This window comes from Ambystoma mexicanum, chromosome 9 (genome assembly GCF_040938575.1).
Source record: "Ambystoma mexicanum isolate Mex_15411 chromosome 9, UKY_AmexF1_1, whole genome shotgun sequence".
In the NCBI taxonomy this organism is placed as follows: domain Eukaryota; kingdom Metazoa; phylum Chordata; class Amphibia; order Caudata; family Ambystomatidae; genus Ambystoma; species Ambystoma mexicanum.
In genome coordinates, this window is record NC_090931.1 from 202,324,203 (window position 1) to 202,900,918 (window position 576,716).

A 576,716-nucleotide genomic window follows, 5' to 3' on the forward strand; every position below is an offset into this window, starting at 1 on the left:
TTATGATGCATGGACATTCTGTTTGCCCCGACATCAGTACACTTTGGTGGACTGTGTCTGCTTTTGCTGCAGCTGCGGAAAGGGGTCACAGTCGGTCAAATTATGCACTGGGGGGACTACAAAGGGGTGGTGCCGGCCACCATTACTCATCCCCATTATGCTCACGCTAAGGGTAAGGGTGACGACAGGAAAGTTGTGGGGAGTTACTGCATGTATGCACTGACAACCCATTTGAAAATGAGGTCACACGCGGAGACAGTTCACACTTCTGCCCTTTGTGGAAATGCATCAAATGGGTGGAGCTGATCTTCCTATGCTGAGAATTGCCATGCTAGCCTCCAGCTGCACCCTTTCTGCCCCATTTCTTTAATGCATGAACTGGGTGGAGCTGTTCTTCCTATGCTGAGAATTGTCATGCTAGCCTCCAGCTGCACCCTTTCTGCCCCATTTCTTTAATGCATGAACTGGGTGGAGCTGTTCTTCCTATGCTGAGAATTGCCATGCTAGCCTCCAGCTGCACCCTTTCTGCCCCATTTCTTTAATGCATGAACTGGGTGGAGCTGTTCTTCCTATGCTGAGAATTGCCATGCTAGCCTCCAGCTGCACCCTTTCATCCCCATTTCTTTAATGCATGAACTGGGTGGAGCTGTTCTTCCTATGCTGAGAATTGCCATGCTAGCCTCCAGCGTTAGCCTTTCATCCCCATTTCTTTAATGCATGAACTGGGTGGAGCTGTTCTTCCTATGCTGAGAATTGCCATGCTAGCCTCCAGCTGTACCCTTTCATCCCAATTTCTTTAATGCATGAACTGGGTGGAGCTGTTCTTCCTATGCTGAGAATTGCCATGCTAGCCTCCAGCTTTAGCCTTTCATCCCCATTTCTTTAATCCATGAACTGGGTGGAGCTGTTCTTCCTATGCTGAGAATTGCCATGCTAGCCTCCAGCTGCACCCTTTCATCCCCATTTCTTGCTACCTTTTTGTGAGTATCAGGCTGTTTTCAGTTTTATGTGTTGAGAACCTCCTCCACCCCAGGAGCCCCGGTGTGAATTCAGGTGAAGGAGATGCGCCCCATGAGTTTCGAGCTTCACTTCACTTGTCACTTTTTACACTCTGCATCTGGAATTTGACTGCTGCACTTTGCTAGAGCCTAGAGGACACATATTGCATCCAGAGTTGTCTCTGGGAGCCCTTTCTCTGCTTCCCAAACCACAAAGAGGTGTAGGCCCCTGCCTGCCATGTTCTTAGTCTGTACTCCACCAGCCTGTGGCACCAAGGAATCATGAGGGTGCGGGGTATCTAGAACCATGTGCCAGATAGTCTACCTTAGACACAAGGTTGACAAGTACTGTCCGGCACCCAACTCCACCTATGACGCCCATAGTCTAAAATCGTACGAATCCCAGAAACCACGTAATCTCCCATGGGCATGTGAGTTGACAGACAGTGCATGAAATGCTCATCTCTGATGTGACGTTATGTTAAGGGTTTGTATACTCTGCAACTCAACACCATAGAGCACCAAGTCTTGTCCGGAGAGTGCTGTATTGCCGCCCTGCGCTCCTTTCCAACCAGTTCTTGGTCTGCAAGAGAACAGAAAAGGACAAAGGAGGACAGGCATGTAATTTCACCAAAATGCCAGGGGTAGCGGAAGTAACATCACCCGACTCTTGACCTCTGAAGTCATTTGAAACCTACCCCGAAGTGAAATCACGGAAAGCGATGGAACATGACTTTTCACCCCTTGACAAAACAGGAACTGGCATCACATGGCATTGTTCCTAAGTACATTACATAAATATGGTTACAATATCATTATATTATAATGTGATATACATTTCATGCAAGAATAGATCACCATATATATCATTAGTGTACAGGCCCATATTTCCACATTACTGTGAATGCAAGCAGACGTCCATGGCCAAATGATAATGTGTTATTTTATAGCACTTATGCTTAAGCGTTTTATATAGAAGAAACATACAAACAATATCACCCAACCTGTGTTGGTCCTCATGTATTGACTTCAGAAAGATGAAAGGCTGAGTTGAGGTGTTTGAGAACAGACTTAATCAGTGACTCACCCCCTGAAGTGTGTCTGAAATAAACCTTTAATGAGTCCAGCAATTATTGTATAGAATTCCAGAGAGACACATTGTTTTTTTATTCCTATTCTTTAATAGGAATAACATTATTTGTTATTCCTATTCCTTCTTATTTAGGTTCACTGCTCAAAGTGTTAACTTGTGGAACCCCCTGTTTTTAAGAGGCCTGAACAAGAAAGCCAGCAATTCCAGAAACAAAGACCCACATGGCGCTGGCCGCAGCCCAGGAGCCTACATTTCTTAACCCCCTTCCACCACCAAATGAATGTTCTTTTTTAGGAGTAGCAGGGGAGACCACAGGGGTAGCAAGGGATACCTCAGTGGTCGCAGCTGCAACCCCTGGTGATCCCCAAATGACATCCCTGCAGAAGGATGGGAGAAAGGTTGAATGCACATGAAAGGTTTGCACAGGCAAGGAAGGTAATGAGGGGTGGGCATGGACTTTGTGATAGCCTGCATGTCTGTCGAGTTAGTGTAGAACATTCAAAGCATAGGTCTGATCAGAAAACAGCCAATGCTTAGTGCTCATGCTAACACGTGTTTATCACACGTGGGCAGTCTGTAGTACATACATGGAAGTTCTGTATGTATTCAGTGAGTGCAAAGTGTAGAGGCTTGTTTGCCTGTTAGGGTTTGCCGTAACCTGACAGACCCCAGGGAGATACACCTGAGACTCCCTAGCCTACTTGAAGAAGTAACAGAACTCAGACAAGACTGTGTGCAAGGTCAATGTGGTGGTCGCACAGTGGGGAAGGATCAGGCAGGTAGGTTGTTCCGCGGACTGCCATGCTTGCATGGTCAACTTTTGAATGACGGGTGCAGTGGGAGGCAATAGTATGATAATCTGATCATGTATTGCAATGTCTGAGAATGCAGTCTCTGTAAAGCTCGGGGTTCCTGTACAGGCGCACATGTGTTTTACTTGACTGTCAGCACATAAGGTAATGACATGCTTGTTGTTCGTATATAGTGCTTCACGCGCATTCTGCAACAGTGATGCCACCTCACGGTACTAAGAGCTAGGAATGGAAAGGGAGTCTTTGAGGCTGATGGCCAACAATGTAAGCACTTGTGCACCCAACGTTCTGCATTGGAGGGCCCCTCAGCCACAAACAGCCATCTCTATAGTAGGGATAAGTGGGTCACCCTCAAAACACTACAATCTAAGCGTGCCCTTCAGTGTGTAGGTTTCATGATATTTGATATGATATGATATGATATCATTTATAACGCGCCTGTATCAAATATTTCTAGGCGCGACAAGACAAGGTAGGGAGCCAGAGGGAGGATGAAACAAATGATCTTACTAGGTCTAGTGTCATTCAGATCGTGCAAGTTCAGGAAGGAAAGGGAGAGGAGAAGTGCCAGGGCAGGTGAAGGTATTGCAGCATTGCTCTAAGTAAGTGCAGTCGGGGAGCCAGCTCTGGATACGTTCAAGGAGGCAGGCAATTGTAGGATTAGAGATGCAACCACTAAGTGTGCTGAGGCCCGAGGCAGTGCAGGTGGTTACATTTCGTGGAGGAGCCTGGTGCCCATTGGGTTCTGTGCATAGCCAGGCAACTTGTCAGCACAGCAGACAGGTGGGTCAGCAAGGGAGAGAAAGAGAGAAAAGGAATGTCTTGAGCTGCTCCCGGAACCTGAGGTGGTCCTGCTCGAGTTTTAGAGGGGAGGGAGACCATTCCAGAGGGAGGCCCCCGTAGAGGAGAGAAGGGGTTGAGATGGAAGGTGTTTAGAAAGAGAGCGTTGGATTTAGTGCGGGCCCTGGCCCCAGAAAGCCTTGTAGACGATGCAGAGGGTCCTGAACTTGCTCCTTGCAGCCATCGGGAGCCAGTGGAGAGATTTCAGGGCTGTAGAGGTACAAATATTTCAAAAAAGGTAGAAGGCACTCCTCTCAGAAAGAACATGGCATGATGATGAGAGTTTGCAGCACACGCTTTTTGCTCACTGTACCTTTCACAGATGGGAAATATCCATTTGCATATCAGTCTTTGTCCTGCCCACAGGGGCAGTCCAGCACCGAAATGCTATGGCAATTTCTCTCTGAATAAGAGTACCAACAGCAACCCCATACACGTGTTTCAGCCTGGTTGGGCCTCATCAGCGAGGTGAAGCTGTGCCTCTCTGAGCACAGTGAGCAGGGAGTCCACGTCTGGTTGCCCCCATGTAACTCAGGGTGACCAACCCCACCGTCCTTTCAAATATTTCAAAAAAGGTAGCAAGCGCTCCTCCCCAGAAAGAACATGGCATGATAACCTGTTCTGAACATGGCATGATAACCTGTTCTGAGATGAGAGTTTGCAGCACATGCTTTTTGCTCACTGTACCTTTCACAGATGGGAAATATCCATTTGCTTATCAGTCTTTTTCCCGCCCACATGGGCAGTCCAGCAGCGAAATGCTATGGCAATTCCTCTCTGAACAAGAGTACCAACAGCAACCCCATACATGTGTTTCAGCCTTGTTGAGCCTCAAACCCTGGGCATAAGGCCAAGGACAAGTCTTGCATTCCTGTTCTGGATTAGTTGCAGAGAGTGGAGAGTAGAGGAAGGCAGATTGAGTAAGAGGCTGTTGCAGTAGTCCAACCTAGAAAGAACCGGGGCTCTGGATACAGTGACCTTCTGGGGGAATGTGAGGAAAGGAAGGATACCTCTGAGGAGGTGCAGCTAGTAGTGGAACCTTTTAGAGAGGTCCGTGATGTGAGGAGAGAAGGAGAGAGTGAAGTCAAAGATGACCCCAAGGTTTTTACCTCACAGGAAGGCATAGGGAAAGGGTCCAAGGAGGGTGGCCAGAGTGAAAGAGGGAAAGTAGGAGCAGGGGTTCCAGTGAGAAGGATCTCGGTCTTACTGGCATTGAGACAGAGATCGTTGAGGGAGCACCACTTCTGAATCGCGGATAAGCAGTCAGGAATGAGCGAGAGAGGAGAGGAGGTAGAGGGGAGCCTGAAGGACAGTTGAGTGTTATCCGCATAACACTGAAAGTTAGAGGAGAAGGTAGAGATGAGCTGGGCCAAAGGGACCAAGAAGACATTGAAAAGCGAGGGTGAGAGGTTGGACCCCTGGGGAACACCACATGTGTAGAGAGAGGTGGTGGAGAGAAAGGAACCCAGTTGGACCTGAGAGGGCCAGTCTCAGAGGAAGGAGGTCATCCATGCAAGGGCCTGATCCGTGATGCCCAAGTTCTCAGAGACGATTGATCAGGATGGCATGATTGACCATGTCGAAAGCAGAGGAAAGATCAAGGAGAATGAGGACAGGAGGATGGCTAGAGTCAGATTAGTGAGCAGATCTTCATGTCTGTTTAGGAGAACAGTTTCCATGCCTCTGGGTGCTCTGAAGCCAGACTGATGGTCATGGAGACAACCAACAGATTCAGTGTGGAGAGTAAGCTGGGAGAGGGCCAGCTTTTCCAGGAGTTTGCCCAGGAAAGGAGTGATATAGATCAGCGATAGTTTGGCGGACAGGAAGGATCGGTGGAAGGTTTCTTCAGGAGGGAGTGCATAAGGGAGTGTCTTAGGGGGGAGTGGAAAGTTCCAGTGGTAAAAGAGTGATTGCAGAAATTGGCCAAGGCTGTAGCGAGGGTGTCGATGTGATGAGGATGATCACAGAGAAAGAGTAGAAAGGAGGCAGAAAGGGAGAGGCAGCCACAAGGGGGTCAGGAGAGGTAGAGGTAGAGGGAGAGGAAGAGGAAAGAGAGGACAGAGAGGGCAGGATGCCCTGAGAAGCCAGCGCTGTGCAAAGGGCTTGGGAGGGAACAGGAGAGGTGGAGACTTTAACAGGATTGGCCAGCTCCATGCAGATTTTGAAGAGTTCAGCTGTTTTGTTAGAGGCCGCAGAGATGCAGGCTTGGATGTGGGCTCTCTTCTTGGACAGAACAGTCTGTATTGACTTTGGAACAGGCAGCAGGCCATTATGTCAGCGGATGTGCCCTATGCCCTCCACTACCTCGCAGCCACCCTACACTTGCGTTTCAGAGCGGCGAGGTCGGAGTCATATCTAGAGTTGTACTTGGAGGTAGGCTTCAGGCAGATTCTCATGACAAGGGCAAGGACATCCAGAGTGTTAGTGATAGAAAGATGCAGGCTAGAGAGGGCTGTGTCAGGGCGTGAGTCAGCCCTTGGAGTAGGAGGAGGAGAGAAAGTAGGGGCAAAGGCCTCCACTGACACATGCTTCATGGGTCAGGTGACCGATAAGGTACGTGGCAGCGCTGGGGTCAGCTTCACCTGGGGGACAGAGAGCTTCAGGTGGGAGGAGAGCAGAAAGTGGTTAGTCCAAGAGAGAGGGGTGGTGAGAGGGTTAGAAAGGGGGATGTCAGAAGCGATGAGAACATCCAAGGTGTGCCTGGCAGAGGGTGTCGGGCCAGAGGGTAAAATGGAGAGAGAGAGAGTGTTGCAGAGGTTGCGGAAGAACCCAAAGGAGGGATTAGAAGCATTTAGATGGATGTTGAGGTCTCTGAGTAGGAGAAGATGAGAGATAGAGGCAAGGAGAGGAGAGGTCAGTCCACTCTGAGAGGAAGAGAGCGACCTGGCTAGGTGGCCTGTAGATGGAGGCCACAGTCATAGAGAGGCCAGGAGGGATGGAGAGCCTGCAGACCAGGCATTCAAAGAAGGAGTAGGCCTGCATGGGAAGCAGGGACCCACTTTGGAAAGATCAAGACAACTCTACCTCCAGGACAATTGGTTCTGGGTTTGAAGGTATCCTGGAGCCATTAGGGAGGAGCGTCTCAAAACTTGTGACAGAACCGGCGTGAACAATGTCTCGGTGAGAGCAAGGACATCCAAGTCCAGTTCTTCAAGGAGGTGACAGATGTCAGAGGAGTGTTTGGCAGCAGAGCGGGAGTTGAGAGTAGCGACGTGGAGCCAGTTGCCACATTTGAAACACTTCACAGGAGGGTTACAGGCTTGAGGTACACCCTATGGAGGTGGTGGGGGGTCTAGAGTGGGCAGAGGAGGAAGGAGGGGATGGCAGAGTAGCCAGAGAGGTATAGGAGGGTGCTGAAGGGGCAGCATAAGAGGTGGGCGGTGGAGGAGCCCAAGAGTAGGAGGAGAAGGAAGGAAGTTGATAAGATGTGGGAAAAGCCTATCAAAAAGGAGGAGATTGGGCTGAGGGCCCTGGACCAAGAAGGTGCCATTCAGATGAACATTGATGATGGTCTTGGAGGAGCAGAAGTGGAACAAGAGGACCTCCCACCTCGTGCCACCATTAATGAGTGAAAAGGAAAAAGGAGAGAGAGCTGAGACCGCATGAGGGGTCCATCGGTCTGGAGAGGTAACGACAAAGAGAATGTCGGTGAGAGTCTGTCTGGAGGAAGCACTGATGTAGGTATCAGCGATAGGGAGTCCTGGGTTTGGTGACTAAGATGTCCCTCTTGAATTTCTTCCTTCCAGACTTAGTGAGAGGGCTAGGATAGGAGATAGAATAGCAGTTGGAGAAGATGGGGGAAGTGGAGAGTGCCATAGGAGATCCTAGGAGGATAATAGGTGGTGCAGAAGGAGAATGTCACAGGCCAGAGCCGCAAGTGCGGAAGGTGAGGCTGTGAGCCAGGCAGGGGAACACACAGGATGATAAACAGGTGATGAACAACAGTGTTAGAGGCACAAGGGGGGGGGGCTAAAACGGGGAGAGAGCCAAGTGCATGAGCACACCCGTCCTAAAAGGGGGGAAAATGCCAAGATTTTTAACACAGCAGTGATGCCAAAACACCCAGAGTCTACTTTCCTAAAAGTGGGGAAAATTGAAAGATTTTTAACACAGCAGTGATGCAAAAACACACAGATTCAACTTTCCTAAAAGGAGGACAAATGGCAAGATTTCTAACACAGCAGTGATGCAAAAACACCCTGATTCAACTTTCTGATGCAGTATAGGGAGGCTAAGCAAGGCAAGTTAACTAAGATGCTGTGTTCAGAGAGATGACGAGGGGTGAAGAGGAGAACTGCACCTCAATGACACCCTACCTGAGTAGTAACAGCAGGGTGACGGTTCTGGAATCTGGCTCTCCCAGCAGACACCAATGGACTTTCAAAGAGGGAGCTGTCCATAACCTCGGGTCCTTCACTGAGGGACTGCCTGGGCAGGGGCTGCCCTGGAATCCTGGATTAAATGGAGCTAGTTAGCCAATGAGGAATTGGTTCAGTCAGGGGAATGAACCCAGGCAAGGTCCTCCTTCAAGCACTAGCTATGGCAACCAATGGGGGAAGGGGAAGGGCCCAGGGAGAGAGAGCAGCTGCAAGGGAAGAAATACTAGCTAACAAGCCCTAAAGCAATGAGCATGCAGCGCTTAACAGGGAGATTACAAGCACAAATACAATTGAGATATAATGCACATGTGTGGACAGAGCTTTCCTTTTCTTTTCCTTTTTTAAAAATAATACACCCTTCAACAATGCAGAACATGAGCTGCATGCAGGCCTAACCTCGATGGCCTTGATGTAGGAGGCTTGGGTGTGGAATTACAAGAGCAATCAGTAAACACACGGGCAAGGCAGTAAAGGTTGAAACCGGCTGCTGCAACCTTACCTCAGAGACCTCATGTGCCAAATACCACCCTGAGGCTGCTGCATGTGGATTCCCTGCCCCACCGGCAAACATATGCAGATTCCTGCGGTGTTGTGGCAGCTGGGCGGCTGCTGGACTTCTTTGGGAATAATCTGTATGTACACCACCTCCAATCAATATCAGTTTTAATTTTTAATTTAAAAAAATCCTTGAATGGAATGATTTTGATTGGTCGTTATTTTGTCGGGCAGCAGGGCACGGCCTGTTCCCTAGTTCTTTCCTTCTTGCTTCTCTTGGATTCTAGTCTGGCCACAGTGTGGCATCCCGTGCTGCGGATCCCACCAGAAATAAAAGTAAGCCAGTATGGGAACATTTTCAGGTAGCCAAATTATAAAAAAATAACAAATAAAAATGAAATAAAGTAGAACATTTGCAATAGCACAAAATAATTCAGCTCAGATTTATTACTTGGAAATTATTACAGGTCGAGAATTTTCACACAGAAACTGTGATGCACATTGGCATCTGCCTTGATGTCTCTGCTCGCATTTCTCCTTCTCCATCCTGGAAGAGCTTTAGTCGGACCTCCAAGGACATAGGGCATATATTTCCAAATTGGCACAAATATGTACATTTTACAGCATTTGTGCATAATTGACACTTTTGTAGATTGCCCCTGAGCACACAGAATTCGATTTCTAATGCCTGTGTGTCACCTGGTAACTGACAGCGATCTATCATGAAGGAATCTGCTTCTTCTGAGTGATGTGCTGGGCTTGAGACCAGACATTGACATGGATTTGTGGATCAGACTATCTATAAGTAGCAGATGAGCAAAATGCTATATTGTGCACCTTTTCAGCAGCATTCTCAGAGGTATTACAGAAACTTTGTGGCACATTTAAAAATGACAAATGTTTTGATCTTTTGTTGCGACCACAAAATCGCGACAAGCTGGAGGGTCTGTCTAGTTACGACTCAAGAAGCTGCTGGGAAGCTGTCCCAAGCATGGCCTTACCTCATTGATGAGTCCGGTTGAATTTCTGTCTGAGTAGATGATTGCTCCCTGAACGCCACCGACCCCCGGCTCGTTTTATACATAATTGCGCCACTCCCTGCCAGGGTCAGACTGGGGCATAAAATTGTCTCGTGCACCAATGCAAAAGTGGCCCCCGATTGCAAACGGCAATGAAGATTACCCGTGCTAACTGCGCAGGGAGTATTAATTCTATTAAAGACTAGGAGGCGAGCATTATGCTTCAACTTCTTTTATTACTACTCCTCAGCAGTTTCAACAAACCAATAAACCAATAACAAACACTGAAAATGTCCCAATAGACTTTTCTTTTTTCAGAACTACAATCCCCATAGTCTCTGTAGTCCATCTCCTTCCATGCTCAGCTTATGACCACTTCCTGTCTCTGAGCTCCTCCTCTCTTTTACTCACTCTGAAATGTCATTCTTAAACTCCACACTATGTCCTGCCAACAGAGCGAAGACTTTAAACCACTCCAAACGAACGTCGATCCTCCTCGACTTCAACGACTATGTTTACTAGTCTTTTCTTTCAATTATTCTTCTGCTCTTCTACTAAGAATAACACAAAGCAGAAAATCAGGGTGGTGTCCAAGCACTGACCACATTATATATAACACATTTCGTACTACATAAATGCTTTAAGACACTCAATGCCTGAATTTGGCCGGGAATTTAATGCTTGCCTCCTAGCCTTTAATAGAATTAATACTCCCTGCGCATTTAGCAGGGGTAATCTTCATTCTGTGACAAGACTGGAGGCGAGCATTATGCTTGTTCAAAGCTTCACAATACTGTGACCGCGAAACTCTCGGTCGGCTTAAAATAAAACTCTTTAAAAGTGCGATAATTCGCCTATTCTGCAGCTAGCATAATCTCTCTCAAGGACACTCCTGCTGTAAAGGCTTTGGATGCCATAGCTCCCCGCACAGAGTGTGATCCATACTTCCCCACATCGATGTTTGCCGCTTACATGACCTCTTTAACCCATCTAGCAATGGTGGCTGTTGATAGGCCCTGGAAGGATCTCCGATGCGCTATAAGCAATTGTGTAGTGCTAGCGGCTCTGTACTCTGCTGTCCTCTTCTCATACTCTTTGATACAGCTTGCTACACACCATTTAGACTTGGATGGAAATATGGATAGTGTACTGATGTAGTCCCTGTCTTAGTCCTTTTCACTATGGAGAAAGTTACTCCCTCCGGACCAAAAGACTTTCTATTAATCTCCGATAATCATCCGATACTCGCTTGCATGAAACTAGGCACAAGAGTATCTCGAGTTTACTTGATAATTGCTTAATCGATAGATACCTGTCTACTGGCCAGCTTTTTAGGAGCTGAAGAACTACTGTCACGTCCCACACTGTATTATAACGAGGCTCTGGAGGGGCCTTAAATCTGATGCCTCTAATAAGCCTGACCACTGCTGTGTGCTCTCCTGCTGGTACTCCATCAATGGCCTGCTGATATCGCTGATCTATACACCCCTATCATGCGGAATGCTCTTCCGTCTTGCAGTAACTGCGCTAAAAAGTTTAAAATCGTTACTACAGGTGTCAAAATGGGATGAACACCTCTCCCTTTGCACGAGCTGATCCATTTGGCACAAGTCGGAGCTCCTTCTAGTGGATGGGGCCCAGGATTCAGCGATGAGCTCTGCAGCTTGTGGCGAAATGCCTGGCCGTGCCCAACGTCTTATGATATCCTGCACGCGATGAGCGGGAGAGTCCCTCTCACTGTCAGAGGATGATACGACCCAGCTGGGTCCGTGAGCAATTGTTTTCCTTCTGGTAGCATTGTCGGCAGGTCTACTGCTAGCTCCATAAGAGTTGGAAACCACACTGGTGACTTCCATAGTGGTGCTACCAGTAGAATCTCTGCTCTCTCCCACCGACATTTCACTAGAGCTCTGCTCAGCATCATGAATGGGGGGAATACGTAGTGCGGGCCGTTGCTCCATTCTTGCAGGTACGCATCTGTTTCTCACGCCCTCGGATCTAGCCTCCAGCTGAAATATTTGTCTGTCTGTGCATTCAGTCGGGATGCGAAGAGGTTGATGTGCAACGGCCCCCATCTCTGATTCATCCTCTGAAAGACTGCTGGATCCAGCCTCCAGTCACTGGAGTCCGTGAGGTAGCGCAAATTCCAGTCCGCTACTACGTTCAGTGCTCCGAGCAGATACTCCACCGTCACTGACATCTCTGACTGCAGGCAAAAATGCCAAAAATCCTTCGCTAGCTCCCTTAGCATCTTGGACCTGGTGCCTCCAAGTTGGTTGATATAACGGACTGCTGAAATGTTGTCCATCTTTAACAAGACGCACGATTTCAACTTCCCTTTTGTGAAGGCTTTGATCGAGAAGGACCCTGCTAACAGTTCCAGGCAGTTTATGTGCAGACGAAGGTCCTCATCGCTCCACTTGCCTCCTGTCTGTAGGTCCCCGCATCGGGCTCCCCAGCCCAACCGGCTGGCGTCGGATTCTATAATTAGATCTGACCGGTTCCCGAAAATGGCCCGCCCATTCCAGGCGTCGATATTCTTCAACCACCACTCCAGTTCGGTCACGGATTCTTGATCCAAAGGTACTAATTGATGATACCTCAAGCGTTGCTGCAGGTGTCTTATCTTTAGTCTCTGCAACGCATGATAGTGTAATGGCCCGAGGAATATGGCTTGAATGGATGCTGCTAGCAGTCACACTATTCTCGCTAAAGTCCTGATCGACACCATTTGTTTCTGTAGACATAATCTTATCTCCCTCTTGATATTGCATATTTTCCGCGCTGGAAGTTCCAGCGTGGCCTTCTTGGTGTCTAATATAAAACCCAGGAAGTCCAGTCTCTGTGCTGGTATGGTCTCTGACTTTTCTATGTTGACTAGGAACCCTAGGGCTACTAGCAATTCTTGTACCCATTTTGTCTGGTACCGTAGCGTTTCTCGGTCCTCGGCCAGCAGCAGGTGGTTGTCCAGATAAATGATCAACCTTATACCCTTCTCTCTTATCGCTGCTGCTACCAGCTTCATCAGCTTGGTAAAGTCCCAAGGCGCTGATGCAAGTCCGAGAGGCATGGTTTTGAATTGCCAGAACTGCTCTTTCCAGCAAAAAGCTAGGAAGGTTCTGAATTCCTCCAATACTGGATCCAGTCTCGTGGGCCAATCTCCTTCTCTGAGTGTGTCTCAGAGCTGGTGTATGCCCTCCATCTTGAAGTTGTCAAGGAGTTTCCCCCTTCTCACCTGAGTTCGATCGTTGCTGGATTTCTTGATCGATGCCTTCTTGCATACTGCTCGAGTCTTGAATAAGGCTGCACGAGTCTCTTCCGACTCCAGCGTGCGTTCAAGTACCGGGATGCAGGGGTCCAGGAATCCAGGAAATAACATGGTGCGCAACTAGCACACGAGTCCAGGAATCAAGAAAGGAAGGAAAGGGACTAGAATTGGGTTAGAGTGGAAGAAGCAAGGGAAACAATACCGGGAGCTACGGAGCACAGGTCTGGTCGCTACTTCGCAAAATCATTGAGACGCGTGGGGCCCATGGGGCGTGGCATATTTCTGGAACGTACTACGTCTGCCGTGAAGGCTGGTGCGAGGCGTGTCACGTGATACGGCCATGTTGGGAGAAACAATAAATGCAAGCCCCGCCGTGACAAGGACCAGGAAGTCCAGAATTGGCGCGTTCTGTGGGTCATGACCTCATGCCTCCTCCGAAAACCTGCTCCACCAGGTTTGCCCGGGTGTATATGTTGAAATCTTCTGAGTAGTCGAGGGGTCTTGAGATTAGGAAGTGGTTCCCAGGTTCTTTCACTAGGAGACTATCCTTTCCATTCAACCAGGTATTGAAGCTGACCCCGTTTATACATGGAGTCAAATATTTGAGATACTTCATATTCCAATCGTTTGTCGACCAGTAGAGGAGGAGGTCGGTGGGATTTCCGGGAGGATTGGTGGTAGGGTTTTAATAAGGATGTGTGGAATACTGGGTGAATTTTCTTCCAAGAGTCTGGTGGACTAATCCGGTATGAAACTGGGTTGATAATTTCCTTGATGGGAAATGGACCATAGTACCGAGGGGCCAACTTGTTTGGCCATAGATGCCGGGGTAGTAATTTCGAGGACAACCAGACTTGATCACAGATTGCATAAGAAGGACCTGGTTGCCTTTTTAAATCAGCATACCTCTTAGTCTGTGTTCTGGCCTTCTCTAAATTTTCTTTGGCCTCTTGGTGTACGTTGATGAGGGTTTCAATCCAGAAGTCGACAGTAGGTACTGGTGTAGAATGAGGAAGAACAGAGGGTAGAACTGATGGATGGAAACCTTGGCTACAAAAAAAGGGGCTGGTCTTAATTGCTGAATGGTCAGAATTGTTGTAGGCGAATTCAGCCATGGGTATCAGGAGCGACCAGTCATCCTGAACCTTGGTGGCGAAACATCGAAGATACTGTTCCAGGGTCTGATTAGCATGTTCTGTGGCCCCGTTGGTCTGGGGATGATAACCAGATGAGAGGGCGCGTTGGATTCCCAGAATGCGACAGAGATGTTTCCAGAATTGAGAGACGTACTGAGGTCCTCGATCAGATATGATCTTGGAAGGGAGTCCATGCAAACGAAATATGTGTTCCAGGAAGATTCCAGCAAGTTCGGACGAGGATGGTAACTTACACAGGGGTGTAAAACGAGCCATATGAGTGAACAAATCTATGGTAACCATGATGGTTGTGTACCCTAGGGAAGGTGGTAATTCCACAATGAAGTCTGTAGCAATGAATTCCCATGGCCTTGTTGGCAGCGATGGTTGCATTAGAAGACCCGCCGGTCTCTTGTTATCATGTTTGTTTTGACTGCAGACAGCACAAGCTTTGATGTACTGCTGTACGTCGGCCTTCATTCCAGGCCACCAAAACTGTCTGTGTATGAGGCGGAGGGTGTTGGTTATGCCACGATGTCCGGAGTGAAGGTTATCATGACAGAGGTTTATCATTCTTTGTTGTAATGTCTGTGTAGGAATGACCAGTGCATTGTCCTTGAATAAGTATCCTTCCTTAAGTCTTAGGTTCCATGGATTCGTCCTTGAAATATCCTTCCAGAGGTCAGAGGATTGGGTTTGTACTCAAATTTATTCCAGGAGGTTGACTGCTTGAGCTACAAAGATCGTGTGGGGAAACATCTTAGGATAGGCCTTGTCTTCAGTAGTTACATAGTCCGGACGTCGAGATAAGGCATCAGCAGTCATGTTTTGTGATCCGGGAACATGAGTGATTTGGTATTTTGGTATTGGGCAAAGAAGTAGGCCCAACGCGTCTAACGACTGTTCCTGCACTCCAATGATTGTAGAATTTGAAGATTCCGATGGTCCGTGCGGACCTGAACTGGATATCTAGCACCCAGAAGTAGATGTCACCATTCAGTGAAGGCCTGGCGGATGGCTAACAGTTCCTTTTCCAGGACGGAATAATGTGTCTCACTGCGAGTCAGGGTTCGTCAGAGGTAAGCAATTGGGTGTTCCAGTTTATCTTCAAGTTCCTGTTTCAAGACCGCTCCTATGGCGTAGTTAGAGGCATCCGTTTCCACCAGGAATGGGCGATTTATGTCTGGGTGGGCCAGGATGGGGGCTTGCATGAACTCTGTCTTCAATCGTTGGAATGCTTTGTCTTGCGGTGTAGACCAGATAAAGGGAGTGTCTTTCTTCAAGAGAGCAACAATCGGCTGGCAAATCTCGGAAAAGGTAGAAATGAACTTCCGGTAGAAGTTGGCAAGCCACAGGAAGGATTGAACTTGTTTCACGGAGGTGGGAGCAGGCCATGCCAGTATCGCCTTTACCTTTGAAGGGTCCATACCAATTTCTTCTGGGCTAAGGATGAATCCCAGGTAGTCATCAGAAGTAACGTGAAACAAGCATTTTTTGGGTTTGGCTAAAAGTTTGTGTTCACAGAGTCGTTGCAGTACTGCCTTTACATGCTCTTCATGCTTTAGAGGATCCTTGGAAAAGATCAATATGTCATCCAGATAGACAATGACAAAAAGGAATAACATGTCAGAAAACACCCTGTCCATAAAACGTTGAAAAACCGCTGTGGCATTAGCTAGTCTAAAGGGCATGACTAGATATTCATAGTGACCAAAGGGTGTTCTAAAGGCTGCTTTCCATTCGTCTCCTTCCCGGACACGAATCTAATGATAGGCACCCCGGAGATCCTACTTCGTGAATACTACGGCGCCTCTCACATCTTCCAGGATATCCGAGATCAGGGGTAGTGGGTACCGATCTTTGAGGGTGCATTGATTTAAGCCACGATAGTCGAGGCAAGGTCTGAGTTCCTTGGTGTCCTTCTTGGGAACAAAGAACAATGAAGCACCCGCTGGAGATTTTGAGGGTCTTATGGTGCTGTTTTCAAGGTTGGTATCCAGGTATTCTCTGAGGGCCTTTTTCTCAGGTTCGGAAAGAATGAACATTCTGCCAAAAGGAATCACTGCTGAGGGATCTGTATCTATGGCACAGTCTTCAGGTCTGTGAGGGGGTAAGGCCTGGACTATGGCAGTTGAAAATACATCAGCATATCCCTGATAGGCCTCTGGGACTTGTATGATATTAGAAACCATGAGTGGTGTTTTCAGGTCTCTTGGTGGTTCTTTAAGGGGTGACGAGGAGGGATCCAGGATTAGACAGTGGGACATGCAAAACTCTGAGCCTAGAAATAGTGATCTTGCTGTCCAATTGATATACGGATTGTGCTTTTGTAACCAGGGCATACCCAATATCATGGGGTAATGGGCTGACTTAATGATGTCGAATGTAATCTGCTCTTGATGATGGTTTATGGAAAGTTGGATCTCTTTTGTCTGCAGGCTTATGGGTCCTGAAGAGAGGGGTCTTCTGTCGATTGCTTCCACCGGCTCCATGGTGCTTCGTGTCCCGTACGGAATATGATGACTAACAACCCAGTCTTGATCAATGAAAATCCCCATAGCTCCGCAGTCCACCAAGGCCAGAATGGCATAGGTATTATTCTTGGAGGGCGACAGGAAGGCTTGTAGTACCACCAAATTGTTTTGTCCAGGAGAGTTCAAGGATGGAATTGATGTGGAGCAAACATCTCTCTCCCGAAGCTCTGCTCCATCTAGGATCGGGAGCTGGCCTTTACCAAACGCCGAGGAGGGGCCAGAGGACACTCCCTAACTAGGTGTTTGTCTGAGGCACAATACATGAACAACCCCGTATGAATCCTTCTCATTCTTTCTTGCGGGGATATAAGTCCACGGAAGGCTCCTATCTGCATGGGTTCTGGTTCAGAGATTGAGCCTGACTTTGTGTCCACCTTGGTGGTTCTCTCAAAGGACGGCTTTGGAGGATTAGCTTTGGATTTCTTCTTCTCTGCCTTTCTTTCCTGTATACGAAAATCTATTTGCATGGCAAGGTCCATTAGTGCCTGGAATGAGTTTGGACGAGCCACACTGGCCAACTCATCCTTAATCTCCTCATTCAGTCCTCTCCTGAAAAGGGTAAAACTCGCCTCCGGGGACCAATCAGCTTCCTTGACTAACTGCTTGAATCGGGTAACATAGGTGAGCATATCCTGGGATCCTTGCTGACAGTCTAACAGGCGTTCCTGGGCACTATAGACCTGTTCTTGACGGTCAAACATGGTCTTAAGGGCTTGTATGAGGCCATCATAGTCATCTAGAAGAATGTCGCCGGAGTTAACGAGGGGCGTGGCCCAGGTTAAGGCGTTTCCTGAAAGGTGGGAAATTATGAAGCCCACTTTAGCCCTGGGAGTTGAAAAGTAGTAGGGCTTAAAAGTAAAGTGAACTAAACATGAATCCAGGAATCCTCGAAGGGTTTTTGGTGAGCCATCATATTTGTCCACTATACCGCCCAGCAATACACTTTCTTTTGTGGCAGAATCGCGGGATAGAACTAGTTGTTTGAGAGCGGCATTTTCCGCCTTTAGATTCTGCACCTCGGTTGATAGCTCTTGCATGCCACGCATCAGGTCCTGGACGGCCGCTTCCATGACCATATCGAGTTCAGTCGGTTGGCGTCTCAAACTGTCAAGGAGTTCCCCCCTTCTCACCTGAGTTCGATCTTTGCTGGATTTCTTGATCGAGGCCTTCTTGCGTACTGCTCGAGTCTTGAATAAGGCTGCACAAGTCTCTTCCGACTCCAGCGTGCGTTCAAGTACTGGGATGCAGGGGTCCAGGAATCCAGGAAATAACAGGGCGCGCAACTAGCACACGAGTCCAGAAATCAAGAAAGGAAGGAAAGGGACTATAATTGGGTTAGAGTGGAAGAAGCAAGGGAAACAATACCGGGAGCTACGGAACACACGTCTGGTCGCTACTTCGCAATAGCATTGAGACGCGCGGGCCGCGGGGGCATGGCATATTTATGGAACGTGCTACATCCGCCATGAAGGCTGGTGCGAGGCGTGTCACATGATACGGCCATGTTGGGAGAAACAATGAATGCAAGCCCCGCTGTGACAAGGACCAGGAAATCCAGAAGGGGCGTGTTCTGTGGGTCATGACAGAAGTGGCAGCATACTACCCAGCCGTTCAGCTCTTTCAAGTTTACGACTGGTCGCACTTTCTCCTTTCTGTGCGCCAGAAACATGTTGCTTATGAAGCGGGGGTCTTTCAAACACTTCTCTATGGCGTTCTTCTGTGCTAGTTGGAGCAGCTCGTGATCCAGTAGGCTCTGCTGTGCGCGTGCCACTTGCTGCCGGTGAGGTCTGCGCATTTGAATGGGAGTTTCTACAAATTCTAGACGCAGACCTAATATAGTTTGCACTACCCAAGCATCACTGGAAATCTTGCGCCAATTTCTCCAGAACATACAAGTTCTCCCCCCTACTGTAGGGTAGTGCGCCACTCTCACCTTATGGGAATCCTTGGCCTTGGCCGGACCCTCTTCCTCTGCGTCCCCTCGGGAAACGTCCTCTGGCCGGGAAGAAGGAATCCTGCTGCCTGTTTTACCAGTATTGTGCCCTGGGATTCAGGGGCCTTCTATTTCCCTGGTTTTGACCAGCTGCGCGACCTCTGTGGTGGCCGGTCCCGGCAAAAACTCGGTTGGGGAAGATTATCCTGATTGAGTCTTGGGCCTGCTCCAGGGAGGTGTAGGTGCTGACGAAATGGCCCATTTCTTTTCCAAATGTTTCTCCAAACAGTAGTCCCTGTGCTGCTTCTCCCGCCTCGTATGATGCAAGGTCACTGAGTTTAGGGTCAATCTTGAGCAGCAAACCCCTTCTCCGCTCTGATGCGATGGCGCAGTTGGCATTGCCTAAGAGGCAGACTGCTCTCTATGCCCAGCCTGCTAGGGCGTCGGGGTCTACCTCTTCTCCAGTGTCCCTAGCTCTGTCAGCTAGGTCCATGATTTTTGCTAGCGGACGGGCTGGGTCTAGCACCTTCTCTTGGCAGCTCTTCCAACATCTGTTGATGCCTTTCCGGGATCCTTGCTAGTTGTTGATACGAATGTTAGCATCTTGGGATCTAGCTGTGGGGTCTCGGCTACCTTTCCCGGAAGGTCTGGTCTGGGGCACTCTGCACATAGCCGCTGTCGCACTTCTCTGTCAAGTGCTTTACGTAATCTTACGGTCATATATTGTGCCACTCTCGGTGACGGCTGCCAGTCAGAAGACCTTGGGTTCCGGATGCTGTCCGGATCGAACATGTCTTCTTCCACCTCCTCGAGGTGTTTTTCTTTGCAGGCTCTTTTGCCTCTGCTGGGCTTGACCTCTTCCTCCTCTCCTTGTTCTTCTTCATCTTGAGAGGTTGGGTCAGCTTCTAACGGTTCCTCTTCCGAGCCTGGGTCTTCCTCCCCATTGCCTTCTTCCTCAGAAGTGGGGGTCGTGAGGTTTGGCACTGCCAGACGCTGCAAATATGCTTCTCTGAGCTTTGCGAATGCATCGACTACCTCTGGGGCCCTTGGCTTCACCCTGTCTGAAGGGCCCTGGGGTTCACAAGAGGATTTCCTCTTACGGGCCTGATTACTCCCCTTAGGCCCTACTGTTGAGGGTTCGGAGGGCGTGCAGTCTGGAATGCCGGTGTTATCCATAGACTGCTCTAGGATCGCCTCTAGCGACTCCAGCCTTTCTTGTAGGGGTCTTACCCCCTGTGCCACGGCGTCCACTAGTGAGTTTCCCAGCACCTCTTTAAAGCTGGCGGCCAAGTCCAAAGACTGCTCCTCTTCACTCCACTCGAATTCTAACATTCTGAAAGGTTGCTGTGTGCCTGTTGTACCTGAGACACGTGTCTGAGCACGCCCATGACCCTAGCTGGAGCTGTAGAGATCTTTGTTAATCTCTGGTAACAAATCTTGCGTTACCTTTTATTTTTTATATTTTTTTATTTCATAATCCTCAAATGTGGCAGCACCGGCAAAATTGTGCTTTTTTCGCCTGTAGGGGCGTGATGTGTTTCAATAGGCCTTGCGGTATCCAGCTCTTTCCTGCTGTCTGGACCTGCCCATCTCTCGGAGCTTCTCTGTTCTTTGTCTGTTCACAGCAGGTGCTGTGTGTTCCTGAGTGCATGCGGTGCTTAACGCGCTGTAATATCTGTTCAAATTCGCGTATATATGAATATAATGCTATCGGTAGTGAGAGGCCGCTTCTTTTGTCACCGCCGAGCCCGGGCTCTTAACACATTAGCTCCGCGTCGTACTGTGAATGCGACGCGGGCTGTAGCGTGTCTTGGCTCTGCCTCCCCAAAGGAGGGGGCCGGAGCGGCTCACTCGCTAGCCTCCTGCGAGGCTCTGGCTCTTCGGGCCCCCGTGGGCGTAGGGCAACGTCACCCCTAGAGCGCCGGGGATGCGGCACAGGGTGAATACGCCGCGGGCCCCGATCCCTGTACTCTGGATATGATTATTTGATTAACTTGGCAGAATTGCTCGCTTAGCGACGTTTCTCGCGCACACTGCTATGCACTACTTATATTATTGTGGTACGCCTATAAAACGCTCTATACTGATGTATGCAGCTATATTATGACATATTTCTTCTACTTGTCCCACTTAACTACCACACAACCCTTAATCATTGCAATATAAGGAGATGAGGAGAAAGTGAACTTATCTGCATGAAGAGCAGTAAAAGAAGAGGAGGAGCTCAGTGACAGGAAGTGGTCATAAGCTGAGCATGGAAGGAGATGGACTACAGAGGCTATGGGGATTGTAGTTCTAAACGAAGAAAAGTCTATTGGGACATTTTCAGTGTCTGTTATTGGTTTATTGGTTTGTTGAAACTGCTGAGGAGTAGTAATAAAAGAAGTTGAAGCATAATGCTTGCCCCCAGTCTTGTCATAGAATCCATTCCTTTTGTGACAGACTGTATAAATAGTACACAAGGGGGAGATTTTTGATAATATATAATGCATTGTGCAATGTAAAGAATATTTCTTAAGCAACAATGGTCAAAACTACTAGCTGCATAGTGAAGTAACTCATCAAACTAGCTCACTTTGGCCAAAAAAAGTAACCCACTGTGCCCCAAAAAACGGTCCCACACTATCATTTTGCTTTTTCGGTTCAGGCATTGCCCCATTGCCCTATAAGCCAGCTCAAGCCTGCTTCCTGCCACTATCAAAGTTGTGTAAGGGTGTTACCAGCACCCAGTGCCCAGTCATAAGAAACCACAGCCACCAAAACCTGCATTCACTGCTGTGTGTGCTAATCCTGTACCCATTGTGTAGGCACTTTAGACTGAGAGTTGTTAGTCTAGTGGAGTCTTGACAACAGGCGAGAACCAGGACTATGCTTTACAGTTAAGCTGGGTCGGCGGATCCCCCTCCCTAACTGAGGGCGCCCTTTAAACAATCTAAATCCCTGAGTCCGTCCATCCAAGAGCAAAGACGCATTGCGGGGAAATCAGAGGGCAAACAAACAGGCAGAAAAAAAAGAAAAGGGAATTGAGTTGAAACAGTCGTAAAATCTAATTATTGAAGCTTTTTATTTGCGCTCATAAAAGCCTCCTGATGGCTCTGACATGTTAACAATCGCGTGAATCTGCCCCGCCTGGCCAGGCTTCCTGGTAATCAAGGCAGAGAGTGGGGGAGCAGGAAGCCTGGGGAGTAGGCGTCTCTGGTTCTGTACTTTTAGATCCGCAGGGCCAGCATGCGCTTCGCCCCACCCCCACCAGCTGCCTCTCCTCGCCTCATCCCCACCCCACGTGTCACGCTTGGCTTGTATAAGGCCGTCTTTACGGCGTGTATTTACAGCTCCCGCCTTGATGCTTTTGGCTGCTGGAATCGCCTGGAAAGAGCAGAAAAGTGGCTGTCAGCCGGCGGTCTGGCCATCTACTGGAGCCAAATAGAGTTAAATAGGGGGGCAGAGGGATCCCCGGATCACGAGACTCCTACACCCTGGCTAAATACTACCAAGTAAACTCCCGTCTTCTACCCGGTGTCTTCAGCCGACCCTCCCTGGCCTGCTGAGTAACGGATTGAGGGGGGTGTTAAATCGAGTGGGGACTCTCATTAGGGGGCGTGGCCTAAGTATGTGTGTACTTAAGCCAGGCTACCTAACGAGAGTCCCCCCTCACCATCCTTGCCAATGGGAGGGAGGGGCACTCTGGCATTATTATCTTTGGTGCACCCAGGCACTTGTGACACCAGCGTGCCCCAGCGCTGCCATGCAGCAGGCGGCCCTTTCCTTAAAGGCACCACGTGTTTAAATACCACAGGTTCTTTAAAGGAAAGGGCTGCCTGCTGCGTGATGACTCTGTACTCCGAAACAGGTGGAGGGCTTGTGGGCCCAGTCTCTCCTTTAGTTTCAGAGTAAAGCGTCATCACGCATCATGAAGCCTTGTTTAATATAAAAGGCTTTGTGCTGCATGATGACTCTTTACACGGAAACAAAAGGAGAGACTGGCCACTGCAGCCCTCCTACTGGTTGAGAGTTCAGAGTCATCTGGCAGCCGTGTAGCTGAACCACGGTTACAATGGCTATCTGCAAATGTCAGAACTTCTGAAGTGCTGACACCTGCAGGCAGTCTGTGTAACTGTGCATCTCTTCGGCTGCATGGCTGCCTGAGGTGTCGGCATGGCTGGGGCTAGTTGGGGTGGGCCCTGGCAAGGCCCCGGCTCGGTAGCCCTTTCTGGAGACTGCTGATGATTGGCCCCGGGTAACCTTAACCCACTTAAAGCCCACTTAAAGCCTTGCTCTTCCCTCTGAAACATATTTTGGGTACATGGGATACTCGCTTTGAGCAATAGAAGGTCCCTACTTAAGTTGTGGTAATAGAATCTGCAGGCCTGGATGAAGACAGTGGACCCTGCAGTTTCTCCTAGGGTCATTTAGTTGCTTGGATTCACTCATAGTAACATGAGCATTCGAATTCAGTACTGGAAATGGGAAACATTTATTGGGAGAAACCTCTTAAGCTTGGAGGGATGGGGCTGTGTAGTAGGAGTGGGCGGGACCATTGGGCATGTTCCCAGGCCAGGTCATCCTGATGCCTTCCTTCACCATCACTGTCTTGTGGCCAATGCTGGATTTGACTTTTATGGACTTCATTCATTCACAGTGTGTCACTCTTTCTCAACTCTCATGCTGAACTTCCTTTGCATCTTGCACTCATGGTGGCCCTGAATCATGCTGTTCCCATCTCCATCTTGTATCCTGGCTTGCAACATTATGTGTTACTACTGACTTCTGCAATTGTATTCGCTCTCCACTCTTGCTTCTCCACTCTTTTTGACTGTTTACTCTATTTTCTCTCCTCCTTTCCCTTCTCCCTTTTCCTATCTCCTCCCCTTACGTTCTTCTATGCACTTACTCTATCAGAATTGTCCCTGGACCTAATATGATAGCAACCTCATCTGTTTCCTCCACCCTCCCATTACTGTTTTTTTCCTCCCCGCCATCCCTCCAGCACTATCTGAAATGTCGTCAGGCCTAGTATGATAGTTGCTTGTTTTGTTCCTCCCCTCCCTTTCTGCACCCCTCTCCCTCACCTTTTGTTTTTCTCCAGCTGTACCAGAAATGTCGTCAGGCCTAGTACGGTAGTCCCCTGTCTGTTTCCATTTCCTTACCACTCTCCCCATCCCTTCCTTATGTATGTCTTAGCTCTTGCACTATCTGAAATGTCGTCAGGCCGAGTACGATAGTTAATTTCACATCCTTAATGTTCATGGCCTGTAAGAATGTGGTTGTTTTTTCCCTTGTTCCCTCCCTTGCCTTGAAGCGCTTTGAAACACATTGTGTATAGGCGCTATATAAATAATCGATCATGTCATCCAGTATCTCTTCATAGAACCCAATGTTGATGATTTGCATAAAAGAAAAGAGCATTATGGGAACATAAGTCTGTCCAGAATTATAAATTTGAAGCATGTCTTATTGTGATTCAGGAAGAAACCCTTTTGAGAGAATAATGGAAGCTGGGGTCTGCAGTTTTAATTGGTCACGCTACTCGCCCTAAGAATAAAATGTCTCTGCATTAGATTGCAGGACATATATACCAGTCTGGACAGCTACAACAAGTATGTGAGGCCTTGGCTGTTTCTATATTCAGTTGCCCATGCCGAGTCTACTGAAAGTGTCTGAAAGTGTCTGTTTGTTGAAACGTGGGTTGCCCGCAAATGCGATAACTCGGCTTCAGGACAGATCTTGCTGGATCCTATTCGGAAGTAGAGTTGTCGCACAAGCAACCCACGCTTCATCAAGCAGACTGCTTACAGAACACTCAGCAGTGCTGCAGAGTCTTCTGAAGCCTGCTCGTTAAAGCGCAAGTGTTATGGGCAAGTCCCTGAGACTGGGGACCGGGCAGCAAAACATGTTTTGCCGGGGACCACTGTTAAGCGGCTTCACTTCAACACTACAGCTAAGTGAATGGGATGCTGAGGAAAACCATTATTGATGTATTTATATGTCCAGTTCAGTACTCTGGATGACAACCCTTGTATAACACCCCTCTCTTAGAATCCCCCTGACCCCACTGACCCCACTGAGCCAAGAAGTAGGTTTGTTTTGCAAATTAAAAGGTTTATTTGAAAATGTAAACAATATATTTATATATCACACTTCTATAAATAAATTGATAATGGATATTACACTTGTGAATATGAGCAGTAATCAGCAAGAGGTAACTTATGGATAGGAACAGAAGAATAAGGTGGGAAAGAATGCTTTATATGGTTCAAGGAAACGCAATGATGAATGAAATGCAGTACAGAAAATAACTTGATATGGCTTCAACAAAAGACAATGTAATCACTTTTCCTTGACAGTTCACTCCCCCCCCTATGCAATGTAAGAAATGGAAGGAGAGCACACAGTCTTCAAGAATCCCAACAAAATTCAATACGAAATGCAGTTCCCCCCCAGCAAGCTTAGAGGAAAACAGGTAGAAGTCTGAGACACAGGCCCAAAATGCTTTTAAATGTGATGGCAATGGATGGGAAAATGTGCTAACTGATTTTAATTCCCTCTAGAGATTCAGGGTGAGTGAGAGATGCTTGTTGGTATTAGTTCAGGCTCACTTTAGCAATGCTCTATGAGTTATTACCAGGTTGCAAACGGATTTTTAACAAAGGAAAGAATGGAGCTGCTATTTTGACAAGTGGAGAAATTGAGCCAAAATCGCAAATCGCGGTAAATTTCGCGAGTGCGTATATCTCGATTGCGGACAAAGTATAGGAAGCCCAAACGGTTCAAGAGATACGGACGATTTAATAAAGGTAGATTTTCAGATTTTCGGATTTAAAGTAAAACTCAAAATGACAGGTGACAGCTTGCAGCTTTAGAATGACAGATGACAGCTCGCAGCTTTAAAATGACAGATGACACGGTTTCTAGGAGGCAGTTCTACTTAGGTTAAAATAGTTTGAATTAGATTATTTTAACTAAGAGATTGGTTCTGCACAGTTCTGCTAGGTACCCACAATATAAATTTGAACTAGGCCTCATCACGGATCTGGTCAACACGTCCGGCTGCTGTTCTGTCTGCTCGGCGGGTCAATCAGGCACCGGTTCTGCTCACAGCGATCTGGGTCAGCTCTGCTCTGCTGGTCTAGCCTCTCTGGATTCTGGATGTAACACTGCTTTCTGGATACTGCTACAGGTTCTTGCAAAAATTCTTGGCAAAATTCAAACAGCTCGCCCAGCTGTTGAATAGTTTGGTTGGTTTTGAGGCCTGCTGAAGAGGATTCAGCTGGTGGATTCAGGCCTCTCTGCTACAAATTCTGGAGTTAATTTCTGCTACATGTTCTGGAGATTGATGGATTTGAAGTCTGGATCTCTGAATGTGAAGTCGTCGGTCAGCATGCTCCGCAGCAAATGGAATTGAATGTCTCTACCTGTCCCAGCAGTCTCTTTTTATGTGTTTTGGAAAGTGGGTGTGTGCGTTGGTCATAACTAAACCTGCCCCTCTCACTTATCATTGGCCAATTCCTCCTCTCTCCCTTGATTGGGGGAAGGAAATGTGAGTCAGAGTGATGCTGTAGGTTTTATGGTCAGAGGAACCTCCCCTTGTCAGATTGCACACAAATCTATTTCTGATCCAAATACATATTAATCTATGTACCATTTTTCTAATATTATAGGTCCAGTTAACATATTTTCTTAAGCACCAAACCATCCGATCCCTGTCTTTGTACGATGTCGTGTCCACTGAAGACAGAATTCTCTCCTTTTCATCCAGATAACGACCTCTACACCTTTCCAGATTTTACACAAATGTGCACCAGGGATATGGGTTACAGATGATAAAGTGTCAGATTTTTAACATGCATACATTTGGAGTGAGACCCTATTTTCCGCTAGCAACCCCCCAGAATACACCACAGGGTCCTAACACCTCTTAAAACGTGCACAGAAAAATCACAAGATTAATGATATTACTTATATAATTCTGACAAGTCCGTACTATGAATTAACCATCTTTTTTTAAAATTATGCTCTGGCCCAGATGGGTGTGATTTAGGTTCCAAAGCAGATGGGGGAAGCTTCTGTCTGTCCCCGCCTCCAGCTCGGGTGGCTCCCAGAGGCACTTCTCCTCCCACTTCTCCCATGAGGAAGCCACTTTACGGCCCCCCCAATATAACATTTGCCAGAGTCCAGGACAAGGCTTTGTTCAACCTCCTGCGGTGCCCCTCCCCTAATCTAATCAGAGAGGTGTCAACTCCTTTTGGTGGGGAAGCAGGATGCAGCTAGGCCTGGGAAGAGTGGCTGAGCAGATTTCTCCTGTTGGGGGTAGTTGTCAGGCAGAATTCAGCTAAATGTCACTTTAGTTCCCAGTTTAAATCAAACTTACAATTTTTACCTATACATTAAATAATTACTTCCTTAAAGTCCTTTCAGAATATAGTTTTACATTGTATCCACCTCTTAGCAAGTCTTTCCTTGGTCTGGTTTGGGTTCCTCTGTTCAGTAGTACACAAAAGTCTGGTGGTTTTAAAACGCCGGCTTTCTGATAGTGGTGAGTACCGGTATTGCAACCATTTTTGGGATTAAGAAAATTAATTCCCCACAGTTCTGAGTTGCTTTTTGGCAATCAGCATCGCCATTCCCAATGGTTTCAGGCTACTGTGTGTGTAGCCCAATGGTGGTTTTAGGCAGTGCCCTCCTGTGCTCACAACATAGGCAAAAAAGGGTGGCAGCCTATTCTTCATGTTTTCCCTGTGCACTCTCTGGGGAGTTCTGGCCATCATGATGTTTTCCATGCCAGTACTGCACAGTTTTATGGTAGGGCTTGGATGCATGGGTAAAAACATCCCACAAGCCCCCCCTCTTGCGATGGCCATTCTGTCCTTTCACTGATGGAACTTGCAGGATCTGGGATGTTCGCCTCCTCTTCTTCCAATTCCATAGATGGCACAGTTTAGCATCTTTTCCTCCCTCCAGTCGATCAATCAGTTCCCCTTGCTGGTCCTGATGGGAGGATTGGGCGGTACCCCGGGCCCCTCAGATCTTCGCTCCCGGTCCCCAGGTCGCCTTCCGTGGTCAGTCTCCATGTTTTCTTTCTCCTAGGACGACAAAGGAAAGCGGCAATACCTATTCATAGACATTTCTCCCCCACTATTGATATATTGGGGTGTCATATACATTTTATACTTTAATAGACATAGCATTCCAAATTTTAAAAACAAGATATAATTCAGAGACAGTGGCTTACAAGTGTCATAATATTTTAGAGACTATATATGGGATATTTTAGGGTTGGAACTGAATTATTCTGGTGTGGCCCCCTCTGGTATTGCAGAGGACACCTCCAGTTGCTAGAGAGTGTGCCTGGGATGGCAACACTTCAGCTGATTAATATGGACCCACTTATCTTCCCCTTTCGCCAAATTACCTTTGGGGATGCGGATTTTGTAGGCAACAGGGGAGATCTTGTCTATAATTTCAAAGGGTCCCTTCCATGTAGGCAAACATTTTCGCTGTTTGGCCTGGTTCCTTTGGAAATTGTATAGATAGACCCGGTCTCCCACATCATATTCCTTCCTGGTGGTTTTCAAATCATAGTGCGTTTTCATACTCTCAGCTGATCTTTCTAGATTCCGCTGAGCATAGGCAAAAGCATGTTGGAGGTGTTTCCTTAAATTCTCCACATACTCATGAGTTGTGGAGGCATTTATCAGTGTCTGCTCTTGGGTCCTGTAGAGCAAATGCTGAGGAAGCACCATCTTGCGTCCGGTCATCAACTCAAATGGTGACATTTTAGTTGCAGATGAAGGGGTAGATCTGATGGCCATTAGGACCAGAGGTAGTCGGATATCCCAACTTGGCCCAGAATCTGCCACAAACTTTTTTAAGATGCTCACAATGGTTCGTTTGTATCTCTCTACTGCTCCAGAAGAAGCTGGCCTGTACGCAATATGTAGCTTCCTTTTGACCCCTAGTATCTCCCACAGCTTTGTCATTACTTCACTGGTGAAGTGGCTACCTCTGTCTGACTCAATCCTACAAAGTCGATTTGCAAATCTGACCATGGCAGTGTCATCCCCCTCTTTTGGAGAGGCGCACGGTGTGTGAGGGATGATGGCTGAAATTGTGCAAACACAAGACACCCCTTCAAGTATTGGTCGAGGTCCTGCCCCATGGGTGGCCAGTATGCAATCTCTCTTAAGATTTCAAGTGTTGTGTGAAACCCCCTATGACCGGCGATGGCCGCATCATGGGCGTGACTTAACATCAGGCTTCGGAATGAGGTAGGGACCACCCACTGATCATGGCCAGCTTGGGATTTCCTTACCAACAAACCGTCTTGGATTCGGAACATTTTTGGACATTTCATCAACACTCTAAGGTCCTCCTTCCCAATGTAATCGGTATCCGTCAGGGGAAAGTTCTCAGGGTCCTCAAAGTGTTGGTAAAACTTACCAATTATTGGACCCCCCTTCTGAGCTGTAATCAAATCAGCATCAGGGGTCTCCTTACTCCATTGTGCAGTTGAAAGATCATTGTGAGCATTGGTCTGGGACCTAGTGATGGCAGTGACCTGGATTTCCCCCAACAGGGACTCTATTTCTATTAGATCCCCTTGGATGGCCCCGGTTTTGGCCAGCTGATCAGCTAAGTCATTTCCAGTTTTGTCTGGTCCCTCTACTTTGGAATGACCCTTGATCTTTTTCCAGTAGATGGTCATCCCATTCGAGGTGACCAGATCATCAATATTTTGGATTAACTTCCCATGTTTCAAGGGTTTGTTATTAGCACATAACATGCCTCTGGTTTTCCAATTAACCAGGTGCTCCACGAACCGATTCCGTACATAATCCGAATCTGTGATTATGACTAGTTTGTGGAGTTGATGTTGGACAGCAGTGAGGATGGCCTGATGCACAGCCATCAATTCTGCCACCTGACTACTTCGGGGACCAATTTTGTATCCAGCGGAGGCTTCTGGAAACTCCTTCACCCATGCATTCCCTACGCCGGCCACCAGTTCTTTCTCCCCGTTGTTGTCAACATGGTAAGAGCATCCATCCACATAGACAGTGGGCCTTCCCTCACACTTGTCTTCTTCAAAGATTTTGTGTGTGGAATAAAGGTATGCCTCCATGTTGTCCTTGATTTTTAGACTTTCATCCTCGAGGCAGTTTTCTCTGGCACAATCATGCAAGTCAGCCAGACCTTGCGCGAGGGGACTCTTCTTGTTTTGGCCATATCTGACCTCCACAGGCAGGCCTTGCATTGACAGAATCCAGGAAGTAATTCGGGAATTACTCACATTTCCGGCCCGGATTCTGTCACTCTGGAGATATTGCAGAGGCTGGTGTGGAGTCTCCACTATGATGTGTTCCCCCTGGATAAACGGGCGGTAATTCTTCAATGCCCACACCGTTGCGAGGAGTGTCTTCTCACAATCATTGAATTTTTCCTCCACAGAGGATAAAGTTTTGCTCGCATAGGAGATTAATTTATTGACCTTGTCATGCTTTTGGTATAATACTGCCGTCAAGCACATATTAGAGAACCCTGTCTCCAGGAAGAACTCCTCGTTTCTGACAGGGTACGCTAGGCAAGGCGCTTGTGAGAGGCTTCCCTTGAGTTGTCTTACTGCCTCGGATTGTTCTGGACCCCATTCCCACTTGCCCCCCCCTTCAAGAGATGAATCAGGGGTCTAGTGATCTCTGCGTAGTCCTCAATGAACTTTCTGCTGTAATTAGTCAGTCCAAGGAGGCTCCTTAGTTCCCGCAGAGTTGTGGGATCCTTCAGTTTCTGGAGTGCTTCCACTTTCTTTTCTTGGGGACAGAGACCCTGAGGAGTAATCTCATGCCCCAAGAAATTAACACGGGTTCTACACCACTGTGCTTTCTGGAAGGAAAGGTTTGCTCCGGCGGCCCTCAACTGTGTCAGAACATAACAGATCTCGGCTTTGTGTTCCTCCACAGATTAACTTTTGATGAGGACATCATCTACATAAGCCAGGTTAACACTCGCACCGAGGTTGGGCATGGCCCTATGTAGGAAAATGTTGAATTCATTGCCGGAGTTGAGGTATCCGAAGGGAGTCCGGGTCCATGTGTACTGCTGGCCCCCAAAGGTTAAAGCCAGTTTTGGTCCTCCCTACTGACAGGCACGGTCCAGTATACGTTGGTCAGGTCTATTGCAGTGAATACCTGTGACCCCTGGATCTGGGCCAGCCCTTGGTCAATGTGGGGCAGAGGCCATCGGGAAGTATGGGCCCGTTTGTTGAGCTCCCTAAGGTCGGTGCAGAGTCTCCACTGGCCGTTTGGCTTCAATATTCACAGCACCGGATTATTGAAAGTGCTGTGGACTGGATGGATTATTCCCCGGGACTCAAAGTTCTTAATTATTTCAGTAAGGGACTCCATGGATGCGAGAGGCAAACGATATTGCTTCACAAACACTGGAGTCATTCCAAGGTCCGTGGGAATTGTTGTTGTGTGGATGTCGGTGAGACCACAGTCATATGAGTCTACTACAAAGAGATCTTGGAAATCCAAGAAAACTTGTTTCAACTTTTGCTTCTGTTCCAGAGTCACACAGGCATCCGCTAGGTTGACTCTCTCTTCCATCATCTGCCTGAAGCCTGGAAATACTTCTGGTTTGGCTATCTCAGCGGCCTCCTCCAGCTGGGTGGAGCAGTCCCTGGTCAGAGTGCTGATTTGGACTGGAGGCTTCAGGTGGGAAAGGCAGCCCTCATGGACCTGGAAAATCACCTCATCCCTCCTGAAGTCACAAGTCACATCTTCCTTACCATAAGGGCAAGAAGTGTACACCAGGAAGTTCCCCCCATGCCGGGTGAAAATCCTGTCTGGTGTTGTGTTGTCATCACTGTCACTGTCAAAACAGTCCTTGGGGATTGGTCCTAACAGTTCATTTCCTAGATCAATGGAGAAATGTCGGTCATCAACTGCCATTCCAATAATGGTGCCTGCGGCTAGAGTAATACTCTTTAAGTCGCTGTTATCCACCTCTACTGGAATGGTGTCATGTTCTATGTTGACTAATGGAGTTGGGTTTACCCCCAACCCTTGCTGTTGGAGAGAAGCATTTAGATGTATGTAAGCATCAGGGTTTTTCAATGTTTGTCCTCTTTTAACTTTCACTTCTAGGGAGAATTGTCGGGTCCTTTCTGGGATGGTGACTTCCTCTTTAATCTGAATTTCAACTGCATAAGTTAGCAATTGAGCTGACCTAAATGCTTTTTCTGGATCATCAAAGCCCATGGGATTATCCGCTAATCGGGACCAAGCTTTGAAGTTTATTAGGTCCAAACTAATGGCAAAGCGATTGAGAATGTCACTGCCTAAGTAAAAGGCGGCAGTGACGTCTCGCACGACCCAACAATTATGGACTATGCTCTTGTTGCCAATGGTGATTTTGAGCATACACCTGCTTGGCAGGAGATGTTTGGAATTAGGTGATTCCAGGTCCATTTCCCATTTGTCTATCAGTTTGAATGTGGGAATGGCTGGATCTTTTGGGAGTTGGCGGAACATGGCTTCGCTGATGAAGCTCTTACCGTTGTTCACACACACTCGAGCGAGAACAGAGTCCTTCCCATCATTTAACTGAACAGGGATGAACAACTGCTCTCCAATTTGCTGAATATCAGCCAGGCTCTGAGCTGATTCCACATCTTTCTGGACTATAGGAGTGGGAGTGTCTGATTGTGGATTGGTAAAGAATTTCAGAGTGTTTCCTTCCAGTGTGGAATACCACCTTAAACTGGAAGGAAGGTTGATTTTCAGAAATAGAGAGGACCCCCCATCACCAGTCTGTTGTCCTACTGCTATTACTGTCACGTCTGGAATTTGGTTGTTCTGGAAGTGACATTCTACTTGGTCCGATTTTTGTTCAACCATGTGGCAGGTGCCGTTTAAACTAACATGGTTGACACTCTGTTTTAATTTTATTGGTCGGCTAGTCTGGGTCCTGGGGACCTTGTTTACGCAATCTATTAGGGGTGACAACCTTCTCAGGAGGTCATTCCCTAGTAAACAAGGGGTGCCCTCTGGAGTCACTACTATGACCGGATGTTTCACCTTGTGTCGCCCAATTTTGATGTCCAAATCTGCAGTCCCCTTGACAGGAATTTCCTTCCCGTCAAAGTTCTGCAGTTGTCCAGGAAGAGAGGTGAGAGGAATACGGTAATTCTCCCCCCTTCCTGCATTTAGTTCATCAAAGGCCCTTTTGGACAGCAGGGTAGCTTGGGATCCAGTGTCCACCAGTGCCGAAATTGTACCCTGCCCCTGTACTTGTACCGGGGCATAATATCTTCCCTCCTTCTCCTCAAGGGGGCACAGATAATGCACATTTTTGGACAACTGGTGGGCTAACCTTCTGGTTTTGGACATTGCAAGAGAAGAGATTTGGGCAGAATTCTGTGAAGAGCCTGGGGAATCTGAAAGAAAAAGTTGGCAACTGGAGATCAGAGCCATTGTGGGTTCCCCTGGTTCCGGTTCTGGGCTGCCCCCCCCTTTTTGGAGGTAGTCACCAGGATGGGTTTGAATCAGGGGATTTCGGTATTGTGGGTTCTGGGATGAGATGATGGGCGGCGGTAGCTCAGTCTCTATATCTCCCCAGTCTGGATTGGAATCCCTTGGGACCCATTTTTCTTTGGGAGGAGTTCCCCCATCTTTTCCCAGGATCCTCTGAGGATCCCTCTCCCTCAAATTGGAAGACCTGTACCTCCTCCACAAAGTGGGTCTGTTTGGGTCCTTTGTTTCTCCTACCCCCCCTCTGCTCCTTGGGAGGCAGGCTTTCAGGGGCAGGAGATTTTGTTTCCGGTTCCTGGTTTTCCAGGGGCTGTTTACAAGTTGGGAAGGAAGCTTCCTCCAAGGCTTTACACCCCCCTTCCCCTTGTGCCTCCTCCCTGGGAACTGGTGGGTTATCGGGGTGCTGCCCCCGTCATTGTTCTGGAGCACCAGGTCCAGAGTTTGGGGCATTCTGCGGTGGCATACTCATCTGAGGGTTCTGTTGAGCCCTCAGTATGTGACCCAGATCTCGTGCCATATTTTGGACCTGGCGCTCAAGTTGTGAAACCCGCTCAGGCTGATACGGGGCTCTATTTTCTCCCCTGGGCTGATCCCGGGAAGGGTAGCTATCCCTTCTCTGGTAATACCCCGAATTGGGAAGATTTGGGTACCCCTCCACCCTTGGCCTCTCCTCTCCCGGATTAGGTTGTCTGGGCTCAGGGAATTGGGGGAAGAAGGATGGATGATTTTGGGGCTGGAAATTGGGTGGATACCTGGTGAAAAAGTTCTGCCCAGGATTTGGTGAATTTCTGCCCTCCTGGGGGAAGTTAGGAGGGAAGTTCCCCGGGTCAGGTGCTTGGCTGGATCCCCCCCTTGGGCTGGAGGAGTCCACAGATAACCCAGGATTGGTCTGTTTCCCTTGTAGCGGGGACTTACATAGTGAGGGGAGCGGGGGACCCCATTTGTGGGACTACCTCCTTGACTCCCTGTCTGTGACTGGCCCGAGGGACTTTTGGGCTGTGAATTATTTGGTGCAGGAAGGTTTTTAGGCCCCCCCATCTCCAAATCTAAAACGTGGGCAACCTTTACCTCCGCCACCTTGGCAGCAGCAGGGGTGCTGTTGGTTTTGGGGTTTTTCTGCGCATTACTTTTATTTTCTATGGGCTTCTGCACCTCATAGATCCGGGTAGCCTGTTCAATGACCCAGGCTAACAATCTTTTCTCATGAAAATCTCTCACGCTGGGTCGTTATGTATTTGGGTAAGGCATGGAAAAACGTATTGATAAATTCTCTGCTATCCGTGCGCACCCTTCTGGTGGTCTGCGCAAAAGCACGCTTTAATTCTTGCACAAACTCTTGTGGGGCCTGATCCTCCCCACATTGCAAATTGTAGGCTGCCTTGCGAGCCTCTTGAGGATTTATATGAACAGAAAAATGTTTCAAGATGGCCGCCCTATATGTGGACCATCTTGAATGGTTTTGGTCCTCCAGCCCCGCAAAGAAACTAGAGTATTCAGGGGAGAATGTCCATTTGACGTACTGGATGCAGCTACTGCTGTCCTTCAAATGGAAAGTCTCCATCATTTGCTCATAGAGCTCCAAGTGTTCCCAAACAGAATACTTGGCGTTCTTATGATACGGCGTGATGACACTCCTTATTGCCTTTATTTGTTTCAATGGGTCCTTAAGCAAAGCCCTTTTTGCCTTATTGGCCTTTTTGGTTCGGGTCACCCTGGTCCATTCATCCTCTGACTCCGAAGCACTGCTCCCAGAGGTGCCCGTCTGATCTTCCAGGTTTTCCCCGATTCTGCGAGCCTGGGAATGGCTGGCAGAATGTGGGGACCTGGTCTCCTGTGTCCTGTAACGCTCAGAAGAGTCTTCAGATCCCTCCTTGCTGCCAGGATTTGATGGGTATCCCCCCACTGACCTAACTGGGCAGAGGTTTACAGGATGCCCTTAATGGGCCTACTCTCCTGTGGTTCCCCACTAAATTGCACTGTGCTTGGGTGCCCATACCCGGATGCCCGCCCCTCCATTCCTGGGTGGTACTGGCCTATGAGCCCCATACTTTTGGCTGGATAGTAATCTGCCATTCCTGTGGCCCTGTGCTCATGCGCGCCAGGGGACATGGGGGTGGCAGAGTCCAGGGACTGGGAGAGCTGAAGGCCACTGATACCAGGGCTCCTGAGGTTATGCTAAGGCGTTTCCCTTTCCCAGCGAACCTTGTCTCTATCAGCCCTTGCTCCCTGTTGCAATGCAAGAGCCTGCGCTTCCAGTTCCTCAGTTAAGGCCTTACTAGACTCTATCAGTCTCTCCTCCATGGCTACCTGTTGCTGGAGCCTATCATTGTGCTGACAGAGAGCCTCATTTTCTCTCTGTGCCTCCTGATCGGTCCTGGAGTACTGGGCCAGTCTCTACTGCAGGAGGGTTACCTCCTCAGTCTCATCCCCACTGGCCTGCTCCTTTATTGCCAGAGCCTCCTCCACCCTCCTGGTGTGATCTAGCAAGCCCTGATGCTCTTTTTGGAGGTCACCCAGCCCCTGGAGGGCCAAGTGATTTTCTTCAATTTTTCTTTTTAAGTGCCAGACTTCCTGGCCTAAGGTATCCCTTTCCTGACTAAGAGCCTGCATCTGTGCCGCCAGGTCGTCCCTTTGCCTTTGGAAGTCACCAGCTTTCTGGCGCTCCTGGTCAAACTCTGCCTGGGTATCCAGGTCTTTCAAAATCAGTTTATTGCTTTCCTCTTTTTCCATATCTAGGTGGCTTTGCAGGGTGACTACCTGCTCAGCACACGCCCTTTTGAAATCTAATTGTTGCTCCAGCTTTTTCTGGCTCTGCAGTAGGGAGTCCAAACCTTCTTGGTATTCCCTCTGTAAGGCCAGAAATCTGGTATCCTGGCAGCCTTTTCCTGTTGCAGCACATCCATATCCTCCTTTATTTTAGTGATGTACTGTCTGCTGTCATTTTCTGTCTCCTGGCTCCTGAGCAGCCTCTGCTCAGAGGAGTCCAGATCAGATTGGGCCTTCTCTAACATCATCTGTTGCCTATTTGCCAGATCTTGGCCTTCAGCACATTTATTCTGTATGGCTCCCATATATAGGTACAAATATGCCGCTATCCTGGCAATCTTATTATGTTCATCTTTGGCTTTAGGGGCCATATATAGTGCACTCAGGGCCACATGTAGGGGACCCTGATCTCTCCATGTATCTGACCCTGTTTCAGTGACCTGTTGCGCGATTACCTGCAACCAGACCGTTTGGTCCTGATGAGTCCACTCACCTCTCACAAATAGCTTATGTAAGATGTTTTCTCTGGCTATTTTGATGTCTACCAGTGTCGTCATTCTGGAATTTGAGTTCCTTCCTGACTTACAGAAGTGTGTATTTTATTTTTGCAAAACAGACCGTTTCCTTAGAGCGTTCCTTTGAGGAGTGCTTTACAGCGTAACACAGCGTGGTGATCCGACCGGATGTATGTCTCCTGTCAGTTAGCACACTGTATTAATCTGCACAAGTGATAGATCTAACCCAGAACCTCCGGCTACGAGCCCCCACTTTGTTAAGCGGCTTCACTTCAACACTACAGCTAAGTCAATGCCTAGTCTGGGATGCTGAGGAAAACCCTTATTGATGTATTTGTATGTCCAGTTCAGTACTCTGGATGACAACCCTTGTATAACACCCCCCTCTTAGAATCCCCCTGACCCCACTGAGCCAAGAAGTAGGTTTGTTTTGCAAATTAAAAGGTTTATTTGAAAATTTAAACAATATACATATATATCACACTTCTATAAATAAATTGATAATGGATATTACACTTGTGAATATGAGCAGTAATCAGCAAGAGGTAACTTATGGATAGGAACAGAAGAATAGGGTGGGAAAGAATGCTTTATATGGTTCAAGGAAACGCAATGATGAATGAAATGCAGTACAGAAAATAACTTGATATGGCTTCAACAAAAGACAATGTAATCACTTTTCCTTGACAATTCACTCCCCCCCTATGCAATGTAAGAAATGGAAGGAGAGCACACAGTCTTCAAGAATCCCAACAAAATGCAATACGAAATGCAGTTACCCCCCAGCAAGCTTAGAGGAAAACAGGTAGAAGTCTGAAACACAGGCCCAAAATGCTTTTAAATGTGATGGCAATGGATGGGAAAATGTGCTAACTGATTTTAATTCCCTCTAGAGATTCAGGGTGAGTGAGAGATGCTTGTTGGTATTAGTTCAGGCTCACTTTAGCAATGCTCTATGAGTTATTACCAGGTTGCAAACAGATTTTTAACAAAGGAAAGAATGGAGTTGCTATTTTGACAAGTGGAGAAATTGAGCCGAAATCGCAAATCGCGGTAAATTTCACGAGTGCGTAAATCGCGATTGCGGAAAAAGTATTGGGAGTCTGAAGTTGTTTCTAGGTTCATTGGAAAGCCTAGAATCACAGCTTTAGAATGAAACAATTTAATAAAGGTAGATTTTCGGATTTAAAGTAAAACTCAAAATGACAGGTGACAGCTTGCAGCTTTAGAATGACAGATGACAGCTCGCTGCTTTAAAATGATAGATGACACGGTTTCTAGGAGGCAGTTCTACTTAGGTTAAAATAGTTTGAATTCGATTATTTTAACTAAGAGATTGGTTCTGCACAGTTCTGCTAGGTACTCACAATATAAATTTGAACTAGGCCTCGTCACGGATCTGGTCAACACGTCCGGCGGCGGTTCTGTCTGCTCGGCGGGTCAATCAGGCACCGGTTCTGCTCACAGCGATCCGGATCTCTGGTTCTGCTCACAGCGGTCTGGGTCAGCTCTGCTCTGCTGGTCTCGCCTCTCTGGATACAGCGGCCTCTGGTTCTGGATACTGCTCTGCTTTCCGGTCCAGATCAAGTGGATTCTGGATGTAACACTGCTTTCTGGGTACTGGCAAAAGTTCTTGGCAAAAGAATTCAGACAGCTCGCCCGGCTGTGGAATAGTTTGCAAATGATTTTAAGAATGCTGAGGCCTGCTGAGAAGAGTTCTCAGTTTGTGGGTTTAGGCCCTTGCTTTAAGTTCTGAAGTAAATTTCTGGTCTCTGAAGATTGATGGATGTGAAGTCTGGAGTCTCCCGGCAGAGCGTCCCACAGAAAATGGAATTGAATGTCTCTACCTGTCCCAGCAGTCGCTTTTTATGTGTTTTGAAAATGGGTGTGTGCCTGGGCCTAGCTAAGCCTACCCTCTCTACTTGTCATTGGCCCAATTCTCCCCTCTCCCATGATTGGGGGAAGGAAATGGATTGTCATCATGATGAGGTCTGTTTATGGGTCAGAGGATCCTCCCCTGGTCAATTTGCCCACAAATCTATATTTGATTCAAATACATATTTCCCAGATACGCAATTTGTTGAAATTACATGTACACATTATATATTCCTTATGGTCCATGCTTGTCCGCCTATGATCTTCCTGGGGGCTTGCATTCAAAAATGACAACATTTTGCGCTTTTTGACTGGTTTACCAATATCGGACATTTACCAAAAATTACAGACATGTGCGCAAGGAGTATGGACATTAATTGATGAAGTGTCAGATTTTTAACATGCAGACATTTGGAGTAAGACCCTATTTTCCGCTAGCAACCCCCCAGAATACACCACAGGGTCCTAACACCTCTTAAAACGTGCACAGAAAAATCACAAGAATAATGATATTACTTATATAATTCTGACAAGTCCGTACTATGAATTATCCATCTTTTTTTTAAATTATGCTCTGGCCCAGATGGGTGTGGTTTAGGTTCCAAAGCAGATGGGGGAAGCTTCTGTCTGCCCCCGCCTCCAGCCCGGGTGGCTCCCAGAGGCACTTCTCCTTCCACTTCTCCCAAGAGGAAGCCACTTTACGGCCCCCCCCAATATAACATTTGCCTGAGTCCAGGACAAGGCTTTGTTCAACCTCCTGCGGTGCCCCTCCCCTAATCTAATCAGAGAGGTGTCAACTCCTTTTGGTGGGGAAGTAGGATGCAGCTAGGCCTGGGAAGAGTGGCTGAGCAGGTTTCTCCTGTCGGGGTAGTTGTCAGGCAGAATTCAGCTAAATGTCACTTTAGTTCCCAGTTTAAATCAAACTTACAATTTTTACCTATACATTAAATAATTACTTCCTTTAAGTCATTTCAGAATATAGTTTTACATTGTATCCACCTCTTAGCAAGTCTTTCCTTGGTCTGGTGGTTTTAAAACTCCGGCTTTCTAGTGGTGAGTACCGGTATTGCAACCATTTTTGGGATTAAGAAAATGAATTCCCCACAGGTCTGAGTTGCTTTTTGGCAATCAGCATTGCCATTCCCAATGGTTTCAGGCTACTGTGTGTGTAGCCCAATGGTGGTTTTAGGCAGTGCCCTCCTGTGCTCACAACATACGCAAAAATGGGTGGCAGCCTATTCTTCATGTTTTCCCTGTGCACTCTCTGGGGAGTTCTGGCCATCATGATGTTTTCCATGCCAGTACTGCACAGTTTTATGGTAGGGCTTGGATGCATGGGTAAAAACATCCCACACCGCTCCGTCGTGTTCCGGCCCATTCCCTGCGCTCCATCCGATGATATGAGGGACAGCTACCTGTCCATCCGTAGCCTGCTAGCAAACACTCCTAAAACCATGGAACATATACGCTTCTGCAGCAGCATTCCACACTCACTGATCCTCACACCTCACAGGAATCCCATGCCCACCGCACAGGCACATTACAGCATAGATCCTACTCGCTGTATCCAAGAGTGTTTTCCAGATACTTTTTCTTAGCGCTCACCCATCAACACTCATGGAGATGAGAGATTTATCTTTGGGATCCAGGGCATGACAGGGTGGCTATACCATTTTAGGTTATGTCTTGTTAGAGGGTTTTGTAAAGTGCTCTGCTGCCACTTGTAGGGACTCCCAGTTCTCTTGTGGATCTGAAAAAGAGAAGTGTGAAGGTACTGGGGAGTCAGGGAAAATGCAAGAAAGCTTACCAGTAGAGTTGATGCGTACAGACTGAGAGCACCCTGATCCTCGAGTGGGGAGTTTGTTTCTATGTGTTATGATCGATAGCACTTGAGGTACCTGTGCACCGAGGGGAGACTTGAGCACCCTAGTGCAAATTTGAAACATGTCTGTTTTTGCACTGGGCACCTGGCTACCCTCTGAATTCGGGCCCAGATCCCTGGCCACCCTGCTGCATAACTCCACTGCCTCCTGCCAACCCTTGCACTTGGGTCTATATCTGCAACCCTACAGTCCCCTTACCTGCACTTATCAGACACCCGCTGTCTGCGCTTAATTCTTGCACTTGCCACCTGCTGGCCGCACTATCTGTTGTTGTTTTGATCACTTGTTCAGCACTTTCCAATCCTCCCCTGCCCCTTGCACTTTCCCCCTTCCCTCTCCCCTGCACTTGCGTGTTCTCAATGTCACTGGGCCTAGTAAGATCGTTGTTTTGTCCTCCCTTGTACCCCTCCCTTGCCTCGTCGTGCCCTGAAACACTGGACTGTGAAATGTAAGTTGTTTGTATGAGTGTAGCATTTTGATGCTTTTTGTCTAATTGAAGGGATGTTCAATTGCGCTGTTTAGGTGACTTAGTATGAATATTGTGTGCTGCAATGTAGAATTTAAGTGGTTACATGTGATTATACCTATGCTTGTAACCCGACCCCGAACCACCCCCCACACCTTTTAACACCTTACCCCCAACCCCTATGTATTGAGCATTCAGTGTTTCTTTCAGTAAAATTGAATAAGTTATTTTCCATTCGATATAATCACTGCATACCAATTTAAGCATGTTAATGAGTGGAGCAGTAAGCGCAGACCTTGATGGGCAGTTGGGCATCCACCCACTGTGGTTGTGCCAACATCCTGATAGTGGTGCACCTCTGGGATGGAATTTGGGAGTGGAGGTCCTACCGCACCCTACAATGGGCTGTTGTTCCTAATGGCAGAGAGCGCATATCCTAATTCACATTGGGGGAAGGCATGCGTGCAACGGCAGCAGTGGGTAATACATCAACAGTGGTGTGAAAATGCTCTAGCGGAAACTCCTCATAGCGAGACCTAGGAGCAGAATTGCAGTACGGCATCTAGGAGCAAAATCACAGTGGTGCCAAATTACAGTGTGGCCCCCAGGAGCAAACCTAGAGTGGGATGCATGGGAACACAACCAAGAAGGCAGAATCATAGCAGATAGCTTGCTGAGAGAGGAAACCCCACAGTGCTCATTCCACCTTCCTTTTCATGATGTTTGGCAGGCTGTGCGCCATCTCATACCTTAATCTCTGGCTTGCTCTGGTCCTGCAGGGACACTCTCCTGTTGTGTAACAAACAACATTTTTCAGGTATTCGAACATTGATAGGAAAGGGACAGGGGCCAAATCCGTGATCATTTCTCACAGATGAAAAAAAAAAGCCTGAAACCCTTCTCACACAACCACACGCCAAAAATGCATCCCCCACCAAACACAACCTCACCCTGTGTTGGGCCAGCTCCATAACATGGGTTTCAGAGTGATACTGCAACCATGCAAAGGGTTCTTATTCAGACCCTCCAGGATTTTGCGGCATGAAATGGCAAATTGTACGGCATGAAATGGCTAATTTAGTGGCACTAACCTTTATTTATGGCAGTATATTTGCAGCACAATTTTTATTGACTAGAGGGTGCATGATTGGTACATTGCAGGAAAGAGGCTGTTGGCAAGGCTAAAAGAGCGCCAAGGTGTCAATATATATATATCTTTTGTATCAAATAGGAAGAGTTCTCAATGTCTTTGGCTTGGCAGAACAGTGTTTGTTTTGGCTACGTTTTTTGGTTTAATGTGCATGCCTATTTAATATTATTAATCATTATCAGTTGTAATGCTGAAAATATTCCCCTGCTCTGTTCCCCAATCCCGCAAACACCAAAACACCTCTATCACCCAACGCACCTCACAAGTCTCACCAATTCCCCATCACAACTTGTACTTGTTAACCTCACGTTCAGTCATACATATACTCACATGCTCTGTCACACTGGCAAGTCACAATTTGCGCTCTCTAGTCCCTGCTCCAAATCATACTCCCAACTCACACCGTCCACTCCCCAATTCCTCCCTCAGTATACAGTCCATTCTTGCATGCTACTTCTGCCTCTTTCATCCTTTTTCCTATTCTATCACACACTTCCCTCATCCTTTCTCCAAATCTGCAGCTTACTGCTCCTTTCCGGCCAACCCCTCTCTACTTTTGGCCCACTATTACCCCTGAGCCCATGTTCCTTCCACTTTCTGTACCTCCGCTCTCTCTCTGATTTCTGGCCCACCCCCCCACTGCTTCCGCTCTGCTCTCTTGCTACTGCTTCCCCCTCTGACCCACTGCACTCCCTCTGATCTCCCTTTGCTTTCCTGCCTACCACGCCACAGCTCACCCATCACTCACCCCCTCACTCCTTTCTCTCACATATTGTGAGCATTTTTAAGTTTTTTAAGAAAACTGTAGATTTTGGCCTCAAAAAATGGGGCATCTAAAAATAGAGCAGAGGATGTGCTGTTTTTAGATAACCCATTTTTGGAAATGAGCCAGCCGCCTTAATCTCAAAGGTGACCTGCGCATTTCCACAAGGCTGATCTGTAGCGCAAATGATGCGCTGGCCAGCCGCCTTGAATATGTTTGTGTTGGAAACGCTCTACCGACAGTGGTCTACAGGCTCCCCATGCATTTCACAGTGACTGGCCCTTAAGTGTGCATCTGTCACACTTACATTTTTTTTTTAAGTATTGCATGGGTCAGTAAAGACCCTGTAAAGCAGAGGCAACCCTCGTGCAAGTATTTAAAGTGGGCGCATAGGGTGGCCTAAAATTTATGCACATTTAAAACCGCATCTTGCTTGTCAATTTGCGATGCGCTTTTAAATGCGCAGAAACGCCCATTGACTTGCGCAAAAGGGGTGGAAAAGGACATCTGAATGGGCGCATATAAGAACCGTCCATTCAGATGTCCTTTGTGGATCGGACTGCTCTTTTTTTTCCTCAAGTGATGAGATGTGCTTGTGCATTTCATTTCTTGAGTCCAAAAAAAGAGTTGAGAAACTGGACCCTTGATTTAAAAAAAAAAAGTTGCAAAAAAGGCCATTTTTGTGGGTGTATTTGCAAAAACAGGCGTTTTTGAGCTTTTTTTTTGCAAAAAGTGCAATTTTTCGCGGCATTTTGCAGGATTGCAAAATCGCTATAAACTGGAGGGTCTGCTTATTGGTGATGTTCATGAGATGAGGAGCAGGAAAGATAAAAGGTGGAGTGTAAATTCCTCAAAGTGATCCACAAAGCCCGGTGCACAATCTCTTGGCAATGGGTACAGGAAGATGAAGAGTGGCATGCAGTCAGTGAAAATTTGTTGTGTACAGTGGTGTGAAAACAAAATCAAAATATGGAGGCTGGGTACCCCAAAAGGAAATACACAGAACACGGGTTACAAAGAAACATACAAAGTACTTTATTTTGTACTGAATCCAGTTACAAAAACAGAGCAAAATCAGATAGCTATCGGCCCTCAGTACAACACAACGAACTCCAGCGTGGTTCAGTGTGCTCAGTGAGAGACGCTGTACATTAGAATACATTTGCTTTTTATACACTTTGTGGGCACGATGTCCATCCCCACTTCGGGTTAATATTCCACTTAATACATTACCGATCTAGGATTCATGCCAAGTCTCGAACAACCACATATAACTGGTTTGCCTTTAATACATGTATCAACAAGCCTATGCAATAACTGTGTGATCTGGGATTTTCCATGCTAGTCTTCTTAAACATTAATACAATGTGGTTAAACAAGTGTTCTATGTTCAGTATTTGAATACATTGTTTTTATAGTATACTCATGGATTTGTTTCTTTACACGAGTAATCCCTTACACACAAGTCAACGAAGGACAAGGTCTCAGTTCACGACCTCAACAAGTGGCCTGCAGGCAAGTTACATATTAGCTATGTACAGAGGTCAAGACGGCCATGTTGTATTTTGGAATGACATCGTCCACCATTTTAACTCACAGGGTGACTTTTACAAAGCAAATCCTAAAATGGCGGATGAACCTAAAATGGCGGCTTACATTGATTTTAAGGTCAAGACCTTGCAAGACGGATTCTTTCGCAAACGACTTTCTAGCAGCTTGGCGCAGGCCAATATACATATATTTATTGCAATAAGAGGCACAATATAATTTTCTCTTTTGACAGTGGAAAACAGGGGTAGGATGGCTATCCAATCACTCTGCAAACCCAGGATTGCAGTATATCTTGCCCCTTACTAGGTGGGGATCTCTGCCAGACTTCATTTGAAGCTTTGCACAGGATTAGTAAAGCATTAGTAAGGCACTACGTTGTGCTTTACTCACAAAGAAGAAAGATGTTTGTTACCTCATAGGAGAGGAATGTGAAGGCTGCTCTCATGGCTGAAGCTATGGAAGGAGGGTCTTCAACATGGGCATCATTCCACGTCCTAGGGCTCCCCAGTTTTCAAAGGGATCATGCATTCTCAACCAGATATAAAGTATTGGTTTAATCTTAGCTTGTTGTTCTCCCAGAGAAAGGGGGAGTCTGTGAGAGGTTTTTCTATGCACAATGTGTTTAATGTCCCCACAAAGAGGTGGGTGGGAGTCAGGGATGCACCTTCTCACCCACCAACAGCTATATGTACAACAACAACGGGAGAAGGGACTACCCTTCTGGAATTAGGTGCTCTCCTGACTGATATGTTTCCATATAATGACTTGACGAGGCTCTGAGCGGTAGTGGTTGTGTTCCTGGGACCTCCTGCCTTGGTTCTTAATCCTTTACACCTCAAATGCTGAATTTTGAAATGGAAAAACCTGTGCGAACTATGAATCAGTAATTACGGCATAATTTACTGGAGACCTGAATACTTTATTGGCGTGTTGTCGTGTTCAGCAAAAAGTAAGAAGCGCAGGATGCGAAAGGTGAGAGGCAGAGCACTGTGACCTGCGAGCAAGGAAATACAATAATTAGCCATCACTTGCGTGGACGTCCTGTGCGTGGAACTGTGTAGAGAGCTACGTTGTGGTCTGCGGTGATCGTGTGCCAGTTGACGTCAAGCATTCCCCTTGTAGTGCAGCAGGAGTGTTCTGCGGTGGGTTAGTGGCTCTGTAATTCCAGGCCTGGACTTTGGTCTATGGCTAAGCCATCCTCTGTGACACCGGTTGGAACACTATATTGGGCTCATGCCAGCCTCCGCTCTTCTCTGAGATTTTACTCTAACGGTTGTGGGTGACCGGTAAGGAACTATTGCTTCTCAATCCTACTGTTCCTTCTCTTTGAAAGGTGCAACTATTTTTGGGTGCCAAACATAAAACCAATCTAGCCCTTTAAGGGGAATTTAATCCTGCATTCATACGACGAGGTACCTTTCCTTTCCATTTGAAACGCTGTGAGCCTCAACAACAATACCAGGCAAGCTACGTGCAAAAGAGAATAATTACAATCCGCGGAATAATGCACCTTACAAGAAAGACCAAGCTTCCGCTACTATTCGCGCCCATGATAAGGGCCATTACTCTAAACCTTAGGTGACTAGCTCCCAGCGAAAACCTGCAACTAAAAATAGGGGTGCTGGTACCATTAAGTCCTTCTTTCCTGTGGCAATAGTGACCCAACCAATGAAAATGTTCCCGGATAATTGTATGAGTCTACCTCAAAAAGAAGGTGGTGAAAATAATAATATTGCCAACAACTCTGACTGCTCACTTGCGGCCATCGATAACAATAATTCTTTATTGACAGGAAGTAGAATCGGCGATAGCCGTAGTAAGATCATTGCCATAACAGAGGTATGGAAATGTGCTGAAAAGCTCTTGCGAAAGTTTGAATACTATGTTAAACTGTTAGATGAACTCTAAAATCTGCCTTTTTATACACCCGATATGGAATATGTGCTGATTTGCTTGATTTGTGTTTATTAATCTTCCTATGTAGCACCTGGATTCTATTTTATTTACTGTATTTTGATTTTGTTGTTTAATTATGTGTGCAGTCTAGCTCTTCCTTTCTTATATTTTATATTTGTCAATGCATTTGTTGATTTTAATGAGATATATCAAATTATTTTTCTTTTATGTCTATGTGTAAAAGTTTCTTTAAACTGTATACACAATAAAAAAAAATTAAAACCAAATATTCTTTATTGGCCTTATGTTATACTTTGTGGGATACTCTTGCAACAGATAAACAATCAGGGTCTGATGCGCTTGAAGGAGTTAGAACAAGCCCTTGCAGTGTGACTGATGATGTAGTACCTGATGTTGCACCTACACCATCCGCTGATGTTAATGATGGCCATAGACTATCTGCTACACCTGATCTGTGCCCTGCGAGTGAGGACTCGGGCATGCAAAATTCAGCCCCTGATGCAGCAACATCACATGATCAAGTGCAAGCGCAGTTATCTGTGTTACAGTTTGCAATTAAAGTTTTGCTGCGCTTGAGCAGGAAAATATTGGATGAGGTTGTGGATGCATCCAATATCAAACTAAAATCGAACCTTGACAATGGAGACAAAGATCTGGATGAACCTATCACGGCTGCTGAAAGGCAAGCATATAGTCCTGCACAACAGCAGAGAAATCTGCCCATTGTGGCCTCAAGACCTGGGAATATAAGTCTAGTAAGTCTTGTACATGTGGAGCATGACGATGCAGTCAGTGAAACATCAACCCTATTTCTAACTAGGCAACAACAAAGACAAAGGAAACATCAACATCACCAGACACATATTGACTCCAAGGTGCTAGAAATAACGGTTTGTCAAAATATATCAGAAAGTAAAAATATCAGAATCTAGTTCATGCAAGAAGAACAACAAGATAAGCAAAAAGAGAAAAAAAGAACATAAGATCTAAAGAAGCCACGTTAACAAGTTGGCTGATAAGTGATAGACCTCAAAATGAGTCTGTGACAATCTTACCTGTCATTATCAGTGAACAACTTGACTCTGACTCTATGCTTAACACTGCAAACTTACCTTTGTCAGAGCCTTTAAGATCAGTTAATATTTGTAAGACGCTGCCAATTAGATCTCCCATTTATAATAAGGAAAGACAAAGACGAAATAACTGAGGTGATGGTAAACAATAGCGTTCCTGTGCTTACTATTAAGAGCATAATACAAGGTGTTGCAACATCTAAGCCCCATATTAATAGATCCGACTTTCTAAACCTAACCCGTAAGATCTTACCTCTGAGAATTTTGGATACAGATTTTGATTTCTTTGAACCGATTAAGAATACTCAGCATGAATTTAGTAGAGTTTCTTGCTGCACGATTGAAACTGCTAATTTGGTGAGATCATAATCATAATAGTAGATACTACGAACTCAGGTATGAGTTGGATACAGTAGTGAAAATCGTGTCCCCTCGTACTTCCCACGCCATGGGGACCTTGTGGGAGACCCTGAAACCTGCCGGCAATAACACAGGAAATAAGAGTAATTTCAACACCATGCAAGATAATAAATATCCTGGGAGTCCTGACTTGGCTGATTCAAAACAGCGATCAAAGGGAAGTGCCTAAAAACTGAAATTGGACGATAAGCTCATGGAAATACCAAAAGGGTTACCCACTTTTTGGACAAAGAAGGCTTGATAAAACTGTTACTTCAGAATGATGTATTTCTCTTGTGTTGGCTGTTCTTCGAGCTTAAAGGAATGGTCTAACAAAAAATTTTATTTAAAAAATAGATAGGCAACATAATAAAAGAAATACTAGCATTCTCTTTTTTAAAACTTCCTATGTAAAATTTTGAGCTATTCAAGCTCAAAATTCGCAAAAGCAAGCACATGGGCGCATCCATTTTGTGAAATGGATGCCCTCCTGTGCTGGCTTTTGCTTTTGCGGCACTAATGAAGGAAAAGCCAGCCAGCTGTAGTAAACAAAAGCTACCGCTGGGTGGCTTTCCCTTCATGAGTGCTGTACGCGGAGGACGGGGACCGGAGACCAGAGCAGGAAAGCTGCAGCTGAATCTCGGTAAGTGCTATTTATTTAAAAAAAAAAAAAAAGCACTAGCTGCAGTTTTTTTTCTAAGTTTTCCGGGCTGGAGGAGCCCGGAAAAATTAGAAATAAAACCGCAGCTTTAAATACGTTGTATTTATGTTTGCGGTCGCTTTTGAAGCGACCGCAAACATAAATACAACGTTATTGTGTTGGAAAACGCTGCGGTTTTTCTTTCCAAGTTTCTCAGGCTCCTCCGGCTCGGCTATGTCTAACCATAGTGGTAAGCAATATTATGATAAAACCGTGTGGGGTGCAAAAAGGGCCATGAAAAGTGAGCTACGATGTATTAAGAAATTGGCCCACTCACCATACGATACATTGCAGGAAACTCAGCAAGGTAATAATATGTACTGGAAATGGATAAAGGGATGGTTGCTCTCACACAAAAAACGCCAAATGGCAATATCTAATTTCAATAGGCAAAACTAAAAATATGAGAAAAATTGGGAAATGACTTGGGTCATTTAACTCCCCCAAAGCTAAACAAGTTACATGTAGTATCGGGTAACACAACTGGGTAAAATACAACAGCAATACATTTAAGGCACCTAAGGATCTCTTAATAGAAAACAATCACCCTAGGAAAATATTGACTAGGGTGATGCTGAACAAAGAATTTGCAGACTCAAAGAACCTAGAGCGTTGGGCCACAATTGCCTTTTGAATGCTGTCCTGAAGGGTTGCCCTGAGTTTTGGGCAGAATTGTTATATATACTCTATACTATGGTCTGTGAAGAGGGTAACATACCTTCATCCTTGCGTAGTTTTATTCTGGTCCCCATTTACAAGAAGGGTAAGAAATCTTTATTTCAGGCTCCTTGCGATGGTTGATGTCTCGGTAAAGATCTTTGCTTCATTGATATTGGATGATTTGGAGAAGTGGGTACGATCTATAAATATGTTGGGTACATTTAAAATGGGGTTCAGGAGAGGCTTGAGTACGATGCATTGTCTATATCTATTGGAGACCCTCATTATGGCAGCTAGAACTAAAGGTAATCCATCATTATATATGGCTATGATTGACTTTCGGGCTGAGCTGGACACCGTTGATAGAAGCAAATTGTGGTAAAAAAATTGAAGATTTCAGTTGCCCTAGGGACCTTTTAGCTGTTGTATGTGGTATGCACGAGAAGACAACTGCTCAGGTTAGGACGGATAGCAGGGATGCCATCACACCACCTATGAGCATCAGGAGAGGTGTGAAACAGGGCTGCGTGATGGCCCCCCTGCTTTTTAAGAAATATATGGCTGACCTACCTGATCATCTGAGACGTGCAAATCCTTCTTCTCCGAGAGTGGCTGGTAAAAAGGTTTTTTGTTTGTCAATCGCTGATTACCTTGTCCTATATGATCATACCTTCTCCGGCCTTAAAAGATCCCTACTTGAATTTCAAAATTATATGAAGTGCTATGGATTAAAAATAAACTAAGAAAAGACTAAGCTAATGCACTTTGCTTATAAACAGACCTCTATCCCTTGGGTGGAAGTGGCAGGGAAACATATTGAGTATGTTGATTGTTTTAAATATCTGGACATGGAACTAACATCGAGAGATGATTACTCGGCAATAATTTCTGGGAAAAAGCACACAGCTACAGCCTTGATGCATATTTTATCTAAATGTGTCAGAGAAGATTCTGGCTAAAGCCTGCAGGGTAAGCTGATTATATACAAACAAAGTTTTTGTGCGTCCATCTTATATGAGCTGTAGGCGCTATGTATGGAGGATTTATCCTGGTTGAAAACCATCGAGGGAAAATTCTGGAGGAGATTACTAGAATTGGGCTCTAGTGTCCCAATTGAAATAATCAGATTGGAAATGGGACTTACTTTGCTGGTTGCCTTGGCCTTGAAAATACGGTCTCTATTATGTTTAAAATCTAGATTATCTCCGATTTGCCCACTGTTACAATTATTGGGAGAGGGAAATGATGCCAATGTGCATAGCAAATTTGTTTCATTAGCAAATAAGACCTTTGACGCAATACATTGGCAGCCAGACTGGGTTAAAGACTATCATGTACTGAGGAAGAGGTGTGTATTAAAATTGAAATGATGGGATTGGGATGTTAATTACAATCAAATGGCTACATTAAGCGGCTATAACACAGTAATGTGGAATCTTGTGCATAAATGTAAAGAACCACAAAGTTATTTAAAAATATGCCCATCCGCTGCGTTACGTAGATTCATTCTTTTGCTTAGAGCGAACAAATTACCAGTTCTGGCTTCCATTGGCCCTGAACTTAGTATTGCCAGAGAAGATAGGTTATGTTGTCTTTGTGGTATTGAGGGGAACATGGAAACAGCTTGCCATGATCTTACAGAATGCCGTGAGTATGGCCCCCTTTATCAGAGACTATTAGACTTTAGTAGACTTTTGTCATGAACCCAAACAATATTAAAAGCGACTCATTTTGGTGCTACTGTTTAGATACGGATGATAAATCATTGCATACAGCACTTTATCGTATGCGGATCAGTGTGATGACCACTGGGAAATCTGTTAAAATAGATATGAATTCTGGACATTCGATTACTCCTTTTTTAGTGATTTTATATCCTTTTTAGAGATCTGATCTATATTTCTGATCTGTATACATGAAATTGATGTGATATTAGATTGTTCTTATGGTGATGTAAAAGTTATGATATCTGTAATATGTGAACGTTCTTATGAACTATATACATAATAGAAAAAAAGAAAAAAAAGAAAAAATAATTACACTTTTATGTTTTAGCAATGTGGACTCATTTTGATTGACTGGTAATTTTCAAATAATCCTTAAATGGCTTAAAATTGTAACTATTTCTGGGAAGTTAATAGAAAATTGAACCATGTCTCGTTGCACTTGGCTTGGCTTGGTACATGTAAAAAATGTTTCACACATGCTGGACCAAGTTGCTCCCATGACTAAGAAATCTGTACGAGAGTGTTCCAACCATACGAAATGGTTTACACCTGCCCTCCCAATCTTAAAGAAACTTAAAAGAAGTGCTGAACAAACGTGGTTAAAACACCCCTCAGCCTTAATTAAAAACAACAGGAAGTCCCTCAAAGCATCACATAAATCTAAAATCATAACTTCCAAGAAGAACTTCTTCAAGTCAGAAATTGCTGGGGCAAAAAACAACTCGAAGAAACTCTTCACGATTCTGAAACTTCTAGAAAAACTGAAAGCTTTAGCACTCCATGTTCAACCAACAAACCAAGACTGTGACAATATTCAGCAAGCACTTGCTAATAAAATCACTATAGCTCGTAACAAAATTCAGAAAGGCTTGGAAAATGGCACAACCAATCAAGACCTGCCTGCGCCTATGTACAAGAAACATGAAGACCTACCTCACTTCACATTCAGAAATGTAACCAATTTGTAGATAGATCCCACCCTGTCCTCCATGCACCCGACCTCTACCGAGAAAACATCATCCCTGTAAAATTAATTCTGGACAACAAAGGGATTTGTGGGCCTTTTCTCTGTAGACTGGTAAATGCGTCTTTTGACTACAGTGAAGCTCCAGAGACCATTAAAGCTGTTTCTGTTACTCCATTGCTGAAGAAGCCAGGCTTGGACCCAAAAGATGAGAAAAATGTTAGACCAATCACTAACAGTAAGCTCCTGCTGAAGGTATTGAACAAAGTGGCCACTAACCAACTTCAAGCTCACTTTGAATCAGCCTCTATCTTCCACAGCAAACAATCGGGTCTCAGAGCAGATCATAGTACGGAGACTGTACTCCTTGACCTGCAGACTAATATGCTTGAGATGGTGGACAAAGGGAAAACCAGCCTCCTGGTCCTTCTTGACTGAGGCTTTTGATTTGCTTGATCATGACCGGTTGATGCACAGCCTCTCAGGAATAGGGAACTATTCCCCACCAGTCTCTAGTTGGGTTAAATCTTTCCTGGTGGGCAGACTATCATCAGTCTGCTGGGAAGGTGCCTCCTCTAAACCTGCCCCCATCTCCTGTGGAGTCCCCCAAGGTTTTTGTATTTCACCCACACTTTTTAATCTATTCATCAAACCACTCTGCACCTGTTAGATACTTACGGGGTCTGTTTTACGAATTACGCTGATGACACCCAGTTGATTCTGGAAATCACTGGGGGTTATGAAAAGGACTCCAAGACTCTGAACGATATCTATGGACTTATCAAAAAGTGGATGACGGAAAATTGGCTCTGTTTGAATAGAGCAAAAACTGAATTCTTACTGTTTGGCAGCTCTGGGGCTAGAGCTAAGTTTGGGAAAGAATGTGCACTTGAGTATCATGAAGTGCCCCATAGCAGTAGCAGAAAAAGTTAAGACTCTAGGGGTCTTCCTAAACTCGACACTGTGTTTTGAGGCCCAGACCAGTTACATCTCTAAAAATTGCAATTGCTACCTAAGACTTCTCACAAATATCAAGCCCTTTATTTCAGAAGACAACTGTGCCTCAATCTGACGAGCCGTCATTCTCTCCCGCCTCGACTACTGTAATTCACTGCTGATCGGGGACAGTAAAAAGTGTCTGCTTCGGCTCCAAGTCATCCAAAATGATGCAGTTCGTAGCATCAAGGGCATTCCCAAATGGGATCACAATTCATCTGGGAGGAAATCACTACACTGGCTCCTTATTTTGGCCCGTATTCACTTCAAAGTTGCAACGTTAGTGCACAAGTGTTTATACGAAAAGGCACCAGCGTACCTTAAGAGCCGCATTACTCAATATCTACACCCTCGCATATGCCATTCCGCACATTCGGGAACAATCAACAAAGACTGATTCAAAAGGGTGGGTGGTCTAGGGAAGGCCATCCCCAACCAAGCTGCACTGATATGAAACTCTCTCTCTAGGACTCTCAGGTTGGACAGCAATACAGAAACCTTTAGGGCTTTGCTAAAAACTATTCTCTTTAAATAAGTTGCTGGTTCATAGTCAGGGAAGACACAACCTCTTGATATATACTGATATCAATACGTCCTGTTATTTTTGTTATGTTCTATTGTGTTTATGTGGTGTCCAGATGCCTGTGGATTTATGGTGAAGTACAAATAAATAAATAAATAAATACAGATTTGAACCTTCCGTTAACACTGCACTCCTCCTTGTGATCCTCCCTTCAAATCGACAAGATTAGGGGGGGCCGTTCATCCTTCTCCGCCTAAGCCCTCTAAATCTGGAACTCAATTACCCTTGGCATCTGCCGCGTAGAGTATCACCTTACCTGCTGAGGGGTCCTCAAGACCTGACCCCCCCCCTGTATCCTGACAAGTCTGTGAACCTCCTTCCAGGTATTCCAGGGCAGCAATAAACTCACCATGACATTTTCAAAGTGAAGGAGCAAAGAAACTCCACCAGACCACAGCAAGGAATCCACGCCATATCTACGAAACCAAGAAACCAGCCGGAACACATGGGTACATATCACACTCCAAGCATATGGAAGATAGCCAAAGGCACAGCCACCGACCCGCACGTAACTGCTATCATACACTACTGTAGGACACATTGCACAACACCTCTACCATAAGAATGCAGCTAGAATTCGGTTTATGTGGACACATAATGAGTCTCCTGCACTTGCATACTCTACAGACTACCTCATAGCACCCATCCACATGCCAGCTTGGTCACCCCTACCTACATTTTTTACTGACTAAAATGCACACACACATTCTAAACTCCCCTGACGAATTTACCATACCCTGGATTTCAGTCCCCTGAGGGGATTCACTTACAGAGCTTTGAGACCAAACCAATGGGAAGCGGCCCTGTACAAAAGACAATACATTATCTTACATTATATTTTCCATCCACAGTGACTTATCATATCATATCATTGACGAGATCACGGCCATTCTGACCGTCAATACCAAACCCAACTCGAAGGTACTGCTACTAGGCGACCTCAACTTGGGCCTTCTCGACACTAAGGATCACTTGGCCTCTGAAGTAGCTACCACATTAGCTAATCTAGGCTTCCAACAACGCATTGACGAACCTACCCATATTAAGGGCAGGACACTTGATTGCATTACCGACCTTAACTGCAACACATCTATAAGTTCCAACCTTGCCTGCGCCTGGACCGACCATCATATTATCATCTTCCACTTACCAGCGACCAACCCCCACACTGCACCCACCATAGCTCCAGCCATTCCTACTAGGAACAAAAAAGACATCACTAACAATAAACTCCTCCCTCTCATCCTTCCCATCCTGAACAAATGCGTGTCCCAACACAACGACCCCACAGTTCTAGTAGACATCTTCAATCAAACACTGCTTAATGCCATTGACAATATAGCACCACTCAAATTACGGAAAGCCAAACAACAGGCCCACTTGAACTCTTGGTTCACACCGCAGCTAAGAATTCTATGCAAAGAAAAATTTAAGGCTGAATCACTTTGGAGGAGTCACCCTTGTGACTTCAACAAAGAGTGCCTTATCATTACTACCCATAACTACAAAGAAGCGATTTTACAAGCCAAAAAGGAGAATTATAACCAACGCATCGTTCAAGCGGAATCCAACACTAAGGAATTATTTAAAATCCTTAAAGAACTGGAATCACCATCCCCTGCGCCTGACACTTGCACTAAAGACAGCAAATGGTGCAATAACATCCAAAACGCCCTCCTCACCAAAATTACCACTTTGCAATCTAAAATTAACGCCAAACAAAACACCCTACTCACCAACCCCGCCACCAAACCTTCTTATACTCCGACGGCCTCATTTACTCACACTCCTTTTAGTTTCACCCCACTCACCATCCTCGAGGTCGAAAATATCATCCGCAATCTAAAACCTTCTAACTGCCAAGGAGACTCCTGCCCAGCACCCATCATCAAGGAAGCAGCACATGACCTTGCTCCCTTTATAACTGCCTTCATTAACTCCTCATTCCTAACAGGCACGGTACCTAACAACTTAAAGGACGCATGGGTTATCCCCCTCCTAAAAAAAACGACTCTAGACCCTGGAATACCAACTGACTATAGACCTATCACCACTGTACCGTTCCTCCTTAAAATACTCGACAGAGCAGCTTATCTGCAGATTCAGAATTACTTAGAAACCAATAACCTCCTCGGCTCAAGACAATCTGGCTTCAGACCTATGCACGGGACTGAAACAGCTTTACTTGATCTCAAAACCAAAATTGATGACCTTAAAGACAACGTTAAATTGGCCCTTTTACTACTTCTGGATCTATCAGCTGCCTTTGATTTGGTCAATCACCAAATACTATGCAGGCATCTGAAGTCAGCGGCCCACTTCTCTGACAATGCATCCAACTGGATTAAGTCATTCCTTGACAATAGGCATATGAGAGTTTTCTCTCCCACCGCATCAGTCCCGTGTGGAGTTCCGCAGGGCTCTTGTGTCTCCCCAACTCTCTATAATGTCTTTACCAAACCTTTTTTTTACATGCTTGACTATCTGGGTGTCACCTACACTAATTACGCGGATGACACCCAGATACTCATACCCATCACTGGTGACTACATTGCTGATTCCAAAGCCCTCAATGACATTTACCTTGTCATACAGGCTTGGATGGCCCAGCATGAATTGTGCCTCAACGATGACAAGACTGAGCTTCTCATCTTAGGCTCACAAGAGAGACTTAACAAACTAAGTCACCTATTTGGCTCCTTCTACATTGATGGCAATCTGATTAAGGTATCCAAAGACACCAAAACTCTGGGCATATACTTGGACGCCTCCCTGACACTCACTAGACAAACTAATGCGGTGGCCTCTGCGTCTGCTTACACATGCAAATTGATCTCAGCCTGCCGCCCTTTCCTCACGGCCCAGAACTGCATCATCCTTGCCAGGACCCTGGTCATGTCTAAATTGGACTACTGCAATGCATTGTACCAGGGAACCAACCAGGGTAATCTTAATAAACTCCAGACGACCCAAAATAATGCCATCAGAGCAGCCCTCAACATCCCCCGATCTGCCCACATTTCAAAAACCAGGAAGAACCTTAACTGGCTCTCAGTCACCCAAAGGATCTCCCTGAAAGCACTTGCCCTCACCTACAAATGCGTCAACCACCAGGCTCCTTCATACCTAGTTTCGCGCTTCACTCATTATACACCAGCACGAGCACTCAGATCTGCACAACACCAAGGTCTAGCGATCCCCAGATTTAAGCTTCAATCTGCTGGAGGCAACAGCTTCCCTGTCTTGGCAGCCAAGCTCTGGAACACCGTACCACTTTTGATCAGAACCCTACCCTCATTCAACCAATTCAAACACAAAGCCAAGCTTTGGTTAGTTACCTCCCACTAACAACTGCTACTCCTTACCGACTGGTAACCTGGGACCCCACTTGCACTGTTGTTTGATGCCTGATTTGTAACGTCCTCGGCTCACGTGTTGCAATTTGTCGGGACTGCTTTGATGATATGTAATGTACTGCTCCCTTACCTGTAAATATAATGTAACTGCCTTATATGATATGCGCCCGGTTGCCCTTGGGCCTGGCTTTGCGCTATATAAATAAAATAAATACAAATAAATACAAATACAAATACAAATTGCTGCAGCATTCTGGAAGCACATGTTATATGGAAGCAGCCCCTGCACAGCCATGGATGCACCTTATGTTTGCTATGACACTTGGTTTCCTTGTATGCTCTGCTGAAATTTGTCGGGCCTCTAGGCACTCTGCTGGATCTGAAAGGGAGGGGTGTGTCTTCACAAGGGGACTTGGAAGAGTTGGGGATATTCCTTTCATGCACACCACCTGCTATACCACAGAATTGTGCACTTGTCTGTCACAACAGGAAGAGTGCCCTGGCACCACCAAATGGCTACCATAAGGACACACAACAGTAGTATGGGCTTTTCCCCAACTGTTGTTTCATTGCCACCACGCCTGGTGCAACTGTGTGGACGCCTGAGCAACCTGTCTGAAAAACATTAATGCATAACTCATCACAAAATAAATATTGTGAGGGGAAGGCAGAAGGTGCATCCCCTTCCCTCCTATTCTTAGAGCCACTCTCACAAATCTGGTTTCAGCACCCCCTGCAGACATCCATTTGTAAGTGCAGTTACGTGTGTGAATCCTGGCGGAGACATGGCAGCGCAGTGTTTTTCTCTGGTGACTAAAACAAGCAATAATGTGGGGGTAAATAATGCCTGATATTTTTGAAGCGCAAAATACACACTGTTTTTATCGCCACATGGCCTTTGTATTGTGGTGAGCCTTATATATTATTATTATTGATCCCATACTACGCCTGCACCCAATTCTCTGCCACTGCAGAGGAAAAATAAAATCAAGCCGCCCCCTTTTTCATCCACTATGGTATCAATGCAGGCCCAGTATTTCAGGAAATAGCCATGCGTATTTACCAAATATATTTCGGGGAGGCCTTCTGATCATCTCTGTAAGAATTCATCTGCACCTACCACTTGGAGAATAGGTCAGGGCAACGTAGATGCAATGGCATCAAGACTGTGCTAGGCAACATGGGTTCAATCCTGGTCTGGGCTTAGAGACTCGAAGAATCGTGCCTCAATAAATGCATACAAATGGTCTTGCCCCATTATTTCGAGACCCTATGTTCACCCTGCTTTATGAAAGAGAATTCCTCACGCAGAGATCACTCATGATATGTAGAGTTACATTGTTGCATAGTAGGAGAAAGCAACATGTTCATTCTGTGTGGATTTAACTCTATATAGTCTCTGGATTTAAGCCAACGCATGGAGGAGCAGCTGCATGCCTCTGCAGGAAACCCTGCCCCCCTACCTCCCATATGTTGGAGACATGAGATCGTGCCATGTTTGATACCAGCAGTTGTGCCAATACTGCAACGTGGGTTTGAGAGAAGATACCCATTGAGACAACCGCACCAAATGTGTCCCCAAAGCGATAACTCCCTGAAGGAATATGAAAAAGAGCAAAGAAAGGAGCTAGTGACGTCACAAGAGACATATACGACGTCCCGGGATCCTGGCTGAAGAGGATGTATTGATCCTACAGGAACTAATGACGAAGTAAAGAATTAAGTGAACCTTTAAATATGAAAAAAAAGATTATTGCACAAGGTGCTGCAGAAAATCAACCGTTCAATAATTGTATAGCTGCTGAAACGCAAGTACACTAAGTCATCATAGAAGCTGGCTGTACGTGGTGAATAGAATGCAGGCAAATGCCACCATTTTATAAAAGATGGACATCGGTATTATGAATTTAGTAAGCCAGGACTCATGAAGAGGAAAGGGAAAACTGTGTCGCTGCAAGAATAAGCTGAATCGTGGAGCTGCATGGGGAGGTTGTCTGGCCTGGAGTCAAGACCGAAGCAGCCATGGTCAGCTATTCATTCTGGAAAGGAGCAAACGTGAGAAAGATGAATCATCCCTTGTAAAGGTCCAAAGAAATAACACCAAGAGTGTCAAGTTTTATTCATTTAAGGCATTTAAAACCTGCAAAATGGACCAAATCCTGGTCTCCTGTCACGTGAACCAAGGATGAAAATAGAGTTCGGACTTGGAGTTCCAGAACACGATAGCGAGGGCTCGCACTCCCATGGATTCTGTTTTCAAAGATACTTTTGCAAGGCCAAGTTCAAAGACAATTTTCATGGCAGAAGGCATGGTTGATGAGAGATGCTTGGCTAATTGGGTGGGCGAGGTAGTGTCTTCCCCCGTCTCCTTGCTCTTGGGTCTGGGCTTACATGCTGCTAAGTGAACCAAAAGTTCCAGACATGGCACAACGTAGTGGTCCACATAACAAAGGACCTTATAGTTTGAAAATCAATGAGAATATGTGTATCCAATGTTTCTGAAGATGACATGTTTTAGAGGTAAGCATATATTGTCCACCTGACCATGGGCAGACAATCACAATCCTAGTTCCCATAGATGATATAGTTAGATGCTCCCCTTATGTCAATCCCAAGACATAGTAGGTTTTTCATTATTTCATTATTTGCCACGCAGTATGACATCATCTCTGATGTATTTTTAACATATATGTTTTGTGAAATGATCGCTGAGAAAACCTGAGTGTACGTCCGCTGATGTTTGTTGTAAACTCCCTGTTTTAGATAATTGTTTATAAAACAGTACTTTGCCATCCTCCTGAGTTGGTGTGTTTATTGTGATCACATCCATTACCTGCACATTCCTAAAGGGCCCTAACCTCAACTCTTTGTGTCAACTGATCCAATCGGCCTCCCATTAACTTCCCAATGCGCACTGCCCATTCTCGGGGAGGGGCGTTAGGGCCTTTCCACTTTTTCAGTTAAAATGGAAGAGCATTAAAGGGAGGGGGGGAGCCGCTGCTCCCCCTGTATTGCAGTTTTCTACCTTAAACCGCCCTTTGCAGTGTGCACGGGACAGGCTGTCTTTGTTGGCGCCATCACTAACCCTTGCCTTGTGGAATACAGTGGAGCGTTATTTTTATCATATCCGTGCCTTTCCACACAGGTTTTCCAGTACATTAGCATTTGCATGTATCTGATCAGTGCTGGTCATCAGGCCGGCATTCAGATCCAGTGACGTGCATTCTTATCACGGCTTTGTCATTCTAGCACGTGAGCTCTTCGCTACGTGCCATGCAGAGTTGGCTGTTAGCACTCACTTCCAGCATTTTCACTACATTGACATGGAATCCATTTTGGGGTCATGATGGCCGTTTGCTGTCTGGGACTGGGTAACAAAAGAACTGCAGCCGGTTTGCAGCTTGTATTGTGCTGCCGTCTCACCTGCGATCTGGCGCGAGCGTCCGTACAGCACAGGCTGCTTGCGTGATTTCTTACCCTCACTGCTGTTTATGTTAGACTGTGTGGGCCCCCACCTCGCCCAGCCTGTGACTACCTTATTCCTACAGGCATAAACAAAGAAAAAATGCCAAGTGGATGTGTTGCTGTGTCCAACCCCGTTTGCTCTTTTCGGGTGTGCTCCCCTGTCCCCCCCGCTTTTTATGATTTTGTCCGTGCATTTCTTGATACTGTTATATGGCCACATTGCTTGTATCAGGGTATCTTTGTTTAAAACAGAAATGAAATTACATCGCTCAGCAGGTTGAGCGACTGCAGCTGAGATCTGTGTTTAAGCGACAGGGCGCTGCTCTTATTTGAATTTTGTGCAGCCAACTCTGCCCCTTTCTTTTTTTCAGATCCGAGTTTTGTTTTTGAAATCCTGTTACTATTTGACTTTATTTACTACCAGCTTGATATTTCATGTTAGTCGGTTATTCCAAGACAGATTTGCTGAAAAGTGTACTAGCTCAGTCCATGAAATACACTGGGGGGTGCATGCAAAGAACCGCATGCAGCTGTACACGGCTGGCATGGTTGATCCGGGACCATGGCTGTTTATCTTCAGCCGCCCCCGTGCCCATTGGTGCACTTCGAATCTTTCACTACAAAGCCTCTTGCACCTTTTAGCAGACAGGCATCCGTGCAGAATGGCTTTCATTAGAGCAGTGAAGCTGGGCTCTTAACAAGGGGCAGCAGCAGTGGCTGTCGAAAGCCTTCACCCCAGAGTCCAGGGAGGGTAAGATCGGGGGAAAGCCCAGAAACCTTTGCTCCTTTTAGAGGAGACGTGGTGGAAGACACCCGCTCAAGAGCAAAAGATGCTTCTGGACAATTTCTTTTCCTCTCTAACCTTTTTTTGCCCCCTCATCATGTTTGCCTAACTTACACTGACCAAATTAGGAGGTTGCTCACTGCAGGAAAGGTAGCCCCAGTGATATTTGAGGTATTCTTAAAGTGTTCCCCCCTCTGTCATGCCACAGTAATTACAACTTTTAATCTAAAGCCTAGCGAAGGATGTACATGTACAAGAACACAGGATTTACTTTTTTTTGGTAGCAAGACCGAGCTCTCAGGCTGTTCTCTGTAGAAGATAGGTGAGCAGGCTAATATTACAACATAACACATTGATGAAATCTCAATAAATAATTATGGCCTAAGCATAACCTTACATCTGAATAAATACATCACACCATTGTAATTTGGTGAAACTGCAGCTCGTGCAAAGATATGCTAATAGAAATAGCTATAACAATTCTATAATACACATAAAGTAAGTGCAGAAGTCACTTTCTACAGCGTACCATTCAAGCCGTAGCAGTCATGCCCTTCTTTCCCTAAACAGGGCAGTGGGAAGTATCTTACTAGTCTCTAGCCGAGCTGCAGACTGAGGAGCCCTTGGCCACGTTCACACCTTTGCTGCACTAACACTGAGGTCAAGAGGTTACCGGCCATGCAATGTCACTTACCGTTTATGTGCTTTCACAAAAGCTATGTACCTATGTATAAAAAACACAAAAAAACATAAGCAGAAGAAGCAAGTCGGAAGGTACAGGGATCTGATATTATAATTTGTAACGTTTATTCTCCTAATAGAGGTGATGGGCCCTTTTTTAGGTCAGTGGCTCAGTCCTTACAGAATATTGGTGAGAACAGCATCATTTTGGCAGGTGATTTCAGTGAAACAATGGACCCAATTTAAGACAGGGGCAGTCAGTGTGTCTAGACATGTAGGGTCGGTAGATAGAATAGTGAGGGGGGCTTAGTTCGTCATTGAGAAAAACTGGACTGGGAAGGTGGGTGTAGAATCACACTTGGGAAGCATTCAAATGCTGTATAAGAGGACTTTTAATAGGCCTCTCCAGCAAAAGGCGGAAGTCACGTGACACAGAATTGACTTCACTTGAATAGGAAGTGCAGAACCTGGAGAGAGACTATATGACAAGTCCTTCTGTGCAGAAGAAAAGTGAACCGGTGCGCAAGAAGCATCCACTTAACAAGATGCTATCTGAAAAGGCAGAACAACGCCTCTGCAACTACTACTAAGGAAGCGAAGATGTGAACGTTCGCTGGCACATCGGAGCGTTCTGGGAAATGAAAGATCGATCTGTGCCATCAAAGGGCACACTGGTATTTTGACATATGATCCTGGTGTAATCAATAGGGAATTCTGGGGTTAGCATGCCTGTCTTTACTGGTCAGATGGCACAAACAGTACTGCTGACATGGCTAGATACCTTAATGGCTGTTCCTTGCCGAAGATTACAGAGACAGGAGAAAACTCAAAATTAGAACTCAGTGTCGATGAATTGAAAAAGCTGCATTTCGTTTGAATGGTGTAAAATGTCCTGGGCCTGTCAGACTACTTGCTGAATTCTACAGAATAATGCTGCATGCTGTGTTTAGCTGATCTGTGAGATGTTTCGCTCTTCAAGAGAGAAAGGGAGGCTGCCGAGTGCACCCAGGCATGCCTCCATATCGCTTATACTGAAGAAGGATAAGCCCGCCACTACTATGAGTAGCTGCAGGCCTATTTGCTTGATAAATACGGACAGTAAGATACGGGCGAAGGCCTTAGTGATGCGACTGGGAAACATTCTGCCACGACTTGTGGACACAAACCAGGCGGGTTTGGCAAAAAAGGGAGACATGCTTCAATCAACACGCGCGCAGGCTGATTCTTACACTGTTTGAACGTCAGCCATTGTCCTCTGAAGTGGCAGTTCTCTCGTTGGCTGTGGAGAAAGCCTTTGACCGTATTGAATGGAGGTTCCCTTCTGAAGCTCTGAAGAGGTTCGGTTTTGTTTCGACATTGAGTGACTGGATTGCCTTCTAGTATACCAAACCGACTGCTTTTGTCTCGACAAATGGTCTTTCTTCTGATATTATTGAGCTTGAAAGAGGCACCAGGAAAGGGTACTCCCTTTAACCCGGCTGTTTGTAATTGCAATGAAGCCCCTGGCCAACTCAATTAGAAATGATGCTGAAATACAAGGAGTGTTGAATGGTGATATAATGCAGAAGTTGTGGCTTTATGCAGATTTGGCTGGTGGTGCAGAATGTGATGGCCTTCCCTTCCAGCTCTGATGAAGCAGATTGTAATTTTCCAATCTTTTCCGGTTATAAAATAAATTACCAGCCTCAAGTTCTTGTGGAGAGCAACACATTTGTTGTTATGGATTTCGATGGTGTCCAGAGAAGAAGAAATACCTGGGAATTGGGCTCACGAACGAGGTGGCTCATATGATATGAAGTGGCTGGTTTTGTGCTTGAAGACGGATCTGGATAGGTGGATTGAGATGAGGCTTTTCCTCTGGGGTAAAGCCAATGCATTCGAAATAACAGCTGCACGGCGTACCAATTACTTGCTAAGCATGATCCTGCTCTCTACTGGCAAAGGTGTATTAAATGAAATAGAGAGGTTGATACAAGAATTTCTGTCGGATCACAAATATCCACGTTTACAACTATGGAAGTTGCCGCGGTAGAGTTGGTTTAGGGGTCCCTGACTTATCATCTTGCTTTCAAGTCAATACATCTGGTTCTATTTTTGGACAAGTCACTTGATGATTGACTGCACGCGGAATCAAGCATGAACATGCACCTCACCCCAAGGGCGCTCTTGATGGCGAAGAACACAAAAGGTAATGCAACCTCTTCTCCTACAGAGTTTTTAAGGACATTAAAATAATTGGTTGATGAGGATCCCTTTTTCTAAGCAACATCATACATCTGGCAGAATCCTATGGTGAGCCTTGGGAGGAGGATGCTCTTTTGGCATGATTGGTTTTTGGGTGAGATACTTTGGCTAGGGGACCTGTTTTAAAAAAACAAATGAGTTCCTTTCAATAAATCCTTGAAGAATCTTAAGGACTGCACCTATGGATAATTTTGCTTGCTAAAGACGGCTGTCAGTGTTGTAAAACCTACAGGGAGCAAAGACATTTCAGACAGTTTATTGGATTTCAGGAGAGATGGTCACCTTGCATCTGAAGTATATACACTCTTGCTTAGCACCAAGGTGGGGAGTGTAGATCTGCTTAGGACTTGGTCAGAGGACCTTGGGTCTCATTAACTTCACTTACCTTGGTGGAGAGGGGGAGACAGATACAAATTCTCAATAGGGTTTGCTGGACACCAGTGAGACTTTTTAAGAGGGACATGAGTCACTCTGAGGCCTGCTGGGGCTGTAGATGTAAGGTGAGAACATTTGTTCACATGGTCTGGGCGTCTTGTAAGGTGAGAAGCTTTTGGAGTGAACAAGATACTGAGTATAAATATTGATTTTGACTTTGCCACAATAAGTGGGCGAGGATATTCTTCTGGAAGATCTTTCCTATCCTCAGAAAAGGTGTTTTTTCAGGCCAGCACTTTCTGTGAAGAAAAATGATACTGAGAGATTGGAAAAGTGATAAATTCCCTTCGAGTTCAATCTGGATGGAGGATCTTGGTAAAATGTCCTTGTTTGAAAAAGTCATATTCTGTAAACAGAAAAAGAGTAGCCTGAAGAAATGTGGGGTAGATTTTTGTATCTGATGTAAGAAATAACTGGCCTGTAAATTGTATTGTGTTACAATTGGTAGAGTCACAGGGGCATTACTCGGTAAGTATCAGTTGTTTTGATTGGTTTTCATTCAATAAAAATACATGTGAAAACAAAAAAACCGAGGATAAACAATTTATCACAGCATTATAAGCTACTATGGAGCAGAGTAAGTTGATGAACAAAAGGTGGGCAATGTAGGGGCAGAACTATGAGGGTGAGGGTGAGAGTTCCAGAGTTTGGGAGCTAAAATTAGAAAAGCGTGAAAGCAATGTTTGGGAACTAAAGGGTACAATGTTCCTCTACTGACAGTAAAAGAAGGTCACTATTGCTTGTTGCTGGAGCCCTAGAGGTATCTGAACCACTGCCCTGCAGGTAATGCCCTTGTGTCATATGTTACTGAGCTATCAGGCCAATATAGATTTGCGTGAGTTTATTTCAGGTGCCTGCACGGTACATAAAGCCCATTCCTAAGCCTTTGCGTGTCACTGCACCCACAGCGATCAGCTGCTCCCACCATTGGAAGACTAATGATCAATTCATAGAGCAGCAATAGACCTAAAATCAATCCAGAACAGTTCTCAGGAAAACATGGTTTTGCCATTAGTTCGGTTGTGTTACATGTACACATGATTTAAAAGCTTGTGTTGAAAACTCCCTTTCGAAGAGCACATGGCACACAGTCCCCTTCCATGGTCTTATGCCACCTTGTTATTGAAGTGCTCCAGTTGGTCTTCTGCATCTAAGCATGATTAACGATTTCTATAGGCACATTTGTTTGGGTGATGAGGGTGGCTATGATCTTTCACATGTCCATTATGAGTTGTGAATAATTGATGCTTAGAAAGAGCGACATGCAGTTGACAAAGAACCTTTATGCTCCTATGGAGGGCACAACACCCCTTCTTGAAGACCTACCCAGTGGCAGCCACCCCCGTCCTCCTAGTCCCCCCAAATCTCCTCTCCTCGCATCATACCCCCAACTTAGCAAGGACTAATGTGCATCCTAATCAACATCACAGCCGTTGCAAAAAACCGACAGAGCATTTATGAAGGCTCTGGAGATCCTCTTCATCACAGAAACTTGGTTCTCCCAAGACTTCCAGCTCATTTCACACAAGACCTTCTTTCCATGCAACACTCACGTTGTGCAAAACAGAAATAGCAGAGCAGGCAACATTATCATCCTATACAAATCAAATCCCTCCATCTCACACTCCATGGAACAAGCCTGTAACAACGACTGCAAATTTCTCCTAATAAAATTGCTCATCACCCACACATGCACTCACAGCGTCATACTCATATACAGACTTCCGGGCTACAACAGAAATACTGATGAAAACCTCAGCCATTCCTTAGTTGCTATCCTGGCTTCTCACCCCTCCCTCAGCATGCTAGGGGATTTCAATATCTGGTTCAACGTTTAGTTTAGTTTATTTGCTCATATAGCGTGCAAACCCGGAGGTATCTGGGCGCTTTTACTTGAATGCATAACAATTGTTACAAGGAAACTGGTAGTTAAATTACCAGTACAGGTGTAGACACAAAGTGGCAGAAAAAGTGCAGTGCCAAACAGAAAGGTACTTGACTTGTGTTACAGATCAAGTCACATATTTAAAGTAGACATAAGATTTAGAAAGCAGATATATACAATATTCTGATCCATTGCCGGTAAAGTTCTGAGGTAGAACCTTCAGGACGGTCACCAAGTGTTACATATCTATGGTCTTTCTAGTCCCACGGTTAAGCAGCAATCACGAGAGCAAGGTGTGGACTGGGAGAAGAGCCAACGTCCCTCATGACCCCATTTTCCGGCCCATTCAGGACAACCTGGAATCCCTTCATATGACACAATCAGTATTAGGCCCCACACACTCTGCAGGACACACCAGATGCAATATTTAGTTCTTCTGTCCTAATGAACACACTCCCACCCCAATCGCTCGTCTGTACGGACCATGCAACCATTTTCTTAAGTCTCTTGACTGTAGACCCTCCTTCCTCCCCAACAGCCCAGGACCCCCCACCCGCTCCTCCCTATGGACCAAGGTCAGAGTAACCCCAGACTTGTCTGATAACCCGCTTGCTTCCCTATAGTACCTTCCACTCCAGCCGGGCCAGCTCTCCATCAGCCATTTTGAACAATGGCTCTCTGAAGTTCATAGTCCTCTCACCCCTATCAAACCCATCTCCACCAGACAGCCCCCCCCCTCAGATGGTTCACCTCAGCTCTCAAATCTCTCAAAACTCAGAACCACATCCCTGAACGCAGATGGTGGGCAGACCATTCACCACACAATAGAGAAGCTTCCAGCAACTCAAAACCTACATGGCAGAAATTCACAAGGTTAAAAAATACTTTTACTGGAATAGAATCACCATTCCCACAAACACCTGTAGAGCACTCCACATGATCATCTCTGAATTCAGGGCCCCCCTTTGCACTGCCCCCCCACATCAAACAATCACTATATGACCACTTCCACAACATAGTGCTGGAAAGAAACCTCACCATTTGCACTAAAATAGCGCTGCTCTCACCCATCCAGCCTGCACCCATGTTCAGGCCCTCAGACCCGCCCTCCACCCACTCGCTCTTCTCTTCCTTCATTCCTATTTCCCTCTCAGAATTCATAAAGCTACAAGCTAAGAGCCATTCCTCAGGATCCGCTGGTGACTCATGCCCTCCATACCTCCTAAAAGAAATCCTATTCTCTATCTGTGCCGGCAACATCCTCTGCTTACTATTCCTAAAAGAAATCCTATTCTCTATGTGTGCTGGCAACACCCCTTGCTCACTATTCTTAGAGAGGCACAGCTCCACCCTACTGATGAGGTCCAACCAGACCAAAACATGTGTCTGGGGTTGCTGTTGGTACTCTTGTTCAGAGAAGAATTGCCTAGCATTTCAGTGCTGGACTGCCCCAGGGCAAAACCAAGACTGATATGTTTTGGATATTTCTACTCTCTGAAAGATAGTGAGCTAACAAATCTGGGTAAGGCTCTCGTAATCAGGACTAATGTCTGGCAGAGGGACTCCCAGGACCCTCCCTTGTTAATTTGCATAATTTAACATCACAAGATGCACTTGTGGTGTGGTGCTGTGCCGTAATATACCATCCAAATGCTGTTTCCCTGTTGAAAATGTCATGGTCATCAACAGAGAAAACAGATTTCAGGAACTAGTGCGTGGCGCTGAAGGAGGGCCGCAAGGTATGTGTCTTTTTCCCCAAATGAACACCCTTAGCACCTGTGTGGTGCTAAGGGTGTGTAATTAACAAACACAAAATATATATGACCTTCCAGTGTGGAGCTGTGCCGTACAGTACTTTCCAAATCTGTTTGCCTATTGATGACGTCACAGTCATCAACAGAGAAACAGATTTCAGGAAATAGGGCATGGCTCTGAGTTGCGCTGCGTGTGTCTTTTTTTAAACTAAACAGCCTTAGTACCTGTGTAGGAAACTACACAGGTGTTGGTGATTAATATTAAAGACACCTTCCTCCCGTTTAGATCTTTTAAAAAATGTAAATGTTGCACCTCTCTTTCTTGCACAAGTGATCTGCTAACCCAGTGATGTTATGGGTGTAAGTCTTAGCAGTGCATAGTGGTGGTGCAAGTTATGGTTGCTTAGTTTACCATAACTGGCGAATCTCTTTTCTTTTTCGGTTTTACTTGTAACCATGACATCCCTTCAACAATGTTTTTTCACTGAATTTCATAGGTTTTTATTAGTTTAATTTAACCATAACGTCCCTTTAACAACGTTTTTTCACTGAATTTCATTGGTTTTAACCAGACCCCTCTTAATTTGCTTCAAGTCCATGATATCATACTCACCCCCAATGTTTTTCGGTTTTACCTGTAACCATAACGTCCCTGTAACAATGTTTTTCCATTGAATTTCATAGGTTTTTATTAGGGCAACGTAACCATAACGTCCCCTTAACTAAGTATTTTCATTGAATTTCATAGGTTTTTATTTGTGCAACTTAACCATAAAGTCTCTTTAACAAAGTTTTTTTCAGAGAATTCCATGGGTTTTTACCAGTGCATGCTATTTTCCTACAATTTACTAATATCATATTTACCCCAATATAGCAACGTTTATGTACAATTTACAACATTTCACCTTAAAACTCTGCCATTCCCACATTCTAGCATCATTTTTAACACTTCTATACTTTTTCCTCAGTTTTTGCATCCGTCAACGTCCGCGAACATTTGACGTTACTGTGGACCTTCCGGACAGTGCCACGTGATCATACATAGACTCAATACATTTTTCCAACATTTCCATTAGCATTTTGTGCTATGCTAATGGGAATAATGTGGCGTTCATCCGCCGTTCCAGGGACTGGAACAGGGGATAACATCCCATCAGCCCAAGTTATCAGCCCAAGTGAAGTGTGTCTGTGTGCGCCCTGAGGCCTGCGGCGCATTATAAATAAATAAATAACGAGGTCTCCGGACCATTATCCTCCATTGCAGCCCCTCCAATGGCAGATAAAGGCCATTAGCACCCCTGGTTCCCAAAGCAAGAACCGGGGGTGCTAAATAATAGATGTTTCTTCCTAGAGCGGGACGCCTGTTGCGTCCCGCTCTAGGAAAGAAAATCCTTTTCCAAGATGGCCACTATGAAAAGAGAAGGTGGGACTCAGTACAGAGTCCCTCTTACCTTTCCATGGCAGTCTGCAGAAGGCGAAGTCTTACCCAGTGACCATATTACCACAAGCACATTTTCTTTCCCTTTCAAACCTATCCTACTTTCAAATAACTTTACCACATAGCCGGTCCCCAGGTGGACATGGCCACTTTAACACAATTTTTCATCCCTGACGGTCATTGCCAGTAGCCAGATTGTCCGGGTCATGACCATATACCATAGCCCGGACAATCTGGCCACTGCCCATGGCCACAGGCTATACTGCAGTCACTAAAGGTATAAAATAAAACACAGGCACATTTGCAAAACCATGCTTTCAGTTCCTTGCCAATGCTTCTTACATGAGTTTGCTTGAAATCCGCCCATGTTTTTTTTTCAAAAGTGTCAAAATGTGTGTACATACAATAGTCATATAACTCAGCCCCCAACTTGACAAAAATCCATTCAGACTTTACATACACATTCAAGGTTGGGTCCATAATATTTCTGAAAACATTTGTTCCCATTCATCAAATGGCAACAAAGTTATAAGCAATCTAAAAATGTTGAGACCCCCTATAATTTAGACCCCTCTTGAGAAAATCCTACCAAACTTTACAAAAACATTCATATCTAGATTTAGAATCCTTTTGCAAACATTTGTGCAGATTCGTCAAATGACACCAGATTTATAAGCCTTTACATTATGTTGGGACCCCCTCTCTAATTTGGCCACACTTTACAGAATCCCACCAAACCTTACGAAGTCTTTCAGTACCAGGTCTAGAATATAATTCCAAAATGTTATGCAGTTTCATTGAGCGGTGCCAAAGTTATAAGCCATCCAAGAACTGCTCCCCAACATCTGAAGTGTCCCCGAACTTCACAGGACTGTTCGTGAACTTTTACATTGAAAAATAGCCAATTATTTGGCTTCTTATGGCCATATCCCATCCCATCCACATCACCCCTCACCTCCCCAGAGATTGTTTGATAATTTTGAAAAGTGTAATGTTGTGTTTTTTAATAGGTTTTTACCGCAAAGTCCGTGGACATTGGCCGAAGTCCGCAAATCCAACATGGTGGGTGTTTCCAAAAATCTGACGCACTTCACACTTTTCACCATCCAATCACGGGGCGCGTCAGATGTCCGCAGACATCACGTTACCCTCTAGACCAATCATATTCCTGTCCGCGGACCAAATAGGGAAATGGGTCCATGGAGCGGAGCCAGATATCACTAATTGTTTTACCTACATTTTGCTTGTTTTAAAAAGAAATACTGGATGGATTTTCACCAAATTTACGAAAGCAAGCTTTCGGGACCAAGCCGCTGCTCCTGCCGCAATTTGTGAAAATCCGTCCAGCGGTTTGGGCTGTCGGCACGACCAAACCTTTTTCCATTCAGTCTATGGAAAAAAAAATGTGGGACCCCTCTATAACTTTGGCCCCCTTGACCAAACCTCACCAAACTTGCCAAAATAATTCAGAGCGCTTGCCATATACCTTTTTTGCAAAGTTTGGTGAGTATTCGTCCAGGTAGGGTGAAGTTATATACCGCCCAAAAAGCAACTTTTAGCATCTTAACCATAACTAGATAGCTGCTACCGCGGGCCATGTAAAATATATATATATTCAGTAAAAAAACTTTGTTAAATGGACGTTATGGTTAAGTTGCGCTACTAAAAACCTATGAAATTCAGTGAAAAAACTTTGTTAAAGGGACGTTATGGTTCCAAGTAAAACCGAAAACCCCCTGAAATTCGCCAGTTATGGTAAGCTAAGTAACCATAACTCGCGCCACCACCGTGCACTGCTAAGATTAACACCCAGGACATCAAAGATGACATCACAAATGTTATTGATGACATCAATGATGACATCACATGTCTGGCTCCCTCGTTTTTCCTTTACTGACATACCTAGGCCACATGGTTTTCTTCAGTAACAGTCAGGAGCTAAAAAATGTAAACATACTATATTTGTAGACTTATCCTTCAAGTAGGTTCTTACAGTAATTCCCTTAGAGTCCAGTCACATCATATGAAACATATACATAGGGTAAGACACAAGCTTGAAAGACAGCAATCCTTTCTGTGCATGAAGATAATCAATCGCCTTATCAGCACTTTCTGATAGTTCTGTTGTTTTTTTATGGCTGTACTTTCCATGTATATGCTCACATTTGTATACATTGTACTCACACTACTTTCCTTAGGGTTCAGTCACATCATGTGATACATATACATAGGGTAAATAGCAGCTTTGAAACAGAGCAATCATTTATTTGCATGAAAATAATCAGTTAGGTTATGAATTGTTCCTGCTATTACTTCTGCTATTTTGCTTACTTCACTTTCTTGTCTCTTTGTGTTTTGTCTGTAGTAATGCAATTATGTAATACATGGGTTTTATTAGCTACTTATTACATATTTCACAGTACACAAAACTCTAATAAGAAAACATGTATCATTTCATTATTCAACATATCAACATTATGAATATTATACCTTCTTCATGTATGCTGCACACAATGCTATGTTTCTGCATGAGAAGCTTAGCATACTAGATAGAACCTCATAATAGAATGCTATTTATATCAATGCATTATTTAATGCACTAATTAGCTTATGATATTTATTGCAATGATCCTTGACACTTTTTTCTCAACATTATATTAACAATCCCTTGTTCAGAAATTTCATGAAAAGTAAATACTCATGTGATGTCATCAGTGATGTCATCAATGACATTTGTGATGTCATCTTTGATGTCCTAGGTGTTAGTCTTAGCAGTGCACGGTGGTGGCGTGAGTTATGGTTGCTTAGCTTACCATAACTGGCGATTTCAGGGGTTTTTCGGTTTTACTTGGAACCATAACGTCCCTTTAACAAAGTTTTTTCACTGAATTCTATAGGTTTTTAGTAGCGCAACTTAACCATAACCTTGCTTTAACAAACATTTTTCATTAGCACACAGACAATATACAAAGATGGAGTGTAAAAAGCAACTTCTCAGGGATGGCTTTACACAGAATGTTGCAAAGTAAGAATTTATGCTCATTCACAGTGAAGGTCAGCTGCTTCCATTTTTTGCTCGCCGGCCGGAGTGGCCCACGACTCGCACTATAAGGTTCTATTGTTTTTTGACCTTGACAGACAGTAACGTAAGAGACGATAAGGATGAAATTTCTGAAACGAAACCACTTTTATATATTATATCACTATGAGAAAGATCGTTGGCACAGACAGAGTCATATTTAGGGACTGCATTACGCGTAGACAATGGAAAATGCCAATATAATGTAAGTAACCCTTTAGTTTATTTTATACCGGAATATAATAACAATAGCGTGGCGTTAAAGCCCGGTTAAGTTGTACTTGTTCGTTCAATGTGGCATATTGTTTTGTACCGCGCACTATCACCGCCGAAGTGGTCCCCTGGCGCTCAGACGGCTCTGAAAAAGGCAGAGGGGGAGGGTGGGTTAGTGGGAATAAGTTAACATACTCTGTTGCACTATCCTCGCTAGCAAATAGTTTCACGCCCTAATAAATAAAATGAATATTTTTAATGAAGATCGGCTGGTGAGACTAATTTATGTTTTTAAAACAGGTACATCCTTCCCTACTGTCAATGCCACGATTTTCAGACCCCGGCCGACGGATTTCTTAACTGCCAGGTGCAGCTCCTAGTAAACAACTTCATGACCCTCACCATTTTATGGGACAATCGCCAAGGACCAATATGCCCTTATGCGGTACTAGCGGCTATAAGCAACAAACCAACCATTATGGTGGTCTAATGCCTCGTTGTTGGAACAGCCTTCCGATTATCAGTGCGACCACCGTCCTTCTTTTATCATAAACCAACACCCTGTGTAGCGCAAAGGAACAGCGCGTGACTCAAGATGAACTTTTGCGGATCGACAGCAAAGACAAATGCAAATCGCTGAATATTCTCTAAACATTTGATGTCAAATAAATGTACTTTACGAAATGTACAATCTTGCTGTTTGCTTTTAAGTCACAGTTTCATATTCCGAATTGTGGCGCGCTGTGTTGTGAGATGATCTGTGTTGTTTTCCGGATTCTGTATGAAGTCGCGTAGGAGCAGTGTTGGCAACTCCTTAGTAAGAAAAGTAGCTATTGGCCGTCATAAAAGTAGCTAGAAGTAGCTAAATGACGTCATAACCTAATTTGCATAATTCACCAGGTGCATGATGGGTGATTGCCGAGGGCATGGTTGTTATAGCCTCTCATTGAGCTCTCCCCTTTTTTGTAATGAAAGTCGCGAATGCACAGATGCAAACTCATTACATCCATATGCATAGATTCACATGCAAATGCAGTAGTATTTAAATAAACCCCACAATGATTAGGTTGTTCTGTTGTCGCTTCTTAAATGTGTACTGCCATTTTTAATATGCTAGTATTTTATAATCCATAATGCCTCGTTGTTGGAACAGCCTTCTGATTATCAGTGCGACCATAGTGCTTCTTTTATCATAAACCAACACCCTGTGTAGCGCAAAGGAACAGCTCGTGACTCAAGATGAACTTTTGCGGATCGACAGCAAAGACAAATGCAAATCGCTGAATATTTTCTAAACATTTGATATCAAATAAATGTACTTTACGAAATGTACAAAGTTGCTGTTTGCTTTTAAATCACAGTTTCATATTCCGAATTGTGGCGCGCTGTGTTGTGAGATGATGTGTGTTGTTTTCCGGGTTCTGTGTAAAGTCGCGTAGGACTGGAGACGACTGGGCGGATTTGGCTGCGCACCCTGTAACGTCACGGACAGAGACGGGGAATATGAATGCTTTGATAATGTCAGGTTTAGGGGCGGGCAATATGATTTAGTGTCGCAAAAGCAGGTCAACCAGGTCGATGGGGCAAGTGATAGGATTATCACATAATGTCGGCGCACAGCAGCCTGATTTATCGTTTGTTTAGTGGACAAAAAGTCGGGTAAGGCCCATAGGCAATTGTAATGTCAGCGGACATAAGGAGGGTTCTTAGAACACTTTCAACCTGACAACGAACAATACGAACAGCGTTCTCAGAACACCCCCATTTTGTTTAATTGCAAAAATTTCAGGACACCGCGAGTGTTCTTAGCTCAATTTTAGCTTGCTTGCGAACAAAACGGACACATACTCCGTCATCAGAACACGCCACCATTTACTTTATATAGAAAATTTCAGAACAGCTGTGTTGTCCGCAGACAAATCGAACACAACAAAAGCGTCTAGCACATAAAAAAACAGAACATTGAACCTATCTCATACTCCCCCACCCTCCCCAAACACTCTTACACACCAACACATTCCACTAATTACAATTTTTAATCCAAGTTTCACCGTGCTGTCCGCGGTCGTCGGCGGGCGCCACAAAAAATCTGACGCGCTTCACGCACCACGCGGTCCAATCAGTGAACACGTCGCATGTCTGCAGACATCACGCAAGCCCCTTGGCCAATCGGGGTGCTGTCCGCGGAGCGAACAGGGAAGTCCGTCCGCGGAGCGAACGGAGATATCACTAATTTTTTTGCCTTACATTTTGGTAATTTTAAAAAAAACTACTGGACGGATTTACACCAAATTTGCAAAAGCACACTTTCGGGACCAAGCCCCCGCTCCTGCCACAAATTTGGTGTAAATCCGTCCAGCGGTTTGGGCTGTAGGCATGCGCAAAGTTTTTTCCCATTAGGTCTATGGGAAAACACAAAAGTTTTGGGACCCCCCCTATAACTTTGCCCCCCCTGGACCAAACCTCTCCAAACTTTGCAGTGTGGGCCATATACGTTTTTGCAAAGCTTGGTGAGGATTCGTCCAGAGGGAGCGAAGTTATAAGCCACCAAAAAATGCTCTTCCTATGGAAACACCAATTTAACTATAACTACATGGACGCTTCTGCGTCCATGTAATATACATATATAAAGAACAAACTGAATTTAGTCAGCTGGCAGCAACACTCTTCCATATGTGCCATTGAAAATCAAATTGACAACAGAAGGGCTCTGTTTAACATTCTTTATTTAGCATGCAGTGGACAAGGTGAATCAGAGAAACAAAAAACGACATGTTTCACACTCAACAGGCTTCATCAGATATATATATATATTCAGTGAAAAACTTTGTTAAAGGGACCTTATGGTTAAGTTGTGCTACTCAAAACCTATGAAATTCAGTAAAAAAACTTTGTTAAAGGGATGTTATGGTTCCAAGTAAAACCGAAAACCCCCTGAAATTCGCCAGTTATGGTAAGCTAAGCAACCATAACTTGCGCCACCAATGTGCACTGCTAAGACTAACATCCAGGACATCAAAGATGACATCACAAATGTCATTGATGACATCACTGATTTTTCTGTGGCGTCCCAGTTTAGAAAGAAAAATCCTTTTCCAAGATGGCCACCATGGAAAGGGAAGGCGGGGGTTCCATACAGGACCCCTCTTCGCTTTCCATGGCAGCCTGCAGAAGGCAAAAAGAACACCCTATGACCATATTACCACAAGCACATTTTCCTTCACTTTCAAATCTATCCTAATATTGAATAACTTTACCACAAACCCAGTCCCAGGTGAACATGTCCACTTTAATCCTATGTTTTGTCCCTTCTGGTCATGGCCAGTAGCCAGATTGTCCGGATCATGACCTTATTCCATGACCCGGACATTCTGGCAACTGTCCATGCCCACGGGCTACCCCTCAGTCACTAAAGATATACCGCTATTTTTTTAACTACATTATGACATTTGTCAAATAAGAAAACACTGCCACATTTGCAAAACCATGCTAGTAGATACTTGCCAATGCGCCTTACGCAAGGTTGCTGGAAATCCACCTACGTTTTATTTTTTAAAACTGTCAAATGAATGCACATACAATCGTCATATAAGCTCTGCACAAAATCCCACCAAACTTTTTAAACTCATTTAAATGAGGTCAGAAATATCCCATCCCATCCTCATCACCCCTCACCTCCCCAGAGATAATTTCATAAGTTTGACCAGTGCAATGCTCAGAAAATATTATTATCCCAAGGGTTCGGCCATGTATTTTTTTACATACGTTTATCTATCGCAAACATTTCCAATGCACTTTACCTGACTTTTCCTCTTTTATAAACATGCAAAATCTGGCAGCAGGGCGCGTCCATCTTGTGCTAATCTTATCCATTGCTGCATCGGCCTAAGGTAAACTGCCTTGACGTCACTAAATCATATGCCCCGCCCCTGAGCCTCACATCACCAAACCTAGTGATATTCTCTAACTTTCTCGGTGACGTTCCTCGTCAGCGTAGCCAAACGCGCCCATAATCACCTATGTGACATGACGCAGAACCCGAAAATCAACACACATGGACTCACAACACAGCACGTCACAATTCGGAATATTAAACCGTACTTTAAAAGAAAACAACAACACTGTACAATTTGTAAAGTACTTTTATTTCACAATAAACGCTACGAGAACATCTGACTATTGCCATATTCAAACAAATTGCAAATTTGTTTCTTCATTCGCGATCCAAAATGTTTATCGTAAGGCACGCGTTGTTCTTTTTGCGTACACAAGGTGTTCATTTTCGGTAAAAGAAGCGCTTGGGTCACACAGTGAATTCCAGTGCTTCTCCATCAACTTGGGCCTAGACCACCATAAAGGATGTTATGTTGCTCCTAATCGCTAGTACAGCGTAAGGACATATGGGCCCATGGCGATCGTCCCAAAATATAGTCACTGTGATCCAGTTATTTACAACGATGTGCAGCTGCCGAATAAAAAAACCATCAGTTGGCATCTGGAATCAATGACAATCACAGAATGGCAGAATATACCTGTTTCGAAAACAGAACAGAAAATGTGTCTCACTACCCGAACTTGATTACAATTTATCTATTGACTTATTAATTCGGCATGGAGTTTAAACTAACGATTAGCACAGACATTAAACAATCTCAACAGAAAGAAAACAACGTGGAAAGTGATAGACAATTCGACATGGTCATACATGACATTTTAATGAAATATTAGCGTTGAATCTGAGGGAACTGAGCGGTGGTCTACATGCACCTCGATGCTGAACTCCCCATAACCACGTTAAAAAGACAAACACAGAATGTACTTGCGTTTCATTCCAATAAGCCACACAGAACAGACGATTAGAATGTAACCCAAAAATAATCTTCAGATAATAATAAGTTGATACCATTTCCATTCTCTTGGCGTAACTCAGACCGTAACGCTCACTGCGTTCGCACCAACGAATCTTCATAAATTGAATTTACATGTTCCTTACACACTTTTGGAATGCATAACCTTCTCATATCTTCATTATTACAAACCCCCTTTCATTGAATTACTGTCGGAATTATCCCTTTCTCTCAAGGTCAAAAAACAATTGAACCTTATACTGTGTGTCGATGCGTGGGCTTCCTAGCTCGCAACCAAACATTCAAAGCTGCTGACCTTCACTCAGAATTAAAATACATTCCTACTTTGCAACAACTTGCCTAACGTGTTAGTCTCACCCGCGTCCATCAGGCACTGCAGGTGGCTGCCTGACTTATCAGGCTCTAGGGGGCGCCAGTCTGACTCCATTAATATTTTAATTACATTTTAACACAGACACATTAGACCTTTATTTGCCATGCTCTGGGTGTACCATCATCACATCAATTTATAAACATCAAGCGTTTTAATTAACAGTGTAAAATAACCCGAAATTACTTCTATTTAATATTAATAAATATTGGACAACCAATATAAACAATATAGAGGAACGGACATTGGGAATGTAGTATTACTCTGTAATACCACAAGGTAAGGTTGGGATTGCAGACTGCAGAAGCAACAATCTATATTTACAAGTCCACAATTCCATGATTATACATCTCCATACCTTCAATGCCAAAATGCAATGTCTTTCACCTGTACTTTACGCACATATTGTGGAACACCTCCAAATGTACAGTTTGACTTTCGCGACAAAAAAACACCAGTTTTTTGCTTCTTCCAGCCATATCGTATCCCATCTTCATCACCCCTCACCTCCCCAGAAATTATTTATAAAGTTTGACAAGTGCAATGTTGTGTTTTTAATATGTTTTACCGCTATGTCCGCAGACACCAAAGACGGATCCTAGATGGCGGGCGCATCGGAACAATCTAACGCACTTCACGCTCTTCACCATCCAATCAGGGAATGCATCACATGTCCCCGGACATGGCGGAAGCCAATCAGCCAATCGGTATCCTGCCCGCGGATCGAACAGGAAAGTGTGTCCGCGGAGCGGACATAGAAATCACTAATATTTTGTGACCTACCTTTTGATCGTTTTAAAATAAACTACTGGACGGATTTTCACCAAATTTACAAAAGCACGCTTTCAGGACCAGTCCGCTGCTCCTGCCACAAATTTGGTGAAAATCCGTCCTGCGGTTTGGGCTCTAGGCGGGCACACATTTTTTTCCCCATTCAGTCTAGGGGAAAAAAAGATGTTTTGGGATCCCCCTATAACTTTTCCCCCCCTGGACCAAACCTCACCAAACTTTGCAAAAACATTAAGAGTGAGCCATATACTTCTTTTGCACAGTTTGGTGAGGATTCGTCCAGGGAGAGCGCAATTATAAACCACCCAAAAAGTGCTCTTCCTATTGGATTAGCAATTTAACCATAACTACACGGCCACTTCTGTGGCTGTGTGATTCATACACCACAATTCCTGTGACCTTCAAACTCCCTCTCATCCGGAAGCGAAGTACGCAGCAAAGAAACACCTGGCACTTGTGGATAAAATTTGCTAAAGTGCAACATTGCGCATAATTTATGATCAAAATCCAGAATATAGTCTATCAACCTAGGTGTTTCTTTGCTGTGTATTTCACTTCCAGATGAGAGGGAGTTTGAATGTCACAGGAATTGTGGTGTGTACACATAGGGGTGTGCCTTTTTACCACGCCCCAGAGGCACTGACTGCCTAGAGGTTGAACGCCTGTTCAAGAAAGGCAAGAGTGGTGGATATATTACACAGCCTGCAGTAGCAGCTGTGTAGTTATGGTTAGTTTGCTCAACTCATAGATAGAACACTTTTGGGTGGCTTATAACTTTGGTGCCGCTGGATGAATCCTCACCAAACGTTGCCAAATAAGTATTTGGCCACCTCACAATTATTTTGCAAAGTTTGGTGTGGTTTTGTTCGGGGGGGGCAAAGTTAGGGGGTGTCCCACATTTTTTTAACTCCTCATCGACACAATGGAAAAACGTTTTGGCTTGCACCTACAGCCCAAACCGCTGAATGGAATTTCATCAAACTTGCGCCAGGATAGCGGCTTAATCCCTAAAGTGTGCTTTTGTAAATTTGGTGTACATCTGTCTAGTCGTTTTTTTTAATGGCCAAAAAGTAGGTACACAAAAATTAGTGATGTCTGGGTCCAGTCTGTGGACTCATTTCCTGATTCGGACTCCGCTGACACCTCTGGACCAATCGGGGTTGGCTCAATGTCCACGGACACCAAAAACCCATGCTGATTGCATGTTCAAAAACATCACCATGTTGGATCCGCGGACAGCCGCCATTGTCCACAGACAGCGCAGTGAGAAAAGGGTCTGGAAAATACATTTGGGGTGGTTTTGTGGCTGAAAGAGGGCCTAGGAAGGGTGGGGTAGTGGAAAAAATTGATAGGGAGCTGTTTCTATAGGTAAAAAAAAACTGCAGGTGCCGCCGAGTTTGCGTTTATTATTTTTGTCCGCGGAAAGCACAGTGAGAAAAAGGTGTGGAAAATGTATTTGGGGTTATTTTGTGGCCGTGAGAAAGCTTGGAAAGGGTGGGGAAGTGGGAAAAGTTGACTAGGAGCTGTTTTTATAGGTGAAAAAAAGCAGAGCAGGTGTCACCGAGTCCACGGTCATTTTTACTGTCCACGGACATCATTGGGAGTGGGGAGGTTCAGGGTGAGTGTTGTTATTTGCAGGTGTATTGTACATGTCCATATTCTTGGGAGCATTGCCGTAGGCCATGCCCCAACAATCTGGCCACTGGCCACAGCCATAGTTATATGTGTATAGTAATGATAGGTACTGTAGGGGGAGTATATAGTATTTGTAATATGGTGATATAATTGAAGTATATATGGTATTTATGATTGAAGCAGAATTGAGGATAGTGCTTATAGAATATGTATTTGTTTGTTTGTGAAGAAAAAAATACGATAATAGGGGATATAGTTATTTAGTTGCAAATGGTAATAAAGCTGGAATCTCTGTTTTCTTTTCTGTGTTTAAAACCTTTAATTGCATACAATTGTCTAGGGCCGGGGGCCGCGCTATCTACAACTGGCTCTCACTAAAAAACCGCTCCCTCCTGATCTTTGCCTTCTTCCGGTACCAACTCTCTGTGTGTCAAGCGCTTCACTTAATAGAGAGATGGTGGCTGATCTCTTTCCTTGGTAGGCTCCCTCCTATGGAACAGCCTCCCCCTTCCTCCTTGTCTTGAGCGGGATCTCCTCAAATTCCAGAAGTTCCTCAAGATCTTCCTTTTCTCCTCCTCCTTCCAGTCCTACTCTGCTAAACCCCACAGTTGCTGAGATTGGTGACCAGGGCCCTTATGTGTCCTGCTGGATCCTGGCCTCCAACACACAATCGCCTTCAGCATTCCACTCCCAGCAATCGCCTTGGCACCCACTGCCCTATGCAACCATAGGCCTGCATTTACTAATTTATTGGCAGCTGACCACTCTCACCAAGGCACCTAACAGCTGCCTACTCCCTAGCACTTCCCACCTTGGTACATCAAGCACTTACCCCCAACTCCCTCATCCCTTTTCTCTCTCTGCAGTTGCACGTTCTGAATGCTCACAAGGCCTAGTAGGTCCACCTCTATCTCTCATTGTCTTATTTGCTGCTTTTCCTTCCCATGTTCCCTGCCTGCTGCCCTGTGGGCACTTTGAAACACAATTTCATTGATGTATAATTGCCTTACAAATGCACAATAAATAAAGAAATAAAAAATAAATATAGTTTTTCTTTTTTGACCCTCATAAGTAGTACATTCTATGTACTATGTTTGATACAACATTAGTGTCTGGTACACTGTTGTACTGACCTGAAATAATCATTGGGTCATTGGGAAAGGAATCCATAATGGATTAACAAAACCCTATTGTAAATATATACCGTTTTTTGCATTTATATAGTTTAAAAAAATGGACATGTTACAGAAAAGTTGGGTGTGGTAGCATGGATATATTATGTGAGAGTAAGTGTCAATAGGATGTGTGTTTAAAGTGTATTGTAATTAAGGGTATGTTTAAAGTAGATACCCGTTGGCGTAGTCTAACTATATTGGACTTTACAAGATGTTTTGTAGTAACAATAACTGTAATGGCATATTTTAAGTGTATTACAATGAAAGCTATTAGGATATGATATGATATGATAAGATGATATGGCATTTATAACGCGCCTGCACAAGTGTTTCAAGGCGTGATGAGGCAAGGGAGGGGAACAAAGGGAGGACAGACAATGATCCTACTAGGCCAGGTGTCATTCAGATCGTGCAAGTGTGTGGGAAGGGGGCGGGGACAGTGCAGTACATGGGAATAGATATACAAAAGTAAATAACAGCCATCATGTGGCAAGTGCATGGGTAAGTGCAGGAGTCAGTGTCAAGGGCTGGTGGGGGACTGTAGGGATACAGAAACAGTCCCCAATTGCAGGGGTTGCCAGGTGGGCAGTGCAGGTGTGTGGTGCTGGTGAGGCAGAACCAGGGTCCAAGATCAGAGGGTGTCCAGGTAGCAGGTACAGTTCCGTTAACACCCGGGAGGTCAGCAGAGGAGAGGAGGAGAAAAATCAGAGGCAAAAAGAAAGGTTTTGAGGTGTTTCCGGAACCGGAGATGGTTCTCCTCAAGTTTAAGGGAGGCGGGGAGGCTATTCCAGAGGGAGGCCCCAGCCAAAGATAGAGATCTACCACCAACTTGTTGCTTAGAGAAGCGACTGACTCTGAGGGAGTTGGAGGCGCATGAGCGTAGAGCTCGAGAAGGAAGATATTTAGGGTTAGGGAGTTGAAGGTATTGAGGCCATAGGCCCCAGAAGGCCTTGTGGACGATGCAGAGGGTTTTGAACTTAATTCCTGAAGCCACTGGGAGCCAGTGCAGAGATTTCAGTCCTGGAGAGATACGATCCCTGGTCTTGAGGCCAAGGACAAGTCTCGCAGTCCTGTTCTGGATAAGTTGCAAAGGGCGGAGAGTAGAACAAGGCAGATTAAGAAAGAGGCTGTTGCAATAATCCAGCCTAGAGAGAACCAGAGCTCTGGAAACAGTGAGCTTCTGGGGGAAGGAGAGGAACATTGGATGTAGTTAGATACCCATTGGCATATTCTAACTATCTTGGTATTGTACTGTAGTTTAGTAAGTACATTTGGGTTTAAGGAATATTAAGTTGGCATTTGATAGATTTGCTGATAAGCTATGTTTTGGTGTAATGGAAGTGTGGTTACATTCAAACCAACCACTTCTTTTCTTGACATATGCAGTATAGTGGCCTGAAGTGGTTGTGGCACCAGTTTGGTATATTATGCCTACTGTTGTGAAGGTTTTCTTGCCAAGAGACACTTGACCGTGTGTAAAGCCAATGAGCTTACAGTTAATTTTGGTGCCATTTGCATTGCACCTTAGAAGCATTAGTATGACATTTTGGCTATGTGAGTTTATTTGTATGCTGGAACGATTGTCTGAATTGCAAAAAGAGCATAATATGCCATGATTTGCATTCAGCAGAATCATCTGGTGAAATGGAATGGAGTCACAAATTGGTATGGATGCATGCCCAAATCATTCATTAGGGATGTGCTCTTGTGACACATGGTTGCAGAATGTGCATGTATGTTTCCAGGTGTATGAAATATGGAATATTTCATTTATAGGGATGTTTTTGGTTTCTAGTACTTGTAGTAGGCACATTATGAATTCTAGTGCATCTTCCTGTGTGTTTATGGTGAATTTTACCATTCCTGTACAGTAGTCCAATTCTTGCATTATACCTGAGACACTGTAAGAGCTGTCAGGATTATTTGTGGCATTTCTATGAAGGATGAGCATTTGCAAACACAACTGGTCTGAGCCGTTTAAGTAAATGTTGTGAACAATTGGTGGTAATTGGAAGAGAAGATTGATTGCTACATTTGCAATGCAATTTACTCCAGTTGTGTTGCTGAATTTGAATATACCGCAGAGTAGCAGTTGTTCTTTGTTTTTTCAGTGGTATTGTCGGAGATATCCTATAGGTTCTGTTTGCATTAGTTTTCTTTTTAAATGTTTTTTTTCTTAGGTACAGGGTACATATCTAGATGGGGTGTACAGTGCACATAGCCAGTTGTATTCTAGGATGCAAGAAATGTCAGCATTGACTTTGTTTGCATCAAAGGTAACTAGGAATAGACCATTGAGATGTAAAAGTGCTACATAACTCATACCTTCTTTGAAGACTGTGCTGCCAATGTCAATCAATGTGTAATCTAGGGATAGACCTTGTGATTTGTGAATAGCATATGCAAAAGACAGAGAGAAATGTTCTATGCGTAAGTAAATGTTTCTGAAAAGAAGTAAATATGCTATTGTGTGGCCTATTTTTTAACTTCTGCAAGTTTGTCAAAGTGGATGTTGACAACCTGAATGTTGTCATGTGGATATGTTTGGAATCCAACAACTGTACCAATTGCTCCATTTACTAAACCTTGTTCTATGTCAAGGTTACGCTTTAGGATTACTCTGCAGTTTAGACACAGAGTTAATACTTTTTCTAATCCAGCTGTGTTGGAGATATATTTATCTAAGCTATTTAGTCATGCTGTTGCTTGTTGACACATAGGGAGTGTCATACTGTGCACTTCTAGTTTGTCTGTGGATCTGATCTGGATTATGGGTTGCATTTATTTTTTCAACTTTGTATCGCTGAGTTGACTACAGCTTGCAAGGTTTGGCAATAAGGACATGCATTTTATATTTTGTTGAGTTAATTGTTCCATGACATCAGGGGGCGATGTGTTTTGCCCATATAGCTCATAGATTAGTCTAGTTTCTAAGATGGGTTTTGCATCTTTAGTAGGCAGACCAGTTCTAATTCTTTTTAAAATATTAGCATAGGTGAGATCTGCAGACTGACGCTGTTTCGAGTTAGTTCTCTGTAGCTGAAATGTTGCCAGAGATTTGCATTTCCAATACTGCCGGGTGTGATACAGCATTGTTTGTGTCCTAATGTTTTGAAAATAGATTGACCTTTTACTTGTGTTAACTGTAAGAGGTCTCTGAAAACAATAACATGTTTTCCTCCAAACAGTTATTTGTCGTCGATTTTTAGGACTTCTTGCATTCTGACATGAATTAAAGGCAACAGTAGGTTGAAAACCTTGCTTACTGCATCTATCAGGAGAACGTTCATTTGTTTCAGTATTCTGCGTACTTCAGTAGCAGCTTCTGCTGATAATTTGTAGTATTCTAATTTTTTATGTTCTACTGGGGGAGCAGTAGTTGGTGTAACATTACACCTCCTATGTTGTATTTCAGCTTGACCTCTGGGGGCTGTTACAACAGCTGAACGTTTGTTGTTTGTTAAGTCTTGTAGACATTTGCTGATTGTTTTCATTAAGACAATTTTGCCAGAACCAGCTTCACCACTTACACACAGGAGCAGAGATTTACATTTTTTACAGCTACAAGTTTTAGTTTCATGTTTAAAACCATGTTCAATTTCTTCAGTGACTTCTAGATAAATGGTGAGTTGTTCATCATTTAGCTGTGATTTGAGCAATGAAAAGTCTTGTTCAGATTGTCTATATTGATACATGGTAGTTTCTCTCAGTCATTGATATATCTGCTTCATTTAGAATAAGTGGTTCGCCAAGTGGTTCTTGGATTCCTGTAAGAGAAGATTGACTGCCTTTAGGAGTGTGTTTATCCAGTAGAGCTTCAATGTTTCCCTTCTGTTGGTGTTCATTGTCCAACATTTGTTTGTATTGTTGAAAACTGACATTTGTTAGATTGCTTTCATTTGCAATGAATGCAGCTTCAAATGAGTGATGGTCACCTAATAATTCTTCTATTCTCCAAGGTTTAAAAATGTGTAGTAGGGCCATGCAATAAAGTTCTCTATGTTGTGGAGATTCAAACGAAACCTTTACATGATTAATTATGCTGGATTCGTAAGTTTCACTAGGCTTCCTTCACAAGTTGAGACTGAATATTTGCCAGTTGTCTCATCTGGCGTGACATTGCTTTTGTAGGAGTAGTTTTGGGCTATGTCGTACAGGCACATGTTTCCAAAGCAGTACTTCTGTTTGGGTAGCATGTGTCAATTAAATGGTTTTTATAAAATCTCCTGGCTGTTGGTATCATTTGTGGCTATGGTTTCTATCTCTTGGCAGGATTTTAGTACTCTTTTTTGTGATGAAGCTGGACCAAGGTTTAGCCAGACAATGGGCCTCATTACACGGAAGGCGGTAATGGTTAACGGCCACCGTTAATGGTAACGGTGGCCGTTAACCATTACCGCCTTACTGCGAGGTCCCTTAGCGGGTTGGTGCTTTAACGCCTGCTTTTTGCAGGCGTTAAAAACCAACCCGCTAAGGAACCTCGGAGCTAATTACGGCACCGCAAAATTGCGGTGCCGTAATTAGCGCCTTCCCCATTCCCATAGAGCCCTATGGGGCAGAAATGGGAATGGGGAAGGGCAATGGCGGAAGGGAGATTTACCGCCCCTCCAACCTTGGAATGGGGCGGTAAATCCCCTTTCCGCCAAGGCGGTGCCGGTATTTTACCGGCATGAGCCATGGCGCTAATAGCGCCATGGCTCACCGCCTTCCGTGTAATGAGGCCCAATGCTTTTAGATTTCCCATATAAGGGAGGACCTGTTGAACAGTCTGCAGTTTCACAACATCCACATTCTCCATGGGAGAGCATTTTTATACCGAAGCTGTAACATTTTTGGGACAATGTTTTGTCAGATGATATGTAATTCCAGAGGATTTTAGCTCTGCTTTCTAAGCTTTGGTGAGATAGGCTGTGACATATCTTGCAACTGCAGTGGAATTGTCTGCAATGTATTGTATGTCTATATTTGCATTCCACAAGAGGGCAATAATTGCATTGTAATCATTGATGTACTTTGATGCTTCGTCCCTTTTAATGTTGTATGTGTCTTTAGGGGATTTCTCTTTTACTCTGTGTCTAACAGAGACATCAAGCTATTTAGTTGTCCTTTTGTGCAAACTGGTCTAGGAAAGACAAGGCAACATTTGGTATCATATTTACCTTTGTTTTTACATCGACGTCAGCAGTCAATGTAAAAAAACACTTATGTTTTTGGAAGCGTAAGATTTGTGTACGTAGGTCACTGTGTGGTTTCTGAAGGGATGTCACTGCTAATGTATTTTTGAACACATTGTAAAAAGTGGCATCACTGCAATGGTAAAATTTAGGAGCATCTTTTATCCACAAAAGCATGTGGATGTGTGGTGCTCCTCTGGATTGATATTCTTGTCTCCAAAAGAAGTGCTCCACTTTTACGAGTAAAGGGGTATTTTTATTGCAGATGAAGTGCAGTGTGCCAACGAAGAGATGGTGAAAGTACCTTGATACATTGACAGGGTCAAGACAATTGAGTTCTCCAGGTGTTTTCATATCTATTCCCTCTTTATTTTGGTTTGCAGTGCGTAAGAAGTTGTGCAAGTCATCCCATGCATATTCTGCACAATTTAAAGTAACAAACCATGTCAGTGGGCCTAGGTTCCTTAGCATACAACGTACAGCAGCGTGACGTTGGATCCAGTATTCTTTTGTACCATGTATGTTTGCCAAGAGATTTGTGATACTTGATTGCAAAACATCATCTTTGTCTTTTATCTTTTAAAGCAGTTGGGTAGCGGATATGTTTTAAAAATGACAGCCCTTTTTTAAAGTGTGTGCAACTCCATAACATAGAGCTGCTAATTCACTTTCAAACAGGAGGTGGAAAATGTATTCTACATTTTGTCTGAATCTGGGGGAGAAATATTCTGTTGCACTAATTTGTGTGGATCTTTCATCATATCTACCTCCTTTTCCTGTAGGAAAGAGTGGAGGAAAAGAACGTGCGTCTACACTTTTCTCCCATATGCTCATTGGGGAGTCTTTGACTTGAGACATTTGATATGTTTCTAATGCATCTTATGTGGTGTCTTTGGAGTGTAGTGTGTGAATTGTATACTGGTGTAAAATATTGGTTTCAGTAACAGGATCTACACATCAAATTGGCCAGTTTGTGGTAAATCTTGAATTATTTGTGTGGTTTATTTTAAGTTTTCCTCTATGTTTATATCTTTGTAGCATTCATTGTTTTCTTTAAGATATTGTTGGGCGTGTCTAACTTTGTTTAAGTTAACTAGTTGTTGCCAAATGTCTTTATCTTTTGTTGGTACACCAATAACTAGTACAATCAATGATTGATCTATTGGCTGTTGTTCTCCTAGAGTTTCTACATGTTCTTTAAGATCTAATGAAACTGTACTACTTTGCCACAAATGCCTTTAAATAACTGAGATGGAGGCAATTCTGCCATTTTCGGTTTAAGGCGTATAATAGCTTGAAATGTGTGTACTGTTTGGATTATAATGCTTTCATACAAGTTAAGTTGTTGGGGAGCTTTTGGAAGTTGGAAGATTTCTTAGTTATTAGTGATAGCATGTGATGGCATTTGGTTATAGTCAAGCTTTGTATTGCAGTATGTGCAAACTAGTGAGCGGTTAGTTATTTTGTATTTATTTTCTGCTGTTAGATATGAAGCTAATTGGAACTACTGGGATTCCTCTTTATCCTCTATTTTTGTAGGCTAGATACACTATTTTTGTGATCTTTTTATAAAACTTTCTGCAGCAACAGACACATATTTAGTCTGGTATTTCAGCAGATGTGTTTTGAAACTTAGCTATTTCTTCTTTGTGTGTGTTTGTAAGGTGAGTGGTGTTTGTGAGGTTTTTGCTAATGTTTTCTAAAGTTACTGAATTTTTCGAATTCAGCTTCAGTTTCGAAATATTTAGTTTGGATGTGCTCTATTTCTTGAAGGAGTTCTTTGGCTGTTCCATGTAGGAGAATGCTATTGAAATTTTGTAGTCCTAGAGCAGGACTTTTTACCTAGTGTAGTCTATGCACACGATTCCGTATAGCAGTATGATGTGCGGCTAACATTTGGATGTGGTGGAAGGTGCTTTTGCAACCAGTCCCTGAAATGCAGGCTAATGAATGTCCCCACAGTCCAGTGTGGATGTGCACTGGGCAGGAGTCCATGGTTTGTAAAGTTTTTCTTCTACTTTTGTCTTTTAGTTTCCCATAGTGATTGAGGAATTGTCGTAAAGATTTTAAGGATTGTTGGCATACATTACATATTGAGCTGTACGTCCATTTCTACCCTGGGTGGTTTGTTTGGGCAAAAGTAACATTTGGTTGAAAGTTTGTTGGGGACATTTTGCTCTATAAGGGTTTCTTTTGCCATAATGATGTCTCCTATCATTTCATACCCTCGGCCATTCTTGTCTATGGTAATTGGGTTTCTTTGCTCTTGTTTATAAGCGTCTTCCATTGAAATATTGAAATGTATTTATTAAAGGGATGGGGTATCAAAATGTGAAAGTCATCATCTGGGGAGGGAGGGAGAGAAGTTTCATCAAACCGTCTTTGATTTATGTTTTCTGAATTTGATTGGGGTGATTCCTGGGGGTAAGGAGGACATGTACAAGTAGGACAGTGATAATCAACATTTCTAATAACATGATTCTGAACATGGCTTAAATGTTCTTTAAAGTCATTGCTAAGATCATCCAATTTTGAAGACAAGATCATTATTTCATTCTGTACAGTTGTGGTTTGGGTTTGTATTTCTGATTGTTGGGATTCTCCACAGTTAATCTGTGGTGTAGTTTCTTTATGTAAACTATTTACTATAAGAAAAGAAGAAATTATTATTTCGATGAGCTCTTCATTAATTAAATTATTTGTTTATATTGAAAGATGTACTGTTTACCATTAGAGGTTTCATCTTCACTCATTTCTTCTTTGGGAAAGTTTCCTTCTAGCCACACAAGTGTGTTTGCCATTTTTGTCAAAATAAGAAATGGCAATATTTGCTTATGAGAAATGTTTACATAATGAATGGTATTATTAGAGAAATAAATATTGTGTACTTACTATTTGCTAAGAGGTTGTTTTGCGAAGAGCTCCTGCTGTATATCAGTCTATATGAAGAGTTGCACTAAACTGATAATATCATGTGTACAGTTATGGTTTGTGCTTGTGCATTCCATAATATTGTGTGCTAAATGAGGAAATACGTTTTACATTTTTAAATGTTCAATAATATAAAAAGGTATACTTGGGTGTGGTAAATATCAGTAATGTTGTTTTATGTGTATATTTTTGTTGGTTGAAGGGTGGAAAATGTTATGTTGTCGCCTGTGCTTCTGGTTTTTTTTAACGCTACCTGCTGTCCGCAGACTTCGCACTGTCTGCGGACACTACGGCTAGTACATTGGGGGTGAGTATGATATAAAGAACCTGTAGCAAATTAAGAGGGGTCTGGCCAAAACCAATGAAATTCAGTGAAAAAACGTTGTTAAAGGGACGTTATGATTAAATTAAATAAAAACCTATGAAATTCAGTCAAAAAACATTGTTGAAGGGATGTCATGGTTACAAGTAAAACCGAAAACCCCCAGAGATTTGCCAGTTATGGTAAGCTAAGAAACCATAACTCACGCCACCACTGTGGACTGCTAAACCTAACACCCAGGACATCAAAGACGACATTACAAATGTCAATGTTTTTTCACTGAATTTCATAGGTTTTTATTGGTGCAACTAAACCATGATGTCCTTTTAACAATGTTTTTTAAGAAACCCAAGATAATGATTTACTCTGACAAGCAGTCTCTTGTGATGTGTGCTGTGGTGTCATCTCTGATGTTCTCAGTGTGCTTCAGTTTCGAGTAATTTCATAGCTAATGTAATAAATGATGTCCTAAGTGATGTCATCTGTATTGCCATCTGCGATTTCAACAGTGTGCTGATGGGCTGTGCAGAGGGAGGGTCAGAGTTAAGGTGGTACATCTTCCAGCACTTGTCAAAGTTCAAGGGTTTCGTTGCGTTAAGCTATCACCATCATATCATTTGAACTGTATCTTTTTTGATTAATTTGAAGGGTTTTGTTATTCTATATTTTACAGCACCTGCATTCCTAAAGTATTTTCTTTTCATTTCATCGCGGATGGAATATTCAGTATGATAAGTATGTTTCCAATCTACGAAGCATGGACTTTCCCCCCCATATTGGGAGTCTGTGGCCTATTGGTCATGGCCAATGGCTAACTTGTGAAAATGAGGAGCTGGAAGAGAATGCGTGCATTATTTTGTTTTTTTTTAGAATACATTTTTAAGAGTGTTTGTCCCTCTCCCACTTTGTTCCTCCAAGAAATTACAGTGAAGATTTCACACAAAAATGTACAGCAAACTTACTGTGAAATTACTTCAAATTTACCGTACAATTGAGATTTTGCCGATTTCTCGTGAAACTTAGAAAATCAAAACCTCCTCTCGTGGGAACATTAGCATTCTTGTGAAAAGATGAAAACAGATGTTCCAGATGAGCAGAAGGTCCTTAGCATAGTCACCAGCTATATGGGGCAAAGGGGACAGGCCTCGTTCTCCTTGTCATTTTGGCCCCGTGGGGATTATGTAAGTACTTGCATCAGGGATCTTTGCTGCACGACCAAAACCGAAAATCACAAAACTCCCTGATTGAGCAAAGGCAGTCTTCAAAGAGAAGCAGTCTGTGACTGTCTACATCCTCACTGGGCACAGCAGGGCTCCTGGCTCCCCTCCTGCTGTGCTCAGTGTTGGTGAAGGGAAGGGCTCCCCTCCTGCTGTGCTCGGTGTTGGTGAAGGGCTCCCCTCCTGCTGTGCTCGGTGTTGGTGAAGGGCTCCCCTCCTGCTGTGCTCGGTGTTGGTGAGGGGCTCCCCTCCTGCTGTGCTCGGTGTTGGTGAAGGGCTCCCCTCCTGCTGTGCTCGGTGTTGGTGAAGGGCTCCCCTCCTGCTGTGCTCAGTGTTGGTGAAGGGCTCCCCTCCTGAGGTGCTCGGTGTTGGTGAAGGGCTCCCCTCCTGCTGTGCTCGGTGTTGGTGAAGGGCTCCCCTCCTGCTGTGCTCGGTGTTGGTGAAGGGCTCCCCTCCTGCTGTGCTCAGTGTTGGTGAAGGGCTCCCCTCCTGCTGTGCTCGGTGTTGGTGAAGTGCTAGCAGGCATCTTGCGAAACTAGTAAGTTCTGCTCACTTCAATGTGGGAAGGCCGCTTCATCATCACTCCAGGCTTGATTGTGGGGACACTAGACAGAGTGTGCTCTCTGCTTTCTTTTGCCATTTCTTACTTTTTTTTCTTTCATTTGTTGAATTTTTCTTGATTTGACTTTTTGAATTTCACTATATTTCCAGTCTTGCTTTCTACACTTTCTCTTTTTTTCTGAATCTGTTTCCCAGCCATCTTACCTGTCAAACCTCTGAAACCTTGCTGGTTTCTCTGCTTTCCTTTTTCTCTTAAGTGGTGATTCAGGGATCTATGTGATCACTGCGACGGCCGAAAATGCCGACGCCAGTTACGGCGCGGCAAAGTGATCATATAGATCACTGTGCCCGCTTCCCTCTGCCTTCTTTTGCCTTCTCACCCTGCCACCCCACTTACCTTTACGGCGGCACACTTCTGTGTGCGCCGTCCACACCCTTCTATCAGTGCGGCATCAGCTCCATCCACGACGCGGCAGGGTGCTTTTCTTTTTTTTTTCTTTCTTGTCCCACGCTTACCAAAATGGTAAGCAGGGGTAACCCCCATGCCCCCCGACTCCCGCTACAGCACCCAAGCAGAGTCGGAGACACCCCCTTCAACCTGATTGGGCGCAGTAAATGTTGCCCTCATTTTGTGCGCCCCCAAAGTCGCAGTAACTGCAGGGGTGCACAAATGAGGGCGACATTTTAGTACGATACCTGAGTCAGCTCCAACCCACTCCCTGGTCACACGCCCTTGGTTGTTTTAAAACAGAGGCCACTTATTCAACTCAATAAGATAGCTCAGCATGTTAATTCACCTGCCGTGCAACACTGCATTCAGCCAGAGGGTCCAGCCTGTCTAAAACACTGGCAAGGGGGAATGGGAGAGAGGGAAATATGTAGGGAAGAGGGGAAGAAGGTAGGTGAAGGTATGGAGAGAATGAGGATGGGAGCGAAAGGCAGGGAGTGGGATGGAGATAGAAATGTGGAGAGTATAAGAGAGAGAGGGCATGGTGGGGGAAGAGAAAGAGCTAGGGTAACTAGGTTTGGGAAAGGGCAAGCAAAGAAGAAAGAATGAGGGAGTAAAATGAGAGCGAAGGAGCAAAGGGAAGCAAAATTAAGAAATTGAGGGATTGATAGAGGAAAGGGAAGAAGAGGGAGTGACATATGGGAAAGGATAGAGGGCGAATGGGTAGTGGGACTCGGGGTGCAGGGAGGATGAAGGGATAGTGGAAGGAGGAGTGAGATGAGAGGGGGAAGGGAATGCAGGTGAGGAGGGGTGGGTTGTTGAGATATGCAAATGGCTTTTCGTGGTGCAGGACCTCCGCCTGCAGACATTTACACACAGACACAAACCCTGAGAAACATAAAATAGAAAAATAATGAATACCTGCAGAGGTCGCAAGGATCCAGGAAGGGATTTGCCATCCTCCAACCACAGCCAGAGAAACACAGGGCTTTTGAAGCAAAAGGCGTCCCTGAGGTCCTCCTACCCACGGCGCTGAGAAAACACCAACCAATCATTATGATATTTACCCCACCCACCAAATATTACTTTGACGGCCATAGATTATTTTAAGTCTCCCAGGAACAGCGTTGTGGCCTTTCAAAATTTCAGTTCAAATGAGCCCTGAGCTTTGTGGCGAGGAGGAGGCACATGTTGACAGTCTTCTGCCACAGCAAGATGCTGGCCTCTTGCAGAATTCAGAAACCTTCTTATCACCTCATCGCATTTTTAGTCTGGTTTCCTCTACATTAGCACCCCAATGTCAAAGAGAGATTAGGAGCTTTTCAGTGGCCATTTAGTGTTTCAGCTCCCTGCTGGCTGCCAGTCCATGATAATCTACAGCTATCAACCCCCTCGCAGCCTTGATTTGGTCCATTAAAATGTAGGCACCCCACGGTGCTTTGGACTATTTTTCCCTGCTGTAGGTAAGTGGGCTCCAATGCATCTTTTTGCAATTGTACCCTATCAGCCCTGACACCTTTTCAGATGGCTCTGTATTTTCACATTGCTTTGTATTCCTTTCTCTTAACCCTCTGGCCCTTGTGCCCAATGGTCACTGGTTTACCGTAATTAATGCGGGTATCGATCAAAACACTGGAATGGTTACATGTGTGACACACGTTTCCATTCTCTTCTTCAAGCTTTATATCAAATCACAGCAAATTAGTGCCAACCAGAACCTCATTGATTTACTGTCTCAGCCGTGAGGCCATGGCTCGAATTGGCATGCAATAGGGCCTACCCCACTCACCTCTTTTGGGCAGTTTTGATTTAAAATTGTTATTCTGATATACTGCACCTTTTGGACATAGACACCATTATGAATGAATTTATCAGATGGCAACTGTACGTGCAAACATATTTGCATGGAAAGATTGCCTGTAACAGTTGTAATTTCGATACAATGTATTTTACATTCAGACAGCTTTGTTTGGACTAGTCCCCTGAATGAACCGCAAAACATTATCTTTGCTCGCTTAGACACCTTACAACAGGATCCCATATTTAAACCAATGATTTTAAGGTGTTTACAGAGTGTTGATGCAAATTGTGCTAACTTTCAAAGCATTAGGGTTAAGGATTTGGTAACTGCAAAATAAAATAAATCTCACCCGTACTGAAAATCAGAAGTCAGCACCCACGGCCCACCTCAAACTCTGAAACCTCCCAGTTTCTACTGTTTCATCCCCTCCACCTTCATTCTGAAGGCAAACATCCCCTTCACCCTGTCCTCATATCCTCATATCATTTTCTGAATGTTGTAATACCTCACTATCGCAGGATTTATCGTGAAAGTGCCTTACATCAGTGAAAAAAATTGTGGATTTTCATTTCTGAAAAGCTCAGTTGCTGCAATTCACCATGGAAGATTCATAAAAAGATTTTAATGCTGGGGACCCTGGTCTATGTCAAATTTTAAAAGATTACTGAACATATTTGCACCAAATCACCAAAAGGCACATCTACCCCACTGTGTACCCAATTCGTTTTGAATATGAGGAAAATCTGTCCTACTGGTTTGGGCTGTGAAACTTTTCAAAGAATGCACATTTTCTGCCTATTGAAAAACCAATACAAAAGGCGACACAACAAAACCCTTGGAATTTTGTGCAGAAAACCCTAGTAGAAGTGACATTAAGGTCATGGACTAATGCAAAACAATCCCTAAAAATTTGACGAGTTTTGAAACTCTGAGCACCTCCCGTTGAGCAGCACATGAGCACACTGATGACATCACAGATGACATCAACTATGACATACCTTATTGCTGATGTTCAGTAGCTACCTTGGATGACTGGAGGGGGCCTGGAGCATGCCCAGGCTGTATGGCAAGCATGACCATGGCTACCGGTCATGGCCAGTGGCCCAGGGACTTGCTACATGGGGTTGAGTGTTGGCTTGGCAACGGGGCATGGTTAGGCAATGTGTCAACAGGCCATGGCTGTCATAAGTTCTTTTTTGCAGGGATGTCATTGATAATGTAATAAGTGATAACATCTGTGATGTCACTGTGCTCAGGGGACGCACATTGAGGGGGTTGTGAATTAAGATGCCGTAGCTTCCAGCGCTTACCAGATTCCAAGGATTTTGTAGTGTTAAACCACCACATCAAATAATTTTTTTTTTTTACTGATATATGTATTCACACACACATATCCCTTAGGATGAATACATGTCTTGGGAAGGGATATCTGTGCACCTCTGCATTCCACATCCCGCCCACATGTGCTCAAAGCATTTGTTTTTTGGCGGCGGCACTCTGGCATCCTGAAGGCGGAAGCAGGAAGTCAAATGGTTAAGCGGTAAGCTTCTGGAGCTCAGTGCAACTTGTAGCATCCTCTGCAGCTCTCCACCCAAATCTCTCTGCAACACGTCCATCCTCTTATAATTCAGAAGAATGCTGCAACCCTGAATTTTAAGAAACCTTTGGCCTAATTGTCACTCCCATCTCTGGTCATCTTCTAGGTGTCAGTCATATGTTTCACCCTAGAGAAGCCCAAAATTAAAATTCAGGAAGTAGACTGCATTGGGAATTGCACTGCTGATGCACGGCAGTGCCCCCGCCCCCTGCAGTGCTCATTGGTAATGCGATTCGTGTAAGCTCGGCCTCCAGCGCCAGAATCTTATTTGCGCTTCCAGGAGTGGCAGATAACCTTTTTACATTTCTTTAACATGTTTCCTTCCGGCAGGCGAGCTTGTGATGCTCCCGACAGTGTCTATATGCTAAGCAGCGATTCTACAACCGGCGATAAGGTAGATACTGGCCGGGGCTCTGTGTGATAACCCGAGCAGCGGAGGTTTAGGATGGAGACGAGTGGTGAGGGGGTGGGCGAGTGCGAGCACCACATGCAAGCCCCTTGCTAGTAGAGCTCGAGGAATATAACATTTACAAAATGGCACCCACCTTGCCACCACTCGCCTTTGCACCAGCTCACCACAAGGCAGCATCGCAATCCACCCGAAACGTTGACACATACCCACTGCGCCTCAGTAAGGCTTGCTGGATAAGCGCTTAGAATACAGAGGACAGTGTGGCTGTGATGTCTCCCAGGCACCACCGTTAACCCGTCTGCCTCTTGTTTCTTGCACGCATGTATACACCGTTTTCAATTCAAATGCTTAGACAGAGATGTCAGAAAGATCAAGATTGGAAAATGGGTTTCTGGTGGGCACTCATATATCCTCCCAGCATGCATCTGTGCAGGAGGAAAGGTCATAGATGCATTGAAAAAATACAGATTGCAAGATTCTGAATATTTCCATCTATTCCACAGAGATTTTGAAAAAATTGCATATTTGCACCTGGGGAAGGACATTGCCCAATCAGGAGCCTGAGAATGTGGGCAGTAAATGCCCGCGTTCACTCCCAGTTTATCCCGGGTCTGATATTTTTCTACTTTGTCAGCCCCCCTAGCCCTGTCACCTCCTCCTCTTCCAGAGTCATGCTCCCCACAACATGTCCGCCAGTTTCTCGCTCCCCATGCCACCGTCCATATCCTGCAAATGGAAATAGTAAAGGGACTTTTGATCTTCATTATCTCCATAGTAGCCACCTTTGCTTATTTATATTGATAAATCAATCATGTCTGGTCACCACACCATCATTCCCCTCAATTGGCACCCATGCCAAAGGCCCCAGGGCATTAATAGCTGTCACTCCCTTGCAACAAGGCTGATAACAGTCCAGAGTCCTTGCCGAGGCCCTTGCTATACTCAAACCTTCTTTAAGCTCAGGCTGGCACACTGTTGCTAGACTTAACCGCCCCGGACACAAAAGGGATATCTATATTGTTTTCATGGTGCGTTGATGTTACTTTGAGTTATAGGTCAATTAATTATAGATTTATCCATTTAAGCATGATTTGTTTATCAATACAAAGGGGGCTCAAATATATTGAGGGGAGTTCCCCCCCACTCAGTCTAGTTTTCGTCCCCGCCACTCTACTGAAACAGCCTTGACTTGCGTACTTAACTCTCTCCTCACAGCTCGTTACTCAAAATATTCTTCCATGCTCATTCTTCTCGACTTATCTGCTGATTTTGAAACATTGGATCATTCCTTGCTTCTGGACTCTCTTTCCTCTTTCAGTTTTCGTGGGTCTGTTTTATCCTGGTTCTCGTCTTACCTATCTAATCGCACTTTTGCTGTCTCTTGGGCCGGCAATACCTCTCCTTCTCTTTCCTTTGACTATGGGGATCCTCAAGGGTCAGTCTTTGCTCCTTTTCTATTTTCTTTATACACTTCTTTTCTTGCCCCTATTATTTCATCCTTCGCATCCTTCACACCTGACATTCATCACACTCTTTCAGCCTGTCTCGCTGCCATTAAAACCTGGATGACCTCCCATTTCCTCACTTTAAATCTCTTTTCCTCCCTCCAGTCTCTCCATCTCTCTCACTGCCCGTAATCTAGGTCTTGACTTCGAATCTACTCTTTCCTTTGCGCATCATATCTCTCTCATGTCGCGCGCCTGTCCATTTCATCTTTACAATGTATGCAAAATTTGCACACTGCTTAGTTTTCACGCCACAAAGCTCCTTGTATCCTTGCTGGTTTTCCCCCTGACTTTTTTTACTGTTCTGTTCTCTACTTTGGTCTTTCCTGCTCTCGTCTTGCTCCTCTTAAGTCAATCTATCATTCTTCTATCCGCTCACTTTGCCTTCTCTCTTATCTCGACTCAATTTCTTCCTCTTTTAGATGATTGTCCTTATGATATGATATGACAGGTTATTTATAACGCGCTTAATGTTCAGAGGGTTCTAAGCGCGGACCTGGGGATCGAACCTGTGTTGCTCCGTGTCGTCTTGCTTCCAAGGCTCAAATATACTTTTCTCTGTCTAGTTTTCAAATCTCTCTACGGTCTTGCTCCAGACTTTCTTGCATCTCTCCTTTCATTCTATTCAAATCGCTCTGCTGGTCTTTTTAGACTTAACGTTCCTCGTCCTGCCTGTGCTCAGTCCCACTTTCGCTCCTTTCAGCTTCTTGCTCCTCTTCACTGGAACCTTCTTCCTCTACCTCTTTGTTCCACTACCTCTTTCTCTCTTTTCCGTTCCTCTTTAAAAACTCATTTGCTTCAGTCGCCTGATTGATTGATACTGGCTGACTCCGAACAGGAAGACTCCGAACACTGATTTTTATTGCTGATTTTAATGTACCGTCAACTGTTCTATGTAAAGCACTTTGGTTAAAGGCGCTATATAAAGTTAAATAAAATACAAATACAAATACAAATAGTTTTATGACTCCTCAAATAAGCTTCAGAGGTGCATTTACAAAGCAGCATACCTGGAGATATAGGATATGTGACATCATATGATATGAAAAGTGATTTATAACGCGCCTGTACACAAGTGTTTCTAGGCGGTGGAAAGTAGTGGTCTCTAACACAGAAACCCCATTAGTTAGAATTCCTGTTTGCCTGCATGTTCTCAAGTCTTCCTGAGAACACAGCAACAGTTCACTTGTCCACCTCTATTCGTCCTCACAGTAACTCTGTCTATTGAAGCATCTAGTAGTCTTTCATCAAAGCCTGTGATTCTAACGTGTGGAATGTCACTTGTCCTCAGTATTTAGCTGCACTCAAGCATTCACCTTAGAATAGAAGTCTGTCATCCCTTTCCATGACCATCCATCAAATGAGCACTCTTCCGAGGGCTTAGGCCAGGACTCAAGATTTGAGTAATGATATAGCAGTTCCCACAGTTACGCCAGTCCATTACCGTCAGGGGTTAAGTCCTAAAAATTTAAGTGGGGGACCTCATTAACAAATGCAATGGGATGTGACGTCACCAGAAATGTGCATATCAAGGTGAAATATGCACATTTCCTTAAATTGGCTTTGCACAACCACCCAAATTGCACAGGACAAATGACATTTGCCTTTCATAAAATCAACACACACACAAAACAAATAGAGGATATTTATTTCTAATAGTGTTTTTTGAAAACGTTAATAGGTGTGTATGTTTTCAAAAAACATTGTCTCGGGACGATAGCTCAGCGGCAACGTGCTCGCCTTGGAAGCAAGACGACACGGCGCAACACAGGTTCGATCCCCGGGTCCACGCTTAGAAACCTCTTGGTATTAAGCACGTTATAAATAACCTATCATATCATATCATATCACACTCCAACAACCAATACAAATGTTTTCCCAAGGACATTTCACCTTTAGTTGTTTTTTTTCCATCAAGTTATATAGTGCAGTGGTGAAGTGTCCGGCCTGCAAACCTGATGACTGCGGTTCAATCCTGCGGCTTTAATTCATAATTCAAAGAAGACATTCAATGTTTTTCATTTTAGCTGGGGGGACTGTGTCCACTCTGTGAAAAAAGTGTATGGACTACGTCCACCCGCGTGTACCCTCGACTTGAGCCCTGGCCCCAGTGCTATTTTCTCAGCCAATCCAGCCCACGGCCACCGGTGTTGGTGAAATTTGTACCCGGGGCTGAGCCCTGAGGTGTAGTTGCAAGATATTTCTTTTTTTTAAATGACACCCACAGCATATGCGCGGATGGCAGTTGAGCCAGTCTTGGAAATGAAGACGGGCTCTCTGTGGAGCCTACCATTCATTTTCATGGCTGTATAAAGGCAGAGTGAGGAGAAGAGGGACATTCGAGGCAGTGGAGAAGATAAGTGTTGGTAGGCGGAAGGGGGTGGTGGGGGTTGTTGCCAGGGCATCGAGACATGTCAGGGAAAAGAGGATTCAGGGATGAAGGAGTCGGCCGCAGGATGGAACACAGACTTGGATCATAGGAATTTACCTGCGTTCCCTACAATCTGATTGACTGGCGCCTTCTTCCATGTTGCTATTCTTTATTCAACTGTGAATATTTTTTGTGAGATGTATTCACTTTATTGTTGATAATAGAATCGAGAGAGACCCCCTTCCACAATGTTAATCCCTTAAATTGGCCATTCCCATATGTTTTCATCCCGGAAAACCCCTGGTTGCCCAGAATATTAGAAATTGGCAGAACTACTCAATGGCACTATTCTGCACCGAAGGAGCTCTGTTCTCTTCCATTTAATGTTGCTTTTATGAATCAACAACTACTTTTCTGAAGATCATTTAGATAAATTGAGAGTGTGGGATAAGTGGGTATTTTTATATTTTAGTATAATTAAATCATTTCCTTCCAGAATTATCTGTGGAATCTTAAATTAGCAGGGGGCCACGTAAGACAAGATTTGGTGTGATGCTGAAGCCGGAAAAGTAAGAAAAAGGTACATATTACCTAAGTAGATAGAAAGGTAGATAAAAATGTTATAAAGTGTGGCAACTTGCCTTCCAAGAGGCATCGAGGTTGTAATATCAGATCTCAGAGCTGTCCACTACAAAGGAAATCATTATCTAATCCTAGGCCACCACGTCACCCCTCGCACCACCTGACTCGCTAGACGCTGCGCACCCCACTCCTCCCTGCCAGCCGGTACAGTTGTACCCCTCCTCTGTCCCGCTCTCTCTCCTAGCCCCAGCTGTATATATGTTCTGTAGTTACCACTGAAAAGAGCTCTCCATTATGCATCTGTAATGTTGTGCACCCCTGTAAAGTGCTCCATTAAGTATCTGTATTGGTGTACACCTCTTTAATGTACTCCGTTGCTTCTCGAAGTTAGGTCTGCACTCAACAAATACAATAATAATAAAAATAATTATTATTATCTAGGGAACAGCCGGGTCTTTAGATGTTTCCTGAAGATCTGATAATCAGACATGTCTCGATTTGAAAAAGGGAGGGAGTTCCAGAGAGTCGAAGCTGCGACAGCAAATGTGGGCCACCCCATTTATGTCTCTTAAAAATCGGGGCTCGTCAAAGGTTTAGCAGAGGCAGATATAAAATGTCTCCCAGGAATATAGTGAGAGAAGTGGTTCCTGGTCAATGCGTAACCTGTTCTATAATAGACCTTATGCGTAAGGTGCAGAGCTTTATATTCAATACTTTTGACCACTGGTAGCCAATGTAGAGAACGAAGAGGGGGAAATGAAGATGGACGATCAGCCTTGCAGCTGCATTTTAAATGTGCTGCAATTTAGCAAAAGATTTTTTAGGCAGCCCTAAATAAATAGCATTGTAGGTGTCAATGCCACTAGATACTAATGCATTCATTAGCTGTATCTTCTCTGAGAAATAAATATAGCACAGGAAGCACTTATAGGTCTTCAATTGAATGGAGCAGCTACTAGAAAGCTTGTTAATGGGTCCTTCTTCTATGGACAAATCGGGGTCCAGCTAGTCTCTCAAGTTGCCTACTAAATCTGATGGCTTAGGGTAAAGTCCCAATGAAGGTGACCAGAAGTCCCAATTTCCCAGAGATCCTTCTTGTACAGATGTATTGATCTTATTAGGTTTTCAAATAAGGATTTCTGTTTTTTGCTCATTTAATTGGACATAGTTGGTCGTCATCCAGAGTTTCACTTGTTCAATGCAGCGCTTAAATTGATCGATCAGATTATCGTTGGAGTTACTCAAATGTAAGATGGGTGTCATCAGAATACATTTAACAAGTCATGTTAAAACTATGCACTAGGTCTGCCAGAGTTAAATAGCAATGGAATGAGGGAGGATCCACGAGGGACTCCACAGGTCATATATCTCATGACTGAGAAAAAGGAGGGAAGAGGCACTGCTTGTTTTTGATTGCTCAAAAAAGATGGGATTTATTCCCAAGCCTCCCCCTGTAGTCTGTGCATATAGATAAGGTTCAAAAGCATGCTATGGTCACCCGTACCAAAGGCTGCAGATAGATCCAGTAGTATGAGCTCACCCGTTCCACTGGCCAGTGCTTGGCTGTGCGAATATTGGGAGAGAGCTTGCCATCTTGCGATGCACCCCCACCCTCGAGTTGGCACTCAACATGCACATGCACTTTATTAAGACTTTTTTGTCTGTTACAAAACTGTTTACATGTTTGGTCTTTTGCACCCGATGCATAGTATGGACTTTTTGGATGAATTATTTGTGATTGTAGTAAATTTGTTTTGTTTTCTTTTTATATGAATTGATTGGACTTTGTGAATAAACATCTGTATCCACATGTTTGCACCTCCCTGCTTATCTAGATTTAATCTGATGGAATTGAATGTTCCCATTATAAAAAGTTGAAAATGTATCAATCTTTTGATTTTCTAATAGACATTTATGCAGAAAAGTGTGTAGTTCTTTGAGTTTTGGCCTTGTTCTCCATAGGTCTTTTCCAGGACCTCTGGTGTAGTTTTTCTCACCCGTCCTTCCAGCATCCACCCAAAATCTTAGATCATCTAGCACAGCCAGCAAGACTGAGTCTGTGTTATAACCTGGATGAACACCAGCATGAATATCATCGAGCCAACCAGTTTCTTCAAAAAAGCTTGAAATTGTGATGTAACTAAAGCCTCTAATCGTTTCCCAATGTAGAGAAGTTGTGGAATTGGCTGGTAATTAACAGGCATAGCAGGATCCAACAAGGTTTTTTTAGAAGTAGGGAGACGGCTGCTATCTTAAATTGGTCGGGCACTTTGCCCGCTTTCAGTGATTGATTCATGGTTCGACATAGATCAGAAATTACACAAGATCTCAATTCTTTCCTAATTCGGTCTGGGCAAGGGTCAAGAGGAGAGCCTGAAGGATGGCAAGTCTCCATCAATTTGAGTAAGACTGGCTCCGACATAGTGGAAGAAGAATCAAAGTTTAGGGATTGCTTACCACAAATCAGATTTGTATTTGAAACCAGAATAGTTGCCATAGGTAAGGATAAAGATGAATTAATAGATTTATTTTCAGCATCAAAGAATTGGGCTAGAGCTTCACAGAACATTTTAGACAGGGGGCTGCATAAATCAGGGGAGCTAGGGCACGTAGTTCACTGAGAACTCCGAACAGCTCTTTACTTCTATTAGGGCTGGTCAAAATCAAATACAAAAATAATAGGCCCGACGTATCTGTTTCATGAGGCACTTTTATGTCTGCACCTGCTGTGAGTATGATGATCTAAGATTTTCAACTCATGTGTTTCTCCGTGTCCTTTCTATCTGGTGAGAGCTTTTTTTTGCCTCCCTCACTGGTCATTACACCATATTAAAATTGGACCTGTGTAGAATGTGACGAATCAACTTCCAGGGCACCAGTTGTCCAGGGATGAATATCAGTTACTAAACCATCAATCAACCCCACACCTCTAGTACACCAGAAGGGATGCAAACAGATTGGTACACAAGTAAATTATAAACCTTCTTTCCAATTTTTAGTGACATGGACAGAACTGCAGGCTTATCTCTGCAAGGTCGTGGATCATTGGTTAGTTGCAACACAGCGGAAATACAATTATTACCAAATGATAAAAGGGACTGTCCAGTCAAGGCTGTATACAAATATCTACTTTATTATTATTACAACAGACAGTTCTAGCACAGTACAAAATACAACCCACCCTGTAAAGGAACACAGGGAACAGACAGTTTCACGAAGGAAAGAGAAGGACTCTGAATACTGACAGGAGGATAGTCGGTAAAACAATCAGTCATAAATGTCACTAGGCACCTTCAGAGAAGGACGAGGAGTACAGGACCACAATGTACCTGGTGCTTGAGATGTTCTTGATGCTCAACAGCGTCAAGTTGGTTCCAGGATGCTTTGTAGCTCCTGCGACAGAGTTGAAGACGGGAGACAGATGCGGGTATCAGGCATCAGGCAGTTCGGCAAGCGGGCTGGACGGACGGCTGCAGGCTGGCCTACAAGGTGGCTCAGGGTCAAGAATCGTTGTCTCTGTGCTGGTTGGCGGATCTGGAACGCCGGTCGAGGCCTCTCGGATGGCTCTAGTGACTGCAGCGTGACAACGATTGGTGCTGCTGGTCGTGGTTCGAGTGCTTGACTGCCTCAAAATGTCCTTAAAATATGGATGCTAGTTGATGCTTGTGTGCCACTCCTCCTAGCTTCTTCGCAGGGCTCGTGTTGTCCTTTCAAGGTGGATGGCCCAAAGCTGAGGACAGTGTGTTCAGGCAACTGCTTTCTCCTTTGTTCAGAGACTCTCTGGCTCTTCCCACATAGGAAGTTTGCTGGCAGAACCTAACAGGGCATGCTGTGTGCTGGCTGGGTACCAGTTCTAGAGCTGCTGGACAGGTCCTCTGAGTCCGGTATCTCCATCTGTTCCCTGGGAGATGTTTAGTGGAGGGTTCTTGTTTCACTCTTGGAAATCCTGGCCTTCCTTCACTGGCGAAAGATAAGGTAGATTGTATCTTCAGCTCGGGTCCAAATGAGCCCTTCTTCTTGCTCCTTTCAGAGTCGTTGGATGATCTGGTAAATGAGGGTCTCAGCCCTCTTTTAAAGCCAAATGGGCCCCAGTGATTGGTGCAGGCTAAACCTTCCTTAAGGAACCAATCCAGGGTCTCCACCAGCTATCTTCTGTTATGCGTGAGGTCAGGACCAGAGTGCTTTGCAACAGGAAAGATAGGGGGTGACACCATGTTTTCCTAGGTCCCACCCATCTTCCTGTCTGTTGTAGATCAAAGTGTATCTCTGGTTAACTGAGCCCTCTGTGACTTTTGATCAAAGCACAGGTCTCCCTTGAAGTTTGGGATGAGAGCAGACTTCATGTCTCCCTTAAAACACATACTTCTCCCTCTGAAAGGGGTCCACCCTACTGGGGTTGCCTACGGTACTAGTGGACCCAGACATGCCATTCACTGTCCTTCATACAGAGGGGTGGGAACTAGATTCAAGTTGAGACATTGCATATCAAAGAGGTGTTTGCCCCTCCTTCCTGTTGTCTGTCCTGCAACCAAGCCCTTTTGACGGGCTTGCCTCAATTAACTCTCATCAGTACGCGCTGCCGCCAACAGTTGAGATAACAGGAGGGCAGATCCATGGAGTCTTTGATATTTTAATTAGGCTGCCCGGGCCAGGAGGAAGGGGTCACCTTCCCCCTTCTTGAGATGCTTTGATGTGTAGAGGAGGAGCCAAAAGCTTCTAGAGGAAGTCCCACCCCTAAATTGCTTATATGTTCGGAACCGGAAATAGTGACAAGCAAGACACCCGTAATGATGCCTATAACATGAGCAGCCTTCAAAGCGATTAAGGAAACCATTATTTATGCATCCACGTAGAACTAAATTAAAGAAAAAGGGCACCTGACTAGGCCCTCATAAATCCAGGTGGCCGTGTACTTTTAAATAATCTGAAAAATCAGGGTGAGAAATCACACATATACTTCATGTGGTACTCCTACACAGGAAAAGCAATCTCTTCAGAATGTTATCAAGAATTTGACCATGTGTATTTTATTTTACAAATATTCTTCAAAGATGGAAAGACAGTACCCACAGACACTTGGCTATTTACAATTTTGTATACAATACAGGTAAGTACAACCCAGTCATTCAGACTGGATTTTGTTGAACATACATGTTTTGCTTTTGTTGATCGACATCCTTAACTTGACAAATAACATGTGAAGACAGAACAAAACAGTTTTCGGTGAACAAAAAAATCAGTGTAATAAATTTACACTGAACTCGTGGAGAAGTTGTCAACACTATTGTGTTTCGGCCCAAGAATAAAAGCTGCTTGATGGAGCTTATATGTGGTAGGCCTTCATCAGGACATGTAGTAGATGGTGTAACCTTGTCCTGTGGGTCTCTATCTACAATTTAATGATAGGAGATGTGTGGATGAGAGAAAGTGTGATCTCGGATACTTAGTACATGATTGATAAAAAGCTCAACAGATGCTCTGATTGTGAAAAGAAGGAAAACGATGATGTGGACATCACACATCGTATGGCTTACTGTAAGTTATTCTTTGCTATGGTAAAGTCTCATGTGAATCCTCTCTTGAGTGGTAGGGGACAATACATGGTACATTAATCACCAGTGACTTGATGATCGTGATGAAACCTGGCTGCCTATGAAGACAAAGTAAACAGGGAGTGGACTCAGTAAGGCTGGTTGGAAGCCAAAGGTCCTGTCAAGGTATAAAATCCATATGTGTGGCTGTGCTCTGCCCTCATTGGGCAAACGCCTGTGGTTCCACGTGTTTGGTGAAAAGGCCTTGGAGGAGGGCAATTTCCTGCATCTAGGTTGCAGTCCCGGGGAGCCTCGTTATATGCTGCAAAAGTGGGGAGAAAACACATATTGTAGATGTCTCTCTCCTACGCAAAAAATTGGCATAGGAATTCACACATTGAATCCTAGACGCAACCCCATCGCGTTCCGGGTGTACAGCGTGCGAGCTTAAAAAGTTCCGCCTATCAGTGTCACTGTGAGCTGCCATAGTACAGTGGCACACTGTCCCTGTGGTATGAGATGCATGCGGTGGACATTCTAGACACCAGCCAAAAAAGCAGAGTCCTACTCATGCAGAATCACCGTGGGTGGGTACAAGAGTCGGCCTCATGGGCATGCATACTGCCAAGTGAAGTAGCCCGTGATAGTGTGGGTGATTATGGCTGAGGTGATTGGAATTTCAGAGGGAAAAGGATTAAAATCATCCCGGGGAAGACGAGGGGGCATTCATTCTAGGCTCTCTGCTCTTGACCAGTCCACAGGGTGGCTTCTGTCCCCATCCAGAGGTCCCAACATCCAAGAGAATGTTCCAGTGGTGAGTAGATTTGAGACTTTAAATTGCAGAGTAGCAAAATATTCTATTTTGGGTGAAAATATGTGAGATATTTTCCTGATCACTGTCGGCAGCAACTTCTTCCTCAGTGACAAGGAGATCATTTCTTTGACGTGAACTGTTTTATGGAATAGTACAAGGCATGGACATAATTTGGAAAATCATCTGTGACTGTGATGTGGCTTTTGATGAAAGAAATTGCCTCTTTTACGCCCTGTTTCTGTCTTCATAAGTGCTCCCAAAATGACAGATTATCTTTATCAAACACATCGTACAATTTGAATAACTTCTGAGACACTGTATTGCAGTAAAGACTTTGTGCCTCATTACGATAGTGCCGGTCTGGAAACAACGGTGCTGGTAAACCGACCGGCACCGTTGTTTCCGGGCCGGCGCATTACAACTCAGTGAGCGGGTGCCATCCCACCTGCCAGGGTCAGATCTGCCGGGCGGGACAGCACCCGCTCACGGAGTTCTCACGGGAGGACAGGCACCGTTGCTACCGGTGCCAGTGCTCCCGTGTCCCCATTCCTACGTGACTACGTGACTACGGAAATCAGGCGCCAGTCATTCTTTCCGGGTTCGGCGGCAACCCGCCGGTATCACCGGCAGGGTTATCGCTGGACCCGTAATGAGGCCCAATATGCATCAAGGAATCACAGCCATAACATTAATCTGGGGTGGTGCAATGGAGAGTTTGCAGCTGGCGCAGCGCAAGACGCTGTCGCAAACCTGTTTTTGGCTTATATCGCAAGAATCACGACCCATGGCGTGACATATGCAACGGCCACAAGCACTTTCGCACATACACACTCTGCACATTGTTATTTGCACATTGATTGACAGGGCGGATGCGTGGGACCACACGCATGCGCTCTTTGATTGTTTGCTTGTTTGTACGCCCATGCACAGTGAAGACGGTTATGCAGGAGGGAGCCACCCATATTGTAATGCGCTGATTGCAAACATTCTTCATTAGCATCCCAGACATTTTAGGATCACTGGATGTTAAGATAATTTGTACCTTAGTTGAATTGTAATTTTATATTATATTTTTATTTTATGACAAATACTTCACTTCAGAATGCTGTTAAACCACCTCTTACATTGATTATTAGCTCTTTGTTGTTTGCTGTTTACTTAAGTAAATGCAACTAGCTTGTATAATTAGATGTTAATGTTATAATTAAGCCACTATAGATGAATAAACGTATCTTGAGCTTATCTTGCATCATCTACTTCAAACTTTTTCACATTTTAATAATTATAACATTCGTTTTTACTTAGCAGTTTGTGCTAGATTCCGCCCACTTCCTAGTGCAGTGATAATGAAAGCTGTTACATTATTAATCAATGTAATTGTACCTACCACCTGGAATCACAACTGGCCCGCAAAGAGAGGACCCACAAAGAATCCTTCTCTTGTCATGCTCCCACCCTTTGGAACTCGATCCTGGTACCAACTCGCAATGCCCCCATGATTCTCCAAGTTGGCAGAACGATCAGAATAGGGCTTTTTCAACAACTAAGGACTAATCCCCGTGGACACACAGACCAAAACTCACAGTGCTGCGCTACTGTTAAAAGATGCTATCCCAAATGTTGACTTCCCACACCCTGTAAAGCACTCAGCTGCTCTCGGGCTAGGTCTGTACTTTAAACAATAAATATAAAATGCCTAGGACAGCAGGTTCCAACTTTCGACTCTCTACTGCTCACTGCCGAGATCCGAATATGTACACAGCTTAAAAGTGTTCCTCAACAGTATCTGAATTTCCACAGTTTCTTTGAAAGCATTGCAAAGTTGGGATGTCTGTCCTGCGACAATGGCCACCCTTAGGGTGGATGAGGTTGTAGCGCCTAGAATGATTCAGCCTTCTGATCTAGAGTGTGATGGTGTAAAATGCTTTTATTTAGAAATGTGTGGTTTTCTCTTTCAAATGGTGGTTCTGGTTACAAAGAATGAATGTATAAGGGTTGCGCTGTTGTACTTCCACTCAAGTCCATTTTTCAATGATTCTCATCATTCATTTTCTTTCAGATTTTAGAATGTATGGCAATGTAACTACTTTCTTGATTTTTCCATTGCATTTGCACCAGGGCAAAACAACCGAGCTGCAAAAATAAAATAAAGCAATATGTATTTGAACATGTGAACTTTTGGATCCTGTGAAATTTGTACTGCACCTCTGCACAATTTCTATAATCCGAACCCATCTGAACTCAGAAAGCATTGCTAAATCATAACACTATCCTTTCCTTATGCAGCGCTTCATGCCAGATCCTGTCCAAATCCAGGCCTCGAGGGCGGATACATGTTGGGTTTTCAGGATACCCCTCATTAAAATTCATAATATAAATTTGCATACAATATTTGTAAATGTATGCTTATTCTTCCTCATGAATAATAATGAGGGATATCCTGAAAAGCCGTTAGGATCCCGGCCCTTGCGGCCTGCAGTTGGACAACCTAAACACTGCAGTTAAAGCCATTATTACTCATTGTAATGGTGTTTAATTGGAAGAATGGCAGGGTGAGAAAATTCCAATGTACCATTGATGGCGCACACAGAACGCTGAGCTGCTCGCTTAAATAGCTGACAGAGGGTTCCACACATATAAAGTTTGCTTAACCAACTGAGCTATCTTACTGTTAAATAAATACTGTAAGTAATGTTAGGGAATAAGACTTACTATATCCCAAAAGACACTAAACATAAACATATCAATGAGAGACACCGATGTGCGGTCTGACCCAACTTTGATTGCCTTTAGGGGAGGAATATTGAGAGTTGGGGCCAGAGTACACCAACGTCAATGCACTCACATAAACATCCAACCATCCCAATACACATGAAGTAGGCATGCACACATCTAATGTGTATGTATGTGGAATTCATCTAGGTTTGTAGAGAAAGACTGCAACAACCATGTTAGTAAGTAGTAAGTGTCAAAGCATCCCCAAGGGTTCCCTATGGTGTGCTCCCTGTGGACTTGCTGGCATACAGTTCTGTGCATTCAGATCAGAGGATACAGAAAGAGACCCCTCTCAGGAACACCGGAGGAGTTTGACACACATACATATATTCAGTATGGTGACCCATTAGGGACAGTCATATTGAGGGTATAACAGGCTTATCTGCCTGCATGGAATAGCTGGTCACATCCATCTTAGCTACAGGACCTGAAGTAACTGTAAGTGCAATATGGATGCTTTCGAAGGCACATGCTTTGTCTCCACCTAGACCACAGGGATCTCAAGATCCCCAACCTCAACAGGTTTTCCGGACAATAACTGCCTATGGACTTGATCTGTGTGGAATTCCTGAAAACAGGGAGTGACTTTGGCTCATGAGGACTGGACTTGGGGACTACTGATCTTTACTATGATTAAGCAATAATGATGCATTCTGATAGCCGCACCAGCTCAAGTTAATAGGCCAGAAGGAAGTTAGGATCTTTAACGAGATCCGCAGGTTGCTACCACGTGGTATGGCCCAGGGGAGAGGGCATTATTGCCTTTGGCACCCCAGGGATGGTGCCAATATAATTTTGTAAAGAGGAAATGGCTTTCACAACCACACACACCAAATTCTCTTGAAAAAACTACAAACCAAGATGGCCACCATATAAATGGAGTCATGGGCTCCATGCGGAATCCCCCGTTTTATTCCCATGCCCATGATCCTGTAAGGCCGATGTTATGGAGCAGGATCGATAGATAAAGGCTGCCTTTTTAACAAATTGACATAGACGGCATGTCTTTTCCTCAAAGACTTTCCATTTATTTAGTAAATGAACAGTTAACATAGCCAGTCATGGTACTGTCAAAGCCTAATCTAGGCTTCCTCCCATGACAACTCCCCCAACAACCACAGCCAACTGACCGCCTGCTTCATGGGATTAACATTATGAACCATTTTTTTCTTTGCATGCAGTTAACTTTTCAAAAGGGCTCAAAATCAGATTGAAGCTAAATATGGAATATCTTTATAGGAGAGTTCCATCTGACTTTAAAGGTTTGTTCTGTTCATCATTCATGGGAATACAATGGGAACTCAATGGAATATAAATACTAGTTTACAATGTTGTAAAACTGAAGGTCACAAGATGAATGATTTATATTTACAAATCCTTCATATTATATCAAAACAATTTGATTTGCTTTGTGAGTGCCATAGCCAGTTGTTTACTTATGTACCACTGGAGATTAAAATACAGCAGTTTTCCAGGTGATAATCCCTAACAAGATGCATAAATGCGTAGCCCATTGCATGTGAAATCCCACACATTTGTGCAGCTTATTATTGATTCTGTGGACGTTCTGTTTTTATAACGAAATGAAGATAACGTCACTGTGTGTATGTACATTCTATTGGCACAGATCAGTGTGTATTGCTCAGGTTAGGAATTGTAACAGCAGAGCAATGTGTAAATCAATAAGTTAAATGGCTACAAGACAGCGGTACTGGTTCCGGGCTCTATCTCTTCTTCTTCCTTGTGGACTTCAAACGTTTGTCCAACAGCCCTTGTTAGGGAGAATTCTCATAAATGTGCCAATTCCTCCCACCTTAGAGCCCTCCAGCTCTTTTGCTAAACTTTGGGACTTCGAACTTTTCAATTCAATGTGTTTTCTGTGTGTGTATTCTTTGGTTATGTAGTCTAACCAACTCCATAGGCACCATCTTTTCATTTGTGTCAACAGCACCCTCGGTGCAGTGGCACAGGGAAGCCCTTTCAGGCTTTCCCAAGGTTTAAATACCTTCTCTGGGATAAACTACTGTTTCTCAGAGTAAGTAAAGTGAAATTGACTTTACTGGTCTTTTTTATGTATGTTGCAGTCAAATGTTACCCTTTCCTCTCAGAATGGCTTGTGGCAGTGGTTTTACAGTGAACTACCATGATATTTCCCGACTGTGAACTATTCATTGCTCCGGTAATGTTAAATTGCGGGAGCCATGTTTTTCAAGATGGCGTCTGAGCCCCCTTTGTTAATACAGGTCCCGGTCTTATTTTGTCGCCATTTCTTTTTGGAAAGGTCCTTCTACAGTTTTTCTCTGCACGCCAAACCCGGTTTGGTCTCTTTGTTCATTCGCCTTTGGAAGGCTTCAGGAGTGAAGACCGCCTCTGGCACCCAAGTGTCTGGGGTGGACAGGAAGGGAGAGAGGTGCCTGAAACTCCCTGTGCTTAGTCTCCTAGTAGACCAAAATGCACTCTGTGGTGATTGGCTGGCTGACTGTCCGGCAAGGACAGCCACCCTGCTGGGTGAGTGACAGCTGGGCTGGAAAGAATGGGAGAGAACTGAATAAAAGGCGAGTCTCTTGACTTGGAAGGCAGAGTCGACCACTGGAATGAAGGTATCGAAGAGGAGCTTGAAGAGGACAGCTGCTGCAACTCCTGGACTGTTGGTGTGTCCGGTGAAGCCCTGTTGCAGGTCCAAATCGCCAAGTTTGCATCGACAGAGAAGCCCCTGCAAGGATGACTTCTCCCTTTGAGTTGGTGAGACTAATCAATTCACCAGTAAGCCACTTGGACACCCAGCTCGGAGCTGGTTGAATTTCCTCAGAGTTGCTGCAGGAAACCGTAGAACCAGGGAGAGGTGTAAAGACTGGAGGGGGGGCTGTTCCTCTGCTCTCTATATGGTAGAGGAGAGGCACAGAGGACCCCAGCCAAGATTCTCTATTACGGTAGCAATGGATGAGCAATCAAGGCCTAGCTTAATAGAGGTAACGAACAATAGACATAGGAGGAAAGCAGTGGGTTAGAACAATTGGCAGAATTCTGGCCGCTACCACTAGACACAGTTCTGTGTGGAGTTCCCCCCACCTGGGCAACCTGTAAAATAAAGATACACTGCAAGCCCAGTCCATATATTGTTCAATAATTCTTATTTCCTTCTATAATGTTTTGACCACCCCAATGTACCTGGAATAGCAGATTTCGAAGATGAGTCGTCGACGGATCCTTCTTGAGCGGCTCCCTTTAAAGCAGGAGCCACGGATCGTCAAGATCCCGCAAAGAAAGTGAACTCGGTGTTGAGGTGGCAGCTTCTGTCCCAGCGGTGCTCGTCGGCGATGGAGCGAATATGTCCTGCAAGGAAGAGGCATGCAGGGCACCTCGATGTCGATAGTTCAGGACCGCAAAGAGATTGTGAAGAACTGTGGCCCAGCAAGGGCGTTGAGTCGTCCGGTGTCTCTATGGTCTTTGGGTGTCAGGAAACCCACCGGCGGATGCTCCTCGGCATGTCCACGGCCTGGCCTTCTCCGGCAGGATAAGGCAGGCGGCAGTGTGGACGAGCGTATCCGTGAATAAAAAGTCTTAGGCAAAGGAGGGTTGCGGCTCTGGTCATTGATGGCACGGCATCAAGCGGTCCCCTCTTCTGGGCAACATGTCTTCGACGGGCCTTCAATGGTTATGCAAACCTGCAAACCCTGGTCGACGGCGGTGGATGGAATGTCTGGTGCTTATCTTCTTTCTCCTCAGCGGTCCCCGTCTCCAGTCGGCAGCCTGTCGATGGTCTGACTTCCAGGGAGCTTTGGCAAAGGTTAGCGGTGCTCGATGGTCCCTCGGAGCACGGGAAGAGGGCTCCTAACCAGGTCCTCTCTTAGATCAGTCTTGACTGCTTTCGGCTTTCGGATTTCGGCGAAGGGAGACAGCAGTCGACCTTCTTCTTCAGTTTCAGCTTCGAGATTCAGCTTCAGTTTCAATTTTAGTTTCAACTCCAGCTTCTGAACGATTTCTAGCAGTGAGAGGCCCCCGGATATATTAGTTGATCTCCCATTCATTCTGCTGGGTCACACTCAGGCAACCAATCACTCAGAAGGGCATTCAGCAGTCAGTCAGCCAATAAAGCATATAGTACATTCAGGCCCTACTCCTCCCTCTCAGACACTCACAACAAGGAATGTGTATTGGGACAAGTACCCAGCCATTCAACACTACACACTGCATTCATGCCAGTTTCGGGCAGGGCTGTCTCAGTCATTGTGTCAAACACCAGAAACCAGACATCCACAACAAGAAGTGCATATTGGTCACACGCCCCATTCACCCAGGTCCCACCCACAGAGTGTACCCACAAAATACAGTCACTGGGAAGGCTCCAGCCAGCCAGTCTGGCCTGGACTTCACAACAACACCATATATGGAACTTCCACCCAGTCAGGGGCAAGGGACAGAGTCAGGACTTCCCATGACTTTGGGAAAACAAGTTAACAGGCAATAGTAAGCAAGAGGCCACAGGGGCCATCTTGTTTCCTATCAGGAATCAACTGATTCCAATGGCAGGGCCTGGGTATCCCAAAATGGAGGATACTCAGAGCACCTGTCAAATTCAGCATGGAGCTGCCACCAGCCCATACCCGGCTCTGTGGGCCACACACAGGTGCCCAAAAACATACACTAGGGGCACAGGGCTGTACCCCCACCCATGAGTGCCATAAGGGCATCCCATAGGTCTGTACACCAAACCAAAAACAGGAAGAGCTGCATTGCCAGGAGTCCGACATGGACTCCTGGGCAGAGAACAAGACAGGACACAAATGAAAAAGGACTAAAGGCCCTGTCCCTTCAATGCATTTCTAGCATCACAAGAGGGACACCAGTTTGTCTGCTTTACTTCCAGCTACTGAAATTGAAGTTTTGCCAGTTGTGAGCTGCTTTGACTGTCCCAGTGCAGTGCAGGAGTCCCCCGACGTCCTCCCTCTTGCTCCCACAACTGAGGCCCAGGAACAGCGAGATCTGCAGGAACTGCCAGGAACAGAAGTCATCAGCTACCTCTTTTTCTTCATTTGTAAGGTACTGTAAAACAAGACTGAAAGTACTTACCTGTTGCGGTGAAAGTGCTTGAAACTTTCGCAACTCACAGGCTTAATCAGCTTGTGGGCCAACATATGATTCTTCTTGCTGCAAACTACTCCTAAGAACTTGTGCATAGACTTTTCCGTTTAACTATCAGACCTGCTTTATCCTATCCAAGACTTTAGCCCATTGACTTTGGCCTAGCCTATTGAATTGAATTTACTTTACGGTGAACTCAACATATTTGCATTGTCTAAGAATAATTGTAACCTTTTATGTTCTAATAACCTTTGCCATTTACCCCTCTTGAAAAGTATTCTGAATGCCAACAGAAAGATATTCATGTCTTCAATACCCTTTAATTGTAGGTTGTGTCTGTGGGCCATCCCAAAAGGATCTTATCTGATTCAGAAACTTAGAGTGTACAGTATTGAAGTATATTTGTGTGTTTTATATGATTGCCTCCTTCTATTGAATGTTTTATAACTGACTGGTTAATAAATTAAGAAGTATTTAATCAAGAGATCTTGAGTGTAAGAGTTTATTTGAAAACCTGTGATTGTAAACCTCTGTGTAACATAATTACAGCTCACATTCCCTCTTGAGATAAGCCTGGCTGCTCAACACACTACCAACACTGTGTAGTATAGACTTATACCAAAGGTTGGTTTTGCTTATACCTGTTGTCATAGTTGCTTGTAGTGTTCCCAAAGGGTACTGCATTCAAACCTTGCCTAACAGCCCTTGGGCTGCCCCCTATTCCAGTACTGGTGGTAAAGGATGTAGGCGTCAAGCTATCTCTGTAAATGTCCATGGAGGATTAGATAGCCTCTGTCTGCAAAAGTGGACACTTTAAACTAAGGACACTACATAAGATCCTGCCCTGCATTCCCTCTTAATTCCATGTGCCAGTTGTTGCCTCTTTAGTTATGAGCGGGGCTGATTATTGCAACTCACTCTATACCCCAGGCTGCATATTTGACTCACCGGCTTCAACTCTTGCAGAATACCTCAGCAAGAGTTGTGGTGCTTACTCCCCTTGCTACACACATTTCTCCCTTTTTGCATCAACTGTATTAGCTCCCGGTTGGTAAACGGGTTCAATTTAAATCTTTGTGCATTGTGCACCATGCCTTCTATAAGACAGGAACTGAGTATCTTCAACTTAAGAGTTTGGTCCCTATGTACCAGTTCGGCCTTTGCGCTCTCAGACTTCTTATACTATTCAAGTTCCCTGCGTGGGACACTCCCATGCAGGCAGCTGTGCCTTCTGTGTGGTGGCTGCAAAGTTATGGAACTCTTTTCTGACAGCTCTCTGTGCTACCGAAAATCATCTCTTGTTCCTCCACTCTTCGGATACTCTGCTTTGTTAGCTCTTCTGTTTTGCTCAGCTACCTACCTGGGGGCTAGCGCCAAGATGCCTTTTTGGTGTATGTTGCGCTTAATACATTTCATTAACATAACATAACATAAATGACACATTCAAATCATTGTGTGCACAGAGGACCAGTGTCAAATAAATTCATCTTTAACTAAATAGAGCTTTGCAATAGTGGAACACATATGCATGTGTGATTGCAACATGTTTAACCAGTAGTAAGTAGATTACATAAATTCGGACAAATAGCTTGCCTTAGCTTGTAAGGTGGTCATAATCTGTTTACCTAAAGTCTGTGACATGTGACACCCATGGGTGAAATGGAAGAGCATTTGCAAGCAGAGACCTCTTGAAGTTCCCTTTTAGGGGCATGTCTTTCTGAGATGGGGCTAGGGAACACATAGGATGCAAATTAAAGAAATGGTGCTTGCGCAGTTTTGTGAGCATTGCAACTCAAATGTTGAACCCAATCATAGTCTGCAAGTACTCTGTGCCTATGTGTACTGCAGGCTTCATTGGCTATAGTTTCAGAAATGTTGATGATTAAAAATGTCCAAAGAACCATCAAAAGCTAACTTTATCACCAAGTGGCACATATAAAGATATTTTTAGAATAGACTGGTAGCAGACAAAGTGAGCTACCTGCAGACTGCGACTCCTACCAAGCTGCTACTAATCTGCTCACTGGTTGAGCTGCAAGCCTCATGAAGTGAACCAGGAGTTTTCAGAAGAATGCTAATCCAAACACTCCAGAATTAGTGGGCGGTTGTGAAACTTGTTGTGCTCCCCCCTGACAACTGTCCTCTCTGAGCTGCCACTGTGTCGGATGGAAAACAGCCCATCATTGTTATCACTAGAATGCTTTATTAGTATCCGGCGAGGGACAATGAGATTGTAACAAGCAATCTCATTGGTCCTCACCGCGTCATTACCAGCCCGACAAATCCTTTTGATTCTTGACACATTCTTGTATCCCGTTCTGTGTCGGCAATCTTTTTTTACCTTATTTTTCAGTTGCTAAATGCCAAAGCTTTTGTCAACTGAAAAAAGACACTTTTAGTTCCTCGGTCTAACGGGGCGGAGTATTATTAGCAATAGGTCCCTCACTGGAGGGGGCATTGTTGCTGCGGTAATGCCCCGTGGCCTGCATTAAGGCCCTTGCTTCACTTGAGCCTGTATCTTTGGGCCCAGGGGCATTATCTGAAGTGATGATTATTATTAATGACGCCTTACAATCCCTTGGATTAATGACTATTTTGGTTGGTAATAAAGGTCCATATTCTTGTGGCCATTGGAGTAAATCAATGGATGTCGCAGGTCACTGTATTCGGACGGTAGTAAAGCCTAACTGTCACCATAAACAGTGCAACATTAAAAGAATCCAGGATTCAGCGCCATCAAGTGTGTATGTTTAATTACAATGAACAATCACACATTTGGTAAAATCCCATGTACGATAACACGTGTTTCGGCTCTCCTGAGCCTTTTTCAAATCAGGGCTATTCAATAAACAACAGCAAACCACCAAAAGTGTATTCCATTGGTAACCATAAAGGTGTATAGTCTCAACACAAAACATAGCATTTAGCATACAATCAGTATGGTAATTAAGCATTTTGCGTGGGCATTAGTCCATCATGCCGCAATAAGCAAAAACAAATTAGTATGAAAATAATGCAACAAAAAGACAGAAAAACAAGGATTGGTGAAAGGGAGGATTCAAGGGTGTAGACAAATAAACATCATATATTCACATTATTTCAAAAATTTAAACATAAAGAGACAAGACAAAAGAGAAAAAGAACCAAAAAAATATACTCATTAGTTTGTTTGATGATAATAAATCCATAGTGGTCTACTAACCAGCATGTCTGTTCAACAAAAAATCACACAGGTATGCTTACCCGTGGTTGCAAGAAACCAATCCGTAGGACTCTTGTCACTGTAGTAATAACGGGGGCTAATCCTCAAAAAAGGAGTCTGAAATCAAATTAATGTGAAACAACAGAGTTTTTAAGATGGTCGAAATATTAGCTGGAAACTTATTTAAAAAGTGAATAGAAAAATATATCTTTCTATATTAAATTCGATTGAAAAAACGTATCGTCTTTTGGTAAGATTATTTATGATAATCTGAAAATATCCGTGGAATCGGGTGTGAAGAGCATACAAAAGAATTTAGTTTCACAATAGTATGCAACGTCATATTAAAACTGAGATCCTTATCGTGTGTAAATTACCTTGTTTTAATAACGTTCGTGCACTACTAAAGACATCCCTCGTTATGTGTATCTAATCAGAACAAACTGATAATAGTGTGATTTCTAGACTCAGATCCATTCTCATACGGAGATTAATTTGTTGTCTAAAAAACGTTCTCCCACGGTAATATGCATTGCTAGTTTGTATAACCAAACAGACAAAGGAGCTTGTTAAGCTTACCTTATTCCGGAAAGCAAAAAAGTCACACGCGTCGGCAAAAGCACAGTGCTGTCTGCAGGCGCCATTGTGTTAACTGAGATATGCACGGCAACCATAGCAACGTGAGTAGCGTCGCTATGGTAACCTGCGTCCAGCGGCACAATGTATTACCGTCGGCATGGTACATCCTATTGATTGACCTATCATGCACCCGTCATTCCTGCAATTTGAGTATTACACTTTTAAGTGTTATTGAGCCTCATGTGGCACAATTGATTCTCCACCCACATCCAAAGATGGGGCTGCAGATTTAGTAACGTGCATGGCAACCAAGTCCCGCATTGCCAGTGAAGTAAGCCTGCCATTGACTGACATCAGTCTCAAAAGGGCCGCCATTGTTAAATGGTGAGTAAGCCCATTACAAAATACCGTGCTGGCTGATAATTCATAATATTAACTGCCGTGTACTGAATCCCCTATGAAGTTATGATTTTGAAAGACTAAATAATGCAAGTTGAAGGATAGAATACAAACAAAATTTAACTCTATGAATAATTTTCAACGTTAGGTTAGCGTCCAAATAATCATCACACCCAACCACGCATTCAGTATCCGGTAAAAGTGTTAGGCCTGGATCTAAAATAATTGAAATAGTATCTGTGTACAAATACATCGAAAGAAGAGTACTGACATTGCACCTGTTATGTGAGACTTCAGGCAAGGTAGTAGCGTCTATTGACAATAAGGTTATATGTCCAAATATGTCCAAATAACCTTACTGGTCAATAGATCTGGATAGAAATTGATGTTTTTGTAACTGTTGATGATCTGATGAGTTTAATGTGACTATATAAATGTGAAGAAGATAACTTGTTATCAAACAATTGATTTGGTTTATGCTGTGTTACACATTCTATATATCGTCTTATATGGACGAATTGATTAGGAGAGAGCTATGACAAAGCAAACTTTTTAACGTTTTGTTTTGTTTGTTAATGTTTTATGATTTTATTATTTAATTGCATTATGTTAATTTAATGTATGTGCTTAATGTACTTGTTTCCTAATAAGCATTATGTGGTACTATTATTAATAGCACGCCATGGGCATAGAGGTGCCAGGTCAGGACTACATTTCAGCCTTGTGGCCGCCAGAGCACAGAGGTGGCATTGGGCCACAGGGGAAGCTGCTCGCAACACTTTTATCATGCCATTGCCCAACAGCACCCAACACTACCATGAAAACATGGGCCAAAAGACCACGGTGCCTGCACTGAACTGTAGGGCTAGCCACACACACCACTATCACTGTAGAGCTAGCCACACACACCACTACCACCAAGACGTGTGGCAAAAGTACCCAACACTACCATGAAGCCATGGGCCAAAAGACCATGGTGCTAACATTGAACCGTAGGGCTAGCCACACACACGACTACCACCAAGACGTTTGGCAATAGCACACAGCACTACCATTAAACCGCAATGCTGACAGCACATCACCCTACCATGGAGCCAAGAGGATGACATCACCAGCGGTACTCTTGAGCCATAAAACCACGAGTACAGAAGAATAGCATCAAGCCATGCAGACCACAGCAGACTCTGCAAGGGTTGAGGCAAGGTGTGGGTGGGCCAGTGGCCTCACTACCATTAAGCTATGGGATAAAGAGCACACAATGCTACCATAAAGGTACGGGCGCATCAACACACAGCACTGTCATTGCGACCTGCCTCTGGGGCCAGTGGTCGAAGTGGGCGGGAGCGGTTGGGAGTGTTGCTCCTCTACTTTTTTTAATTAAGTGTTACTGTTCCTATACTTTTATTTTAAAAAGAAACCGTTCCGGAATGGTTTCGTTTTCAAGTGAAAGTGTAGGAAGGAGTTGAAACTTACACTAAATGTTCCCTTAAACAGCAGGTGCAAGTGTTTGGGGGTTTGTATTGTGTGTGGGAGGGGGCGTGGTGATAGGGTTTGTGGAGAGGAGGTGCATGCCAGCAGGGATCATAGTTTCACTACTTTTTTTCGTACACTTCGACCACTGTCTGGGGCACACAGCATCACACTCGAGGAGGGGCCCCATATACATGGTATAACTGACTATTTCACCGCCTAAAATCTGGGCACTAGTCATGCCCCCAAATACTCCAATTGAGAGTTACCAGTAGACATAAGCCTGACCCTTTATGCCACGTGCACTGCTCAGGTGATGTCTTCAGACCAGTGGAATGGGTGGCACCGCCCAGAATCAGGACCTCTGCTAAAGTGCTGCCTGGTCTCACTCTTATCAAAGGAAATGCTACCAAACACTAAATGGGGGCCTATGTCTGCACTGCCACATCGGGACCGCCACTGCAAGTAGCAATCTATGCTTCTGGGAAGCACCGTCCACCATGCTCCCAGAAGCCCGGGACAAGTGAGCACTGAAGGATTTATAAGGAGGGTAGCTGGGCCCGCACAGTCTGCCTTCCCGGTGCTGTGACTCCACACTACAGGTGAGTGCTGAGGGCGTTACACAGATCTGAAGCCCGCTCTCCCTCCGCCCTGTCCCCTGCTAGGGAGGACTGCTTCGCACACAAATCCTTCTCTACACAAAGCTCTAACAATCAGATTTATGAGTCGTTTGTCCCATGTTTCAAACACATAAAAATGCAATTACAAGTCGGGGTGAAAAATTAGCACCTCGGTTTAAATCTCATTAAGGAGACAAGCCAGCTATTAACAACACAGTCTGACAGCACTTAATGTCGAAATTCAATAACGATCCCGGGTACACATTAGCTATCACTGAGGATGAAGAGTTGGGGGTGCCCCCGACCCAGCTCAAGCGCAGTCACTGACTCCCCTGAGATCCACGCCCCCTGCACTATTGCTGTCTGTGACGTCGGAGACGGGACACAGGGGACGTGATCGAGACATTTAGGCTGCAAAAGAGATACATACTCAGGGTCGGCTGAAGATATGCGGGGGTTCATTTCAACATGATGGTTGGGGGCCCCTTGTTTGGAGTGAAAAGCAGTCTGAGGCACCGCTGGGGTGCATAGATTACAATGGCGACAAAGGTAATAGCTATTGATTATTATGAGACGGCCATCCAGCAGGGATCTTAAACACTAAAGGCCCACTGAAGAGCTATACACCCTTCTTTGTCACAAGTAGCTGATGTGGAGGAACCAGTGTTAGAAGGCAATGAGGTGATAACACTTCTGTATAGCCCGTGGGCAGTGACAGCCAGAAAGGAATATATTGCTGTGTTACAAGACGGCTGACTGCCAACATGCAGGAAGTTGCTGGGGGCCTTCTGAGGCTCAAAGCCCCTTTCATTTGAAAAGGTTGAAAGGCCCTGACACCGTCCCTTTAGAAACTGTACACACGACATTGATTTTTCAGAAGAAGTTTATTTCTGTTCATTTCTTTTGGGCCTTTCCCTGTGGTGCTTGTGGGTTGAATCGAGCAACATTTTAGCTGAATGTTTTGGGACATTTTCTGGCTCCTAACTCAAAATATGCTTTCCAGAGCTGGACACAAAAGTCCACATGTGGCCTACAGATCTAGGTGCAAAACTGCACATGCGTTCTCCGGTGCTGGATGCAGGACTGCAGATGGGGCCTCCATAACTGCTCAGAAGTTTGCTGGTGTGGTCTCTATAGCTGGATCTAAAAACACAGAGGTGGCCTACAGAACTAGGTACAATACACTACATGAGCCCTGCAAAACTGGACAGAAGACTGGAGATGGGACCCTCATAACTGGATATAAGACAGCAGATGGGGCCTCCGGAACTACACATAAAACCTCAGATGTGGTTTCCAGAGATGAGTTACAATAACACAGACTTGGCCTACAGAGCTAGGTGCAATACTAGTGCATAAAACTGTGGATCAGACTCCATAATTTGATGTAAAACTACTGATGGGACCAGGGGAACCTGATATAAGACTACTGATGGGACCTCTTAAACTTGGTATAAAACTGATGATAGGAACTTTAGAACGTGAAATAAGACTGCTGATAGGTCCTCCTGAACTGGATATAAGACTGCTGATAGGACCTCCAGAACTTGACAAGACTGCTGATAGGACCTCCAGAACTTGACAAAACTGCTGACAGGACCTCCAGAACTTGACATAAGACAGCTGATAGGACCTCCAGAACTTGACAAGACTGTTCATAGGGACTCCAGAACTTGATACAAGGCAGACGGAACCTCCAAAACCGGACCCACAACTGCAGATGGTTCCTCCATGAATGGTCACAATTCTTCTAATGTGTCTTCCAAGCTGTACAGAGGCCTCCAGATGTGGCTGACAAATTCGACATAATACAGCAGAATGATGGCTCCATTTAGGGATACAAAGGTCCAAATGAAAAAGTGGGCATTCACCTCATGTGGCTTCTAGACTGGGCACAGCACCTCAGGGTGATGCCTCCAGTACTTAACACAGTCCCCATGATGCCTCCAGCACTGCACACAATAGTCTAAGTCCGCAACACGACCTCTCTGCTGACGCTATCCCGCCTGTGCATCCTATGGCCCTCTCCCTCTGCCACTGTAGGTCTATTATGCTTATGACTATTTCTCGAGACCAATGCATAAGATCCATCTCCAGCTTTGCATAAAGTAAGATGTGACTCCGGTCTTGCTCTATCCATGTTCTTTCTGAACGATTAGTGCATGACTTCCTTCGTTAAAACTGTGCCACGGATCTCCCAATGATTGCTCCAGATTTTCCAAACCAAACCCCAGGTTTCCCCTCCCCTGTGTTCGCAAAACCATGTTTTTGTCCTCTGAAAACAGGCAAATACTACATACCAAGTGCTCTGCAATATGACTTATGCAGTGTTGTCTGTAGAAACCAATACTGCAGAGGGAAACCGGGTGGCATAAGTAGAACTAGGAGGGGATGAGGTGAGAAACAAATAATGGTCAATCGGCCAAACTGGTTCAAGGAAACTTATATTTTACCAAGCTGTTTGTAGTTATTGAAAAGGTGACATCAAATTCAGAGGGGGTTTACACTATACAAAGTTTGCATCAAGTTAATATGCACCCTAACAAGATCACTTATTTTCAATGGTTGTAAAAAAGTCCTAACATAAAAATTGAAAAGCATTTGATTGCTGATGTATCTTTAAATCAACTAATACAAAAAAACACCAGAAATCAACAGTCTGCATTTATCTCCCACTCTGTCGCTTTTCTTGGCCCTGTATGTAATCTTGTATATTACTACTCCAACATTCCGTGAATTGGTCATTCAGCGTTTTCACAGATAAACCATAGCTCTGTTTCATCTAACCCCTCTCCATGATTTCAAGTTTAACAATAATAATATAATTTTATCTAGCACTTAATGGTCGATAACTCCCTAATCTAAGTGCTATAATTTGTGTACTATATACCCAATTAATGGCAAGATAATGTAAAGTGGTCTTGTTTAGAGCATCTCTGAAATTTGTTGTGGTCTTGTGGCATGTGGTTGTGCTAAAAAATGAGTGGGTGGTTAAAAAGGAGAAGCAGGGGTGAAGCATGTGGCAGCAGTGAGTGTAAGGCAGAAGTGCTAGATTCTTGAGTGCAAGTATGGCTCTGTGTGGTTTATAGCACTGACACCTGGGTATGTGTTTAATCAATCATAATCTGTTAAAGGACCATGGTTGGACACCACGCGAGCTACTGGCTACTTGTACAACGCAACAGTGGTGGTGGCTGGAAGGTTTATAATTAACCTTAACCTCTAGAAACTGCTCTCGGCAACTCTCCAGATCATTGTTCTCCAGCCTGCTAAGCTATTACGGAAAGTGGCAAGGCCATTGGAAATCATGCTTGTATCACCCCAAGATGGATAGATCAGCCCAAACTGCTTGGTCACGGCCCGAGAACACAAGCAACCCCAGACAAGTTTTGTCTTCATTGGGCATCATCAGTGAGGTGTAGCTAGGGTGTCTGGGCCCACCATGCTCGGGACTCACTCTCTGGAATACTGCTACAGCACAAGTCAAGGCAAATGGCATTGTTTGGCTAAAGTCTAAGGGGCGTTATGAATGAAGTCAAGTGTATTCAATCTTCCGTCCATGCTGTTTGGGGATTGGCAGCATGTAAATCAAGTGTGGTAAACAGATTACCCCAATGCTCACATTTCAACATTGCATAAGCATTTGTCAACTAAAAATGTTTCCGGTTATGTCTCAAGTCCACACACGTCCTGGTCTTGCTGGTTTTTCTTATGATGAAGATTATGGGGCGTCCCTACTCAGCTGATCAAATGGGCTAAATGATGACATTGCATATGAGACGCTGAAGTTCCTTTTCCAAATTGTCTTACAGGGCTACCGAAATTCCCCTGAATTTGATGCTAAAAGGTTTAGCTACTAGCTTTAGTATGATCGTGCTGCACATCCCCTTCAGGCTGTCAATCATATGTTATGTTATATGGCATTTGTATAGCGCCTCGTTTAATTGGTATGGCCTCAAAGCACTCTAGGCGAACGACCTTGGAGGACCAATGTTCGAGGTATGAGAAATTGGTAGGTGGATTTTAAATGTGTGTATGCATTTTAGACAGTATGAAGGTAGTCAGGGGTGGCTAATTCCCGGCTAGAGACCCATGCAGAACTGGCTTGTGGATGGATGCTGTGATGGGCTGTCGGGAGAGAATGCGAGTCAAGGAGACTGATTATGTGCCCAGATAGACTGAATTGTTTTGTGGGACTTAGCTGCATTCTAGTGGCAGAGGTGATGTGCAATATGAGTTCCAGTAGTGGGTGATTGCAGATGTATCCGTGCGGATTGCCAACTTTGGGAATCATACGGCTATCTTCTATTGCAATTGAGTGCGATACGTACTAGTGAATCATGGCTGATTTCTAGTTTCGATGACAGAGCGCAGATCCTATCATGTGGGTCTACAGGAATCCTTTCTGCGCATGCTGGGTACTGACTTGATGTGTCCTGACTTGACTCAATGATGCCGCCACCTACCTGTCTGGGGGTGAGAGTTCACCCAAGAGGCAGATTAGGTCAGTCTTGAGTACCTTCCAGAAGGCGAACTCATCCTCTATGTGGTGGATGCTAAGAGGGATAGAGTTCCATATTGTAGGTGCTTGGAAAGAGAAGGAGGATCCCGCTATGCTGGTGGATTTGGCAAAAAGGATGACACGGAGGAGAGCAGTGCCAGATCTCAGGTTTCTGTTGGGTCTGTAGGTGGTGGCCATGTGTGGTAGAACGTTTGTGCCTGTGTTGTGCAGGGCACAGTGGGTGATTCACATAGTATTGAAGGTGGACCGTCACACGGCTTGGAGCCAGAGAAGGACACAGAGGGTGGGAGGGATGTGGTCTCTGGGGCCTAGGGCAAGAAGGAGCCTGGTTGCATTGTTATGGATCCGTTGGAGTTGAGTTGGAGTTGAGATGCAGGGGCACCTAGGTATAGGGTGTTGGCATAGTATAGGCAAGAGAGGACGATTGTCATGATCAAAGCGAATGAATGTGGGTAGGTAAGGTAGGGGAAGATGCATTGGAGACTGCTTAGATGTAGATAGTAGGATTATAACACATAATTGATTTCATGTGTTAGTGTCAGATCTGAGTCCATGGTGCACCCAAGGTTCTATACTGTGTTGGAGGGGGGTGGAGGGCCTAGGGTGGATGGCCAGGGGGTGGGTTGGGGAAGAGGTTAGTATTCCTGCAGATCATGATTTCAGATTTTCTGGGGTTGAGGAGGAGGTTGTTAGCTGCCATTTACTTTTTGATTTCTGTGAAGCATGAAGCGAGTTTGAGGGAGGCGGTGGAGGGGTCCTTTGTGATCTTGAAGATGATTTGGGTGTCATCTGTGTAGCTGTAGCAAGAAAGGCTGTGTGAATGGATAATAGCAGGGAGGGGGCTCAGGCTGGAGGTTAAAAAGAAGGGGTGAGAGAGAGGTACCCTGTGGTACTCCGTTGGTGACCGGGCACGAAGTGGAGGAGAAGGGAGGCATGTGTGTAATTTGGGATCTGTTGGAGAGGAAGAGGATATCCACTTTAATGCTGAGGGGGTGGAATCTGCTCGTGAAGGTGCAGTGATTGATGGGGTCCAAAGCCGCTGAGAGGTCAAAAACAATTAGAGCAGCACAACCTTCCAAGTCAGAGGTTCTTTTGAGATCATGCCAGATGGAGACTAGGCATGATTCACTTCCTCATACGGGTCTGAAGATTGACTGCATGGAGTTTAGGAGGAGGTTAGATTCAGTGACAAGGCATAGCTGGGTGTAGGCTCAGTGTAGCTGTTCAGTCAATTAGATTGGCTATGAAAACGTTATTTGAGACAGGTCCTTAATTAGTTAAGTAGAAGGGTGTCAAGGGAGGGTTTTTAGAGCTGGGGCTTGATTGTGGGATGTATTCAAAAACTCTGGGAACATGCCTGAGGTGATAGATTTGTCAATGACCGATCCTGCACCGCTGCCGGCACAGTTTGAGGAACGGATATCTTTTAGAAGATATGAGGGGCAGGGTTCCCCAGGAGATCCTGAGGGATGGCTGCCAGCTACTAGCTTAAGGAATTCAGGATGGGTTATGGGAGAGACAGAAGAAATGAGCGGGTGGGTGCTGGGCAGATCAGGGAGCCTTGAAATGGGTGCAAGGGAGGGGGGTGGAAGCAATAGTAATTCTGAGTCAATGGTGATGTTTCTTTCCACAGCTATGTTGTGGAGATGGTCAGAGACAGCATCACAGAGAGCTTTGGTATGGGATAGGGAGGAGGAGGGGCAGGAAAGGGCCTTGAATTTCTGAGATGATCTTGTGGCGTTCCCTCCTGGTGTTAGGGGTATTGGTGGTTTCAGGGCTTTAAGTGGGGTAAGAAATCGAGGGGGGGGCCCTCATTTGGGGGCGTGGCTTGTGGGGGGCGTGGCCTAAAACGTACGCAAATCGTAAGGTATGCACACATATATATATATGCATGCTATATATCGGTGTGCGTACCTTACTATGGTTTGTGTACTTTGCAAGCCATCTTTTCTAAACATAGAAATATGTATTTCTATGTTTAGAAAAGATGGCTTGCAAAGTACACAAACCATAGTAAGGTACGCACACAGATATATAACATGCATATATATGTATGTGTGCATACCTTACGGTTTGCCTAGTTTTCAGGCCATTTTTTTTTTTTTAAACATTTCGGTTTTATAAAAGATGGCTTTGAAAGTACACAATTCAAGCCATCTTTTATAAAGCTTTGACTACGGACAAAATTGTCCGTCGGCAAAGCTTTATAAAAGATGGCTTGAATTGTGTACTTTTCAAGCCATCTTTCATAAACCTCGAAACATGTCAAGAATCCCCAGGTTCGCCGAGGGTTAAAGACGGCTCGGCGACCTGGGGAAACAAAGGGACAGTAACTGCCTCTGGTGACCCCTCGTGCGAGAGGTAACCAGAGGCAGTTACTATGATTTACAGAAGTGGCAGCCAGGCACAGCATCGCTGTGGTTGGCTGCCACTTCTGTCAGATCGCCTGACTTCATGGCAGGCGCATCTCCCGTCGCGGCTGCCGCCGCGATGGGATAATGCATCCCACCAATGTTGCATGCAGTGGGACGGGGGCCCCGGCAGGGCCCCGGCTCAGTCCCACTTTTTGGAGACTGCCGGGGCCCGGCCCCGGCAGGCCCCGGTCCACTTAAAGCCCTGGGTGGTTCTGTTCCAGTAAAAGGATTTTGGGCCTTCCAAATTTCTGCTGTGTAGGCTTTGATCTGATTGGCATACAAAGTTATTTTCTGCGGTGACAGGTCAGCCCGCTATTTGTGTTCCAGGATGCGGTTTTGGGTTTTGAGGGATTTGAGGGCTGGGGTGAACCATATGTGGTAGGGGCCTCATCTGTTGGAGGAGCATCTAATAGGGATGAGAGGGCTAAGAGCTTCGGAAAGCCAATGGTCAAAATGGCTGATGGAGAGCTGACCGACTGGAGTGGGAGGGGGGTAGCGAAGCAAGCAGGGAGTCCGCTAGGTCTGGGGTAACTTTGACCTAGTTACATATAGTGAAGTAGGAAAAGGGTCCTGAGTTAGTCGGGTGGATGGACGGTCTGCTGTTGAGAGGGTGAAAAATATGTCTGCGCGGTCCACCCAGATTAGTGTCCGGGGAGGGAGTGTGGAGATCAGTTCAGAGGAACTGAAGATTGTGTCCAGGGTACGGCCTGCAGAGCGTGTAGGGCCTGATACCAGTTGAGTCCGATGGAGGAATTCCAGGTTGTCCAAGAATGGTCATGTCATAGGGGTATGTGGGACGTGAAATCATATATTGAAATCCACTCGCATGATGAGGGAGGGGTGAGTAACCAGGATAGCCGATAAGGAGTCACTGAAGTTTTCAGCAAACTTTCTGTTGTAGCCCGGGGGTAAGTATTTGAGTAGGAAGCTGTGGGTAAATGTAGGGGTGATGAGAAATTTCACTAGGAGGGATATGCAGACTGAATTACATGCTTGTTCCTAGGAGTGTGAAATGGAGAGGCAGGATTTGTAGAGGATGGCAATTCCACCTGCCCCTGCTGGTTCTGCTGCGCACGATAAGGGAGCAGCCTGGAGGGAAGGCTTTATGCACAATGGGAATCAGAATGGTGCGCAAATCCCTGATTTTCCATGCAAATAATTCTATGAATCGGCTCCTATGTGAGGATTCTCTGTCAAATCTATCCACGGGAAGCAGGGTCTAGGCTTGTGCAAAATGCTGCTGGGCACAGATAAAAGACAAAGCAGTGGGATATTGATGTCATAGATGACGTTCAATGAAGGAGTGACTCAGTCACTCTCGCCTATGCAAAATCGCAGTGCTTGTGTTGAACAGTGGAATGTTTCGCAGGGCGGGATGTGCTGTCGCAGGGTTGGGTCGGTGGTTCTGAGCTTGTTACCAAATAGCAGTAACTTCCCCAATGCTTAAAGTATCTGAAATACTATATTCAACATAAACAACACTGCACAGATTCAGTCTCCCAGCTTACCCCAGCTGACTGAAACACCACCTGAGAAATTCTGATTCCCATTACAATCCAGGGTCAGAAAGGAGGCATTCCATATTGTGAATGTGATGTGGGATGTTACAGATGATACAGTTTAGTCAATTATCTCACGATAATGCCCTGTGGAATGTTCATGAAAGGTTAATTAGATAACCATGTGTAGCTCCATAAAACTGTACAGGCTTCCTGCACCCAGGTTGGGTCACCCTGCACTAACACTAACATCTAAACGAGATCAGGGAAAACTAGCACATTAAATATTTAGCCCTTGATTTTTAATTTTGGTTATTAAGAGCCATCTATAAGCCAAAACTGTTGATTTAGAGTACAGCTAGGGAGAAATGGCACATGAGGAGGGATACAAAACTTGTAGGTGTTGTTTGGAAATGTACTCACCCTTTGAACCCATGGCCAAGCTAATCCATATGGTCATTCCCACCCCCTTCATACCTTTCCCTGCCCAAAACACATCCTTCTGGGATCTCTTTGCAATAGCTTTATCAAGTCTTACCATCAAACGTTGCGCTCAAAGTGCCTGCCAACGTTTGTTAAAGCATACTTGTGACAGTTAGGCCTGATTCACAGAAGTGTTTTATGATGGTGGAATCCCATAGAAAAATGCTCTGTGAATCAGGCCCTTAATGACTCAATTGCCACTGTAACGCACTACGGGTGTAATTAAAATGTCTTAACCATGTCTGCCTTGAGCCACTCAATTCATAAGCACTGTGCATGTCCTTCACTGAAGTCCTGTCTGAAAAATCAGTTTTGGCTTGTGTATATGTATTAGGCATTTGCCAGGCACAATTTTGCGGCGGCTACGATAAATGGACATTGAATACCAGTACGGCAGTGCAGGAAGAAAGCCTTTGCCACATCTACACAGAAGTCCAAAATATTGACAGAAGCCCAAACTATTGTCATTGCCAATGCTGTTTTCAATGTTGGTGAGTCAATTGAACAGTGGAAACAATAATAGCTCCACAACACTGCCCTACATGAAACAATAGCAAAACAAATTCATAAAACAGTAATACGACATGCCCATTTAGTATTCAACATGGACAAACAAATAACCCCCTAAAAGAATATGATATGGCCAGGCATGCTTGGCAAAATAAAATTGTAATTGAGGGTGTTGGCGATATGGACAAAGAAGTTGAGGGAAGCTTGGCCATACATGTTCAAGGTCTGACAGTCTCATCAATGGTCAGCCTTCAGGCACTGAAGTATTTCGAGTGCTGGCACGGTGACTCAGACAAAATCACTCTCTAGGCAACCCGGAAGTAATTCAATGCCTGCGCATTCTGCCCCCATGGGCCAGTCACCAGACCCAGAACACGTAATTATGCTGCTTTTTCTTGGAGCGGCATAGGCAGGCCTACTTTAGTGCATTTCAAACTTTGCAGTTGAAATGAGGCCCCATACATTGCCCCCCCAGCTGTAAACAGACAAAGAAACCCTAATAGCTTGTCTTAAGTGGTCATCGCGGGTTTCAGCTTCCCTGGCATTGCACAGACCGTCTTTCTTTGTTATTGTGTACAGAGGCAAATAAACCTGCCCCATGGTGATCTGCAGCCACTCACCCCCGCCTTCATTGCTTTATCTTGGATTTTGACATGGAGTGAGGCTGTAAGGCGGGGCAGATGGTAGGTACATATTCTCTAAGGATTCATCAGTATTCATAAAATAAAGGCTGTGCCACTTTACATGTCTACTTGCTGGTCAATGACAGGCTTCTTTAAAAAGTGTAAAATGATCATGGGCATGTTCTACCCTGTATTCAGCCCTTTGGTCTGGGGACAATGAATATGCCCGGAGATAAATGAGGTTCAAGGTGGGGCACATGTTATGTGCCCTCAATAATAAAACCAGGGGAATCTACCACTGGAGATATAGGGCCCGAGTCATAGAATTTTAAGCACTTTGCAAAGTCACTTTTAACTGCTGCAAAGTCACTTTGCACTGTCAACACATAATCTATAGACCACACATCTGCATCAGATGGGGTTCCCCAGCTGATCGCAAGGTACCCCCAAACATCCTTTTGAAATGGGCACCCAGGAGCAGCCACACATCCTCAACCAGCTCTGAGCGAGCATCGCAATATTCTTAAAAATTAGGAAATTTGCAAGACAAAGGCTACATAACTGTGGGTGTTTGTTCCTCTGAGCTCACCAGCAATTCTTTTCATCGCAGAGTAATACTTCAAGCACTTACACCTACAACGTCAGATGGTTGAAAGCTGCCATGAAATACCCTTTAAACAACCAAACTAAGGGTTCACACTACAAGCTTGGTGGTGCAGGAAAAAACTGGTGGTATTTTTTGAACGGTAACAGAATTACTGCTGTTTTTACTGCACCACTGAACTACAGATTTTACCTTAAAGTGTACTTTCTGTGAAATTAACGCAGTCAAATTACTGCTTGCTGGCTCACAGTAATTCTGCCCTAATCCCCAAGGAGTTATATGTACTTAAACAATGGGGATTAACATTGCAGACCACCACTTTGTAATCCTGTGATAAACCCATGAGACCAAGTGTTATCACCGGTAATCGAGTTTGGTGCTAATTTGGTGGATTTACCGCTGATTTACCACCGGACTCTTAATGAGGCTTATAATCATCCAAACCACCACCGTATAACGTTTATGCCACATCTCCAACAGCCATTTATTTTTTAAACAGGGGTAGGATTCCCATATTCCCCTTTCTGCTCAATCAGTCCCTTACGCCGCAGTGTGACAACACTCTGTCGCCATCCTCCATCACTCTCAAAACAATTCAGATTTCTTTCTCCCGCTTTATACATGCATCTAACATATTACAAAATTAACTCATAATTAAGGCATTGCATATATAAATAACAAAAGCTGCAAATTGTAAAAACTGTTAATTGGAAAAAAGGTTAGGTTACAAATAGTATATATGTCACCAAAAACCTTATTTACTTTTTAAATTGAATTTTTAATGTAATAAATAATAAAGGTTTTAGGCTTAGTAAACATCTATTTGCTTTTTTATATGAATAAAGTAAATAATGCAAGCTGAATATGGAGGTGGTAAAAACATAAAGAGGTGGTATTAAAAGTGACTATTCGGGTACATGGTGGAGTATCAATTTGGATGCTATACGTGTATGCCCACAAGAGTATCTGTATATTGCCTGCTTTTATTTATGACATACTGAACGGAGGAAAAAACCTTTTTTTTTATATCCAAGATCACAATGTCAATATTTACAGCCTCACCCCGAGTTTGGCGGTAACCTTTAAATGCGGCGGTAACACTATTAACAGTGATTTTTAATGCAATTACCACACAGTAATACCACCGACGGTAGTTGCACCGAAAACCCCCCATTGGCAGTAATGGGGAATTCCTGAATGGGCCCAATGGTGAATGGGGAATTACTGTTCCGCGAAACCTGTGATCCGGTGCTAATAACGCTTGGGGTTTGGCGGTAACGCTATTAGCCCCGGCGGTAATACCGCCAGGATACCGCCCAACTCGTGATGAGGCCCTTAGTCTTATTAACCCTGCTTTCCTTTCCTTACTGTGTGTAGCAGACCTTGCAGGCAACCCAGCGACCGATGGCAGGGTATTTAATTCATTGGGAGCTGTGAGGACGAGGAGAAGGTCACCTGGAAATGTGTAAAAAAAAATAGCAAAGAGGCAACTTTTATGAGCATGTGTAGTGAGACATTGGGGTAAAAGATTTTATTCACAACATGGCAGTAAAATTAATGTGGTAGTGAGAGATTTTATTGCCGGGCATGTATTTCGGAAAGCACATTTTCTCCACAGTATTCCCTTTAGCAAATGTTAGAATACTGAGCGGAAGAAAGGCTTTACTAGTCCATATATTTCATTGCTGTTAAGAACCCAGTAGGGAGAAGCCACTTCTGCAGCAGTGATATGTAGCTTTTCTGCACGAAAACACTCAGAATAATAACAGCTTGTTTTCTTCTCAGTGCTTTACATGGAGTGTGTTTATATAACGTTCTGTTATTCAATTGAAACTGATACTCGTTTTAATGAGCTCGGAATGAGGTTAGGCTGAGGTGGCATCAATGGATTTGAACCCGGGAGGGGTAAGTGCCACTTTTCCTGCCTGTGTCACAACCACTGGTCTCGGTCTGGGCACTGGTCAAGCCCCAGGAACAGAACTTTATCCATAAAATGGCGCCGGTTTACACAATGCCTGGAATTAAGATGGTTTCTCATTGTGAGAGAATGATGGTCTCTCATCGCTAGAACGAGTGTCTTGCTGTCACTCTAAGCGACTGTCTCTCACTCTGAGAAAACGTGATGTTCTCTCGCTGTGAGAATTAGTGACTGTCTCTCATTGTGAGCAGGCCTTGTGCTTTTTCACTGCACAGGAGTGATAGCCGTGACTGTGCGAAAGTGACAGTCTTTCATTGTGACAGACTGACGATCTACAGAGGGTGACTTTGTTCAGTAGTGAGAAAGATGGATTGCCTCTCGCTGTGAGAAAGAATGATGGTCTATCATTGTGAGAAAAGCTGACTGTCGCTCACTGTGAGAAAGTGTTCTTTTCTCACTGAGGCACTGGCTGTCTCTCACTGTGAGAAAAGTTGGCGGTGTCTTTCTGTGATGGAGGGACGGTGCCTGATTTTGAGAAGGTGACAGTCTCTCATTGGCACAGACTGATGGTCCATAAAGAGTGACTGTCTATCGCTGTGAGAAAGAATGATGGTCTCTTATTGTGAGAAATAGTGACTGTTTCTCGCTTTGCAAAGGAGGCACTGTCTCTTGCAGCATATTGTGAGAAAGAGTGACTGTCTCTCGGATTGAGAAAGAGGGACTGTCTCTTGCTGCACATGGTAAGGACGAGTGACTGTTGCTTGCTATGTGAAATAGTGGTTGCCTCCCACTGTTACAAAGAGTACCTGTCTCTCAGTTTGAGAACGTTTGGCAGTTTCTCACTTTGAGGCATTGACGGCGTTATGACTGTAAAAAAGTGATGATCACTCCTTTTGACAGACAGATGGTATCTCCACTTGCAAGTAATGGTTTCTTGCTGTGGAAGTGACTGTCTCTCTCTGTTAGAAAGTTAAGTGGTGTCTCACTGTGAAAGAGTCATGGCCTGTGGTGGCGAGAAAGTGACAGTCTCTCATTGTGTTAAATTGTTGGTCTAGAAAGAGTGATTGTCCCCCACTTTGAGAAAGAGTGATGGTCTCTCATTGTGGAAAAGAGTGTCTGTTTCTCGCGCTGAGAAAGAGTGACTGTCTCTTGCTGCACATTGTGAGAAAGTGTGGCTCTTTTTCACAATGTCACTCCTTCTCGCTGTCTCTCTAAGAAGGAGTGATTGTCTCTCGTTCTGTGAGAGTGACTGTCTCTTGCTGTGCGAAAGAGTGATGGCCTGGAACCATAGATGAACCGAGAGATACCTCCTGGTCAGGGACGTAATTTCACCAAAATGCCAGGGGTAGCAGAAGTGACATCACACGATCCCTGACCTCTGATGACATCACAGGAAGTGATGTCTTTTGACCCCAACCCAAAGTGATATCATAGGAAGCGATGGAACATGACCTTTCACCCCTTGACAAAACAGGAAGTGGCATCACATAGCATTGTTCCTAAGTACACTACGAAAAATATGGTTACGATATCACTATAATGTGATATACGTTTCATACAAGAATGGATCGCCATATGTATCATTAAGATGAGTGTGTATTCGCCCATATTACCAAATTACTGTCAATGCAAGCAGACGTACATGACCAAATGATAATGATGTGTTATTATATAGCACTTACGCTTAAGTGCTTTACATAGAACAAACGTACATACAATATTACCCAACCTGTGTTGGTACTCATTTATGGACCTCAGAAGGATGAAAGGCTGAGTTGGTGTTTAAGAACAGACCAAATCAGTGACTCACCTCCTGACGACCCCTAAATGACGTCCCTGCTCCTGGTGCTATGTGCTCACCCTTGGGCCCTCAAAACCTTAATTACATGCTTTACAAGATATCAAATGATGGGTTCTATAGTATAAATAAGCATAGCCCAAGATAAAACGTGGGGATTCAGTAATTTCAATACAAATCATAAAAGTGCATAGTGTGGAATACAGATTCACATAAAAGGTAAGCCGTCGGTGGGCAAGAGTGTGGTGTTGGCGCAACTGGTGTCCTGGCACAGAGGATTTCTTCTTCTTCATTCATCTGGAACACGCCCCCTGAGCTTTTAAATCACCTGATACAGCCCAAAGTGTTGTAAGCCCGCGGTGTGCAGGGGCGCGGTGTTGGTGCCGCTGGTGTTAGTGTTGTGGGTGGTTGCCTCTAGGGGAGTGTGCCCCCTTTCAATTTATCCTGCTACTTGATATTGCGACATTGTTTCCACGACAGCAGCTTGGCTTGGTCGATGTGAGCAGCGGTAGCGCTAACGCCAAAGCGAAGACCTGGCACCTGTGAGAGGTGACTGTGCTTTCTTTTGCTTACGCTCTCCCCTTATGCTTTCCCCAGCTTCTGTTATCTTCCCGCTCCACTGCCCTTGAAGGAACTTGTGTGGGTGGACGCACTGGCGTCACTAGAAGTCAGTATTAGGTTGGGTAAACCGGGGGGAGGCAAAAAAATAACATGATGGGGCGAGGTGGTGGCACACCAAATAAGGGTCAACAGGCCAAGCTGGTTAGTATATCTATATTTTATCAAGCTGGTTAAATAAACATGTCATTAAGCATGTTCAGAGTAGGTTTAATGCAATAAATGTTTTGCATCAAGTTAATATACATCCTAAAAAGGTAACTTATGCTCAACAGTTGCAAAAATGCCCTTGCAGTCAGCAAGAAACTGCATTCTTTTACTTCAAGCAGACGTCCCTCCCAGCGCAGCTTCAAATAATGTGCAGTTCCAGGTGGTATTTAGCTGAAGAAATATCACTTCCGCATCAGCTTTAAATAATAGCTGGTCAAAAATAGTTATTTTAACAGAAGAGCTATCCCTCATACCTCAGTTTCCAATGATAGTCAAGGTCAGTCTGTTTAACAGATGAAATATCACATAGAGGCACCAAGTACAGGGGGAAAGGACGCGACTGCTCCCTTGGTTCTTTAGCAATGGCTGCAGGAATCTCACTTTGTACCTGCAGAATGGTTCACAGTTTTCAGTTTCTGGCTGTAAGCCCCAGTGGTGGCTGGTGAATTTCTTAATTGGAGGGGCGTGAATATTTCCCCCAAGTATGCCAGTGTGACGGATCGTAGCAAGGGAGACTGAACCAATTAAGAGGTGTTGGGGAGCTCCCCACCCAGAGATTATTTTAAAATAATGGCTTAAAATGGTGCAGAAATTGAGTAAAATGCCAAAAGGTTTGCAATTGGTCTTGTATGGTAACGCATGAAAAAGTCCAATAGATGCAAGTCACCAACAGTGCAGTGGAGCATTTCGCCAACACATTTTCAGGTTGCTTTTGCCCACAATACATGCCAGTGTAAAACATTTTCACGCTGGCTGCACCCATGCATTTCTGTGCTGGCTGCACCAATATATTTCAGTACTCACATTTAAGCACATATTCATGTTTGCTTTACGCATAATGCCAGTAATGATACTATAAGAACTCATGTTCACGCTTGTTCTAACAAAATATGGCAGTATGCTTTCCTTATCGTAGATGGGCAGTAAAAAATGCCATGCCTGTCCTCTGGGTCCCCTAGCACCTCGCACACACAAAATTTGGTTATGTGTGCACACGAGGTGCTAGGGGTCCCAAGAAGTAGTCATGTTTTTCTTTACTAGGTATTTATCATAGATGGGCAGTAAAATAAATACGGTGCCTGGCACCCTTGACCTCCCCAGCGCTTTGCACGGGAAGCCTATTTTGGATGATACATAACCACCCGCCTGCCAAAATAAGCTCCACATCCCAGCACAAACACACATTCAAACAACCTTCACATGCAGCATGCAGTCGCTCATTCACACGCACACCCATCATTGTACACTCACTCATTACGCACAACACAAGCATACACACATACATACATATATTTAAATTAGCATACCTTCTGCCCCATTCCTGATGTTCCCTCCCAGCGCCCCAGCTTACGCATAGCTTGCATAGGAAGCAGGATGCAAAGAGCACTTCCTGGCCCATGCACATGCATGCAAGAGCCAGAGCGCTGATGACGAAGTGACACGCTCTGTTTGTATGTGCGAGGAAGCACAAAAGCGCTTCTGATTGCACAAACATGCAGTTCCTCAGCTTGCATCACCAATGGGTTATGCAATGTTGGGGAAGCAAAATGCGCCCGGTTTTGCATGGCTCATTGGATATGCAAGGCTGGGGAACAGAACTGTCAAACGGAAACCACATTTTCCTTTAACAATTCAAGCCAGCCAAGGAGTGCACCCTCAGCTGCAAAGAGCAGCTGATGGAGTGCTCACTGTTTACTCTGGGCTGGCACCTTGGCTCCTCCATAACGAGCAAGGGTGCCCATGGGTCGGTGACCTTGCACCCAGTATGGAGCAGCAGCCACTGGTACACCGTCTATGAATCTATGCACAGGGTCAGTGTAGCTGGAGATTAAAAACTGTTGACTTCGAAGGCATGTACATGAACTGCACTGTTGGTAATACAGCGATTTTGAACACATCAAGGGATCCATAGACATGTCCTACAGTAGAAGGCTACCAGGGTAGCTCAGTAGGTTCAGTGACTGTTGCTAAAATGTTATATATTTAAAACTGGCTGTAAATCTTATGACTTTCTGCAATTCCTTAAAAAAAAAAAAAAAACTAGTGCTATAAAATGTGTTTATACAGGGGATCGGCTGGGGTGGTAGTTTGCATATATACAGGGTGAGGGTGGGGGAATTTCTGCCCCAATAGTGAAAATAAAAAGCTGACACTCAAGAACCCACAGTTTAATGTCCTAATAACTGCTGTTGGCACAATAGAAGAATATATTTGTGATTAAGCAGGTCGACAAGCATATAACAGCTTTAGAAATATATCCTGTGATAAAACATAAAGGGAGGGCACAAAAATCACAGGGTATTTGTGTGGTAGTCCGAAAAAATAAATAAACACATTTTAAAGAAAAGTAGTGAATTTAAGTTTAAGAGAATTTTTCAGTTTGGAAACGTCATTTTTCTTTTTTTCTAGACCAGTGTAAGAAGCATATTTGGAAAACAATAGTGTGCCCAGCATGTAGGTAGCCTGTTTTTAACAGTGATGGTCCCCACCCCAGTGATGTTCATAGCCCATTAATTCCTGTGGTGTCTCTTTTAGGCCAGAAGAAAGAACTAAGCAGGTAATTCATAGAAATCAGCGCACAAGTGGCGCACGCGGCTGGCGCACAGTGTGCGCGTGTGGCAGTCTGCACCAGCCGCATGCACCAAAACCCATTTCAGCGCACAGCGTATTCATGGATTTCAACATCCATAAACAGCCGTGGCGCAGCGACCCTGCAGCAGTGCCAATTACGCCCCCAACCCCGCCCCCGTGCGCCAAAAACATTGCACAAATCCAGTACATGGCGCAAAGGCCAGTGGACTAGCATACAGCCCCCCAACCATGAAAATGTGTGTAAAACTCCGCGCGCACGCCCCAGAATACACGTATACCGCTCGCGCTAGGCCAATAGCATGTAAAACTCCCCGCGCACGCCCCAGAATACACGTACCCCGCTTGCGCTAGGCCAATAGCATGTAAAATTCCCTGCACACACCCCAGAATACACATACCCCGCTAGCGCCAGTGAAATCGTGTGTAAAACGTGGGAAAAGTCCCCCCTGTGGAGTGGGCTGCCTGCGGGGCATGCCCAGGGTGGAAGGGCTGCATGCAGAGCATGCCCAGGGTGGAAGGGCTGCCTGCAGGGCATGGCCAGGGTGGATGGGCTGCCTGCGGGACATGCCCAGGGTGGATGGGCTGCCTGCGGGCATGGGGAGGGTAGATGGGCTGCCTGCACGAATTCTGGGGCGTGCGCGTGTAGTTTCACACGCTATTGGCCTAGCACGAGCGGGGTACATGTATTCCTAGGGGTGCGTGTGAAGTTTTACATGCTATTGGCCTAGCGCGAGCGGGGTATGTGTATTCCTAGGGGTGCGTGTGAAGTTTCACACGCTATTGGCCTAGCGCGAGCGGGGTACGTGTAATCCCAGGGATGCGTGTGAAGTTTTACACGCAATTTTGCAGTGTGGGCCCTCCCGGGGTGCCCCCCCCCTTGCCCGTGACCTGCAGGCAGCCCATATCACCCTACACCCCTGGCATGCCCCGCAAGCAGCCCAAATGGCACTGTGCACTTGGGAGCCCTGACGCATGTCCCCCGCCTCACCCCCAGTGACGGGCACCTGCCAGCAGGCCCAGACTCATGTCCCCCACCCCACCCCCAGTGACGGGCACCTGCCAGCAGGCCCCGACTCATGTCCCCCACAAACACTTCATCACAATCCAGACCCATGGCCCTTAAGGCCACCCAGATCCCACCCCACGCCACCCCAGTCCAAACACCCAGCCAAGCATTCCATCCACTCCACAATGAAATCCCCATGTCATGATAGATCCCATATAACCAGTATGCCCATGAATACATGTCCGTCAGACCCACACAATGGCGATGTTAGGGATGTGGGCAGGCAAAGACACAGACAGGCCTCTTATTGGGGTGTTGTGGGGACTATTGTGGGGAAAGCTGCAACCGTATAAAAGGCTGCTTTGCCCTATGTGCAGGAGAGCAGCTCTACAAAACTACATTGCCCAGCAGCTGGTGTCACACAACTACAACTCCCAGGATGCCTCAGGCCGGCCTGGGCCAATCAGGAGCCAGGACGGGGGTGGCACCCCAACGCGCATGCGCAGAGTCCCAGGCACGGGGCTTGCGCTCGAGACTCCACGGCGAGAAGACGTGCGCACCGGAGCTCCAGCAAAATCACACGCGAGGGGCCCAGCCCCACCCGAGCAGCAGCCCGGGCCCTCACTTCAGCAAGATAAGTACCTGTTCATGCCAGAACCTAAGGGGATCGATGGGAAAGTGCAGGGGGCCATAGTTTGCCCATCCAGAGCCCCTGCACCTTTGAGTAAAAAGCTAAGTGGGCAAAACTTCGGCGTCATAGCGCGCGGGCTGTATATATTGGGGAAATCAACCCGCACAGGGGTCCGTGTTGTTGTTGGAGTGTTTCCGCCTCCTGGTGCCCAAGAAAGACCCATGAGGCGAAAGCACCAGTGATACTCATCCTTGTTTTAAACGTGCACGCATTTACGAGGGTCTGAGGGAAGACCGCTCATGAGAATTCGGTGAAAGCTACAGTTACGCCCACAGGGGTCTGCAGGAAGACCGCTTGTTACTTGTTGTGCACCTTAGTGTATACCACTGTTCTTTGGGCGCATTTACCTTGCGCAATCCGCGCCTTGAGAAGAAAACAAAAACTGTATGTGTGTGAGTGTGGCATGGTGTGAATGCTGACGACTCTGAAGGGCTCATTTTAATGCTTGTCATTTCTTTTAGCTTGGACCATTGCTGAGAGAACCTCATAGACGTGCCAAAGAACTCTGCCGCCCTTCATGGACAGGACTCTAAAGACCAGAGCTAAGTTTGCATGAAAAATGTATTGTCTTACAACTGTGTACTGGTCTGTTGACATAGGGCTAGATAGTTGAGGGGTAAGCTCATGTACTAATTGGTGCTTATGCGAAGAATAGCTAGTAAGGACTGAGGACACCTGAACAAAAGTGCGCAGCAATCAACCTTTCCCTATGTTCCCCCTGTCCTGCCCATAACCTCTACCTTACCCTCAATCCGGTTTACCTAACTCCCCTCTACCTATCCAACCATCGAGACCCTAACCCTCCTTCCCTGCTCTGGTCCAGCAAACCCGTGTTAACTTCGACTTGCGGGCTCTGTGACCATAGTGGGGGTGGTTGGTACAACGTCGCTCCTGCGCCTTGGATCTGGACTTCATGACAGGCGACACATGAATGAGAAAACCCACATTGTGACATGCACAAAAACAATGAGAGAAGACCACACAAATTAAGTAAATATTATATAAAAACAGAATGAATAAAACGAAATCACACAAGAAAAAATAAATAATAAACAATACCCAGAATTTGCAAAATGATGGGGTAGAAATGAATGCAGAAATCAATAAAATCCAAAGTAAAATGGCTCCAATGGGTCAGTCCATCAAACAAAAATCCGAGTTTATAAAAGGCAAAGCATTCCACCGTGGGTCCAAGTAAAATGAATGCAGGTCCAAAACTATTTACAAATGAACATCCAAGGGTCCATGAGCCCAACAATCCAAACAAAAACTTAGAAAAAACATACCTAATGAATAACTATATACAAAAAGGTGGGGCATAGTCCATGCGCCCCAAAGAAAAAAAAATAAAGGAAACCTACAACTACATAACTATTTACAAAGGCGGCGGCCTAGTCCCATGGCTCACTGTTCAATGTTCCGGCCCAGGGCCCGATGATGCCAGCACATCCTCCATCCGCTGGGGTTCAGTTGGTGGGGTGGCCACCCCTGCTGGACTTCCGACTCCCGACTGCGGCAGGGATGTGATCTCCACCTGGCTGGCTGCATTGGTTGGGGCAGATCCACAGGGGGTCCTGGTGGCATCTGGGCCGGAAGACGAATGACTGGCGTATAGTGTGCACAGAGGAGGAGAGGGCCGCAGGGCTGGCTGACACATGGAGGAAACCCCCGACCATGGCCCCTTCCAAATGGGTCACGTTGGCACACAGCTCTTTCTGTTGACGTGCGTGGTCCCCTCAGGAACCACACACGTCATCATGAATGTCACGTGTGCGCAACGCGACACCAATCAGGACGGACTCCATCCGGTCACGGGTCCCCTCGTCCGCAGGTAGAGGAGTGCCAGATGACGTGGACCTCCCCTCTACCTGGGGACGGGGCATCCCTGCTGGTGCATGGTGATGCAGGCACAGTGTCAGGGAGAGAGACATGCACAGGCACCTCCGCGTCGACCTGTGCTGCCTCCTGCCCCTGCCCCCGGACTGCACCACTTGCACCAGTGGCACCACCCCCACAAGGCCCCATGTCCGGCTCTTTAGTGGCCTCCTCCTCCTCTATACACACCAACAACCTGAATGGCTCCACACCGTCTTCTGCCATAGCAAGCCCCTGTGGGGGCTCATCCCCCCCTTCCGCTGCAGCCGTAGTGGCAGACGCGGCACCAGTCCCCTCGCTCCCGAATTTCCTGGGAGGGTGACTGGGCCTTGCGTCACTGGCCGGTGGAGGCATCCGTGCCGCTTTCCTCCACAGCGCCGTCTCCGCCCTCTTCTTCAATTGCTGCTGTGTAAAGGGAGACATTGAACACAAGCATCAGGGTACTGTACAATGGTCCCCTAGACAGGAAGCAATAGCAGATGAGTGGCATTGTCAATTGTTACTTCCCTCATGTCTCCCAACACATGGGTCAGTGCAGGCAACACACATGCAGCAACTGACATGGCACATGCAACTAACATTTGCATCCATGTCCACCGCACCGTAGATACATCCAATGGTGGCCTGAAACTCACATGCATCATGGGACATGCTGATCACATGCACACGCATGACCAGGGGGTCATGCATCTGGTCCCGTATGCCCACAGACACAGTGGATACAAGGATGAGTAGGATGTATCAGTGATTCGACACATCGTCACAGACATGTGTCATGCATCCATGGCGTGCTCACTACTCTGACACACGGACATGTACTTCATGCATGTCCATGACAGCAGCACACATCTATCACACCACAAACATGTCACGGTACAGACACAGGCATGCATACATGTGTGCTTTCCGCATGCTGCTCAGCATGATGCATTGTAACACATACATCATCCATGTGGGTCACGCCTGACTAGACTCACATGTAGCACCATCATTTCCCTGCACACACACATCCATACATGACCCATGTGACACATGCAGCCGAGTAGCTAACTACCACCACGCTTCAACATGCACTGTTTCAAACGTGAATGCATGGGCACTTACTGCTCGACTCCAGACGGGCCTGCATCATGAGGATCTGGTGGTGAAGCACAGGGCGAATGCGCTCCAGGACCCTCATCTGCTGGGTGGTAAGCTGGGCCCAGCGCCCCACTGCATCCACTGCCTGCAAGAGACACCGGGCCTTCTTGAGGGTCATGGATTTGTAGTCCTCCCAGCGCTTCCGGACGTGTTTGATGTTGTGGGGTGCCACCCCCTCTGCATTGATGGCACCCACTATGTCCTCCCAGATCCTCTCCCGTCCTTCCTTGTCGCCACGCGATGGTGTGAAGAGGGCATCATAATGCCCCAGAACTTGCTCCACCGGGATACTAACTTCCTTATCGCTGAAGCTGGTAGCCCTCTGCTTCTCTGGCTGGGGGTCACCAGTGGTCTCTGATGGTGTTTGCCCCGACATGGCGACCCACGCGGCAGGTGTGGGTGGGCAACTGGGTCCTGGGGCTGGGCTGTGGAGTGATGGAACACCAGTCGGGAGTCTTCTGTTCCAGCAGGGGTGGTCACAGCAGCTGGACCCCTGCAGATGGCAGATGTGCAGGCACCAAATGGCAGGGCATGGTGGCAGCAGGCAGGCAGGCAGCTGTAGTTGGCTTGTGGGAGGCTGCTTGGGGCTCTGGGGGGCAGGAAAATGGCCTTCTGGGCAGGAGCGTGGTCTTCCGTGTATTGCCGCGTGGCCAGCTTGATACAGAGTGATTTGGCAAGTGAAAAAACTGCACATCAGCGTGTAATTCGAGGAAAGGCCCTTAGTGCGTAAGCGCGTATGTGATGTAACATGCGCGGGCATTTACCTGGCACGGGTTGAGGGTCCCACATGGGTTTCCATCGCTCTGTACGTGCTTTTCGTGGGAAGCGGTGTGTGTGTTTTCCAGGCGTTGGGGCTCACACGCGATTACTTCACAGCGGGTGGGTGTTGGCTCCATGTTCTTCTTCTACACGCAAGGCAGACGGTGAGTCGCAGACGCAATTTTTCCCAATGCGGGTGTCCATGATTGTCACGTACCCCTTTTTTTATGGGCATACTAGCCTGCGTGTTGATCGCGTACATATGTTTTGTGTTCCTGGCTGCCACAGCGTACTGCGTGTGTTTTTTTAAATGCACATGGGCAACAGGGGTCGTTTATCTCTTTTTCTTGCTTTACTGGGATGCCTGTGCCTTGCGTGACACGTCTTTTCTCCTAGGGGACCACAGAATGGGACATTCATCGTTGCTGTATATACGTGTTTTTTTGTGTGCGCACATTTTTGTAATGCTCAGGGACGCTACCGCCTGCATTCATGTGTGGCGGACATGTTTAGGCCTGTGCGTGTGTTTGGCCGTGCGCGGGTTTCCCCTATTCGATTCCATGAATACGTGTGGTTCGTGTGGGCGTTCTGTGTATTTCCCTGCAGTACTTCCCCACTTACGCCTTCTTTTCACGCGTTGTTCCCCATTCTGCGTGTTACGCCCCGTGTTCTGCCCACTTTTTGGTGTGTGTGCGCCAAAGCTGTGCACTTCCAGGATGTTGCAATGACGTGTGCGTGAGGCACGGATTTGGCGCACATCACGAGAGAAACACGTGGAGGGCCTTCCATGAATTGCATGCGTGCACATGAGCCTGCCTTTTCACGCTTGCGCCAGCTTGCGCCAAGATTTTCGACACACATTTGTTCCATGAATCGGCCCCTAAGTCTCAGCATATAGAACCTGCAAATGCGCAAATTAGGGCTGAGTGAAGGAGCACCTTTATGGCTCCTGCAAAGAGTTATTTACCAGAGTGGGGCTGGTCACCAATTCGGGTGGCAAAGCAGCCAATGGGGGGAATTGCCCCCCTATACTTCCTTCCAGGGACACCTATTGGCGGTGCACTACTGCTATGTAGACTCGGCTCGCTCCTGGAGAGAAGGCGGGGAGTCGGCCACTGGCTGCCCCGTAAGCAATCGTCAATTCTACGCTCGGGACATATCGCAGCTACATATCTCATTGGCACGCTAATTACAAGCACCAGTCTGCAGGGGTGATGGTTATAGGAATTTGCCACAGGACCTTGGTGGTCCAAATGGGCATACCCCCTTAGGGTGTGTCCTAAGGTTTTATACTTTTCACATTTGTACACATTTGCCCACACTTGCATATTTACGGTTATACTGCTCGCATATATTGGATGTCTACCTAGAGAAGAACATTGTATGTGAATCAGGGGGCTAATATGCTCAAAGTGTTTCATATATTTTAGGTGTTTTTATATTGTTGGCTGCAAGTTGACAGCCATTGTTATGTGTATTAATTCATAGTTATGATGCAGCTCTTTATATCCTAATATCGTTGAGCCGCAGGGGTGGCTTAGGCAAATTTGCTTTAGTAGTGGTGATACCGGTGACCACATGCATTTGAAAGATGTCTTAAAGGAAGGCCGCTTCCAAAATCTCTGCTGGGGAAGGGCGGAGAAAGCTGTTTAAAATGGTCCAACCAATTAATGAGGTGAATGCATTAATCACCGAAACTAAGGGTTTGAATAATGACATTGAAGGAGGCATTGGGGCAGTGGAAAAGAGGAGGATAAAATCAAACTGTATGGTGGACGAGGTCAATGGAGGGTTGCTGGAGATAGCCAGCGATGACCCTGGCTCCAGTGACCCACTGTCAATTGACAGACTCCCGCTTGGAAAAACTCGGGGCCTGCATAAGGAATATCTGGATGAGTTTGCAGTGGACAGGAGAGAGGGGCACAAAGGGGGAATAAATGACATGCTTCCAGTCGGCAAAACGAGTTTGGCTGGCATGGTGGTTCCATGTATAATAGGACACACTGACACCCGATTCCCAGTGGAACCTCCAATGTCGACCCCTATAACCCCTAGAGAGAAAACTGTAGAGAGGCAGATGTACACGCCATCTCTAATGTCCACCCCCTGACCTCTGTCACACTGGAAGAATAACAAGAAGACATTGTGTATGACACCAGTTATCATCCCAATACTGCATCGAAGATACGGGAGATGTTATGCACTCTCAAATGTACCCCCACACTGACATGGTGGAAGGATGTCTGCATACACCATTGGACATAGAAGAGCTATAAGTGAAATCAGACAATTGTAAAGTGACTTCATAAAGAGAAGACACAAGGACGCAATGAAATGATATGCAAATACTTAAAGAATGAAGATGTAACTGAAGTAACAAACTAAACTTTTATGCAAATACGAAGAAATCATATACACTAAGAAGATAATTAAGAAGATAATCAGTAGATGTAGATACGCAGAAACGCAGATGAGAAATATAGAAGTTTGCTTCAGTAGAAAATGTAACATGGTCGAAGCGGCCATGAGGAAATGATGGACTTCGACTCTGTATAAATAATAAGCAAGAAGCCTTAAAAAAACAGACCATAGCTACAGAGCTGACAGGCGCTGAATAACAGCTTAGTGCGAGGAACAAAGACAATCTGTTTGGCTTAGGATCAAGGATGCCACATCAAAAGGAAACTGTAAGGCACAATGGGAGTCGAAGAGGCTAAGCTACATATGCACTACATATTTCTCTTAGATTAAGTAAAGGAGTGAACATTTGCAAGTGCCAAGTATTGAACAAGCAAAGATGCAGAAAGCATATGCAAGACGAACAACCAAGTCTCCAGAAGCCAAGAGGACTAATAGCACCCAGTATAATTGAATCAAATAGCACTAAATATAAGGTCAGAATGGATGTAATTGTGTTCTCCTTATACGTGGTGCAAGACAGGAAAACAAGGCCTATTCATTAAGCCCCAGATGAAGATAGCAATGTACCTGCACTCCCTTAAAAGTCCTGTAATAGTATGCCCGAGGACAGGGGGGGGTGTTCCCATCAACAATACCACAAGTTAGAAGAGTATCTGGGGCCCATCCGGAACATTCACCCAGTAATAACGGAGAACGCAGCCATGATGCAAATACACTGCCTTTATTTTCCAATAGACAGGGATCATACAGGAAACAACAGAATCTCCGGCAATCTAAGCATTAAAGCCTGTATCACCCAGTTTTTTATCATGGTGATGTGCAATTATTAACACCGTCCCCAAAAACCAATGGGAACCTTCTATTGGTTAGCTAGGGCATCCTACCTATAGAACCCATATACATCTGGATTCTCACTGGTCTTCCCATGTCAGGTGGCTTCGCCTGAGACTTCTCCACAAAACTATCTGTTACTTGTTGCAGGGTCGCACGAAGACCATTGGCCCGTGTAACATTCTACAAGACCCCATGATCTGAGCGTCTGGATTGGCTAGAGTGAGTTCCCCCAGGCTTTGGACCCTGTTCTTTTCACAACGCTCGATATACCTTTTCAAGGTAATGAGAAAGAATATGTGTCCCCATTGTTGCCACTGGTCTGATCACCTAGCCTGAGAGAGTGCTTGCAGGTTACAGTTTTTGGTGGACAGGGCATGTATCAATCTTGTCTGCTTCGCTGGGAACAGCTCCTCTTCCCATGATGAATAAATAGCCATTGTTCGGCTCTGCTGGGTCACGTGTGCGAGGGCCACAAAACTAAGCCTTTCTGTCTACAATTATGACCATTTCCGGAATCTGGAATCTTCCACCTGCCCTTTGTCCTTGGCTGCGAACACCACCTTTGTTCTTCGTGCTGCAGGAACTGCACTTTTACTTCCATGTATTTGAGGCCTGTGGTTTTATGTGTATTCACTACAAACATTCTATGGTTTGTCTACATGTCCTAATATCTTCTTAGAGGTTAGTCATGATAGACGTCTATAGGTCCCTTATACGATCCTGTAGCTCCTTATGATTAGTTGTGGTAAAGCAGTTGCAAGCTCAGTCCATGTTTGCATAGCTTTCTTGCTTCTGCGTTTGGCTAATGAAAAGGAAAATCTCTTGACAGTATGTACATGTATCTATCTTCTTTCTATAGAAGGTGTAAGCAAGTTCTTTGTGTATGTGTGTGGGTCTGTGTATCTTCATGCAGGAATGCAAGTTTGCTTTGTGTCTAACGCTGCTATGTTGTGTTGTCACTAGTGACGTCATCACAGCTGGATCTTGTCAGCAGTCAACCTGATCCATCGATGAGGCACCTGTGTCTTCGAAACTGTCAACTGGATACGGCTTAAAGGGTCGTCTGAGGGAATATCTCTTTGCGTATGTGGGATCCACTGTCACAACCAGTGATTGCCCAAACAGTGAGCTGCATCATTCCTTTCTCATCCTTCGGGTTGACATTTGCATAGGGGGTATGGGGGCCATTCGAGGGACCCCCTCTTCAGTCCCATGGAAGAAAACAGTCAGCAAGGTCAACTACAAAGAAGAAGCTTTGTCTTAGGGCCTAACTGATGAGAGATGGTAGGCGAATTGACCAAGTGGGCAGTGGTCTGACATTTTTCCCTGAACCTGGGTTTTGTTTTGCTTATGTGCTGCTAGCAAGCCGAATGCCCAAGGTTGGGAGACAATGCCAACCAATCATGAGGGACTATGCAGCAGTGCACCATACATTGTTGCAGGGGCCAATCCGATGCTGTAATTCTGCTATGAATCTGTATTATATGTAGTTAGCAGTAGTCCAAGGCATGCCACCCAGATGGGGGGAAGCCAATTATGTTACTAACACCTACATGAAGTATATGCATATATTTTCCCTTGCCAATCCCTCCTTTCGATAGGTTTTTACTCTTTGCCATGTAGGATGATGTCATAGCTGACATACATCAAGGTATAAAGCTTTTGTGTAATTGCAAAGTAGCTGAGAGTGAGTGAGCTGCAATCTGTTTGTTCATCAGGTTTCCCTATTTATTTTAGCTGATAATAAAGTAGTATTTTGCTATATTCTTTGAGTCTGTCTGGTTATTTTGGTCTAAGATTGTTTATTGATAATTACATCTGGCACTTGGAATTCTCCAGGTGCTACTGCACAAAACTGACCTCGACCATGAAACGCCAGAGAGCAACACTGGGGAGGATGTAGTGGTGATTTCAGTCTCAACCTCAAATAGGCTTTCCAGTTTAAGTCAATTGGACATGGTTTTCAAATAAGGTGGGAATCAAGGGGGCAAAAAGAGGAAGAAGTTAAGGGGAGCTCCAATTCAGATCTTAAAACTGTCCAGTAGGGGATTGATAAGAAACAACCAGTATTTAAAAAAAGTAAGGAGAGGAATGTTAATTAATGAGGAGAAGCGACGGTCCACTAAATCTGGTGAAGCGCAGAACACTGCAACTAGCAGCTCATCTAGCAGATATCAAGGAGACTGTATGTAAAATGTTCGCGAAGCTGGGACAGCTCTTAGAAAAACTAAAGAGGCCATGTGAAAATTGCTCAGGCGACCCCAACCAACTGGGGCTGAGCAAGGGACCGAGAATCTGCACCCCGATAGCGGCAACAAAGGCTGTAAGTAAGGTGCATCAGAGCCCAATAAAAGGAGCCTTCCAACAAAAATCAGACCAGACCTCTACATGTTGGGCTTGAAAACGAGGACAAGCAGCCCACCTTGGGTGGACCCATTTTAAAGGTGATAGGGAAGAATGTAGAAAAAGGACCAGGTGGGCCAAAGTGTTTCCCCAGTAGAATGCATGAAATACTACACCCAACGCAAGCTGTCTGCAAAAGAGGACAGAATAATCCTCTGAATTTTGGTGGCCCGAATAGGGATTTTGAGACCAAACCCACTCAGTAGAGATGCTATAAATGGACAAACAAAGTATTTTGTATTCATGAATAACGTCTCCAAAATGGAAGGGAGGAATATGAGAGCCAAGAGGCACTAATTAATAAAGTCACCCACTGGATCCACCACAGGAGGGGATGCGTCGCTATGATCTGTGAGGATATCGTGGCTTGCAAAAGATTTAGTCCATCTAACAGCAGGGATGACTGCATTCAGTTATCTCTTAGAGAAGAGTGGTTGGTTCAAAGATTGTTGGCAATCAAACTCAGATAATTTCATATTCGCCCCCTGGATATAACATTTCGCTTAGGGCCAAACCCCCCTGTGGCTGGGCTTGCGTCATCATACCCAGTATCGATCATCCAAACCTCAGACCTTGCAATCATGCAGCAAACAAGGCCAATGTAGGGCCTAGCGGGTGGGAGTATTGTAAATCGCCCCCTTGTGACACATGAAGGTTTGTAGGGAGTAGACTGACACCGTTGGCCAGAGTCCCAGTTGTTACTCTGTGTACCCACTTCAAGTTGATGTCTTGGAATATTGCAGGGGTCACCAAGCATCTTACTGACAGCGAATGGGTGAAGTCAATGGAGAATTTTGACATTATTATCCTCCAAGAAACATGGACCACTGAAGAGGTAACAATTTGAGGATATTTGACATTCAATATCAAAGCTAAGAAGGGCCGAGGGGGAGGCCTTTTGGGGGTCCTGTAATTTTTGTAAAAGTGGCTTTTAATTGGGAGGTGAAGGAGGTCACCACTGGATCATTCGACCTCCATCAGCTGGAAATTAGCATGCCAGGCTAACGTTTCATGTTATTGTATTATATTTACAGCAGGCCCAATGACAGAAAATATCCCAATGCCATCGCTACGCTCCATGAGAGTGTATGAATGTGGGAACTGGGTGGCAAGAAAAAAACAATGGAACGTTATTATGGGGGACTTCAATATTCAGCTGGAGCTGCTAAGAGAACTCGATGGCCTATGGGAAGACCAGGATGCGGCTTGGGGATCCCACAAGTAAATGCTAGCCCCCCTGCAAGAACTCAGGGCACTGCAGTGGATACCACTTGGACTCTGTACAACCTCAAACTTAGGGCTTGCTTGCAATGGACACTTTACTACTGATCAGCCTGCCAGTGATACCAATCGCGGATCCAATGGGAGGTCAAGAATAGACTACGCCCTGGTGCTAGCACGAGACTGGCACCAAGTGGCTGGCTTTCAAGTGATTTATCACTTTGAAAGTGATCATAGACCAGAGGTCTTTAAACTGTGTGGTGAGCAGCCAGCCCAGTGAAACACTCCCACAGCTGCTTTTTCCAGTTGAGAGAATGCTCTTGGGCTAGCTGAACTGTCAAAGGGAAACAATGTTTCCCTTTGACAGTTCAGTTACCCAGCTGCACATGTTCACTGAGCCATGCAACCTTGGGGGTGTTTTGCTTCGCAAGCCTTGTATAGCTCATTGGAAATGCTAGCTGGGGAACTCCATGTCTGTATGTGCGAGGGGGAGCTCCTGTGTCTCTTTGCACATACGGGCAGAGCAGCATGGAGTGGGCCATTTCAACACCCACACGCAGGCCTCTTCAGGCATGTGCAGGAACCAGGAAACTTGTGATTCCCGATTCCTGTTCATGATGCTGGAGCTGGAGTGCTGGGGAGGAAATTTCAGGACCGGGGCAGAAGGTACTTTTATGTTAAAATGTTTTCATGTAAATTTGTGTATGGATGCATGCATGCTTGGGTTATGCGTGAGTGTATGATAATGGGTGCTTATGTGAATGATAAAGTGCTTGCTGTGTGAATGCAGTGTGAATGTGTGTATGTTTGTGTTGGTCCGTGGAGCTGATTTTGGCAAATGGGGGTGAGGAGGGTTGTTGCACAATCCCCCTACACACCTGCCAAAATCAGCTCTCCTTCTGAGGTGCTGTGGAGACCAGGGGCCAGGGATGGTATTTTTTTACTGGACATCTATCATAGATGTCCAGTCAAAAATACCATGTATTCCCTCTGGGCCCCCCAGTGCCTTGCATACATATATAATCATGTTGATTGTGTTAGCCACTGTGGGGCCCAGGGAACAGGTATGGTATCTTTTTACTGGACATCTATCATAGGAAAGCCCGTGGGAGGCAAGGTCGTGGGTGTTTGTGTCTGCCAGGGTGCCTCGAAGTCTTTCCTTCCTGCACAGTACTGAAGCCGTGTCCCCTCCTGGATATTTTCGATGGATCCTGCCCGCAAGGGTGAAAGCCCGCAGGAGGCAAGGTTGCGGGTGTTTGCGCCTGCCAGGGTGCCTCCAAGTCTTTCCTTCCTGCACGCTACTGAAGCCGCGCCCCCTCCTGGATATTTTCTGTGGATTCTGCGCACGAAAGGGAAAGCCTACAGGAGGCAAGGTCGCAGGTGTTTGAGCCTGTAAGGAACATAGGACTGTTTTCTGGAACAGAGGTGAGGGTGTGCAGAGACTGGGCATTGCCAGAGGAGTAGGGGGCCTTGCTATCTTGATTTTCTGATCTGGCCCCTACAGAAAAACTGTTGGAAAAACTGTTGGAACTGTTGGAGGATACAAAATGGAGCAGGCAGCGGAGCTCCTAGCTACCTCCCCATTTTCCCCCTCCTTCTGTGCAACTCTGCTCTCCTTTCCAACTTGCCAATCCACCCAGAACCTAAAGCAATACGCAAGAGCAAGAGGGTTAGAAGAAAAGCAGGGGGCTGTCAAGTATCCAAGGGCTTTTATGGTGGCGGTGTGATTGACATTGATTCTGGCAGGGCCTCCGCTTCAGTTGCTGCTGTGGATAATATCCTTTCTTCGGGGGGAGTAACCTGGAATACAACTCTAGAGAATCCCAGGCATCCACATAACCCCACGGAGGAGGCTTACCCCCTACTAAATGAGGTTACCCATTGTTCGGACCCCAAGCTCATTGCTTTGGGGGGGGGCAATTGCCCCATTCGCTCCAGCTATCTCCAATGGGGAGGGATCATTAACATTATGGCTAACCCCATAGACACAAGCTCTGGGGAAAATTCCCAAGGCATGTATCAAGAGGAATCTACATCCAATACAAGTCTGTCAACCTGCAGGGAATCCAGTTTACACAGACGCAGCTATCAATTCTGAAATACTGGGCAAAGGAACAGGGAAATTGCCCCCAGGCATAGCCAAACCATCATGGGTTTGTGATCCACTTGTCCACCTGTTGGTTCAGACTGCATTCAATGCAGTGTCACCAAGACTTCTACATGGGACCAATGGCCTGGCCCCTGACCCACATTTGGCTTTGGGCCCCACTGTAGCTAATCTTTTGTCCACTTTCAAATCTCCTGCCTTGAAATTAATGGATATGGAAAAGCCATCTCCTAGCTCCACCTGTACCACATGGAGCGAGACCATGTTGAATGCGCAATCGGGCACCAGTTTTTTCCTTTGCCCACCCCCCTTGGAACCTTTACACCTGGAGCCCCATACTACCAGGGGTTGTCACTGTGAATGTGTGCTTTCTGAATTGACAGCCATAAAAAAAAACTTTTATTAGACTTAATTGAGGCTCAGGGGAGGGGAGGTGGTGGGAGGGAAGGAGGGAGAGGGTCCATCAGGGGACCCCTTGGGCATTGCCCCTGCTGTTGTGTGGCCCCATCTTTTGTACCCTCTGCCGACTATTTCTCCTGGTGTTTTCAATGTTCCAACTCTGATGAGGCAGCTTCAGACTGTCCAGCCGCCAATATCTAATGCACCTCAAGAACCCCCTACGGCCCCCTCGGTGGTCCATTCCCCCAACTTCTCGAGTACTAAGCGCCCCAGTGAAAGGACAACTAGTGCTCGTAATTACCACTTCGGGGAGCGCTCAGCTAAGAGTCTCATTTACAGGGGGCAAGTAGATCCACTGTGTTTCTTCATGGGGTACCTACATTGGCTGTAGATAGGCCTCTTGAAAGAATGCCTTCACTGGTTTGATTCTTCTGGGTCTGTACCTTTGTGACTAGGGATGCCAGGGTGTGGTGCCATAGACTGACTAGCGATAAACCTGTAGACTCTGTTAAATTGGTCTTCAGGAATGAACCAATGGCCAGGGATGTTTTGATGAGTTTTGACGGATATGAATAGTCACCCAGAAGTGGGATTGTAGTCAGCCTGTTCTCTGACCCACGAACAGTGCGTCCCCTTGAATATACCTTTACGAACAGGGCAGAAAGGGAAACAAGAGTGTGGGCTCTGGCACATGTTCCACCCATCGGATGACAAACCCCTGTGAACAATTGCATACTATACTGCTTTGCTGTTTAATGTACAATAGAAGCACAGGAAGTGAGGTGCCACCCCCCATACTGGGAACTATGTCTAACAAAAAGCAACCTGGCCCATCTGCACTATGTTATGGAATGTTAGGTAACTTGCGACACCCATCAAGTGAAGACAAGTTAAGTTGTGGTTTTGTTTGGCTGTTATCAAAACGTATAATAACAATAGGAATTTGTACGATACATCACTGTGAAAAAGAATTCGGCAACACGTTTGTTTTCAAATGTATAAAACTTGAATAAAATACTTTTTTTTGTTAAATACCTTTACAAAGAATTTTATCCGGTGCGAATCTCACCCCCCTGAGCACTTGGCATCGTGGGAGCTGAACTGGCACCAGGTTTGTGGAACTGTGCACAGAGAACTGCTTCTTGTCGCCAAATAAGAGTATTCTTTAGCTATCACAGTCTTGAATATGTCAAACCCTCCTCTGTCTCCTGTTCTTGTTTGCGTTTTCACTTGTAATGATGCAATGGTATTTTAGAAACTGTCTTTGTTAGGATGTACTTTGATGGCTCATTGCCAAATAAAGTAGTTTGATTATGAAATATTATGCCTGCCTCCTAGCTCCGCCAACGCCAATTGCAAACTGGCTTTTTTGCCATTTTTTTTTAAATGATGCTCTAAAATGCAACATTTTAACCCATTATTTCAAAAAATCCTGAGCCCCCCTTGATTGGTTCAGGCTCCCTTGCTACCCTCGGTCGCTATGGCATATCTGGGGGAAATATTTATGCCCCTCCACTTAAAGAATTCACCAGCTGCCAATTGCCCACAGACTGTGATGGGAGCAGGGTGGGGGAGCCCAGGGATAGTGGTGGGAGCGGGCTGGGGAAAGCCCAAGGTCTGTGGTGGGGTGGGTAGGGGACAGACCAGGGAGTGGGTTGGAGTGGGATGAAGGAGCCCATAGACTGTGATGGGAGCAGGTAGGGGAGCCGAGGGACTATACTGGGAGTAGGGTGCGGTGACGGTGCGCGATAGTTCATATCCATTTGCACTTACTGTCCATTTGGCATTTTTGGGGGGAGCCCAGCCGGCCCACATTTTGCTCGGGGGGGTCGGGGGGGGTGGGTCCCAGGCCTAAAAAGTTTGAAGACCACTGTCATAGACCAATAACGCTTCTCCTTAAGAGCAATGACAGAATTAAAACTACGAGTATCATTAGCACTACTGATATAGTTGGGTATGTATGGCACAATTTTGGAGAACATTAAGCATATATGTACTTGGAAAAGTGCTGACCTAGATGTGCTGTTGGAATTTGGGAAGCTGGAATTTGGGAAGCTGACCAAACATTTCAGCCTGCTGTCACAGCTCCAAAATCCCAAACCTTTAATGGTGCAAGAAAAGCAGAAACTTGGTTTGGCAGGAAGAGAGCACCTCTGTGCCCTGAGAGGCGCTTATAGAAAGTGCCAACTACTGTTTACACTGCCATCCTGACTACACATAGAATACCTGAGACTTGTACTAGCACCGAGATAGTCCCAATTGTTAAAAAGGGTGGTAGAGCGGCACACTCCAACTACCGCCCCATCTCCCCTTTGGATGCGGCAGGTAAAACAGTTGCCAAGGCGGTATTGAGACATCTCCAGACTTGGGTTGATAATATAAGCCCGTTAAATCATCCGCAAGCGGGCTTCCACGCCCAGATGAGTACTCTAGATCCGAGCTTTAGGCTGCATCTAATTATTCAGAAGCACCTACTTGTAAGGAAGAGCAAGCTGTATGTGGCGTGTGTCGATCTGAAGACAGGAGTCGACAGCATCCGAAGAGACTTACTGTGGGAGGCAGTTCAGGAAAGAAGAAGCTATTTTAAACGCTGTTTACATTGTTTAATATCTGAACAACAAGGGATGCTATGCCATTTTGTAAATCAGCAGAACACGTGAATGTAGCATTTTTTATTTCAAAGTACGTTCATCGGACTGGCAAAAGAGGAACACATCAAAAACTAGTATGCACTGAACCTCGATCTACCGTGTACGACGTCATGCACTTGTCCCTTTATGGCCTGTGTCTTAAACTCATGAACTATGCATATTTGAAATGGTTTTAGATTGATGTTCGGGAGAAATTCTAGAAGTGCTGTTCTCTTTTTGGGATATTTACTCTGTCATTTTATGACTTTTTACGCTTTGTCTAGAAATGGTTGTATTTTGTACCTGATGGCTGATGCCGAAAAAAGGTTTTACAACAACATAAAAGGGAGCCAATGGATTTGGGACTTAGTCCGTCATCAGGGCTGAATCTGTACTAGATAGCATACATCCCATAGCTCACCATAAAGTGTGATCATATTTGAAGAACGCATAGACCTGTGTACCAGTATGCACTAGTGCGATCTTATGGACACACAGTCCTCCATAATCATTGCGTGTTGGTGTGCTATTACTTTGAAGGATCGCACTAGTGCATACTAGTGCACAATGCCATTGTCGTGTGGTTTTCCAGATGGAGTGGGGCACAGAGTGGTAATTACAATGTGCACACTTCCTGCGCTCCTTGGGGGCCAAGGGTCAGCATCTCTGCTCATTCCTGATCTAGATGAGGCAGAGAAGCGACTTGATTCCTCTTGAACTTTCACCTGCTTTCTGCACATGAAAAAAAGGAGGCGGAATCCATAGGAATCCCTTGTACTGAGAGGGGCCATGCACTGCGTGAGACCACAGTCGTTTCGGTTGAAGAAAATAAAGCCGAATGCACATTTGGTGCGCATACCGCATGGTAAAAAGGATGAAGCCCATTATACCGAACTAGGGGAGCAGGGTCTGCAGGGGTGTCCGCCGCTCCCTTAGTTCGGTGTTATGGGCTGCGGGAGTTGCGGGGGTGTCCCCTGCATACATTAACTCCACAGCGGGGGACAAATAACCAAAATCCTAAAAGCTTCAGTACAAAATGCGAACAAGTGGGCTTTGCAATTCGGCTTTTCAATGTAGATCCAACCACTTCTCAGCTGGTGCAGTACAAGGCAGCGGAACCTAGCAAACACCGACATTCCCATACCTTTTTACCGCCTCAACAGTGGATTAAAACGCTTCTTCAAATTGAGTAGCTACGTCTGCAACCTCACAGATGTACTAGGGGGAAAGACTGCATGCATATATACACACCTCATGCACACGTATAAGCTCCCAGGAAACACTCCTAGCTACCTGAGCTGGGGATAAAGCAATGTGGCTCACCCCTTTATTCCACTGCCACTAGAGTATGCCACCCTCACCCACCCTCCAAGTGCTCCTGCGTCTCTGAACAAGCCTGCGCTGAGAGGCTGCCCACCCCCATTCTGGAATGCCGCCCCCGTCACTTTGCTGTCCCTGCTGTTCTGTGTTCTTCCCTCTTGCCTGAATTCACCACAAGCACGGCCTTCCTGCTGCCTTTCCCGGCTGCCTGTGGCTTATTTTGGCTCATCTGTCTGCCTGCCACTTTGAAGTCCCTGTATCATCGATAATAAATGATGGGTGTACTGCATCTAGAAAAACAGGCACACATGTCAATGATGGACCCGGAGAAAGGTATTGTGAAAAAGGAGAGGCATCCCTTTCGGCTTTTGGTCAGTACACCAACCTATGGCAAGCCACCCGGGTCCAGGTCAACATGTTGGAGGCACCCCCCCACAGCTTAGACAACTTAAAAATCTTGCGGAATTACTTAGAGCCCAAGCATAACATGGAGGCACACTGGCACATTATTTCCCTTTGAAGGTGACTTGCAGGACACAGCTGTGGAGGACACTATTGCGGATGCTAGCGGCAGAGTGAAAGATCTTGACCCATCTATGGTTACACTTGTGTATGAGGACCTTGCCTCTCGATTTCCACCCCTCAACCCACGGTACCCACAGGACTCTCCCTGTCAGGGCCTCACACAGCTATAAACACCCAGAACCGAAATGTTCAGCACGTGCCGAGGCGGCGGTATGCTTTTCAGTTGTACGGATATGCCGCCACAGGAGGGCAGCCTAGAAGGGGCATGGGGCAAACACATTTACCAGAAGATCCGGAGTCTAACTACAGCTATCAGAATTCCGTGCAAGAATGAAGTTGGGTTTAAAGCAAAACACCTGAATTGAACTGCCTCGAGTGCAAGAGGCTTGAAGCACTTGGAGAAGACCACTAAACTGCAAAGCAGAGAGTGCTGGAACCAGGGCGCGCCCTTCATCCGCCCAGAAGAAAAACGTGTTTGGAATCCCTGCTCTCTGGATGGGATGTACTGGAGTGATTCAGGCCCCACTAACGGGTGCAACATAGTTGGAGATCCCCCCTCGTGTTTCTTGAATATGGGAGAGTAGGTGCCTGGTTGCCTGTTATTCAGCAAAGCTACCTGAATTCCTTACAGCAACGAAGTAGGATTTCACCAAGGACACATTTATTGAGCTGCCTCCTTAACGAGTGACAGAGGCAAAAGGGAGCTCAGAGGGGAAGACCAGTGGAGGGTATACCGAGAGTGCTGGGAACCCAAGAGCAATCCTCCCCACCACAGAAGAAAGGGAAGATCTTGAGGTACCTGGTGAAGAAAAGAGCCCCACTGTCCCCTCCTTTCAGGCTAATAATTGTGAAATATTTGAATAGCTTCCTGACCAGAGTATAATCTTTGGAGCTAGCCTGCACTGTCTGGCCCAATATGAGAGAGGCCTGGGGGCAGGGGACGAACCAGCTCATCCAGGTATTGGAACAGATAAAGAAGGAGAAAGCTATGCTGGATGAGGCTAAAAAAAGAGCCAGCTGCAGCCTGGGGTGAGGTACGTTCTTCCCTTGAGCATTTCCGGAAGGATATCTTCCTGGCCTGCAATCAGGTCTTCAGAATACATCCGGCACTTGCCAATGTAACCCGGTCCATACAATTGACACAAAAGTGTCTCACAGTCTTCACCCACTCCTTCTGCTGGCAGATGGCCTAGGGGAAATCTGCTTGATTAGAGGCCACCATGCAAGGGACACTGTAGCGAGAGGAGAAGACCCTTTACCTTTCTCTTCGGGCTGAACTGGCGCTGAGACAGTACCACCGCTTGTGTTGTGCCCATCCCCCCAAATCTCCCCCCACAGTATTCAGACCAACAGCCACCAGATGGTACCAGGAAGCTGCACTTTCCTACCACATACCCTTCCATGAAAGTGGAGATTAGGGTGGCTCTGTATTATTGGGGTTGAGGACGGCGTTAGTCTACGCTAGAGAGGTTTTCTCAGGATTGTTGTAGATATGGAGGGAGATTAAAAATATGGTAGGCAGCCCTTGTTTTGTCTTGAAAATATACATTCCGGGAAATTTCTCATGGCTTTGTCTCTTGTCATAATGCTGTGTGCATCATGACGGGCTCCTGCTGGCGCACTTGGCACCTGACCATCATTCCCATCACGGTCCCCCTTCTCCTCCTTCTGGGGAACATGTGCATGTTGCACCATATTGCAATGCTAAGGAACATATGTAGTGTTCGGACAGCTAAACCTGCTTTCAGGACCATAATGGACCGCAGAATTGTGTCGTGATGTTCTAAGCCCTGCTTAAGTCTCAGTACCATTCGCAATACAGTAGTGAGCTGCAAAGGGCACTAGTGGTATCCAGAGTCCTTTGTGATAGGGAGGCTGGATGGATCAATCACTGTTATTACTTGTATTAGCAGCCGAGGAGGCCCACCAAGACCGAAACATGTCTGGAGTTGTTTGTGTTTCCGTGCAGAGGGGACCTGGCGTAGCAGTTCAGACTGGGCTGCTCTTATTGGTGGCAGCACCCGACTGATTTGCATATGGCTGTGCCACATTTGCAATGGCGCAGAAAGGGAAAACAACAGTGGTGTGGAAGGTTGCCCAGAGCAGTGCCAGAGTTCAGATTTATGCAATCCCTTCCACCCATCACTTTTTTGGTTATTGTATTCTCTCCAGTGTCACTGTCTTTGTGCTCACATGTTGGGCCTTTATCTTCATTGCAGTTCAATGGTACTTGGTCGTTTCCGATAGGAATGCTTGGTTCTAGGTGGTCATGCATACTACACTACCACACTTACACTCCCACACATAGTGCCAGAGTGAAACCATTTGGCTCTAGTGCATTCTGGTGTACCTATGTGCACGTGTGTCAGATGCCCCCATGCAGTGTTTTTTGAGATGCATGTGGGCACATGCCTTTAACATGATATGATATGATAGGTTATTTATAACACGCTTAATACACAGAGGTTTCTAAGCGTGGACCCAGGTTTCCAGGTTTCGAACCTGTGTTGCTCCGTGTGGTCTTGCTTCCAAGGTGAGCATGTTGCCCCTGAGCTATCCTAATATGCATTTTGTACACATTTTTCAGGAGAGTGAGAGACAGAGAATGTGTGTGTGTCTGTGTGTGTTTGTGTGTGTGTGTGTGTGTGGGCTTTTCACCTTGGGCTTTTCACCTTGCATACCTTGGAGCCAGGCCTTGCACACCACTTGGGTCTCTATGATCGGTGGCAAGCAGATGTTCATTAGGACCATACAGTGGTGGACTGTTCACAGGTAGGTGGCCGTGTTCCACAGGTCTAGATAGCAGACGAGCTTGATGTTTAAAAGGCACTGCTTTGTCTCTTCTGGTAGACCAGCTCTCTGGCATTTGGCGGGATGAGGGTCATGGAATAACAATTTACTTTCATTCTTTTAAGAATGCGCATGTCAGATCCTAAGGGATTGTGTTTGTCCAATCCACTGCAGTGTTGCATCAAGGACGGCCAGATGTGTCATGCCAGCCTCTGAGGCAGCCCAGCTCTGGAACACGCCATTGGCGTAACATGAAAGACCAGTATCAATTTGAATAGGGAATGTTTTCCAGTTCCAATGGTACTGTTTGGGCTTCTGGCTGCCCTGGATGTCAACCATGATTATAGGGATAGTGTGCATGGCCAACATGGAGCCGGCCAGTGCTCGGTGCTCAGATGTATCAATTGGTGACAAACTAGACCTGGAGACGCTCGGTGGAACCCTGCTATGGTGGGCCTGTCTCTAAGATGCGCTCACTCAGATGCCCTTTGAGAATCGGCCGGCTCCTTTTTAAGCGCATCTCATCACTGGAGCCAATAAAGGTTTTGAGAATCTGGCCCAGTTATCCCAAATAGAAGGCCTTCAGCTCGTGGCTTTCAGCAATGTCCTGCGAGCACTGCCCCCATGACATGGCCTTTACACATGTAGCTTGAAAAGCGAACAATTTCGGGTTCACGGACTGTTTTTCCTGGCCCACCCACAAAAAAGGCTGCCAGGAAACGCCTCCTATAGAAGCCGGGTAATGGGGAAGAGAGTGCAGGAGGGGCACGCAGGCATGGAAGAAGGCAGAGAAGGGTGGTGGCAAAGGCGAGGAGGGTCACTGTGATGGAGTGCCAAAGGGGAAACAGCCATGGGGCAAGATGCACTTGGTGAAGGGAAGTTCAGGGTGACCCCCCAATAAATGATTACATGCTATCTATCTGTATTCATAGACAAATTGGGGTTGCTTTGGTGCAGGCAAACAAATCTGTGTGGACCGGTCTACCATCACACATAGAATGCAGTGGCAACTGCCTGCAATGTCCGCAAGCTGCATTTGCATGTGGGCCCTGTGCTTGGGGCATGATTTACAGCCACACCCCAGGCATTATGAAACTACCTGCTGTGCCAAGCTCTGAGTCCACTGGTCCCTGCACATAGTGTCCCAAGTTTCCCGAGGATCTAGGGTCAGGCCATAGCCTATGGACAGGCACTGGGCACTGTGCTCCTTACTGCACCGTCCACTATACCCCATTGTTGACAATTGGTCTCCCGGAGTCTTTGCATCTGTTGGTACATCAGCAAACAAGTGCCAACCTATGTTCGAGTGATGCAAATATTTTCATTACCCCATGCACACCCTCTTCTGCCAGGCAGACAGAGTCACCATCTTCGGTGTCCGCATAGCTGCCAGGACTTTGCCAGACTAGAGCAGTAGAAAGATAATAAAGAATGAACCGGGAGACATGCATTCTCAGTCAATGCCTCCCTACTCTGGAACTCACACCCATAAACATCAAACTCTCCCCCAACCTCATGCAATTCAGAAAATAAATCAAGACCTTCCTCTTAAAGGAGTCCCATCTTCACACTCAGCAATAAACCCCCCCCACCCTCCTCTACGCAAGACCGCCACATCTCAGATCTCACCAAGCCCAGTATCCCTCTTGATGGCCACTCTTTGCAGCCAACCCCCTGTTCCCACCACCACGGGCCCTTTAGGCTTTATATCCTGATCCCCAGTAACTTTGGGTGTTAACTAGTCACAGCTACTCCAGTGCTTTGCTGATAACAAACGCCATGTATGGAGGACTCTCCCTACTCAACTATTTAATGTACACTTGAAATCGCTACTGATATCAAGCACTCCACCGCTCCCCAAAGTGAAGCCAGTCCTTCGAAGTCAGTCCTCATTAAAAAAGAAAGACAGCTAAAGCCACCCCCGTGGTCTGCTGACCCACAACTATGTCTACAAACCAAGCAAACGAAATAGGCCATCTTTCTTTCTGAACAGGAATATAGTCCAGCCTTCTGGGGGTTGCCCTTGCCTTTCCCACTGTCACGAGAGGACCAGGCGGTTGCAATATGCCCCTGAAAGAAGTGTTTACCCAGCAGGGTGTGTGGGGCTAGACCTTTGTCCCTTGACCAGAGTTGTCTGCAGTTTTAAAAGGATGTGCCTTGTGTCTAGCCATACCATTGCTGGGTTTATTTTCAGCCCCAATGGAAAACATGTATGTATATATTTTTGTCCCACGCTTTAATGTGTATATGTTTTTAACATCTGAATGGATTTTCAGCTTATCCAAAGAGGATTTCAAGTACTCGTCCAAGTGGTAATTCTGATCATTGGGGCTCATTCCGAGTCATGCGGTCCAAGGATGCTGGCACTTTACTGGACCGCCCGCCTACGGGAGTGCCGGTGGGGCACCTGGGTTACCTCTAGCTAAAGGCTGGAGGTAAGCAACGCACTCTACCGGACAAAAAAGCCCTTGTTACCGCCCCTGGCATTGCCGGCGGTGGTAACGATGGCAAATGCCCTCATGGAGTCCTATGGGGCTCCATGGATGGGGATCATCACAGCTCTGCCGGCACCCATAATCTGGTGGCAATACCGCCGGACCGGGTGCCGGAAACAGTATCCCCATTTGCCAGTATCCTGGCGGCTCTACTGACATGGTTGGAATGAGGCCCATTTTCCGGGCTCAAATAGATAATTTACCTCCTGCTTTTGGCTGGAGGTAAATCCCCCACTTCACCACCGAAAATCGTAGTACAGCAGTGTGGTAATGTAGCGGTAACGACATTACAGCAACTTTACCTCCTTTTTGTACTGCACTGCCGTACTCGTGATGGGGCCCACTATTTGTGTTGCTTTTAGCATTGCTGAATGACAGGTTTGAATGCTTCCGCTTGCCAAGTTTGTTGGTTTAAAGTCCCTCCCTTGTAAACTATTTCTGAGCCTGAAGGTGAGGCCTAGGCAGGCTTGTGGTATTGGTGAACGGGGAGTCATTCTTTTGATGGAAGGCAGGCAAGTGCACATTGCCAGAGAGGCGACGAGCAGTGATAAATAAGAGTCCCTGGCCCTCACTTAATTACATCTTAGCATTGCCTCACTCTGAAGAAAAGCAATATATCTTTAATTTACTTGATGTGTCTTACAATCGCAGACAGAGGCTGCCACGAAAAGGCACATTAGCGTTGTGTATTGGGAAACAGGCCGGCTTGCATGCTTCTGCTCGGTTCCAGCAGGTGGGGGCTGGAGAGGGGAGGGGTGGGTGTAGGAGGCGATCAGAGGATAGAGGCTGCTCTTCCTTTGGTTGAAATTCCTAGATGTTGCTCAGTAAGAAATTATTCTCACTGGACTCTCTAGTTGGCATCTTATGCTATGCTTAGTTGTTTCAAAATTGTGGACGTTTTCTAAAGTGCTGGAGAAAACACCTATGGATTTGTGTGTGTTATGTTACGCTATGTTGTATGTTATGCCATGTTGTTATGTCCTGCTATTTTATTCTATGACATACTAAATGGTGTTATGATCTGTTATTCTATGTTATTTTGTGATAATTAATGTTTTGCTGTGCTATGTTATGCTATATTGTATGTTATTCTATATTATATCCAGGTATTTTATGCTATTTTGTACTAAGTTGAGTTATGTTTTGTTATACTTGGTCATGCCATCGTATGTGCTATGTTATGGTTTGTATTGGCATATTATGCCATTCTATGTTGTGTTATGCATGGCAATTTCCCATGCTGTAGATTAGTAAATGAGGCTGAGGAGACCATGGGCTCCCTAGCCCTCGCCCACCTAACTATAAGTTTCTTCTTTGCAATTATGATTCACCAGATCACTTGTTTTATGGAAACCAGCACGCACCTACAATGGGGCATGGACCGGTTAGCAGCAAGACCCACGGAGGGAGGAGACGGCGGCCTCTGGGCCCTGCTTACAGGGGTGTTGCTAGGTCTGGAAAAGATCTGGGGCTACGCTAATTGTGGGACTGCCGGGACTGGGGGCTAGCTGGCGTTTTTGGTTGTAACCCCTGAGCTTATACGGGGCTACAACTGAAAAAAACCTGGGGCTATAGCCCCCTCAGCCCCCACCTAGCAGGGCCTCTGCCTGCTGTACACAGCAGCTTAGGATTCGGAAGTGGTTTAATATGAGCATAACAGCGGGCACCTTCCCGGGGATGGCAGAGAAGCGCTTTTATGGATTGTCAGCAGAGCGTGGCGAGCGGGAAATTCTGTGCACTTCAGTAGCTAGCCGGGCATTGTAAAAAGCAAGATGGCGGATATCCTCTTCAATGGTGCCTTCTCCGGGGACGTGGTGATCCACCAAGCTTCCGCTGTGAGCCAGAGTTTGAATTTAGTAAGTCAATTCTGCCTCAGCACGATCCGCGCACAACACAGCTGATGGGAGTTAACTCTTAGTTGGCCCAGGAAGGGGTTCCTCTGCCCACTAAAAGTTGCTTGAAGGACTAGAGCAGGGTTGTGCTCACGAAGAGCGCAAGGCAGGCAGCAGTGGTAGGTGAAGACCAGGAAAGCAGCGCGGGAAAGGACGCAAACGTGGACAGAGTGAGAGGGGAGTGGGCAGTGGAGGTGGAAAGTGTTAGTGGAGCAGAGAGGAAAGAATGGATGAGGTAGGAAACAAAGAGAAGAACAGACAGGAGCGAACAGTGGAGGCGGAGAGTGTTAGTGGAGCAGACAGGAAATCATGGAGGAGGTGGAGAATGAAGGAGAAGGAGAGAGTAAGATAAGACAGACAGGAGGCAACAGTGGAGATGGAGAGTGTAAGGGCAACAGACAGGAACGAATGAAGGAGGCGGGGAAAGTAAGACAAGGCAGACAGGAGGGAACAGTGGAGGTGGAGAGTGTTAGTGGAGCAGACAGGAAGGAACGAAGGAGGTGGAAAAAAAAGAGAACAGGCAGGAGGGGACAGTGGAGGCGCAGTGGGGATGAGGTGGAAAGCAAAGAGAAGAACAGGTAGGAGGGAACATTGGAGGTACAGAGTGTAAGTGGAGCAGACAGGAAAGAATGGATGAGGTGGAAAGCAGAGAGAAGAACAGGAAGGAGGGAACAGTGGAGGTGGAGAGTGTTAGTGGAGCAGACAGGAAAGAACGGAGGAGGTGGGAAACAAAGAGAAGAACAGGCAGGAGGGAACAGTGGAGGCAAAGAGTGTTAGTGGAGCAGACAGGAAATAGTGGATGAGGTGGAAAGCAGAGAGAAGAACAGGCAGGAAGGAACAGTGGGGGTGGAGAGTGTTAGTGGAGCAGACAGGAAACAATGGAGGAGGTGGGAAGCAAAGAGAAGAACAGGCAGGAGGGAACAGTGGGGGTGGAAAGTGTAAGTGGAACAGACAGGAAAGAATGAAGGAGGCGGGCAAAGTAAGATAAGACAGACAGGAGGCAACAGTGGAGGTGGAGAGTGTAAGTGGAACAGACAGGAAAGAATGAAGGAGGAGGGGAAAGTAAGAAAAGACAGACAGAAGACCACAGTGGAGATGGAGAGTGTAAGGGCAACAGACAGGAACGAATGAAGGAGGCAGGGAAATTAAGAGAAGGCAGACAGGAGGGAACAGTGGAGGTGGAGAGTGTTAGTGGAGCAGACAGGAAAGAACAAAGGAGGTGGAAAAAAGAGAACAGGCAGAAGGGAACAGTGGAGGCGCAGTGGGGATGAGGTGGAAAGCAAAGAGAAGAACAGGTAGGAGGGAACAGTGGAGGTCCAGTGTGTAACCGGAGCAGACAGGAAAGAACGGATGAGGTGGAAAGCAGAGAGAAGAACAGGAAGGAGGGAACAGTGTAGGTGGAGAGTGTTAGTGGAGCAGACAGGAAAGAACAGAGGAGTTGGGAAACAAAGAGCAGAACAGGCAGGAGGGAACAGTGGAGGCAAAGAGTGTTCGTGGAGCAGACAGGAAATAATGAATGAGGTGGAAAGCAGAGAGAAGAACAGGCAGAAGGGAACAGTGGGGGTGGAGAGTGTAAGTGAAACAGACAGGAAAGAATGAAGGAGGCAGGCAAAGTAAGATGAGACAGACAGGAGGCAACAGTGGAGGTGGAGAGTGTAACTGGAACAGACAGGAAAGAATGGAGGAGGTGGGAAGCAAAGAGAAGAACAGGCAAGAGGGAACAGTGGGGGTGGAGAGTGTAAGTGGAAAAGACAGTAAAGAATGGAAGAGGCAAGGAAAGTAAGAGAAGACAGACAGGAAGGAACATTGGAGGGGAAGAGTGTAAGTGGAAGAGACAGGAAAGAATCGAGAAGGGGGAAAGTAAGAGAAGACAGACAGGAGGAAACAGTGGAGGGGGACAGTGTACATGGAGCAGACAGGAAACAATGGAGGTGGTGATAAACAAAGAGAAGAACAGGCAAGAGGGAACAGTGGAGGCGGAGATTGTAAGTGGAGCAGACAGAAAATAATGCAGGCGGTGGGAAAGTAAGAGAAGACAGACAGGAGAGAATGGGCAGGTGGAGAGTGTTAGGCAGACCCAATCCCAATACATAATAATTTTCGATTTTGGGATACGAAAAATAATTAACTTATTTGTTTTTTCACAATTGCCCCACAACAAGGGGCTCGTGTTTTCCTCAATAAGGTTACAGCTTACGATGAATATTACTGTCTTTTCATTTCATTTTCTTTAATTTTATACTTTCACTTGTTAAGAGTTCATTTGTCAACCAACTGTGACTGTAAACTAACTTATGTTCAATTTTTTTTCATTACGTATTCTCAATTTTTTAATGATTCTACACCTAATTCGTGTATGTACCATTTAAACCATTGTTTTTACATGCTGTTACATGTTAGACCTCACTTTTGTATATCATTTTCTGTTCCTTTGATATAAAGCTTTTAATTTGCAATTTCCATAATGTTTATGTCTCATTTTGAAGGAATGACTTTAATTTCTGACTGCATGCAATATCTATGAATTATACTAGATATAAAGGTTTTGGGACCGGATGAATAATTTTAATTCATTCACACCCCATATGGGCCAACCTTTGATACACCAGGATTTTGCTTTGTTGTAAACACATATGTCTTTTGACCCCCCTGGTGTGTCACTCCTGGGTCAAACCACTGCTGCTAGATGGTGGCACTCTTCTTTGTATGGAGAGTGTTAGTGGAGCAGACAGGAAACAATGGAGAGGCTGGAAAGTGATCTTATGGCCCTTTAGGAACGTGCATGCAATGGATGGGTACACAGAATAACACTTAGTCCAAATAACCAAACCAACTCAGGAAGATGGCAAAGTACTGTTTTACTAACAATTATCTAAAACAGGGAGTCAGAGGCGTAGACAGTGTAGGGCCTGAGCAGGCAAGGCCCACCCAAAATCTGTAAATGCCCACTCAGCAGCACTGTGTGGCGTTTACAGATGTTAATGTCACATGTGGTGGCCCAACTACATTAGCTTCAGGCCCCACTTGTTAGATAATCATGGCTACGCTGCTGCAGGAAGTTACAGCGAACATCAACGGACGTACGCTCGATTTCTCTCAACAACTTTTTCACACAGCATAGACTTTATACTAAAAACACGTCAGAGGTGACATCATTCTGCATGGAAAATAATAAAAAAACCTACTGGGGATTGGCATAGGCTTGAGAGAAACATCTAAGTACACATTATATAGGATCTCGGATTGCGATTGACTACCCACTGTCAGGTGGGCAATGCATGCCTACCTCTAAAACATGTCATCTTCAAAAGATTAAGCACACAGTTTCTTTTTGCTCTTTAAACTATAAGGTCCTTCGGTATGTAGACCATTACAAATGGTTGGCACGCTTGTGCCATGTCTGGAACATTCAGTTCACTTAGCAGCACCTAAACCCAGACCCATGTGCAAGGAAATGGGACTGACTCTAACTCCCCACTCAATTATCCCAGCATCACTCATCACCCAGGCCTTCTTCCATGGAGATTGTCTTTGAACTTGGCCTTGCAATGTATCCTTGTCTCTGAGAAAACATGGGACTGCTGGCACTCATTGTTCTAGGACTCCAAATTCGACTTTATTTTCATCCTTGGCTCACGTGACGAGACCACGATTTGGTCCATTTTGCAGATCTTAAATGTTTTGAATGAATAAAAATTGGCACTCTTGGTGTTCTTTCTTTGCACCTTAACAAGGGGTGATGCATCCTTCGCACGTTCACTCCTTTCCAGAATAGATAGCTGACCTTTGCTGCTTCAGTCTTGACCCCAGCCCAGAGAACCTTGACATGCAGCTCCATGATTTCAGCTTATTCTTGCTGCAACACAATTCTCCCTTTCTTCTTCATGGGTCCTGGCTTACTAAAATTCATGATACCGATGTCCAGCTCCTATACAATGGCTTCCCTGCCTGCATTCTATTCACTATATAGCCAGATTCATTGGTGGCTTAGTCTACCTTGAGTTTTAGAGTCTGTACAATTATTGAACGATTGATTCTCTTCAGTACTTCATGCACAAGTAATCTTCTTTTTCATATTAAAAGCTCACTTGACTCTTTACTTCATTATTAGTTTCTGTAGAATCCATAGGTGCGCAGTACAAATACCTTTAACATTAACATTAACATCCTCTTCAGCCAATATCCTGAGACATTGTTCATACTCTCTTCCAACGTCACAGACTTGTTTCTTTGCTCTTTTTCATATTCCTTCAGGGAGTTCCTCGCTCAGATTACTGTCCCTTCGGGGATACATTCAATAGGGTTGTCTCAATGGGTACCTTCTTTCGAATATGAAGTGCAGTTTTGGCACAACTGCTGGTGTGAAACACGGCATGATCTCAGGCTTCCAACATATAGGAGGTAGGGGGCGGATTTCCTACAGAGGCATGCAGCTGCTCCTCTACAATAGAAAGAGAAGACAGAGAACACAGTGTAGGTTCAGAGTGTAAGTGGAGCAGACTGGTAAGAATGGAGGGGGCAGGGAAAATAAGGAGACAAAGGAAACATTGGAGGTGGAGAGTGTAAGTGGAGCAGACAGATAAGAATGGTGGAGGCAGGGAAAATAAGGGAAGACAGACAGGAAGGAGGGAGCAGTGGAGGTTGAGAGTGTATGTGCAGCTGACACAAACGAATGGAGGTGGGGAAAGTAAGAGAAGATGGAAAAGTGGGAACAGTGGATGTGTAGAGTGTAAGTGGAGTGGACCGGAGCGAATGGATGAGAGGGGGAAAGTAAGAGAATACAAACAGGAGTAAACAGTGGAGTGGAGAGTGTAAGGGGAGCAGAGCGGAAATAGTGGAGGCAGTGGGGAAAGAAATGGAAGACAGACAAGAGAGAGCATTGAAAGTGTGGGGATAAAGAGTGTGAAAAGGACAGGATAGCATGAAGGAGGCATGGAGAGTAACACATTGTGGCGAACAGGAGGGGAATGGCAAAATACACAGGGAGAGGAGGAAATGCTGATATTCCAGGAATAGGCTTGTGAGAGGAAAGGGAGAGAGAAAGCTGGAGGAGTGAGAAGGGTGAAGCAGAGACATATATCTATAGAGAGAGAATGAGGCTATAAAGACAGTGGCACAGAGAGAAGAGACAGAGAGAGGGAGTTCATTGAAAGGTAATGAGAGCAAGAGCCAGAAAGGTAAAGGAAATGCCTAAGCACATGGTTGAGACTGACTCCTCACTTGTCTTAAACCTCTCCTTCCGTAGCAGAAGGAGGGGTTTCAGAAGATTGAGGAGGCAGTCTCAACCATAGGAAGAAGGGAAGTTAGGATCGGAGGTGAAGCTGGCCAGATAATTGCAGAGGATTGAGGTGGAAGAAGAGGCAATGATATAGGAAATAGAGAAGCAGTGGAACGGAGAGAGCTTTTATGGATGGGGGAAATTGTTCAATCTCTGCTTACGATGGCTATGGAAGAGCTGGTTACCAGTATTCTGAGGCATAACCCCAAAGCTCCCTGGGTATAGTGAGATCTGGAGAAATGTCAATTAAGTGTGGCAAGACCTGAAACAAGTCTGGGCCACACAAGTCTGGCTGTTCGGGAGGATCACCTAAACGAAGTCCAGTATCCCGGCCACGGTGACTGTGGCAAATATCTAACTTCAGCGACATCAACGGAGAACACAAACTAACCATAACACAGTGAAGGGGACACTGAAACCCCAAGTGAATGCGAGAGAGTCCTCCTGGAGACACACCCTCAAGGCAGTGAGGGGTCGTCGACTGATGGACTATCACCCGGAAATACTAGCAAGAATGTCCTCATTTTAGCTTCTTTTGAAAATCCCCTATCCTTTTACCAAGTCCTCCAAACTCCTTGGATATTTTGCCATACTATACCATGCCACATGCATTGTCTCTTGGAGCTGACCATTTTCGGGGGAAGTGAGATTTACGTTTACCCTAAGTGTGCTTCCCTCACCGGAACATTCTTTTAAGGAGTCCAGACCTGAAGCCTTCTACAACACTTTTGTGTTCTTCGCCAGCATGGTACTGTTCCAGAGAGTCGCCTGGTTTTGCTCTGAGGTACAATCTCCCTGGCAGACCCCCTAAATCAGTCGCACACATGCCTTTTGTACCAGGCGTACGAATGCAGAAACCTGATGAAGAGGATAACATAGATGTTATTACAATAATGTAGCCTTGCTTTTGAGAGATTCTTCACCACCTGACCCGATCCACTCTTGGGAGACCGTGGAGAATAGCTTTAGGTTTCTGCTGTTGAATGCATGCTGCTTTCTCGGTGGCTCCAACCTTCACGTCCAACAGTGAGCTGACATTCCAAAACCTCTAAAATGCACTCCTTAGAGATAGAGGAGGGGTGAACAGGAAATAGGGCTCTGTGAGGAAGGCATTTCAGGGCATCAGGGCCACTGAAAAAGACTATCTCGGTTTTCCCTGCATTCAACTGAAGAAGCTTTGTTCATATCTAGTGTTCGATGGCCCACAGAGGCCAACAGGATTCTTTAGCTAGTCTGGCCCACCACCAGTAGTGTCATAGAGCAGGGTGATGTCCGTGCTTGAATAGATGGCTAGATTGGAAAAGGCAGTCACAGGTAGTATAAGACCCATGTAGATTATAAGGAGAATAGGGGATAAAGAGCATTCTTGGGGAATCCCACACTCATTTCTAATCTGGAAAGAATAACAATCTAATGAAGGAGGATCTATCATTCATTAAGGAATGGAATCTGTGATGAACAATTTAACTGAATTTGCTGATCTCCGAGAATTGGCTCCATAGATAGAAAAATTCATTGGATGCAGGTGTGCACCTGCTCTGTTGGGATGGGGAGGTTTTTAGCCTTTCACGATAATGCAGTATGGTTCGTTTGTGTGGTCAAATCTTTCAAGATGGTCCATGTTTGCCTCCTTTCATGGCCCCAAAAATAATTTGCCAATGAAGTCTTGCTTGCTCAGAGTGGATGGTTTTTCAGACTTCCAGGGCAAATGGGTATGGTTACTGAGTGTGGGTCATTACCTCTGGTTGGTCGAATGTTGCAACTTTTCATGACTTTGGATAACAGGTAACTCTTGCACTCAAAATGGAATCTAATGAGATCTATGTGATGATTCACATACTCTTTTCACATCTCCCCAGAGAAGAGCCCCTTACCATGAGGCTAGGGAGGTGCAGCCACTACTCAATAGTCCTCCTAGGGGTGGTTTAATGCAGGAGGACCTCATGTGGAGGGAATCCCTTTATGGGGACAAGGACGATCACCTAGGGCACAGCCTCTTTACCAATGTCACACCACAACCTTCTCCAAATCCCCCCGGCCCATCCATTCCAAGCCACTTCCTTGAGAGCAGACCAATTTATTACTTTAGTGCTTGGGATACAACCCAACCAAAAATACCAGGACAAAGAAGACTACAGAAGACATGAAGATTACTGATTGTGCTATTACTAGTACGAGTTGGCCCAGAGGAGGCATAAAGATCAAGGTGTCAAAAGAAAAAAAGGACTTTGACAATCCACCAGGGAGGGACTGGCAATAATGCCTAAGAAGAGACGATGGACTAAAGAACTTGTCAGGCTCAGCCAGGAGTAGCAACAGTTGTGGAAACCTTCCAGAGCAGGAGTTTCAAATCCTGTCGGCAGACCGGTGGTACAGAAGAGTAGATGACACCTGCGAATTGCCGAGGGAGGTCTTCGTGGGTCCAGCTGGTGCGGACCCAAGCAGGAAAAGAGAACTGAGCATTGCAGCAGAGTGTGAAGCTGCCGTGGTGCTGCAGAAGCAGAGGAGAGAAACCTGACGAGACAGAGAGATGGATCCCAGTCCCAGGAAGCCCGGTGGCGTACCAAACTCCAAAAGAAGGTAATGGGAGGTACGAGAGTCATCAGGGTAAACAGGGTGGAAAAGAGGAAGGTTCGAGTAGTCTCCCATGGCCCAGTAGTAACAACCAAACTATTGGGAAGATTGGGAAGAGTGGAGTGAGCATCAGAGGAGTACCTCCTTCTCGCAGTGGCAGCAATAAGCTCACTGATCACCTGTAATGGGACAAAGACCCTGGCAATATTGAATCAAGTATCTGAGGGGAACTTCCACTTTGCAGTGACAGCAATAAGCCTACTGACCACCAGAGGAGGGTCTGGGACCCAATATAAGTGAACTGAGCATTTGAGGAATGCATCATCATTGCAGTAGCAGGGAAAAGTCCACTGACAATCAGAGAAGGGTCTGGGACCCCAACGCCAGTGAAGCAGACATCTGAGGAAATCTTCCACATCACTATGGCAGAGATTAGTCCACTGACACCCAAGGAAGGATTTGGAACTTTGCTAATACTGTGATTGAGTGGCAAAATAAACATTAATTTGAAAGATAAGGAAAATAAATCTCAAACACCAGGAGAAAGGAGTCATTCTCCTGGTGAAGAAACTGAAGTCCTTTAAATATACTCAAGAGACTCCAGTGGAAGGGCTTCATTCCCACCTGGCTTTGATGGTAACTATGTTGGAGTGTGCAGACCAACAACAGAAGAAGGGAGTCACTCTCCTGGTCCCGAGTGTTGAGTAGTACAAAGGTGTTGTTGTAACCACAGGCCAGGGGAAGGGAGTCATTCCCCCTGGCATCCTTGTGCAAGAGAACATTTTGGGAACACCACCCAAATACCAAGAAAAGGGAGTCATTCTCTTGGGGAACAAAGTTTCTGTTGGATTATTCTGTAGCTGTAATATAAGGGATAGAAATTGGTTGTGACACAGAACAGTGGAGTTGGACTTTGACTGATATTTTTACAGATCCATTAGTATGTGTTTGAGGCAGGGAACCCCATGTAGAATATAGGGATAATGAGGGATTCTTTTTACTATAAATAAAGGTTTATAGCAACCAACATGCCACCTTTGTGTCAGCTTCCTCCTTCGACACCCTTACATATATCAGAATAAGTGAAAATGTTCTTGGGAAATCTCTCAGGTTGTAAGCAGGTGCTACTACCATGCATACCAGAGCCTAATATTCAGTAAAGCACTAAATCCAGTGGTATCCATGAATTCCGAAGGATCGTGCACCCTACATGAAGCTCAAAGGCTTTTTCATAAAGAGGTTCTGACAAAAAGCAGAAAGTGTAAACGAATTGGGCCTCATTCCGAGTATGGCGGTAAGGGATAGCGGCCACCGGTAACGAGACCGGTGGCGGTAATCCCTTACCGCCATACTCCGAGTTCCCTCTGCGCCCTCGCCCTTAACGCCTGCTTTGAGCAGGTGTTAAAGTCGAGGGCGCAAAGGGGCCTCCAAGCCAATAACGGTGACCGTAATGAACGGTCACCGTTATTTGCATCTTCCCCATTCCCATTGAGCCCTATGGGGGCTCATTTGGAAATGGGGAAGAGCCTTGGTGAATGGGGAATTACCGCCCCGCCAACCTTGGAATGGGGCGGTGATTCCGCCATCCACCAAGGCGCTGCCGGTCCGGGTACGGCGTCAACCAAGGCGTTAATAGCGCCATTGGTTAGCGCCGTACTCGGAATGAGGCCCATTGTGTTTTCAACAACAACTTACAGCCTCATTCGTATTGCTGCAGGAAATGAGGGTCACCAACCCTGCACCAAACAGGGCAGAGATGGATCAGGGTCTCACCATTTGTGCATTAAAGGGCATGGGATCCTGGGACCAAAATGATTTCTATGTCTTTCACCACTCGATGCAGTAAGTCAGACAGGATCTTCAGCATGTGCGTGTATGCATAGCAGAGATCATCAGTTATAATCGTGCTTTTTACCTGCATCCAACCCATTCTAAATGACGGCTTCAATGCGACATTTTATTGCAGTTCTACACCTTTGGGGTGGGTGGGATGTGCAAACATTTCCAGACACTGATGTGCTATGAGTTGCTGAGCATGGTTTCTGAACCATGACCAGAACCGCATGCCAGGCTTCAGAGACTATTATTCTCACCTCCAATGTGCGGCTTAATTTCCACAGAAATCAACCGGCAATGACAGATGCCGCTGCTGATCTCCACCATGCAAAGGTGATTGCAGCGGCCATCTTGACTAACTCATGGGTGGCGACTGGTTTGCATGTCATTCACTGCACTGATACAGTGACTTCCTGATCGTCTCACCACTTTGTGCAAATGGAGGGTGTTACAGCCTGCCCATGTGGGTGCACCACTAGGGAGCTGTTTTCATCCTCATAACTTGTGGCAATAGGAGGGTGTTTGGGGTTTGCAGCCTTTCATACCAGATGAGCTTGCTTTGTCGGCATGAGCTTGTCCCTCGGTTGGGAGAGGGTGATGAGGTCAGACTTATTGCCTTAGTGAAGTTCAGTGGGTGTATGTGTAATGGGGAGTTATGGACATGCGCCCTTTAATTGTACCTCTTCTGAAGTCTTAATGTATGAATGATCACATTTCAAACAATTATTTTGTCTCTTTTGTAAATTATGTTTATTTATTATTTTTTCAGTACACTTGTTCCACTTCATATATTGTTGAATATTGTCCTTGATGTTTATTTCTTGTTGACCATTGATCATTAACCTCATATCTTTTCTTTTGGTTTGCTTTTTGTACATTCTCTTGTAATTCCTTTGCAATGTATGTGTAGCATCGAATTTGTTTGTTGGATTGATCATTAAGTTTACTTTGATACGTTGCATTCAATGTCTATATTAAATATTTCCTTTAATATTTATATGAGAACGACTGGATTGCCACGTTGGACTCTGCGGCAAAATACAAACTTGCAGCACACCACCCACCACAGGCAAGGAAGCTTCACGAGCCACAAGCCTTCCTGATAAAATATCCAAACAGGAAGCTTCGAAACTTATTCCTGTGAGCACGTCTGAACATTTTACCAACGAATGAAATTTTAAAAATCAGAAAGTCAACATCTAATACATGTAGATTTTGCAGCAACCAAGCAGCGGTGGAAACGATTCCACATCTCTTACTCATGTGCCCAGCGGTCGACCACATCAGAAAACCTTCAAAAACTTCAATATAGATAAGAGTTAAAATTTTACTCTAATTCGCCAACCTTATATGTTAAATTTGTTTCGGTGAGTATCTTAATGAAATGAAAATGAAAAGCAAAATTCCACAAATTATTGATTTCAAATGCTCAATTCTGTTATTCCATGGTTCCATTTATTGTAGACTTCACATGTTTAACATCACATGCGAACATATCCATTGAATTTGTTTTTCAATTTCCCATATTATATTTTACAATTCTCAATTACTCTCTACACGTGTTTCCCCATAGCTCTTTGCAACAGGTCCCGGTTTTGGATAGCTCTCAAATGTTCAAACATTCTAACCTTTAATTTCCTTATCGTACTGCCAATGTAGAGTTTTTTGCAGACACATTCTAGTCCATAAATCACAAATGTGGAATTGCAGTTGATAAGTTGTTTAATTTGTTTAGTATTGCCATTTGGTAGCAAAATCTCCTTTTTTCCTATACTTAGAAACGGACATAATTTGCAATGTCCACACTTTTGAGTGCCTTTCATTAATGATTGAAAAAACATCTTTCTGGTATCCGGTGGTGGTTTTAGAAAAATCTGACTCGCTAGATTTCTTATGGTTGGAGCTTTTCGAAAAACAGATACTTGCTTTTTCATCCACATGATCTCTTAAACTCAAATCCGTAAGAAGAATATTCCAACTCTCTGATAGTATTTTCTTTATCTTCCTTGATTCTGTACTGTAATTTGTTATGAATTGAGTCCTGCGTTTGATGTCTGTGGTTTTTGGTTTGTCCAATAGTAGAGAATCTCTTGAAATGTTTTCAAGTTTATTTATTGTGGTTTTTATGTTATTAGTACCATTGTCTAAATTTCAAATGAGTAGATTTCAAATTTTCCTGATAGGTAGCGGTAGTACTACAATTCCGTTTTACTCTAAGGATCTCCCCAAACGGTATGTTGTGAATTGTATGTCTTGGATGAAATGAAGTTGTATGGAGGAGACTGTTTCCTGCTGTTGGTTTGGTGAATAGTTTTGTTTGGATCTGCGCATTTTCAATGAATAATTCCAAATCTAGAAATTCTATCTTGCTTGAGTCAACTGATTTCGTGAAGGATAAGCCAAATAATTGTTGAATAATTATTTTAACTGAAAAAATAAAACAAGACCTTCTCTATCTCTTTAGAATCTGTAATTGACAGCAGAGGGCTGCAATATTGAAATAATTACAAATAAGGATTGAAGTGAAACTAACCTCAAAACAAAGGATATTTGAAAAGAATACGTTTTTTTGGTGAGTAAAAAATAATAATTATTAAGTATAAAATTATACAAAGAATACTATGAAGTCACAAATTTAGTGACAATGGTCTTTTTTCTAATTATCCTTCTTTTTTGATTTATTATTGTCTTTTTTAAAAAGGTTATCAAGATTGTGATAAACTCTCCTGAAGAACCATTGCAAAGAACGATGGCGAAACACGTGTAGAGAGTAATTGAGAATTGTAAAATATAATATGGGAAATTGAAAAACAAATTCAATGGATATGTTCGCATGTGATGTTAAACATGTGAAGTCTACAATAAATGGAACCATGGAATAACAGAATTGAGCATTTGAAATCAATAATTTGTGGAATTTTGCTTTTCATTTTCATTTCATTAAGATACTCGCCGAAACAAATTTAACACATAAGGTTGGTGCATTAGAGTAAAATCTTAACTCTTATCTATATTTAAGTTTTTGATTGTTTCTGTGTAGCAACCACAAATGGATTAGAGAAATACTCATGCTGACAACCCTCAAAGAAAAAAAGTGATCAGTTTGACTACATAACTGTCGCCAAGGCAAGCTTTTTTGTTTGGTTGCAAACTCTTTATTGACATCAGAAAACCTTACCTGGAAAACATTCTTGCATCATCTCATATACATGAAGAAGATCTTTGGTGGTCTCGGCTGATTGGAGGAGAGAAGACCACTTGAGTGACGGCCACGGCAAAAATCCTCGACCTCATTTTAAACTCTAACACAACGTCATTTACGACATAGCCTACGGACTCAAATTGTAAGAACACGTTGTTATGTAATAGCATCACGGAACACTCTTGTAAAAACCTTTTGGTTAAAATCAAGTAAATAAAAAAAAAAAATATATATATATATATATTTCCTTTTTGCACTTTAATTTTCGATATTTTGTGCTATTCATGTCATGCCTAATCTTTTTTTGTGTGTAGTTTGCCTCTGAGCGACTTCAGTTGTATTATATGTCATTGAGTCTCGATCCATCACTCTTTATTTAGAGCAGTGGTAGTCAAACTTTTTGTGCTGAGCCCCCCTTGAGTAAAAATGTTGATGCTGAGCCCCCTCGGATGCCATATCTGCTTATATTTTCTATTAAAAGAAGTCACCGTACTCCCTTTTGGAAGAGTATAGAGCCTCCCTGGACATCCTCCGGTCCTTCTCCCCCCAGCGGGGCTTGCCCCACAGTTTTAAGACCACTGACTTAGAGAGAGTTCTGTCTTCCTTTGCATAACATCAATTGTGGTGTTAAGACACTAAACTGGAGGCGAAGTGTGGAATGTGAGCAGTTTAGGTTCATTGATGTAGAAAGATATGAGGAGACAGTGTCCTGGAGTGGATGAAAGATAGATGCCGAGGATTAGGCAGCGTAGAGTACAAGGCGTGTTTAGAAAATATTTAGTTCTCAGGGTTCCTGCTGTGAGATGGAGTTAAGCTCTGTCACTCAGGCACATCTTGAATTGCAAAGCCTCTAGTTCCGGGGACGATCTTAATTTGGGCTCCGCTGGAGAAGACTTGGCCCACTGTTCTCTGCTTCTGGAAGCTGGTTGATTTCAAGTGCAAGTTCTCTTTGCAGAGGGATCTGTGTCCTTCCCAAGAAGAGAGTGTGTGGGTCAAATAGTAGGGAAGTTAGGAGGGATACTCTTATATGACATCCAGGACAATTTGAATATGTGTTGAGTCACAATCAGAAGTCACTGAGCAGTGATTACGACTGTAGGGATGTGATCAAAGCCGTGTGTTTGGGAGGATCAGCATTGGCATGATGTAAAGCAGAGATCTGCAACCTGGGCTCGCCAGATGTTTTTGACTACAGCACCCAGCAGCCTTATCCAGCATAGTCAATGGTAAGGGGTCATGGGAGTCATAGGGCCACATTACGAGCATGGCGGTAGCCGTGCCTCTTGGCACGGCTACCGCCATGCTCGCTACCGGCACTGCCTCCCGCGGTTGGGCAATAACTGGCCCATTATGAGATGAATGAGCCGATAATTGCCCATTCGCGTGTGGCGGCATTGCCGGGCTCCCGATCCCCATTCTGCCCCATAGAGTAGAATGGGGTTAGGGAGCATGGATGCACCGGCACTGTTGATAACGGTGCCGGCAGCATTACGAGTTCTGCTCGCGGGTTCCGTACAGCCTGCCAGGTAAGACCTGGCGGGCTGTCAGGAACCCGCAAGCAGAACTCGTAATTCGGCAGGACGGTATGAACGGTGCCGGTGCCTTACTGGCACCGTTCATACCATCACCGCCAGGGTCCTAATGAGGCCCATAGTCTAAAAACATCTGCAGATCCGATTCCTGGTGTAAAGCTGTCATTAGTGTAAGGCGGCCTGTGGGCGCTCCTGCAAGGCAGGCATTTCCATAGTCTATTCTAGAGTTTGAATCACTCCGGTTTACTCAGCACACGCAGCTGAAATTGTTTTTCTTTAAAAAGTTTAAAGTGGAGTTGTAGTTGTGGTTTATTGTACAGAATAAAGCCAAGAGAACCGGAACTGAGAGGTGGGCAGGAGAGATTTCTTTATTTCTTTAATTGAGCATTTGTAAGGCGCTTTATACAACAGAGTTGTGTTTGAAAGATTCTGAGCTCTGAGAGTGCCGACAATCTTGTTCTGGACAGAGAGCTCAGAGGGCGAAGCTCAGGGAAGAGGATCATGCAAACAGGCCACATGGGGATAATTGTGTAACATTATGTCTTTTAAATGCACATTGTTAGGTCATATAATGAACTGTGGCAGAGTTAATCACCCATACCTTTAGTGTATGGCTGCCGTGTGTGTGATTTCAGCCGCCACCAACCATCAGTGCTACTAAGTGACCCACTAATAATCGATATACTAGTGCCGGAGAAGGCACTGGCCCTGCACACAGATTATCCAATGGACAAGTGCCAAACAGGGCACACTGCAAGCACAGGGACAGCACACGGGTCGCAATGCAGCAGAGTGTAAAAACGAATCAGAATGCCACAGCTGGGGGGCATCTCCTTTCACCCCTTATAAGGGCATCCCCCTATCCCACATCTCTCCAGAGCTGCTCAGGACCCATCACACCCAGTGCAAATATCTGATCCAGGCTCACAAGCTAAATGACCCTTAAGAAGTTGGGTTTCCTACATCTGAACACCCCTGACATTGCACTTATTTCTCTCGGGGTTGGGGTGGGGGGGTTTTAGGTTGAGGGGGGAGGATTGTCAGGGCAGAACTGTGTTACCTTGAGACAGGGATTCTGGGTCCCTCTTTTCTCTTCTACACGTTGTCGATATCAAAGCAGGGCTCTGGACCAGGGACCCAACACCTTGTGTGGCCTTCACTCTCGTGACAGGGCTGTGAGAAGGTCCCGCTACTCCCACTCTGCAGTCACTCCCTTGAAAGTGCTCAAACCTGGCACTTGAACCCTCCCCCTACCATTACTATCCTGGTAGTGCTCTAAAAAAGCCCCCCCACCCCTGCTTTCAGACCTGTTTTCCAAAATTGGGGTGCTAGCACCCTCTATCCTCACTCTCTCGACAGACTTCGGGCAAGCTCCTGAGTCATCGTCAGGGCTCATGCATCAAGTTCCTGGTCCCTTCAGCCATCACTTCCGCCGCAGGGAAGTAGAGCTCCTGAGTCATTCTACCATCAGTCTCTTGGCAGGGAGCATTCACCGAACTCCTGCTGCCCTCAGCCATCACTCGCTCTCTTGCTAAGTAGGGCAGTGCTCCTGAGTCATTCTACCATCAGTCTCTTGGGCGGGAGCATTCACTGAGCCCCTGCTGCCCTCAGCCATCACTCGCTCTCTTGGTAAGTAGGGCAGAGCTCCTGAGTCATTCTACCATCAGTCTCTTGGCAGGGAGCATTCACCGAGCTCCGGCTGCCCTCAGCCATCACTCGACAAGGAGGATTCACTGAGCCCTTGCTGCCCTCAGCCATCACTAGCTCTCTTGTAGGGCAGTGCTCCTGAGTCTTGCTACCATCAGTCTCTTGGGCGGGAGCATTCGCTGAGCCCGTGCTGCCCTCAGCCATCACTTGCTCTCTTGGTAAGTAGGGCAGAGCTCCTTAGTCATTCTACCATCAGTCGAGTGGGAGGGAGCATTCACCGAGCCCCTGCTGCCCTCAGCCATCACTCACTCTCTTGGTAAGTAGGGCAGAGGTCCTGAGTCATTCTACCATCAGTCTCTTGGCAGGGAGCATTCGCTGATCTCCTGCTTCCCTCAGCCATCCCTCGCTCTTTTTATAAGTAGGGCAGGACTCCTGAGTCATTCTACCATCAGTCTCTTGGGCGGGAGCATTCGCCGAGCTCCTGCTGCCCTCAGCCATCACTTGCTCTCTTGGTAAGTAGGGCAGGGCTCCTGAGTCATTCTACCATCAGTCTTTTGGGTGGGAGCATTCACTGAGCTCCTGCTAACCTCAGCCATCACTCACTTTCCTGGTCAGTAGGGCAGGGCTCCAGGGTCATTCGACCATCAGTCTCTTGGCAGGGAGCATTCACCAAGCTCCTGCTGCCCTCAGCCATCACTTGCTCTCTTTTTTCATAAGTAGGCCAGGGCTCCTGAGTCATTCTACCATTGGTCTCTTGGCAGGGAGCATTCGCTGAGCTCCTGCTGCCCTCAGCCATCACTCGCTCTCTTGGTATCATAATATAAGATACGATATGGCATTTGTAACCCGCCTATACACAAGTGTTTCAAGGCGCGACGAGGCAAAGAAGGGGGAAAAGAGGGAGGACAGAGATGATCTTACTAGGCCAAGTGACATTGAGATCGCACAAGTGCAGGGGAAGGGGGAGGTGAAAAGTGCCAGGGGAAAGGGGACGGGGCAGTGCTGTACATGGGATCAAAACAATAACAAGAAGTGTGGTCAGCAGGTGGCAGGTGCAAGGGTAAGTGCAGGCAGCAGGTGTCCAAAAGTGCAGGAAGGGGGACTGTAGGGTTACAGATACAGACCCAAGTGCAAGGGTTGCCAGGAGGCAGTGCAGGTGTTCAACTGGGTGGGTATGGACCTGGGCCCGAAATCAGAGGGTAGCCAGGTGACCAGTGCAGTATTAGACAGGAAATCAGCAGGGGAGAGGAAGAGAGAAAGCAGAAGCAAAGAAGAAGGTCTTGAGGGGCTTCAGGAAACAGAGATGGTTCTCCTCGAGTTTCAGAGAGGCAGGGAGGATGTTCCAGAGGGAGGCCCCAGTGGAAGAAAGAGATCTAACACCAACTCATTGCTTGGAAAAGTGACTGGACCTGAGGGAGTTAGAGGTGGAGGAGCGAAGAGCTTGAGTAGGAAGGTATTTACGAAGAGAGAGTTGGAGGTATTGAGGACCCAGGCCCCAGAAGGCCTTGTGGACAATGCAGAGGGTCTTGAACTTAATCCTTGCAGCCACTGGGAGCCAATGCTGAGATTTCAGTTCTGGAGAGATACAATCCCTGGGCTTGAGGTCAAGGACAAGTTTTGCAGTCCTGTTCTGGATGAGTTGCAGAGGGCGGAGAGTAGAGTAGGCAGATTTAGAAAGAGGCTGTTGCAGTAGTCCAGCTTAGAGAGAATCAGAGCTCTAGAGAAAGTGAGCTTCTGGGCGAAAGAGAGGAAAGGAAGAATATTGCTGAAGAGGCGCAGTTGGTAGTTTGACTTCTTAGAGACGTCGGAGATGTGAGGAGAAAAGGAGAGCATGGAGTCGAAGATAACCGCAAGATTCTTAGCCTAACAGGTGGGAGCAGGAAGAGGGCCAAGAGAGGCCAGCCAGAGAGTGACAGGAAAGGAGGGTGCAGGGGTGCAGAGATTGTTGGCGGCACACCACTCCTGGATAGCAGACAGACAGTCGGAGATGAGAGAAGGAGAAGAGGTGGCAGAAGGGTGCTTGAAAACGAGTTGAGTGTCATCTGCATAGCACTGAAAGTTGGACCAGAGATTCGGCAATTCGGTGGGCGAGAGGTGCCAGATATTGGTTCAACAGCCAGGGAAAGAGGTTAGACCCCTGGGGAACACCACAGGTAGAGAGTGAGATAGAGGAAATGAAATACCCAAGTTGGACCTGGGAGGGTCGATCAGAGAGGAATGAGGTCAACCAGGCCAGGGCCTGATCTGTGATACCCAGGTCATCACAGAGACGATTGAGCAGGATGGCATGGTTGACCATGTCAAAGGCAGAAGAGAGATCGAGTAAAATGAGGACAGAGGGGAGATTAGAATCAATGTTAGAGAGCAGGTTTTCACGGATGCTAAGGAGAGCAGTTTTCGTGTTTCTGGCTGCTCTGAAGCCAGACTGATGGTCAAGGAGATTACAACAGATTCAGGGCCTCATCACGACTTCGGTGGTAACCCTTAAATCCGGAGGTAGAGCTATTACCGCCGGATTTAAGGGTCTGCCGAATCAGGGCTTCGGCGGATTTCGCCCTAGCTCTGTGCTTGGGGGAAATCTGCCGAAAATTTGCGCTATTACCGCCGGCGGGAAATCCGCCGGCGGTATTAGCATGAAGATTCCCCATTGAGCCCAATGGGGAATGGGCTATTCCTGAATGGGCTCAGTGGGGAATGGGGACTTACATTACCGCCGAACTCGTGATCCGGCGCTATTAGCGCCGGGGAGTTCGGTGGCAGGGCTTATACCGCCCGCGCTAATAGCGTTACCGTTACCGCCCAAGTCGTGATGAGGCCCTCAGTGTGAAGATTAAGTTGGGAGATGGGCAGCTTTTCCAGGAGTTTGCCCAGGAAAGGAGTGATGGAGATCAGGTGATAGTTAGCCGGGCAGGAGGGGTCGGCTGAGGGTTTCTTGAGAAGAGGGTGCACAAGAGAGTGCTTCAGGGGGTGCATACTGGTAAGTAGGGCAGGGCTCCTGAGTCATTCTACCATATGTCTCTTTGCAGGGAGCATTCACTGAGCACCTGCTGCCCTCAGCCAACACTTGCTCTCTTGGTCAGTAGGGCAGGGATCCTTAGTCATTCTACCATCAGTCTCGAGGGAGGGAGCATTCGCGGAGTTCCTGCTGCCCTCAGCCATCACTCACTCTCTTGGTAAATAGGGCAGGGCTCCTGAGTCATTCTACCATCAGTCTCTTGTCAAGAAGCATGCGCAGAGCTCCTGCTTGCCTCAGTCATCATTCACTCTCTTGGTGAGTAGGGCAGGGCTCCTGAGCCATTCTACCATCATTCTCTTGTCAGAGAGCATGCGCAGAGCTCCTGCTTGCCTCCACCATCACTCGCTCTCTTGGTAAGTAGGGCAGGGCTCCTGAGTCCTTCTCTCATCAATCTTCTGGCAGGAAGCATGCCAGGAAGCATGCACAGAGCTCCTGGTCCCCTCAACCATCACTCCCTCTCCGGGACAGTTGGAAAGGACTTCTGGTCCTCTGCAACATCACTCTCCTGATAGGGCTCAGAGTAAGTGGCATCTTTGCACTCGGATTTGAGTCTCTCGATAGGATTCTGGCATCGGACTACCACTCCCATGCCATTTCTTTACTGGCAGGGTTTTGTGGTTGGGCAGTAAAACCCTCAAAACAGGTTCTGGGGCACGGCTCACAACCTGTCTGCCATCACTCTCTTGCCACGGATCCGGGACACCAACTATGACCTTACCATCATTGGCTTGGCAGGACTCATGGTTAGGGTTCTTGGCCCCTGCTGCCCTTGATTGCTTGGCAGACTTCAAAGACAGAACTAATCACCCATCTTGAATGCATGTGGCCACTCTTTCAGCAGGACTTTTACAGAAGTCTCCTGACATCACCTGCTGTAGATGGAATGGCACAGGACTACCTTAAGGGAGGAACAACCTTAAGGATCAGACAGAAGGAGGCAGTACTGGGAGAAGGGAGGAAGAGGAGGGGCTACTAGGGGAAAAGGCAGAATCCTGTAGAGAGGAATAAAGGAAGGTTATAACCATACATGGCTCTGGGTTGTTTCTGCCCATTGGCCCGAGCCGTTCCACAGAGCCCCGCTCTGTCCTATGCATACTGCGTGGCCCAACTAGCAAGGTCAATAACACCTTCTATCAATACGATCACACCCTTGGCAGAGCTATGGGACAGGACCTATGGACCTTCTACTATCATGGCCATCACTCTTTTATGAAGGTATGTCATGGCATGATTCATGCCACGCAACAGGATCCTCATCAGCCATTCCGCACAATGTGACGTCAGGCGTGGCCACAAGTTTGCAGAGATGTAGTTATTTACCTGCCTGCCACAACCCATGCTCGCAATGAGTGGACTCCAAGAGGCCATGACAATGGCTGGGTTTCAAGGGGCCCAGATCGAAGTGCTCGGAATCAAAGTCCGCAGTTTTTGAACAGCCAAGGCGTCCCTCTTCCAAGCACAAAGCAACGCCAAAACAAACTATCAAGCAAACGCTTTGGGGCTGGAAAGGAATAAAATGGCACAGATGGCGGAACTTAAATGTGGCTGGGCTTGACTCCAAGGTTGGCCGGCGCTCTTTCAGGTTTAGTTTGCAGGGCTGCTCCTAGCTAGAAGCAGGCTTTAATTGCGATGGGTCATTAATATGGGCAAAACTCATGGCAGCTGCTGAGGCGGGAGACCATCCAACAGAAAGGCAAGTGTGATTTTATCTAATGCGGCAAAACAAGTCTAATTGCGCCTTGAGTTTCAGCTGAGACATCCAGGCCCTGCTGGCCGGCTTAAAAACATGACCCTGAGGTCTTTTTGTCCAGAAGGGAACTTAGACCAGGAATATTGTAACCATGTCAGTGCCAAAGCAGCAGGTGTCCTGACATAGGTTAGTTCAGCATTCAGGTGTTCAGGGGAGGCCCCCCTCGGGCCATGCCATGGCAACAGGGACCCTCGTGCTGGCTGCACAGACTGGCCTATTTTTGAAACAATGTATCTGTACATGGAACGTTCAGATGATTAAAATTAGTTTCTTTTTGAGTGTGAACATTGCCTACCACAGCTTGGAATAGTAAGCTTAAGACCCATGGCTGGGTCTACACTTCTGCCTGTGGTTCCGGCACTGCATGCCATACATCGTCCTACTGCATGTATTGTGGTCCCTTGCACAGGCCTTTGTGCAGAGATCTGTTCCTCCGGCCAACTGATACAACACATGCCAGGAATGTGAGAGCCCCTCTACTGAAGGTGAGCAGCTTTAATAGCATGTTGTGTAGGATGGTGTCCACTCTGGGAGTTCTACAATAACGTTTTAGTTCAATGTGCCTTACCTGAGGAGAAATAGCCATTTGCTTTTCAGTCTGGCACCACTCCCACAAAGACAATCTGGCACGGAAATGCTAGGCTATTTCCCTATGGACAAGTGTGTCAACAGCACCCGTGGACGTGTCTTCTTGCATTGTTGAGCATCATCAGTGAGGTTAAGCTATGTCTCTCTAGGTGGACATTAGAACTGCGGGACTGCCGCACTGCAGCGTGTGACGTAGTCTCCTGGGGACCGTGTTCTACTGTCACTGGTTAGAGGTATGAGTTGTGGTTTCGAAGCCTATCACGTTCGCGCTAGACACTAGGTTGATGTCATGAAAGATTTCTCAAACAAAGAAACTACTGAGTGCAATCGACCGAGAAGGGATGCACTATTAGCCAGCAGGCAATCTCACTAGGATGTGGACTGAGCTACATTATTAAACATAGGGGCCTTCCCTTTCCTGAATCAACAGGGGTTATACCTGCCATTATAAATCAAATTGCCTTGAAAATGACTTCTATGGTCGAAACACGTGTCAGCAAATCCTAATAAAACACCAAACCATGTTCCATTACTGGGAATTCAAACGTTTCTTACTTTGATAAATCTCTCGTGACATCAACCTAGTGTCTAGCACGAACGTGACAGGCCTCCAAACCGCATCTCATATGTCTCTCTAGAGACAGTTCATATCTGTCCACTTCAGTTATCGCAGTTTTTTTTCCAACTTGGTGATGTCGACACTGGAAAACCCAATAATGTGAAACAACCAGGTGGAAAAATACCACATATCGGTTATGTGGAAACGAGGCAATTCTTGTCCACATCTCTGCTGCACCCCTCTCTCGTTTGTCTGTCTACATGCCCGAGCGTGCCTGCTTACCTTCTTATGACTGTGCCAATGCAAACTCTAGTTGCATACTGTCCCTTTTCATCTTTCCATGGCCACGTTCCTCCATTCCACACCTCATCCTTACCTTCACCCCAACCTCCATCGGCATCTTTCCTTCCCTTCACCCTGATTCTGTCTCTCCCACCTACCCAACCACATATCTATATGTTCTTCCACCTCCTGGCCGCAACACTCTTTGGCCTTCTCTCCCTTCTCCCCCACTAGAGCCACCCTCTGCCAGCCCTGCATACCTGCCCTGTGGTCTTCTGAGGCAGCAGCTCCTTAAAGGCCCCCGACATGGGGCCTCATTATGAGTATGGAGGCAGCCATGCCCTTAACAAGGGCATGGCTGCCTCCATACCGGGCTCCAATACCGGGTTCTGTGAATGAGGAATTACCGGGTCATTTCGACCTGGGAGGACCCGGTAATTCCTCATGCACAAAACCATTCCCCATTCCCATTTGAGCCCCCGTAGGGCTCAATTGGAATGGGGATGGAGCTAATAACGGGCCCGTTAATAACGGGCCCGTTATTAGCTCCTTGGTCTCCTCGCGGGACCAGGAAAGGACGTCTGGTTTTACCAGACGTCTGTTCTGGGTCCCGCTAGGGGACCTCATAATCAGGCATCCCGTAAAGAACGGTGCCGGTCCTGTACCAGCACCGTTCATTACGGGACCACCAGGGTCGTAATGAGGCCCATGATGTCTGTGACATATTGTAGACCTGGCTAAGCAAATTCTTTTTTTTTAAAACACCCCTGCACTCACAAAAGATCTTGTTAGAATTCTTTCATTGTAGTTTCTAAGGGAATACTCTGTCTTTAGGTCCAGCTTAATTACAAATTATCAGTCTTCTAATGAGGATAACACGAATTTGATGTTTCCAGGGGGCATGGCTTGAAGCTGCAGCGTATGGCAGCCGAGATCCATTGCTCCTGCCCATTTCTCTAATATTTACTGTTTCCGTGACACGCTTCACTATTATTTACACTCCCAAATACTACCTCTTACCATATGAAGGTATTGACGCTGCCCGCTGATGTTTTCTTTCCCGCTCCGGTTTGCCAAGACGCTTTCTGTTGACCTCGGACACAGCAACGGTATTTCCGGAAGCTGGCGGCTGCTGTACGTGAGGACAGGAGTGGCTGCCACAGCTACATAATGTCCTGGGTTGTGCTGGACCTCGCTTCCCATTGCAAGCTGTGCCTTCTAATGGTTCAATAAGAATTTACAGAAGGACAAGTCTGTATTTCAGCTCATTTCACTATTCTTCTATGGCAGTAAACAACATTTTCAATTATACATTGCAGCTTTATTTTTCAGCATTATTAGTCTGTGTGATTCTCCAAATGTTTCTCTTTCAACTCGGCTGCTTTGGTTTTGTACCATTGTTTCTCATGGCTCTGGGACCCAGCCTTTCCCTGCAGAGCCAAAATTACATATTCTGCTAGAAAAAATTGCTCCGGGAAGGGGTGGTAAAAAAAACTCCTGCTGTTAAAGATATACAAAAGGCAGCTCCCTCTACTGCGCATTAAAGGCCAAAAAAGTGAATCCCCTCCACCACTGTCAGCCCCTGACCCCGGCATGGATGCGCTTCTACAAGAAATTCGGTCATTCAAGCCCATTATGGAAGCCACAAATCAAAAACCACAACACCTTGATTTGAAAACAGGATGGGTGAAATTGAAAACAGAATAAGTGTTGTTGAAGATATGTCACTTCGAGAATTACACCTAGAAGTGGTTGTCAAAGAATTACAAAAGCACGTGTGGATTTGGAAAACAGAGGCAGATGTAACAACGTTCGTTTATCAGGCTTTCCGGAGGGCTGTGAAGGAACTGATGCTATATTATATTTACGGAAAATGCTACCTGCTCTTCTTCATATCTCACCAGAAGTCGCTCTTACACACTGCATTGGACCAATGGGCAACTCTAAGGATGTACGCTCAGCACAGCACACACACCAATCTTCTTAATGTTGGAATACACGCATTTGCAACTAATTGTTACCAAAGCAAAAGAAAAGAATGCGCTGATGCGGAAAGGCAGTCGAGTATACATTTTCCAAGATGTGGCTAATAAAACGGTGCAGGGCAGAAAATAATTCCTATCATATCGCCCTGTTCTCAAGCAACTTAATGTCAGATCTGGCCTCTATCATCCGTGCTCATTCAAGGTCACTATCAATGGTAGATCAACTGATTCTGATGATCCTGCAGACCTCAAACCTTTAATTAGATCCCTCAAATGAAAAAGTATGGACACATTGCTACCTTCAAATTCCCCAGTATCAATTTCTTGAAGGTTTACTTTGGTTGCCAATTATATCATTTTTATTGTGTCTTGGGTGCTCTGAATTTTCAGACATTTGTATGAATCTAAAATACTATGGGCAGGTCTATCGCTAAGGTGCTGGCCAGTCCTTTTTGCATCTTTTTGGCCCTTCTGGTGTCAACTAGCTCCAAGTTTCTCTCTCATTCCTCTCCTTTTGTAAACTTGACAAGCTTAATTGTTTCCTATTCTTCCTTTTTCAAACGATCCTATGTTCATATTCACATCTTTTTACCTTCTTTATCTTATTATCTTATTTAATAACTATGTCTAGAAATTTAGAGCCCGTAATACATTTAGATAATTAGACCATAATGGAAGATGTAATGACTGCAAACAAAAACATTGATGGTGAGACTTTCGGCAGAATAAGTTATCTACAGACCATCCATCAAAGGTGGATGCAGGGATATGTAAGAGAAAATCCTATTGTAAGGGGACCCCAATTGAAGTCATCAATATATACATCTATCTCAGTGTCGCCTTTTGCCCTAATCTTTCACAGTATTTTTATGGTGATTACATTATAATGAAAAATGGCTCCTGTTGAAGTGCTTTGTCCAAAAAAGTGGAGGTTACAATATTCAGGGTCTAATATCTATTTATCGCAAGAGCATTCTTCCGGGGATTATATATGGCCTTGCAGTATTACCAGACCATATGATGAAGTGGGCGAAAAGTTAAAAGCTATACTTTTGCGTTTAATTCTAGGTGTTCCAACCACAGTCCCGATTGAGGCACTTCGTTGTGAGCTGGAAGTGCCTTTGGTTCGGGTACTCTGACTCATTCAATGGTGTAACCTCTTTATTACTATTCCTACGTCTTCCTATTCGGTCAACACTTTATTGCGTTTCTTGGATCATCAATATACACTGGAATTTAAGAACACTTTACTATCACAATTCATGGAAACAGCCACCGAAGATTTTTCTCACTGTGACTTGGTATTCATAGATCTTACCCTATGGCAACAATTAAAAAGAAAACCAAAGACTTGGATGTTATCTCTAATATTGCCATTAAGTAAAAGAAAATGTAATGCAGTAGTTAGCACCCAGGGTTTTCGTCGAGACCATCCCTGCACCTACCTGACCAAAATATGCTCTGCAAGAATACGCAGATTCATTACTTACATTAGTTTCAACATATTACCTACTCCTGAGCATGTAGTACAGTGGTAGAAATTACCACTTGGTGAGCAGCTACATTGTAATTTGTTGCTGGAAACAGCACGCTACCTATTGACACAATGTCCTGAGATAGAGTCCTGCTTCAGGAGGAACTATAAATATTGTGCTGCCAATACAGAGTATAATACCCATTTCTTCGCCAATTATCAATTTTGGAGCTCGATATTTGGGGCAGATTCAATTGTTATTATCAAAGCTGCCTTTCACGTTCGGAATGAAGCATTACAACAAATAGACCTACAAAGTGTATTTTAATAACTGCTGTATTTTCTATGTCTGAGATGAAGTGTTATGATATATAGAAGAAGTACATTGCAAATTTTAACTGCTATTCTTTTATGCAATTTTAACTATTCCTTAATATTCATCCACTTCTTGCACAAAAATAGTATCATTGATCGTATGCACTGATTGATCGTATGTAACTATCTATTCTATATACGTATGTTTTGTCTTTTTGAATTGTAGTGCAAAAGGTTTGTTATTTAACTACATGCACTAACAAAAGAAATACAAAATAAAAATAAAAAATTAAAACCAAACCTGTAAAACCATCTCTGATTTCAACTGTGGGATGTCTCAAGCCACTCATCCAAGCCCTGCAACATCACTAGGCATTGCTGGCAGCAGAAACATCATAATGGCCACTGGAAAGCATGCTGCTCGCTAGAAATCACCAAAAAATGCGCAGTGAAAACCTGAAAAACAGGCCACCATCCACTTTTGCCTATCTTAGTGAGCACCGGAGACCACTGCCAAAACCCATACTTTGGCTGCTCAAAGAGCAAAATCTCTTCCAAGGAATACAGAACTGTCTCAAAAATCTGTTGTTATTTGGTGTCAAAAATTGCTAAAATCATGGCTCGCAAACCACCTAAAAAGATCCAACCTCCTTGTTGGGTGTTCCACATCATTATACTGCAAGAATCCACATAAATCCAATGTCAGAAAGAATCATGTGTTATTAGAACAAAATCCACTTTTAAAGATATTTGATGGAAAGACAGCTGTCAAAATGGGTGTAGTACCGTTACTCACCTCTGTCAGGTGCTGGCGAATTCTGACAGGAGAGCTGTGTTTCAGAAGTTAAATATGCCAAAGAAGAGAATTCAATCAAAATGCCATATAGAGTGCCACACAGTGATTTCATTGTTGAAAAAGGCTTGATTTAAAGATATGTTGCTTATTGTGAGTTTTTAAATGTATTTTTTTTACAAGGAACTATGTTGCAATTGACTAGAAGGTAATCTGATTTAGTTAAAACTTCAAGAGGCCTTCTGTTCATGGGAACCCTTCACACCTTCTCCCTAGACAAAGAAGCTTCATTCTGCCCTTGGCCAAGAGATTGACAGACTGGTGTGAACAGGAACTAGCCAAGGCACCCTGGCATGTTGCTCTCAGTCAAGACAATGGGGGCTTTGGGATGAATAGAATATGCTGATTTGGGTGTGACTGGTCAACAACTGCTCTGGGAGAGATAGGACATGTGACCTCTGAGGCAGCCAGATCTAGGGGCGGAGACAAACCATTGTGGATTCAGGTAGCCCAGCAAATATATGTTTTATAAAATTGCATATAACAAATTTTACCAAGCTGACAAAAATATGAAACTTTGGGATTCTTAAAATGAAAAATTCACCCACAATTTAAGACTAAGCTGGGCGCCATGTGATGTTCTGAGACCAAACCCCGGAATTATTAATATCACAGCTGCAGTGTTGTTGCTATGAACATGAGAACTTACAGTAATACGCCCAGGGAGGATCTGCATGCATGTATCAAATTTGGTGCAGAACCAATATTGGGAAACCCACCAAAAGCGCGAATAAGTTGTAATTTCTGAACTAGAGCTCTTAGGAAGATCAGAGTTGGACAAGAATTTACCTTAAGTAATTTGTGATATGTATATGTATTATGAACAACTTGTGTATCTGGGAAATATGTTTTTCGGGGTACAATTGATTTTCTCTGTAAAAGCAAAGGGGAGGGATTTCAGTTAAGCCATAAACATGACACCGGGTGACACACTGATCCTTTCTCCAGTCAGGTGACAGAGAATCCTCTAACCTATCAAATCCTTAGGGGGTTGGGCATAGAGAATCAGCCTACCCACCCACTTTGGAAACACATAAAAAGAGACTGTTTAGGACAGATAAGGAACACTCTTTTTTCCACTACTCACCGATTCCTGCGAAGCACACTTCCAGACCAGATCCAGACAATATCCGGACAGAGACTCCAGACTCTAGATCTAGATCCAGGGACTAAACTCTAGAACCCAAGCTCTAGAACCCTGAAGCATAGTCCTAATTCACAAGCTGAACCCTTCTCAGCAGGCCTGCAGAATCTAGCAACCTAATTCTCACATTCAACAGCCGGGCTGAGCTGTTCTATTCTAGCCAAGAACCCTGTGCTAGAACCAAGGTCCAGAACCAGAAAGCAGAGCTGTATCCAGAACCCATCAGACCAGTCCGGGGTCCGAGCAGCCCAGAGGCCGTGCTGAAAGCAGAATCCAGTGCCTGACCTGTCCGGTGGCGAGAGTGAAGCCAAACCCCTTGATCAGATCTTTGACGAGGCCCATTCCATTCCACAGCCTAGGAGTGAGTATCTAGTCTAGACCTGTCCATAACCAATCTCTTTGTTTAAAGTAATCTTACTCCAACCATTTTAACCTGTCCAGAACTGCATTATAGAATCTTGTGTCCATCCTGTTGTTGGTAAATCTCTAAAGCGCATCTGTGATTTCTGAAATCTTGACTTTATTTCTGCAAAATGTACCTTCACTAAAACATCCATAACTCTTTAAAGCTAAGATCCCCAGCTTTCCAACAAACCGAAAACGACATTCCAATTCATTATAGTTTTTCCGTAATTGCGATTTACGCACGCAGAAAAATTGCTGCGAATTGCAATTTGGCTCAATTTCATTTTCTGTCAAAATAGCTGTTTCTTGCTTTGCACTGCTGAATTTCGTTTTCAATTTGATAGTCATTCATGAATCATTGCTAGTGTTGACCCGAACCAATCTAAAGTAATTCTCACTAGTGCTGAATCTCCTTTAGTGAATTAAAATCCATTTTAGCATATTTTCCCATTCATTGCAATCACATTCAAAAGTATTTTTGCCTGTTTTAAAATCATACCTGTTTCTCTAAGCTTGCTGGGGGAACTGGAATTGAACTGCATTCCTGATTGTATCCCTGAAACCTGTGTGCCCTCATTTCCAACTCTTCATATTGCATAGGGGGGAGTGAGGAGTCACAGGGGAAAAAGTGACCATATTATCTTTTGATTGAAATCATATCAAGTTTAATTCTATGTTGCATTCTTTCCCATTATTGCATTTCCTTGAATTACATAAAATATTCTCTGCTACAGTATCCTCCATATTCATACTGCTAAGTGATTAAAGAGAGTGTTAATTTTGTAATATTACCCATTGTTGATTACCGTCCATATTCATAAGTGTGCTATTCAAATATTATTTTGTTCACACACGTGTGATATATATATTATTTAATTATTCAAATAAACCTTTTAATTTGCAAAACAAACCTACTTCTTGGCTCAGTGAGGTCGGGGAGATCCAAAGAGAGGGGCGTTATATAAGGGTTCATCGTCCAGATTTAAAGAACTTTGACATAAAAATATATAAATAAGGGCTTCCATTGGGCATCCCATCCTAAGCATTGACTTAGTGGGATTGCTGGATTGAAGTCACTTACAGATTGGGGGCTCATCGCGGGACTTCTGGATTAGACCTACCACTTGTGCAGCTTAATACAGTGTGCTAAATAAATAAATAAATAAATCCTGTTGGGCTACTACGCTGTGTTGCAAAGTAAAAGCACCCCTCAAAAGGGAACGCTCTAAGGAAATGGTCTGTTTTGCAAAATAAAATAAAAAACTTCTGTAAGTCAGGAAGGAAATCAATTTCCAGAATGGCGACATTGGTAGATATCAAGATAGCTAGAGAGCACCTTTTGCATAAGTTGTTTGTGAGAGGTGAATGGACTGAGCAGGACCAGAATGTGTGGTTGCGGGCAATCACACAACAGATCACTGCAACTGGGTTACATATATGGAAAGATCAGGGTCCCTTACATGTGGCCCTGAGTGAACTATATGTGGCCCCTGAGGCCAAGGATGAGCACAACAAGATTGTCAGGATAGCGGCATATTTATATTTATACATGGGAGCCATACAGGACAAATGTGCTGAAGGCCAAGATCTGGCAAGTAGGCAACTGATGGCATTAGAGAAGGCCCATTCTGACCTGGACTCTTCTGAGCAGAGGCTGCAGAGGAGCCAGGAGTCAGATAACGAAAGTAGGCAGTATATCATTAAAATCAAAGAGGGCATGGGTATCCTGCAACAGGAAAGGGCAGACCAGGATACCATAATTCTGGCCTTGCAGAAGTAGTACCATGAAGGTTTGGACTCCCTACTGCAGAGCCAGAAAAAGCTGGAGCAACAGATAGATTTCAACAGGGCATGCACAAAGCAGGTAGCCACCCTGCAAAGCCAATTGGATAAAGAAAAAGAGGAGAGCAATAAATTGATTTTGAAAGACCTGGATACCCAGGCAGAGTTTGTTGAAGAGCGCCAGAAAGCTGGTGCCCTTCAAAGGCAGAGGGATGACCTGGTGGTACAGAGGCAGGCTCTTGCTCAGGAAAGGGACACCTTAGGTCAGGAAGTGTGCCACTTAAAAGGGAAGCTGGAAGAAAATCACGGGCCCTCCAGGGACTGGGTGATCTCCAAAAAGAGCATCAAAACTTGTTGGAGCACACCAGGAGGGTGGAAGATGCTCTGGCAAGAAAGGAGCAGGCCATTAGGGATGGGACTCAGGAGGTAACCCTCCTGCAGCAAAAACTGGGCCAGTACTCCAGGACAAACCAGGAAGCACAGAGAGAGAATGAGGCTCTCTGTCAGCACAATGATAGACTCCAGCAACAGGTAGCCATGCAGGAGAGACTGATAGAGTCTAGTAAGGCCTTGATTGAGGAACTGAAAACATAGGCTCTTGCATGGCAATAGGGAGCAGGGGCTTATAGAGATGAGGTTCGCTGGGAAAGGGAAACACCTGAGCATAACCTCAGGAGCCCTAATACCAGAGGCCTTCACCTCTCTCAGTCCCTGGACTCTGCCACCCCCATGTCCCCTGGCGCACATGAGCCCAGGGCCACGGGGATGGCAGATTACTATCCTGCTAGAAGTATGGGGCTCATAGGCCAGTACCTCCCAGGAATGGATGGGCGGAAATCCGGGTATGGGCACCCAAGTACAGTGCAATTTAGTGGGGAACCCCGGGAGAGTAGGCCCACTAAGGGCATCCTGAAAACTTCTGCCCAGTTAGGTCAGTGGGGGGGTACCCATCAAATCCTGGGAGCAAGGAAGAATCAGAAGACTCCTCTGAGCACCCCAGGACACAGGAGACCAGGTCCCCACATTCTGCCAGCCATTCCCAGGCTCGCAGAATCCGGGAAAACCTGGAAGATCAGACAGGCACCTCTGGGAGCAGTGCTTCTGAGTCAGAGGATGAATGGACCAGGGTTACCCGAACCAAGAAGGCCAATAAGGCAAAAAAGGGCCTTGCTTAAGGACCCCTTAAAACAGATCAAAGCAATAAGTAGCATCATCACTCCTTATCATAAGAACTCCCAGTATTCTGTTTGGGAACACTTGGAGCTCTTTGAGCAAATGATGGAGACTTTCCATTTAAAAGACAGCAGTAGCTGCATTCAGTACGTAAAATGGACATTCTCCCCAGAATACTCCAGTTTCTTTGCGGGGCTGGAGGATCAAAATCATTCAAGATGGTCCACCTACAGGGCGGCCATCTTAAAGCACTTCTCTGTTCATAGAAATCCCCAAGAGGCTCGCAAGGTAGCCTATAATTTACAATGTGGGGAGGATCAGGCCCCACAAGAATATGTGCTGGAGTTGAAGCGTGCTTTTGCGCAGACTACCAAAAGGGTGTGCACGGACAGTAAAGAATTTGCAGAAGCCCATAGAAAATAAAAATAATGCTCAGAAAAACCCCAAACCGACCAGCATCCCTGCTGCTGCCAAGGTGGCAGTGGTAAAGGTTGCCTCCGTTTTTGGATTTGGAGATGGGGGGGGCCTAAAAACTTGCCTGCACAGAATAATTCCAAGCCCAGAAGACCCTCGGACCAGTCACAGACATGGAGCCAAGGAGGTAGTCCCACAAATGGGGTCCCTCACTCTCCTGACTATGTAAGTCCCCGCTACAAGGGAAACCGACCCATCCTGGGGTATGTGTGGACTCCTCCAGCCCAAGGGTGGGATCCAACCAAGCACCTAACCCAGAGAACTTCCCTCCTAACTTTCCCCAGGAGGGCAGAAATTCACCAAATCCTGGGCAGAACCTTTTCCCCAGGTATCCACAAAATTTCCAACCCCAAAATCATCCATCCTTCTTTCCCCACTTCCCTGAGCCCAGACCACCTAATCCGGAAGAGGGGAGGCCAAGGGTGGAGGGGAACCCAAATCTTCCCAACCCGGGGTACTACCAGAGAAGGGATAGCTACCCTTCCCTGGATCAGCCCAGGGGAGAAAACAGAACCCCGTTTCAGCCTGAGCGGGTTTCTGAGTTAGAGCGCCAGGTCCAAAATGTGGCACAGGATCTGGGTCACATGCTGAGGGCTCAACAGAACCCTCAGATGAGCATGCCAGCACAGAATGCCCCAAACTCTGGACCTGGTGCTCCAGAACAATGACAGGGGCAGCACCCCGACAACCCACCAGTTCCCAGGGAGGAGGCACAAGGGGAAGGGGGGTGTAAAGCCTTGGAGGAAGCTTCCTTCCTCACTTGTAAACAGCCCCTGGAAACCCAGGAACCGGAAACAAAATCTCCTGCCCCTGAAAGCCTGCCTCCCAAGGAGCAGAGGGGGGTAGGAGAAACAAAGGACCCAAACAGACCCATTTTGAGGAGGAGGTACAGATCTTCCAATTTGAAGGAGAGGGGTCCTCAGAGGATCCTGGGAAAAGGATCTTCTCCTTCAGAGATGGGGGAACTCCTCCCAAAGAAAAATTGGTCCCTAGAGATTCAAATCCAAACTGGGTAGATGTGGGGACTGAGCTAGCACTGCCCATCATCCCATCCCAGAACCAACAGCAAGAAAATCCCCTGGTTCAAACCCATCCTGGTTACTGCCCCCAAAAAGTGGGAGGGGAGGGGCGGCCCAGAACCGGAACCAGGGGAACTCAAAACGTCTCCTATCTCCAGTTGCCAACTTTTTCTTTCAGATTCCTAAGACTCCCCACAGAATTCTGCCCAAATCTCTTCACCCTCAATGTCCAAAACCAGAAAATTAGCCCACCAGTTGTCCAAAAATGTGCATTATCTGTGCCCCCTTTGCGGAGAAGGAAGGAAGATACTATGCCCCGGTACAAGTACAGGGGCAGGGTCCAATTTTGGCACTGGTGGACACTGGATCCCAAGCTACCCTTCTTTCCAAAAAGGCCTTTGATGAACTAAATTCAGGAAGGGGGGAGAATTACCAAATCCCTCTCACCTCTCTTCCTGGACAACTTCAGAACTTTGACGGGAAGGAAATTCCCGTTGAGCGGACTGTGGATTTGGACATTAAAATTGGGTGACACACGGTGAAACACCCGGTCATAGTAGTGACCCCAGAGGGCACCTCTTGTTTACTAGGGAATGACCTCCTGAGAAGGTTGTCACCCCTAATAGATTGCGTAAACAAGGTCCTCTGGACCCAGACTAGCCGACCCATAAAATTGAAACAGAGTGTCAACCATGTTAGTCTAAACGGCACATGCCACATGGTTGAACGAAAATCTGATCAAGTAGAATTTCACTTCCAGAACAACCAAATTCCACATGTGACAGTAATAGCAGTAGGACAACAGAGTGGTGATGGGGGGTCCTCTCTATTTCTGAAAATCAACCTTCCTTCCAGTTTAAGGTGGCATTCCACACTGGGAGGAAATACTCTGAAATTCTTTACCATTCCACAATCAGACATTCCCGCTCCTATAGTCCAGAAAGATATGAAATCAGCTCAGAGCCTGGCTGATGTTCGGCAAATTGGAGAGCAGTTGTTCATCCCTGTTCAGTTAAATGATGGGAAGGACTCTGTTATCGCCTGAGTGTGTATGAACAACGGTAAGAGATTCATCAGCGAAGCCATGTTCCGCCAACTCTCAAAAGATCCAGCCATTCCCACATTCAAACTGATAGACAAATGGGAAATAGATTTGGAAGCACCCATTTCCAAACATCTCCTGCCAAGCAGGGGTATGCTCAAAATCTCCATTGGCGACAAGAGCATAGTCATAATTGTTCGGTCGTGTGAGGCGTCACTGCCGCCTTTTACTTGGGCAGTGATATTCTCAATCGCTTTGCCATTAGTTTGGACATAATAAACTTCAAAGCTTGGTCCCGATTAGCGAATAATCCCATGGGCTTTGATGATCGAGAGTAAGCATTTAGGTCAGCTCAATTGCTACCTTATCCAGTTGAAATTCAGATTGGAGAGGAAGTCACCATCCCAGAAAGGACCCGACAATTCTCCCTGGAAGTGAAAGTTAAAAGATGACAGAAATTGAAAAACCCTGATGCTTATATTCATCTAAATGCTTCTCTCCAACAGCAAGGGTTGGGGGTAAACCCAACACCATTAGTCAATATAGAACAGAACACCATTCCAATAGAGGTGGATAACATCAACTTAAAGAGTATCACTCTAGCCGCAGGCACCATTATTGGAATGGCGGTTGATGACCGACATTCTTACATTGATTTAGGCAATGAACTGTTAGGACCAATCCCCAAGGACTGATTTGACAGTGATGACAACACAACACCAGACAGGATCTTTACCCGGCATGGGGGGAACTTCCTGGTGTACACTTCCTGCCCTTATGGTAAGGAAGATGTGACTTGTGACTTCAGGAGGGATGAGGTGATTTTCCAGGTCCATGAGGGTTGCTTTTCCCATCTGAAGCCACCAGTCCAAATCAACACTCTGACCAGGGACTTCGCCACCCAGCTGGAGGAGGCAGCTGAGATAGCGAAACCAGAAGTCTTTCCAGGCTTCAGGCAGATGTTTGTAGAGAGAGTCAACCTAGCTGATGCCTGTGTGACTCTGGAGAAGAAGCAAATGTTGAAACAAGTTTTCTTGGATTTTCAGGATCTCTTTGCGGTTGACTCATATGACTGTGGTCGCACCGACATCCACACAACAACAATTCCCACGGACCCTGGCATGACTCTGGTGTTTGTGAAGCAACATCGCTTGCCTCTCGCATCCATGGAGTCCCTTACTGAAATAATTAAGAACCTTGAGTCCCAGGGGATAATACGTCCAGTCCACAGCACCTTCAATAATCCGGTGCTGGGGATTTTGAAGCCAAACGGACAGTGGAGACCCTGTGCCGACCTTAGGGAGCTCAACAAACGGGTCCATACTTCCCGATTGCCTCTTCCCTACATTGACCAAGGACTGGCCCAGATCCAGGGTTCATAGGTATTCACTGCAATAGACCTGGCCAATGGATACTGGACTGTACCTGTCAGTAGGGAGGACCAATACAAGATGGCTTTTACCTTTGGGGGCCAGCAGTACACATGGACCCAGACTCCCTTCGGATACCTCAACTCCGGCAATGAGTTCAACATTTTCCTACATAAGGCCATGCCCGACCTGGGTGAGAGGGGTAACCTGGCCTATGTAGATGATGTCCTCATCAAAAGCTCAACTGTGGAGGAACACATAGCAGAGATCTGTTATGTTCTGACCCTGTTGAGGGCCGCTGGAGCAAAACTTTCCTTTCAGAAAGCACAGTGGTGTAGAACCCGTGTTAATTTCTTGGGGCATGAGATTACTCCTCAGGGTCTCTGTTCCCAGGAAAAGAAAGTGGAAGCACTCCAGAAACCGAAAGACCCCACAACTCTGCGGGAACGAAGGAGCCTCCTTGGACTGACTAATTACAGCAGAAAGTTTATTGCGGGCTATGTAGAGAACACCAGACCCCTGATTCATCTCTTGAAGGGGGGGTCAAGTGGGAATGGGGTCGAGAACAATCTGAGGCAGTAAGACAGCTCAAAAGAAGCCTCTCACAAGCGCCTTGCCTAGCTTACCCTGTCAGAAATAAGGAGTTTTTCTTGGAGACAGGGTTCTCTAATACATGCTTGACTGCAGTATTATACCAAAAGCATGACAAGGTCAATAAAGTAATCTCCTATGCGAGTAAAACTTTATCCTCTGTGGAGGAAAAAATTCAATAACTGTGAGAAGGCACTCCTGGCAATGGTGTGGGCATTGAAGAACTACCGCCTGTTTATCCAGGGGGAACACATCATAGTGGAGACTCCACACCAGCCTTTGCAATATCTCCAAAGTGACAGAATCTGGGCTGGAAATCTGAGTAATTCCCAAATTACTTCCTGGATTCTGTCAATGCAAGGCTTTCCTGTGGAGGTCAGATATGGCCAAAACAAGAAGAGTCCCCTCGCACAAGGTCTGGCTGACTTGCATATTTGTGCCAGAGAAAACTGTCTCAAGGACAAAAGTCTAAAACTCAAGGACAACATGGAGGCATACCTCCAATCCCCACACAAAGTCTTTGAAGAAGACAAGTGTGAGGGAATGCCCACTGTCTATGTGGGTGGATGCTCTTACCATGTTGACAACAACGGGGAAAAAGAACTTGTGGCCGGCATAGGGAATGCATGGGTGAATGAGTCCTCAGAACCCTCCGCTGGGTACAAGATTGGTCCCCGAAGTAGTCAAGTGGCAGAGTTGATGGCTGTGCATCAAGCCATCCTCACTGCCATCCAACATCAACTCCACAAACTGGTCATGATCACAGATTCGGATTATGTACGGAACGGGTTCGTGGAGCACCTGGTTAACTGGAAAACCAGAGGCATGCTATGTGCTAACAACAAACCCTTGAAACATGGGAAGTTAATTCAAAATATTGATGATCTGGTCACCTCGAATGGGATGACCACTTACTGGAAAAAGATCAAGGGTCATTCCAAAGTAGAGGGTCCAGACAAAACTGGAAATGACTTTGCGGATCAGCTTGCCAAAACCGGGGCCATCCAAGGGGATCTAATAGAGATTGAGTTCCTGTTGGGGGAAATCCAGGTCACTGCTATCACTAGGGCCCAGACAAATGCTCACAATGATCTTTCAACTGCACAATGAAGTAAGGAGACCCCAGATTCTGATTTGATTATGGCTCAGAAAGGGGATCCAATAATTGGTAAGTTTTACCAACACATTGAGGACCCTGAGAACTTTCCCCTGACGGATACCGATTACATTGGGTAAGAGGACCTCAGAGTGTTGATGAAATGTCCAAAAATGTTCTGAATCCAAGACGGTTTGTTGGTAAGGAAATCCCTAGCTGGGCATGATCAGTGGTGGTTCCTACCTCATTCCGAAACCTTATGTTAAGTCACATCCATGATGCAGCCACAGCCGGTCATAGCGGGTTTCATACAACACTTGAGATTTTAAGAGAGGTTGCATACTGGCCACACATCGGGCAGGACCTCGACCAATACTTGAAGGGGTGTCTTGTGTGTGCACAATTTCAGCCAACATCCCTCACACACTGTGCGCCTCTCCAAAAGAGGGGGAAGACACTGCCATGGTCAGATTTACAAGTCGACTTTATCGGGCCCGTGATTCGCTCCTCTAAGGGGAATAAGTACATTTTGACCGTGACATGCTTATTTACTAAATGGGTGGAATGTCTCCCGGCCCCAAACTGCAAGGCAGAAACAGCAGCTGCCCTGATGATCAATCACATCTTTTCGCGTTTTGGACTACCCCAAAGGATTGAGTCAGACAGAGGTAGCCATTTCACTGTCGAAGTGATGACAAAGATGTGGGAGATACTTGGGGTTAAAAGGGAGCTACACATTGCTTAGCGGCCAGCCTCTAGTGCGGCAGAAGAACGTTACAACAAAACCATTGTGAGCATCTTAAAAAAGTTTGTGGCAGATTCTGGGCCAAGTTGGGATATCCGATTACCTCTTGTCCTAATGGCCATCAGATCTACCCCTTCATCTGCAAATAAAATGTCACCGTTTGAGCTGATGACTGGGCGCAGGATGGTGCTTCCCCAGCATCTGCTTTACAGGACTCAAGAGCAGACATTGATCAATGCCTCCACAACTCATGAGTATGTTGAAATTTTAAGAAAACACCTTCAACATGCTTTTGCCTATGCTCAGCGAAATCTAGAAAGATCAGCCGATAGCATGAAGGCCCACTATGACTTGAAGACTACCAGGAAAGAATGCAATGTAGGAGACAGGGTCTATCTATACAATTTCCAAAGGAACCAGCCCAAAGAGCGGACATTTCTGCCTACCTGGAAGGGATCTTTTGAAATTGTAGACAAGATCTCACCAGTCGCCTACAAGATCCGCATCCCCAAAGGCAGTTTGGCAGAGGGGGAAGATAAGTGGGTCCATATTAATCAGCTAAAGTGTTGCCATCCCAGGCACACTCTGCAGCAACTGGAGGAGTCCTATGGAACCACAGAGGGGGCCACTCCAGATCAATAAAATTCCAACTCTAAAACCATTCCACACGTAGTCTATAAAATACAATAATAAGAATGCAAATGTCTCCTGATTTACAAAATGTATATGCCCGCCCCACTACATTAATAGTGGTGGGGAAATGTTTACGAATATGTTTCTGCCTTTTTGCTTTGTCATCCTAGGAGAGAGAAACCATGGAGACTGACCAAGGAGAACGACCCGGGGACCGGGAGCAAAGATCCGAGGGGCCCGGCGTATCGCTCAATATTCCCATCAGGACTGGCGAGGAGAACCGATCGATCCACCTCTGATGGAGGAAAAGATGCTGAACTTTGCCATTTGTGGAATCCGGAGAGATGATGTGGACATCCCAGTCTTGCGAAGTTCCATCGATGAAAGATCAACGGCCATCGCAAGAGGGGGGCTTGTGGGATGTCTCAACCCACTCATCCAAGCCCTGCAACATCACTAGGCATTGCTGGCAGCAGAAACATCATAATGGCCACTGGAAAGCATGCTGCTCGCTAGAAATCGCCAGAAAATGCGCAGTGAAAACCTGAAAAACAGGCCACCATCCACTTTTGCCTATCTTAGTGAGCACCGGAGACCACTGCCAAAACCCATCCTTTGGCTGCTCACAGAGCAAAATCTCTGCCAAGGAATACAGAGCTGTCTCAAAAATCAGTTTTTATTTGGTGTCAAAAATTGCTAAAATCATGGCTCACAAACCACCTAAAAAGATTCAACTTCCTTGTTTGGTGTTCCACATCATTATACTGCAAGAATAGACATAAATGCAATGTCAGAAAGAATCATGTGTTATTAGAACAAAATCCACTTTTAAAGATATTTGATGGAAAGACAGCTGTCAAAATGGGTGTAGTACTGTTACTCGCCTCTGTCAGGTGCTGGTGATTTATAATTCTGACAGGAGAGCTGTGTTTCAGAAGGTAAATATGCCAAAGAAGAGAATTCCATCATAATGCCATATAGAGTGCTACACAGTGATTTCATTGTTGAAAAAGGCTTGATTTAAAGATATGTTTCTTATTGTGAGTTTATAAATGTATTTTCTTTACAAGGAACTATGTAGCAATTGACTAGAAGGTAATCTGATTTAGTTAAAACTTCAAGAGGCCTTCTGTTCATGGGAACCCTTCACACCTTATCCCTAGACAAAGAAGCTTCCTTCTGCCCTTGGCCAAGAGATTGACAGACTGGTGTGAACAGGAACTAGCCAAGGCACCCTGGCATGTTGCTCTCAGTCAAGACAATGGGGGCTTTGGGATGAATAGAATATGCTGATTTGAGTGTGACTGGTTGACAACTGCTCTGGGAGAGACATGACATGTGACCTCTGAGGCAGCCAGATCTAGGGGCGGAGACAAACCATTGTGGATTCAGGTAGCCCAGCAAATATATGTTTTATAAAATTGCATAAAACAAATTTTACCAAGCTGACAAAAATATGAAACTTTGGGATTCTTAAAATGAAAAAATCACCCACAATTTAAGACTAAGCTGGACACTGTGTGATGTTCTGAGACCAAACCCTGTAATTATTAATATCACAGCTGCAGTGTTGTTGCTATGAACATAAGAACTTACAGTAATATGCCCAGAGAGGATCTGCATGCATGTATCATATTTGGTGCAGAACCAATATTGGGAAACCCACCAAAATCGGGAATAAGTTGTAATTTCTGAACTAGAGCTCTTAGGAAGATCAGAGTTGGACAAGAATGTACCTTAAGTAATTTGTGATGTGTATATGTATTATGAACATTTTGTGTATCTGGGAATTATGTTTTTGGGGGTATAATTGATTTTCTCTGTAATAGCAAAGGGGAGGGATTTCAGTTAAGCCATAAACATGACACCAGGTGACACGCTGATCCTTTTTTCAGTCAGGTGACAGAGAATCATCTAACCTATCAAATACTTAAGGGGTTGGGCAAGAGAATCAGCCTATCCACCCACTTTGGAAACACATAAAAAGAGACTGTTTAGGACAGATAAGGAACACTATTTTCTCCACTACTCACTGATTCCTGCACTCTGCCAGACCAGATCCAGACAATATCCAGACAGAGACTCCAGACTCCAGATCTAGATCCAGAGACTAAACTCTAGAACCCAAGCTCTAGAACCCTGAAGCATAGGCCTAATTCACAAGCTGAACCCTTCTCAGCAGGCCTGCAGAATCTAGCAACCTAATTCTCACATTCAACAGCCGGGCTGAGCTGTTCTATTCTAGCCAAGAAGCCTGTGCTAGAACCACAGTCCAGAACAAGAAAGCAGAGCTGTATCCAGAACCCATCAGACCAGTCCGGGGGACCGAGCAGACCAGAGGCCGTGCTGAAAGCAGAATCCAGTACCTGACCTGTCCGGTGGCGAGAGTGAAGCCAAACCCCTTGACCAGATCTTTGACGAGGCCCATTCCATTCCACAGCCTAGGAGTGAGTATCTAGTCTAGAACTGTCCATAGCCAATCTCTTAGTTTAAAGTAATCTTACTCCAACCATTGTAACCTGTCCAGAACTGCATTATAGAATCTTGTGTCCATCCTGTTGTTGGTAAATCTCTAAAGCACATCTGTCATTTCTGAAATCTTGACTTTATTTCTGCAAAATCTACCTTCACAAAAACATCCGTAACTCTTTAAAGCTAAGATCCTAGGCTTTCCAACAAACCCAAAACGACATTCCAATTCATTATAGTTTTTCCGTAATTACGATTTACGCATGCGGAAAATTTGCAGCGAATTGCAATTTGGCTCAATTTCATTTTCTGTCAAAATAGCTGTTTCTTGCTTTCCACTGCTGAATTTAATTTTCAATTTGATAATCATTCATGAATCATTGCTAGCTTTGACCTGAACCAATCTAAAGTAATTCTCACTAGTGCTGAATCTTCTTTAGTCAATAAAAATCCATTTTAGCATATTTTCCCATTCATTGCAATCACATTCAAAAGTATTTTTGCCTGTTTTAAAATCATACCTGTTTCTCTAAGCTTGCTGGGGGAACTGGAATTGAACTGCATTCTCGATTGTATTCCTGAAACCTGTGTGCCCACATTTCCATCTCTTCATATTGCATAGGGGGGGAGTGAGGAGTCACAGGGGAAAAAGTGACCATATTATCTTTTGATTGAAATCATATCAAGTTTATTTCTATGTTGCATTCTTTCCCATTATTGCATTTCCTTGAATTACATAAAGTATTCTCTGCTACAGTATCCTCCATATTCATACTCCTAAGTGATTAAAGAGAGTGTTAATTTTGTAATATTACCCATGGTTGATTACCGTCCATATTCATAAGTGTGCTATTCAAATATTATTTTGTTCACACATGTGTGATATATATATTGTTTAATTATTCAAATAAACCTTTTAATTTGCAAAACAAACCTACTTCTTGGCTCAGTGAGGTCGGGGAGATCCAAAGAGAGGGGCGTTATATATGGGTTCATCATCCAGATTTAAAGAACTTTGACATAAAAATATATAAATAAGGGCTTCCATTGGGCATCCCATCCTAAGCATTGACTTAGTGGGATTGCTGGATTGAAGTCACTTACACCACTCTCTGTACACTTTGACACCTTCATTGGTCATCACGTACATCATTTCAATTAAATAATCATGTATGCCATGCTATAAATAACAACTGCTCCTGCACCTCGTCGGTGTACCATGATTTAAATCTCACAAACCACCCAACCTGACAATCTGAACACTGGTCTCCTCACAATCACTTACCTTTGTTCTCACTACTCAGTGTTAGCTCATAATCCACAATGCACATCACTGCTCAGCTTGTATACCAACCATAGCCTTGAAAAAGACCCATGTACCACAATATAAAACAACAAGATGCTTATGAAATTCTCACAGAGTTAGATAAATGTATCCAGTGAAAACTCCTCACTGACCAAGCGCCAGTGTGACAAAGGTTCTCATAAAACCCTGTTCAAACCACTTTTCGAGATGGAAAGGCACCTTCTCACAAGACCATAGTCGTCAGCAGCAGGGCCCCCATATTGTCCATTGATCAGCGTTGTGATCTTCAAATTCTATTGCTCTACCTTCCCTTATAATATAAAATGGGTTTTGGAGATTTAATGGAAATTGATCACACAAAACCTCCTTTTCTTTTTACATAGAGCATATATAACCCTCGGAGAAATTGCATAAATCTCAAACAGGTTTGGATGCGAGCAGTTGGCCATGTAAGAATAATCCGAGTTTGTTTAAATGTTTTATGAGTGTTCTTATATTCATCGCTTCTGGCGGGATGTTTGGAAGCATTTGACACATATTTTTTAAATGAACACCCCTTTGTCCTTCACAAATATTCAGTTCGGCAGCATTGTACTTAATACATATGATGTGGATGTGTCATCTATTCTGTATAATCTTTTCATAGCTATTGCCATTAAATAAATCACAGCAAAATGGAAACAATTTCAAAATATTACTGTTAATGGCTCATGAATAAAGACCCAAACATTGTATGGCCAGGCCTCTAAATTCATTGGATAAAAATGATATTAAATGGTTTAATTTTATTAATTATCTAACGTGTCATAACATGTCTTACATGGCACATGATTTTTTAACTTATCCTTCACTGTGGTATGTTGCATTAGTTTGTTCCTAAACTAATTACTCTGCACTTCCCCTTCGTAATGTATTGTGTCTGTCTTGTATGTGTTTGTATTCTTGTCTCTCCCCTGTTAGTACATTATATCTAGATACTGTTGATATATAATATAACTATACATACCGAATGCGTCACCTATACTATCTTCACACTATTTCCTCATGACTCCTTCATTTGCTGGTAAACTGTGAAGGCAAGTCCCTTTTTACGCACACTCCAGAATGAAGAAAACCCGCTAGGGAAATAGGCCAGGAAAAAGCATTGCAAGGATAACAAGGTTTAATTGTACAGAATACAAATATCAGCAAAGGACTCTGCTGCTCGAGAGTGCTCTGGTCTTTTCAGTTACAAACAGGGGATTAAAAAACCCAAACGCACCACACTATACAGTAAAAACGGGTGCCACTGATTGCAGGCAGCCTACACATGAGCCTGCTCCATAGCGGACGGCAAGCAGTAATTGGTTAATTTGTTTCTGTCGGTATGGTTCCATGTGGGTCAGCTGGGCTCATCCTCATGGTGAAGGTCGGCCCACACATTAATACATTGTTCCTATGTAAACTAAACATGATAAGCCTGAATAACTCATTGTGGCAGGCACCTGGGCGGCACAGGAAGTGTTGCCAGGGGGAAGGGAGGATACAATATATTCACGCTGACCCACACATTCAGGGCTTCATTAATGCCGCAGTTCCCGCACTCAAGGTCTCCACCCTGAGTTTTGATCTTTAATTTATCCCTCCCTGTACCTCGTGTTACAAGGGATATGTTTTCATGCTGGAAAGAAACACAACCATGCATGCTTAGATCCTCTGTGCACACTTGATTTGTGTTAGGACCTGGGGGTCACTTGCTTATTAGGGAATTCAAAGGTGTGGGGGTTGAGCGAGTGGTGTGGGGCTGGCTCTGGCCTGGCTGGGTGGGCGTTAGAGATCTAATAGCAGTTTGGTGGAGATCAATGGACGCAGCGCGGAGCCTGGTGTTGTCTCACACTCTTGCCGTGTGCATTCCTTTGGAAGATACTAAATATTTGCAAAACTAGAGGAATGAGGGGGGAAGTGGACTTCTGTGGGAACGGGGCTCTTCGGAGTCAGTCTGTCTTGCAAGAATTAGACCCATTGAGCAGAGGACATGAACCATCTTATCCCTTTTGGGCCTAATAGAAAATGGAGTTATGGGCTATGGATTTCTAGTGCCGTGCATCGCTTTAAGCGCTACAGTACCTCTACACATTGTCTAATAGTGCAGATTACTCCTCCCTTGTACGCTATACCACCTCATATGGTGTTCGCCTTTCCTGGAAACGCTGAGAGTGGTAGGATGGACTCATCTCCATCCCAACAACGGTTTACTCATAGATTTGGCAACTCATAGTGAATAACTCATATTTTGGTAATATGGTGATATATTGCATTGGAAGGTTGTGTTCTTAACTTTGTTTCTCACAATGATGCATATTGTATGTTCTGCTGTCATTTATATATCCTATTTACCTATTTCTAATAACCCTTATAAAAATGTATTAAGCCAAAAGAATGTGATGTTCCCAAAGCCCAATATACTTAATCGGTTTGGTACCTCATCGCTGACATACTCCTCCATTCTCCAATGCCTTGTGCAGTGGAGGGGGGTCCCTGCGTCTGAAGGCTACCCCACCCTTTCAACTGAAGCTTATAGCTGTATCCAACACGGCCACCTTCTTCCAACGCTGCAGTGTAGGCGACATGCCGCAGAAACCATTGCCTGCAGCCGCTGGTTTATCTGGATCGGGGCACAACATGCCACCATCTTGCTTTGCAGACACAGGAGTTTTTCATGCAAAACTTAAGGCAGCTAGTGTCCTACGGGTACTGTACGCTTCATGGTTTAAGGCGGCTGGAGAGTCTAACAGAGAGCTGTCAGAGTGATATGCTGTTAATTGGGGTGAGAGGAAGAGAGACAAGGTTCTATGTTCGTACATTCCCAGATTTTCTTTTGCAGAGTTTTTTGCTGAATATTTTCAGCTGAAAAAACTAATTTTATTCTTTTTAAAATATTTGGGGGACCCCCCAAGCCCCCACTTACCTATTATCTAGCCTGTATTCCCCACACCACCCTGCTCCTTATATCCCCTTACCCTCCCCTCTCCATATTTTTCGACGAGTTATTTTCGGCTGAACATTTTCAGCAAAAAACTCTGCGAAAAACATGCTGGTGTTGTAATAATGTTGTACCGGGAGAGAGATGGTGAGGTGGAGGGGAACGATGGTAGACTGGGGGGAAAGAAAGGGCAAATTGTGTAGACTGGCAATAGAAGATGAGAGTGGGAAGGGGATAGAAGGACTATTGAAGAGTGACAAGCACTGCTATAATTGAGAAAGTGCGGGAAATGAAAGAGAGAGAAAAGAAAGAGACAAAAGTAAGAAAGAAAGAAAAAGAAAAAAACAAGAAGAAAAAGAAAGAAGGATAGGAAGAGAAGGGAGGGAATGAAGAAAGGAAGAGAGGGAGGGAGGAAGGGAGGAAGGAAGGAATGAAGGGAGGGAGGGAAGAAGGTGCGGAGGGAGTGAGGGAGGCAGAGAGAGAGAGACGAAGGACAGATGTGGGCAGTGTGATGAAGGACAAAGGGGAAAGATTGACTGAATGGGAAAGTGGGAGAAGGTGTTAGATTGGCAGCCTGCATTAGAATGAACGCGGGGGAAACTGGGGAGAGGAAAGGGCATTGTGCAAGTTCTGACAGACAAGAGGGGAGAGGGTGACAAAATTAAAGAAAGAAAATGGAGAGGGGGGCACAGCTGCAAGTATAGAAGAACAAAAGGGATGTTGGTGTTAGTGAATAAGAGGGTTAGGAAAAGGCCCTGTGTCAGAAAAAAAACGTCTCTCTTGTTATTCCCGTGGACGCGCCTTATACGTGGCTGTTGCCGGCTTCTACTGCGTCCAATCCTGCAGGGTGGACGTTTTTATCCTCTCGGAAAGAAATCATAACCTTGGCGGATAAAACAATGGGCACTAACGAGGGGTGTATTCGCTCACCAAGTCCAATCGGAGAGGCGGGGAGGGGGTGCGGGACACAGCTGACAAGGCTCTGCACTCACAAATGTATGCCGCGTGCTTGCCTCCCCAGCTGCCGCAGGGGAACGGAAGAGGAAGCCATGCATTTATTTACTGGCATCCTTCAAGCGCCGTCCAAGCAGAATAGACCGCTTCAAAGCACTAACAAGAGAGGAGGGCTGGAAAACGCGAACACATGAAACGGTGAAAAGGGGAGAGGGGGCTTCCATTGAAGTGAAAATATTTTGGCAGTCCGTTTGCCCAGAAATCATGAAAGAAAGCTGAATCAGACACTAAACTCAATGGGCTTCCTTACGTGTATAGCGGTAAGTATGTGGGCCCGATTCATGGAATTCTTTGCACGGTCCAATTTGACTTTGCACTGCCGACACAATCTCTGATTCATGGAACTGCACAAAGTGTATTATTGCAGTCCAAAGTCATTGCAAAGTCACTTTGAACGAAATGACCTTGAATCGGGCCCTGTGACTTTTTCATGGAATTACTGACAAACTCGTTTACTATCACCACTCGGTGACGCAATGCCCCCCGTCTTCAATCCACTGGTTTTTGGCGTTAAAGTGTAGGATTCACCTGCACCATAATTCGGAGACGCAGTGAAATGGCGGCATTGGAGTTACACCCACTTTTTGCCGCACCTTTGAATTCACAACGAGGACCAATGTTCTAATTGATTCTGGAATTCCGCCTGGCCAAATATACCTGTGCCCTTAAATGTGGCAGCCTACAGACATTATGAGCCTCATTACGAGTGAGCCGGTCTGGTAACATCGCCGGAAAGAATGCCGGGGCGACCATCTCCGGCATTGTTACCAGACCGGCTCACTTTGAGTCTGCCGGTAGGGGCAGTAAACTACCGGCAGGCCTGACCTGCCGGTAGTTCATGCCCCTACTGGCAGATGATTCACTGAAGCACCGGCACCGTTAGGAACGGTGCCGATGCTTCAGTGGTTCCCATTCCATGGAGTCCTGCAGCACTCCATGGGAATGGCAATTTACCGTTACTACACCGCCTGTAATATTCCCGTATTACCCGGATATATGGCAGCGGAAATGGTAAGGTGAGATTGCCGGTAAGCCGCTGGTACTACCGTCAGCTTACCAACAATCTTATATTAGCTCTGGGGCAACGCAATCGCCTTGGAAACAAGACGATGCAGAGCAATGCAGGTTCGATCCCTGGGTCCGCACTTAGAAACCTCTGGTTATTAAGCGCGTTATAAATAACCAATTACATTGACTCAGGAGTGCTTTTATGAAACGTTGGCTATTCATTCTTTCTTGAACAATTGATTAATGACTGTAATAGTGAGTGAGTGAATGGATGAATATAAGCATGAGCAGAGCACAGGCCATTTAAACATGTCTAGTCTCACCTGGATCCCGGGGAGTACCTAGACCCACCATCCCGACCTTTCCCAAGGTCTCCTCACCCCTTGATCTTTCATCTGACTGGAGTGCTGAGAGACATCCCGAGACAGCCTCTTATAATACTTCAAAATGAACCAGTAGTGGATCCCTTCAAGGGTATGATGTCCATAGACCCAATGACACGAGGCTATTGAGTGCTAGGATTCCACAGGATACTGAGGTTCCTGCACTTGGAACCCCGGGCAGGAAGGCGAGGAGACCAATATCAGGAATCCTGCCGAAGTACCACCAGTCTGTATTCCAGGAAATATATTCCCCAAAAATGTGACTGAGTAACATTGCCAAGATTTCTAAAAAAATAAGCTATTGTGGGGGAAAGCTGTAGGAGGCAATGAGGTAAGCGGGTAAACGTGGTGGAAACGGGGCAGGCGGGGGGGGGGGGCATGGTGGCGACCTCCCATGAACATAAGGTCAGGAGCTCAGAAACCTGCACCAGGGAGGTTGAGGCTCAGGTCTGCAGCCTAGATCTAATGATGCAAAACCCAGAGACAACAGGTGAGTGTGGTCGGGAGGATAGCTCAGGGGCAATGTGTTCGCCTTGGAAACAGATGACATGGAGCAACACAGGTTCGATCCCCGGATCCGCGCTTAGAAACCTCTGGGTATTGAGCGTGTTATAAATAACCTATCATATTATAGATATATATAAATGCCTTGAGTGCAATGTAGTAATAAAATCATTATAACATATATAACATTATTAATAATAAAAGGTAAACTCACAATAATACGTATTATAATACATATAATTAATAATAATTGTCATTAAATATAATACTTATTACTATCATAACTACAAATTTAGACATAATAATCTGAGTTGGGATCAAAACAAATGAATAGTAGAAAACAGTTGGGTTTTTCGAACGACCAAGAAAGATATAAATGTACTTCCCGAAAATTCTCTCTATATATAATGCCGTCTCATAAGTATCCTTTGAGGATATCCTGAAAACCTGAGTGGATTTTACTGATAACTACTTGGTTAACAAAGTGCAAAACCATAATAATAATCCTGCTACTATTGCTAGTAATATGAACCAGAGCAATAGTAATGATATTAGCAATCACGCTATGAGTAGCGCATGCCAACATGTAAGTGCCTTTTGTTGCTTGAGTGATACGTGCTATTATCGCTCTATTCCATCACACTCACTTGCGCGACCTTGGAAGGAAAAAAAAAGCTGGCTGTGCCATTCCTAGAGTGAAGGCTGCAGAAATGAGCAGCACCGTTCGGCTAATTGGGCTATACCCACCCTACCGCCCGCTCCCTGAAAGTCTGAGGCATTGCTGCAGGGCCCTGCTCGCCTTCAGAGCTGCCATATTATAAACAGCCTCCAGGGCTGCGCGACCACCATCTTAACAGCAACCTTGGATTTGCTTTTGTAGCCCATCTCTTTTGTTAGCAGCAGCTTTATGTGCGTGAATGTAGAGGCATTGGGATCAACGTGGGACATTGTCAACTCAATGACCTCGCACAGCCTTAGTTCCCATGCACTGTACCTGCTTCCACAGCAACTTGAGCAGCGCGATAAAGTTCCCGTTTGAAGATGAGTTTAAATTTCATTATGGCTACTAGCATGGCATGCAAAAAAAGAGTTTGCTTTTATAGGCATGGTCCATTTTTTTCAACATCTAGCTTAAGAGCAATCTGAACGTTTGTGACAAACACTTTCTATGCCCAGGTGACCTTATTACATTATTTATTTTAAAATGTGTCTTAACGTGGTGTGGTGTGTCAGTGGTGTAAAGCAGGCAGGTTTTTAGGCTCACATGATTTTGCATTCTGTGGCTTGTCATTTTCCATTCGGGCTGTGGAAAATAAAGCTACAATGACATTCCCTTTGCCTTACATCTTTGTGTAAGGGTCCACATATTTTGTGTTTGCTTTACTATGTGGAATGCGTATTTTGCAGGTAAACTTTGTAAGACAATATTACTGTAGTCCTTGAAAGCCAATCCTTAAATGTTTGTACCAAGTAGAGCTCGGAAGGCATGTGGTTGAGTACCTAAACTGCAGAGTGTGTTTAAATCCCAATTTCACTAGTTAACCAAAGTGTGTGATCCTGGCTAAATAATGTAATCTCACTGTGATTTAACTGCAAGGTTCGGAGCACTCAGAAATTGTTAAGGTCACACTATTTTTAAAATAGGCTCCAATACAATGTGGCAGATTTAAAGATTTAAGTCACAAAATGGCCTCCCCCAATGTTCCTCTGTACGTGCCACCCAACCCTGTGTCCTAGACTTGCATTATTGTTGCACTGGGCCTTCCTCAGTCTCATATCACTTGATTTGACAGGCAGGCTGTATAGTGTCACCAGCCAGTCAGTGCACCATAGATCCTTGTACGGTGGACTGACTTCAGCATGATCATCAAAGTTGCGTGGGCCATCCAGCGTAGTGCCCGACAGGAGAATGAGCAACACTCTTTGCTATGCCCTGGTTTGCTAAGTGATTGAAGGCCTAATTCACAGAAGCGTTTTATAATGGCTAAACCCCATTGGAAAACGCTCTATGAATCAGGCCCTGAATCTTTTGTAGCACCCTTTCTGCCATTTTCACGGTCTCTTGGAGCTTGATGATCTGGAAGAGATAGGGCGGGGGCTAACATTGGTGCTGGGCAAGGTTGGTTTGTTGCAATGTCGATGTCTCTAGAGCGGAAGAATAGGGCTGTCTGTAGTGTGCAAGCTTTAAATATTGTGTACGTTTTTTGAAGCAGTGGTTATCGTGCGCTCCACGTTGCTAATTTAAATTGTTTGTGTGGTTGTCTGTGGTGGTGTGTTTCAGGAGCGGGCCAAGTTTTGTTGGCGCACCTGTGCTGGGTTAGTGTGGTCTTACACGGGGTCTAATATGTAGCACAGTGGCACCCATTATGCACTTCTCTTTGTATTATTAAATTGCTGCAAGAACAAGGATGTTGACAAGAAAAAACACAACATGCCCCTACTTCTTCTCCAGTGTCCCCCAATGGACAACCCAGGTCTACTAGATAATAATTTTTGCAGCAAACAACCTTCATGCCCCCCAACTCGACCCACGCTGCTCAAACTCATTCCGTAAAAACCCAGTCAAGTTAGAAAAGGTTTGTGCTACATCACTGGCACAGTTTAAGATAAGCCAAAAGCTTTGTTATGTGGAGATCATTTTGATATCTGTGGATATTTTTACTACGGGACCATCAGTAATTGAACAGCCCCTAATATACAGCTCCACCTCACAAGTCTGGGGCATGAAACAGGGTGTGGTGAGTTCAATTCAAATTAATTTAAAGAAAAGAAAATCAAAGTAGGCCCCTTACATCATGCAGGGAAAGGTTTCACAACACATTAGATACATATTAGGCTTATTACGCATGAAACTGGGCCACATATTCAGTCCCACAACAGAACTATTAATAATGTTTCTAACAATTCTAATCCTCAGTAATACAATGCCACTTCTAAACAACACTTAATTCTATGATTGCAATGCTGATTATCGGCCAGTACATTAAAGCTCTTTTCAGTTCGCATTTACACAAAAATAACTTCAGTGAATTGTTAGCCAGTTCAAAACATTTTAGTTTCTCCTGTATCAAAAACAAGTATTGGTACCCGAGAAAACTCCCATAGCAATATTATATTTAGGAATACATATTTAGTTCAATTTCTCCCTCCTTCCCTCTTCAGTGTGAGTGTGGAGATGTGGGTTTCTAGCACGTGCATGTAGTTTAAATGTAGACCATAATGAGTCTCATCCAATAGTCGAGGTTTAGGTTAGAAAAATAGTGCTATCAATTTAAAACGCACTCTGGATGTCAATCCACCCACCGAACATAGAGAAATGGTTGTGGGATGTTTCAACCCACTAGTCCAGGCCCTGCAACATTACTGTGCATTGCTTGCAGCAGAAACATCAGAATGGCCGCCGGAAAGCATGCTGCTCGCTAAAAATCACCAGAAAGTGCGCAGTAAAAGTCTGAAAAATAGGCCACCATCCACTTTTGCCTATGTCGGTGGTAACACAGGAGACCACTGCCAAAACCCATCATTTGGCTGCCCACAGAGCAAAATCATTGCAAAAGAAACACAGAGCATTTTTAAAAATCTGTTTTTCACTGGCTGTCAAATTTGCAAAAATCATGGCTCACCAACCACCCAAAAAGATCCAACCTCCTTGTTGGGTGGTGAACATCATTCTACTTCAAGAATCCACATAAATATAATGTCAGCAGGAGTATATGTCATCATAACAAAGTCCACTTTTGAAGATGGTTGCTGGAATACATCTGTCAAAAATGGGTGTAATACTCACCTCTGTCAGAAGCTGGCGATTTTAAAACCTCTCATGTGTAAAGTTGTACATTGAACTCAAACTATGCCAAAGAAAGACTTGCTATGAAAAGCCTAAGAGGTGGATACAATTCAAAACTATATTTTAAAAAGGCTTGAAGTAAGAAATTGGTTGATGTATTTGTTAAAAATGTAAGTTATATTTTAAGACAAGACAATTTCAGACATTGTGTTTAAAAGTTAAAGTTTACCACACTGAGCTTCAAAGACATTCCACACCTTCTACCCAACAAAATAATCCTTCCCCCTGCTCTCTGCTAAGAAACTGGCAGGCTGGTGTGAAAGGAACTGGGTGGGGCACTCTGGCATGTTGCTCTGAGTGGAGACAATGGAGTCCTTGAGCTGAATGGAAATGCCAATTTGGGTGTGACTGACAACAACTGCTCTGGCAGGAAGACAAGCCATGTGACTCTCTGACTCAGCCAAGATCTTGGGGGTGGGCCACACTGGAAATGTGGATTGAAACTGGAGTAAATATATGTTTAAGGAAAAGACTTATAACAAATTGTACAGAACTGACAAAAATATGGAATTTAGAGATTACTAAAATGAAAAATGTGCTCGCAGTTTAAAACTAATTTGGAATCGGTGTGACATTCAGAGACTGAACCCCGGAAATGTTCATATTCTAGCTCTGGTGATTATGCTAGGAACATGAAAAATTACAGGAATATGCCCAGAGGGTATGTGCAGGTATGGGTAAAAAAATTGTACAGATCCGAAAATGTGTAACCGCCCAAAAGCACAAAAAACTGTCATTTGTGAACCAAAGCTCGTAGGATATTAAGATTTTGACAGGAACATACCTTGGTCAATCTATCATGTAAATATGTATTATGAACCAGTTGTGCATATTGTAAATATGTTTTTTATGAAAAATAAGATATACTGTACAAAAGCAAAGGGGAGGTTTTCTCCCTAAGCCATAAACATGACACATGATGACACACTGTTCCTTCCTCCAATCAGGAGAGGGGAAATTCCCTGACCTATCAGATCCTTAGAGGGTTGGGCATAGACAATCAGCCTCCCCACCCACTTTGGAAAATGGATAAATAGGGACTGTTGAGGACCCACAGACACACTTTTCCCCTCATCAACTGATCCACTGGCGAAGCACCCTGTAGGAAGATCCAGACTCCAGAACCAGACTCCAGATCCAGACTCTAGAACCAGACTCTAAAACCCTGAACCAGAGGCCTAATCCAAAAAAGCTGAACCCTTTTCAGCAGGCCTTTAAAAATCTTGCAAACCTGATTTAACCCCTAAACTTCCACGGGGCCTAACCTAACTGATCCAACAGCCTGGCTGAGCTGTCACTGCTACTGGCCAAGAACTGTGCTAGAACCCAAGATCCAGATCAATCCAGCAAAGCTGTAACCCAGAACCCGTCAGACCCAGTCCAGAGGCCGCGCAGACCAGAGTGCCTTGCTTAGAGCAGAGTCCAGGTGACCTGAAGCCTGTCCGGTGGCGAGTGAAGTCCAAACCCTTGACCAGATCTTTGATGGGCCCATTCCATTCCAAAGCCATGGTTGTAAGTATTTAGTGTAGAACTGTCCATAACCAACTTCTTAGTATTAAGTAACCCAATCCAACCATTCCAACCTATCCATAACTGCATTATTGAATCTCTTTTGTCTATCCTAAATTCTTCTCTCCTCCACATAATCATTTATAATTGTAGTAATAATCATCTTGGTGCTAATATATATTTTCTGGAGAAAGGCAATCGTCTCGTACAGACAGAAACCATCCGGAGGCGGCTCTGGATAGGTGGCTGGGCTGTCGGGTAGTTTGCGGTTCCATAGACTCTTTAGTGTTAAGAAATCTTTGTTCCAAATCTTCAACAGCGCATCTTTCATTTTGGAATATTGACTCTTTTGAGAAAAATCTACCTTGACTAAAACCGATGTAACTTTTGAACCGTACATCCTAGAAACAAAATTGAAATGTAATTTTGAAGCTAACATCCTCAGCTTTCGAACGAACCCAAATTCCGTATAGTTTTTCCGTAATCGCGTTTCCCACACGCAGAAAAGCTGCCACGATTTCGCATTTGGCTCAATTTCATTCCATGTAAAACAGCTATTTCTTGTTTTCAACTTCAGAATTTCGTTTTCCATCTGCTAACCATTCAACAATCATTGCTAGTGTTTCCCTGAACTTATTCAAAGCAACTCTCACTTGTTCTGAATCTCATTTAGCGAATTAAAATAATTTTAGCATTTTTCCCATCCAATTCATATTACATTTAAAAGCAATTGACCTGTTTTAAAATCATTCCTGTTCTCTCTAAGCTTGCTGGGGGAATCGGCATTGAAACTGCAATTGTTGATTGTTCTTCCTGATACCTGTGTGCCCTCATTCATCTCTTCATATTGCATATTGGGGGAGTGAGTAACAAGAGGGGGAAGGAGTAATTATATTGTCTTTGGTTGAATTCATATCAAGTTTCTTCTGTGTTGCATTCTTTCCTATCATTGCATTTCCTTGAACCACACAAGTTATTCTCTGCTACATTATTCTTCCTATTCCTACTCCTAATTGATTAAAGAGATTGTTGATATTGTCATATTACCCATTGCTGATCATTGTTCATATTCATAAGTGTGATAATGAGATATTATCCATATTTATAAAAATGTGATATATATATTGTTCAATTCTTCAAATAAATCTTTTGATTTGCAAACCAAACCTATTTCTTGGTTCAGTTAGACCGGGGGAATTCAAAGAGAGGGGCGTTATATAAGGGTACATCATCCAGAATTAAAATAACTTTTGACATAATGATATATAAATAAGGGTTTCCATTGGGCATCGCATACCAGGCATTGGGCCTCATTACAAATCAGGCGTTAAGGGTTAACGCCGTTGTTAACCCTTAACGCCTGATTCCGATTTTAACGGCTGCTTTTAGCAGCCGTTAAAATCCATGGAGCTAAACCGCCTTGGTGCTAATTACGCCACCGTAATTTACGGTGGCGTAATTAGCGCCTTCCCCACTCCCATTATGCCCTATGGGGCAAAAATGGGAATGGGGAAGGGTAAAATGGGAAATGGGGATTTACCGCCCCACTCACCTTGGAATGGGGCGGTAAATCCGCCATCCACCATGGTGTAAACATAGTTTACACCATGGTGGTAAAGTTGGCGTACTTACCGCCTGGGTCGTAATGACCCACATTGACTTAGTTGGAGTGCTATTTGAAATCACTTACAGATTGGGGGCTCGTGGCCGGGATTTCTGGATTAGAGCTACCACTTGTGCAGCTTAATACAGTGTGCTAACTGACAGGATACATAAATCCTGTTGGGCTACTATGCTGTGTTACAATGTAAAAGCACCCCTCAAAAGGGAACACTCTAAGGAAACGGTCTGTTTTGCAAAATAAAATAAAAAACTTCTGTAAGTCAGGAAGGAAATATATATTTCCAAAATGATGACATTGGTAGACATCAAGATAGCTAGAGAACATCTTTTACATAAGTTATTTGTGAGAGGTGAGTGGACTGAGCAGGACCAGAATGTGTGGTTGCAGGCAATCACACAACAGATCACTGCAACAGGGTTAGATATCTGGAGAGATCAGGGTCCCTTACATGTGGCCCTGAGTGAACTATATGTGGCTCCTAAGGCCAAGGATGAGCAAAATAAGATTGCCAAGATAGCGGCATATCTATATTTATCTATTGGAGCCATACAGGATAAATATGCTGAAGGCCAAGATCTGGCAAGTAGGCAACTGATGGCATTAGAAAGGGCCCAATCTGATCTGGACTCTTCTGAGCAGAGGCTGCAGAAGAGACAGGAGTCTGAAAATGAAAGTAGGCAGTATATAGTTACAATAAAAGAGGATATGGGTATCTTGCAGCAGGAAAAGGCAGAACAGGATACCAGAATTCTGGCCTTGCAGAAGGAGTACAAAGAAAGTGTGGACTCTCTACTGCAAGCCAGAAAAAGCTGGAGCAACCACTGGACTTCAACAAGTTATGCGCAGAGCAGGTAGTCACCCTGCAAAGCCACCTAGATAGAGAGAAGGCAGAGAGCAACAAATCAATTCTGAAAGACCTGGTCACCCAGGTAGAGTTTGATGAAGAGTGCCAGAAAGCTGGTGTCCTTCAAAGACAGAGGCATGACCTGGCGGCACAGAGGCAGGCTCTTGCTCAGGAAAGGGACACCTTAGGCCAGGAAGTCTGTCACTTAAAAGGGGAAACTGGAAGAAAATCACCTGGCCCTCCAGGGACTGGGTGACCTCCAAAAAGAGCATGATAGATTGTTAGAGCACACCAGGAGGGTGGAAGATGCTCTGGCAAGAAAGGAGCAGGCCAGTAGGGACGGGACTCAGGAGGTAACCCTCCTGCAGCAAAGACTGGCCCAGTACTCAAAGACAAACCAGGAAGCACAGAGAGAAAATGAGGCTCTCTATGAGAATAATGACAAGCTCCACAGGCAGGTAGCCATTCAAGAGAGACTGATAGAGACTAGTAAGGCCTTGATTGAGGAACAGAAAGCTCAGGTCCTTGCATGGCAACAGGGAGCAGGGGCTGATAGAGATGAGGTTCGCTGGGAAAGGGAAACACCTGAGCATAACCTCAGGAACCCTAGTACCAGAGGCCTTCATCCCTCCCAGTCCCTGGACTCTGCCACCCCCATGTCCACCGGCGCCCATGAGCCCAGGGCCACAGGGATGGCAGATTACTATCCATTCAGAAGTATGGGGCTCATAGGCCAGTACCTCCCAGGAATGGATGGGCGGGCACCTGGGTATGGGTACCCAAGTACTGTGAAGTTTAGTGGGGAAGTCCAGGAGGGTAGTCCCACTAAGGGCATCCTAAAAACCTCAGCCCAGCTCGGACAGTGCGGGGTACCCATCAAAACCGGGGATCAAGGAGGAATCAGAAGACCCCTCTGAGCGCCCCAGGACACAGGAGACTAGGTCCCCACATTCTTCCAGCCATTTCCAGGCTCGCAGAATCCGGGAGAACCTAGAAGATCAGACGGGCACCTCTGGGAGCAGTGCCTCTGAGTCAGAGGATGAATGGACCAGGGTTACCTGAACTAAGAAGGCCAATAAGGCAAAAAGGGCCTTGCTTAAGGACCCCTTAAAACAAATCAAGGCAATAAGGAGCGTCATCACGCCTTCTCATAAGAACGCTAATTATTGTGTTTGGGAGCACTTAAAGCTCTTTGAGCAGATGATGGAAACTTTCCATTTGAAAGACAGTAGTAGCTGCATTCAGTATGTGAAATAGACATTCTCACCAGAATACTCCAGTCTCTTTGCGGGGCTGGAGGACCAAAATCATTCTAGATGGTCCACCTATAGGGCGGCCATCTTGAAGCATTTTTCTGTACACAGAAATCCCTAAGAGGCTCGCAAGGCAGCCTACAACTTGCAATGTGGGGAGGATCAGGCCCCACAAGAATGTGTGCAGGACTTAAAGCGTGCCTTTGCGCAGACTACCAGAAGGGTGCGCACAGACAGCAAAGAATTTGTTAATACTTTTTTCCATGCTCTACCAAAGTACATCATGACCCAGCTAGTGAGAGATTTTCATGAGAAAAGATCACTAGACTGGGTCATTGAACAAGCCACCCGGATCTACGAGGTGCAAAAGCCCATAGAAAACAAGAATGCTCCGAAAAGCCCCAAACCAACCAACACGCCTGCTGCTGCTAAGGTGGCAGAGGTAAAGGTTGCCCCCATTTTGGATTTGGAGTTGGGGGGCCGAAAAACCCATGTGCACAGCAGAATAATTCCAAGCCCAGAAGGTCCTCAGGCCAGTCACAGACAGGGAGCAAAGGAGGTAGTCCCACAAATGGGATCCCTCACTCCCCTGACTATGTAAGCCCCCACTACAAGGGAAACAGACCCATCCTGGTTTATGTGTGGACTCCTCCAGCCAAAGGGGGGGGGGATCCAACCAAGCAGCCCCTAACCCAGGGAACTTCCCTCCTCACTTCCCCCAGGAGGGCAGAAATTCCCCAAATCCTGGGCAGAACTTTTACCCCGGGTATCCACAAAATGTTCAACCCCAGAATAATCCATCCTTCTTTCCCCACTTTCCTGAGCCCAGACAACCTAATCCGGGAGAGGGGAGGACAAGTATGGAGGGGTACCCAAATCTTCCCAACCCGGGGTATTACCAGAGAAGGGATAGCTACCCTTCCCGCGATCAGCCCAGGGCAGAAATGAGAACCCCGTATCAGCCTGAGCGGGTGTCACAGTTAGAGCGCCAGGTCCAAAACATGGCACAGGATCTGGGTCACATTCTGAGGGCTCAGCAGAACCCTCAGATGAACATGCCAGCGCAGAATGCCCCAAACTCTGGACCTGGAGCTCCAGAACAATGACGGGGGCAGCACCCCAACAACCCACCGGTTCCCAGGGAGGAGGCACAAGAGGAAGGGAGGTGTAAAGCCTTGGAGGAAGCTTCCTTCCCCACTTGTAAAAAGCCCCTGGAAACCCAGGAACCGGAATCAAAATATCCTGCCCCTGAAAGTCTGCCACCCAAGGAGCAGAGAGGGGGTAGGAGAAACAAAGAACCCAAACAGACCCATTTTGTGGAGGAAGTACAGATCTTCCAAGTTGAAGGAGAGGGATCCTCAGAGGATCCTGGGAAAAAGATCTTCTCCTCCAGAGATGGGTGAACTCCTCCCAAGGAAAAATGGGTCCGAAAGGATTCAAATCCAGACTGGGTAGATGTGGGGACTGAGCTAGCGCTGCCCATCATCCAACCCCAGAACCAACAGCATGAAAATCCCCTGGTTCAAACCCATCCTGGTGACTGCCTCCAAAAAGGGGGGGGGGCCCAGATCCAGAACCAGGGGACCTCAAAACATCTCCCATCTCTAGTTGCCACCTTTTCTTTGCAGATTCCCAAGACTCCCCACAGAATTCTGCCCAAATCTCTTCTCTCTCAATGTCCAAAACCAGAAAATTAACCCACCAGTTGTCCAAAAATGTGCCCGAGAAGGAGGGAAGATACTATGTCCCAGTACAAATACAGGGGCAGGGTACAAGTTTGGCACTGGTGGACACTGGATCCCAAGCTACCCTTCTGTCCAAAAAGGCCTTTGATGAACTGAATTCAGGAAGGGGGGAGAATTATCAAATTCCTCTCACCTCTCTTCCTGGACAACTTCAGAACTTTGACAGGAAGGAAATTCCTGTCGAGGGGAATGCGGATTTGGACATTAAAATTGGGCGACACAAGGTGAAGCACCCGGTCATAGTTGTGACTCCAGAGGACACCCCTTGTTTACTAGGGAATGACCTCCTGCGAAGGTTGTCACCCCTAATAGATGTGTAAACAAGGTCCTGTGGACCCAGACTCGCCGACCGATAAAGTTAAAACAGAGTGTCAACCATGTTAGTTTAAAGGGCACATGCCACATGGCTGAACAAAAATCTGACCAAGTAGAATTTCACTTCGAGAACAACCAAATTCCAGATGTGACACTAATAGCAGTAGGACAACAAACTGGTGATGGGGGGTCCTCTCTATTTCTGAAAATCAACCTTCCTTCCAGTTTAAGGTGGCATTCCACACTGGAAGGAAACACTCTGAAATTCTTTACCAATCCACAATCAGACATTCCCACTCCTATAGTCCAGAAAGATGTGAAATCAGCTCAGAGCCTGGCTGATATTCAGCAAATTGGAGAGCAGTTGTTCATCCCTGTTCAGTTAAATGAAGGGAAGGACTCTGTTCTCGCCCGAGTGTGTGTGAACAACGGTAAGAGCTTCATCAGCGAAGCCATGTTCCGCCAACTCCCAAAAGATCCAGCCATTCCCACATTCAGACTGATAGACAAATGGGAAACGGATCTGGAAACACCCAACTCCAAACATCTCCTGCCAAGCAGGTGTATGCTCAAAATCTCCATAGGCTTGAAGAGCATTGTTCATAATTGTTGGGTTGTGCGAGACGTCACTGCCGCCTTTTACTTAGGCATTGATATTCTCAATCGCTTTGTCATTAGTTTGGACCTAATAGGCTTCAAAGCTTCGTCCCGATTAGCGGATAATCCCATGGGCTTTGATGATCCAGAGAAAGCATTTAGGTCAGCTCAACTGCTCCCTTATGCAGTTGAAATTCAGATTGGAGAGGAAGTCACCATCCCAGAAAGGACCCGACAATTCTCCCTAGAAGTGAAAGTTAAAAGAGGACAGAAATTGAAAAAACCTGATGCTTATATTCATCTAAATGCTTCTCTCCAACAGCAAGGATTGGGGGTAAACCCAACACCATTAGTCAACATAGAACATGACACCATTCCAATAGAGGTGGATAACAGTGACTTAAAGAGTATCACTCTAGCCACAGGCACCATTATTGGAATGGCGGTTGATGATCAACATTTTTCCATTGATTTAGGCAATTAACTATTAGGACCAATCCCCAAGGACTGTTTTGGCAGTGACAGTGATGACAACACAACACCAGACAGGATATTTACCTGGCATGGGGAAACTTTCTGGTGTACACTTCCTGCCCTTATGGTAAGGAAAATGTGACTTGTGACTTCAGGAGGGATGAGGTGATTTTCCAGGTCCATGAGGGTTGCCTTTCCCACCTGAAGCCTCCAGTCCAAATCAGCACTTTGACCAGGGACTTCTCCACCCAGCTGGAGGAGGCCACTGAGATAGCAAAACCAGAAGTCTTTACAGGCTTCAGGCAGATGGTTCAAGAGAGAGTCAACCTAGCAGATGCCTGTGAGACTCTGGAGCAGAATCAAAAGTTGAAACAAGTTTTCTTGGATTTTCAAGATCTCTTTGCGGTAGACTCGTATAACTTTGGTCGCACCGACATCCACACAACAACAATTCCCATGGGCCCTGGCATGATGCCAAACTTTGTGAAGCAATATTGCTTGCCTCTCGCATCAATGGAGTCCCTTACTGAAATAATTAAGAACCTTGAGTCCCGTGGGATAATCCGTCCAGTCCACAGCATCTTCAATAATCCGGTGATGGGGATATTGAAGCCAAACTGCCAGTGGAGACTCTGCGCTGACCTTAGGGAGCTCAACAAATGGGTTGATACTTCCCAATGGCCTCTTCCCTACATTGACCAAGGGCTGGCCCAGATTCAGGGGTCACAGGTGTTCACTGCAATAGACCTGACCAATGGATACTGGACTGTACCTGTCTGTAGGGAGGACCAATACAAGCTGGCCTTTACCTTTGGGGGCAGCAGTACACATGGACCCGGACTCCCTTCGGATACCTCAACTCCGGCAATGAGTTCAACATTTTCCTAGATAAGGCCATGCCCGACCTGGGTGAGAGGGGTAACCTGGCCTATGTAGATGATGTCCTCATCAAAAGCTCAACTGTGGAGGAACACATAGCAGAGGTCCGTTATGTTCTGACACAGTTGAGGGCTGCCAGAGAAAAACTTTCTTTTCAAAAAGCACAGTGGTGTAGAACCCGTGTAAATTTCTTGGGGCATTAGATTACTCCTTAGGGTCTCTGTTCCCAGGAAAAGAAAGTGGAAGCACTCCAGAAACCAAAAGACCCCACAACTCTGCGGGAACTCAGGATCCTCCTTGGACTGACTAATTACAGCAGAAAGTTCATTGAGGGCTACGCAGAGATCACAAGACCCCTGATTCATCTTTTGAAGGGGGGGTCAAGTGGGAATGGGGTCCAGAACAAGCCGAGGCAGTAAAACAACTCAAAACAAGCCTCTCACAAGCGCCTTGCCTAGCTTACCCTGTCAGAAATGTGGAGTTCTTCTTGTAGACAGGGTTCTCTAATACATGCTTGACTGCAGTATTATACCAAAAGCATGACAAGGTCAATACAGTAATCTCCTATGCGAGTAAAACTTTATCGTCTGTGGAGGGAAAATTCAACGATTGTGAGAAAGCACTCCTGGCAACGGTGTGGGCATTGAAGAATTACCGCCCGTTTATCCAGGGGGAACACATCATAGTGGCAACTCCAAACCAGCCTCTGCAATATCTCCAAAGTGACCGAATCCGGGCCGGAAATGTGAGTAATTCCCAAATTACTTCCTGGATTCTGTCAATGCAAGACTTTCCTGTGGAGGTCAGATATGGCCAAAACAAGAAGAATCCCCTCGCGCAAGGTCTGGCTGACTTGCATGATTGTGCCAGAGAAAACTGTCTCGAGGAAGAAGTCTAAAAATCAAGGACAACATGGAGGCATACCTCAATTCCCCACACAAAGTCTTTGAAGAAGACAAGTGTGAGGGAATGCCCACTGTCTATGTGGATGGATGCTCTTACCAGGTTGACTACAATGGGGAAAAGGAACTTGTGGCTGGCGTAGGAAATGCATGGGTGCATGAGATCCCAGAACCCTCCGCTGGGTACAAGATTGGTCCCCGAAGTAGTCAAGTGGCAGAGTTGATGGCGGTGCATCAAGCCATCCTCACTGCTGTTCGACATCAACTCCACAAACTGGTCATAATCACAGATTCGGATTATGTACGGAACGGGTTTGTGGAGCACCTGATTAACTGGAAGACCAGAGGCATGTTATGTGTTAACAAAAAACCATTGAAACATGGGAAATTAATTCAAAATATTGATGATCTGGTCACCTCAAATGGGATGACCATCTACTGGAAAAAGATCAAGGGTCATCCCAAAGTAGAGGGACCAAACAAAACTGGAAATGACTTAGCTGATCAGCTGGCCCAAACCGGGGCCATACAAGGGGATCTAATAGAGGTCGAGTCCCTGTTTCGGGAAATCCAGGTCACTGCTATCACTAGGTCCCAGACAAATGCTCACAATGACCTCTCAACTGCACAATGGAGTAAGGAGACCCCAGATGCTGATTTGATTAAGGCTCAGAAAGGGGATCCAATAATTGGTAAGTTTTACCAACACATTGAGGACCCTGAGAACTTTCCCCTGACGGATACCGATTACATAGGGAAAGAGGACCTCAGAGGATGATGAAATGTCCAAAAATGTTCCGAATCCAAGACAGTTTGTTGGTAAGGAGATCCCTAGCTGGCCATGATCAGTGGGTGGTCCCTACCTCATGCCGAAGCCTGATGTTAAGTCACGCCCACGATGCGGCCACAGCCGGTCATAGGGGGTTTCATACAACACTTGAAATCTTAAGAGAGGTTGCATGCTGGCCACACATGGGGCAGGACCTCGACCAATACTTGAAGGGGTGTCTTGTGTGTGCACAATTTCAGTCAACATCCCTCACACACCGTGCGCCTCTCCAAAAGAGGTGGGATGACTCTGCCATGGTCAGATTGGCAAGTCAACTTTATCGGGCCCGTGATTCGCTGCTCTAGGGGAAACATGTTGACAGTGAGATGCTTGTTTACTAAATGGGTGGAATGTCTCCCAGCCTCAAACTGCAAGGCAAAAAAGCAGCTGCCCTGATGATCAACCACATCTTTTTGCTTTTTGGACGACCCCAAAGGATTGGGTCGGACAGAGGTAGCCATTTCACCAGCGAAGTAATGACAAAGATGTGGGAGATGCTTGGGGTTAAAAGGAAGCTACACATTGCTTAGCGGCCAGCCTCTAGTGGTGTAGTCGAGAGATACAACAGAACAATTGTGAGCTTATTAAAAACGTTTGTGGCAGATTCTGGGCCAATTTGGGATATTCAATTGCCTCTTGTCCTAATGGCCATCAGATCTACCCCTTCATCTGCAACTAAAATATCACCGTTTGAGCTGGATGCAGGATGGTGCTTCCCCAGCATCTGCTTTATAGAACCCAAGAGCAGATATTGATCAATGCCTCCACAACTCAGCAAAATCTAGACAGATCAGCCGACAGCATGAAGACCCACTATGACTTGAAGACTACCAGAAAAGAATACAATGTAGGAGACTGGGTCTACTAATACAATTTCCAAAGGAACCAGGCCAAACAGCGAACATTTTTGGCTACCTCGAGGGGTCCTTTTGAAATTGTAGACAAAATCTCACCAGTCACCTACAAAATCCACATCCCCAAAGGCAGTTTGTAAGTTGGTCCATATTAATCAACTAAAGTGTTGACATCCTTGGCACACTCTGCAGCAACTGGAGGTGTCTTCTGGAACCCCAGATGGGGCTACTCCAGCTCCATAAAATTCCAACTCTAAATAGTCCATAAATAGCCTATAAAATATAATAATAAAAATGTGCCCTGATTATCCAAATGTATGTGTCCGCCCCACTACATTAATAGTGGTGGGGAAATGTCTACAAATATGTTTTTTGCTTTGTCATCCTAGGATAACCTATAGTTGATTGGAAACCATGGAGACTGACCAAGGAGGACTACCCGGGGACCAGGAGCAAAGATCCGAGGGGCCCGGAGTATCGCTCAATACTCCCATCAGGACTGGCTAGGAGAACCGATCGATCCACCCCTGATGGAGGAATAGATGATGAACTTTGCCATTTGTGGAATCACAAGAGATGAAACTGACCTCCCAGTCTTGCGAATTCCCATTGATGGCCGATCAACGCCAATCGCAAGAGGGGGGCTTGTGGGATGTTTTAACACACTAGTCCAGGCCCTGCAACATTACTGTGCATTGCTTGCAGCAGAAACATCAGAATGACCGTCAGAAAGCATGCTGCTCGCTAAAAATCACCAGAAAGTGCGCAGTAAAAATCAGAAAAAAAGGGGCCGCCATCCACTTTTGTCTATGTCAGTGGTAGCACAGGAGACCACTGCCAAAACCCATCATTTGGCTGCCCACAGAGCAAAATCATTGCAAACGTTTCTTTTGAACAGAGCTGTTTTAAAAATCCATTTTTCCCTGGCTGTCAAATTTGCAAAAATCATGGCTCATCAACCACCCAAAACGTTCCAACCTCCTTGTTGGGTGGTGAACATCATTTTACTTGAAGAATCCACATAAATATAATGTCAGCAGGAGAATATGTCATCAGAACAAAGTCCACTTTTGAAGATGGTTGCTGGAATAAATCTGTCAAAATTCGGTGTAATACCGTTACTCACCTCTGTCAGAAGCTGGTGATTTTCAAACCTGTCATGTGTAAAGTTGTACATTGAACTCAAACTATGCCAAAGACAGACTTGCTATCAGAAGCCTAAGAGGTGGATACAATTCAAAACTATATTTTAAAAAGGCTTGAAGTAAGAAATTGGTTGATGTATTTGTTAAAAATGTAAGTTATATTTTAGGACAAGACAATTTCAGATATTGGGCCTCATTACACGGTAGGCAGTAACCATGGCGCTATTAGCGCCATTGTTGCCGCCGGTATTTTACTGTGTCCGCCTTGGTGGATGGCGGAATTACCGCCCTACTCCAAGGTGAGTGGGGGCGGTAATTTCCCATTCACCAAGGCACTTCCCCATTCCCATTTTTGCCCCGATAGGGCATAATGGGAATGAGGAAGGAGCTAAGTACGGTACCACAAATTGCAGTACCGTAATTAGCAGCGAGGTCCCTTTGCGGCACCCTACTTTAACGGCTTGTAAAACCAGCCGTTAAGGTCGGGTCCGGCAAAGGGAACTCGTAGTAAGGCGGTAAGGGTTTACCGGTACCAGTGCCCTTACCGGTACCAGTAAACCCTTACCACCTAACGTATAATGAGGCCCATTGTGTTTAAAAGTTAACGTTTCCCACACTGAGCTTCAAAGACATTCCACACATTCTACCCACAAAAGAATCCTTCCCCCTGCTCTCTGCTAAGAAACTGGCAGGCTGGTGTGAAAGGAACTGGGTGGGGCACTCTGGCATGTTGCTCTGGGTGGAGACAATGGAGTCCTTGAGCTGAATGGAAATGCTAATTCGGGTGTGACTGACAACAACTGCTCTGGCAGGAAGACAAGCCATGTGACTCTCTGACTCAGCCAAGATCTTGGGGGCGGGCCAGACTGGAAATGTGGATTGAAACTGGAGTAAATATATGTTTAAGGAAAAGACTTATAACAAATTGTACGGAACTGACAAAAATATGGAACTTAGAGATTATTAAAATGAAAAATGTGCTCACAGTTTAAAACTAATATGGAATCTGTGCGACATTCAGAGACTGAACCCCAGAAATGTTCATATTCTAGCTCTGGTGATTATGCTAGGAACATTAAAAATTACAGGAATATGCCCAGAGGGTATGTGCAGGTATGGGTAAAAAAATTGTACAGATCCGAAAATGTGTAACCGCCCAAAAGCGCGAAAAACTGTCATTTGTGAACCAAAGCTCGTAGGAAGATAAGATTTTGACAGAAACATACCTTAGTCAATCTATCATGTAAATATGTATTATGAACCAGTTGTGCATATTGTAAATATGTTTTTTATGAAAAATAAGATATACTCTACAAAAGCAAGGGGAGGTTTTCTCCCTAAGCCATAAACATGACACATGATGACACATGATGACACACTGTTCCTTCCTCCAATCAGGAGAGGGGTAATTCTCTGACCTATCAGATCCTTATAGGGTTGGGAATAGACAATCAGCCTCCCCACCCACTTTGGAAAATGGATAAATAGGCACTGTTGAGGACCCACAGACACACTTTTCCCTCATCAACTGATCCACTGGCGAAGCACACTGCAGGAAGATCCAGACTCCAGAACCAGACTCCAGATCCAGACTCTAGAACCAGACTCTAGAACCCTGAAACAGAGGCCTAATCCAAAAAAGCTGAACCTTTTTCAGCAGGCCTTTAAAAATCTTGCAAACCTGATTTAACCCCTTAACTTCCACGGGGCCTAACTCAACTGATCCAACAGCATGGCTGAGCTGTCACTGCTACTGGCCAAGAACCGTGCTAGAACCCAAGATCCAGATCAATCCAGCAGAGCTGTAACCCAGAACCCATCAGACCGAGTTCAGAGGCCGCGCAGACCAGAGTGCCTTGCTGAGAGCAGATTCCAGGTGCCCTGAAGCCTGTCCGGTGGCGTGTGAAGTCCAAACCCTTGACCAGATCTTTGACGGGCCCATTACATTCCAAAGCCATAGTTGTAAGTATTTAATGTAGAACTGTCCATGACCAACCTCTTACTATTAAGTAACCCAATCCAACCATTCCAACCTATCCATAACTGCATTATTGAATCTATTTTGTCTATCCTAAATTATTCTCTTCTCCACATAATCCTTCATAATTATAGTGATAATCATCTTGGCGCTAATATATATTTTCTGGAGAAAGGCAATCCTCTCATGCAGACAGAAACCATCCGGAGGCGCCTCTGGATAGGTGGCTGGGCTGTTGGGTAGTTTGCGGCTCCATAGACTCTTTAGTGTTAAGAAATCTTTGTTCCAAATCTTCAACAGCGCAACTTTCATTTTGAAATCTTGACTCTTTTGATAAAGAACATTGCAATTCCTTTTAGTTTTTCCGTAATAGCGTTTCCCGCACGCGGAAAAGTTGCTGCGATTTCGCATTTGGCTCAATTTCATTCCATGTAAAACAGCTATTTCTTGTTTTCAACTCCTGAATTTCGTTTTCACTCTGCTAACCATTCAACAATCATTGCTAGTGTTTCCCTGAACTTATCCAAAGCAACTCTCACTTGTTCTGAATCTCATTTAGCGAATTAAAATCATTTTAGCATTTTTCCCATCCAATTCATATTACACTTAAAAGCAATCGACCTGTTTTAAAATCATTTCTGTTCTCTCTAAGCTTGCTGGGGGAATCGGGATTGAAACTGCACTTGTTGATTGTTCTTCCTGATAACTGTGTGCCCTCATTCATCTCTTCATATTGCATATTGGGGGGAGTGAGTAACAACAGGGGGAAGGAGTAATTATATTGTCTTTGGTTGAATTCATATCAAGTTTCTTCTGTGTTGCATTCTTTCCTATCATTGCATTTCCTTGAACCACACAAAGTTATTCTCTGCTACATTATTCTTCCTATTCCTACTCCTAATTGATTAAAGAGATTGTTGATATTGTCATATTACCCATTGCTGATCATTGTTCATATTCATAAGTGTGATAATGAGATATTATCCATATTTATAAAAATGTGATTTATATATTGTTCAATTCTTCAAATAAATCTTTTAATTTGCAAACCAAACCTATTTCTTGGTTCAGTGAGACGGGGGGAATTCAAAGAGAGGGGCGTTATATAAGGGTACATCATCCAGAATTAAAAGAACTTTTGACAGAATAATATATAAATAAGGGTTTCCATTGGGCATCCCATACTAGGCATTGATTTAGTTGGAGTGCTGGATTGTAATCATTTACATGGTTGTGTGTTTTTTTAATAGAATGATGAGTACCCCTCCACTTCACTTTGCAAATTGGTTCCCACTGGTGTGAAACACCTATCTCTTCTGTGCAAATTAAAGAAAAATAAGAGGGTGTTTTTAGATCAGGGATATTTTTCCATAGGAATGACATTAGGAGGGTTAAACAACCTTTTATTTCACACATTATTTTTAACTATCTATGGCTTTCACAGACCCTACATTATCAAGCAATTTTATATTAGGCTATGATGCAAAGCGCCATCAAACCACAGCCCAATGGTGACTATCTGTAAAAACACTTTGGGTACTACTTAAGTATCAGTTACAAAATGCTACACTGTTAGCACTGGAGGGAGTTCCCTTTTTAGCACAGTGCGCACAGTACAGAAAAAGCATTGAGAAATATATATTTAAGTGTAATCTCCCTCAGCTTTAAATACAATGAAAAAGGATATAACTCACATTAGCAACCACAATACACTATTCACATTCTCTCAATAATGTTTTACCAGCCCCTGCACCCTGTTCGCAGGAATGCTATGTTTTCTACATGAAGTCAAATTTCACGTGGTAACATTGAAAAACACAGTGCATTTTTACACTATGCAATTAATTGTATTTAGAAAGAACCCTCCCTAGTGGCCACCACAGTTCTCTCCAGTTCCAGGGACTGAGCAGGGCATTAATAATCTAGGGGACCTATATATTTACATCTGGGGCATTTGTTTATACTCACTTTGAAACATTATTTTAGGCAGTAAGCCAGCAGAAGCCCTTTAGTGTTACCAGGGAATTCCCAGTCAGCATTCATATCCTGGTCCCTTCCTACCTTTTTGAAGAAAGTGGGTCTGCCTCTTGTTAAATTTCCTGATGGAAAAGGCCTTGTCATCTCTAGATCATATGCATATTCAGCGCTCATCCAATGGGAACCGGTACTGCTCTTCCCTGTGGCCTTTAATTCCAGAGCCCCCCTTCTTTGCTATGTGTTTATGCTTTTTACAAAGTGCAATATTTCCACACTTATGTCATGATTACCTCACAGTTTTTGATTAGTCAAGCCTTTCCATTGGCTTGCTTGATAGTCAAAGAAAGACTCCCATAGAATAGAACAACACAGTCTTTAATGCAGCATACTCAAACTATGAGGCATGCCCCTCTGGTGGGCCACAGCCTCATCCTCAGGGTGTGCGCACCCACAGCCTGAAATAAAAACAGGATACAAATGGATCGGACTGTTGCTTCATCAATAAGCAGCAGCCCGATCCATGGCCCCAGCCATACATGCTTAGTGCGACGCGGACCAGGCTTTTGTACGGTCTGAAGGCTCTATTAGGAACCTATTCAGGAAAACAAAAAAGACAAAAGAAAAATCATGTAGCTTCTTTTACCACTACGATCAGCCCCTCTGATCTGAATGTAGAGCAGGAAATCACTAATGATGACTGTGAGGAATTTGACCATCAGCATTAAAATAAACGATGTAAGATCAGCCTCTGAAAATGTGTGGGGCCATTCTGCACACATTTTCCCTGCTCACTGCACAACAAACACATAGCTACGTGTGCTCCGGCAGGACACATCATAGAGGTGCCGTCCTCCCCTGTCATGTTCAGCTGGAATGGGACAGCCATGGGTACATCAAAGCATCTCAAGAAGGGGGAAGTTAACACCTTCCCCTGACCATGGGCAGGCTAATTAAAATATCAAATGCTCCCTGATCTGCCTTCCAATTGTTTAAATTGCTGGTGGCAGCACATACTAATAGGAGTTAATTGGATCACAGAATGGACAAGAGGAAGGCAGGACTAACACCCTTTGGATATGCAATGTGTCAACTTGAAGCTAGTTCCCACCACTCTGTATGAAGGATAGTGAATGGCATGTGTGAGTGTATGAAGGACAGTGAATGGCATGTCTGGGTCCACTATTTACCGTAGGCAACCCCGGCAGAGCGGACCCCTTTCAGAGGGACAAAGTATGTGATTTGAGGGAGACAGAAGTCTGTTCTCAACACATGCTTCAAGGGAGACCTGCGCTTTGATCAAGAGCCACAGTGGGCTCAGTTAACCAGAGAGACACTTTGATCTACAACAAACAGGAAGATGGGTGGGACTTAGGAGTACATGTTGTCACCTCTTACCTTTTCTGTTCCAAAGGACTCTGGGCCTGACCTCACGCATAACAGAAGATTGCTGGTAGGGACAGAGGATTGGTTCATTAAGGTAGGCTTAGCCGGCACCAATCACTGGGGTCCATTTGTCTTGAAAAGAGGGCTGAGCCCCTCACTTAGCACATCATCTGATGACTTCAAAAGGAGTAAGAAGGACTCATTTGTACCCTGGCTGAAGGTACAGTCTTCCTTACAGCTTCAGCTAGTGAAGGAAGGCCAGGATTTCCAGGAGGGAAGTCAGAGCCCTCCCCTTAACATCTCCCAGGAAACAAAGGGAGATACCGGTCTTCCAGGACCCATCCAGCAGCTCCAGAACCAGTATCCAGCCAGCACACAGTGTGCCCTGCTAGGTTCTGCCAGCAAGCTTCCTAGGTGGGAAGTGCCAAAGAGTCTCTGAACAAGGGACAAGGCTGTTGCCTGCAAACACTCTCCTCAGTTTTGGGCCGTCCGCCTTAAAGGACGACACAAGCTCTGGGAAGAAGCTAGGAGGAGTGCCATAACAAGCATCAACCAGTGTCCATCTTTTAAGGACATTTTCAAGGCAGTTGAGCCAGAGAAGCGTGACCGGCAGCACCACTGACGATTGTCATGCTGCAGTCACTAAAGCTGTCTGAGGTGCCTCGACCAGCATTCCAGGTCCTCCAACCGGCACAGTGACAGCGATTCTTCACCCTGAGCTGATGTGTAGGCCATACTGCAGCCGTTCGTCCAGCCTCGCTTGCCGAATTGCATGCTGCCTGATACCCACAGCTGTCTCCCACCATGAACTATGTCGTAGGACCTGCAAAGCATCCTGGAGCCGAGTCGATGCTGTCGAGCATCAAGAAAATCTCAAGCACCAGGTACATCCGAAGGCCCCTAGTGACATTTATGACCACTTGCTCCCTTGGTGCTGAAACCAAATAACCTTGACCAGTTAAGACTGGTTGCTTTACCGACTACCCTCCTGTCTTTATCCATAGTGCATCCCTTTTCTTCATGAAACTGTGTCCTCTGCGTGCCTTTACAGGGTGGGTTGTATTTTGTAGTGTGCTAGAACTGTCTGTTGTAATAATAATAAATTAGATATTTGTATACAACCTTGACTGTACAGTTTCTTTTATCATTGGGTAATAATTGTATTTTCGCTGTGTTGCAACTAACCAACGCTCCATGACCTTACGAAGATAAGCCTGCCGTTCCATCCATGTTATCAAAAATTGGACAAGGAGGTTTAAAATTTACTTGTGTTTCCAATCTGTTCAGATCCCTTCTGGTGTACTAGAAGTGTGGGGCTGATTGATGTGTAAGAAACTCATATTCATTCCTGGACCACTGGTGCCCCATAAATTGATTTGTCACAGGCTTATTCTCACATTTCAGGTAGAAGGGTTTTTTCATGCATGAAACCATTTCAGTTTTTGAAAAGTTACAGTCATCTTGATGACAAAACAAGGACTGCTGAGACAACTCGCACCTCAAGAGATGGTTGATTCATCCCTGATGTTTTGTGCTTGAGGATGTAAGGATGTCGGGGGTGGCCGAGGGACTGGTATGGATAAGGGTAACAGGAGGGCTCCAGAGGGGTAGAATTATGGTTGAGTGGAGTGATCAGTGATTGTCAAGATGTTCTTTGAAGACTGGCGTCTTCAGGACCTTGCTGTAGGTTAGGATGGAGGGAGCCAGTCTTATCTGTTCTGGTAATGTCTTCTAGAGGAAGAGTGAATAGCAGGAAAAACTGTTTTCTTTTTCCTCTCTTACTATTCTTTGTTTCCAGTCTTGAGATGTACGGTTTAAGGTGATGTGGGGGCCTTCAGGGATGGTGAGTTTGTCTTCCAGGTAGAGTGTTTTTTTGGTTGTGAGTGTTAATGAAATGCTGTCCATATAAGGCCATGTTCAATCCTGCAAAGTTTGGTGAGGTTTTGTCAAGGGGGGCAAAGTTATGGGGGGGGTACCAAAATGTGTGGTTTTCCCAAAGACGCAATGGAAAAAAAGCTTTGCTCAGGCCTACAACTCAAACTTCTTGATGGATTTTCACCAAATTTGTGGCAGGAGCGGTGGCTTCGCCCGGGAATTTGTAACATTGGTGTAAATCCATCCAGTATTTTTCTTTTAAAACAACCAATCAAATGGTGCAAAAAAAATGAGTGATATCTGCTTTCAGTCTGCTGTTGGGGAGAAGTTGGACCCCACCAGGGCTTCTGGGGGTCGCAGCTATGGGAGGCCCCAACACCTCCCATTTTGCCCAAATAAATGCAGCAGAGTTCCAAGCAAGCAGCAACATGTTCCAAACTGCGTTTATTTCTGGGCAGCAAAAAAACACACAGAGGGCTTCGTGCACAGTGAAAATCCAGGCACCGTCTCCCCGGGCTGGCTTGCAAGCCAGCTTTGTAACACACTGCAGGCTGACATCACAGAATTGGACCACCTCTCAGAAACCTATCTCATCCTGAGATTGGCTGCTAAGCTGATAGGTAGCCTATAGTGTCCTTATAGGATGCCTGATCATTGGACCTCTGGCCTTTGGCGTCATTGGGCTGGTTTACCTGCGCCACCCCCATTACCTAATTCTAAAATTGTTGCATTGTGAATTTGTTCCCATTAGTTTTAGCTTGAACAGGCTTTTCACCCCTAGGCCCTCAGCGTTCATTGGCCAGAGCTGAGCCATTCTTGTTACAGTTATGTTCCAAATGATGTGTGGGTCTGTGCGAAAATGTCTTTCGTTCCCAGAGAAAAAACCCTGGGCCCTGGATGTTCTGCTCTGACTTACTCGTATTTGTGAAGAATTAAACATTTTTGTCTGCCAGAGTTCACTGTCGTTCAAGGAAAGGAATCTTATCTTACTGTAAGACCTTGGGCTGCTGCTGAGTTTGCGAGGCGCATTGCTGAATCCCCACTGCGGCTGGTGTTCAGTGAGACAAATGTACTTGGCTGTAATGTTCCTAAAACATGGCTTTACACTGTGCCATTAGATTAGGTTAATTCATGTAAGCATCTGCAAGCCTTTAAACAGGAATACTTCTGTTTTGTAGATTCTGGTATGGCTGCATTGAGGCTAATGTAGGATGTAGGCTGCAATGTTGATGAAGTGGGTGTCTTTCAGCATATTCGTCACCCATGGGCATACTGGATCCTGGTTCAAATGACGAGGGCGCTCCTTATTCTTCCTGCTGTTCTGTCTGTTGATGTGCCTGGAGTCAGGGGGCAGGAGTTTGATCTCGATTTTCCCTCTTCACCGCAGACTCTCTTCCCTGTTCGGTCCGTAGAGGGACATCCGATAGGCCCAAGGGCCGACGTGAGGTCTGCGGACAAGGGACGCACCCGCTGATTGGTCAATAAAAAACATGAGGTGCCTCAGATTTATGGAAACACCTGCCTTGTTGGATTCGCGGATAGCACCCGTTGTCTGCAAACATTGTGGTAAAAACATATTAAAGAACACAACATTACACTTGTCAAACTAATGAAACAATCTCTGGGGCGGTGAGGGGTGATGAGAATGGGATGGGATGGTATATGGCCATAAGAAGAAATAGGTGTTTTTCATCTCCGCAGTCCGTGAACAGTCCGGATGTCCAGGGCAGTCCTGTGATGTCCACGAACATATTAAATATTCGGGGGCATCTATGCTTATTTGTGCATTACAGGGTTGGTGAACAAGCAGTTTTTGGATGGCTTAGAACGTTAGTGCCACTCAATGAAACTGCATGAAATTTTGTCATTTCATTCTAGCTCAGATACTGAACGGTTCTGAAAAGCGTGGTGCTGTTATGTAAAGAGGGAACAAAATTAGAGGGGGTGGGTCCCAAAATATTGTAAAGGCTTATACATGTGGTGTCATTTGACGAATCTGCACAAACCTTTGCAAAAGGATTTCAGATCTAGATGGTAATGTTTATTTATATAATGATAATGTTTATTTATATAGCACCTATACACAGGCAAGTGTTCTAAAGCCCTCAGATATAAATGTTTTTGCAAGGTACAGTGGGATTTTGTCAAGAGGGGGCAAAATTAGAGGATGTTTCTCACAATATTTGTAAGGCTTATAACTGTGGTGCCATTTGACGAGTTTGCAACAAGATTGTATATCTAGATATACATGTTTTTGCAAAGTTTGGTGGGATTTTGTCAAGAGGGGGCTAAGTTAGAGGGGCGTATCAACATTTTTCGAAGGCTTATAACTTTGTTGCCGTTTGACGAATGTGGACAAATGTTTTCAGAAAGATTATAGACCCAACCTTGAATGTTTGTGCAAAGTCTGAATGGATCTTGTCAAGTGGGGGCTATATGACGATTGTAGGTACGTACATTTTGTCACTTTTGAAAAAATAAAATATGGGTGGATTTCCAGCAAACTCGTGTAAGGAGCCTTGGCAAAGACCTGAAAGCATGGTTTTGCAAATGTGTCCATGTTTTATTTTTTGACAAGTGTCATAATATAGGTACAAAAAATAGTGATATATCTTTGGTGACTGAGGTATAGCCTGTGTCCATTGACAGTGGCCAGATTGTCCGGGTCATGGCATAAGGTCATGACCCGGACTATCTGGCTACTGGCCATGACCATGAGGGATGACCAATGGGGATAAAGTGGCCATGTCCCCCAGGGACCGGCTGTGTGTCAAAGTTTTTCGAAATTGGGATAGGTTTGAAAGGGGAACATTATTTGCTTGTGGTAATATGGTCATAGGGTTCTCTCTTCGCCTTCCGCAGGCCACCATGGAAAGGGAACAGATGTTGTGTACGGAGCCCCACCTTCCCTTTCCATGGTGGCCATCTTGGAAAAGGATTTTCCTTCCTACAGTGGAACGCCACAGGGGTTCCGGTGTAGGAAGAAAAATGTTTTTTTTTAGCACCCCGGGTTACTGCTTTGGCAACCCGGTGTGCTAATGGCCTTTATCCCTCATTGTATTGGCTGAAACGGGGGATAATGGTCTGGAGCCCTCGTTAGCCTCCCTTTGCTTGGGCCGATAACTTGGAACGGGGATGAAAGCCACATTATTCCCATTAGCATACCACAAAATGCTAATGGAAATGTTGGAAAATATTATTGAGTTTATGTACTTTACTGAGAAATGTAAAGTAGATGGAGTCTATAAGAATACTTTTTTTAATTCGACTTTTTAACTGTGAAAGGTGGTTCATAAAGGAACCTTTCTTTTTTTTTTGTTTTTGCTTTGCAGCATTGGTTAGAACTTAAGGTGGGGAGGAAAATGAGGGAAGAGGCACCAAGCACTAATATGGAGGGGCAGGTGGACAGGGGAAGATGTTGCACATGTGTTGCATCTAAGGGAGGGGGCAGTGTTTCTCATACTCCTTGATTACAGCTTCAAGCAATTCGAATTGCTCCCCCCTGCAGAGTGTTGTGCTGAAGTATATACAGAGGACTGTTCTCTTGGATAGATATGGATCAACAGCCTCTTTTCTTGCTTGCAAGGTAGCTGGTGGGATTTTGTGTCCCACAGAAATAGGTTGTGCGGTTACAATACTGGACGAGGAAGATGAGGTGGAGGAAGACAGCCTACTACTTGCAAAGAAAGGAACAGCCTTTCTGAGAGCATTGCAGCAGTTGGATTGGGTGTGGCAGTGCATGGAGGTGGTCTGTAGGAGTACTGCTCAGGTAGTCTGCTACTGAGTACTCAGTGCACTTCTCTATGGTAGCTTTAGTCTTTGGAACATTCCCAACAGTGGTAAACAACTGCCACACCCATGATTCTCTCTTGGTGCTAGAGGTAGGCACTTCCTCTACCTCATCTTCTTGGTCCTCTTCATTGTCGTTGGAAGGACTGCGTTTTTTTTGTTGTGTAGGTCCTCCAGCTGGTGGTGGCAGTGGCTCTTGGGGAGAAGGGATGGCAATTGCTGACGCCATTTTTAAGATACATAGCAGTTTTCCTAATATTCTTCCAAGTATGTGCTAGGTACTGGATTGTTAACGGATAATGAGTAAGAATATGTGTAGGAGCTGTGTAAGGGGAACATTTTGAGCTTGAAAGTTCCTAGATGAGTAGAAAATGCAGTTATGAACTGTCCGCGAAGCACAGACCTGATCGCGAGTGAATGGTCACGTAAGATTGTCCAGAAAGTCAGTGATGACGTCAGACGCTCGTGAACATTGACGGACACAAAAACAGTGGAAAAAGTTTCAAAAAGTGTATAGAAGTGTTAAAAATTATGCTAGAAGGTGTGAAATGGCACAGGTTTAAGGTGAAACTGTAAATTGGACAGAAATGTTGCTATATTGGGGCAAGTATGATATTAATAAGTTGTAGGAAATTAGCATGCACTGGTAAAAACCCATGAAATTCACTGAAAAAACGTTGTTAAAGGGACATTAAGGTTAAGTTGCACTAATGAAAACCTATGAAATTCAATGAAAAGAAATGTTAAAGGGATGTTATGGTTACAAGTAAAACCAAAAAACCTCCAAAATTCAACAATTATTGTAAGTTAAGCAACCGTAAATCTAACCACCACCGTGCACTGCTAAGACTAACACCAAGGACATCAACGATTAAGTCACAAATATCATTGATGACATCACTGACGACATCACATATGAAGTACATTTTGATGAAAAGTACCTACAAGGGGTTGTGTTTATAATGTTAGTAACAAGACGTCAGGGGTGATCGGGAGACCTATCATGAACTGCTTAATCTATTAAAGAATGTACTCATCTAAACAAAACATTATACTCCAGTGTTGTTAATTCAGGAACCTAATCATACATAAACATACGCAATTGCTGCAGCATGCACCATAATAGTACAATATTTATAATCTTGTAATTTTGGATAGACAAATAATGAATGCTACATTTTGATGAAAAGTACCTACAAGGGGTTGTGTTTATAATGTTAGTAACAAGACGTCAGGGGTGATCGGGAGACCTATCATGAACTGCTTAATCTATTAAAGAATGTACTCATCTAAACAAAACATTATACTCTAGTGTTGTTAATTCAGGAACCTAATCATACATAAACATACGCAATTGCTGCAGCATGCACCATAATAGTACAATATTTATAATCTTGTAATTTTGGATAGACAAATAATGAATGCTACCTTATCAGTGTTTTGAGGAATGTTAAACATGTAATCACTAGCTAACAATTCAAGATTTACTAAACACTTGTGATAGTACTAGCAATACATATGAAGACCCACAATGCATACAAATCAGTGGCACATAAAGGGAAACTAAAGTAAGGAAAAAAGAAACTGCATCCCCAGAAAATGTTAATAACATTAAAGTGTATCTTCGTGTATACAAATAAATTGTGTGTTTGAGGCCTGCCTATTGCCCCATGTATGTGCACCATGATCTGAGGCCAAACCAAAGTACTTTAAGAACATATGACTGACAAAGTTTACGCCTAGATATATAGCACCTTTTGAATTTTAATATTCTGACTGTCAGTGAATAAAACCACCTGGCCTAGATTTGTCAGTGAACCAAAACAAGTTGCCTAGATATCTGATGTCATCAGTGATGTCATCAATGACATGTGTGATGTCATATTTGATGTGCTGGGTGTCAGTCTTAGCAGTGCACAGTGGTGGCATGAGTTATGGTTGCTTAGCTTACCATAACTGGCGATTTTCTGAGGTTTTTCGGTTTTACTTGTAACCATAAAGTCCCTTTAACAAAGTTTTTTCATTGAATTTCTTAGGTTTTTATTAGTGCAATATAACCATAACATCCCTTTGACAAAGTGTTTTTAGTGAATATACATACACACACACACACACAAGCACACACACACATATGCTATACACAAAAACAGTTTGCAGCTTTTGCATTCTGGGGATTATTTTTTGCTAACACAAGTTGTAATTTGCGCATACCAAACCTGACTTCCGTGTGTACATGTTCAAATATTGCAGCCCTAGTTCTGTCTCATTATTTTTTAGGAAGTAGATTTCCCAGCACATGCACTGAGAACCACGCTACCCCTAGGCACTAGATAGTGGGAGAGCTGGAGATAGCACACCGTGACTGCATTGTTCAGGTGCGCTGGGACCGCTCTAAGCATTTGAACAGAGAAAAGAATAAACACAGAGTTGTGATATGCCTTTCCATCCTGGCACTCAGCTAAAGCCTCCATACAGCTTTGCAAACCAGGCTCAGAAGGTGGTTCTCTACTTATTTGCAGCACAACCTCAAGCAGAATGACTGATCAGTGCTCTGTGTATGGTAAGAAGGCGGGATGTGAGCAGCTTCACAAATAGTTGTTCATATTTACTGAACCTCACTGTACACACACTCACACACACCTATTCTCTCTCACTCTTTATCTGGTGTATGCTGAATTGACAAAGAGGTGCGATGAATTGGATTGCGCTTCGCAGGAGTTCAAGGATGAGTAGGGGCAAAATGGCCCACTTAGCCCTTAGACATTCAAACCAAAACACAATGTAATAATAAAGGTAAGGCAGGGACAATCACGGGATAAACCTCCTTCGCCTTTTGTGGTAACGCAGGCCGAGGGAAGGCTATACTCTTAAGAGGGGGTGAAGGTGAACCAGTAGTGACCCAAAAAACACAGTATCACAATCCAAAATAAAGGGAATGTCTAATCAAGGTGCTATAAATAAAATAAACACTTTAATTAAACGTACATCTGCACATAGAATGAAAAGGGATTACTATACTAAAGCCCACCCCAAATGAAAGAACAGAGCAGATGCAATGGACTGGAGAAAGTAGCACTCTGAGTTTAGTTCCTGGAGGTTTGGTGGGGGGGTAGGTAGGGTACCATAAAAAGGATATTGGGTTGAAAACAGGGTCAATCATGATCCTACCAGTCTCTGGGGTCCAAGTGGACCATGGGGGCAGCTCAGTGTCATCAGTACCTGAATTCAGTTCTTGGACGGCTGACACATCAGCCCCGGGGGTCGAATGATGATGTGAGCTGATCGGGCTCAGTTCAGACATGTAGAATTGTGGAGGCACTGGCAGCAGGTGGGTTGAGTATGGGCAAATGTGGCTGCACTGCATGGTTAAACGGTGGAAGATCAATGATGCAAGTCGAGGTGGTCCTAAGAACGATTTGCAGCTGGCTGGGTCAAGTTGGACTTTAGCCGCTCGGAGTAGTCAGTGAGGGATACTCCAGCAGACCGCGTCGGCGGCCAATGGTTGTTGAATTGGTGATCGAGGGTGCACCAATGTGCGGTCAATGAGGTGGCAGTTCATGGGCTAGCTTGGCTGCGCTCTGGTTGTAGTCCCTGGTGAGAGTCAGCAAGTGATCCTCTGGTGATTCGGCTCGGGTTCCGCATTGAGAAGGCGCTTAGGGCTTAGCAGGTGACATACTTTACTAGCAAAAACAAAGAGGTGATGGCTGCAAGGTTTAGAATTAATCTTGAACCTCTTGCAATTACTCTGGGTAACCCTCCAGACCATCGTTCTTCCCCTGCCAAGCCATTACAGAAAGGGGAAAGACCATATGCAAATCAAGCTTGATCCCACCTCCAAACGACAGGGAAACGCTTCCTCCCAACCGCACGGGGAACCGCGGATAGGGAGCCAATAACAGGTTCCTCAACCATGTCTTTAACTTCTCAAGTCACAGACACACCCGATCTTCCCATGATTGCCATACAGGTTTCAATGGAATGGGGCACCTCCGAGCCGATTTTGGTTCCCGCATTGATTGATTGCGGAGCCGCGGGAAATTTTGTAGACACCCATTGGAAGAACGACAAGAATATACCATGCTCCCTTAAGACCATTGCTGTCCCAGTCGAATCTGTGGACGGAAGTCCACTGATTTCCGGTCCTATCAGGGAACAAACAAGACCTATTCAAATGAAGATTGCATCTCATCAAGAGACTATCGTATTCGATGTCATTCGCACAGCACATTATCCCTTGATATTGGGGTTACCGTGGCTTAGAGCCCATAATCCATACATCAATTGGAAGGCCGGCACAATTTTTCTAGGATCAGAACATTGCCTTACTCATTGACTTTCTGGTGGAGCGTTGGGATTCCGTTCCACACACTCCGTCCAAGAAAGGAATTGCACTACTTCAGTGTTACATAACATCCAGGAGATTCCTCCTGACTACCAAGAATTTCAAGTAGTATTTTCCGATTCAGAATTCGCTGAATTACCTCCCCATCGTAGAGATGATTGCGCCCTAGAACTTGATCCTGATGTTCCAATCCCTTTTGGGCGCATGTATATACTATCAGCGCGCGAACGGGAAGTCCTAAAGGAGTATCTCCAGAAGAATTTACATAACGGCCTCATTCAGGAATCCACTTCTCCAGCCGGCGCCTCACTGTTCTTTATCCCTAAGAAGGATTCGACAGAACTCAGACCATGTGTAGACTATCGGGGTCTGAACAAGATCACCACTCCGGATCGCTACCTGATGCCCTTAATCCCGGATATTCTTGAGGCAGTAAAGGGTGCCAAGATATTTACCAAGCTAGACCTACGCGGAGCTTACCATCTTATCCGAATCCACGCGGGGGATGAATGGAAAACCGCCTTTCGTACTCCCTTCGGCCACTACGAATACAAAGTGATGCCATTCGGACTTTCCAATGCCACAGCTGTTTTCCAACGTTTTATGGATCACATATTCTCGGATATTCTTCTACATACCGTCATTGTCTATTTAGACGACATACTGGTCTTCTCAGTTTCCATGTCTGATCATATCCGACATGTGAAGGAAGTCTTGCAGAGACTAGAGGAGAATCATCTTTTTTGCAAGTTAGACAAGTGTGAATTCCACAAGGATAGAGTGGCCTATTTGGGTTATATACTATCCGCCGAGGGAGTTGCCATGGATCCCAGGAAGATCTCTGCTATAACGGAATGGCCAGTTCCACTGTGTGTTAAAGATCTGCAGAGATTCTTGGGATTCGCCAACTTTTATAGGCGCTTCATTCCCCACTATTCGGAGAAGATCCTCCCTATGACGGCTCTCCTTAAGAAGAATGCAAAGTTTTTTTGGTCAGACAGGGCTCAAATTGCCTTTGAGAGTCTCAAGGAAAATTTCACCAAGGAACCTATACTCCTCACCCCTGACCAAAACAAGAAGTTCATTGTAGAATCGGACGCCTCACACCATGCGGTAGGTGCCGTTCTACTTCAAGAAAATGAACAAGGAGACGAGTGTCCTGTGGTCTATCTATCTAAGACACTCTCACCTTCGGAGATCAATTACTCGGTCCTCGAAAAGGAATTATTAGCTATTAAGAGAGCCTTTGAGGAGTGGCGACATCTGCTACTAGGGGCCAAACATGCCATCGAAGTACGGACCGATCACAGCAATCTCCGAGCCTTACAATACTCTCAAACACGAAATAGTCGCCAAGCTCGTTGGGCCCATTTTTTTTCACCCTATGATATCGTCTTCTCCTTCATACCAGGAAGAGTCAACCTCAAGGCAGATGCATTATCCAGAAAGGATTACAACTTTACCACTCCTTTCCATTCCGAACCCTTGTTTCCCAAAGCCAGATTTTTGCAGGAAATCACCACCTTTCTTCAACTGGTGGCTATTGATACCTCTCGATTTATACAGACCAATCCTCGATTTGCTGCTCTCTGGATGCTTAACTCATCTCAAGGATGCTTCTATAGTAACAAACAGTTATTCATTCCCTCTGAAGAATTAAGAAGAGTGGTACTTCAACTCTGTCATGATTCTCAGATGGCAGGGCATCGCGGTATGGCTAATACCAAGGAATTGATTCAACCCCATTTCTGGTGGCCAAAGTTGGGCCAAGATATCAGAGACTATGTTTCGGCATGTGCCATATGTTTACAAACAAAGACCCCTCGGTCGGCCCCAGTAGGTCTCCTATCGGTGATGCCGATTCCTGAACGACCCTGGCAGATAATTTCGACAGATTTCATAGTCGATCTCTCTATCTCAGACGGTTGTACAGTAATCATGGTTACAATTGACTACTTTACGAAGATGGCACACTTTATTCCTCTACCATGCATTCCCACTGCAGCTCAGATGGCGAAAATTTTCCTTTCACGGATCTTCACGCTCCATGGGCTTCCAGAAACTATCATCTCCGATCGTGGTTCCCAATATACTTCACGTTTTTGGCAACAGATATGTAAGAGCCTTAATATCTCCCGAGCATTGAGCTCTGGCTTCCATCCTCAAACTAACGGCCAGACGGAACGACTGAACCAGACATTGGAGGGCTATTTGCGCTGCTACATCTCAGCTTCACAGGACAACTGGGTTTCTCTATTACCATTGGCGGAGTTTGCCTACAACAACTCCCATCATTCCGCTCTGGGTTCCAGTCCTTTTTTTGCTCATATGGATTTCACCCTTCCTGTTTTCCTACTGGCCTTCCCTCTTCATCACGATTTCCAGATGTGGATAACCTACTTCAAGTTATCCAGACAGGTCATTTGGCGGCCAAATCTTCGCTACTTGAGGCTCAGGATAGAGTCAAACGGTTTGCGGACAAACACCGTTCTCCAGCGCCCTCCCTGAAGACGGGTGATTTGGTATGGCTGGCCTCTCGTTTCTTACCACGGCATCTGGTCCCGTCCAAGCTGTCTCCTAAATATTTCGGACCCTTTCCCATACTACGGAAGTTGGGTTCCTCTGCTTTCAAACTCAGGCTTCCCCCTTCTTGGTCCCGGATTCATCCCGTGTTTCATGTGTCCCAACTGAAGAAAGATGTGTATGATCGGTTTTCAAGATTAAGGAATACTCACCCTCCTCCGGTATCTACCCCGTCTGGTCCTGAATATGAAGTGGTGGATATTTGTGACTCTCGTATCTTTCGAGGGCGCCTTCAGTTTTTGATTGACTGGCAAGGTTATTCTCCTGCTGATCGTTCCTGGGAACCTGCCTCTGCCGTGCATGCACCGGCTCTTATTCGCCGGTTCTTCCATAACCATCCGGGGAAGCCGGGGGCCCCTGCCCTTCGGAGGGGGCATACTGTCACGCCCCTGCGGAGACCATGGTCACTGTGGCATAGATGGTCTCTTAGACGGATTGCGGCCATCTTTACTCCCAAGATGGCCGCCTCTACGGAAGGTGTGGGTCTGGACATACACCAAGGCCGCGCGGTGGAAGGACCGCCCCCCTGCTCCGGAGCCGGTTCATCTGTTCCTGCGGACAATGCGCGGATGCGTTGCTACTCTTCCACAACAGCGCTTCGTGAGTTCGATACTAGGATCTATGGCCTACTAGTTTGTTTGTCATTCCTTCTGTGTAATTCTACCCTTTCATTCACCTGTTTCAGACTTGACTCCTTCTCCCAACTCTTGCACGACAGCGGAGACTCGAGTGTACTCTCTCAGCCACACTCGTTACGAGCTGAACCTCACTGATCGGTTCGCTAATGAGAATTTCTCCCTGGCGCGCGGTACGTGAGAATTAATAGTCAGTCCCTAGTATATCGGGGGTTAGAAGAAGAACCAGAATTGACACCTGATATTATTTCACCTATTTAGAAGCAGGGATATGCGGGGTCCGATCCGCAGCATTGAGATTTGAGAATCATTCTATTCCTGGGACGTCCTCGAGGTTACTCCTATCCGCGTCTCAATGGAACACCTACAATATAGCCCGATAAGTTGTATCCCCCTTCCAATCAGGTACTCCTCGTCTTCTCTACCCATATTCTGCCTTCTACTTACCCTTCTTAAACTTACCACTTCCTCTGTCCTTATCCAGACAGCGCCTCTCTAGCGGATAGTCCGGGTACCAAAGACCTCTCCAGACAGATGACATCTATCCAGTGACCGTCGACACAGGGTTTTCTTCCCCAGAGGGTTTCCCTGGGGTCCTTCCCCTCCTTAATCCTTGTATTGAAGGCGGAGGAAGGGTCTCAGGGAGGCACTCATTCTCTACCCCTGTCGGAACCATTTCTGAAGAAGGAAGCATAGGAGGGAGAACGACTGGTGTTTCTCTAAGGTAACCTTTCGGTGTATTCAAATTCCTCTTAATTTGTCTAATTATTACAGTGTGGCCAAGTCTGATTTACATATGGTCTTTTCCCTTTTGAAATAGCTTTGCAGGTGAAGAACAATGGTTTGGAGGGTTGCCTATAGCAATGCCCGAGGTTACGATTAATTCTAAACCTTCCAATAATCACCTCTTTTGTTTTGCTGTAGTACTTCGCAAGGACACAATACATTGTCAAACTGGTTTCGATGCAGTACAATAGTTCGGCTGGTTTGAGCAACACAGACTCCAGCACCAGTACCTTCTTTATTGTTCAGGAAGTGGGTAATATGGAGCAACCAATTTGGTACAATAGAACAGGGAGCTTTGGTTGGTCTGGCCCTTCAGTTGCAATGAGGACTTCGCAAAGGACTTGAGGACAGGATGCTTTCATTCTGGATCTGCTCCCCTAGCTTTAGGAAATCTGCTGTAGAATGCTGTGTCCTGGTCCACATAAAGATATGAAACAGAGGAACGTGATCTTACCACTTTTTAGTTAGACATACTTTCCATTGGGTATGTATCAAGTTTTCGACTGGAATAAGTCAGCCTTAGAGGACCTCTACAGGAGGTTCTCACATAGTGCAGACGTGTCAATGGTATTAGTATTATCTTGAGCCAATTAACATGTAAAGCAATTTCATGTATTTTTCATGGGCGGTTCTGTCCAATACCGCTATTTATTTTATAATATTTTTCTAGCATTTGTTTTTCATAGCTATGCATATATAACATAACAACAAACTTTGGTGAACAATTGTGGGTAACAAAACATGTAAACTTACAGGTATAATCCACACATACATTTTTTAACACTTCAGTACAGTCAAATAGGGTTCAAGCTGCAAAACAATTTCTATAGCATACATAAGGTACATGCATCACCAAAAACTAAATTAATGTATGCGTTCTAAACAGGACCTAACTACGATCATTCTGCAGTCTCAATATTGACTAATGTGGGGTTGTGCTGCAGATTGTGTGGTGTCCAATCCTAGGTCGGATATCTGCATTTTTCTAATCTACTCACCAACTGTTGAGAGTGCTGTCGGTACTCAGAGGTTTCAGTACAATTCCTTCTCAGCCTTAAAAATCGCCCATAAGGAAGGTTATCCTTGAGGTTATTTGGGTGGCTGCTTTTGTAGTGGAGTAGGGCGTTCCTGTCAGTATCCTTCTTAAACAGTATACATGTAAGCCTATCTTCTTGAACCCGGATGGTAAGATCCAGAAAATTGATTGAAGTGGAACTGGTTTCAAGGGTAAATTGTATTTCCGAGGAACATGATTTGAGCCAAATATGGACATTTTGTAATGTTGTGAGATCCCCAAGCCAAATGAAGATAATGTCATCTATATATGTCCTCCATTTTGTGATGTTATTAGCTAATGGATTGATCTCATTGATGACAAAGGATCTTTCAAATTCTGCCATACATATTACTGCTAGACTTGGTGCACAGATTTGCATGTAGAAGGTATCATCAAAGGAAAAGTACTTCTTTGTACAAACCCACCTTACACATCACATGACCCAAAGAAAGGTCCCCACCAATTTCATTGTGGAACTGCTGCAACTAGCACTCACAAAGAATTATGTCTCCTTTGATGATTCCCTTTTACATGCAAACCTGTGGCATACCTGGATAATATCATAAACCATCTTAATGTTATGCTCATCCTCCTTATAAATTCCAGAAAGCAGGATTACACATTGCGTGTCATCCGCGTAATTTAAGAAAGTAATACCATAACTTGCCAGCATGTCAAAAAATGGGACCATGAACAAATTATACAGTGAAGGGGAAACACGGGCTCCTTGCGCTACACCATATAGTAGAGTAAAAGGTTTCACCTCTACATCTCCGGTCACAACTCTCCATTGCCTATTACTTAGGAAAGAGTCTATCCATAGTGTTGCATCGCAGGAGAAATTGGCCACTTCCTCAACCTGGTGCACAATAATGAATGATCAGGCAGGTTGAAGGCAGCAGAGAGATTTAAAACCATGAGGAGGGAAGATTGTACCTTGTCCATAGAATCTAGTAATTTAGCCTTCAAATCCTGAAGGGCAGTTTCCGTCCCATGATGTCGTCTGCAGCCAGATTGCACGTTATTTAGAATATGATCTTGGTTGAGGTATTCAGAAATTTGCTCACAGGCGACCCTATCCAAAATCTTTAACAACAATGGAGTGTTCGTGATCGGTCTATAGTTACTCGCCGTCATAGGGCATAGGCCAGGTTTCTTTATCAGTGGTAGAATCCATGCCTTTTTTAGAGAATCAGGAAAATGTTTTTCGGCAAAAGAGGAGTTTACAAATTTACAAATAGCCGGTAAGAGTGGTGTAGGGCAGTATTTGATGATCATAGAAGATCCGGGATTGCTGCTGCATTTAGAACTTCTGAGCTTAGTGATCACCTTCAGTAGATCTGGTTCTGAGATAGGGGAGATTTGAAACTTCGGTCGAGAGCCTTAACTGCACAGTATATGTGTAAAGACTGGAGGGGGTGTCTGTACTTCTGCTCTCTATTATTGTAGAGGAGAGGCACAGAGGACCTCAGCCAAGATTCTCTATTGTTGGTAACGTAGTCAAGCAATCAAGGCCTAGCTTCTCAGGAGGATTTGCAGGCTGGTTCTTAAGTACAGTGTAGTCCCCAAGCCCCCACAAAGGAATGTCCACACAGTGTATTGGTTAAAACACAGTCTTTATATAATTAATATTCAAGGTTATGTACCCTATCACAATAACTCACTTTGACCTCAGAAAATTAACAATGGTAAATATATACAGTTCTACAGTGGTCCCACAAATATTTTCAGATCTCATTAAAGTGCATCAACTATACTGTCAAAATGTCACACAGATCAATAAAGAGGAATCCAGCAGTAGAGAGAGGAAGGAAAGCAAGATGGTTGAACAATTGGCAGAATACTGGCCCCTACAATAGTTCTACAGCCCCAATGTACTTGGAATTGTAGCATTCGTTGACGGGAAATCGACGGCCCTTCTTGAGTGCCCTCCCTTTAAGGCAGGAGTCACGGGTCATTGAACGTCCGACGGAGAACAGGGTGAACTACGGCAGTGAAGTGGCAACTTCTTTCCTAGCAGTGCTCATCGACGACAGAGCGTTGGCGTCCTGCAAGGAAGAGGTGTGCGGGGCACCTCGGTGTTGATAGTTCTGGACCGCAAAGAGTTTGAAGAACTGTGGTCCAGCAAGGGCGTCGAGTCGTCTGCGTCTCTGTGGTCCTTGGGTGGCGGGAAACCCACCAGCGGATGCTCCTCGGCACGTTGACGGTCAGGCCTTCTCCAGAAGGATACATTGGCGAGGATGTAGACAAGATCGTCCTTGGATCAAATGCAGTTCTTAAGCAAACGGGAGCACGGCGGCTGCGGTCGGCGATGGCAGTCGTCGACAGTGGTGGACAACAGTGCGGGTGCTTCTCCTTGGGATTCCGCAGCAGTCCCCGTCTCGGGTTGGCAGCCTGTTGAAGGTCTGTCTACCAGGGAGCTTTGGCAAAGATCAGCTGATGCACGATGGTCCCTCTTAGCTCGGGAAGAGGGCGCCTTACCAGGTCCTCTCTGGGTCAGTTCTTGGAGACACAGGAGAGCAACAGCAATTCTTCTCTTCCAGCAGGGCTTCAAGGTAAATCTTCAGTTTCAACTGCAGTTTCTCTTCAGCTTCTGAACACAAATTCTGGCAGTGAGAGGCCTCCAGATGTACTAGTTGATCTCCCATTCATTCTGCTGGGTCACACTCAGGCAACCAATCGGTCAGAAGGGCATTCATGCAGGCAGGCATCCAATCAGGTGCATAGTGCATTCAGGCCATTCACTCCTCTCCAGACACTCACAACATGTTATATGTATTGGGACAAGTGCCCAGCCATTCAACACTCCACACTGCATTCATACCAGTTTCGGGCAGGGCTCTCTCAGTCATTGTGTCAAACACCAGATACTAGACACCCACAACACAGAATGCGTATTTGTCACACACTCCATTCATCCAGGTCACACCCACAGGGTGTACCCACAACATACAGTCACTGGGAAGGCTCCAGCCAGTCTCTCCTGGACTTCACAACAACACCATATATGGAACTTCCACCCAACAGCCGGTCAGGGGGAAGGGACAGAGTCAGGGCTTCCCAGGACTTTAGGAAAACAAGGTAACAGGCAATAGAAAGCAAGAGGCCATGGGGGCCATCTTGTTTCCTATTAGGAATCAACTGATTCCAATGGCAGGGCCTGGGTATCCCAAAATGGAGGATACTCAGAGCACCTGTCAAATTCAGCATGGAGCTGCCTTCAGCCCATACCCTGCTCTGTGGGCCACACACAGGTGCCCGAAAACATACACTAGGGGCACAGGGTTGCACCCCCACCCATGGGTGCCATAAGGGCATCCCATGGGTCTGTACACCAAACCAAAAGAGAGAGCTGCACCGCCAGGAGTCCCACATGAACTCCTGCGTGGAAAACACCAAAGAACGCACGATAAAAAGCAGTAAAGGACAAGGATACGGAGGCCCTGTCCCTCCGATGCATTTCCAGCATCACAATATGCGCTGCAGGAAGATCAGGTAACAAATTACATGTGGCTTTCTGATCCTCAATTCCTTGTTTTATTTTCAAAAGCTTCCCTACCATAGCATCTTGTATATTATTGCACCAGGTGTCATCTTTGCAGATAGATTCTTTCTCAGGCCCTTTAGGTATTTCTTGCTCTCTCATGATCTTAAATAGTTCCTTACTCTCTGAGCAGGCATTGGAAATGCGTTTGTTAAGCATTTCCTTTTGAGCAGATATCAAAGCAGTTTTATTATCCTTAGCTGCTGATCTATACCTAGATGTACTAAGAGTATCCTGATTTCTCCAGTCATAGAACAGTTTTTCTTTAGCAGCTTTCAGTTTATGGAGATCTTTGTTAAACCATTTGTTGCCTTTATGAGCATATGAAACACATTTTTTCTGAAGGGGCGCCAGAGTGTCCAGCGTCTCCTGAAATATTCTAAGGATTTGGATGGTCATATCTTTTAGTTCAGCAGACAACATGATTTTCGGTACTGCAGCCAGAAGCAGGGCATTAGCGAGTCAAATGTGATTTTCCCATTAAAGGTCTGGGAGGACTTCCTGGAAAACTTTAATGGGAAAATTATTTGGTGTGTGACAATGAATGACAGCGACAGAAGGGTCCTATTTACTGATGCTTCAGGCGGAAAAGTATTTGGTGTAATCTGGAATAACAAATGGTGCGCTGGCAAGTGGCCAGGAACCTGACAGGTGAGGGGGTGGACAAAAACATGACGCTTATGTAAATCTTTCCCCTATGGATGGCAATTGCAATATGAGGGGCCCGTTCTGAGCAACACTGAATTGTCCCCTTGGTCTGACAACATGGCAGTGGTACAGTTCTTAAACAAAGGCTCCAGATCATGCCAACTGGTGCTGACAGTCCCAAGGGCAATAACCAAGCAGGCATTGAGATACAATATTGTGATTAGAGCCCGGCATATCACTGGCCAAGATAATAACGCTGCCGACGCATTATCTTGATTTCAGATCCAAACCTTCAGAGCGACAAACCCCCAGGCGGAGGTGCTGAGGACAGAGGTGCCACATGAAGTTTGGGAAATACTGGAAACAGGCAAGCAAGGCACCACCACGGTTTAAAGAAGAGTGGTTTGAACAAAGACCTCAGGGCAGCCCGCATAAATGATACGGATCAAAACCTTCAGAGCATTGAACCCCCAGGCACAAGGTCTAAGGACAGAGGCCCCACAAGAAAGAGGGGATACACTGGAAAAAGGGCGGATCGTGGAAAAACCATGTACATGACCGCACCCAGGGCACGGGGCTGCAGGCCTCAGAGCAACCCATGCAAATGGTACAAGTGAATCCACAGGCATTTTGGGGGAATTGGTGAGAACTGCATTGTCTCAGAAAATAGCCAACTTATATAGCAAAGGCCTTAAGGATTTTGACAAAATAATGAATGTTGGTAATATGAGGGACATCCAGGAAAAACATGTTAACAAATTTCTTGAATGGGCTTTCAGAGAAAACATGAAGAAAGCATGGGCTACATCCCACCTGGCGGCAGTCGCTTATTATTGCAGGCTAGCGGCAGGTGTTGATCCCACACACAGCGCACTGACACAGCATGCTTTAAAAGGCTGGGCCAAACTGGAAGGGGTTAAAACGGACACAAGACGCCCGTTGAACTTTAACAAATTAAAATGCCTGATCGATATTATACTACTTTGGGGCACTTCGGGTCAGCGGGATTGTGGCTAAAAGTAACCTCTCTGATGAAGGTTGGCTGTATCAGATATCAATCTAGGCAAGGAATGTATGGCTATCAGGCTGAGTAGGTAAAAAATGGATCACATGGGGAGAGGGAGAATAATCACATTGTATTGTATCAATGACAACAGATACTGCCCCGTTTGCACCACCAGATCCTTCCTCCACATACGCAAGCAATCAGGGGGGCAACTATTTAAGCATAAACATGGAAAAGACCTCAGCAGGTTCCACTTGCAAACCGTCCTTAAAAAAGCAATCAGGGCAGTGGGATGGGATCCTTCAGAATTCGGGTCACACTCATATTTAGGATTGGGGCAGCAACTTCAGCTTGGATGGGAGCTCTTGATGAGAAAGCAATCAAAGGTATTGGGCGTTGGAAATCCAGTACCTGCAAGAGGTACATCAGGAAAGATTTAATCTAACCCCTCCTCCTCCCGCCTCCTTTACCCCCTCCGACCCCCCACATTTTTCTCCCCCCAGACCGCTCATCTTACAAGTCAGCTTGGATCGTGGGACACTCATTTGTAGCAAGAGCAAGCAGATGGAAGGAGAACACTCAAGAGGGCCTCCATTTTCAAGACACACTAGGTAGGAAGTGGAGGGACTTGCACGACAAGTTGGCAGACGTCCCACCAGAATTTTTGATATTACACATAGGGGGAAACGACCTGCCACAGTTGGGGAGAAAGGCACTATTGGGAGAGATGTGCACCTCAATTAGACACATTGCGGGGTGCTGGAGACAAACAGAGGTCATGGTCTCAGAGATAATACTGAGGCAACACTGGCAGGGCGCTGACTCAAATAAGACAGTGGAAATATCTAGGAGAATATTAAATTAAGCGCTAGGCAATATGTGCACATACACTAGCCTCAGGTTCATTAGAAATGGGTGTGTTTCCATGAAGGATAGTGAACTGTTCCACCAAGACCGGGTCCCTCTCTCAATAGCAGGGATGGAGAATTTTACAAGAAACATTTTCTGGACTCTGGCAGAAAGGGGATGCACATAGGGGGCAGCTTTGGGGGGGGGGGGCTGAGTGGCTTTTTACCCCCTCAGGGTGGTGGAAGGGATCAGCCTCGAGTTAGCCCTACGATGGAGCAGGGCCCCCTGCTTACCTCATCCCATGTCCCCCAAAACAAATTTTGTTGTGATAAGTATCAGTTTTATGAGCAATGGTTGGTGTAATAAAGTTTAAGGCCTAATTTTGCCACGTTACCTGGTTTCCCGGTGCTATTATTGCCAATGCATGACATGTCAGGGGAGGGAAGGGCCCGACACTAACTATACCTAACTCCGCATTATGTTCTTCCCCGCACTATGCCACTTCCAGGCTTATGCTATTTCTCTGCATTTTGTAACTGAGCATCTGGAGGTCGTGCTCCAGGTGCTCAGTCGTCTGCTCTCTGTGCAGGTCTGTCTAGAGCAGGGAGCTGGCCTGGCGCTGACTCGCTGCTGGTGCGTCTGTGTTGTTTGTGGGTCCAAAGCAGGGAGCTGCCGCGTGCAGAATTGTCTTCTCTGTGCGCTTTTATTTCGAAAGCAGGGAGCTGTCCTGGTGCTGGGAAGTCCGTTTTGTGTTCAGAAGCATTCATCTGACCACACGCTGATTCGCATGCAGTGTGAGTGGGTGTAATGCAGGGAGCTGTCCAGGTGCTGATGCGTCTGCCCTTGTGCCTCTAGCCGATGCAGCAAGATCGAGGTCCAGCTTTATTAATGGCGTGTGCGGATCTGACTAATGCTTGAAGTTGCTCAAGTGCCGAGTCGTCTGTATTGTGTGTGCGTGTGTTTGTGTGTGTTTTTATGTTGTGTCTGTGTGTGTGTAAATGCAGGGGACTGGCTAGGTGATATATATGCCTTCTACAACGCGGGCAGCGTGAAGCTTAGTGATACAAGGCGCTATACAAAGAAAACATTGTCGACACCCGAGCTGTCCATCCAGAGCAAAACATCAATGCAGGTCTTTAGATAATCCTCCACACACACAAAAAATAAATATAAATAATGGTAAAAACCTGCATTATTGCGTCAGGGTCCTTATTTAGACTCCGAACTCTGCACTTTAAATGTCGACCAGGCGATGATTGTCCAAACCATGTCTGTGGAAGCCGCAGAAGCAGTGAGGAGGCTGGGAGCAGAAACCAACGCACCACGTGTCTTCCCTTCAGGGGTGAGCGAGCGGCCAGCACCCTGAACCATTTAAGTCACGTGCGATGATCGTCCAGGGGCAGATTTCTTAACATGTGTGTGGCTCTTACTCACAAAGAAAGCTGATATGGGGCCAGATTATAGAAACGTTGCACCAGTGCAAGTGCAAAGTTGCACAGTATTAGCTCTAAGGCAAAGTTTGTCCAGTTTCTAAAAACACTGGGACATATTAAAAAGCATTGCAACATGACAAATGCAGTTTTGCATGGTATCAGCGACAGGGCAAACATTGCCCTAGTTAAAAAAAAATACATTTTCACTGCATTTATGTCACTTGGGCAAAATTTGCATTAGTGCTAATCCTGAATGGTATTCAAAAAGTGAGGCTGAAAAGTCTACACAATGCGTTGCTACACAATGGTCAGCTAGTGCTTTTGGGAAGTGTCGGAAGCGGCCTCGGAAACGTACTGCTGTTGACGAGCAGAGGTGCGGCTTGACACGTATTGCGGTGTGCGACGTACGCCGTACGGAGCAGGAGCGAGGGTCCTTTCCTCTAACGGAAAGTGCGGAGCCGAAAGATGCGAAAGACGCGAAGGATCAGACGGAGTTGTGCTCCGTGGCACAGCGAACGGGAGCGAACAGGGAGCCTTGTGCTGTGCAGGTGCACCCCGTTCTGAACACTGCCGGCTCTTAGAAGGACGACGCGAGGAAGGAGCGGTCCTCTGAGAGTGCGGTGCAGGGGAAGAGCCCCGACGAGCTGGGCAGAGTCGCTCTGTCCACCTACTAGGTGAGGAGTGCAGGTATTGACCTGCCTCACTGTATTTTTTGTGGGCGACCCCCCTCCCTTTTTTTTTTTTTTTTTTTTTTTTTAACCCTGTTGGTGCCCCCGCTTTGTGAGTGCAGGGATTGACCTGCCTCACTGTGTTTTGTGGGTAATACAGAAATAAGGAGGGGGTGAGTGGAGGACGGGGGTGGAGGACTATTGTTTCTCCCTCCCGTTCAGCCTCCTTGTTGGGCTCCAGAGGTGTCTGTACGACGGAATCCTCCGTGTACGAGCCTGTTGGGGTGCGGTGGGGGATTGATATTTAGTGCGTATATCCACAAGTCCCCTTCTCTATGCCCTGAATAAGAAGCCAAAAGAGGTACACAAGTCGGGGACTGCAGGCTACGGCCTTTGACCCGGTATTTACTGCTAACGGTCTTCCCCTTATTGGAGGGTGGGGGGCTACGTTGGATAAATCCTCCCCCCCCGTACTGCAGGATTGGACCAGGTGATAGCAGCTCTTTCCCCTTTTGGCTGTAATTTGACTGGGCAGTGCGTTTTTAGCCGGCTTGCATTTAGCCGTTTGAAAGAGTGAGAAAAACGCAGCGATGCAGCGGGGAAAAAGAGCGCAGCATTCGATCTATAATTTACGGAAAAACAGGACCCCTGCGACAAAAGAGCCAAAGGAGACCCACAGAAAGGGAGGCAAAGCTAAGAAAAACTTGAAATATGCTCTACCTGTGGTACAGGGAGCTATTACGGAGTTTTTCCCTGTTAACCCCCCCCCCCCCTGAGACCAATTCAACTACAATTGAGGAGACGACTGAACTGGCAAATATAGGAGGCACCTCTCTAAATTCTTCCAACTTTGATGACATTGACAATAATTCTCTTTTGGATTTGTGTTTGACGATACAGAGAGGGATGCAGACACACACGCCACAGATAACATCTAAAGTCTCTTCGCCCCTGAAAGAAAATAACATGAATATTGATTCAGGGGGACATAATATAGTTGGAAGTGGGGAACGTCTATCCCTCTCCCCGAACCTTGCAATGGCCTCAATGGAGGACGAGCCGGACCACGAGATGGTGGAGAGCACTGGTTCCCAATCCAATGCTACACAGTTAGCTGAGCTCCAAACGTCTGTAGCCTCCCTCCAATTTGCTTTGAAGATACTGCTACAGATGACGGGATGTATCCTATCTAATACCAATTCTATCTCCACGACATTAAACTTGAAGGATATTCTGCGAGAAGAAACTGAAGTTAATCTATCGGACGCTCTCCTAATAGCCGAGGAGATGGAAGAACAAGCTGACGAGAAGGTGAGGGAAATGGTGCATGGGACACCTCATAGTAACATCCTAATTGAAGATACTCCCACAGAGACAGAGGAACAAGATTTGGAACATCGTCCCCAACCCCCCCTCACGCGTAAACAACGTAGATTGGCCAGAAAGGCCCTTAAAAATAAGTCAGCAATAATACATGCCCCATCTCCTACGGCAGGGTCAGGACCTATATTCGAAACTCGCTCAAAAAAAGCCAGGAAAAGACAGACGAGTGCCGCCCTGCGAGCAGCAACAAAAAAAGGTCCGCTTACAGATTGGTTAATCCCTGAAGATAAGTCCCAGGGCATGGACCTTGAGGAAACTGCATTAGAGGACTCGGGGCTTGTCTGTGAAGTAAGCTCGCCCTCCCACCTTGAGCCTGCTCCGGAGACACGGTCCTCGGAGGACCAGACTGAGCATGCTCTCTTGGAACAGCAGAAGCTAGTGCCTGAAATCAAGACTAATCGCTTATGCTTCATTAAGAATCTGTATACTAGGATCAAGAATTCCTGGTTGGCACGCTCTGAGCTATTAACTCGGCTACACCACATTCCACAACTTCGTATTTTAAAATCTGATGATTTTCTTTTTATCGAACCTCTGTCGGGTCCTAATCCCAATGTATCTGCCCTACATTGTTCTTTTTTTAATATTGTGCAATTATTGAGAAAATATAAAGAAGAACTGAGAGCGGTGGATATTGATATTGATGTGGACCCGCAAGAGAAGGATCTCTCAGTTATCTCTGAGGAACCAGTTGGGATATCATCTTCTAGTAATGAGTGCAATACAGTAGTAGGAGACAGTCCTTTATTGGTAGAAGTACAACTAGCACTCAAGTCCTTTTTAGATTCCTTACCCCAGCTGTTGCAAAATCATTGATATCATTCATTACTTTCATGGAACTGCAGAGGTTTCTCACATCTTTTGAGGACAGATGGTTCTTCTGCCTTCCTATCGCAACATAGCTATATTTGTCTGCAGGAAACATGGTCATTAGACTCTTTAGTGTTAGATGGTTTTGTTATACACCAATCACCTGCGAAACGAGGCTGTAAGGGCCGCCCTTTTGGTGGCCTGCTGACGGGGCTTACCAACACTATGAAGTCCCGGAAAATACAGTGTAAAGCTGAAGACCAGTTATTGGCGGTGGAAGTAGAATATCCTACTGAAAATGGTAGTAGTAGATTTCTACTAATTAATCTGTATAACCCTCCCGGAGCAGTAGTAAGGGACACCTTACATGAGGCCATACAGGATTTACTGTCTACCTGGACATTAAGAACTAGTAATGTTGCTATCACTGTTGTGGGGGATTTTAATTGCCACATGTCTGACGACACTCTTATACCCACCAATCCAGGTCTTAGTGCGAAGTATTTGATGACCCATAGTAAGAGGGAGAATGAAGGACTTGGGTGGTTACAATTGTACGAAACCTGGGACTTGGCGATGATTAATGGCCGCACTTTTGGGGACAGACCTGGGAAGCATACTTGGGCAAATGGATCATCACTTAGTACATTAGACTATATATTTATGAGCCCCGAGATGCAATCCAAAGTAAGGGATATGTGGGTTAAGCCTAATTGATGGAGTGACCATGCTGCGCTGCATTGCTCTATATCTATACCAATCCCCCTCACTCCCCTAGCGCATATTGGAGATATTCAATCTAATTGTTCAGGAACTAGAATTATATGGTCATAGAAAAACATCAGAGCGGCTTCTGAAGCTCTCAAACCTATCACCATACAGGGCCTTTATGATTTTCACGATATGACGATAAACGAAATTGAAAACTGGATATCGGGCTTTTCAGGTCACCATGCTTCAGCCAAAAAGGGCCACATGTAAAAAAGGAAGGCACTTTACCCCCTTTTAACAGAAAAATCAGAGATGCCAAGAGAGGGCTCAGAAGAGTGATCCGTGGCTTAAAATCTTTGAATCTTTCTGAAACCCAGTACCGCGAGAAATTAAGAACTGCTAAAACTCTATATAGAGCTGAGATCAAAAATATCAAGAGAATAGAGCGAAATAACAGGGATCAGCGACTCATAACTACGATTTGTGCTAGGAACTCACGTAGCACTTCTCAATGAGAATAGAGGGAAAGTTAAAGGCCCTATGGTCAACCCAATTGACGAGAATACATGGGTAGAGTTCCTATTAAATCGTAATACGAAAGAAGAGGAGCCCTGGAGTATACCTATGTAGAAGGCCCCGATTATTCCCCCTTTTGATGTCTCTTCTGAGGCAATCCTCAATAAAATTGCCTCCCTTAAGTCTTCGAGAGCCCCTGGCCCTAATGGGCTAGCGAATATTGTGATAAAAAATAATTCTGTATTCTGGGCGGAGTTATTTTCCTTACTCTTTAATAAGATCCTAGCCCAGGGAACTATCCCCAGTTCCTGGCAAACTGCCATTCTTATTCCAGTATTCAAAAAAGGTAGGCGCTCAGACCCTAACAACTATAGGCTTCTATCTATGTTAGATATCACAGGGGAACTCTTCGCCTCTTTACTACTAACTGAGCTGCAAAAATGGGTTGATAATACTAATATACTTAGCAGATTCCAATGCGGCTTTAGACGGGATTTTTCTACATCTCATAATTTACTGGTAATGGACATATAACGCACTTTAGCGCTTAGTAAAGGACAGCCCCCGTTGTATGCCCTCTATATTGATTTTAAGGCCGCCTTTGATTCCATCCCTCGTGAGCGGCTCTGGGCCAAGTTGGAAACAATGGGATGCCCATCAGGATTATTATACTATCTTAAATTACTCCATCATGACACCTCGGTGTGCCTTAGACTTAATCAAGAGGGCAATACAACTAGAAATGTGTCTCAAAATAGGGGGGTTAAGCAGGGTTGTGTTACAGCACCTCTTATTTATAACTTATATGTCTATGACATCCCCGCAGCACTTACAGATGTGGACAATTGCCCACCAAAATTGGGGGATGTACTGTGTGCCGTTTTGGCCTATGCTGATGATCTGGTAGTCCTAGATAACACCATAGGTGGCCTTAGGCGCTCGGCACATATTCTTTGGGACTATGCCAGGACCAATGGTTTGTCCATTAATCTGGATAAAACTAAAGTACTCAGATTCACCAGGAAAAGGGTAACCCGTGTAAATTTGGTGGTACATAAAAATCTTATCCTCTATGCCCCTTCTTACCGATATTTAGGAGTTGAAATAGAACCACTAGGTGATTATACACTATGCAAACAGGGGCGGACCACGCGTGCATTACAAGTAATTTCATTAGTTTCATCTTTTACTAACAAGCAGGGTGGTTTCACTCTATGGGGCACTCGCCATCTTTATATGCAAGTCTTTGTCCCTATGGTTATATATGGCATCGAGTCGCTGTTAACAGTTGATTTAGAGTGGCTTCAAGTGATCGAGGGCAAGTTCTGGAGACGCATGTTGGGTCTTCCCCCGGGGGTGCCGATGGCTGTGATAAGATTGGAATTGGGCCTTCCTTCATTGAAAGCTTTGATATTGAAAAAAAGAGCTGGGTTTTATCTGAAGATAAGTGGTTCCTCTAATCCATTATTGTCGGTTATTCAGCAGGAACTAACTAAAAAACATACTACCTCACCTTTTTACAAAGATATGAGTAAATTCTTTACCGACATTGGCTGGACTCATAGAGGGGCTTGTGTATCTAATGAAACTTTAAATGCACTTGAGAAAAAAGTAGAACTTTGGGATTGGTTAGAAAATTTCTCCCACTTGAGTAGTCTCAAGTCATATAATTTTGTGAAATACCGAATATATCAGTTTATGAAACCACAGGCCTATTTATATCTCTGCCCTACTAGAAGACTCCGACGATTTATCATTCTGTTCCGGTTGGAACAATTGCCTACTCTAACCAATAGAGGAGCTTGGAATAATATCCCTGCTAATGAGCGGACATGTCGGCTTTGTAAATCTTTATCGTGTCCAGAAACAGCTAGGCATCTTTTCACGCAATGCCAGGCCATGAAGGAGCCGATTATAAACTTTTTGGGTGAATTTGTGAATGATCTATTAGCCATCCATGAACTGTCGTTCTGGCATTACTGTACCAACACTTGCAACATGCACCTATTCATAGCACTTTATAATGTCTGGCAACAGACTGAATTAGGCTTAGGTCTCTAATTAGATCTGAATAATAACTGCCTAGTCATCTGTTTATTTTATTATATTTCAAATTTAACATGTATTGTATACTGATGAACTTATGATTTTTTAAATGGTTTTAATATTTGATGTTGATATATATGGTTTTATGTTTATGTTGTGTTTGTAAATGAAATATGTGTAAAGTTTGAATTTATTTTCAATCTATATCACATTAAAGAATTTGATTTGATTTGATTTGATTTGGTTGTACTCACAAACGCAGCTATCTGGCTTTGTGATGAAACATCTACTCAGCGTATGCGCTACTCACTAATACAAGAAGCATTTCAGTTGTTTAACAATCTACAGCACTGGTCTGCAACCTTTGGCTTTCCAAATGGCTTGCACTACAACTGCCATGAGCTCTAGTCAGCAGAGTCAATAATGAAGGATCATGGGACCTGTAGTCAAAAACACCTAGAGAATGTCAGGTTGCAGACCCATGATCTACAGTGTGCTACTCATTATGAATTTCAAGCAACTATTAAAAAAATGGTGGTGTTTTAGCTACTGCCCGTTTTTGCCCTGCTCCCATGTTAGGAGTTGGGGCATTTACAGCATGCAGTGTTTTTAAAATTCTGCCTGCTGTCAATATCACAATGATTGGGGTTTGACTGTTCATGCATCAGTAGTTTTATCACCACACAATGCCTGGAGGCAATATCATCTCCTAAACTATTAGAGGCCTGCTCAAAAGACATTTAAAATGCAAGTGCATGCACTTTACTTTTGTGATAGAATCTTGGCATCTAGGACTGCTACACGTGCATGTCATAGATGTTCCACCCCCGAGTGCAAGTTGCAAAACCAGGATTGGAATAGATGTTTCCGGCATTGCAATGGGCATCAGGGAGTCAGGAACAAATGATCATTATAAGACCTGCTAAAGACAAACATTACATGTGATTGATTGAAACAGGTTCAGACCAATGCATAATTCCCTGAGCCCATTGAACACACCAAGAGTACCCGCTGAGCATGAGATGTGATCAAGCCCTGAGGACACAGTACCCCAAAGAATGACTTACAGGCCATTCCCCCAAAAAAGTGAGTATACCAAGCGTGCAGGCTGAGTACAGTCTGTCCCATGAGCAAGGGAAAAAGTCCCAGCACCTAGCCTTCAACCGTGCGCTGGCAACAGGGAAACAAGAACATACAACAGCACCACCTGAGCCGATTGAGCATATTGTGTAGCCTTTCCGTGGGGAAACTCCCTGGTGCAGTGCCTTTGACCATGCAATGGGCACAGTAAACTTATCACCAGCACGATCTTGGCATGATCTGGGGCGGTGCTCAGAGGACCCTGTGTGCATGATCTTTCTTCATGGCTAAGGCACGGTAAATATACCAACAGTGCACACTGGACATGGCTTGTACCCATGCCTAGAGGACAAACTGCTTGCTTGGCATGGCCACAGAGGACACTGTGTACATGGCATATATGTCATGCCTCAGGCCCAATGTATATATACAAGTGGGCCCAGTGTGCATGGCCTGAGCCATAGCAACGATGACCACCCAGTGGATACTGTACCCATGATATGGCTTTGCCCATGCCCCCGGGCACAGTATATATATATATATATATATATATATATATATATATATATATATATATATATATATATATATATATATATATATATATATATCATGCATGCTAGGAGGACACTGTGCCACAGGCGTCATTAATATATTAAAATGTCCCCACGTGACTCAGTCTATGGCTATGCACATTGGATACTGTGCCCTCAATATGTCCTGCTCCTACTAACAACTTCAGGTGCAAAGGGTCCAGGCAGGACAGACACCTCAATGTCATAGGACTCATCTTAAGTATAGTACTGATAGGTACCTAATTCTTAAAGTGAGTTTTGAGATCTAGTGGTGGAGTGTGAGTTAAGGCTGTTTAATATCTAGTTTAATGGAAATTAACTAGACTGACAGTTTGTAGTAACTTTACCTCTGGCATTTCCAAAGTTTGTAGATATAACATGTTTGTAGAGAGCGACAGCCATGAACAGACTTTGTAACAGACCATTCATTATTCGCACACATTTTATGATATCAGGGAATGCTTGGACATTTCCTGTTACTGTTGAACATGTAACCGTGCTGAAAGGCTGTGGGGGAGTTGAAAAGTGGGGTTCGGATGGGTCTGGGGACGCACATTATAAGGCATGTAGAAAGTGATCCTCATGGCAGGGTTTTGATTTCTTTTCTGAATTGCGTGAGCGTAGGAGCAAGTAGGATGCTAATAGGAGTGAGGTTCCACAGTTTATCAGTTTACGATGAGAGCGCCTGTTGCCTAGATCTTTCCTTTTGCATCTCTGCTGCTCTACTAGGTCCAGAGCCTGGCATTTGGTGAGCTAGGGTCTGACAAAGGGCTAGGATGAAGGCGGAAGACTGAGGAATGAGTTGATGAAAGAGAAGGAAGGACTGTGACAAATGAGAAGGACTGTGGCAAAGGAATATGACAAAGGAGAAGGGATGTTACAAAGGACTGTGATTAGGAGAAAATGTATGATGAAGGAGAAGGACTAAGGAATGACTGTGATGAAGGAGAAGAGCTGTGATTAAGAACTGTGACAAAACAGAGAGACAACATTGAAGTTGAGTAGAACGATTAGGAGGAGTGAGAAGGACTGACAAATGAGGGCTATGGTGAAGAAATGTGATAAAGGGGAAGGACTGTGACAAAGGGCTATGATGAAGGAGAAGGAAAAAGATGAGAATATTGGGCATTCTTTTTGCAGGATCGAGATCATTTATCCTTTGAAAGGGGTCCCCGGTCATCTCCTGTTCTTGGTCACCCAACCCCTTCACACACCCATTTACCCTGTACACCCACACAGAGTACCCCACTCTCACCTGCCACATCTCCTTCTCAGACGGTACACAGACAGACCTGGCCTGTCTCTTTCACTGATGTGTGGTTCCATTCTGAGAAGCGAGCAGAGCTGAAACAACCTGCAGGGCACTTGCCACATGTCATCCTTCGACCTAGTCTTATAGTTCTTCGCCGTCATTGAGTAGATCTAGTTGTAGACATTGGCTGCTGCCCATATTTTTTAATATTATGAAGGGTTGGTGTGGCCTGTTTGTTTTGAAATATTCTTTGTCATATTTTGCAATATATTAATGTTGGACAGTTTTCTTGGATTCATCAAATCATTTCTATCTTGATGGATTTCTTTTGTCTTTTTTCTTCTTCTTCTTTGTCCTTTATTTTTTTTTTATCAACATCATTACTATTATTGTATCATCTTATTAATCTTGTGAAGCGCTTTGGCGTAAAGCATTATAGAAGATCAATAAAATAGGACAAAGGAGAAGGACTACGATGAAGGATTAAGACTGACAACTGAGGGCTCCGGCAAAGGAGAATGACTGTGACAAAGGACGTATCCTTCATCATAGTCCTTCTCCTTTGTTCTTTTTTATTGTGCTTCTAAAATGGACTATCAGGAAGGAGAAGGACAAGATGAAAGGGAAAGACTGAGAAAGGCAAACTCTGATGAAGGAATCAGATGACAAATAAAGGACTGTGACAAAGGAGAAGGACTGTGACAAAGGGCTATGTTGAAAGAGAAGGACTGTGGTGAAGGAGAAGGCCTGATGAAGGACTGTGATGAAGAAGAAGAACATTGATGAATGACCAGTGAAGTAGAAGGCTGTAAAGTACTATCACAAAGGAGAAGAACATTAAGGAAAGAACTGTGACAATGAAGGACTGTGAAGAAGAAGGTTTATGGTCAAGAAAGACTATGATGGAGGAGAAGGACTATGTGGCTGAAGACTGTAATGAATTATGATGGAAAGCGCTACTGTGAAGGAGAAGTAAAATGACAAAGTAGGAGGACTAGGATGAAGCAGAGAAGGAGTGTGACAAAGAACGGTGCTGAAAGAGAAGGACTGTGATGAAGAACTATGACGAAGTTGAAGGACTGTAATGTATGAGAAACACCCGTTGAAAGGAGAAGGAGGATGAGGAAGAAATAAGAAGAGGCAGAAGGACTATAATAAAGGAGAGGGTATTGAATGAACAAAAAGGACAATGACAAAGGTCTATGATCAATTAGAACAGAGGTCTTCAATCTGTGGGGCGCACCCCCCTTGGGGGGTGCATCAACATGCCTGGGCGGGCTCGTGATGCCTTCAAAAATGAGTAACGAGTTTTCTTTTCTTTTTTTTCTGCTGCACTGAACTGAGCATGTGCAATGGGGAGCCACTGGCTCCCAATGCACATGCTCAGCCTCTGCGATGTGGTGGGGGCGTGGCCATGATACAGGAAATAAACACAGCCTGGACGCACGCTTTCCTGCATTTGGATTGCATGACCAGGCTGTGTTGTGGTGTCCTGTGTTCCCTGCTGCTGCTGATGCTGCCCGTGAGAGGCAAGTCACCCCTTTGTTAATTTATAACGCAGCTCCCTCGTGGCAATCTGCCACGGGGGAGCCACGTTATTAATACAGCACCAGTCCCCCCTGCGCCCCTCTCCCTCTGCGACCCCCACATTAGGGGGCATGGAGGAGAGGAGGCGAGCGGGGGACCGAACTGCATTGACAGTGTTATGTTTATAACGTGGCTACCACATGGCAGATTGCTGGGCTCCAGCAATCTGCCATGGGGGAGACACATTATCAATACAGCACCGGTCCCCCCTGGACTCCTCTCCCTCTGCGACCCCCACATTAGGGGGCATGGAGGAGAGGAGGCGAGCAGGGCACCTCTCTTTTGTTGATTGCTTTCATAATTGCCCTTTTCTGCTACCTGTCACCCAGGGCAACCAAACCCTTTTTGTGCTCTGCCGACATTGACACATGTGGCTGAAAAAGAGACACTTTCACCTCCAGCAGCTACTCGATGTTACCTTTAAATTAAGCTAGCCATCACCATGCAAGGTTGAAAGTAGGTAACACACCAGATGTTCTGCATTTGTATCACGTATAAAGACACAGTATTGCACTTATATCTTGGGTTTTATTTTGGGCAAAGCCAGCTAAGAAGCAACAGTGCATTGTAAATGCCATTGAGGGTATTAGGTTAGGGAGGGAGTTACAATAGCATGTTTTGTGGCCTCCTTGAAAGATAGTAGACATTATACAACAGCTGCGACTGGCTCAGTGTGAAGAGTCCCCCACCTAGAACTCAGCTGTGTGTGTGTAGCAGTGATCTGTGATGGAATTGCTTATGATTTTATCTGCAGGTTTGCAAAAAAAAAATCACGCTTCAAGGCAAACTAGTGAATGCAAGTTTAAGCAGCACTTTCAAGTTGGGAAAATTATTTATTTTTTGTTAAATGTAAGACGCCCACTTGGGGAACAATAGTTTGCTCAGCATGTTGAAAGCCTGTCTTTAACAGTGATGCCTGTGTTTCTGAAGTAATTGGAAACCATTCAAATGCTCTCAGAACCAGTCTCGAAAAGTACTTTCCCGACGACAATTGCAACATGAATGACTGGGTGGTTCAGCCTTTCCTAGCAGACGTAGGAGCCCATTTCCCAATACAACTCCAGGAGGAACTAATGGAGCTCCAAAGTGACCGCCTACTAGAGAGCCAATTCAGAAAATTGTCTTTGGGTGCATTTTGGCAACATGTGTCTGCAGAGTTTCCAACTTTATCGAAATGTGCAGTCAATGTACTGTTACCTTTCAGCACCTCATACCTGTGCGAGATTGGGTTCTCTGCACTTTCAGCCCTAAAGACAAAATATCGGTCAAAGCTGGAGGGGGAAGAAAGCCTGCGGTTGGCTATTGCAAAAATAGGACCCAATATTGACAGGCTGGCTGGTGAATGGCCGGCCCACCCTTCACACTAGTTCTCTAGTATGCCACTGTCCAACTTGCAAGTGGCAGTATTGACAGTACGTTGTTGTCATTGAGAAACAAATTGTTACAGCACTTGCATAGCAAATGTTACTACAGGACAGCAATATTGGCTGTTTTCGTTTGTGTGAAATAAATATCCGACACTATTTTTAGTCCAGTCCTCTGTATTATAGCAAAATAATCTGAATGCTTTATTCACAAATATTTGTCCTCTAATCTGATTTGAATCATTGCAAGCAATGATTTTGAAACAACGTGGTGTTTGGCATTCACTCCTTCGTTAGGGGCACCATTCTACTCCAGCGCGTGAGAACCGTTCGCAACGAGTACTATTTTGGAGTCCATGTGTATAGGGGGGGCCTGGGCTAGAGAAATGTTTCTTAGGGGGTGCTCGGGGTCAAAAAGTTTGAAGACCACTGAATTAGAAGGACTAATATGAAGGAGAAGGACGAAGACAAAAAAGAGGGATTTAGTACTAAGTAAAGGTAGAAGGGCTACGATGAAGGAGATGGACTGGGACTAAGAATTATGGTGAAGCAGGACAGGTATTATGGTGAAGCAGGAGGACAAGGAGTAGAAGAAAGAAAGGTGAGTGGAAGCACACAAATAATAATGCACTGTGCAGCCAGAGAATGCCAATGCATTGCCAGTTCCAATGCCAACCAAATACTCTGCGTCCCAATAACCCCTTTCTTCTCTCTCTTCTTTGTGGTACTGTTTAGAACAGAAGTGGCACTTGAGCACCCCCATATATTACAAAACTAAAAACTGAACGGTAGGCTGGACATACTAAGCTGGCGTGGATACACACTAGGAAGGAAAACATAGCTAACTTGCCATGCATTCTTACACCAATCCAAAAACCCATATAGACAGGAGCAGATGCAAATGTGCCTTCAGTAAATTTCACCCAAAACAAAAAAGGCTGGAAGGCACATTAAATGGCTTGGAAATGGGTGGGTAAGACAAAAGTAGTGGGAAAATAAAGGTAGGGGTTAGCTGCGAGCTGCTGCATAGATCACAAGATCTTGGTGTACTTGCAAAAAACTTAACTACCAAAAAAGAAAGGGAAGGAAGCGGGGTGGGGCAAACAAAAAGATAGGCAGCGATTTGCCAGTGGGAGGAACAGAGGTCATATGATCCACTTATGCCCGATGAATAATCTTAACATTGTCATTCATAATTTGTGTAACCTTAAACTTTTTGCAGGTAGTAATCTTTACACTTTTCGAAAAGGAATTTTTATTATTACTATTTTTCTCTTGTGAGGGTGTGTGTTTGTGTGTGTGCGCATGCGTGTGTGTGCATGCTTGTGTAGTATTACTATACTTGGCCTTTAACACTCTATGCATACACATTGGTGTGGGGCAGCGATACTTTAGGATAGAACCCCAGTTTCCATGCAGTGGAGAGTAGAAATGTGTACATTAGACCACAGCATGCGAGCATGCGCAAACAGGCGTCCTGTGTTTTCCGACATTAATGAAGACCTACTCGGTTCTTCTCGAGAAAGTTGCATGTCAATTAAGTCCTCAAAAGTATAGCAGTAGAACAGAGCATGAAGAAACAAGCCACTGCTTTTCACTTTGTCTCCTCACTACTAACAGAGTCCTTACCTACACTCTGGAATACTTGTGAGGGCCGCATAGGTATAGCAATGCAGGAATGTGTGTCTGTGTGCATCTGTGTATGTGTGTGTGGGTCCATATGCAAGCTTGCCAGGAGGCATACACATGGGGACATCTGTGTGCGTGAGTATCCTTGGAGTCCCAAACATTTTGTCTGTGCTAGTATTACCTTAGAAATCTGAACCATGGAACAGTCTGAATTTCAGATACAGTTTTGAGATTTTAAAAAGGTACAATCTCGCATTTGTCGATCCAAGTTTCAAAATGTTTGTGGCTTGCACCATTCCAAATCAGGACTGGGATTATGCGTAAAATAAATCAAAGTGGACAATTTCGAAATACGAGTCGTTGAAAGTTTACCAAAAACGCTGTGTGTTAGGATTTAACTAGACAGTATTTTTCCACATGTGGTGGCCTTCGACGGACGAGGTCAAAGGTTACCGAGTAGAATACTACCGGGCATCAGGCATCCTTCAGTGGTCGGGAGCTAGCACTGGGCAAGCTTGATCCCAGCATGGTGCATATATATTTCTAAATGAGATGAAAAGCTTCGTTTTTGACTTTTTGTCCATTGCTTATGACCTTTTATGCTTGAAAAGTCTTCTACAGGTTTAAAGTGGCTTTGTTCAAATTCCCAAACACACAGAATTAATGTCACTTGGGTTTCGTTGTATCGCACAGGTATTTGGGTTGAAAAGTAACCTCTTACAGTGGCTGCCCAGATAACTGAACGCGTCTACACTTCAAATACAAGCGTAATAGTGCCCAGATCCCAGCAATCATGAGCCGTGTACTGATGGCTTCACATATATCACCACAAGGGACATCAACAACGCCATTGTCACTGACGTAACCGATGAGCTCACACATGACATCACCCATGCCATCATCACTGACATGACTGATGAACTATCATGACATCACCAGTGACATTACCACTGGTGTGATGAGCTAACATGTGACATTCCCAAAACCATCATCACTGACGTAACTGATGAGGTCACAAATTGCATCACCACTGCCATTATCATTGACATGACTGGTGAGCTCGCATGTGACATCACCAATGCCATTATCACTGACGTAGCAGATGAAGTAACATGTGACATCCCCAAACCATTATCACTGACGTAACTGATGAGCTCACATATGACAAAACCACTGCCATTATCACTGACATGACTAATTAACTATCATGACATCACAAGTGTCATTATCACTGACGTATCCGATGAGCTCACACATGACATCACCCATGCCATCATCACTGACATAACTGATGAACTATCATGACATCACCAGTGTCATTATCACTGGTGTGATGAGCTAACATGTGACATTCCCAAAACCATTATCACAGACGTAACTGATGAGGTCACAAATTACATCAACCAATGCCATCATGACTGATATAACTGACGAACTCACATGACATCACCAATGCCATTATCACTGGTGTAACTAATGAGCTAACATGTGACAAACCCCAAACCATTATCACTGACGTAGCAGATGAGTTAACATGTGACATCCCCAAAACCATTATCACTGACGTAACTGATGAGCTCACATATGACATCACCACTGCCATTATCATTGACATGAGTGGTGAGCTCGCATGTGATATCACCAATGCCATTATCACTGACGTAGCAGATGAGGTAACATGTGACAACCCCCAAACCATTATCACTGACGTAACTGATGAGCTAACATGTGACATCCCCAAAACCATTATCACTGACGTAACTGATGAGCTAACATGTGACATCCCCAAAACCATTATCACTGACATGACTGATGTGCTCACATATGACATCACCAATGGCATTATTATGTACTCAGACCACATCACCTATGCCATCATCATTGACATAACTGACGAGCTCATGTATGACATCACCAATGCCATCATCAGTGACATAAATGCTGAGCTCACATATGACATTACCAATGCCATCCTTGGTCACATAACTGATGAGCTCACATATGACATCACCAATGCCATCCTCGGTCAGGTAACTGATGAGCTCACATGTGACATCACCAATGCCATTACCGCTGACATGAGTGATGAGCTCACATATGACATCACCAATGCCATTATTGCTAACATAACTGATAACCTCTCACATATGACAGCACCAATGACATAATTTTTTCTATCACTGAAGACAACACACCTGAAATCTCCACTCTAATATTCACATATTCACTGTTTCACAAGTGCACATGTTTATCATAACCACCAACTTATGGAATTGTGTATACTTTCAATGTATTTTAATATACTGTAATGTTCGTTCATTTGCCTTCAGAGGTTGTTTTTTTGCATTGTAAACATATTGTTCCTTCAACTGAAGTTTTTTTTAAAGGAATAGTCTGTTTTTTCTATTAATATTTGCTACCATCTGTTTTTGGGATGGCAGGAATATATCCTGTGATTTTCTTAACAAGCTCACAAAAGAGTGCAGACACATTTTTTCCATTGATCCACAAATGTCAGCAGCCCCAAGTTTGTATTGCAAATCTTTGGTTTAATTGTTGGATGCTATGCTCAAGATTTTGGGGGCGATTCATGGAACAAATGTGCGCTGATATTTGTGGCGCAAGCGTGAAAAAGCAAAGGCACGCGTGCGATTCATGTAAGGCCCTGCGCATGTTTTCCCCGGGATGTGCGCCAAATCTGTGGGTGGCGCACAAAGGCACAAACGCACGGTGAAAGCGCACCAAGTGTAGCGCACACACCAAAAAGGGGGCGGAACACGCGGAATGGGGAACAACACGTGAAAATGAATGCGTAACTGGGGAAGTACTGCTGGGAAAAAGATGGAACGCCCACACGTGCGCGAACAACACATATTCATGGATTCGAATACAGGAAACCCGTGCAAGCCAAAACACACGCACAGGCATAAACACGTCCGCCACAAGAAGGCAGGCGAAAGCATCCCCGTGCAGTATAAAAGTGCGCGCAAACAACAAACACGTATATACAGCTACGATGAATGTGCCATTTCTCGCAGCACTGATCGGGGGACACCGCAGGAGGAGGAGAATAGCCAGGCCCTGCATTGTTTTGCCCAGGACCAGCCTTTTTGGGATGCCTGATGACCAGGTCTATGGCAGGTATAGGTTTCCACCTCGTATCATGCTAGACCTGGTCACTGAGTGGGAGGATGACCTCACATCACCCACCTTGTGCTCCCAAGCACTGAGCCCCTTGGAAAAGGTGCTCAATGGCCTGCATTTTTTGGCCACTGTGTCATTTCAGCAGACAACTGCCATAGTTGGGGGTGTCACACAGGCCAAGCTGTCACGCTGCCTACACCAGGTGTTAGAGATCATGACTGCACGCACCTCAGTCTGCAGGCACATATACATGCCCAGAACGCCCGCAGAAAGGCAGGCCATTGTCCAGGACTTTTACATGGTGGCACACTTCCCCAAAGTGCTCAGTGCCATAGATTGCACCCATGTGGCCCTACGTCCACCTAGGGCCACTGAGCACATCTATCGAAACCGCAAGCATTGACATTCCATCAACGCACAGGTTGTATGCGATGCCCATGGAATCATCACCTCTGTGTATGCAAACTATCCTGGGTCTACCCATGACAGTTTCATATACAGACTGTCCGCCCTGAGCCGGGACCTGGAAGCTGGGAAGCATGGCGACACACGGCTCATTGGTGAGTAAAAATGTCTGTGCACATGGATGCATGTCACATACAGACAAATACACAAACCCAACTAATGACAACCATCCTCACCTCCCGAGGGGACAGTGCCTACCGTCTGAGCAACCACATGATGATGCCAATACGGAACCCCACCACACCACCGCAGGTAAGATACAATGCTGCCCATATTGCAACCAGGGGCATAGTGGAGGGCACATTCGGAGTGCTGAAGTCACGCTTCCGCTCCCTTGACGCTCTGGTGGGCGGCTACTATATTCACCCCCAGTAGTATGCAGGATCATTGTGGCAGCCTGTGTCCTTCACAATGTTGCAACACAGCGGGGCGTACCGGTGGACATGGTGGTGCCCCCACATCCCCAACCACAGGCACAGGGGCACAGGCGCTGCCATGGGAGGGGAAAGGGCACGTGGCGAGGCAGCCCGGACCCATCTTGTGGCCACATTTTTCACCTAAACTCCCACCCCTGCAGAGTGCGAAAAGGCCTGGCACATACCAGGCGACTATCGATGATGACAAAGAGACAGTCAACTGTCACAACCTTACCGCCCTGAGAATGTTGCCACGGAAGTGCTACATTGTGTGCATCCCTAGCTACTTAAACATAACCAATCCTGTGTGACCAAAAGGAACACATCCAAGGTGTATATCACATCCCCGTGACCACAAAAGTGATGGGTGTAAGGTTTCGAATGAATCTGAACCACTGGCAATTGCTCTGGGCAACCTTCCACACCACCGTTTTTTAGCTCGTCTGCGCCATTGCAAAAGGGGTCCAGCCATGTGCAAATCAGTCAGCTGCCGCCACCAATGGTAGCAGCCCAGCACGAACTGCTAGGCCAGGTCCCTTCTGCACAGAAAACCAAGCAACCCCAGACATGTTTCGGCCTTGTTGGACCTCCTCAGTGAGGTGCAGCCTGGTTCCCTATGGCGCAGCGAGTAAGGGACCCACGTCTGTGCATACCCTCTCTCACATAGAGAGACAAACTGTGACCACAAAATGATGGGTGGAAGGTTTCGAATGAATCTGAACCACTGGCAATTGCTCTGGGCAACCTTCCACACCACCGTTTTTTAGCCCGTCTGTGCCATTGCAAAAGGGGTCCAGCCATGTGCAAATCAGTCAGTTGCCGCCACCAATGGTAGCAGCCCAGCCCGAACTGCTAGGCCAGGTCCCCTCTGCACAGAAAACCAAGCAACCCCAGACATGTTTCGGCCTTGTATATCACACCACCCCCTGCAAAACATGCCATGACAATCACTGGTATATCACCCAAACACTCTCAACCCACATCACCCTTGTCCGCCACACCATGACATGGCATGCAACAGCAAAAGAGCAAACCAAAAGCACAACACATGACCGATTAGATATGAAGTGACACATGATAAATGGAAAGAGGCCTGACACAATCACAACTGACAGGAATCAGATGAAATGACTGACCAACAACCTCCCACACATACAAAGTCATACACAAATGCATGCCACCAGCGGTACCATCAACCATCAACAAAAGACAGAATGCCTGTTGGCATGCACATTGGCCAAGCCAAATCTGCAAATCCCTAACCCACGTGCTGTGTGTGTCTCCTGCAACACGCTGCTCAGCACGCAGCACAGTGAGCAGCCATTGTGTTGGGGATACACCTTGAGCATCATATAAAAAGGACAAGCAACAAAAATAACCTATTGATGCATGTATACGATCCCCAAATGGTAAGTGATCATGCGCTGCAGGGACACAGCATGCCAGAGAAGGCAATCTGTGTGCACGTGTGGGCATGGAAGGGTGGTTCTATGTGTGGTGGAGCATTGTGTAAGTGTGTGTGTCAGTAGAGACATGCACTCAACACATGCATGTGAAATCAAGTGACCCTCAGTGTCCTGTACACATCACATGTGAACATTGGCCATGTGTACACCCCATTATGTCAAAACCACAACAATCCCTTGACACCTGAAAAGAAAACACAACACAGGTACAGCCATTGACCAGCAGAACACATCATGTACATAGTACCCCACAATGACAATCTCAGAGAGTGACCAAACACTGTAGCCCAAGGATACTGTCCGACAACAAAAGGCCCTCCCTCATTTACTGATCACCATGACCTTCAGAAGAACTTTGTCTGGGGTCGGTTGGCTTCCTCCTTCTAGACTACCTGGCTTCAGGATCCCTCTACCCCTTGGTTTCCTTGTTACACCTTTCATGTAACTAGGGTCCAGCCCCCTCAGAGGCCACCTTGACTGGTAAAAATACCAAATCGCAGAGAACTCCAAGGAGCCAATCCCCCAAACCTGGGAAAAGCCTGCAGCCACAAAAAGAAAAAACGGGAAAGGTCTCCAGTAGATGACTTGAAGTCGCTGAATATGGCCAAGCACATGTCCAAGCAGAATGATAGAATAACTACCAAGGTAGCACAGTTCAACAATGGTTCAACAGGATGGGGAGCTATTTCAGTACACAACAATCAATGAAGATGCAACAACTGATGGGCAGTGTCACTGCTCCAGTCTCCAGGTGCAGGAGTGGCATGAACCAACCACCCCCTCCGCGGTCTGGGTGCCTGCAAGGTAAAACTTACACAGGCCTCCGAGACCCCAGCGGGGAAAGAGGGTTAGGGATCCATTGGTTGGATAGGCATCAGCATTTAGGATAACCAGAAAGAGGGTCAGGAGAGGGGAGGTGTATGGGCAAGGGAAAGTGGTGAAAATGCAAAATTCAACTATTGACAATTACACATACTCAATCAAAGAAACCATGTACTTCATGCACATTGTACAAAATGGCTCAAAGGCGAGCCAAAGAGAGACTTATCTCTGGGGTGAGTGCTGGCCTCCTGCCTGCGCACTCTCAGGTCCGGTAACAGGAGCAGTTCAATGCTGCAAAGAGAGCGTGCGTTACTATTCTGTGTGTGTTTTCCCCACAACCACATAACACCATTCATGCCTTGAACTTTGTGACTCCTCCCCAAACAAGCACTATTGTCTGCTGATTTGTTTGTATACTTGTGCCTGTCCCTGTGATGGTTTATACACTGTTAATGTGGTTAAGGCAGCCGCACGTGGCCCCGTGGTAAATGGAAGACCATGTGTTAAGAAACACACATGATAGAATGGGCCTTGGGTGAGCTGCTAGACATGTGTGGCGAGGTGCGACTTCAGTGCAAGTCGCGTTCTGCCAGTCGCGGATTCCTATAGGTAGCGCACCTGGCAATTTGCCTATGCTAATGATATGCACTGCACTCGAGTTTGTGCGTCGTTGAAAGTCGTTGGTTGCCCCCCTTGCGCTGTATCAGTTTGTGGCTAGGAACGCTAGTGCGCTAATAACTTAGCTTCTATGGAGCAGTATGGACCCCAGGATATGGGTGACACCCCCTGCATGTGCCCCTGACAACTTGGAAAGCTTCTTGGCGTTTGCTCTTCAGCACGGCTTAGCTGTACTGTGCGCTTCTTCCCCAACGCCTTGCTAAGCTCCCCAGCACTGGCGCTGCTTAGCTTGCATGTGAAGGCCCCTCATGCTGCTCACCTTGCTCAGAGCTCCTGGAAACATGTGTGCTTCTGTCGGACGTCTGAGCACAAGCCCCGTGCCTCAGCTCGAGCACACATGCACACGTGTGCCCCACCCAACGTGGCAAGGGTTTTATAGTTCTTGGCCCAGTGTCTGCTGGGAAAGGTAGTCTGGAGGTGCTTTTTCCTGCAGAAAGGGCATAAAGGTCTTTAATAAGGCAGGAAAGTTTTCTGTGCGTGCGTCTTCATGCTGATTCTTACTCGGCCATGTCTGAGACCTGCATCTGACCTCCTCCCACACAACCCCAGGTTCTGTACCTTGACAGGTAGAGCTGGAACTTGAGTAGAAAATAACCAAGGAGGCTGGCACAACTGGATAGTTGAGCTGAGACACAATCAATCCTTGATAGCGTGAAGAAAGTAAGGCAGAGAAAGCAATGGTCTGGAAAGGCACAGAGAATGCGAGATAGCCGGAAACACCTGACAGCAAGTTAAGAGCCACAACAGTTGAATAACATTGGTAAAAGCCAACAGTCAACATAAAAGCATGGTTGTAATAGATGAAAGACAGGAGGAGCGACAGAGAGATGCAGTTGAACAGAAGTGTACTGAGGCAAACCAAGGCAGTGTAAGAGTACGTGGAAATAACTGCCCGAGAGATGGGCGGACAGATCTGCAACAAGCACAGTAGAATGAAGAAGAACAGGGACTAAAGGCACCAGAGTGTGGAAAACAAGTAAAAGAGCAGTAGTCCAGTAGGAAAACTGTGCTGTCAGGCAGCATCAAAGTCGTAGAGGGAAGACAGACACAATGTGCCGTCCAAACAGAATGGAGTGTAGTAGTAGTATAGGCGGACATCTCAGGTGAGGACTGGACCATGAGTCGTGACTCTTGGGTCACATTCCTAATGCATCCTCCTTTGCCACAATCCCCAGGGGCTGTACTCAAAACGTACCAACTTCACATTGTTACCACCTGGCCTCCTCCCACCATCAGTGTGACTTTGACAGTTAAAGGGTGCAGGCTACCGTCTACAGCCTGAAGTGCATCAAGCATGTATACAGGCAAGAAATGAACATACATCCCAATCAACATGAATAAATGGACAGTTCAATAATGTACTCACCAAAATTGATTGCAGACATGCCGTGGAGAAAACATCCATAATCCCCACTAGGGGTTTTAACACAAGAAGTACAGCAGCAGACAGGCCACAGATATGATGAAAGTCCAATGCCCTTGTGTAAATGGTTGTCACACTGAACCATCCTTGTGAGCCCATGGATAGGGGAAGCAGGAGTGGCATTTGTGAGTCAGGACCCCAAGCTGCAAACGCATACATGAGACAAGCTTCAATGCGCCCAGCTGGAACAGACAGTGGATGCTTTCAAAAGCCACAAAGCACCACACCGTCACATGAATGCACAATAGACAATCAATGTTAAACTATATTAACTAATTAAACTAACTATAAAAATAGAAAATGGCCACATACGACCTGGAGGAAAGGCACCCAGGAAGGGGGAGGTACAGGGTGCACCTCAACACCCACATGCGATGAAGTTGAGATTAAAAAACCTCCATGGGCTCAACGCCTGGACGGCCCGACCTGTGTGGGAGATAAGTCATCGTCCGAGTCACCCTCTGGATGGAAAGCAGAAGGTGGATGTGGCAAAGTACCCTGACCACGCCTATGCGCAGCTTGCCCCTCGTCGGCAGCAAGTCTGCGGGACTGGTAAGCGTGGTCCTGTGCGGCGATGACATGTAGGTCAGCATTCAGCACCTCACATCATATGCGTGCTTTCTCTTGCAAGGTAGCATGTGTAACACAGAGTTCTTCCTGCATGGCCTGGCATGACATCTGGAGCTCCTCCAGGCAAGCACGTAGCTCAGCCGAGATGGTATTCTCAAGCTGCTCCAACCTCTCCTCTGTCCACTGCCTCTGGGACATGTTGAGCACACCAAGAGTAGATCTGAGGGATTAATGGTCATCCCTCAGGGCCTCTCTGTGTGCCTCTGTGTGAGCAGCAAGTGCTTGACGCAGAGACACCATTTCAGCCCGGCAGGCCCTGTCTGAGGCCGCCATGCCCAGCCTGAGTGAGCGGGCCGTGGACTGTGCTGCCTGCTGCTGGAGATCCACCTGCCTAGCAGGGGGGAGCACAGATTGGGCCAAATGTTCTATGCTCTGAGTGATCTTATCAATTGCTGCCCCCTGTTGTTTGGAATTGGCAACCATGGCTTGCTCCCACTCAGTATACCGCGGTGGTGCACGGCCACCGCATTTCTGGGCTTGACACCCGCGGGGCCCAAGGAGCCGCGGTTCTCGTTGGGTTGGCACCACCCGCGGCTGCAGGACTACATCCCTCCATTGACGTTATGCCCCAGGCACATCAGCAACTGGTGTGGAGTGTGACTGTGTGTCCCGATCCACCACAGGCGTAGGTTCCAACACCGTCTGGCCCCTCAGTGCAGGTGTTGCAGACATAGGATCGTCCACATCAGAATCACTCACCGTCGATGAATGGACATGACGCACATCCTACTCAATTTTGTTGTCAGAGTGATCATCCGAGCTAGACCCATTGCAAGCCCTGGACACGATGCTCTGCAGCACAATTGGGTTCTCGTGGATTACCACCCCACGACCCCCACTTGTGCTCAGTTGCCGATGCAATAGCAATCCAGTGTCAGGATTGACAACACCATCCTCTGGCTCCATTGCGTCATCATCTGAAATGTTGAAAAAACCAACCTTGAGTACACATGTCAGATGCACATAACGCACACACACATAGACATCACATCAACAGCCAACACATGAAGCAGACATGTCACACACAAATGAAATTCTGGCATGCATCCAGTGGCATCGATATGCAAACACAACCAAAAGCAGAAATGGATGTGTGTAAATAGCAAAGCCTACACATGTACTGAATGTATTATATCACCTGCATCACACACCACCTCTGTCAGGCACATGTCACAGGCAGAAATGACAGATGGCAACAAAGAGATGGCACATACCATAAGCATGTCTGAACTGCCAAATGGCCACAGCTGCAAGTGAATCCAAACACACAATGACTCACCTAATATGCATGTACACATGCATCATTAAATCATCATCACCAATATTGCTTCATCCATCTGCAGCTCGGCCCGTACCGGGTGTCATGGGCCATGCAGACATAGTGAATGTCCTGAGAAAAGCTAGGGCCTGCAAACAGGCATGAGGGACCATAACGCCCAGTACAGTCCAAGCTGCCGGCCATGAAGCCTCCAGAACACCCCTCAGGGCCTGATTGAGCACATTGTGCTATGAACGTGCCCTATACCATTATTCAGTGTGTCAAATCATCATGGCCAGGCCCCACCAGATTCGCTAAGTGGGCCCGGGTGTACACATACTGCACAACAGTGCACCTTCAGTATTGTGCCAGTTGAACATAATGGGCGCAAAGCTGAAATCTCACCAGCATTAACGTCAATCAACTACATATTAGTCAGTCAACAAAAAAGCTGCAGAAGACACATGTGTAAATGAACCCTTTTCACACACACATAAGTGAGTAGCCGCAATGTTACACTACACAAACGTTGAAGCTGCTTGCATATGTACATGTGAAAGTGTTCAAAAACACCCGTTTCCCTATACACCCGTATTGTGAACATGACAGCAACCAATAAAGAAAAGCAAGCAGATACAACGCTGCTTGCTTTGATGTATGTGAAAGTGTACACATACACACGTGCAGGCAGCTCCACAGTTATTACAACCCGATTGTCAGGCTACAGCCAATCTGCGGCCTATACCGGTTAGTATAGGCCCCAGATTGACCTATCAACTTTGCTAAACACCCACTAAAGTGTTCCAATACTGAGTACATGTGTCACAGGAGGCACCTGTGCCTGTGCCTTTCATGACTGTGAAGGGATGACAATCTGACCATGCATGCCAGGTCACTTTGACATTGCATCAGTGAGTAGGCATGTAGAATGGTGTAACATAGCTCAGAAGTGGGTTGGTGCAGTGCAGAGCATGTGCATGTTACCGACTATCTACATCAACAAGTACATTATGATGTCTAACTAACAAGAAGGCAGTGTAAGTGCAAGGTCAGGCATCACGCGCAATGTTCATGCAATGGGTTGCATGGATACAGGCACCCCCCCACCCCCTCTTAGTGAAAATGCAGGGAGGCATTGCATGGCAGTGAAAGGTTGACCAGATAACTGTGTATTGGCAGACAGTGTTGAGAAGCGTTAATTGTATCATCTGAGACAACTGACAACACAGCCAATGAGAATGGGACAGTGAGCAGGACACATGATGAACCCTCTGTAGTACACCCATTTGTGCAGAAGGCACTACACCAGTTTGACAGAGTCAGGGGGGACCTGAGACAGGGGGAGGCCTGTGCCCCACACAGCCGATGACACCCTAAACATGTGCGTGATGCCGGACTGAGCCACAGTGGGCATGTAATGGATGATGAAATGCTATTAAATGTATGTCACCCTGAACACGACCTACAATGATCATCCTGCAAAGGACACATAGGGGCATGCATGTAATGCACATGGCGCATGAATGGGCACCCATGTCCCTGCAGAGCATCTGCCATCTGCACAGTCCGAGTGAGACACCCTGCATCAAGGACATAGGATGTACCCCACAGTATGTGTCTGCCAGGTTGGAAGGGGGAAGTGTGCAAGTACACAGGTCATTGCAGTAGTCCAACATGTTACCCACCAATGCAATGGTATAATAGTGGTGCAGGGGGGTGGAGGGTCAAGGGAGCATGCCTACGTGGAGTACCAGCATGCAGGCAGAGACACATGTATGTCATTCATGTGATGTCATAGTCCGAGTGCTGAGTGGAAAGACTCCCCAGGCTACATGCAGACGGGCCAGTGAGCTGGAACATGGATTGGAGGGGTAGCCGGGTGACTAGCATGTAAGTAGGGTGCACGTGTGGTGATGAGGACAGTCCCTGTCTGCAGTACATGTCCAGCATGCTGCACAGCAGGTACGCATTAGTGAAGCATTGCATGACTTGCACATGAGAACCATGTACACATAGCATGTATTGGCAGTCAAGCACAACACATCGCACAAGCAAACCACCCATGGCTTGGACAAACACGCAAAAACACTCACTGGACGAGGCATCAAAATCCAGCATCTCTCTGACTCCTTCGACCAATTCTGCTAGTATGAACTCTGCAGCGATCAACTCGTGCGGAGTGAGTTCTTCCTCCTGAGGTGGTGGCCCACCGCCAGTCACCACAGTCATGGCATAATTGGAGGCACGCTTTAGCTTAGCACAGCGTCGGAGGTCATCCCAACGCTTTTTGCACTCCTGAACTGTGCGCACCTCATGTCCGAATGCACTAACACTCTGCAACACGCTTCCACTGGTCCCAACGCTGGGCAGCCGTAGTGTGACAATTTGGGCCCACTAGCATATCACGTTCGTGTTCCGACACGTAGCCCACAAGGAAGTCCAGTTCCTGCTTGCCGAAAGGCTTCTTCCTCGACGTGCCGGAGGCCGGAGCCGTGTGTGGGGTCCCAGCCTCTTGTGCAGGTGCATCCTTCCTCCTCTTGGGCAGTGATCTGGACCCTGACTGGCAAATGCCGCCCTGATCAGTAGGGGGAGTGGCGCTGGTGGATTGAACCGAGGGAGTGGCAGGTGGAACTGGGATGGAAGCCCTGACTTGCGTCAGTGGCTGCTGGGTGCCCTTGACTGGACCCTGCGCAGCAACATCCGCTGTGCCAAGGTCATTGACCGGGACTGTCCTGGATGGTATACTCACAGCCGGGGTGGTATCGGCTGCATCTGCCCATGCACTTGCCAACACCCGGCTGCTCAGGGCAGCAGATGATAATAATGCCCAATGGACATGTGCCTCAGTCAGGGAAGCCCTGTGTGCACTTACCGCGTGCCTCCTGACCTCTTGGAAATCCTCCTGGGACTCTTCAGGTGCCAACGCATCATGCGCTGGCTGACCCTGAGCCTCGGTGGTGGTGGACACAGCTGCACCTGCAGCTACCACTACCCTTGGGCCCATGGCAGTCGATGAAATGGACTGCCAGGTCACATGGGTGCCAGTGCCAGATGCAAGAGCTGCATCTCCCGGAACCACAGGGGGTGGTGGCATGACTTCACCAACACATGGCAGAACATCCTGCCAAAGTGGCGCACCCCTGCCTCTTCCCCCTCTTCAGCCACCCTGCACATCCTGGAATCCCCCTACTCCCTGTTCACCCCGGCCACATCCCTGACCACGCCTGCCACGTGAAGGACACCCAGCGGAGACACCCCTCACCTTTTGTGGCCTCCCAACTATGGCACAGACGTAGTAGTGCTGGCACAGATGTAGTAGTAGTGCCAATGGGAGGTGTACACGACAATTGTCCTGGGCAATTGCAGTGAAGGGGGTGGGGTACTAGATATTAACAGCACGCCTGTGCGCCTGCAAGGCTGTATGTGACCCCGGTGATGAAGTGACGGGCCACGCAATGCTCAGGCACCCCAAAACTGCAGTAAAACAGTGCACGCAACCCCCGGTAGCCCACGTGTGTGGAATTAACCTCCCTCAGTACGCGGTGACACCCAGGGACACGAAAAACACATACACGTGGGACACACAGGCTACTATGACCTTGAAAATGGGTACGCAATACACAGGGGGACCCGCAGTGGGAAAAATAGCGTGCGTGACTCACCGTCTGACTAGCGTGGTAATGAAAAACACACATAGCCAATACCCCCGCCAAAAGAAGAGATACGTCCTTGATCCGCTGTGAAGTAGTGATGGCGTGTGAAACAACCAGAAGTAGCAACACACGCGTCACTCTCCATGAAAAACACGTACAGTGAACTGTTGGCCCCGCTCACCTTTAACCTGTGCCAAGGGAAACACCCACGCACGTCACGTCACTTATGCGCTTAGGCCCTTTTCTCGAATTACACGCATTAACACGCGGACGTGCAGTTTTTTCACGTGCTGAATCACTATGCACCCGTGGGAGGGAAACGCCCGCGCGCATTACGTTACAAATGCGCTTACGCGCTAAGGGCCTTTCCTCGAATTACATGCTGACGTGCTGTTTTTAAACATGCCAAATCACTCTGTATCAAGCTGGCCATGTGACAACACACGGAAGACCACACTCCTGCCCCGAAGGCCATTTACCTGCCCCCCCACAGCCCTGAGCCGACTCGCACGAGCCATCTGCTGCTGCCTACCTGCTGGCCATGTGCCCTGCTATTTGGTGCCTGCACGTCAGCCATCTGCAGGGGTCCAGTTGCTGTGACCACCCCTGCTGGAACAGAAGACTTCCGACTGCAGTTCCATCACTCCACAGCCCATCACCAGGACTCGGTTGCCCACCCACACTTGCCTCGGGGGTTTCCATGTTGGGGAAACACCATCTGAGACCACTGGCAACCCCCAGCCAGAGAGGCAGAGGGCTGCCAGCTTCACAGCAGGTGAGGTTGGCACCCTGGAGCAGCAGGTCCTGGTGCATTGTGATGCCCTCTTCAGAAGAACACGCGCCGACAAGGATGGACAGAGAAGGATCTGGATGGACATCGTGGTTGCCATCAACGCAGAGGGGGTGGCAACCCGCGACCTACCACATGTCTGTAAGCGCTGGGAGGACTTTAGGTCCAGGAACCCAAGGAAGGCCCTGCGCCTCTTGGACGCAGCGGATGCAGAGGGGTGCCGGGTCCGCCTCACTGACGACCAGATAAGGGTCCTGGAACGCATAAACGCAGTGCTTCACCTCCAGGTCCTTGAGAGGCAGACCCCTCCACAGTCAAGCGGTAAGTGTCTATGTGTACTGATTGGACGCAGTGCATGTTGAGGTGTGGCAGGAGTGTGCAGCATGGACATATGTCTGGAAAGGGCCATGTATGGATGTGTATGTGCAGGGACATGAGCCTGCCGCATGTGAGTCCAGTCGTGTGTGATGCATATCAATGGTGTATGTGTTCAAAGCATGATGCACAAATGCATGTGGAGATGCACACATGTTAGCATTTCTGTGTATGTACTATGCCATGGTTGGGGTGTGAACCATGGATGCTGGTTCCACCTTCATGCACGTGTACGGTGTACATGTGCGTGTGTGTGTGTTTGACATGTGTGATATGTCATGGATGCATGTGACACAGACATGTAGTGAGCCGATTGGCAGATGTGACATAGTTGCCGGTGATTGCACTGTGACAGGTGGTGGAGATGTACAGATGCATGTCTGTCTGGTGGTGTGTGTGCATGTGTTTGGCACTCTCCTTGTTGCTTGTGACGTCAGGCTGACCTTTGGATGTTCATGCTGTTGTGTGTGTATGGATGCTGCTGCCTGATGCACCATTCCTGTCAATTTGTGCATGTGTGTGGGTTCAAATGATATGTGTGTTGGGGAGTGTTATGCCATCTGTGAAGTTTGACACTGCCACTCATGTGCAACTGTCATGTGTGTATACGACCACTGTACAGTGCCCTGATGCCAGTGTTCTGTCTCTCCCTGTCTGCAGCATTAACTGATGAAGAGGGTGGAGACAGTGCTGTGGAGCACAGTGGCAGGGATCCCACCGCCAGCCAGAGACGCAGGGCCCAGCTCCCCTCCCGGGTAGTCATCTCTTCAGGGAGTGAGGAGTCTGGTGCCGCGTCCGTGGCCGCAGCTGCCGAGGGTACATCCAAGAGGCGGCGTTTGGAGGTGGACTCCTCGGCAGCAGTAGGGGCAGATGAGCTCCCCCAGGGGCCTATGGAGGAAGATGGCACAGAGCCATCCAGGTTGGTGGGGGGTTCGGTTGAGGAGGAGGCCGCGGAAGGCCCACGCACAGGGCCTGGAAGGGGGGATTCCACTGGTGCTAGTGGTGTAGTCCAGGGGTAGGGACAGGAGGCAGCACAGGTCGCTGCGGAGGTGCCTGTGTGTAATCCTGTCCCCGATCCTGTGACTGCATCATCCGGCACCAGCAGGGATGCCTCCGTCCAGACCCATTTTCAGGGAGGGGATGCGCGTACAACAACTGGCCTTCCTCTCTTTGCGGACATTGCAATCCGTGACCGTATTGAGCCTGTCCTAGTTGGGGTGGCGTTGCGCCAATGTGGGATTCGGGATGACTTGCAGGGTTCTCGTCAGGACAATGCACGTCATTTCGGATCCCTCATTGGCCACCTCGACCTACTAGGACAGGTCATCAGCACTGGGTTTATCCGTGTGCTGGAACTCCCTGCGACCCCCTCCTCAACTGAACCCCCTATGCGCCAGTTGTCCTCCGTGCCATCTTCCTGCCCAAGTCTCACATGGGCCCCTTGTGGAGCTGCTCCTGAGCCAGCGGCCAGGCTGGTGGAGGACACATCCCTGCCACAGTCCGGAGTCGGAGGTCCAGCAGGGGTGGCCACCCCACTAACTGGACCCCAGCAGATGGAGGACGTACAGGCATCATTAAGCAGGGCACGTGCACGGCAGCCCCAGAGGATTCCATCAGCCTGGAGGCCATTGTGGTGCCAGAGGCATTTGCATTGGAGACAGCAGCAGGCTCAGCATGGGAGTGATCATGGCTCGGCGCCTTCAACATCCCAGGGGCAGGCATCGACCGGAGGGCAGGAGGACCCAGGAATGGGAGTGTCTTCCATATGGCAGTGGTTAGGTCAGCAGATAGATGAGGAGCGGCGGCGGGCAGAGGAGGCACGGCTCACAATGGGCAGGTAGGAGAACTCCATGCGCTGGGCATTGAGGCGGGCTGAGTGCCTCGAGGCAACTTGCAGGGATTTGGAGAAGGCCATGGCTGCATCCCTGTGAGACCTCGAGGCCAGGGAAGAGGCCCGCCTCCGGAACATCGACATGGAGTTCGATGATGCCCTGGCCCGGAACATCAAAGAGTGAGCCGTTGGACTAGCCCGCCGCCTTTGCACATAGTTCTTTAGGTTTAGGGGTCCTTTGTTTTATAGTTTTATTTGGAGTTCATGGACTTTGCTCCACTTTATGTATATAGTTTTTTATTGATAGGATTTTTAGTAGGTTTCCTTTTGTTTTGGGATCATGGACCCTTCGGACTTGCTTGTACATACTTTTGTTATTTCAACTTCCCATGGATCAATGGTTTTATTTTTTTTTATTATTGAATTCATATGGACATTGGCGATGGACCACATTTAATTTTTCATGTCGTGGATTTTTGTTTTTCATTGGATTTTACTTTTTTTTGGAATTGCTTTCATTATTTCTTAATTTGCAAGTTTGATTTTCATTATGTTATTTCATTATTTTTTTTAATACATTTCATATATCTTCATTATTGGTGTTGTGTACTCTCATTGGTTTTGTGCATGTCTCTATGAACATTGCCTCAGTCATGTGTTGCCACTGTGTGGCTCTGTTGTACACATATGCATGGCCATGCTGGTTCTTTTGAGACTCTCATGGCATGGGTAATTTGGGAGTGGGTGCAGTGGGTGGTTGCGTGCTTGTACTGGGGGTCAGGGGGGATTTGGGTTGGCATTAGGGCCATGGGTCTGTTTTGTTATGACATGGTGTTTGGTGGGCCATGAGTCGGGCCTGATGGCAGGTGCTCATCAATGGGGAGTGGGTGAGGGGGTGGGGGGACATGAGTCGGTGCCTGCTGGTAGGTGCCCGTCAATGGGGGGTGGGTGGGTGACTGGGTGGGGGGACATGAGTCGGGTCTGCTTGCAGGTGCCCGTCAATGGGGGGAGGGTGGAGGGGTGGGGGAACATGAGTCAGGCATGCTGGCAGGTGCCCGTCAATGGGGGGTGGGTGGTTGGGGGGACATGAGTCGGGTCTGCTGACAGGTGCCTGTCAATGGGGGGTGGGTATATGGGCTGGGGGACATGAGTCGGGGCCTGCTGGCAGATGCCTGTCAATGGGGGTGGGTGGGGGACATGAGTCAGGGCCTACTGGCAGGTGCCCGTCAATGGTAGGTGGGTGAGTGGGTTGGGGGTCATGAGTCGGGGCCTGCTGGCAGGTGCCCGTACATGGCGGGTGGGGGGACATGAGTCGAGGCCTGCTGGCAGGTGCCCATCAATGGGGGGTTGGGGGACATGAGTCGGGGCTCCCAAGTGCATGGTGACATGTGGCCTGCCTGCGGGGCATGCCCAGGGTGGATGGGCCGCCTGCGGGGCATGCCCAGGGGTGATGGGCTGCCTGCGGGGCATGCCCAGGGGTGATCTGCTGCTCTGCTTTTTGTTAAGCAGAGAGGTGAGGGAAGCAATGTTGCATGTTAGCTCATCATGTATTTATGCATGTGTGAAAGCAGTGTGTATATGTATTTTGTAATATGTGTGGGTGAATGAGTGTATGATGAATGGGGGACTGGATGTGCGTTTGAATGAGCAAGTGTACGGTGAATGGGGGCGCGAGTGAATGGTATGTTTAAATGAGTGAGTGAATGTTGTGCTTGTGTGTGTTTGTGTGTGTGCATGCTTATGTATAATACTGGGCTGGTTTTGATGGGTAGAGGGTAGGAGTGGCACACTGTACTACCGCCTGGTTCCCTGGTGGTCGCTTTTGCTTAAAGGGTGATGCCTGATCGAAAACCTGGGCTCTAGATATAAAAATTATCAAAACAATCCAATCACCTGGTCATTCTCACTGGCATATTGTGCTTTATGTGGGCCCCAAACCAGACAAGCCTAGGGATAGAACAGAGGGTGGAGCCACATAGTTTACCCCACTCAGTTTCTGAAGTAGCCCCTCCCATCACCAGTTAACCCACCCCCGAAATGTAGGTTTAGTTGTGCCCCTGATATCGGGCATGGCCCAGGTCATGTCCAACCGATCATGCGAGGAACCTTCTATGAAGCATACCACTTCCCTTCACTTGTCCCTTTTCCATACAACACTAACCCGGAACTACTATGCCAACCTTCACCAGGGCTGGGGGAGAGATTCTCCGCTCCCTCTTCTCTTGCATTCCAGAGAGTGGCACATTTTAGCCTCCCACCAGGTTTGTGTCAGAGATTCCCTGGAACTCCCCTATTTTCTCCTAACAAACGGAGAAGCATCATGTGGATGCGTGGGTTGCGGTGTGGTTGCCTGGCGGCATGCCATTGTAGGGTCCACCAACATGCAGACAACAGTGCAGCAGATGTGCAGCAACAGTGTCCCTCTGGATTTACAGTGGGTTGTGTAGATGATGTGTAGGCGGGTGTCTGTCCCCTTCATGTTGTGTTTGTATTCATTGTTATTTATTGAGTGCTTTGCGCCAAAGCCCTGTACAACAAAAAGAGAGCGGCGAGGCGTACAGGGAGCGTATCCCGGTGACTTGCAAGGCGATAACCCGACTGATATTCTCTTTGATATGCATAGGTGGATATTTCTGATTTACAAGCACGTGCCCTGCTCTGCAGGAGATTGCACCAGGCAGGACATGCGTCTGTCGTGCGTGCAATGCTGATATGCGGGCTAAAGTCCCAGACTAACATGTTAGGATGAATAGCTGACACACATGTGAGATTTTCAGCCCTCACCCAGTGTGTTGTCGGGATGACAACATCACATTGTGCCTGGCTAACGTAGAGGAGTGAGAGTTTAAATGACATGCACTCAGTGTGTCTGGCAAACGAGGGTGTGAGGGGTGGGCTCACATGCCGTGTTGAGGGTCTGTCTGCTTCCTTACATGCAGAGCAACCTGTCTTCCTGGCACGCGAGTTGGTGCTGACTGGCAGCTGGACCGTCTGATTGATAGGCGAGGATGGCAGGCTAATATATAGTTGGGTAGTGTGGGGGTGGCAATGGGAGGGACTTCCTGACGTTAGTGATGCTTAGGTGACATGCAGGGGTGTGACTAGTTCACATTCAGTGAGCATCTGCGTGGCACGGCACGCATGGAGGACTGCCTGGCAGGGGCGAAGGGGGGGCGGCTGACTGACATGCACTTCTGGCGTCTGTCATGCACATCTGGTGTCTGTCTGACAGGGGAGCTGACTTATGAATTTCCCGGGGGTGGGGGGTGCCAAATACAGGAAGTGACATCACTGGCAGTTATAGGACCGCAAATTTGCATGGAGTCACCAACTTGGTGCAACAGTGCACGGGGGGGGTGGAGGCGCGCGCAGAGCCGAACAGTGGAAGCATTGGCTAGCATGTACTGCATATACTAAAGTCAAGTAAGAAGGAGATTTAAGCCTTCGGGTTGCATTCCAGTAGGCCATCACTGCCCCTACTCCACCCCTCTATAATCATCCAGGTTGTAGTAGCCCTCAAAAGGCAGAGCAACACAACTAGGATGGGAGAATGAAATGTCGTTTGAAGAAAAAGTAAGGCAATAATACCGTACTTAAGACTGGTGCTCTCAGTTGACCTTAAATAAGGTTGCACAATTATATATAACTCTTGCGTGAAGTACTTGCAATGTCAAACAAAAGTATCACCAGACGGTACATGATTTTCCAAAAGAAATGTTTAATTCACATTTCTTGGTTTTGTGTTTCTTAATTAGTTCAAATATTGCGAGGCAACTCGAAATAGATAGGTCAATTATTCAAAAAAGCACATATGCCAATGCATTTCGGTCTATGACCATCTTCAGGGCTGTACTGAAGTGAATATAGAATCTAAACAGTGTTGACATAATTCATTTAGCGAAAGATACATAAATGCAATTCATGGTTCGAAAAAATGTAAAGCACATACCCCAGGTAGATCCAAATCAATGTTGAAAATGCGGGAGGAAGGTAAAGGAAAGTGTGTCAGAATCGCCATATTACTAAGTATTTACAATTATTTACCATCTTTGCATACAGCACCCTTATACCAGCTAACTGCGAGTTGTCCTCTCCTGTGAATGCGTTCGGAGAATGTCTCCAAAGTTCCTGTTGATTACTAGAGGGGAAGTATGTACTACTGTTTCTGTCGCTATATCCAGATGTATAACTAAGCCGATTAGATCAGTGAGTTCTTACCTGCACAAGTATGACTCGCGCGCAGAACCGATCGCGCTCGCTGTGGAAGCGAAAGTAAACCGCGCGCAAGCAATAATGATTTTAAGGGTTGTCATGGGAACGTGGGCGGGGCATTGAACACAATGTACTTTTATGGATATGCACTGATTGCACATTATGAAATATTTTGAAATATTTTGAATAGTTTTTGTTTGTCACTCGATTTACTCCACACAATCAGATTTTCGACCATGGCTAGCACCAATATAATATTTGTTGACTTTATAGAGCATGTATGTGTTAATTGCACTTGGAAACCTTACTAACCATAACTAATTACCGAGGACATATCCACACCTATACATACCAGTTAGAGCTCCCAATAGCAACGTACAACACGCATCCACCTGAGGGCCATGGCAACAGTCCCGCCCCCCTGTGCTCCCGCAGGGCGGTGGGTCCCGAGGCGTACCTGCAGCGGCATTCGCGCTGCTGCTCGACGCCCCGCCCACGTTCCCATGACAACCCTTAAAAGCATTAATGCTCGCGCGCGGTTTACTTTCGCTTCCACAGCGAGCGCGATCGGTTCTGCGCGCGAATCATACTTGTGCAGGTAAGAACTCACTGATCTAATCGGCTTAGTTATACATCTGGATATAGCAACAGAAACAGTAATACATACTTCCCCTCTGGTAATCAACAGGAACTTTGGAGACATTCTCCGAACGCATTCACAGGAGAGGACAACTTACAGTTAGCAGGTATAAGGGTGCTGTATGCAAAGATGGTAAATAATTGTAAATACTTAGTAATATGGCGATTCTGACACACTTTCCTTTACCTTCCTCCCGCATTTTCAACATTGATTTGGATCTACCTGGGGTATGTGCTTTACATTTTTTCGAACCATGAATTGCATTTATGTATCTTTCACTAAATGAATTATGTCAACACTGTTTAGATTCTATATTCACTTCAGTACAGCCCTGAAGATGGTCATAGACCGAAATGCATTGGCATATGTGCTTTTTTGAATAAAAAAAATAAATTTAATAACTCGAAAATAATTTCGAGTTGCCTCGCAATATTTGAACTAATTAAGAAACACAAAACCAAGAAATGTGAATTAAACATTTCTTTTGGAAAATCATGTACCGTCTGGTGATACTTTTGTTTGACATTGCAAGTACTTCACGCAAGAGTTATATATAATTGTGCAACCTTATTTAAGGTTAACTGAGAGCACCAGTCTTAAGTACGGTATTATTACCTTACTTTTTCTTCAAACCTGTTTAGTGCGATCCGGATGCCATAGGATCTCTTACAGACTGGTAGCTCCAGGTCAAAACATTGATTTAAACAATTTATCTAAACAAACATTACCTATATTAAAATATCTTATTACCGTGGTGCCCACCTGCACATTGGACTTCCAGAATGAAATGTCGTCCCATCCTGTGAGTGTGTCAAACGTCAGAGCAAAGACTGTGCGTGTGCCGCCTACCTTGGAGCACAATCTCACTAATTTGGTGCAAATCTCCGCTCCCCGCCAATAGCATTCAGCCTCACCGCGTGCACACTCAGAGACAGGCAAACAGTCTCATTTGCCCTCTCCCTGCCCCTGCTCCCTGCCCCCTCCCTCGCTTTGCATCTGTACCTCCATTTCTAAAAATCGTTCTGGGTTGGGTGTACCTCTACATCTGTTCAACCCTCTTGCCAAGACGGGTGCACAGATGTACAAATTCACCTAACCCAAAATGATTTTTAGAAATTGAGGGACAGACTTGTTTTGCATCTGTGCATCCATTTCTAAAAATCATTTTGGTTGGGTGTACCTCTACATCTGTGCACCCCTCTTGCCAACAGGGGTGCACAGATGTACAAATTCTCCCAACCCAAAACGATTTTTAGAAATTGAGGGACAGACTTGCTTTGCATCTGTGCCTCCATTTCTAAAAATCCTTCTGGGTTGGGTGTACCTCTACATCTGTGCACCCCTTTTAGCAAGAGGGGTGCACAGATGTACAAATACACCCAACCCAAAACGATTTTTAGAAATTGAGAGACAGACTTGTTTTGCATCTGTGCCTCCATTTGTAAAAATCGTTTTGGGTTGGGTGTTACTCTACATCTATGCACCGCTCTTGCCAACAGGGCTGCACAGATGTACAAATACACCAAACCCAAAACGATTTTTAGAAATTGAGGACAGACTTGTTTTGCATCTGTGCCTTCATTACTAAAAATCGTTTTGGGTTGGGTGTACCTCTACATCTGTGCACCCCGGTGCACAGATGTAGAAGTACACCCAACCCAAAACGATTTTTAGAAATTGAGGAACAGATGCAAAGCAAGAGCCTCTTGCTTTGCATCTGTCCCACAATTTCTAAACATCGTTTTTCCCAGGCTTTCACCCCGGCCGTCAGAGAGAGACACAATCTGGATGGAACAAAGGGCCATCCATACTGTGTCTCTTCTCCCCGGCCAGGGTGTATGGGGGGGCTAAACCCTGAATTCATTCTGCCGGGTGCCCCGCAGCCCCCCCCGTACTCAGCGCCCCTGCTGTCTGACATGTAGGGTGAGTACCTGATTGACATTCACGGGCTCTGCTCTGGCAGGCATTCTAGCGCAGTAAGGGGTCTGATCAGGGTATGCAGGGGGATGTACTTGCTGACATTTAGGGATAGGGTGTCTGACTGTGCCGAAATGCGGTGTTCAGCTGAAATTTACCCGAGGCCGTCCTACTAGGGAGTGGAGGTGGGGGGGTTCTGCCTGCTAATTATAGCGTGCTGCCTCACCGATATATTGCAGAAAGAATGGGGTGCCCAACTGAATTGCAGGCACGAGCGTCTGCCGTATGGTGTGGAGCCTGCCACAGCTGACTTTTTGCGGGGGAGGGGTGTATTTGGTTAACGTAAGTGCCAGGCTATTATGGAAGTTATGCAAAAAGGACGAACATACTTCTTGACACTTAAGGGGTTAAGGGTGTCCTTTTGGTTAGAGACTGAACGACCTATGTCATTATACCAGCGTACAATGACGTAAGAACCGTGGCAGCACTTTATGACGGTGTTGTTAAGTTGGTCTGTATACTGCCACTTTCTACTGCGCAACCCAAGCTGCAATGCTGGTCGTTTCACGGATCCTCCCGGACCCGTAGTTCCTTGTCTCATCCAAATCCCCATTCTCCAGTTTACCAATGACCCCTCTTACCGTCATGTTCGGCTCCCTACTTCTGTCCCCATCTGAGTGCCGTATGCGGGTGCTGCTGGTGTTTCTGTTTGGCATCGCCTTTAGTCCTGCCGTGAATACGCAGGCCTAGTTAGAAGCCGATGTTTGCACACATTGAAATCAGAGCCGGCCTTAGGGGAGGGCGGGCCGAGTACCCGCCCGGGGCGCCATGCCCCCCAGGGTGCCATTAGCCCCCGCTACACCAGCTCAGGGGAGTCTTTCAAGGGCTCCCCCGAGCTGGCATAGTCGGATAATGCATGGCAGATGCCCCTTTGTTATTAAATGTGCCCACGGCGGCAGGGCGCATTTAATAACAATAAGGTGCTGATGCTTTGCATCAGCACCCTATTCACATGATTACCTCCTCGCTCGGACGCGGGAGCGGGGCGGTTTGCATTGGAATAGGGTGCTCATGGGCCCCATTCCAGTGATTAAACCCCTGCGAGGCGCCGGAGCGAGGAGGTAAACATAATAAGTTGTTGCAGCACCATCTCCAACCCTTCACTGACACGAAGCCTGGTTTCCGGATGTATCCCCTCAAAGCTTTCGGCAGGAGGCTGTCGCTGACAGGTCATTGCCTCCACCCTTCACATGTCCGCTGTGTGCCCCATAGACGGCGGCACACCCTACTGCTGTACCTCCGCACAAGCTGTCGGAGCCTGCCAGTGAATGGAAGGCTTCTCTGCATCAGAGCAAAAGTGCATAAAAGAGGAACACTTTATTACTAAATAAGGAGGGTTCAAGGTACACCTCTACTCGTCACTTCCCCTGACTCTGTTGACCAGGGGCGGGCGGGGACGGGGCGCTAATTCGCTCAGGACGCTGCTGCATCCAAGGCCGGCCCTGATTGTGATATTTGAGTAGGCTAAATAGCTGTATTACTATTCCGGTAAGCAACCGCATCCCTCGCATACAGATTGGTCTGCTGAACCCCTTGTAATCAGGGTAGGAATTGGACCAGAACCATACGGAGCTGTGCTCCTGCAAAAACTGTTTGTGCACGAAGGGGGGGGGGGCGTTCCCCCAGTACATTTTGTCCATTTCCAGCACTACTTTTAAATACATTTCAACAACAGTCCATGCACATGCACTTTCACCTTAGTTACTGCATAAATCAGAGACACTTAATAATAAAATAACTAGCAACTTTTAGGGACTCGATTAAAAAAATGGGGTAAATTGCACGTAGAGGACTGGCTGTGTTTGCACTTTTCTGCAGGTCATCTACACCATTTATGTGTCGGCATTTGCACTAGAGGTATAAAAATAGTGTTGAAACAGGTGAAGTCAACTTAGTGAAGTCAACTTAACACTTTTTATGCACTTTATAGGAGCTCATTTTGTGCTTGCCGTAAGGCGTATGGATGGCGTAAAATCCTTGCATAAGGTTTTCATGTCTTCCATTCATGCCACGGCTCATTTTCGTCAGTTTGTATGGTGGAGAGGAGGGATGGAATGCAACCTGCTTTTCTGCCAAAACCCTTTCTCTCCTCCATACAAATACTCCAGCAGTTGCGCCGGCATGCATTTTCATACCGGTGCAAATGCTAAAAATCCCTATGCAGTTTGCCTGCCCTTTGCTCTACAGGGATCCAATGGCAGGGAGCATCCATTCAATTTGCGCGGCAGAGTACAAAAGTGGTGGGCAAAAGGCGGCGTACACGCTTGTACCCAGCCTTTTGCGGTTCCCTTTTGCACTCCGCCTTGCAAATTATCATACTTTGGCGGCAGGGAAGTAACAAGTCTTCACCGCCGATTTAGGCGGGGCACTAAACTGAGCCCCATAGTGCAAAAAGTGAAAAAGCCTCCCACAAGCACGGATGATGGCTTTATGTTGAATTTACCTACATTTAGCACGTGCCAAAAACAGGTGGTCCTCTTAGGAACCAATTGGTTTTTATAATAGGATGAAAATGCGGTGCTGGTGTAAAACCACGTGGTGTTTTTGCAGGTGGAGAAGGAATTCAATGTGGAAATGGTACATCTGTTAAGGGCCCCAGTTCTGTCTCCAAAAACCAGAAAAGGGCCCCAGAGCACTGGTGTTACACCAGATTTTAGCACCACTTTTTGCACACCGTGGTCTTGGGACATGATACGTTTGATTCATGGAACGTTTTCCTATGGGATTGCGCCATTATAAAACACTTCCATGAATCAGGCCCGTTGTGCGCCTGTGCCGTCCGTGCTTATATGCGTGACTGGCTCACCCGCACGTTGGTAACCAGAAGGCCCCCTCACCTGCTCTTAATTTTTTACGGGATGTTTAATATTTATGGTACCCCTATCCGAGCGGAGCCGGCCCGGCGCGCGCCGGGACGGGAATATTTATAGCCGTCTCTCTGCACTCCTTCCCTTTTCAATTACAATGGGCGCCGAGCATAATGAAGTGCGAAGGAGCTCGTTAATCGGAAATTGATACTCTCAGCCTTTTACCACCACTTTTTCCCTTAATAGAATTAAAAACAGATTAATAATTGACGCCAGGCGGTGGCTTGACACTCGGGCTGTGGGGCTAGGGGGCTGGGGAGGACAGGCTAGTTTCAACAAGCATCAGTGTGTTCTTGCTTCTGTCTTTTGGATGGGGTACATAACAGAGCCCTGACCTTTGACTGCATGGCATAGCAATACATACCATAGTAATTTATAAAAAAAAGTCTTACAGTCTTACTGAAATATTAGGACTAAGAAATTCCAGCCAAGAACTGACTTTCCTAAAGAAGTAGCAAAGATTGACTGGCCAGTAAAGGTAGATGGACGAATTTCCAGACAGCCCAGTGTTCAGCTGGGGCAGAGTCAGCCAGGGAGCAAGCTTGATTTTTCCCATATAGGAGGATTAATAATGCAGCTCTGATTCAGATAGTCCCAAAATGCAAGAGTCAAAAACCCGCCTCTTCTAATCTCAGGGTTAATACTCCATTTAAGTTGCTAAACCTCATACTAAGAAAAGCACAGACTGATCATAATATCAAAGCCAGGTTGCAACTAACCATATACAATGTCAGCAGTTCCTAGTAAAGTACGACAGGGAGTCAGATTCTTTTAATGGCATGAAGGTGAGTATTAGGCATCAAATCGATCTCCTTATTCAATAATCATAAAAAAAGAAGATTTTTTTGTAAACTACAGCTCCAGAAATCCCACCCCTGGTAGGATATAGTATTTATTACTTTGTCCAATTAAATTCATCCTTACACTTACATTCTCTTTCTACCAATCGCGCATTCTCTTTCTGAATACGTACACCAGCAGATTCAGGCATCAGCTTTGGAAGATAACAGAGGAATATAATGACGAACTGATCCCATCTCAAAATCCCTGTGAATCTGACGTGTTGACAGTTAAAGCCGTCCACAGATCCAGAAATTAGGAGGATGAATTAATAAGGGAGGGATAATACTCACTTCAGTGCCATCAGTAGAATCTCCACACTCCCTCGTAATTTACTAGGAATAATCTACATTCCATTGCATGTCACAGGGTCTTCCTATTATGCTGTTTTAATGCTTGGACACAATGAACGCGGCTTCAGGAGAAATAACCTTACAATAGAATTTGTTGGAAACAATGAACGCGGCTTCAGGAGAAATAACCTTACAATAGAATTTGTCAAAGTTCTGCTCATTATCAGTAAACAGACCTTAAAATGTTTTCAACCCTGGCCCCTTACCTCTATTTATTTTCAAATTTGTTTATTGGCATTTATTATTTAGTACATTTACAGGACACCAAGCGTGTCCGTGTTTCGAGGATAATGAGCATTTCAGAATAAAACATTTAACAAATTAACATTACAACATTTAACTATCTCCCAGTGTTTCCTGTTGAGGTTATGTTGCTTGGTGGAGCAGGGGGGGGGGATCCTGATGGTCTGGAGGGGGGGAAAAAAAGGGGGGGGGGCATGCCTGTGAGAGCCCAGTGAGGTGGCAGCGTAATGGTCACAGGTCTTGTCAACTCAGTTCATGGTTCTGTTTCGGTGGATTCATACCAGTTCATGGGGGCTTGTCATCTGAGGGGTAAAACAGGGAGTCTGTGAGTTCTTTCCAGGCCTCAAGGGTCATACTAGAGTCATCTGTGGATCTGGCCACACTGTCCTCCTAAGCCGTTGTTTCTGCTCGTACCCAGTGTTTCAGCTCAGAGTGCCAGCTTTTCTGTTAGGTCCCAGTCGTTTTTTTCCAAGACATTGCCACAGTCCTCTTTGCCAGTATACACATAATGTCCATTAGTCTGGTGAGGTGCTTGAGTTTGGCCGGTCTGGTGTATGTGCCGAGTAGGCATTCCTCCGGGGTCCATTTGTATCTAGTCACCCCCAGATTGTCGCTTGTCTGCTGTATGGCGGTCCACAGGGATTGTGTCTTAATGCACTTCCAGAATACGTGGATCAAGTCCGCATTGCTCTGTCCACACCATGTGCAGTTAGAGGGCGACATATTATTGATTATTGCCAGCCTGGATGGGGTTAAGTATGTTTGGTGTAGCAGGTTGAGTTGTATTTGTCTGAATCTGTGGTTCCTGGAGACAGACTTGGGGAATGTCAAGGCCCTTTCCCATTCTCCATCTGACAGTTCCCGGCCCATGTCCGCTTCCCATTTGCCTCTCAAAACAGCACCCCGTGGGTTGGGGACGTCCCTTAGGTGGGCATAGATCTGGGACACCGGCTTCCAGCCTTCGCCCAGAGCATAAAGTAGTGTAATCAGGGGGTTTGATTCCGGTTCTTCCGGCCATGACGTCCATTTGGTTCTTGCTGTGGTTCTCATCTTCTGATACCACAGGAACTGGCCCGCATGGACTCCATCTACTTCCTGAAGTGTTTCAAAGTCTTTAAAAGCCCCATCCACAAACAAGTCCCCCCATGAGTATATCCCATTCCTTTCCCAGTGTCTGAGGTGGTGCAAATCTGCGACAGAGCCACATACGTCCGAGAGTAGTGGTATGTCCGGGGAGTAGTGGGGCTTAGAGCAGGCGAGGGTTACTGTCCTGCGCCATACTTTTTGTCCCAGGATGGCCATGAAAGGGGCATTTCGCATCAGGTGGGAGGGGAACCCAGATGAGTTCTTTCATATGAAACGGGGATACTAGGGTCTGCAGTAGGGGGGTCTCGGATGTGGCCTCATCTGCTAGCCATTTGGTGACAAAACTAAGCTGTGCTGCCAGGCAGTACTTTTCCTGGCCCCTTACTTCTATGCTCACCCAGCATTAATGCATTTAAGGATGTTGAGCAGTGCATCTTTGTGCTACTTTCCAGCCACCCCTGGAATGCGCAAGTCACCTTTGAGAATAAGGTGACCTCCACATTTCTAAAATGAGCGTAAATTTAAAAAGCAAATGCTCTGTGCTTTTTTCATTTGCACTACATTTTGGAGACCTTATCGGTTCATCATAGCACAACTCCTGTAATTGTAATTGGTTATTTATAACACGTTTAATGCGCAGAGGTTTCTAAGCGCGGACCCAGGCATCGAACCGGTGTTGCTCCGCATCGTCTTCCTTCCAAGGCGAGCGCTTGGCCCTGAGCTATCCAGAGTTTCTCACCATCAGAAGTCTCACCATTCTGTGGGGAATATATTGGTCACGTGCAATCCTGAAAGTTGAGATCCATATTGATAAATGTATATGCCATTATTTGTTAGAAAATATATTGGGAAACCACACTCAACATAGGGAGTTCCTTCCGCCCCAATTAAGATGGCCCACAATACACCATTAATTTTTGGGTTCAGCTATGTATGACTCATAAAGAGCCATGTAGATCCCTCCCCCTGTGCCAACAATGAGCCAAGAACAAGGTTGGGGTATAAACCTCTGTTTTGGGGCACTCAGGAAAGACGGCAAGGCTCCTCAGGTCTGGTCAAAGACTCCTGTGGAAGATAGTCACCAGCATCCATCCCTCATATGGCTCTCTGTAATAATGGCTCAGAGTCAGCTGTTTGCTTTCCCAGTTTCTGTCTCCCATGCAAGGTTACGGCTCCACCAAGTTTAAGGCCTCTCCACCCAAATAAGGGCAGGAAGCTGTCTTAGGATTCACCCAGGCGGATTATAGGCAAATCTCCCTCAAGATGTTAGCAGCTCTCCCTCCAAAATGCATTTTAGGCAGGGGTTTTCTGTCTCTCTCTTCCTTTCTCTGTAGAGAAATATTAAGATCAAGAGGTGTCCACTTATTAGCCTGAATTTTCATTGGACCTCTGCGGTTTTCTCATACCCCCAAGGTTTAATCCCTCTCTAACTATAGTCCCTTGGATTTCCATGATTGAAGTGAAGTGAAGAGGTACACACCTTCTGCCATTTACTGTTTTTTTACATGACAGCTTTTGCACTCAGAAAGTGCACTCATGGCAAAATGTAGTAACTTAGCAAAAAATGCCATAATATATAAATATGAATGTTCCCCTAATCATGATTGAAATGTGAAGCTTACAAGTAATTGCACCACTGGGCTATGGTTTTTCACCCTTTATGCAAAAACTAACATAGTTGGGAAGGTGCAACCTTGGACCTTGATACTAATTTAGTAAGTCATCAGATCCCCAACTTTCATATTCAGCACGCTTCCGGGGAAGCTAGAAACAGCTTTTACATTAGAACTAGAATTCCCCCAAATCACATTTCACTCTGCCCCCATTTTCCTTAAGGCCAGATTTGTTCAGCCCTTGCCCCCCACTGTATTTCTCACTGGTCTTTCCCCCTGTTTTGTCTCCCCCCCCCTCCTTCTGTACCCCTACAGGAGGAGCTTGTCTCTGTTTCAGACACTCTGAAACTTTCGGATTAACCCCCCGTGGAATGATGGTCCTGATGAAGATGGCCTTATAATGAGTGCCATTGAAACCGGTCGACCCCACAGGTCATGAGGGCTCTCATGACCTTCATCAAATATCTCCACTTAAAGGAAAAAGATATTGTGAGATAACAACCGTTCCTGCGCACACCCAGATGGAAAGAGTGTGCAATTTTTAGAAGAGCTTCCCCTCACCACTTGGCCTCTTGGCCTTTTTTGACTTTTCAGCAAAACACATACTCTGCATTAACTAGGCCACTTGACTTGTTAAGGTTTGGGCTAGCATGCATGTTCCAATATGTCCTTTTCCATTAGACCAATGCATTCCTCAGTAAAGGCCTAACCTGGCCTTCCAATTATGTCTTCTGGGGCAAATCATCTTATCTCAGTGTATAGTACTCTGATGCCTTCTGTGAAAAGTCTTGTCTTGTCACATACTCGTGCTATTGCTTAGCACGCCGTCTCCTCTTTCTTTTTATGTAGGCCATTGGAGTGAAGGGGCCATTTACAGAAGAGAACTAACCAAATTTCACCAGTCTCTGATAAGAACATTTTCAGGTGTTCTTATTTAGCACAAGATAATGGTTGCTTTCTTACACAATTTGAAAGGTACTTCTGGCACATCATATATAACAGTCAACAAGTCTGGGTGTTGGGTGTATTTAAAGCTTTCAAATGCAATAGAAGCACCAGATTAAATATTTTAATTGATATTCTGGTACTTGTATAAATACCTTGGTGATGGAGAACACAAGCTGGAACAATTTGCATTTTTCATAACAAGATTCTATAAAGGTTTCTTTTTAAATATTGTCAAACCGGGTTATGATGTGATTTGTGTACTCTCCAAGTCAGCTGTACAAATCAGGGTATTATTTTAGTTCATGGAGGTCAAACATTCACAAACAATGGTTCCTTGCTGTATGATATGCACTGGGAAGCAATGTGTCAAGTGCAGAATTGCAGATTGGCTCGCATCCTGAATTTACCGCATAACTGTGAGTGAGCATGGTATCACAAGTCACTGACACAAAAGGTACCATTTGTAAAACCTTTATTCAATTTTCGGGGTTTGGAAAAACTCCTACTTTGCCTAATAGCTAGGATGGGAGCAGTCTCTACCATCAAATAATAAATAAAATAGTCCTAGTTGAGTCCATCAAATCAAAATGGCCTACACTATAGAAAAACATAATGCTGACCTATTTCGTGTACACAAAGTGTGTAAAGGAGAATATTTATGTAAAGGAAAATCAGTGTTAGAATATAAAGAATAAATGTGGCTCTCCTCTCCACGTTAGGCAGCACAGAGGGTCTCAAAACAAAGGAAGTTCAAAACGTGGATCGAGGCCCGCCTAACCTTCCATGTTAAAGTCTCTCTTTCTAGCTTTCAAAACACAGTGCAACAAAATGTTCATGCCATACTCCCTCAGTCGGGCTCAGAACTTTCAAAGTAAAAAGTTCACATACGTCTCCCTCAGTCAGGTTGGGACATTTCAAAGCAAAACGTTCATATAGGTCTCCTTTAGTCTGGCTCTGACCTTTCAAACACAACACTTTCAGGGATTCCCTACTCAAGGCTTAATTCACATCCTTTAGGGGTTCCCTTCCCCAAACTTATCACCCTTCCGGTCTCCCTCAGCTAGGCTCTGACATTTTTCTGGTGTCGAAGACTTTTGAATGTGCATGGCTTTTACTGTAGACCTCTGCAGGACCACTTCGGCTTTCCCTTCAGCTCACACTAATGTGTTATTTGCCCCAGTGTCTCTTGATCTTGGTAGTTCGATGTCATAATCACAAAAGTTCAACGTTCGCCTTTTTACTCTCCCCCTTTTTCTGAGGGTTAATTTTGATCACTTTGTTTTTTTTATAGTTCATTCACTTTATTGCTTCATAACGAAACAATTGCACCTTTCACAGAGATTTTCGAGAGGGCTACTTCCCTTCGCCGGACCACTCCGCTACTCGGTATCGCTGGTTTCACAGCTATCAGTAATTTAAAGTTCATCACAGGTCTGCCTTCCTTTGCGTGTTATCCACACGCATTCAGCCTTCAATTGTTTGATATATTGTTGCAACTTCAATCTTTCCTTAACACTCACCAGTCTTTCATGTCGTTTGCCAACTCACTGGCTGTGTGCATTTCTTTCTTTTTTTTGTAGTTTTTTATTCACGAGTCAAGGTCAATACCACTTGGCCTCGCCTCCCCAACTCTGCCGTTCACCCGGGAGGTTCGTTGGCGTCCTTAAAACACAATACAGTCTTCTTGTCTGGGATTTGGTCCGCTGCACGTGTCTTTCACAGTCTTTTGGAGGCAATGACCTCCTGCAGGAAACTCCTGGGGTTCTCTACCCTTTTCTCTCGTCCCTCTGTCCGTCGCTCTGCTCCAGTAAGTGCACCTTAGCCCCAGAATTTTTGCTCTTAATCATGTTCCACCACCTTGATCAGAGTGTGTCTCTATGTTACGCCTTTTATCTGTGTGGGGAGAGCCAATTGGTATCAGATGTAAGCACTTATAGTCAAGTGCCTGACTTTGCCTGTCCCGATTAGCGGGACATGTCCAATGAGATATGTAACAGTTTCCTCTTTGCTCTCAGTTGCCCTCTTCCTCGGCCCAATGTTTTTGTGAACAGGTTGTGGGCACGGGAAAGGGGGGAATAATGCGCCTCACCATCGGTCATCTCACCCCCACCCCCAAAGACTCCTCACCCGGTGATCTTTTCACACTGGTCCACCTACAGGAACTTAATCCAAAAGCAATGGCCATGTCCTGCCCACCTGGATGACAAGTCCCTGAGGACTAGGAGGCGAGACACTATTTGGTTTCTCACATAACCAACATGCGTGATCCGGGACAATTCATTTAACCAGCGGTTTCTAACCTGTCAAAATTGCCATTCTCTAAAAAGTTCAAGTTGTCAGCCCCTCAGGATATGCTCTTTAAAAATGTCTGGCTCATGATTTAACTTGTTATAGTTTTGCTTCATATACAGAAATAGTGGCCTTGACATATTTCACACCATAAAGTCATTTGTTTCTTTGCTGACTATCATCATCACATCTTGAGCACAAAAGTTGTATTCTAATCTCAGTCTATGTTAGCATGCATGCACCTTTATGGTAGCTTCTAATTTATATGCACTATTTCTTGCAAATACCTTTGGTCATTCCCACCCATTACCACCCCTCTCCACGAGATACATCCTGTGGACCCCACACGGAATCCCTGCCTAAAGACTCCTCCCAGGTGGCCAGGGAAAGGCAGATGTTTCCTGATCCTGACCTTGGGGGTGGTGCACTGTGGGATGATCACTTGGGAGAAGAAAAGGCTCATGGAAGTGAGAGGAATCCAGAGAGTGGGATAGAGTATTTGCCTTCTTGTGAAGGAGAAATGCTTTCACTCCAACAAAATGTTATGGCTTGTTGCCATTATAACCCTTCTGTGCACAAGTTAACCATCTCAGTGTGGGTGAAATTAGTCAGAAACCTTGTATAAATCAAACAGATAGACATCTTTCTCAAAATCAGGGAACTCAGACACTTGAAAACTTCTCTCATTCCTGAAAGTGTAAGAGAAGGAGGTTTGTGAATGTTACAAACATATCATCTAAAAATCTATATTCCTCTTTAACACCTAATCTGATAACTGATTCCTATAATGTTCCCTTAGTAAAGGTTATAAGAAATAAAGACCAAATCCTGAATAAGGAAATAGTTAAGAAACCTAACCTTGTGGTTCGGGACTTCAAGTCTCATAATTCCCTTAGTACTGGGACGAGGAAGAGGGATGCAGAGGAGCAAAACTGTAGCGAGAAGTTAATTAGTGGAGATTGTCCACACCTGATTTAGACTCGGTGGTTTAAATTGTCCCCTTAGGTGCAGACTAAGGAGAAGTTAGAGAAGCCATAGAAGCTGGGGAGGCCAGAGGAGCTGGAGAAGCCAGAGAAGCAGAGAGGAGAAAGGCCAGTGAGGCCGAAACATAGGAGGCAGTGCATGCTGTGCAGGACGTGCCTGCAAGTGGAAGCGGGGTTACAAGAGTGAGCCTTTGCTGGAATGGCTAGGGGTCTTGAGAAGGTCGGCGCATCTCCATATCCCCCTTGGGGAGGTTGTACAGCAGAAAGTCGGCATGGTAGAAAACGCTGAGAGATCTCTGGCGACTGGGTTGTGCAGGAAACTCACAGGAGCTTGGGAAGCTCTGAGTTGGCATGGCGGTGGAGACAGAGAACACCAGGGAACTGTTCAGCCACCAAAGATAACTGCCAGCAAGCGCTAAGCAAGAGCGACTTACCCGGTGAGTGCACCACTTGCAAATGGAACCGGAGTGCTCAGGTGCTGCTCGCATGTGCCAGCTCCGCTGCGTTGTCCGTGTGTGAGTGACAGAGGCGCTGTTACTGAATACCGAACTATCAGAAAACCACAGAGCTGGTAGTTATAAAAATAAAGTAGCTTTGATATTCCTTTTATAATTCTATGGAGATCCCAAAAACCCAGTGGGGAAACAATATTAAGGACTAAGTAAGACATGCAAGCAATGACAAAGCCAAATGAACGCTGAACTTGGGCAAACTAAGATTACCAAGCATTACCAAAAGCCTGAGGGAAGCAATACGAATCCCAGGGGTTGTAGTAAGCGCTACACATATGCTGCGAAGAATGTGCCTGATCTAAACTCACATTGCTAAAGCCAAGGTAGCAACAGGAACATACTGTATTCTAGCTACTGTGTAATTACTGAAGCAGAAAGGAGGAAAATAGGGCAAACGGGCTGCCCTTCTGGAATAAGCTATCCAGAGGGAGATGAGCGAAGTTTGTAGCAGAGCCTTAAGATGTTCTCCTAAACAATTTGTTGTATTTGAAGCAGAAGGGAAGGAAAGGTGGCAAACCGGCTGCCCTTCTAGACTGAGTTATCTAGAGGGAGATGAGCATCATTTACAGAAAAGTCCTAATATGGTTTTATGTGAATGTTTTATTCCTTGAACGCTTCTAACATTTTGATACCAAAGAAGACTATTATAGTTGTTGCTGTTCTAATTTACTATTGAAGCACTTTGCTGTCTAGTGTTTGAAGAAGTAGACAGGCTGGCAAGTATACCCAAAGGGCAAGATGTGATTTCCCAGAAGAAACCTGGTGAAAGCAATCGCCAGGTAGTAGAAGGTGCAGGTGCAAAAGAATGGTACTAATAGAACAGAACATGTTGAGTGGTGACATTTGCAGAAGAGTTGTGAAAGCTAATTGAAGACAAAGTTACAATTCTTTTTGTAGGTAAAGTTGTGGTGAACCGTCCTGACCAAACTATTTTTTGTTGCAATAAATGTGAAAAAGTTCTTATTCCAGGAGGAGAGTTTATGACTTTTGCAAGATACTTTGTTGAAACAGCAGAACTTTGTGAACCTGAGCACAAGAACTTAAGAACTGTTTTGGAACTTTGTGTTAAACGGATTTCCTTGGCTTTCCTTTTGATTTGTGTAGAAGACCCTGGTTTGATCTGGGCAAGGGAAGTTCGCCCAGATCTTGACAGGAGACATTCATCACATTGTGACCAGGTCATATGTTAGATATTGGTGTGGAATTGAATTGCCATGCATTTCCTTTTTGCTTTGATTGTTGTATATGTGTGAGGGTTAGATAACCCTTTGTTAGAGTGTTTCCTTTAGTTTATTTTAGGCAGGAAAATCTATGTCACTGTAGGCATACTGAGGCGTTTATGAAACCTATTTCTTTAATAAAATGCAAAAGTTGGAAACACTCTACAAAGTTGTCCACCTCACATTTCTGATCCCTCACACCCATTCCGCAAACACATCCTCCCAGGATCTCCTTGTTCTAGCTTTATCAAGCAGTAACATCAAACGTTGGCCTGCTAGTGTTCTTTCTAAACCTACTTATGAGAATGACTGGCTAAAATGCTGTTGTAAATGTGTTACTGGTGCAATAGACATGTCTTACCAAATGTGTCTGCAGCCACTAGATTTAGAAGCATTACGCATGCCCTTGCACAGAAAACTTGTTAAAAAGAAGTATGGGCAAAGCCAAGCGTTTTAACTTGTTTATAGTTCTTAGATAGGGATTGTCCAGGCACTCCTACCATATGCCCAGGTACTCACATAATATTCCAGCTTTTGCCATCTTATGGCCAGGTGGCACCAGTATGACAGTGCATGGTAAATGCCTATCTCATGCCTACTCAAAACTGTTAACTTTGACAATGCTTGTTAACATGTGTAAAATGTGTCCTATTCCCTCATCAAGGACTGCTAATATTGCCTTGCTTATTATTCTGATTCCAGCAAGTCTGCAGAGCATGAGCAAACTGCAACGGAATACCCATGCGTATTTTGATTGCTGTGTGGCAGCATATCAAGCTATGGATTGTGATCGCATTGGGCCAGGGGCACAACCAGAGTTTCTGGATCCCTTCATTTTTTGGTTCCAGCAGAGGCCCAAAGGCTTCTGCTCCCTGGGACGTAAAATTCCTTAAGATGGCCTTGACCACTAAATGTACTAAATGCGAGTAATACATTTCACAAAGGTTGTTTGTTATGCATGCTTTATTTTCTACTCAACGCACTTTAGCAAACAATACACTCCAAAAATTGGGTTAAGCTTCCTGGTTCTTCTCCACACCTTTTTTTGTGAGAATGCTTTTATGCAAATTGATGTGTGCAATAATTTTGTGGCCTTAGAGAGAATTGGCAGGAAATTTCACCCACTGAATTAATGGTGCAAGCAAACATCACCAGCGTTGGTGTAAGAAGAAAATGAATGGCACATTTTGCAATTTCACACAGCTATGAAATCAATGACTTTGCAAAATCACACCAGTGGAAACCAAACATTACATACGTCTAAGGAACCCATGTTTTCTAAATATTGAGTTTTGCTGTACGAATGATGAATTGGAGCGGTGTGCACCATATTGGAAGTGTTAAGGTCTAGCTGAATGAAGGCCTGCTGTACAGTTAAAAGAAGTGCAGGTGCTTGCCCTCTTCACTGGCCAGTTACAGTGGTAACCCAAGTAAGTAATATTATCTTAAAGAAGATTGGGCATCATATAAGTAAGGAAATACATTCATATACTTTGCCAGATTGTTACCAAAATCATCACCAAACACATTTGTCCCATTCATTTTCACACATATCCTGATCGGCCATTCAGTTCTACGTATGGAATTGGGAATGCTGGTTCTGGAATAGGGTACTTCATGACAATAATGATGGACTGGAGAGCTCCTGTATAACTATAGGTCCTGTGTAGCTATGTTATTGATTGCAGTCCATTGATACTTGTCTGGAATCTAGATGTTGAGTCCAGAACATTCAATATTGATAATGTACTAAATGTGGGCTCAGTTACAAATGATAGCAATATTTAAAGGTATGTTTCCTTTGACATAGTGGTGACACAGAAGAAAATCATCTCTTCAGGTTTGTCTAATGTTATGGCTTCTTTTGATAAGACTAAAATTGATTATGACCAATATATAGTCTTTGAATATGCATCAATGACTGCACAGGAATTATTAACAATCCTGGCTCCCCCCAAAAAAATTTATATGAGAAAACCTAAATATTGAGCAGAATTATTGTCTCCATTTACTGGGTCACCCGTTAGTTACATCATGCCATACATGTAAATGGCTCTCCCGCAAAGTTATTGGATAGAGTTGTTTCAATTAGGATATTTGCCTTAACCATCTTGACATCCTCATATGTCCGCTATTGTTTTAAGACACAGAAATGTAGGCATTAAATCGAAGACCAGCTGATATCAAAATATGTTCATGGTTACAGCCCTCTTTTTTCCTGTAGCATTTATTGAGCTATCATTAGCATTGTATTAAGTTGGCAGGTCCAACCTCTGTGCTACATTACTTGATCTTTGCATCCCTGCCGAGCTAGTTTACCCAATAATATGCCTGTACTCAAAATAATAAATATGGCCCAGGTCTGTTTTGATGGTAAGGAAAGTGTTATGTTCAGGTTCCCTATTATATATGGGCTGTGGCAATGGCATGGTCTTGCTTCCTTCATTTTAAATGTATGTACTAATGATTTGGCAGCCACTGTGGAACCAGCAGCTTCTGATGTCCATCCATAGCCAGTTGTTGTCGCTCTATTCAGGTGACACCGTGCTGCGAGCTAAATAAATATCCTCCCCTGCAGAAATGAATGAATGGGAAGGATCATGTACTACTTTGAAAGAGGCGTTGCAGTGAATAATTGTAATAGTCGGGAACAATGCACTTTATTTATATTGGACTCACAATACCACAGTGCAACTATTATGACTCTCTAGGTTTTAAATTTATGGAAGATAATCCTGGGATAGTCATGTTGAAAGACCAACAGTGAAGATGACAGAAGTGGAGTTGTTTGTTTTTAGATTTGCCCCCAGTTCTTCCATGCACTACTGGTGTTCTATGTAATAGGTTGACAAAGTACAAAGAACTGACAATGATTTTTTCACCGTTTATTGGAGGTCCTTCTGTCAACTTGTATTTATAAAGTGCATTTAGAGCTGATCATGCAACATAGATTACAATTATTCATCACATGATCTCAGGACCTGTGGTCCTTAATTAGTTGTAACTATATAATACATTTACTGATGATATTATTCAAAATGTACTGTGTTTTGACTCCGCACATCATATTCCCAGGTTAAAATATACAAATTATCTATGTATTTGTTTAGACAACAAGCTCCAGTGGAAGAACCCAGATACCATAAGATAAGCAATTAGTCTGGATGTCATGTCTAGATGGTTATAAGTGATTTTAACACTGACATTACATCTGACTACATATATAACAAAACTTTAACAATGATGACATACCTTTTACATCGCCCATATTATCTACATGCAGTCTGTTTCTATAGTCTTTGACTACCATCTACTGGCCCTTTTAATGATTAGACTCCTAGTTTTCTGGTTTTAAATGTCTTTTCACTTTGTTATTATATTACGTTCTACCTATTTTTGCCTTGCTAATACCCTTTACGGTGTATACACCCTTACCCCTGTATCCACTTAAACCTGTCTTTCCTGTTTTTTATCCTTGCCTTTATACAATTTTTGACTGAAGTCTATTTGGACTTTTTTCCCACCTAACCCCAAACATGCAATACTATATTATTGACTATATTTCGTTAATTTTACATCCTGCCACTGTTTTTTACCCTCTTTATTTTTGTAATTCATCATTTTGACCACTTCATTTACTGTCTCTCTGTTTTTCTCTGCAATGTAATCACTGGTTACCCTTCAGATCCCTAAATGTTTTTGAGGTGAAGAAGGAAAGGGCAGAAGAACATCATACATCAGGCAAACACTATTTACTCTTAATACCAACCAATGATTTGAATAGTTTTCTTACCACAATAAACCACTGCTCTTTTACAGTGATGAGTCTAGGCTGCTCTCGTTTACATTATGTAATGTACAGATAAGGTCCTGGGGTGACAGTGGAAGAATGTGTACTGGTTCCCCCATAGTGGAATAATCACATGCACACTTTAAGTGGTGTTGTCCATCGAACAACAAAACCAGAAATAACATTTTTCTCAGAGAAAAAAAATCCTTTCTTCAATGTCAAGTAGCTCCTTCTTATTATCCATCAATGCTAGGCTCACTTACTTGTGTAACCCTGAAAATATGTGTATGTACAGCATGTTTTAACTGAAACATATTTTAGCTGGCTTGAAAATATTGATTGGTACTCCGTGATATGTTTTATCAGTCTATTTATTTGATAAAACATTAATGTTTGAATGTGTCTGTATTTGCTTTTGTGGAATTTTCTTAATTATGATATAAAGCTAATCAAACAATTAATCAATTAAATAGGTGTTTTCCTGATAGGCCAGTGTCTTTGATACCGGCTACAATTTTGGGATTATGTTATGAAGGGGACCTTCTCAGAGGTGGAAGAGTTCTATTTGTGGTTCGAAGGAAACAAAAGGCCCGTTGTGCCCAACGACTGATCTCGTCCAGCTTAAAGAATGTGACTAAAAAAATGAGCATGATTGCAGAGGCACCTTTGAACTATCATTTCTATATTTAGGATGTTTCTGCAGGATCCCATTTTCTTGATAATGAAATAATTTTACCTCAGAATACTCTCTGGCAATTGCATCCCTCTGACAATATCGACAGTTAGACTAATGAACAGGTTGTTATCTTTTAATTACTAGATTCTGTTCTTTTGTTATATTTTACCAAACTGTGTGAATTAATTAATAAATGTTTCTTTCTTTTGTCTTTTATTATTTTCCTTTTCCTCTTTTCATTTCTTTATAAAATTGTGTGAGGTTTCTAATGAACCGAAACACAATAAAAAAAAGCCTTAAACTAAAGAAAACTGAGCTCCCTTTTTTCAACCCAATTATTTATTCACAGGCATAGTGCTACTGCGGACCCTGTTTTGGCATGTAAAAAATGGTCTGTCCATGCCTTTTGATTTATCTCTGCCCTTCCCAGAGAAGGGCACAGAGTTATTTGGGTCAATAGTTGGGGTAAACATGGATTACCTTGGCGCTCTCCAACTCCTAGTTGGAGTGTGGGGGGCATTCCCAAGTTTTGGATGAGTAATGGATGCTGTGTCAAGCATTGCTGCTCCATGGCAGGCATTCTTGTAGTTTAGACTGACCCGTACCCATGTCTAACATGTAGCATTTCAAAACCAATCAACTGGGAGTCCCCCCATAGTATAAACTATTCCCCAGGAACACATATGGGTAACCTTCCAAGATATCTCCTAGTGACAGTCTAGATTCAAGTGCAGCATACATCTCTTAACTGCATTTTGTACTTCCTTGTGGTCACTGGTTTTGGTGAGTATCTGCATCAATTCCATTCGTGATAGTTCCACATCTGCCATAGCTCTATGGTTGGTGGCTTGAGGCAAGTTAGGACACACTTCTTCAGTGCATTCAATGATTTTCCTCTTACTTAGGTCCTTTCAGAGGTAGATGTAGACCCCCACATCACTTGTATATGCACCCCTACCTTTTGTATCTCAAATAGCAGTTGCGGGCATAGTTCCTAGAGAGGGCTCTGGCAACTGAGTTGTCAATGACTTTAGTATTGTCTCTCATGGATGATGAAGACGTCATTCCTACTGGATCCACCGCAAAGACACGACTGAAGTCAGGAAATTCCTATTTCCAGGCATCCCGACCTTGTGAGGAATGGGGACTGGTCCCTGGCTATGTGAGTCAGGAGTTTGGGTATTCGCCTCTCTTTATCCATAGGGTAATGCTAATAAAAGAATCCTAAATGTTGACCGCACTTCTGCTGGGAACCGGTCGACAGGCCTTCTTGTTCATTTCTAATAACATAGAGTTTCACCATTTACCTTAATAATCAGGTGCCTCCATGTTGGCTGCACATCTCCCATTTAGGCGCTGCTGGCTCTGTGTGAGTGTGATGCTCTGGAAGCTTCTGCAGGCTCCAATGTGCCTTTCCCTAGCAGCCACAAGTGTGATAACCAGATATGTCCACGCCCCCCACACCCACCCGTTTGCTACGTTAAAAGGTTGGGCTTACTAATGAAGGCGTGGAACTAACAGTTTTATTGGTCTAAGGAAGACATCTATGTGTTTCTATGTGTATGAGGGTATTTAGCTGTAATCTTTTAGGTAGTTTCAATGCCTTCTTACAGTTCCCTTTGATTACCTCTGGTAGCCACTGTACACGTTTTAATCCATCAGGTATGGGCATATTTATGGATGCCTGTCCCTATTCCTGCCATCAAGTGTTGGATGTCCTGCAATCTTCCAATAGCAGTATTTGTAATATCCTGATACAACCTTGTCTCATAGAGAGGTTCTCCTAATCTAAATTTCTTTTTGTTGTTCAGATATTGATAGATCACAGATCTAGCTTCAAGGAGCTGGGATACATTTTACAGAGAACATGTTTAGTAGCAGGAGCGACTCAACTACGATCCATTGTGTGAGGGATCCTTTTTCAATCTGGATCATGGAAAGTGGGATTTGGAGCGGAGGGTATGAAATAGGGACAGTGATATTTGGCACGCTGTACATTTTCTTTACTTTTCTCATTACGACGGTTGGACATTAGACGCACAGGTGTAACAGTGATTTCCCAGAATCGCACAGTATCTTGATCGAGTGCCGGTATTAGGATTAGAATCCAGGTCGCCTTCAGGGCTGGGGAAATTCTATTCCATCAGCTGCGGAAGCGAAATCTGTAAGATTTAGATCCATTTTGCTTCAATCCACCGTTCCGCCATCCCTGCTTATCGAAAAGAGCATCGCAAAGTTTTGCGTGCCATCTCGCAAACCAAAATGAGATAACAAAGTTTCTTGTGCCGCTGCGTGAACATAACACAAATCAAAAAGAGCAGCATGAAGTTTCTCATGCCGCTGCGTAAACATAGTACACATTGAATCAAAAGCTGGGCAAAGAGATCTGCGTGATGTTTGTGTCACGGAAAAGAATTTGCATGAGAAATGTACGCCCCTCAAAAGGTTTGTACATTTCCCATGCGAACAGAAACTGCAAACCACTACATACCCACACTCCCACCCACACTCACAACACACCCACGACACCCCCCCACCCACACCCTCAACACACCCTCACCCACACCCCCAACATAACCAATCCCTACTTAGCTTTTCTTCACGTTGTGTCCCTGTGGCGCCAAATCCCTTTCACTTACTACTGTACCTTTTTTTTTCTCGGGCTTTGCTGCAGGGGCGTCCCCGGCACCACCCCGCTCACTATACCACACAGTATAGTGAGCGGGGTGTTGTGGGGGACACCCCCGCAGCCCCCATTTTTTTTTTTTTCCTTTGTCGAGTGTGCAGCAGGGGTGCCCACCCAGCCCCCGCTCACTATACTGTATAGTATGGTGAGCGTGTTGTTGTTGGGGACACCCGCGCATCCCCCGCAGTCTTTTTTTTTTTTACTTACTTAAAATGCATGGCACCAAAGGTTCCGACTTTTGGTGCTCGAACCTTTGGTGGTAAGCATTTTCAGACTTTTGGTAAAGTCTGACCTTTTTTTCGGTCCTTTCGCAAAGTTCCGTGCAAAGTTGTTCATGCCATTGCACAGAACCTAGCATGAATAAAAAAATGGTATGAAGTTTCTCGTGCTGCAGCACGAACCTAGCACAGTTCGAAAAAACAATGCGAAGTTTCTCGTGCTGCAACGAGAAACTAGTACGAATCTAAAATAGGCACACTCAAAGTTTCTTGTGTCACTGCGTGAATCTATCACGATCGTGGAGAACCATGCAACGTTTCTTTTGCCGCTGTACGAAACTACTACGGATTGAAAAAGACCCACATGAAGTTTCTTGTGCCTCTGCACTAAAATAGTACAGATCGAAAGAAGACCTGCACACGTTTCTCGTGTCGCAACTTAGCACGGATCGAAAAGACCCTCACTAAGTTTCTCGTGTTGCTGCACAAAGCTAACATTGATTGAAAAAAGGACCTTTGTGGAGTTTCTCGTCGCATTACAAGAATCTAACATGGGAACGAAACAAACACCATGCCCTGTGTGAAACTGCACAAAATTGGGCTAAATATCAGCAGCAGCAGAGCAGTAATACTGATTTCGTGGAACACGCAAAAGTGGATTGCAGGACAGATTCTACACTTTTTGCTTTGCGTGCGAACATTTCACTTACCCCTAGTCACCCTGTCTCATGATTTCAAGGCTAGTAATAAATCCACTACAAGGAAGACTCAAAGGGGAGTTTTAAAATAAAATAAAATTGCAAAACGGCGGAAGGTAGTGGGCTGCATATTCTAAAAGCTGGCTGTAAAAAAGAAGTTTGTCCTTTTCGCCTAACCACCCTTTTGCCCCAGTGTTGCCGAGACAACACAGGATAGAAGGCAAGATGAGGTAACAGACAGAGACGCTGGTTGTATCCAGATAGCAAGTAAATGAGTTCCCAATCTGTAAACAAATGGGAAAATGTCCCTTCCAAGGGTGAGGCGGCAAACTGAGCTTCCTCTACCCGACAGCAGAGTGTGGCTCCATTACTGAGCCAGAATCACTAATAACTTCAATCTTCTTCTGGAGAACTTCATTAATTATGAGAGATTGTTTTCCTTCCGAGCGAGTCTATTTACTTGCATCATATTTGAGGCATAGCTTGAATGCTAATCACTCTCATGGGTATACCGGCTCTTTAGCGGGAGCCATTTTGTGAGAGTGAATAATAAAGGTCTGGCATGGAAGGAGTGAATCCTGTAGAGCACGGGTCTGAAACCTGTGGTTCTCTAGATGTTTTGGACTACGACTTGCATAGTCTCGGGAGGATAGCTCAGGGGCAACGTGCTCACCTTGGAAGCAAGACGACCCGGGGCAACACGGTTTGCGCTTAGAAACCTCTGGGTATAAATAACATATATCACATCATGACCCCTCAACATTGATTATGCCAGTCAGGACTGATGTGATCTGTAATCCAAAACATCTGGAGAGCTAAAGGCTGCAGACCCCTTGGTGTAGCGTGCCTAACAGGACCGAGGTCTAGAGAGAATACAGGACAGCCCCCTCTCCACAGACTATCCATCCCTCTCAGGAGTCCTATCCAGAACTCACTCCGGACGCCAGGGTCTGCTGTAAGAATGTAAGCCCCCCCCCCCCATCGTAATCCAGCTCCACCATGGGTTAATGCTAATAACATCAGGATGTCATAGAGCAATTCCTGCCGGATTTGTCACCCTTCTAAGTGGTGTGGCAATAGGTATTATTATGACCCACATCAGTAATACTTTTTTATCAGCCTCGGAAGGCTGAAGCGCTGAGTCAGCTCCGCCAGGATTCCGGCCTGTGACTGCAGGCTGCGCACAGAGCTCTCAAGCGAGCTCTTCATTTACCGGCTTATCGAGGGCTTTGCTGCTGTGGCTCCTTGCGCCCTTTCCAAGCACATTCACGCATCCATCTGCATGTATCAGTGAGATCCCCACGCGCTCGCACAGACGCACGCGCGGGCGCACACGATCGAGCGCCCGTAAAGGTCACTCCATTCCTGATGGCCTCAGAGTGTGTAGACAGCTCTGAGGATTGCTGAGCGCCACATGCTATAGCCCCAGTACACGTCTGGCGGTAATGGGGGAAAATAGGCTATACTTCGAGTACTTCCTAGTGTTACCGACCACCTCGTTACAGTTGAGCATCGCATGCACTAGTTGCAGCATGCAGCATTGTGAACAATTTGCCTGCAACATTTGGAAGACAGTGCACGAGGAAAATACTGCATGTAATGCTTACTATTCCACTCCATTGCAAGTTGAAAACTGCGAAAATACCTGTAGAAAATCACTAGCAAAGAGTGGAGGCAATGGCTGCCGGGTGAGGCAACATGTTGCAGCCGCTAATGGCTTCGCCTAACTTGGTGCTGTGCAGGAAGCATGCATGGGCAAAGTCTGCAGCCATCATTGCAATAAATGGTCCCATATCCAGTAACATACGAGTGACACCACTGTATCAAGACATATAGCACCTAAAGACATATTCCAAAGATTGGCAGACCAATGAAGAAACAGGCTACAAACCTCTGCAATGAATGGCAGATAACTCCAAACAAGGGCCAGGTGCAGGCAATGAAAACTGGAAGAACATTCCGAAGCTGTGTACTCCCACCCGGAAGCAGTTCAATGCTCTTGCTGAGCAGGCAGGTGCAGGCACTCATGGTGGTCTATGGGGGAGTGATGGTGGAGCAGAGAGAACCCACATGTGGAGAAGGAGAACGTTGCCCCCTATGCATTGGGCAATTCCCTCTCCACGGCAGCTCAACAAAGATCACATTCTAACATTAGACCATCTGAACAGCGAGACCATCATTGTCATCCCACAGCTTATTCGGGACGATATGGACAGCATCATCTGAATTCTGATGTCCAGACCCCCTCAACATGGCAGTTCTGCACTTCTCCGTCACCAGAGACCCAACATACTGCTGGATTGATGCAATGAATGTCTGCCGGAACTCATGGTGGCCCTCTTTGCACCCATCTCTCTCCCTCACGGCACATGCTGACCTCAACAAAGCCAAAGCCAGTTTCTTTGCCATGGCTGGTGTTCTCGATGTGCAGAGAACACTGCACTACCCCCGTCATCTACCGCCCCTCCCGCCCCCATTCAATGGACTTTGAAGAGCAGCACACCCTAAAACAAACATTCATGTGCATGTTTCCATGCAACAATCCATGATGCCATTATCCTACTGAACTGCGCCCTCCCACGTCCCTGGGGTCACACAGACAAACCCAGACATGACTGCTAGGCACATGGTCAGATAAACACTCTTTGACCCACACTCCCTCCCCCCTACCACTCCTTCACGTCCTCACACGCTTGTCTATCCAGGCACCCCGTTATCCCCCATGCAATAAGAGGGGTTGTGGTAGATAGAAGGCATTCACAGTCACTCTATTCACAATGCACTTGAGGAAGATGGCATGTTTGTGTGTAGCTGTCACCATGACGATATACAAATCAAACCTGCACGTGACACTGGATGCCCCATGGTTTCACATTCCAGAAATAAACATGCGCATGTTTGGACCTGCGCCCCTTTAGGGTGGCACAATGATTTCAAGCATTGAAGTCAGTTATCACACCTTTTTAATTCTCAAAACAAATGTCCCACTGGCAAATGTGTGTACATCCTCGTGATTGGATTATTTCAGTGAAGTAGATCAAGGTCCTAAATTATATATCTTGAAGAGACGAAAGATTTGCGCAACGATAATCCAGGAGAGTGCATATGGCCTCTGAACTGAAACAATAGCAATGGCCTGCATTAGCAGCTGGTCTTAAATTGAAGCATCTCTGCGTAGCCCATAAAGCTTATGACCGGGGAGGCACACAAGTTGAGAAATGTAAGCCTCAATACAAGTTTGGCGGTGCAGTAAAAAATAGCAGTAATTTCATTACTGCCACTTTTTTGGGCGGTAACGGAGTTACTGCGATTTTTCCCACTGTTGAATTCTGATTTAGATCTTGAGTTGGAGGATTAACCTCCAGCATCATGCCAAAGATCAGCCTAATTACTGTGCACACCCGCTCACACGGATTCCACCAACACTCCAGCTGGAGGACTAGGGACTCTGAAAATGGGGATTCACGCGGCCCTTCAACCACTCGTTATCCTGGTGTAAAATAATGGAAATGGTGCTAGATTATGGCAGTAATTCAGCGGATTTAGAGCCAAATTACCACCAAATTTGTACGGAGGCCCTTTTAAAGTATCTAATTACTCTTTTCAACCCACAAACTTGAGACTTTTGCTCACCCTCACCTTGGTTTTCAATTTATCAAATGGAGAAAGACACATTTTGTTAGCACAGGAAATGCATTTATGGAATAGCACCACACTGGAGTTATGAAACCATCAACATTCTTTTTGAAAACTCTGAAAAGCGTGCCTCTTTCCTTCATAGTCTTCCTCTATTGTCCATTGTGTTCTCTGAATATGCCATTATACTCAATGAAATTGAATCCCGGCTAGATCGCACCGCAGGGCCCACTGGGTGCCTTAAAATGCAAAGAATAGGCACAAAAAATCTGGTCCCCTGTAAACCTAGTACCTGCATATGAAGCTGGTCTTCTGCCTATGCCTGTGCTGCATGCTGCAGAACAGTCAGGTCTTAGGTGTCCATGACTGACCTGGAGCAGCAGGATCCTGCCAGTCACTGGGAGCAGGAAGGGGTGTCCACCTGGCTAGCTTCATGGAGGCAGTGGGAGAACTGTGCCTCAGGGACATGTTGGCAACTTAATATCACTTCCTGGAGATCCCCACTCATGATGGTATGTTATATTTTTGTCAAAACTACCCTGGCACCCTTATTCTTTGTAAATACACCAATCGACACCAGCATTTTGAGTCTGTGATATATATTATAGGTGCAATTTGATTCATACCCACTTCTTCCTCCCCCAATCCCCACACACACTGGCCCATCCCCAAACTCAGACATGTGTTTCTTCTCTCTTAAATCCCCAACTATACTGAACCCACAGATTCACCCCGTTCCTAAGGCCAACAACTCAATGGGGCGCTACACCATATCCCCTGTCCTCTTTCTATGGCCGGGTGGAGTTGCAGGGGCAATCAGCAATCCATGAGGACCGACCATGTGGGCTGGTTGTAGCGGTATTAGCTGCAGCTGGCAATTATATGGTAGATCTGTCACAGCCTTTGGACCTACCCCTCTGGGGGAACTGAACCGGGCTTGGGGGCAGGGTATTAGTAGCACCTCCAAGATCATCCTCATCATCTGCAGTTTGCTGATCCTCCTTATTGGTAGTTACTAAAATCTGAAATGCTCCAAATTCATAATGAAGGCATATATATGTGATTCGCACCCAGGGAAGGGCAGTGAGCCAATCAGTTGGCTGGAACAGCGGGCCAGAATGCACATTCTCCAAATGCTGTCTCCAGCCACCCGAGATGGTATCATTTTTTTTTTATGTGTGGAGGCAACAGGGTCCCTTCCAGGATTACTGATGGACTCGCATTATGTATACGATTCATCATAGGGCAGTTGCCTGCAACACTAGGGCCTCACAAAATGCATGTAATTCAGCACCTGGACAGCTCCCTGTGTTACCGGGACTGACACAATGTGCAAGATTCAGCACCTGGACAGCTCCCTGTGTTACAGCGGGACTGACACAATGTGCAAGATTCAGCACCTGGACAGCTCCCTGTGTTACAGCGGGACTGACACAATGTGCAAGATTCAGCACCTGGACAGCTCCCTGTGTTACAGCGGGACTGACACAATGTACAAGATTCAGCACCTGGACAGGTGCCTGAATCAATAAGGGTTTCACAAGGTGTATGCATGTTATTCGTGCCCGGGGAAGTGTCATTAGTCAATCAGGTGGTTGGAACAGTGGGCAGGAATACACATTCTCTGCCCGCTGGTGCCAGCCACCCAGGGCCCTTCCTCGGGTGGCGCCATTTTTCTTTAATGTAGGTAAACAACAGGGAGCCCCTACCTTTTAAACAAGGATTCATGATGCGTGATTACACTTTACTCGGAAACAAAGAAGAGACAGGGCCCTCCAGCCCTCCTCCTGTTTCAGAGTTGAGTCATCACGCAAAAGGCAGCCCTTTAATTCAAGGAGCCTGTGGTTTTTAACCATGCAGCGCCTTGAATGAAAGGGCTGCCTGCTGCCTGTGGGAACTGGGGCACACTGGTTCACACCTTTGGTGTATCTGCCCCTAGGGACTGGACACACCAAAAGTAATAATGCCAGTGCGCCCCAGCTCCACTGCTTTGTTCGGCCCTCTCCCCTCCATTGGTGATGGGGGGGTTTCTCTTAGGAGGCATGGACTAAGTACGCACATACGTAGACCATGCACCCTAACCAGTGCCCCCTAGAGTTAGCATCCCACTTAATCCACTTCCAACCCCCAAAACAATCCTTACTCCTTGCCCACCTACCCCTCCACACATACCTGCTGGACCAGAGCTTTGTCCTCTGGTCCCCAGCGCTCCTCCTGTTTCCTGCACACCATTGAAATGGAAAAGGGTCTTAGTCCCCTTTTCCCTATAGCGGTGGCCATCTTTTTTTTCATTTTATTTTCCTCTGGAGATTAGCTGCGAAATCGACTCCAATGTCGTTGGGGAGGAGCAAAACATTTGCTCCCCCATGTCGTTTAATGGCCCAATGCCCTGCCTGGGCTTAGGCTGGCGGCATGTTAAAGGCCATGTTTGCCCCCCACAGCGGGGGTGAGAGCCATATTCTGACCCTGGTCAGGTGCCTGCATAACTAAGGGTCTCAGTAGGTGGATGTCATTCTGAACTCGCATCTCCCTTCAATAATAAGGGACTCACACCATGTATATGATTCAGACGATGCACAGGTGCCTATTTGCCTATGGGCCTCGCACACTGTGCACATGATTCTTCACCTGGCTAGATATCCCAGCAGTGGGCGATTGCCACACACTAGGTACATGTTGCAGCAGAAGAACAGCTTCCTGAGTTAGTGAGTGCCGCCCATTGTATAAATTATTCAGCTTATGATCATCTCAGTTTATTAGTATGGGCCATGAGTACTTAAACACATTTCACAAGATGACCAATTACACCAGCAAGATGCTCTGGCCTTCATTACTTCAGCAATGACCCCAATCACCACTAGCCAGCCCACAGACAGTAATTTGTAAGCGCTATTGATATATTGTTCAAACGCTACCAGAATATTTATTTTTATTTTGGCTCCTGCCGACATATTGTTCTGCCTTTCTGGCCTCTAGCTTCATTTACAGGTTTGGGGTAATTCTGTCCAACAATTGTCTAATGTAACTATGAGCAGACATTCTTATGGGAGTTTGCATGTGCAAAGCAAGTTTTGGGGGTTTCTATAACCTTTCTGCTTCAAACCGGCACACAAAGTTTTAAAATAATTCAAAGTTTCGTTATAAGGCACTAATGGTATAAACAATCTGAATAAATTGCTCTCTTTATTGGGATTCCAACTTAACCATAATTATTGGGTCACTACGTAGGTAAACAAGGACACTTGAATTCGTGTAATAACATCTCCACTGTAGCTTCCCTCAATGGAATTCAGAAGTTGTATGAAAAGCCACTTGTCAGCAATTGGGTGTAGTAGAATTCCATCAAATGATTTGCCCATTAGCCACATAGAAAGAATTGTTAAAATATATTTTTTTGTGGAAAGCCCCTCCTCAGCAAGTTAGTGACACCCTACCACTTTCTTCCTGGCATCTAACTAAGAAAGCTGCAAAACAAACTTGCCATTTGACAACACCTTAATGATTAAATGCAGCAACATGATTGTACCTTCAATAGTCACTGGGATGTATATGATCTTTGCAAGTAGATATCAAACACAAATCACACCTGTTACTAACGGATTCAAGGTTTGAATGTTCCTTTCCCCATGTATTACTAGGCTGGAACGGGTCCCTGCTGACAACAATATTTTAACATTACAAAATGTGCCCATCGCACATTCACTAATCTTACTAAGCAATCAGTTAAGTTCAACACCAGTATCACTTTCAAGCACTTTTGACAATCACCACAAACGACAAAAAAGCTTAATTCCTTGTAAGGGGCCAAGATGCTGTCATTTGTAATTCTTCTGCTTCCCACTGGTAGAGACAGCAATCGGTTTAGCGAGATAGCCATCACATTACAGAAGCTGAATACTGGCAAGAAAGATTTCTTCCATACCTCACATTTGCTAAATCGGAATGCCAGCATGGCCAAGCCAATGCCATGTTCTGTTGTGATGTTTGCCACCAATGCTTGCACAGCGTGAGTGTGGAGAGGCTAGTAACATGGCCAAAGCACTGGTTTCCTGCATCCATCAGAGAATGCAGCTTCCCCTATTTTTACTTGTAGCATACATTTTTGGTTACAGAAGGTGTCAATCAGCACCTGGACAGCACCTCTTAAAGCCCAGCACCTCACATTGATGGAAAGTTTGAGCACCTGAACAGTTCCCTGTTTTAATGGGCCTCCTTACATGTTTGGTGGTTCAGTAAAAAAGTGGTGGTCATTCCGGAACCACCACTTTTTGGGGCAGCAACGGAATTACAGCCACCAAAGTGTAAGATTTACCTTTAGCATGATGCTGGGGGTAAATCCCCCACTTTAATGCCAAGATTCGATGGATTTACCACAGCAGAATTACCTCTCGCAGTAAATCTGCCAAAATCCCCATGGGGTCCTATGGAATTCAAAAATGGTGACTAACACCACCATACCACCATTCGGAATCCCGTGGTAAGTCCACAGGATCGAGTGGCGGCAACGATAACTGATTTTGGCAGTAATTTGGCAGATTTACTGCCGAATTACAGCCAAACTCGGAAAGAGGCAGAATGTACTCTCGTCCTACTAATAATATGGGCCTAACTAATTGTTCATTAGTAATGCGTTTAAGTTTGTTGTGAAGATATTTGTGAATATGTGTCCAAAATGTCGCCAGTCCATTATGTAGAAAGCATAAAGCTTTGTTTCATCGGCAAATTTCAGATCTATGGACCTGTTGATGGTGTCATCTATGGCAGAAATGGGAATGCACTTGTTAGGGCTCCTAAAATTAACATTTCAGAGAAGCATTATGGGCACCGGCGAGTTCAGTCATTGGCTCCCACCATTTCAATCACATCACTCTAGCGCTGAAGTCAATTGACTGCGTTCCATGGGTGCCCGCATCACATTTCAGATACCAGCGCCTCCGGGTTCATTATCCACTAGAAGCACAGCTGTAGTTTCAACCCTGGTGCTCGGTGTGAACAATTTACTACGTTTCTAAGTCCTTTTCTGTGTGTCTCAAGAATTTCCAAGACTTCCACTGACTAATTAAGGCAGGAAATGTTATGTTATGTCGATTTATACCACGCACCGCTACCACCCAGGGGCAGTCTCCAGGTGCTCTGAAGTCAACGTCAGGAAGTTTTGATTTTCACTGTAAATAACATTGATCCAAATATATCTAGAGTTATGGTGCCGGCTTTAGACAAAAGAAAATACTAACATAGTTTTCTGCATCTTGAATGTGAAAGACCTAAATGATTGGAGCTTTGTTGATATATATGCAGAATTAGCCATTTCAGCAAAGTCACACATAGCCCAGCACTACCTAGTATCCATGGATATTCATCTGCAGTTTGTAGCCAAACAGGCAATGTATTGTGGATATGCAAATTAGCTTGCATGCCAGATAATCCTCGGAGGATAGCTCTCTCTCTCTCACACACACACACACATACACGTGTGGAATGGAACGGAATGTCACTCTTCTTGGATGACTCGACAACCAAGAACCCAAAATAATTGTCGTGGCTTCTACAGAAACCCGTCAAACCTTCCTGTCTGATCCAGCCTTTGTGTAGCGCATCCTTCTCTACTCCTTAGGGTTCTAGACAAGGTGTGCTGACAAGATTGACAGTATTCGGACAGGTATTACTCACAGTGTCATCCCAGATGCGGCTGCCAATTCATGGCAGCTAGAATCCTAAACTTTTTATAGCATTGGGTTTGATGGTTTGCCGCCAGTCTTCTGTGAATCCTCCCACCCACGATCTGCAACCTGCTTGGGAGCCGATGGACCACAGCATAGCACCTGGGCCTGTCCTCCTCCCCGGCTTGCACGATAAATCACAGCACTCTGCCCAAGTACATGTCTGCACCATCATTATTGAAGGTAGACTGTAATCCCACTGTGGAGTCAGGGGTGTGATCGGATCGTGATCCTATGTCGAGCCTGTTTTTCTTATATTATGTCCTTTCATGTCAATTGGCACTCTACGCTATAAGACTGGCAGAAAAGCATGCTTCACCTGCCAGTACAAGCATGTGTTCTGAGCAAGCTTGCAGATGCTTGAATGCAGCCTTTACCTCCCTCTTTTGTCTGCCTCTCCACGCCACTCTCCTCCACACCATGTGTGCCCAATTTTTGCCTCACTAACTTATTTGATAGCTGACACTTTGTGCAGTAGCACCTGGAGCGTTCCTATGCGCAGACCCAAATAAATGGACAGACTCAAAGAATATGGCAAAATACTACTTTATTATCAGTTCAAATAAAGTAGGAAGACCTGGTGAAAAAACAGATTGCAGCTCACACACTCTCGACTATGTTCCAGTCACACAAAGGCTTTATACTTCGATGTGCGTCATCTATGACGTCCTCCTACGTGGCAAATAATAAAACCTATGGGACTGGGAGATTGGTTAAGGGAACATACCTACTTATAAAGATTATATGTGTTAATAGCATAATTGGCTGCCCCACATCTAGTATGCATTCCTTGAACATCCCTCGAACTATGTTTAATACAGATTCTAGCAGCATAACAGCAGTGGATTGGACCCTGCAACAATGTATGTTCACCATTGCATATGCCCTCTGATTGTTTGGCATTCTCTCTCAACCTTGGACACTTGCGTCGTTAGCAGCACATAAGCAAAACGAAATCCAGGAGCGGAAAGCAACGTCAGACTTCTGCTCACTTCCCCTAAGCGAAGCCTTCAGCCAAAGTTTCTCATTTGTACTTGACCTTGCATTATGTTCTCTTCTTCCGAACTTTAAGGGAAGTTAAGGTACATCGTTGTTTTCATCTGGAGTTTATGAATAGGCCTTGTTTCCTGGTCTTACACCACGTGCAAGGAGACCGTGATTTTGTCCATATTATCTTCTACTTAGTGCTATTTGATTCAATTATCCTTGGTGTCATTACCTTCTTTGGTCTCTGGAGACTTGGTTTCTCCGTCTCACATATGTTTTTCTGCTTCTTTAATTGTCAATACTTGACATTCACAAATGTTTGCTAATTTACTTAATCCAAAAGAAATATGTCTTGCGTGCACGGTTTATGCTCATTGACTTCCCTTGTGCCCTGCAGTAGCTTTTTGCTATGGCATTCTTGATCTCTGGCCAACAGCTATTCTTTTGTTCATGCACAATTCTGTGTTTCCAGCCTCTGTTAGCTCTGCAGTCCTGGCCTTTCTCCTTAGAGATTTTCGCTTACTGTTATTCAAAGCCGACGTCCATCTTTTCAACATGGTCGCTTTACCCATGTTATGTTTTTTACTGTAGCAAACATCTATGTGACTCATCTACCTTGCATTTCTGCATATATACATTCACTACCCATCTTTCTTCTTTGTATGAATGGTTTGTTCTTGCTCGTGTATATGTTTACTTTGTTTCTTCAGTTAAATCTTCATTCTTTAAGTGTTTTCATATCGTTTCAGGGCATCATTGTATCTTCTCCTTATGACATCCCTTTGCACCTGTCAGATCTACTTTACAACTCTTCAATATTCAGTGGTACCTGTAGATCTTCTGCTACCACTATAGTTCGAGTGTACATTTGGTAGGGTTGACTGAGTGCACAACATCTCTCGTATACTCGATGCGATAATGGAATGATACCCGGTGTCGTGCACAGTGCCTTTGGGTTCCTTATCCATCATAACGAAGGTGACGGGGAATTTCTATTAATGACGTGCATGTCTGATTCTCTACAATCCCCCCCTCTGGTTGAGTACTCGAACATCTCCTCTTCCTCATTTTTCTACAGAATTACTTCTTTGGGATCCATATATTAGCCACTCCCGTCAGGTCACCTCCATTCTGGACATGCTCATCCACACTTTAGGTCATATGGCAGCACTTCCTGGTTGGTGTACAGACCACCCAATGCCCTACATAGTTCTTATGATCCTTTGGGTAATAAAACAGTGTTCCTGGATGTGTCAAAGGACTGTCTTTTATGTGCTCACAGGTGGTGTTCTCCGTCTGTGTGTGCACATCAGTTACAGCATTCACATTGATCATTATCCTCAATCCAATCACTTTCTTTGCTTTCCTTTAGCATTCTGCTATGACAAATCTTATAAGACAGAATCCCAGCAACACTAACACTAGTATTGCTCCCAATAGTTTGAATGCTTTTTCCAAACAGGTTGGAATCCATGCAAACAGGGCTGAAAACCATTTGTCTTCCTCGATTGTGTCTACTTCTTCTATTATTTTCATATGCAGGGCTGACAGACAGCATAGTTAACTGCTTCTGTCAGGGTTCCATTTTCTTCATCATGGGCATTTGAGAATGTACAGCAAGAACCCCTGATCTTGGCACACATGCCTCCTTCCATTGCTGTAATTAAGTCCAAGACATGCCTATTCTGGTGGTACATTAATCTGATGGCCCTTAATTCTTCTTTGATCGCATTAAATCCTTTTATTGTCATGTTAAATTGTCTAGAATAGCTCCCACATAGTGATTTGTAATCACTTTGAGTTTGCTGTAGCTTGAATTCCTTGCATGAATATAGCTGAAAATATTACTGCGTCTTGCTGAACAGCCTATGTTTATCTGGAATGTCATTGTAAGCTTCTATTGATTTTGCCAAAAAATAGTTCTCCCTCATTCATCGTGTGAGGCTAAGTGATCTCTTCGTCCTCAGGTGTGCATCCATTTTTGGGACACTGTCAAGGTGGAGATCACTTTGAGGAATCATCAATGCAGGAACATGCATCATCACCATAGAACACATTCTTCCCAAATCTTTAGGCTGCTGCATATAAGCCTTTTATCCACATGCCCAATAGTGATCTATTAGCACGGAAGTTCATCCATTCATTCCTGGCACTTCAAGTGTCTGCTTGCATCCTTTATTTTCTCCAACTAGAACCAGGCCTTTATTCCTGAAGAATATTGTCGCATTCTTAATTGGCAATATAGATATGGGTCCTGCTTCATCATTTTTGACCCATGTTAGCAATTCGGAATACTTGGCCCATGCCACAAGACATCCGTCGTTCAGAATTTGCACTATCACTACTGGTTTTTTCATCAATAAACATGCACTGCACGCTAACATTCCTTTCACCCATGCTGTATTGGTAGCAACTCGTCCATACACCAATAACTGAGGTCTTTCCCAGCACCCTGGCTTTCCGGGTGTTTCCCGTGCGTCTGCACAATTAAGCCTCTTTTGTTCAGCAATCCTTATTTGTTTTCCAGTCGGAGATGAAGATATGAGTATTTTGCTCATCCAGCCTATGTCTTTTTCCATATTCTTTGTTGTTATGTAAGCCTCTTCATATATAAATGTTTTCTTCGATTGCCATTTTAGGGTTGTCCATTTGCCCTCAAATTGTCCTCCTCTTGTGAATGCTGCTAAATGGCTGAGGCATTTTGTGTTGTGTGCAGATATTTCTCTTGCAATGCATGTTCTGGCTGCGTTCATGGCATAAGGCATGTGAGAGCATACATAACAGCTTTCATCTGACGTTCTCCTCCCCACTTCACTCATCTGTTGTTAGCACATGTTATTCTTTAAATGTGCTGAATTATCAAGATATTAATTTATACTTTCATGATTTTCCCTAGCATCTCTTTTAAGTCGAACAATTTATTTAGTGAAATCAGGAAAGAAATCTCTCATGCCTTTATCAGGAATGGAAAGAGATGTCTCATTGTCAAGCATTTCAATTGAATTGTAAAAGAGTATAGGGCCTCATTACGACCCAGGCGGTAAGTTACCGCCTGGGTCGTACCTTTACCACCATGGTGTGAACTACGTTTACGCCATGGTGGTTGGTGGACTTACCGCCCCATTCCGAGGTTGGCGGGACGGTAAGTCCCCAATCCCCATTTACCCTTCCCCATTCCCATTTTTGCCCCATAGGGCATAATGGGAGTGGGGAAGGCGTTAATTACGCCACCATAAATTACGGTGGGGTAATTAACAACAAGGTCCCTTAGCGCCATGGATTTTAACACCTGCTAAAAGCAGGTGTTAAATCCTCCATGGCGCTAAGGGACCTCGGAATCAGGCGGTAAGGGTCGGCGCTGTTTATGCCGCCATAAACCCCTTACCGCCTGGGTCCTAATGAGGCCCTATGTCATGAAATGTGTAAAAGCCTGAGAAAGTAAAGACAACACATAAGGCAAAATGTAGTTGTTAGAAGCAATGCCATAGTATTCAAATGCCACATTATCTCCTTTGGAGTAGCTGTTCTACTTGTTAACAGTGTGTGCTTAATATAATGGAAAATCCCAATTTTTCAAATTGAATGTTTTCACCTTTCAATTACTTTTAAAATGTGCAACCGTGTTATAACAGGACTGAATGGTGATAGCTATAATAACTCTGTAAATGAGAGGACTGTTTTTAGGATTTCCAAAAAATGCAACAACGTCCATGTTCCATCACACTAGAGCTGGATATGTTTGAACAATGTATACAAATACAGCATGCAGAAATGTGTGCAACATTTCAGGAAGCATAGAGTGTACTGTGTAATCTTAGTGTCTTATTTTTCGTTCAGTTGAAACCATTTATGGAACTTCGGCAAGTCCATTCCCTTCCTATTAGACTTAGGAAATGTCAATTTGTTCCACACTGTTTTTAAATCCATTGATTCTTTGTCCTTGCCCTTGGTAGCCGATCTGGTCTGCATGAATGGAAGTTCTTCTCTTGCTTCTCTGTCAACAGGTGCTGGAGGGGTCGGGGTCACCCCTTTGTAAAGCTTCACGTGATTCAAGTGTAACCAGGCCCTTCTCCCTTGTATTTTAACAGTGGCGAGGGTGACCACCTCAACTAAATATGGTTCTTTGAAACAGGGCTTATTCCTGTTCCAGGTTCTAACAAAGCTTTTCACAAGGACCTGGTCAGCTGGATACAAAATAGCCTGTTTCAGCTGGTCAATAAAATCAGTTGATTGGCTGTCTTCCTCAATCTTCTCTGATCCTTCCCTCTGATTGTTGATCTGTTGGGAAATAAAAGAAACACTAGTGGTTATACTTGTTAAATAATCATGCATTTCCTCAATTAATGTTATTGCTATGCTGTGGGCATCAGTTATACTCGAGTTGGAGGAGCAAGGGGTACTTTCATGTGATGTCAAGTCACAAACTCATGAGGATCTAGGTGGTATTCTGAATCAGACTGATTTCTTAGGGAAAACAAAGCAAGGGGTAGCAATGTAGCCACCCCTTCTTCAAAGTAATCTCTATTTTTGCAATCCTTTCTTTAAGGACTCAGTTTAATCTCTCAAAGATGTCATTGGCCTGTGGGTGATGTGCAGAGGAAAACATGTGCTTTATGGCTAATAGAAGAACTGTCTGTTCAAACAACTCATTTACAAAATGCAGGCCATTATCAAATCACAGGCCTTAGCACACACCCCATCTAGGAAACACCTCATGCACAAGGAACTTGGCAGTGCATGTGGCATCGGGGTGCATGCATGGACCTGCCTCAGTCCATCTGGAAAAGGGACATAATACTACCAGCATGTACCTATATCCATTGCATACTTGCAACATATCCACATAATCTATATGTAGATGCTGAAATTGATCATTGAGCCTAGGGATTGCTCCTTTCACTGTTCACAAGGTGTGCCTTGCTGTACATTTCTGGCACACAATGCAGTTTACAATAAAGTGTGCTACATGTTCTAATACGATTGTGTGAACCAGTCTTCTACTATCATTGCAGAAAGACTTTCTCAGGTGGTGTGCACGGGGTAGTGAAGCTGCTCCAGCACCACCTTTAATTATGCTAGAGGCATAACTGGCTTTCCAGTGCTGTACTGTCTCCATAAAGCCTCAATGGGGAATAAAGAACATCTCTGTTTCCTCCGTAAGTCCTGCTCTGTCTGTGGAGCTTGACCTTTCAGCTCAATTAACTGTACAATGGATAACATGTTAAATCCTTCCTGCATCAGCATGCACTGCCCTGATCCTTGCTTAATATCTTCTAATTCAAAATTAGAAATAATTGAAAAATAGGCTTTTTTTGGCCTCTACTTCTGTAGCTTTGTTTCAGCGAGAAATTAAGTCTGCCCCTTTAGTATGTGCTGAGCACTTCACCGCATACTTTAATGAGCTTGTCCAATAGAGACACATGTTGCAATGGAGTGCTGTCTGCACAGAGGAAACCCCTCCTTTTCCAAAGTGACAACCCTGCGTGTACGGTTGTCATCACGTAGATGGAGTCAGAATATACCATCACTTGCTCATCTTCAAATCTCTGGAGTGCGGCGATCAGCACCACTAATTCTGCAGCCTGTGCGAAACAATGTGAAGGCAATCTCACACTCATCACTACTTCAAATTCACCATTCTTTTTCTACTGCCATCCCAGTATGCCTTTCACCAGTTGTTTGGTAAATCTTTGAAGAACCACCAATAAAGAGAACCCCCCACCTTCGAGAGCATTTTCTCTAACATGAGGAATATGATAATAAAATTCCATATACATTGTGCAGTCGTGTACATAGTCTTCCTTTTCTTCTGGCTCTGCTATAAATGTCATTGGATTCACTATTCTACTTCTAACAACCTTGATTGATATATTTGAAATAATCACTTCGAATTCAGAAGGTCTCTGTGTAGTCAAGGTACTCATGGTTTTCTCCAAAATGGCAGATAGGGAGTGCTCAACAATCGCTAAAGCAGCAGCTGTTAGAGCTTGTTCACAGAGGTAATGTTCTTTCATCACTGGCTCTAAAATCCCAGTATAATAGTCTAATGGTTTGTGTCCTTGTCCTAATGTCATTTTTTGTGAAAGTACTGCTGTCATCACTTCTCAATTTGAATGCGAGAATAAGTAAAACTCTTCATTGTGGCCTGGTATTCCTAACACTGGGGCTGTGCAAATTACCCTTTTTAATTCTTTGAATCCTTCAGTCATGTCGTCTTCCCATACAATTTTACTGTTGCCTATCTCTGCTTCCTGGAGTCCTTTTAAGACTGGTTGAATATATGTACTGTTGTCAAAAACCAAGGCTCTACAATAATTACATATGCCTAGAAACTGTTGCATTTCCCTTACTGTTTCATGTTTCGGAGTTCTCATGATTACTCCTGCTTTTTCGGGTGTCATTTTCCTCTCCGCTTGAGCGATGAGCTGTCCTATGTACAGGAACTCTTCTTGACAATATTGTAGTTTTTCTTTGTCTACCTTATATCCTTTTTTTGTTAGCATTGTCGTTAGTCGATTTGAGTCTTCACTGCATATAAATATATCATCTACTTACTGAACTATTGAACTCTCGAGCTGTACATTGCCTAACTCCTTCTGAAGGACTCTAATAAAGATTGATAGGGTACACAGTACCCCTGAGGCAATCTTGTGTGTTTTAGTTGCTGATTTGTACACAAAAAGGAAGTCAAATCCTGTGAGTCTTCATGAAGGGGAGTTGAAAAGAAGGCATTCTTTAAACATATAACTGTCAAATATTTAGCGGTAGCTGAGAGGATACATAATATTGTAGCAGGGTTCGGGACCAGAGGAAACTCTGCTTCAACAATATTAAGGGCGGGATCCTGAATACATCTTCATGACCCGCCCCTCATTTGATTTCTTCACTGGGTACGTGTTACATGGGGACTTGGATGGCACAAATATTCACTGCTTTACTAAAGCAGAAATGGTCTCAAATATGCCTTAATCTGCTTCTTGGTTCATGGGACACTGTTTTGCATCAGGCAAAATTGCTCCTGGTTTAAGCTTGATATTAACTACTCCTGCTCCACTCAAAAGAACCATGTTATATGGACTATTGGTCCATAAGATTCTTGGCACCTTTTCAAAATCTTCTTGAAAATATGACAGTTTCTTTTTTTTACCAATCAGTGAGACTTATGAAAAATACTAATTAATCATCTGAATATTCATCTCTGAACACGTCTTTGCCTGTCAAGTCTGTCAATCTATCTCCTTCCTTAATGGGTATTACTGTTCTCCATGCCCTTAACTCAACATCTGTCCCCTGGACAACCACCCTTTCTTGATTTACTGCTGCTGCCTCTAGCTCTTTGGGAATTACCTTTCCTTCCTCATCATCCATAGGTACTTCTGCTCTGAACAAAAATTCATCAGGTATTATTAATATTGTCCCTGTCAGTCCAGGAAGCCATGTCAACAAAATGTTTACTCAATACAAAAATATGCTTGGTTCTAAAGGAACCCCTCGTAATGCTTTCTAGCTTCTAAAGTCTAATATGAATTCTCTCACGTTCATGTAATGTATCCCTGGATTCAAACAAACTATTCCTTTGTAAGTAAAGGGTATCGTCATGTTATGTTTTGTCATGAAGGCATGTCCTAATATGTTAACTGGTGTCTGCGAGAGTATAGTTGTTGCATTGACACATAATGTTCACCTATAGAAAGTGGTAATTTGTCAGTAAAGGGAACCAAAGTTGTGGCCCCAAACAATCCCTGCACATTCATGGTGATCCCAGACATTGGGTACTTTCCGTCTCGTACATGAAGAACGAAAATGTCTTGCCTCCTATAGTGCCCCTCATCCTTGGTTCCTCTTGTGGGTCTGGTGTCACAGATAGTACTGAACACATCAAGTCATCTGTACCTGTAAAAGCACTCTCTCACTACTGTCACAGTACCTATCCTGGGTTTGGAAACCTGTAGAGCTCCTGTATTCACCCTCCATTTTGGCACTATTGCCTTTTACATTAGTTCATGCTGCGGTTGCTGTGTCTGTACTTGTTGTGCCTCCATAGGTGCTTGCTGTGGTTGCCCTTTTGACAACTGTGTTTGCTGTGGGATCTGCTGCATTTGCTGTGTTTGTGGCACACCTGTTTGATACCGTGTGTGATCTTGGGCATACTATTCCTGTGGTTCTGTGTTATACTGCGGAGAATAGCCCATCCCCCCTCTTGGAGCTTACCAGTTCTGTTGCAGGCCTCCTCCTCTGCTTCTACATGTTCGGGCTACATGTCCTGTTCTCCCACAATTCCAACATTGTTGAGGCTGTCCTCCATTGAATCCTCCTCCCCCTTGAGGGTTTTGAAATCCACCTCACCATCTACGTGCATTCCCTCTACCTCTTGGCCAAATGTTGTACCCACTCTGATCCATAGGGTGCACTATATTGCTTTGCTGCAGTGACTGTGCTTCATGTGCGGTCACGCCTTCACCACTCGTCAATACTGTTCCTTCTATAGTGAAATTTTGACCATTTTTTCTGAACTAACTTTGCTTCCTCCTGCTTTCTATTCTCAGCTTTCTTCTTATTTTTTGATTGATACAAACAACAATGGTGTACAATGGTCAATTGTATCTCTGACCATGGCTTTGCTTCCACCCCTACCTGTTTTTTCATCTGCCTTTGCACTGGCTGGGGCAGTCCCTGACGTAAAATATGATAATGTAATGCCACTATTTTATCCCATGACTCCCATGTCTCGACACGCCATCTTTCCTGAATCTCCTGAATAAAAGCAACAGGATCTTCATCCTCTCCAATTTTTCTAGTCATAATCACACCCATGTCGAATGTGTCAGGATATTGTACTCTAAGCACTCTCCATATGTCTGTCCTGCAGTTATTAAATGGCGCTCCTTCAAGTGCTGTATTTTGTGCAGTTCACATATCCTCTTTATTTCCAAATGTTGCCAGCTCTCTCCCCAAGAATAGGTTGTTCAGAATATGGTGTTGGCTCTGGCGTTTTCTCTTTCAGGTCTTCTAAGTCTGACCATTTTACCCCCCTTTCTATGTTCAGATCTAACAAAAAGCTGCATGCACCTTCTCTTCACCCTTTCTAATTCTCCTCCCTTTCTTCGTCTGACATCATTATACCCCAACTGGTATGACTATCATCTCTTTTGTCATCATCAAGATCTAGTCTACTTAGGGACAGCGTTCTATGCTCGTCCATCAATGTATTATCTGCAGTATTTCCTGTTTCCTTTGGCAGAGATCCTGCAATGCTCTCCATAGCCTTTTGTCTGCCCTTCTCTCTCATTTGCCTATATAGATCCCCAATTCTTTTCCCTATGCCTTCTGCCTCATGCTCATCAGTCAATGTCTGCATTCTCAGTATCCCTTGCAGCTCCCTGCAGGGATGTTTTGATCCTCTCTCTTCTTCCCATCGCTCCCGTGCTTCAATGGGTAACATCATTCTGTTAACAATTTGATCTATTTCGTCATTATTTTTTATCCTACTCTTAATATTCTCTTCTCTTCTCTTCTCCTCATCTCGCTATTCATCTTGCCTTCTTTGCAGCCTACATTCTTTCAATCTCCGGGCTCCTATTTCTGCATGTTTCTTCTGTTCCATTTTCACTTTTTCTTTCTTCTTTCTTCATACCTTCTCTGTTCTTCCTTTCTCTTCCTTTTATGCAATTTCTTTTTATTTATCCTTTTTTTCTCTTTCCTCTCTCCCTTCTCTCTCTTTAATATCATCAATGCCTTTTCCATCTAACTTCAATAGTATCTGTCTGCCCACCCACTCGTTTTGCACTATTGTCATTCCACTTGCTTTGTTTTTCTCTCTTTTTGTCTTTTGGCCGGCTCTTCTATTTCTATCTGTTTGTCCTTTCTCTCATCATGTTCCTTGAGTTCGTCATGTGTTGACATATATTTATGCTCTTTAGTCTTATTTTCTTCCATGATATCTTCACTATTATAAGCAGGAGGTGCGCTTCTTGGATTAACATACCCCACTGCTGCTTTTAATTCCTTTAAAGGATACATTCTGTGTTTGTCTACTGTCGTGCTATAGTTTTTAGGAGGAGAAAGAGGAGCTGCGGGCGTTACATCCTCCTCTTTATGCTGATCAAGTATCCACTCCTTGTCTTGTGGTTCTTCTCTTTCATCCTGGTACATCTTCCATAATTCCAGAACAGCTAGCCTTTTCTGTAGCTTCTTCCCAGAGTATTTAGCATTCAAGTATGTAGTCAGGTATTGCAGTACTGTTTTTGATAGCAAACTTTCTTGAGTCCACGGCATAAGTGTTTTATTAGTCATGACCTTCACCCACTCGGCGTGGTACTGTCTAATTGTGGGTGTGTATCTTGGTAATGTCCTGCATAGATGTAACTGGGGAGTGTCCCCCATAATGACAAGTCTCTTTTAACTGTCAATACTTGCCAGGTTTTTTTTCCCCTCGTCTATTCTTTCATTAATAATCATACCCCAACAATCACTTTGGGCCAGTACCATCAATTGCTACCCGTGTATCAATGATCACTTTTTTCAAACAATTTCCACATTTATACAAAATCCATTTTATCTCATCATTTGTTATTTTGTCAATTCGTATTATCCTGTTATTGTGTTTGATATTTTTAAGGATCTTATTTTATCCTATTTTTCTCAAATATTACTCACCTAGTTTTGATTAAATTCTGCCTTTCTTTAAATATTCCCCTCCTGAGTTTGATTGGTGGCAATCACTTTCTTTTCGAGGGTTTCATAATTTGTCAAAATGTATTGCTATCGTTATAATAATTTTTAAGCATTCAACCTGTTTTATCACCACTAATATAAAACATGTCAATATTTTTTTACACTGATATTTTTAAAAATCCCCCAAAACACGTGTGCACACTTTTTCTATGATCGCCTTGTCTTGTCTTCCGGATAGACATATCTCATCTCTATTATACTCCATTTTGTAGTGTGTCACACACCCCTCCTTGGCTGTAGCCACAGGAATCCCTTAAATAATACTCAGTTCCGGAGTTTGGTGCGAGCCCTCCTATTCGCCTTGAGGACAGGGATCCAGGTATCTCCCCTAACAAATCCCATTACGTTCCCCCACTATATATATATATATATATAAAACGTGATCAAGCGCTCTGTGTAGCGCGAAATGCGTCGTCCAGGACACTGCACTGGCGTCCTGTTTTGCCTTGCTGTGTGTTTCTGTCTAGTTTTGTTAATTTTTTCTACCATACATTAAACTCGTGTTGTTTATTTCACTCGATTTTGTGATTAATTTTTTTTTTTTTGGGACCTTATGACCTCTAACGTGGAGTGCGGTTTTCTTTCCTCCATGTTTTAATGATATATATATATATATATATATATATATATATATATGGCTGTGTAGTTATGGTTAAGTTGCTAATTCCATAGGAAGATCCCTTTAATATTAAAGGGACGTTATGGTTAAGTTGTGCTACTAAAAACCTATGAAATTCAGTAAAAAAAAACTTTGCTAAAGGGACGTTATGGTTCCAAGTAAAACCGAAAAAACCCTGAAATTCGCCAGTTATGGTAAGTTAAACAACCATAACTCGCGCCTCCACTGTGCACTGCTAAGACTAACACCCAGGACATCAAAGATGACATCACAAATGTCATGGATGACATCACTGATGACATCACATGTCTGGCTCCCCCTTTTTTTCCTTTACTGACATATCTAGGGCACATGGTTTTCTTCAGTAACAGGAAATAAAAATTGAAAAGGTACTATATTTGTAGAGTTATCCCTTAAGTATGTTCTTACAGTAATTCTTTTAGGATCCAGTCATATCATATGAAACATATACATAAGGGAAGACACAGGCTTGCAAGACATCAATGGTTTCTGTGCATGAAGATAATCAGTAGAGTTATCAGCATTTTCTGATAGTTTGTTTTTTTTATTACTGTACTTTCCCTGTATATATTCATATTTGTATACATTGTACTCACACTACTTTCCTTAAGGTGCAGTCACATCATGTGATACATATACATAGGGTAAGTAGCACCTTTGAAACAGAGCAATCATTTCTCTGCATAAAGATAATCAGTTAGGTTATGAACACTTTCTGCTACTACTGCTGCTTTTTTAGCTTATTTCACTTTCCCTATATATACTCATATTTGTATGTGTTGTTATCTCTTTGTGTTTTGTCTGTAATGATGCAATTATTTAGTAAGTAGGTTTTATTAGCTACCTATTACATGTTTGACAGTATGCAAAACTGTAATAAGAAAGTAGTTATCATTTCAATATTCAATATGGGAACATTATGAATATTGAACCTCCATCATGTATGTTGCACGCAATGCCTATGTTTCTACATGAGTAGTTTAGTATACTTGATAGAATTTCATAATGGAATGCTATTTATATGAATGTATTGATTAATGCACTAAGTAGCTCATGATATTTATTCCAATGATCCTTGACACTTTTTTGTGACCATTATAATAAGAATCCATTGGACAGACTTTTTATGAAAAGTAAATGCACATGTGATGTCATAAGTGATGTCATCAATGACATTTGTGATGTCATCTTTGATGTCCTGGGTGTTAGTCTTAGCAGTGCGCAGTGGTGGCGCGAGTTATGGTTGTTTAACTTACCATAACTGACGAATTTCAGGGGGTTTTCGGTTTTACTTGGAACCGTAACGTCCCTTTAGCAAAGTCTTTTACTGAATTTCATAGGTTTTTAGTAGCACAACCTAACCATAACGTCCCTTTAACAAAGTTTTTGTACAGAATTTCATAGGTTTTTAGTAGCACAACTTAACCATAACGTCCCTTTAACAAAGTTTTTTTAGTGAAGTTCATAGGTTTTTTGTAGCACAACTTAACCATAATATCCCTGACTTTATATACATATAACATAGAACATACTGAACCCCTGCTACTGAATTTGATGTCTGCGGACTCTTTGTATGTCCGCGGACAACAGCAACAGTACCCACAAAGTCAGGGGGTATCTTAAATTGTTATATCATTCCATATGAACACTGCACAAGTTCACAAACCAGCACACATACACATTATAGGTAGTAATAAATAAGTAGTGTAACTGTCATGATGCCTACCCCCAGGCATCCGGACCAAGCCCATCAGCTCCGGGAGCAGGCATCTAGACATGTAGTAAAACCTCAGCAGCCCCGGCTAGGGGCTATCTGGGTTCAGTCCTGGCGCCTTAAGCGCCAGGCTCATAGTCATTACTTACCTCAGGCAGACCATGCTGAAAATGACTCCAATCCAACATGAAGCCTGAAAGGGACTATCTTTCTGCAGGGACTATTTTTTACTCGGGTGTGGTTCTAGGGACTTCTTACCTTGGACTACTTTTGAGGCTATTTAAACCACGCCCGACCAGCAACACACGCTTTGCGTTATTCTGCATCCAGCAGCGTAACGCTCACCGTGCCTGCAGCCTGCATCCAGTCTTCTGCCACGCCGGCCTCGAATCCGGAGCTCCTAAAACAAAGAGGAAAGAAAGGGACAAGGTGAGAAAACAAACTTATTTCTATTCCACACCTGATTCTGGATCCATCTCATCTCCGGACCTGTAAAGAACATCATTTCTGAACGTGCCACACCTCCAGCTGTAGTGCCGCGCCATACTCACCAGTCTTCATAGCATCCTTCGGGTTGGCGCTGCCTCCATCAGTTCTTCGCCGAACTTCGGCACCTAGGAGACAAAAGAAAACCACAAGGTGAGCCGAGGGAAAGAACAAATATAATTCTTACCACCATAGACTTACCTGATTTACCACCGGAGGCATCCTTTTGTGACTCTCCATATTTTCACGTGCCGCATCTGTAAAGAGAGACAAAACAACACGTTTTCCACATGCAACATTTACCGGACAGCACCTGGTAATACAGACTCTTACCTGAGCGCCACCAGCTGCCACAAGAGCATCTTTTCACGAGCCAGCTGCAAGACAAGAAAGGAAGGGGGGAACAAGAGTGAACATCGGACATATTGAACTCTATGAACTTAATACTGACTGGTCTTCACCAGGAACCTCAGAGTCAATACTCTCCGGAACTCTCCCGAGCCTTCAAGCCAGTGAAGTAACTGGAATCGACGCGCCCCTGCAAATCCACGCAGGATGGAGAGCTCATCTTTCAAGAATATAAGGTGAGATTGCTATGAGGGCATTTTGGAGGTGATTAGTTCTGGAGGACTATGGGGGTGCCATCACTTGAATCCACAAGTGGCTAAATCCATCTCTCCACTTGTAGGAGAATATTTCTACGGGTTAAGCAGACAAGATTAGGAGGGCAGATCCAGTCAGTCATTGCTGCACTACGCATCACGTGGGTGGAGACCGCAGCTGTCCGGGTCCGACCGATGCCCCTGTGGGAGCCAGGTGACCGTAACAGTAACCTATATATGTAACACATCAACCATTCGTTTAAATACAATATGTACTAAAATGGAATATACCAAAAGAAGAAAGATAGGCTTCCAACATAATTAACTCACAGAAACTGCACAACTAGGAGCAACAGCAGAGCTACAAACCAGTAGGAACACAATTTACCAGAAGCTAGTAAGTGTACTTTATTTTTATTATATATGTGTAAAATTTCTGTATTAGATACAAAAAAAGTGATATAATTTTCTTTTCTCACAGAAATGTCCATTACTTTGGAGTGGCTTGAGTAGAATTTCCCACGTGAGGAAATGTCTGAAGATAGTGAACCTAATGGTAGACACTTCTCTATGTAAACCAATTAATAAGTATTACTTTATATACACTTAACATATAAATCTTTTTTTGTACACACCACACAAACATTGAAAATAGTACACCAAAAGATATATTGGATAAAACTCTCCAGTGCATGGAAGAAAAAATGAACATGCTCATGGCAAATTTCAACAATTTCAAAAACTTTGTGGAGGATCACTTGAAAGAAAAAATTAGATACCATTGTCCCACATGTACCTGTCCCCCCTCTCCATATCCCAGTCAATTATCCCCAAACCCTCTACATGAACAACATTTTTTTGTTTTGATGAGACTTACATCCCTTCTTCACCTATCATCAATCCTCTTGAAACCCCCAATTCTCCTGTGTTTGTCTCAGTTTCTGCTTTCCCTTCTCTTTCATAAATTTTACATCTATATATAATAAAGCAAAATTATAATATGTGTCCTAATTTAGTTCTTCTTTTTCTTTTTTTTTTAAAAGCATTTGAGGTGTCCAGGGACAGTGCAGGTGTCCAGAATGTCTGTAGTCAAACAAAAATGGAGGTGTTCTAAGAACATTATGCCTGTCTGTAATGTTCGCAAGCAAGTTGAAACTGTTCTAAGAACACAAGCCGTGTCTGGGATGTCCGCAATTAACCAAAATGGAGGTGTCGTAAGAACACTGTACCTGTCCGTACTGTTCGCGGGCAAGTCGAAACTGTTCTAAGAACACACTCGGTGTCCGGGATGTCCGCAATTAATCAAAATGGAGATGTCCTAAGGACACTATACCTGTCTGTACTGTTCGCAGGCAAGTTGGAACTGTTTTAAGAACACACGCCGTGTCCGGGATGTCCGCAATTAACCAAAATGGAGGTGTTCTAAGAACATTATGCCTTTCCGTAATGTTCGCAAGCAAGTCGAAACTGTTCTAGGAACACTCTGTGTCTGGATGTCCACAATTAACCAAAATGGAGGTGTCGTAAGAACACTATACCTGTCCGTACTGTTCGCAGGCAAGTTGAAACTGTTCTAAGAACACACTCGGTGTCTGGGATGTCCAATTAACCAAAGGGTAGGTGTTCTAAGGACACTATACCTGTCCGTACTGCTTAAAGAACATCTGCGCACATACGCACAACACCCGTAAGTTCTCCGAACATTGCGCCTGTCCGTTAGTGTTCGCGTCGCTTGTGTCGCACTTTTAATTCATTTCAGGACTTGAACACTGTCCGTAGAACACCCACGCACATGTGCACAACTGTTCCCGTGCATTTGAAGTCCTGCGAACACCTCTTCCGTTCGCGGACATGTTCATAACGCCATCATGTGACTGCACCCACGCTGAGCATGTGTCCTGAATTGTGGACACCATCCGGGTCCCCGAACATTTTAAAAGTACCTTTTTGGAGCAATCCACAGTATTTTATACTAAAAATGCACCATAGCAAATGTCCCAGACAATAACCCTGACTTTCTACATATTTTTTAGAATTCTTTGACCACTTTTGGGTTATTCGTCCTGTCTGTGGACAGCGGGGGTGTCTGCGAACTGTGCACCAGCACCCATATAAAAGGCCACACTCCAGAGCTCATCCTCTTTGTGTTTCTGGCTACCTTACAGAACACGGTGCATTTTGCTGCCAATTTTCCAGATTTTCTTCTGAAAACTGATGGCCTCCATGGCTCCTCTACTGCCACCTAGTGCTACATCTGCCTCAGCACCACCCCCACCTCCTCCACCACCACCATCACCTCCCCAAGGGCCTGAAGAGGGGAACACGCATGAGTATGCAGAGGAGGATGAAGAGGATGATGAGGATGAGGTAATGGAAGTCCCTACTACCAGCACTCGCCAAGAGTCTTGGGTGTGGCGGTTATTTATCATTCATGGTAACGTATCCAAGGTGCGTACGAACAAAGTCACCTGTAATGAGTGCAAATGGTACTGAGTCGCGGGAGGCTTGGTTCATACAGCTTTGGTATGACTACTATGAAGCGACACCTAAAGTCGTTCCACGGTGGGGCCATTGGTAAGGTTGTACTTTGCAATGAGCGTAGTAGGTTGAGTTCCTCTACTTCATCCTCTGTTTCTGCTCCTCTCACCACAAGAGACACTTCTGTGGGAGAGCGCATCCCTCCAGCTGCCTCACAGGCCATTTACAATGCTGATGACCCTTACCTTTCGAGGGTCACCGTTTTGTGTATGTACTGCGACGCAGTACTCTGCAGGGGGGAGAGACTTCAAAGTGCTTTTGAGACTCTGGTCTCAGAGCACGAGAAGACCTGCTCATTACCTAAGTAAGGCCCACCCTATATATTCCTCTCTCCACCCACCCTTTCTTATCCCTGTGGCTGGTGTCCCCCCTTACCCTCCTTTCCCGTCCTCTCCTAGTGTGTCGTGTGTAAAAAACCAAAAAAATACAAAACAACAAAAATAAAAAAAATGCTCTTTTCAGAGCTGCCTTTCACTGTCAAAAAATAGAAGTGGGAAATAAATTGAGCAGGCTCCTGTTTTTTTTGTTTTTTGTCGAAGTCCGCGGACAGTTCGTGAACATCAAAAATTTTGGGGTGTTGCCCTATCAAAATTATTGCATTTTTCTCTGGGAGGAAGTGGTGGCTCTGAAAAGAGCCTTTTGTGGTATTTTTTTGTATTTGAAAAACTTTAAAAAATCAACACCTACTGCAAAAAGCTGGCTGTAATTTCACAAAAGGACGCAATGCATTTTGTACATTTCTCAGAAAAATCTGATTACCAGCATAAGTAAGATGGACTCCATCTCTACCAAAAATGTTTGTGCTACCAAATATAATATTTTCATTGTGAAAAGGGGACATGCCAACATCTCTTAGAAAGGCACAAACAGCCTTATTGACATTGCACCTCGCTTTCTCCATTTGTGGACCAAATGAAGAAGAACACAGCCACATTTGTCTCTGCGCAATAAGAGAAAACATTACTTGGCAATTTGGAAACATATCCATGACCTTCCCAAGTCCTTCTTTCATCGCAAATTGCAAAGAAATTCCTGACACATGTCCCAAACTGTTCCTTCCACAATGAATTATAATTATGTCTGGATGATGCTCTGTCTGCAAACTAGCACAGAGAGGTAGCAAGTCTAGCCACTTCATTCCGTGTACTCCATGCCAGTGCACTTCCACATGAGGGAATCCAAGATCTCTAGCTACTCCACAGCATTGTGCATGCACCTCCAACCATTGTATCCATGAGTCTCCCAAAATCCATACAATCTGTTTTCTGAAACAAACAGCCATAGCTAACTGTTCTTCTCTCAGGAAAAAGACCTTCTGACAAACTGTCTTCTTACACAACACACCCACCAAACTTTACTGACCAATTAATTCCTCTGCTCATTCTCATTTGCATGCCTCTCCACCCCAAAATCCCTGTATGTAATACGCGGTGTCCGCGGACTTCCGTTATGTCCGCGGACATATCGTAACCTAGACAGCACTCCTACCATTTCCACTTCACTCTCTGTGCCATTCCCTCATTGGATACAGCTAAAAAGTCACACAACCATCCACCAATCACATTCAAGACCTCTACATCTAGCTGCATTATCAGAGTTCAGCACTTCAAATGTACTGTAGATTACTCTGAGTACAAGTCTCATATCATTGGAAAGCACCTACTACAAAAACTACTGTACAAGTGTCCAAGATTTCTACTTGCAGCTGCATGCATATCCACATGCATGAATACAAACTAGAGGTATGCATATTTTCTGCACAGTACAAGTACAACTCTTACGAATGCATATAAACAGAGTAACTGTCACTTAATCTGTATAACCTATAAAATGAACTTACTGTCATTTTTCCCATCTGATATAATCAACTGTAACTTCCAAACCTGTCTGCTATCTAAACAAATTTTTACACACACAGCTATCTAAAAAATTATAATATTAGAAGATGGGAGACATAACAGTATAATTGTAGGAAAAACACTAAGTAGTGTATTACAAAATTACACATAGCCAGGATAAGGTCATGCACCTTCATACACTCACACAGATAGACACTAACATTGAAAAACTCCCGACTGCAATAACACCACTACCTGTAAATCACATCCTTCTGATTTATTACTCACACCTTCACAAATGCATACATTCCATGCTTTTCTAGACAGTATCTTCCATTTACTTTACAAAAATTGCAAAATAAGTATATCATTATTTCTTCTGTCTCTTAACATCCAATAATACAGCCTTAAGAAACCAAGCGTGTTTCATACACTTTCTATTCTACTCATTTGCATAGCATGTTGAACTAACATATTTTAAATAAAATATAAAGACTGCACATAGTCAAAGGAAACTACATACTATATACACACAAAATTACTAACTTCTTTCTTTTACAATTACAGTGAAGGCCACTCTCCTGAAAAGCAGCAGAATCTGAAGTACAAACAACAACTCAGAAGAAACCTAATGTTTCCACACAGACAAAGTAAGTACAATACTGCCATAATATTCTTACTGTTACTCAAACACACTGTGCAGTTGATTCATGGTATTTGTGCACCAAAATAAAAATAGATTAGTGCACCATTCTGTCCACAAATCCCCATTTGCTAAACAGAGATTTGCAGGCAGAATGCCACACAAATCCCCGTTTTTCGGTGCACAAATGACATAACTCAGCATCTAGAATGTTAGTATTGCAGAACAAAGAACTGTTTTAATTCTATACCATTAGATTTAGTATTTGTGCTTCTCCTCACCACTAGCTTACTTTCTACTGTCATCTGAACCCCAGTATAGTAACACACAAATAGAAGAATAACCTTCCCAATTAGTTGTAGCTACCGAATACACAATCACACACCATCACATACATCTCTACCATAATACTCAGACAGTCATGCACACAGCACACATGCATTGCAGAACAACCCAACGCATACCTTCTTTATTTTTTTCAACAGACCCCAAAGAATGCCTACCAAAAAGCAAGTCCGTAGAAAACAATGTAGAAATAGAGCAAATGAAAAAAGAAGTATCCAAAATAAGCATCCATCTCTAGCAGAATTTGTAAAAAAAGGTTCAAACAAAACAGCTAATACAGTCATTTAGCAAAACAAAACATGCTTCAAGTACAGAAACTTTGCCTCCTCTATCAAAATGTAAAACGAAACAAAAAAATGACTATCAAGAATTCAGCTACCACAACTTCTAAAACTGCTCCTATAAATCTTGATATAATGGCAAGTAAACATACCAAAAAAAATATTTTTGTAAAAATGTTCCACCACAGAGTCCTTCAAAATCTTATAAAAACAGGAGAGAAATGATTCACAACCCTTAAAACCTAGCCTAGAAAATTAATATCAGAAGAAGAATGAAACCACTAACAAAACTAATTACTAAATTACAAAAAAGACTTCTCAATAAACGGAATGTCAACAAAAATAACTTCTTAGATATCTGTGGAGGTGAATGGAGTCACACCATAAACACAGAACCATATTTTAATGAAGAAGCATACAAACCAAAGCAAACAAATACAATTGCTATACATAGCAGTGGACGAGGTTATGAAAAAATGAATAACACCATAATGGAACAAGAAATACTGCTTACAAAAATATCCCCTGAAAACTCAGAATTACCTCTCCATTCGACTGGACCAAAACATCCAGTATACAAATTGTCATGCACGTCAATGTGTCACATTCCCAAAGAATCTTTCAAATCTTTACGCCAATTCCTCAATCAATATGTGAAAGGCAAAGACAAAATCAAAATGAAACTGCTGCAAAATATGGATACCTGTCCAGTGCGTATATACACAGTGCTACAAGGACATTCGTTAGCCTGCATTATCAGGACCAATTTGCAAAAGCACCTTCCATTATATAAAAATTATATCAACACATCATCCAACTATAAGTAATCTAGTCTATAAACTGTACTATGCTAAAAGTCCTGCATTAGCACTAGCCAACTTAAATGACAATCTGCTACATGGTACAGCCAAAGAACTTCTTGAAGAAATTGACCATATCCAGAAAGAATATTTTGGAAGTGAAAGCCACTTAGAAAATGCAATACCTTTACAACAAACTAGCAACAATTTTACGCATGGCAACCTTCTACTACACACATACAAAAAAGAAATGCTAAAATTTAAAAGTACATCTGCTGAAATACCAAACCATGTGTGTGTGTGTTGCTGCAGAACTTTTTATAAAACTAATACAAAAACTATAGACATAACATACAAAATAGACGACAATGAAGATTCCAAATGGTTTGAATTAGCTCTCTACCTTATAGCAGAAAACAAATACAAAACAACTGACCCTTTAATACTTTGCAGTTACTGCACTACAAAACTTGACAACAACCGAACTCCTTCATGTGCTATCACAAATAACTTAGAATTATTCCCACTACCCAAACCCCTACAACAACTCAATTTATATGAGAGAATCATAATTCAAACAGTACACCCATTTCAAGCAACAATACGTCTTCAACCAAAAACAGCAAAATTACCTCCCTCTGAATTGGTGAAAGGCATTCGTGGCAAAGAACTTTATTTACCATTAGATCTGACAGAAAATGTGCACACTCTAGGAGTGCAACATCCAATAGAACAATCTTTAATTATCTTATTAAATGGTGTACCAACAAAAGACAAAATAATTTGGCAACAACTCGTTGACTTACATAAAGTTAGACAAGCCTCGCAATATCTAAAAGACAATAATGAGTACTACAAAGAAATAAATATTGAAGAAAATTTAAGGGGAAGAACTGAAATAATTCAAGAGTTACGAGAAACTGGTCAATTTGAACTTCTGGATCCAGCTGCAGTATCCAATATTTTAGACCATTATACAATTCATCCATTGCACTCTAAAGACAGCATAGATGATGTACTACAAACATACCAAATGCGACAAACCAAAGGATCACCAATGAGTATGTTGGAAAAAAGCATAGAAGCACTTGCTTTTCCTCTACTATTTCCTACTGGCAAAGGAGGATTATACGATGACAGACCCACTCAAATAACAGCATCAGAATACCGTTCATTAGACAAAATGTGTAATACATATTCCACCTACTCTTTGAAAGTGAACTAGCAACACTATGTTACGGAGTTGCACACATATTGAAATCGGGAACACAGTTTCAGAATATGTGAGCTATGCAATTAATACAAAAAGTGCAAGAAAAAAATGAGGTTTTACAATCAAGTATTACAAATCGGTTTGCAAACATGCGTGGTACAAAAGAATACTGGTTCTGATGTCATGGAGATGTACGTTGTATGATCAGAAACCTTGGACCACCCACTTGGTTTGTTATATTAAGTTGTGCAGAATATGTATGGGAAGATTTACATGATTTCCTACGCATATCAAACAAAAACAAAACAAACATAGACATACTAACACCTGGAGAACTTTGCTCTCTAGATCCTGTTAATGTTTCAAGGTATTTCCACCATTGTTTCATTGCCATGCTACACTTTATTTGTAATAAAACTGTTCCTCCACTCGGAGAAGTGCAACACTTCTTTTGGAGAAAAGAATATCAAGCCAGAGAAGCACCACATATCCACATGCTTTTATGGATTAAAGATGCTCCTACATTTGGTCAGGACAGTGATGCCACTGTTTTGCAGTTCATCGAAAAATATGTCACTTGTGAAATCCCTTCACACATGCACAAATTGTACAATTTCAAAGACACAAAATGTGGCCAATATTGTCGTCGCAAATACAAAAAGAAAGGGAACTACTACACCAAATGCCGGTTTTCCCTAGACCAGTTACAGAAACAGGTGAAGTAAACAACTTCATGTCTTCAGTTAGACATAGTGTTAAAGGTAAATCACCTAAGAACACGTATTACATAAAAAGAACAGAAGAATCTAAATATATCAATGATTACAATGAAATCATTGCCCACTTATGGAATGCAAACATAGATGTGCAGTACACTGCAGACAATTCCACTGCAGTTGCACAATATGTTACAGCATACTTAACAAAAGCAGAAAAAACAGAGCTTCAAGACCTCTGGAATGACCTATCATCAGACAAAACACTATCTCAGAAATTGTACAGTTTAGGCATAAAAATGCTCTGTCATAGAGAATGTGGCACCGACAAAGCTGCAGATCGTTTAACCGGTACTGCTTTGTATGGAAAATCTGAAAATATAGTATGGCTAAGTCTTGGTCCTGCTAATTCTAGAAAAAGAGTTCTCAAATCATATGACAACATAAAAACAATAGCCAAAAATGATCCAAACAGCCAAGACATTTTGAAAACAATTTACTAGACACTTACTACCGGAACAGGAGTAGCACTTTGGAAAACATGTGTCTATATCACATAGCCCAAAACTTTGCATACAAAAATAATATAAAACCAGATGAAAACAAAGGTAGATATACAGTGACAGATTGTGAAGGCAGCTTAGTAAAACTACCAAGCCAAGTTTAATTAATCATATCAAATTGCCATTAAAAACTCCTCAACAGAAAGAACTATATTACATGTCCCACCTACAACTTTTTAAACCATGGAGAAAAGAAGAACAGTTACTAGATAACTATGACTGCTACGAAGACTCTTTCAAAGCAAATTAAAGCACTATCACTGATGTGAACTTTATGCAGTACAAAACAATGTTGCAAAATGAACAGCAACATGAAGAAGAACTCCAGGCCCAACTAGATAAGGACACTCCCGACAGTAGTCAACCTTCTGTAACAGGAAGCCAAAAACCACTGGGACAGCCACTAATAGCAAATGAGGCAGAATTAGCTATGACAGAAGTAGACTGCATTACAATCAAAACTAAACAAAGAGCAGCGCACCATTTTTGAAGAAGTAACAAAAGATATTGCACATGGTGTACAACATGAAAATAAAGAATGTACCTGCCAAAATTACAAACCTATACTACTATACGTCAGTGGTAAAGCTGGTTCAGGCCAAACATTCTTAATCAAAATCATCAGCAAGTTCCTTCAACAATTGACAAACAACAAACTGTCAGCTGTTGTAACTGCCCCCACAGGTTTAGCTGCCTACAAAATAGGCGGTGTCACTTTACACCGATTACTACTCCTTCCAGTAGAACACCAGAACAAATTAGATTATTACAAACTTTCTACAGAAGCTGTAATGGAACTAGGCAGAGTGTTAAAACAAATGAAAATGCTACTAATAGATGAAGTGAGCATGGTCTCCAACCTAATGTTTGCTTTGATTAATCTGTGATTGCAAGAAGTAATTAAAATAAATTACGAAGAATCTTTGGAGGAAAACACATTATTGTATTCGGAGATCTTCTTCAATTGACACCAGTGAAAGGTGAACCTATTTTTAAAACCTTAGGACACAAGGCCGTAAAACTATTGGCAGCATAGGAAATGTCAACCTATGGCAACATTTCCAATACAAAGTATTAACAGAAAACATGCGCCAATCTACAGACCTCACCTACGCCAACATTTTAAAAAGTATTAGAGTTGGTGTACTATCTCAAGAAGCACAAACAATATTAAAAATCCGGCACATCCATGTACTTTATGGCGATAACTCATGTGCTTCTGATGTTATGGAACAATTAGCACAGAAAAATTTCAATTGTATGGCCTTAATGCCAACTCTTGCAAGCTGTTCCAAATTCAATGAAACAATGTTAAAAAAAGAAATGCAACCAATAATTGAAATTTGCTCCACAGACAAATTGGACGTACATGGTATTACACTACCAATGTGTCAACAAGCCACAACAAGACTAAATACCCCAGAAAATTCTATCTCCAACACAGCTGGCTTGGAAAAAAAATTAAAATTATCCTTAAACTGTAGAGTAATGCATAAACGTAACCTGGACGTGGAGCAAGGACTAGTTAATGGGGCACTGGGTACAGTTGTTGGCTTTCAAACATAAGCACGTGACACCAACATTCAGTTTGTCAATATACTCTTTGACAAACTTTCAGAAGTAAAAAGGATATCGTGCTCAACAGCTTGATTCCTTCTCTTCAAAGACATGTATGTACGCAGAGAACAATTTTCTCTAACTCTTGCATATGCAGTCACCATTCATAAATCCCAAGGTCTTACCCTAAACAAAGCATTGATAGATATTTGTAAAACAGTCTTTAAAGAAGGCATGAGCTACGTAGCACTATCACGCTTACGTACACTTGACGGTCTATTTCTAATCAACTTTGATGCAAGTAAAGTCAACAATGATATTCCTTGCATTCTAGGATACAATAGACTACGTTCACTACACACCCCCAATCTAAAAGCATATTCTGTTCCACAAAAAGCAAAACATTGTAAAAGAAAACTAATTCAAACAGAAATGCAACAAAATCTGACTGCAAATCCTCCAAAGAAAGTAAAAGAAGCTAATACTTCATCATTTACCATAAGTAAAGAAGAACCTATTAGTCAAAGTAACTCAGGTACTTCTTCATAGAGGCAACACACACTCCGAAAAAATGACTTGGACACAGAACTACCTGGTCCATTAAAATTTTCAAATGTAACTGGTGTAAGTTGTTACACAAATGTAGCAATTAATATTCTATTTCAATTGCCACCAATTGTTGACAACATTTACTTACACAGTACAGACCAATTGTGTTTGCAAATGTCAGTCCTTCATAGAAATGCAACAAACAATCCTGACAACACGTATCGTGTTCACGGAATAAGACAAAAATAGGACTACTGTGCTGAAATGGTGAAATTAACTATAAACTCATAAGAAGATCCACAAGAATTTCTAATGTACTTACTACAAGCATTGGAAAACAAAAACATACCTATAGATGAAACCTTCCAGATTTCATACATGTGGAAACATACCTGCAGTCTCTGCAACAATGTTACACAAGAAGAAATCCCTAACGAGCGCTTTGTGTATGTATCCATACCAAATTGTGAATCCATTCCATTTCAGCAACTTGTACAACATACAAACCATGGCAGATTATGTACTAGCTGCAATTCAGATAATCGCTCCACCTTACTAATACAAACACATATTAAATACTTAATACTAATGCTTCTACGTTACAATGCAGATGTACCAAAAACAACTGCAAGCTGACTGGATTCACACATGGTCAAGTATCACTTGGTAAAAAAACCTTCACAACAATAGATATAATCTACCATGCAGGAGCCACAACCAATGCAGGTCACTACACTGCACATATAAAAAAGAAATGTGGATGGTTTCAATGTAATGAAAGTACCATTACTCTAAAGCAGAGATTACCAACAAATCTTACAAACGCTTATTTAATCTTCTTAAAACCAAAATGTAATAACTAATCTGTACTTAAACATTAACAAAGCTTCAATTAGAAAACTATAAACTGTTAGAATACGCCAACAGGTATCCTTCTGCCCCAAGATTCTATAACAACCAAACAGATAAATGAATACCACTAAATTATAACAAGAAAAAAACAGTTAGAATATGCCAACAGGTATCTAACTGCCCCAAGATTTTCCAACAACCAAATAAATAAATCAATACCACTAAATTATAACAAAAAATAGACAGTTAGAATACGCCAACACGTATCAAACTGCACCAAGATTTTGGAACAACCAAACAGATAAATCAATACCAGTAAATGATAACAAAAAATAGACTAGAATTCCCCAACAGATATGTAACTGCTTCAGAAATCTGCAACAAAAATGTTGATGGTTACTCTGAAGCAGAGATTACCAGCAAATCTTACAAACGCTTTTTTAATCTTCTTAAAACCAAAATTTAATAATTAATCTGTACTTCAACATTAAAAAAACATTAAATGAAAAAACTATAAAGAGTTAGAATACGCCAACAGGTATCTAACTAGCCCAAGATTGTATAACAACCAAAGAGATAAATGAATACCAATAAATTGTAACAAAAATAGACAGTTAGAATACGCCAACAGGTATCTAACTGCTTGAGAAATCTGCAACAATCCAACAGATAGAACATTAACCAGAAACAAGAAGTAAACTCTGAAAGGAAACAAACAAATAGACTGTAGCATAACAAAAAAGGGTTATTTAATCCAACAAAGATTTTTTTTTTCCCACAGACCCAATGATTTCAAAAACAAACATAGAAACTGAGCAAAATGCACAGTACACTGGTTTGTAAACCAAATATGAGGGTTAAAAAAATAAAGCTGAAATATCTATTATGAAATGTAATAAGTCTTTATAGAATCATACACTAACATGCTCTTTCCTTTTATCACAGAACTTGAAAAAGAATACTTCCTCCAGGTACCAAACTCATGTGAAAAATGTATCGAATGTCAACTAATCATGCCGTAAGTATAATTGAAACCACTTGAAAGATAATCGAATCTATAGGTGTGATCTATGGCTGTGATATGGTGCAGTGGTTGTGGTCAGGACCTAGAGTATTGAGTATACAGCCTACAGCCTACTGCCTTCACCCATGCACCCTGTCACAACCACCACAACATATCACACCCATAGTAGCTTATAACTTCAGTACTTATAACTTCGGTCTTGGGTACACTCTGGCCACAACTCCAAAACATATCACACCCATACATCACACCCATGTTTGATTCTATGGGTGTGATCTATGGGTGTGATATGCTGCAGTGTTTGCAGCTAGGGCCTTGAGTCTTGGGTACATGGCCGTAGAATCAAACATTTTTAACTATGATCACACCCATAGAATCAAACATTTTTAACTAGGCCTCATGGCATTTTTTATGTCCGCGGACACCTTGGGTGTTCTTAGAACAGTTTCTACTTGCCTGCGAACAATACAGACAGGTAAAGTGTCCTCAGGACACCTCCATTTTCATTTATTTGCGGACATCCCGGACACAATGTGTGTTCTTAGAACAGTTTCAACTTGCCTGCTAACAATACGGACAGGTATAGTGTCTTCAGGACACCTCCATTTTCATTTATTTGCGGACATCCAGGACACGGCGTGTGTTCTTAGAACAGCTTCAACTTGCCTGCGAACAATACGGACAGGTATGCTGTCCTTAGGGCACTCTTATTTTCGTTTCATTGTGGACATCCCGAACACCATGTCTATTCTTAGAACAGTTCAACTTGTCTACAAACAGCACAGACTGGTGTAGTGCCCTTAGAACATTCCCATATGGGATGACTGCGGACATCAAGGACAACGCTACTGTCTGCGGACACAACGAACACAACAGCTGTGCCTACCACCTAAATAGATACAATATTTGAACCATCTCTTACCCCCCCACCATCCCCAAATAATCTTACAGACCAAACCCTTGCCAAAATTGTATTTCCCCACCATTTGACACCGCGCTGTCCACGGACGTCCACGGATACAAGAAGGTGGGCGTTTCCAAAAGTCTGACGCACTTCACGCTCTTCACCATCCAATCAGCAGACACGTTGCATGTCCGCGGACATGACGCAAGCCGTTTGACCAATCAGGACACTGTCCGCGGAGTGAAAAGGCAAAAGTGTCCGCGGACCGAACATAGATATCACTAATTTTTTGTGACCTACTTTTTGGTCATTTTTAAAAAAACTACTTGATGGATTTTATATGGCCCACTTTGAATTTTATTGCAAAGTTTGGTGAGGTTTGGTCCAGGGGGGGCAAAGTTATAGGGGGGGTCCCAAAATTATTTTTTTTCCCATAGACTGAATGGGGGAAAAACTTGGCTCACGCCTACAGCCGAAACCGCTGGACGGTTTTTCACCAAATTTGCGGCAGGAGCAGCGGCTCGATCCCAAAAGCGTGCTTTTGGAAATTTTGTGACAATCCATGCAGTAGTTTTTTTTTTAAACTACCAAAATGTAGGTCACAAAAATTGTGTGATATCTATGTCCGCTCCGTGGACACACTTCCCAGTTTGCTCCGCGGACAGGACACCGATTGAAAAATCGGCTTGCCTCATGTCTGCGGACATGCAACGTATTCACTGATTGGATGGTGAAGAGCGTAAAGTGCGGCAAATTTTTGGAAATGCCCACCATCTTGGATTCGGGGACATGGGCCGGTGTCCACAAACATTGCGATAAAAATATATTAAAAAACACAACATTGCACTTGTCAAACTTATCAAATAATCTCTGGGGATGTGAGGGGTGATGAGGATGGGATGGGATATGGCTGCAAGAAGCAAAAGAAATGAGTGTTTTTTGCCGTGAAAGTACGCGAACTGTTTGGATGTTTGCGAACAGTCTTGTGAAGTTCACGAACACCTCAGCATTACAGGGTTGGGGAGATGCAGTTCTTGGATGGTTTATAACTGTGGCACCACTTAATGGAACTGCATGAAATTTTGCATGTATATTTCTGACCTGATACTGGGTGAGTATGCAACGTTTGGTGGGATTTTGTCAAGAGGGGGCAAAATTAGAGGGGGGTCCGAAAATAATGTAAAGGCTTATAAATGAGGTGCCATTTGACGAATCTACACTTCATTTGGCAAACTGATAATAGATCTAGATATACATGTTTTTCCGAAGTTTGGTGGGATTCTGTCAAGAGGGAGCAAAATTAGAGGGGGGGTCCCAAAATATTGTAAAGGCTTATAAATGTGGTGCCATTTCACAAATCTACACAAAGCTTTTCAAAAAGATTATAGATCTAGATATAGATGTTTTCGTAAAGTCTCAATGGATTTTGTCAAGTGGGGGCTAGGTTATATATATATATGACCATTGTATGTGCATACATTTGACACTTTTGAAAAAAATAAAACATGGGTGGATTTCCAGCAAACCTGCATAAGGAGCATTGGCAAGGACCTACAAGCATGCTTTTGCAAATGTGGCAGTGTTTTATTATTTGACAAGTGTCATAATGTAGCTACAAAAAATAGCGGTATACCTTTAGTGACTGAGGGGTAGCCTGTGGTCATGGGCAGTGGCCAGATTGTCTGGGTCATGGAATAAGGTCATGATCCAGCCAATCTGGCTACTGGCCATGACCACAAGGGACAAAACATAGGATTAAAGTCGCCATGTCCACCTGGGACTGGCTTTGTGGTAAAGTTATTTGAAATTAAGATAGATCTGAAAGGTAAGAAAAATGTGCTTGTGGTAATATGGTCATAGTGTTCTCTTTTTGCCTTCTGAAGGCTGCCATGGAAAGCAAAGAGGGGTCCTGTATGGAACCCTCGCCTTCCCTTTCCATGGTGGCCATCTTGGAAAAGGATTTTCCTTCCATGTCAGGGGCTGGAATTGGGGGATAATAGTGCAGAGACCTTGTTATCCACCCTCGCTTCGCTTGGGCTGATAACTTGGGCTGCTCGGCCGGTATCCTCCGTTTCAGCCTGGGAACGGAGTATGAACGCCTCAATATTCCCATTATCAATGACATTGGTGATGTCATCTTTGATGTCCTGGGTTTTAGTCTTAGCAGTGCACGGAGGTGGCGCGAGTTATGGGTTTTTAGCTTACCATAACTGGCGAATTTCTGGGGATTTTCGATTTTACTTGAAACCATAACTTCCCTTTAACAAAGTTTCTTCTTTGAATTTCATAGGTCATCTGTGTTGTCATCTGTGTTGTTTGTAAACCTACGTGATCAAGCAGTCTGTGTACCGCGAAACGCGTAGTTTTTTTCTTGTTTCCCTTTCCTGATGCACTTATATTAATAAAGAAAACGTGCTGCCAGGAATGCTGAGGAGTTTTTTCCACTTATTTGCTGCAAGGACATTGTTCTCCTGTTGCAGCTGCTCTTGGAGTGCATTCCACTCGCTGCCTTTCCTTTGAAAAGCATTTATTTCATACTATCGCGCCGAAGGTTCAACGGCGCTGGAATTTGCACCCGCTCATCTTACAGAAGCGCACAACATCGCCCACTTGATCCGACTCTGGAGTTGTTTTTGTGCTCTGGTCTGTCTGCAGCGACTGCGCACTGCGAAGATTCAGAGAGGAGGAGCGGGTCAGCTACCTGCTGCGCTGCGGATAGTGAGTTTGGCGCGTCGGAGGACATGTGGAGCCCACATCGGTTGCAGCAGGTCTGTAAACATTCCATTCTTTTCTGTCTTTCCTTATCCAAGCTTCGTATGGTTTAAGGACAGCCCGTTAAAGAAAATACAGCTTTCTCACGTGGCTCGCTGTAGGCGTGAGAGCGAACATTTGTTCAAGTTTCCGAGTGGCAAAACACCTCACAGACAACACAACGTGTATTGATTATGGCAACACAACAGGAAAGGGAAAACATCCGAAAAATACAAGCTGCGTCACTTTTTTGTGAGAAGCAACCCACACCCAATAAAGATGCACCTAAGGAGCAGACGTCAGAGACACAGTCCAGTAATGAGGTGAAACTTCTAAGAGAACTGGAGAAGTTACAAAAAAGAGAGATTAGCAAATGGTGGGAAGAATTCTCTCTACAAAATTACATGGATGTAGGACGTATTCCAAGAGGTTTACGTATCCTTACCACACCCTCATTCGAAGAACAAGATCCTGCCATGCTACAAGAATGGGGAGAGTCTAGTAATGCCTGCTAAGTTAACTTCCTCAACATTTTGATCAAATATGCCAGAACGGACAGATACAAAATACTGGATAAAATACAGGAAGTTACAGAGCAATTGCAGAATCTAGAGGAAAGTGAAGAGGGAACAAAATCTACGTATCAATATGGAAAAGGGATACAAAACGTTCGAGGAAGACATCAAACTACGCAAGCAGAGGAAATTCATTCGTGATAAGAACGATTACGAACAAGGAAGAGTATTGACCTTTGGCAAGCGCTTCGATACACTAAGAAAAAAACTTCCTATGCAAGCCTCAGTTCCTACGAATACCAGCTCGATAGAACCATCATCCTCAGACATCAACACTACTGAAAGCGAGAGTGAACAACCTTCGAGAAAACTGAATTTTTTAGAAGAGATGTGGCTGTTCGGGATGGAAGGCAGACTAAACAGTGGCAAAAAAACAAGAGGCAGAGGATGAGGAAAGGCTTTGAATCAAAGAGGAAGAAAAAGACAAGGAGGGGAAGACGCGGGATCTTCAATAAATGTGGACAAACCGGAGCGCTTAACACGCTCTGGAACAAAGAAATGAATCCATCTACTATAGAACCACCTGACATGTCTATAATGAACCTCTCCACCCATGAGCTGACTCCGGCTGAAAACCAGGTTTTAAAATTGGGATTACATTTTTGTCCCACATCTGTCTATAACTATGCAGAAACCCCCATAGACTTTGATAAATTCATGCGGAAAATTAGATTAAAAAAATTCTTTGCCATGTTTCCGCCTAAACCTAAACCTAAACCCAAAGCCTGTCACCCAGGACGTACAGACATCTCTATTCAGGACACTCTTACTCTGCGTATCCTTGAAGATTTGGAATTTGAAAATGCAGAATATACGACCAACACAGAACTGGAACTTACAAATGCAGACACTAGCTGGCCAGGCAAAACAGCATTAAAAATAAAATCTAAATTTAACCCCATGTTCAATCGTGGAGGCCATGTTGAAGCTTTTCAGGACCTGGTTATCAATGATCTTAAAAAGATCCGGAAGATACGGCAGCCTATGAGAACAAATCTGACCCCAGTACAACAACGCACATTCAAACAACTTGGTGCTATGACGGAGTACATTATCAAACCATCAGATAAGGGGACCAACATAGTCATGATGAATCGGAATGACTACATTAGGGAAGCCCATAGGCAACTAACGGATAAAAATTGCTATTCAAAATTACAAGCTGATCCTTCCGAAACCATGAGTGTGCTACTGTCAAATCTTTTACAGACTTGGAAGGAGAGAGACCTGCTAGACGAAGATATTTGTACATTTTTACAACCTAAATTTCCCACTATTCCAACGATTTACTTTCTGCCTAAAGTACATAAGAGCTTGACCAGACCCCCAGGCAGACCTATTGTTAGACTATGTGGGGCATTGTTGGAAAACCTATCGCGGTTTGTGGATGAAACATTGATTACCTTTGTTACTACTCTGCCCTCCTATTTAAGGGATACAAAAGATTTTTTGAGTAGAATAGAGGGCATCCCATGGGAAACTTCTTACTTGTTGAACACACTAGATGTGGTCTCTCTCTATACATCAATTCGACACTCTGAGGGCCTCAAAATATGCAAGTATTTTTTGCATACCAGATCTATGAACTATATGCAACATGGCATCATGATATTAGAGATGATTAGATTGTGCCTGACCAACAATTGTTTTCTGTTTGATAAGGCGTTCTTTATTCAACTTCAGGGCACTGCCATGGGCACCACGTTTGCTCCTTCATATGCGAATCTAACAATGGGCTGGTGGGAGAAGTTTGTTGTCTGGCATCCGAGCAACATCCTATATACAGACAAAATAATACTGTGGCTACGTTGCATCGATGATCTGTTTGTGATCTGGGATGGCAGCGATCGAGAATGGCTAGACTTTGTGAGGATATTAAATATCAATGATCTCAACCTTCAATTCACAGAGAATCATAGCAAGACTGATATAGTGTTCTTGGATATCGCAGTTTCAGTGGCCAATGGCGAACTTACCAGCAGCCTATATAGAAAGGCAACCAGCTCAAACATTCCATTACATGCAAGGAGCAGCCATCCCACAGCCTTAAAATGGAGCATCCCGTATGGGGAATTCATACGCATACGTAGAAACTGTTCCAATATTAACACCTTTGACAGTGAATGTGCCTGGATGGCACAGAGATTCAAAAATCGAGGCTATCCAATTAAAATACTGGAAAGAGCATTTTTAAAAGCTAGGGACATGGACCGTTCCCTATTACTGGTTTCCAATGCTGTACAAACGAAGATCACGGACAATACAGACATACGTCTGATTCTGACTTTTGGTAACGGGGCCCAAAATATTCGCCAAGTATTACAAAAACATTGGCATGTTTTAAAACTAGATGAACATCTGGGCGAGTTACTGGCACCTAAAGTCAACATCACATTCCGTAGATCGCCTACATTGAAAGATACACTGGTGGCCAGTTTCATGAGTCCTCTAGTTAATCAATCAGGAGCCAGTTGGATGAACATCAAGAGACCGGGCTTTCAAAAATGTTCTAAATGTAAAGCTTGTACCTATGCTGTTAACATCAGCTGTTATTTACATCCCATTTTACGAAAGAACATTAAGATTGTGTCTAGAATCACTTGTGAAACCGAATATGTGGTATATGTGTTGAATTGCCCATGCAACAAGTGGTATGTCGGTAGCACCAAAGGACAACTCAAATTAAGGGTGCTACAACACATTAGGGCAATTAAGAATGCTGATCCGACTTACCCTATGGCCCTTCATTTCAAGAATCAACATGGAGGCAAATTAGAGGGCTTTACCTTTTTTGGCATACATACCATTACCAAACCACTCAGAGGAGGCAATCGTGAACTAACACTACGACAGTTAGAAACCAGGTGTATTTTGGACCTAGAGACAAAAAAGCCCAGGGGTCACAATCTTGATGAGGAACTATATACCTTCCTGGGTACATGAAGCTCAAGTAGATAATGTCTCATACTTGCTCTGACCAGGCAGCACATGTCCCATAGGCCTGTTCTTTTCTTTCTAAGTTAAAGACTAGGACACACGAATAATACGTGTCATGCCCTGAGTAATGAAACGCACAATGTTTCTCCGACTACAACATGTTTCCCATTTTACTACTTCCTAAATCTTCGATGAATATGGTGCTATAACATGTTCATTTATGAAATACTGGTCTGGGGTTTTGCTCTCACAGTTTTGGTGTAGTTTTTAAACATTTGCTTTTTAAATGTAACTGTATAGGTTTTGATACTTATTTTAAGTGGCTCTTACAACACAGAGACTTTTGGACTTGATTTTATCTGCTCTGTGGCGTCCAATCGGCGATAATTCTATATGGACTGAACATCAAAAAGGTTTTTTTACATTGCATTTGATATACTTCTCTCCTTTTAAACATTACGATGCATGTATATGGGTCTATATGAAAGATATATTTTTTATCTTTTATATGACTTATAGGTCTTTTTATGAATTTGGATGTTTTATGCACTTGGCACTTTATAATCAAGCAACATTTTGCACGCACTTTGCACTTTATAAAAAGAAAACTTTTTCTGTACAAAACAGATTAGTAGTCCATGCATATACCTCTGAGTTTGGGAGAAATATAAATTAACAGAGATTTTCTTTACTCGATATAAACAGGATATTAAATCCACACATTAAAATATTAACCAAAGAGCCCTACATGGATAGGTGAGGTATATACATGGACGGAGAGCACTATGCACTTTATTCAATCGCTGCTATGTACATATTTTTGCTGCTGAAATGCTATTTGCACATACATCCAAACTCTTTATCTTTTGCATTTTTGCACAAATTCTAATCATTGCCTACATGCATCTTGTCCGAGTATCATTCGAGTTTGTTGTACGCCACATGCACTCTACAAAGGCTACCATTGTCACTTGACTATCAGGCAGCCAGGAGCTACATTTGACTACTTCCTCCTTTTGATGCATTGATTAACGCATTATGGACACACAAATGCACGTCTTAAATCATGGTATACTGTTGAACTTTAAAGACACATGGTTGCTTTGTGTAAATGATGTATTCTAAGTGGCATCATATATTGTTTTTGTCCTTTTGACATGCATTTGCAAATTATGAATGTAATCCATGTCGCAAATATTAGAGGAAGAGGTCTGTATTCTCTTATCAGTAATTATATACCATTGAGTCGTTCCAATATGGCTGCCTTGCAAAACACGTTGAATGAGTGGCTTCTAGCAGGTAGGCACTCTCTATGTGAAATCAGAGAGTCTGTTTGGGGATAAATTGCAGTCCATCATCTGTGTTGTTTGTAAACCTACGTGATCAAGCGGTCTGTGTACCGCGAAACGCGTCGCTTTTTTCTTGTTTCCCTTTCCTGATGCACTTATATTAATAAAGAAAACGTGCTGCCAGGAATGCTGAGGAGTTTTTTCCACTTATTTGCTGCAAGGACATTGTTCTCCTGTTGCAGCTGCTCTCTGGAGTGCATTCCACTCGCTGCCTTTCCTTTGAAAAGCATTTATTTCATATATATATATATATATATACATGTAATGCAACCCCTCTGATTTTATTTGCCACTTTTAATAATTCTACTTCCATCCGTTATCCAGCTCAAGCCCTTCGGTATCGACTATTCCCTAATCGACCACTATGCCATCAATCCACCTGGTGCCTGCAGGGACCGGACAGGAATTTCTTCAAAGAGGTACCTGCCGACCATCTCAGATCCCACATATTTGTAGAGCCGCTCCTCACAGGAAACTCTATGGCCTTCCGGCTTATGGTGGAAGACGTCAAGCATCCAAGGTCGCAAGATCTGAACCATCTGCACAGTTGCCAAGTTGTGTAGTGCCACCTGGAGCGTTCTTGTGCGCAGAATGGAATTATCATAACAAATAATCTTGGACCCAAATAACCGGACAGACTCAAAGAATATACATGAATACTACTTTATTATCAGTTCAAATACAGTAGGAATACCTAGTTAAGAAACAGGTTGCAGCTCACACACTATTAACTAAGTTTCAGTCACAGAAAGGCTTTATACCTCGATATGCTTCATCAATGAAGTCACCCTCTGTGGCAAGTAATAAAACCTATCGGATGGGGAAATTGGTTAAGGGAACATATCCACTTATAAACACTTCAAGTCTTAATAGCATAATTGGCTGCCCCACATCTAGTAGGCATGCCTTAAACATCCCTCTAACTATGTATAATACTGATTACAGCATCATAACAGCAGATGATTGGACCCTGCAAAAATGTATGCTGACCATTTCATAGGCACTCTGATTGTTTGGCATTCTCTCCCAACCTTGGACACTCGGATCGTTAGCAGCACGTAAGGAAAACAAAACCCAGGTGCAAAGAGCAACGACAGACTACTGCCCACTTTCCCAATAAGTGTACCATCTCTGATCAGCCAAGTCTTCAGCCCAGGCGTCTCCTTTGCACTTGACCTTGCATGGCGTTCTCTTCTCTGGAACTTTAAGGGGAGTTAAGGTGCATCGTTATCTTCACCTGGAGCCTATGAATAGGCCTTGTTTCCTGGTTTTACACCACATGTGAGGCGACCATGATTTTGTCCCTATTATTTTCTATTTAGTGCTATTTGATTCAATTATCCTGGGTGTCATTACACTCTTCGGCCTCTGGAGACTTGGTTGCCTCATCATATGTTTTTCTGCATCTTTAATTGTCAATACTTGGCATTCACAAATGTTAGCTCATTTACTTAATCTAAGAGAAATATGTCCTATGTGCTCAGCTTATCCTTGTTGACTCCCCTTGTACCCTGCAGTAGCTTCTCGCTGTGGCATCCTTGATCTCTGGCCAACAGCTATTAATTTGTTCATTCACAATTCTGTGTTTCCAGCCCATGTCAGCTCTGCAGCCTTGGCCTTGCTCCTTAGAGACTTTTGCTTACTTTTATTCAAAGCCGACGTCCATCTTTTCAACATGACCGCTTTACCAGTGTTATTTTCTCTACTGCAGCAAGCTTCTATGTGACTCATCCACCTTGCGTTTCTGTGTGTATACATTCACTACCCATCTATCTTCTTTGTATATATGGTTTCTTCTTGCTCATATATATGTTTACCTTGTTTCTTCAGAGACATCTTAATTCTGTAAGTATTTTTATATCGTTTCAGGGCATCTTTGTATCTTCTCCTTATGACATTACTTTGCACCTGTCAGATCCTCTTTACAACTCCTTGCTATTCAGTGGTACCTGTAAATCTCCTGCCACCACTGCAGTTTGAAGGTACATTTGGTGGGGTTGACTGGATGCATAACATTTCTTGTATACTCAATGCAGTATTGGAATGATACTTGGTGTCATGCATAATGCCTTCAAATTCTTCATCCAGTATGGCGGAGGTGAGGGGGCGGGTTCTATTACTGACATGCACGTTTGCTTCTCTACAACTGGACGATGGCTCACCAGTGTTCAATGCTCATTGCCATGGAAACCGATAAGGGACTCTGGCTTTGGTGGCACTTTTCATGACAGCCATCTTAATTGTATTTTTCTTACATAAAACACAAGTTTTGCTATTTCTGCACCCTTTGATTGCTCATGTAAAATGCCCTTACATTTGCCTCGGGTACCAACAGCAATAATTCGAGCAGCCGGTACCACATAGCAATGACCTGACAGCCTTTGTGATGGCCTGTTACCATCCAGTAGGGTCTGCCTAACTTTGCAATACTGCTTAAGACATGTCTTAGTTTTTCTACGTCTCTGTATGCTGTGCTATGTTAAGTAGAAGCATGTACATATGCTGTATGCATTTTGCTTCACAGACGGAGATGGATATCATGAGCACAGAAAATGGAAATTAAGATATTGCTCTAGATTAACATTACTAGATAGTGGAGGGTTCAGCTGCCTCCAGAAGAGACAGGGCATCACTCTGGGAGTGAGAGGGACCACCCAGGTGCAGGTATTTCAGAGTAATGTTATGATTGCTGGTGAGATTCCAACACCAAAGTTATGTTCTTTGATTGTGCGGGAACAAGAGAATGGCTATTTTTGGAGCCAAGAGTTTGGGTTTCATCATAACATTTCTGTTTGTTACTTAAGGAACTGAACTTCATGGCTGGCGTCCTCTATGTCCTCTGCATAACGCCTCAGGCTTATTTTGCCATTTGTTGGGCACTCAGTGGATAAGTTTCAATAATGATGTTTCTGTACATAAACCCATGGTCTGGCATAAAGGACATTAGTTATTTGTAAGACCATTGTAAACATGGCAAATAGAACAGCCCTGTGTATCCACAGTCTCAGAACTAGTGCCTAAGAACGGTGTCTGGCGCACCCATCCCGCTTTCAAAATACTTTCTTTTCCTGCCTTCAGCATCTGCCCCCACTCCTTGCCCTCACCCCCTGGGTCCCGTCTAAAACCAAAACCCCAGACAGACTTTGCTATCCCTGTGCTTCATTTTTATTCGTGCTTCATTTTTATTCGGTCCTCTGTGTGAGAACGTAAGACTTCCCACGCATTTCTCTGCACTTTGTAATGTGATTTTGAGCTCGTGTGGAGGTATAAATGGACTGTGGTGATAGGTATACCTCTAGGTGGTGCCATAGAGATCAACATATTAATATGCTGTACCAAGTTATATATGTAAAATAGGATATAGGATAGACGTGTCAGGGAGTTTCAACAGACATGTTCATCTCTCTTAGTCACAAACACAGCTGAGCAGGCCCACAGGGAACCTGAAAAATGAAAGAGTGACACTTCACCGAAGGTGTGCTCTGCGACTCCCGCACTGCACACCATGGGGAACCGTATTGCACCTTTCCACCTCCCCATCATCTGCTTCTCTCATCTGTCCACCCTGGCACTGGGGGGTCTACTAGAGCTTGACTGGGCTGGCAGCTGTCCTGCCTTTTGTCTACCGAGGATGCAAGGAGCCACAGCAGGGAGCCCGGATGTCACTGGAGTTGCTTGTCTATAGTGCATCCTGAACCGAGACCGGCGAGACAGCCATAGAGGCGTTTGCATGCTTCAAACGCGTTACTGCAGCAGTGGCATTCATGCCCAGGGTTTACAATATAAAAATATAATTCACTGTAAAATTATATGTTTATGGATTTTCAAACACTGGAGATATGTGCACGTCTCACCTATGGTTTCCTCATCTACATGTCATGCTTTCTGCAGGCCTCTAACATTTCCTGCTTCTCCCATCTCTCCCATCTCTCCCATCTCTCCTCTCCCCTCCTCTCCCCTCCCCTCCTCTCCTCTCCTCTCCTCTCCTCTCTCCTCTCCTCTCCTCTCTCCTCCCCACCCCTCCCCTCCTCTGCTCTCCTCTCCTCTCCTTTTCTCACCTCTCCTCTTCTCTCATCGCCCCTCCCCTCTCCTCTCCTGCTCTCAATTTCTCTGCTCCCACACCCCTCTTTTGCGCCATATTTTGTTGTTTCAATCAATCCCTTTCTCCAGCTCTCAGCTTGCTTGTACAGTATGTCTCCCACTCGTTCCACCGCTCTGCTTCTTTGTCTTTCATTCTTTCTGTTTACGTGTCTCTATCATTTTGTCACTCTTTGTCCACTTCTCTCAATTAAAACATTTCATTTTCCCATCGATTTTATCCCATGGTCATATTCACAAAAATAGGATTTAAGTTGATTTTTTATTATTTTTATTCATTACATCTTTCTGATTGAGTATATTAGAATTATATAGACTGTCATTTACACATAAAAACAATAAACCCGATTAACAGCTGTTAAAATCTATTAATTTATCACAACACATATATGACCTATTTTTTCTTTACCTATTGAAACATTTACACTCATATCCATGATAATGGGACAAGAGTATCATGTCACGCTGTAACCAATCATTTTGATATTTTCAACATTTGACATTAATTGTCATGTACAAATCCCCACTTTTTCTTTCAAAATATATGTTTAACCTGAGCGGTGTTGACAGATGGTTCAGTCCTCTTTTTCTTTTATCGTGAACCGGTCTTTATCAGGTCCAGTAGAGCATTTATATAAGGTTGTGCTGTTTGTTATGTGGTGCTAACGCACTTTTTGTGGTTCTTTCCATTTTGGCTTATTTCCTACATCCAAATAGTCTCTTTCGCATGTCATTTCCACCTTTGTCATACCTCTAGCTAATAGCGGCTTCTTTTTTCCCCTTCATTTCTCCGTGTCAGCCTCGGCATGGCTCTATTAGTTTATTTCTCTTACTCTCAGTCTGCCATTCTCTGATAACCTCTTTATTCACTTATGTAGCTCTATTTCAGCCTCCAAATCTCTATATCTGTTTCCCCAAAAGTCCCCTTTCGCTCTTCCCTTTTTGTCTATTTCATTTCTCTGGGTTCTTACCTGTTTTTATTTTCATGTCAACCTTACTGTATTGATATTCTGCCTCAACAGTGCCTTTTGCTCATTAATTTACCACAGTTCGACCCCCATCGTGGCGTTAGGTAGGCCAGGATATGTATCTGCATAACATTTAATTAAATTAAATTAGTCGGAAGCTGGGCTCTGATGCAGCGCCCTGGATTGATTTCCCTGAATTATTGCTAAACGTCAATGAAAAATAATGAGTGACAGTCACTGCTTTTTCCCAGTAGATGTCATAACCGCTTTATGTTTAGAATTACATCATGAGTTTCACACATTTACAGTTAGATTATTTATTTTGTAATGCTCTCAAGGGAAAAGCTTCTATAGAGAATACAATGCTTGATGCCTAAAACATTATATTCTAGTCTTGCATTAGAATACTTGAACACAATTAATTAATACATACTAATCGTAGATGCCCTTGAAAGGGACTGAGAGACTGGAACCTGCATAAACCTGGTTTAATCGGTCTCCATTTTTGGTTTTGAATATTCTAGATAGATTTAGCTCCCTTTCATGCCAAGTGTGAAAACAAGTCTTTAGTTACATAGGCCCATTTCTTTGAAAGGTTCTTAGAAAGTGCCAGACACTTCTTAGGACTCACCCTCAAAGAAAGGTACATAGCCCGCTGAGGCGGCCTCGGTTCCTTATCCTACTCAATGCACTGACCCGCATGCTAGCACATGATGTGTGCTGCCGTCATTCAGCAGAAGGTGCAGTGCACAAGAAATACACAACTCTCTCGTTGCAGTAGTGAGAAAAGTACTGTTGCACTGATGGGCGGTGGTGGCTAAAATCATGCACCATGTCACGCAACAAAATATAACAGATGAACTCATGCATGAAGCAGTTCGTGTTACAACAAAGAAATCCATAATTTTGACAGACCTATATTCATGCTTTTTTGTTACACGCTTGTCTGGGAAGGCAGTTCCCTTTGGCGGTACTCTTCCCCCTGTGAATGGTATATGTTAGTGGTTTGGGAGAGAGAGAATTCATTTACAAATGACCATCCTGTCTCGTAACCATTTTCCGGCTAAGCTATGCGCAGACGTTTAGATGGAATATCCTAACTAAGCCATTAGGCGAAGCCACCCTCTCATGGCTTCTGAGCAGCACCCCTGCCTGATAGCTTTGGTTAATAATAATAATAATAATAATAATAATAATAATAATAATAATAGTAATAATAAGTTCATCAATAGTGTACAGGAGGAGCCAAATGCCTCTACCAGAAGTCCCACCTCTATTTTGCCTTCTTGTTGGAAACCGGAAATGTGCAACATGCACAACGCCAGTAATGGTCCCTATACCGGGAAGAATCCTTGAAACAAGGTATGCTTTGAGAAAATCCTATATGATGTACCCGTGGAGAAATGACAGTCTCTAAAAAGAGGTTCTTGAAGAGGTGTGAAGATGAATAGAAGAGAAGACTGGTGATGTCCCTTGAAGCAGAAATGACAGACCCAGAGGAGATGCCAATGGAGTATATAGACCGTATAGAATCTGATGGCGAAGTGAAGACTTGAGTAACATTTCATGTGCGGAATGAAGATTGCATGTGCGGAGAGCACTGAAGAAAATGCAAGCCATTTTATAATTGTACAGATGCAGAAACGGAAGTAGACTAAGAAATCATAAGGCTGGCTATACGTAGTGAATAGACTGCAGGCGGTGCAGCCAATATATATGTATATAGAATATGGATGTTCCATGATGCATTTTAGCTAACTAGGACCTAGAAGAAAACAGCTGACAAACATGGCAAGATTGGAGAAGGCTTGTCTGGCCCAGTGTCAAGGGATAGGGCATCCAAGAACCTGGTTATCTATTTGAGAAGATACAATGAATGTGAGAAGCGAGGTGAGCTCCTGTTGAGGTGTAATGGAAAGACACTAGGAGTGGCAGGTTTTATTCATTTAATAGTGTTAAATGCAAAGAAGGAGCTCAAAACACGGTCTCCTGTCACATGGTCAGTTGAAAATAGACGTTGGGCAAGCTACACGAGATCAGAAGATAAGACTATGCTCTCACTCCCTTTTATTCTCAGGCATAGTGATACTTTGCAAGGGCGAATGTTAGGGAGACTTCTCAGAAGAAATGTGCTAATTCCCTCTGCATTAGAGACCCCCAGCAACTTTGCTGGATTTTGAGGGCTTGATTTTTTTAACCTAGCGAGAGTGAGACCCTTTTTCCCACTCTCTCATGTGTTTTAATGTGATTTTGTACTCTGTGTTTCTTTTGGTTGTGGAGTTTGACAAACTCCATAGGCATCATATTTTACATTGTGTCACGCAGCACCTTCAGTGCAGTGACACAGGGAAGTCTTTCAGATTTCCGAAAGGATTAAACACCTTCTCTGGGATAAACTACTGTTTTCCAGAGCAGTAAAGTGAAATTGACTTTACTTACATGTATAACTTTCTAGACCCAGCACACACTATCTTACAATAGGGTGGTGGAGGTGTTACTTAGCATCCCCTTTGTCTAGCTTCTTATGTAACATGTTCATGTTACCCTTTCCTCACTGAATGGCTGGTGGCAGTGGTTTTACTACCATTATGTGAATTTACCATGGGCTGCGTTCGCAGCCACGTTAGAGCACCCATGGGTGCCATTTTCGTCAAAATGGCCCAGTCTTCTTTTTCCACCATTTCTTTCTGGAAAGGTCCTTCTTGAGATTTACTCTGCATGCCAAACCAGGTTTGGCCCTTTGTTCATTTTGTCTTTGGCGGGCTTCACGAGTGAAACCCACCTCTGGCTCCAGGGTGTCTGGCGGGGGCAGGAAGTGAGGGAGGGGACCGAAACTCCCTGTGCTTAGTCTCCTAGGAGACCCAAATGCACTCTGTGGTGATTGGCCGTCTGACTGTGCGGCAAGGACAGCCACCCTGCTGGGTGACTGACAGCTAGGCTGGAATGAATGGAGCAAGCTGCATAAAAGGCAAGGCTTTTTGGCTTGGAAGGCAGAGTAGACCACTGGACAAAGAAATTCGAAGAACTTGAAGAGGACAAGTGCTGCAACTCCTAGACCGTTGGTTTGCCCGGTGAAGTCCTGCTGCTGTGCTGAAAGTCCAAATTCGTATCGACAGAGAAGCTCCTGCAAGGACGAGTTCTCCCTTTGAGTTGGTGGACCAATCAACTTCAAAGTAAGCCACCTGGACATCCTCTCAACACTGGTCGAGTATCCACTGCAGTCGCTGCTAAAACTGGATAGCCATGGAGAGGAACACTAGTTCATGTAAGTTGCTTTTAAGCTGGCCAAGAGCTCCAGGAAGATCCTCCGAACTTCCAGGAAGCAGGACTGACCGAGCCTGAGCCCCGTCAAAAGAGTGCGGGACCCCAGAATCAAGGAAAGCCTATCTTGACAGCCAGGAACCGCAGTGTTGCTATTTGTTATGTTATGTTATGTTATTTTTCATTTATATAGCGCCTTATATACCATTGGTATGGTCTGAAGGTGCTGGTAGGTTGAACGCCCTTGGGAACCGAAGTTCGGGTCAGTAGAGAGAGTAGAGAGAGTCCAAAAAGTGCGAGTGCGCACCAGATATGTGTGCAGCTGGTCTGGAATTCATGTGGTAGCTGCTTCTTAGCGGTAGGTGTGGTGGTTGAGAGATCAGGAGTATGGGTTCGCTCTGGCCGGAATTATCCAGACCGAGCGTGGCTGCGTTAGGCCTGAGGAGAACGCCTGGCTGGGGGTGTGAAACCAGCAATGTTTACTTAGAGTGATGTGGAGTGAGCGGGAGATGTTGATATGAGACCAGTTATACCGAATGGTGTCATAGTATCTCTGTGTTCTAGTTGAGTGGGGGTGTAAAGGAGAGAGTAAGCGTGGGGTGGGGTATGATGTATGCTCTTTCAAATCTTCCCAGCATTCCAAAGCATATTATGGACGTCACACAGTTCTGTGAGGATAGGTCAGTTCTATGCATTTTTGTTCATTTCAGGTGTTCAAGATCGTCCTACAACATTCATGTCTGCTCGACATACTCACGCATTCTGGTTCACCTTGCGTGCTCTAGTCTATTCTCCAGTGTGCCCCACGCATGCTCTCATGTGTTCCATGCACGTGCACTCCTGTCCTTTTCGTCTACCCCACACATGTACTCATGTCTGCCTTCGCACTCGTCCGCGCTGTATACTCGTCCGCTCCGAATACACATCCGTTCTGTACGCTCATCTGCTCAGTACGCTCATCTGATCAACACACTCCGTTCAGCATATTCATCCGCTCCAGAAGTCCATCCGCTCCATGTTTTTCATCCGCTCCACACATTTATCTGCTCGGTATACTCATCCGCTCCACACACTCATCGGCACCACATACATTCATCCGCTCCATATACACTCATTCGCTCCATACACACTCATCCGTTCCACACACTCATCCGTTCCACACACTCATCAGTTCCACACATTCGCCCGCTCCACACGTATGTCCGCTCCACGTACTCGTCCGCTCTATGTACTCGACCGTTGCTCTACACTCAAACGCTCTCCACACTCAAATGCTCTCCACAATCATCCGCTTTCTACACTCATCCGCTCTCCACACTCATCCGCTCTCCACACTCATCCGCTCTCCACGCTCATCCGCTCTCCACCCTCATCCGCCCTCCTCACTCACCCGCCCTCCGCACTCACCCGCTCTCCACAGTCACCCGATCTCCGCAGTCACCCGCTCTCCGTAGTCACCCGCTCTCCGCACTCATCCGCTCTCTGCACTCATCCGCTCTCCGCACTCATCCGCTCTCCGCACTCACCCATTCTCCGCACTCACCCGCTCTCCGTACGGTAGAAGCGAGGAGCTGAAACACCAAACAACCACTTGTTTGAAGTTTGCCGGTTGTGAGCGGTGACCGTCCATTCCAGTGCAGGAGTCCCCAGAAGCCCTCCTTCATGTCCCCACAACTGAGGCCCAGGAACAGCGAGACCTGGAGAGCTGCACAGGAACAGAAGTCATCTGCTGCCCTTTTTTTTCAACCTACAGGTACTGTAAAGTCTAAGAGAACTTACCTCTTGCTGTGTAGCCACTTGTCCTCGTTGGAGACTTGCTTGGTTGCATGTGTAAAGTTGCTGCCAGCTTCTTTACTTCACAAGCCTAATCAGCTAGTGGCCCAACTTTGATTTTCTTCTATTCTACAAAGGCTTTTTAAGACATTGGAAAAGACTTTCCACTTAACTGCAAGAAGTGCTTCAGTTCACCTTGACTTTTTCTAACTCAACATTGGCTGGCCTAGGCTCCCTGGATGACTCTTTTCTCCGCTGCTTATGTGTTTTTGCCTTCTTTCTAGAATTAACTGACTTTGCATTGGGGGGGTTGTATGGAAAGTACTTACCTGCTTGAGAATATCTTTGTGAATACTTGTTTCAGTCTGAACTCTCTTCTCTTTAACACTACTCCTAAGAATATTCTAAACGCAACAGTGAAATATTAATGCTAACAGCACCCTAGCTATTGAAGTCACCTGAGGGTGTAGGTAGTGCCTGTGTGTCATCCCAAATGGGTATTTGCTGATTTAGATAACTAAGATTGTGTATTTCTGAAGTATATTTGTGTGGTGTTTTATATTGCTCCCTTCTGAAGAAGGCTTATCTAACTGACTGATAAATAAATTAATAATTGTTTTATCAAGAAACCTTGTGTGTAAAAGTTTATTTGAATACTTGTCACTGTGAATCTCTGTGTACCTCCCCTACAGCTCACATTGACCCCTCTTGAGATAAGCCTGGCTGCTCCACACGCTACCAACCTGTGTAGTGCAGATTGATACCAAAGGTTCGGTTTCTATTGCCAGGAGGTCAGGGTTGTTGTAGTGCACCCAAAGGGTACTGCATACAATTTTGCCTAACACCAAGTTCAAAGACAATTCAAATGGCAGACAGCAGGAGTGATGATGGATATGCTATATAAATGTAATTTCTTATGAAATGCTTTGAGATTGGGTTGGAAAGACTTGAGCGAACATCATTTGATGTTTGCTGTAATCCCTGTTTTAAGAAATTGCAATTAAAACAGTAATGTTTTTGCCAACTTGGTCTTATTATTGGTGTAAGAGTAAAATCTGCATCCCCATCCATCCCATAGAGTGCTACCTCACTTAAAGGGCATACAGGTTCAATACTATCGATACTAATAATAATACTAATAATAATAGACTACCGCTACTACTAATAATAATGATGGGTTTTTATTTAGAGCTTCATGCCAGATTCCTGCAGGTTCTAACCTCTGTAAACATGGCTATTAGCATTGCCATTTTAATGGTATTCACTCTTGCCTGACAGTTGTGCTTTTTGCCAGATAACATTGAGCAGACCACTTTGCAGCATTCCACCCTGTTCAAGCATTGAAATGCCAGGAACTGGTGCTTCCCGTATGGATGTGGAATGCACCCTTAAGTGGTTAGATAGTCTGAACTCTACCTGCTCTGCACCCTCTTAGGCACACCCCCCAGGAATTAAGGAAAATGGCTTGGTGCAGTGCATTATGGGATTTCTTTGTGGCTTGAATGTTGAGATAATGCAGAGATATTTATTAATTTATTTAATGTTTGTAAAGCTCACTCATAGATCTCAGATCGCTACCACCATACAAACAATACAATATACAATAAAAGCAATATGAAACAAAAGAATATACACCTAAACAAATAAAAAGCAACAAAAAGGAGCATAAAAAACAAACAATACTAAAAATCATCTCAATCCAAAAACCAGGGGAGGAAGCACCTGGCATCAGGCATTGAAGTTCCCAATTCAGCATTCCTTACTATAATAGGGAAGGACTAAAGATCCCCTACCAGTGTCAAATCAGATGAAGTGTTAGGAAAGTCCCTGCAGATGGATTATAAGAATGGGAGATTACTACTACCACACCCTACAAGTATACACTCCCTGTTACTTCGAGTGCATCATGGGTCTATTTTTATCCTCCAGAGGAACATAAGGTCTGAAGTTCATTATGACCCCTGGCCCAGTCTTCTGGCGAAGCCAAGCCAGGACGTTATAACTCAAGGCTTCTTTGGGTTCATATCCTACCAGTGAATCAACATTAGTAATAATAACATTATGTTGATCCATAACAGTTGCTCTTAAGATGTTGTCATTGATCCGAGGTATATGACGTTTGCCAATGTGCAGACTCTTGATCGTACCAAATTTAAATTGAAATTTGTCATGTTGCGCCCCCGACAAGGAGACACCTGAATGGACTCTCCATCTACAGCATGTGATCTGGGTGCTCAGTCGTCCCTGGATGAAAGTCTAATCATAACTATGGGATTAGACATGATTGCCTGTAACTTTGCAGCTTTATCTCTCGAGAATTGGGCCATACTCAACGTGCCCCTGTCAGAAATCTGACCATCCGCATGGTGGGTGTGCACTCGCCTGAACTTATTTGAAACTCTAAATGAAATTGAATGATGGTAGATCAACCTCCGGAAAATATGTGGGGCTAGTCTACACCAAATTCCTATGTTTACTGCATGACATATGCATAGACCCGTATACTCTGGGTGGACTCAGCCTACAGGTGCAGTCCCCCCTGTCATATTTAATTCGGACATGACAGGAGTAGACAATGCATCTCCAGGAGGGGGAGGGCCAAACCTTCTCCCTGCCATGACCAGCCTGATTAACTATCAAAGGTTCCATGGATCCACCCTGCCCTTTTGTTGGGCCATGCAGCCGGTGTCGGCGATTTGCATACTAATCAAAGAGTAATTCAAACAGACCCACATGGGTCCTGGCTACAGAGAGCAACAAAGGAGACAGGAAACCCCAACAAACTTTCATATACACTGTGTCAACCTGATACCAGCTCCCTCAGTATCGATTGATAGTGAACTGCCATGTCTGGGACTGTGCGTTTACAGTAGTTTTCAGCCGCAGGGGGACACCATTCATAAGGTATGAATATGTGGTTTACAGGAGCCAGAAAGTCTGGTCTCACTGCAGCTTCAAGGGATACCTGCTGCTTTAATCAGGAACCACAGAGAGCTATATTAACCAGAGAGACGCTGTGACCCACAACAGACAGGAGGATGGGTGGGACTTAGTAGTACATGTTTTCACATCTTTACCTTTTCTGTTGCAAAGCACCCTAGTTATGACCTCCTGCATACAGGAGATTTCTGGTTGGGACCCAGGATTGGTTCACTAAGGTAGGCTTAGCCTATACTAATCCCTGTGGTCCATTTGGCTTTAAAAGATGGCAGAGCCCCTTTTTTGGCAGAAGGTCTAAAGACTTCACAAAGAGTAGCAAGAAGAACTCATCATTGGACCCTGGATGAAGGTCAGTCTACCTTACATCATCCAGCAGTGAAAGAAGGCCTGGACCAGCAAGAGGAAAGCAAGATCCCCTCCTTAAACATCTCTCAGGGAATAGAGGGAGATACCAAATCCAGAGGACCCTCCAGCAGCTCAAGAACTGGTAGCCAGCCAACACCACTGTGCCCTGCTAGGTTCTGAAACAAGCTTCCTAGGTGGGACGTGCCAGAGAGTCTCTTGTCCCGAAACCAAGGACAAGGCATCTGCCTGCAACACACTCCCCATCTTTGAGCCAACTGCCTTAAAGGACGACACGAGCCCAGTGAAGAAGCTAGAAGTACATTGACGAGTATCTCCTGATGCCCGCCTTAAAGGACATTTTCCAGCCAGTCGAGTCCCTCTAGCTGCTATCGGCTGCACCGCGGACTGTTGTTACATCGCAGTTGCTTAAAGCCATCCGAGATGCCTCATACCCGCAGCTGTCTCATGTCTTGAACTCTGTCACATAAGCTGCAAAGTGCCCTGAAACAAACTCGACCCTGTGGAGCACCCCCTACAAGCACAAGGTACATTGTGGGTCTGTCACCCTGGTCCTACTCCTAAGGCCCGAGAGACATTTTAAAACACATTGCTCCCTTTGTGCTGAAGCCAAGCATCCTTGAACTGTTGCAATTATTTACTATACCGGGTTGTCAGTATCCAGAGTGCATCCCTTTTCCTTCTTGAAACTTGCTGCCCTCTGTATTTCTTTGCACAGTAGGTTGTATTTAGTAGTGTTGCTAGAACTGTCCATTATGTTATAAATAAAGTAGACATTTTTGATACAACCTTGACTAGCAGTCCCTTTTATCATTGGGTAATAATTGTATTTTTGCTGTGTTGCAACTAACCAAAGATCCGCGAACTTTCAGAGATAAGCCTGCCATTCTGTCCACGTTACCAAAATTGGACAAGGAGGTTTATTATTTGGTTGTGATTCCAATCTGTTTGGATCCCTTTTTGTGTACTTGAGGTGTGGGGCTGATTGATGGTTTAAAAAAAACGTTCATCCCTGGTCCACTGGTGCCCCGGATGTTGATTCGTCACAGTCCCCTTATATGACTGCCACATATAAGGGTTCTAATGTGAAAGCCCTCTTCTTGATTCTGACACTGGGTTGACTAGAAGACACTGGCCCTCACTACAACTCTGGTGGTAGCCGTGCCCTTATTAAGGGCACGGCTGCCGCCGGAGTTGTTTTTTTTTCCAGCACCCGCGAATGGGCAATAACCGGGTCATGCGTTTGGTGGACCCGGTAATTGCCCATTCGCGGGTGCCGTTATGGCCAGCCTCCCGATCCCCATTCTGCCCCATAGGGCAGAATGGGGGTCGGGAGCATGGTTGCACCGGCACTGTTAATAACGGTGCTGGTGCAATCATAAGTTCTGCTCGCGGGTGCCGGTGTGCACGCCTGGTCAGACCAGGCGTGTAGTCCGGCACCCGCGAGCAGAAGTCGTAGTGTGGTGGAGAGGTAACAACGGCGCCGATAGCACTACTGATCCGTTGTTGCCTTTCCGCCACACTCATAATGAGGCCCACTGTCAACTTTCACTGGGAGAAGACCTGGCATCTCTCACTGGACTGAAGACTACCTCGTCCAGTGATGCAGAAACTGCAAGAGATCTGCCAGGTTGTCTATCTCCTGACTGTCTGGCCCATGGTGACTCATTTGTCCTGCATTGTGGTGAAAAGCGTGCTCTACATTAGGAAGACACTACCAGCAAGCAGCAATCAGTGCCCAGTGAGAAGAGCCCATGCCAATGTAAGTCCAATGCACTGCTGCGAAACTCTGAGTTGACACCCTCAGAGGGTCTCTTGTGAAGCCTGGATTATTGTGATATCACACGCTGGCCATGCCACCTTCTCCTCTATCGAGTAGAGCTAAGCGAGCCCAGAGGGGCTCGTGCCAGCAGGGGTCAAAATTGGGGCTCTGTCCTGACCCTCATCTCAGATCAGTGCCTGCCCAAAACAGGTGCCGGCCACAAGCTCTTCCAGGTGGCAGCCCTTTTAACAGAAAACAAATATTAAAAGAAGGGATACACACGCTCCTGAAGTGCTGACAACGTAACAGAATCATGCTCGCCTGACTTCCTGTCCCATCCCAGACAATCAGTGGCAATCAGGCAGCTGGGACAGGAAGTCAGTCGAGCCTGCTATTGTTCTGGGGCGGCACATTAAAAGTGAAGTCCCTCCCTCCTTACAACTTTTGTAGTGCTCTCTCCACTCATCATCTCCTATATGCCCACGTTTCCCCTCGCCCTTTAAAATATACTGGCGCAGTACCCCCCCCAAACGCCACCATGCTCATTTCCCTGCCCCAGCCCTGCTCATCCACACCAACATCCAGACACCCTACTCCCGACGGCCACCAGTTCTCTTTCTCCCCTTTCCTTCCACAAAATCATCAGCGTGACCCCCTGACCTCCCAGGGCCACCAGCTCCTCTTCTTACCTCCCAGACCATGTCACGCCTTTTCTTGCCTCCAGCCCCTTTTCTCGACCTGCAGTCCTCTCACACTGCTTTTGTCTGCCCAGCCTCCCCGCACAGCTTTTCTTGGCCCCAGCTACCTTGCACCGCTTTTCTCACCCCCACAGCCCCGTTGCACCGCTTTTCTCTGCCCCAGCCCCCTTGCACTGATTTCCTCCGTCCCCAAATACCTTGCGCTGCTTTTCTCGGCCCCAGCCCTCTAGTGCCCATTTTTACAGCTCCCTGGCCCTTCTCAATCTCTTCACATCCACTTTGCATCAATCTTCTCGTCCCCAGCCCCTTCACATACCTTTCCATGGCCCACAGATCCCTCAAAACCATTTTCTCTGCCTCAGCCCCCTCACACCACTTTTCTCAGCCTTTTCAAAGGTTAATCATTCCCTGCTACCTTAAATGACATGCTGGCATGATCATTACTGCGTCGTAATTTCCGATGTTCCCCTGTACCTATCTGCTGTCTACCTGTAACCCCAACTGATATGCAGTGCTTCATCACTTCAGGAAGCAAGGTTCACACTCAATAACTACCCAAAGGAAAATAAAATAAAACACTTAATAAATAACTGCATTTTCTTTATTGGGCTCTTGTCTGCCAGCTGGTGCTTGCCCCCTGGCATCTGACGAGCAATTAGGCTCGCAGCCGGGATCCACCCCTTAAGTCACGCATCTGCTAATTTGACTGTTTAATGCTAAAATTGTAGTAAAACTCCTTTGCATTGGAATCCCTTTCAAGGCCCTCTTCTGTTCTTTCTTCATGTTGGCTAGTTATATTGTAACCAAGTTTTAAATATAACAGAGCTCATTTTGAGTAGCCTATTGGTTACACAGAAGGACTGCGTTTATTTTACAGTTAAGAGCCAGTGACCCTTTGTGCAATTTGGGCAATTTCATTTTAGATGTGGATTTGGCTAAGATGTAAAGCCATGGCTTTTTTGATTTGTATAAATTGATAAAATGATGCAAGTAAATCCATCCCTGAAAGGGTAATCGCGGATCAGGTTACTCTTTCATAAACTCAGTGCCAAAAGCCTAGTGTATACCTGTGCACATCTGCATCAGTAGCCTGATTGGAACGCCTGCCCTACAGTGGCACAGAGCAGGGTCAGGTGCCCTCTGAACAGCCAAAGCCACTGCAGCACAAGAGTGACATTTAAGATATGTACCCCAAAAATATCATGATTATGTGCACTAGCCCCTTGAAGCGTCTCATGGGATTACCAATAACGATCCCGGACCCAAATAACGGGACAGACTCAAAGAATATCGCAAACTGCTATGTTATCATCAACATGAAATAAAGTAGGGCAATCTGGAAAACAACAAGCTGTAGTCGATACACTCAAACACAAATTTGATTTTACAAAGGTTTTATACCTCAATCCACGTCAGCTATGTCATCATCTTACATGGCAAACTGTAAAACCTATTGAAGGGAGGGATTGGTTAAGGGAATTATATACCTATAGTATGTATAAGTATTAATAATATCATTGGCTGCCCCTTAAATGTTAGGCACACATCGAACCACCTCTAAATACATATAATATTGATCGGAGGGGGGCAAATGGCAGCAGGTTGGTCTTTGCAACATTGCAGAGCATGTGGTACATAGACCCTCTGATTGGTTGGCATGCTTTCCCTGTTGGACTTTCGTCTCGTTAGCAGCATGTAAGCAAAATGGACCCCAGGTGCTGAGAGTAACATCAGACTACTCTGCTCATTTCCAATTAGTCCATCATCTCTCAAAGGTCCAGCCCTAAGCCAACCCTTCTCCAACCCTTCTCCTTTGTAGTTGACCTTGCAGCCTTTCATTTATTCTGGGACTTTTAAGGGTGTGTAGGTACACCATTATCATTGTCTAGAGCTTGATGAATATCCCTTGTTTTCGAGTCAAGTGTGAGGAGACCATGAATTCATCCATCTCTACCTTCTTTTTACTGAGATTTGATTCAATTGTACTCGGTATCATTACTCCTCTTAGCCTCTAGAGACTTGCTCAATCCACATTGCAAAGGATTTTCGCATCTTTAATTTTCCAATACTTGGCTCTTGCAGATGTTTTTCTCTTTGCTTAATCTAATCTAACAGAAATATGGCTTACATACATGGCTTATCCTTTTGACTCCCCTTGTGCCTTGCATTTATTCCTCTAGATTGCCCCCTCTGGTCGAGTTCTCAACCACCTTCTCCTCTACAATCTTCTTCATCTTCTCTTCATACTGTGGTTTCTTAGGTATCCAAATCTTTGTCACCCCTTCAGGTGACCTGCATTATTTGTATGTTTATCCACACTCCATGTCATATGGCAGCAACCCTCAGATGGTGCACAGAATATCCCAGGTCCTACATATTTCTCGTGATCCTTAGAGTAGTAGAACTTTGTTCCTGGGGGCACCAAGGGACCTTTCTTTATATTCTCATGAATACTATGCTCTATTTACATGTGCTTACCAGCTTCAGCATCTATATCAATCGCTATCTTCATCCCAATTGGTTTCTTGGCTGTCTTCTGGCATTGTCCCAAAATGATCCTTATCAGACAGAATCCTAGCAATACCAACACTAGTAGTACTCCAAGAAGTTTGTAGGCATTTGCCAGCCAGGTTGGAATCCATTAAAACAGAGACAAAAACCTGTCATCTCCTGCTGTCTCATCAACTTCATTCATCTTCATATGCAGGGTTGTCAGGATAGTTATTGCTTCAGCCAGGGTTCCATTTTCTCCATCATGGGAAGGTTTGAAGGTACAGTGAGAAGGCCCGACCTTGGCACACATGCCTCCTTCCATTGCTGTAATTAAGTTCAGGACATACCTTTTCTGGAGGGTCATAAGGCTAATGGCCCTCAGTTCTTCTCTGAATGCATTAAATCCTTTTATGGTTGAGTTGATCGTTTGTAATAGCTCCCACCTGGTACTCGGCAGCCACTTGGCATTGACTGAATAAATATAGATGTCATTATCATTGCCATCATGCTGAATAATTTATGCTCATCTGGTATATCGCCATAGGCTTTTATGGACTTTAACCAGTTAACTGCTGAGCTTTAATCAGGTCTATTCAAACAACCTCTTTTTTCTGTGATGTTCATTCATTTTTGGAAATACATCAATATGAGGTCACTTTGGGGAATCACTAATGCAGGAACATGTATGAGCTCGATGGGGCATACCCCTCTCCAATTTTTAGGCATCTGCATGTAGGCTCTGGATCCACGGCCCAATATCAATCCATCAGCATGTTCGTTTCTTCATTAATTCCCAGTACTATGAGCACCTTCTCATATCCTTTATTTTCTCCAACCAGAACCAGGCCTTCATTCCTGAAGCATGTTGTTGCATTTTTTTTGTGGTATTATGGATACTGGTCCTGCTTCATTGTCAACCCATGTTAGTAGCTTAGAATACTTAGCTCATGTCTCTAAACAAATGTCATTTACTATTTGCACTATGCCTATTGGTTCCTTCTTCAATAAGTGTTCAAGGTAGGATAACATTCCTTCGTCCCATCCTGTACTGGTGGAAACTCATCCATACACAAATAGCTGAGGTCTCTCCCTGCATCCTGGTACTGCTGATATTTCCACTATGTCTGAACATTACAATCTCTTCATTTTGACAACCTTTATTTGTTCACCAATCTGGGATGGATACATATGTTTTTTGCTTGTCCAACCCATCCCTTTTTCCATCCTTTGTGTTTTCACATAAGTATCTTCATATGGAAATGTTCTCCTTGATCACCATCTTAGGGTTGCCCATTTTCCTTCGAATTTCCCTCTGGTTGTGCACACAGCTAAATATGACATGATATAATAGGTTATTGTTAATGCACTTAATGCCCAGAGGTTTCTAAGCACGGTCCTGGGGATCAAACCTGTGTTGCTCCATGTCGTCTTGTTCCCAAGGTGAGCATGTTGCCCCTGAGCTATCCTCCCGAGACCAATGACTTGGGCACACTGCATCATGTGCAGGCATTTCTTTTGCAATAAATGTTTTGGCTGCGTTCATGGCATAGGGGATGAGAGAACATACATAGCAGCTTTCATCTGACATTCTCTCTCCCACTTCCTTCATGTGCTGGTACCTTAGGTTCTTCTTTAAATGAGCCAAATTGTCAACATATGTATTTATATCTTCACGATCATCCCCAGCATCTCTTTTAAGTGAAACAATTTCTTTAGTAAAATCAGTAAAAATGCTGCTCATGCTTTTGTTAGGGATCATAACGAATGTTTCATTGTGCCCCACTGTATCTGCATTTTGAACCATTATGTGTCTAAATGCCATAGTAATAAAAAAAGGCAAATCATGATGCAAAATGACATCCCAATTACTATTCCAGAAAAACAAAACAAGATTTCCTGATGGCAATGCATTTATTATATTCTGGAACCTTCCCACATTGTTTTTAACTCAATATGTAACTTTGTTATTTTTTATAAATCATATTTTTATGTAAAAACTGTAAAATAATAGCCACTGTGATTCTGTAAATAATATGATTATTTTAGGATTGCCAATGAATGAAATAATGTCCAAATGTCATCTTATCAGAGCTGGGTAAGACTTTAATATGTAGGTGAATACGGCATACAAGAATGTGTGCAATGTTATTACAATGGGTAGCATAGGAGATTCAATGTGCTCTTTGTCTTTTGGTTCTGGTACATCAACACGTTGTTCCTTGTTCCTATATAAAAACATTCCAGGATAGTTGTAAGTCCATTCATTCCTTATTAGATTTAAGAAATGCCAATTTCTTATTTCAAAAGGGTTTTGTTATTCCATAAACTCTTTCCTTTGCTCTTGGTTGCTGATCTTGTCTGCATGTGTGGAACTTCTTCTCTTGCTTCACTGTCAATAGATGCAGAATGGGTCAACGTTTCTCTCTTGTATGGTTTGATGTCATGCAGATGCAGCTAGGCTCGCCTTCCTTGTAGCTTAACAGCTGTGGGAGTAACTGACTACCTCCTCGTAGGGTCCCTTGAGACACAGCAGCTCCTGGTTCCCTGGATATCTTATCTTATCTTATCTTATCTTATCTTATCTTATATTATCTTATGCTAACTTATCTTATCCTATCTAATCTTATCTTAAAAACACATATAAAGCGCAGTGCAAGCCTGAATTCAACTTGGCACTAGATATAAGCTAGGATGTTGTAAGAGGCTATGAGGATCAGTAGGCTGGCTTTCATCTTCAACCCTCTTTGACCCCTCCCTCCGGTTCTTGATCTGTTGAGAAATAAAAGAAACACTAGTGGTCATAGTTGCCAAATAATCATGCATCTCATCACCTGTCTTTGCTACACTGTGGGCATCAGTGTATAACCTAGTTGGAGGAGCAAGCGGTGTTCTCATTCAGCGTCCAGTCACAAACTCATGAGGAGTTAAGTGGTGATCTGAGCCAGGCTGATTTTCCAACGACTAGCACAAGGGGTAGGCAGTGTGACCAACCCTTCTTCAAAGTGATTTTAATCTTAGCTATCCTCTGTTTAAGTAATCCATTTATACATTCACAAATTCCATTAACCTGTGGGTGATAGGCAACAGAGAACGTGGGTTTTATCCTTAATACAAGAGTGATTTACTCAAATAGTTCATTTACAAAATGAGGTCCCTTGTCAGACCACAAGACTTTGCACACCCCCCATCTTGGAACTATGGACCTGCCTTGATCCATCTAGAAAAGGGACATACCATGAACAGCATGTACCTATAGCCGTTACAGGTCTGCAGCATATCTATATTATCTATATGTAAGTGATACAATGGGGTATTGGGTCTAGGGATTGCTCCTCTCACTGTTTGCAAAGTGTGTCCTGCAGTAAATTTCTGACACAACATGCAATCCACAATAAACTGTGCCACATGTTCTAACAAATTTGGTAAAAAACAATCTTCTGCAATTGTAGCAGCAAGACTCTCTCGAGTTGCATGCACAGGTAGTGAAGCTGCTCCAGCTCCACCCTTAATAATGCTGGAGGCATTACTCATAACTGGCTTTTCAGTGCTATCCTGCCTCCAGATTGCCTCAGTGGGGGATTAAGAACACCCCTGTTTGCTTCTGTTTTCTTCTGTGAGGCTCGACCTTGTATCTCATTTAACTGAACAATAGACAGAAAGTTAAACCCCTGCTTTACCAACAAGCACCATCCTGCCATTGGTTTAACACTTCTTACATGGAAACATTCTGCCTTTTTGGCTTCTAAATCTGTGGCTTCGTTCCTGCAAAAAATCATGTCTGTTCTTTTAGTAAGCGCTGCACATTTTACGACTGTGATAGTCAATGGAAGCCTTAATGCCTCAATGAATTTATCCAATAGGGCTGCATGTTACACTGGTGTGTTGTCACGCAGAGAAAGCCCATCCTTTTCCAGCGTGACAAACCTGTATGTAGAGTTGATGTCACCTAGGCAGAGTCAGAGTACACCATCACGTCATATCGTTAGAGTGCAGTGATACGCGCTACTAATTCTGCAGCCTGTGCTGAGCAATGTGAAGGCAATCTTGTGCTTGTGACTAACTCAAATTCACCCTCACGGTTCAGCTTTACTACCACTGATCCAGTATACCTTTAGCCAGTTGTTTGATCAATCTTTGAAGAGGCATAAATAAAGAGAATTGCCTCCCCTCCGAGAGCATTTCCTTTCACACAGGGATGATATCATAAAATTCAGTATAAGTTGTGCAGTCATGCACATATTCATCCTCCCCTACTGGTTCTGCTATGAATGGTACTGGGTTGACTATTCTGATCTAACAATGTCTAATGCAGGGATTGAGATAATTGCTTCAATCCTGATGCTCTTTGTGGGCTCAATGTAATTTTAGGTTTTTCTAAAATAGCAAATAATGCATGCTCAACAAATAATGTTACTGAATACCCCATTGTAAAACTTGAAGCTTTTTCAATGGCAAATGCAGCAGCAGCAGCAAAAACTTGTTTGCAAGGGTAATGCCCTTTCATAACGGGATCTAAAATCCCACTATAGTAAGCCAATGTTTTATTTACATGGTCTAATGTCATTTTATGTTTAAGGAATGCTGTAGAGGAAGAGCCGAGTACCTCTACCGGAAGTTCTGCCCCCATTCTGCCTATTTGCTGGTAGCAAGAAATTGCAACATGCGCAAATCCAATAATGGTATCTATACCACGAGAGTTCTTGAAACAAAGTATCCATTGAGAAAACCTTATATGTATCTGCGGCGAAATGACGGTCTTCTGAAGGAAGTTCCGGAAAAGTGTGAAAATGAATGAAAGAGAAGACTGGTGATGTCATATGAAGCAGAAATGACGCACCCAGAAGAGATGCCAATGAAGAAAGAATATAAACCTTATAGAATCTGATGACGAAGTAGCGAATTAAGCAACATTTTGTGAGCAAAATGAAGATTGCATGTGCAGAGAAGCACTGAAGAAAATGCAAAGCCAAATTGTACAGACTGCAGGCGGTGCCGTATATATATATATATATATATATATATATATATATATATATATATATATATATATATATATATATATAGTAATGTGTAGAATCTGGATGTTCCACAACGCATTTTAGCAAACTTGTACCCCGTGAATGAAAGGGCTTGATGTGTGGCGCAGCAGCAGAATAAGACAAGCTGAAAATGAAGAAAGATTTGAGAAGGCTTGTCTGGCCTAGTTTCAAGAGTCAGAGCTACCAAGAGCCTGGTTATCTACTCAAAAAGATACAATGAACGTGAGAAGCGAGCCGAGCTCCTGTTTGAGGTGTAATGGAAAAACATTAGAAGTGTCAAGGTTTTTTCATTTAATAGTATTAAATGCAACAAAGGAGCTCAAAACGTGGTCTCTAGTCACATGGTCAGATGAAAATAGACTTTCGGGCGAGCTACACCGATACCAGAAGATAAGGCCATGCCTTCACTCCCTTTTATTCTCAGGCACATTTAGCCTTTGCAAGGCCAAGTTCAAATGCATTAATTGAATGGCAGACTGCAGGAGTGATGTTGGATGTTGGGCTAATTGGGTGGGGAGGCATGACCACGCCAAATCCCCAGCACCTGGGGTACCAGTTTGCGTGCTGCTAGCAAGTGGAATATTCCAGAAGAGTACAAGTGTGCCAACCAATTGTAGAGGGCCACGTAGCAAGGAACTCTATAGTTTGAGAAGCCAATAGAATATTGTGCATTTTCATGACACTGAAGATAACTTTTACTTGGGGTGAGGCTTAGTTGTCCAACTGACCTTAGAGACCCAATCACAATCCATACCCCATAGAAAGTATACTAATATGTTCCCTTTAAGCCCATCACATCCAGTAGTACATTTTCTTATTTTGCCACATAGTATGACATCACTTATGACACATTTTTAGTATAAAGTGTTTGTTCATGAAAATTATTGAGAGGCTTGAGAGAACATCCATTGATGTCTGCTGTACTCCCTGTTTTTGATAATTGTTAATAAAACAGCCGTGATTTTGGCAACGTCGGTCTGATTATTGATGTATGAGTAAGATCTGCATCCCCATCCATCTCAGATACTGTTACCTCATCTTAAAGGACCCTCGTGGGTTCACTTGGTAGCAGAGAGAGGATGATTTAAATGACCCAGTGACCCAGTAGGCTTTTAGAACTTTTGGAACATCGGGCGGCACCTCCACCATTTAGCTGGAGGATTACGAGGCTTCCTGTGGAGAGCTGCCGATATAGAACTCTTGCAAGAAGACTGATACAGGTGGAACGGGTCCCTCTTTCACAAAATCCCTCCTGGTTTCCACAGGCACTGAGCAGACCGAAGGTGACGATGGCTGTTTGGAGGAGAAGACAATTCCGAGGGTCAGGAGCTGAAAGGTGAATCATGAGTAGATTGAGGGGGCTGGCAAAATAAGGGAATGGGAATTGTGGTAAAAGTATAAGGTAACGGGGAGTTGGTTAATATATGACGAGGAGCATCTAGATGAGGAGCGTTTGTATAACCCAGAGTCCTAAGCTCAAGGAGCTTTCAGAAGGAGTAATTTCAAAACACAAGGGGTACTTAGGTGGCACATAGCCAGGTCTATGAGAGGAAATTTTTCAAACTCCAGTTGGAGTATTTCAGGGCCAAGAGATAGCAGCGAAGAGCACTGAGGAGATATGTGTTAAAGGCAACTAGTTTGTCTGTTTGTGTATTTTGTGTATTGAAAAAGTGAAGTGTCGAAGAGTGACAAAGATAGGCTGTGTTGAGTAGAGATCAAAGTTAATATCTGTCTTTTTAGTCATTGTCGGCACCGACTGAAATAGGTAGATTGAAGTGATCGTGAAGTAGATGCTTTGAGCGGCGAGGGGGGTGCATACTCATATTTGCTATTTTTCTGAAATGTATTTTGTGTGAAGCAATGGTAAGTATCGACAGTCAATTGAGGCTTGCCATGATGGGGGATGTTACTCCACTGATGCAAGCAACTGCCAAAACACGCACCCAAGCTCAAAAAGTATAGTGTGGAGTGGGTTAAGGGTACCACAAATAAAATATTCATACCTTGGTTGCAAGAGGGATCGCTATGAAAGGTGGTTTTGCAACACATGACCACATACTTGCACGCTGCATACACAGGAAAGAAATTGGAGAAAAGGCTAGATAGTTTAGAGATCTGGAAAATGTACCAGGAGGAACAGCAATATCTGCCTCCTGAGGACTGGATGCTTAATCAGTGTAAGGAGGAAGGTGCTGAGCCTTCTGCACCCCTTACCGCACCAGAAGTAAATGAACAAAAGATGAAGGCATGTATCCATTAAGTGAATTAAAGGCGGCGACAGGATGTAGTCATCCGATACATTAACCCCCTGCTTATTGCAGTGATGATAGCCCAGAAAAGACTAAAGAAAGGAGGTGATCTTTAAGTTCTTACAAAACAAAGGGGAGAAAAGTGAACAACCGAAAGCATCCCTGGATTTAAAACGGGAGATTAAGAGATGAAAAGGAGAAAAGAATAAAGCTGACGAGTTACGCTCGTACAGAAAGAATGGATGGGTGGACAGATACTGCTCAAGCTCGATGGGAAGAGTATCGAGGAAGTAAGCAAGGGGAAGCTCAAGAAGAACAGGATGGAAAAGACAGGGAATGAGAGAAATGATTGAAAGATGATGAGCACAAAAGGAAGAGTAAACAAAGACGAGAGCAGATGTATCAGGAGGAGCATCTAAGAAAAGAAGAAAGGGCAGAGGAGCAAAGGAGATATGACAACAGGCAGAGAGCAATGGAGGAACGAGACACGTTAGAAAAGAAGAGAGAAGAGAAAGAAGAACAGAGATTATGAGATAAAAGAATGCAAAGAAGAAGGGACGAGGAGGTGCGTAGAGCATACAAAACAAGGGAAGAGAAAAGACCAGAGGAGGAAAGAGCTAGATGGGAAGCGAAGAATCGAAGGGAATTAGACGAAGAAATGGAGCGAAAAAGGAGACAGAGGGCACGCGCTATTGATCACATTGAGAAAGAGCTGATGGAACTGAGTCCAGTAGTATTATGGGGCGACATAGAGGAGTTTCTCCCTTTGCAGGGAGAAATGCCAGAACCATCTAGGGTAGATAGGAAGCATCAGAGATATGATCGATAAAGCTTATCAGGAGATAAGGACAAAAGGCGAATCGGGAAGCAGGGGAAAAGAAAACCAATTAATAGTTGCCCAGTCATAAGGCAAAGAAGGAAGCCCATTTAGTCTTGAGCATGGAGGCTTGTCTTTAGACAGGCTGACTTTAAACAGGGATGGGAAAGATGAAAGCCATAATAGTTGGGGACTAGATATTTCAGATGAAGACAGAGAAACCCTCTGTGGGGAGGAGGGAGAACGTGCATGCAGTCCCGAGGGATGTCTGCAGACAGACAAGGAAGTGAGATGGTCGGATTTAGACCAACCTTAAGATAGGACACCAGCCCCATGGTGTACCCAGAGCGACCTAAAGGACGATTGCATAGTGAGAGGGGGGAATCGCCATCATATGTGAACAGGTAGAGGTAATTGCCAGGTCGAAGGCAATCAGGAACCATTGTCCCCATTATGGATAGGCAGATGATGGGAGCCGAATGTGGATTTGGGTTCACACAGTTACCCTTATTAGAGAAAGGGAGGGCCAGGCTGCAGCATATCCCATGGCCACAGATGGACAAGAATAATTTAAGATGTAATCACCATAGTTTAATGGTGGGTGCAGGAAAATTGATTTATGAGCTAGAAAAGAGAACAGGAGGGAATACTCTAGCCATAGGGGACATTAAGGGTCTGCTAGCTGCCATTCTTGGATAAAGGGCTGATCACTCAGGGTACCGTGTCCTGATGTGGCAGATATGGGTGCAATTATGGCATGTAAAATGAAAGATGATGAAGATCCGCTTGTTTACATTCAAAGTATTCAGGAACGGTGGACTTTGGAAACGAGGGAGACGTAGGGGGAAATAAGTGCTAGTATTTTACCACATTTTGTGTCCGTGATTGCCAGAACAGGTACAGAGATAGCTTAAGACACTAGTGGGAATGGAAGCGAAGCAATGGGCAGAGATACGCATAATTGCCCACTGTTACAAGAGAAAAATAAGAAGAAGGAGGATGCTAGAAAACTTGAGGAAGCTGAGCTAGTTCAGAAGAAATTGTCAAAGTATGCCATAGAAGGAGCGGTACTGACAAGTGGATAAGGGTTGGAAACGCAGCAAGCAGTGGGTACATCACAGGCGAATAATCAATGCCAATCAGATCAGAAAGGGAATGGGTTCACGCCACGAGGCAGAGAAATGTGTTTCAGAGGAAGAAGTGGTTTCTAGAACAATCAGGGTGGCTTTCAAAATAACCAAAGCGGGTTACAGAATATGCAGAATGGCAATCTAAACATGGAAGGAGGGCTAGTCAGAAGAGCCCCTGCTGCATGTTGGACATGTGGCATGACAGGGCACATCACGCTAAAATGTGGGAGCCAAGGGAATGTAAAAAATTGACAATTCTCAAGAGTGGGGACAGCTTATCCTCCAGCATACAGCTCACAAAATAGGGATGGGTTTGCCCAAGATCTGACAGTTTATCAAGCACAAGCATTGCAAATGCCACAGGCTTTGCAACCACAGCAAGCACCATTGAATCTGCTGCAAAGGCAGTCACAGCATGCACCCATGAAGATACAGCAGAGTGCAAACACGGGACAGTTATTGACAGCTATAGTAGGGGGTGTCACTGTCATGGGAGGAAGTCCTTTTACAGGTACGGGAATAAGCATGTACCCACAATAGGACAGCTCACAGGGCAACGTAATGTGTTCAGTACTATTGGTGGCACTGAATCCTCAAGAGTAACCAAGGGTTGATGGTACCATAGGAGGCAAATGTTTTTCTTTTTTAGTAGACACTGGGGTAACTCGCTCATGTATATGAAAGGGAAAATATCCATTATCAGGAAATGCCATGAATGCTCAGGGCTTCTCTGGAGCTACAAGTAGAGTTCCTTTTACTAATGAATTACCAATCTAAATAGGAGAGTGTGGCATGTCTGTACCGTTATTGTATTCAAGACAGACAACTGTAAATATTTTGGGCCGAGATTAAATGACAAAGCTAAATATGGCAATTTCCTTTACTGATGAAGGCATAGGGCCTCATCACGAGTTGTGTGGTAATGCTGGCGGTATTACCATCGCCGGTATTAGCCCTCCCACCAAACCCCCAGCGCTATTAGCGCCGGATCATGGGTTTGGCGGTAATGGAATTCCCCATTCCCCACTGAGCCCATTCGGGAATGCCCCATTCCCCTTTGGGCTCAATGGGGAATTTTCACACTCTTACCGTCGGTGGATTTCCCGCCGGCAGTAATAGTGCAAATTTTCAGCAGATTTCCCCCCAGCTCAGAGCTAGGGAGAAATCCGCCGAAGCCCTGATTTGGCAGACCCTTAAATCCGGCGGTAATAGCACGACCGCCAGATTTAAGAGTTACTGCCAAACTCGTGATGAGGCCCATAGTCTGTTCCACTCCAGGTATACATTATCTAAATGTGAGTGAATTTATCATGGCGTTTACAGGCAAATAGCTCTGCGACGGATGCCATTAGAGCCAGAAGTCTTTCTTCATGGGGTATGCATTTTGTTGACATGGCTACCCGACTTAGTGGGCAAAATTATGAGGATACCTGATGAGTTCTTGTTCAGGCCACAGGTACCTATGAATGAAGAGGGGGGACAGATTATTCCCCTAGAGTTACAGGCAGCCAGGCAGCCATGGTGCGAGCGGAATTGGCCATGGTCGAAGGAACCAAGAACGGTAATTGCCATTGGGGAATGGTATAGATTGAATGACGTCACAGACGAAGATATGTTAGAGATGATCCATCAGATGATAAAGTAGTATTCGAGATAAGTATTACATATTGTATCAGAATAGATAGAACGGAAATCCCACAGCGAATGATGATAGTGTGGCAGTGTCCATTATTTTTTGATGAAGACATGGAAAAAGTGCCAACCTCTTTATGGACTACATGCCCCTATGACGTAGGCCTATTCAGGGGGGTGGGAGAAGTGAAGATTAAGCTTAAACCAGGAGCAATTTTACCTTGAGGAAGGCAGTACCCAATGTCTCGAGAGGCAGATGAGGGTATTTTTAAGACTATGGGCCTCATCATGAGTTGGGCGCTCACCCCAGTGGTATTACCGCTGGGGCTATTAGCCCTAACGCCAAACCCCCCAGCACTATTAATGCCAGATCATGGGTTTGGTGAAACGGTAAGTCCCCATTGGGCCCATTCGGGAATTTCCCATTCCCCATTGGGCCCAATGGAGAATGTTCGGCGCTATTACCACCAGTGGTGACACCGCCGGTGGTAATAGCACCAGAAATCAGCAAATTTGTGGCAGATTCGCCCCCAGCTCAGAGTTGAGGGTAAATCTGCCAAGCCTGTGATTTGGAAGACCCTTAAATGCAGCATTAATAGTGTTACCACTGCATTCAAGGGTTACCGCCAAACTCGTGATGAGGCAGTATATCAGCTATGATGGAACAGGGTATCTTGGTGATGTCAGGGACAACGTGTAATACTGCTGTGTATCCTGTGAACAAATCGAAAGGGTTTTCGTGGCGATTGATTCAGGACATGAGACCAATTCAGATTGTAGAGGCAGAGTTTCCTCTAGTTCCAAATCCTGTGAGGATTTTATGTAGAATCCACACAGAGGCACGATATTTCACATTGATTGACTTGAAAAATGTGTTTTTCTCAATCCCGTTGCATAAGGACTCACGTCATTCACATTGCTTTGTAGTATATGCATTAAGGAATCTGCCTGGGTTGGACCACCACCTCACACCCCATGAGTTAGTAACAGGAAGGCACAGGGAAATGCCCCTGTCTCCTCCATTCAGGAGTAGAAGTGATGCTCAGATGACTTCAGAATTTTTAGGAAATGAGCTATGTGCGTATTTAACATGCTTGACCTCTAGAATCTCTGTCATTTCTGATCAACTCATGTGTTAGGAGTGTCAGTCTCAGGACACAGATGAAGACCATTCAGCAACTAGACATGGAGAACTACCTGTACCTACATTTTTTGCTGCAGATCACGTTTTAGTACACAACTTCACAAGGAAGTGGCATGAGTCCCATTTCAGTGGACCATATATCATCGAGAATGTCACTGCCTCAGCAGTAAAGTTTCAAGAAAGACGTGCCTGGATTCACCTGGGTGACATGAAGCTGTATTCTGGTGAGACCGATACACCCCCACCCGATTCAGAAGCAAGACAAGAAGAAGTAGTTCAGCACGAGCAGACTCGATCAATGACGAGGAAGAAGGTTGCTAAGATTACTGATTAAATAAATTCAAGTGTGCATTTGGACTGTGGCTTACCCCGGACACTATTGATAGATATGTTTGCAAGAGTGAGAAAGTATCTGTTTTTGAGCTGCAATAATCTTTTTAATTGGACTTTAGAAAGTGCTGAAGTGCTAAAAATGCCATTTCACATTTGACTATTGGAAAAGGGAGTAGTTCCTTGATTCATTCCTCACTGAATTTCTCTTTTGTCAGATTAATGGTTCTATCGGATGTCGATATCCATAGACTTTTGCTCACTGTCTTTGTTTTCATACTCAGAGCTTACCCTGCTCTTGTTGGGCATAGCACTGGCGTGCATACTTTTGTGCAGGATCCTAAGAATGGCCCTATTATTAGAAGATTGATTGCAGCGGTAATTGAGCAAATTCGGCAGCTACCTGAGCATCTTACAAGGCTACCCAATTACAAAGGTGTTTCCTTCCTTAAAAGTAGTACACAGGCCCACTGTGGTCCATTGAGAATAATGCAGTTCCAGAAAGTGAGCACACTCATTGATGTGTTAAAGAAACCAGCGGTGGTGTCTCATGTATTGCTGCATAATATATGTGTGTACAGCGTCTATTATTGTTTTTCTGTTTTTGCTAACCCACACTGCTTACCTTGCTGGTACTAGAAAGATAGGAGTACCTTAGATTCTCCCCACTCCAGTGACCTATGCAGAGTTAGATGTTGCAAGGAGACCGAGGCCATATGTGATTATCCCTGTACTAGTGACACACATAAGGTCACCTATTTCTCTCACAAGTGTTCCTGTGATTCCCCCTGTAGGAAGGACTGTTTTGATATACTTCATGATCAATATGTACACACTCATTTTACAAGAAAGAAACCCAAGAGAAGTGCAAGGGAAGATGATTATGAGTTAAATAATTATCTAGACAGTACAGCACATTTAGGGAACAACATGTGGTATCAGCACATGAAGGAGGTAGAAAAGAGAACCTCTAAGGAGGATTGCTATGGATGTTCTCTCCTACCTTATGCTATGGAGATGTACAAGATATTCATAGCTATAGAAATAGACGTCCAGACAGTTCATTGCCTGACTCACTTTGCACTATGCCATAGAAGAGGTCAATTTCAGGGTCAAACAGCATCCTTGGTATGGGTGACGGAATGGTCAGCTCCAGAAGAAGATGATAATGTTAAAGATTTGAAGACAAGTGTAAGAGCACACACACAAGATCATTTGATAAGATACAAACAGCCTGGAATGAAGGGATCAGGAATCCGATGAGAGATAAATAAGAAGCTCAAATGCCAAGGAAAGACTGATGGAGAAATAAAAAGATGCAAGGAAAGAGGCCAGATGCAGATCTAGGGAACATTACATTCTCAAGATGGCTGGGAAGGAGGCATAGTTGGATGCAGAGCTGTGGCAGTAACAGGAGAGCACAAACCATTTATAGATAGTGTGGAAAAAAGATGCAAACATCTATGGTTGAAGCTTGCAAAGTTGCTGACATGGGTCGAAGACAAAGGAGGCCCGTTGCAGACAGTGCCTCTGGTGGTGCTGTCCTATGCTTAACAAATAATGGCACAAGAAAAGTTGGAGAGAATCAGCAGTGCGATCGAATCTTCGATGTACCAGAAATGAAGGAAGGAACAGTAGTGATAATGGACCACTACTGGGCCTGTGGATCCAAAGCAGACATGAAGCTGCCCAGAAATTGGGGGGGACTATGTTCCATAGTGATCGTTCATGATCCAGTATTGGTGATACCGAAGATTGACCTGAACATTGGAGACTTTCCCAAAGCAGATGCTCGCCTGAGAAAGAGGAGGATGGTTGGATTTGTCAATTGAATAAATAGAGAGAACTACTTATTAGCTTAATCGATAGAAGCTTTCAATGACGTTCCATATGAACACAGGTTGTTGAGCCAGACTTATTCACGACAATCTTCATGCCAGGGATCCAGACGATGGCAAATGCCAGATGGTTACAGATAACCAGATAGGAGCTCCTGCAGACAAATAACACTACCATAAAACGATTCAATGCCATCAAGGAAGAGCTGAGAGCCATACGACTGATGACTCTTCAGAACAGATATGTCCTGGATATGATTACAGCTATGGGTGGAGGTGTTTGTGCCAAAAAACAGAGAATCATTTTGCACATTCATAGCTTCGCACAATGATGAGAATGGAAACCGAAGATTGTTGGAGATGTGATTTTATGAATTGTATTAATCATTATCTAGATCCATTTAAACAACTTTGTTGTATTTGTTGTATGTATGAGAATGTATGTTGATGAACGAATGAACTGTCCATTTCAGTAATGTGTCTGGTTATCTGTAATGTTTAAAATGTTGCTTTTCCTGCAGCCTTAATGTTATTTTGAGTGTTAAATTTGTATCAAGGTTAATAAAAATTATTTTTGATACACAATATTAGAATAGAGTCCTCTGGACATTTTATCAGCATATTTTTGAGAATGGGACCTTGACAGAGGCCATAACGATGATGACAAACTTGCACATCAAGATGCAAGATGAAGTAGAAGACATTGCTGATGACAGCTGGTTTGTGTCAATCTTCTCATGGGTTCCACAATGGATGGCAAATATCTTCAAGTTTCTTGGAGTCTTGTTGGTGATGATCATGTTTGGATTCTGTGTGATCAGAATAATAATCACACAGTGCAAGAAACAGCAAAGAAAGCAACAGCAATGAAGATCATGATTGATATTGAGTCTGGGTTTGGACCCAAAGAGCTGCCAGATGAAGAAATCAGAGACTATGTAAAGGCCAGTATTCATGCACTCGAGGGAACAAAATTCTTCTATCTGAAAAACCACAAGAAGTATGTGGGAAGATGGGATTACTGTAGCCCAAATGGACAATGTAGTCTTATGACCGGGAGTGTAGATGAACATGGGAAATCAGCAGTATGTTTGAAAGGAGTAATAAAGATATGGGCTCCAAAATGCACTTCTTCAGACAAGGATGTCTAGCTATGAAGACTGATGGGAGAGTGGTTGATAAATCAACCAGATGGGGGAGAGTAGAGGAGGAGCCAAGTAACTATACCGGATGTCCTGCCCCCATTCTGCCTATGTGCTGTCAGCCGGAAATTGTGACAAGCGCAAAGCCAATAATGGTACTTATGCCATGAAGAGTCCTTGACACAAGGTATCCATTGAGAAAACCCTATATGTATCGGCAGAGAAATAACGTCCTTCTGATGGAAGTTCGGGAAGAAGTGTGAAAATGAATGAAATAAATGAATGGTGACATCATATGAAGCAGAAATGACGCACCCAGAAGAGATGCCAATGAAGAAAGAATATAAATATTATAGAATCTGATGACGAAGTAGCGAATTAAGCAACATTTTGGGAGCGAAATGAAGATTGCACGTGCAGAGAAGCATTAAAGAAAATGCAAAGCCCTTTTACAAATGTACAGACGCAGTAACACAAGTAGATGAAGTAATCATAAGGCTTGCTACGTAGTGAATAGACTGCAGGTGATGCCGCCAATATATATATATAGGAATGTATAGAATCTGGATGTTCCACAACGCATTTTAGAAAACTTTGACCCTGTGTTTTTTTTTGTTTTGTTTGTTTATTTATTTATATGGCACACCAAACCAGAAGGTATGAGGGCGCAGGTTTATATTCACAGCTTAGTTTCAGTACTGTACATTATTTTACATCGTTAGCATTGGTATTGCGATTGCGAAGGACACAGTGAGGTAATGCAGTTACTGGCAGGAGACAGTCGAAGTACAAATACGAGAGACAGATCAAGAGAGTTACAAGTTGATCATATTTGCACTAGTTACAATAATGGTGTCGGTTGCTGGTCATTGTTCTTTAGCCACTGGCTGTATCTGCGTCTAAATTGGTGATAGGTTTGTGTTGCTCTAACTGAGGGTGGCAGTGTGTTCCAGTGTTGGGCTGCTTTCACCTGGAAGCTATTACCGCCCATTTTCGTTTGTTTGAATCTGGGAACAGTGAGCAGGTTAGCGTTGCTATTTCTGGTGTGTCTGTTGGCCGTGTATCTAGTTATTCTGTCGGCTAGGTAACGGGGAGCTGCATTGTTAAGGCATTTGTGAGTTATGGAGGCTACCTTAAGCAGGATTTTGTCTGCGGTGGTGAGCCAGTTGGTTCTCCTAATATTCGAGATGTGCTCTCTTTTCGGGAAGCTAAGTGCTGCTCTGAGAGCATTGTTATGTAGGATCTGGATTTTGTTGATAACCTGTTTGTTAGCACCTACGTAAAGGGAGTTACAATAGTCCAGTTTGGATAGTATGAGGGCTCTGGCTAGGGTGATGCAACTTTAGGTGGAGAGGAAGGGTTTGGCCGAGCGTATAAGCTTACATGTGTAGGCTGTGGTGGAGGCCATGGAGCTGACTGGTTTATGGAAGGAGAGGGTGGAGTCTAGGTAGATGCCAAGGGTTTTCACTTCCTTGGCAACCTTTATAGAGTTGCCGTCTATGGTGAAGCTGGAGTAGTTGGGGTCCAATTTGTTTAGGTTCGTGGTTGATCCCAGGATGATGAGTTCGGTCTTGTCATCATTCAGGCATAGACTGTGGGAGGCCATCCATGCCTGGATGATGAGGTATACCTTGTTCACCAAGGCCAAGTCTGTGTTGTAATCTCCCGACAGCGGGATGAGGATCTGGGTATCATCAGCATAGTTAGCGTAGGTGATACCCAGACTGTCGAGATCATCAAACAGTGGCTTAGTGAACACGTTGTAAAGTGTAGGGGAGACACATGACCCCTGAGGGACTCCGCAAGTGATGGGGATGGGGTCCGTGGAGGCTGTGGTGGAGAAGACGCGCATGGATCTATTGCTCAGGAATGACCTGATCCAGCCAATAGCTGCTTGGGAAAAATGGGCCACCGAATCTAAGTGGCTGCATAAGATTTTATGATCAACAAGATCAAATGCTGCAGAGAGGTCTAGGAGAAGCAATAAGGCAGTTTTCCCATTGTCTCTCAGAGTGTCAATTTGGGCCTTGAGGTCGATGAGAGCGGTTTCTGTGCCATGTTGGGGTCTAAATCCTGATTGCCGGATTCCTAGGAGATGGTTTTGTTCAAGAAATTTTTTAATTTGTTGATAGGCTGTCTTGTCAAGGGTTTTAAGTAAGAAGGGGACAGTGGTGATGGGTCGGTAGTTAGTGGGTACTGCAGGGTCTAGTGAGGGTTTTTTAGTAGGGGGAGGACCCAGGATTATTTGAGGTTATTGGGGATGGTACCTGATGAGAAGGAGGCGTTGATAAGTTTGGTAATGAATGGGGATAGGTCTCTAGCTGCATCTTTGATGATTTGAGGTGGGCATAGGTCACCTTGGCAGTTGGAGGGTTTGAGGCTGAGTATGATTTTTTCCACTTCTAGCGTGGAAACTTTGGAGAAGTGGGTGAGGGGGATGGGGGGAAGGTGTTGAGGACAGGTACGTGGGGGGGTGTTGTTAGGTTTGGGCGAGTTGGATAAAGCTTCTTTCTTGTTGTTAATTTTGATTTGGAGGCCTGCAACTTTGTTGGACAGGGCATTCTGGATGTTGGTACACCATTGTTTATTTTTCTTGCAGGTGTCGGGGCAGGGATGGGTGTTTTTAGTTCTTTTAGTATGGTGAACAGTTCTTTAGTGCTAGATTTGGCCTGAAGTATTCTCAGGTTGTATGATTCTTGTTTGGCCGGAAGATTTCTTTTTTGTAGGTAGAAACTATTTTGTTGAGAATTAGCTTATTGCTGTCTGTGGGAGCTTGTCTCCATACTTGTTATTTTTTGCGTTTCTCTAATCTAAGGGCTTTTAGGTGGGCTGTGAACCAGGTGTTCAGGTGTTTTATCGGGTTGCATTTTCTCAGCTTTAGAGGAGCGATGGCGTCTAGGGCTGAGTGCATGCTGTTGTTGTAGCTTTCAACAAGGTGGTGGGGGTTAGAGTTGTCTGGTAGTTGGGTCAAGGTTGGTAGAATGAGAGGGATGAGTTTTTCCACAGTTATGTTTTTCTTGCTTCTAGTCGGGATGGCTGAGGCTAGAGAGGTGTTAGAGATTGGGCTGGACGCTTCAAGTGTGAAGGAGAGAAGGTGGTGTTCAGACCATGGTTGCGGGGTGATGACAGTGATAGAGATCACGCAGTTGTGATCTGATATCCAGTCACGGGTTCACCCTTTGTTATGAGTGGGGATAGACACTCTTTGTGCATAGCCTAGTTCTGACAGTGTGTTGTTAATGACGGTCGCTTGGGGGCCTTTAGAGTCATTGTAGCCAAGGTTAAAGTCTCCTAAGAGAAGGCTTTGGGAGGTATTTTTTAAGTTGTTGGAGAAGATGGAGTTGAGGTCTTCCTCAAAGGAACCTAGGGGTTCCGGGGGTCTGTATAATAGGTGGAGGATGATGGTTTGGGAGTTAGCGGTGGGGAGCTTGGCAGTGAGAAGTTCACATGATGAGAAGTGATCAGTGGTGTCAGGTTTAAGGTTAAGGTGGGTTTTGGTGATTATAGCGAGGCCATCGCCTCTGGAATCTGTTCTGTCTACTCGGAGGATGGAGAGGTTCTCAGGGATGGATAATGTAAGGGAGGGGCCAGCGGCTGCATGAAGCCAGGTCTTTGTAATGGCTAAAAAGTCTAGTTCTTCCGTTAGGATGAGGTCTGCTATGTCAGTTGCGTGAGCTACTGCAGATCTCGCATTGATTAGAGCACCTCTTACGGGTGTAGTGGCTGGTTTACTAGCCGTAGGTGAGGCGGTAGATAACCGAGATTTGTGCTTGGTCGTATTGTTGGTTCGGCTAGGCTTAGGTAAGTCTGAGCGGTTGTTGGGGGGGGGTGGCCATGATAGAGGGCTGGGACCAGTTAGAGGACTTGTTCTGGGTAATATCCTTAGCTCTGGGCTCATAAATTTTGGGGAGTCTGGCGCGTAGCTTGGCGTTTCTGGCAGAGAGGTTGCAAGGTATGGTGAGGTACATGGTGATTGGGGTGGTGGTATCCCTGTTAGTGGGGCCAGGTGGGGGGCTGAGATGACTAGATACGTGGATAAGGTGGAGGATAACTCTCAGCAATACTGAGTATATACCTGGAAGGTACATTTTGGTGGAAGGAAGTGAGAACAGTGGACATGTGTGTACTATCGGCTGGTTCCTAAATTGCTAGGTTTCGGGGCTGGAGGTTTGGACACTGTGTTTTAGAATGACAGGGGCGATGAAGTCACCTAGGGTTGTATATGCAGGGAGGGGTGAGGCTTCAACTAAGTGTGAAAATCACAAAGTAGCTAATGTCACACTAGTTTGCATTGGATAGGTGGTGCAAAGATTCACCAAAGTGTGAGAATCACAAAGTAGCTAATGTCATACTAGTTTGCAATGGCTAAGTGGGGCAGAGAACTCTATTATTCGAATATCAAGTTTGCAGCTGAAAACACTAGTTTGCAAAGGCTAAATTCGAAAATCAGGTAGGCAGCTGAAAACACACTAGTTTGCAAAGGCTAAATTCGAAAATCAGGTAGGCAGCTGAAAACACACTAGTTTGCAAAGGCTAAATTCGAAAATCAGGTAAGCAGCTGAGAACACACTAGTTTGCGGTGGCTAAATTCGAGAATCAGGTAAGTAGCTGAAAACACGCTAGTTTGCAATGGCTAAATTCGAAAATCAGGTAAGCAGCTGAGAACACACTAGTTTGCAGTGGCCAAATTCGAGAATCAGGTAAGTAGCTGAAAACACGCTAGTTTGCAATGGCTAAATTCGAGAATCAGGTAAGCAGGTGAGGACACACTAGTTTGCAATGCCTAATTCAAAAATCAGGTAAGCCGCTGAAAACACACTAGTTTGCAATGGCTAAGAGGGGCGGAGAACCACCTAGATTCGAGTATCAAGTAAGCAACAGAAAGCACACTAGTTTGCAATGGCTAGATACAATGGCTAAAGCAACTGAAAACACAGTAGTTTGCAATGGCTAAATACACTTACAGTATTCACCTAGATTCGAGAATAGATATGAGGTTTGAGAATCAAGTAAATGGGATAAGATGCGCTATAGCAATAGACAGGAAGGTTGTAACAGTATGGTAATGCATGGGTAAAATAAATCTCAGTGTGGGCTAGAGAGTGCTATGCAAGGCAGCTGCCGGGTCCTCCTAGATGTGAAAGTTGCATTATAGGCTAAGAGTGCAGGGTATCAGTAGACAAGCGCAGTTTATAACAGCATGATATGGCTCGCATTGAGCTGGATGGGTAGCGTGGATGCTATTGAAACGGATTGCGCACATGTAACGTGCTTTATAACAGTGGCAGAAGAGGTGCCGACAGGGGTCATATAGGCAAATAGACGGCGAGATACAATGCAATACTTAGTTACTTGGCATACTGTATGGAAGTTAACTGCATATCCTCCGAGGGTTGGAGGCAGACATGCGGCAGGATATGGGCAATCATGGACAGGAAAGTGCGTATCAGCAGGTGACTGTGAGCGAGATTGTTAGGCACAGGGTGGTGTGTAGATGGTGACGGTGGTAGTACACAGATGGTCGGAGAAGGGGACAATGCAGGTAGATTTAGGAACGTTAAGGCAAAGTACAGAGGAGTACTTACAGTGGGACCAGGCTGCTAGTTCCTTGCTGCCCGACGCTGACAGCCACAGACAGGCTGCAGGTGCTGGTAGGCTCAATGCTGGTGCTGTGTGTCGGGCTAAGCGGAGGCCATTAACCACGTTGTGTGGAATGGTGGCCAATGGAGCCACGGGCTGTTGGAGCTGTTCTGTGCCCCAAAATTGAAATGTATCAATTTTGCATGGGTGGGTGCAAATGCTCTTAATTATGTTGCCAAAAACAGGCAAAGATTGTGGGTGAGGCCGCGTTGCTCGTTCCGAGCGTAGAGGGCGTCTGGGATCTCCACCTTTTCCTGCGGTCCTGATGGAGGGGGGAGAAGGCTCCAGCCCTCTCCTCGTGGCGCTGCTACGATTCTGAAGTGGCCTTTGGCTGTGAATGAAAGGTCTGGAAGTGTGGTGCATCAGAATAAAACAATCTGAAAGCGAAGGAAGCTTCGAGAAGGCTTGCCTGGCCCAGTGTCAAGAGTCAGGCCACCAAGAGCCTGGTTATCGATTTAAGAAGACACAATGAACGTGAGAAGCAAACCGAGCTCCTGTTTGAGGTGTAACAGAAAAACGCTAGAAGTGCCAAGGTTTCTTCATTTAATAGTATTGAATGCAATGAAGGAGCTCAAAACGTGGTCTCTAGTCATATGGTCAGATGGAAATAGACTTTGCGTTGAGCTACACTGAGACCAGAAGATAAGGCCATGCCTTCACTCCCTTTTATTCTCAGGGACAGTCAGCCGTTGCAAGGCCAAATTCAAATGCATGAATTGAATGGCAGACTGCAGGAGTGATGATGGATGTTGGGCTAATTGGGTGGGGAGGCATGACCAGGCAAACCCCCCAGCACCTGGGATACCAGCTTCTGCTAGCAAGTGGAATATTCCAGAAGGGTACAAGCGTGCCAACCAATCGTAGAGGGCCACGTGGCAAAGAGCCCTGTAGTTTGAGAAACCAACAGAAAATTGTCTATTTTCATGACACAGAGAGGACTTGCTCTTGGGGTGGGCTTAGTTGTCCACCTAACCTTAGAGACCCAATCTCAACTCCATACCCCATAGAAAGTATACTTAGATGTTCCCTTTAAGCCTATCACATTCCCTAGTAGGTTTTCTTATTTTGCCACATAGTATGAAGTCACTTATGACAACTTTTTTGTATAAAGTTGTGTTTTTTTCATGAAATAATTTAGAGACTTGAGCGAATGTCCACTGATCTGCCCGTTTTAGATAATTGTTGATAACACAGTAGTGATTTTGCCAAACTTCCTGAGTCTGTCTGATTATTGATTTATAAGTAAGATCTGCATCCCATCCATCTCAGATACTGTTGCCTCATCTTAAAGGACCCTTGTAGAGTCACAGGTGGCATGACTTCACCAATTGAGTGGGAAAATAAATACAATTCTTCATGATAATCTGGAATTCCTAGCAGAGTGGTTTTACTGATTGCCTTTTAAACTCCCCAAATCCTTTAGTCATTTCATCTATTTTACCTTTGTCAACCTGTTCTTTTTTAAGTCCTTTTAAAAGTGGTCCAAGATATGTGCTGTAATACAAATCTCAGGGCCTGCAATAGTTACATAGGCCTAAAAAGTGTTGCATTGCCTTCACTGTTTTAGGTTCTGAGTCTTCATAATTGCTTCTGCTCTTTCAGGTGTCACTTTTCTGCCCTTCTTGAAAGATTAACTGTCCAACTGTCATATGATATGATATGGTATTTGTAACGCGCCTATACACAAGTGTTTCATGATGCCTGCCCCCGGAGCACCAGGCCAGGCCCAGCATCATGCCCCTGGGTAAAAGCCCAGCGGCCCCTTATAGGGGTTCTTTGGACTCTGTCCTGGCGCTGTTGGCGCCAGGCTCATGTTGGACATCATTCCTGGCGCCATAGGCGCCAGGCTCACAAAGGAAGGTGTTTTGTGCACTTACCTGATGCAGACCATGCTGCAAGATTCAGGCCTCCCTGAGACCTGAAAGGGACTATTTGTTCATTGGGACTATTTTGTACTCGGGCGTGGCCAGGGAAGGATACTTACCTGGAACTACTTTGGGGGCTATTTAAGCCACGCCCAGACAGTAGCTCACGCTTCGCGTTGTTCTGCATCCAAGCAGCTGAACGCTCACCGTGTCTGCTCCTGCATCTGGTCTCCAGCCACGCCCGCCTCGATCCTGGAACACCTGAAAGGAAAGAAGAGAAGAGAAAGGTGAAAACCAAGAATTTTACCAAACTTCTTACCTGCATCCAGAACCTTCACGCCAGCGTTCCTGAGAAAAGACTTTCATTTAAAAGCACTGCGTTGCTCGCTGCAGCGCCGCGCTTCACTCACCTGTCCTCAGGAGTTCTTCTGGCTCCACCGCGACTGTCTGCTCCGGTCGCCACATCTCTGCGCCTAGGGGAGAGAAGAAGAGACAAAAGGTGAGCAGAAGGAACATATGAGGAAAGCCTAATTTTCCGCCATAACACTTACCGGTCTTCTGTTGGTGGACCATTCCTCATTTCGGGTCGGCGCCGCTTCGTTGGCAGGTACCGCACCCCGGCCCCTATGGGGAAAGGACAAAAGACATTACTGGAGTAATATAAAGACATTTCGCTAACTCACCTGAGTTTACCATCGGCAATTCAATCCCTCAACGCATCGCCTTCATTCTGCACCTGAAATAAAGGACAGATCACAGGTTAGGAAGGCAACAGAAAAGGAGGCTCAACACTTGAACTTTTGTAATCTTCATACTTACGGCTTTCCGCTCGGAAAAGTCAAGTGGATTTTGCCAGCGCCATTCTGAAAACCAGTGAAGTAACTGGACAAACACGCGCCCCTGCACCAGAAGCAGGATGGAGAGTTCATCCTTTCAAACCATAAGGTGAGCTTCAACCGGGGATTTCGGAGGAAGTTAGAGAAGAACAAAGGGGGAAGGGGGGAGCAAGCACACTATTCTGCAGACTGTTAATCCCCTTTCTCATCTGCAGAAGGATATTCCTACGGGCCAGACAAGCAAGATTTGAGGGTCCTGTTCAGTCGGTGTTCCGAGTTCTGCGCATCACGCTCGAAGAGGCCACAGCAACCCAGACTAGACCAGCGCCTCCGTGGGAGTCAGGTGAGCGTTACAGAACACGAAGACTTCCTACAAATTCCCACCCAAGTGCTATGGAAACTTCTGAGACTGATCAGTTGGCCCAACTACTGGGGGAATTACGGGCCGAAGAACACGCCGCTCGTCAAGAGACTAATGCTCTCAGGAGGAAAGTGATTGTATCAAAGGAAAGAACTGATGACCTGTCTAGACAGTTTTTGCAAGGTCAAGCTGGACACACTCCTCTACCCGGTTCCGGGGGGACCCCCGCTCCTGTGGTTCACAGTAACCCTGTGCAGATGAATCTACCTGGAAACATGCCGCTGGCCCCACCCGAACGCTTGGCTGGGGACCCCAAACGATTCGCCGTATTCATGAATCAGTGTCATTTGCACTTCCTATGCAGACCTGGGGCCTTCCCTAATGACCAGACCAAGGTAGCGTTTGTATTGTCATATCTCAGCGGCTGTGCTGCCGATTGGTCAGTTCCACTGGTTACTCAAGATGACCCGATTCTCTGTGATTTTCAAGGATTTCAAGCAAGCATGGAAAGGTTATTTGCTCGACACTCTCAGGGGCAGGCTCTGGATGACGAACTCCTATCCCTGCGACAGGGCAATCAGGACCTCCTATCCTACATTGCAACCTTTAATAGACTAATTGTGGAAACTGGGTGGCCAGAGGATAAAATAATCATGGTATTTTATCAAGGTCTACGCGGGGAACTTAAAGATGTCCTGGCCCAAGTTGTAAATCCGCCCCAAGAATGCACAGAATATATAGACTTAGTGGTCCAATTGGATCACAGACTTCAAAACAGAAAAGCAGATCGGTCCAAGTTTGAGACCCGGGTGTTGGTCAAGACCCACGCTAACCCCAAGGGTGCTGATGTCTCTGAGCCTATGCAAATTGGAGGGGTTAAAGGACCTTTAACTAAAAAAAAACGTGAAAGAAGACGGCAGATGCAATTATGTCTTTATTGTGGGTCCTCTGGACACTTTCTACGAGATTGCCCGGCAAAACCGCCCAAGAAGGTGGTAGGAACTGCTGATAAAAACCATGAAGACTCTGTTTTGGGAAACGACCACGCCCGACAAGCGTAGGGGTCCGCTTGCCGAGCTTGAAAACTAACTCTCAGACCTCGCATTTCATTGTGCCAATGGTCCTCGTAGATCCAGAACAGTCTAAGCGGTTGCATGCAATAAAGGCATACATCGATAGTGGGGCTATAGGAAATTATGTGGAACGTGAATTGGTCTCTAGGATTAACCTCCCTCTGCGTCCTAAAACCAGCAAAGATGTCATCACCACAGTCGATGGAACCGCAATTGCCTCTGGACCGGTAACACATTCCACTGCTGAGGTGACACTTATAGGTCCGGACGGCCATCGGGAGGCAGTTGTGTTTGATGTAATCAAGGCTCCACAGTTTCAGGTTATTCTCGGAATCCCTTGGTTAGAGACACATAATCCTCGAATTGATTGGCGAGCGAAGAGAATAACCTTCCCGGATTGTGCACAAACCTGCTACTCAGAAAATCTGAAGATTAGTCTAGCGTCTGTAACATCTGTCTCCATGCAACTACCTCCAGAATACAAAGACTTTCAGGACGTCTTCCAAAAGGAACAGGCCAACACGTTACCTCCCCACAGATCGTACGATTGCCAAATCGATCTGGTGCCCGGTGCACAACCCCCTTGTAGCAGGATGTATGCCCTTACTGAACCTGAGAATCTGCATTTGAGACAATATTTAGATCAATACCTAGCCAATGGTTTCATTCGCCCGTCAAAGTCTCCAGCATCCTTGGCTTTGTTCTTCGTGCCCAAAAAAGAAGACGACCTTGGAACTTGTATCGACTACCGCGCATTGAACCAGATAACTGTTAAAAACCGTTACCCTCTGCCTCTGATCCCTGAACTCCTTGACCAGGTGAAGGACGCTTGCGTATACACCAAGTTAGATCTCCGCGGGGCTTATCATCTGGTGCGAGTAAAAGAAGGCGACGAATGGATAACGGTCTTCCGTACAAAATATGGATTATTCGAATACCAGGTGATGCCTTTCGGGTTGTGCAACGCGCCTGCTGCCTTCCAATTCTTCATGAACGATGTCCTTCGGGAACCCATCGATGTTTGTGTTGTCGTATATATCGATGACATTCTTGTGTACTCCTCTTCAGAATCTGATCACAGAAAGCATGTCAGGGCCGTCCTTGAGAAATTGCGCCAGCACAAACTGTTTGCAAAGCTGGAAAAGTGCGTTTTCCATACCACCGAGGTTGAGTTTCTTGGATTCATCCGGACACCTAAAGGGGTCCGAATGGACACACGAAAAGTGGATGCCATCCTCAAATGGCCATCACCTAGTTCGGTGAAAGGTATCCAAAGCATGCTTGGTTTTGCTACTTTTTATCGCAGATTTATCCCGGAATTTTCATGTGTGGTACAAACCATCACTGCACTCTTGCGAAAAAATAAACGCTTCGAATGGACCGAGGAAGCCGAACAGGCCTTTCAGGAATTGAAAGCTAAATTCACGTCCGCACCTATTTTGAAGCACCCGCGTCCCGATCTCCCTTATATAGTCGAAACCGACGCGTCCAGCTTAGCCATGGGAACTGTCCTGTCTCAGAGAGACCCTGAAACCAACCAACTGCACCCCGTAGCATTTTGGTCCAGAAAGTTCTCGCCGCCTGAGGTAAATTATGCAATCACCGACAAGGAATTATTAGCCATTAAGTCCGCCTTTAAGGCTTGGCGGCATTATCTTCTTGGCGCCAGGCATACCATCACCGTGATCACTGATCACCGAAACTTACAATATTTAAAAACTGCCAAGGCTCAATCGTCACGTCAGCTCCAATTGGATTTGTTCTTTGCTGAGTTTGATTTTGCAATCACTTACCGCCCCGGCTGTAAGAATGGCAAAGCGGACGTGCTATCTCGAATAGGAATGGGAGAAATAGACACAAACTCAGAACCTGTGCCGATAATTCCCGAACAAAGAATTTTGGGGATAACCTCTTTACAAACCCTTGAAGACATTCAAGCACGGGTAAAACAACTCCCGGACTCTACAGCCTTGCAGGATTGGATCCAAAGGGGGTCTTACTTTTCGGTCAACGATGGCCTACCTTACTTCCAAGGACGCTTATTTCTGCCAGAAAAGGAATTGCAAGAACTGGTTATTTCCCGTCATCATGATACCCTGATGGAAGGACATCCTGGCATTGCCAAAACTGAGGAAAAAATTAAACGACAATTTTGGTGGCCTTCCTGGCGAAAGGATATTAAATCTTTCGTGATGTCCTGTGGAGTTTGCACCCAAAACAAAGGCCAAAAGACAAAACCCGCCGGTCTTCTTCAGCCTTTAGACAGTCCACCAGCACCTTGGCACACCTTGTCACTAGATTTTATCACGGACCTGCCCCTTTGTAATGGATACAATACTATTCTGGTTGTGGTGGATTTATTTTCCAAGATGGCCCATTTTATTCCGTTAAAATGATTACCTTCAGCTTCTGTCCTAGCCAAGGAATTCCTCGAAAATATCATCCGTTTGCATGGATTCCCGTCCATACTAGTCTCTAACCGAGGAAGCCAGTTTATTTCTCATTTTTGGAGAAAGTGATGTCAACTGGCACAAATCGACGTAAGACTCTCAACCAGCCACCACCCACAAACCGATGGTCAGAAGGAGAGAACAAACCAGACCCTTGAACAATACCTACGATGTATGTTGCACCAATCGGAGGGTAATTGGAAGGATATTTTATGGGTGGCCGAATATGCATACAATAACTCAGTACACTCTGGAACTGGACAAAGCCCCTTTTATACCCTATATGGACATCACCCTCGTACTTCAGACCTGGACTCACCTCTGAGCCTTGAAATGCCTGCAGTGGACCATTTGCATTCCACGATAACTCAAGCCTTCAAGGATGCAACTGCACATTTGCAACAAGCGAAAGGGAAATACAAAAAGAATGCAGATCTGCATCGGAGTGAGGCGCCTCCATACCAAATAGGGGATCAAGTATGGTTGGCTACCAAACACTTATTGCTCAAGGGACCTCGAAGTTTTAATCCAAGGTATTTGGGCCCTTACTCGATCAAAGCTATAATTAACCCAGTGGCAGTCAAGCTCGATCTACCAGCTAACATGCGGATTCACCCCGTTTTTCATGTGTCACTTTTAAAACCAGTGCAACCAGGAACCAGATTAATAAAGCCACCAGAACCAATCCAGATAGATGGGGAGCCTGAATTCGAGGTGAAGAACATTTTGGATTCTAACATGTCAAAATCAAAACTTTTCTATCTAATTGATTGGAAAGGGTATGGGCCTCAGGAAAGGTCTTGGGAACCCAGCGACCACGTACATGCACCTCGGCTGGTAAAAAGGTTCCATCAGAATTTCCCAAACAAACCGAAACCTCCAGGGGGAACGACCTTGGGAGGGGCCTTGGGGGGGAGTGCTGTCATGATGCCTACCCCCGGAGCACCAGGCCAAGCCCAGCACCCCCGGGAGCAGGCATCATGCCCCCAGGTAAAAGCCCAGCGGCCCCTTATAGGGGCTCTTTGGGCTCTGTCCTGGCGCCGTTGGCGCCAGGCTCATGTTGGACATCAGTCCTGGCGCCATAGCCGCCAAGCTCATAAAGGAAGGTGTTTTGTGCACTTACCTGATGCAGACCATGCTGCAAGATTCAGGCCTCCCTGAGACTTGAAAGGGACTATTTTTTCATTGGGACTATTTTGCCACTCGGGCGTGGCCAGGGAAGGATACTTACCTGGAACTACTTTGGGGGCTATTTAAGCCACGCCCAGACAGTAGCTCATGCTTCGCGTTGTTCTGCATCCAAGCAGCTGAACGCTCACCGTGTCTGCTCCTGCATCTGGTCTCCAGCCACGCCCGCCTCGATCCTGGAACACCTGTAAGGAAAGAAGAGAAGAGAAAGGTGAAAACCAAGAATTTTACCAAACTTCTTACCTGCATCCTGAACCTTCACACCAGCGTTCCTGAGAAAAGACTTTCATTTAAAAGCACTGCGTTGCTCGCTGCAGCGCCGCGCTTCACTCACCTGTCCTCGGGAGTTCTTCTGGCTCCACCGCGACTGTCTGCTCCGGTCGCCACATCTCTGCGCCTAGGGGAGAGAAGAAGAGACAAAAGGTGAGCAGAAGGAACATATGAGGAAAGCCTAATTTTCCGCCATAACACTTACCGGTCTTCTGTTGGTGGACCATTCCTCATTTCGGGTCGGCGCCGCTTCGTTGGCAGGTACCGCACCCCGGCCCCTATGGGGAAAGGACAAAAGACATTACTGGAGTAATATAAAGACATTTCGCTAACTCACCTGAGTTTACCATCGGCAAATCAATTCCTCAACGCATCGCCTTCATTCTGCATCTGAAATAAAGGACAGATCACAGGTTAGGAAGGCAACAGAAAAGGAGGCTCAACACTTGAACTTTTGTAATCTTCATACTTACGGCGTTCCGCTCGGAAAAGTCAAGTGGATTTTACCAGCGCCATTCTGAAAACCAGTGAAGTAACTGGACAAACACGCGCCCCTGCACCAGAAGCAGGATGGAGAGTTCATCCTTTCAAACCATAAGGTGAGCTTCAACCGGGGATTTCGGAGGAAGTTAGAGAAGAGCGAAGGGGGGACGGGGGGAGCAAGCACACTATTCTGCAGACTGTTAATCCCCTTTCTCATCTGCAGAAGGATATTCCTACGGACCAGACAAGCAAGATTTGAAGGTCCTGTTCAGTCGGTGTTCCGAGTTCTGCGCATCACACTCGAAGAGGCCACAGCAACCCAGACTAGACCAGCGCCTCCGTGGGAGTCAGGTGAGAGTTACACCAACATACAGGAACTCTTCCTGACAATATTGTAGCTTGTCCTTGTCTACATTGTATGCTTTCTCTGCTAGCATGGGCATGAGGTGAACTGAGTCTTCTGTGCATATTTCTTCTGTCTCATTGCATACTAAAATGTTGCCCACATATTTTATTATTGCACTTTTGAGCTGAACATTACCCAAATCTATCAGAAGAAGCCTGTTAAAAAACTAGGGGGACTCACAGTACCTTTGTGCAAACGAGCATGTTTCAGGGGGATATTTCTGTATGAAAATGAGATCAAGTCTTGTGAGTCCTTATGGAGGGGAACTGAGAAGGATGTGTTTTTTAATTCTATAACTGTAAAATATGTGTTATTTGATGGGATATTACATAATATTGTAGCAGGATTTGGAACTAAAGAAAACTCTGCATCAACAATATTGTTTAGGGGTGGAGATCCTGAATAAATCTCCATGACCCCCTCAGTTGATTTCTTCACTGGTTACGCAGCCGTGTTGCATGGGGACTCAGATGGCATCAATATTCATTGTTTCAATAAAACAGAAATTGGGCCTCATTATGACCGAGGCGCTAAGTGTTCAACGGCGCCGTAAAAGGCTGCGGCGCTGTTAAACACCTAGCGCCTAATTACGAGGTCCCTTTGCGGGACCCGACCTTAACGGCTGGTTTTACCAGCCGTTAAAGTAGGGACCCGCAAAGGTACCTTGGTGCTAATTACGGTACAGCAATTTGCGGTACGTAATTAGTGCCTTCCCCATTCCCATGGAGCCCTATGGGGCAAAAATGGGAATGGGGAAGGGCCATGGCAGCATGGGGAATTACTGCCCCGCCAACCTCGGAATGGGGTGGTAATTCCCTATTCCACCATGGCGAACTCCGGCATAAACCATGGTGCTAATAGCACCATGGTTTAGCGCCGGTGTCCTAATGAGGCCCATTGACTTGAATATACCTTCATCCGCTTCTCTGGGCATGGGATATTGTTTTGCTCATGGCAAAATTGCTCCTGCTTTGAGCTTGATTTTAACTGCTCCTTCTCCTTTCAATAGACCCACATCATATGGACTGGTAGTCCATAAAAGATTTGGCACCTTCTCTAAATCTTCCTGGAAAAATTATGGTTTCGTTTTTACTATTGCCATTCTCTGCAGTACTTCTCTGTTCTCCACTTTAATCCAATAAGTGAGATTCATGAAAAATACTAATTCATCATCTGAATAATCATCCCTAAAAAGCTATTCTTCTATCAAGTCTGTCAATGTATATCCTTCACTGAGGGCTATCCCTGCTCTGCATGCTCACCCCTATCCGCTCATCATCTGTCCCATGTGCAACCACCCTTTCCTCTCCGACCACTGCTGCTTCTGGTTCTAATGGGATCACCTCTCCTTCTTCATCATCTGTAGGTGTCGCTGGTCTAAAAAAAACTCTTCAGGTATTCTCAATATTTTACCTACCAATTTGGGTAACCACGACAATAAAACAGTCACTCCATACAAAAATAGTACTGGATCTAACGGAACTGCTTGCAATGCCTTCTGACCTTTAAAGGCTATTAGTACCCGGCGAGAGTCAAGCAGAATGCAACATGCATTCTGATTGGCTCTCACCGGGTCCTTACCCGGCCGAGAATCCTTCGATTCTCGGCCGGGAATCCAGCTGCCTTGTCCTCGGTGGGGGGGCGTGGCAGCTCCTCAGCCAATGAGGAGGCTCGAAGCGGGGCCATCCCCACTCCGAGCCTCCCCACGGCTGAGAGGCTGCCTCTGCCCCCCACTTTTTCCCTTCCTCCCTACCCCACCTCACTTACCTTCTTGCTCCTGCGTCCCTGCCAGGGGACGATGGAAGCCTCCAGCAGTGTGGAGACTCCGCACCTCCACACAGCTGGAGGCTTTCATCGTCCCCTGGCAGGGACGAAGGTACGTTTTTTTTGTTTTTTTCTCGCCGCGGCTTTTCGGGACAGAAAAAAATGATTTTAGAGCCACGGTCACGCATATAATGCGGGCCAGGGTACTAAAAGCAATATGACCCTCGCGGCGGGGGCATTACCGACTCAACCAACTATGGGCCCCGGGGCATTACCTGAGTCGGTAATGCCCCCGCCGCTCGGGTCATATTGCTTAAATATAAATCATTTCACATTCATGTAATGTATCGCTGGTGTGGAAGACACTATTTCTTCATCAGTAAAAGATATTCGACCTCTGCTAAACCAGGCACTGGGCAGACTGAGCCCTTGCTATTACCACTACCCAGTAACTAACTGACCTACCGGCAACAAGCAGGAACCAGGACAATCCCTCTATCTTACCTACCAGGTGAGACCCCTTGCAAATGAGTCAATCATTACCAATCATTACCAAACACTCTAAACCAATTAGGACCATGGCCAACCAAACTTATGGAAATCTCTTCTTTTCTCTCCCTTAACATGTACTCAATACTGTCTATTGATAATTGTTTTTGACTGCAAAATGTATGAACCAATCTGCAAATCACTATGAATCTGTATATATATATCACGATCACTGGGAATTAAATCACCCACACATAATATGTCCAAAAACAAATGTCACATGATATACACCCAATCATGAATGGTGAATGCCCGATCTTGGGACCACATTGGCACCAAATATGTATCGAATCCATTGTTATTAAAAATTATAAACGGGAGCCTAGAAAAAGACCTGTTAGGTTGAAACACGTATCAGCACCACCTGTTATATAATCAATTGATGAATTCGACACAATAAAAGATTGGAAAAAATGAAAATCACAAACCTTGTGGAACTACATTTTTCAAACGCAGCAAAAGACAATGGGGTAAATCCCAGCATAAGAAAATGCACACGCGCTGAATGAGTGGAAACTATAACAAGTCTTTCAAACTGTGTTTGGTGTGTTCCTGACGTCCGCAGTTTCTGTTCGCCAGTGACTTAGCCTCATCAGTGGAAGCCTCAGTGTTGAAGTGCTCCAGTGTTTCTTGTATCGCGATGGTGTGCCTGACACTAGGGTGATCCGCATGTTTTGGATCTAGTAGAATTGTGCATTTTACGTTTTTTTTCTCTGTGGAAAACGGAGCGTTGCCCTTTTTACTAAATTCACATCTTTGTCAGTGTATGCTGTCTCTAGGGTATCATGCCCGTAATAAGAAGAAATGCTGCATGCAAAAAGGCAGTGACTTCTGTGATACAGAAATGTGTTTTGATGTCTCCAAAGTGTGATTTGGAAGTTATAGCCACTGCTTTGGTGGCTACTCCTCCAGGCTCTGATAGGGACCGCTTTTCTGAGGCCCTGGCATTGAGTTCACACAGGAGGCTGAGATTAAGTGTTGGGAAAATTGATATGTCCTCTGATACTTATGATACCATTGATTTTCATATTGTAAGCAAGGAGTTGACCCACCAAATGAATGACCTGGTAGATGTTAAGGTAGCCAATTTGGAAAATACTGCAAAAAATAAATACAAAGGATGCTACTTCCTCCCTCCATACTGTACAACCCCCTTTCGGGCAGTGGCAAGCAAGGGCAATTCTGAGGCTACAAGTACCTCCTAAAACACAGCCTCTGTCCAACCTTGATGACAGCTCCCAGCCTTACTTTTCCCCTCAACAACGGTTATTAGTAAAAGCAAACATCAACAGGGAGTTCAATATGTGTAATAACTTTTCTGATTTTTGTTTGTGGGCGGACTCACTGTACACATGCGTGTAGAAACATTGTACAATTAATATGGAGAAATCCTGTCAAACAGAACCTCCAACTGTTTTAGGTTACCTTCAACACTTGTGTAAAGTGTATGGCTATTCTCAGACATAATGTCAACTTGAAAAATCTCGACAGAAATCGCTGGACGTTCTGAATCTGGAAGCCTCTTCTTATCTCAGGGTTATGCCTCCTTCTCCAACATTAGAACTAAGTAAGCGATTGCTGGACTTAACTGCTGTTGTCATAGGTACTGCTAAACCACGACCTACAGGTGCACATAGATCTGTGAAAGCTTGAATACTTCAACCATGTCCAGAAGTCTGCGAACAAGGAAATCAGTAATGCCAGCGCTCGTGGAGAAGACCACAAGGTATCTTGTCATGAACCACGGGGACGATATTATTACCAATATTGAAAAATCAAGTGGGAAAGAGCCGAGACAGGCTCTAAGAAATAAAGTATTAGCTTGGGTTCACCAAAGGACAGGCCCAGGTGTGGTTCAGAATTCTGATATGAAGATTCTATGTAGGCTTGAGATTGATGACTGCTGTCCCCAAGAAAATAAGGAAATAAGGATTGTGTGTTGGTAGGATGTGGGTCCAATGATCTACCATATTTTGTTTGTTTTTGTCATTACGTGCCCAAAGGGTCTTCGAAGTTAAATCTTACAGTTGAATAAGACCAAATATTTATTTTTAATGAAACCTTTGGTTTTGGTTTTCAAATTATCTCTATTACGATCACTGGCAGGTCTTGCTATATTCTCGTTCTTGTTCTTTTTTTATTTTTTTCATATGTTTGTAAGTTGTTTTTGATGTAGCACTCTGATGCCTGCAGGCTTTCAGCATTTTAAAAATGAACAAACAGATAATCTATCTTGTGACCCTTTAGTCTCCCACTTCTGTTCATCTCTTCTTCCCTACTATTCATCTCTCTCAACTCTTTTTCCTTTTGCCTTCATTGCAACCTACATACTTTCAATCTTTGTATTTCTATCACTTCGCATTTCTTCTCTTCTAATCTCTCCTTTTCTTTACTTGCCTTATACCTCCCTCGTTCTTCCTTTTGCTTCCTCTCTTTTTCCTTCTCTTCTTTGTATGCTCTCTCGTGTTCTCTTTCCTTCTTTTGCCACTCTTCTCTTTCTTCTCTTTCTCGAACCCCATCAATGCCCTTATCATTTAGCTTGAGTAATATCTGTCTTCCCATATATTCAATCTGTACTACCGTTAGTCCCTTAGCTTTGTCTTTCACTTCCCTTCGTCTCTTTGCATCTTCCTCTTTCTCCATCTGTATGTCCTATCCGTTCTTTTTCTCATCACGCTCTTCATTTTCATTGCGTGTCCATATATATTTGCGTTCTCTACTTTTGCTCTCTTCTGCATTAGTCTCACTGTTAGAAGCGGGGGCCTCATATGTCGGATTAACATATCCAGCCGCTGCTTTCAATTCCTTTAGAGGATAAAATCCCTGCTCCTTAGTATCTGCACTCTTGTTTTCAGAAGGGGAAAGAGGAGTTTTTTCAGAAGTGGAAAATGGAGCCGAAGGCGTTATATCCTCCTCTTTATGGTGATTAAGCATTGCCTCCTTCTCAGGTATATCCTCTTTCTCACTCTGATACATTTTCTACAACTCTAAAACAGTATGCAGGCTTTTCATCTACACATTTTCCATCGATAGCCTTTCCATGGAAAATTGTTAATTGAAACATTTTTCCATCGAAAATATCTTTCAATTAAAATGTTTTGATGGAAAGGCCCTCGGTAGAAAATAGATGTATTTTTTTTTGTAGTATTAGCAAGTGTCAGAGAGTGAAGTCATTTATTTTATTTTTATTGGGGGGGTTTGGGAGGAACCCCCGCAATAAAAATAAATAAATAAATGCCTTCACTCTCTGACACTCGCTAATACTACACTAGTTAGAGAGAGCTGCCCAGTGCTGGAATACATTGGAAGTGATTTCAGCACTGGACAGCTCCCTCTTGCTTGTGTAGTATAGCGAGTAATTTGGAACAGGACACTTTTATTTTATTTGAAGTTTGAGGGGACCCCCAATTAAAAAATGAAATTTTTCCATGAAAACTTTACCATCTATTAATTTTGATTAAGCAGTTTCACTGAATGTTCACTTTTATAATATAAGTATGTTAATAGTGATTTGATGGTAAAGTATTGAATGGAAAAGTTTAATTTGTAAATATTTTCGATGGAAAGAAGTCGATGGAAAGACATGTAACCCTCTAAAACAGCCAACCTTTTCTGTAACTTCTTCCCCTTATAGGTAGCATACAAATATGTCGTCATATGTCGCAATACTGTTTTTGACAACAAACCCTCTTGAGGCCATGGCATGAGTGATTTATTAGTCGTGCCTTTAACCGACACTGGGTGATACTGCCTTATCTTGGGTGTATATCTCGGCAGTGTCCTGCATAGGTATCAAAGAGGAGTTTTCCCAATGATGACAAGTCGATCTTGACTGTCAATACTTACCAGATCTTTTCCTTCTTTTATTTATTTCATCAAGTATACCACACTCATTTATTTGAGCAGGCACCATCAATCACTGTATACGTTTAATAAATACATTTTTTAACCACTTTAAAAATGTATGCAGTGATGTTCATTTTGTTCCTTTGTTTACACTTTCTATCAATTGTAACCATCTTGTTGTTTTATTATTGATGTTTTACATATCTCTTCTTTATTTATTTATTATTCTCCTTTATTTTGTACCCTCCCGATTGACGTCAAGCTCTTGATTAATATATATGGTTATCCCATAATTTTTTATTATGGTTTTATATTTCCTAATCTAAACACAATAAAAGCTTTATACTGGCATTTTTTAACCCCATACACATGTGCACTTTTTAATTTTATGCATACGCCTTCCTTAACTATCTCTAGTACATGTATCTCATCTCACTTTTTAGTAGCATCCTTGATCCCAGGCCAATAGACTACTCTTTATTCCTCACACAAAGCTGTTTTGCCAATGTCTACTGAGTCTGTAGCCATGGTCTGTTTCCGAGGCAGCTTGATTGGTTTTAATACGAGTCCGGTGTCCATCTTTCCATCATGGCCTTTCTAACCACGTTATGTTTTCCTCTGCAGCAAGCTTCTATATGTCTTGTCTACCTTGCGTTTCTGCGTATATCACTTTTTTAGTCCGCAGGTTACTTTATCTTCTTTGCATATATGATTTCTTCATATTTGATTACATGTTTCGATTGTTACTTCAGTTACATTGTTATTCTTAAGTATTTTTATATTGTTTCAGTACGTCTCAATATCTTTCGTTTGTGATGTCACTCTGCCCTCGTCAGATTTCACATATAGCTCTATGATGTCCAAAGATGTGTGCCGACATCCTTCCACCCTTTCAGTGCGAGGGTACATTCGATATAGTTGTTTGAGTGCATATCACCTCTCATGCACTCAATGTGGTATTGGGATGAACCTGGTGTCCCACATAGGGCTCTTCTCCTGTTATTCCAGTATGATGGAGGTGAGGGGGCAGGAGCTAGGGATGACATATCCACCTGCTCTTCTACAATTATAAGCAGATCATGCTGGTGACAGGGTAAACTCTAAAGCTATGCCTCTGCCTGAGTTAAGGCATGGTGCATGGCACTGCTCATAATCCTTGCAGTCACAGCCAAACTGATATCAAATATGTGCCAACACCTGCGAGCCTGCTCAGTTGTGGAAGGTGATGTGTTTCCTTGCCATACAGGCTGGTCCTGCTAAGTGGCAGGACAGGAACCTGAATGGCAAGGCCTCTTGCTTTGATCTCTTGGTGAGGGTCGGTAACACCCTCCTCCAGAGACAGCCACTCAACTAGAAGCTGTCTGGGACACAGGCATCAAAGGAGCATACCCATTCAAGGAGAGTAGCCTCACACCACAGTGCTGCGTACCAAAGTGTCATTTTATCCTATAGAGAAGGGAACTCTGTACAAATGGGGAAGGATTCCAGCATCTGGTTTTTCTTTGCCTCTCTTTTTCCTTTCTGTCCCCCTCAATTTCATTTAGCACAAAGCACTTTTGGTGTGATGTCAGAAGAGCAAAATACACTCATTACAAGAGAAGGGATTGGAAAGCTAAAACAGGCTAGCTTTGGAGCTTTGGTCCAAACAAGAAGGGGTCTCACACCACTTCTTTGATTCACTCTGGAACAATGCCTGAGAAGGATTCAATGGACTGCTTTTGGGAGAGTTGCACTTTCCAAAGCCCTTAACCACTGAGGTGAAGAAGGAGCAGTCCAAGACAAAGGAAATCTCTGCCCCTATCCACTCTCAGGGCACATTGTGGGTGACACTTGCTGCTGTGCATCAGGACCTGGCACTCTGTACAAGAATCTCTGATGGATATGGGAATACCCCTAAAAACACTCATCCTGTCCTCGAGCCCGTGAAGTGGGTTTCACAGCATCTGGGAGACCAGATCAGCTAAGGCTCCCAGTTCTGCCAGATAGAAGCCAGTCAAACTACCATTGAAGTTGAACTGAATACCATTGACACCAGGGGGTCTCATATGTGGTACTTTCTGGCACTCCTCCGAAACATCGAATTACAGAGCCTGCTTCTCAAGCCTGCCTGCTATGCTCAAATCAACTGTTCAACACTGGGACCTGGTTCAAACTACTGGAGAGTCAATTGCAACTCGAACCAGGGTTTATGCCATGACTTAACCTGACCCAGTCTCGAACTGCTGCTTCGTGGAATCGCACACCGTGATCACCATTTTGAACCATCGCCTTCTGCAGACTCGAATCCTTGGAACATCACTCATCAACCTTTTCTGGTGGTTACACCTGACTCAACCCGGCTCAATCTCGAATGGATCCTGATGAGCACCCCGTCCTAATTTGCCAAACAGCACAGACTTACCGTATCCAAACATGCACAATGCCTGCTTACCTCTTGGGGCAACACCATCCAATATATACAAACTGAGCTCAATCCACTTGTATCACTGCTCAAAGGGGGGTCTGATGCTGTTCATCCACCAATGGCCCACAACAAGGTACTATCAACTAATAACTGCCCTCCTAGGTCCATTTTAGGCCATAGGAACTGGCTAGGTTACTTTGCACCTTTTCCATATAAAGACTTACCGTTTTTGTGGTTCATAAATCGCTTATCACTGCTGTCTTCATACTCAGAGTGCTACATTCTTCTATCTGTTGCATCTTCGCTGTTCTTTCCACAGGGGTGGGTTGTTTTCTATGCAGTTGTCATGCAAGTGGTGTGTTTAACAAAAGTATATATATATATGTATAGAACCTTGATTGGACATTGCCTTTATTCTGGACTGTGTTACACTGTTTGGGTCACTACTGGATCACATTTACACCCCTCTTAAGAGCATAGCCTTCCCTCTTCCCATGTTTCTACAAAAGGCAAAGGAGGTATATCTATTGGAAGTGCCTGTTTTACCCTTATAATTGTGTTGGCTCTTGGTTTGTGGAAGTGGGAAGGCTGAGTGGGCATTTTATCCTCTGCTCATCCTTGTTCTAATTCAGGGCAGAATCCAATTTGTCACAATGGGCCTCATTACAAGGTTGCCGATAACCTGCCGGTGCTACCGGTGGGTTGCGGCCGACCTCGTAACACTGTTCCGCCACCTGAGATCCCGGTGCCACCAGGACATTGCAAGTCCCGGCGGCCCGGGATGTCAGGCGGCGTAAAGTGTAAGTCCACATTCTCGTTGAGTCAGATAGGACTCCACAGGAATGAGGACACGAGAGCACCGGCACCGTTCCCAACAGTGCCGGTGCTTCCGTGAAAACCATGCCTGCATGGGCCGGTATCCCGGCAGGTCAGACCTTCCAGGAGCAACGGCCTGTGCAGGCATACTTGTTGACAAGCAGTCTATAAAGGATGCTGGTATTCTGCTACCTGCACCCTTATTTCCGGACTGCCTGACTTGTATGTCTCTTAAGAGGTGTGAACGGTGGGTGCTTTAAAAGAGTGGGTGCATCAAGCTGCATGCTGTGGGGAACAATGGCTGAAAGTAATGGTAGTTGTTTAAGAGGTATTTTTCCACTGTGTTTTTATCAGTCTTGATAGTACAGTAGTAAACCACAGTGCTGAGGGGTATTGTGGAGTAAAGGCAGGACCTAGTTCTGAGGTTGTTATTGGTGGAGAAAGAGCACGGGCATGTATGGGGCCGGTGGTGGCATAGCAGAGGGGAACACATTTCCACTACTATTTTGTGTATAATTTGACCGCCGCTGGGTATCCTGTCTTGTGTATGATTGAGCTATACTCAACAAACTCCTGGACTAACCTGTGCATGGTGTGCCACCTTATGCTTTGGGCACCGTGACACGTTTAGCTCCTCCAGTATAGGGCATAGCTTTCATGACACAGATTAACCTTGTCTATGTTTTCCAAACATAGGTAAAGAGTGACGAGCCTCATTGAGTTAGGAGAGGGTCTCTTGAAATGGAAACTTTCCGGTTTAAAATATGTTTTTTATGTACCCAGCTTTCATTTTAAAAGCCTACATTTAAAATGTGATCACATTTCTGTGATTCAACATGCAGTTACATGTGAGGGCAGAAAGTGAGGTGTGGCATGCCACGTGTTTTTCTGAAATATGCCCCACAAGTTTTTAAAGCCAATTCTGTTACTGTTAGAGTTAAATCTCTCCCCCTCTTGTCAATTCTTTTCTGCTTATCTTGCCAGCTCTCAGTAGAACAGAGAAAGCAAGACGATGAGAGCTGTAACACCAAACAGGAAGGTCATTCTTTGCTTTATTGCAAAAACACGGACTCCCTTTTTTAATGTTGTGTATAATTTGCTTCCATCTCCCATACATGTACTCTGCAATTCCGGTTGAAGCCTTATCGTTGGCGTTGCAGCCCACAAATCATACATTCCTGGCAATTCAACCTTTAAAATATCCTCTAATACCCAGCCAATGCAATTCAGACGTCCATGTTATCCTATAAGTATTAAGGCCCATGGACTGCTCTAGGGATAGAGGGCGTCCAGCCTTGCTTCCTCTCTTCCTTTTAGCCAACGACGGTGATGCAGGCTTTGCTGTAAGGTTACTGTAACCACATCCTGATATCCCAAGCATTGCCCTTTTCATCATATATCCCAGTAATCCTTTCCCTGCCTTTTTTAATATGGTTAAGCTTCTACTATAGATTATTTTATTCAAAAACAATATTGATTCAGAACTTGTTTTTTCTTCATTCTTGTGTCACAAAAATTTCTTCTGTATCCTGTAAAATCGACAGCATTTCTTTTGAGCTTGGCCTTGAATGTTCACCCTCGCTACCATTGAAAGAAGGAAAAGCTTGCCTGAGCTGATTAAAGCCTTACACTTAGGGTCGCATCAGAGGCGTAGACAGGGCAGGGCCTTACCAGGCAAGGACCACACAAAATCTGCAAATGCCCAATCAGCAGCGCTCTGTGGGCATGAACAGATCTTAATGTCACTGCGGTGAGCCCAACTACTTTAGCTTCAGGCCCCACTTGTTAGACAATCCTGGCTACGCGTCTGGGTCACATTCTCATTAGACCAGAGCGTGGGGCAGTAAGCTGCCGACTGCATCTGCATCCAAGGTTGTAGTCCTCTCTGCTATTTTGTCCTTAGGGTTGGACTCAGAAAGAAAAAGAGGCCCTGGAACTCATTTTCAAGGTGGGCCCATATTACTCCCAGTCCTTCTTCCTAGCCCCGCCTCCTATACAGGAACTTTTTTTCTTTTCTTTCTCCGAGCTATAAACCTCATAATTACCTACAAGACACCAGCTATTTTTATCTTATCTCTGACAGGGACTGGATTCTCCTGGTGAGGGGCTCCGGGAGTCATCATTGCTGTTTCCTCCCTGGGACATCTCCTGCTGGGTGGTGGCGGTCTCACTGTAAGGTATGGTCTCCCGGGCTCCCTGCAGGACTTGCAGCCTGATTGAACGGATCTTGCTGGCTGGGTCCTCCTGCGGGGCTTGGTGTCCTTTTGTGTGGCTGTTTTTCATGTAAAAAACAAATGCCGGCTTCGGTGGCTTTCATAAGGCAGTTCCGAGTACCGTGCATTATGGTCCCTGGCCCCCCTCCCCTCTTTCTGGTGGAGTCTGGTTGTGGGCAAGGTTTCACCAGATTTCTGCTGGCCTGGGAGGTCCCACATCCTCCCGGAAGGCCTGACTGGGGGGGGCGGGGGCTGGTCTGCATAACTATGTTGGTTGCCGCTTCTCACTGCTTCCTGTTGTCTGGAGACAGCTTCTGCAGCTTCGGGCTGCAAGCAGTGTGGGTTCGCGTTTGCTGTTCTGTAATGGGCAAGCATTCTGAAACACAAAGGCATGTGCACTCTCCTGCTGGGTCTCGGAGTCCTGACCGAAATCATGCCAGAAACAAACACAAAAAGCCCATGAGATTGCAGGTTTTTTTGTCACAGAAGGAGATCAAAGTTCTTACAGGCATACGGCCGGCCCCATCTCATCAGCTTCGTCTTCCCCTCACCCCCCTCACCTTCCTCTGCTTCTATCCATTCTTCAATGGGGTCTGATTCAGATGCTGAGGCTGAAGGAAAATATCTCTCCCAGGAGGAAGTGGAGACTGTGATTTACCAGGTTTGGGACTCCATGTGGTTTTCTGTCCCAGTGGAGGGGAGTGATCCTCTGACCCTAAGATCCGGCAATATAAGCACACTCCAAAGCTGGAGCTTCCACTGATATCAGATATAAAAACAAAGGTGCTCCATGAATGGAAGGAGCCCAAACAGGTCTCCACACCACGCTTCATGGCACGTCTCTATCTTTTGAAAGGGGCTGAGGACTTTCTCCCAGACACAGTGGCTGTTGATGATATTCTGTCCAGCATGGTGGGCGGTTCCTCCATGGCTGCGGAGGATGCTACCCTTCAGGACCTGGTGGACCGTAAGGCGAATGCTGCACTGAAGAAGGCTCGTGTGAGTGAACATCTGGCACTGAGGGCCAATGTCTATGGTTCATATATGGCAGAGACGGTCCAGGGGGGCTTCAGGCTTCTCCGTAAGGCAATGGAAGATGGATCAGACTACGCTCCTGTGCTTGATGATATGCAGTGCCAAATCCTACCCCTTTCAGATCTTTCTTATGATGGTGCCAGGGGCACCCATTCCTGGACGACTGGCTGGTCAAGGCGGATCTCTGCTGCACTGTTCAATCTCACCTTCTCCTTGTCTGTCAGTTGCTACAGGCCTGGGACTTTCTGATCAACTGGGAGAAGTCTCAGTTGGCCCCTTCCCAGGACCTTGTGTACATCGGGGCTCGGTCCTGCACTAAGTGTGGGAATGTTCTTCTGCCCAGGGCCAGGGATCTCCAGCTCCAGTCGCTCAACTCCAAGGCCCTTCAACTTCCCTCAGTGTCTCCTGTATGCCTTCCCTCCTCTTTATCTCACTTCCAAGGCGGTACAGACAATCCACCAAAGTTCTTCTCTGATGATCTTGGTGATTCCCTTTTGGCCTCGCAGGGGGTGGTTCCCGTTGCTCATGGATCTCTGGGTGTGGGAGGTTTGGAGGATTCCCTGCTGGCCTTGCCCTCTTTGCGGGTTCCGGTGGCGGGGTTGCTTGGCTCCTGAGAGGGCAAGGTTGTTGACTTTGGGTTTCTCAGCTCCGGTGGTGGAAGCCATTCTCCATTACAGGCGACCTAGTACCTTGAAGGCCTATGATTAGCATGGAGACGATTTTCTCAGCTCGAGTGACGGGGATGGAATTTCCCCCCAGGGTTGAGATGTCCCAGGAGTGTTGCAGTTTTTGCAGGATGGGTTCAATGAGAGGTTGGCAGTGGCCAATTTGCAGGCTCGGTGGGCTGCATTGAAGAAGCTGTTGGAGTGTTACTGTGTTCGTCGGTTGGATTTGGGTCTAGTGGGCCGGTTCCTTAGGAGCCTGGTTTCTTTTAGGCCACCTATGTGTTTGGGTCCCCTCCTCCCCCTTGGGATATGCTCCTGGTTTTGTGTTTTCTTCAATTGGCTCCCTTTGAACCAATTGGGCTTGTTGATATTCAGCACCTTACACTCAAGATGGGTTTTCTGGATGCCATCACCTCTGAATGGCGTCTGGGGGAGATCGGGGCTCTACTTTGCCATCCTCATTTTCTTTGTGTCTTACCTGACTTCTTGGTGTTGCGATGTGATCCCTGGTTTCTTGCCTAAAGTAGCCTCCTAAGTTTCACCTGTCACAGGAAGTAGTCCTCGCTGGTTTTTTCCTGACCCTCGGTCCCCGGAGGAGGTGTCGTGGCACTCCTTTGATGTGCGTCAGGCGGTCCTGGAGTATCTAATTAAAGCGTCACCATTGAGGCTGAAAAGGTGAGGCCACATAAACCAGAGACCTTTCTTTTCTTGAAATCCTGAAGCTCCTGCACATTCGTGGGTGCTTCAGGAATTTGAATAAGAAAAGGCCTTTGCTTCTATCGGCCTCACCTTTCTCTTCATAATGGTTGTGCTGGTCCACGGGCATCTCTTGCTTGAGAGGATGCCTTGCCGGTGCGGCACCACCATTATGGATGAAAGGCCTTTTTTCTGCAGCCTGAAGTTCCTGCACATGAGTGAGAGTTTCAGGCTTTCGAAAAAAAAAAGTCTTGTCCTGTAGCTGCCGGTCTGCCAGGGGGATTAGTGAGCCCCGACAGGGCCCTGCCTCAGAATGAGATTTCTGAACCTACTGGACATGGTCCTTCAACTCCTTTTTCCCTTTGCTTTGTTCATGGTGGCCATCTTGTTTTGTAGATTTTTGTTTTATTTTCATGTGGACGGGTTTGCATGATCAACCCCTTACCCTCTCAAATCTTTAATTAGCGTCCCAGGCATGTCAGTGGGCATTAACAGAGATAAACATCTTGGCAATGGCCACTAGCAGACAGTAATGCACAGATGATCTCGGTAACAGTCCTCCATTTGGTGCCTCTGTTCCTGCTAATGACCCTCCCTTGCACCGTCCTGGTAGAGTTAAAAGAACAGGTGCAACGTAAAAGCTGGAAGCAGCACATCGAGAGATCGTAGAGCCTATGGCCCAAATGTATTATACAAAGTAATTAAGAAAATTGGGTCGTGGCCCCAAAATAGTACAACACAGAAATGCTTTCAGAGTGACCCACAAATTGCAGAGACTAGCAAATGAAACACACCGTACTTACATTTTTCTCAAAGATGCACGTTGTGGACACTCTGGAGGTGGTCGATCTTTGTAAGTGGGTATGATACGATAGGTTACTTATAATGTACTTAATACCCAGAGGTTTCTAAGTGCGGAATCGGGTCTGGAACCTGTGTGGCTCTGTGTAGTCTTGCTTCCAATGCGAGCATGTTGCCCCTGAGCTATCCTCCCAAGACGGGTAGTCGCAAATCAGCTTCATTATGTTAAAGGATATGTGTGCATTCTTTTTTTAACAGTGATTAATGGTGCTTGGTGTTCAAGATCAAGCAGGCGCATGCCATTTTAAAAAAAAACTTTGAAGGAAGCTCAGTGGGTGGAGTGCCTGCAGCAGAAATCTCTGGGTAACATGCAGATCATAGTTTGCGAGCCCAGCATGACTGACAACCTTTTTTTTCTTCTGATGTCGATGGATGAGAGGTCCTGTTATTAATCACTAAAAGGCAGTTTAGTCTGGGGTGTAAAAACGGTCTGTGTTATAATAATGTTGTTTATGGATGTTGACTGTGTCCGGCCTGTTTGTCGATTCGATCAATAGCCCGGGACATGTTTCGATCTGTCATGAAAAGTGATAGCGCAGGAGCGACTCGTTCTGCCTGGCAGGTGCCCTTTGATGAGCATCCTCTGGAACGTTCTAGGGCAAGACCAGTTCGTATTGTTGGGGGCCCACATTTCACTATGCTAGTAGTCACTTCACCACAAGCCCATTGGGCTGCTCCACCCCCCTGCAGCCCCCACTCCAGATGATAGCAAGGAAGACCCATTCACCGGAGCACACAATGCAATTCAATAAAACTCATTAACCTACACGGGCTTGATAAGGTGCAAGCTGCGAGCACGGCCGTGTTGCCTGAACAATGTTTCCCCTTGCCGTCCTTTCGCCCCGTCTCTGCCGCAGTCAGATAATGGCGTATGTGACAGGTGCACACCGGCGTAAACAATGGCGAGACCAAGAGCGCGTTGGGAGGGAAGATATAGGAGGCTACGCAGAGCCCCAACCAGGCTTTCCTCCATGCCGGCGGCTTAGCGGTCAGAGCTTGTCAAGGTGAACCCAGTGGTGGAAATGGAGAAAAAAAAATGGGATCCCACAAGGGCCGGGTTGTAGGCTAGTTTGTGGGGAGGGAGGCAGTGCCCGAGGAGGTGAGATTAAGGGGGCGGGGCTCGCAGTTGACCTCCAATTATAGGAAATGTCCAAAATAATAGTTTTTAACAGCACTATTTCTTTCATGCTGCTTCTTTTCCAAACTATTTATCAATTCCACTTTAAACCACTTCCATGGCGCTGGTGATGAGTTACTCCACTATGCGGATAACAGTTCTGAGCAGTGTTGCTGAGTAAATATTCTTTAAAATGTACAATTTGCATTTCATTTCATTAAAAAAAAACTTCCCCTTGGGTACTATTGAAACTTGGTGATTTCTGTTCTCCATAAGCAACGTTTTCCTTTACTTGAGCCGCATATGCACAGCCCCTGCAGCCGCCCCTCTGAAAGCAGTTGAGTGGCTGCATCGTGTGTGATGTTAATAGGAGTATTAATGCAATGTTTGTCTGATACCTGTATATTTATTTATCCAATGTTTGTCGGTGTCAGGAAAGGAAGAAGGCGATGGATATGGCAGGGGAAAGGTGCACAAAATACACAGTAAACAACCTTGAATCTAACAACGTGCATTCAATACCCAAGACTCGTGTATACCACTATATGAAAAGGAATGTAGGGTAAGCACTTAGAACCTCCTTATGACTGAAAGGAAAGTCGGCAAACTCCTTACCCACTATGCTATTACAGATACTGACAGCGCTAAACCCACGTAGAGGGCAAGCAGGGACAGAATCTGTGAGCTGACACTCTAGACGGTACTGAATAAAGAATTTGGAAACAGTACTCACGAGGACCGGAATGACCACATGAATGCCAGTACTCACGAAGACCGGAAAGACCACTTGGATGTCCGTACTCACGAGGACCGGAAAGAACACTCAAAAGTCTGTACTAAACCCACAACCCTGTAGATCAAACAAGAACCCAGAAGGCAGTAAAAGCAAAGAGTGAGGATAACTAAATACCTAAACCCAAGTCAAGAGGCAAGAAGGAATAGAACAGTGAGGAAAACAAAAGATAATCACACAGGAGCTAGTTACAACAGCTTCCCACACCTAATAATAAAATAGGAAATAAATGCAAAAGTGTAAAGGAAAACATGGCATGGATCCCAATAGAAGGTAAGGATCAGGAGCAGTGAAAACGATATCAAAAGGGAAACCTTCCCACCCATCCAAGGTGAAAAGGCAGGAAACTAAACCTGTAAAGGGAAGATTAATGCATCAAGTCTTTCAGTAGCAAAGGACAATTTCTAGGAAACAGTGAACACAGGCAATTGGGCTGCAGCAAAAAGGAAAGCTCAGAGAAAGGCTGCCTGCAGACTGAGAAAGAGAGAAAGGGAATTCCAGAAGGCAGAAATCAATTAAGCATACAAATACGAAATCCAGGACAAGGAACAAGAAACACTAACTAGAAACTGGGCACAAAAACTAGGAACCAGGAACAAGGGACCAGTCACGACAGGAACGCTGCAACAATGACCAGCGCTGGACTGAAGCAAACTGAGGCTTTTTAAAGCTGCTTAACAAGCACACCTCTCAGGTGTGCCGCCTGCTGCACCCGCAGCCACAGGTGTTGCCTATCCTCCACCCAACCTTGTCCTGCAAGGGAGGAGGTGAAGCAGTGAGCCAGGCATTCTGGGAAGCATAGTCATTCTGGAAAGCATAGTCATTAGATTAAAGTAGCATGCTGGCTGCCAAAAACCTGGAATGGATCCGGAAGGGAAGTAACTTGGAAAATAGGGTTTTAGTGCTCCTAATTCATCACAGTACTGTAGAGTAAGGTTCGGAGGAAATGTCCAGTAGGGAATAAACCCCAAACTATACCCCCAAGTGGCGGGAACGGGAGCGAAGGGAGCGAGCCGTGACAGTATACCCCCACCCACGGCCGACTCCAGGTGACCGTTACCCGCACAAAACATCTTCCTTCCACGACAGGAGCGCTTTGTCTTTGGAGGTAGCACTGAGGAAAACGATGACCCGCGGGCAAAAGTAGAAGGACTGGAATGCATAGAATCAGGCCGCAGTCTATAAGAGTCATAGGCAAGAATTCGGTGAGGAAGAGACTCATGGGTCGAAGAAAGGCATGAAGGACTTGCAGGACCCGAAGCAGAGTTGGAAGGTCCAGGAAGCTTAGTCACTGGAAGAGGATATGCATACATCTTTGAGGAGAGAGGCAGGCTGGTGCTACATGCCTTAGACAACGGTAGAAGTTCTGTTAGCCTCACTGCCGAGAGTGGACACACAGGAGGTGAGGAAACAGCAGGTTTCAGGAAATGTTTATGTTCGGAAGAGGAAGGTGGCGGCTGAGGTAGAGGTTCGGATACTCTGTCATCCATCTGGGTAAAGGTTTGTGGTTGAAAGTGACAAAGATTCGCCTGCATATGTTCCATGCCTTGGAGGTCTGGAGATCCAATGGGTTGTACGAGGCTGGCACTCCCGTTGACAGTCATGTAGCCAGGAACGTTTGGCATACGGATAGGAGTGTTAGACGCAGTACTCGGAACATCAGGCATACTAGCAGCGGGAGCAAAAACAGGCGCATTTTGAACTGCAGCAGACATTCCCCTCCTTTGGCTACTAGCACCCAACTGGCGCTGCAGCTGGAGGGCCGTGCCCGTCCCCTCCCTCAGGCTCATGTGGGATCCGGCAACAAAAGGGTTGTCAAGTGGTTGATCCAAAGCGGACTCCAAACGCGGACCGTCCAGCCCGCTATCCTGGTCGGCTACTCGTTCGGTGACTGGGCCGTGGCGGATGGTATCCGTCTCCCTCTCGTAATACTCCAGGCAAGTCCAGCCGCCTCGCATGTAAGGCCCTCCCGAGTCGTGATCCGGCTTGATGTTTCTGAAGAGAGAGCTGGCAGAAGTCTCAAGCTCAGATGTTGCATATTCGGGAGGCGCTGATGCTACAGTCAAGTAGTTGGGAGAATTGTTTTGTGTACAAGGCAGGCATTCTGGTGATCCCCCTGAAGCATAAGAAGGGCAAGATGGACGTTCATCAGTAAATGGTTGGGATTCAGGAGGTATCTCTGAAGCAGAAGAATATGCAGCATGATCAGACAAAGTAGACAGGTACGCCTTCGATATTGGCAGCGAGGCTGAGCAGGATACGGGTCTCTCACGAACCGAAGCCAACCTAGCAGTAGGCTCTGGGACCGAAGACATGCACTTAGGACATGCTACCGGAGGCTCCATGGCTGAAGGATAACCCGCTGGATGAGTCACTGTAGCCGAAGACAGACATGCCAGAGGAAATTCTGAGGCTGAGGACATGCAGGCTGGAGCCATCTTGTTAGCTGAAGACAAACTTGTCAAGGTCTTTGGCTCTGACTGCGTACATGGTGAAGGCTCTTGGGTGACTGGCAGACATAGCAATTTTTTATTGATCGAAGATACGTGTGCCAATGATGACTGCAGAGCTGTGGACAGGATTATTGAAGAGTCAATGGTAGTAGGAGGACAGTCTGAAGTCCCAGAAGTCGACAGACACACTTGTGGTTCAGGAATGGAATGCCCCTTTAAGGCAGTTGACCCCTTGGCACCAGTAACCAAAGTCTGAGCTGTACCCCTGCTGTCCCTCTCCTTAGTGGATGACACAGAGTCTCTTCCTTTGTAGAAGTCAAAATCAACCAGAGGAATCACCATAGTAAAGTCTCTGTTAATCAGGATTTCGTCAATTGACCATTCCTCTGTCTTAGCTTCTGAAAGTGGCTGATTAACAATCAACAGTTCAGGGATCGCCTGCCGGGTTTTTGGTTCAGTAATCTGTGGAATGAGTCCATCAAAACATGAATTCTGCACTGTCTTTGACTGCTCGTAGTGACCGAAATTGGCAGAAGAAGGAGCGAACACAGAGGTAGCATCGTTTTCCACATCAGCTTGAATGTCTACTTCAGTCTCAGCAGCTAGATCAAGGGCAGAACCTAAGCCTACAGTTGTGACTGATTCTGTGTATGCCACCATTGTGGATTGTGTTTGGAAATCAGAAGCATGTATGTGTTCAAGCTCAGAGTTATGACAAACTGCTACACAGGAAGCCTCAGGTAAAGGAGTGGCTTGTGAATCTTCAGCTAACAGCAATTCCTGACAAATGGTAGGACAGTTGTCAGAACCTGTGCCCTGAATAAGCGCTGTGCTTGAAAAAAGACTTTCACTCCCAATAGATCTTACATATTGACAAGTATCATGATTTACAAAAGTCTCCGCACTCAGGGACTGAACAGTATTCACTTCATCAACGGATAAAGTTGGAGGTGTATTCAGAAAAGACTGTAACATCTTATTCTCCTCTTTTAAGGAAATGTATTCTTGTTTTAACTCCTCAAATTCTGCTTTTAGCATGTCCCGCCTTAACTGTACATCCCTATCAGTAGGCACAGGGGAAGGCATGGTGGCATCAGGGCTGGATCCTGCCCTAGCCATCTGGAAGTGCACTGATTGTATATTGTCATCTACTGCTTGCAGGTCTTGTGATCTATACTCTCTCTTACCGACGTGGTCTGTGTTTCTTTTAAGCAGACTATTGGCATCAGACCCCTTGGCATTAGAGACCACAGTAAGAACCTGTGCAGAGGAGTAAGCTGTAGACTGAGGGCAGAAAACAGAAGATATGCAAGGAACCCCTCCATTCTTCATGCTTGAATCATGAAACTGTTCAATCTGAGGTAAAGCACAACCGGAGTCATGGGGTTCAATAACAGAGGTACTTATGTGTATAAATTCCAGCAGTGTGTTGTTTTCCACTGCTAAGGCTTGTGCGGACATAGACTCTGGATCAGAATTAAAGACAGAGCTAGGATCAGGCAATGTAGGATGGGCCACCCAGTGGGAAAAATACTTTGCACGTAAATACCCATTCGTGTCAAGGAGTTCATTTAAGTCAGGAGCAGAGATTCGATTTTCGCGGGTAATTGTAAGGGAAGCTTTCTGTATAAACTTGTTAGAGGCCTTGCTGCCTTTCCTTCGTAATCTGGCCATGTTCAAACGGGAACAACGGCTGGTCATTCTGTCAGGAAAGGAAGAAGGCGATGGATATGGCAGGGGAAATGTGCACAAAATACACAGTAAACAACCTTGAATCTAACAACGTGCATTCAATACCCAAGACTCGTGTATACCACTATATGAAAAGGAATGTAGGGTAAGCACTTAGAACCTCCTTATGACTGAAAGGAAAGTCGGCAAACTCCTTACCCACTATGCTATTACAGATACTGACAGCGCTAAACCCACGTAGAGGGCAAGCAGGGACAGAATCTGTGAGCTGACACTCTAGACGGTACTGAATAAAGAATTTGGAAACAGTACTCACGAGGACCGGAATGACCACATGAATGCCAGTACTCACGAAGACCGGAAAGACCACTTGGATGTCCGTACTCACGAGGACTGGAAAGACCACTCAAAAGTCTGTACTAAACCCACAACCCTGTAGATCAAACAAGAACCCAGAAGGCAGTAAAAGCAAAGAGTGAGGATAACTAAATACCTAAACCCAAGTCAAGAGGCAAGAAGGAATAGAACAGTGAGGAAAACAAAAGATAATCACACAGGAGTTAGTTACAACAGCTTCCCACACCTAATAATAAAATAGGAAATAAATGCAAAAGTGTAAAGGAAAACATGGCATGGATCCCAATAGAAGGTAAGGATCAGGAGCAGTGAAAACCATATCAAAAGGGAAACCTTCCCACCCATCCAAGGTGAAAAGGCAGGAAACTAAACCTGTAAAGGGAAGATTAATGCATCAAGTCTTTCAGTAGCAAAGGACAATTTCTAGGAAACAGTGAACACAGGCAATTGGGCTGCAGCAAAAAGGAAAGCTCAGAGAAAGGCTGCCTGCAGACAGAGAAAGAGAGAAAGGGAATTCCAGAAGGCAGAAATCAATTAAGCATACAAATACGAAATCCAGGACAAGGAACAAGAAACACTAACTAGAAACTGGGCACAAAAACTAGGAACCAGGAACAAGGGACCAGTCACGACAGGAACGCTGCAACAATGACCAGCGCTGGACTGAAGCAAACTGAGGCTTTTTAAAGCTGCTTAACAAGCACACCTCTCAGGTGTGCCGCCTGCTGCACCTGCAGCCACAGGTGTTGCCTATCCTCCACCCAACCTTGTCCTGCAAGGGAGGAGGTGAAGCAGTGAGCCAGGCATTCTGGGAAGCATAGTCATTCTGGAAAGCATAGTCATTAGATTAAAGTAGCATGCTGGCTGCCAAAAACCTGCAATGGATCCGGAAGGGAAGTAACTTGGAAAATAGGGTTTTAGTGCTCCTAATTCATCACAGTACTGTAGAGTAAGGTTCGGAGGAAATGTCCAGTAGGGAATAAACCCCAAGCTATGCCCCCAAGTGGCGGGAACGGGAGCGAAGGGAGCGAGCCGTGACAGTCGGATACAAGTATCCGACAAACATTACATAAATAAATAATCCGGCTCCATGTATCCAACAAACATTACATAAATAAATAAATAAACCTGGTCGGCTGAGGACTGTAACTTCCTCTTGTGACCTCTTGGCCAGCAGGCAACATAGTTCCACTACTTCTCTTCGTGCACTTGGACCGCTGCTCATGATCGCACCCTGCATTGATTGGTCACCTAGGGCTTGCCATTGGGCCGGCAAGGTTTTGATTTTTGCTATGGGGGTAAAAGTTCCTACACTGAGCCCCCACTCTTCACTCAGTGTAGGAACCTTCACCCCCGTAGCAAAAATCAAAACCTGGCAACCCAAGAATATATGCAGAGTAAGTGAGCATATCTTAAAGTGAAAGATGACTGAGTTCAGTTGTCCTTTCGCCTTAGAAGAAAGTGCACCAGATGAAAGAGCATTTGCCTTTCAAAAAAAGTAATCAAAAGAAAAATTACCAGATTGAGGACGTTTTTCATTAAATACGCTGGCCAAGTATAAAAGGTGCTCACCTTTTTAACCCAGTAAATTGTAGTGAAATATTCCCTAGAAAATAAAATCCCAATACGAGCATGTGCTTTGATGCTCATTTTATGTGTCTTGTGGGTAAGTGTCTGCACTGGAAACATGACAACTTGGGTGAAATCCTGGTAGCCAAATGCTTGAGCAAGCTTGCCGACCTCAAAAACACCCAAGGGGGTTGCTTCCGGCCACTGGAAAAAAGGTATGCTGTCCAGCCACATGTATCCTTTACTTGTACCCTGAAAAGCAGCACATGGCTACAATCAGGGAAACATACCTGCAACAGTCTGCAGTATTGCAACCTCTCTTGCCACATCCTGGGCAAATATTCAGGACTTGCTAGTCCTCTCATCATTCCCTCTTCCGAACCCAGCGTCTGGCTTTCAACACTACTCTGCTTTATAAAGATGACTCGAAAAGTACAGACACCATAGTAAGGTACTCACTCAAATATATCAATAATTAAAGAAATGTGTTACGCAAAAAGTGTACAATTGTGGCATTATTCCCCCATCTTGACTGGGGGACTATACCAGAATGCAATTCAGCAAAATGCAAAAAATAACCTTTGGGTTTTGAAAATGTATTTTCAAGACGTATAAAAACGTGTTAGTCTTAGCAGTGCATGGTGGCTGTGCAAGTTATAGTTGTTTAGCTTACCATAACTGGCAAACTTCTGCAGCTTTTCGGATTTTCTTGTAACCATAACACCGCTTTAACAAATGTTTTTTCATTGAATTTCATAGGTTTTTATTAGTGCAACTTAACAATAACGTCCCTTTAAAAACGTTTTTTCAGGGAATTTCATAGGTTTTTATTAGTGCAACTTAACCATAACGTCCCTTTAACAAAGTTTTTTCAGTGAATTTCATGGGTTTTGCAGTGATTGCTATTTTCCTACAGCTTACTAATATCATACTTACCCAATATAGCAATATTTTTGTCCAGTTTACAAAGTTTCACCATAAAACTATGCCATTTCCCAACATCTAGCATCATTTGTAACACTTCTGTACAATTATTGTAACTTTTCCCACTGTTTTTGCATCCGTCGACGTCCCTGAAAATCTGACGTCAATGCGGACCTTCTGGACAGTGCCATATGACCATGGGCTCACGTGTGGCATGATGATGTGTCGGTGAAAGCGTCAGCACTTTGCGATCGGGTCCGTGCTTCCAGGACAGTTCAGAACTGCATTTTCGACTGATCTAGGAACTTTCAAACTCAAAATGTACCCTTGCCCAGCTCCTACACGTATTCTTACTCATTATCCATTAATAACCTAGTACAAAGCACATACTTGGAAGAATATTAGCAAAACTGCTGTTTATCTTAAAAATGTCATCAGCTATTGCCATCCCTCCTCCCCAAGATCCACTAGCACCACCAGCCGCAGGACCAACACAACAAACAAAGCGCTGTACTTCTAAAAACATGAGGACCAAGAAGATGAGGCAGAGGAAGTGCCTACCTTTAGCACCCAGATAGAATCATGGGTGGGGCAGTGCTTTACCACTGTTGGGAATGTACCAAAGGCTAAAGCTACCAAAGTGAAATGCACTGAGTGCAACTTTGTAATCAGTCACAGACTACCTGGACAGTACTCTTACAGGACCACCTCCATGTGCCACCACACCAAATCCAACCACCGCAATGTTCTCACAAAGGTTGTTCCTTTCTTAGAAAGCAGTAGGCTGTCTTCCGCCACCCCATCTTCCTCAACCAATACTGTAACCACACAGCCTACTTCTGTGGGACACAAAATCCCACCAAGCTACATTACAAGCAATAAAAGAGGCTGTTGATCCATATCTTTCGACGACAACAGTACTCTGTATATACTGCAACACACCACTCTGCAAGGGGAAGCAATTTCGAAGTGCTTTTGAACCTGTAATCAAGGAGCACGAGAAACACTGCCCCCTACCTTTGAAGTAACAAACACGCAACATCTTCCCCTCCATATTAGTGCTGGGTGCCTCTTCCCTCATTTCTCTACCCACCTTACATTCTAACCTCTCCATATTAGTGCTGGGTGCCTCTTCCCTCATTTCTCTACCCACCTTACATTCTAACCTCTCCTGCAAAAAAAAAAAACATTAAAAAAACAACAAATGAAAGAAACCACCTTTCACAGTTAAAAAATAGAATTAAAAAAACAATCTTATAGACTCCATCTACTTTACATTTCTCAGAAAAAGTACACAGACTCAATCAGATTTTCCAACATTTCCATTAACATTTTGTGTTATGCTAATGGGAATAATGTGGTGTTCATTCCAGGGACTGGATCGGTGGATAACGGCCCGGCAGCCCAAGTTATCGGCCTAAGTGAAGTGAGGGAGGATAACGAGGGCTCTGGACCGTTATCCCCCATTCCAGCCCCTGCAATGGAGGATGAAAGCCATTAGCACCCCAGGTTCCCAATGCGGGAACCCGGAGTGCTAAAAAAACTGATTTTTTTTCCTACAGCGGGACACCTGCGGCTTCCTGCCGAAGAAAGGTAAATCATTTTCCAAGATGTCCACCCTGGAAAGGGAAGACAGGCTCTGTACAGAGCCCCTCTTCCCTTTCCATGGCAGTATGAAGAAGGCAAAGAGAGAACCCTATGATCATATTACCACAAGCACATTTTATTTTTCCCTTTCCAACCTATTCCACTTTTGAATAACTTTACTACGTAGCCGGTTTCAGGTGGACATGGCCACTAGCCAGATTGTCCAGGTCATGACCTTATGCCATGACCCAGACAATCTGCCCATTGCCTATTACCACAGGCTATACCTCAGTCACCAAAGGTACATCACTATTTTTTGTACCTACATTATGACACTTGGCAACAAATAAAACATGGGCACATTTGCAAAGCCATGCTTTAAGGTCCTTGCCAATGCTCCTTACACAAGTTTGCTGGAAATGCACACAGGTTTTATTTTTTCAAAAGTGTTAAAATGTATGTACATACAATAGTCATATAATTTAGCCGCCACTTGACAAAATCCATTCAGACTTCACTCAAACATTCAAGGTTGGGTCTATAATCTTTCTGAAAACATTTGTCCACATTGGTCAAATGGCAACAAAGTTATAAATCATCAAAAAATGTTGAGACCCCCCCCTCTAATTTAGCCCCCTCTTGACAAAATCCCACCAAACTTTACTAATACTTGTATAGCTAGATCTAAAATCTTTTTGCAAACTTTTGTGTGGATTCGTCAAGTGGCAACACATTTATAGGCCTTTACAATATTTTGGGAGCCCCCTCTAATTTTGACCCCTCTCGACAGAATCCCAACAAACTTTGCAAAAACATTTATAGCTAGATTAAAAATTGTTATGTGAACCTTTGTGCAGATTCGTGAAATAGTACCACATTTATAAGCCTTTACAATATTTTGGGACCCTACCCCCTCTAAGTTTGTTCCCTCTTGACAAAAGAGCACCACACATTCCAAAAACCATTCAGAATCAGGTCTAGAATAAAATTTCAAGATTTCATGAAGTTTCATTGAGTGGTGCAAAAGTTATAAACCATCCAAAAACTGCTTTTCACCAACCCAGTAAATCAGAAATAGGCATAGATACCTCAGAACATCGGAAGTGTTTGCGAACATCACAGGACTGTACCCGACCATCCAGACTGTTCAAAGACTTCAGGGGTGAAAACACCAATTTTTTGGCTTCTTACGGCCATATCCCATCCCATCCTCATCACCCCCCACCTCCTCAGAGATTGTTTAATGAGTTTGACAAGTGCAATGTTGTTTTTCAATAGGTTTTTACCACAATGTTCGTGGACACCAGCAGATGTCCACGAATCCAACATAGCTAGAGTTTCCAAAAATCTGACGCACTTGACACTTTTCACCATCCATTCAGCAGGCGTGCCCAATGTCCGCTGACCTCATGTCGCCTTCTGAACCAATCATAGGCCGGTCCACAGACCCAGGGACGTAGGAGACACATAAAATCTGGGGGGACAGGGGACATCTTGAGGATTTTGCTTTATTTATTTATTGTGTTTTAGTCAAAGAACTCGACTTTTCACAAAATTAGAATTAAAATAGTAGTACGTATTAAATTACAAATATCACTGTATAAAACAAGAAAAAAGAAGAAAAGAAAACAGAAGAAAATTAAAGGATGCAGCAGCAAAGAACATGTCCTTTTATGTTGCATTTCTGGATTTATCATCTGACTATGAGCTCATGGTTACTTCCAGTGGGCCACAGCTAGGACGCCAGCTCGTTAAGAGGCAGATCACCTGTAAGTGGACTCCTGCCAAATAAAGGAGTTGCAGCCTTTTCTACCAACTGCAAGTTGCAACTTTTTTGTGTGGGGCAAGGAGACATGTGTGTCTCTTGGAATGGAAGGATGGGGGTTTCAAAGAAAGAGAAAATCTTGTTTGTATCTCTGAGTAAGCCCTGTTATGGGAGTAGAGGGACCAGGTGTTAGATGTTGCTGCTTTGACTGTCCTCCGGGGGGGTGGGGGGGTACAGCAAACAAGGAGGATGAGCAATCACAAGCCCACCCCTTATAAGCACTCCCGAGGTGCGCGGCCGGATGTGTCGGACCCGGGGGATGCCTAGTAGGTGGGGTGTATGTGGACCCAGGGGGGTGGCCAGAGGGGCAGCCCGCTAAGTGGGCTGCCCCTCTAGCGCCCCTGCGAGGTGCCGGGTCAGCCTCTCACCATGAGTCTGGTCCCTCTTATTCCATCTCATGCTGGCTTCAGGGCCTAGCCTTTCTTTGCCTTTGTTATTCTGAATGCAAAGCTGGACTCTGTTCCTTTGTCGTTTAACATTTGCTGGAAATCCTGATCTATTTGATTCTCTCATATGTTAATAGGACGGCAGAGCATGGTTCCTCTGCCCTGTTACATTATTCAAAGAGCCCCTCTGGCCTTTCTTTGCCTCTCCCTTGTCTCACTGCTTGCTTGCTTAATACATACCTCCTTGCTTGAACACTCAACATATTCTCCCTAACACAGCAATGGCAACTGCAGTCTGTCATACCTTCTATTTGTTCCTTATCTTGAATTGGCCTCTTATTTCCACTGTTCTGTCTGCAGGGGAAAGGCATTTGCCAGTCACTGCCATGATGGCTCTACCTGGCCATAAGAGGGCAACAGCTAGCCAATATTGGAAGAATATGGGCATATTATGCCAGAGGCTGGCATATGCCTTCCTAATGCCTACTGTGAGAGAAGGGCCTCAACGACCGGTGGGGGGTGTCTGTATTTCCGCTCCCTATATGGTGGAGGAGAGGCACAGGAGACCCCAGCCAAGATTCTCTATTACGGTAGCAATGGTCGAGCAATCAAGGCCTAGCTTCTCAGGAGGTGATGCAGGCTGGTTCTTAAGTACAGTGTAGTCCCCAAGCCCCCACAAAGGAATATCCACAGTCTGTATTGGTTAGAACACAGTCTTTATATAATCAATATTTAAGGTTATGTACATTTATCATAATAACTCACTTTGTACTCCGGAAAAATCAACAATGGCAAATATATACAATCCTAAAGTGGTACCACCCTAGATCTCATTAAAGTGCATGAACAATACTGTACACTGTCACACAGACCAATAGAGTGAAACCAGCAATAGGGAGAGGAGAGAAAATAAGATGGTTGAGCAATAGGCAGAATACTGGCCCCTACCACCAGGCACAGTTCTGTGTGGAGATCCCCCCACCTGGGCAACCTGTAAAACAAGATATAGCGCACGCCCAGTCCATATACTGCTCGGCAAGTCTTATTCTCTCCTATAATGTTTTTACCCCCCCAATGTACCTGGTGGAGTCGAGCTCCTTGAAGAGACGTCGACAAATGTCGAGGAACTCGCTGTTCGGCGACGGGGAATCGACGGCCCTTCTTGAATGCCTTCCCTTTCAGGTGGGAGGCACGGGGCGTCGAACGTCCGTCGACAAACGAGGTAGAACGATGTCGATGAGACAGCAGCTTCGTCCGAGCGGTGCTCGTCGGCGTCGGAGCGTCGGCGTCCTGCAAGGCAGAGGCGTGCGGGGCACCTCGGTGACAATAGTTCTGGACCGCAAAGATTGTAGAGACGGAGGCCCAGCAAGGGCGTCGAGTCGTCCGAGTCTTTGAGGTCGTCGGGTGGTGGGAAACCCACCGGCAGGTTTCTCCTCGGCACGTTGGTCGTCCTCGACTTTCTCCGGCAGGATATGCGGTCGACGATGCGGTCGAGAAAGTCCTTCGATTGAATGTTCTTAGGCAAAGGAGCGGACGGCTCCAGTCATCGGCGGCACGGCGTCAAGTGGTTCCCACGGCTGGGCAACACAACTTCGACGGGCCTCCAGCGGTTACACAAACCTGCGAACCTTGGTCGACGGCAATGGACTTCAACGGCGTCGATGTCCGGGTGCTTCACTTCGATCTCCTCAGCGGTCCCGTCTCGGGTCGACAGCCTTTCGAGGGTCTGTCTTCCAGGGCGCTTCGGCGAAGATGGAGCGGTGCTCGATGGTCCCTCGGAGCACGGGAAGAGGGCGCCTTACCAGGTCCTCTCTCGGGTCAGCCCTTGACGATCTCGTCAGCCTTCAGATCGGTCGAAGCAAATGCCACAGCAAGTCTTCTTCTTCCAGCTGGACGTCAAGGATCAGCAGTTCCAGTTACTCGTAGAGTGGAGACTCAGCTCCCTGGCTGCTTAGGAGCACAATGGTCGCTTCTCAACCAAAGGTCCCTTCTGAACACTTTTCCAGTGGTGAGAGGTCCCCAGATATACTATCCTGTCTCTCATCCACGCTGCTGGCACACACTCAGCAGCCAATCATACAGAGGGGCATTCATGCAGTCAGTCAGCCAATCAGGCACACAGTGCATTCAGGCCACACTCCTCCCTTCCAGACACTCACAACAGGGAATGTGGATTGGGACAAGTACCCAGCCATTCAACACTACACACTGCATTCAGGCCAGTTTCGGGCAGGGCTGTCTCAGTCTTTGTCTCTCATGCCAGAAACCAGACAACCACAACAAGGAGTGTATATTGGTCACACACTCCATTCACCCAGGTCCCACCCACAGGGGGTACCCACAACATACAGTCACTGGGAAGGCTCCAGTCAGTCTAGCTGGGCCTTCACAACAACACCATACATGGAACTTCCACCCAACAGCCAGTCAGGGGGAAGGGACAGAGACAGGGCTTCCCAGGACTTTGGGAAAACAAGATAACAGGCCATAGAAAGCAAGAGGCCACAGGGGCCATCTTGTTTCCTATCAGGAATCAACAGATCCCAATGGCAGGGCCGGGGTATCCCAAAATGGAGGACACCCGGAGCACCTGTCAATTTCAGCACGGAGCGGCCACCAGCCCATACCCTGCTCTGTGGTCACCCACAGGTGCCCAAAAACATACACTAGGGGCACAGGGTTGTACCCCTACCCATGGGTGCCATAAGGGTATCCCATGGGTCTGTTCACCAAACCAAAAGAGAGAGCTGCACTGCCAGGAGTCCCACATGGACTCCGGGGCAGAAAACATAACAGAACACACGGTAAAAACAGTAAAAGGACAAGGATTCAGAGGCCCTGTCCCTCAGATGCATTTCCAGCATCACACCTACACAAGAGACAACTCTTGCCTTTGTTTCTAACAGTAATTCAGTGGAGGAAGAAAAGCAAGAACACACATATTGCTTATAAATGAAGGGGATGATGTCACACTTGGTTAAGGCATTTTGATCATGCCAGGAGCTAATCTCCAGCTGTAATTAAGCGATTACCTTTTAGACTTCAGACTTTAAATAACTTATCACCTGGAAAGCACAGTGGTTGTTCAACAGGGTTCCTGGAGCACGAGGAGTACCCTACTCATGGGCATGGATGATTGAAGGGCATTCTTGCCCTGGTTTGGAGCCTGGCCCCTACAGCCATGATGGGGGGAGGGGCCTATTACTTCTGGTTGTATGTACCCTTTGAGGGTGGGCAGACATTGCCTCCTGCTTTTGCCCACTAACAGCTCTGCTTTGCAACTTTATCACACATACCTGTCAGGTGGCATGTAACTCAATGCTACTAATGTTATCAGCCTCAGAAGTCTGGAATCCTTTGCCACATCAACTAGAGTACAGGCTTGCTACCTGAGACTTACCCATGTCTGAGTCCACATCTGTCGCCTTGTGGGGAAGACACACGCAGAAAGAGCAGGACACAGTGGGCCTCATTCCGAGTACGGCGCTAACCAATGGCGCTATTAACGCCTTGGTTGACGCCGTACCCGGACCGGCAGCGCCTTGGTGGTTGGCGGAATTACCGCCCCATTCCAAGGTTGGCGGGGCGGTAATTCCCCAATCCCCATTTACCCTTCCCCATTCCCATTCTTGCCCCATAGGGCATAATGGGAGTGGGGAAGGCGTCAATTACGCCACCGTAAATTACGGTGGCGTAATTAACATCAAGGTCCCTTAGCGCCATGGTATTTAACGCCTGCTAAAAGCAGGTGTTAAATGCACCATGGCGCTAAGGGAACTCGGAGTATGGCGGTAAGGGATTACCGCCACCGCTCTCGTTAGCGGTGGCCGCTATCCCTTACCGCCATACTCGGAATGAGGCCCAGTGCCCTTGTGGGTTTTTCACACTTCTTCCTCTGGGTGGGCACAATTCACTCCGCAGGGAAAGTGGCACATGCTGGGCAACATTCTCCCACTTGACACTTTCAACCAAAGAGTGAAATTGGCCTTTTGAAATACCTCTGTCGACTTATTATTGCGCAATCCACACTGATGGGTTTAAGCATCTGCTTAACGTGAGATGGCAATTAAGGGCAAACACTGGTAACCCCAAGTCTTTTTGCACAGCAGATTTTCAGCAATTTTGCTCATGTGGACAACCTACAGAGTTGAAAAAACTTTGTTAAAAGGGACGTTATGGTTAAGTTGCGCTACTAAAAAGCTATCAAATTCAGTAAAAAAACTTTGTTAAAGGGACGTTATGGTTCAAAGTAAAACCGAAAAACCCCTGATATTCGGCAGTTATGGTAGGATAAGCAACCATAACTTGCCCCACCGTGCACTGCTAACACTAACACCCAGGACATCAAAGATGACATCACAAATGTCACCATATCCCATTCATTTAACCCCAAACTCTCTCCATGGACCACATTTTGATGAGATTTCCATCCCTTCTTCACCTGATCCCACTTATATTCAAAACCCTAATTCTCCTGTTTTTGTTTCCGTTTCTGCCCCACCTTATCAGTCATAAATTGTTTATATATGTTAAATAAAGTTACTTTTTATATTGTGTTGTAATTACTTTCAGTTCTTTGTGGTAAAACCAATTTAGGTGTCCACGGACAGCGCGGTTGTTCAGAAATGTTCGTAAATAAACGAAAATGTAATTTTCCTGAGGACACTATATCTTTCCGTAATGTTCTCATGCAAGTTGAAAATGTTCTAAGAACACTTGTAGTGTCCTGAAATGTTCGTAAATAAACAAAGATGGAGGTGTCATTAAGAACACTATGCCTGTTCGTAGTGTTCGCTAGCAAGTTGAAACTGTTCTAAGAACACTCGTGGTGTCCTGAATTGTTTGTAAATAAACGAAAATGGAGGTGTGCTTGAGACGCTATGTCTGTCCGTATTGTGCACAAGTAAATTAAACTGTGCTAAGAACAAACGGCTGTCCGTAACTGTTCGTTTTACGTGTGACGCACTTTTAATTAGTTCAGGACCCGAACACTGTCCGTAGAACATCAACACGCATGCGCAAAACAATGTCCGTACATTGGGTGTCCTGTGGACGGCTGCTACCTTAGCGAACATGCTCATGAAACAATCATGTGACCGCGCCCACGCTGATCGCGTGTTCTGAATGCGGACACTGTTCATGTCCCCGAACACTTTAAACGTACATTTCCAAATAATCCACAATATTTCTCATTAAAAACTCAACATACCACAATTCCCACACACTAATCCTAAATTTCCACATAGTTTTTGTGACTTTTTGAACCTTTTTTGGTGTTCGATCTGTCTTGCAGATGGAGCGCATGTCCGCGAACCGCGCACAAGCACCCCTATAAAAGACCACGCCGTAGAGCTCATTCTCATTGTGTTTCTGGCTATTCTACAGAGCACAGAGATTTTTGCTGCAAACTGCAGATTTCCATCTTCAACCTGATGGCTTCTGTGGCTCCACTGCTGCCACCTGGTGCTGTATCTGCCTCAGCACCACTCCCACCCCCTCCACCACCACCACCATCCCAAGGGCCAGAAGAGGGGAACAGGAGTGAGGATACAGAGGAGGAAGAAGAGGATGACGAGAATGAGGTAGAGGAAAACCCTACTACTCGCCCTCGGCGTGATTCTTGGGTGTGGCAGTTGTTTACCGTTCATGGGAATGGTCCTAAGGCTCGTGCGAACTGTGTCACCTGCAATGAGTGCAAAATGGTACTCAGTCGCGGGAGTCATGGTTCCTATAGCTTTGGGACTGCGACCATAAAGCGACACCTGAACTCATTCCACACTGGGGCCATTCGCAAGGTTGTACCTTGCGAAGAGCGTAGTAGGTTGATTGCCTCTACTTCATCCTCCGTTTCTGATCCTGTCACCACAAGGAACACCTCTCTGGGACAGGGTCTTCCTCAAGCTGCCTCACAGGCCATACAGAATTCATTCTGATGACCCTTACCTTTCGAGGGTCACAGTTGCATGTATCTACTGTGACACAGTACTCTGCAGGGGGGAGCGACTTCGCAGTGCTTTTGAGACTATCATCTCAGAGCACGAGAAGACCTGCTCACTATTCAAATAAAACCCACTCTACATCTTCCTCTCTTAGCTCGCCCTTTCTTATCCCTGTGGTTGGTGTCCCCCCTTTACCCTCTTTTCCCCTCCTCTCCTAGTGTGTCGTGTGTAAAAAAACAAAACAAATACAAAATAACAAAAATAAAAAAAAAATAAGGCTCTTTTCAGAGCCGCCTTTCACAGTTAAAAAACAGAAGTAAAGATAAATAACGCAGGGCCCTTTCTATTTCTTGAAAGTCCCCGGACAGTTCGTGAACGTAAAAAAAATTGGGATGCTACCCTATTGTAACCATTGAATTTTTCTCTGGGAGGAAGTGGTGGCTCTGAAAAGAGCCTTTGGGAGGTGTTTGTATGTTAAAAATGATAAATACTTAATACCTACTTCGAAATGCATGCTGCATTTCTAAAAAAGGTCGCAATGCATTTTGTACATTTCTCAGAAAAATCTGATTGCCAGCATAGGTAAGATGGACACCATCTCTGCGAAAAATGTATGTGCTACGAAACATAATATTTTCATTGTGAAAAGAGGACATGCCAAAATCTCTTAGGAAGGCACAAACAGCCTTATTGACATTACGCCTTGCTTTCTCCATTTGTGGACCACATGAGAAAGAACGAAGCCACATTTGTCTCAGCGCAATCCGTGAAAAAATTACTTTGGAGTTTGGAAACATGTCCATGATCTTCTGAAATCCTTCTTTCATTGCAAATTGCAAAGAAATTCCAGACACATGTCCTAAACTGTTCCCTCCACAATGAATTACAATTATGTCTGGATGTTCCTCTATCTTAAAAGTTGCACAGAGAGGTAGCAAGTCCAGCCACTTCATTCCATGGACTCCATGCCAGTGCACTTCCACATGTGGGAATCCAAGATATATAGATACGCGACAGCTTTCTGCATGCACCTTCAACCAAAGTATCCACGAGTCTCCCAAAATCCACACAATCTGTTTTTTAAAACACTCAGCCATATCTATCTGTTCTTCTCTCTGCAAAAAGAATATCTGACAAAACCTCTCCTAGCACAACACACTCACTAAACTTTACTGACCAATCCCTTGCTACGTTCAATCTCATTTGCATGCCTCCCCCCCCCAAATTCCCCGTATGTAATACACGGTGTCCTAGAACTACCGCCATGTCCGCAAACATATCGTAACATGGACAGCCCTTCTACCATTTCCATTTCACTCCCTGTGCCATTCCCTCATTGGATGTAGCTAAGAAATCACATGACCATCCACCAATCAAATCCAAGACCTCTACATGTAATTGCATCATCATAGATCAGCACTGCAAATGTATGGTGAATCTCTCGGACTACAAGTCTCATACCATTGGCAAGCACGATCTACGAGAAATACTAGACAAGTCTCCAAGATTTTTACTTGCAGCTTCATCCATATCAATATGCATGAACACAAACTACAGGTATGCATATTTTTTATACAGTACATGAACACATTTTCTAACCGACTTTTACCTTGTATAATCTATAAAATGAATCTACGATCATTTTTTCATTCTCCTAAAATGAACTGTGACTTACAAACCTTTATACTGTTTAATTTCTTCGTACACACACACACACACGCAAATAATGTTAAACTAACATTTTTGAAATAAAATATATAGACTACATATGATCAAACAAAATTACATGCACACTATATCATCAAATCTCAAAGAATAATATTTGTACAAACACATACTTGGTTTTAATTTTTTTATATTATATAATTACTTACATTTATATAGGACAAGCAGGCTATGACATTGACTCCCTCTTACGTGGAAAAGCAGGCTATCACATGGACTCACTATTACGTGGAAAATCTTAGTTACAGGAATAGTGGTATACAGTGGTACATTATGATTTTGACAAGCCATAGTAAAGATATTTTCTTTCCTACAGTTAGTCATAAGATAGTTTTAATGGTTTTGAGGAAGGCTCTGAGCATTTCAATTTAAAAAATCTATGTCTAAATTAAAAACAGTCCTATATACAAACCAAATTACTAATTTCTTTCTTTTACAATTGCAGTGAAGACCATTCTCCTGATAATAAGCAGCCGAATTTGAATTACAAAGAACAACTAAGAAGCAAACTGCTAATTTTAGAAAAAAAAGTAAGTAGATTGTTACCATAATATTTGAATTATTACTGAAACACACTCTAATGTTAATTCATGCTACTTCTGTGCCTAAAAATAGAGATTCTGCACCATTCTGACCAAAAATCCTCCCGTCTTAAACAGTGATTTACTGGCAGAATGGCCCACACATTCCTATTTTTCGCCACACAAATTACCCAACTCAGCCACTAGAATTTAGATGTTGTAGAAGAAACAACTGTTTTAATTGTATAGCTTTAGATATACTATTTATACTTCTCCACACCACCGGCTTACTTTTTTCTGTCATCTAAACCCCAGTTTATTAACACATTAATTCAAGATACCCATCCCTAGTAGTTGTACTTCCCAATGCACAATCACACACCATTACATACATCTTTATCATCTCACTCAAACACTCATGCACGCAACACACATGCATTGCAGAACACCCCAACCCATACCTTCTGTATTTTTTTCAACAGACCCTAAAGCATGCCTACCAAAAAGCAACTCTGTAGAAAGGAACGCAGAAGTAGAGCAAATGAAAAGAAAAGTCACCAACATAAACATCCATCTACAGCAGAATTTGTAAAAAAAGTTGAAACACAACAGCTAATACAGTAATGGAGTGAAAGAGAAGAAGTTTCTAGTACAACAACTTTGCCTCCTCTATCAAAAAGTAAAATGACCCAAAAAACAATTAACAGAAAATCAACTATCACTACAAATAAAACATCTTCTATAAATCTTGATACTGTACAAAGTAAGCATACCAAGAAAAGTATTTTAGCCAAAATCTTCCGTCACAAAGTCCTTAAAAATCTCATAAAAACAGGAGAGAAACCAGGTTCAACACTTTAAACCTATCGTAGGAAAGTAATCTTAGAAGCGTTGATAGACAGTGCACTTCTTCTCAAAAGAAAGTTATTTATTTTAGTGTTAAACAGAATGAAACCACTAACAACACTAATAACTAAATTACAAAAAAGACTTCTCAATAAACAAAATGTCAACAGAAATAACCTCTTAAATATCTGTGGAGGTGAATGGAGTCACACTACAAGCACAGAACCATACTGTAATGAAGAAGCCTACAAACAAAAGCAAACAAATACAATTGCCATACATATCAGTGGTTGAGGTTATGAAAAAGTTAATAATACCATAATGGAACAAGAAGTACTCCTTACGAAAATATGCCCTAAAAACGTAGATTTACCCCTCCATTCAACTGAATCAGAACATCTAGTGTACAAATGGCCATGCACGTCAATGTGTAACATTCCCAATAAAATGTTCAAGTCTCTACGCCAATTCCTCAATCAATATGTGAAAAGCAAAGACAAAATCAAAATTAAACTACTGCAAAATATGGATGCTTGTCCAGTACGCAAGTACACAGGACTACAAGGAAATTAATTGGCCTGCATTATAGGACCTACTTGCAAAACACTCTTCCATGATATCAAATGGATATCAACACATCATGCAAGTATAAGAAATCTCGTTTATAAACTGTACTATGCTAAAAGTCCTGCTTTAGAACTAGCCAATTTAAATAACATTCTTCTACATGGTACAGAAAAAGACCTACTAGAAAAAATCCACTATATCCAGACAAAATATTTTGGAAGTGAAACACACTTACAAGATGAATTAGCTGTAAACCAACTTCGAAACAAATCTGCACATGGCAACCTTTCACTACACACATACAAAAAAGAAATACTAAAATTTGAAAGTACTTCAGCTGAAGTACCAAACCACGTGTGTGTATGTTGCCGCAGAACTTTTTATAAAAGTAACACAAAAACTGTAGACTTATCATACAAAATAGAAGACAATGAAGATTCTAAATGGTTTGAATTAGCTCTCTACCTTATAGCAGAAAACAAATACAAAATAACTGACCCCATAATACTTTGTAGTTACTGCACCACAAAACTTGACAAAAACCAAACTCCTTCACGTGCTATCACAAATAACTAGGAATTATATCCACTATCAAAACCCCTTCAACAACTTAATTTATATGAGAGCATCATAATTCAAACAGTGCACCCATTTCAAGCAATAATACGCCTTCAACCAAAAACTGCAAAATTACCTCCCTCTGAATTAGTAAAAGGTATGCGTGGAAAAGTAGTGTATTTACCATTAGATCTAAAAGAAAATGTGCACACTCTAGGAGTCCAACGTCCAATGCAGCAATCTTTAATTATCTTGGTAAATGGAGTACCTACAAAAGACAAAGAAATTTGGCAACAACTGGTAGATTTACATAAAGTTGGCAAAGCCCTGCAATATCTTAAAGAGAATAATGAATATTACAAAGAAATTAATATTGAAGAAAACTTGAAAGATACAACTGAAATAATTCAAGAGACACAAGAAGCTGGTCAATTTGAGCTCCTAGATCCTGCAACAATTTCAAACACTTTAGACCATTATACAATTCATCCATTGCACTCTAATGACACCATAGAAGATGCACTGGAAACGTACCAAATGCGTCAAACAAAAGGATCACCAATCAGCATATGGGAAAAAAGTATAGAAGCACGTGCTTTTCCTCTACTCTTTCCTACTGGCAAAGGAGGAAGATACGATGATAGACCTATTCAAATATCAGCATCAGAATATCGCTGATTACGAATGTATTCTGAAGATCCCAGATTTCGACAAAATGTGGAATACATATTCCACCTACTCTTTGAAAGTGAACTAGCAACTTTATGTTGCGGAGTTGCACACATATTAAAATGAGGATCACACTTTCAAAATATGACAGCTGGACAATTATTACAAAAAGTTCAACAAAAAGATGAGGTTTTACAAGCAAATCTTACAAATCTATTAGCAAAAATGCATGGTACTAAAGAGTACTGGTTTCGACGTCATGGAGATGTACGTTGTATGATCAGAAACCTTGGCCCACCCACTTGGTTTGTTACATTAGGTTGTGCAGAATATGCATGGGAAGATTTATATGCTTTCCTACGCATATCAAATGAAAACAAAACAAACATAGATATACTAACACCTGGAGAACTTTGTTCACAGGATCCTGTTAATGTTTCAAGATATTTTCACCAACTCTTCATTGCTATGCTACATTTTATTTGTAACAAAACTGTTCCTCCCCTTGGAGAAGTGCAACACTTCTTTTGGAGAAAAGAATACCAAGCCAGAGGAGCACCACATGTCCACATGCCTTTATGGATTAAAGATGCTCCTTAATTTGGTCAAGACAGTGATGCCACTGTTTTACAGTTTATTGAAAAATATGTCACTTGTGAAATTCCATCAGAATCCGCAAATAGTGATCTTCATGCAAAACGTTTACAATTCCAAAGACACAAATGTGGCAAATATTGTCGTCACAAATACAAAAACAAAGGGAAATACTATACCAAATGCCGATTTGGTTTCCCTAGACCAGTTACAAATACAGGTCAAGTGAACAACCTCATGTCTTCAGTTAGACATGGTGTTAAAGGTAAGTCACCTAAAAATACATATTGCATAAAAAGAAAAGAAGAAGAAAAATATATCAATGATTACAATGCAATCATTGCCCACTTATAAAATGCAAACATAGACGTGCAGTACATTGCAGACAATTCTACTGCAGTTGCACGATATGTCACAGCATACTTAACCAAATCAGAAAAGACAGAGCTCCAAGACCTCTAGAATTACCTGTCATCAGATACAACAATGTCTCAGAAATTATACAGCTTGGGCATAAAAATGCTGTCCCATAGAGAATGTGGATCCTATGAAGCAGCTGATCGATTAACTGGTACTGCATTGTATGGTAAATCTGCAAATATAGTATGGCTAAGTCTTGGTCAGCTAAGTCTAGAAAAAGAGTTCTAAAATCATACGAAGATATAGAAACAATAGCCAAACAAGATCCCAACAGCCAAGACATTTTAAAAAACAATTTATTGGACACATACTACCCAAACAGGAGTACCACTTTGGAAACCATGAGCCTATAACACATAGCCCAAAATTACACATACAAAAATAATATAAAACCTGATGAACAAAACCGTAAATACAAAGTGACATACTGTGAAGGCAGCTTAGTAAAACTGACCAAACCAAATTTAATTAATCATATCAAATTGTCATTAAAGACTCCTCAACATAAAGAAGTATATTACATGTCCCTGCTACAACTCTTTAAACCATGGAGAAAAGAAGAAGAAATACTAGATAACTATGCCTCATATGAAGACGCTTTCAAAGCAAATGAAAGCAGTATAACTGATGTAAACTTTGCACAGTACAAAACAATGTTGCACAATGAACAGCAACACGAAGAAGAACTCCAGGCCCAACTAGATAAGGACACTCCTGACAGTAGTCAACCTTCTATCACAGGAAGCCAAGAACCACTGGGAGACCCACTAATAACAAATGAGGCAGAAATAGCTATGATAGAAGTAAAAAACACCATGTGTCAGTATGAAGAAAAAGAAGACTTAACTATACTACAATCAAAGCTAAACAATGAGCAACGTAGCATTTTTCAAGAAGTAACAAAATAAATTGCACATGGTGTACAACATGAAAACAAAGAATGCACCTGTCAAAACTACAAACCTATACTATTGTATGTCAGTGGTGAAGCTGGTTCTGGCAAAACATTCCTAATCAAAATCATCAGTAAGTTCCTTCAACAATTGACAAACAACAAACTGTTGGCTGTCGTCACTGCCCACACAGGTTTAGCTGCCTACAACATAGGTGGTGTCACTTTACACCGATTACTACTCCTGCCAGTAGAACACCAAAACAAATTAGATTATTACAAACTTTCTGCAGAAGCTGCAATGGAACTACGCAGAGTATTGAAACAAATGAAAATGCTACTAATAGATGAAGTGAACATGGTGTCCAACCTAATGCTGGCTTTGATTCACCTCAGATTACAAGAAGTACTCAAAACAAACTATGAAGAGCTCTTTGCAGGAAAACACATTATTGTTTTCGGAGATCTTCTTTAATTGACACCAGTAAAAGGTGAGCCTATTTTTAAAACATTAGGACACAAACTCTGCCGTAAAACTGTTGGCAGCATTGCAAATGTCAACCTTTGGCAACATTTCCAATACAAAGAATTAACAGAAAACATGCGCCAATCTGCAGATATCACTTATGCCAACATCTCAAAAAGTATCAGAGTTGGTATACTTTCTAAAGAAGCAGAAGCAATATTGAAAACCCGGCACATTCATGCACTTTATGGTGATAATGCATGTGCTACAGATGTTATGGAACAATTAGCCCACAAAAATGTCAATTGTATGGCCTTAATGCCAACTCTTGCAAGCTGTTTCAAATTCAATGAAATAATGTTAAGTAAAGAAATGCAACCAATAATGGAAATTAGCTCCACAGACAAACTAGATGTACATGGAATGACACTACCCATGTGTGACCAAGCCACAACAAGACTAAATAGTTTACAAAAATCAATCTGAAACACAGCAGGCTTGGAAAAGATATTAAAATTATCCTTAAATTGCAGAGTAATGCTGAAACGTAACCTTGACGTGGACCAAGGACTAGTTAATGGAGCACTGGGTACAGTTGTTGGCTTTCAAACATACCCACGTGACAACAAAATTCAGTTTGTCAATATTCTCTTTGACAAACTTTCAGAAGTAAAAAGAATAGGACGCTCAATAGCTCCATTCCTTCTCTTCAAAGACATGTATGTACGCAGCGAACAATTTTCTCTAACTCTTGCATACGCAGTCACCATTCATAAATCACAAGGTCTTACCCTAGACAAAGCAATGATAGACATTGGTAACACAGTCTTTAAAGAAGGCATGAGCTATGTAGCACTATCACGCTTACGTACACTTGAGGGTCTATTTCTAATCAACTTTGATGCAAGTAAAATAAACGCTGATATTCCTTGCATTTTAGAATACAATAGACTTTGTTCACTATACACTCCCCATCTAAACACATATTCTGTTCCACAAAAAGTAAAACATTATAAAAGAAAAATAAATCAAACAGAAAAGCAACAGGATGTCGCTGCAAATCCTCCAAAGAGAGTAAAAGAAAGTAATACTTCATCAAGGGCCACAAGCAAAAAATAATCAATTAGGGAAAGTAAACCAGGTACTTCGTCAAAGAAGGAAGACACACTCCAAAAAAAGCAGTCAGATACAGAACTACCTGGTCCATTTAAACTCTCAAATATAGTTAAGCAAATGTAGCAATGAATATTCTATTTCAATTACCACCAATTGTTGGGAACATTTACTTACACAGTACAGACCCATTGTGTTTGCAAATGTTAGTACTTCACAGAAATGCAGCAAACAATCCTGACAACACGTATAGTGGTTATGGAATAAGACAACAATTGGACTACTGTGCTGGAATGGTGAAATTCACTATAAACTCACAGGAAGATCCACAAGAATTTCTAATGTACTTACTACAAGTATTGGAAAACAAAAACATACCTATAAATGAAATCTTCCAGATTTCATACATGTGGAAACATACCTGCACTCTCTGCAACAATGTGACACAAGAACAAATCCCCAATGAGCGCTTTGTGTATATATCAATACCTAATTGTGAATACGTTCCATTTCAGCAACTTGCAAAAAAATGCAAACCATGGTAGATTATGTTCGACCTGCAATTCAGATAATCACTCCACGTTAGTAATACAAACACATAGTAAATACGTAATACTAATGCTTCCATGTTACAATGCAGATGGTACCAAAAACAACTGCAAGCTGACTAGATTCACACATGGTCAAATATCACTTGGTAGGAAAGCCTTCACAACAATTGGTATATTCTACCACGCAGGAGCCACAACCAACTCAGGGCACTACACTGCATATATAAAAAAGAAATGTGGATGGTTTGAATGTAATGATAGTACCGTTTCTCTAAAGCAGAGATTACCAGCAAATCTTACAAACACTTATTTAATGTTCTTAAAACCATAATTTGATAACTAAACTGTACTTAAACCTTAAGTACACTTGTAGTAAAAAAAATATAAACTGTCACAATATTCCAAAAGCTATCTAACTGCCCAAAGATGCTACAACAACTAATCAGATAAATTAATACCACTCAAATAGAGCAAAAAATAGACAGTTAGAATACGCTAATTGGTATCTAACTGTCCCAAAATGTAGAAATATCCAAATAGATAAAGCAATATCATGAAATTATATTAAAAAATAAACAGTTAGAATACGCCTACTGGTATCTAACTGCTCCAAAATTTTACAATATCCAAACAAATACCTAATATCTTACTGCTCCCAAAAATTGGAACAATCCAATGTATAAAGCATTAGCCAGAAACAACAAGTAAACACTGAAAACAAACAAACAAATACTGTAGCATAACAGAAACAGGTTTTTTTTTAATCCAACATGGATTTTTTTTCTCCCACAGACCCGATGATTTTAGCAACAAACACAGAAACTGAGCAAATTGCACAGTACTCTGGTTTGTCATCTACTAAATATGCGGGTCAAAAAAAAGAAAAAAATGTGATTGTACAATGTAATAAATCTTTATAAAATACTAATACTAACATGCTATTTTCTTTTATCACAGAAATGAACAAGAAAAACATGGACTCCCGTTACTAAACCAAATAGTAAGTATAACATGATAAATACAACCATCGCAGCATATCACACCCATACTGGCTTATAACATTGTTCCTTATAAATTTGTTTTTGACCCAAAGTTATTAACCACTATGAGTGTGATATGCTGCGGTGCTTGTGGCCAGGGCATAGACTCTTGGGTGCATGGCATATGAGTGTGATATGCTGCGGTGGTTGTGGCCAGGGCATAGAGTCTTGGGTGCATGGCCAAATGGCCATGCACCCAACATTCTATACCCTGTCCACAACCACTGCAGCATATCACACCCATAGATTCAAGCATTTCAACCATTTTAATGTCCGCGGACACAAGGAAGTTCCTAGAACACATTCAACTTGCCAGAGGACGATACGGACAGCGTCATCAGGACACCCCCATTTTCTTTATGTACGAACATTTCAGGACACCGTGAGTGTTGTTAGAACACTTTCAGCTTGACAACGAACAATACAGACAACGTCTTCAGGACACCGCCTGCGAACATTCCAGGACCCCACGCGTCTTCTTAGAACACTTTCAACTTGACACCGAATCCATTCTGTTTATTTACGAACATTTCAGAATAGCCGTGTTGTCCGCAGACAAATCGAACACAACAAAAGCGTCTAGCACATAAAAAAAATACAACATTGCACCTATCTCATACTCCCCCACCCTCCCCAAACACTCTTACACATCAACACACTCCACTAAATACAACTTTTGAACCAAGTTTCACCTCGCTGTCCGCGGTCGTCCGCGAATGCAAGATGTTGGGCGCCACCAAAAATCTGACGCGCTCCACGCCCCACGCCGTCCAATCAGCGAACACGTTGGATGTCCGCGGACATCGCGCAAGCTGCTCGGCCAATCAGGGCACTGTCCGCGGAGCGAACAGGGAAGTCCGTCCGCAAAGCGAACAGAGATATCACTAATTTTTTTGCCTTACATTTTGGTCATTTTAAAAAAAAACTCATGGACGGATTTACACCAAATTTGCAAAAGCACGCTTTTGGGACCAAGCCCCCGCTCCTGCCGCAAATTTAGTGTAAATCCGTGCAGCGGTTTGGGCTGTAGGCGTGTGCAACGTTTTTTCCCATCATGTCTATGGGAAAAAACAAAAGTTTTGGGACTCCCCCTATAACTTTGCCCCCCCACCCCCTGGACCAAACCTCTCCAAATTTTGCAAAAAAATTCAGAGTGGGCCATATACTTTTTTTGCAAAGTTTGGTGAGGATTCGTCCAGAGGGAGCAAAGTTATAAGCCACCCAAAAAATGCTCTTCCTATGGAAATACCAACTTAACCATAACTACATGGACACTACCGCGTCCATGTAATATATATATATATATATATTCACGTGATCAAGCGCTCAGTATAGCGCAAATAGCGTTGTTTGCAGGATGCTTAACTTAGGCGTCCTGCTGTTTTGTCCTCTATGTGCTGCTTTGTGTCGTGCATTTGTTTTTTGCATGATGCATTTGGTTTTTTTATTCTGTATTAACATTAAAAGACATCAGTAATTGTTTCACTGTGTCTGCGGTGTTTCTTCCGACCCCCTACTGAACCTGCCATTTGTTTCTCTGTGCCTGCGGGAGTGCGATTCGCTTTTTCCTCCTTTTCTGCTATATATATATATATATATATATATATATATATATATTTGTTTTGCCCTTCCCTAGGGGCAGATGGGCACATGTGTGTGACCATGTGCCCCGCCAATATTTGCAGTGGCCTCTCCCCTCACCCTAAATGGATGGGGGCATCTCATGTACCCCTTCCTAGGGGCAGAAATCTGCAGCCAGGGAGGGCTACAAAAGGTGCCCCCCATCCAAACACAAACAATCCTGGTGCTCTAGTGGCCCTCCCACCCCCACCCAAAAAAAGTTATAATATATATATTTTTGTTTTGCCCTTCCCTAGGGGCAGATGGGCACGTATATGTGGCCATCTGCCCCCCGCGGGGGTCAAAACGTACTGCCCAAGGTTTGGGAGGGGTGGTTCTGCCAATATTTGCAGTGGCCTCTCCCCCCACCCCAAACTGATGGAGGGCATCTCATGTACCCCTTCCTAGGGGCAGAAATCTGGGAGGGCTGCATAAAGTGCCCCCCGTCCACTTAGGGTGGGGGGGAGAGGGCGTTCCCCATTGCAAAAATCCCTGGTGACTAGTGGTCCCACCCACACCCACCCCACCGAAAACTACATTTAAAAAAAAAAATTGTTTGCTCCCCTTCCCTGGGGGCGGATGATCACCCATCTGCCCCCAGGGTATTGCCCCCATGCTTTGGGGGACAGGTGGGAGAGGGCAGCTTACATAGTAAGCAGCCCCTGCCCCCACTTCAAAAACAGATCCCTGCACGACACACCAAAAACATATTCTAGGGGGAGATAAATTACATTACATCCCCCCCAACTTAAAATTGTGGGGGGATTTGTCCCCCCGTCCCCTCATGTCCTACGCCCATGCACAGACCAAACAGGGAAGTTAGTCTGCAGACCGAAACCCAGATGTCACTAATTTGGTTTGACCTATTTTTGGCCCTTTTAAAAAAAAACGCATGGATGGATTTACATCAAATATACAAAAGCACGCTTTTTGTACCAAGCCGCTGCTCCTGCTGCACGTTTTGTGCAAATCTGTCCAGCGGTTTGGGCTGTAGACGTGACCAAATGCATCTATGGAATAAATAGAAATGCTGCCACCCCTACAACTTTTCCTCCCCTTGATGAAACTTCACCAGACTTCTCAAAACAATTCAGAGGGGCCCAAATACATTTCTTGCAAAGTTTGGCAAGGATTCGTAATGGGGGGGGGCAAAATTATAAGCCGCCCAAAAAGTGCTCTTCCTATGAGTTGAGCAACTTAAACATAACTACTGGGCTGCTACTGCAGGCCCTGTAATGTGAAATCAGGGCCGGTCTTAAGGCAAGGCCACCCGGGTGACCACCTGGGGTGCAATTAGCCCGCCGCTATGCCAGCTCCAGGGGGGTCTTTCAAAGGCTCCCCCGGGCTGGCGTGGTGGGAGAAGGGGGGCAGGCACCCTATTGAAATGAAATGTGCCGCGCTCTTGTGCTGGCGCCAGGCTTTCCAGCGCGGGAGAGGATCGCATTTATTAACAACAGGGTGTTGATGCTTTCGCATGTGGGGCCAAATTTTTCTTTCACTGCCTGGGGCACTGATGCCACTAAGGCTGGCGCTGTGTGTAACATTATGTAAAACAGTGCAGGGCATTTTGTTAGGGATGCCTAGATATGAACATCATAGAACCCAACAGAAGTCCGAATGGTGGGTGATAGTAAATGTGAGGGGAACATGCCGCTGTAGCCTGTGTGAAATTATGACTAATGGTTGGTTGGATATCGGTGGCAAGCTTAAAACTGTTTAAATATTTAGAGGAGCCAATGAGATTACTGCAATTGCTTCTGCATATCTACTTTTTCCTAAAATCGATTCTCAAACAAAAACGAAATATGGACAGACATAGTATTGCCGTAGCAACGGGTATGGGAAGGCCAATTTGAAACAGATTTGCACAACATTCTAAACCATACAATATGCTGATAATACCAATTAGCACCTGGCAGGGGGAGCCAGCCAATCAGGTGTCTAGGAACGTGGGCTTGAACTGCCGGTGTGGGGCTTGAACCACTGGTGTAAGCCCACGTTCCAAGCCACCTGACGGCCAGCTCCACCTGCTGCCATCTTCCCCCCAGCCCCTCCTGGACCCTTTTTAATATTTTGAATCCCATTTCCCCAAAATTTACCTTACTGGGGCGGCAGCAGCCGCACCTTCCTCTCTGCTCAGAACGGCTGCCATGGAAAGGGAAGAGGGGTTCCGTACGGAGCCCTGCCTTCTCTTTCCATTGCGGCCACGTTGGTGAAGGGTTTTCGATCCTACAATGGGACGCCGCGTGCGTCCTGTAGTAGGAATGAAAACCCTTTTTTTTAGCACCCCGGGTTCCAGCTTTGGTTACCCGGACTTCTAATGGCCTTAACACCCGATTGTGCCCGCCGGATTGGGTGTTAATTCCACATTGAGGACGTCTGTACAGACTTGTAATGGCCCGCCATCCTGAGGTAATGGCTCAGGCGATGCACCTGCCAATGGTTTTAAAAAAGTTTTACGAAGTGATGCTTGCACAAACAATACTTCATGTAAAGGAAAGAACCCAAGGCAAGATGGCCAGATGAGAAATAGGAAAGGGTGCTCAAGACCAGAGCCCTTTTTTGCTTCTATGGAGACAGTGGTTGTGGATCAGGGATTGCGGTGACCGCTACCGAGGCAAGTAAGTGATGGGGGCATTGAATAGAGAGGAGCCGAGTGAGGAGGGAGGAGTGAAGAGGATGCAGAGAGAAGGAGTATGGAAGTTAAGGCATTCGACTGGGCAGTTGAAGAGGAATCATAGGGGTGGCCAGTCAGTCATATAACTCACGAATTTAATAGCGAAATTCCTTCTGCATACAATGAAGGCTGGTTGCATTTCTGTCTTGCATATCATTACAAAGAGCACACACACTGTAACTACTAGGACATGCCTGCAGTTGAGAATATGACACAAGGCAGCCATTTTAGGATGAGGAGGAGTTTCACTGTGATATGAATGCTTTATGAACAGAGAGGTAGGACTAAGGGCTTACCGCAGACCATACTCTCCTCCATAGCTTATGTATGAAATAGTGATATTGTATATGGTGTGTACATCAGAATTTTGTTTACAACATGTTGGTGTTCGTCCTGACTGTGACTGGATCATTGAGTAACCATCAAAGTAGTATTTTCCCAGCTATGTCTATTCAGGCATCTGCTCACCTTTATCTCGCTAGACTTCGCTGACACTTAGAGCAGGAGCACTGGTTAATGCCATGTTGGCCTCCCAGATTACTAGTTCAATTACATCTCAAGAGTCCGACATGCTGCAATGGACTCACCTTCGGAATAAAGAAGGACCCCATTCCTCAGTTTCTAAAAAGGCTTCAGTGGCTCTCAGTGTCGCCAGAGACAGGATCACATTCAAGACCCTTTGTCTTGCCAGACATTCTTTTCAGGAAAGCCCTGGTCCCCTTGTGACAACAAATCGCTTTGTTTTTTACAAAATGCTTTGCTCCCCCACATCGTCAGCTACAGACAAGTGTCTTATAAGTGAGTTTTTGCAGGCCAGGGTACTAATAGCTATATGCCCCTTTCGGTGGGGGCATTACCGACTCTGGTAATGCCCCGGTGCATTACCTGAGTTGGTAATGCCTCCGCCACTTGGGGCATATTGCTTAATTATACAATCAATACAGTTTTTTTCAAAACTAGACAATGTCATATACACAGCCATGTGGGCTTTGGTGACCGGCGACCTACTTGCCTTTCCCACTGCCAGATTTGTGGGAGGCGCTGACTGGGGTTTCTGGGAAGTGAGTCCCACACTCTGAAAGCAACCACCACTGAACTTCAGGGCATTCCCAGTGCTGCTCCTAAAAGGGAAGGGACTTGGCACCTCCCCCTTTACTTAATCCTTGACATACGGTATCAACTACATTCCTCCTCTACACCTAAGTGCACTAAGGGCTCATTGGCTGCAGGGCATTCATAATGCAAACAACAGAACTACTTAAATATGTAAAAATAAATAAATAACGTGTTGCCAAAGTCAATGCATCTGTTTTTTGGTCACTGAATTGCCCAAATATCGTCCCCAGAGACCCACATGACTGCTGGGATTATCTTTCAGTCCTGGATCCAAAATACACCAGCCCCAAAACCAAAGCAAAATGTGTCATGCTGGGACTGTGTGCTGTTGACCTGTCCATGCAATAGAGCCTATGAAATAGCATCATAGTTACATTTCATTTTAGTTCACCCCCTTCTGTTGCACGTGTCAGACCCTGCATTCTATAAATGTGGTTATATGTTGCTGACATGTATGCCTACCTTCACGCATTGTTCACCGGCCGGGTTTAGTTATGTTATTTGGCATTTATATAGCATTCTATATATAATTGGTATGACCTCAAAGCGCTTATGGGTTGAAGGTCCTCTGAGACCGTAGTCCAGGTCCGTTGAGAAAAAAAGGGAATCATAGGGTGGTTGGGTGCACTCAATATGTGGGCAGCTGATGCGCTTGTCTGATGGTAGCTGCATCCTAACATTAGGTGTGGTGGTATTGAGAGATCATTTGAATGTGTACAGTCTGGAGGTTGGTCTCTGGGACTGGATTCTGGCGACGTTAGGCCTGTGTAGGACACTTATGTGTGCAGCTAGGCAGATTGTTAGTGGGGTATAGCTGCATTCTAGCAGGATGTTGAGGTGTTCATGGAGTATTGTTCGTATGTGAGCAGCTAGGTCGAATTGATCGAGGGGTGTAGCTGCGCTCTATTGTGTGTTGGTGTAGAGTAGAGAGTGAGCATAGTGATAGGAGAGGTGAGTGTCTGAAGTGGATGTTTTATACTTACGAGCCCACTGTTCCGGATTACATGTATGTGCTTTGCGATAGCTGTGCTCAGAGGAGATGGCATCGGAGGAAGCTAGGCATGTTTAGTAGACTCAGGAGGCGGACAGTCTGCAGTCATATATCTTGCGCTTGCAGGAGGCTCAGGTTGTCATCTATCGTAACCAGTTCCTGATTCTGTCCTGGTCACTTATTAGTCGCTTTCAGTGGTGTATTTGCTCTGTATCTCATCGAACAATTGTCCACAGGTTTCATGGTGTCTGCGGCTATAGGTGGTCTTAATCGGGTTTATGGAAAGAGCCATGTTTCTAGAGCTTTGCAGAAGTCCATGTAGTCTTGGGTGTGTAGTATAAAATATAGCGCCTTGACGTTCATAGCACCTCACTGAATGTGATAGCATTCTGTCGTCAGCAATAATGTGGCACACACATATAGTCATCTTTATGTTGCCAGTATAACAGGTGAATACGTGGCTGGGGGCATGCAAGGTATGGAATTCATAATGCAGCCAAAGCCCAATATAAAACTACAGAGAGTAAATGTTCATCATTTTTCTTTCTTTCTACAGAGAGTAAAAGTGGATCATTTATTTTTTCTTTCTTTCTCTGGATCCCCTCATGCATAGAGGATTACATTATTGAATATTATTTATATAACTGACTGATTTAATTAACAAGTACTAATCAATAATGCTAACTCATTAACATTCTAATGTAGTCCCATGTACAAAGTGAGGTGAAAATACATATTTTGAAATTCGTTTTAAAAATGCACTGGATTTTTCTCTCTTCTTTTCTCTTGCTGTGTTGAATGCAGAAAGCAGGAAGGCAGCAGGAAATCGAAAAAGATACAGTTATTATAATCTGAAGCTACCATTGTTTGGGACATGAGGGTGTTAACAGAATACATTTTCTGCTAATATGATTGGAAGGAAGTGTATCTGCAGTTATGCCACGTAGGCAGAATGGGACGGTACAGAGCTTTGCTGGGGAAAGTCTGACAGAAAAAGTCAGTTCGCTTTTGCTGAGCTCGAGAGACGGATGATCTTGGTGTCTTAGCACTGGCTTGAGAACCCTATGTTTTCGCTGTGCATATCAGACACTGAGATTACAAAGGCAAACCCTGTCGACTGGGCCGCTCTTCTGAGGGAGGTCACCTGGGGGAGAAAACCACACATCTTTTGGGAAGCAGCCAAGTTCGAAGTGAGGTTATTTTTATGGGATTGCTTGGCGAATGTGTTCTAAAAATGCTAGGCAGTTAGGATAGCAAAGCAAAATAAATCCCCTGCATTTAATTTGCCATATGATAATGTTGCAAAGTGAATGGTGCTCTATTTTTGTATTGTTTCTTTTCTTGTTTTTTATTACAGAGAACAACACAATGTAATTGGTAAGATGTTATTTTGAACTGCAATTGTTTCTAATACAAACAATATAAAAGCAGAACGTGTAGAGAGTTTTGTTTTTCTCTTTTCTTGGTGCATTTGGAATAGCTTTTATGATACGGGGAAGATTTGTTTTAGGTAGTACATTTGTGATTTTTCCATGCAGATCGAATAATAGATAGAATTAGCGGTGATAAATAGATGTATGCGTGTGTTCCCCAGTGCATGATGTCTGGGTGAAATCTAATACAAAATATAGGTTACTAGGGGTCCATGAACCTGTAATGAATCAATAATGAGGCCTATGGAAGCATAGTTCACTGATGTAGATAAATCAGTGATAATACCACAGGGGATTGATGATGTTCTATGTGAAATTGTGGTGTCTCTGAATGTAGGTCCAAGGCTCTCTATAGATCACAAGAATATTATAAGAATAAGGAAGGTTTTGTGTATGATGGGGCCATAAATAGAACAGGAAAATTATGCTCACCACTAGAAATTACCAGCAATAGTATATACTACTAAATTATCCCATATAGTGTAACAAGACATGGTCACTGAAAAGAGGTAAGGCCAAACACAATCTAAATGCAAGGATAAGTCATCACCAAATTACCACTCTTCTTTGGCGGTAAGAAAATACCGCCAGACCCCAAATCTACACAAAATATCCTACATATATGGTGTGTTGCAGGCCGGAAAAGTGATCAAAGAGCACCTACTGGGCGTGGCAAGTGTGTTCACACTACCAATCATGCATTCGAGGGAACCCATTTCATAATAGCAGTGTGACACTGAAAGTGAATTTCAGAATGCCTCAAATAGAAGCCACATTCTCAGAACTAGTGCAATATCTGGAGGCAAAGTTATATGCACATGGGACATGGTCATCAAATAATGCCAAAGAATGGCATGACCGCATTTATGGAGTACAGAAAGAACCACTAGATAGCATTTTTGCAGAAGGCAGCATAATTCAGGTCTGCCTTCTGAGATTTTTAAATGCAGCTGATTACATGCAGAGAAAGATTGTCTGATATGGCTATGCACCAAGACATGGTTTATTTTGAATAGGTCCCTGCGAATGCAAGAAAATGACACTAAGCTGATAAACAGGTTAAAAGCTGATCTAGATGGGGCAAGTAAGAAAGAGGAAATGTTAAGAGTAGAATTGGAGGCATGTCAAAAAGACATGCAGTTAAAATGTAGGGATCTTGATGCAAGAAACAGTTTGAGGATAGTAAACAAGAACTGGTACATTTAAAAGCATTGGTAGACCATATTAGACAAGACAAAGATGAGGTTGTTTTGGAAAAGCAGATTTTACAAAAAGAACATTGTGAAAAAGAAAGTGATCTCCAAAATGCTGAATGGAAATGGTTAAAATGTTTCAATAAAGAGACAAGAAAAACAAAGAATTCAATGAATGCCAAATGCAAATGTGTGATATGCAGGAGGTAATTAGTAAAATGAGTGATGAAAACAATTATTTGCAAAATGAGGCAGATAGGCTCCTTAAGAAGTGTAAAGATTTGGAACAGCAAATGTGCATTTCCAGGTCCCACGATAGACGGCAGGGCACCACATTCAATGGAGTTGATGTGAATCCTATTTCTACCCAAAGAGCTAGTGTCCCAGTGATTGGGCCGGTGACTGAACTTGGTTGCAGCGCCCTTGGGGGGTTTGATACTCCCATTGGGGGCAGCCACCAATCCCATTCACCTTGAACCAGGGTTGAATCACCAAGTAGTGCAATTCCGTGCATTGCAACGAGTAGCCCCATAAAGATAATGAAATCCATCAAATCTCTGATCAAACCATTTAAAAAAGGAGGGGAATGCTGCATAGAGGATCACTTAGAAGCGGCGCATAACATATTTAAAGCCCTCCAGATACCTAAGGAACAATACAGACAGTATTTTCATTTAACTCTAGATGCTCCCACATCCAGTATCATACGGGGATTAAATGAACAGCTGAGATGACATGGGCTGAGTTTGAAAAAGAGATTAGACGTCATTTTTCTCCTTTCCAGTCATAACAGGAGGCGCAGAAAGTTGCTTACACAATCACTCCTGGGTCTAATACATCCCCTCGCCAGCTTTTGCAAGAATTAAAAAAGCTTTTTCTCATTTTGATGTATCTTTTGACCCCAATTCCAATGAGTTTAAAACTGCCTACTTCTATGGGCTACAGAAAGACATCATATCACAGTTGGTCCGTGAATTTGTCCGTGACAAATCACTTGAATGGAATATACACCAAAGCACAAATCTATATGAGGTACTCTATCGTCAGGGTAGAGAAAATGATAAAATGAAGGACACTAGACCAAAATCTAAAGAACCCTCAGCAACAGTGATGGAAATCAGGTCAGCTAAAATGTCCCTTGAGTCTGCTCAAAGTCCAGGTAAAAATAATTTGACACCTGAACAAAGGGGTAATCAACAAAGGTCGTCACTCTCTGCACCAATGTTTCAATCACATGATCCTAGTAATAGGGAGAGCTACATCAGCCCTAGGTACTTAGGAGACAGGCCCGGGCAGGATATCGGCCTGATATGTCAGTATGTCAGGTGTGAACAATAACCAGAGACAAAATCAGGATCAAAGAAATAATGGTCCCTACCAGACATTGGGAATACAGAGCATATTTGATCCCAACACCATGATATATGGTAATCAGGATAGACCCTGTCATGTGGATCGATTTACTGATAGATAATGGGAATCAACATAGGGGTCAGTATCCACAACATGAGAGACAGGACATGAGGCAGAATATGAATTACGCTCCACGTCAATACAATGATTCACCACCAACAGGGTACTACAACAAAAGGATGAGTGCACCTCGCTCCCCTCCACTTATGAATCAAGAGTTCAGGAACAATCCCAATAGAAATCATTCCCCTGAGAGGTATCAGAATAGATCCAATCAGGGGGAAAACAGCCAATATCATCTAGGCCACAGAGAGAGGATTCTAGAGAAATGGAAAGATTCCAGTGTCTCGAAGCCCAAGTGAAAATGTTGGCTGAGCAAATAGGAAAGCTCTGTACAGCACAAAAACAGTCATCAAAGGAGGAGGAAGAAGGCCATAGCAACGTCCGGGGAGTTTCTGATAGTAAGTGACTAAGTAGGAATGATACCTGCAATGCTAGGAAAACAAATTGCCCTGACGTGATTTCGCATCATGACTCTGAGATGTCTAAGGATTCAAAAATAAAGATACCGGTAAATGAACATGTGACAGAAAGTGCAAATACTTATAAAAAAGAAGTTCGCTTGAACCTAGAGCTAAGTCAAACATTGGAGATTTGTACAAATGAACAGGAAAACCTGAAATTCCAAAAGAACAAAGAGACAGATTTAAGAAGAATGACTCATGCATGGGGCATACCAGTGAACAGGGAGTAAGTGGGGAGGCTATAACTCCTTCCCTGGACAATCAGAACAATAACCAAACACGGGCAGAATAAATAAATACTCAAAAGGAGGGTACAGTTCAATCACCTGAAGAATTCTTTGAGCCACATATTTTTGAAGAAGTTGAAAGGACTAATACCATACTAAATAACTACAAATGCACTGAGTTAGACAATGACAAATGGCTAAGTGAGGTTGTTACATATGTTCAGGTGGAGGATTGTAATGTGACCTCTGATGATACCTGGATGGATAGGAGAAGAGTGGCCACACTGCAAAAAACCTCTGAACTTGGGGAAATGAATAAAGTCTCTCACACAGAAATGGACAGAAAGGAGGGAAACATGTCTTTCCATTTACCAATGTGCTTAGCCAAAAGTGAAAAAGGACTGAAAAAGGTGAGTCCTGAAATCAGTAAGAATTCACACTTCTTATGTGTATTAGAGGAACTTGAAGACAGGTATTATGCTCCCATCACTGTAGAAGAGAAATGCAATACATTTGCAATGATTGACACTGGCGCACAGGCCACAATCATGTCCAAAGAATTGGTAAAGAGTATCAATGAAGGGAGATCCCCACAGAATCAGATCACAGTGAGGCAAAGTGAAGGTGAAGTGCATAATTGTAACGGTGAGGAGGTGCCTATTATAGGTGTTACCGAGGTTGACTTAAAGATAGGAAAACACAGAATGAAATAGGAGGTATTGGTCACATCTATTTGTGAAATTCCATTTCTGATGGGGACAGATTGCCTGAAAAGATTGTCTCCTCTCATAGGTGGGGTGAATGGAGTACTGTGGTTCTTAACCAAAAAAACCATTGAGACCTAAGAAACTAAAATCACAAAACAGCAATATAAATGAATGTCACACCGTTGCCAAAACAAATGATGCAGTAGAGGTACATCTCCAGAATAGCTGTATACCTAGCGTCACTCTTATCTCGATATGTCAAGACAAAATGCAAAGTGAAAATGAGAAACAATCCGTACAAATGTATTTATATCCTAGGAAAAAATGGCAAACTGCAATAGATGAGCACACATTACGTTTTTATTGAAAAGAGAAGACATGCAAACAGAATACTACTCCTAAAACAGACACAGAAAAACACATTACCACTCTTGCTAAAATACACATGGAAGATGAGTAACCATGGGTTCACATTGGTATAAATGACCATTATAAAGTAATAAAAGCCACCTTAGCGCTTGAACCGGAAAGAAGCTTTATTAATGAGAAATGACTGCAAAAAATAAAGGAGAGGGAGGAGATCCCAAAATTTTGAATTAAAAACCAATATGTCTCTGGTTTGGACAGTCCAGACTTTGAAAACCGAATTGCGGGCAGATGCCTGCTGAAGATTAGTACTGGACAGAAAACAATTCACCATAATGTGTGGATAGTGAGTGGGACACAAAATTACTTTTACATGGGCAATGATATCACACACAGAATGTATATGGTGTTAGATTTTCTTAATAAAAAAATATGGTCACGGCAAGGTGGGCCAGCACCTGAATTTGAAGACAAAAGAAGGGTTTATCATTGCGCACAATTGGTCCCATATGCAATTGAATTACAGCTGAGGAAGGATACTATTATCCCTGCATTCACCAAGCAGTTTGCAATAACGCTGAAGTGCAAAAATGGACCACAGATGGAAGATTCTGATGCATTTGCGTGCTTGAATGAATCCATAAAACAGAAAGGCCTGGATTATGAATACATTCCATTGGTAGATGTTGGTGAAGGGGCTGTAAAAATTATGGTGAATAATAGAGGATGTCAAGATATTCATTTAGAGGAAAATTCTTCATTAGGAATGGCCATACAAAAATCACATTATACTGCAGATTTCAATAACATGGTAATTGGAAATATCCCTGAAAGGTATGAGGATGCAGGGGGTGTGTTGCCAGAATACCTGGATTCTCAGCCCAAAGGGATCTTTAAAATTAATTCTGTGTACCCTTATGATTCAAATGAGACAGTGTGTTGTCATCAAAAGGATTATATAGTATTTGACTTAAATGAAAAGGAAACAGAAAATCAGCACATTGAAGTGGAAGCTGATATGACAAAATATTTAAAATTGACAGCTTTACAGAGAGACACAGCCACACAGTTAGAAGAAAGCACAGAAATTCCTCCACTGGAAGATTTCCCAGAATTTTCAAAAATGGTAGAGAAGCAGATTTTATCAGCAGATGCATGCAATAGCGATGAAGATAAAAATGAATTGAGAAAAATATTTATGGAGTTTAAAGATGTCTTTGCTAAAGATGCTTATGATTGCGGCCTAACTAACTTACATGTTGCCACACTACCGGAAGGGTGTAGTAGAAGCCCAGTATTTGTGTGCCAGTATAGATTACCACTGGCATTTTTAGAATCATTGGCAGAGATAATAAAAAATGTGGAGTCTCGAGGAATTATCAGACCTATTCATAGCCCATCCAACACACCTATTTTAGGTGTGTTAAAGCCAAATGGTCAATGGTGTCTATGTGCAGATTTGAGAGAATTAAAGAAAAGAGTGCCAGTGTCCAGATGGCCACTACCATTCATTGATCAAGGCCTGGCTCAGGTGCATGGCTCAAAAGTGTTTACTACATTAGTTCTCACTTCTGGATATTGGTGTGTGCCATTGGTAGAGGAGATTCAGAATTTATTTTCATTTTCATTTGATAAGACCCAATACGCATGGGTTAGAGTTTCATTCGGGTACATCAATAGTGGGAGTGAATTTGGCATATTTTTAAGAAAGGCCATGCTTGATGCAATGGAATGAGGAACCATAGTTTACGTGGATGATGTCCTGATAAAAAATGAAAGCTTAAAAAGCCATTTTGGTGAAATAAGACATGTTCTTGGCCAATTGCAAAAGGCAGGTGCCAAAGTATCTTTACAAAAAGCACAATGGTGCAAGAAAAAAGTGGATTTTCTAGGCCATGAAGTGGCTGAACATGGACTAAAGCCACAAAAGAAGAAGGTAGAGGCCATACAAAAGCTAAAAGATCCTAAAAGTGTGAAAGGGTTAAAAATGTTATTAAGAATGACGGGCTATAACAGAAAGTTTATTGAAAATTATGCTGAAATTACTCAACCATTGACTAAAGTACTAAATTTGAATACACGCTGGAAATGGGAAAAAGAGCAGTCTGAGGCAGTGGCTAAATTAAAGGAATGTCTTGTAAAGGCACCATGTTTAGCATACCCCATAAAGGATACGGATTTCTTTATAGAAATAGGTTTCTCTGAACATTGTATGTCAGCAGTGCTATCACAAAAACATGATTTGAATCACAAAACCATTGCTTATGCAAGTAAGGCGTTTTGCCAAGTTGAAATTAAATTCAGTGCATGTGAAAAGGCCCTTTTGACCACTGTGTGGGCGCTACAGCATTTCCGCCCCATTGTTCAGGGAGAAAAGGTAATTATTGAGACAAATCATCAACCTTTGCAGTTTTTAGAGAGTAAAAGAATTAGGTCAGGTAACCTAGCACATTCCAGAATCACTTCATGGACACTGGAATTGCAAGGCTTTCCAGTAGAAGTGAGATATGGCCAAAATAAAAAGAGCCCAGTTGCTCAAGGTTTGGCAGATCTACATGACTGTGCAGCTGAACATGTATCGAATGAAGTAGAAGTGGAACATAGTTTACAGGAGTTTGGACAGTCACTACACAAAACATTTGATGAAAAGACATGCAAGGATTTGCCAACTGTATATGTTGATGGTTGTGCTTTTCACATTGAAAATGACAGTAATAAACAATTGGTGTCAGGAATAGGAAATGTCTGGTTGAAATGTGAAGGCATTCCCAGTATAGGGATGAGAATTGGGGCTAGGAGCAGTCAAGTAGCGGAATTGGCAGCCATTTATAAAGCAATTACTACTGCAGTTGATAATACATTTAGTGAAATTGTCCTGATGACTGATTCTGATTATGCACGAAATAGCTTTGTGGAATATTAGCCTGGCTGTTAAGCAAGAGGCATGATTACATACAATAAAAAGTCCCTTAAACATGGAAAAATGATACAAGCCATAGACAAATTGGTGTCAGAGAATGATTTGACAATATACTGGAGGAAAATTCGTGGACATTTAAAAACTCCAGGAGAGGATAAGGAGGGAAATGATAAGGCAGATCATTTAGCTAAAATTGGAGCTATAAAATATAGCACCTTGAAGTTTATAGCACCTCATTGAATGTGATAGCATTTTGTCGCCAGCAATAATGTGGCACACACATATAGTAATCTTTATGTTGCCAGTATAACAGGTGAATACGTGGCTGGGGGCATGCACGGTATGGAATTCATAATGCAGCCAAAGCCCAATATATAACTACAGAGAGTAAATGTGCATCATTTTTCTTTCTTTCTACAGAGAGTAAAAGTGCATCATTTATTTTTTCTTTCTTTCTCTGGATTCCCTCATGCATAGAGAACTACATTATTGAATATTATTTATATAACTGACTGATTTAATTAACACATACTAATCAATAATGCTAACTCATTAACATTATAATGTAGTCCCATGTACAAAGTGAGGTGAAAATACATATTTTGAAATTCGTTTTAAATATGCACTGGATTTTTCTCTCTTCTTTTCTCTTGCTGTGTTGAATGCAGAAAGCAGGAAGGCAGCGGGAAATCGAAAACGATACAGTTATTATAATCTGAAGCTACCATTGTTTGGGACATGAGGGTGTTAACAGAATACATTTTCTGCTAATATGATTGGAAGGAAGTGTATCTGCAGTTATGCCACACAGGCAGAATGGGACGGTACAGAGCTTTGCTGGGGAAAGTCTGACAGAAAAAGAGTCAGTTTGCTTTTGCTGAGCTCAAGAGACGGATGATCTTGGTGTCTTAGCAGTGGCTTGAGAACCCTATGTTTTCGCTGTGCATATCAGACACTGAGATTACAAAGGCAAACCCTGTCGATTGGGCAGCTCTTCTAAGGGAGGTCGCCTCAGGGACAAAACCACAGGTCTTTTGGTAAGCAACCAAGGTTGAAGTGAGGTTATTTTTATGCGATTGCTTGGCGAATGTGTTCTAAAAATGCTAGGCAGTTAAGATAGCAAAGCACAAGAAATCCCCTGCATTTAATTTGTCATATGATAATGTTGCAAAATGAATGTTGCTCTATTTTTGTATTGTTTCTTTTCTTGTTTTTTATTACAGAGAACAGCACCATGTAATTGGTAAGATGTTATTTTGAATTGCAATTGTTTCTAATACACACAATATAAAAGCAGAACATGTAGAGAGTTTTGTTTTTCTCTTTTCTTGGTGCATTTGGAATAGCTTTTATGATATGGGGAATATTTTCTTTTAGGCATTTGTCATTTTTCCATGCAGATGGAATAATAGATAGAATTAGCGGTGATAAATAGATGTATGCGTGTGTTCCCCAGTGCATGATGTCTGGGTGAAATCTAATACAAAATATAGATTACTGGGGGTCCATCAACCTGTAATTAATCAGTAATGAGGCCTATGGAAGCATAGTTCACTGATGTAGATAAATCAGAGCTAACACCACAGGGGATTGATGATGTTCTATGTGAAATTGTGGTGTCTCTGAATGTAGGTCCAAGGCTCTCTATAGATCACAAGAATATTATAAGAATAAGGAAGGTTTTGTGTATGATGGGGCCATAAATAGAACATGAAATTACCACCAATAGTGTATACTACTAAATGATCACATATAGTGTAACAAGACATGGTCACTGAAAAGAGGTAAGGCCAAACCCAATCTAAATGCAAGGATAAGTCATCACCAAATTACCACTCTTCTTTGGCGGTAAGGAAATACCACCAGACCCCAAATCTACACAAAATATCCTACAGGTGTGACGATTGTGTGGGGCGAATGAGTTCCACAGAGTTGGAGCCAAGGTTGAGAAGGCGGATCCTCCCACCCTGGCTGAATTGGTTGTTGGAATCACTAGTAGGAGGGCAGTGCTTGATACTAGGGTGCGTGATGGGAGGTATGGTATTATCTTCTCTTGTTGGTACGTTGGGTCGGTCTTGTGCACTGCTCGTGGGTAATGCATAGTGTTTTGAAGGAGGCCCTTCGTCTGACAGGGAACCAGTGGAGGGTGCGCAGAGCAGGAGAGATGTGCTCTCTGTGTCCCAGGGTAAGAAGGAGTTTGGCGGCAGCGTTTTGGGCTCTTTGGAGTTTGTCAAGTTGGTATGTCTGTGCTCCAAGGAATAAGGAGTTGGCATAGCCCAGTCTTGGCATCACACTAGACATAACAGCAGTGAGCCTGTTGGGATAGGTGAGGAAAGGGAAAATGTGTCTAGGGAGTTTGAGGTGGTAATGACAGGATCTTGATACATTATTGATCTGATGGCAGAGAGTTAGTCCATAGTGCAGCCAAGGTTTTTGACTATTTTGGAGTGGGGGGGTGCCAAGGGACAAGGGCCATGGGAGTGGCTGCGGGAGAAGGGCAGTATTGCCGCACACCATCATTTCAGTGTTATCTGGGTTTAGAAAGGAGGTGTTTTTTTGTCATCCATCGGTCAATATCACTGAGGCAAGCTTCAAGGTCGGGACATGGATTGGTGCCTGTTTTGGGAATTTGTAGGGTAATTTGGGTATCGTTGGCGTATTTGTAAGAGGAGAGGCTGTGCACCTGGATGATTCCTGGTAGATCGGACAGATAAAGGTTGAAAACGAGTGCAGAGAGGCAGGCGCCTTGGGGTACTGCAGTGTTCACAGCACAAGCAGTTGAGACAAAAGGGGAGAGGAAGGCAATGTGTTTCCTATTGGTGAGGAAGGAGGCAATCCGTTTGACTGCTGATCCACAGATTCTTAGGGAGTGGAGGCGGTCAGGGAGGATTGAGTGGTTAACGGTGTCATAGGCTGCTGACAGATCAAGGAGAATCAGAGTTGCGCAACCCTCAGAGTCTGCAGTGACCATGAGATCATCCCAGATCGAGATCAGGGTGGTTTCTGTTCCATGGTGCGGTCTGAAACCTGATTGCGCGGGGTTGAGTAGCTATGAAGCAGTTGAGCTGGGAGTATGCAGCCTGGTCAATGAGTTTTGGGAGAAATCTGGTGTTGGAGATTGGCCTGTAATTCTTAGGGTCAAGGGGTCGAGGGATGCCTTTTTTGTAAGCTGTTTGAAATGTGCTATTTTAAAGGTTTATGGAAAGGTGCCAAAGTTGAGGGAGTCGTTTAGTTTGGACCTTGCATGTTCTCCTGCGCAAGTAGGCGAGAATATTTCTTTCAGAAGAAACCCAGGGCAGGGGTCGAGGGGGTTTCCGGCAGGTCTGCTGCCGGATAGTAGACCTCAGAACCCGTCTCTTGAGATGGGTTGGAAAGAGTGGAAGTATGGCATTGTGGTCATCGGCGCAATGGGATCGGGGGGTATATGTAGGGCAGGGGGTGATGGTGGAGAGTTTGGTGTTAAGGGTTGCTATCCTGTCAAGTGCGGTATCGTAGAAATATAGCACACAGGTGTCGCAGAGCATTTGCCTGGGGGTGGTTTGGGCAAAGGTGCAAGTAGGTTTCACAAATTCTTGTGGAGTTCTTTGCTGCTGCTGCCACAGTTCAGAATTGGTTTATTGTAATAGGCCTTTTTGGTCTTTCGAATCTTGAATTTGTTATTACGGTGGTGGAAGGTTAGCATAGATCTGCCGAGATTGGTTTAAGACGCTCAGCGTTTGTGCTCAAGAGAGTTATTTTGACTTTTGAAAGTCTTCAGGTGGGGCGTGAACCATTTGGGGGACAGTCCTTTGCGTGAGGCTGTGGGGCGTGAGGGGGTGAGAGGAATCAGTGATTCTTTAAGCCAGGAGTCAAAGGATTTGATGGCTATGGGTCTACCACAGGTCAGCATTACTGGGGTACATAGTAGTAGGGCTTCGGCTAAGTCGGGGAGTACCTTGACTTTGTACCAGCATTTTTGATCAAAGGAGGGGGGGAGTAGGCTGTGGGAGGGGCTGGTGTGTGGATAGAGAAAGGGATAGCAGAGTGGTCTGCCCAGATAAGCGGTTTGGGACTGGATGTAGAGAAGAGGTGATGGGAGCTGAAGATTGCAACAAGTGTGTGACCACCTGAGTTGGACCGGTGGTATGTCGGGAGAGGTTGAGTGCATCAAGACTGTCGACCAGAGGTTGGGTCATGGGGTTGTTGGGGTCGAACAGATATTGAAATCTCCCAATAGTGTGAGAGTAGGGTGATTTACCTGAATGTTAGCTATTGAGTCACAGAGATTGTTGGCAAAATGTCTGTCACATCTAGGCAGTCTGTATATAAGTTGGAAGCTGTGAGTGAGTGTTGGTGGCAGCAAGTTAAGATTACATGGGTTACCCTGTGTGTTTCTTTCATTGTCATCCCCCCTTTCATTGATGTCTTCTTAGATCTGTAGGCAATGGTAATCCATGGCGCAGAAAGCTATCTTCTTTCCTATAATGTCCATTTAGAAGGTGTTGATTTTAGCACCCATTGATGCTCCTATAAGCCATTGATGATCTGGAAATCATGGGCTTATATACGATTTCACATACTGGTACTTTTGTAGTTCTGTAAATTAAATGCCTTTGTTTCGTCAATAGTAAAGAGTTTAAAGTTTAAAGGGCACTAAAGATACACTCTGATGGTAATGAGAATGGCATTTTAGAATTCGGCACTGCTCATGAGAGAGGGCAAGGGGGTATTTGCTCCTCTGCAGATTCTCTGCAGAGGTGGCCAAAGCAATGCAGAATGTAATATTGCTGATCTCTACATGCATGTTAGGCTTTTATGTAGACTTATGACTAGGCTTCTCCAGCTTCCAAGCGCTGTAATTATAGTTGATGATATTATCGAACTCGATGGTACTCAATTTATCAACACTGAATGAACTTAGAAATGCGTTAGAAATGCTGTGGATTTCAACCTGTGACTGCAGATCACACACATCCCTTGAAAGGAGAGTTTTTACTGGCTGTGCCGGACCAGCAAATAAGCGCCACCCGACCAAGAGGATGAACCAGATCTTACCACTTCTTTGTATTATTTGGAAGAAGTAATAACACCCCACTCCCATCAGGGACCTCATTTCACCAAAATGCCAGGGGTAGTGTAAGTGACATCACACAAGCCTTGACCTCTGATGACATTTGACCCCACCCTGAAGTAACATCATGGGAAGCGATTGAACACAACCATTCACCCCTTGACAAAACATGAAGAGGCATCAGATAGCATTGTTTCTAAGTAAACTACGATAATATTGGTTACGATATCACTGTAATGTGATATACATTCATACAAGAATTAATCACCTGTTCCCCCATGCCCCCACACCGCTTGTTAAATTCCGGCACTACAGGAATTGTCACCAGACCTAGTAAGGTAGCCTATTGTCTGTTCTGATTCTCCTTCCCACCCCCTCCCCTCCTTATCATTGTCAAAAGCTCTTGCACTATCTGAAATGTCTCCAGGCCGAGTTCAATAGTTAATTTCACATTCTTAATGTATCAGGAACTTGTAAGAATGTCACTGTATTCTCCCTTGTTCCCTCCTTGCCTTGAAGTGTTTTGAAACACTTTATTTATAGGCCCTATATAAATAACTATCAATCATTAATCAAACCATATGTATCCTTAATATCATTGTGGATAGGCCCTTATTACCAAATTACTGTGAATGCAAGCAGACGTCCGAGGCCAAATGATGTGTTATCATAAAGCACTTACACTTAAGCAGTTTATATAGAACAAATATACATACAATATCACCCAACCTGTGTTGGTACTCATGTATAGACCTCAGAAGGATGAAAGACTGAGTTGGCCCTGCCGGGATTCTAACCTGCAACCTGCAGTTTACACACACACATGGCAGCAGCAGCTGCTCAACCCACTGAGCTATTTTACCAGCTATAGCTATCTTGCCGGCTATAGTAAAATGTGCAATTACATGTCTGAATGTTTCCAAAGTCAGAAAGCAAATTACACTCTGTAGTGGATACCAATGGATTGGTAACTGAGATTTAACAGCAGGCCAGTTCATCTGCAGGTCTGGTGCAAAGTTGGCAACATGTGAAGCCTGCGTGAATCTACTTTTCAGGTTTCAAAGGTTGGCAAAATACATACCATTGGGAGGGTTCATAACTGTGTATTAAAGAATTTAGAGACGCGCAGGGAAAGCAGCTCACTCACACGGCATCCCGTACCCTGGGCACTCATTACCTCATACATGCAAACAGACATCCTGAGCAGCATGCCAGGGCGATAGGAAAAATAGACACACTACAACAAAGCATTAATTGTGGCACAATGAAATCGAGGGCCACTTGATGTGCTTTGGTCAAGCATTTCTACATTGTAGACAAGATTTTAGGAACAAGGATTTTGTCAAGAGACCGAGATGGAATGTCTTGTGATGATCATAACAGAGACAGCGGCAGAAAAAAACATGTCATAACTGCAACTTGTGATAAGCAAAATACATATAGTTTTTGTCTGCATTGTTAATTTGAGGTGTCTATGAACAGACTAAATCAGACTAAATCAGTGACACACCCCCTGAAGTGTGCTTTAAATAAGCATTCAATGATTCTAGCAATTATTGTATAGAATTCCAGAAATAATGTTGTCATTGCAATTTTTTCTTATTTAGGGTCACTGCTTAAAGTTTTACACGTGTGGAACCCCCTGTCTGTTTTATTTAAGGAACCTATACAAGAAAGCCAGCCATTCGAGAAACAAAGAGCCACATTGCACTGGCCACAGCCTAAGAGCTTCCATTTAAAAAAAAAAAAGAGGGAAAAAAGCATTTTTCAAAAAAAATAGTTTTAGGGGTAGGACGGGAGACCACAGGGGTATCAAGTGAGACCTCAGGGGTCGCACTTGCAAACCCTGGCAACCCCCAAATGACGTCCCTGACTCCCATCTACCCTTGCTGCCCATTTGTGTCAGTGCTATGAAGCTGGTAGGTTGTAGTGGCAAGCCCTACGTGATATATATATATATATATATATATATATATATATATATATATATATATATATATATATATATATATATATATATATATATATACATATATATATTCTTTCTTGAGGACTAGCTATGCTCCATTTGTCACGAATCCCCATAAAATGAGCAGCCATGTTTTCTCACGAGAAATAACAATGCATCATTAAACTCACATAGCCATTTTAAACACACTTTCTCTCCCAGTGCTAATTATGTGTTTGCATGCATCTGCTCGTTCTTCTATAATGTATGCATGCATTAAGCAAGAGTCGCGAGTCCTAGAGCTCAGTGCAATGAGAACAAAGAATATCTGACTGTGTATCACGCTCTGCGGTTTCATTTAGAAGAGCCACTTAATTAAAATCTTAATAGCCAACTGGCTACCGAAGATGTTCCCAATAATGTAAGTTTAACTCTTTACAGGAATGTGCTAGACTGCTTGCCCCATAACATAATGATGTATTTGTAGCATCCACACACTTTCAAGGGTGAAAATGTATCAGAGGTCCTCCCAAAACTCGTAATAAATAATTACCACAAGTAGTCCAAATAGGAGTGCACACCGGACAAGAAGTAACACTGTTTATTACAGCTGGGCGAGCACAAATCAAACAGAACAGCGGAACAGAACTGGCTGATGAGAGCTGACAAACTGGCATACAGCTAACATCATTTTTATACTGCTAATGCAATGTTCATGGTAGTGGAAACAGTTGTGCTTCAAACTTCACATCTTTGTGGTTCCCACAAAGCCTACTGGTTAAAATAGGTCATACCCCTAAAGATAGACATACGTTAGTAGAACATTAAAACCACCTTGTTGTTATGTGTGTGTTTCTATGGCTTAGGTCAACATCCCCAGTCCACACGAGCAGCTGTGGCACTGGCTCATCAAGCTTGATTACATCACCCAGTGCTGTTTCAGTGACTTTGGTCTGTTGGAGATGAGCAACTTGAGTTCAGCTTCCCTCCTCCCTTAACCAATGTGCTTGGGTAATGTGTTTGGAGTGGGCCTTCAAGATAACATCCAACCTATGGCATCCCTATAGTCTGATCTTACCTGTGGTTATACGTGTGCATACACGTTACTCGTGTCGATGTCATGAACAGGGTATTCCTCTCCCCCGGTTCCCTTCCATGCCTGATTAGATGGTACACTGCAATTCCCAGAATCCCTTTGTTCCCCTCATTTGGTGCCCTGCATTCCCGCTTATTCCCTCAGTTGGTAGGTGTGCCCCCCTGTGAGGCCCAGAATCAGCACATTCATTCCATCCCCCCCTTTGATCGATCTTTTGATGGACACCTTCTTTCCCATCATCTCCCTACACAGTTGTTTGGGCATCCATAACATAGTCACCCTTCTCATGTCCACTCCTTCCTCTTCATACCCTGAACGTGTATTCCCTATTATTAAACATGTGGAGGAGCAGCTGCATGCCTCTGCAGGCAATCCTGCCCCTCTACCTCCTGTATGTTGGAAGCCTGAGATTGTGCCATGTTTGACACCAGCTGTTGTGACCATACCGCTGTGAATATTCGAAAGAAGGTATCCTCTGAGAAAACCCTATCAAAATGAATCCCCGAAGAGATGACAATCTGAGGGAGGAACTCCCTGAAGGAATATGAAAAAGAGTGAAAGAGAATATGGTAACATCACAAGAGGCGAGTATGACGCACTGAGAATACTGGCTGAAGAGAATGCTTGGATCTTAGGGAAACTGATGACGAAGTTAAGAATTGAGTAAACTTTCATATATGAAAAGAAGATTGCATGTGTGTGAAGCACTGCAGAAAATGCAATCCGTTTAATAACTGTACCGATGCTGTAACACAAGCAGATTAAGTAATCATAGAACTGGCTATACATAGTGAATAGACTGCAGGCAAAGCCACCATTGTATAGAAGCTGGACGTCAGTGTCATGAATTTAGTAAGCCAGCACTGATGGAGGAAAAGGGGAGCATTGTATCGCAGCAAGAATTAGCTGAGATCATGCAACCGAATGGCAAGGCTGTCTGGCCTGGTAACAAAGCTGAAGCAGCCAAGGCTGGTTATCTATTCTTAAAGGCAGTGAATTTGAGAAGCTGAATCATTCCTTGTTAAGGTGCGAAGAAAGAACACCAAGCATGGCAAGTTTTATTAATTGAATACATTTAAATGCTGCAAAATAGACCAAATCACGGTCTCCTGTCACGTGAGCCAAGCATGGAAATAGATTTTAGCATGGAGTCCTAGAACAACGATAGTGCCTGCTCACACTCTCTTATATTCCCAGAGACAAGAATACTTTGCAAGGCCAAGTTCAAAGACAATGTTCATGGTAGAAGGCATGGGTGATGAGAGATGATGGGCTAATTGGGTGGGGAGATAAAGTCAAGCCCACCTCCTGGCACCTGGGTCTGAGCTATAACGCGTAAACAGGTTTACGTAAGGTGATGTCTCAAACCCTGTATAGGGTACAAAGTAAAGGCAAGAGCGAAAAAGGTGAGTCACTGTGTTTCTTAATGTGTAATGTCAGCTAGGCTGTATGTTGTTTGTTGAGGAAAAATATCGAAGAGCGATAGAAGTTGTGAAGTAATTGAACAAGTTATGGAGCAATAGTGATTGAGCCTAGAAAAGTCTTTAGTACCAATCAAAAGGTAGAGAAAGCGAATTAAGAAATTAGAGGCTTTTGCGGTGATTGATAGTGCATGCTCATATTTATTGTTTTGAAGACGTTGAAAAAGTTGTGATTTTAAGCAAAAGTATAAAGGTTATTTCATCATTCTGGTAAGTATTGGCAGTCAATTGAGACTTGTCATTATGGGAGATACTCTGATGCACTTATGTAAAACATTACCAAAGCATATGCCCAAGCTCAAACAGTATAGTGCGGAATGGGTGAAAGGCACAGCAGATAAAATGATCTTGCCATGGCCACAGGGGGGGTCATTGTCAAAAGCGGTATTGCAACACAGGACCACACACTTGCACGCTGCGTACACAGGGAAGAAATTGGAGAAAAGATTAGCAATTTTAGAGCTCTGGAAAATGTACCAGGAAGAAAGGGAAGAGAAAGGAGGAATGTGTTGAGCTTTCTGCTCCCCTTAACTCGCTCGAAGTAAAAGGCGCTAGCACAGAAGAAATAGGGATGTACTCTTTAATGGAGTTCAAAACAACAAAGGGGTATTGTAATCCGATACACAAACTCCCATCTTAAAATAGCGGTGATAGTCCAGAGGAGAATCAGAGAAAAGAAGAGATCTATAAGATCATACAAGACAAAGAAGAAAGGAGTGAGAATTTGAATCTGTTGACAGAAATAGACATGGAAATTAAGAGATGGAAAGGAGAAAAGGATAAAGCGGATGAGATAGCACTCGTGCAGAACAAATGGATCGGAGGACAGATATTACTTAAAATAGATGGGAAAAGCATCGAAGAAGTAAGGCAAAGAAAAGATAAGGTTGAACAAGAAAGAACAGATAAGGATCGAGAAAAGAGATTGAAAAAAGATGAGCAGAAAAAAGAAGAACAGGAAGAAGAACAAAGAAAGTATGATAATAGACAGGGAGTGATAGAAGATAGGGATAGAAGAGAAAGGAAAAGAGAAGAGGAGGAAGTGCAAAGACTAAGGGACAAAAGATTACAGAGATGAAGGGAAGAAGAGGAAAGAAGGAAAGAAGGGAAGGAGTAAGGAGAGAAGAATGAAGGCAAGAGGAGGAAAGAATTAGAAGGGATGTGATAAAGCAAAGAGAACTAGATGAAGAAATAGAATGAAGAAGAAGACAGTGGGGTCTTGTTACCAGTCTCATTCATAAGGAACAAGTAGGACCAAGCCCAGAAAAATGATGGGACAGAATAGAAGAGATTCCTTTAATGAAGGAAGCAATGCCAATGGCATCTAGAGTAACATTAGAAGAGGAAGGCTTTGATGCGGCGAGCATCGGACAACATGTTGATAAGGCCTATCAAGATTTAAAGAAAGGTAGCAAGTATGGAATTCAAGGGAAGAGTGATCAATCCCTAACATTTCAATCACGAAGCGAAGCAAGAATTCTGTTCAGTCACGGATGTAGAGCATTGTCCTTAAGCAGACTGAACCTGGATAAGGGTCATTCCTTTTCACCGCGCTGCTGCCTCAAAGACGTTGTGAAGCCTGCTCTGCCTGCAGCACCAACTACAAGTCACTGGAGTAAGCCTGGTAGATTTGTCTAATGCAAGGCTGTGTGATTGCTTCTACAATATTTCTGCCTTTGAAAAACCTTTACTGAATCGGCATGTCGAGATCTGCAGCGCAACACCGTTTCTTAAGGTCCCTTTGCTTTCTGTGACCTACTTTGTACCTTGGTACATGCAGCACTGTTATACGGTTTTTGGCCTTCCAGCATGTCCAATTCATTTGGTTCATTTTCTGCTTGCCTCAGTCCGGCCCTGCTCCCCCTCCCATGGTTGCATGCAGCTTCATGAGCCAATCAGAGCAACTGGGAGGCGGGAGCCCACTACGAGGCCCCTGTTTGCTCCTTGTCCACTACCAGAACGCTCCTTGAGGTTATTACTTGACTTCAGTTCACTTGAACTTCCATGTTGCTGCCGCCTGTACTATGAAATCTGGACTCCCATAACACACACCCATAACTATGGGGTGATTCCCTCCTTCTGTGCTTGTCTCACCCTCTTTTGACTCTCAATTTCCTTCGCTGCTTGTCTCCCATGTTTGAACTTCTATTGTACTGAGTTTTGCACCCATTGCCAGCTTCTGATTTTGATTGCTATTCAATTCCCGCAATATTCATGCATTTACTTTAATTTCAAACCTGGCTGTGTTTCATGCATTTACTTAGTTTTCAAATCTGACTTTGCTCATGCTTTTACTTAGTTTTCAAATCTGGATGTGTTCTTATGCAAACTCGCTGTGCCATTTCTTTGCCGACCCCCCTGCTTTACCCTTGTAATGTCTGTTGCCTTTCTTGCTGCACTACGCTACCCCCCTGCTGTATGCTTGTGATCCCCATCTGCTTGCATGTTTGCCTGCCTTTTGTACTTCGCTCCCCCTCCGCCTCTCCCTCCTGCTTGCCTCTTCTCTACTACCACACTCATCATTTCAAAGTCTTGCCTTCCCCTCCCCATCTTTTTCCCTCCCCTTCCCCTTACTATATTCTTTGCACTTACTCTATCTGAAATGTCATCTGACATAGTACGATAGTAGCTTGTTGTTTTACCTCTCCCTCCCTCCTTGTCTGTTCCTCCACTTCCCCCTCTAGCACTACCTGAAATGTTGTCAGGCCTAGTACGATAGTCTCTTGTTTTGTGCCTCTCCTCCTCCCTATTCCACCCGCTTGCACCTCCTGTCATCTCTCCGGCTCTACCAGAAATGTCATCAGGCCTAGTACGATAGTTGCTTGTCTTTCTCATCTTCTCCCCTTCCCGTCCCTCCCCTCCTTATCTTTGTCATAGCTCTTACTCTATCCAAAAATGTCTTCTGACCTAGTGTGATAGTAGCTTGTTGATTTTCCTCCCCCTACCCCCTTGTCTGTTCCTCCACTTCCCCCTCCAGCACTACCTGAAATGTCGTCAGGCCTAGTACAATAGTCACTTGTTTTGTTCCACTCTTCCTACCTCCTCCCCCCACCGCGCACCTCCAGTCATCTCTCCGGCTCTACAAGAAATGTCGCCAGGCCTAGTTCGATAGTTGCTTGTCTGTCTCATCTCCTACCCCCATCCCCTCCTTATCTTTGTCTTAGCTCTTGCACTATCTGAAATGTTGTCAGGCCTAGTACAATAGTAATTTTTCACATTCTGAATGTCTCAAGGCCTTATAAGAATATCATTGTATTTCCCCTTGCTCCTTCCCTTGCCTTGAAGCATTTTCAAATACATTGTGTATAGGCGCTCTACAAATAAACTATGAATCAATCAAAGGCTGAAGGGGATGATAGTCACACTAGATGGGACAAGATATGTCAGACGAAGAAATAAAATCCAGTCTTGGTGTAGAAAGAGGGAACATGTTCAACCCTGAAGGAAGCCTGCAAATGGATAAAGAAGTAAGATGGTCAGATCTGGACCAACCTAAGGATAGGACGCCAGATCCAATAGCATTTCCAGAGCATCCCTGAGGACGATTGTATAGTGAGAAGGGAGAATCACCACCGTATGTGAGCAGGTTAAGGTCATTAACGACAAGGAGACAGACAGGGATGATCGTCCCTGCCATGGCTAGACTAATAATAGGATCTGACTGTGAGGCTGGGTTTACGCAGTTTACCTTATTGGAAAAAGGGGGAGCAAAACCACAGAATATCCCATGGCCGCAGATGGACAAGGATAATTTAAGGTGTAAGCTCCCGAGTTTGCCTTCAGGCGCTGTGAAATGGATATATGAATTAGAAAAAAATGACAGGAGGAAACACGTTGGCCATAGGGGACATAAAAGGTCTCCTAGCAGCTATTCTTGGGGAAAGGGCTGATGACATATGGAGGAGAGCAGGCTATTCAAGTGTCACAGCACAAAACACAGCGCATGATGGAGCACCATTTAATAATTGAAGAGCAGGCGTGTGGAGGGCTCTCAGGGTGCAGTACCCCGATACATCAGATATGGGTGAAATTATGACACGTAAGATGAAGGAAGATGAAGACCCTATTGCTTACATTCAGGATGTTCAAGGGGAAATGGCAACTTGAAACTTACACGCTTTGGAAAAAAACAGTGGCATTATTTTACCACATTTTATGTCAGGGGTTGCCTGAGCCCGTACAGAGACAGGTGAAAAAACAAGTGGGGAGGAAGCGAATCCTTGGGCTGAGATACAGTTGACAATGGTAAACCATTGCTGGTTAATACAAGAGAAAAATAAGAAGAAAGATGAGACAAGGAAAATCGGGAACACCTAGTTAGTTCAGCATTTTCTTTATACATTTGCCATAGAAGGGTTGGTATTGACAAGTGGAGAAGGATTGGGAATGCAGGAAGCAATGGGTGCATTGCAGGCGAGTAATCTGAACCCAATGGATCAAGGTGTATATGGGTTTGTGTCACGAGGCGGGGGGAGGAGGTGAATTCCAAAATAATCAAGGTGGGTTTCAGAATATACAGAATGAGAATCAGAGTACCCATTGAGGATACAACCAAGGGGGGCTTGTCATATGGTCAGCCTCACTATGTTGGACTTTTGGTATGACAGGGCATGTTGCACGCATATGTGGAAGCCAAGAGAGTGTACAAAATTGCCAATTTTGAAGAGGTGGGACAGCTTATACTCCACCATATAGTACACAAACTAGGGAAGAGTTCACCCAAGATCACACATTTTACCAGGCGCAAGCACAGCAAGTACAGCAGGTACAGCAACAAGAGCAAGTACAAATGAATCCACCACAAGGGCAGTCACTAACAAGCCCTATGCAGACACAGCAGTATGAAATCACATGACGAGTGTTGATACCCGGAACAGGAGGTGTCTCTGTGGTAGGAGGAAATCCTTTCACAGGGACGGGCATGAAACTGTACCCACGATAGGACATCTCACACAACTCACAGGGTGACTTGATGTGTATAATCTGTGAAACCAGCCCCTCAAGAGGAACCAAGGATCCATGTGATGATAGGAGGCAAATACTTTCTTTTCTAGTAGACACTGCAACTACTCATTCATTTATATGAGAGGGAAAGTATCCAATGTCGGGAATTGCCATGAATGCTCAAGGGTTCTCTGGAGCTATGAGTCGAGTTCCTTTTACCAATAAATTACCATCTCTATAGGCGAATGTGACATGTTTATTCGTTTGCTATATTCACGACAGACACCGGTTAACATTTTGGGAAGAGATTTAATGACAAAACTTAACGTGACGATTTTATTCACTGATCAAGGAATAGTGTGCTCCACTCCAGGAATACACTATTTAAATGTGGACACATTTATACTGGCGTTTACAGGGCAAGTGCCTCTGCAAGGCGTTCCAGTAGATCCAGAGATTTTTCTGTATGGAGTGTGCATTCTATTGACATGGCTACCTGGCCTAGTGGGAAACATTGTGAGGATACCTGATGAGTTCATGTTTAGACCACGAATACCTATGGACTATGAGAGGGATCGACTATCCCTATAGAATTAGAAGCAGCTATAGTACAAAGGGAAATGTCAATGCTTGAAGGAGTAACCAATGGGGGTAGACCATGGAGCACAGTAATAGCTCTCGATGAAACTTACAGATTGACTGACATCACTGATGACAACATGTTCAGGGAAGACAAAACAGATGATGAAGTGGTGTTCTTTATAAGCATCACATACTGGATAAGGATAGAAAAGAAGTCCCACAGCGAATGGTGATAACGTGGCAGCACTCAGAATTTTTTCAAGAAGACCTGGAGAAGCTGCTGAGTGTCGTTTCGACCACAGGCCCTTATGACGTAGGTTTATTAAAGGGAATAGGGGAAGTTAAAATAAAGATGAAACCAGGAGCGATTTTACCTCTAGCAAAACAGTACCCCATGTCTCGAGAGGCTGATGAGGGTATATTCCAGACTATCTCAGCACTAATGAAACAAGGAATTCTGGTGCCATCAGAATCGTCGTGTAATACCGCAGTGTATCCAATCAAAAAATCTAAAGGAGGATTGTGGAGATTTATACAAGATATGAGACCAATTAACCAGATTGTAGATGCAGATTGTAGATGCAGAGTTTCCTTTAGTTCCTAATCTGGTGACTATACTCTGTAGTATCCCAGTGGAAGCTTGATATTTCACAGTCAACAATTTGAAATATGTGTTTTACTTGATCCCATTGCACAAGGTCTTTTACGTTCTACCAAACTCAACTGAACATACTCGTTTGACCCAAGGGTACTGTGAATCCCCATTGATCTTCAATAGAGTCTTTTAGATGGATTTAGGCAATATTGATTTTAAGAGTGTGGTCATACAATACGGAGATGACATTTTAATTTGTAGCACCATGGAAGATGAGTGAAGACAAGATTCTATTCAGTTGATAACTATTCTAGCAGACAACGGGATATAAGGTAGACAAAGACAAGTTACAATACTGACATGAAGAGGTGTTTTACATAGCTCAATTGATTTTGCATGAAGAAAAGAAAGTGACGCTTGAAAGATCTGAGGCAATTATGAAACGCCAAAGCCAAACACAGTGAAGCAGATGCAAATGTTCTTGGGGTTATGCAACTATGTCAGAGCCTGGGTGTGTGTTTACAGTACATACACAAGACTCCTTCTGAAAGCTTTAAAGAAAGCAGAAGTGGATAAAGTAAGAAAAGAATGGACTGAAGAAATGAAGGAAGGGTTTGAGGAACTGAAAACAGCAATTTGTACAGGTCCTGTTTTAGGAATTCCCAATTACACAGAGAACTACATTGGGGTACAAACCTTTAGCATATTATAGTGGGATTTTAGACCCAGTTATGAAAGGACACTTCCCTTGCGAACAAGCACTGGCAGCTACCACATTCACAATTTCGAAGTCTACAAATATTGTTATGGGCTGCTCTATGACTCTCTTCATGGAACATGTTCTATTTGCCATTTTAGAGAAACCCAAAGGCACATTGACATCCCAAAGAGCTTCAGTTTATGAGGTAAAGATTTCAAATCCAATGATTAGGTTTGTAAAATGTAAAATAGTGAATCCTGTCATGTTTATAGCTGTGCCAATTGAGGAAGGCGATCATGCGCATGACTGTGATAATTATGTTGAATTTTATGATGATATACCCAGAGTGAAGGTTGAATGCTTTGGCTGAAGGGGAAATTCCCTTTATTGATGATTCTTTAAAAAAATTGATCAGACTAGTGGGGAAAGGCATTCAGGTGCAGCAGTAGTGACACACAGATTAAATGGAGAATTTGAAGTTGTAGCAAGTAAAAGGTGACCGTCTCACTTTTCAGCACAAGTAGCAGTACTAGTAGCACTTATTGTCACACTCAGGAAATATGACAGGCAGGAAGTGATGGTGTACAGTGACTCCACCTATGTGATGTCAACCATACATGTAGGATTAGCATGTTGGAAAAGTAGGGGCTATCTCTGTGCGGACGGCACTCCAGTGTTACACATCACCGCAAGTGGTTTCTATGGGCACAGACCCGCTTGTGCGGCGCTTTGATTCCTAACACCTCCAAGTTGGAAGCTTGTGATTCTCCCCGACCGGTTGGTAGCGGTCTAGTTGTTGCACGCTCCTTTGACATGCGGCCGATCGATCACGTGATCCTTTATCCGGAAACGAAGCGGCCAGTGCTTTGCGTCGCTTCTGCCTTTGATGCTCCGTGAGTTCGCTTCTGAATCCTCCTCTCTCTCCATGCTTGCATTTTCCTCTGTGCTTGCGGTTCCGACTTACCCTGTGTTTACTTTCCCTCTTCAAATCCTTCCCTCAGCTTTCGCTAGCTTCGTTCTCAGTCAGCTTCGCGGATCAATCTCATTAGTTTGCCGTTCTGGCCAGTCTCCCATCTGAGTAAGTTCCCATCCTCTAGGGTTCCCTTGTGTATTTCTACCTGGTTCTCATCTCCTGTTATCCTTCCAGATTCTCCCGAAGCTTTCCTACTCAGCCAGGTTCCAGTTTCGAACCCTCGTCCTCTTCCCTCAGTCCTTTTCGGGTAAGAAGATTTCCATTGATCTCTCTTTCCTTTTCTGTCCTTGGGCTCTCCTCTAACCTGCTCCCTATTTCTTCCCTTCTCATAACTGAAGACAAGGTGTCTTATTTGATTCCCGGGGGTTCCTGTCGGAGACATCCAACTTTCTACCATCAGCCTGATCTGCACGAGCGGGATTTCGTCCAGGGTTTTCTTCCCAATGAGGGTTTCCCTGGGAGTCCTGCCCTCTCTCCTGGGTCACTTAAACCTGGGCTGAGTGGCCAGGGCTGTCACTGGGAAATCTTCCCATCTGCTTTGGTTCTCCCAGTTGGAGTCATCGATTGCCAAGGTGAGCTGTTTGTGGATTCTTACCTAAATTTGTACTACAACAGCTTTAATTACTGATATATACAGTGGATTAACAGTAAGCAATGCAAGAAAGAATATTGGCAATCATAATTCCAAATGGAACAACAAATGCAGCAGTTAATGGTGGCCATGCAGGCCATTTCATTAGAGGTACAATCCTTGAAACAGGATAATGCTCAGCTACGACATCAAGTAGCTAGAGCCTTTTCCGACACTCCCCCGTCGTCCTTACATTCCATTATGTACGACGGTGACCCCTACAGATTAAAGGAATTCCTTGACAGTTGTACCATACAATTCACTTTCAAATCTCGCTTTTTTCCTACCGATAAAGATAAGGTAGGCTATGTTATTTCACATCTTTCTGGGCGAGCTTTAGCTTGGGCGACCCCTTTAGTTACCTCCAACAATGTGATTCTCGATTCTTACACCGCCTTCTCTAACAGCCTCAAAACCATGTTTGGAAGAAAGGAGATTTTGGTTGCCACACAAGAGCAGCTTCTCGGTCTAAAACAAGGAAACAAAGACTTACTTTGGTATATCACTCAGTTCAAGCAACTATCCTCTGAACTAGGCTGGCCAGATGAAGGTCTCCTCACTATTTTTCAGAGAGGTCTCTCAGATGAACTCAAAGATGAGGTCTCTAAAGTCCCTTGTCCCGCTTATCTAGCGGATATGATCACCTTAACCATGCAAATTGATTACCGTATGCATGAAAGGACATATGAAAAGAAAAAGGGGAAAGGAACACGACCACAGTTGGAGTATTCCCCTACCATTCAGAAAACTCTATCTTCTACTGAAGAACCCATGCAGATTGGGACCGTTTGAAGACCGATTTCGGCTACTGAAAGGGAGAGGAGAAGGACTTTGAAACTATGTATGTACTGTGGGTCCTCTGCTCATGTTCTGAAAGACTGTCACTTGGTTCCTCCTCGTCGCTCTCCTATTCCTAAGTTGGGAAACTCCAAAGCCTTACCGTTAGGGGAAGACCGGTAAGTGCCCAGCAACATTCTTCCCCGTATCAGACCAGTATGTCACTTGATATCTCTCTCAACCAGTCCATGGTGGTGGTTTCTCTTTCCATCCTGTTACCAGAAAGGGTCATCCCAAGTATTCCAACTTTAATAGACTGTGGTGCGGCTGGTAATTTTGTGGATGTGGAGTGGGCGAAATTACACGGTATCTCTCAGGTACCAAAGACTTTGGTTACTCCTATTCAGGGATTAGATGGTACCCCTTTGAGTTCGGGTCCCATTAAAGAACAAACCATTCCGCTCACTTGTATGATATCAAGTCATAAGGAAACCCTGGTTTTTGATGTTATCAGGACTGCCCATTACCCAATCATTCTAGGGCTCTCTTGGCTGAGACTGCATAACCCGTTCATAAACTGGGCTGCTGGAACCCTTTTTCTAGGGTCAGAGTATTGCGTCCATCATTGTCTTTCTCAAGAATCAGTGGGGATCCGAATACCTTCGGATGAGACTCTCAAACCAGCTGTATCTTCCATCAGCCAACTTGAGATTCATGACTGTCATGTGCCATACCGATCAGTGTTTGAAAATCCTGAATTTCCTACTCTGTCTCCTCATCGAAGAGATGGCTGTCACATAGATCTGTTTCCCGATCAACCCATTCCCTTTGGCCGCATGTACGTTCTTTCTCAAAGAGAAAAGTCGGTATTAAAAGAATACCTTCAAACCCATTTACGGAATGGTCTTATTTCTGAGTCGGTGTCTCCTGCAGGGGCTTCATTATTCTTTATTCCCAAAAAGGACTCAGATGAGCTCCGTCCCTGTATTGATTATAGTGGTTTCAACAAGATAACTACCGCTGACAAGTATCCCATGCCTCTCATCACTGACATCGTTGAAGCTGTTCGATGGGCTTCTTGGTATACCAAGTTGGATCTTCGTGGTGCATACCATCTCATTCGTATTGCACCCGGAGACGAATGGAAGACCGCATTCCCGACTCCCTTTGGACATTATGAATATCACGTAATGCCATTTGGTTTAGTGAATGCTCCTGCGATATTTCAGAGATTCATGGATCACCTATTTGCAGACATATTGTTCCGGTTCATTATCATCTATCTTGACGATATCCTTGTTTATTCCAACAACCAAGAAGAGCACATTCATCATGTTAATACCTTGCTAGAACGCCTTCAATCCAACCATCTCTACTGTAAAGCATCTAAGTGTGAATTCCATCAGAAACAGGTTACCTATCTAGGCTTTGTCCTATCTTCCAAGGGTATTTCCATGGACCCCAAAAAGATATCTGCAGTGGTGGATTGGCCTATTCCAACAGGGATAAAAGACATACAGAGGTTTTTGGGGTTCGCACATTTTTACCGTAAATTTATTCCTTCCTTCTCAGAAATCATACTTCCCTTGACTCGATTTCTCAAGAAAGGTGTCTCATTTGTTTGGAATGAATCAGCTCAGAAGGCATTCGACATTTTGAAGGAAATGTTTACTTCCGCAACCATTTTGATCAACCCTGACCAATCCAAGCAATTCATTGTTGAGACGGACGCTTCCCAGAATGCTTTAGGAGCAGTGTTGTTACAGTCATCTGAGCAAGGTGAAGAAAGACCGGTGGCATACTTATACAAGACATTTAATTCTGCCGAGCTAAATTATTCTGTACTCGAGAAGGAACTGAAGGCTATCAAGCGCGCCTTAGAGGAATGGAGGCATTTGCTTTTGGGTTCCCCCTTTCCTGTCTTGGTGCGTACAGATCACCAAAATCTCAAGGTTCTTCAAAACGCTTACACCACCAATAGTAGACAAGCACGTTGGGCTTACTTCTTCTTACCCTTTTGGATAGAATTTATTTACTGGCCTGGCAGACATAATCTAAGAGCAGATGCTTTATCCCGCAAAGATTCTCCAACTTCTTCTTTTTTCCCAGAAAAGATGTTTCCCAATGCTCGGTTCATTGCAGTACTTACCGATTTCCTTCAAGAGGTACGAACAGCCACCACTCTTAATAAAACTTTCTGTGAAGACCTGGCATCTACTTATCACCTCTCCAAGGAAACTGAATACTACTTTCATGGTACTCAAGTTTTGATTCCCGTTCCTTCATTACAACTGGAGGTATTAAAGATTTGTCATGACTAACGAGGTGCAGGACATAGGGGCGTACTTCCCACATTGGAACTCATCCAATGACATTTCTGGTGGCCTTCCATGATATCGGATCTCTGGGACTATGTTGCCACCTGTAAGATTTGCGCTTATGACAAGTCTCCTCGTTCACCACCGTTAGGGTTATTAGCAAGAATGCCCATCCCAGACCGGCCTTGGCAGGTCATTTCCACTGATTTCGTATCTGATCTACCGCCATCAGCGAATATGACTACTATCATGGTAACGATCGATTATTTCACCAAGTTAGCACACTTTACTCCTTTGCGAAGACTACCCAGTCTTCATGGCCCAAATGTTTCTCTCTGAAGTTTTTTCTCGCCATGGTCTACCAGACACTATTGTGTCGGATAGAGGTCCCCAGTACACCTCTCTCTTTTGGCAACGGGTATGTCGCATTCTGGGTATTAGACGTGCCCTCTCTTCTGGATATCACCCCCAGACGAACGGTCAAACAGAGCGATTGAACCAAACCCTCGAGGGATACTTACGGTGCTTTATTTCTGCAGCTCAAGACAATTGGGTGGAACTGCTACCATTTGCAGAATTTGCGTACAATAACTCTTTGCATTCTGCTCTCCAGTCCACCCCCTTCTTTTGTACCTATGGTTATCACCCTTCCTTTGCTCCGAATGTGTCTCCCTCCGATTCTGGTTGTCCGGGTGCGGATTCTCTGATTGCAGATATCCATGAGGGACAGAGACTTGCTAAGCAGTCATTACAGAAAGCTCAGGATCGAGCGAAGAAGTACGTTGATCTTCGTCGTCGAGACTTTAAGGAACTGACCATCGGGGATTCAGTCTGGTTGGCTTCCAGATTTCTTCCTCGTCATTTGGTCCCATCTAAGCTATCTCCCAGGTACTTTGGTCCCTTTCTAGTTCTCTCCAAGATTGGGACTGCTGCTGTCCGACTTGCCTTAGCTGCTTCCTGGTCTCGGATTCACCCGGTTTTCCACCTGTCCCAGATTAAGCCTGTGGTGCGGGATCGTTTTCATCGCGATGGGGATTCTCTACCGCCTCCGGTTCTCACAGACAATGGTCCTGAATTTGAGGTGGCCGCTATCTGTGACTCACGATTCCGTCGTGGTCGATTGCAGTTTCTGATTGACTGGATGAGTTATTCTCCTGCTGAAAGAACTTGGGAGCCAGCTTCTGGGGTTCACACACCTCGTCTTGTGTGGTGTTTTTTCCTGCTTCATCCGGGTAAACCCGGGGCGCCCTCCCGGAGGAGGGGGCATACTGTTACACATTGCTGCAAGTGGTCTCTATGGGCACGGACCTGCTTGTGCGGCGCTTTGATTCCTAACACCTCCAAGTTGGAAGCTTGTGATTCTCCCCGACCGGCTGGTCGTGGTCTAGTTGTTGCACGCTCCTTTGACGTGCGGCCGATCGATCACATGATCCTTTATCCGGAAACGAAGCGGCCAGTGCTTCGCGTCGCTTCTGCCTTTGACGCTCCGTGAGTTCGCTTCTGAATCCTCCTCTCTCTCCATGCTTGCATTTCCCTCTGTGCTTGCGGTTCCGACTTATCCTGTGTTTACTTTCCCTCTTCAGATCCTTCCCTCAGCTTTCGCTAGCTTCGTTCTCAGTCAGCTTCGCGGATCAATCTCATTCGTTTCCCGTTCTGGCTAGTCTCCCATCTGAGTAAGTTCCCATCCTCTAGGGTTCCCTTTTGTACTTCTACCTGGTTCTCATCTCCTGTTATTCTTCCAGATTCTCCCGAAGCTTTCCTACTCAGCCAGGTTCCAGTTTCGAACTCTCATCCTCTTCCCTCAGTCCTTTTCGGGTAAGAGAATTTCCATTGATCTCTCTTTCCTTTTCTGTCCTTGGTCTCTCCTCTAACCTGCTCCCTATTTCTTCCCTTCTCATAACTGTAAACAAGGTGTCTTATGTGATTCCCGGGGGTTCCTGTCGGAGACATTCAACTTTCTACCATCAGCCTGATCTGCACGAGCGGGATTTCGTCCAGGGTTTTCTTCCCATTGAGGGTTTCCCTGGGAGTCCTGCCCTCTCACCTGGGTCACTTTACCCTGGGCTGAGTGGCCAGGGCTGTCACTGGGAAATCTTCCCATCTACTTTGGTTCTCCCAGTTGGAGTCATCGATTGCCAAGGTGAGCTGTTTGTCGATTCTTACCTAAATTTGTACTACAACAGCTTTAATTACTGATATATAGAGTGGATTAACATCCAGTGCAGCACGCATCCTTATTGGACAGACTTATCTAGGCACTACAGTTCACAGTGGCCATAGCGGTCGTTAAATGTGCAGCACATACTAAGCGAACAGATTTTATATCTTGCTGGAACAAAGTCGCAGATGAAGAAGCCAAGAGGGTTGCATATTCCCCAGATATTTCGAGTTTTGATACTGAGAGTAACAAAGAAAAAGTAGCTTTAACTATGTTAGTGCAAGAAGGGTTTAATAAATTGTCGATAACCCAACTAATGGAGTTTCAAGGGAGTGCACCGCAGGAAGAGCAGGAATTGTGGAAACCAAGGGGGTGTTCTTTATCCTCTACAGAAGCATTATGGTGACAAGACAGCACTGGAAAGCCAGTGATGCCAGTAGCATTAATAAATGTCATGCTTGAACAGCTGCATTACTCTGCACAAGTAACTAGGGAGAGTCTTGCTGATACAATTGTAGAAGACTGGTTTATTCTGAATTTGTTGGAGCAAGTTGCACTATTCATGGTAAACTGCATTGTGTGTCAAAGGTTTACTGCTGGGCATACACTGACAACAATTAGAGGTGTAATACCTCAGCCAAATGGTCTGGTCTGTTTCAGCATTTACATATTGATTATGTCGATATGCTGCAGGTGTGTAATGAATATGGGTATCTATTAGTGGTGTTGTATCCCTTCTCTAGGTGGATCAAGGCCGGTCCATGTACACACCCTGATGCCACTTGCACAGCCAAGCTTTTAGTGTGTTGAGTCTTCCCAAGATGGGGTATGTGTGAAGTGCTGAGATCTGACAATGGGCCATATTTGGTTCATGAGCTATTTGAAGAGATAGGGCTTCTATTGAGCATTAAACATACATTTTCTTCTGCTTATCACCTGTAAGAAAACGGAATATGTGAGAGACTCAACGGCCTCCTTAAAGAAAGGATTGCCAAGATTAAATTGACTTTGAAGAAGAGATGGCTATATTAGCTACCCTTAGCTTTATATTCCCTTCGGAATCAACCAGGATCATACCATCACCTCACCCCTCATGAACTAGTGACAGGGTGGTGAATGAGAATGCCCCTTACACATCCGTCTAGGTGTAGAAGTGATGCCCAGAGTGTAGCTAAAACTTTAGGTGATGAATTGTATGACTATTTGACATGTATGACCTCTAGCATCTCTCTAATTTCAGATCAAGTCAAGCGCACGGGAGGTTGGTCTCAGGACACAGAAGAAGACAATTCAACAACCAACCCAAATCAACTTTTTTCAGCACCTAAGTTATATGTTGGAGACCTAGTTCTTACTAAAAACTTTACCAGAAAGTGGCATGAGCCACGATTCAATGGTCCCTTTTGCATTGAGAATATAACCCCTTCAGCTGTAAAGGTCCAATGAAGATGAGCTTGGCTTTACCTGGGCAACTTAAAAGCCTTTAACGGTGATACCTGCCCTGCCACCGTTGTTGATCCACAAGCAAGACAAGAAGAAGGATTTCAGTATGTGCAGACTCGATCGATGAGGAAGAATAAGGACGATAAAGCAACTATCAGCTGTTGATGCAGATTTCTGAATTTGAATGGAAATTCAAAAAAGGACTCTCCTTATAGATATTGTAGCAGGAGTGCAACGACTTTCTGAGAATTTAAGGAATTCTGAAAATGAACTTTAGAAATACACATTGAACCATCAGAGTTATGCCTAAATGTCAGTTCTTGGTCAGAAATTGGAAACGAGATAAGTATCAAGATTCATTTTGTGGTGAATACCTGTTCTAAGCAGTTAAATGTATGGTGCTTACCGACAGTGATTTTCATCAACATGTGCTTGCTGTCTTTGTGTTTATACTTCAAGATTATCCTGCTCTTGTCAGTAGAGATGTTGATATTCATACTTTTTTACATTATCCTAAAAATGGCCCTGTGATAAGAAGGCTTCTCATAGCAATATTTGAGCACATTTTACAGTTGCAAGTGTAAAGAAATTTTATATTTGTATTAAAGATGAGAAATGTAGAAACTGGCGCAGTTCTAGAGAATGAACAAGTGCAACAAGTACCAGGATGGCGAGAAAGATGGATGCCAATGTTTTTATGCATAATATGTGCTTACATGATTACTTTCTTTGTCGTTCTGTTCCTCATCTTCCACAGTCTCTATTATGTTAGCTTCTGCAGAGGGAGAGGTCCCTACGGCTCTCCCCACTACAAGATCTGATTTTGATTTGCTTAATGATTATTATACAGTCGTTGGGAGACACAGGAAAAATGTAGAGGAAGATAATGAGGAGATACATACCTATTTAGATAATGTAGCACACTTGGGTAATAACATGTGTTACCAGCACACGAGGGAAGTAGGGGAAAAACATCTAAGGAGAGTTGCTATGTCTGCGCTGTCATCCCCTATGCCATGAATGCAGTGCAAGCTTTAATCTACAGAGAAGTCCCAGAGCACGATGCCAGATGCCTCATTCATCTTGCAGCATGGATGTCCAGAGGACAATTTCAGGGAAGATGGACCACTTTACGATGGTGAGCAAAATGGTTGTTTCCATTCTAGGATGATTATATCAAGACTACACAGATGGAAAAGGGACCTGGATGGGAGAGCAAGATGCTTGTGTATCCTGCAGCAGGACAGGAAGAGGTAGTCATTGAAGACATGAAGAGAATGCATTGCGCTGGTATAACAGAAACAGCTGGATCGCCTGGATGTTGGGAACAAAGTCAAGTCTTAGTCTATGGATGAGTGAAGTCCAAGAAGGGATAGGAAGAAGGGCTGATGTCCTGTGCAGCTCATCTACTGAAGTCAGAATATGTACAAGAGGTGCAGGAAGTGAACAATGCATGTTTGAAGTCATGGGCTAAACATGCCAAACTACTGACATGGATAGAAGATGAATCTGGTCCCATGAGCGTGATCCCAGGGGTAAATGCGACATTGTGCTTCCAAATTGACAGAAAGCAGCATGTGTGAGATAACAGAGGCTGCAAAACTACAGTTGACCTTTCTAGGATGAGAGCAGGGACAGCCCTCCTAATGGATCGATACTGGGCTTGTGGGCCTAAGGCATACATGAATTTGCCAAGGATTGGGGAGGAGCGTGTTCCTTGGTGCACATCCATGTTCTAGCATTAGTGATGCCTCAGACTGACTAGAACATTAGAGAATTTCCAAAAGTAGATGCCCATTTGAGAAAAAGAAGATTGCTTGAATTTCTCAATCAAACCAGAAGACAGAATTGCTTCTCAGCTAAGTAAATAGAAGCATTTGACTCCATTCCTTATGAGCACAAGTTGATCAGCAAGACTGCTTCCATCTTTACGACTATGTTCATTCCTGGGATCCAGATGATGGCCAATGCCAAGTGGTTGCAGATTACAAGATGGGAGTTCCTGCAGACAATCAACACCACCATAAAGGGATTCAATGTTATCAAAGAAGAGCTGAAGGCCATACGAATAATGTCCCTGCAGAAAAGATATGTCCTTGACATGATCACAGCGATGGAAGGAGGAATTGCTCCAAAATTGGGCCATCATGCACGATGACGAGAATGGGTCCTTGACAGAGGCCATAACATTGCTGACAAACCTGCATAACAAGATGGAAGACGAGACAAAGGACATTACGTATGACAGTTGGTTTGCTTCCATATTCTCTTGGATTCCACAATGGAGGACAAATATCTTCTAGTTTCTTGGAGCGATATTGGTCATGGTGATATTTGGATTCTGTGTGATCAGGATAACAATTGCACAAAGTAAGAAGACGGCAAAGAAAGCAGTAGGAATGAATATCATAATCAATGTTGAATCAGGGTTTGGACCCAAGGAACTGACTGATGAAGATGTCAGAAAATACATAGAGGCCAGCATCAGAGCAAAGTTCCAGTCTCCAAAGAATAATAAGATGTACATGGGATGTTGGGTCTATTGCAATCCAAATGGACAGTGCAACTACATGACTTGAAGTGTAGATGAGCATGCTAAATCAGCTGGCACCTTTAGGGGGGTGATGAAGATCTGGACTCCGAAAAAGCACTTCTTCAAAAGAAAATATCAAGATGTGCAAACCATTGAAGAGGTGGTCGATGACTCGACCAGAGGGGGGAGTGTAGAGGAGAAGCTGCGTGTCTCTACAGGAAATTCCGCCCCCCACCTCCTGTGTGTTGGAAGCCTGAGATTGTGCCATGCTTGACACCAGCTGTTGTGGCCATACCATGGCAGTATTCGTAAGAAGGTATCCACTGAGAAAACACTATCAAATGTATCCCAGAAGAGAAGACAATCAGAAGGAGAAACTCCCTGAAGGAATATGAAAAAGAGTGAAAGAGATGATGAGATGTCACAAGAGACGAGTGTGACGCACTGAGAATACTGGCTAAAGAGAATGTATGGATCTTATGGAAACTGAAGATGACGTTAAGCATCGAGTAAACTTTCATATACGAAAAGAAGATTGCACGTGTGTGAAGCATTGCAGAAAATGAAAGCCGTTTAATAACTGCATAGATGCCATAACGCATGTAGATTAAGTAATCATAGAAGCTGGCTATACGTAGTGAAAAGACTGCAGGCAAAGCCGCCATTGTATAGAAGCTGGATGTTGGTGTCATGAATTTAGTAAGCCAGGACTCATGGAGAGAAAAGGCAAGAATTGTGTTGCAGCAAGAATTAGCTGAGATCGTAGAACCAAATGGTGAGGCTGTCTGGCCTAGTATCAAAGCTGAAGCAGCCAAGGCGGTTATCTATACTTGAAGGCAGTGCATGTAAGAAGCTGAATCATCCCTTGTTAAGGTGCGAAGAAAGAATACCAAGCATGCAAAGTGTTATTCATTTAAGACATTTAAATGCTGCAGAATTGACCAAATCATGGTCTTCTGTCATGTGAGCCAAGGATGGAAATAGAGTTGAGCGTGGAGTCCTAGAACAATGACAGTGCATGCTTGCATTCCCTTATATTCCCAGAGAGAAGAATACTTTGCAAGGACAAGATCAAAGACAATCTTCATGGCAGAAGGCATGGGTGATGAGAGATGATGGGCTAATTGGGTGGGGAGGTAAAGTCAAGCCCACCTCCTGGCACCTGGGTCTGAGCTTACGTGCTGCTAAGTGAACCGAATGTGCCAGACATGGCACAGGTATGCCAACCAATTATAGAGGGCCATGTACCAAAGGGCCTTATAGTTTGATGACCAATGATATACTGTGTACTTAATAGTGTTGAAGATGACAAGTTTCAGAGGTAGGCATACATTGTCTACCCGACAGTAGACAGTCTATCACAATCCTAGTCCCTATGCAATGTTTAATTAGATGTTCCCCTTGAACCTATCATAATCCCTCACAGGTTTTTCTAATTTGACACATAGTATGATGTCACATCTGATGTACCTTTTGCATAAACTGAGAGCTCAAGCGAACGTCCGTTGATGTCTGTTGTAACTCCTTGTTTTAGATAATTGTTAATAAAACAGTACCTTTGCCATCTTCCTGAGTTTGGTTCAATTTTTTGGTGTCAGAGTTATTCTGCATCCCCATTCTTTGCATGCACAGTACCAAAAGGGCCATATGCTCAAACAATCCGGTACATCCTCGCAGCATGCCACCCAAAAAGCATCATAGTTTTCTACATTTGGAGGGGGTGCTGCAAATGCCACATGCACTCTGCCCTCTCCCTCATTCATCCTGCGAGGCTGCCCTTCCAATTCAATGCCATCCCTGACAATTTAGTTATCAGACATTATATACTGTGTACTATTCTTGTGAAAATCACATTAGCGAATTACCCACTGACCGATACAGAAGGAAAAGAGCACCACAATGAGTACTCGTACAGTTATTTTGCTGCTATTCTGGCAAACAAGCAAAAAGAGAATTGAGCCAATTGTCTGGTGTGGTGTAATGCGTTTCTTTGACAATTTTTTCATGTAAGGGACATATTTCCTTGACAGCTTCCGTACGCATTCCATTGATGGCATCAATGGTGGATATTGCAGTTTAACAGCTGTTTCCTTTCTTGTGGTAGACGCCACCCTCCATCTCAGTTATTTAGTCGTGAATCATTCTGTTTTGTAGGGACATCAAACGCAGGACACTGAGATCTTCTTGCATTGCGTTCACTCCCTTTTCGGTTGCATTTGCCAACTGAAGCACCTTGAACCTGGTTATTTGCAACCATTTAGCATTGGTGGCTGCCTGTACCACAGGCAGCAGGAGAGATGTAAAAAAAACAGACGCTTTACTGAAAAGTTTTAGATGCTGCAGGTTTGTGTCCATGCTCTGTGTGGCTTCAGCTGAAATACAATTGTTGCTTATTTTCATCCGTGTTATTCGGTTTGGTTCGTTTCACACCTCCTTCCACTCATTCCCTTTACTCTTCTCTCCTTGAGTAGCACATTTATTGAACGGCAACCGATCCAGCCGGCGTACATCCAATGCAGGGCTGTGGAGGGTCACAAGTGCACATATTCCTCCCCAGTCTGAAGGGAGCTGGGCATATGCTCTGAACCCGCAAGCCCACCAAAAATGCATTAGCCCTGCTGTCCCTTTCTGCAACGACAGAATGCTCATCGTCCTCTTGCAGCCACTGTTCATGCCTACTCCGATCGTCCCATTTGCTCTGAAACACAAAGAATGCTATGTGAGTGGTTTTGTGTGCAGGGTGGTGTTTTTTATCTATCAAAGCATGTACATTGGCATCGCACGTTTCCTTACATTCGCTATTCACTTTCTTCACCACCCTTTATTCATAACCCACTAGCCCTTTTGCATGCCATTGCACCATGCACCATCCCTCTTTCCCATTACCCATTGTGAAACATTTGTAAATGTAATTGTAATTGGTTATTTATAAAGCGCTTAATAACCAGAGGTTTCTAAGCACGGACCCAGGGATCGAACCTATGTTGCCCCGCGTTGTCTTGATTCCAAGGCGAGCACATTGCCCCTAAGCTATCCTCCCAGCCCTAATAGTTGATCCCCTTATTTGCATCAGGGGTCTAGCGTGGCACCACGGTATATCATGTCCTGTCAAGTTCTTGCAATATATTCTCCTGTGGGTAGTAGCCAGCTGTTTCCCCCTCTGCGCTCCCTCGATTTTGTATTCTAGTATAATGTGTTTAGTAGCTTCTTCCGGAGCCATGCTTTCGAGCTGGACATAATTATCTTCATACACCTCCTACCTTTCTTCTATACATCTCACATCTAGTGTGTGCCCCCGGAACAGTTCCCTGGTTCTGCAAAGAGACAAATGCATCAAGCATCCCCCCTCCTCAGCTGCTACTTCTTGTGGCAAGAATTGTTTTGGAGTCCCTGCAAGGAGTGGGATTAGCAGTCATACATAGAAGCAGCAGTTGGTGCTCCCTCACACTATCAGCTGGTGCTCCTTCATTACCTTTATGCAGTAGAAAGCAAAGGAATGACGGAAGACACAAAACAAAGAAACAAAACTATCCTATCCTTTTAATTTTCATATCAAACTTATACTTCTTCAAAGTCCCCCCATTTCTTTTTTGCCCTTTATCGTTTTCATTTGCAGGCTTTCTGTATAATCTTATAGCTGAAAAGAAAGTCAATGATAACTCGGAAATACTCTGTGTCAAAGGGTGTTTCTTTTTAATCTGTCCATTTGCGCTGATGCTGACTTTGCGGGCATCAGACAAATGGGTCCATGCCCTTCTTTCTTTCACCTTCACTGCTGTGGGTGTCGAGTAGATGACCTCGAAGGGGCCAATAAACTGGGAATACTGCCGCTTCTGCATGACCTTTCAGATGAGAATTTCATCCCCAGGGTAAAGGAGCTGTGCTTGTGGATATTCCCCCCCCCACACCCTCACCATTGGGCACTTGTCTGTTCTTCAACATTGGTCGGCTGACACATTGAACGCTGGACTTGGCGGGAAATGCATTTGCACACATTTGTCATTTCAGTCAAGTATTTTTCCATTTCTTCTCTGAGGATCTCTGCCATAGGGTTAGCATCTGAAATTAAATGGGCAGGAGGGACAGACACATGCATCCCCCTGCCAGTTACAATTCCATGTGCAATCAAGTAGTGATCCTCACTGGGTGAGTGTCACGCTCACCTGGTCTCCACGGGGGCGTAGCACGTAGCCGTACGAATAATGTCTGCACTGGCATAGCTCTGGTGGTATGATGATGTCCTCTCCCCAGTTATCACCCCAGGAGGTGTTTGTCTGCAATGTTGAAACAAGATATTAGCTTTTGAGTGGGGGCTAGATTGGTCCCACCTCCTTCAACCTCCTGATGTCCAACTCCTCTTCTGGCTCACCTTTGAGTTTTGTGAGGTTGGCTCTCCGTCCTGCTTGACTTTCAGCAGGGGAGATGTAAGCTCAGTCTTTTCCCGGACACAGTTACTTCACTGGTCCAGAGTGGCTGTTGCTGTGTCTAGAATATCTGGATTAAGCAGGTAAGTCTCTCTGCAAATGGATGCTTGGTATAGGTGCTCAATGTCTTTATTTCCCAAAGTTTAAACGTGTTTTGCCTTTCTTGCAGGTGTGTATTCGTATGGATGTTTGGATGAAGATTTGACTCTCCTAGGATGCTGGGCAGATTATCTCCAGGTGGGTATTAGCGCGGGTGAGTGGTGCTGGATGGCTGAATAATTGTTCGTGTTTGTGTTGTGCGCGACTAACCTGCTGTTTTCTGTTCTTTCTATGCAGGCGCAGCGCGGCCCCAGGATGATGGATGGAAGAACCGCTCGAACGTATTCCGCAGGAATGCAGATGCACGGGTGAGTATTGGAGGCCTGTGCGGATGCCCTCTTCCCAACAAGGACGGCGATCCGCAGATCAGCTGAAGGTGAGACAGGTCGATGAGAATTGCAGGTAAGGCCTTTGTCGCTGTAATAACACCTGTTCTTCTCTCTTTCTTCTTTCAGGCACCGATGGATGGAAATCTCAGAACGGGCGTGGCTGTAGAAGCTCGAGGACAGAGCAGACACGGTAAGCGTTACGCTGAAGGAGTGCAGAATAACGCGAAGCGTGTTCTGCCTGCAAGGCGTGGCATAAATAGCCTTGCTAGTAGTTCCAGGCAAATAGTCCCTTACCACACCCTGCCTTTCAGGTAAAGTAGTCCCTCGGTCACGCCCTGGATATGCAGGTAAGTAAGTAGTCCATATGGTTCAAACCATTTTATGAGCCTGGCGCCAACAGCACCAGGACTGAGTCCAGGAGGTTCTGGGATGCTCCTTTAGGGCTTGATAAGCCCTATTGGGTGTCAATGAATGGGGTGGGCCGATCAGTTCCTGGGGTTTTGGAGCACGCACCATGACAGTGAGTTGCAAAGAGCAAAGACGGCCAATGGCAGGCAATAAAGCCAATTGCGGCACAAGTAAGATGTCAGCTTAGCCAAGCGTTCTTTAAGCAAGCCGTTAATCTCTAAACAATCCTGTTTTGCCTGCGGCTGGTACACTGTTCATAGTGTTTGCTTTATTCCCAGGAGGAGTGTTACTTCCTTTAAGAGGTAGTTGTCAAAGTGTTGCCCATTATCCAACCTTCTCTCATCACAAAACCCTCACCTTGGAAAATCCTCCCTTACTCAGAATCTTTCAGCTGATTTTGCATCATTTTTGGCACAGGGTCCCACCTCAAGCCAATGTGAAAACGGACAAACAACGACTAGCATGTACCTGTAAGAGGCACGCCTATCTTGCATCTCAACATAGTTGAGATGCAAGTCCCGGAAGGGCCATTCCAGTTGCAGTAATGTTCCCTTCACCGTCTTTAGAGTATGTCTGACAATAATTGTTGACAGACCACACAGTTCCCCACATATTCTGCCACTCGCTCATGTAAATTTGGTATCTACCACCACTCACTAATTTCTGCAGCTATATTCCCTTTAGATATGTGGGTGGGAAAATGTAGCTGTTCTAGTGCTAGACCTAGCAATTTCCTGGGCATCACAGGTTTCCCTGTGCTGTTCTGCCTCCAGATCAAGTTGGTTGGTCAAAGGGCGCACCCTCTCTGTATCCATAGGTTTTATTCCTTCTTTGGGGCCTCTCCTAGCAGCTCTATAGTCTGAACAATTGCTATTGCATTGAAACTCTCCCCCGTTGCCCCTTCTTCTCCCTTTTTCCTTTTTGCTGCCGTCATTCACTATTTTCCTTTCACTGCTGGGTACAACCTCATACTTTCTTCTGGTAAGTAGGCAGCTTCTTTGGCTGCTCTGTGTGCCATCTTGTTCCCTAATGTTATTCAGTCCTGCTCACCTGTGTGGGTGGTACAATTTATTATAGCTACTTCCACTGGCAATGTTATTCTCTCAATTAGTTGCCCCAGCAGCTCTGCATGTTGTACCAGGGACCCGTAACTTCCCCTAAACCCCCTCCTTTCCCACTGTGCCAATCCTAAATGTATTGTGGATGTTACATAGGCTGAATCTGAGAGTATGCTAGCTGCATGTCCTCCCATCATGTTGAAAGCACTGATCATTGCCACTAACTCTGCTGCCTGTGCTGAATAATGTGAGGATAGTGACTGCTGGGATGCTATGACATATTCCCCGTCCATGTAACACAGTACCGCTATTCCATTATGTCTCCTCCCAGAAGTGGGGTCTATACTTGATGACCCGTCCAAATATACCATGTTGCTGCTTATCTTTCTTTTTCCTTAACCTGTTTGTTCCCTTACATTCTGTCCATGTGTGCTGCACATTGTGCATTCAGTCCCTTCCGCTGCGGGTTCTGCTATGAATGTTGCTGGGTTGACCACACAACACCTCAATGGCTGTTTTTGTCAGTATTACCTCATACCATGATGCCCAATGTTTTGTCAGTGTGTTTTTTGATTTTTCCAAGATTGCAAATAATGAGTGCTCCGCGTACACTACTATGGGGCACCTCATGGCGATCGGTGCTTCCTTCTCTATTGCAAACGCTGCAGACGTGGATGCTTGTTCACAGGGTAAGTGTCCCTGCATCACCAGGTCTAAGCTCCCACTGTAGTAAGCCAGTGGCTTATGACCCTGTGGCTTCTTTTGTGTGAGGACCACCATCATCCCTGAGCCATCAGAGTGGGAAAACACGTAAACGTTCTCTTTGTAGTTAGGGTAGCCAATGCTGGTGCATGGGCCAATGCATCTTTTAGTTCTGTGAAGCTTTCTTGCGTTTATGGTATCCATTTTAGCTCCTCTTCTCCTTCTGTGCTTCCTTAAGGGCCTGCAAAAGGGGCTTTGTGTATGTAGACTAGTCAAAACCCATGCTCTGCAGTAATTGCATAACCACAGAAACATCTGCATTTCCTTCACCATGCATGGACGTGCTGTTAAGTGAATTGCCTCGACCCTCTCTTGTGTTATCATGCGCATTACAATTTTATTTATTTATTCATTGCATTTTTAATATGCCCAAACGCTGGGGTGTCACAATGGATATTATTTGTCCCAGGTATACAACCTCCTCCTGGCAGTGTTGCAATTTCCCCTTTTCCACCATGTACCCCTTCTCTGCTACAAGTGTCAAGAGGTGTACTCTTGTCTCGGGAGGATAGCTCATGGGCAACGTGCTCACCTTGGAAGCAAGACGACGCGGAGCACCACAGGTTCAATCCCCGGGTCCACGCTTAGAAACCTCTGGGTATTAAGCGCGTTATAAATAACCTATCATATCATATCATATACTGAGTCAGCCTTACACTCGTCCTCATTTTCACTGCATATCAGCAAATCGTCAAAGTACTGGATCACTGTGCTTGGCATTTGTAAATTGCTCAGGTCCATTTGGATCACTCTTAAAAATGCTCAGTGACCTGCAATTCCCCTGAGGCAGCCTAGTGTGTTCCTGTGATATGTGAACGTTGTCAGGTATTTCGAGTCTGGGTGCAATGGAATGGAGAAGAAGGCATTCTTCAAGTCAATTACTGTGAAGTACTTTGCCTTGGCTGGGATTTTGCCCAGTATTGTGGTGGGGCTCGGTACCGAGGGTAATTCTGCCTCAACCAAATTGTTTAGAGGGTGTGAATCCTATATAAATCTCCACGACCCACCCTTTGATTTCTTTTTCGGGTATATAGCCTTGCTGCATGGTGATGTGGATGTCTGTTTGATGCCCTGTTGCCATAGTGCATGTAGTGTCAAATATATTCCCTCACCTGCTTCCCTGGACAATGAGTATTGCATTGCGTGGGACAGCAGTGCCCCCTCCTTTAATTTTATCTTTACCAGCACCACTCCTATCAGTACCTCTACATCATGGGGTCCTTTGGTCCATAGTTTTTCTGGCACTCGTTTGAGGTCTTCATCAAGAAGTGTTCTTCCTTTTGTAATGAGTTGTGTCAGGGAAGGGTTCTGCCACAAGGTGGGATCAGCTCCCCTCATCTTGCACTTTTTCAGTGGTTCAGCCTGCAGTCAAGGAGTGTTCATCTCACACCCACATTTTTAGACCTGTGGAAGCCAGGCAAGGCTCTAACCTGCCCAGGTGGGGAAGGAAGCTTGAGGGCGACGTCAGGTTCACCATTCATCCATCTTCTGTCTAAATCACAGGCCGAGCCTACCCTTGTAAAAATATTTATAGAAGGAAAAAATTTAAAGCTGTAACATGACGTTAAGTTGAAATGTGTGTGCTGTTCTGCTGTGCTTTCTTGTTGTGTCCTGACTGTCGTGTAGTCGAAGAGTCCTCTGTCCACAAGTGCCGCATAGAGAGAATCAAAGTCACTCTCTGTACAACCTTTGAGGCCACGGGTGGAAGATGTTCTTCCGGAACTGCGGAACTCGTGGAACCCCGAACCACTGTAAGGGAAACACTGGTTAAGTATCAAGCCAAAACAGCATCAACAACCAATCAAAACAATTAAGTGGAACGGTTTTACCAAGTGGTGTCCATGGAGAATCAGTTGTACCTATAGGGGAGGTTCCGAGACAAGGCTGTTCCTTCAGCAGTGTAGCGATCCCAGCAGTGTTGCAAGAGCCGGGCCCACCGGGTACCAGAATCCGCACAATGAAGGCGAAACGTAGTGGATAGAAGTTCGAGAGGCAGTCCGTGGTCATAGCAATGAATCCAAGAAGTAGAAACCAGAGCCAGGGGTAATCCGATAGCAGTCCATAGTGAAATCCGAGTCCAAAATCCAGAGGTGACAAAAGACAAGAATAGCGCCGTACAGGAGTCCAAGAGAACAGCTGTGAAGCACCGAAGCCCTACGATGCAGCCGTTTAAATACTAGCGCTGCTATTTCCTCCTGGTCACATGAGCCGCAACCGCATCACATGAGCGTAGCTTAGAAACACGTGAGCAGGAGGCAGTGCCCAATGTGCCCAATAGCCTCTCTGTGAAAAGTTGAAACTAGAAGTACATTTAGAAAGTTGCATTTAGAAGTGTACCCAATAGCTGTGAAATGTTGCATTTAGAATTGTGCTCAATAGCCTCTCTATGAAAAGTTGAATTTAGAAATGCGCCCAATAGCCTCTCTGCGAAAAGTTGAATTTAGAAGTACATTTAGAAAGTTGCATTTAGAAGTGTACCCAATAGCTGTGAAATGTTGCATTTAGAATTGTGCTCAATAGCCTCTCTATGAAAAGTTGAATTTAGAAATGTGCCCAATAGCCTCTCTGCGAAAAGTTGAATTTAGAAGTACATTTAGAAAGTCGCATTTAGAAGTGTACCCAACAGCTTCTCTGTAGAAAGTTGAATTTAGAAGTTACCCAATAGCTTCTCTGTGAAAAGTTGAATTTAGAAGTGTGCCCAATAGCCTCTCTGTGGAAAGTTGAATTTAGAAGTACATTTAGAAAGTTGAATTCAGAAGTGCACCCAATAGCTGTGAAATGTTGAATTTAGAAATGTGCCCAATAGCCTCTCTATGAAGTTGAATTTAGAAGTGTCCCCAATAGCCTCCCTGTGAATTAGAAGTCTCTGAAAGGGCATGAAACCCATCATATCTCACCAACACGCTGACTCTCTCCTTACATCACCACTCAACTAGAACACAGAGATACTATGACACCATTCGGTATAACTGTTCTCATATCAACATTCGCTGCTCACTCCACATCATTCTAAATAATCACTGCTGGTTACACACCCCCCAGCAAGGCGTTCTCCTCAGGCCTAACGCAGCCACATCCGATCTGGATTAATCCTGCCAGAACGAACACATACTCTTGACCTCTCAACCACCACACCTACCGCTAGAAAGCAGCTATTACACTGATACTGCACGAGCTGTACACATACCTGGTGCACACACGCACCTTTTTGACTCTCTCTTCTCTCTCTCTACTGATATGAACTTCGGTTCCCAAGGGCGTTCAACCTACCAGCGCCTTCAGACCATACCAATGGTATATAAGGCGCTATATAAATGCAAAATAACAATAACAATAACAATGTGACGCGGAAGAAGCCGGTCTCGCAAGCGCCAGGGAAGACGCCAATGGAGCGGGCGTCTCCGTGAGCAAGCAGCATGCCGAACCTTGCGCTGTGGCACTTGGCGCTGTGGCACCTGGGGATTTCAGGAAAGCACATGTGAGTCCCGGAACTGGGCCAGAGGACTGGGGGAAATGGAGGTACGGGGGCGGGAAATGGGAACCCTAGAAGAACTGAAGGGAGAGTGAGTGGAGTGCGTGACAGAGCCCCTCCCCAAAGGCCCACGACCCCGTGGGCACGAAGGATTGTCCCTATGGAAGTGCGCCACCAGACGGGGAGCCTGGACATCAGCAGCAGGGACCCAGGACCTTTCCTCAGGGCCATCGCACGACCAATCCACGAGGTACTGGAGGCATCCCCTAGAGACACGGGAACCCAGAATGGCAGAGATCTCAAACACATCCGGGGTGGACAGAGACACCAGAGCCACAGGGGAGCGAAGCCGTGTGGGAGCGTGACAGGGCTTGAGCAGTGAAACATGGAAGACGGGGTGAAGCCGCCAGGACCCTGGAAGTGCAAGACGATAGGACACAGGGTTGATAACACAGGTGACAACATAGGGACCCACAAAACGAGGCAGAAGCTTGCGGCAACCCACCAACCGCAGGTGACGGGTGGACAACCAAACACGGGACCCCACAGAATACAACAGGGCCATCACCCGTTTCCTATCCGCCTGCGCCTTCATGGACGCCTGAGCCTCGACAAGATGAGTCGACACCTGAGCGTGATGGAGGTCAGGTCCCTAACACATGCAAGGGCAGCTGGGTTGACTGAGGGAGGCAGATCCGTGAAGGGTAAAACACGAGGATGCTGACCATACAGCACATAGAACAGGGAGAAACCAGTGGAGGAATGCACAGCGTTGTTGTACGCGAATTCCGCGAGATGCAACACGTTCAACCAAGAAGACTGCATCTGTAAGGTCAGACAATGCAGGTACTGCTCCAGCGTCTGGTTAAGTCTTTCGGTCTGGCCGTCCGTTTCGGGATGGTATGCTGAGGAGAAGCGGACATCAATACCGAGTAGCTTGGTCAGGTCCTGCCAAAAGCGTGACGTAAACTGGGAACCTCTATCCGAGATGAGAACCGAAGGAAGTCCGAAAAGATAGAAGACATTCTCGAAGAACAGTCGGGCCAGTGCAGGTGCAGAGGGGATGGCCTTACAAGGGATAAAGCGAGCCATTTTAGAAAAGGAGTCGATGACTACCCACAAGGTATCAAAGCCCCGGATCCGGGGTAAGCCAGTAACGAAGTCCATGGTCAAAGTGTGCCATGGTTTGGGAGGGACAGGTAAAGGAAGCAAGAGACCCACAGGGTGACCCCTACGATGCTTACTCTGCGTGTAAACAGCACATGCGTTGACGTATGATTCAACATCTCTTCTCATAGACGGCCACCAGCACCACCTTCTCAACAACTTCAAAGTGCGTTTATGACCGGGATGTCCATGAACCGGAGCATCGTGGGACCACTCCAAGGCCATGTTGCGGGTGTCTACCGTGGGCAGGAATAGTCGATTTGAAACAAAGGGAAGACCGTCGTGAACCACCAAATCCCAATCGGACAACTGATCTGGGTGTAAGGTAACCCAGTTCCGCATTGTGTCAAGCAAGGGCAAGGTCGGAGTACACAAACAAACCACCTTACCGACATCTAGAAGAGTATCTGGAAACGTCGGCAAGGCCACCCCCCCAGGGGAACGCGACAAGGCATCGGCTTTGCCATGGATAGAACCTGGGCGATGTTTGATAACAAAATCAAAGGCCGCAAAGAAGAGATGCCACCTGACCTGTCTGCTGTTGATACATTTCAGGGATGCTAGGTCTTGTAGATTCTGGTGATCGGAATAAACCGTGATACGGTGCTTAGCACCCAAGAGATGATGTCGCCAAACGCGGAATGCGTCCATGACCGCCAGTAGTTCTTTTTCGGTCACGTTATAGTGGGACTCAGCGTCTGTGAACTTATGGGAATGGAAGGCCACGGGGTGAAGACGACCAGAGGTAGAGCAAGTCTGTGATAATACAGCACCTAGGGCAAAGGATGAGGCATCAGCCTCCACTATGAACGGCAGTTCGGGGTCTGGGTGCTGTAGAATAGGGGCGGTAGTGAACGCCGTCTTTAAGGCCTCACAGGCTTGTTGATGTGCCTCCGTCCACAAGAAAGGAGAGCGAGGGCTAGTCAGGGAGGTAAGAGGAGCCACCAGAGATGAGAACCCAGAGATAAACCGCCTGTAAAAGTTAGCGAAACCAAGGAAAGACTGGAGTGCCTTCAGGGAATCGGGAACCGGCCAGTCCAACACCGCTCGAACTTTGGAGGTATTCATGGCTAGCCCTCCAGACGAGATGTGAAAACCAAGGAACTCTACGGAGTTGGCATGGAACTGACACTTCTCAGGTTTGGCAAACAAGGAGTGGACCCACAGGGTGACCCCTACGATGCTTACTCTGCCCGTAAACAGCACATGCGTTGACGTATGATTCAACATCTCTTCTCATAGACGGCCACCAGCACCACCTTCTCAACAACTTCAAAGTGCGTTTCTGACCGGGATGTCCATGAACCGGAGCGTCGTGGGACCACTCCAAGGCCATGGTGCGGGTGTCTACCGTGGGCAGGAATAGTCGATTTGAAACAAAGGGAAGACCGTCGTGAACCACCAAATCCCAATCGGACAACTGATCTGGGTGTAAGGTAACCCAGTTCCGCATTGTGTCAAGCAAGGGCAAGGTCGGAGTACACAAACAAACCACCTTACCGACATCTAGAAGAGTATCTGGAAACGTCGGCAAGGCCACCCCCCCAGGGGAATGCGACAAGGCATCGGCTTTGCCATGGATAGAACCTGGGCGATGTTTGATAACAAAATCAAAGGCCGCAAAGAAGAGATGCCACCTGACCTGTCTGCTGTTGATACATTTCAGGGACGCTAGGTCTTGTAGATTCTGGTGATCGGAATAAACCGTGATACGGTGCTTAGCACCCAAGAGATGATGTCGCCAAACGCAGAATGCGTCCATGACCGCCAGTCGTTCTTTTTCGGTCACGTTATAGTGGGACTCAGCATCTGTGAACTTATGGGAATGGAAGGCCACGGGGTGAAGACGACCAGAGGTAGAGCAAGTCTGTGATAATACAGCACCTAGGGCAAAGGATGAGGCATCAGCCTCCACTATGAACGGCAGTTTGGGGTCTGGGTGCTGTAGAATAGGGGCGATAGTGAACGCCGTCTTTAAGGCCTCACATGCTTGTTGATGTGCCTCCGTCCACAAGAAAGGAGAGCGAGGGCTAGTCAGGGAGGTAAGAGGAGCCACCAGAGATGAGAACCCAGAGATAAACCGCCTGTAAAAGTTAGCGAAACCAAGGAAAGACTGGAGTGCCTTCAGGGAATTGGGGACCGGCCAGTCCAACACCGCTCGAACTTTGGAGGTATTCATGGCTAGCCCTCCAGACGAGATGTGAAAACCAAGGAACTCTACGGAGTTGACATGGAACTGACACTTCTCGGGTTTGGCAAACAAGGAGTGGCTTCGTAGGCGGGAAAGCACTTACCTAACGTGTTGTACGTGCTCCTTCATGGTCTGGGAGAATATCAAGATGACATCTAAATAGACCACAACGAACACTTCCAGGATGTCAGAGAAGATGTCGTTCATGAACATCTGGAACGTGGCCGGAGCGTTGCACAAACTGAACGGCATGACCGTATACTCGTACAAGCCATAGCGGGTACAAAAAAGCGGTCTTCCATTCGTCTCCGGGACGCACACGGACTAGATTGTAGGCACCGCGGAGGTCCAATTTAGTGAAAACAGTGGCGTGCGTGAAGCGGTCCAACAGGGGCGTGATTAGTGGAATGGGGTAGCGGTCTTTCTTCGTGATGGCTTTGAGTCGATGATAGTCCACACAAGGCCGTAAGTCACTCTCCTTCTTGGGAACAAAGAAGATGGGGCTAGCCGCCGGGGAAGTAGAAGGACGTATCTGGCCCAAACAGACGGACTTCTGAATGTACTCCTTGAGGGCTAGGTCTTCAGTAGGGGAAAGGGAATAGATACAGCCTGTGGGAATAGCACTGTCTGGAACCAGATCTATCGGGCAGTCGTACGGACGATGTGGCGGGAGGACTTCCGACGAACCATGGTCAAACACTCCCATGAAATCTTGGTATTGAGCTGGAATGAGTGTGGAGACCAATCCAACTGCGTGGTGTTCCGTAGAGGGAATAGTGGGCTCTTCTAGGGTTAACTGAGCTATGACTCCCAACGCTTGAGCGGGTGTATTGATGCTAGTGGTTGCTGCTAGACAATAGTGTTGACAGAGATCGGATTCAAAATGCACCGAACCCACTTTCCAATTAATTAAGGGATTGTGCTCGCATAGCCAGGGTATCCCCAATATTACACCGAACTGGGGCATCGAGATGAGATCGAAACTCAAGGTTTCCTTATATATGGCTTGCATGGTCAGGAGCATTGGGGCGGTCTGTTGTTTGATTGGCCCAGATACTAGAGACGTACCATCGACTGCCTGCACTGGTTCCGGCCTGGTTTTGGCTAGAAGAGGTAGGTTCAGGGTTTGAGCAAGCGTGATATCCATGTAGTAGCCTGTGGCCCCAGAATCTATGATAATAGTGAGTGGGTGAGAGACATCAGGCGTGGGTTGTAGAACGGCCTGTACATAAATGGGCCTGATGCGACCAAAGGCAAACACAGGGTTCGGGGTATGACAAGGAGCGCTCAATCCAGTCCCCAAGTCTAGGGTCGAGCACTCCGAAAACCCGAAGGTTTAAGCTTTGGGCGACGGGGACACTCCTTCACATAATGGCCAGTTAGGCCGCAGTAATAGCACGCGTTGTCCACCCTCCTATGTTCCCTTTCTATAGGTGTGATCGGGCTCCTGATGCCCCCAATCTGCATGGGTTCGGGAATGGTGCCAGTGGGGGCAGAGGTGGAAGGAGATGGGGCATTTGTGTGCACAAAACCAGCCTCAGCCCTGCGTTCAGAACGTCTGGCGTCCAGTTGCAGGGTTAGGTCTACTAGATCTTGGTAAGAGGTCGGTAAGGAGGGAACAACCGCAAGGGCGTCCTTCATAGCGTTGTTTAGGCCTCGATAATATACAACAGCCTGTTTGGTTTCGGGCCAGGACGTTTCGGCAGCAAGCTGGTTGAACTTAGTGATGTATTCGATTAGGGACCCCCTACCCTGGCCCAGATCCAGAAGTTCCAGGTCTCGGGACTGAACTTTATGACGAGTGTCGAACACTCGGGACATATCCGTAATCAGTAGATCAAAGTCGTAAAGGGCTGGATTGTTGTTTTCTAGGAGTGGGTTAGCCCAGGCAGCAGCCGTACCTGCTAGATGCGAGAGAGTAAAGGCTGCCTTGGTGGTGGAGTCCGGAAAGGCCAGGGGCCTGCACAAAAAATGCAACTTGCATTGGTTCAGGAAGGTTCTAAACTTGCTGGGATCCCCATGATACCTCTCGGGGGCGGCCAAGGGAAAAGGAGAGGGAAGTACCACGGGGATGGGGTTAGGAGTGGGTGGAACAGGAGGCTGGACGGGCGGAGGGGCTGGTGGCAAATCCCCAAATTCAGCTTCCGGGGGTAAGGGGTGTCTAGAACTCTGGATGTTATCTAAGCATTGGTGAATGGCAGTATTCGCTGCGGCCATGTCTGCACATAACACGGTTATGGCCTGAACCATAGTGGTCAATGGGTCATCTGCAGCTCCCTCCATAGGCTACACGACAGGATGGCTTCACAGTCTGTTGTGTCTCGACTGTCGTGTAGTCGAAGAGTCCTCTGTCCACAAGTGCCGCACAGAGAGAATCAAAGTCACTCTCTGTACAACCTTTGAGGCCACAGGTGGGAGATGTTCTTCCGGAACTGCGGAACTCGTGGAACCCCGAACCACTGTAAGGGAAACACCGGTTAAGTATCAAGCCAAAACAGCATCAACAACCAATCAAAAAGTAAGTGGAACGGTCTTACCAAGAGGTGTCCGTGGAGAATCAGTTGTACCTATAGGGGAGGTTCCGAGACCCAACAAGGCTGTTCCTTCAGCAGTGTAGCGATCCCAGCAGTTTTGCAAGAGCCAGGCCCACCGGGTACCAGAATTCGCACAATGAAGGCAGAACGTAGTGGATAGAAGTCCGAGAGGCAGTCAGTGGCCGTAGCAATGAATCCAAGAAGTAGAAACCAGAGCCAGGGGTAATCCGATAGCAGTCCGTAGTGAAATCCGAGTCCAAAATCCAGAGGTGACAAAAGACAAGAATAGCGCCGTACAGGAGTCCAAGAGAACAGCTGTGAAGCACCGAAGCCCTACGATGCAGCCATTTAAATACTAGCGCTGCTATTTCCTCCTGGTCACATGAGCCGCGACCGCATCACGTGAGCGTAGCTTAGAAACACGCGAGCGGGAGGAGGTGGTCATGTGATGCGGAAGAAGGCGGTCTCGCAAGCGCCAGGGAAGACGCCAATGGAGCGGGTGTCTCCGTGAGCAAGCAGCATGCCAAACCTTGCGCTGTGGCACTTGGCGCCCTGGCACCTGGGGATTCGAGGAAAGCACATGTGAGTCCCGGAACCGAGCCAGAGGACGGGGGGAAATGGAGGTACGGGGGCGGGAAATGGGAACCCTAGAAGAACTGAAGGGAGAGTGAGTGGAGTGCGTGACATTTCTTGAGACATGTGTGCATTGAGAGTGCTGTGCTGCTGCCCACCAGATATTTGCACCATGAATCTGAAGGCTGCATCATTCCCAGGCCCACATATCCCAATCTCGGCTCAGAGTTTTCAAGGAGGTGTGGGTTGCAACGCCCTAACAGACACCAGAGTATGGTCAGAAGCTATAATGTCAGCACTGTTTTGTGAATATTTATTGATGGTGAAACACAGTTTTTCCCCCTGAAACACCGGATTTCTCTGTATGATCCAACATTCAGTGCGAATTAAATGTGTGAACTCTCGAACAGCATCCCATTGTTCATATTCTGAGGCAATTCCTCCGTGCTGTGCTCCGCGCCCCTTCTATCCCTGCTTTCCGTTGCTGAGAAAGTAGGAGGGGAGTCCGAAAACACAGGTCAGAAAAACACCAACATGCATACTTCAATCACCCGCAAACACACATTTACGATAGAGACATTATTTCATCAAATTGCAGAGTGATCATTAAATAAGCAAACACGTGTTGTGTGTGCAAGCTCTACACTCGCCAGTTTCTTTTGGATGTAAATATTAGTCCATCATCAACACACGTCAGAATAAAGACTGGTATGACCCGTGGTGGGCACTGGCAGTTTACTTGTAAGGTGTGTGATATTGCTGGACATTCTTGATCTCAATTAGTGTCATGTTCTACTGTAATTTCCCTCATCATCACTCGGGGCTCCCAGACGGCCTCGTCACTGTGACGTGTTGAGTATCTAGGACGTTTTCAAAGCTGCAGTAGGTGCTGCTGCCCGGGAGGTACTGTTGTGTGAAAGCACTTGAGAATGTAGTGTGAATGGGCTTATTCACTGTGCAGAGGGCAGCCGGTCCGAGTGTATGTTGAGTCCTGGGAGAGGGTGGGAAGATGGTGTTGTGATGACACCATGGCTTACTTTTCAGTTCAACAGGGGCACATGGCTTCTACTAGATCCAATTCTGGCATATGGGTTTATCAGTATGCATCTACATATTTCCAGTGGAAAAAACGTTGAACATTATATCAGTAACATGAAACAACCCAAACACATAATATTAGACATTGATTAAACAAATGAATGGCAGTAGAAAGTGGAATTCTTACCATAGTAGTTCAGCAGAAGTCCAAATTCCATAGGCCAGACTAATATTGATACCATTGTGAACAGTGTTTAAGAGGCATAGGGAGCGGGTATGTTTGTAGGGTGGTTTTACCATGCTTGTGTGGGAGCCTATAGGTGTGTGGGGAATGGGTACAATGCTGACATTCAAGATTGTAATGGAAGACAATGAGAACACCTAAACGATCATGCAATGTGTTGGAGTGCTGACAGTCAAGATTTGTGTGTGTGTGGAGGGTTGTGCTAAGGGGGTGGAGACAAGAGTCCAGGTGGGTGGTTGCTTTGTGGGAGTAGGGGGGTTAGTGGAGCAGGGAAGACCTTTGTGTCATGGGTGTATGGGGAGGCATCACACCAGGCATGGTCTTGCGTTGTGGGGTTGGGGAGGGAAGAAGCTATGTTTGGCTTTTGTGTCGTGAGGTTGTGGTGGGGCAGGATGCAAGGTATGGGTTTTGCATTTTAGCGTTGGGGAGACAGGATGCCAGGTATGAGTCTATGGTTGATTCAGCTATTGGTTGGCTTTTAGAGTCAAGTAAGAAACCCTGACTTGGCTTTACCAGTACATTATCGGGTATCTCCCACCGCTATACACATTCAGGTCAGGTTTTATTGTTGCAATAATACCTGAGGCGGCGGGCCAATACCATCCCAGGTAATGCCCCCGGGGCTGTAGTTACGAAGCCCCGGGGGCATTACCGTGGCCGGTATTGGCCCGCTGCCGAGGGTCTTATAGCCGTTAGTACCCTGGTCCGTTAGACTGGGGTACTAATGCATTTTTTTCTGTTTAGAAACGCTGCCATGTTTAAAAAATGTTTTTTTTTTTAAATAGTGAAAAAAAATGCCCGCCGGGAAAGGGAAAACATAGTCTGTTTTGCCTTTCCATGGTGGCCATCGGGAGCAGACGCGCTGGGAACAGAAGTGTTTCCAGCATGTTCGCTCCCAAGTCAAGAAGAAAAAAGAAGGTAAGTGGGGTTGGGAGAGTGGTAGGGGAAAGAAATAAGAAAAAAAAAACGTACTGCTGTCTCCGGCGGGGAACGATGGAAGCCTCCAGCCGTTTGGAGGCTCGGAGCGGGGATGGCCCTGCTCCGAGTCTCCACACGGCTGGAGGCTTCCATCTTCCCCCGCCCGAGACAAAGGGATAGAAGGTAAGTGGGGTGGGGAGGGCAGGGAGGTGGGAGGAGGGAGGAAAGGGGAAAAAAAAGCCTTACCTGAGTCCCCGGCAGGGGACGAAGGCAGCCTCCAGCCATGGGGATGCTCAGAGCGGGGATTGCCCCATTTCGAGCCTCCTCATTAGCTAAGGGGCTGCCACGCCCCTCACCAGGAACAGAGTACACAGTACGCGCAGGACGCACTGGCGTACAAGGGATACCATGTGGTATGGCTCGCAAAAGAGCCAATCCACACGTTGTATTCCCGGTGCGCAGCGCATGCCGGGTACTAATGTACGTGAAAATTGACCACCTGTTCCTTCTCTGACCTTGTCCCTGTTGCTGCCTGTCCCTTCTGTCCATCACAGAACAGTGATTTTAGATGATGATTGAGGCAAAATCAGAAGCCCGCATTTGCAGGGCGGTGATTCCTCTTTTCAGGACCTCACAGCTCGGTTTACTGACTGGAGCACCAACACGTTCCCATGGATTACGAATTTCATTATTTATTACCCGCTCCACCTCAAGTTCACATCCCATGAATTATGAAAAGTCTTGGTGGCTTGTTCTGTTCGTTTACGAAACGTAACCATTGTACTGTAGCTTTGTTGACATATCCGTAAAGTGACATGTCTGAATGAGTGTTATTATGTGTCTAGATTGACATTCTGGCGAAGCATGTATAGCCATTTCTTACAGTGATTTAATATTGTTTACTGGCACCTATGAGAAAGCAAACATGATAAGTGCTATTACGGGAGGATAGCTCAGACACAACAGGCTCGCCTTGCTGAGCAAAACAGGTTCGATTCCCAGGTCCGCGCTTAGAAACCTCTGGGTATTAAGCGTGTTATCAATAACCCATTACAGTTTACAATTACATGTCTAGACTGGCCTACATAGATACAGTCCGTGTGGGCATGTTTTTTATTTTTTATTATGGCTTGATATTTTAAATCCGAAACAAAACGAAAGGTTGGGGTGCCCTAGTCGGACCAGCAGCAAAAGGGCACTAACTCGTAAAGGTGTCAACAGGAGAGAAAATAGCTGCTGCACGTTGATACCAAGACTGCTATGTGTTGCAGAGTTTTTTCGGAGGTATCAAACCGTGGGTTTGCTTAACATCAAATCCCATTCTAGTCATGTATTCTTTGTCAGTAAGTACACAAACATACAGCCGGCATTATATCAAAAATAGAGAATTATTATTTTCCACAGAGCAATGATAAATGCAAAGCATCAAAACATAGGACATACAACGGAGCATTACATATAAACAAAAACATTTTTTTTAAATTCGTCTGAAACGTAAAAGAAAATGTGCACAAATCTTTTGAAAACTTTTCAGGAATACTAATCTTGTATTTGCAGCATAGGTGAGTCACTCTAAAGATGGAAAAGTAAATAAAAGTGTAGATTTATAAGTGAACAAGACCCAGTGTCTACCCTACAAAACCGATTGCAAATTGTCTGTTTTTTTAGTCCAATTTTTCAACAAGATCTGTGCTTAATGCACTATTTTAACCCATTATTCAAAACATTTTCTTGGGGGGAGTGTGGTACGAACAGCACTTTGTCGAGGACCTTGGAGAGGGGAACACCCTCGCCATGGCTCACAGGGGATGTGCGGGCCCATTTTGTGTTACACCACTGGCTTTTATGGTCCTCTGGCTCAAATTCGGGCTTGCTGCATCCTCACTTGTCTAGGACTGGGAGGAGGAAGATTGGCACACAGAGTAATAAAGATTACCAATACGTAATCAGGACATCGACTCCTTCTCCGAAACATTGCTCCTCTGCCATGAATGCGCCCCCACTTTCGAGTGGAGAGCATTGGCCACGCTCCTGCAATAACTGTGGGTTATTACGTTGGCGTGTAGAGATCAGCAGAAATCCCATATTATAACTCTTGTGCGGTTTATCGTTATAATTAAATCTTAATGTCCTGACTGGCTGGTAATTACAATCTAATAGGCGGCTGCAGAGAGGGGCTGCGCGCGAGACGAGAAGTCACTGCATCGTGCAGCAGCGGCGGGCGGCGCCGGTTACTGCACATTAAGATGTCAGTCTGACATTTTAAAGCCACTTTTCACTCTTAGTTCTTCACCCTCGTTGTGGCTGTGATTGGATTTCTTCTTAATGTGCTTTTATTATTTTACTGCTTGTTGTCTGCTCGGGCCCCAGTGGAAAGAATTAAAGCACGACTGGGCATTCTTACTCACACCTGACGTGGAGGACCTCGAGGACCTGAAAGTCCTGCTTGTTTAACTCTGCCTAGAACCCTCAAGCAGCTCTAGTGACAAGCATCCTATTCATAAGATTCAGTTCCCGTTTATAAATCGCTTTTCTATTCAACAAATAGATTTTGTTTTGGGGAATAAATGGAGAGCCCTTTTTATTCAACCACTGTCCTCGGCATTGTGGAACGTATTTATGTACCAATGTGTATGGCTATATACAGTGTAGCCACCGAGTAACTTCGCACTCTTCAGCAGTCACGGATAGCGCAGAGAAGAATGGAAGTTCAGTCTTCGGTGCGCTATTATCTGAAGAGGAAATTTACCTGAAGTGTAGCGGGTTGGGGCTTCCCTGATGTATATGGTAGGCTTTTTCAGCTTACAGGTGTGAGAAGGCCTGGTTCATAGTTGTTTTCTTCCCGCAAATCAGGGGTTGCAACCTACCAATGCCACGGCTTTGTGCGATGCATTGGCCTCCTCAGGGGAGTTGCTAGGTCTGGAAAAGACCTGGGGCTAAGCTGATGTCTGAACTGTTGGGACTGGGGGCTAGCTAGTCTTTTTGCTGCAGCTCCTGAGATTCTATCCGGGGCTACAACCAAAAGATCAGGGGCTATAGCCCCCTTAGCCCCCCCCTAGCAACGCCCCTGGGCCTCCTGATAACACGAATGTTATGCTTCCATAGGAAGCAGCAGCTGTAAAGATGCCTAGAAGGTGAGACAAGGCGACACTATCCGCAGGGCCACCATCAGCTATGTTAGGGCTCGGGGCACACGCCTAGTTGTGGCGCTAACGACGTGAATAAAATGGAGGAGGCACCCTAATGACATAGGCAGCGTCCTCTCCTCCCTCCCCCCTGGGTAAGGGGGAAATATGCAGGAAACAGCCTGAGGGGCGGAGAGCCTGTGAAACTGGGCGAAATGCCCACGAAAAAGGACAATGTGAAGGGGCAGGCCAGACGGCTTATATGCCGCAAGGTCTGTGACTACAGGAGACTTCAGCTCCAGCAGAAGGACGCCCGCGCCAGCAGAGGACTTGTTTTGTTTGTTTTCCTCCCACCCACCCTGTTTATAGGACGGCGGTATGGCAAGGCCTGGTCGTTGCTGTCGCAGAACGGGGAGGCAGTGTTTTGGCGACCAGTGGCAAGATACAGACTACTAATGAGCAGTGGGAAAGCCGGAAGGGGTTTCGCTCTTCTATGGACCGCCGCTCCTTGGGGGCCTAAGCGGCAGGGGCGCTGGAGGTAGCAATGAGTGCTCAGCTTCCCCCGACTAAACGGCACGTCCCCAGCCCAGAAACGGGTTGGGGGTGCTTTGGCCTAAAGTGGACTTGGTTGGGAAAGGGGGAAGTAAGATTTGGACACGGAGCAGCCGGCGGGTACGGCACCTTCAGAACTATTTTCAATAAGTTCGTTTGCAGTGTTTTGAGTTAATTATGTTGTGAAAATAATTCTGCGGCCTTTTATGCCAACAAAGAAAGCATGCCTCATGCTGCACCGTTCCTGGGTGGGATATCGAAAGGGGCGAATAGAATGAGCAAGCGTATTGGTACAAGTATGGACAAATGCCCAGGTTACCACCCCCTGTGATATGCTTCACCGGTAGTAATCAACATACGCACAGTGCTTCCCCCTCCCCGCCCCCGTGACCACTTGCAGGAATCAGAATAGCAAGTGGCACTTTCGGGGCAATTTTAGCAGTCTACAATGAGAGCACTTGCATTCTTAGACAGGTGCACGTCCTATAAACAATGAAGGGTAGACTGAATAACTCTGCAAAGTCAGGTTATATATTCAACATTTTCAATGCCAAGAATAGTTTTTCCAGAAATGAACGCAATATAAATCATACCATAAATATAACTTATACCTTGAGAACTGCGTGTTATTAATCACAGTATTGATTTAAAAAAGTTGTCAGAAATTGAGAATTAACCCAACCTCCCTGATGACTAAGGAAACAGAAGAGCATTTACTCCACATTCGTGTATCATTTCCTCCAAGCACCCAGGGCTGGAAAGCTCTATACAAAGACCAAATAAGCCATGGTGCAATTTACAGAAAGCTCAGGGCTTGCCTCATTGGCTGTATGCCTGAGTTCTCTAGCCCTGGAGGCGGCAATGGGGAGTTGCATGGAAAGGGGGGTGTTGGGCCAGTTAACCCATGTGTGCACATTGGGTGGACGAGAGGACCCAGGTGTGAATTTGGGGGCAGCTGTTTGGACCAATCAGAAGCAATGCGGATGGCCACAGTCTGTTTTGGCGACCAGCATGTGGAAAGCAGTGAACCCATCAGGCCTCGCCAGTTAGGTAGGGAACGGCTAATGTATTGTTTCATGATAGTAGTGCAGGAGTTACATGATGGCCATGAAATCCAAGAGGTGACTACTAACGTATAGAATATATGAGGTAGCGAGGAAGTGGTCGAGACCTTTGAAAAAAAAATCAGCTTGGTGAAGAACTGGCAACCGACCGGCGCACCACTTTAGGAGCAGTACGAGGGGCCAGAAGCTTGGTGGACTTAAACAAAAGACCGAAATTATGCAATAAAACATGTGGCCTGTTTTCCATCCATGTTACTGTTGTGGTCTTTTCATTGATGGCAGCAGGGAGGCAGTTTAAGGAATATTAATATAGGTGTGCACAGCACAGCACAGATATGGAAACATCTCTGCAGAGAACCCAAAAGGACTGACTGGCAGCTCGTATGTATGGGTGGGGGTTGCCGCCCCCTTGCGTGAGTGGCAGGTAGCCTAATGCATTATTTGTGGTGGGACTGTGCTGTCGGCCTCTGAGTGAGGGCGAGTCACCCGTCTACATTTTTGTTTCTCTTTTTCAATGCACAGAGCACAATGATCAAAGGTCGGTGGCACAGAGCACAATGATCAAAGGTCGGTAGCACAGAGCACAATGATCAAAGGTCGGTGGCACAGAGCACAATGATCAAAGGTCGGTGGGGCGTAGGAAGGCCAGCCCCACTGCCTCTCATTGTTGCACTACTAACACAGACTGACAGGAGAAGAGTTATTTCCTCTTCGTTCATTCAGTGGGCTCTGCGTGGGGTGGGCTTTCTGGTAGTGTCTTGGTGTCGGCAAGCTGCAAGTGCGAACAGGTGGTACATGATATTTAAATGTGTTTTGTATATTGTGTAATGTGTTTATATGTCTATGTGCATCCAATTGAGATTATCTGAGTGCATGTGTGGGAATGTGCCTGTGTATGAATGTGTACATTATGGGTTTATTGTATGCATGCACGTAAAGAGTTGTCCGAGTGCTGTACGATTGTGCAGATGAATGAGAGAGTGCATGTTGTGTGCATGTATGAAAGTGCGGGTGAATTTGAGTGTATGCTGTGTGTATATGTGGGTAAATGGTAGAGTTATGCAGTGTGAATGACAAGGGGAGCAGGTGTGCTTGTACTGTGCTGAGTGCATGGGGGGAAGGGCCGCTAATACTTTGGAGGGGTTGCTACTAGCGAAATGGCATACTTATACTGGGCATCCAGTGTAAAGGAAACTGGATGAGTGCTACTACATAGGTAGACTGGAATACCTTGGTGGAACCAGCCCAGCTATACTTTGTGACTGTGGCATGGTATGTTTTATTGAGCATTGAGGGTAAAGCAAACATGATGTGTGCTACTACGTAGCTAGACTGGCATACCTATGTGCAGCCAGTCTAGCTATATTTTCTTACTGTGGCATGGCAATTATATTGGTAATCAAGGGTAAAGCAAACACAATGAGTGCTATAACATAGCTAAACTGGAATACTTGTGTTAGGCCAGTCTAGCTGCACTTTATTTTACTGTGGTGTGTTGTTTATTCATTGGGCATGAAGGGTAAAGCAACAATGATGAGTGCTTTCATGTAGCTAGGCTGACATACTTGGGTGCACCCATTCTATCTACACTTACTTACTGTGGCATGGTATTATTTTTACTGGGAATCAAAAGTACAGCAAATGTGAGTGTTATTATGTAGCTAGATTGGCCATCATTGGTGCAGCCAGTTTGTTTATACTTTCTTACGGTGGCATGGCATTTTTGTTTTCTGGGTATCAAGGGTAAAGCCAACCTAAGTGCTATTATATGGAGAGACTGACCTACATTAGTGCAGCCAGTCTAGACATGTTTTCATATTGTGCACTGTTGGGGACGTGCAACTATTGGATGCTTTCATGTGCTACCAAACAAAACCGATTGAAAATTGTGTGGCCTTTACACCATTTTTTACACAAAATGTGCAAGAAAATGCACCATTTTAATTAATTTAAGAAAAATGCTATCTGGGCAGAATCTCCTTGGTTGGTTCTAGCTCCCTCTCTATACTCAGTCGCTCCTTCATATTTGAGGCAAACATTTTACACCCGACCAAATACAACATTCACCAGCTGCCATTTTACACAATTATGAAAAATGATCATGCTTTTGAAGCATTTTACTTTTTTCTACCAAAAATGGCACAGCGTGTTGCAATGACTGAAATATTTGCATTGAGGGTCGTTTTGAATTCTCTGCAAGTTACAAGCAGTGAAGAAATAAGATGGCAGAACCTCAAGTCAGTGATTTTTATAACCTTAATGGTCAATAACCAGAAAACATATTCAAGGGAAGGCGAAAAGATCAGAATGTCATCCAAGTAGACCCACATTGCTGAAGGGGAGACAACACGCCGTATTATCCGTATTATCAACACGCAGTAAATCCAAGAAGATGTTATCCATGAACCGCTGAAAAACTGCAAGGGCATTACAGAGGCCGAAAGGCATAACCTGGTATTCGTAATGCCCTTCGGAGGTCTTGAAAGCAGTTTTCCACTAATCACCTGGCCTAATCCTAACCAGATGATAGGCCCCACGGAGGTCTAACTTGATGAATATATTGGCGCTCTTGAGGGATTCCAAGATGTCATGGATCAGGGGCAAAGCATACTGATCCTGTATAGTTATCTCGCTCAAGTCTCGTTAGTCCACACATGGCCTCAATGTACCTTTCTTTTTAAGGACAAAGAAGTCACTATGTTACTTTCCCGAAGACTGTCCTGCAGATACGTTTGTAGTTCAATGTGTTCCTGGGGCGAGAGAGAGTAAGTGCGACCATGCAGGACTGGCTTGTCTGGTACGAAATGGATTCCACAATCGAAGGGACTGGCCAGATGGAGTGGAATATCATCGGGTTCGGAAAACACCTTCCTGAAGGCATTGTATTCGAGAGGTACTCCCTGTACCGAACAGACTTGTATTCTGGGGTTGGCATTGGTCGCCGGCGAACACGTGGTACTGACATTGTGTGCACAGCAGTGAGTAGTGCAAAGGAGGGAACCAAAGGTCAACGTCTGGGTGGCCCAATTAATCAGGGGATTGTGATGTTTCAACCAAGGAAGTCCCAAAACCAAAGGGTACAAGGGTGTCTCAATAACATTGAATGACAAGTGTCCAGTATGCTGATTGATGGAAATCTTAAGCAGAATCAAATGATGTTTAACAGGACCCGAAGCCAGGGGAGTCCCTCCAATGAGTTCTACCTTTGCTGAGACTTCTTTCATGGACAATGGTATTGAGTGTTGAAGGGCAAAAGAACGATCCATATAGTTGCCCAAAGCACTTGAGTCCAACAATGCTAAGGCCGGAAAACAAGTATGTGAAACAGGATTCAGCACCAATAAATGGGTAGTTGACATGGGTCCTGAAACGCTTATGGGAAGAATGGGCACCCCCAATAGGTTTGTGGTTTACATCCCTCCGACAACAAGCCTGTTAGTTTTCCGTATTTCTTCAATGTTTTTCTTATTCAGAGAGTGTTCCCCGTATTGTGGCCAATTGCATAGGCTCTGGTTCCAATTGAAGTATCTCAACCGGACCAGTTGGTACGGACGTTGGTGTCTTATACATGGAATGAATCTGTGCATACCACCTCCTTTCGCCCTTATGTTCTGCCAGGTGATGATCTATCCAGACTACTAGATCAATCAGGGATGGTAGGTCCACAGGCTCTGGTGTATGCACCAGTTCATCCTTGTACTCTTCCCGAAGACCCAGCTGGAAGAGCGTTCATTGGGTAATCTCAGGTCATTGTGCATCAGCTGCTAATTGGCAGAACCGGCCAATATAATGTACAAGATCTTGTGTTCCTTGTTTTATATCCAACAGCTGATTCTGCACTTTAGACACATGATTCGGTGACTGGAAGGTCTCCAGGAAGGCCTGTTCAAATTCCTGGAAGGAATTAAGTACAAGACTGTTAACTGAAATATACGGGGCTGCCCATGCGTTCCCAGTCAGGTTACTTAGGATGTTTCCAATTCTGGCTTTGTCTTGGGTGAAATGAGCTGGTCAAAACATGAATTGGATCTTGCAATGGTTGCAGAACTCTGACAACTTATGGGGTCCCCATCATACTTCAATGAGGATGTATGTGCCACGACATGCTCAGAGGTGGAAGCCATGAGGTCCTGGGCTAACACGGCCCTTAGCGTGGTGTTTTCTTGCCTCAAGGTAGTAACTTCAAGGCACAGGGCCTTTAGTTTGTCTTGTATTTCTTGTGCGGCTTCCATATCAGGGTCAAGCGGTTGGCGCCTTAATCTGTCAAGGCTGTCAAATACCTGATCACTTGGTCATCAGGTGTGCGGGGTCTTGTCCATTGGGCTGGTGCGTCGTGAAGCCATGTTTTGTAACAGTGACTGTGCAGTGGGAGAAACCATCCCCCTGCCACCCAGAGATGTTGGTACTCAGGAGTGACTAGACATTTGGCCTCATTACGACCCTGGCCGCCGTGGTATGAATGGTGCCGGTAAGGTTCCGGCACTGTTCATACCGGGCCGTCACATTACGAGTTTGCTCGCGGGTAGCGGTATGCACGTCTGGTCTAGCCAGACATGCATACTGGCACCCGTGAGCAGACCAGGATGCCAACAATGGACCCATCATTAACAGGTCCGTTGTTAGAATCCTCCCCATTTCCATTGAGCCCTATGGGGATGTCAAAACAGAACTCCCTGCAGGAGAATGCCAGGGGGTGCTGTTACCCGTCACATGAAGCTGGCCACACAAGTGGGCTAAAATCCGAAAATGCCTTGAAATACAGCTTCCCAATCAATGGCAACCTTCAAAGTGCTGTTTTGGCTCTAAATTCAGTCATTTTCCCAATGAATTAATGAAAGAAAAAGTGCGCTGAAATCATAGATTCTCCAGTGCAGTCAGAGAAATCCAGGCCTCACTGACTGACAGCTGCATAAGAAAATTAGCTGTCAAACCCAGTTTATAGTGTTTCTTTTTCCTGAAGAAATTGCAAAATGCACCTATTTAAAGCATGTTTGTGAAGGGCTTAATTCTTTTAAATGTCCAAATCCCTTATAAACCGTGCTTATTTTTATATGTGTTAAAGAAAAGACTTTATTGTGAATTTTAAAAGCAAACTAGTATTGGAGTTAAGTAACTGCTTAATTCTAATTGGGCAGTGACCAGGCTGGGAAAGTTTGACATCTCAGTTTGACACTCCCTTGATACAGGAGGCCTTAATGGTTCCCGCATATTGACAACAAGGACCACAATGAGACCTCATTAGACATTCGTCTTTTGGCTGAGCCAAGAACAAAGGACAGGCTGAGCATAGACCGCTGCTGGGGCTGGCAGGATGCTCCCTCTACCCCCCACCTTGATCAAAGGGATCTGACATCTGTTGTTTGTTGAAAGGAAAGAACAAAAAAAACTGCTGGAACTATTTGATGTTTAAACCTTTATTTGTGATTAAATGTGAAACTCTTTAACTGTGCAACCGGAAGAAGGATACGTCTGAAAATTGGTAAATGTTAACCTAATTTTAGGCTTTTGATTTGAAGACATTGATGAAATCTGTAACACTTAAGGTACCAAAGTTACGAAAAAAATTCTCATTGTAGCAGAACTATTAATGTTGCAAGTCTAAGACTGTATGCACATGATCCACTGATAACCGCCCAGAGATGTACCGAATTAGAAATTATTAATCCAAACTGTTATGATTAAAATTGAGAAAATTCTATAGAATGAGAAAGACAGCTCGCATGGAGATGGGGATTGAATGTGAATATAGCCCATCAAATATGAAATGTATATGTCCAATTTTATTAGGAGACATAGGGCCTCATTCCGAGGTGGGTGCAAAGGGATACCGGGCACCGTTAAGAACATCGGTGCCGGTAATCCCTTTGCGCCCTATTCCGAGGTCCCTTAGCGGGTCCCACAATGGGGGTCTGGTTTTACCAGGCACCATTAGCAGGAGCCGCTAAGGGACAATAGAGCTAATAACCAACCATAAATTGCGGTACCGTTATTAGCTACTTCTGCATTCCCATTGAGCCCTATGGGGGCTCAAATGGGAATGGGGAATGGATTTTTCAATGGGGATTTACCGGTCCCTCCAGGGTCAGAATGGACCAGTAAGTCCCCATTGAACCAGGTCAGACCCGGACCCGGTATGGGAGGTAGTCATGGCGCAAATAGCGCCATGACTACCTCCATAATCGGAATGAGGCCCATCATTTTAGAAACGTACATTTCTGCAAATATTAAGTTTTGGTCAAAATCAATGTGGGAGTTCCTAAATCACATCATAAAGATGACAGCCCTGGTCTGACTGCCAACCAGGACAAGGCCAGTGCCTGTGGCCACTCACAGTCAAGGGGTGTGTTTTGAAATTCTGCTCACACCATATACTTGGTGATGTCATTTGGTAGGATAAATATAGGAGCTTCACGACACATAGACACACTGCTTCCAGAACACATCCTAATTTCTGCGCAGCACCTTGTTCCAGAACTCTTCATCTTGTAGCTGACTCCAGACTTCTTTGAAGATCCAGATTTCTTTGCAGAATCCAGACTTTAGCTTTGCTGAACTCTTTCTAACTAGACCCAATTTCAAACATCCCAAACTTGAAGGGATTTATAACTGATCCAGTTTGGCTTGCTACCATAAAGGCTCGCCTGCTGAAACTTGCATCCTGCAATCTTCTGTGTCCAGTGACCAGAAGGGCCCATCCAAAATCCAGTGTGAGGTGCAGTCCAAAATTGACCAGAACCACCTTGCTGATCCAATCCCCCCAGAAGTGCCCTGCTGCCGCTAGACCCGACCCGATCCATGACCAGAACATTGATGGTCTAATTTTAATCACAAGGGACTGTAAGTATTAATAGGAAGAACAGTGACCCATAGTATATTTGCATTGTCCTATTCCAATCTCAACCCATCCCATCTTTAACTTCAGAACCCTAGTATTCTCAAAACCATTCTTGCGCTGATTTTTCTCATTTGTTTTACTGAACCATAAGTCATTAGTGATTTTGAGTAACTAAAGTAGATCCCAGAAAGGATCCGAGTATCCACCACGTGAAGAGTTGCGCTGGCCACGTAACTGTGAAGATTCCCGGGTGGCATTCTCTTTTTCATAGTGCAATAAACCAATCTGTCATTTTTAAAACCAAATTTCTGTTTTATTTTTCGCGCCTATTTTGCAAAAACGCCTCTCACTAAAACCTTTATAACTTCTTCAATTTTAATGATAGAAATGAAAGATCTTTGAACTTTCTGGTACACAGTGCTATGATTTTGGATATGTTACTGTTTTGTTTGACCAACAATGTTTTTTTTTATTTGAGAGTTATTTCTAACATCAAATAAGGGGTACTGCTACGGGCAGTACCTTTGCTCCGTCTTATGCAAATTTGACTATGGGGGGGTGGGAGGCAACGTTCCTATCTGATTTACTTTTGTTGAGTTTCCCTACACAAATCATTTCCTGGTGGCAGTATATTGTATTATAATTTGGAAGGGTAGTGAAAGTGACTGGTTGTCTTTTGTTGAAAGCATCAACTTCAATACTGTGAACTTGAGGGTTACCAAATGCCACAAACTTACAGAAATAGTGTACTTGGATGTAACTGTGATGCTTGACAGCCTGGGTATCCATAAATCACTGTATAAAAACCCCTCGAACACAGGCTTTCCCTTGCACGCCACGAGTTGCCATCCGCCATTTTGCAAGAAAAGCATCCCATATGGCGAATTCATTTGTTTTTGCCGCAACTGCACAGATATCCTTGAGTTTCATCGGTTCTGTACTGCGGCTGCTGCCGACTTCTTGAAACAGGACTATGATAAAAGAACCATTGAAATGGCTTTCCTCAAGGCACGTGCACTTTCAAGGGAAACGCTCTTGCATGGGATGAGGAGTAAGAAAAATACCAACCATGATGACCTTCGGTTGATTGTTACATTTAATACTGCCTCACATGATGTCCGGAAAATTATTACGAGACATTGGCGCATCCTTATGCTTGATAAAGATCTTGGTTCAGTCCTGCCCAAGCGTCCTATACTGACCTATAAACATGCACCATCATTACGGGATAGATTAGTTTCTAGCTATCTGTCTCCTGTAGAGAAGAAATCTTCCATGACCAATTGGTTATCAGGTTCACCAAAAGGTTTCACTAATTGCCAAAAATGCAAGGCCTATCCCCATGCTACTGCACGGAAATCATTTCTGCATCCAATTACAGGCATTGAATTTGAGATCAGGTGTTTCATTAACTGTGACACTGCATTTGTCATGTACGTTCTTTCATGTCCTTGCATGAAGTGGTACTTTGGGAGGACAACGTGTAATTAAAGCTCAGAATCTTACAGCATCTCAGAGCCATTAAAAACTCTGACCCAACGTACCCGATGGCCAAACATTTCAAGCAGGAACATGGCAATGACTTTCATTTACTCATGTTCTTTGCAGTGGCTCATGTTCCAATTCACCAAAGAGGAGGAAACCGAACCTTGAGATTACAACAATGTGGGCATATGACACAACAATACGTTTATGGGCATATGACACTGTTGTCTCTCCTCCCAATCTCTTTCTTTTTTCTCTCTGGTACTTAAACACCTTTTTTTATTAGATCGGCATATTTCCTAATGGGTGTGTATGGCACACGCCCCAGGCCTGGAAATGCCTTTGAACTCTTGTGTTTTTTTCACAATAGATCCTAGTTGTGGTTCTATGGCTGCTCTGCTTTCTTCAACATCTGCGGAACGTTATTTTATGATTCATGCAGGACATAGTATTTTTTGGTTTGTCCTGCTTTGTCCCTTAAGCTTTCATTTCTTATTCTCCACCATGTCAACACATGGGTATTTGCTTACCAATAGTGTTTATTTCTAGCAATTGACTTTTGTTATCACTAGGAGGTACGGATACGTTATTTTACTTGTATCTAGGTTTGTAGATTATGGTCTTTGAATGCACTTGCACTTTAGTATTAAGATCTATATACTGTAGACTGTAATTTATCTGTTTACGTTTGCACTTGCACTTTATTATCAACCATATACTTGTTTGATCCTACATTGCTGTTGTGTTAACATATCTGCACTTGCCGTGTATTTTATCTAGTACTTGTTCGACTGTCCTTATTTTGCCTTTTTTGGATTGTATGTACCATCGACCCTGCCCAATGTCCCCTCTCTGATTGTACTGACCCAACATTATGACTGGGTCACATTGTGGGTTTTACATTGGTGGCACTGTGCCATTGTTTTTTTAGCTTACTTAATGTTATTAGCTCACTGGTTGAATGCAACAGCATAAAGTTTGACCTGGTGTTTTTTTGCTATTCCGAGTGACTACCCATGGCTAGCCAATGTGGTTGGGATTCCTAGTATTATTCTTTCTGGCAGTATCCCCATTTTGGGTTTATTTCACTTTTCCAAACCATTGGTTTGCCCCATTTACTGTTTACCCATTATTAAGGGCAATCTTTTTGGCCCATTGACCTCTTGGTCTATATCGCACACTGCAGGACTTGCTGGAGATAGGTAAAATGGTAAAGCGACTATGCTCGAATATCTATGGCGATTGCAAGCCTTGTTGCCCCTACGTGACCAAGTGCTCAGGGAAGCGCGAAACGCGTTGTTCAGGATTCCCCCATGGCATCCTGCTGCTTTTTGTTGTGTGTTTACTGATTTTATTGAACTTAATAAACTTGTTTCCTATTTTCGATACAAGTTCCTGATTCTGGCTCTGTCTGAGCGTGGGAGATGTCAAGTGCCTCATTTGGAGTGTGGTTTCTGTTCCTCTGTTTTTTTAATGCATATATATATGTATATATATATATATATATGTATATTGGCGGCACTGCCTGCAGTCTATTCACTACGTATAGCCAGCCTTATGATTACTTAGTCTACTTGCGTTACTGCATCTGTACAATTATAAAACGGCTTTGCATTTTCGTCAGTGCTCTCTGCACGTGCAATCTTCATTTTGCTCATGAAATGTTGCTCTATTCTTTACTTCGCCACCAGATTCTATAAGATCTATGTACTCTCTTCATTGGCATCTCTTCTGAGTGTGTCATTTCTGCTTCATGTGACGTCACCAGTCTTCTCCTTCACTCATCTTCACACTTCTTCCGGAATCTCCTTCTGAAGACTATAATTTCTTCACGGGTACATCATATAGGGTTTTCTCAATGGATACCTTGTTTCAAGGACTCTTTTCAGTATAGTCACCATTATTGGCTTTGCACATGTCACAATTTCCGGTTGCCAACATATAGGCAAAATGGGGCGGACCTCTGGTACAGGCACTTGGCTGCTGCTCTACAGCCCAATAACATAACATAACATATGAAGTTTGTTCCCCTGTCTGAAATTACTTTCTTGGGGAAACCAAAACAGGAGCATATCCCAATCAGATCCTTTGCAACCAGGGGCTTTAATGCTTCTCAGAGGGACAGCCGCAGGGTACTTAGTGGCATGGTCTACCACCACCAATATGTATCTGTTCCCTGAACTGGTTTGGGGATAGAAAGGACCCACAATATCCATGCCTATTCTCTCAAAAGCACTCCCAACCACAGGTGGGGGAATTAAGTGGGCTGTCCTGGCACTGTCTGCCTTGCCAGAAGTTTGACAAGCAGGGAAGGACTGGACAAATTCTTTAACTTTTATGCCAAACTGGGGCCAATAAAAATGCTCAGAGAAATGGGCTGATGTTTTAGTCACCCCTAAGTGACCCGCTAAAGGAATCTGTTCAGCCAAATCCAAGACAAACTTTCTGTGCCATTTGGGTATCACCAACCTTCTGGTGCCCCCTACGTCAGAGTCTTTTGGCTCACTGTACAGGAGTCCAACCTCCCAGTACACTTTGAACAGTCCAAGGTGTTAGGGGGAATTCTCTCTTTAGGCTGAATTTCCTAACCTAGTGAGTCCCCCAGCAGCTTTTCTGGATTTCTGGAGTTTGTTTTTTTCTCCTGCCAAGAGTGAGACTCTTTTTCTCCCACTCTTGGACATGATTTATGGTGTTCCTTTGACTGTTAATGTGTTTTATGGGCTATGGGGTCCTTTACTCCGTAGGGTCTCATGTGTTTTTACTATGTGTGTTACACAGCACCCTCCGTGCAGTGACACAGGGGTGCTATAGTGACACCCCACCATAGACTCCATACCCTGGGACTGACTACTGTCTCCCAGGGCATGTAAAGTCACCATTGGCTTTACTAGTTCCAAATTATTAACAGAAACCAGTACAAACCATCATATTGTGGACGTACTGGTCGGGGCAATTCGATTGCCCCGGGGTCTGTTAGTCGAGGGGGCACGTCTCTGTCCCCCCTGCTCGTGTTTTGGCTGGTGGCAGTGGATACTACTTTTTATATTCGACCGCAAATATATCCCTATGGGATTTTCCCATTGTTCGAGGCTACCAACTTTAATTATTTAATTCTCATAGCCTCAAACATACCGCCGGTTTAATTATTTAATATTAATTTGCCGGTTGTTATTTTTTGCCAGGACTCGATTCTAAAATGGCATTTGTGTTCTCTTCTGTGACTCCAACCCTAGTCGAGCCCTTTGTTCCACTTTTTTGGCAGGCTTCTCCACAGAAGCCTCCAAAAGTGGTGCTACACTGTCTGGGTACCACAGGGGGTTTAGGCACCCTGGACTGAGTTACTCTTGTGTGATTGGCCCAAGTGGTGAGCCGGCCGGTTCACCACTTAGCATGTTTGATTGACAGCTAGGCTGAGTGAATGGGGGTGTGCTGCATAAAAGCAGGGCTTTGGGGACTGGAACATCAGAAGTCGCCACAGGACCTGAGAATCCGACGAGGGAGAAGCTGAGCCGACCTACAACGATGACACCACCGGTGGAGCCCTGCGGAACCGACTCACCACTTCCCGACGACAGAGAAGATCTCCCAGCTGGAGAGACTTCTTCCCCTGACTGGTGGGCACAACCAGTTTACCTTCTTCTCTTCGCACCCCAGACTGGCTTGTGGTTGAATTGCCCGTGCCAAGCACCCCGGCAACCGGATAGCCACTTACCACTGGACCGCGAACTAAAGGACCGCTCCTTTTACCTGAGAAACTCCGCAGCTGGTTTCTTCCCTGGCAGTGCAACGGACCCCTGTCTTCCTCCCCGATGAGATCCTCTCTTCCCCTGGACCAAGCACCGACTTGCATCCGCTGCCAGGAACAACTGACCCTGTGGGAGTATTCTCACCACTTTAAGGTACCGTGTCCGCCAGGTCTCCCTTTCTAAAGATTGCTACAAGGTAATAATTGCCCCTTAACCTTCTGGACTGGGCTGGCCACCTTGACCTTCTAACGGGTCCCTTTCTTTGGTCCAACTCTTTTTGAATCTTTTCAAGACTTTTGTGCACTGCAACTGTGTGACCTTGGACACATTTCGTTTGATCCTCTTAAAGTGGATCCGGCCTACTGACTCTAAACTCACAGTGTTACTTTGCCTTCCTCTCTTGTTGTGTTCTGGAAAAAGTGTTGGCATCTGTTTCAATTTATTCTCTGCTTTTCTCTGCTTTGTAAAACGAATGATTAGAGTGCCATCTACTTTAAGCGCTCACTGCTGTCTGAAAATAAGTGGGGCTTTACTTAAGACTTGTCTAATATTCTTCTAAGGGTGTGTATATCTTTTAGTGACCATGTTTTTGAATTGCTTACTATTAGCGCCTGTGTGTTTTTCTAGATGTGGTTTTAAATAAATAATTATATCTCTTTTACACCAAGCTCTGGTCAGTGTTTACTTGTTCTACTGTGTTCTTTTGACCTATTGTGAATACTCTGTATACTGCCTAACTCTTCTTGAGGGAAGTCTGACTGCTCAGCCACAGCTACCAAGTGAATCTGTGTGATGCAGACTGCTACCAAGTGGGTTTACTGCCAAACACCTGTAGTCTTAAATCTTTTGCAGTGGTCCCAGAGGGAACTGCACAGGTTTCTGCCTAACAGAGGGGCCTTGCCCTTAGCCTACTCCTCTGCCTGCTTCCGCAGGTCCGACAGAGTGGGACACTCTTTCTGGGCTTTAAAGAAGTCAGTCTGATGTGGGCCCCCAGCTGATCTAAACTCACCCAGCTTGGGCAGGCACTTCAGGTCTGAAACTACATAGTCCTCCACCTCATGTTCCTGTGCTGCGCCAAGCAACGCTGAAGTCACTGAGTCCCCTTCTAGTAAAGAAGGGGGCTCAGTGGCTACTGGCCCCGCTCCCACCGGAGTAGGCTACCCAGCAGTTGGGGGAAACTGGACCAGGAACAAACTGGCTATGCCGGCCCCTACTCAAGGCCCTAAGGCTCAGAGAATTTCCAATCTGGTGACCTCTTTGGACTTCAATCTGGTGACTGCAGCAACCATCTCGGGGTCAGGAAGATCATTACCCAGCTAACATGGGACAGGGAGTGAGTCTTTCCTGACCGCAGGAGTTTTGTATTGATTGATATACACTTGTTCTAAGAACAGTTGAGTATTGTTGGGAACTGGGACCTCTACTGGAGATCCAGTATGGTTCCCACCCAGTGCAACCAGTCAAACCTTGACCTAGTGGGAAGTCCTTCTCTAGCACACCCACACCAATGATGGCCTCCTTCATGAGTCCAAGATTTTCTATGGCTTGCTTGGGTAAGCCCTTGCAAGCAGGATCCCCTTAACTATGGCCCAGCTCCTTACACACAAAACAACCTTTGGGTTGTGAGACCGTAGTGCTAGGGCTGCCTGTACTCTTTTTTTTCTGGGTGCACGGCTGCATTACATTTTGGGGACCTGACATCGAAAAGGAGTGGGTTGGACCTTTTCTCTTCCCATCCTTGTTGACTTTCTTGTCAGAGGATTTCTCTTCTGGTTTGGGTGTGCTCGCCTGAGCTTTTTCCTGCTAGCTCTCTATGGTCTGTAATAGTCTTGTCCACAAGAGGCTGGTGTAAGTTGACCTCAAAATTCTTCAAGACATACGTACAATCAAATCCCTTAAAATGTGTCAACATTGTTACCAGACACCCACCCACTCAGATATTTCAATGAGAAATGTGTGAACACTTTTCTTTCCCGATTCTCTGAAGCTCTTGAAATACTGTTCTGGGGTTTTATAGCCTTCATGCTTCCTTAACTGGGCCTTTCTTCAAAAGTTAACTGAAGAATTGCATCAGTCCCATGTGTCAGGAAGCGACTCATCAGGGCTGCACCCCACAGTACCTCCTCCACCTCCTGTAGCTGAAAAGCAACCGTGAGCACTTCAAACCAATCAAACATGTACTTCCTCACTTCATAAGCTTGCACTAAATCTTTGGGGATGTGGTGCCGGGGCTTGAACCACTACTGCTGCCCTCGCTAGAGGTGGATCTCTTGGCCTGCTTCTTCTCTTTGAGTTCCAGCTTGTACAGATCTATGGTGACCTTCCCCCACTGTTTTTGTTCCTCTTTTGCTAGTCTTTTCTCCTCCAACAGGAGCTTTCTAGCTTCAAAATCAATTACTGCAGGAACAATTATTGGGCCACGTAGAGGCTGTCCCTAGGCCTGGGACCTGTGGGATGCCGCACTAGCCCCTAACCTTGCTGACACGCTGGAGTGTTGAGAAACCAAACTTGCCACCCTGAGGGGTAGTTGGTGCGAAAGACTACTCGTGTTGTCTTCCTCACTATCTTCCACCACCCCTTGCGGAAGGTCTTCTCCATTTGGGTACACAGGGCCTAGCCTGTCCGCTGGGTCTCTTCCCCAGGTGCCCTAGCTTCTACCCAAGCTTGGAGGCTGATCAGCAGCTACGTTCTAGTAATCCTGTTGCTGTGAGGAAGTCCCCTCGCTTGACATAGGACACACAGGACATCTTTGGTCATGCATTTCACAGTCTCTATGTCAAAATCCATGAATATTTTTAAAAATCCTGACAGTGTGCTAAATGTTGACTGAAACAGTACTTTTTTTATTGGTTGACTACGCTGTGCGCAAGGCTCCAACTTGATTCGACCGTCTGCCACCAATGTGATGAATCAAATTCAGTGGTACCAGTGGTCGAGGGGTGAATATCTATTTGTAAACCATCAATCAGGCTCACAACTCTAATACACCAGAATGGATCCAAACAGATTAGATTAAAAAAGCATACCATTCAAATTATAAACCTCCTTGTCCAATTTTGGTAACGTGGATGGAACGGCAGGCTTATCTCCTCTAATAGTCATGGATCAAAGTTATTTGTAACATAGCAAAAATGCAATTGATAAAAGGAGTGTCCTGTCAAGGTTGTATACAAGTATATACTTTATTATTATCACAACTGACAATCTAATAACACAACTAAATACAAACCACCCTATAAAGGAATGCAGAGAACAGTTTCTAAGGAGGAAAAGGGATGCACTCTGGGTACTGACAGGAGGGTTGTTGTTATGGTTAATAACCACAATAACTTTTTTAAAAGGCTTCATAGCTTCAGCAAAAAAGGACAAAGAGTCCTAAAACGTTGCTAGTGGGCATCTGGGAAGGATCAGGGGTACAGAACCACAATGTACCTCTTGCTGTAGATGTTCCTTGTGCTCAACAACGTCGAGTTGGTTTCAGGGTGCTTTTCAGGCTTCTGAGACAGAGTTTGAGACGGGGTCAGCAGCGGCTATCAGGCGGCAAGATGATTTGGTGAGCGACGCTTGTCGAACGGCTACAGGTTGAACTTCATGGCAACTCGGGGTCCTGATTTGTTGTCTCAGTGCTGATCGATGGTTCTGAAGTGCTGGTTGAGACGTCTCGGATTCTGAAGTGACTGCGACTTGACAGTGGTAGCTCGAGGCTTGGTGGCGGTCGGTGTTGCAGGCTGTTGTGGATTGAGGAACACGACTGGTTCGAGAGTGTCCTTTAAGGCAGACAGTGGCAGTTGCTTGTCGCTGCACTTCTCCCTGTCTCTTCGATGGGCTTCAGTTGTCCTTTAAGGTGGATGGCCCGGAGCTAGAGAGTGTGTTGCTGACAGCTGCCTTCCTCCTTGGTTTCTGGTTCAGAGACCGTCTGACACTCCTGTCAAAGGAGCTTGATGTAAAGCCTAGCAGGACAAGTGGCTGGGGTGTCTTCTGAGTTATTTTCTCCCTCTGTTCCCTGGGAGAAGTTAAGGAGAGGAAACACTTCTCTAAACAGAAAGAGCTCTGGGTTCACTCCCCTGTGGTACAAGGTCCCACCCACCTTCTTGTCTGCTGTGATCAATGAGTCTTGCTGGTTAATGGTTCTCCCTGTGTGGTTCCTTTTTAAAGCGGCAGATCTCCCTTGAAGATGCTGAGAGACCAGGCTCTCTGCCTTCCGCAAACCACATTCTTGTATGTTATGAATGGGGTCCCCATAGCGGGGGTGGTCTACTGCAAAAATAGACTGAGGCATGTCACTTCACTATCATCAATACTGAGAGGCAGGAGCTGGTTTCAGGTTGACACAGTTACATATGAAAGGTTTGTTGGGTTTCTTGTCTACCTTGCTATCCTCTGCAGCCAGGCTCCACAGGGGCCTATTTGAAGTACCCCAATAAGTATGTTAATTGCTGTCAACAGCCACAGGGCTAACAAAAGAGCAGGGCAGTTCGATGGAGCCTTTGTCAGTTAATGAGGCTTTCCATGCCAGGGGAAGCTTCTCCTCACCACCCCCTCCTTAGGATGACATTGGGCTCTGCCCTCGTGTCAGATTCCAACTAAATATGACAGGAGCGGACTGTGCCTGTAGACTGTATCCATGTCACAGTACACAGGTCTATGAGTTTGTTGTGTTGCAAACATAGGATAATGTGTGTGGATTAGCCCCACACATTTTTCTGAGGCAGGTCTACCATCATCCATTTACTTAAAAATGTCAAAAAAGGCACACGTGAGCTTCTGACGACTATGCGTATGGTCGAATTCCTCACAAACATGATACTAAAATTCTTAAGGGTGCTCGTCCTGATATGCACCCTTCTGGGCAAGGATCCACCAATGGGAGAGATGAGTTCATCCTCCTACAGGGCATGAAAATATAGATAGGTATGTTGCAAACCGTCTGCATATCGTGCATTGGCACAGATCACATTCAGCACAACAATCGATCATACCACTACACATCGTAGTTTGGTTGTAATATATCTTGTGGTGCAGAAGTGCTTCAGTGCCACAGATCCACTAACACGTGGTAGGCTGTTGTGCTATGCACACACAATCACACATGCACATGCACACACACACGCACGCAGGCAGGCACGCACGCACATGCATGCATACATAATTCAAGCAATTCCAGATCACATTCAGGAAGGATCTGGGACCAACATGGGAACCACATGGCACTTTTGGTTTTGCAGAGGGTTTGGCTTTGTATTGTTTAAGACACTCATTTTTTATTTATGGGTTATTTATATCACACTTAAATGCCAGACTCCTGCCATCTTGTTTCCAAGGCAAGCGCATTACACACAAGCTATCCTTCCAGTTTAATTGATTTGGATGCTGTCCTGATACCTCTTCCTGGGCTGTTACAGATTTTTCAAAGATGCTGCGGTGTGCCGTCTTCCAGAGTAACACAGCTACCCTTGCTCAGATGTGTCACGCTGACAGCAAATGGAGGGCGGCGTATGCAGAGAGGTTTCGCTAATGTCGCTGGCACGCATAGCCAGGTGGTGAAGGCGGAAGTCGACCAGATGTTCATCCATATTTATGCAGCTATCTCAGCAGGTGGGGTGATTTCAAGGCCACGCCAGATGAGTGCACGCTCACTTTCCCACAAGCCTCGTTGTCGTTAACAGTAATTATTTCTCTTCTGTCGCAAGGTTTTTCGCAGACTTCACTGCACTGCTCTACGCGGGCTCGGTGTGGCGCTGGTGGGCCTCTCTTATTTAGTAAAGGGTTGCATTTGCCTATGCAGCACTGGTCAATGGGTCGGCTCTTGCCGGGTCCGAGATCCGGCATCAGATGTCTGGCTGGATCTCAAAAGGCCTGCCTCAGCCCTGACAAGGCTTTCCCCGAGCCCCAGAGCTTTGCTGAGGGAATCTGGGGTCTCGGTGATCTAATCTGCTCTGCGCTCCTTTCCCTAGTCACTCGCACGTTTGCACGCTTTTGCTCAGCCTGTTCTCTTACTTCTGGCCTGAAAGGGACACTACGGGGATCAATGGGCCATGACTATCCCTGTGGTGGCAGCCATCACTGTTAAAAGCTGGCATTCAATATACTGAGCACACTATTGTTTCCCTGATGTGCATCTTACACTTTCACAACAAAAAAAGTCATTTCAAAACTCAAAAATGCTGCTTAAACTTGCGTTCCCTATTTTTCTTTGAAGTGTGTTTCTTTTTTGTGTCTTTCTTTTTTTTTGTCAGACTATGACACAAACACCCTGTAATTTTTGTGTCCTATCCTTTGTGTTTTATCACAGGGTATTTTTATAAATATATTATATGCCTGTTAAACTGTGTAATCAAAAAGACATGCTTCTGTTGTGCTGACAGCAGTTATTAGGAAACTAAACATTGGGATCACGGGTGGCAACTTTTGATTTTCACAACAGAGCCTGAAATACCCCCAACTCCACCATGAATATAAGCAAGTGACCAGCCAACCCATCCCCTGTCCAAAAACATTTTATAGCACATGTTTTTTTTACAAGGAACTGCAAAAAAGTCATATAATTAACAACCAGTTTTTAATAAAAAAACATCTTGGCAACAGTCTCTCAACCAGCTGAGCTACCCTGGTAGCCTTCTATTCTAGAGCGTGTGTATGGTCCCTTAATGTACAAAAAGCATTATATTTTGGGGTAACCCCTGCCATGGAAGTGATTCAAAATGGAATTGATGTAGTGTGGAGTATGGAAAGAAGCATTATGAAAGAAATTGCACCATTTTTAAACTATTATTTTGAACATTTCCTTAGAGCGGAGTTCAACTGCCAGATCTGCCCCATTGGGACTCTGCCCCCTCCTCCGAACTCCTCCCCCACACCGGGCCTTGTGGGGTCCCCCTTTACATTTTTTACATTTCCACCACTGCCTATGGATAAACTGGGAGATTCATGGCTATCCGACACCTCCGACAAGCTGGCATGGCAGAGGTGGGGTAGGTGAAATGTGATACCTCTTCAAGCCTGTTCGCCGTCAGCCAGATGGAAATATTAAGGGGGCTTTGGATGATATTGTCGTATCAATGCAGTATCCTCCACTTCCTCACTGGTAGGAATGATGCTTCACCAGACCACCATACAGCTACATTCACCTCTGCAGCTTGACTCACTGCGCTATTTACACGTCTTTAACAAAGGGTCTCTTCAGAGCATGCTTCTGGCTCCTCAGTAGCGAGAAGGTGCATTTGGTTGGCGATCCAACTCTTTAAACTACGCTTAAAGGAGCAGATGGTCTTCACTCTCCAGATGTTTGTTAGTAAGACTTCTCAGTCTAGGCCTATGGTTGACAATACCCATTGCTGCCCACATCTCTTTTTTAAATCATGGTCTAGTAGGTGCAGGTTGCCGACCTTAAATTGCACAGACCTAGGTGCAAATATCGGGGGCGGAGGGGGGGGGGGGGTTGATGTTGTGTTATCTGTTCCTGAGCTGCCCCAGATTATTCAAATATGCAGCAGTCGGCTATCTTCCAGAGTCACACAGCCACCCTTCGCCAGAGGTATCACACGGACAACAAGTCGATGGTTGTGAGCACAGAGATGTCAGAACTCCACGTTGTCAATGGGAAACACGTTTTTTTAGTTGAATGGTCAGAAAAATCTGGGTAGGCAGGTTAATCGTGGAAGACGAATTCGACACATTTTTTTTAAATCGAATTGGCCCGAAAATATGTGTGGGGGTGTGTAATCGGGATAATTAAGAAATGTCGAGGTGGAAGGGGTTGAAGCGGGGTCTCCCCGGATATATTGGCTGCCGAATTGCATACATGAAAATAAAATTAGATTAAATCATATTCAACAAATTGTTTTCGATGTAATCCCATTGAAGCAAAATCCTGTGACTCCAGTTCTCTAGACTAACAGAGCTACCCCATCTGAAGGTGTTCATTGCCCCCTCCCCCCTCCTACCGGACAGATGACCAGCCCAGAGTTTCCCTCACAGAGTGCACTGCCACGTCCACATCTTCTACTTCTATGTCCAAGCGCTTCCCACCCCATAGGCACTAGTAACTGTTCCATTAAACTTGGGGGTTACCAGCCTAAGGGAGGCCTCTCTCAGTAAGCATCTCTTCTGAGGTGACAGGGCACCTTTTGAGGCATGTCTTGCTTGGCTGCCAAGGTTATGCTAAAGTTGGCCTTTATAAATGAGCATCTTGTTGGCATTACAGCTAAAGGTGGTTGCTCTTCAGCGTGTGAGCTACCGCCCGTAAGGCATTGCATGGCTCCACCACAGACTGCATTGGATGGTTTTTACTGCCACATTAATTGCAATCTCCATACCTTTGGTAATTGTGGGATGTTTGCGGAGATGAAAGAAACTAATCAGTGCTGAAGTGGAGTCCACCTGAGAGTATGTTTGGTTCTCTGGCACTGGTTCTGCCATTATAACAGTGCCCAGCGAAATACAGCTGCCACTCCACTGCCCTGTAATATCCGAGGGTGGCAAAAGCCAGCTGGCCCCATCCCCCACACTCTAATCATAACTCGCCAATAGGAAACTGCACAGACTCCATGCCCCTTTACTCTGTCTTCACAGTACACTGCTTCTCTCCCTTCCCATCTGACGAAGGAGCAAGGAGACGTATGTGGGAGAGTTGCCTACAGAATCACTCAGATGCCCTTAAGCAAATCCTTATGGAACACATATATTCATGAGCATCTCAAAGATGCTCATAGTCGCTTCAGATTCACTACAGTTGTAGGCTTTGCAAATAAGATATGTACAGGACAACTCCTGATTTTCCGCAGTGCAAATCCTTGTGAATCAGGCCTTATATGTTTGGTAGGTTATGCTCTAGGTGTATTCTACATATGTCCCAGTGTTCCTTTATATGCATTCACAAAGAACCAGTCAATATCACATTGCTATGTTGTATGGTGGCAGCTGGCCTGTGGAATCAACGCTTGCTCTCATAACTGTTGGTGTCAAGCTTATGTAGAGAAGCAGAAGTACATGTCATTTTTAGAGCCCACCCCCTCACCTTCATCATACTGGAGAAATAGCAAGAAAGCACTGTGTTTGACACCTGATATCATCCCAATACCACATCGAAGATATGAGAAGCGTTAGGCACTTAGAAAATTGTATTGAATGTACCCCCAAAACTGAGTCAGTAGACATGAGCCTGCAGAGACCACTGGGCATAGAAGAATTATAAGTGAAGTTGACAGATGAAATGTGATGCCACTGAGAAGAGAAGATACGTGGGTGCACTGAAAGTGATGCATGGATATCTAGAGAATGAAGATGTGATTGAAGTGATAAAGTAAACATATATGCGAATATGAAGAAAACCACATACATTTAGAAGATAAGTAACAAGAGATGCAGTAGATGTATATATGCAGAAACGCAAGGCAGATAAGACAATCTAGAAGCTTGCTAAATGAAGAAAATGTAACACGTGTGAAGCAGCCATGATGAGAAAATGGACTTCGATATTTTATAATAGTAAGCGAGAAGCCTCGAGAAGGGAAACCAAGGCTGCAGAGCTGCCAGGCGCTGGAATACAGATTTGTGTGGAACAAAGAATATTTGTTTGGCTCAGAATCAAGAATGCTGCAGCAAGAAGCAACTGCAAGGCACAAAATGAGTCCAAGAGGATAAGATACGTACGTAAGACATATTTCTCTTAGATTAAGCAAAGGAGTGAATAACTGTGAGTGCCAAGTATTGAACAATCAAAGATGCAGAAAGCACATGCAAGATGGAGCAGCTAAGTCTCCAGAGGCTGAGGAGAGTAATAGCACCCAATATAATTGAATCAAACAGCACTAAATACAAGGACAGAATGGACAAAATCATGGTCTCCTCACACGTGCTGCAAGACCAGCAGACAAGGCCTATTCATAAAGCTCCAGATGAAGAGAACAATGTACCTTCACTCCCATTAAAGTTCAGAGGAAGAGAACAGTCAGCAAGGTCAACTACAGAGAAAAAGCCTTGGCTTAGAGCCTAACTGATGAAAGATGGTAGGCTAATTAGCTAAGGAGGGCAGTTGTCTGGCGTTGTACCCTTGCACCTGGTTTTGTTGCTTACGTGCTGATAACGTGACAAATGTCCAAGGTTGGAAGAGAGTGCCAACCAATCATTAGGGCCTATGTAATGGTAGACTATACATTGTTTCAGAAACCTATTGGCTGCTGTTGTTTTGCTATTACAAGTATTATACGTAGTTAGAGGTAGTTCAAGGTGTGCTTACTAAATACGGGGCAGCCAATGATGATGCTAACACTTATATAAACTGTAGGTATATATGTTCCCTTAACCAATCCCTCTCCCACACTCTGCATAAAGCAGCAATGGAGAGTATCAGGGTGCTTTTGGCTTTAAACCTTCCTGCACCAGCACAGCAAATAAGGGCTATAAAGGAACCCTTTGCTCTGTCATATCTTTCATCCCAATGAAAAACGTTAAATCACAGCATAGATAGGATATCCCTCTGGAGTATAGATTACGTTTTTGCTCAGTGTGTTCATCTGGGCTACTGCCTATTACATTCATGATGTTGGCAGCAGTGTACACAATATATGTCTAAAACACTTACATTGTATATCAAGTTCATGAAGCTGCACCCACAAAATATCAGTATAGCCACTGCAATAAAGCACATCAATGAAGCTGTGTTCACAATATATGCCAAAACACTCTCACTGTGTATCACTTTTCATGATACTGTGCCCACCACAATTTATGCAAGCATTAGTGCTCAACTATGTTTCTGTATGCAGAATTGTGTTCTGTGCACACAGATAGGAAGTTGATAAATGTGCTACTTTTAAACAGATATGATGTGTGTACCTTTGAGGGTTCTCTAAGCCACCTTTGCCATAATCTCTCGATTGATTAATAGTAAATGGTATTTCACACCCACTTTTTTCCCCTCGGAACTGACTAAGGATTTGGACTTGGAAGTTTGGTTTGGGCCGTCATATTCTGAACCTGTTGTCGATTTCTTCTTCTTCACTTAAATAGACACAGGACCCGATTCATGGAATATTTGCCGTGTTCATAGTGTATTTGCAATGCTGAAACGTGACCTTGCACTGCCGACACAAATCGTGATTCAGGGAACTGTGCAAAGAGTATTTTGCCCTGCAAAGTCTGGGCAAAGTCATTTTGAACTGCAAAAATGACTATGCGCTGACTTTGCCCGGACTTTGCACTGCAAAAATACACTTTGCACCGTTCTATGATTCAGGATTTGTACCAGCAGTGCAGCGTCACTTTTCAGCAGTGCAAATTCACTTTGAACTGTGCAAATATTCCATGAATCAGGCCCACAAACTCTTTGTTCATGACCTTACTGTACTGCTCCTGAATTGGGCTGACTGTGAAACATTTTAGCTGGCCCGGCCACCGGAAGTCTTCAGAGGCTTCCCATAAAGCAAGGATAAACTCTTGCAGGGCAAGCTTCTCAAAGCTCTCCCCTCTTCCAACAGCTCCACTGGCTATTAAAACATAGCCACTGTTGGAATTGAACTTTCAGTGTGCCAGTAGGAAAGCTCAGGGGCAACGGGTTTGTCTTGTAAGCAATACAACGCAGAGCAATACAGGTTTTGACTCTCGGTCTCACGCTTAGAGACTGGTCTCCGGTATTAAGCATGTTATAAATGATGAATGAATTAATTAATGCACACGACAGGCTTCATCAAGCAGCTGGCCTCCCTCTAAATACGTACCTGCAATAGATTGGCATAGCACAAGCTCTTACTCGCCAGGCTGAACACTGCCTAACACATGGAAGTGTCAGCTAGAAAGCTTCAGCAATGCAGGATCCTCACAGCAGTAAGAAGTCACTGACTGTGAACGAAGGCCGACATGAGGGTTGCATTCACTGCATGATAAAGACATTCTCTCAAATATTGCAATGATTGAGGGCAAACAACATTTTAAGTATAGACAATGATAATAACTTCTCTCAGTTGCTGCAGGATTGCTTTTCAGGCTTATGAGGGTGCTGGGGTACACCGATTCCAGTAGGATTGACAGGGACATTGCAATGAGGATAGTGGTGTTGGATTGCGGCAACTATCACATTTGTGGCTTCGTGCAAGGCTGTGGCTTGTTGAGATGTAGGCCATTGCAATAGAAAGTGGACAAGAAGCTTTTCCTCTAGATGGTCGCCAGCTTTCCTGATCACTTTTCCATTGTGGCCTGGTTTAAATTTCTGTTTCTTCTCCCTTTGCTGGGTTAGCATTTTGAAAATGCACTCTTCCTGTCATTGGCTGGTCCCTTGTATATTAATGGCTGGTGATGAGATGGCAGTGTTTTGGAACTCTTCTGCTCCTCTACGTGTGATGCAAGTGCCATCACCTCACCTTGAATTCTCATGCACAACTTCCGTTTTGTCAGTTTCTTTTGGCTTTTGAGAATTTTCCCCAATTCAAAATAATTTCCAAGGGACCTCCTGTTTCATATGCAGTCAGTGCTGATAGGTTGGTTGTGGTTACAGTGGCCCCTTTCTTTGGGCCAGGAAGGAAGGGGTACAACTAGAGCAGGCACATCCTTGCAGGCAGAGTCAGGTCTTCAGTCAGGTAACCAGAATGTGTCACTGGTCAACATGTGGCATCAGGATACTTGATTCTATGGTCTGAAACACATCTTTAACTACTGCACCACAAACAAGACCACTCTCCTTGGCACTGAGGCAGGTGATCTCCAAAAACGTCTGAGAAAATCAAGAGCCATCAGAGCTCGATATTATGTAAATAATTCCAGCTGTGTTATTAGTAAGAAGTCTAACGTACAATCGTGTCACTGTTGGGGCCCATAAAAAGGGTAATTTGCACAGACGCGACTTCCTACATTTGCACTTGTAATTCAGTATCCGCCAAACAAATTTCCTCATTTGTATTGCAAGGGTATATTTCGTGTTTAAATGCTTAATGGCAGGCAGTGTATACAATTAATTCTTTTAAAAATAGTTTTATTGTATTTTTATGTGTTTATAGTATACAAAATGCCTTACACAAAAAGCAAAACATATTCGCATAATAATCATCCTGTAATCTAAAACCACATAAACACTAGATTAAATTCTTTCGTCAGAATTCATATGAGAATAAAAACACCATTAAAATTAGAAACTTTATGACTAGGGAGGAACACATCTGCCCCGCATTTGATCATTGTTTTATAGAATGTTCTTCAACACTTGTAGATCCTTGAACATCTTAATAAAAAATCTAACCAGGGCTCGCACAAGGGCAACTTGCAGTCCAGCCATCAGTCTATTCCAGAAATTTGTTGGTATCACAGAAGATGTTGAATGTACAAATCAGCCCAATATCTTTGTACCCAAGGAAGCATTCTGGAAACATTTCATGACAACATGATATAAGGACTTAAGACAGTCCAATTTACATAGTCTGTAGTTTCTAAGATCTTTTGGGGTACCTAATCTTGAACCACCCACCTCCAGAGTCAGAAGACAGTTCAATCTAAATCTTAAAAACAAATTCAGAAACTGCTGTGATTGAAATGTATGCAAATATGGTCTCAACTCGCTTGTCAGAACGTACGAACATCCTTTATTTCTATATATATAGTTTAAAACTGTTTAAATCTTCTTTGTCTGTGATAATGTCCCAACATTTGATTTTCTTTTCACAACCATTTAAGAATTTAAGTATAGACAAGACAAGTATCAAACATTAAATCCACAGCTTCCATGAAAGTTATACATCGTTTTTTAAATTTGCAACAAAAGACATTGAAACTCATTTTGAATGTTTCTCTTAGGTGAAAACCCAACAAAGGGTTTTCTGTATTAATTACCTTTATATACAAGGAGCTGCTTTTTTTCCTATATTGCGCCCACGAGAATTGCAGCCCTAATTCTAAATGAATGGCACTAACCAGCACGTATTTAGATTTAGATAAACACAGGACATCTTTTAAAATGCAACCTTCAAGACAGTCAAAGTACTTTCTGGAGTTAAAGATCATCAATTCTGTACCATAGAAAACCATAGGAAAGACTTTTAAATGATAGAAATCTATTATAGGAATCAACGAAAAGGCACAGAACCGATGCAGTTATGGACTTCATTAATGTTATAGACTCTCTGAATTTTTCTTCCATTTTAGTTTTATGCCTATTCAACACATTTTTAGTCGAAAACACAAATCCCAATTAGCACAATGAATCCACTTCAGCGATTTTAATGTTATTTATTGACCAACCATATCTCATCTTCTTCCTTTTGCTACTGATGGTCATAATTTGGGATCTTCCAGGATTCATAATTAATTTATTCTCCTGTAAATAAGAAGTTACTGCATTGACATATTGCTGTAAACTTACGGGAATACAATCTAAAAGGATTAAGTCATCAGCATATGCAACGCAGTTGATACTTAAGCCCCTACATCTTGGCGAAAAAATGCCCCAATTCGTACTAGCTTCCCATACGTCAGCTATGTACAGATTAAACAGTATGGGGGCAATCACACATCCTTGACAAACACCCTTTTCCATTGGCATTAAACCAGACAAATCGCGGTCAGTGTTCAGTCTGACCTTAGCTGTGTTATTCTAATATAAGAGTAGTAGCATAAGCAGTAGTCCTGGTTCTGCTCCCCACCTACTCAGCTTAATCCAAAATGCAGCTATATCCACATTGTCAAAGGCTGAGGAAAGATCCAGGGCAGCCTCGTACAAAGTACTTCCAGAGTCACCTCATGCTTGTGACATACACCCCGCCAGGGTCAGGCCACTAATCACTGTGCAATGCCTTTTCTAAATTCTTTGGCCTTTGAATTGTGTGGATTCCCAGAGCATTGGGAATGACTTTTTCAGAAATGCTCATTAGAACATGGCTAGCAGGGTGCAGCGAGTCAGGGTGCTCGGAGCATGTCTGAATCCATTCATATTGGCACCCCATTCTGAGAAAGTTGATGGCTGATCCACTGGAACCCCCTGCCAGGCTCGGTCTGGCCTATAGGCCAATAGGTCAACATCTGAACCAACAACGTCAAATGGTACTGTGGGACCATTTTTTTGGTCAAAGTCGGCCACTTTTTTGGCTAATGTGGGCCAGTTTGATGAGTTATTTCACTATGCGGCTAGTAGTTCTGACCATTGTTGCTGAATAAATATTCTTTAAATTGCACAATTTGCATCATATTTTATCAAAAACACCCCCTTGAGTATTATTCAAACAGCCTGTTATAAAAGGAATGAATTGCCATTTGTTAGTGTGGGTCTCTTTTTCATTGGTGCCAGAGACAATGTTATGCCCCAGTCTGACCCTGCCCCTGCTGCCCCGCACAACCTCCTACCCATGCCCTCTCAAGTATGTTTAATAAAAAACAAAACCCTACACTTAACTGGTTTGTGAAAATATTGGGGTTCTTCTATTAAAAATGAACACAGCCAAATAACCTGTTCTCTGGGATGGCTCGCCCTCAGGGTTATCACCATGTGTTAGTTCGCTGCACCTTTCACAGGGAGAAATAGCCATTCACATATCAGAAGGGCACGGCTGACACTTCCTCAAGAAGAAAGAGAAGATTCAACCTAGGAATCCTGCCGTCCCCTGAACACTGTCAAATGTTGGCAAAAGCCAATTACTCAAGTGTATAAATACAATCTATGAGTAGCATAAGGCATATGTAAGGAGAAACTTCATAACATAGCGGTTATTTTTGAAAAATATAATTTTTGGAATATTTTTGGAATTGACAGATATATATATATATATATATATATATATAGTGTACAAATATACAGGGAAGCAAACAAAATAGTTTTCTGTGGCGACATGTTTGAGGAATTTATCCTCTTCTTCCAAGGCCTGTACGGACTGTTAAAAAAAGGAATTGAACAAAAATATTCAATCAGATGATTGGGGAAACTCAATGCAAAAACCTCATTAAGTAATATGATTATGTCTATGATACATTTTGAAATACATCCATTAGAGTGTTTTTAGATCGAAGATAATCCCACTACAGCTTTTGGATCCAACAATTCAAGGTAGCATTATTTGGCAATCAAGTACATGTTTAAACGATGTTCAGCCCTATGATGACAATTTCACATATTGTAGGACCCTGTTGGTGGTTCATTTATAATGAACACAGATATGCGTTTATTCTTAAAAAACTGTTCAGATGAAGAGCCTAAAGTGGTTAACAACCTGGCAGTACAAATTATTGCAACAAGCATGTTTGTGAATCTAACCACTAAACAAATGATTAAATCTATCATGTAAAGTTCATGATGGGAAAAACCCATTTCCCAAGATAAAAAGAGAAGAGATTAGGCAAAGATTACCTAATGTGTGCCTTAATGCTGGAGAATCTGAATCATCAAACAAGAATCCCGAGCTTCGGGTGTAGGCACTCCTAAAGTCACCTCGTCCAGGCATCCAAACAGTTGTATACTAATTGACCTTTTCACAATTGACCTCAGGAGAATTGACCTAATTTAGAAGGTCAATTAGGACATATATGCGGGGGAAACCCCCTGCAGCCCCCCAACCAATCCAAAAACCCCTGCATCCCCCCACCCAATCCTCTTATATCATTTATGATCCAAAACCAACCCAATACATATATAAAATAACTAAATTCATATAAAGGTCAATTGTGCACAAGGTCAATTGTAAAAGGTCAATTTGGGTAATACCATCCAAACGAGCGGGAGATAAAGATTCTAAAAACAGGGAGTCCAGGAACGGGCTCACTCAATAGATACGTATTTCTGTTATGAGTCATAAAGAAATAGACCGTAAGACACTACTGAGTTCAGTAGAAATTGTAACAGGTGGAGGGCGTAACTGCTAAGAGAGACGAAGTGCTTGCTCAATGAGGTGTTTTGATCAATACATGCACAATCATAGTATCCTATGAAAAGGCAGATAAAAGTCTTTTGAATCCTTACCTATTCCCATATAATGCAAAGGCCACCATTCAAACCCCAGCCAGCAACGTCAGGCCACTAGGAACATAGATAATTGACTCATGCATGAGGCCAATTTTCCAAGTTTCTTTAAACCATCTTGCGACAAAAAAGAACTACAAACAAGAACAAGATGGTGCTTATGGTGGTTATGGGGGATTTACGGGTGTACGGCCCTCATAAGGCTATTAGCTCTCTTTGGAGACCCGTACTTTGCTTATTTACTGTCGACTCATGCTGGTGGGCCATTAAAGGCTGGTATGGCCCGCAAATCCTACCTTTATTGTTTCAATTCACTTTCTACAGTGGAGGCTGGAAATAAATTTTACATCAATTCCTGCCTCATAATTTAGTATTTGTATACTTTTAAGAGTTTAACACTGATGGGGTCGCCCACTGTAACGACAAAGTGAATGCTAGGAGAAGTAAAAGACAGGAGAAGTGAATGCATGGAGAAGTGAATGCCGGCAAAGTAAAGACATGCATCCTTCTACCTTGGTGGCTGGGTACCCAATGTTCTGCCATTCAGTTCATGGTGCTTTAGGACTCTTCGAGTCACCTTATAGACCCCACCTTTCCTTACTCATACAGTCACTTCATGCTCCCCAGGAATTTTTCGAATCAGGTAATTTACACTTTGGATTCTCTGCCCCTCCCCATATTTATCCAAGCTCTATAACCACACAATTGCTCCTTTGGTGCGGTGTCTGTCACCCTATGTCCTTTAGTCCTCAAACAGCCACCCATTCCTACAGTGCTCTTTCACTCAGCCTTTGCCACCTAGTGCTCTGCCCATCTGCTCAGTGCTCCGGCTTGCATGCTGCAAGTATTTGTTTTTGCCGAGTGACACCTCTAGAGTCATTCTTTTTTGGCAATTATGCAATGGTATGCTATTTTAGTTGTCATTAAAACTCTGCAAATTACCACAATGGTGGTCTCAAAGATCATAGGTCTTGACCAATAAATATGGGGAAAGTGACGCTGCCAGAGACACCCTGATCGTAGTCTCGAGGAAGGAAGAGTAGAAAGAATAGGTTATAAAAATAGAGGCAGAAATAATCAGGTCATGATAAACATTGAGGCACAAAAGGATGAGCACACAAGAAGAGGCAGTTTCCTTGTACGTATGTCAAGGTGGATTTTCCAATGTTGGAAAAATTGTCACAATGAAAGAAAATGAAAATATGATTCTTCGTGGAGACAAGAATTTTCCAGTGAAGACAGTTCTCTGAAACCTTAGAGAGAAGTGTGTGGGAAATTTTGAAGCTGGCTGTGTGATGGACCCAAGAAGTTTTTGAGCATTCTCTATTAGCGTGTGGACCATAGTTTGACAGTTAAAGTTGATAGGTGACCCCCACCGTCCCAGTCATCTGAGTCACAAACTATAAACTGTGAAAAACCAGAGGGTGTTTCACTGGCCAGACCCCGGGGATCCCATACTCAAGTGGCCAGGGAACACTCATTGCCTATGGATCCAGACCCTAGGGTGGACAGTGGAGGAGGATCACCTGGGTGAGGGGTCCTCGGGGAGTGGGGCTGGAACACCCAATGGCGAGACATGGTATCCCCCCTTTCCAAATACCCTGGTCCCATCCTATTTTATAGGATATTCCAACTTCCCAGATCCCCCCCTTTTCTACAGAAACACTGAGCTGAGGAAAAAGAGATCTGAGGCTGAAAGGAGTACCACCCATGCAATACGTGGGACATGTCCCACTAATAAGATCAGGTATGGTCAAACACTTGATATTAATTTCAAAGAAATTCTCGGGCGGATAGCTCAGGGGCAACGTGATTGCCTTGCAAGCAAGACGATGTGGAGCAACACAGGTTCGATCCCCGGGTCCGCGCTTAGAAACCTCTGGGTATTCAGTGCGTTATAAATAACCAATCATATCATATCCTATCAATCATATAAATTCGTATCATATAATAGCACCTGGTACATATTAGCTCTCCCCAAATGGTTGAAAGGTGGATCATTGAGACACAATCTGAGCAAGGAGATGCAAGAGAAGGAGCAGTTCTTCCAAGGCGGCAGCAAACCAGGCAGAGTAGAGCGACAGGCCGTTGGACAGAACCGAGGTACAGAGAAATCTTGGACACCCCGGTGTGAGATCATTACCTCTGAAGGACCTTGAAGGTTGTGCAAGGAAGCCCAGCTGTAGAGAAGTGACAACCCTCTTTATTATTTCAAGGATACCGGCCACCCTCCCGGGTGAATGGCAGAGTTGGGGAGGTGCAGCGGCAGTTGTGGTATCAGCCTTGACTTCAGGATCAAAGCTGCGAAAGACAAAAATGAATGAACACAGCTGGTGAGTTGATGAAAGCAATGAAAGTCCAATTTGTGTTAAATGAAACTTGGCGGAAACATTATCCGATGAATGAAGGTTGCGCGAGTGCTGACAAAACACGAGAAAAAGCAAAGCATTGTAAAGAACTGTAAATTAAATATATAAACTAACAGAGTGGTCTGGCAAAAGTAGATTGCCCAATAGAAAGTATCTGTGAAATGTCTGATGCCATAGAAGCAGCGGAAAGAGAATGAAACTGAGATGCAAGACATGAATTGTTGTTAGGTATGATCCCGGCAGAGGGAAACCTGGATGTGAGAAATGTCTTGGAACTGTAAGGTTTGATCCCGGCAGAGGGAAACCTGGATGTGAGAGATATCTTTGAACTTTGAAATAAGTACTGTGTTCAAAACTACATTTACCAAGATGCCTTGGTGTATTAGAGAAAACGTGATGTTTGAGGAAAGAAGGTCGAAGTGATAATGCTGAGGTAGGAGCAAAAGCCTTGTAGTTTCAAAAGTTTTCAACAGCGGAAGGAAAGTGATTGGAGGCTCAAGCCCAACAGAGAGAAGCCTATGAAGGTGTGATTGAAACTGCGGGAAGGGAAACCCTACAAATTGTGATTGAAAGGTTCGAGCCCGGCAGAGGGATACCATGAATTGATGGTTTGCAGACGACCTTTGAAAACGATTTCAATTCAGTACTGCTTCACCGACCTTAGAGAAATTTCCGCAGCTGCAAAGCATTATAATATTTTGCATACCCGACTGGGTTTCCAGCAGGTTGTTTCCCCTGTCTGGTCTTTTTTAAGATGTGCAAAGATCGTCTGCATATCAAAGCATTGGAAGAAGAGCACGCCTATGCTCGAAACACGTGTCAGGCTGAATCAACCACAAAATAAATCATATGCAACTGAAGCATATTAGATTCTATTAGATTCTAACATTTGGCGCTGTGTTACTGGACAATTCTGATTTCATTGTACTACTGTCGCAATATACAGGCAATATACCCACTCTAACCAGTGACCTGCAGCCTGGTTTATCCTTGAATTTCATTGCAAGCGCTGTGGACTCGAGAGACTGCATTACTACTAGGATTGTTGCACATGAATTGATGGTTGCCAGAGAGTTCAGTGTGAAAAGCTGATGGGAGAATCTGGTCTGATGTTAGTGTGAGCAATGGAGGGAAGTAATAGCTAGTGCTCAGATGCAGTGTGTAAAAGGATGGTGAATGTGCATAGAATAGGGTGGAACGTTTTTATTTATTGGACAATTTGCACTTTTTAATTTGAAAAGATATTTCTCTACAAAGATGCTGTTGCAAAAATTGCCAAGTGCTATAATAAGCCAAAATGAAGGGGAATTAAAATACCATGTGATTAGCCTGGCAATGGTTTTGAGATGAATGCCCAGAGTTTGCAGACTACCCAAGTGCTTGTGGCACTGCACTCCTCCAGATATGCAAATGCCACCCCAACAAGTGAGGTGCTGTGGCTGACAGTGCGGCTTTGTTGCAGCATCATGTTTGTTTTTTCCAGCAAAATCAACATCGAACACTTTCTGAAGACATTGCGGAAACATCGAAGGCTATTTGGCCGGCAAGCCCTCGCCACCGCCCCCTGCACCGCAGTGGCACGCATTAAGCCACTGCTTTTGTAGGTACCTGACTTTATTGCACGGTTCATACAACACAGTCAAAGCTAGGTCAGGACCTTTGTTTCCTGTTATAAGTGACAATGGTATGTCTTTCTCATGCCCCTAACTGCCTGCGTCATCAGGCTTCTATTTTAGCTGGCAGTACATTCTTGCCAAAACATAATACTTACCTTTTCGTGACCAGTGCCAGAAGAACGATTATCAGAGGACTCCAGGTCAGCAGGGAACCAATGTCCCAGTTCTAGGCTTTCAATTCTTTGTCTATTGCGTTTTAAGAAGTGTAGTCTTAGGTCACTTCAGTTGAATGAAATGGACTAACACAAACTCCAGGATTCAGACAGAGTGGGCACTGAGTCATCTGGTGGCAGCTAAAGACAGACTATGCTTTTTTCACAGACCCCTCACCCAATACCTTAACCAAGTTGTGTCCTGTCCCCTTGGAGATGTGTAGTAGAAAAAGGAGCAGAACATTCAGACTTTGGCGCGCCGTTCCGAACGTCGTCCCATCTGCTCTAATCTTCAGATCCGCTCTACCCTTTATGGACATCTCTGACTTTCTCTTCTCTCAACAGAATCAGTGTTCCACCAGTCTTTACTTGTAATCATCAGAGTATAATGTGGCCTTTTGGCGTCCCACCGACATCCACTCTCAACCTTCTAGAAGTCTGTGGCAAATATGGGCTCCCGAAATGTCACCCCTCCCATGACCTCACTTTTGGGGTGCTAGCTTGCACTGCTCCTATCGGATACTTCAGTTTTCTTGAAGCACTCTGTTCAACAGTGATGTTCACATCTCTGGATGTGCCTGGGCTAGGCATGCTCTGCCTCTCCACAGACAGGGAGCCACCCACAACAGCCACAGAATTGGTGGGAGAACCTTGCTGGTACACAGTGCAGTAGACATGAAAGGGGGACTAGTGTCAGTGTCTGCGAAACCACGAGTTCGATTGTAAGCCTAAGGGACATTTTGAAAGATGTAAAAGTGGTTTTCCTTATGCTCCCTGATGCCACAGCATGTGCAACTCACAATCTACGGTCAAGCAAGAGTTTACAGGAGTTTTCCTGATCCATTTAGTAGCAAGACTCTAGGTTCTGGCTGTACTATGCAGAAGAGGAAGGGGCGGGTTGAGATTACAGCAGAACCCAAGCACGTAAATAAAGCTTTTAACAGCACACAGATATCAACATGTATTCATAGAAATATATCACAGATTTAGATTTTAGTAAGAAGAAAGGTGAGTAAAGGACAACACAAATGATAAGTCATATTAAAACAAAAGAAACACTAGGTTTTGAAAATAAACTGCAAGAATATTTCACTCTTGCATTTTGCTCCAACACTAGCCACATCTAATTAGTATTTTACTGGCAAGAATAAGGACTTTGAGATTGTACTAATGGTACTGAGGCTGTTATTATGGGCATTTCTTCTTAATTCTCTGCCTCTCTTGCGGCCGGAAATGCTCTGTAAATCAAACCTATATAGAGCATACTAGAAACACATATAGCAACAGGATCCAACAGCTTCTTGAAGCTGCTCTGAAAGTGAAGGCTCAAAACACTGCAAACTAACAAGACGGCGCCGACAGGAAAAACAACGAATCTTCAAAGGAAAGAAAAGAGAAACGAATGAAAGATAGAAAGTCAGAAAACCCAGGTCCATCCACTCAATAGAACATTCCAAAATGCAAGCCATCAGAATTTCATCCGAATGATAAGCACACAGGCAGATATTTAACTCACAGAAGGCTGCTCACCCACATTGAAATAATACAACAAAAGATATTGCAATAAAACAGTGAAAGGGAGTGGGCCAAACCATACCAGCCTCAGTGCTGTTGATACAATCTTGATTTACATACAATCTCGGCTTGGGCAAATGGAATTTTCTGGTAAGACGCATCAACGCTTCTCTTATAAGTATCTTCAACACCGCGGCCACCACGAACAGATGCACCTCCTAACAGTTCCAGATAATAAGGGCAGAAGGGAGAAGTGCATAACCAATCAGCTGCTTTCAAAATGCCCTTCAACCTGCCACCCACCAAAAAGAGAGAGATCCACGGCTGCTTCCATCCACCGAGCTAGTATGGGAGACGAGATAGGGCCATGTGGTCTCCTGGAGGAAATTCCTAGTTGACAAGAATCAGCTGGCCTTAGACTGCTAGTCCTGCACTCATTAGCATCCAGACAATGTGGCACACGCAACTTGTGGTGGTCAAATATTGGATAACATGTCTACCGTAGTAGAGGTCTTTAGTTTATGAGTGATCAACCACTGTGCACCACAAGGAATGTTAGAACTCCCTTTTGGGTAGAGTGTCCTTTATGTGATGAAATGGCTACTGCTTTGCAGGAGTACAGGAATGACTAGTGACTACACTGCCTACTCAGCCCCACACTGCCACAAAACCAGCAGTGATCCTAATCATAAAGGCAAAACAGGCCCATCTTAATGGACCTACCACCTTCACTTTGAGCGTTAGAGGTATTTTGGTAGCACAAATGCAATGGATGGGATGCAGAATAACTCTGACATCAAATATTAAAACCACTCAGAAAGATGCCAAAGTGTTTTTCTGTTTTAATATCAATTGTCTTAAACAGGGAGTTACAACTGACATTAACGGACATTGCATAAGTGTTCATGAAGCATTTCATAAAAAAGTACATTTGTATAGCAAAGATTCATTATATGTGACTTCATACTACGTGGCAAACTAAGAAAAACCTAAAAGGGGTTATGATACATCCTAGGGGAACATCCAAGTACACTTTCTATAAGGGGTTGGGTTGTGATGGGACATCTAGTGTCAGGTAGACCACTTATGCCCACCTCTAGTGCAAGTCATTCTTCATCATTAATAAGTACAGAGTATTAATAAGTACAGAGTATATAATTGGCTCTTAAACTATAATGCCCTTTGTTATACGGCCCTCTACAATTGGTTGACATGCTCATGCCAGTCTGGAACATTCAGTTCACTAGCACCATGTAAGCTCATATCCCAAGTGCCAGGAGGTGGACTGGACTTGGCTTTACCTCCCCACCCAATTAGCCGAACATCTCTCATCACCCATGCATTCTGCCATGAAGATTGTCTTTGAACTTGGCTTTGCAGTGTATTCTCGTGTCTGGGAATAGAAGGGAACATGAGCACAGGCTACCATAGTTCTGGAAACGCATGCCCAACTCGATTATCCTCCTTGGCTCATGTGACAGAAGATGACAATTCGGCCCATTTTGCAGCATTTAACTGTCTTGAATGACTACAACTTGGCACTTGTGGTGTTCTTTCCTTGCACATTAACAAGGGATGATACAGAATCTCATGGTTACTTCCATCAAGAATAGATAACCAGTCTTGGCTGCTTCATCCTTGACACCAGCCAAGACAGCACTTCTTGCTTCTTCCATGATCCCTGCTAATTCTTTACTGCGACACAGCTTTCGGTCCTTTTTCTCCATGAATTTGAACTTAATATATTTGTGACACTGATGTCCTGCTTCTATACAGTGATGGCTCTGCCTGCAGTCTATTTACTACGTATAGCCATCTTCTATGATCACTTAGTCTATTTGCTTTGCTGCATTCGTACAGTTATTAAACAGTTTACATTTTCTGTAGTGCCCTTCACACGTACAATCTTCTTTTCGCCTATGAATGTTCACTCAATTCTTTATTTCATCATTAGGTTCTATAAGGTCCATACATCTTCTTCAGCCTATCTTCTCAGTCCACCACGCACATCTCTTGTGACGTTACAAGCTCCTGTTTCTCTCATTTTCATATTCCCTCAGAGAGCTCCTCCCTTAGATAATCTTCTCTTCGGGAATACATTTGATACAGCTTTCTCAATGGGTACCTTTTCTCAAATATTTGCTGCAGAATTGTCACAATTGCTGGTGTCAAGCATGGCACAATTTCAGGCTCCCAGCATATAGGTAGTATGGGGGCGGGACATCCTGCAGAGGCATGTGGATGCTCCTCTACAACTTCTTTTCATACAGAGGGCCATGGGCAGGCTATATGTTCATGAGGGGTGTGAGCTGATAGGAGTAGCACACCAAAAAGCAGTAGTACAATTGTTCCAAAATAAAATAATGTGCAATTAAGGTTCTATAAAATAGGAATTTAAATATAAACAATCACATGCAATCAACTAATAAAAAACACAAAAATCCCACCCGTGAAAGAGAAACACAGAGAATTCAGGCTTTGGTGTGAAAAGGCACTCTGGGTTGATGAGGAGGGGTTGTTCAGGCAACAGATTTTAGCAGCAGTGTAAATTATTCAAGAATATATATTTGGAAAGTTATGTAGGGGGCTCTAAAAGTTACTATGGTTCTTTTAAATGGACCAGGGGCACAAGGCCTTTTCAAAATACCTTAGTTCTTGTCCTAGATGCTTGCCAGCATTGAGCCAAGCTTCTTGCTGCTTTACTGCAGTCAAGCCAATGTCGAGATGGTTGAGTTGCATTGATCCAGTGTTGAGTCAGTTTTGAGTCAGCTTCAAGGCTATGCTCTTTGAAAGTCAAGTCAGCGTTTGAGACTATGAGGAATTTGACCAATCCGCGAAGGGAGAGTGCGCTCGCCGGGCTTTTTGATTTTTGTTTATTTAAAAGTATGAATGATGGGAGATTAACCTCCGAAAAAAATAAGTGGTGCCATTCCCGCACATATTTTCCATGCTCACCACACAGCCATAAAATAGTCATGTACTCTGGGAGGACACAGCTTACCAGCGTGCACTCCCGTGTCATGTGTAGCTGACACCTGACAGCTGTGGGTACATCAAAAGCCCCTGGCTGTGGACAGCCTGATTAGCATTTCAAGGCCCCATGGATTTGCATCTCCATTGTTACACCTTGCTGGTGGCAGCGAATACTGAAGAATGTTAATTAGCAGGCTTCAGGGAAGGCCTACGTGCAGGAAGAGACAATCGAGACCGGATACCAACACCTCTTTTTAATGCAATGTGTCAACTTGGTACTTACACCCCTCCTGAGTATGAAAGGGCAGTGAATGTCCTGTCTGGAACCACTCGTTTCAGAGCAGGGAAGTATGTGAATTGTAGGAGATGAAAGTCTGCCTGCAACCCCCTACTTCAAAGGAGGCCCATGTTGTGATCAAGCATGGCATAGGGCTCAGTTAATTAGGGAGACACTTTGATGCACAGCAGACAGGACTTAAAAGTATATGTTGTCATCCTTCCCCTGTCTGTTGCCAAGCGCTCTGATTCTGACCTGAAGCATCACTGAAGATTGTTGGTGTGGACCCAGGATTGGTTCATGAAGGTGGGCTTAGCCTGCACAAATCACTTGGGCTCATTTGGCTTTATAAGAGGGCTGAGCCCCTCACTGATCAGATCATTTGAACACTTTGCAAGGAGTAACAAGAAGGACTCATTTGGACCTGAGCTCAAGGTAAAGTCTACTTTACATCTTTTGCCAATGACGGAAGGCCAAGAGTTCCAAGAGAGAAGCAAGATCCCTCCCCTAAACATTTCCTAGGAAACTTAGGGAGATACCGGACTCAGAGGATCTGTCCAGCAGCTCCAGAGCCAGTACCCAGACAGCACACAGCATGCCCTGCCAGGTTTTGACAGCAAGCTACCTAGTTGGGAAGTGCCAGAGAGTCTCTGGACAAAGGACAAGACTGTTGCCTACTAACACCCTCCTGAGCTTTGGGCTGTCTGTCTTGAAAGGACACAAGCCCTGTGAAGAAGATAGGAGAGTGGCACACAAGCATCATCCAGCTTCCATCTTTTTAAGGACAATTCTGAGACAGCCATGTCCTCAAAGCGCATCCGGCTGCACCGCTGACTGTTGTTACAGCGCAGTCACCAAGAGCTGTCCGAGATGCCTCAACCAGCATTCCAGATCCGCCAACCAGCACAGAGACAACAATTCTTGGCCCTGAACCTCCGCACTGGACAGCCTGCAGATGTACGTCCAGCCTTGCTTGCCGAACTGCCTGCAGCCTGGTACACGCAGTGTCTCTGGCCAGTAACTCTGTCTCAAGGTCAGCAAAGCTCCCTGGAACCACCTCGATGCTGTCGAGCACCAAGTAATTCTTCAGCACCAGGTACATTGTGGTTCTGCCCCCCTGGAATTTCTCCGAAGGCCACTAGAGACAGTTGCAACCCTTTGCCCCTTTGGTGTTGAAAATAACCTTCAACTTTAAGACTGATAACTTTACAAACTATCCTCCTGTCAGTATCCAGTGTGCATCCTTTCCTTCGTGAAACTGTCTGTCCTCTGTGTTCCTTTATAGTGTGGGTTGTAATTGTAGTGTGCTACAACTGTCTATTTTAGTAATCATAAAGTAGATATTTGTATACAACCTTGACTGGACAGTCGCTTTTATCATAAGGTAATAATTCTATTTTCGCTGTGTTGCAACTGACCAACGATCCACGACCTTGCAGAGATAAGCCTGCCGTTCCGCCATCCATGTTTCCACAATTTGAGAAAGGAGGTCTTATAATTTACTTGTATTCCAATCTGATTGTATGCCTTCTCACGTACTACAGGAGTGGGGTTGATTGATGTTCAGAAACCGAAATTCATCCCTGGACCACTGGTGCCCCGGAAGTTGATTCGTCACAGAGACAATGTGAGTCAAGGGGTCCTTACAGCTCGAGCCATCAGTCAATTAGGACCAAAATGATGCTTCTGCTGGTCCAAGTGGGTGTGCAAAATTATTTCTTCCAGTAGTTCAAGTCTGCTTTGGAATCAGTTCAAGACAAAGGTTCTGTTGGGTTGAGTCAGTGCTTGGGATGCAGCAGTGCTCTTCAGGGTTGTGAGATGGCATTGAGACAGCTCAAAGAAGCAGGGTAACATTTTGAAGATCGTGAAGTACCCGAAGCAGCACTGCGAGTTCTGTAATGGCTTTAAGTGTGTTGATTGAGGTGAACCGGCTCTCAGACATCTTGAGGTAATGAAACAGGAGTTCAGTTTCTTCAGGACTCCTGGGTTGGTAGGAGGTCGAATCCAGTGTCTCCAGGGACAGGGTGAGTCCTGAGTTCTGCATGTGTGGTCCGGAAAGGTGTCTGGCACCTACAGTGATCTTTCACCTCCAGTGAGCAGGATCCTGGTTCCACTGCACAGCCAGCTGATGACCTTGGTCCAGCAACCGTGTCACTGCCACTGTTCCGTGTGGATGGTTAGGGAGCAGAGCGTGCCTCTGCCTGAGATGCCTTCTGCCTTCTCCTCTCTGGCAGAGGACTTGGGAATAGCCTGTGTTCACAACAAAGGTCTACCTTGTCTTTCCTCTTGTCTTGAGAGTCCAAACAGGAATCAACTAAGGAAGGGTATTTCCCTTCTTATATGGGCAAAATGTCACAGGGAATTGGTCCAAAGCAAGCCTGCTCTAAAGGGTAATCCAATCTGCTGTAGAAAGTTCCATTTCACTTCTGATATCATACCCAGAGTGCCCTGTATGCAGGAAATGGGCAGGACAGGAAGTTGTAGTGAGCCCTTGCAAAGACCAAAATGTTTGAAATAAACTCTCAACTTAACCCTCAATCTCTGCCCCCTTACCCTGTCTGCTGACTTCAAAGGCACTCCAGTGGTCAGCACCCTGGTGTGAGTGTAGCTTTGTTATGACAGTGCTGCCTTTAAAGCCCCAGTTCCCAGGGAACCTCCAGAGCAGGGTTCCTTTGCTCTGGGAGGAGGGTGTAATCCTTCTTCTGGGGAATCAAAGAAGTCACTTTCCTGACCATTGTTCCAACTGGCAACTATGCAGACATCCAAGCCAGAAAGCTAATACTCATAATCCCTTTCAAAGCTGAAACCCGGCTCACCAAACTGACACTAGAATCCAATCAAATTTCTATGACTGCATAATTGTGTGACTCTTGGAGCCACTGTGCCATAATGAGGCATGGCTTATTTTTAGAGATGAATATGCCACCGGGCTGAGTAGGCTACACAATTATTATAATTTGTATCAGGGTTAAAGACAATTAAAAAGTCACCTCTGCCTGCTGTAACCTTGTGTTCCAGCAGCTGTCAGGAAGGTAGATGTGACCTTTGAACATCCCTTTCTGCCACTGCAGAGCTGGTGCTGTAGATGTTAGGAAACTGGTACAGCAGAAGCGCATGAATATATTATACTTTTGACATGGACCTTCATGGAAGTGGATCCTGATTAGCAGACCTCCCTTTCAGAAACTGAATTACCTGCATCATTTAATTTAATACAAATAAAAAATGCTCATCCTATCTAACCTTCACCAAATGGCATTCTGTCACATATGGCATTTGACACCCTTCACAAAGAAGACATTAGTTAAAGGGTTAATAATCTAATTTAAAGCTGCCTATAGGCCAGCACGTCTTTAAGAGGCCAGAACTAAAATAAGCACAGAACCACATTCATGCCCAATATTGAGCTATAACTGAGACAAGGAGGCCACCTAACTCTGATCCCCTAAATAATCCTACAGACCAAAGGGTAGCAGCCCACAGATCTGCCAATTATCAAATGGTGACTGCCTGCAATCACTGAAAGATAAGCATTGATCATTCTGTAACACCAATACCTTGGTAAAAAGGGAGGTAGGAAACTTCACTATGCAGTAAACAGGGTAACAACTGGAACCACATTCCCTGCCTGGAAAGGGTGAACCCAATTGGAGTAGACACTCGTTTTCTGGTACCCAGTGCCCAGAACCACCTGATCATGTGTGTAGCTTCTGCTGAAGACCATTGGAGCCTCAGGATCCACGAAATTCATCCAGGTAATCAATTGCAAGTTAGCGGCCTGCAGAAACTCATACTGGTGTCTGTACTCATCCCAAAGGAAACTGGGTTATGAAGGCACTGGGCGAGGGAAGTCTGCACCCCTACAGGGACACCATGGAAGCCTGAATGTAGGGACGTGAATGAGCTCAGAAGAACCATGCAGGATATACACTTCCTGACCTCAAGTATAGCCCTTGGAATCATTGCACAAGGAGGAAGGTTTTAACCCTTGATTGACTCCATTTATACTGAAAAACATCCTTGGCCACAGTCTCCTGATCCAGGTTGTAAATGAAGAGGAAAGCAGCTGTGCCTTCAGCTGCGATGAAAAAAGATACACCTGGAGCGGAGCACAGAGTACCTGTACCATCTGAAATACTCTTGCATTCAGCATCCAATCAATGTAATCATCTTTCTCCCTAGAGTACCGGTCTGCTACTGCATGGGATGGCCCTAGAAGGAATTTCTTTTCAAGGGAGATGCCCTGGTCCAGGCAATAGAACCACAGATCCATAGAGAGCACCACCATTCTGGATGCTGGAGTAGTGGACAATTGAAGAGAAAGGCCTATAATATCCACATGTGTGTTTTGTCTTTAAATCTCTATTCCTGAACAGTCCAGGCAATGCTAAGTATCTGAATAGTCCCTAGCCATTAGTGGCTAGTGTGTGACAGTAGTTTCTGGTACTGGCAAACAGAATAAACTCCAAGACATATTTGTGAGAGGTCAGTACGGCTGTGTTAGCCACAATACACCTTGCTTATAATGGCTTTTCTCAGTTTGGCTAAAGCCTCACAAGGGCCTTTAAGAAGGGGTTTATTTATTTTTTATTTATTTATTGCATTTGGTTGTACGCCCAAACCCTGGCGTATCACGTCGTAATTGTACAAGTATATTTAGCATCTTAGTAGTTGCATTTAACATATTTGCAGGCATACCGTCTTAAGGCTTACATCGAGATACTTCATTACATGGTGGAATGTGTGAACACCGGTACAGCTTAAAGTTAGAAGCCTACTTACAGTCTTAGTAGTTGCAAGGTAAGAGAAAAAATGTTCACGCTTACAGTGGTTACATCTTAGTGTGATAGGTGTGGGTGCAGCTGTAGGTGAAAGTCCACAGGATAAGGCTTGGTCAGGGGCCAACCTATGTCAAACTGTGTGTCAGTGATAGGATCAGAATTTGTTAAAGAGGCAGGGTTCATAAATAGCAAAAGGGGCTGGGCTGTCATTGTGATGATGAGGCCAAGGAAGCCAAAAGAGTCAGCCAGACAGTGTCAAGGAAAGATACAAATACATTCTGAAATCCTGAAAGAAGAGCATTAGAAAGAGAGGAAAGGTTAAAAAAAAAAGCCAGAACGAAAAAAGGTGGATGGAAATAATAGGAAAAAAGAAAAAGGATAAAGTCACAGAAAAAACTAAATAAACGGGGTCAAATTAAGAAGCAGGCGGGTATAAAGAAGAAATAATGTGTTAAAGGGTGAAATAAAGCAATACGAAAGACAGTGGGCCTCATTCCGAGTACGGCGCTAACCAATGGCGCTATTAACGCCTTGGTTGACGCCGTACCCGGACCGGCAGCGCCTTGGTGGATGGCGGAATTACCGCCCCATTCCAAGGTTGGCGGGGCGGTAATTCCCCATTCACCAAGGCTCTTCCCCATTCACAAATGAGCCCCCATAGGGCTCAATGGGAATGGGGAAGATGCAAATAACGGTGACCGTTCATTACGGTCACCGTTATTGGCTTGGAGGCCCCTTTGCGCCCTCGACTTTAACACCTGCTCAAAGCAGGCGTTAAGGGCGAGGGCGCAAAGGGAACTCGGAGTATGGCGGTAAGGGATCACCGCCACCGGTCTCGTTACCGGTTGCCGCTATCCCTTACCGCCATACTCGGAATGAGGCCCAGTGTTAGGAAAGCAGAGTGAGACAGAGGGAGCAGGAAGGAGGTAGCATCTGATGGAGTTGATGAGTTCAGGATAGTGCTCTCTGCTCGATCCAGGGGTGTGATTATATGAAAGCGATATTCTTTTTATTTATCTTCCCCATAATAATCTACCCTTTATTGTATTCACATTGTTGTACCGTATTAGTTGTTCCCATAGTGCCTCAGAGCTAGGTCCGCGCTACTTACAACCAAGCACATACACATGGTAATACACATATATAATAGAACAAGGGAAAACACCCCAGAGCGAGCTGACCTTTATATTATCCTCAAGGATGAGGTACAGTGCAATGAACCAGTGAGATCAAGAGAGAGTGCATGCACGATTGCAGGGGGACATTACAGAATGCAAAAACACCAATTCCAAAAGAAAAGATGAAGAAGCACCCAGAAATACAGCTGACGATGAAGGAGATCTAGGCAATGCTAGAAATGAAAATTCATAACTCTGGGAATTCTCCCCTCCTTGGGACAGGGATGGAGAAGGATTGGGATGGTCCGTGGACCATGGCACCAGGCCTACTCATATGACACAGTATCTTCATTTAACCCAAGCCTGGCAATTTGCATAAAAGCAAAGACCATTTTGGGAACATAAGAATGCAAACAATATTACATTTGAAACATGTCGTATAGTGATTCAGCAAGAAACCCTTTTGAGCGAGGATTGGAAGTTGGACTCTGCTCTTTTCACTGTTCACAATACTCACCCTAACAAGAAAAGGCTGTAAAATGCAAGACATATATAACAATTTGCACAGCTTCTGAACAGAATGTGAAGGTGGCTGGTTCTGCATTCAATCTTGTGTGCTGACTCTTTTAAAGCATAGGCTGTTTGAGTGTTTGCAAGAGGTGAGGAGTTCCAGGTGCTCTGCGCAACACGTTGTCTATGTTCAAGGTTAAGCCTGTAGCCTTGAGGAGAAATTGGTGGATTGACAAAACCTAGTTGGTTGGCGGCGCTGGCAAGAGAGTTGGTACCCCTGTGTTGTTACTAGGTATTACACAATTCAGTCCAAAGTTTTGTATGTGCATGAATATTTATTGTTTCAAGTGCAGCATGACACCTGGGGTACAATGTACCAGGTTGGTGAACCGTAACAGTAGGAAAAACAGCCGACGCGTGTTTCAACCGAAGTCTTTCTCAAGGCTGTGTGAGGTGGGGGTTGGTGAGTGGTGGGAGAGTGAGTGGTTCAGTGACATGTTACATATGGTGAAATCATCAATTAAAATCATATATCAATCCAAGCATGGTATAACATAGTAGTGACATGTTCATGATGGAAAAGGGCATTACATATTCATATAATGTGGACCAGGCTATGAAAGGAATACAGTGGCATGATTAGCACATGGAGATACGTGGTGAGTGGTGGGTGGGGTGGTTAGTGCAGATTGGTACAGTAATTATATAATAGGTGACATCATCAATGATACAGTAGGTAGATGTTGCGACACAATAGAAGGTCCGTTTAGACAGACAGTGAGTACCAAGGAGAATGGACAGAAGGAAAAGTGGAGAAAAGTTTGGGGACAGATTGTTTAAAAGAAAGAGTTAGATGGATGCTGGTTAAGCTGAAAATCACTGAAGTAGGTCAGAGTGCAAAAGCTAAGGAAGCTGTGCTTACCATTGGAGTTTGAGTGGGGGATCCCATTGGAACAAGGATAGAAAGACCCTGAGTAGGGTGCTGGTTCGATGCTGGATAGCAGATTCTGGAGGGAGAGACAAAAAATGTCACCAGAGAATTGTATCTGGTGGAATGGGCAAGGGACAGTCCGAGTCGCGTTGAAGGAGTGGTGAGGTGGGGTGCCGATAGCGGCCAGAAAGTGCTGGTGTGCCCGGGGCCGGGCTCCGGCAGATGTGGGTCGGTGATAGGAGGTGTGAGAAGAGGGAGACCCCTTGAGCCCAGGGGGCATAGGGGGAGCCTGGTTAAAAAGTATGCTGGAGACATGTCCCCATGCTGGGGGGCATCCCTGGTGGGATAGCGTGGGTAAAGAGAAGTCAGGTTAGTTTAGAAAAGGCCGAGGTGGCAGTGTGTCCAGTTAGGTGAGGGCCATTGGTGGGCCCCAAGTGGCGGAAGAGGGGGAGTTCAATTGAGGATTTGTTGCTGAGGTGCATAATGCGTGCACAGGTTGCTGGCCAGTGCCGTGCTCACAGTGTGTGAAGGGGTTCCCCAAGCGCGAGGGCGATCCTCCGCTGAATCGGGGGCGGCTGAAGTGGGGCGGCCGCCGAATCATGCACAGGCGGTGGGTCTAAGGAGACATGCCGTGTGTCATGTGTGACCGGGAATTAAAGTGAATCGAAAGCTAGAATGAGAGGCAGATTCTCGTTCGAAGTTAAGGGCTTTGAACCCCTGAACGAGTGCCGGAATAATCTGCGGTGAAGGCAGGGACCTAAATAACGTCCCAGAGGGGTAGAGATGTCTTACCTGGGCCGGCGGTCCATAAGCGTCTGGGTAGTTCCCAGTAATGAAAAGTATCGAGCCGATAGGGACTAAAATGGAAACCTCCGGATTGAAAGTGAGGCAGAGGGACCCGATTGGTTTGAGGGCCCGGGCGGGTCAGGACGTGTGCCCAGCTGATTGGTCTGGTAGGCCGTCAGCTCGGATTGCGTGCTACTCTGTGTTTAAAGGAGCCGTGTCCAAAGTTCAATTCCCCCATGTTGATCGAAAATTATAACTAGTCAAGTAGCCAAGTGGCATGGATAGGGATGAAGGGGTATTGGCATAAGTGTGAACGGAGGCCCAGGTGGGTCTAAGGAGTCCCTTGGGTAAAAGGGCTGGGCACAGGAGGTGCCCCATGGGTTGAGGGTGGCACTGGCAAAAAAGTGGACATAAAGAGATGCCCTTGTGTGTGGTTATGATGTAGCATCAAGGAGTAAAGGTGCAGAGACAATGCCAGCTGGAGTGGAACAGATTGAAAAATTGATTGAAAAGTTGAATTGGAAAATTAGATGTGGGCAAGAAAAGCAGAAGAGAGAGAGTACAAACCACACAAACGTTGGAATTTCCTAAAAAGACATGGAAATCATGGTCAGTGTTGAGGCCAACCGTTAGGCCTCTGTGATTGCAAATTAGTTTGGCTTCTATCTGACGTAGGTGGAGTTCCCTGTCTCCTCCTCTTGCATCTGCTGGTATTGTTTCCAGTCCCACAAAGGCAATTTCTTCCTTGCGTGCCCACTGTTGTTCTTCTTGCCAGTGTAGGGCCAGCGGGTATTTGGCATCTTGGGAATGTCGGGTGCTCAGATGTTCTCGAATTCTGATCCTAAGTTCCCTCTTGGTGTTTCCAATGTATTTACGATCACACACACATATTATAGCATATATGACATATTTCGATTTACAGTTAATAAATTGGTGGATGTCGTGCGTGTCAATCTCACTGAAGGCCAGGGTTTTGGTGTCTAGGCTGTTTGAATGTTTGGCTTGGAAAGTAATCTGCACGTTTTCTATGTTGGATCTACGGAGACTGCCCCTAGTAGTGGTTTTCAATCTATTGGGCTAGCACCCCTTTAGGGTGCAATGCTCTTTCGTTTTCAATCTATTGGGCTGGTCATCCTTTGGACTGCAATGCTCTTTAAAAAAGAATTGCAGGGACTACTTTTAACAGAAGATATAAGCAGTTATAGCTTGTGGGGGCTCGGGAACAAGATTTGTACTCAGGGGGTTTGAATACGACTTCCCTAGAAAATTTGAGAGAGGAGTCGAAGTGCCAAACAGGATGGACAACCAAATACTGCACCAGTCCCAGTTCAGGAAAACAGAAAAGCAATCTGGATACTGCAACACCCCATACCCACATTTGTTTCAAGAGATGTGTTATGTTGATATGCTTTGCTGTGAGCCAAAGTACCACCGTAGGAAATCCAGAGAGCAGTAGCAGTCAGTGAATAGTGCTTTTTAAAATGTAATGAACAGGAAAAGCACAGTTGCTCTGCATGTGCAAAGTGACCATGATTCATGTGGTCCGTGCTTTGAGGGTGCACATGACGATAGTTTCCTGATCAGAAACAGAAGACCCCGGATGACAAAAGCCATGATGGGGAGATGGCAGCCTCGCTTCCTTGGAGGAAAGGCACCACCCTACCTCTTACTGAATCCAAAGGCTTCAAGATGGAGGAGGCAGAGGTGCTTAAACAATCCAGACGCTTGCCTGTGCCCTGTGCGCCACACCCACAGTTCCCCAGCCTTTGTCCAGGACTTCACAGTGATTCTGCAATTCCTCAGTCAAAGGTTCCAAATGAATCTACAGACAAGGAGGGTTAGCACAGAGGGTTTCAGCAATGCTCCTAATGCCTCCTCATGGAACAGGTCTGCACAGTCACACTTGTGTCATGATGGGAGGAAGAGGAAGGGCTCAGGAGTAGTGCAAATGCTGGAAGCTGGGCGATGTTCAATGGAGTACAGCTGAGTGGACAGCCAAGAGGCAGGGTGAAACCAGGAGCTGAGCAGTGTAAAGGCCCTGAATTGGGCGGGGAACCAGCAGCTGAATTGTGAGTATCGCCACGTGCTGAACCTTGAACTCTGCATCGCCAAGCTGGCTGGACTATTCTAAGGGGTTGTTTCATCTCTGCGCTTGAAGTGGTAACAGTATTGAGGGCAATCACATCTTGAGCACTGATGCAGAGTATGCACAATGATGGTTGATCCTGGTTCCTAACTCCCTAATCATTGCTATTGTCTGTTTCTGATGATATCCACAGAGTCGTGGACATAGGGAAGATGCTTGGCTTGATTATACTGAATCTTTCGACTGCCTTTGATACTGTGGTCCGTGCCAACCTTATGATCCATCTTGGTAACTTTTCACAAATAGTTTCTATTCCTCCCTTCTCTTCTGCGCCTCACTCCTCCACTGCAGTGTATCTCAATGGTCCTCTTTGTATCTCCCCTCTGCTTTTAAATCTTTATGATCAGGTTTTCTTGGCTTCCTTTGACTTTACTTTTTATATTTATGCTGATGAAACCCAGTTTCATGGGCAGAGAGCTGGATTAAGGTGCCCCCTGTCTCCAAGTCTGCATTCTGGCTATCTTGGATTGGATAAACTGTAATTCTTGGAATCCAATCTCTGACACACCTGCAGTGGCTGCCTTCAGAGTGCCCCACTGTGCTTGGAATGATAAGTTCTAACTCCCTTCAATGCGTCATTGCTCCTCCCCTGTATCCACTGTTAAAACCTTTGTGTTAAATTTGACGATATCCTTTCCATCATTGCTCATTTCAATTAGCTCTCTCGTCCTGTCACTTCTACCATCACCTACTCTTCATATGCTTAATTTCCTCACTCTCTCTGCTCATATCTCAGCTGCATCTGCCCTCATCCAATACCTTTTTGAAGCGACTCTTGGGAATTGGGCTTGTCCCTTCAATATTTTCAATATTTTCGATCATGAAGACTGACGTGGCTGGGTGGACATAGCAATCTACCAGATTATTTATTTCTCGTAGACCTATTGAGGAGCCATCCCTTTTGTTGGACTTATTTCTTTCACCAATTCAACATTTTCTACAGCCTTATACACTGAGGAATTGGTTATTATCATGGGATAATGACCCATTCTAAGTTATGGCCCAAGGTGAAGCTGATGGCCATAAGTTGGGGAAGGATCATTATCTGAAATGATAATGCTCCCTCCCAAGGTCTGGAAGGCTATTATCAACACATGTTTTGGAATTTTGGGTTTCAAGTCAACATTTTTACTCTTATAGTGGTTGAAGTAAATTAGACAAACTGGGTTAGTAAATTAAATGTGGTTTTATTTTGTCATATTTAGATAATATGTCCTCATAAGTCAAACATTTTAATTGAAAACTTGGTTGAACTGACAGGTTTAACTTGAGCATATATCACTTGTCATGTAAACAAGTAAATGGTTTCTCAATAAGAAAGTGAAAGCATTTTCCTTTGTTTTAGCTTTCTCTTTCGTGGGTTAAATATTATTAAAGAAAAGGTCTTCCTAGAGAGGAAGTGTCTTGTTGAAAGTAATCTAGCCCAGAAATTGCATTGTTGCTTCCCGGTCTGCTTTTGAAGACAGAATGTTCAGAATGCAGGCAATACCAGTAGTTATTGACTGCACTCAAAACATTCTGATTGGCTGAGAGGAGGTCAATAACCATCTCCACGTGTTAATATCCTTTAATCATGGTTTTTATTGTTTGTCTATGGCTGATATGTCATCTATTGTATCATATGGTACTGCTTGTTCATTCTACCAGTGCCAAGGTGCCCACAAGAGGGCCCTTTAGAAATACATCCTTTGTCCAATCAAATGCGTTTTCTTCAGCTGTGCTGTCATGTAAACAGCTGTGATGTACATGTCTGGCTTCTGACCTCTATGTAGGACCACATCTTCACCTTCTGGACAGTGTCAAGTCCATGCAGCTTTCTTCACTATACGAGGAGTGCATTCATACTAGCTGGATCCCACAAGCACATGCAGGAGACAATTGCCAGTGCAATTTAAGCTGCATTTCACCACTACAAAGAGAGACTTGTACCCCAGCTAAGTGCATGGGTAGGTGCTCTGCAGTGTAGGCTTCACCAATCTTGGTGGTGTTTCCAAACGATGGTACTTCATGAAGATAACAGGTGACAGCGCTTATATTCCAAAGTAGTACTTAGATGTCTTCAGGAACAAGAAGGCTTCTCAACGGAGGCACATCTGCCAACAGGAGGGACCTGTTCTGGACTCTACTGACTACGTTGTCAGCTGGGTCTCCATGAAGGTAAATGCTAGAAGTAGAGTAACGCCCGTTCTCCCACTTTTAACATGTTGGTGATCCCATCATGAGACAAAACGTTTCTAGCTGCCACTCGAGAGGGAAGGTTTGTCAAATTTTAAGTCAGGAGTGCCCCAATTTAGAGTGTGGAGAGGACACAGCATACTTGCAGGTATTCAGTCTTAAACAAGTACTCGGAAAGGACAATATGTCAGCAAGAGTTCTTACCAGGGATTTACAATGTGGTGCAGCTTGCCGGAGAAATCGTCTATCCTTCCCTGAAGCCAGGCTGCCAGTAAGGGAGTGAAACACACAACAGAGACTGGGCTTCAGGAAGGTAGATTAACAGAGGAAAACTGGCAAGCTGGAAAAAACCACCAGGTAGATGTAGAGACTGTCGAGGGCAGGGTCTTTGGTTATCAAGGAAGGAAGGCTTTGGTTGCACGGAGAAGAAGACACAGCAGAGAATCCCAAGGAAGAAAGATCCTGATCATGAAGGATCACAGAACCCCAGACAGACAATGGCTAAGATCCAGCTATGTCAGAGGAAGGGGAAGGAAGAAAACACTGCACAGGCTAACATGGAGACAGGAATAAGTAACTCACTGGGGGAAGATCCTCTTGCCTAATGAACATGGGGCATTAAGATGCAGTGAGCAGCTACTGGCAAGCTGCTACGTTCTGTGAGGAAGTCATCCCGCATCATCACACTTTGCCCACTTACGCATCGGCCATCTTGGGATGGGACGGGTATGCTTCCACTGAGCATACAGTATATATGCTCCAGGAGGAGACGAAACACACCATTACCTCATAGCAGGGGTTTTCCACAGTGGGAGAAGCATCACTAAAACATATGACTTTTTCTCATACATTCTGCCAATGACTCTCTAACGCAAATGTGAACGATTTATGTTTTGAATCAGGAATGCCTTTCATAGTCTGTAAGTGCAGTAGCAACAATTCTCATTTTGATCTATCTTTGATTGAAAACAGGGGAACTTCATTGAGGGTAACTAGCTTTCAACGCAGGTCTGGATTTACTGTCAGGCTTGACATATTGTGGCCTTTGGTCAGTTGTTAAATGCTGGGTTTTTCATTAGAAAAGTACATGGCTCCAACACAGTTGCCCGCACAGACTATTCACATAAGAAAATTAGGATTTGATCAACTTTCTAAAGCAAGAAACAATCATATAATTTTATGGTGATTTTCCGAGTTACTGAACATCTCACTATAACAAATACAGAGGCCTATTATAAGTTGATATAAAAGTATTAACCATAAACCCATTAAAAAGATATGTTTTGAACTGTGTCATTTTCAATTGAAACAAATGTAGTAAACCAACTGAGTTGATTCGATAATGGATTCAGTCACCGAGAACACAGTGGTGTCATTTCATCCAGAGGTTACAGAAAGAAAAAATACCAAACTACAATAAATAAGTTAGGTTTAGCCTGGTTTCAAAGTATCATATGCTAGCAGCTCTGCACTGACCCACAACCCCATATCCTCAGCACTTGTACTGCCTCCAAATCACATGCAGGACGTAAGAGCTATTCAAACAAGATTTGGCAATGCCAACAGTTTGGGCTTTTGTGAAGGCATGGGAAAGTCATTTATCAGACACTGCCATAGTGTTATGAACTGGCCATCAATGGTATCAGCAGCGAAATAGTTTGAGTACTATATAATAGCAGTGCCTAGCAAATGATTAATACTTTAACACAATCCAAAACTGTTGGCTTTGCTAATGCTTGTTTTCCACAGGACTTCAGCGAAGGACATGCATAGTACTTATAAATAAAGTGGCATTCTTATTACATCAGTGACACCTTTGCAGCTCCAATTAAGTCATTAACCTTCAGAAGGTTGCTTTGAAAAAACACTGACAGGCACTTTGAGCACAAAGTTTGATGGCAATGCTTCATGAAGTTAGCTCAAAGAGATTCCAGGCAGTGGTCATAAGTGGGCGGGAGTGGTTGGAAGCGGTGCTCCTGTACTTCAAACAAAAAAGTTGTAATGCTCCTTTACTTTTATTTTGGAATGGTTTTGTTTTAAAATAAAAGTGTAGGAAGAGGTTAAAACTTGCTCTTCAGTGCAGTGCACTGAACATTCCCTTAAAAAGCAGGTGTGTTTGTTTGGGGGGTTGGATTGCACTGGGAGGGGACATGGTGATGGGGTTTGTGGGGTGCGGGGCAGGCCAGCAAGGAACATAGTTCCACTACTTCTTTACGCACACTTCAACCACTGATTCGAAGAGGAGTAGATCCTTGCCCTTTCTCTGGTGATAGACAAGTGAAAATGTAATTCAGGGCATGTGCCCCATCCTCCTGTCCAACATTGTAGAAGTCAGAAGCATTGTCCACTGAGGCAGCCCTTATTACAGGCAGGTACATTAGAACATAGGTGACACTGCACACATTTATTGAGGATAACATAAAAACATAGCAACGTGCTTCCATTGCGCACAACATAATTAACAAAGAATATAGATTTCTGATATAAAATATAGGTCAGCATAAAGAAGCCATGTTTCCTAAAATGAATGTCACATCATTCATTACAGATGGCTATAGGCCTTAACTCTGATGGAAAATCAAAAGTGCTGAAAGCACAGAAATATAGTGCTGTGTGTAGCTTAGAGAGGGAGGGCTTGAATAGAAGGCAATGTGCAGTGATTCAGAAGTTTAAATGGTAATAATATTATCAATGGTGTTACTTACAAATGAAGCTGGCAAGAAGTCAGGAAAAAGGTAAGCTAAGGCAAGGTAACCAATAGAATACCAGGCAGCTAATCTATGTCTTTGACAGAATGTGCTAGAAGTCTGAAGCAATGCGTCATACTCAGAACTGCTTTTTTACAGTTTTAAAGTTGCAAAAACGGTTGTATACGAATTGTTCGTATTACAACTGTTCAAATGACAATTGACCTTTTCACAATTGACCGAATTGTGAAGGTCAATTGTAACATATATGCGGGGGGGAAACCCCCCGCAAACCCCCACCCAACCCAAACCCGCCCAAAACCCCTTATATATATATATATATATATATTACCAAAGCGATATATTACATGGACGCAGTAGCGTCCATGTAGTTATGGTTAAGTTGGTGTTTCCATAGGAAGAGCATTTTTTGGGTGGCATATAACTTCGCTCCCCCTGGACGAATCCTCACCAAACTTTGCAAAAAAAGTATATGGCCCACTCTGAATTTTTTTGCAAAGTTTGGAGAGGTTTGTTCCAGGGAGGGCAAAGTTATAGGAGGGGTCCCAAAACTTTTGTTTTTTCCCATAGACATAACGGGAAAAAACTTTGCGCATGCCTACAGCCCAAACCGCTGGACGGATTTACACCAAATTTGCGGCAGGAGAGGGGGCTTGGTACCGAAAGCGTGCTTTTGCAAATTTGGTGTAAATCCGTCCAGTAGTCTTTTTGTAAAATGACCAAAATGTAAGGCAAAAAAATTAGTGATATTTCCGTTCGCTCTGTGGACGGACTTCCCGGTTCGCTCCGCGGACAGTGCCCTGATTGGCCGAGCGGCTTGCTTGATGTCTGCAAACATGCAACGTGTTCGCTGATTGGACGGCGTGGTGCGTGAAGCGCGTCACATTTTCTGTGGCGCCCGCCATCTTGCATTCGCGGATGACCGCGGACAGCGCGGTGAAACTTGGATTAAAAATTGTATTTAGTGGCGTGTAAGAGTGTTTGTGGAGGGTGGGGGAGTATGAGATAGGTTCAATGTTCTGTTTTTTTAAATGCTAGACACTTTTGTTGTGTTCGATTTGTCTGCGGACAACACAGCTGTTCTGAAATGTTCTATATAAACTAAATGGTGGGGTGTTCTGAGGGCGGAGTATGTGTCCGTTTTGTTCGCAAGCAAGCTAAAATTGACCTAAGAACACTCGCGGTGTCCTTACATGTTCGTACATAAACAAAATAGGGGTGTCCTGAGGACGCTGTCAGTATTGTACTCTGGCAAGTTGAATGTGTTATAAGAACACTCGCGGTGTCCTGAAATGCTCTGATTACTTACCAGCAATCTTCATTACTCCTAGTCCTACTCTTCCTCATCACAGTACTGACGACCTTCCTCACCCTCCCTGCGGGGAAGGTCCCATGCTCTGGGTTGGTAATATGAAACTGAGTGATGTGGATGTGGGGGAGGAGTTATAGGAATTTAAAGAAATAGAAGAAGGTCCTGTGTCGGAGGCAGGGGCCTCATGAAGTAAGTACTGGGACGAGGAAGAGTGGACGTGCAGGTAATGTTTGCAATTAAACAAAATGGGGGTGTTATGAGAACGCTGTTCGTATTGTTCATTGTCAGGTTGAAAGTGTTCTAAGAACCCTCCTTATGTCCGTTGACATTACAATTTCCTATGGCCCTTACCCGACTTTTTGTCCACTAAACAAACGATAAATCAGGCTGCTGTGCGTCAACATTATGTGATAATCCTATCACCTGCCCCATCGACCTGGCTGACTTGCTTTTGCGACACTAAATCATATCTCCCGCCACTAAGCCTGACATTATCAATGCATTCATATTCCCCGTCTCTCTCCATGACGGTACAGGGTGCGTAGCCAAATGCGCCCAGTCGTCTCCAGTACTACGCGAACCCGGAAAACAACACAGATCATCTCACAACACAGCGCGCCACAATTTGGAATATGAAACTGTGATTTAAAAGCAAAGAGCAAGATTGTACATTCGTAAAGTACTTTTATTTGACATCAAATGTTTAGAGAATATTCAGCGATTTGCATTTGTCTTTGCTGTCGATCCGCAAAAGTTCATCTTGAGTCACACACTGTTCCTTTGCGGTACACAGGGTGTTGGTTTATAATAAAAGAAGCACTATGGTCGCACTGATAATCGGAAGGCTGTTCCAACAACGAGGCATTAGACCACCATAATGGTTGGTATGTTGCTTCTAGCCGCTAGTACCGCGTAAGGGCATATTGGTCCTTGGCGATTGTCCCATAAAATGGTGAGGGTCATGAAGTTGTTTTGAAGTAGCTGCACCTGGCAGTTAAAAAATCCGTCGGCCGGTGTCTGAAAATCGTGGCATGGACAGTACGGAAGGACATACCTGTTTTAAAAAACATAAATTAGTCTCACCAGCCGATCTTCATTAAAAATATTAATTTTATTTATTAAGGCGTGAAACTATTTGCTAGCGAGGATAGTGCAACGGAGTATGTTAACTTATTCCCATTAACCCACCCTCTGTCATCTGCCTTTTTCAGAGCCCTCTAAGCGGCAGGGGACCAATTCGGCGGTGATAGTGCGCGGTAGAAAACACTATGCCACATTGAACGAACAAGTACAACTTAACCGGGCTTCAACGCCAAGCTATTGTTATTATATTCCAGTATAAAATAATCTAAAGGGTTACTTACATTATATTGGCATTTTCCATTGTCTAAGCGTAGTGCAGTCCCAAAATACGACTCCGTCTGTGCCAACGATCTTTCTCATAGTGATATAATATATAAAAGTGGTTTTGTTTCAGAAATTTCATCCTTATCGTGTCTTACGTTTTTGCAACACTCCTTCAAAAGAAGTCTTTTAGCATGATCCCTGTCTGTCAAGGTCAAAAAACAATAGAACCTTATAGTGCGAGTCGTGGCCCTCTCCAGCACGCGAGCAAAAAATGGAAGCAGCTGACCTTCACTGTAAACGACCATACATTCTTAGTTTGCAACATTCTGTGTACAGCCATCTCTGAGAAATTGCTTTTTACACTCCATCTTTGTATATTGTTTGTGTGCTAATAAAAAAACTTTGTTAAACGGACGTTATGGTTCCAAGTAAAACCGAAAAACCCCTGAAATTCGCCAGTTATGGTAAGCTAAGCAACCATAACTCGCGCCACCACCGTGCACTGCTAAGACTAACACCCAGGACATCAAAGATGACATCACAAATGTCACTGATGACGTCACTGATGACATCATATGTGTATGTACTTTTCATGAAATATGTGTACAAGGGATTCTTATTATAATGTTGCGAAAAATGTGTCAAGGATCATTGCAATAAATATCATACTCTAATTAGTGCTTTGAACGATGCATTGATATAAATAGCATTCTATTATGGGGTTCTATCTAGTATACTAAGCTACTAATGCAGAAACATAGCATTGTGTGCAGCGTACAAGATGAAGGTATAATATTCGTAATGTTAATATGTTGAATAATGAAATGATAATTGTTTTCTTAATAGATTTTTGTGTACTGTGAAATATGTAATAAGTAGCTAATAAAACCCATGTATT